A 576,716-nucleotide genomic window follows, 5' to 3' on the forward strand; every position below is an offset into this window, starting at 1 on the left:
TTAGATTCCGAATTTGAATCTGTGGCTAAAACCAACGAAAGACTGCTTTTAAATAACAACGGGGAAGTCTGCTCCCCTGATTCCAAGGATTTGCTCTGCCAAGACGACGGGCAAGTGTGCATCTTTTCTAAATCATCTCTTTCTCTCTACAATGTAAAAACCCCAGCGGGTTCCCAGAAAGGAAAAAGCCTGCAAACTTCTGAGTGACTTTTATACTTCCGTTGGACTCAGTATTACCCCCTAGACAACTGTAGAGCTTATTTCTGATTGATTATGGTTACACCGGTGTTTTAGATTGAGTTTTGACGACGTGTATGATCTGAATGTTTTGTATTAACCATACGTTTGTGCCCTTGTTGAATAAAACGTTTGAAAATAGTAGCATCCGACTCCGCTGATCCATCTATCTTTGCTGGTAAGTTACCTGGTTACGGGGTTTTCGTAACATAAGACATTCATTGGCATGTTGAACTATGTGCTTAGAAATGAAGAATTCAAAGAACTGTCACTTCTTGTTGACAATATTGAAACATTTTGAGCTAGTGCTGACAGCAAAGTCTTTTGAATTCAATCAAGTGCGAATCCAGAAACAGACTAGAAGTGAAACATTTGGATGATCTAATGAGTTTTGAGATATATCTTTCATCTGAATGCAAAATTAATCTGGGCAGAGTTTATAGACAATGGATTTGTAATAAAGACAGATGAGAAAAAGTTTACATTTTCTTTGTTGTGCTATGCTTCATTATACTCTTCAAATAATAAATAAAATCATAAGTAAGTGATTTTTCAATTTTCATTTCAATTATTCATAGTATGCATATTACAAAAAAAATTAAAGTGCTGCTCAGTTTGCAAGATATTCATAAATTTCCTGCTCAGAGCAACAGTTGGCCTGCACAGCTATATAAAAAAGTGAGAGGGAATGTTGAATTCAGGAACATACAATGGTAGAAGTTATGCTGAAGTTGCACAAGTTCTGGCTCTCAATTTACCTGAAGGTAAGTGGAATACAGTGACAATTTCAAGCTAAGGTCGCATTGGGTCCAAGTACCACGAAAAAGGAAAAGCAGCTGTAAGAGATCATGGCAGTCTTCCAGGGTGTCAAAGTTCATAGAAGCAAGCACAATACAAAGCAAGAAGAGGGAACAAGATTGCAGGAAGTGCAGCTTATCAACCTTATCAAGGGTTTATAAGAAGATAGACTGGAAACTCATTGCTTCATGTGCATCTGAATTTGCAGAATATAAACAGTATGTTTAAAATAGATATTATATGTAGCCTGACCACTTTTTTGGGTGACCTACAAAAAAAACATATAATTGGTGAAAAAATAGTTTAAAAAATCCACAAGATAGATAGATGAGCTTTATTGATCATAAAGGAAATTACATGGTCACATTGGCATTACACGTGCACAGATCGATAAACATCATCAGAGAAGTAAGAAAGAATAAGTAAGAGTTTATGTGTGGTGTTTTGGTCAGGTCAGATGTATATCCTGATAAAACTTGGTCACGTTAGGTTGAGAAAAACTCATAATTACTCAGGTTTGGCTTGTGTCACATTGTAATTGCATATTTATGTAGACATCTGCAACAAGCAGGACATAAAGCTGCTACTGATGTGAGTGGAAACGTTGTAGGAAGGGTGGGGAAACTGCAGTCGCCAACGTGTCTGGACACACCGATGTGATGAATGCTGTGAGATCTGGGTTGATCAAGGGTCATGAATTACTGGATGCAGGTCACAAATGGTTTATAAAAAAAATCTGCAATTAGTGAAGGAAGCTCCGTTAAGTTTTTTAATGTAAAGCTGGCCACTGAAAGGTGAGGCTGGGTCATGCTATGTGTAGGATATCAAAGTGAATGTACAGAGCCTTTAAGTGCAATCTCTTTCCAGAGCCCTGCATAATGGCTCCTGATTTTTAATTTAATGGCAAGATTTGAAGCTTTCTCTCAATTGCTGCAATTGCTGGCAGAAGTTGTAGAGATGTGCATAGAGTGACCTGCTAATGGTATCTGGTCACGTGAGAGAAATGTTAGCTGCATAAAGATAAATGAAGCCCAGAATTGAATGACCCAATTTTCAGATAATCATAAATTGACCAAGAAATAATCTCTAACATAACCTAATGTCTGCAAAACTATTTCACTTCTCAAGATTGTAGGTAAGGTATTTTTATTGGCGTTCTATCTTTATTTGACTTTTCCATGTAACAGTGAACTTTCTGTGACAAAATCAGATAAGATGAATCCAGAAATGTAAGTAATGTACACAAAATGAAACATCCACTTTTTACTCTTTTCCAAGTTGCTGCCTGGCTTGCTGAGTTCCTCCGGCATTTTGTGTGTATTACTTTGATTTCCAGCATCTGCAGATTTTCTCTTGTTTGTGACTCCAGAAATGTAACCACAATGTTATCATCAACATATTATTGTTCCATCTTTTCAAAGCAAAGTCCTTATGTGTCCACTCAGATAGGTGCAAACATTTTGATGTGAATGTTTTGGAAAGGTATTGTGATTGTGGTATAGAATGATAATAACACCAACATTGTTGGCACAGTGGCCTTGTTATTTCAATGAACTGCTTGAAACAATATGTAGTCCTACATTAATAGATGGGGTGGATCTTCAGTGTTCTGGTAAAGATGAAAAGCAAAGATGTTATGATCAGGGAACATTGGATCACAAAGGATATTGGAGCTCTGATCCAAAATCAAGACCAAAGAGCTGATTGTAGACTACAGGAACACAAACCAATCCTCATGGAGGGATCAGAAGTGGAGAGAGTGAGAGATTTCAGGTTCCTAGGTGTCAATATCTCTGAGGACCTAACCTGGATGCAACATACTGATGCAGCTAGAAAGAAGGCAAGGCAGTGGCTACATTCCATTAGGAGTTTGAGTAGATTTTGTTTGTCAACTAAAACACTCGGAAGCTTCTACAAATGTACTGTGGACAGCATTCTGACTGGCTGCAACATTGTCCGGTATGGGGGGGGAGGCTTCTTCACAAGATCAAAATAAGTTGCAGAAACGTAAAATTAGTCAGCTCCATCATAGGTACTAGCCTCTGTGGTATCCAAGATGTCTTCAAGGAGTGGTGCTTTAGGAAGGTATTGTCCATCAGTACGGACCCCCACTACCCAGGACATGCCCTCTTTACAATGTTACTGTCAGGCAGGAGGTACAGAAGCCTGAAGGTGCACACTCAATGATTCAGGAACAGCTTCTTCCCCTCTGCCATCCAATTTCTAAATTGAACCCATGAACACCATCTCACTACTTTTTAATTTCTGTTTTCTTGCACTACTTAAAGTGGATGAGCTAGCCTCACTAGTAAGGAATGTTAAAGCATACAAGGAATGCAGTTTAATGTGCTTTTCCGAAACATGGCTGACGGCTAACATCCCGGATGTAAATGTAGAATTACCTGGTTTTACTACGGTAAGATTTGACAGAGATGCCAAAAAGTGTGGGAAGAAGAAAGGAGGGGGACTCGCTCTCTACATTAACGTAAGATGGTGTAACCCCGGGCATGTGAGTACAAAGATCTCCGTTTGTGAAAAGGATATTGAGCTGATCGCTGTGAGTATGAGGCCATATTACCTGCCTCGAGAATTCGCCAGCGTCATTGCGGTGATTGTGTATGTCCCGCCGCGTGCCGACGCAACGGTAGCGTGTGACGTCATCAGCTCCGCTGTTGCTAAGCTTCAGACACAGCACCCTGAGGCACTGGTGTTAATTACAGGGGACTTCAACCATGTGACTTTGGACAAGACACTACCTGCTTTCTCCCAGTACGTGGATTGTTACACCAGGGGTAACAGGACTATTGACCTGCTGTATGCAAACGTACAGGATGCATATAGTGCATCCCCGCTGCCTGCACTGGGGAAAGCTGATCACAACCTGGTTTTGTTACAGTCAAGATATAAATCAATTGTGATGAGGCATCCCACTACCACACGCTCTTTTAGAAAGTGGACTCCTGAAGCTGAACAGGCCCTGAGAGATTGCTTCGGTACTACTAACTGGGATGTACTGCAAGGGGGGCTCTGTGGGGGCGTTGAGGAGGTCACTGAATGCACAACGGACTATATTAATTTTTGTGTGGATGCGGTTGTTCCTGTTAGAACTGTTCGCTGCTATCCCAATAATAAGCCCTGGATCACTAGTCACATCAAAGGCCTCCTAAACCAGAAGAAGAGGGCCTTTAAAGATGGTGATCGGTTGGAGCTTAAAAGAGTTCAGAAGGAACTCAGAGTACAGATAAGGGGGCAAAGGAGCAGTATAGGAGAAAGTTAGAACAAAAGCTGCAGAAAAAAAGCATGAAGGAGGTGTGGGATGGGATGAAGATCATCACCGGATGTGGTGCAAAGCGGGGGGCAAACATAAGTGGAGATGTGGAGAAAGCGAACCAGCTGAACAACTTCTTCAATAGGTTCGACAGCACAATCTCACCCTCACTGCAGAACTCCACACCAGGCTTACTTCCCTCACAGGAAAATAGCCACTCACAGGAGACCTGGCCCACGCCCAGGTTTAGGCTGCACAGGTGGAAGGTCTACTGAGGAAGATCTGTACCAGCAAGGCGGCTGGACCGGATGGAGTTTCCCCACGATTACTGAGGGCCTGTGCGACTGAACTGGGAGAACCACTACAGCGCATCTTCAACATGAGTCTAGATCAGAGAAGAGTACCCAGACAGTGGAAAACATCTTGTATTGTCCCGGTACCGAAGAAACCACAACCAAAGGAGTTGAATGACTTCAGACCTGTTGCCTTGACGTCGCACGTGATGAAGACCATGGAGCGGCTGATAATACAGAATCTGAGGCCACAAACCAGGCACGCCCGGGATCCGCTTCAGTTTGCGTATAAGGAGAAGGTGGGAGTGGAGGATGCTATCACGTATTTGCTGCACAAATCACTCTCTCACCTAGATGGGGTCAGTTGTGCTGTGAGGATTACATTCCTTGACTTCTCTAGTGCCTTTAACACCATCCAGCCCAAGATCTTAAAGCACAAACTAACGGAGATGGGAGTAGACTCTCACATGGTGGATTGGATAGTGGACTACTTGACAGATAGACCTCAGTATGTGCGGTTGGGAGACTGTAGGTCTGACACAGTGGTCAGCAGCACAGGAGCGCCACAGGGAACCGTACTCTCTCCGGTCCTGTTCACCCTGTACACATCTGACTTTCAATATAACTCGGAGTCCTGCCATGTGCAGAAGTTCGCTGATGACACGGCCATAGTGGGGTGTGTCAGGAATGGACAGGAGGAGGAGTATAGGAAACTGATACAGGACTTTGTGATATGGTGCAACTCAAAATACCTGCGTCTCAATGTCACCAAGACCAAGGAGATGGTGGTGGACTTTAGGAGATCTAGGCCTCATATGGAGCCAGTGATCATTAATGGAGAATGTGTGGAGCAGGTTAAGACCTACAAGTATCTGGGAGTACAGTTGGACGAGAAGCTAGACTGGACTGCCAACACAGATGCCTTGTGCAGGAAGGCACAGAGTCGACTGTACTTCCTTAGAAGGTTGGCGTCATTCAATGTCTGCAGTGAGATGCTGAAGATGTTCTATAGGTCAGTTGTTGAGAGCGCCCTCTTCTTTGTGGTGGCGTGTTGGGGAGGAAGCATTAAGAAGAAGGACGCCTCACGTCTTAATAAGCTGATAAGGAAGGCGGGCTCTGTCGTGGGCAAAGTACTGGAGAGTTTAACATCGGTAGCTGAGCGAAGGACGCTGAGTAGGCTACGGTCAATTATGGAAAACCCTGAACATCCTCTACATAGCACCATCCAGAGACAGAGAAGCAGTTTCAGCGACAGGTTACTGTCGATGCAATGCTCCTCAGACAGGATGAAGAGGTCAATACTCCCCAATGCCATTAGGCTTTACAATTCAACTGCCAGGACTTAAGAACTTTTTTAAAGCTATTATTAATGCTTTTTGAGTTAGTGATTTAGATGCATATCATATTATTACTGAGTTAAGTATTGTATGTAATGAGTTTTTGCTACAACAAGTGTATGGGACATTGGAAAAAATGTTGAATTTCCCCATGGGGATGAATAAAGTATCTATCTATCTATCTATCTATCTACTTATTTTAACTATTTAATAGACATATACCGGTATATACTTAATGTAACTCAGTTTTTATCTATATTTATTTATCATGTATTTCATTGTACAGCTGCTGTAAGTTAACGAATTTCACAATATTTGCCAGTGATATTAAACTGATTCTGATTCTGAAAAGAGGAAGCACATGACAGGTGTAGACAACTGGAATTGGATAGGTTCTTGAGGAAGATAGTGAGTGTAGGAAAGAACCTCAGAAAGCAATTAGGAAGGTAAGGAGGAGCCTTGAAAAGTCTTTGGCAAGTGAGATTAAAGAGGATCCCAAAACATTTTAAAAGTATATCAGGGGAATGAGTGTAGCCAGAGAAAGAGTGGGTCCCGTAACTCCTCTTAAAGATCAAAAGTATCATTTATGTTTGGAGCCAGCCACTGTGTTCTTATCTATTGATTGTATAAGCAAAAAAAGAAAGACATGTAAGATAGTGAGTGCAGAGAAGTATGGTCTGGAGCCTATTGGTATTAAAAGGTATTATTGGTATTAAAAAGGTAAGATGTCATGAAAAGCATAAAGGTTAATAAATCTCCAGGTCTGAGTGAGATCTATCCTATCATGACATGGAAAGCAAGGCAGAAGATAGCTCAGACCCTGACAAAGGTTTTTTTTTCTCTCTCCGTCGAGGTACCAGAAGACTGGAGGGTGGTGGATGTTGTTCATTTATTTAAGAAGAGCAGCAGTGATAAACCATTTAAATAAAAGCTGATGAGCCTTTTGTCAATGATAGGGAAATTATTGAAGACATTTATTAAGGAAAGTACTTATGTTATTTTGGAAAGGCAGGAGTGCTGTCATCACAGCTTTATGTGTGAAATATCTTGTCTCACTAATTTAATTGAGTTTTTTAAGGAGTTAACTATGATATATGAAAGTAGAGTGGTGTAGACTTTAGAAAGGCAATTGACAAGGTCCTGCATCTCCAACATTGCACCTTGGCCCTGGAGTAATACAGTTTCAATTGGTTGTATTCATGAATGGTGAATGATTGTTTTTCTGATTGGCCATCTATGATTGTGGTACAGGGACTCTTGTTATTTGTGAGGTATACTCATTATTTGGATATGAATGTAGGATGAATGATTGCTAAGTTAGACCATAAGACCATAAGATATAGGAGCAGAAGTAGGCCATTTGGCCCATCGAGTCTGCTCCACCATTCAATCACGGGCTGATCCAATTCTTCCAGTCATCCCCACTCTCCTGCCTTCTCCCCATACCCTTTCATGCTCTGGCTAACCAAGAGCCTATCTATCTCTGCCTTAAATCACCCAATGACTTGGCCTCCACAGCCACTCGTGGCAACAAATTCCACAGATTTACCACCCTCTACCTAAAATAATTTCTCTGCATCTCTGTTCTAAATGGGTGCCTTCAATCCTGAAGTCGTGCCCTCTTGCACTAGACTCCCCTAGCATGGGAATTAACTTTGACATATCTAGGGGGTTGACTTTTTTTATATAAAAAATTTCTTTTATGATGTATGACCTATCTTTAAATTTTTGATTACAGAGTGGTATACCTTTATGTGTTATGCTATAACATTTTGATAAATTTTATTACATTATATGAATGTACACAAGTTATGTTGAGATGTATTTATGTTTTGCACTCTGTAAATCTTTTTTTTTCTTCTGAATAAAAATATTATAAAAAGAAAAAAAAACTTTGATATATTTAATCTGTTCAGCCCTTTTAACATTCGGAATGTTTCTATGAGATCCCCCTCATTCTCCTGAACTCCAGGGAATACAGCCCAAGAGCTGCCAGATATTCCTCATACAGTAGCGCTTTAATTCCTGGAATCATTCTCATGAATCTTCTCTGAACCCTCTCCAATGTCAGTATATCCTTTCTAAAATAAGGAGCCCAAAACTGCACACAATTCTCCAAGTGTAGTTTCACGAGTGTGTTATCGAGCCTCAACATCACATCCCTGCTTTTATATTCAATACCTTTAAAAATGAGTGCCAACATTGCATTTGCCATTTGCACCACTAACTCAACTTGGAGATTAAACTTCAGGGTATCCTGCACAAGGTCTCTCAAGTCCCTTTGCATCTCTGCATTTTGAATTCTCTCCCCATCTAAAAAATAGTCTGCCTGTTTATTTCTTCCACCAAAGTGCATGACCATACACTTCCCAACATTGTATGTCATTTGCCACTTCTTTGCCCATTCCCCTGAACTATTTAAGTTTCTCTGCAGGCTCTCTGTTTCCTCAACTCTACCACTCCTCCACCCATCTTTGTATTATCAGCAAATTTAGCCACAAATCCATTAATCCCATGATTGAGGATAACATGAGATTTGATGGTGTTGTGAACAGTGAAGAACGTTGTTTATGGCCATAGTAGGATATATATCAGACAAAAAAGTTAGGCAGGAGTTGTAACATTGTCAGTTTGCAGACAACTTTTGACACAGGTGCCCCTGCTGCTTGAGGTTCTCACACCTTTAAGTTCTTATTCTTTATGATGGATTCAGTGAAAGCCTCAAATCAATACTCAAATGAGACCGAAGAGAAAGGAAAGCTTTGGCTGTCTCCAGAAAAGACAATGTTGTTAATGTCATGGTTATAATGAGAATCAATTGCACCAAAAGAATAAAAGTGGAAGTGAATGACTTTACAGAATACATTAGAATTATTATGATTATGATACCAAGTCAGAAAATGCTAGTTTATTCACCTTTGTTCCTTATTCTTTTCATTTTACACACTATTTATCAAAATCTAACAGGGTAGAAAGTCTCTGTTCCTCTCATTAGTCCTTGTGAAAGGGAGGTCAATAGCATGATTTTAACATTTTATTTCCAGGAACAAGAAAGGTTAGTGAAACAAATTGGAATATTAAAATTGTCCTTGGTCACATGCACTTTAGCTGCTGGAAAGTAGGATTAAAGTTCAAAGTTCACACATTCAAAATAAATTTAATATCAGAGTACATATATGTCACCATATATAGCCCTGAGATTCATTTTCATGCAGGCATATTCAATAAATCCAAGAACCATAATAGTATCAGTGAGAGACCACATCCAACAGAGTGGACTAATGTGCAAAAGACAAGAAATGATACACATATTAAAGAGAGAAAAATAATAATAATAAATAAGCAACAAATATCAAGAACATAAGATGACCTGATAGTGTGAGCCCTGAGGCTCCTCTACATTTTTCCTGATAGCAGCAGCAAGAAGAGAGCATAACATGGGTAGTGGGGGTCTCTGATGATGGATGCTGCTTTCCTGCACCAGCACTCCATGTAACTCGGCTCAGTGGGGGGGAGGGGGTGGGGGAGAGCTTTACCCGTGATAGACTGGGCCACTACATTTTGTAGGATTTTCCCTTCAAGGGCAACGGTGTTTCGATACTAGGCTGTGATGCATACAGTCAAAATACTCTCCACCACACATCTATAGAAGTTTGTCAAAGTGTTAGATGTCATGCCAAATTTTTGGAAACTTCTAAGGAAGTAGAGGCACTGCTGTGCTTTCTTCATAATTGCACCAAGATCCTGAGCTCAGGACAGTTCCTTTGAAATGACAGCACTAAGGAATTTAAAGTTGCTGACCCTCTCCACTTTTGATTCCCCATTGAGGACTGGCTCATGTACCTCTGGTTCTCTCCTCCTGAAGTCAATAATCAGCTCCTTGGTCTTTCTAACATTCTGAGAGGTTGTTGTTGTGGAACCACTCAGCCAATTTTTCAGTTTCTCTCCTATATGCTGATTCATCAGCCAACACCAGTGATGTCATCAGCAAACTTAAATATGGCAGTGGATCTGTGCTTAGCCTCACATCAGTGTAAAGTGAGTAGAGCATGGGACTAAGTGCAGAGCCTTGTGGTGCTCCTCTGCTGATGGAGATTGTGGAGGAGATGTTGCCAATCCACACTGATGGGGGTCTACAAATGAGAAAATCGAGGATCCAATTTCACAAGGAGATATTGAGGCCTGCCTGATGCTTCTTAATTAGTTATGAAGGGATGGTAGTATTAAATGCAGGGATATAGTCAATAAAGAGCAATCTGATGTATGCATCTTTGTTCAGGTGTTCCAGAGTTGAGTGAAGAGCCAATGAAATAGCATCTGCTGTGGATCTATTGTACTGGTAGGCAAACTGGAGCTGATCCATGTCTCTTCACAGGAAGGAGTGGATGTGTTTCATCAACAACCTCTCAAGGTAATTCATCACAATGGATGTAAGTGTGACTGGATGATAGACTTTGAGGCAGATTACCACTTTCTTCTTAGGCACCGGTATGTTTGAAGACTGCTGAAGCAAGAGGTTAAAGACATTGGTGAACACTCTAGCCAGTTGATCAGCACAGGTCTTTCATACTTGGCCAAAAATCCCATCTGAGCCAGAAATTTTCCATGGGTTCACCCTGCTGAAGTATTAATACGGAAGGCTGCCATTTCACTGCTGTGGACAAACTCAGCCAATTGGGGTGTTATTGTGCTACATGATTCTATGAATTTATTCTATAATTATGAAGTACAATTTAACTTATGCCAGTGTTTCAGAAAAGGGACAGAGATGAAAGAGATTACATAACTCCTTTATATTTCTGTGCTGCTGTAATACCAAAAATTATGTTTACATAGCACCGTTAATCTATGCAACAATCCAATGGTTTATAGGAGAGTTGGCAATCAGAACTTGACATCATCACATATTAGGAAAAAGTGATGGAATATTTTCACAGGAAATTTTTCTCAAAGGTCAGAGTTTAGGCAGAAACTAAAATGAGCGAAGGGTAGAGAGCCTGCGAGGGTGAGGGACAGAATTGCAGAGATGAAAACACAGGAAGCTGAAAGCAACATGCAGTGATGAAATCTGAGGATTTTACAGGGTTATGGGAATCAAAATTACAATAGCCAAGTCAAACTAAATCAGGGTTCAAGAAAATTAGCATTCAAACTGACCCAGTGTTGACCTAGCATCCTATAGCACCCCTATTTTCACCCTGTTTGACCCATTTTTTGCACATTTACCTACTGGCACCTCCTTCTAAGAGAGTTTTTAGTTCAGCTGGGTATTCACGGGCAGTGGCACAGTCGGCTGAGCGAATTTCTCCTGACATTAACACTTGAGAAATCCTGTGACGGCGTTTAAACTGGTCTAGAAGGGTCTCGGCCCGAAATGTCGACAGTGCTTTTCCTATAGATGCTGCCTGGCCTGCTGTGTTCCACCAGCATTTTGTGTGTGTTGTTGTTTGAATTTCCAACATCTGCAGATTTCCTCATGTTAGCCATCCATTGCTAGCTTTGAACTGTGAGGTTTCTCCATTGATCTGCTTGTCAAACTTCTCGGCTTGAGCTTTGAGAATTGGACTGGAAATTGGAAGGCCTTCTGAGCGAGCTTAAACGAACCACTCGTACAGGGAGTCATTGAGGCCGACACCTTTGACTGTCTTCATGTGTTTGGCTTTTAGTCCTACTTCTTCAACATTGCAAAGTGATGCGTGTAACTTTTCTTCCTGAGATTTCCAGCCACGAAGTGTTGATTCCAGTATCCTGAGGTCTCGTGTGAAGCTTATCTTTCACAGGAAAAGATTTTCTTTTTCCAGCAGTTTGTTCCATTTTGAGCAAAAAAAAGGCCCAATGACTCACACAAAATGCTGGTGGAACGCAGCAGGCCAGGCAGCATCTGGTCGAGACCCTTCGTCAGGACTATTGGAAAAAAGAAATAGTAAGAGATTTGAAAGTGGGAGAGGGAGGGAGAGACCTGAAATGATAGGAGAAGACAGGAGGGGGATGGATGAAGCCAAGAGCTGGGAAGTTGATTGGCAAAAGGGATACAAGGCTGGAGAAGGGGGAGTATAGATTGACATGGACATGGATGTACATGGAGTCCAATGACTCATCGCGTTATATCCGAATTTACATTAAATCGGGGCGCGTAAAATTGGGGTTTCACTGTACATTGAAATCTTAAAATACATCTGCAAGCAGTTAGTAAAATATAAATATTGTGATCAATATCTGTTGTTTGTTTTCAGAATTATTTATTTTTCCCAGACAAAGGAATTATAAAAGTGCCAGACAGAAAAAGATCACCTGACTTTCTTTTGTTCAATTACTTTGTAACCAAGCAACGTAATTCCCATTATTTTCCATCTGCTATGAGCCAAGCTATTTCCTAGGAGATACATATTTTTTCTTCTGGGGAAAATAATTTTCAGGAATTCCCTTATACCCAATATTAACATATTATATACAGTATACTATATATACTTGTGTATTTGTATACATTCATATATCAAATATTATGTATTAAATCTTAGGATGTGATTATTGCTGAGAAAACTATCATGCATTGCCCATCCTTGATTGTTACTTTCTTAAACTATATAACAGTGATTTGTTAGAAATGAATGGCACATTTGATCTGAATATGAGAGACAAAGCTTCCTACCCTAAAGGCATTAGTAAATTATTTAAGATTTTATGATAACCAGCTACTTCCCTCCATCATCATTTTCATTAATACCAGCTATATGCAGTGTTTTTGTAATTAAACCTATGAACACCAATGACTTTGAGCTTGAGAGCTTTGTTACTCTGCTAAACAATTCTCACTTTGCAAGCAAACACAAGTGACAGCATTGTCCTCAAAATCAAAGCTAAGGGTCAACTAGATTCTCAGTAACCTTGTATCAGTAACAATGTATGCTGCCTCTACTGAAATCTTCCAGTTTTATCCTCATTGCTGTATTGCAGAAGCCAAGCATAGCTGCATTGACAAAGTGGGGAATCTTCTAATCTCAAAAAATACAACATTTGTAAGAATCACTTGGTGTCAATAAAATCTCCCAGACATACCTCCCAGACACCTCCCTGGCAATTTTATGTCAATAGTGCCATCTCTTCTGGCTGACGTCTTCTGCCATTTTCTTATGTACTTCTATTAAAATTAAACTTCTCTTTTTCAACACAAACAAAATGCTAGAGGAACTTAGTAAGCCAAGCAGCTGCTACTTCCCTCCATAGATGCTGCCTGACCTGCTGGGTTCCTCCAGCATTTTGTGTGTTGCACAAGATTTCCAGGAACTGCAGAATCTCTTGTGTCTCCACTTCTCTTTTCACAAAATTTTTACCGGAATGTTTTTTTATCACTTAATCCTTATTTGGCACCCACTGAATCTACCTTGTGGTTTGGTAACAGAGGTTCCGGTTTAGGTGGCTTTACTTGACAGTTGCTTGACTGAGGGGTGCATCACTCCACTAAGACTGCTGGTGAGATGTGCCTGATACTTCAAGAAAAATTAAGTTTGAGACTTAAATATCAATAAATACTGTATTTTTTGAAAGAGCAATGGCAGTTGTGATCCAATGCAATTTGGTTAATAATTTTGCCAGAGATTAATATTGGACTTTACTCCTGGGCAAAGGAATGCTAGGGAAATGGCACAAGGTACACATGTTAATTGAGTCATTATGTTTTCCAGCACAGAAATGGCCCTTCATTCCCTTTGCACCACGTCTTGCTACGTGTCACACCTATTCTTATTAATGATGGGTTTAACTTATGTAGAAATGTATGTGAAATTGGACATTATGTAAACAACTTTCTAGGCCAACTTATTTTAGATTACTAGGAGTGCGACATAATTACCAAACAATTGCTCCAGGTAATAACAAGAGCAATAAAGTACATTATTTCAACATGGTATTAACCCAAGATAGGCATCACTGTCTCCTCCAAGGACAAATGTAAAATATGCAGGAAATCTATATTCACCTTATTAATTTCCAAACTCTTGCAGAGATAAATAATTCTCTGGGAAAAGAAAATTCGCTTAGATCTAACTTAATTCTGTGCTTATACACCCATTTAATACACCATCATACCGTTTTTATTATCTGTAAGTTCTCATTCATCAGACTGGAAATTTCCTCGTCAATGGTTCTGACCCTAGAACAAATTTCTAGTGATAAAAGTAGTCTGAAGTTATGTTCATGCTCAGCTTCAAATGGTCTATCATAACCAAAAAAAGATTCTGAGGATGCACCACATGAACAAATTTGCTGTCCAGTGTTATTTGAACATCTGCTGACGCAGATTATCTTCATCCAGATCACTATCAGATCATATGATATACTGCAGTGCTACCAGTGCTGATTCATACAAAAAGACTCCAGAAACTTGCTTCCATATGGAACCACTATCATTAATAGAAAATGTGCAATGAAGCAAATACTCTACAACTATTTAACCTATCACTTCTAAGATTAAAAAAACTAAAGCTATTACAAGACAGAAAGTAAGATAAGGAGTTAAAAAATAAGGATTCAAAGATGGAAAAAAAATGATAAAGTTTAAGAATTTAAACAATATTTTTGAAATTACTTTATTTGCAGCATTTCACAATTTGTTCAAGCAATGTCAGTCCAGTTCCTCTGAAGATGATTTCTGTGATCTTCTTGAACAGATTGTGGATTTGTAATCTATCTTCTGAATTCTGTGAGTGAACTATATTGCTACAGAAGCAGCCAATTCCTCTTGAGAAGCTAACCTTCAAAAAAATTAACGTCCATTTATTTTAAGAGTATCCATATTGTAATGTGCATTCAGAACAGCAGAGGGCAGGCAAATAGGTAAAATGCCCAGGCAATTTTAATGATGCTCATGAACAATTCATTACAGAGAAGTGTGACAAAGCCTCTTTGTCATTCATTCAACAACTGTCACACTCTTTCAAATACACCTGACCTCTGATGCCACCAAATTGTTACAGATTTTGTGGGTTTATGAAGTGTTAAAATAGATTCCACACAAATCCTGCAATATTTTGATTGCTAATACTGTAATGGTTTTAAACCATAAAACCTGAAGCAATTGGAGCAGAATTAGGCCATTTTGGCCCATTAAATCCACTCTATCATACCATGATAGCTGAATTATTATCCCTCTCAACCCCATTTTCCTGCCTTTCTTTGTAACTTTTGTCATCCTAACTAATCAAGAACATATCAACCTCCGCTTTTAAATATACCCAATGACTTCACCTCCATAGCTGCCAGTGGTGATATATTCTATAGATTCACTACCCTCTGATTAAAGAGATTCCTCCTCATCTCTGTTTTAAATGGACATTCCTCTCGTCAGAGGATGTGCCCTCTGACCCTAGACTCACCCACTTTAGGAAACATCCTCCCTGCATCCACTCTATCCAGACTTCTCAATATTCAATAGATTTCAATGCGATTTCTCCCTCATTTGTCTGAACTTCACGATTATGGGCCAGAGCCAACAGATGCTCCTTATATGTTAACCCTTTCAATCTCAGAATCATTTTGAACCTCCTTTGAACCCTTTCCCATGTCAGCACATCCTTTTTTTTTAGATAAGGGGCCTAAAACTGCTCACAATACTCCAAGTGTGGTCTGACCAATGCCTTATAAAGCCTCAGTATTACATCCTTGCTCTTATATGCTAGTCCTCTCGAAATGAATGCTAACATTTCATTTGCCTTCCTTACCACAAACTCAACCTGTAAATTAGTCCTTAGGGAATCCTGCATAAGGACTCTCAAGTCCCTTTGCACCTCTGATGTTTAAAATTTTCTCCCTGTTTAGAAAATAGTCTGCATCTTTATTCCTTCTCCCAAAGTGCATGAACATACACATCCCCACACTATATTCCATTTGCCACTTCTTTACCCATTCTCCTGATCTTTGTTCTTCTTGACAAGGAATTGCACTGTCCTCTGGCTAAAGAAATTCCTCCTCACCATTGTTCTAAAGGGATGTCTGTGGAAGTAACTATTTATGATAATGCTTTTGACTCCCTGTAGGTTCAAAGTGTTAATGATTTACGCAAAAATGCCAAAATTGATTTATTGATGCTCAGATTGGTTAGTAACTTCGTATTCATTTTATTGATTAAGAAAACACTATTGAAAGTGCAGTAACCGCAACAATGACTGGCTCTCATTGATGACAGCTACAAACAATGCCACTTAATTCAAAATAATGAAACTTCTTGACCTTATTACAACCTTGTTGTTAGATGAGTGAAATAGAAATCTGAATTTATTGAAAATCTGTAGACTATTTTGGTGTGATTAGGTAATTTAATCTACTGTGAAATTTAAATAAAATACTGTAAATAATAGTTGATACTGTACTATGTAATATGCCCCAAGGGTCCTGCTTTTACTTGTTCAGTCAAATATTCTCGTGAAAAATAAACAATTTGACAAGATGGTACTTGTGAAACATGACAACATCTGGAAAGTTTCTTTTTAAGAGAGGTTGGGGCTGGTGCAGTGGATAAGCAGAAAATGACTGATAATTAATGACAGATAAAATTTATATCAAATGGAAACATACAAGCTACATGACAATCCAGAATGACAAAGGAGAACTACCTCCATAATTTCTCAATGTTTGGTTTACCTTTTCCACACATCTTCAAATCTTTAAAATTCAAAGTACATTTACTGTCAAAGTTTGTATCAATTATACAACCTAGAGATTCGTCTGCTTACAGGTAGCCACAAAACAAGCAATTGTACAATTCTCTTATAATCTCCCCTAGTGTGTAAATAGAGCTGGAACCAAGGATTTTGTGTTGGAGAGGTATAGAGTTTCACAGTCATGATTGATCAGGTTATCTCAGCATAACTTTCAAGCAAAGATAATTTTCTAATAAGGAATAATTAAAGATTGAGAATTCTGTCCTTGTACCACCTTATGACACTGAAGAAGGCATGTGGTACATAGTAATGTTAAACAGACTCAGAGACCTACAGTGCCACAGAAGCAAAGCTGTTGATATCAACCAGGTATCAAAACTGGCACTGTAAGAAGATATTTTGGTCTTTTTTTTGCTGAAAGCAGAGAGGCATTACCAGATGTTCTGGAAATGTCTTGTATGTCTCATTTGCCTTGACAGATGGAATCTAGTTTGAGAGGCCTTACGGCCCTCTGTAAAAGAAGATGCCTTAAATGATACATAACTGGGAAAACAAATTTCACGTTACATGCCGGTGATAATAAACCTGATTCTTCTAAATTCTGATTCTGAAAATAATTACAGTTAATTAGACTGTTGCACAATCATTCATAGAGATATGTAGATGAACATAGAAGCAGAACCAGAGTAAGCCCTTGGGCCCAGCTTGTCCATGCCAACCATGATGCCTTCTGAGCAAGTCCCATTTTCTCAAATTTGGCCATTATCTCTCTGAACCAAGGGTTCCAATCCTGTGGTCCATGGACCTTTCAGTTGATGGTAGGGGTCCATGGCATAGAAAAGGTTGGGAACCCCTGCTCTAAACCATTCCAGTAATAAACCTTTCCCTCTCTCACCTTATCTCCTTGCCTGTCCATCATCTCCCTCTGGTGCTCTTCCCCCCTTAACTTTCTTCTGTGGCCTTCGTTCTCTCCTTTCGAACTCCCCTTCTCAAGCCCCGTATCTCTTTCACTAATCAACTTCCCAGAACTTTACTTGATTCCTCCCCCTCCTGGTTTCCCTTTTAATCTTGTGTCTCTCCCACCCCCACCTTTTAAATCTACTCCTGATCCTTTTTTTCTCCTCTCCTGCTGAAGGGTTCAGCCCGAAATGTCAACTATACTTTTTCCCATAGATGCTGCCAGGCCTGCTGAATTCCTCCAGCATTTTATGTGTATTGCTCGAAACAGTAAATGTGTCTTTTAAACATTGTGATTGTACTCACCTCTACCAGTTACTGTGGCAGATCATTCTATCTATCCAGCACCCCCATTGTGTGCAGATTTGGCTCTCATGTTCTCTTTAAATCTTTTCACTTCCACCTCAAACCTATGTCCTGTAGCTTTAGACACCTACACACTGGAAGAAAAACTGCTTTTGTCTATCTTATATATTCCCTCTTGATTATACTGTATTACACACTATAAGGGCACTTCTCAATTTCCTTCATTCAGGGAAACTGTCCTAGCCTATCCATTCTCTACTTATAACTCAAGTCCCCCAATCCCAGTAACATCCTTAAGAATCTTCACTGCACTCTATCTAGGTTAATCACATCTTTTCTATAATAGGGTGATCAGAACTGCACCTAATATTTCAGGTGTGTTCTCACCAATGTTGTACAGTTGTAATATAGCATTCATAAGACTATAAGACATAGGAGCAGAATTAGGCCTTCACTGGCCTTCTCCCCATAACCTTTGATGCAATGACCAGTCAAGAACCTATCAATCTCTTCCTTAAATGCACCCAATGACTTGGCCTCCACAGCTGCTTTGGCAACAAATTCCACAAATTCACCACCCTTTGACTAAAGAAATTTCTTCGCATCGCTGTTTTGAAAGGGTACCACTCTATCCTGAGGTTGTGCCCTCTTGTTGTAGACTCTCCCACCATGGGACACGTCCTTTCCACATCCACTCTGTCTAGGCCTTTCAACATTCAAAAGGTTTCAACGAGATCCCCCCTCATCCTTCTGAATTCCAGTGAGTACAGACCCAGAGCATCAAACAGTCCTCATATGATAACTCTTTCATTCCTGGAATCATCCTTGTGAACCTCCTCTGGACCGTCTCCAATGCACACCTTTTCTAAAATGAGGGGCCCAAAACTGTTCACAACACTCAAGGTGAGGCCACACCAGTGCTTAATAAAGCCTTAGCATCGCATCCTTACTCTTGTATTCTAGACCTCTTGAAATGAATGCTAACATGGCATTTGCCTTCCTCACCACTGACACAACCTGCAAGTTAAACTTCAGGGTGTTCTACACAAGGACTCCCAAGTCCCTTTGCATCTCAGATTTTTGCATTTTCTCTCCGTTTAGAAAATAATCCACATTATTTCTACTACCAAAGTGCAGGACCATGCATTTTCCAACATTGTATTTCATTTGCCACTTTCTTGCCCATTCTCCTAATCTGTCTAAGTCCTTCTGCATACTACCTGTTTCCTCAACACTACCTGCTCTTCCACCAATCTTCGTATCATCTGCAAACTTGGCAACAAAGCCATCTACTTCATCATCTAAATCATTTACACACAGCATAAAAAGAAGTGGTCCAAACACTGACCCGTGCAGAACACCACTCATCACTGACAGCCAGCCAGAAAAGGATCCTTTTATTTCCACTCACTGCCTGCTACCACTCAGCCAATGCTCTAACCATGTTAGTAACTTTCCTGTAATATCATGGGCTCTTAAGATGGTAAGCAGCTTCATATGTAGCGCTTTGTCAAAGGCCTTCTGAAAGTCCAAATATACAACATCCACTACATTCCTTTTATGTATCCTACTTGTAATCTCCTCAAAGAATTCCAAAAGCTTCCTCAGGCAGGATTTTCCCTGAGGGAAACTATGTAATATCTTGTTCTGTGTCATGAAATACTCCATACTTATCCTTAACAATTGACTCCAACATCTTCCCAACCACTGAGGTCAGGTTAATTGGTCTATAATTTGCTTTCTGCTGCCTTCCTCCTTTCTTAAAGAGTGGATTGACATTTGCAATTTTTCAGTCCTCTGGCACCATGCCAGAGTCCAATCATTTTTGAAAGATCATTTCTAATGCCACCATAAACTCTAACGCTACCTCTTTCAGAACCCTAGGGTGCAGTGCATCTGGTCTGGGTGACTTATGTACCTTTAGTTCTTTCAGCCTTTTGAACACCTTCTCTCTTGTAATTGTAACTGCACCCACTTCTCTTCCTTTACACACTACAGCATCAGGCATACTGCTAGTGTCTTCTGCAGTGAAGAGTGAAGCAGAATACTCATTAGTTCATCAGCCATCTTCTTGTCCCCCATTATTATTTCTCCTGCCTCATTTTCTAGTGGTCCTATATCCACTCTCATTTCTCTTTTATTTTTAACATACCTGAAAAACCTTCTACTATCCACTTCGATATTATTTGCTAGCTTGCTTTCCTATTTCATCTTTTCTAATGATTCTTTTTAGTTGCTCTCTGTAGGTTTTTTAAAACTTCCCAATCCTCTATCTTCCCACTAATTTTTGCTCTGTTGTATTGCCTTTCTTTTGCTTTTATAATAGCTTTGACTTCCCTTGTCAGCCATGGTGGTACTATTTTACCATTTCAATATTTCTTCATTTTTGAAATATGTATGTCCCGCACCTTCCTCATTTTTCCCAGAAACGCATACCATTTCTGCTCTGCTGACATCCCTGCCAGCAGCTGCTTCCAATTTACTTTGGCCAACTCTCTCATACCACCGTAATTTCCTTTACTCTACTGAAATACTGCTACATCAGGCTTTACTTTCTCACTATCAAGTTTCAAGTTGAACTCAATCATATTGTGATCCCTGGTTCCTAATGGTTGTTTTGCCTTCAGCTCCCTAATCGCCTCCAGTTCATTACATAACACCCAATCCAGTATAGCTGATCCCATGGTAGGCTCAATGACAAACTGCTCTAAAAAGCCATCTCTTAGGCATTCAACAAACTCACTCTCTTTCCCAATTGACCTGCATGTTAAACTCTCCCATGACTACCAGCTCTTGCCATCATTGCTCCTTCCAATGAAGGCAAGCATGCCATCTTAACCATCTGTGTCACTGCTTTCAGGGAAATGAGTCCTTGTACCTCTCAACCAGCCTGTCTGCAACATGCAGCATGGCTCTGCCATTCACTGCCTTTGCACTTCCCAGGTTTATCTTGTTGAAATGCAACACTTCACACTTGTCTAAGTTGAATCCCATCTGCTATTCGTTGGCTCACTTTTCCTGTTGATCTAGATCCTGTTATAACCTTTTGGTAACCTCCTTCACTGTCCACCACATTGAACTTTCGTGTTATCCACAAATTTACAAATCATGCCATCTGCAGTCTCATCCAAATTCTTAATATTTATGAGAAACAACGGGAAACCTAGCACCAACCTCTGTTACATAGTTACTCTTCAAAAAGCTCAGCTAAATTCATAAAACATGATTTCCCAAGCACATGGATGAGAATATCCTCCATGTTCAGGGTTTCAGCTTAGGGCTAACGACCCTGACTGGTAGTACAAAATTGTAACAAAAACAACAGTGAAGAATCCTACATCTGATGTACATCTGATTCCTGAGAATCTACCTGGGTCTTGCATGACTGACAGTAGTGAAAACCGAAAGGAAGCTACTGACATGATGAAGGAAGCTGTGAACACTGCCGGAGATGATGACCTTCATTGCTGCCCTAAATGCCAGCAGCGTAATGGGCAAAAGACAGGGATATGAGTATGCTTCTTTAAAACAATAATTTATGTTTATAATAATATTAATGTTTTTGGATTTTGTCTACTGTTCTATAAGAGCTGAAATACTACTGACATATTCCATAGACATCATAATTTAATTGAGCTGATCAGTGTTCAGTTGTGAAACTTATTTCTGCATTGTTATAAACTTGTGACTGAGCAAAATTTATCGCTGAATATACTTTTAACAACACATGAACTGCATTTAAAAAAATCAATTTAAGTTTGCTTTTAGGCAAGTTGTTGAGTGGCAAAGGCTTATTGAATGCATCATGAGAAATATAACTACAAATGCACATCCTGCTCACCAGATAGAGCATCCTTCCTGAGCAAGCTTCCTCTATAGAAAGATGTCAGAGGAAAGCCAGAACATGGACAAAGACTGGAGGGGAGGGTAATAAGAGCATCCCTTCACAAGGGTGAACCCATCATCAAGGATGACCACCATTCAAGTCATGCTTTTTTTTTGCATCTGCCATTGGGAAGGAGGTACTGTACAGGAGCCTTAGGTGCTACGCCACCAGGTTCAGGAACAGTTAAAGTATTACAACCATCAAACTCCTGAACTGGCGTGTATAACTTCACTCACCTCAATTCTGAACTGATTTCACAAACTATGGACTCACTTGTTGGAAATTGGGTGAACCCAATTTCCCTCGGGATCAATAAAGTATGTCTGTCTGTCTGTCTGTCTGTCTTTCAAGAACTCTACAAATCATATTCTTCGTATTATTTATTTATTTTTAGTATTTGTGCATTTTTCTTTTACACTTTCCTTGCCAGTCTTTGTGTGTAGTTTTCCATTGATTCTATGGTAATTGTTTGTTCTACCGTGAATGCCTGGAGAAAATCAATCTAAGGGTAGTATATGTACTTTGATAATTAATTCACTTTGGAGTAGGTGAAATTATGAATTGTGAGAAGAGTCTAAGAATTTAGGGGTCTAGTCTGTATAGTAGGGTGCCAGTGTTTTCTGGGTTAACATAGTTCAAAAAAGAGGCATAGTACAAGAAATCTGGGTAAGGGGCAAAGTAAAGAGCATGTTCCACAATAGGTTAGCGAGCAAAAGCACATGGCTGAAGAGTTTGTCTGGAAGAAGCAGTGTAGCTCGTATTTATAACCATGATAAGATATAGTATAGATTGTCATTTGTACTTAGCTTCTTCTGACGCCACTGCTCCTGAAGGTATTCATCATAAATCAAGTGACAGTGATAATACAATACGATGCTGGATGCATTAAAGGCCTCAGTGTTGGAGCGCTGAAAGGTACACGTTGCAAAATTAACTTCACTCTAATGCCCATTTATACTCACACAGAACAGAATTACTTTCAGCTCTATTACACATTTCATGTCATCATAGTGTCTCTGACAACAAAGTGCAGCTGGAGGACTAACGTTTTTAATGACCATTTTCAGAAACGTCAATGAAATACTATGGAAAATCTAACAATAACCTACTCAGTGATATCAACAGTGACTATTATTTCTGACTGGCAAAGCTATGTAAGGAGTACCCTTGTAGTCTGGAAGATAAGTTTAGATAAAGCAAGTTTAAATATTTGCAGTTATGAGCCATCAGCAGAGATCCTGGTAACTGATGAAGTTTTCCCAAATTTTCAAGGACATGCTGGCTCTGCACTACTCCATTATACTGCTGTATTCTAGTGTCAAACTATCCATACTGCAACATGTTTATGTGTCTTGCACTACTTAAGAGAAACAAACTTTTTCATTATGCCTTGAAATGTATAATTTGCTCCAAAGATAACTGCTCACACGAGTGGTAGGTGAGAAATAGAAAATTGCTGATATTCGGAAGTACCTGATAGCCCTTGTACAGAATTCACTGAAAGTTACCATGCACACAAAATATGCAATTAGGAATGTAAACAATATATTTTACGTAATGTAAACAATTATATTTTGATTGGAGAAAGGCTAACTTTGAGGAGATGCGCAGGGATTTAGAGAGAGTGGAATGGGTCAAGTTGTTTTATGGGAAGGATGTAATAGAGAAATGGAGGTCATTTAAGGGTGAAATTATGAGGGTACAGAATCTTTATGTTCCTGTTCGGTTGAAAGGAAAGATTAAAGGTTTGAAAGCGCCATGGTTTTCAAGGGATATTAGAAACTTGGTTCGAAAAAAGAGGGATGTCTACAATAGATATAGGCAGCATGGAGTAAAGGAATTGCTCGAGGAATATAAAGAATGTAAAAGGAAACTTAAGAAAGAGATTAGAAAAGCTAAAAGAAGTTACGAGTTTGGTTTGGCAAATAAGGTGGAAGTAAATCCGAAAGGCTTCTACAGTTATATTAAAAGCAAGAGGATAGTGAGGGATAAAATTGGTCCCTTAGAGAATCAGGGTGGTCAGCTATGTGTGGAGCCGAGGGAGATGGGAGAGATTTTGAACGATTTCTTCTCTTCGGTATTCACTAAGGAGAAGGATATCGAATGGTGTAAGGTGTGGGAAACAAGTAAGGAAGTTATGGAACCTATGACAATTAAAGAGGTGGAAGTACTGGCGCTTTTAAGAAATTTAAAAGTGGATAAATCTCCGGGTCCTGACCGGATATTCCCCAGGACCTTGAGGGAAGTTTGTGTAGAGATAGCAGGAGCTCTGACGGAGATCTTTCAGATGTCATTAGAAACGGGGATTGTGCCGGAGGATTGGCGTATTGCTCATGTGGTTCCATTGTTTAAAAAGGGTTCTAGAAGTAAGCCTGGCAATTATAGACCTGTCAGTTTGACATCAGTGGTGGGTAAATTAATGGAAAGTATTCTTAGAGATAGTATTTATAATTATCTGGATAGACAGGATCTGATTAGGAGTAGCCAGCATGGATTTGTGCGTGGAAGGTCATGTTTGACAAACCTTATTGAATTTTTTGAAGTAGTTACGAGGAATGTTGACGAGGGTAAGGCAGTGGATGTAGTCTATATGGACTTCAGCAAGGCCTTTGACAAAGTTCCACATGGAAGGTTAGTTAAGAAGGTTCAGTCGTTAGGTATTAGTGCTGGAGTAATAAAATGGATTCAACAGTGGCTAGATGGGAGATGCCAGAGAGTAGTGGTGGATAATTGTTTATCGGGATGGAGGCCGGTGACTAGCGGGGTGCCTCAGGGATCTGTTTTGGGCCCAATGTTGTTTGTAATATACATAAATGATCTGGATGATGGGGTGGTAAATTGGATTAGTAAGTATGCTGATGATACTAAGGTAGGAGGTGTTGTGGATAATGAGGTGGGTTTTCAAAGCTTGCAGGGAGATTTATGCCGGTTAGAAGAATGGGCTGAACGTTGGCAGATGGAGTTTAATGCTGAGAAGTGTGAGGTTCTACATTTTGGCAGGAATAATCCAAATAGAACATACAGGGTAAATGGTAGGGCATTGAGGAATGCAGTGGAACAGAGAGATCTAGGAATAACAGTGCATAGTTCCCTGAAGGTGGAGTCTCATGTAGATAGGGTGGTGAAGAAGGCTTTTGGAACGCTGGCCTTTATAAATCAGAGCATTGAGTACAGAAGTTGGGATGTAATGTTAAAATTGTACAAGGCATTGGTAAGGCCAAATTTGGAATATTGTGTACAGTTCTGGTCACCGAATTATAGGAAAGATATCAATAAATTAGAGAGAGTGCAGAGACGATTTACTAGGATGTTACCAGGGTTTCAGCACTTAAGTTACAGAGAAAGGTTGAACAAGTTAGGTCTCTATTCATTGGAGCGTAGAAGGTTGAGGGGGGATTTGATCGAGGTATTTAAAATGTTGAGAGGGATAGATAGAGTTGACGTGAATAGGCTGTTTCCATTGAGAGTAGGGGAGATTCAAACGAGAGGACATGATTTGAGAGTTAGGGGGCAAAAGTTTAAGGGAAACACGAGGGGGTATTTCTTTACTCAGAGAGTGATAGCTGTGTGGAATGAGCTTCCTGTAGAAGTAGTAGAGGCCAGATCAGTTGTGTCATTTAAGGTAAAATTGGATAGGTATATGGATAGGAAAGGAGTGGAGGGTTATGGGCTGAGTGCGGGTAGGTGGGACTAGGTGAGATTAAGAGTTCGGCACGGACTAGGAGGGCCGGAATGGCCTGTTTCCGTGCTGTGATTGTTATATGGTTATATGGTTATATTGGCCTTCTTTGCAAGAGGTTTTAAATGCGAGAGTAAAAAGACTTTACTGCAATTACATGGGCCTTGGTGAGAAGGAACTCAGAATGTTATTTATAGGTCTGTTCTCCCTTTTTATAGAAGGGTATAATTGCTATAAAGGGGATGCAGGAGTTTACCAGATTTAGAGTAACAGAGTCATAGAAAACTACAGCACAGAACCAGGGCCTTTGCCCCATCTACTACTCCCATTGACCTGTACCAGGACCATGGACCTTGGTTCCTGTCAAGGCTGAATTGACCTATGAGGAGATAAAACAACACGTACACCACGCTGGAGGAACTCAGCAGGTTGGGCAGCATCCGTGGAAATAAGCAGTCAACGTTTCAGGCTGAGACCCTTCGTCAGGACTGAAGTGGGAAGGGGCAGGGACCCTATAAAGAAGGTGGGGGGAGGGTGGGAAAGAGAAGGCTTGTAGGTGCCAGGTGAAAAACCAATAAGAGGAAAGATCAAGGGGTGGGGGAGGGGAAGCAGGGAGGGGATAGGCAGGAAAGGTGAAGAAGGCTGTAGTACCATGTCTGGGTCAGGACATGATCGAAGAGTCGGAGAGAGGCAGAGATCACAGAGGGTGAGCAGTGAGAAAGGGTCTCACTGAACTCCTGTCAAAGGGAAGATTTAAACTTCTTCAGGGTAGACATTCCTCAAAGAGACTTCGCAGCGGAGTAACGAATCGTAAGCACAAAGTACACTGCAGATGCTGTGGTCAAAGCAACACGTACAACACGCTGGAGGAACTCAGCAGGTCAGGCAGCATCTGTGGAAACGAGCAGTCAACGCTTCAGGCCGAGACCCTTCGTCAGGACTGAAGAGGGAGGGGGCAGGGGCCCTATAAAGACGGTGGGGGGAGGGTGGGAAGGAGAAGGCTGGTTGGCCTGAAATGTTGACTGCTCATTTCCATGGATGTTGCCCGACCTGCTGGGTCCCTTCAGCATGTTGTATGTGTTGCTTTGACCACACCATCTGCAGTGTACTTTGTGTTTAGGAGATAAAACAGATTAGCCTGTAATCTCTAGAGTTTAGAAGTATCTCATTGAAACAAGCAAATTCTTCAAAACAAAAACTGCAAAGATGATATTCACCCAGCCCATGCATCTAGAACCAAAATAAATGCTTGGTTATTCAGAACGGAGAAGAAATTTCTCCTGCCACACTGCAGTGAATCTTTGGTTGTGGAATCTCAGTTGTTGTGGGCAGTTACACGGGAGTTTGACAGTGGTGCTGAGGTAAAAAATTCAGCATGATTTCTCTGGAATGGTGGAAAAGGAATGGATTTCCAAATGGCCCACTCCTGCTTTTATTTCCTGTATTCTTATTTACAAGAAAATGAAACTGTCAGTACTTTACTCATAGTCAGATTAAAGAGATCACTAAGAAACACAAGAAAAATCAATTACTAAAAACTGTAAAATGATTAATACTGTGAATGTAATTTTTTATTTTCATTTTAAAGAAAGCAATGGTTGTTAGATTGTTACGAATTTATAGATAATGACTGAACACTTCAATTTTAAGTATTTAGAACAGCTTCTATTTGCAATGTGAAAGACAGTTTTTCAGAATAGACTAAAGTGCCTCAGCATGACAAACAGGAAATCATATTTTACAAGATGGGAAGTTACATTTCTACAAATAACTTATACGCCGCCAAATAACAGTTGTAATATTAGGCACAGCATAGATCAGAAAATTAGATGAACATTTTAACAAGGGCACATGGGGATCATAGGGATTGTTGATCTTTATAAAATTGGACATAGCGAGAGCAGCCAAGGGGCTGTTTCTGTGCTGTTTTTCTTGTTCCTTGTTCTATCCAAGCACCTGCCCAAGTGCCCTTTAAACATTGCAATTGTATCTGCTTGTACTCTGTCTTCTGGCTGCAAATAACCATCATTCAGTGTGTGAAAAACTTAATCTCTCAGATCTCCTTTAAATTTCTCCACTGATAATGATCACCGCAAACAATGAAAAGGCAAGCGAAGACAAGGCTAATCCAAGGGTCAAGGCGTGCGGCTGTGAGACAGAGTCAGAGAAAGAGTTGGAGTCAGTGGAACAGAGTTGTTTCGGAGCCTGTCCACCTAAACCAGGAGCCGGTCCAATTTGGAAAGGTCAAGCATGGGCCGGAATGTGGGGTCCAGGCCCGGAGCATATCACCGCAGTGGGGTCAACAAGCCAGCGTTTGGGCAATTTAAATGCCAGGCCAGATAGACTGAAAAGGCAGCTTTTCAGGGTCACAGGCGAGGGTTGAGGCCAGTTCTGCTCTGTGACATTTACTCTGCTCTCCTCCGCCCTGAGGCTGTGCCTTCTCTCCCTGTTCTGGGATTAGTGACTGAGCTTCATGGCGATTTGCTCACTGTGTGATGAACTGAGACTCAGGATCTTGGCCTGCTCTGGGCTTCAGGTTTATGGACTCAATTTTGTTCTGAATGCTGTTGCTTGCTTTATTGTTTGCATGATTCCTCTCTCTGTGCTTTGGGTGTTGGTCTTTTTTTAAAAATTGGGTTCTTTTGGGTTTCTTGTTTTGTGGCTGCCTGTAAGCAGACAAATCTCAAGGCTGTATAATTTTTTTGTGTGTGCCATACTCTGCCAGAGCCTCGGCAACCACTTAACTTTTTTCAAGTTGTTGTCTTGGAGGAAAGATTCTGTGAGTGATTCCCCATGTCCTTCTCACAGCGCAGTGGTTTTTTTACGAGGCCGAGTTGCAAGCTTGACACTCAACCCAGCACGGATGGAAAGTGTGTCCGGGAGTGACCCGACTGGATTCGAACTCGGAAACCTTTGGTCCGGAGTCTGGCGCTGATGTCACTGCACCACCAGCCGGTGTATAATCTATAAATGCTTTAATTATAAATGTACCTTGAACTTTGAAATCCCTCCATTCTAGGCAATATCCTGTTGAATCTCCTCTGCACTATTTCTACCAGATCCTTCCTATAGTGTAGTAACCAGAACTGTATGTAACATGCTAAATGCATCCTGACCACTGTTTTGTACCATTGCAACATGACATCCCAAATTGATATTCAATGCCCTGGCTATGAAGGTAAGCATGTTGAACCTTCATCACCGCCCATTTTCAGGGAATTGTGAAGGTTCCCCCCTCTACACGTCAACACTACTGAGGTCTTTGGCATTTACTGTAAAAATGTAGGTATATAAAAATGAAACGTTTAGTGAAGGCAATTGTGAGTTCCTTAAGGGCAAAGTTAGATGAAGTGATATTGACAATTAATGATGGCAGAGGAATTAAACAACTACTTTGTATGGGCATTTGCGGAAGACATAATAAAAAAAGCGAAAAATAACAGAGATCCAAGGGTCCAGTCAGAATAAGTAACTAAAATAATTACTAGGTTAAGCAATTGCTCGAGAGTTAGTGAGATTAAAATCTGATAAACCCAAGAGCCAGTAATCTACATTACAGAGCTTTGAAAGAGATGGCGCTAGTGATGGAAACTCCTGTCATTCTCACCTTCAAAATTTCTATAGCTTCTGCTATTGTTTTTGTGGAGTAGAGGGTAGCAAATGCAAGTTAAAAAGTAAACAGCAAACTGTTGAGCTGTTAGCCTCTATCGTGAACTATTGATCTATTAACCTGTAGGCAGTGGTAGGGAAAATGCTCGATCTATATTAATAATAGAACACCCTGAAAATAGTGATAAAAATTGAGAGGTTGGCCACTTGTGATTCATGCCATTTCCCCCCCAAACAGAGGATCGTGAATGTTCACAATTTTTTTTCTCTGAATTGGAGATGCGTGAAAGCTCAGTCACAGACTTCATTCAAAAAGAATGGCAGCGTTGTGACAATTAGTGGTATCAGGGGATATTGCAATGGTGTGGAAAAGAAATTGTTGGGTTAGTAAATTAGCCATCATCTTGATGAAAGGCAGGACACTTCCGTTCGTATTTCTCAAGTTCTTGTGTTGGTAACAGTTACATATTTGGATAGGGAATACTGATAAAGGTCAAAATTAATCCTTTTGTATTTCCTTTGCTGCTTGCACATATGACAAACTGACAAGGTCTAGGAGTGTATGGTAACAGAACCACTTGAATACAGAAATTTGTAAAAAAAAACTGGATAAACTTAAGTGAAATGTTAATGTATTTAGTTCCAGTTGATTTATTTAAACTGAATTAAACACAATATGGACAAAAGTAATTGTTAACAGTCTCATCATCACATTTTTTGATATTTGTTGTAATTACCTAATATATCTACAATGTAAGACTCACTGCCGCAGCTAACGACTTGACAGTTGATGCTTCACCTAACGATCCACCGAGAAGCCATTTGAACATGCGCAAAACAAGGAACAGGTGGTTGATCCGTTCCCCGCCCTCCTTTCTTTCACGTTTATGATTGGTTGTTTGCGTAAGCAATAGGAAGAGAGCGGTCATGGTGAGTGGCTGTCCATGCTGTCAGTAAGTAAACAATTTGTAGATCGAAAAGACCGTTGGTGGGAGGCGCTATCCTTTCGGTGATTGGCTGGCTTTGCTGTCGATCAAAGGGCGTTGGCGTCGGGAATGGTCGGTGGTACTGTCAGCCAAGCGGCGTCAGTGCTGTGTAGTTGTGGTAGTCGGGTAACGAAGACGTGGCTTCCATAACGTCAAGGAGCTGAGGGGATTTAAAATATATATATACATTTAATTGTTCACGCTAGGGTTAAAAAAAAGTAGTTTACTTTTCAGCCATCATGGGTCTGAGGAAGAAAAGCAAAAACCCGGCTGTCTTCAGTCATGAGTTCGTGATCCAAAACCATGCGGACATCGTGTCGTGCGTCGCAATGGTGATTCTGCTGGGGCTGATGTTCGAGGTAAAATTAAAAAAAAAGACACTCTGGCAGAGGCCCATTCTCGACCAGAAACCTCCCCCTTTCCTCTCTCCACTCCAGTGAAGCCCCCCGCCCCCCATTCCTCGGGCAGACTGCGGGAAATGTATAGGGAACGGTGGTGCCCTGAAATCAAATAGGCCAGGTGTGCAGACTCGTAAGATGTGCTATATTTGGTGATTTGCAGGGAATTGTACACTGTTCGTTTGCCAACTAATGTTGACTTCAACCCCCAAACTTTAATTGATGAGTTACAGGCGGAGCAGTTTGTTGCTAACTCGTGCTTCTCAGAGCTGCTTACTGGGACAAGGAGTCTCTGCTTTTGGTTGGTTGTTTTTAATACTTACCAATGTAATTTAAAATCTTGTTGAAAGAGTACAAATTTTCTCCATTTCGATAGCTTGTACACTTCCAGAACAAAATCCTGCTGTGGTGGTGGAGTTTGAAAGAATGCTTTGTTGTCTGTTAGATTAGTTGTTTTCGAGTTAACATTAAGTTATAAAGATAATAGTTTGTCCACTTGTTCAGGAAGGATTATGATTCTCGTCATGCAGATAGTTGTGAATTCTTGTGGAGTCTGAATTTGGAGAGGTTCCTGCAAATGTCATATGAATCTGTGGTCTGAAAGTTTCCTTTTATCATAGTTTTTATAACGAATTGCTGTGCCATAAAGAGTAGAATGCCACTTCCTTATCAAGCATCACACTTACATGTTATTGATGTTATCTTTTTAAAAAGTCTTTAGGCATTTGTATATTTTGAACTGATTATAAGTAGCACATTCATCAAATTCTGATTTATTATTTAACATGGTATTTTACACTATCAGTCATTTAGATGAAGTGACTGACCCATCATTGTGCGCTTTTGTACTGTTGTTTCTAAGTTTTTTGAGGATTTTGGTATTTAATTTTTAAAATATTTCTGAAGTAAAAATTGACAGGTGATTTTTGAAGATCTGATGTAGCAATTGTAGGTGTTCAGTCACTGCAGAAGTAGCAAAGGTGATGTGAAAATGACTTGGCAAACACGAGGAAATCTGCAGATGCTGGAAATTCAAGCAACACACACAAAATGCTGGTGGAACGCAGCAGGCCAGGCAGCATCTATAGGGAGAAGTACAGTTGACATTTCGGGCTGAGACTTTGTACCATTTTAATGTCCTATTTCATCTCACAATCTCAACCATTTGCATTTATGTCATATCTTTGATGTTATGGAGCATCCCAATAACTTTTCCCAATTAGAAAATTGAAAATAATGAAGGTAATATTATGGAATTTATATGCAGCTTTGGACGAGTTTAGAAATACATTTATCAGAAATCTTGCATTTGGGTTGTGTGTGTGTGTAAAGGAAACGTTAAACTGAAGTGCAAACTTGAAATTCACCAAGGTGAGAAGCTAATCTATAGTAATAATAAAAATAGCATTTGAGAAAAGATGAATGGAAATTGTGATGAAATCATCAGAATTGAGAATTCTAAATTTTGGATAAGTTGGGGAAGAATAAATAAGATAAAGACTATATCTAGAGTGAGGTCAGGCTAGCCCCAGTGATTCCAGTGTTTACTGAGCTGCCTGGTTACTAGATTGAGGGAAGTCCACTTATTTCACATTTACAAAATTTCCCTATAGCCAGGGAAGCGATGACGCCTCCTGTTAGACAGTTATTTTCCTCTGTTTACCAGAGATCTGTTTATCACAGCCTGCTATGGCAGATACCCTGTGCAGTACTGAGCAATGCTACAAGTTTTTTTTTGATTTGCCATGAACTATAGAACTGACCAAAGCCAGTAGGTTTTGATTTGACTAAGTAACTTTTGGGACGTTACAGAAGATGAGTAATCTATATTAAAATAGTTAATTATTATTAAAAAATTTTCATGATGAATTGAAAGCTTAAATCTGTACACTGTTTTACAATTTAAAAACAGCATGAATTTATAAGGTGCTCGTACTTAATCCCTGTTTGACACTTGATTATAGATTATAGCAGTAGCAGACTAAATAATAGTTTGCCTGACTAATAGACTTCTTTTTGAATTAGATTATCATGATTCTGAATCCTTTCTTTTCAGGATTTAAACATAAAAGTAGGCTAACAAATTGGAATTGTGATCAAGAGTGCTGCATTGTCAGAAGTGTTGTGTGCGTCTTGTTGAGTCATTAATTGAGGTCTTGCCTGCCTGTTTAGATAAATCTGGTGAAAATGCAAAATGCTTTTCCAACAAAAAAAAGTGAATTTTCCTGATATTCTGGCCATTAATTCAACATCTGCAGGCCAACAGTACCAAGACAAATTGGTAGGTTATACATTTCATTGTTAACTTTAGAATTTTGTTGTGTATGTTTTAGCTGCTGTGTTTACCTTGCTAAACAATATACCAAAGTAATTTGTTGGCTGTTAAGTACTTCATGATATTTGAAGTAAAGTTTCCACATAAAAATGAAAGTTAGTTTCTGTGTTAACTGCTCTGAGCAATGTCATTAAACCAGCTTACTAGATATTGAGGCATTTGTTTGTATATTTGTTTGTATATTAGTAGGAGAGCCGAAAAGTTTGGGAAGAAAGTTGCAACAAGATTTTTATTGATAAAACAGAGGTATCATTTATCAATACTAATTTTCGGATATTGCAAATGCATTGAAAAGATTGTCAATTGTTACAGTGACTGAAGAAATCAAAGCCCATTTTCAATTTATTGAATAATTAAATATGTTAATGGTCACTCTGTTTTACGAATTAAACATTCCATAATTTTTCAAAGTATTAGCTTCACATTTTCTGATTTCTGCTCATTATCCATTCTGACTGCAAACTGGTTTGACATTTGCATATGTCAAATCAGCATTGTGAGATTGAAAGGTACTGGATGTCAGGGAAAATGACTTGGACTACCTTTTTTGAATTCACTCTCAGGATATAAGCATTTCTGCTATTGTTGGAATATATTCCAATTATGGGTGCCATGGTAGCATAGCAGTTAGCACAACACTTTCAACTTGGGGTGTTGGAGTTCTGAGTTTAATCCCGGCATCCTCTAAGAAGTTTTGTATGTTCTCCCTGTGTAATGTGTGGGTCTTCTCCAGGTGTTCTGGTTTGCTCCCATTGTCAAAATACATACTGGTTAGTAAGTTAATTGGTCATTGTAAATTGTCCTGTGATTAGACTAAGGCTAAATTGGGGGTTGCTGAACAATGCAGCTCAAAGGGCCAGAAGGGTCTATTCCACATTGTATCTCTAAATAAATGAAAAAAATAAATTAAATATTCTCTTTTGCAAATCGTTCTTTAATGTTTTGGAACTCTTGAGCATCTTTTTGTGATAGTGAATATGCTCTTTGAGCAGTTTGATGGGCAATCTCTACATTGTTGCGATGTAAAATTAGTGATGAAGGATTGGCAATAATTATTAAATTGTAAGGGAACTTGAATGTTTCTTGTATCAACTGCAGTGGAATTTGGAAGATGGTGCTAAAGTTGCAAAGATGGTCACTGTAATTTACAGGGGTACTAGAAAGTTTGTGAATTTTCTCTATTTCTGAATAAATATGACCTAAAGTAGGATCAGATCTTCACATAAATCCTAAAGCTAGATAAAGGGAACCCAATCAAATAACACAAACATTATGCTTGTTCATTTATTTATTGAGAAAAATTATCCAATATTCCATGTATTTGTTGGAAAAGTATGTGAACCTTTGCTTTCAGTAACTAATATGACCCCCTTGTACAGTAATGACTTCAACTAAATGTTTCTGGTAACTGTTCATCAATCCTGCACATAAGCTTAGAGGAATTTTAGGCCATTCTCCCTTACAAAACTACTCCAACTCTGGATGTTTGTGGGCTTCCCTGCATGAATTGCATTCTTCAGGTCCTTCCACAACATTTCTATAGGATTAAGGTCAGGACTTTGACTCAGCCATTCCAAAACATGGAATTTCTTCTGCTTTCACCATACTTTGGTAGACTGTCTTATGTGTTTAGGGTAGTTGTTGCATGACCCACTTTCTCTTGAGCTTCAGTTCACAGACAGACAGTTGACATTTTCCTGTAGAATTTGCTGGTATAATTCAGAATTCATAGTTCCATCAATGATGGTAAGTCACCCTGGTCCTGAGGCAACACAGCAGACCCAAACCATGACACTGCCATCACCATGTTTCACAGATGGGATGAAGTTCTTGTGCTGTAATGTAGTGTTTGCTTTTCACTAAACATAACACTTCTCATTTAAGCCAAAAAGTTCTATTTTGATCTTATCTATCCACAGAACATTCTCCTAATAGCCTTCTGACTTATCAATGTGGTCTTTAGCAAACTTTAGATGGGCAGCAATGTTTTTCTTGGAGAGTAGTGGTTTTCTCTCTGCAATCCTGCCCTGCACACCATTGTTGATCAGTCCACACACAAAATGCTGGAGGAACTCAGCAGGCCAGGCAGCATCTATAGAAAAAAAGTACAATTGAGGTTTTGGGAGTCCTGCCGAAGGGTTTCAACCCAAAAGGTTGAAAGTACTCTTTTCCATAGATTCTGCCCGGCCTGCTGAGTTCCTCCAGCATTTTGTGTGATAACTCTAGAGGTTTGCTTACTTTTTCCAACAAATACTTGTAATATTGGATCATTTTTCTCAATAAACAAATGAACAAGTATAATGTTTTCTGTGTTTATTTAATTGGGTTCTCTATCTAGTTTTAGGGCTTGCATTAAGATCTGATCATATTTTAGGTCATACTTGTGCAGAAACAGAGAAAATTCAAAAGGGTTCATAAATTTTCTAGCACCACTGTAGCCCATGAGTGATATTTGCTGGAGCCAAAAGATACCATTGGTGAATATTTTCACTCTTGGATAATGTGATAAACTTTCATTTATATTGTTAAATGTTATTGCAGCTGCAAGTGCAATATATTCCATGAGATCCCTTACTTATCCCTTGCTTACCATTTAACTTGATTGTTGCTGAATATTCATTTCAGTACCATGCTCCCCAGGCCCTCTTGATACATGTGTTTAGAAATTTATTTGTCTCTTTAAATATCTCACATTTTCAGCATCCAGAGTTAGGAATTGGTTTGGTTGTGGAGAAGGCTCTGATCTCCTATAGCAAGCATAGTTTTTCTGTAACATATTCATTAGAGTTTCTGGCAGTTATAACTTGTGTACAGAGAGCCCAAAGTTTCATTATATTTATCCAATTTAGCACCAATTGAATAAAATTGCCTTTGTCTTTCCTTAAGAAATAGATAATTTTGCATTTATACTTTTTTGCACATGCCATATTTCTGCCACTTACCCAATCTTGCAAAGTTGCCTTGAAACTGCTTTGAATCCTCCTCCTCATATTTGACAATCCCACCCATTTTAGTGTCATTGAAAGACTTTGAAATGTTGCATTCTGTTTCCTCAGCCAAGTCATTTATCTATCATGAATTGTTGAGGTCCAAGCACTGATTGCCACAACACCCTACAAGCTGCTGCCTGCCGTCCTGAAAAGGGCTCATTTATTCTAAATCAGGGGTAGGCAACCTTAGGCACAAATTATTTTCTAGCATGAGTTATTCATTAATTTGAGGCAAAACATAACTAGATGTATTTAAATGGATAATTCCCATATTTCATGTTTTTTAAGGCATTTATCTGGCCCACCGTCCACTCATTAATACGCGATCCGGCCCACAGAGGCAAAAAGGTTGCCAGCCCCTGTTCTAAATGTTTCCTATAAGCCAACCAATTTTCAGTCTTTGCCCATGTGGTACCAAGCACAATACTACCTATGTTCAAGGGTAAAAATGAGCTATGAAATATTAGCAGTTTAAGATTTGAAATGTTAGTGACTCTGAAATGTATCGAATATTAAGTGAAGTAAACATTGTACATTTAAAACATTATAACGGGGTGATATTATAGTAGTTCAATGTAAGTCTTATTAAAGTATGTGTATGTTACCATATACAAACTTGAGATTCATTTTCTTGCTGGCATACACAGTAAATCCAAGAAACACAATAGAATCAATGAAAGACTGCATCCAGCAGGTCGAGCAAACAGCTAATGTGCAAGACGGCAAGCTTTGCAAATACAAAAGATAATTAAATAACATCAAGATCCTGAGATGAAGAGTTCTTGAAAGTGAGTCCAAAGGTTGTGGGAGTGGTTCAGTGATGGGTTAAGTGAAGTTATCCTTCTGGTTTAAGATCCTGATAGTTGAGGGGTAAGCTGGTGGTGTGGGACCTAAGGCTCACAGTCATAAGTATAAAGCGAGTAGAGTAAGGGCTAAGCACACAGCCTTGTGGTGCACCTGTGCTGATAGAGATTGTGGAGCTATAACTGATGGGTCTGCAAGTGAGGAAATTGAGGATTCAATTGCACAAGGAGATATTGAGGCCAGAGTCTTAAAACATTGAGTTTAGAAGGGATGATAATATTGAATGCAAAGCTGTAGTTGAAGAGCATCCTGATGTATGCTTCTTAGTTTAAAAGTTGTGAATCATGTTAATTGCTTATAGTTTTGGTCATTGTTTCTCCCTGAGTACAAAATATTAATATTGTCTTATTACTTGTCCTATCTTAAGTATTTCAATTTCTTCTTCCTTTACACTTCCTTCTGAGCTATTTACAAATTGGTGCTGGTTGTTTTTTGATGGCTTATCATTGTTTTGTCTGCCACAACATATGATATAAAACAATGAAAAATGCTTCATTGAGGTTACCAAAAATAGGAGATTGTCAACATGTGTAAATCAGTAATAGCTTAATTTCATAATGTAGGAATAATTAACATCGTCTTTTAATATCAATGCTTTTGATGATTAATCTACTTTGCAGTTTCATCTATAAAATATATTAAATTTGAGATTCCTGTCTAACACTCCTTGGGTTTGATGATTTTTGATACTTTTTCCAAAACAGGAAAATATTTTCCAGTCTTATGAAGTTTGTTTTGCATTCCAGTCAGGTATCTGTGTAACTACACAGAAGATAGTTGTAAACCCATTATTTCAATATAAAGATTTAGAATATTGCAGATTTAATCAGCTTTTTTAAAAAAAGTGGGTTGCAATGGATTACATTATTTTGCAAACTTGAACTTGTATTTTCATTTAACTTCTTGCAAAATGATTTACAAAAAAGAAATACCCTCCAAATAGACTCCTTATACTTTTGTTTTAGTTGTGGATGGTTGGCTTAAATGAAAGTCTGCCAGATTTCACTGTCTTGATTTGGATGTTTGTATTAATGTGAGCTTGAGAACTAAGAGGCATTCCTGCAAATATAGCAACATTTATTTTGGTTGGTGAAAGACAGATTGATGTAAGACCAATAGTCTTAAGATAGTAATTGTTTTGAGCAATGAATCTGTGCATTTCATTATACGCATTGATACAAAAAAAACAGAATAATTAAAATTTGTATCATATCCACTTTTGAACATTTAGATGGGATTTTGGTTTTCAGCTGGTCACTTTGATTTGTAAGTGATGAGCAATTACCCAAATTACTGATAAAATGGAACACTTTTTCATACTTAAGTATTGTCTCTCCTTATGAGAGGAGCTTAAAGTGGACAAGCTTTTGTTCTTAAAAATGAGTTATGTTATTTTTCTGTGCTGGCTAACTGAGACCAGAAGTCATTTTCAAATCAATCACAAACATTGCATATTACCACTGAGAGAATGTGGAATGATGTTTGGAAGATTAAAGATGTATTTTGGATTATACAGAATTAATGTTACTGCTCCCCTCTTGCAAGTAGATAAAAGTTGTTCCCTTCATATGTGTAGTGATTGTGTACATGTTGCTTACAGGATCTTGTATATTACCTACAATATTGTTAAATGCTACTAGTTATTTCACTACTAGTTATTTTTACCATTTCTCACCTATGGTCTGCTGTTGCTAAGTAGTATATTCTTGATTATATTAAAGGAGAATTTTTCTCAGAAATTGTGTTGTATAAATCAAAATGGGAAGCAGACTCTATGCATGCTTTTCTTGGTGTTCCACTCTTACAGAAGGTTGAAGCTCAAATTAGCATTTTGCAGTCTGGCATGCTTTAAATTGTAGTACAGATCTACTCTAATTACTCTAAGATCTAACCTTAACGAAGATTTGTACTAAACTGTGGCTAATTAACATATCAGTGCATCTTTTGCGATTTTAGTTGGGTTACTGACACTTCTTAGAATCCTTGTGTGACCAAGTGAGTATCCATATTTAAGACCAATAGTCATCTTGGTGGAAGATGATTGTGATGGGGTGGGGCAATTTTTGTGGTACAACACCATCAGGTCCGAAGGGTGCTGGGTTATAGTTTCAATCTGTAGTTGGAAATTCTCTTGTAATTACACCAGAACTCTGAGAAACTTTTGACTCTTAAGAGGTGTGTGTGCTCTACTCTCTCTCTAAAGCCATGACTGTGTGGCTAGGTATAGTTCTATAAGTTTGCTGATGATACAACCATTGTTGGTAGAATCTCAGATGGAGATGAGAGGCTGTACAGGAGCGAGATATGCCAACTTGTGGAGTGGTGTCGTAGCAAAAACCTTGCACTCAACACCAGTAAGGTGAAAGAGCTGATTGTGGACTTGAAGGGTAAGAGGAAGGAACACATACCAATCCCTGTAGAGGGATCGGAAGTGGAGAGAGTGAGCAGTTTCAAGTTCCTGGGTGTCAAGATCTCTGAGGACCTAACCTGGTCCCAACATATTGATGCAGTTATAAAGAAGGCAAGACAGCGACTATACTTTATTAGGAGTTTGAAGAGATTTGGCATGTCAGCAAATACACTCAAAAACTTCTATAGATGTACCATGGAGAGCATTCTGACAGGCTGCATCACTGTCTGGTATGCGGGGGTGGGGGGGTGGGGGGGGTGCGGCTACTGCACAAGACTGAAAGAACCTACAGAAAATTGTAAAATTAGTCAGTATCTTGGGTACTAGCCTCTGTAGCATCTAAGACATCTTCAAGGAGCAGTGCCTCAGAAAGAACATGCTGTCTTGTTATCGTCAGAAAGGAGGTACAGAAGCCTGAAGGCACACACTCATCAATTCTGAACAGCTTTTTCCCCTCTACTATACAATTCCTAAATGTTTTCTATTTTTTCATTATTTTTAATTTAGCTATTTAATATGCACATATATAGTTAGTGTAATTGATTTATTTATTTTTTCTTTCTATGTGTGCAATGTGCTACTGCTGCATTAACAAATTTCACGACACACGCTGGTGGTAATAAATCTGATTCTGAAGTGTCACCTCACCCATTATGTGTTCCCTAAATTGTTCATGGCTCAGATTTCTTTCCTATTCATTACAGCAGCTTTTCTCAACTTCTTTACCCTGGAGGAACGCTTGAAGTAATTTTCAGATCTCAGGACCCCCTGCACAAAAAATTATATCTACGACTCATGGTACCTTAGTGTGATCAGTAACTTGTAGATAAAATAGTCCAAAAATAATTGTCAATGCTCTTTTGAGTAGAGAATGACTCCGCCTTCAGAGCAGGTGACAAGGCAGCCCTAACAACAGCAAGGGCCAAACTATCCTGGGCCATCAGAGGGGCAAAGCGTGCACACGCCCAGTGAATCCACAGCCACTACCAGGTCAGTGGCGACATGCAGCACATGTGGAAGGGCATCCAGGACATCACCAATTTCAGGACATCACCACCTGACTGTGTGGGTGATACCTCCCTCCCAGATGCACTGAATAACTTCTACGCCTGTTTTGAGGTGGAAAATGACGTGGCGGCGAGGAAGTCCACCCCTCCTACAAATGACCAGGTGCTGTGTCTCACCGTGGCTGATGTGAGAAGAACCCTGTGCAGGGTCAACCCATGGAAGGCTGCTGGACCAGACAACATTCCTGGTAGAGTGCTCAGAGGATGTGCAGACCAGTTAGCAGATGTTCTCACTGACATCTTTAACATTTCCCTGAGTAGCACCACCGTTCCAATGTGCTTCAAGGCCGCCACCATCGTCCCCGTACCAAAGAAGCCTTCAGTGTCCTGCCTAAATGACTACCGTCCCGTTGCACTCACAAGGGCTACGTAGTTCAGTCTAGTTTTTGTACTGTGTCATGTAACACCATGGTCCTGAAAAACGTTATCTCATTTTTACTATGTACTGTACCAGCAGTATTGGTCGAAATGACAATAAAAGTGACTTGACTTAAATAACTGGCTTAAGTTAAAATAAGATTTAATTTTTCCAAAGGTAGGCTGAGTAGATTTAATTTAAGTAAAGATTTTAATTACTGCTATTTACAACATTGAAATGTTATTGACAATGTTAAAGCAGTGTGTTGTACAGAGCCTCTCATGGAGCCAACCATTGATGGGGCACCATCAGTACAGATGCCAACACAAATTCTCCAAGATAGACTTTTTGTTTCCAGATATAAAGACAAAACATTAAATATATCTTGGCCTTTGCTTGTTTCAGGCAGCTCTTTGCATCAGAAAGTTTTCTTGAATTTCACTATCATTTACAAATCTTACAAATGCTACATTTTATTGGTGAAATCTGTTGACTTGTCAACCTGGATAGAGAAGCTGTTGTTTTTCAGTTTATCTTACAAAACCTCTTCAGCATCATTTGATCTTCCATTAGTACATCGACCTAGAGTGAAACCTTTTCAATTTCTCATACTGCATCTTGTCCTAGCATTTTACCCTCTACAAGTTTACATGCTGGCATCATTGGGTTCTCAATAACTGTGTGACTTTTTCTTTTCTGGGTAATAAGTTCTGCTACTAAATAACTAACTTCCTGAGTCATTTTACTGTGACTTTTAACAAAATCTTTGTTTGTTTTGAGATTCCAATAGCCATTTAAAATAATCAGCACTTTTACATGTCATATGGCTGTAATTTGTAGTTGAGTGTCTTTTCAATTTTGATGGAGCCATTGCTGTACTTGTAAGTTGTTTTCCATAATTTAGGCACAATGGAATAGGACAACTTGGATCACCCATTGATAGTAGCTTTCATTGTAAAGATGGACTTATTTTGTGCCCATTGTTGCATTATTGTAATGTAGATATCATCATTGCTGTTCCTTGCTGTCTATATTGTAAAAATGGTCAACATTACTGAGAACATTAAGTGAACCAGCCAGCCACGTAGAGGTTAGAGGCTGTGACATGGTGTACAGCTTTCCCAAAGCATTTCCAATATTTACAGGAAACATTAGGAGTGTGTTGGCATTTTTCCACTTGCCTAGTTAGAGTGAATCGTCAACAATGCACAACTTGCTTTAAACCAGCCAAGAGCAAACCATCTGGTTTGATTGGCTCATGCACCATCCTAACCACTCCTTTCCTGTTCTACAGTACACCAACAGCATCTGCTGAACGTTCAACTGCCTCCATCAAGCACATGGTGCAGCCAGTGCTTGATTTGTACAACATGTAGATAGCTTTCAATGTTTTTACAGATTTGAACATGTAGCCTTTTTGTTGTTACTGGGTTTAAATCCTAGAACCGTCCAACTCAACAGCTCTGGAAAAATACCATCAGCAGGAAGACAGTAGTTCAAAATGACAGTTCAGCGTTACTTTAAGGGCAACTGGATGTGCAGCAAATACTAGATTTATTTGTGTTGCCCATGTTCTAAAAATGGATAATAAAAGAGAAGATACCTTCTTTCCCTTGTATCCTCCCAGAAGGAAAGAATAAAATGCCCTTTATCTTCCATTGTTTATTTTCTAAACTAGATGTAACCCCTTCAGTGTGCTAAGCCACTTATTTTTTGATTCTATACTTCAGTCTGATGAGGTATCTTGTTTTAAATTGTTTCCAGCTAACTCTTATTTACTTAATTGAATCAAATCATTCACATATCTCTTGCAACCAGGCAACAAAATAGCCTTAAGTCATGCTCTATATTTGGGTTATCTTAAATTGGCCTGTGTAGCCTGTAAGTACCAAACAAGACTCAAGATTTGATTACATCCCTGACCTTATTCCTTGCTATGTGTAATGTATACCCTGACAAGAATAGAACGTAGAAGGAATGTGTCCATTAGTATGAAATTATGGTCAGTAACCTCATAGCTAATGCACTGGCAATAAAAAATAATTGATACTTAAATTCTATAAATATAAAAATAGACTTATTATTTGCAAATAATAGACTGTAACCTAAGCTTAAGCTTGATGTCTAAACCTTGGTTTATTAGCTTTACCTGGTCTTATTTCTTATATTATTATCTTTTGACTCATGTCCAGATATTCAGTTTTGTTATGGAGAGAACCGAATATTGTACTTGATTTTAAAATAGAGAAAAAATTTCTGTTTAGCTGTGTGATTTCTGCCAATATATTTGCATATCTTCTGTCATATTTGAAATAAACAGTCATAACTGAGTCAGTATGTAACTGAATCTGGAGAAGCAGGATTCAGCAGCTGTCATCCTCAATTTTATGAATATGTGCTCTCTATTTAAAGCAATGTGGAAAATAATTGCAACCAACATCTGATTATATTTCTTGACGTTTTATACCCTTTCAGATTCTTGATATCCTTTTCCTTTGATTCCTAGTTTCTGTTTTTTTTCACTGCTTTCCCCTTCCAAGCAATAATCCTCATTCCCAAAAAAGGAACTTCAAAGATGACTGTAAATGTTAAACTAAAGCAAACCCACAAATAAATATTGCTATTACTTTGGCTTAGACAGTAGTGTTCTAGCCTGTATTGTGGGTTAATATACTGCAAGTAATCTAGTACGATACTCCAGTACACCTTTGAGAAAATTCCATTGGTTTATGCTGCTCTTAACAGTAGATTTATGCTTTGAAAAATTCTGTGGCATAGCTTAAAAAAAAACAAGTGGGAGATTTCCTTTTAACAAAGTTTATTTTTCTCTCTGTGACTAGCTAGATGTGATTTTGAATGAGCCACTTAGAGATTCGAATTGTGAATGTAAAAGGTCTGTCTGTGCAGCACAGCAAGCAGGGGTTCTGAAGGGATTCCTGTACAGGTGTTGTTTAGAGCAGATTATTTTATCAGTTTCCAAAAGTTATGTGATCTCCTGCAATGAACCGGTAGCCTGCCATCTTTACAAGCAATCTTCCCTGGTTGATTACTGTTTATAAGTTGCACATGAACATGTTTTTTCTTTTAAAGACTGAATCTCATTTTTATGAAGGCTATTTTCACTTTTCCATGGTTCTCCAGTGTCTAACAATTCCTGATACATATACACTTTTTTATTTTTGGGTGGGTGGGGGGGGGGGGGGTTGTTCCTGAACAAAAATCTGTCCCAGGGAAAAAGTCTAAAAGGGTTCTAACTAAATGGGCAGTGAAAGTACCCTTTCATCTCTATTTCCCCAGCACCCCCTCCCTCAATATACAAGATACCCATGTCTGTAGGCTACTAAGAAAGCGTGCATCTACATCTTGGGGATAGAATGAGGGCAAATTTGATAATATATGAAATTGAGTGGTATAGACAGAGTAGTTTGCCTATTGCCACAATAGGTCAATGCCAGATCAATCTCAATGACTCTCCACACGGCTTTAGACCACCTAGACAACACAAAAACCTACGTCACAATGCTGTTCATCGACTATAGCTCAGTATTTAATACCATCACTCCCACAATCCTGATTGAGAAGTTACAGAACCTGGGCCTCTGTAGCTCCCTCTGCAGTTGGATCCTTAACTTCCTAATCGGAAGACCACAATTCGTGTGGATTGGTGATAACATATTCTCCTTGCTGATGATCAACAGTGGTGCACCTCGGGTGTGTGCTTAGCCCACTGCTCTACTCTCTGTATGCACATGACTGTGTGGCTAGGCATAGCTCAAGTACCATCTATAAATTTGCTGAAGGTACAACTATTATTGGTAGAATCTCAGGTGGTGACGAGAGGGCGTATAGGAGTGAGATATGCCAACTAGTGGAATGGTGCTGCAGCAACAACCTGGCACTCAATGTCAGTAAGATGAAAGAGCTGATTGTGGACTTCAGGAAGGGTAAGATGAAGGAACGCATACCAATCCTCATAGAGGGATCAGAAGTGGAGAGAGTGAGCATCTTCAAGTTCCTGGGCGTCAGGATCTCTGAGGATTTAACATGGTCCCAACATACTGATGTAGTCATAAAGAAGGCAAGACAGCGGCTATACTTTATTAGGAGTTTGAAGAGATTTGGCATGTCAACAAATACACTCAAAAACTTCTATCGTTGTACTGTGGAGAGCATTCTGACGGACTGCATCATTGTCTGGTATGGAGGGGACCGAAAGAAGCTGCAGAAGGTTGTAAATTTAGTCAGCTCCATCTTGGGCACTAGCCTACAAAGTACCCAGGACATCTTTACGGAGCGGTGTCTCAGAAAGGGAGCGTCCATTATTAAGGACCTCCAGCACCCAGGGCATGTCCTTTTCTCACTGTTACCATCAGGTGGGAGATACAGAAGCCTGAAGGCACACACTCAGTGATTCAGGAACAGCTTCTTCCCCTCTGCCATCCAATTCCTAAATGGACATTGAAGCTTTGAACACTACCTCACTTATTTTAATATACAGTGTTTCTGTTTTTGCACATCTTTTAAAAATCTATTCAATATACGTAATTGATTTACTTGTTTATTATATTTTTATTTATTTATTTTTTCTCTGCTAGATTATGTATTGCATTGAATTGCTGCTGCTAAGTTAACAAATTTCACGTCACATGCTGGTGATAATAATTCTGATTTTGAAGTGCAAACAAGCTCATTTTCTACTGAGGTTGGGTTGGGTGAGGTTGGATGTTGTTTACTTGCATTTTCAGAAGGCCTTTGACAAGGTGCCTTGTGTGAGGCTGCTTAAGGTAAGGGCCCATGGTATTAAAGGAAAGATACTAGCATGGATAGAAGATTGGTTGACTGGTAGAAGACAAAGTGTGGGAATAAAGGGGCCCTTTTGTGGTTGGCTGCAGTGACTAGTGGTGTTCCACAAGGATGGTGTTGGATCACTTCTTTAAACATTATGTCAATAATTTAGATTATGGAATTGAAGCAAAATTTGCTGACAATACAAAGATAGATGGAGGGGGAGGTAGTGCTGAAGAATTAGGGTGTTTGCAGAAAGACATGGACAGATTGGAAGAATAGGCAAAGATGTTGCAGATGGAATATAGTGTAGGGAAGTGTATGATCATGCACTTCGGTAGAAGGAAGTTAACACCCAGAATCAGCCTTTATTACCAAATATATTTATCATTCCACTTTTGTGTTTCCTTCACTGTTTGTTAGCAGTTCTTTCCATGCCCTCCACATTCACATTCCTCTTCCCATCCATTTGCCTCTGTTTCATTTACTGACCATGTCTCCCCAGTCCTCCTGTTGCTTATATTGGCTATCTATCTATCTATCTATCTATCTTTCCTCTCTGTCCTGAGGGTTGATCAAAACATTGACAATTCTTTTCCCTTTAGCTAGAGTTGTTTGAGTGGGTTGAAACTAATTTGGCAGGGCAATGGGAACCGGAGTAATAGTGCTGAAGATGAGGTAGTTTGTTTACAATGTGTAGTGAGACTCCTGGCAAGGAGAGATTGATGATAGAAACATTGAAAACCTACAGAACAATACAGGCCCATTAGTCCACGAAGCTGTGCTGAACATGTCCTTACCTTAGAACTACCTAGGCTTACTCTTAGCCCTCGATTTTTTTTCTAAGCTCCATGTATTCATCCAAGAGTCTCTTAAAAGACCCCGTCATTTCCGCCTCTGCCACTGCCGCCGGCAGCCCATTCCACACACTCACCACTCTGCGTAAAACAACAACAACATATCCCTGACATCTCCTCTGTACCTGCTTCCAAGCACCTTAAAACTAGGCCCTCTCGTGCTAGCCGTGTCAGCCCTGGGGGAAAAAGCCTCTGACTATCCACACGATCATTATCTTGTACACTTCTGTCAGGTCACCTCTCATCCTCTGTCACTCCAAGAAGAAAAGGCCAAGTTCACTCATAAGGCATGCTCCCCAATCCAGGCAACATCCTTGTAAATCTCCTCTGCTTCCTTTCTATGATTTCCACATCCTTCCTGTAGTGAGGCAACCAGAATTTAGCACAGTACTCCAAGTGGGGTCTATAGCTGCAACGTTACCTCTCGGTTCTTAAACTCAATCCCACGATTGATGAAAGCCAATGCACTGTATGCCTTCTTAACCACAGAGTCAACCTGCATAGCAGCTTTGAATGTCCTGTGGACTCAGACCCCAAGATCCCTCTGATCCTCTACACTGCCAAGAGTCTTGCCATTAATGCTATATTCTGCCATCATATTTGACCTACCAAAATTAACAACTTCTCACTTATCTGGGTTGAACTCCATCTGCAACTTCGCAGCCCAGTTTTGCATCCTATCAATGTCCCGCTGTAACCTCTGACAGCCCTCCACACTATCCACAACACTCCCAACCTTTGTGTCATCAGCAAATTTACTAACTCATCCCTTCACTTCCTCATCCAGGTCATTTATAAAAATCACGAAGAGTAGGGGTCCCAGAACAGATCCTTGAGGCACCCCACTGGTCACCGGCCTCCATGCAGAATATGACCCATCTACAACCACTCTCTGCCTTCTGTGGGCAAGTCAGTTCTGGATCCACAAAGCAAGGTCCCCTTGGATCCCATGCCTCCTTACTTTTTCAATAAGCCTTGCATGTGGTACCTTATCAAATGCCTTGCTGAAATCCATATACACTACATCTACGGCTCTACCTTTATCAATGTGTTTAGTCACATCCTCAGAAAATTCAATCAGGCTCGTAAGGCACGACCTGCCTTTGACAAAGCCATGCTGACTGTTCCTAATCATATTATGCCTCTCCAAATGTTTATAAATCCTGCCTCTCAGGATCTTTTCCATCAACTTACCAACCACTGAAGTAAGACTCACTGGCCTATAATTTCCTGGGCTATCTCTACTCCCTTTCTTGAATAAGGGAACAACATCTGTAACCCTCCAATCCTCGAACCTCTCCCGTCCTCATTGATGATACAAAGATCATTGCTGGAGGCTCAGCAATCTCATCCCTTGCTTCCCACAGTAGCCTGGGGTACATCTCATCCAGTCCTGGCAACTTATCCAACTTAATACTTTACAAAACCTCCAGCACATCCTCTTCCTTAATATCTACATGCTCAAGCTTTTCAGTCCACCGCAACTCATCCCTACAATTGCCAAGATCATTTTCCGTAGTAAATACTGAAACGAAGTATTCATTAAGTACCTCTGCCATCTCCTCCGGTTCCATACACACTTTTCCACTGTCACACTTGATTGATTGGTCCTATTCTCTCACGTCTTATCCTTGTGTTAATCACACATTTGTAGAATGCCTTGGGGTTTTCCTTAATCCTGTCTGCCAAGGCCTTCTCATGTCCCCTTCTGGCTCTCCTAATTTCATTCTTAAACTCCTTCCTGTTAGATGATAGGGCAAAATTTTAGTCAACAGGATGAGTTGCAGCTTAAAAGGCAGACAAAATCAAATTTGTTGAATGCAGGACTTGTACTTGAAAGTGCACAGTATATGAATAAGGCAGATGAATTTGTAGCACAGTTACAGATTGGTAAGTATGATGTTGTAAGCATCAGTGAATCATGGCTGCTAGAAGATTATAACTGGGGAACTTAATTTCCTAAGATACACACTGTATGAAAAGGATAGGCAGAAAGGCAGAGGGGGTGGCATAGCTCTATTGATTTAAGTAAAATACAATTAAATTAAATCATCAGAAAGAGGTGACATAGTATTGGAAGGTGTTGAATCGTTGTGCATAGAGCTAAGTAACTGCAGTGGTGAAAATAATGCTGATGGGAGTTATATGCAGACACCCCAAAGAGAAGTAAGGATGTGGTCTTCAAGCTACAGCTGGGGCTAGGTAATACATATCAAAAAGGCAATGTTGCAATGTAGTCATGGGGGATTTCAATATGGAGGTAGTTTGGGAAAATCAGGTTGGTGCTGGATTCCAAGAGGGTGAATTTCTGGAATGCAAATGAGATGGCTTTTTGGAGTAGCTCATGGTTGAGCCCATTAGGGATATCAGCTATTCTGGTTTGGGTGTTGTGCAGTGAATTGGAATTGATCAGGCACCTTAAGGTAAAAGAACCCTTAGGGGCAAGTGATCATAATATGATCAGGTTCACCCTGAAATATGAGAAGGAGAAGCTAAAGTCAGATATATCAGTATTACAGTGGAGTAAAGGGAACTATTGACGCATAAGAGAGGAGTTAGCCAGAACTGATTGGAAGTGAACACTGGCAAGGATGTTGGCAGAGCAACAATGGCTGAAATTTCTGGAAGCAGTTTGGTAGACACAGGAGAGGAAGTAGTATTCCTAAGGCAAGATGACACAACCATGGCTATCAAGGGAGATCAAAGCCAAAGAAAGGGCATATAATAGAGCAAATAATAATGGGAAGTTAGGGTGTCAATCTAACTCTCTACCAGAGGACTTTAGGTTCGGACTCGGGGAATAATTGTCAAACACAGTTTACTTACAAGTGCATACTGTTTATTAACAAACTTGCATTGCTCAGTTGACAAAACAGAGTCCCTGCTGGAAAGTCGGCTACCAAGTGAGCCCAAGTACTGACTGGGGCTGCTTGTTAACCATTTGTTATCACATACATACTCTGATAAGGGTACACAGAGGAGCTTTCTCAAGCAACAAACACTCCTTTGTTCTTACATTATTCTCACAGTTAGCAGATTGGTTATCGTGCAACATTATTAGCCAAGCTGCAAATAAGTCCGTTAGGTTTTAGCCCTTTCAATTCTGCATATAATTGCTCAAGGGGATTGGGCAACTTTTAAATACCAACAAAAGGCAACTAAAAAGTCATTAAAGTAAACGTGGAATATGAAAATAAGCTTGCTAGTAATATTAAAAAGATCCCAAAAGTTTCTTCAGATACATAAAGTGTAAAAGAGGTGAGAGTGGATATCAGACCGCTGGAAAACTATCCTGGACAGGTAATAATGGGGGACAAGGAAATGGCAGATGAGCTGAATAAGTATTTTGCATCAGTCTTCACTATGGAAGACGCTAGCAGTATGGTGGAAGCCCCAGGTGTTAGGTGTGAATAAAGTGAAATTACCATTACTAGAGGGAAGGTTCTTGGGGAAACTGAAAGGTAGATGAGTCACCTGGCCTAGATGCTGTACACACCAGGGTTCTGAAAGGTGGCTAAAGAGCTCGTAGAGGCATTAGTGATGATCTTTAAAGAATTACTAGATTCTAGAATGGTTCTAGGAGACTGGAAAATTGCAGATGTCACTCCACTCTTCAAGAAGGGAGAGAGGCCATAGTCAGCACAGTTTCCCTAAGGAATAATCTTGCCTGACCAATCTGATGGAATTCTTTGAAGAAATAGCAATCAGGATAGACAAAGAAGAATCACTTGATGTTGTGTACATGGATTTTCAGAAGGCCTTGACAAGATGTCACGCATGAGGCTGCTGAACAAGCTACGAGCCCATGGTATTACAGGAGAGATTCTAACATGGATAAAGCAATGGCTGATTGGCAGGAGGCAAAAAATAGGAGTAAAGGGAGAGCTTTTTCCGGTTGGCTGCTGGTGACTAGTGTTGTTCTATAAGTGTCTGTGTTGGTACTGACTCTTTTTACGTTATATGTCGATGATTTTGGATTATGAAATTGGCTTTGTTGCAAAGTTTGCAGATGATACAAAGAGGGCATGTACTTTTGAGCAAATGGGGAGGCTACAGAAGAACTTCAACAGATTAAGAGAATGGACAAAGAAGTGGCAGATGGAATAGTTGTCTGGAAGTGCTTGGTCATGCACTTTGGTAGAAGAAATGAAAGGGTTGACTATTTTCTAAATGGAGAGAAAATCCAAAAATCTGAGGCAAGAAGGGATTTGAGAGTCCTTATGTAGGACTCCCTAAAGGTTTGAATCAGTGGCAAGTAAGAAAAATTTGATGTTAGCATTCATTTCAACAGGAATAGAATATAAAAGCAGAGAAGTAATGTTTAAACTCAAATCACTGGTGAAGTCTCAGGTGGAGTATGTGGGCCTCTTAGAAATAATCTGCTGAAACTGGAGAGGCTTCAAAGGAGTTCTACAAAAATGATTCCAGGATTAAGCAGCTTGTCATAGCTTGTCATTTCATTGGAATTTAGAAGAATGAGAGGTGACCAAACTGAACCTGTCGAATGGTAAAAACCTTGATAGAGTAGATGTAGAAAGGATGTTTCTACAAGAGTGGTGAATCTGTGGAATTCTTTGCCAGAGGCAGCTGTGGAGGCTAAGTCTTTATGTGTATTTAAGGTAGTTGTTGATAGATTCTTGATTGGTCAGAACATGAAGGGATACGGGGAGAAGGCAGGAGATTGGGGCTGAGAGGAGAATTGGATCAATAATGAAATGGCAAAGTAGACTTGATGGGCCGTATGGCCTAATTCCGCTCCTTTATCTTATGGTCTTGTGCTGCTTGATTCACACTTCCTCCTGTTTGTTGCGAGTTGGTTTCATTCAATAATGTACCACTGGTCTTTTCTGCATTGCAGTGCTCTTGCTCATTGTGCCTGGTTCTGTGACTAGGATTACAGGTGGTCCCCGTTTTTCGAACGTTCGCTTTACGACAGCTTGCTGTTTCGAAAGACCTACATTAGTACCTGTTTTAGCTAACCAAAGAGGATTTTCGCTTTTACGAAAAAGGACGCCCGCTTTATAAGTGTGTTTACCCTGAGAAAGACTGCCATGACCATGAAGCCTTGTGTGGGCAGTTGTGTGCATATGCATGTACGTGCCAGTTTTTTCTCTCCCTCCCAGTCTATTTTGGCTCACTGTCTTCCCGATTTTGATAGGTGAAACTACACCGTACATACAATATTTCTACTTTATCTTGGCTGTATATTTATCATGTCATTCCTGCTTTTACTATATGTTTGTGTTATTTTAAGTTTTATGTGTTATTTGGTATGATTTTGTAGGTTTTTTTTGGGTCTTGGAACGCTCAAAAAATTTTCCCATATAAGTTAATGGTAATTGCTTCTTCACTTTGCAACATTTCAGCTTACAAACAGTTTCACAGGAACGCTCTGCCTTCAGGTAGTGGGGAAACATGTATTTATAATATTTGCCTTTCCTTTCATCTGGTGTCCACTTTACCTTCTCCAGAGAAGGCTTTCCTCCTCTCATTAAAGACTTGTTGGGGGCATTAGATATGCATACCAGTGTAGAAGGTTGCAACAGCAATTGAACACTCCCATTTATCTTATTCTCTGTTTGTTGATCTTAATGGAGCAGGAAGCTGTTTGCTTGTCAGCTGATGTGTCCTCCTTCACCTGTGACATCATGAATGTTGGTAATTGCAACCATTTTTTGAGCGTGGATGTGTGTGGGTGTGTTTTTTTACATAGAAGGGATTTTCATCTGCCTGACTTTCATACATCACCTGGCAATCAGTCAAATTGCAGAAGTTCTAAATATAATAAATAAATGAATCATGGAACTAAGAAATGGACATCCACAGAATAACTGGCAATTATTTTAAACTAATTTCTCAAAGCCTGTTTGACCATGATGAATGGTCTTGATGAAGAATCTCAGCCTGAAACGTTAACTGTTCAATCTTTTCCATAAATGCTGCCTGGCTTGCTGAGTTCCTCCAACATTTTGTGTGTGCCATTTGACCATAACTTGGTTTCTTCAGAGTTCAGCTGTTGGTACAGGCTAAATGATTTGTAACAGAATAAATACATCAGATACATTGCTTGAGAAAAAACAATGTTTTTCTTTAAAATCAGAAGTTTTCATTTTTTAAATAGGCCAAGTATTCTGCCAGTGAGGCCATTGCCTCTCTGTGAATCTTTACTTTTGAAGACACTCCAAATCTGTAATTATCAGGTTAATATTAGAGTCATAGTCGTAGAGCACTACAGCACAGCAAAAAGGCCCTCTGGTCCACCTAGTCCATGCTGAAATGTTGTTCTGCCTAGTCCCATTAACCCACATCTGGGCTAATGCCCTTGATTCCCTTTGCTTCCATGTAGTTATGCAAACATCTCTTAAATGCTGCAGTTGAACCGGCATTCACTATGCCACTGGCAGCTTGATCCACACTTCTGCCATGGTCTGAGTGAAGAAGTTCCCCTTAAATATTTCACCTTTCATCTTTTATTTCTATTTCTAGACTTGTCTAACCTCTGGCAAAAGCCTGCTCGCATTTACCCTATCTATACCCCTCATAATTTTGTATACCTCTATCAATCTCTCAATCTAATGTTCTAAAGGATACAGTCCTCGCCTATTCAATCTTTCCTTGTAACTCAGGTCCTTGAGTCCTGACAACATCTTTTATATTTTTTCTGTACTGTTTCAATCTTATTGCTATGTTATAAATTGTCCTGTGAGGGTAGAGTTAAATCAGTGGGTTGCTGGTGGTGCAACTCGAAGGACCAAAAGGATCTATTCCATGCTGTATCTCTAAATACAATTGCAAGAAAAAGTTTGTGAACCCTTTGCAATTACCTGGTTTTCTGCATTAATTACTCATAAGATGTGGTCGGATCTCCATCTAAGTCACAATATACACAAGCACAATCTGCCTAAACTAATAACACACAAACAATTATACTTTTCATTGCTTTTTTGAACACAATGTTTAATCATTCAGTCAGGCTGGAAAAAGTATGTGAACCCTTGTATTTTATAATTGTGTTGTAAGGAATTTGATAACATGATTGAAGATACATAGGAGATGGTGGTGGACTAGAATCTAAATACTACTGAAACTCTCATGCTCTGTCGGTCTGTTTGTGACCTCCAATTAGCGCAAACGGTGCATACAGTGGCACTTTTTTGACTAAATTGACTTAAAATGCGTGAACTTACAGAATGCAGGCAAAGTTCAGGGTTATATATTCATATAAAATTGCTCATTCGCAAAAAACAACAGGCTGCCTTTCACCCGAGAGCCGACCCGCCATCATGGAAATTGGAACGCGACACCACGATGCATGCGCACGGCCAGCCTCAGCAGTGACACCAACTGGAGCAAAAGGGCAGGATAGGGTAGCTCTATTTTGAGCATGTGCAGGATTGGAACAGATCTAACTGTTCCACCCATCAATAAGAGATCATTAAATCTTATTGTAATGACATACTTCTCTTTCAATATTTTTATTAGTTTCTGCATAAAGGAATACAGAGTACAAGAAGATATATATTATTTTTAAAAGTACCAAATACATATTAAAAATAGTTACAATCACAAAACCCTGTATTCATAAAAATTAAATTAAATCTAATATTGAAATATAAAAAATATGGTATACAGAAAAAAATCTAAACCCACTACCAAAGTCAGAACTATTAGGAAAAGCAAGAAAAAGTGGGGGTGGGGGGTGGGATCCCTTATCATATAATAAAATATATTATTAACCACCGTCTGTACTTTTACAACAAATCAAAGATTTTGAAAATAACTCAAATATGGTCCCCACAATGTATAAAAGTCTTGACTAGATTCAAAAACTGAACATCGGATCTTCTCTAAATTTAAGCATGACAGAACATCCTGTAACCCATAATGACGTACTTAGAGACACCCATAAAACCCTTTCCTGCAGTCAAAGGACAGCAGTGACTATGTCATGTCCATTTAGGAGAGCGCCAATCACATCATTAAGAATAATCAGCTTCCTTTGGTATTACTGCTTCGTATCTTCAATCCAACATTTGGGTAAAAAAAAATGGTCAGCTTAATTATGCTGTGTGGAAAGAGAAAGGGGAAGCCAAACGTCACTGGGAAAGCGGCGAGGGAGAGAACAAGAATTGGATGAGGCCAGAGCCGCCTGACTCCAGGATCAAAGAGTCAGGACGAAAAAGATGAAAGAAGAAGAGACAGAGGAGAAGCATGCACGTCTCCGGAATGACAACAACAGGCAGAGGAGGAGGAGAGAGGAAGAGACAAAAGAGCTGAGAAATGCACGTCTCTATGATCAGAGACAAAGAACAAACAAGAGATGAAGAGACAGTGCATGAAAGGACTGCACGTCTCCAGAATGACAACGAGAGGCACAAGGGTGGCAGATCAACCAGAAATGTTGCCATCAGAAGTATCCTTCCTTAGACGAGGAGGAGTTATATTTGCCTTGCTACGCGCCTTTCTTCTTTAATAAACTGGTCTTTCTCTCAAAGGGTGCCCCTGTTGTCTAGTGTCTAAAAATGGTGTAGAAGCAGAAATGTCCCTGAAAATAAAAATGACAAATGCTGAAAATTTGATTAAGTAGAAGAAATGTGAGAAAGATTAAGTAGGTTAAACTTTATTGGTGGAAAACTACTATATTAATATTTTAGGTCACAAACTCATCAGACCTTGAAAGTGAATAAACGAGTCAGTACCATGCTTATAGACAGGGTGGGGTAGGAACGACTGAGACAAAGAATAATTCTGATAGTGTAAAGACAAGCAGCTCTGGGGATCAGCAGAAAGTGAGGTCACAGTGAATGGGACCTCAGAGTCCACAGCCAACATGTATTCCTCACATTTTTTACATGAATCAGAGCAGAATTAATCTGCTCCTTGGCACATGTCTTATAACTTGTTTTCCAATTCATTTTTGGGACAAGTGTCATACAACTTGGGTATGACCTCTTCACTGTTGCAGTGTATTGGGAGCATAGCATGAAAGACCCACTAATTATTTCAAAGTTTTGAGATCTGCTTATTCACTTTGACATCATTTGATATCAGTATAATCTTTGTTTTTTAAAAACTGATTTCATTTCTTCTGGCTAAATAATAATTATAGTGGAGCACTAGAGCTGTGACTTTCTGAATTTGTAATTCAGATTTCTTCTGGCATTCAGTTTTGACCAGAGGTACATTGGTATATGATGATCAAGACAGAATAGAAGAAAAGACCAGAAAAGATTCTTGTTTTATTCCTTGCATGAATTGACAACTCAAAATGTTTAATGAGTAGTTGTAACAAACAGCTGTTCATGGTGTTATCACTGATTGCCTGGACTCTAAAAACTTGCACTCGTTCCTCCATTACATTTTATTTTGCGTGTGCACAGGGTGAATAGCATGGTCCCTGTCGCCACACTGTCCTGAACTCTGAAAAGGTTAAATTTTTTTTTATACAGAATAGACTAGCAATTATGGTTATTAAACTGTGTGTGTTTGAATTCTTTACTTGCAAGATCAATCACCATTCACAATGCAGGTGTTAAAAGCTAACAGAAATTCCAATCTAAAGGCGATGATACTTTGAGGTTATAAGGTAATTGTCCCTTAGTTGGCGGTGTTCGTTGAATTGCTGATCTTATTTCCATAAGCAAAATGGCTCTGCCCCCCCCCCCCCCCCCACCATTGTGCAAATGGAAGCTGTGCTCTTCAGAGACTTCTTAACTGGGCTGTTGGCACTTTATATGCAGTCTGTCTCTGCCTTGCCACTACTTCCACAACACTTGAAACTGCTTCCATTCCCCTTCTCCCCCCCCCCCCCCCCAATCTTTCTATTTTCAAAATAAACCTTAAATAGATTCATACAGTGATACTGTATTCAAATAGCTATTTAACTGTAAAGTTAATGTAATTTATCAGTGCAGCTCAGCTTGTTCATTGACCAGCTCAGTTGGTCTATGACCTAGGTGAATCCTTTTCTGGAGGCTTAATTGTAAAATTTACATGACAAAACAGAAAGCATTTATTGTCAAGTGAATTTTTAACAGGGGATCAGGGCAAGATCTTTAATAAGTTATACTCAATTGCTTTCTAGTTTAGTGATCATGATTTCAACAAGTTTTCATTTCTTACCAGAAATGGGAATGATGCAAATTGGAGATCTTCAGATCTTTTCTTATGTAAATTCAACTAATGTTGAAAATTGCTTATGTCAAATAAAACAAAATGGGGAAAATAATTCAAACATAGAGTACTGTTACTCTCAATGTCTTTTGAAAGTTAATATATCCTTAATATGCTAATTCATAGAGATGGTAAAATACTTCAGTGGATGAGTGTTCTGAGCTAGAGTAGATAAGATCATGCAAGTTCCATTTGATACTCAATTGTGAAGTGTGTGGGTGTACAGGTTAATTTCTAATTGATGCTTTACTGTAAAGTTAATGTAATTTATCAGTGCAGTTCAGCTCGTTCATTGAGCAGCTCAGATGGTCTATGACCATATGCAGTCAGTCCATATGTTTATGTATAAAAGATATTTAAATGTAATTTTATTACTTGGTATGAATGGAGATGGGATGAATTTGAAAGCAAAATAATTGTATGTGTGCAGTTAAGAAAATAAGTTGAGTACTAAACTGTAAAATATAAATCAACACAGTTAATATAAGCTGATAAGAATTTTACCACTGCAACTGAAAACTACTTCTAGTATTTATATATGTATCTTTCTGAGAAATCCTTTTGAGGATTTGATGGAATATGGAATGAAGTACAGTAAATATTTTAAAGCTCTTTAGATTTCTTTTCCTTTAGTGATTCATGGACCAGAGCTTATCCTTGCACAAAGAAATCCCTTAATTTATGATTATTAATATCATCATTGAAAATCTGACATTGGTAACAATTATAACCATTGGATGATACATTTGGAATATTTGCAAATGGAAAGCAGGGTGACTTTGTAAATGTTATGACATACAGGCAAGCATGTAGCGACTGTACTTGAAGAAGGGTTATCTCATTATTGCAAATGTTTACAATTTAACAAGGATTTTAGTAATTTTGGTCTGAACTTTCAATCTTGTTCATAATCCAAAACATGTCAGATCTGATTAGAATTCATTGCACATGTGATTTGGTGTCGTATTTCTGCATTGTATTACAGAAAGTCTGATTTGATATTCCCTACTTTGTATTGATGGAGTTAAACGCTCTGGTGAATATTAGACTGTTTTTGATTAGACCTTTCGGTGCACCCACTATTCTCATAATTATGCACCACCTTTCTTTAACATCCTGGCTTGTCAACTTTTGCATTGTTAATTCTGCATCAGTTGGGAACAAGTACATTTTTAGGAAAAGTGGTTTTAATCTTTAATTAATCCATGTTGGAAACTGCAAGCAAAGTTGGTGTTTACAATATCCTTATTTGAGTCCAAAATCCAAAGATTTTAGTTTAATTAAATGTTATAGATATGATTTTGCTTAAACTGAATGAAGTTCTGATCACTTTTGCAGTTAATCATACCCTGTCAATTTACATCTTTATGATTCTAAATAGTTATGTGAATTAGGATTGATTTCTTATGATCTTTAAAATTAGCGTTGTCAAAACATGCTAAAGATATATTTAAATCCTTGTAACATTTTCTTTGGAAGATACCAATGAATATATTGAAATTTCTGCAACCCTGAACACTTCAAAAAGTATTCTGTTGAGTTGGTATTTTCTCTAGAATGCTATAGTATGAATTTCATTCACCTTTGGTAGGATGCCAAATAGGAAGTTGTTGAATGATGATTTGAATGGTAGTTCTTTTTCTTAGGCACTTATCTCTGAGTGGAGCATAGGTCATTGATGGCCTCCTGTCTCCGTCATTCAAAGTCAATGGTATGATTGCATTACATCAATGTATTTGTAGTCCACTATCCAGTGGATTGGCCTGTACAGCTTCACCAGAGCCCTGCTAGCTGGCCTTGCCCATTTCCACCTCTCATGACAGGAACGTAGGGTTGGACGAGAGGTAAATGGTAGCTCAGCAGTACCTTTTCTTGGAAATTGTTAAAATTTTGTCTCTTGTGGCTTGCCATTTAAAATGTTAAATCAACTTTGGGCATGCCAAAGAAATGGGGAAGTACTGATAACAAACTATAAGACAAGCAGAGTTGTTATCTGAGAGTCTTCATTTTTAAGATGATAGATTTTCAAGAAATATTAGAAGGATGTTAATGGAAAATCTTGGATTTTTTTTACATCATAATTGCTTGTTTAAATGAAGTAAAATACTACAGCTACAGTTATGAAAATAGTTATAGTTAATCCATCAACCATCTCCTATTTTAAGAGGATTATGGTCAATACTACTTACTGCACTTCCACAATCTGATAGGTTTCTTGGATGTTTTTGCACATTGAGGCGATGATTCAGGTCTGATAAGAGTAATCTTTTGACGGGGATAATCGATCATTTGTTTAACTGGGTTCTGGAGCAAAAATGGAAATGCAGCTGTGTCCATAGGTGATTTAATTATGAGATTTTAGATCAGAGCAGCTTGGTTCTATCACCCTGAACAAATTTATTTTACAGCAATACTGAAACTGAATTGACCTAATGGAAAAATAAAACTAATATTCTTGTGAAAATCTATGTATGGTGTGGCATAACTTTCAGTGTGTGGATTTGTGAATGTTCAGTCATTGGCTATACTGCTATTTGTGTGTTGAAAACATTTTGTACTAGTTGCTAGAAAAATGATGCTCAAAGAAGATAAACTGCCATAAGTGAGCAAGTTAAATGGAGATGTGTATCTCAAAAGTTATCTGAGAGTCTTCATTTTTAAAAGGGTAAATTCCAGCATAATGGAGCTGGGGATGAGAATAGACAAAGACTGGATTAACAGAAGAATTGAACAGAAAAGTAAGAGTAACTCATTTTGATGATTGTAAAATAGTCAAGAAAGATAACAAGAAGAATCAAATTTTGAACTTGTTCAGGCAAACTATATTACAGTTCCGGGTGTTGGGGTTGGTGTGGTTGTGTCTCTTAAATGGTCGTTGTCATGATTTTCCTGAACAGGAAGCCATGTCGCTTCTCCATGTATCAAGGGATGGTTGGGGGGAAAAAGTTGTGCAATTAAATTTCATGAATGACACCGTATAATCAGGGTGTTTTAAAAAAATTATCAGATCTTGTTACATCACAGAACCCAGTAAATCCAAGGCAATGGTAAAGTAGCCACTCCAGGAGATTAAGCAACCTTGGAACAATAGCCACCGAAAACACTTTTTTTGCCACTGAACACGAATACTACAGTATTTTATGAATTCAAGGTTACCCACAATATATTTCTGCTGAAGCTTGTTTTGCATTTTTTTATTGTTAGGGGAATGTGTACTTTTCAATTTCTGATTAGATTTCACAGAAAAAGCAAAGCTCCAATGTATACATGTATAATTGACTGAGTAAAAATCACTTTCTTTGGTGGGTTTCATTTTTAGATTGAAGAACATATTAAAACATTGTTATTTTTGTCCTGTAGGGTTCAGATTTTTCACATGAACCTTGTAGTTCTACTTCAGAGTTTTAAATAAGTGATTTTGGTAGCGTTGGCGACATTCAGAAGTCAACTAAAGTTGTTGCACATTTCTGAATGATATGTATATTAGTATTTTGCTCTGTATTGTGTAAAGGAGGTACAATTTGGCACTGGCCTGATGGATACTGTCTTGAGCTCAAATTGGTTACTTTATCTTTTGTGAAAAGCTGATAGAGTGGAGCTGTATACTGTTAAATGTTCTGAATCAGAATCTGGTGTATTATCACCAGCATACATCATGAAATTTTTTTATTTTACGACAGCAGTACAATGAAATATATGATAGATATAGAAGGGGAAAAACTGAATCACTATGTGTTTCTCTCTCTCTCTCTCTCTCTATATATATATATACACACACACACACACACACACACACACACACACACACACACACACACACACACACACACACACACACACACACACACACACACACACACACACACACACACACACACACACACACACACACACACACTGTGTGTGTGTATTAAATAGTTAGGTTAAAGTAGTGCAAGGTAGTGTTCATGGGTTCGATGTCCATTTAGAAATCAGATGATAGAGAGGAAGAACATTTCCTGAATTGCTGGATGTGTGCTTTCAGGCTTCAGTATCTCCTTCCTGATGGTAACAATGAGAAGAGGGCATGTCCTGGGTGGTGGGGGTCCTTAATGATGGATGCTGCCTTCCTAAGGCACTGCTCCTTGAAGGTGTCTTGGATATTACAGAGGCTAGCACCCATGATGAAACTAACTGATTTTACAAGTTTCTGCAACTTCATTCTTGTGCAGTAGTTCTCCTCCCCCCCCCCCCTACACCCCATACCAGACAGTCAAAATGCGCTCCATGATACATTTGTAGAAGTTTGAGTGTTTTAGTTTGACAAGCGTAATCTCCTCAATCTCCGAATGAAATGTAGCCACTGCCTTACCTTCTGTGAGAGGATGGCTTGCAATTTTTAAAGTGTTAATAATAGCATTAAAAAGTAAACCAAAGTTCTGAACAGGCATATCAATTTTAAGAGAGGCTATTCTTCCATTTCGATATTACAGAAATAAGAACTTCACTCTAGTTTTTATTTGGATGAATAAGTTAGTTGATGTAGTGAAGTATAGAGGTAAGAAAATAATCTATAATCTGTTTAATTGCCTAAAACAAAGCCTTATAACATTGTTAGATTATGAGGACACTCAGTCCTCGTTTATTGTCATTTAGAAATACATGCATGCATTAAGAAATGATACAATGTTCCTCCAGAGTGACATCACAAAAAAAAGGACAAACCAAAGACTCACACTGACAAAAACCACATAATTATAACATATAGTGCAAAGCAATACCATAATTTGATAAAAGCAGACCATGGGCACGGTTTTTTTAAAAAGTCTCAAGTCCCGATCAACTCCAATAGTCCCCGATATCAGGCAGCAAAAAGGGAGAAACTCTCCCTGCCGTAAACTTCCAGGCACCGACAGCTGATGCCTTGGAAGCACCCGACCACAGCAGACTCTGAGTCCGTCCGAAAACTTTGAGTCCCCGACCAGCCCCTCTGATACAGCCTCCCGAGTGCCATCCTCTGCCGAGTGCCTTCGACCTCGTCCCGGCTGCCGAAACAAGCAAAGCCGAGGTCTTGGAGGCCTTCTCCTCCGGAGATTCCGGACCGCACGGTAGTAGTGGCAGTGAAGCGGGCATTTCATAAGTTTCTCTAGATGTTCCTCCACGCTCTCACGTCTGTCTCCATCAAATCAGAATTGTGCACAGATCCCTACTTAACAGATAACAGGTATCATTCTCCAGAGAGGCTGCGCCATCTTCTCTTCTGTTGTAATATGAAACAGCTCATATTATATTATATGAAACCAGTCCTTTGATGGTATAGTGCAGAGACTTAAGTTCTCAGAATCTAGGCAATGTGGAGCTGTTAGTGGTTGGATTTCAAACTCTGAGCTTTTACCAAGTTTAAATTTTTGGTAAAGGCTGCTTTTCTCACTGTTGTATTGAAATACAAAGCCTAGATCAGAAGACAGATTCATTATTGTAGGCGGTTTTTACCAATTTCATTAAAACCTATGTGGATGAGTGTATGCCTACAAAAACTTGCTGTACATTCCCAAACTAAAAGCAGTCGATGCACCAGGGCGTTTGTCGTCTGCTGAGGGCTAGATCGATGGCATTTAGTCTGGTGGCCCAGGTCTGTACAAGAAAACCAGGTATAGCTTGCAAGGGGCTATTTCAAGAGCAAAGAAACAATTACAAGCAAGGTTGGAAGCGACATTGGATGCACGTTAACTCTGGCAGCATTTGCAAGATATTACTTCCTATAAAGCGAAACTCAATAGCAAGAATGGCAGCAATGTTTCACTACCAGATGAGCTCAACACCACCTATGCCCGCTTTGAAATGGAGAATATAAACTAGAGCTGTGACGATTCCCTGCTGCGCCTGGTGACTCTGATCTCTGTTTCAGAGACTAATGCTAGGGTGTCTTTAAGGAGGGTGAGCTATCACAAGGCAGCAGGCCCAAATAGTGTACTTGGTAATGCTGTGAAAGCTTCTGCTAACCAATTGGTGGAAGAATTGCTAAGAACATTTTCAACCTCTCATTGTTATGGTCAGAAGTTCCCACCTGCCTCTAAAAGGCAACAATTATATCGGTCCCCAAGAAGATTAGTGTGAGCTGCCTTAATGACTATCACCCAGTACCACTCACTTCTGTGGTGATTAAATGTTTTGAGGGGTTTGTCATGGTTAGGATGAGCTCAGGCCTCAGCAAGGACCCAGATCCAGTGAAGTTTGCCTTTCGCCACAATAGGTCTTCAGCAGATGCAATCCCAATGGCTCTTCACTCTGCCTTGGATCACCTAGACAACAGAAATACCTATGTGGGATGCTGTTCATTGCTCAGTGTCTAACACCATCATTCCCATAGTCCTGATCGATAAGCTATAAAACCTGGGCCTCTGTACTTCTCTCTGTGATTGGATCCTCAGCTTCCTAACCAGAAGACCACAATCTGTGCAGATTGGTGATAAATAGCTCCTCCTTGCTGATGATCAACACTGTGGCACCTTGGGTGTGTGCTTAGCTCATTGCACTTGACTGTGTGGCTAGGCATGGCTCAAGTGCCTTCTATAAATTTGTTGATGATACAACCATTATTGGTAGAATCTCAGATGGAGATGAGAGGGTGTACAGGAGTGAGGTATGCCAGCTACTTGAGTGGTGTTGCAGCAACAACCTTGCATTCAATGTCAGTGAGACAAAAGAGCTGATTGTGGACTTTAGGAAGGGCAAGACAAGGGAAGAATAACCAGTCATCATAGAAGGATCAGAAATTTGGAGAGTGAGCAATTTCAAGTTCCCCTGGTCAAGATCTCTGAGGATCTAACCTGGTCCCAAGATATTGATGCAGCAGTAAAGAAGGCAAGACAGTGGCTAAATTTCATTAGGAGTTTGAGAAGATTTGGTTTGTCAACTTAAACACTCAAACTTGTGCAAATGTACCATGGAGAGTATTCTGACCCGCTGTATGATTGTCTGGTACCGGAGCTACTGCACAGGATGGAAAGAAGCTACAGAAAGTTTGGAGGAATTTAAGGTGGGGGGTTATATGGGAGGCAAGGTTTGAGGGTCAGCACAACATTGTGGGCTGAAGGGCCTGTAATGTGCTGTACTATTCTATGTTCTATGTTGAAGTTGTAAAATTAGTCAAATCCATCTTGGGTACTACTAGCCTCCATAGAATCCAAGACATCTTCAAGAATCAGTGCCTCAGAGAGGTACCATTATTAAGGACCCCCAAAGCATGTCCTTTTCTCATTGTTGCCATCAGGAAGGAGGTACAGAAGCCTGAGGGCGCACACTCAATAATTTAGGTGCAGCTTCTTCCCCTCTGGAATCTGATTCCAAAACGGGCATTGAACTCATGAACACTACCCCGCTTTAAAAAAATATATAGTATTTCTGTTTGTGCACTATTTTTAATCTATTTAATATATATGTATAATTAGTTTATTTTTTCTTTTATATTATCATTGTACTGCTGCTGCTAAGTTAACAGATTTCACAATACAAGCCAATGATGATAAACTTGATTCTGATTCTGTCTCTTGAAAGGGTGTTGTGCAGATTGGCTGGAATGATATCAGAGTATAAAATTGTAAAATTTTAAATTATTTTCCTGATGGCTGCTGGTTTATCTAACTGAGGTGTAGAAAATAAAAGAAAACAAATTGGGTAAGTACAGAGAAACTGTTGTCTCCAGATTCAAGAGACTGTAAATGCATCATAAGTTATGTTGAAGATATTTAAAAAAATGATTTAGTGAGAGACATTGCTCTGATCATCCAAGACAACATGCATCCTCATCCTCTTCTTCTTACAGTGGTCTTCGGGGTAAACTGATGAGGCAGATCTTTGAACATGACTTAATGGTGGAGTTTTCCCCATAGACCTCAGTACCGGAAGAGGTAGCAATGAGAGAGGAAGGAGATTCATCTCTTTCTGCACAATGCTAGAAGGAGGTACTTGTGTTTTTCACAGATCAGGAAGGTTGGCCAACATGAAGAGCTGCAATGTGTTTGTCACTGTCGCATTCAGAGCACTGGATGACAGCATTTCTCTCCCATGCCTGGTAGCTGGTTGAAGAACAGTGGCAGAAATATATCTGGTACATTTTAAGGAAAGCCCTTCACTCCTCTAGAGGTTTCTCCCTGAAGCCTCTACACTTCTGGAGAGGATGTAGTCTCCGATGTAGAGGGCACTGTTTGTTAGCATCTTCCTTTTGGACAGTGTTGGCCACCTCAGTTTTGTGCGCCATGACAGGGCCTGTAACAGGTTTTCCTGATTTAAGCGGTGCTGAGCTAGAGATGGTCACGATAAGGTGTTGTTTCTCAACTTGGCTTTATCCCGGATGAAACTTGAAAAGAAGAAGAGTAGGAAGCTGAATCTCTTTTCCAGTTTGTAGCTAGTTCCCTCTAACTTCCCCTTCTGTAGACTAAAGTGGAGTTTCTTCAAGATGGGACAAATTCCTCATGCAGAGTTGAGGTAAGACAAGCCATGTAAGTAGCCTTCTGCTTTGGCTGTCTCTAACTCCAGTAGCAGGTCTCCTAGCTCTCACAGATGTTGGGGGGTTCCCTGCTAGAAATCTTGGGGAAGGACTCGAGTTTGTTGAAGAAAGCAGCCTCCATTGCCTCTGTGCATCCATAGCACTCTTCCCGTCTTTCCTAGACTAAAGTGAACGCAGCACTGGGGTGTTTGATGTGAACTGACCTTAATCTTCTTGCTTCCTCACCAGACTTGGGTCCAAACCACTTTACCAGCAGGTTGAGTTCTTCACTAGGCTTGAGCTTGTGGTCTTCAGCGGCATTGGAGAATGTGGACTTCAAGCCCAGTAATTTTCTGACTTAACGAATTTAGTGAGACTGGCCATCAGCGGGTCATGATGGGCTAGGAATCTCGCAAGATCTGACACCATGATTAGGTTGAGGTTAATTGGTGTGGCGCACTTTACCAGGAGGCTGAGCAGTGTCACCACCTGTGTTATGCCATGGTACATAGGAGCCTTGAGCATGTGAGGGAGGCAGTTTTTGTTCTGTCCCATTTGGGTAAAAGGTGTCGAGTTGAAGGGTGTTATCCTGTGGAAGAAGAGCCCCCAACCCTTTTCAGTCTTGCTTGGCTGGCCTGAACCTTCAGTGTCTGCTGGTGCGTGGGTATAAGCATAAGCAGACTGGTCTTGAATATATTTCGTAGTCCTCTCAGCTGAAGGTCATGGTGAGTTTGATCTAATATTGTCATTGTCAGCTAGCTGCTCTGTGGCCACCTCAGAGACTTTGGCCCTGGCTAAAGCTGCCTCCACCTCTTTTTCATGCTGCAGTGCCTCTGTGGCCTCCAGGTGGGTTTTCTCTATGTTTAGCTCAGCCTGTCTCACTTTAATATCAAGTTCTCTTTGTGCAGCCAATTCTTTGGCTAGTGCTGCTTTGGCCTTTGCATGGGCTTCTCGTATCACTATGCTGTCGTTACTTGATAATCTAGCTGAGCATAATGAACACACTGACCTGGTTTCAAGGCTTCTTTTCTCCATTGCCGACATTTCAACTTTCTGGCACAGAATCAATATCTTGTCCATGGCAGGTGGAATAACTATTGAGTGCCATTTTACTATTCTGCCCTTGCTTAAGAGTTTTCCCTGTTTTCTTAAGCTGGACAGATAGATAACTCCAGTCCTGGCATAGCTGTAGTTGACAGTGATTGCATTATTCACCAATGTGTTACAGGGCACAAGGAGTCAGTTAAAAAGACTACGTACTTCTCTGCGTTCTTACAAAAGGCAGATCTCAAATACCGATGAAAACTCCTTTGACTTCCAACAAATTGCTTCTTACTACTAAATGAAATATGCAATCTGTTATATAATGGCCGCTCTGATGCCGAAAGCTAATTGCTTAACATTGTGATAAGTAATCAGCAACAAGTAGTGAGATCTAGTAATTAGAGAAAAGGAAACCACAACAAGAAAAACATAACAGTTTCTGTTTGGAATTTTTTATAATCTGCTTAAAATTAAATGGTAGTTGCTTCACTTTTTTCCTAAGTCCAACTTTTGATTTGTGCCGAAATTAGCAGCCAAGTTATTGTCATTTGAGATTATAAGCAAATAATCCAATAATATTTCAGCCTATGCATGACTCTTCCATTAACATTTGGTTGTTGCTGGAACCATTCAACGGATTGGCTGCATCTGATTATGAAGGAGAACTTGCAAAGTAATATACAGTAGTTGTTGAAGTCGTTGTGCAAACATAAAGAAAATGAGTATTTCTCCATTGAAGGTATTTCATCTAAATATCAAAGTAATTTTACAAATAAAGTATGATGATTTACATATCAGTGGTTTTGTGTAAGGTTTAACTTCATATCATTTACCCATGTTAGATGGATGAAGTCATCCAATTTGGAGAGAATGCAAGGGTGAGAAACAAATGTCTAAGTAAAGATGAATTCTAGTTTCTAGTCTATAACTCTCATTAAGACTGAAACTAAGTCTGTTGGAAGTTCCATGGTACAGTCGGCCCTCTTTATCCGCAAATTCCGCATGCACAAATTCAACCAACTGCGAATCGCGAAAACCCAGAAGTGCTCTTCCAGCACTTGTTGTTCGAGCATGTACTTTTTTTGTTGTTGTCATTATTCCCCAAAAACAATGCAATGTAACAACTATTTTACATAGCATTTATTATGTATTATAAGTAATCTAGAGATGATTTAATGTATACGGGAGGAGGTGCGTGGGTTATCGTGGATTGGGATCGAAAAAAATCGGAAGTTCTCTTACTAAGTAAGTTGGAACAGGTACATCTGGTATTATTTAGCATCAGTTAGTCAAACGTTTGTCTTAGTATATAGTATATATTTTACCTTTCTATGCATATAAAACACTTAAGAACATATGTTTCAGCGCCGGGCTCGGGAATGGAATTTCCCGAGTTCGATCCAGTGACAGACCGCTCCCGAGTGCGCCCTCCACCATGTCGGGTTGATGTGAGGGATCAAAACCCCAAAACCCAATAATTAAACCACTGCGTTGCTTGGTAATAATTGTAGATTTCATCGGGGCAGAGACTTTCTCACTTTATGCTTTAAAATTGTTCCATTTGTTGACCGATGTACCCACACTTTTCCAATGACTGATGGCGTTTCACCTCTTTCCGATCGCTTTATTATTTCCACTTTATTTTCAATCGTGATTATTTTCGTGAACAGAAACACTGCGGATTCAGATCTCTGCTGCCAGGTCCTAATGTCCACTGCACTGAGACAGGTTAAATAAGGTCTGGGGTTCTGCTGGGTCCTAAGGTCCAGCGCATTGAGACAGGTTGAATAAGGGACTTGAGCAGCTGCGAATTTTGATATCCATGAGGGGTCCCAGAACCAATCCCTTGTGGATAAGGAGGGCCGACTGTACTGAGGGAGATTTGGATGCAATGGACTATGGAGGGGTGTAAGATAACAGGGAAGTAGCTCCAGGTAGGAGAGGTGAATGGGGGTGGAGTTGGACAACTGTGATAACTAAATGATAAATGACATCAGATAAAGGGAGGGGAACAGATAAAAAAGGTGGAGCAAGATTGGAAATGGGAGGAGGAGTGACCTGGGTTTGAATAAAGATGTGAATGGGAACCCTTCAAGGAGAAGTGAGAGGTGTAGGATGCTGTGCTGCCTGCTGATTTCCAGCGGATTGTTGCTTCTGTTTAGAGTTGAGTGACTTGCATTGCCAACATGATCTGTGTTTTTAATTTTAGATTTCTGACATTTATTACAATCAGATTTAATATGACTGGCATATGTTGTGAAATTTGTTCTTTGTGGCAGCAATACAATGCAATGCATAATAATAAAAAAGTATAAACAATGGTAAAATTAAAGCTTTTTGTAAAATAGTTTGCCGACCTTTTCAACAACCCTGCCCTGCACAATTCTTCACTTAGATGCAGTGCATATTTTGCTGTTTTGATTTTTCTTTTATTCTATCTATATATAATAAAATTTTAAAATGTTGAAGGTACCATCTTTGATGCATAGAGTTAATAGAAACATGCTGTGTTAGGCTATAATGGAAAATTCAGCTTCATCGTGCATTGCTCCTTTATTTGATCCTAATTGTATACGATGCTAGATGGAGAATTTACGTCAAGGTTTTTAAGTTAGTTACAATAGGTTCTGTGCTATCTTCAGGGAATTTGTTTGCATATAGCATATTAAGAAAATTACTGGAGATAAAGGTCAATGTGAGCTGTTTACTTTAACCTTCTGTTGTCATCTGTTTTATTTAGCAGTTTTTCCCACTTCTCAAGGCTTTGTGATTTTTTTTCTCTCAATCTGTTTTAAGGGCAGAGTGGTTTTTTACTCTTCACCCGAATGCCTGTGCTTCATGTTTAAGTCTAATCAAATTACAAACAAACTGTTCTCTCACTTGGAATACAAGTCCAAATTGGCCTTCACTTACCATCATAAACAGATACAGCTTGATGTTGCTCAAGAAAGTTGAAGTGGTAACTGAGAATTGCTGAGTCAATTTGTGAGACTCCACAATGTTTGAATGTTGCTAAGCAACTAGAGAAGTTATTCAAGCTTAATCTTTTATTATCTGCATGGCACAGGCATATGGGAGATTTGCACCTGAACCTTCATATAAAAAATTCTCTTTTCCTTGAACCATTTGGTGAAAGTGTCAAACTAGCTAATTCAACTGCATATGCTGAACAGTTAATGTATCCAATTCAACTTCTGACAAATAATTTGAGTGAACATGTTAATCATTAGAAATTAAATTCTTTTATAACTGCAAATTGTAATTTTTCAATAATTAACAAGCTTAATTTGGAATTTTTCTTGGGCATCCCATCAGTCTAGAAGATAACTTAATTCTGTTCTGCTTTTGTAGGTTCTGCAGTGAATAATGAGGCCAGACTCTGCAGTAATAATGTTGCATTGTCAATCCTTTTACACAGATATCAAAATAAGCCCATGTAAGCTAATTTGATTCACTCTACATGATGTCAAGAAATGTCTGAGCACTGGATAATGAAAATCTACAGGAGTAGACAATGTGGTTATGTTTGAAGTATTGTGTGCATCTCTGGTTGCCATATTAAAGGAAGGATGTGGAGGCTTTGGAGAATTGTGCAGAAGAGGTTCAGCAGTATGTTGTTTAGATTGTAGAGTATAAGTTATAAGGAGAGGCTAGTATATCTTAAATCATACTTTGGTCTATACTCAGTTTGATTATTGCATGAAACTACCCCAGGTCTCATTTGTAACTCCTGAGCAAATGAATAAAGACCTGAGGAATAATAACTCTTGGGCTGATAAGTGACAAGTTATAGTTGTGCCTCAGAATTGGCAGGTGATGACCTTCCTCCATCAAAAGTGATTCTAATCACTTTCCCCTGATGTTCTTGGCATTGCTGTTGCCAAGTGCCCCGCCATCATTATTGAGAAGCTCCCTATCGATAAACCAGATTACACACACACATACTTTGGTTGGAAGAGCTGCTCAGAGGCTTTGCATCGTATGCTGGCTGACAGACTTCTTGACGGTTGAAAGCTTTTCCACTTTTTGTGAGACACAGGTTAGGGGTATCAGTAGAGCATCAGCAACTCAAGAAGCTCAACATCCTCCCAGACAAATGTTGCAGCTTCAACCCACATAATACCAGAGACACTCAGCAGGTCATGCAGCATCTAAGAAGGAAACTAAATAGTCGATGTTTTGGGTGGGGCCCGTCATCTGAATTGGAGAGGAGTTGGCAGATGATGGGTGAATCCATCTGAAAGGGGAGAAGGCGGGAGGGTGGGGAATCACTTCACTTCAGAACCAACAAAACAGGACTGGGAACAAGTTATCTTTAATTCCAAGAGAATTTCTGAAAAGAAGGAAATGCCACATTTGCTTGAGCTTCTGCACAATTTTAAAATTGTCCAGTGTTTATCCATTGTTTGAATATGGCACTATCCTTCAAATAGTGCCACATTCAAAGTTCAAAATAAATTTATTATCGAAGTACATATTTGTCACTATATACAATTTTGTGGGCATTCACAGTAAATACAAGAAACCCAATAGAATCAACAGGTTGAACAAACAATCAATGCGCAAAAGACGACTAACTGTGCAAATACAAAAAGAGAAAATGACAATAAGCAATAAATATTGAGAACATGAGATGAAGAATTCTTGAAGTTCAGTCCACAGGTGGTGGGAACAGTTCAGTGATGGTGGCGAGTGAATTTGAGTGAAGTCTGGTTCAAGAGCCTGATGTTTGAGGAGTAATAACTGTTCTTGAGCCTGATGGTGTGGGTCCTGACGTTCCTGTACCACTTTCCTGATTGCAGCAGTGAGAAGAGAGCTTGATCTGGATGGTGAGGGTCCTTGATGGATGCTGCTTTCCTCCGACAATGTTCCTTGTAGATGTGCTCAATGGTGGAGAACACTTTACCCATGATGAACTAGGCTGTATCCACATTTTTGTTGTCTTTTCCATTCTAGGACATTGGTTACATAACTGTTCAGTATGGAAGCACCAGTCAATATACTCTACACCACACACCTATAGAAATTTGTCAAAGTTTTAAATTATATGGCAAATCTTTCCAAACTTCTAACAAAATAGAAGCACTACCGTGCTTTCTTTGTAATGGCAATTACGTGCTGTACCCAGGGCAGATCTTCTGATAAGGTTCACCATGTAAGGCTCATTCAGAAAGTATGGGGGCATGGGATCCAAGGAGACCTTGCGTTGTGGATCTAGAATTAGCTTGCCCACAGAAGGCAAAGAATGGCTGCAGATGTTTGGCATGGAGGTTGGTGGCTAGTGGTGTTCCACAGGAATCTATTCTGGGACCCCTCCTCTTCATGGTTTTTTATAAGTGACCTGGATGAAGAAAGAAGGGTGGGTTTGCTGATGACACAAGGGTTAGGGGTGTTGTGAATAGTGTGGCGGGTTGTCAGAAGTTATAGTGGGTCATTGATAGGATGCAGAACTGGACTGAGAAGTGGCAAATGGAGTTCAACCCAGATGTGTCAAGTAGTTAGTTTCGCAAGGTCAAAGTTGAAAACAGAATATGGGTATTAAAGGTAAGGTTCTTGGCAGTCAGAATCAGGTTTATTATCACCAGCATGTGACATGAAATTTGTTAACTTAGCAGCAATAGTTCAATGCAATACATAATCTGGCAGAGAGAAAAAATAATAAATAAAATAATAAGTAAACAAGTAAATCAATTACAGTATATGTATATTGAATTGTGTTAAAAAACATGCAAACACAGAAATACTGTATATTTTGGGGAAGGACTCGAGCTTGTTGAAGAAAGAGTTTGTTTCCTTTTTGAAGCAAGTGAGAACTTCTGCCTGTAGCAGTGTGAGGTTGAAAATGTCCTTGAATATTCCTGCTAATTGGTTGACACAGGTTTTCTGAGCCTTACCAGGTACTCCATCAGGACCTTCTGCCCTGTGAGGGTTCACTCTCTTTAAAGACAGCTGAACATCAGTGTCTGAGATGGAGATCACAGGGTCATCAGGTGCAGCAGGGTTCTTCACAGCTGTTGTTGTGTTCTCCCTTTCAAAGCGCACATAGAAAGCGCTGAGTTCATCTGTTAGTGAAGCATTACTGCCATTCATGCTATTGGGTTTCGCTTTGTAGGAAATAATGTCTTGCAGACCCTGCCAAAGTTGCTGTGCATCTGATGTCGCCTCCAAGTTCGTTTAAAATTGTCGCTTCACCCTTGAAATAGCCCTCTGCAAATCATATCTGGTTTTCTGGTACAGGCCTCGGTTGCCAGACTTGAATGCCACAGATCTAGCCTTCAGCAGATGACGTATTTCCTGGTTCATCTGCAGTTTTTGGTTTGGGAATGTCTTTGTAGGCATGCACTCATCAATACAGGTTTTAATGAAGTTGGAACGACTGCAGCATACTCATCCAGGTTCGAAGATAAATCCCTGAATACAGTCCAGTCCACCAATTCAAAGCAGTCCTGTAGGCGCTCCTGTGCTTCCCTTGTCCATACCACCTTGGTCCTCACTGCTGGTGCTGCAGTCTTCAGTCTCTGCCTATATGTGGGGAGTAGAAGTATAGCCAAGTGATCAGACTTCCTGAAGTGAGGGTGTGGAAAAGCGCTGTAGGTATTCCTGATGGTGGAGTAGCAATGGTCCAGTGTGTTGTTTCCTCTGGTATTGCAAGTGATCTGTTAATGGTAGTTGCTTAGTGATTTGTTTTCAGATTGTCCTGGTTAAAATCTCCCAAAACGATGGTGAAGGCATTAGGATGCACTGTTTCATGCATGTTGAGGATCAAGGGTCTGTGTCCAGAGGACAGTCAAAGCAACTAAGCAGGTAGACAGTGTTGTTAAAAAGGTGTATGGTATTTCATCAACTGTGGGACTGAGTTCAATAGGTACATTTAATGTCAGAGGAATGTATACAATATGTATCCTGAAATTCTTCTCCTTCACAAACATCCACAAAAACAGAGGAGTGCCCCAAAGAATGAATGACAGTTAAACGTCAGAATACCAATTTCCCCCTCAGATCCCCCTTCCCACACACAAGCAGCAGAAAAGAATGATTCCCCCCTCCCCCACCAGCAAAAAAAGGCATAGCTTCAATAAAGACAGACTTGCAGTACCCCAAAGACAAGTACTTGTTCACCCAGTAATTCAACATACCACCGGCTCTCTCTCCCTCATGAGTATCCTGTAGGTGGTGTGGCACAAGGCAGCAGTGGCCTTTGGGATCTGGTGCTACTTTAATTTAGTTTTTAAATTTAATTTAATTCTAATTAAATTTAATTTTAAATTTTAAGGCACAATTAGGGTTTAGGGCAATTGATAACAGAGCGACCATCTCCCACCGCCAGATACTGCTACAATCCAGAGATCACCCCAAACGAACCTTCATGAAAATCTGCTGGTTAGATTGTGCGACCTCGGCTTGCTGAGGGAAGTGGGCCTGCAGTCCTTGGAGTCGCCTGATGCTGGTGACTAGAAGTGGGGACAGCGTAAGCGGTGTGCGAGGAAGCGGAAGCAAGGCAAGCGGGCAGGAGTCGGTGCCAGGAAAAAAGCAAGCCCTAGCTGGCCAGCTCTCCCATTCATTCTACTCTCCAATGGACATTAAATTGGACTACATCTGTGGCAACGAAATACTCGGCGGGAGTACAGAAACGCACGGAATCCCGGGCGCCGCCATTCAGCTGATTATTTATGTAACAGTTTCCCCCCCCCAAGCCATCAGACTACCAACCGACTGACCTCTGCTGTGCCTGTTGTCTTGTTTATTATTTATTGTAATGCCTACACTGTTCTGTGTACTTTATGCAGTCTTGGGTAGGTCTGTAGTCTAGCGTAGTTTTTGTGTTGGTTTACATAGTTCAGTGTTATTTTTGTATTGTTCATGTAGCATCATGGTCCTGAAAAACATCTTGTTTTTACTGTGTACTGTACCAGCAGTTATGGTCAAAATGACAATAAAAAGTGACTTGACTGGAAAAAGAGAGGCCCCCATTTCACAGTGAGAGGGGAGACAGAACAAACAACTCACTGATTTACAGTATTGCGTTGCTTTTTCTGAGCTCTGTGCCCAAAGAACCCAGGTCTCTGGACACCCAGTCCATGGCAGCCAGCTCGCTGCTTCCTGTGATGCATATGTTGGCGGCACCAACCTTGAATCAGCCTGCCTCCAGAGCCACGAAAATCTGGCACTCTGAAAGCGCATTAGTCTTCCAGGCCAAGTACTGAGAAGGGGTCCCACTCCCACAAAGAACCGTGAGGTAATATTACAGCTATATAAGACCCACTTGGAGTACTGTGTTCAGTTCTGCTCACCTCACTACAGGAAAGATGTAGATACAGTAGGAAGAGTGCAAAGGATTTTTGCAAGGACATTACCTGGATTGGAGAGCATGCCTTATGAAAATAGGTTGAGTGAACTTGGCTTTTTCTCCTTGGAGTGACGGAGGATGAGAGGTGACGATGCTGAGGATATTCTACGAGTCTGTGGTGGCCAGTGCTATCATGTTTGCTGTTGTATGCTGGGGCAGCAGGCTGAGGATAGCAGACACCAATAGAATCAACAAACTCATTCGTAAGGCCGGTGATGTTGTTGGGGTGGAACTGGACTCTCTGACGGTGGTGTCTGAAAAGAGGATGCTGTCCAAGTTGCATGCCATCTTGGACAATGTCTCTCGTCCACTCCATAATGTACTGGTTAGGCACAGGAGTACGTTCTGCCAGAGACTCATTCCACCGAGATGCAACACTAAGCATCATAGGAAATCATTCCTGCCTGTGGCCATCAAATTTTACAACTCTCCCCTCGGAGTGTCAGACACCCTGAGTCAGTATTGAGGGTCCTCAAATAAGTCCTGGACTTATTTCCACTTGGAATAATTTACTTATTTAATTATTTATGGTTTTATATTGCTATATTTCTACACTATTCTTGGTGCAACTGTAACGAAACCCAATTTCCCTCGGGATCAGTAAAGTATGTCTGTCTGACTGTGACCTGATAGAGGTGTATAAGATCGTGTGGATAGTCAGAGGCTTTTTCCCAGGGCTGAAATGGTTGCCACAAGAGGAGGACACAGGTTTAAGGTGCTGGAGAGTAGGTACAGAGGAGATGTCAGGGTTAAGTTTTTTACTCAGAGTGGTGAGTGCATGGAATGGGCTGCCGGCAACAGTGGTGGAGGCGGATATGATAGGGTATTTTAAGAGATTATTGGATAGGTGCATGGAGCTTAGAAAAATAGAGGGCTATTGATAAGCCTAGTAATTTCTAGTAAGTTCACTTAACCTATTCTCATAAGGCATGCTCTCCAATCCAGGCAACATCCTTGTAAATCTCCTCTGCACCCTTTTCTATGGCTTCCACATCCTTCCTGTAGAGAGGCGACCAGAACTGAGCACAGTATTCCAAGTGGGGTCTGACCAGGGTCCTATATAGCTGCAACATTACCTCTCAGCTTCTAAATTCAATTCCACGATTGATGAAGGCCAATACTCCATATGTCTCCTTAACCACAGAGTCAAACTGCGCAGCTGCTTGCAGCATCCCGGACCCCAAGATCCCGCTGATCCTCCACACTGCCAAGAGTCTTGCCATTAATACTATATTCTGCCATCATATTTGACCTACCAAAATGAACCACTTCATACTTATCTGGGTTGAACTCCATCTGCTATTTCTCAGCCGAGTTTTGCGTCCTATCAATGTCCTGCTGTAACCTCTGACAGCCCTCTACACTATTCACAACACCTCCAACCTTTGTGTCATCTGCAGACTTACTAACCCACCGTCCACTTCCTCATCCAGGTCATTTATAAAAATCACGAAGAGTAAGCGTCTCAGAATAGATCCCTGAGGCACTCCACTGGTGACCGATCTCTGTGCAGAATATGACCAGTCTACAACCACTCTTCTGTGGGCAAGCCAGTTCTGGAACCACAAAGCAAGGTCCTCTTGGATCCTGTGCCTCCTTACTTTCTCAATAAGCCTTGTATATGGTATCTTATCAAATACCTTGCTGAAATCCATATACACTAGATCTACTGCTCTTCCTTCATCAATGTGTTTAATCACATCCTCAAAAAATTCAGTCAGGCTTGTAAGGCATGACCTGCCCTTGACAAAGCCATGCTGACTATTCCTAATCATATTATACCTCTCCAAATGTTCATAAATCCTGCCTCTCAGGATCTTCTCCAGCAGCTTACCAACCACTGAAGTAAGACTCGCTGTTCTATAATTTCCTGGGCTATCTCTACTCCCTTTCTTGAATAAAGGAACAACATCTGCAACCCTCCAATTCTCCGGAACCTCTCCCGTTCCCATTGATGATGCAAAGATCATCGCCAGAGGCTCAGCAATCTCCTCCCTCGCCTCCCACAGTAGCCTGGGGTACATGTCATCCGGTCCTGGCAACTTATCCAACTTGATGCTTTCCAAAAGCTCCAGCACATCCTCTTTCTTAATATCTACATGCTCAAGCTTTTCAGTCTGCTGCAAGTCATCATTACAAACACCAAGATCCTTTTCCATAGTGAATACTGAAGTAAAGTATTCATTAAGTGCTTCTGCTATTTCCTCCGGTTCCATACACACTTTCCCACTGTCACACTTGATAGGTCCTATTCTTTCATGTCTTATCCTCTTGCTCTTCACATACTTGTAGAATACCTTGGGGTTTTCCTTAATCCTGCCCGCCAAGGCCTTCTCATGGCTCCTTCTGGCTCTCCGAATTTCCTTCTTAAGCTCCTTCCTGTTAGCCTTAGCTTCTAGGTCTCTAACATTATCTAGCTCTCTGAACCTTTTATAAGCTTCTCTTTTCTTCTTGACTAGATTTATTACAGCCTTTGTACACCACGGTTTCTGTGCCCTACCATAACTTCCCTGTCTCATTGGAAAGTACCTATGCAGAACTCCACACAAATATCCCCTGAACATTTGCCACATTTCTTCCATACTTTCCCTGAGAACATCTGTTTCCAATTTAAGCTTCCAAGTTCCTGCCTGATAGCCTCATAATTCCCCTTACTCCAATTAAACGCTTTTCTAACTTGTATGTTCCTATCTCTCTCCAATGCTATTGTAAAGGAGATAAAATTATGATCACGGTCTCCAAAATGCTCTCCCACTGAGAGACAGGTTCATTTCCCAATACCAAATCAAGTACAGTCTCTCCTCTTGCAGGCTTATCTACATATTGTGTCAAGAAACCTTCCTGCAGAGGGGACGTCACGTGATGACGCAGGATCGAGACGTGGAAATCCAGCTCTCCCATAAAAAAACTAATAAATTAATGTTTAAGAGAAGAAAAGTTAGTAAATATTTTCTAAAGACTACGTCTAAACTACTCAGGATTTTCCTTAGATATGCCTCCTAAACAGACGCAGTAGAAAACTACTACTTTGAAGACAGTACAAGCTGGGCCGGCCACCGTGAAGGAGCCTCGGACTCAAGTGCATCTTATCTCCAGCGATACAGAACAGGAATCGGCGGCAATATCAACAGTCTCCAAGAAGGAACAACAGGAACTGCGCGTGCGCGAAGGAAGGGGCATGCGCAAACATGAGCAATTTGAACTACAAATCCCAGCTACGATTGGAAGTGGAAGTGAAAATGAATCCGAGGTGGATTCAGATTCTCTGGAACATACAGATGAAGATGAGGAGGCAAAAGAAGAACAACAGGAAGAGGTTGGAAGTGGAAGATCTTCTGGAGACATAAGAAAAGCTTTGGTGCAAATAATGCATGAATTAAAAGAATTAAAAACATTAAAAATAATAAAAGAAGATATTAAAAATATGAAGACTATGTTTGATAAATGGTGAAAAAACAGGAGAAAATGGACAAGAAAGTTAAAAAAGTTGGAAGAAATAACGGGAGACACTATTAATAGAGTGAATAAAATGGAAGATAATATTCTTGCCTGGACATCAGAAAGAAAACGACTGTTGGGAAAAAAAAGATGTGCTTGAAATTTTTAGTAGATGAAATAATATTAAAATTGTTGGTCTTAAAGAAGGGATAGAGGGAGAGGATAATTTGGAAATGGAAGAGGGAACCCAGTCGATTGAAATCGAAAGGGCCCACAGAGTCTTAAGACCAAAACCTCAACCTGATCAAAACCCACGACCAATCTTAATAAAATGCTTAAGATATCAAGATAAAGAAAAGATCCTGAAGGCGGCTGCCTAATGTGCCAGAAAGAGAAATGAGCCATTGATGATAGAAGGGAAAGCAGTTCTTTTGTATCCTGATATAAGTTATGACCTTTTGAAGAGAAAGAAGGAATTTAATCCAGCGAAAAAAGTTTTATGGGAAAAGGGTTATAAATTTATATTGCGCCACCCGGCAACACTGATAATTTTTTTGGATGACGGAAAAAGAAGATTTTTTTTACTGATCATCGGGATGCAGAGGAGTTTGCACAAGAAATCCCAAATATTTGCTAGACACAGTAAAGATTTAAAAGTGAAACAGATTAAAGATGAAGACGGGGACAGTGATGTGAGTTGATGGACATTAAGGACAGAAGAATATTTAAATATACTTTTAATTTTATGATACAGGGGAGAAAGGTAAAAATTTGAGAAATATTAATTGAGAGTAGTGATATTATTTTTTCTTCTCTTACATATACTTTTTTTCATGCTAAGGGGGAGCTGGGGGAACTTCGGATCGATCGCTATGGGATTCACGTGTGTAATCATGGCGTTTGCCATGACCCGCACAACGAAGGGGGGTAATGTTGTGTTTTTTTTTCATTCACAACATTAGCAGGGGGATTTTTTTGTTGTTTTTTTTCTTTATAATCTATTTTTCTTTTATCTTTCTTTCTTTGCCTGGATGATCAGAGGGGAGACACATAGCAACATGGAGAGTTTTAAAATAATTCCCCAAGGTACTACGAGAGTTGAAATATTATGTATTATTATAGATTGGAGTAACCCCGTTTTTAAAAAAAAGACTAATTTAATGAATTTTTAAAGTTTTAATGTTAATGGGCTTAATAGACTGGTGAAAAGAAAAAGAATTTTAACATACATTAAGAAAATGAAAATAGATATAGCTTTTATACAAGAAACACATTTAACAGAGACAGAACATCAGAAATTAAAGAGAGATTGGGTTGGAAATGTTATTGCAGCTTCATTTAATTCAAAAGCGAGGGGAGTTGCAATTTTGGTTAACAAAACTTTACCAATTAAAATACAAAATATATTAATTGATTCTGTGGGAAGATATGTAATTATACATTGTCAAATCTTTTCAGAACTATGGACTCTTATGAATATTTATGCACCAAATGAAAACAATGTAAAATTTATACAAGAGGCTTTTTTGAATTTGGCTGACGCACACGATAAAATATTAATAGGTGGAGACTTTAACTTTTGTCTAGACCCAGTTTTAGATAGGTCAACAAAGGTTGTTACAAAACCAAAAGTAGCAAAATTATCTTTATCATTGATGAAAGATTTAACTTTGATTGATATATGGAGAAGAATTAACCCAAGAGAAAGAGATTATTCATTTTATTCAAATAGACATAAAACTTATTCAAGGATAGATTTTTTTCTACTATCAGCGAATGTTCAAGACAGAGTGAAAAATATGGAATATAAAGCAAGAATATTGTCAGATTATTCCCCCTTGACAATGATAATGATGGATAAGGAGGAATCAAATTACAGATGGAGATTTAATTCAATATTATTAAAATGTCAAGATTTTTGTGATTTTATGAAAAAACATTCAATTTTTTTTAGATACAAACTCACATTCAGTTGATAAATTTATATTATGGGAAGCGATGAAGGCATATTTGAGAGGCCAGATAATAAGTTATACTTCTAAAATTAAGAAGGAATATATGGTAGAAATAGATCAATTGGAAAAAGAGATTACAAAATTAGAAAAAGAATCTCAAGGATATATGACAGAAGAAAAACAAAGACAACTTGTTAATAAGAAGCTACAGTATAATACACTTCAGACATACCAAACAGAAAAAGCAATTATGAGAACTTAAACAGAGATATTATGAACTAGGTGAAAGATCACACAAGATTCTTGCTTGGCAGTTAAAAACAGACCAGGCTTCCAAAACGATAAATGCAATTAGAACAAGTGTAAATAAAATTACTTATAAACCTTTAGAAATCAATAAAACTTTAAAAAATTTTTATTCTGAACTGTATCAATCAGAATCACAAAATGATATTGTTGAGATAGAAAGGTTTTTATCACAAATAACTCTCCCAAAATTGAATTCAGAAGAATTGAAGGGATTAGATGTGCCTTTTACATTAAAAGAGGTTGAAGAAGCTCTAGGATCACTTCAGAGTAATAAATCTCCAGGAGAAGATGGTTTTCCGCCTGAATTTTACAAAAAGTTTAAAGATAATATTAATTCCTGCTTTTATGGAGCTAATACACCAAGCGGAAAGAACGCATGAACTTCCAGAATCTTTTTCGACAGCTATTTTAATAGTATTGCCAAAAAAAGACAGAGATCTTTTAAAGCCAACATCATATAGACCTATTTCTTTGTTGAACACGGACTATAAAATAATAGCAAAGATTTTATCTAATAGATTATCTAAATACTTACCAAAATTAATACACATGGACCAAACAGGATTTATTAAAAATAGACAATCGGCAGATAATGTAACTCGGTTATTTAGCATAATTCATTTGGCACAAAAGAGGGAAGAAATGAGTGTGGCAGTTGCTTTGGATGCAGAAAAAGCATTTGATAGATTGGAATGGGATTTTTTAAGGTATTGGAAAAATATGGATTAGGAGTATCTTTTATAAAATGGATTAAAACCTTAAATACTAACCCCAAAGCTAAAGTGGTGCCAAATGGCCAAATTTCAACATCATTTCAGTTAACAAGGTCAACTAGACAAGGTTGTCCATTATCACCTGCTTTATTTGTGTTGGCGATAGAACCATTAGCTGAATTAATTAGAACTGACCCAGATATTATGGGTTTCAAAGTTAATCAGGAGGAATATAAGATTAACTTATTTGCTGATGTTCTGATTTATCTAACCCATTGCATTCGTTGTGTAAATTATCTTCTAGATTGGAAGAATATGGGAAGATATCAGGGTACAAAATAAATTGGGATAAAAGTGAAATTCTACCCCTTACTAAAGGAGATTATAGTCAATGTCGATTAATAACTCAATTTAGATGGCCGATAAATGGTATAAAGTATTTGGGTATGAGTTGATAATGATATAAAGAATTTATATAAACTAAATTATTTGCCATTATTGAAAAAAATTCAAGAGCATCTTGACAAATGGATGATGTTACCAATAACATTAGTAGGTAGAGTCAATGCTGTAAAAATGAATATATTCCCTAGATTACAATATTTATTCCAAACACTACCAATACAATTACCGCAGAAGTTTTTTCAAGAGTTAAATAAATGTGTGAGGAAGTTCCTTTGGAAAGGTAAGATGTCAAGAATATCGTTGGAAAAATTGACATGGAAATTTGACCTAGGAGGGTTGCAATTACCAAATTTTAAGAATTATTACAAAGCAAATCAACTTGGATTTATTGCATCTTTTTTTGATGAAGATAAACCGGCATGGATTAGAATAGAATTAGATAAAATAGGAGAAAATATACCAGAAGATTTTATATGTAAATGGGAATCTAAATGGATACAGGAAAAGAAAGAATCTCCTATACTAAAACATTTGATTGATTTATGGAATAAGATGAATGTTGATGATGAGATAAAGAAATCTTTATTAGCAAAGAGACTTTTAATTCAAAATAAACTTATTCCTTTTACAATGGATAATCAACTTGTACATAACTGGTTTCACAAAGGGATTAGATATATAGGAGACTGTTTTGAAGGAGGTATATTAATGTCATTTGACCAATTAAAGAATAAATACAAAATATCAAATAACACTCTTTTCTGTTATTTCCAATTAAGGGCTTATTTAAGAGATAAACTGGATCAAACAATGTTATTGCCAAAACCCAATGAAATAGAAACTTTAATTCATAAAGGAAAAATTAAAAAAATTTGTTTCTGGTATGTATAATTTGATTCAAAAACAGGCAATTAAACAGGAATTCATAAGTCAAGACAAAAAATGGGAAACTGATTTGAATATTAAAATTGATGAAACAAGTTGGTCAAGATTATGTCTTGACAGTATGACAAATACAATAAATGTTCGACTAAGATTAGTACAATATAACTTGTTACATCAATTATATATTACACCACAAAAAATAAAACTCAAATTTATCTGTTTTCGATGTAATCAAGAAATTGGTACTTTTTTTACACTCGGTCTTGTTTTAAAATTCAACCTTTTTGGACAAATTTAAGAGTTTTACTGGAACAAATTATTGGAATACAACTTCCACATAATCCAACATTATTTTTACTAGGCAATATTGAAGGGATAAAATCGAAATCTAAATTGAATAAATATCAGAAAGAATTCATAAAAATTGCATTGGCAGTAGCCAAAAAGGCTATTGCAGTTACTTGGAAATCGGATTCATACTTAAGTTATAGATCGTTGGAAGAATGAAATTTTTAGCTGCATTCCACTTCAAAAAATTACTTATAATTTAAGAGATAAATATGAAATATTTCTGAAAATTTGGTGCCCTTATTTACAAAAGATAGGATTAAGTATATAGGTGCTCCAAAGATAAAATTATTGGTTATCTGGGGAAATAAATAAATATGCATATTAAAGCTATTATGAACTCCATGGAGCATGTGGAGATCTTCCGATATCCAGGCATTCTTTCTTTCTTTTTCTTTCTTTCTTTCTTTCTTTTTTTCTTCTCTTTTTTTTTCTATAGGAATATGTTAAGGGGAGGGGGGAAGGGTTGATAATTTTTTTTTTCTTTCTGTAACCTATTTGAAAATTCAATATAAATTTTTGTTTTATAAGAAACCTTCCTGCACACACCTAACAAACTCCACCCCATCCTTTGCTCTAGGGAGATGCCAATCGATAATTGGAAAATTAAAATCTCCCATCATGACAACTCTGTTATTATTGCACCTTTGCAGGATCTCTTTCCCTATCTGTTCCTCGATATCCCTGTTACTATTGGCCAGCCTATTTTTAAAAAAACACACAATAAAGTTATTGACCCCTTCCTGTTCCTAACCTCCACCCACAGAGACTCCGTAGACAATCCCTCCATTGCGTTCACCTTTTCTGCAGCCATGACACTATCTTTGATCAACTGTGCCACGACCCACCTCTTTTGCCTCCATCCCTGTCCTTTCTGAAACATCTAAATTCCGGCACTTGAAGTAACCATTCCTGTCCCTGAGCCATCCAAGTCTCTGTGATGACCACCACATCATAGCTCCAAGTACTGATCCACGCTCTAAGCTCATCCGCTTTGTTCACAACTTCTTCCTTTTGAGTATATTTTGTCCAGTTGTCATTTTTATTTGGGTCTCCTCATTATCAAATTCCTATTCCAGTTAATTTCATTATTCCTGAAACATTAATCAAAATAATCAGTGTTACATGTAGAGTATTGAGTGCTTGCAAGCAAGTATGTACATAATGATCAGAAGTATGATTAATACAGTTGCAATTCTTTCCTTTTTCCAAAAATTTAAGCTCTTTCTCTTAAACTATCTTAAGCACTATCTTTAAACTATCTTTATCTTAAGAGGATACAGGGTGATTTGGATAGGTTAGGTAAGTGGGCAAATTCATGGCAGATGCAATTTAATGTGGATAAATGTGAGATTATCCACTTTGGTTGCAAGAACAGAAAAACAGATTATTATCTGAACGGTGGCCGATTAGGAAAAGGGGAGATGCAACGAGATCTGGGTGTCATTGTACACCAGTCATTTGAAGGTGGGCATGCAGGTACAGCAGGCGGTGAAAAAGGCAAATGGTATGTTGGCATTCATAGCAAAAGGATTTGAGTATAGGAGCAGGGAGGTTTTACTGCAGTTGTACAAGGCCTTGGTGAGACTGCATTTAGAATATTGTGTGCAGTTTTGGTCCCCTAATCTGAGGAAAGACATTCTTGCCATAGAGGGACTACAGAGAAGGTTCACCAGATTGATTCCTGGGATGGCAGGACTTTCATATGAAGAAAGACTGGATCGACTAGGCTTATACTCACTGGAATTTAGAAGATTGAGGGGAGATCTTATTGAAACGTATAAAATTCTAAAGGGATTGGACAGGCTAGAGGCAGGAAGATTGTTTCTGATGTTGGGGAAGTCCAGAACGAGGGGTCACAGTTTAAGGATAAAGGGGAAGCCTTTTAGGACCGAGATGAGGAAAAACTTCTTCACACAGAGAGTGGTGAATCTGTGGAATTCTCTGCCACAGGAAACAGTTGAGGCTGGTTCATTGGCTATATTTAAGAGGAAGTTAGATAGGGCCCTTGTGGCTAAAGGGATCGGGGGTATGGAGAGAAAGCAGGTACAGGGTTCTGAGTTGGATGATCAGCCATGATCATACTGAATGGCGGTGCAGGCTCGAAGGGCTGAATGGCCTACTCCTGCACCTATTTTCTATGTTTCTATGAAATTGACAATCCAATCCTTTCGTCTTTTACAATAAGATATATGGAGGTACTAAAACTGCAGGTATTTTCGCATTATAATCTACATTCTGTGGCCACTTTATCACCTGCACCTGCTTGTCAATGCAAATATCTAATAAGCCAATCATTTGGTAGCAACTTGATACATAAAACCATACAGACATGGTTGTTTGACCGTACATCAAAATAGGGAAGAAATGTGATCTAAGTGACTTTGATTGTAGAATAATTGTTGGTGCTAGACAGGACGGTTTGACTTTGACAGAAACTGCTGATCTCCTGGGATTTTCACGCGCAGCAGTCTCTAGAGATTGCAGAGACTGGAGCAGAAAAAGATATCCAGTGAGTGGCAGTTCTGTGGGCAAAAATGCCTTGTTAATGAGAGGTTAGAGAACAATGGCCAGACTGGTTCAAACTGATAGGAAGGTGATAGGAGCTCCGATATCCATGTGTTACAACAGTGGTCTACAGGAGACCATCTCTGTGTGCACAACCTTAAACCTTGAAGTAGATGGGCTACAGCAGCAAAAGACCACATCTAATTCTGCTCCTGTACCTAATAAAGTGGCCACTGGGTGTAGGTGAAGGATCTCAACGCAAAAGTTTCCTTCCTTGGATGCTGTCTGATACTTGAGTTCCTCCATTGCTTAGTGTTGCTTCAGATTCTAGCATTTTCAGTCTCTTGTGTCTCACAGTATTGTGCAAATACTCAAGTAACAATGTAGATAATGTGAGGCATTGATCGTGTGGATAGTCAGAGGCTTTTCCCCAGGGCTGAAATGGCTAGCAAAGAGGGCATAGTTTTAAGGTGCTTGGAAGTAGGTACAGAGGTAGTGGAGGTGGAAATGATAGGGCCTTTTAAGAGGCTCCTGGATGACTACATGGAGCTTAGAAAAATAGCTATGGGTAAAGCCGAGGTAGGGATATGTTCAGCACAGCTTTGTGGGCCGAAGGGCCTGTACTGTGCTGTATGTTTTCAATGTTTCTATTGAATATCCTGCATGATGTGGATCTGCATGGAAAATATTAAGATGGAACTCTGATATAGTGTTAATGTTAATGTAATGAGAAAAGAATATAGAAGTAAAATTGTGTGAAGTAAAGCAAAAGTTGAAACATGACTAGGTATGTTTTTCTAAATATAGAACATTCTGTACATTTACTGCAGTTATTTTTGAAAAGGTCTTTTTTTCCCTTGTTTGAACCTGTGCTGATACTTGTAAGGGATCAGCTTCTAACATTTTCACTCATTTTATAATGTTTTCCAAAATAAACTTTAAAAGACAATGAATTATTGGGTCCTTATTTCTAATACTTGGCTAATTTAGTTAAATTCCACTAAGTAGGCTCTATTTCAGAATCTGAATCTGATAATCAGGTTTATTATCATTGGCATGTGTCATCAAATTTGTTAACAGCAATGCAATACAATACATAGTATAGAAAGAAAAAATAAATCTGTAAATCAATTATAGTAAATATATGTATATTGAATAGTTGGAATACAATAGTGCAAAACAAATTACATCTATATATGGAAAGAAGCATTCACAAATAGATATTTGAGTGCTTCTATTGTATATTTATGATGGGGAGAAACTCATTGATGGAGTAAAAGTAAGTTACTTGGGATGCAAAACTGAAATTGTTACACAGGTTTCCCCCACTATCTGAAGGTAGAGCATTACTATGAAACGGTTCGTAAGTCGGAATGTCGTAAAGTGAATAAGCAGTTACCATTTATTTATATGGGAAAAATTTGACCGCGTTCCCAGACCCAAAAAATTACCTACAAAATCATGCCAAATAACACATAAAGCCTAAAATAACAGTAACAGTAAAAGCAGGAATGATATGATAAATACACAGCCTATATAAAGTAGAAATACTTTTCTGCAATCATTGCAGCACTCTGTGGAGTAGTGAAAATCTCAGTACATAGTGCTACTAGCATAGCGGAAGCACTCTCTCCAGTAACCTTTCAGCTATGAAGCTGCCAAATCATACCAAATAACACAAAAATACACAGCCTATATAAAGTAGAAATAATGTATGTACAGTGTAGTTTCACTTATGGAATTGGGAAGACAGTGAGCACACTGATGATGGTGTGTTAGGCTGAGTCGTTGGAGGTTGGGGTGCTCAGCAGTTTTTCCCAATAAATTGCAGTTTCGTCACAGTTGAACACTTGCTTATACGAATAACCACCTTCAGTAGTTATTTTCTTCAGTTCTGCTGGGAACTTTCCAGCAGCTTCAGTATCAGCCAAAGCGCACTCTCCAGTAAACGTTGAACTATGAAGCTGCCAAAAAGTTCCCAGCAGACTAAAAGAGACCACTTTGCTATGAGCAAAACCAATAGTAACATTGCAAGATTCTTTCTCTCTGCATGTAATTAGTGCGAATGGTGGATGCAGGCAAGTTCATTGTGTGGGCAGTGTCCTTACTTCGTTGACCATGATCGAAACACTTAATTACGTCCAGTTTTACACTAAGCGTAACACCTTTACGAGCTCTCTTAGGCTGTCTGATAGCTTAGGACACATCTTGCTAACGGATGCACAAAATAAATTGAGATAAAGCACAGATGCTCAAGACACATGTTTAAGCAATGGCGGCTTGATGCTGAATGCAGTTCCGGTGGAGGAGCTTGACTGCTTGGGGTGTGTGCTGCCTTTTTTCATGAAAGCAAAAAATCTTTGGTTAGCGAAAGCGGGTAACTAATGTAGGTCTTTTGTAAAAGCCAGGTGTTGTAAAGCAAATGTTCGGAAACCGAGGGCCCCTTGTACTTTAGTTGCATAATCCAGTAGATTTTTTTGATTCAATATATTGAGTCTAAATATTGTTTGTTTTTTTGTCTGCAGGTCACAGCCAAGTTTGCAATCATGTTTATAACTGTGCAGTACAACGTGACGTACATGGATGTAGGTAAGACAAAGTTGCTGGAGATTTCATTTCAAGAAGTAAAGTAAATCAAATATCTTGGAGGAATCCATATATCTTTCAAACAAATCCAATGAATTTGGCCTCCATGGTATGCTGCATTTCAAATAAGACCATAAGATACAGGAGCAGAATTAGGCCATTTGGCCCATAAAATCTGCTCTGCCATTTCATCATGGATAATCCAATTTTCCTCTCAGTCCCAATCTCCTGCCTTCTCCCAGAATCCCTTCATGTCCTGACCAATCAAGAATCTATCCACCTCTGCCTTAAAAATACATAAATACTTGGCCTCCACAAATGACTGTGGCAAAGAATTCCACAGAATCACCCATCTCTGGCTAAAAAAAGTCCTCCTTATCTCTATTCTAAAAGGATCCCCTCTATCAGATGCTTTGTCCTTTGGTCTTAGATTCTCCCACTGTAGGAAACATTCTTAACACATCCACGCTATCAAGGCCTTTCACCATTTCATAGATGTCAATGAAGTCACCCCTCATTTCTCTGAACCACAGATTCAACCTGCAAATTAACCTCAAGGGAATCCTGCACAAGGACTCCCAAATCCCTTTGCGCCTCAGATTTTTTGTATTTTCTCTCCATTTAAACAATACGGTAGTTAATCCACTAATTTCTTCTACCAAAGTGCATGACCATATACTTCCAAACACTATTCCATCTGCCACTTCTTTGCCCATTATCCTCATCTGTTGAAGTTCTTCTGTAGCTTCTCTATTTCTTCAAAATTGCCTACCCCTCCACCTATCTTTATATTGTCTGCAAATTTTGCAACAAAGCCATCAATTCCATCATCCAAATCATTGACATATACCTGTAATGTAAAAAGAATTGGTCCCAACACAGACCCCTGTGGAACATCAGTAGTAACCGGCATCCAGCCAGAAAAGGATCCCTTTATTCCCACTCTTTGCTTCCTGCCAGTCACCCACTGCTTTATCCATGCTGGAATCCTTCCTGTCATGCTGTAGGCTTGTAGTTTTATTATTTCCGGTTTATTTTCAATCGCGTCGTTTTCTGTAAATTGAACAGAAATTGTATGTTCTATCGCTGAGCAGCAGTCTGATTGGCCTATCAGAGTTCTTTTTAGGAACTAGTTGACTTTATCAGCATTTCTGATCTGGCTATTGTTCATGATCGCACATAATAAAAAAAAAATACAGCAGCAGCCGCAGGCGGTGGGTCTTGTGCTGTTCCAGGTCCTAAAGTGCACCTGTACTGAGGCAGGTTAAATGGGACAAGTGGGGGTGGTACTGACTGGAAAAGTGGGGGGGGAGGGTCAGGGTGAATCTTGCTAAGAAATATTTAAGCCAAATACAAAGTTACACACTCAACACAGTGTTAACGGCAACGACTTAAAATGGCGGACGGTGTCGTAATCCAACTTAAAATGGTCGACGGCATTCTCCTCTCCTTTTGTAAGTATGAGTTGTCCGTAAGTTGGACTCGGGGACTGCCTGTACACAACATCAAGAGATTTTCCTTTGTCTATCATGCTTGTTATTTCTTCAAAGAATTCTAACAGATCTGTCAGGCAAGATTTTCCCTTGTGGAATCCATACTGACTATGGCCTATTTTATCATGTGCCTCCAAGTACCCTGAGACCTCATTCTTAATAATTGACTCCAACATCTTCCCAATCACTGAAGTCAGACTAACTGGTTATATGGTTTCCTTTCTTCTGCCTCTCTCCCTTCTTGAAGAGTGGAGTGACATTTGCAATTTTCCAGTCTTCTGGAGCCATTCCAGAATCTAGTGATTCTTAAAGTTGTTCCTAATGCCTCCATGATCTCTTCAGCCACCTCTTTCAGAGCTCTGGGATGTACACCATCTGGTCCAAATGACTCATTTGCCTTCAGACCTTTCAGTTTCCCAAGAACTTTCTCTCTAGTAGTTCTGTGATCAAATGGTCAGAAATCGCAATAGATGAACAAGTAATACACTTTTAAATTAATAATGTCAACTGGATGGAATCCTTACAATTGAATCATGAAAACATAAACAATAAATTAGCTCTTTACAGGTCCAAGCAAAGAGTGGTCAGTCCATTCTGACAGTCTACCTCGCTTCTGAGTTTACTTTCTTGCTTGGATATCACTGGAGAAAGAGCATGCAATGAGAAATAAACCTGTTTGCACTTGTATTCAGAGTTCAAAGTATATTTATTATCAAAGTACATATACATCACTGTATACAACCCTGCGATTTGTTTTCTTGCGGGTATGCTCAGTAAATCCAAGAACTATAATAGAATCAATGAAAGATTTCACCCACAGGACGGACAAACAACCAATGTGCAAAGCATGACAATCTTTGCAAATACAAAAGAAAAAAAAGAAATAATAATAAATATTGAGAACATGAGATGAAGAGTCCTTGAAAGTGAGTGTATAAGTTGTGGGAATAGTTCTGTGATGGGGCAAGTGAAGTTGAATGAAGTTTGTCCCACTGGTTTCAAGAGCCAAATGGCTGAAGGGTAATAACTGTTCTTGACCTGGTGGTGTGGTCCTGAGGATTCTGTACTTTATTCCTGATGGTAGCCACAAGAAGAGACCATGGTGGTGGTCCCTGATGATGGTTGTGGCTTTCCTGTGTCAGTGCTCCATGTAGATTTGCTCAGTGGTGGAGAGGGCTTTATCTGTGTTGGACTGGGCTGTATCCACTATGTTTTGTAGGATTTTCCATTCAAAGGCATTGACGTTTTCATACCAGGCCATGATGCAACCAACAATATTCTCTCCACCATACATCTATAGAAGTTTATTTAATGAAGTAAAATCATTCACATTAAAATTATGGTTTAATTAAATATTTGTTAAATTCAATTGCCATTCCTGTACAATTTTCCCCAGTGATATCTATGGATCCAGGGCAAGCTTTTTGGCCTTCAGTTGCTCACTCTGTTTCATTATTCCTAATGACTTTTCTTTTGAATAAATTTTGTTCATATCTTGGACCTTCTTAACTAGTGATGTAACTTCTTCTGGGGATTGCTCGTCTTTCCCTTCAAATTGTGTCATTTTTTTATATATGACACTTCACAAATATCAGTCAGTAAGTATTGAAAAGCCTGGAGCAAATGCTTTGGATTTCTCAATTTAGATATTCTTTAGCCTTTATCAAGTTAATATACTGCGGCATGTTCACATTGAGTCAAATGAAGTAATTCATGTAGATCTGTATTTGAAGCTAAGAGCAGTAATTACTCATGAAAGAAATGCTGAAATCATCTGTAGGTGAGGTCGCAGCAGAGTACAACAGTTATTTGATTAAAGGTTAATAAGAGTGAAAGAGTTTGGAAATGAGATTATGTTTAGTTTGGCTTATTCTCAGAGACTGGGTGAAAAATGCTAAGGAAAAGTGCCAAGTTTAAGTATAAATTGCGCTGATTAGTTCTGATTAATCTGATTTGATTAGCATAAAATCATTATGAATCATTCATAAAAAGTTTCCGCTTTCAAATATTTGCATCGAAGTGGTTGAATTCTCTTGTGCTTAAATTAGCTTTATTTAGCATGCTGTGGCTACTGTGAGAATTGACATCAAAATAGGTAAGGTCTGGGTTGGAAGTTGTTCATGAAAGGAACAGCCTCGTTATGTGAGGTAGAGCAATCTGATCACAAAAAAATGACAGTATTTTTCAAAAATATGTGAGTGAACAGTGACATATTCATATTACAGTGGTATTGTTTTGCCATAGGTTTTAATTTGCTAATGTTTACTGAATTCTTCAGTGTAATAGTAACAAATTGATTATCTTGTATTGATTTCTTTTGATGTTTTTGTTAAGAATATAATTTACTTTATAAAAAGGACTGTTGATCTTGCCAAGGAGATTTTCATTATATTGGTGGCTCTGATGTGTAGGAACAGTGTAAGTGGAGAATAGCAATTTAGTGAGGAATGCATTTGCCTGGGACACGTGGAGAACTGGGCTAGTCTGAAGCAGGCTTAGAACAAAGATACTGTCTTACTGCCTGTAATACCAAGTCTCGCCCTCTCACCCTCTCGTCCTCTCTCGCTCCTGCTATCCATTCCATAGGATGATGATGGTTCCTTTCAGTCAGCTAGTGGGGCTTGATATGTGCGTCTTGGAGTGGCTGTACAGGCGAATCCTTGACAGGCACTGCCTGCCACATACTTGGCAGGTGAGACCTGGGGAGGCAGCAGGGGCCGAAGCTGTGTCATGGCGCTTCCTGTCCCTTTCCTCTGTTGCCTCTGAGTTTGTTCTCAGCAGCATTCACACCTTTTCTGATGGTGTCCCTCCACTGTGAGCGATCTTGAGCCAGATGTTGATGGGGCAGTGTCAGCTTTCTTGAGGCTCCTGTGCAGAACATCCTTGTACCGTAGTTGCTGGCCTCCTTGTGTTTGGGTACCACTGGACAGTTGGCCGTGCAAGATGTCCTTGGGCAGTCATCTGTTAGGCATTCTAACAACATGTCCTGCCCAGTGCAGTTGGGCTGACATCACCAAGGTTGAAACTGCTGGCATTCTGGTTCGAGAGAGGACCTCAGTATTGGAGACCTTGTCTTGCCAGGTGATCTTCATCAGAGAAGGTAGGTGACACTGCTGCAGTTGGTCAAGCTGGCTTAAGTGACTCTGATATGGGCACCACGTCTCACATCCGTATAGCAAGGCTGAAATGACAACAGCCCTGTATACCTTGTACTTGGTGGCCAACCTGATGTTCTGTGACCAAACTCGTTCATTCAGCTGACCAAAGGCAAAGCAGGCTTTTCTGCTTCTTGACTCTGTCTTTACATCCAGAGAAGCTGAGGATGTTATTATGCTGCCCAGATAGCAAAACTTGTTGAGAGCATTGAGACAAGTGTCATCAATGAGGACAGTTGGTTCTTCATAGCTTGAGCCAGGAGCCAGTTGGAGCCTGTCTTTTTCAGGCTGATTGTCAGTTTGAAGCTTTTGGCTACAGTGGCAAAGTGACTGGTGATCTCCTGTAAGTCTTTGAGAGAGTGGGCAACCAGTGCGCAGTCATCAGCAAACTGTAACTCATTCTCCACAACGTCCCTCACTTTTGGTTTTGCTGTCAGTCTTGCTAGTTTGAGGAGCCTGCCATCAACCCTCATTTGTAGGAAGACCCCTGACTTCAAGTCTGATGTGGCGTTCTGAAGAACAGCAACAAAGAATAGTCCAAACAGAGTAGGAGCCAAAACACAACCCTGTTTTACGCTGTTGCTAATGGGAAATGGGTCTGACAACTCACCACACTTGTTGATGCAGCCTTCCATGCCTTCGTGGAACTGATGGATGATGCTGGTTTGGCGTGGAGGGCAACCGAATTTCGGTAGGAGCTTCCACAGGCCATCTCTACCAACAGTGTAAAATGCTTTGGTTAGATCAACAAATGTGACATAGAGACTTCTCTCGGCTCAACACATTTATCTTGGAGCTGCCTCAGTGAGAAGATCATGTCCACTGTACTACGGCCTGTTCAAAAACCACACTGACTTTCTGGAAGGATGTTGTCACTGATGTTGGACACCAAGTGTCTAAGGATGATCTTCGCAAGGCATTTTCCCACAACTGACAGAAGAGAGATGCCACGGTAATTGTTGCAGTCTCTCTTGTCTCCCTTGTTCTTGTAGATGGTCATGATTGATGTGTCTTTGAAGTCTTGTGGTAGTTCTGCAGCTCCCCACAACTTTGTGAACAGCTGGTGCAGGCATGATGTCAATGTGTTACCACCATACTGGTAGATCTTGGCTGCGATGCCATCAGGCCCTGGTGCTTTGTTGGGTTTTAGCTGTTTGATGGCTTTGATCTTGTGAAGAGTAGGGGGTGCATCTAACTCAAACAGTATGGGTCGAGGGTGTACTGTGCCCAGTGCTTCATCGGTGATGGTATCTGGTCTGTTCAGCAGCTTATGGAAGTGTTCTTGCCATCTTTTCATGTGCTCTTACTTCTCAGTGAAGATGGATGTACTGTCCTTGCTCAAGAGTTGTGAGGTGCCATACACATGATGGACCATACACAACCTTGAATGCTTCATAGAAGCTTCTTGAGTCATTACAGTCAGCGAAGGCTTGTAACTCCTTGGCCTTGTTCGCCCACCACTGGTCTTTCATAGCTTTGAGCTGCCTCTACAAAGTTGATTTTGCACTCAAAAGGGCACGTTTATTGGAACTTGAGTTTGGGTGTCGAAGAAGAGCCTGGTGTGCAGCTGCCTTAGCTCTTAGAAGGTTTTGCACAGATAGGTTGCTCTCATCAAACCAGTCCTGATGCTTGCGCTTGACTTTCCCCAAGGTGTCCTGGGCAGTAGACCGTTTCTTTGAAGGCATTCCAGTGCTCAGTAATATTGTCTAGTGGATTCTCAACTAGTCTGCTTAGAGCAGCTTCCATAGAAGATTTCAGGGCATCAGCACACTCACGGTGTTTCAATTTGATGGTGTTCAGTTTTTTGGGTGGTTTGACAGCATTCAGGTTGCGTGGAGGTTTGGTCGATAGACATAGATCCGACCACACCATTTGATGATCAGTCGAGCACTCAGCTCCACACTAACGTCAGATATGAACGTCAGAGATGTCTTGTTGTCAGGTGTTGACGTAGTCAATGAGATGCCATATTTTAGATCGTGCATGCATCCATGTGCATCTTCCCCCCCACCCCCATTCCTGATGAAGGGTCTCGACCCGAAACGTTGGCTACTCTTTTCTCATGGATGCTGTCTGACCTGCTGAGTTCTTCCAGCATCGTGTACGTATTCTTTGATCCACAGCATCTGCAGTTGTATTTTTGTATTTTCATGTGCATTTGAGCTTGTCTGACAATCTGAATAGTGTGTTAGTAATGCACAGTTTGAATTTTGTGCACATCGAGAGGAGCAGTAGACCATTACTGTTACTGTTGACAACCCTTTGGCGTCCAATCACACCAGGCCACACAGTGGACTCCTTGCCAACCCGAGCATTAAAGTCTTCCAGCAACAGCAGCTTATTGGAAGTTGCCACACTGCTGAAGGTGGTTTTCAGCTCACTGTAGAATGCCTCCTTGACTTCACTGGGTTTAGTCAGTGTTGGGCAGGGGTCACCAACCTTTTTTGCACTGCAGCCCGGTTTAATATTGACTATATTCTTGCGGACCGGCTGACTGGGGGGGGGGGGGGGGGTGTTAAACACGACTGGAATACAGCGATTTCAAAGGAATTTCCTTATGTCCAGTCTATTCTGCAATTTAGTTTACATAGCTATCAGCACTTGCTTCTGTCCTGCTTGCTCACGTTTTTTCCAAAAAACTCAACGGGTTTGTCTTTAAGTGCAGGGTGCTTGGACTCAAGGTACCGAAGCAGTTTTGAGGGCTTCATTGCCTCATTAGACAACCTCTGGGCTGAACTCCAGCTTCCTGCCAGACGCCTTGGACAGGTGCAGCTGGTCGTGGGTGGGGTGAGAGGACAAGCTAAGGGCCGGAGGTCCCCATGCCAGGGTCACGGCGGTCGCAGTCCAGAGAGCGAGGAGGAGTGCGACAGGGTGTGCGCCTGTAGGTAGGTAGAACCTAATCGGCTGACAAAAGTTTGGCTCGAGGGATGACTTTCAGTAGATCGCTGCGAGGTAGCGGCTCTGCTACTTAGGAAACCCTGAGCCCGTATTAGGTCATCTATGAATATTTTAGCACCAGGTTCCCCACGAACATTCGGCGTGCTAAACACGCCCATCTGTCCGCGCTCCAGGCCAGTGGCAACGGCACTTCCCGCTGGCCGCACAAGGCCAACCAGTGATCCCTGGCGCGAGGGTATCACTGCGTTTAGGGACTGATGACCTCGCGCGTGTTCAAGTTCAGCAGTGGGTGTGACAGGGAATAAGGAAAGGTGCAGCTGACTCATAACATTTCATATCACCAAATCATCGTTTTCTCGTGGCCGGGTAGCGCATACTTTGCGGCCCGGCAGTTGGGGACCAGTGGTGTTGGGGCATAAACGTTGCCTATGGTGAGGTGGTGCTTTCCTTGCAGAGGTGTATGAAAGGTCTGGATTCGGTCATTTACAGCAACAGGCAGGGTTAGTAGCTTTGCTGCGAGGCAGTTCTTGATAGCTAAGCACACACCAGATTCTCTTCGTTCTTCTTCGGACCTGCCAGACCAGAAGAATGTGTACCCTCCTTTCTCTTCACAAAACGCGCCCTCTCCAGCGAGTCAGGATTGATGCGTCTTTGAAATAGCCATAAAACGACTGGTGAGAATAGCAAATAATTGATAATAGAAAGTATGTTTTTACCATTATAGCTATGTTATTGCCTATCTAAAGTTGTTTGGTTTCCTTAACCTGGAACAAATTTTGAAGATTTGACACGTAAATATGAAATTCTTGATTAACCTACCTTCACAATATCATTACCATTTTTAATAAATTCTGATTGGTCTCACAAAGATGCAGCAAAAATATGATAAACTGAAATGCTTATTCTTGAAAATATATTGTCAAGCACTGTCATTACTAATTATTTGTGCATGTTAGAGCCTAGATGTGTTTTTTAACATTTTTCTATGAAGCAGCCATGAAGTTTCTTAAATTATTAATAGGAAATGTGAGATTATTGAAACATATGAGAGAACTGGCTTTTTTAATGCAATATTGACCATTTTAAATATCTGTTAAATTAGTACTATGTTTCAGAGTGGCATGCCATTAACTTTCAACAAAAGAAAGGGAAGACGAAGATACTTTAAAATTTTTCCTCAGGCTTTTTTCATTCTTCTGTTTCATTCCTACTTGATTATTATTTAAATTTTTCCCCACTTGATATTTTTCTGCCTGCTAAATTGTAGTTTTGTGATTTGTTTAAAATTTAATTCACGGATCAGCCATACTTTGTATCAAAGAGTCCTATCTTCCCTCTCAACCTTTTCTACAAGTCAAAGCTAGCTTCTCTTTTCTGCTGTTCTATTTTAACCTGAAAAGCTAATCCTACTTTTCTTTCCACTGGATGCTATCTGATATTCTTAGTGTTTCTGGCATTTTTTGTTTATATTTTAGATTTCCAATATCTGTAATTTATGTTTATATTTATTTTTTTATTTGGTTTGTGCTGCATGTGACATTTTGCCCAAGCTTGTGTCATGATACTTGTTGCTTCATTTTCTTGCAGTCCAATGATCCAAGTTATCTTGGATGTCTTGGCCCATGAGGCAAAAGCTCTTTCAATATCTTATTGCATCTAGTTATTGCTATGCTTGTGCTTACTTGTTCCTTTAAAAATACTCGTTTTGAAATTATTGTATCAATTTTTGTGTCATCTATTATTGGCATTCCAAACATTTAATGCATAGTTTGAAATTAAATGTTTTTTTAAAATAATTGATGTTGAGATGAAGATAGATCACCCATATTATTAAGTAATGGGGCAGCTTAGAGGGAGGGACTAAGTAGCTCACTGCTGCCTCTTTTTTTTTGTGTGATACTAACATAGATTTCCTGATTGTCCATTCTGTTAACATATGATTGGGGTCCCTTCACTGGCAGTTCATTCTTTAAGCTTTTAAGTCCAGTATATCCATCCCTATGAAGCAATAAAAAGCAATCTCATGTTGACTATTTAAGTGCATGCATGAATGCTGACTTGTGTTATTGCTCAGTTCAAAATGAAGATCATTTACTTTATTAATAGTTTTAAGTTTCCAATCTAAGTCCAACTCTAGATCTGCATCAACGAGAACTGTGATGGCAGTAGCTTTGCATTACTTTACTTCCAATTAGGTAACCTAGTCTTGGGTTGTGAAGTTGATTTAGCTTGAAAAGAATAAACCTGAATTTGGATTAGTTTAGCATTGGCTTGGCATTTGCTAAGCATTGGAATGCTTCATAGCTGGCCTTTAGTTGACACCAGAAGACTACTGTAGATTTGCTTTTTTTTTTGTTCCCATTTAATTCCTTCCTTCCCAAGTACATTAGAAAAAGAGGTAAGCTCTTCAGTCATTTGAACTTGCTCTATTTTGCATCATGATCATGGCTGATCTTCTATCTCAATGCCATCTTCATACCTCCTACTACCATTAGCTCCATTAATATCCAGTAATCTATTGATTTCTATCTTGCATAAACTCAGTGACTGGCTCCACGGCCCTCTAGTGCAGAAAGTTACAAATGTTTAAGTTTAATTATTACTCAGTTATACATTAATATCTATGAATATAGCCAAACAAAATTGTTCCTCTAGGGTTAAGTTGAAAAACACAGTGCCACAAGTCATACACAGCACAAGTCACATGTAGCACATATAAGATAGCAGTAAGACATACGGTCACACTAAAAAATATATTACAGTCCCAAGTCCCTAAGTGACATCCTGGAAATTGATGGTTCATGGGTATAATCCGCAAGAATATCATGTTCTCAGCAGTCCACAGACAAATTTATACACGCACGCAATCCAATTTGTCACTCTGCTGATCAAATTCCGCTGAGTTTGGAGAAAGGCAGATAGATACGGAAGGCGCTGATGTGGAGGGCTATGAACAACGTGAAGGAAATCTGGAGGTCGAACCTGACCAGAGGGCTCAAAACAAGGATCTTCATAGCAGTCAATGGAGTCCATTCTCACATATGGATGTGAGACCTGGACACTCACCAAGACCATGCGAAAGTCACTAGATGGTTGCTATACTCAAATGCTCCAGTTGGCTCTTGACGTGAGTTGGCAACGGCACATGATGAACGTCAAACTCTATGATGACCTACTGATGCTCACTACTAAAATCGAGGCGAGAATGCTGCAACTAGCGGGTCACTGTCTATGCCATCCTGAGCTACCTGCCAGCCTAGTCATCACATGGGAGCCCAAGCATGGGAGGATGAGCCCTGGGCGTTCTCCCAAGACTATGGTCAACACGCTCCTAGAAGGTAGCGGTGTGGCTAATGTAGATGAACTGAACACACTGATGAGGGAGGAGTGGAGAGTCCGTCATCGTGCCCGATGTCAGCCCCCTAGGCCTAAGTCGACGTAGTAGTAGTGATCAAACACTGGAGGACAGCACTAACAGGAGGGGCCAGCTCCCAACCCAGTATGGACACCACACTATGCTGCCTCTAGTGTCTCCTCTCCTGGACTCCTGCAACAGCTAAGCCCACACCTTGAGACTTGGTCCTCACTGGGACCGAGTCCACGCATCTCCCATGCCGTCTGTTATTTCCAGTAAACAAGGGACACGGACTTGCAGCATTTTACATTATTATTGTCCAACAGTGTCTTGAGATCACATGAGAAACATGTAAGGCAATCGCTTGCTGTTGGATTGCCCACCCCCTTCTCACACTGACTCCAGTGCCTTCTGTAGCAGATAGTAACACGGCCCACAGCAAGTCCAGCTTCTCTGCTGATAAGCAGCTCATAGATAGTGTAGTCCTGCAGTATTTGAAGTTCTTAATATTGAGCATAGTCCTGTGATTATAAAAAAGACGCTTTCTTAAGAAGGCAAAAACACCTCTGTTGGGCCCCCAAGAGTCCACTACATTCAAATGCTGCGTCATTTTAACATAAGGAAATCATTTCACTGCACTGTGTATTTAAAAACATTTCTGCTTCTCTGTGCTAAATGGCCTTCTCCTAATTTTGAGATCATGACTCCTAGGTCTATGCTCCTGAATTGGGGAAAACATCTTCCCTGCATCCAGGCAGTTGGGACTTATAAGTTTTACAGATGTCTCCACTCATCCTTTGAAAATCAAGAGAACACAGAACAAGCCTCTCAGACTTCCCTCATTTAGCAAACTCACTATTTCTGGAAGCAGGGTATTAGTTTGTATGTTCCCTCTTATTTCAGATATATCCTTTTTTTTTAAAGATAAGGACATAGAATTATTTACAATACTCCCAATGTGATCATACTGAGGCCCTATATGAGGTAGTGAGGCAAGAAAGACATCAGTACTCCTGAATTGAAGTTCTTTTGTAATAAAAAATCAATATATATTTGCCTTCCTAATCATCTGCATTTTGGCCTTAAATGACTTGTCACTTCAGTCCAAAATACAGCTGGTTAGAGCATTTAGCTTTCCTTTCAAAATAAATGCTACCCTGTTTCTCTTCATTTTATAAACAATGTTTTTAAATGTTTTTATTCAATCTTATTCTTTTCATGGTTTACAGACATTCAATCCATCAGCATTTTCCCTACTCCAGACATTCTCCTGTTCAACTTTTATTGTAAATGGATCTCATTAAAGTAGATTATCATTCTTCCATGATAGCGATGTTTGTGGAATTTTGCTTGGCTGCTGTATTTCTAGTAGTTACTGTGCTCTAGCCCTTTTTGCTTGTTTATTGAAATTGCTATAGAAGTGCAGACATTTTATTCCTTTAATTGCAATTTAGAATTAAATAGAGAATTGCATCCATGGGAACAATTGTGGATTCTCCCAGGGAGTATAATTAGGGCTCAATTAGGAGTACTGGACTATGTTATATAGAAATACCATGCACTATTAGAACAGTCCACATTTTTGCTGAGTGCAGAGGCTAGCAACATTGGATTATAGTGTCAATATAGTGAAAAGTGTGTTTATATTTTCTACTTAACCTTTTTCTTCTTTTACAGATGAGGGAAATGATTCTATCAGCTACTACGTGTATGGGTTTAAAGACTTGGCCACCGTATTCTTTTATATGTTGATAGCTATCATTCTACATGCCGTGATACAAGAGTATATTTTGGACGTAAGTGAAAACCTGCGTGCAGTGTCTTTGCTTTTTGTTTTATATTTGAATATTCAGTTGTTTCGTAACTCAAATAAAATATATCTGCCACATATACTGCATTTATCCAAGTAGCAATGCCTTAGATCCTAATGTGGTGTTATAACAGTTATTATTTTAAGTTACAGCAGTTATTAATGTGGAAATTGGCAGCTTTGAAAGATGGTGTGAGCAACAAAGCAGTTCCTTTAATGCCATACTGAAAAATAATCAGTGGGCAATGGGGAAAAAAATCTTAAAAGCTTTGTTACAGTTGGTGCAGGTATGAATCACAGGGCCAGGTGCTGAAACCTGCACAATATTAAAGCTCGAAGCCTGATCCACTTTCCTCTGTTCTGTTCTCTTTTCTTTCTCTTAGCCACCTTTCTTCAGCCTCTGGCTCCCCACATCTTCCTATCTTGCGATATTGATGTTAAAAGTTTTCAAGTCCCTCTTGCAAACATCTTTAAACCTGAGCCCAGGTTGGCTCAGCAGCCTTGAAGCATCAGCAAGCTCTTCATGCAAAAAGATTCCTTGGAATACGCCCATCTTCCATCCAATGTAGGTGATCGAGCCACTGGAAGTGTAAATATTTGAGGGAAGTTAATTAGACATGGCAAAAGATTCCTGAAGAACTTTGGTGTCATATGCTATTTTTGAAATTTAAAATGAGTGAGGTGGTGTGGAAACTAGTTGGACCTTTCTTATATCTACAGCGGGTAGCTGAGGTCTTGCTGATGTACAGTGTCTGCCTCTTTCCCCAAGGAATGATTTATCAGTTAGGCAAGTAGAGCTAGTACCCTTTTCTGATACAATAATTTAGTTCTGTCCCTTCCAGACAGAACTTTGGCAAGTGTTCTCAAATTCAGTTAACTGTTAAAACTGCTAGTGCAGTCAGAGCACATTATGCCATGACCACTGTCTTATTTGTCTTGCTGGTTGGTTTATGCTTATGATGTAAAGAAATGAAAAGTCGATACAATAGTTTTCTTCCAGTTTCTGAAGCAAATAGGTTGATCTCTGTCCTCAATCTGATGAGATCCTTTCATTGTGGTATGCAGACTGAAATGCAGGAAGTTGATCTACAGTTTTCATCTCTGTACTGGTATTAAACTGGAATGTATTCTTTATTGACTATCTTTGTATGTTCTTTGCTCTGTTGCTTTCTTATTCAATTTCAGATTGAAAACTTTTTATTATTGTACTTGAGCAAAGTTTTTTTTTTCACTAAAAAGACTGATTTTTGTTCTCCACGTTTCAGGGATTCTAAAGTTAAGAGTCCCCAAATAGTTGGCCTTGAGTGTGAGCTTCTCCTGGATTGTGATATAGTTATGCTGAACAGTAAACCAGGATGTTGTGGAGGGAATAATTCCTTGCAAATCTGGCTGGGGGGAGCCAGGAGAGGAAGTGAAGTTGATTTGCTTGTCAAAAATGGTGGAAGATCATTTCAATGAATGTAGATGCCTCAGCTGCTCTGTTGACTTTGTTTTGGAAAATTGATGTATCTAATCTAAACAAATGGACATAGTAAAGTTAGTAATGATAACTCCCTAACAGTATAGCATTATTGGCAGCCTTTATCTTGGGATCTTGAGAGGGAGTCGAAACAGTTGTGTGGCATTGGAAGAAGTGGAGTTTGCAGTGTGGTGATGAAGGTTTTCAGTGGGAGTATAGGAAACACTGTGGTCCATTAAGAAGCAAGAGATGTCGCCATTCATGGCAGTCAAAGTAAAGATTAGTTTGCAAGCAACATCATGACAACTTTAAAAGTGAAATTAATGATTGTGGCAAGAATGAAATAGTGCAAGTTCAGAGATGGATTAGAGAAAGTGAACAGTAGAACAATTGATATGGTCGCTGTTATTATTAATAACTTGCCATAAGCATAACAGGAGGGTAAAAGGTTGGAAAGGGAATGAATGTGGGAAGATGATGATTGTAAAGATGGAAGTGAGAGTCAGTTCAACGGAGCTGGGATTGAGATGGGAGAAGGAGGATTCCTGGTGAATCAGGCAGTTGCAGGGGCGAAAGAAAATGGAAAAGAATTTGGCATGACAAAACTGAAATATATTGAAGATGGGGGGGGGGGAGGGGATGAAACTGAGCCCTAACAAAGGAAGTTTTTTTTTTAAATATATCAAGCCCAACATATTGTCTTTAGCTATTGGTTCTGTGAATCCTCAGAATGTCACCAAATTGTTAATCAGCCCTTTTAAATTTATTTTAATTAACTTTTGATGTTATTAGATGCTGTTCAATTGCTGCTTTTATTACAGATCAGTATATTTCTTAATGTTGAATGGTGTCCTGTTGATGACTGACTTGTTTAAATACAATGCAGTCGTGAAACTAGTTACATCTTCAATAGGAGTACAAACTTCTCTGCTATGTACTGCATGTAATTCATTTGATACAAATATCTTCTTTTTCAATTGGTCCATTGTTACAAGAAGTATTGTGCTGATTTTTGTATGCATGATGTTGAATAAATAACGAGGAATGTTCTTGCATCAGATAGCTGTATTTGTATATTGCATGTGTGATTGCGATTATGTAGTATGCTACAAAAATGGCACATTCACAACATATGGTGGACTTCCATTTATTTTGCTGAAATGTAGCCGTTTAGAAATTAACATTTAAACAGTTTATGAGCATACACAAATGGCAAGCTGGAACAATAACTACAAATTATCACACCACTATCAATATTATAATTAAAAATTATAGCGCTGAAGAAATCAAATGCTTGATAATTAAGTCAATAACAAAAAATAAAAATGGATATCAGACAAAATTGCTCATAATTAAAACATGACAATCATGCACACTCCTTTTATAGTTTACTACTTTTGTCAAATGCCTTAGCATATTTTCTTCAGCTGCTATTATGTTCATTTATGAGCCAGCATGAAGTGAAGGTTAAGCTGATATAAGGATTCAAATATACAAATGTTGCTGTTCAGTACATCTTCATAGAATGCAGTAGAATGGCCCACCACTACATAGCCAGCTTGAATATATAGTATAACAATCACTGGACTTGACTCTTAATTGTTTAAAGTTCTGGAGTGATAGTGAGTTGTGAATAGGGATGGAAGGAAGATTGTAAGAACCTTCCATTTTCTAACATGCTGTCAATTCTAATATTGTCTGTGTTTGCAGCCATTATTAAATCAGAAATGACTAGTGGATGATACCTGCTATCTTAGAAGCCAGTCTTATCATTGACCTTCAGTGGCATTCTGATTGCTGCATCTTCTCTTTTCCACATGGAGCTCAATGTCAAGACAAACTATTTAGTGTTTGCTTCCATAAGAATGTTGAAATGACATCATCCAGGATAAAGAATGCTGCTTGATAGCCACCTCTCATCATCCTAAATATTTCCTAATTGTCTTGGAAGAAATGAAGGAGCAAATCCCACATTTCAAAAAATAAGCAATGAAAAAAAATTATAAATGACAGTATATCTCTTCAGTCTCATTTTGCATTAGATCTAATTGTACAAGGGACACCCCCCCCCCCAACATTAGAACTAATTATTGATGAAGACCAGAACTATTTGTGTTCAAGCTTATGAAAATCAGTGTTGGAACAATGTTTGCTTTGATTGCCATGAAACCACATTAAAAAAACGATGCAAAGTAAACATCATGTGATGGGGACTATAAGATCTAATTATACCTAATGTAGAACTGATGCTCCTAATCTCCACCTCCCCATCCCCAAAATAAGTAACTGTTTTTGTTAGCTATCAGGCACAGAAATTGTAACTTCAAAGTAATAGGAAGACTAATTCTGCTGCATTCCTATTTCAGTATGGGTCTAAGTTACTTCCCTTGCTCTTGCTTTGACCAGGCATTCTGCTTCCTTCCCCTTTGGTTTTTGTCTGCCGGGTTCCGATCCTTGTACACATTAACTTTTGTCCTGCTGGTTGACATATGAGAAAAAAGTGCCCATTTTAGCCTTTTAAATGATAGGAAACAATTAAACTTTGAATTTAGTATTTTCGTTCTGCAATTTTGAGTTTCTAGCCCTGGCTAAAAATAGGATCTGTGTTGTGTTGCTCTTGTTTATCTGGATAATTCTTCAGCCTTCCTAAGTGGTATATCAGACATACTAGCAGGATTCTTTTGCTTCTATAATTAGAATGTTATTGTATTTTTTTGCTAAAAGAAAAACACAATGCCTCATTAAATTTGATTCTGTGCGATGAAATGCATTTATTTTCTTTAACCCAATTTTAAAGCGATCTCCTGTGTGATACATCTGCTGCAAGCATTATTCACACTATATTGTGCAATTCTACCTTTCCTAATTGCCATTTTAACATAAAAATGTTCTATTAGACCATGACTGGGAAAGCCCAGCATGGAATAAAAAGGAACTCTCCTGAATAAAGTGTAGAATTAACTTAATTAAAGCAGTTGGTTTGCTCAGAAATAATATGCAGAATAAAATTGATTGCCACTTCTTGCCTATAATCATACACCGTATGTCCCTCAGTTTGTGACACTCCACCTCTCTATACACGCCAGTTCTCCAGGCGATCGGACCCATTGAGTCTGCTCCACTATTCAATCATGGTTGATACTTTTTTTCTCCTCCGCAAACCCAGTTCTCGGTCTTCTCCCTATAACCTTTGTTGCCATGTCTAATCAAGAACCTATCAATCTCTGCCTTAAATACACCCAGTGATCTGGCCTCCACAGCTGCATGTGGCAACAAATTCCACAAATTCACCACCCTTTGACTAAAGAAATTTCTCCACATCTTTGTTTTGAAAGGGCACTCCTCTCTGCTGAAGCTGTGCCTTCTTGTGCTAGAGTCTCCCACAATGGGAATCATCCTTTACTCATCTACTCCATCTAGGCCTTTCAACATTTTGAACGGTTTCAATGTGATCTCCCCCCTTCCCCTCCCCCATCCTTCTGAATTCCAGTGAGTACAGACCCAGAGCCATCAAATATTCCTTGTATGATAACCCTTTTTATTGCTGGAATCGTCCTTGTGAACCTCCTCCTCAAAGCACCATGACAGTCCCGAAAGACAAATTACAAAATAGGCATAATGGACTGAACATACACAAACAGGCTGGAGTGGTCCTATTTCTATGCATGAGTGCACAAGGAGATAAGCATCTTGAAACCCTATCTAGCTACCTTCAAGAAGAAATATGGCTCAGCGTGGCTTAGCAGATCTGTTGAGCATCAGTTTCTTTCAGAAAAACAGGCTGCTATTGTTTAATGAAGTGCTAACTCTTTTACATACTTTATCGGGGCACTGGAGTTCAATTCCGACGTCGTCTGTAAGAAGTTAGTACGTCCTTCCCATGAGTGTTCAGTTTCTTTCTGCATTCTGTGGATGTACTGGTTAGTAGGTTAATTGCTCATTGTAAATTTTCCTGTGATTAGGCTATGTTGGCTGGAATTAGGGTTTTATGCTCTTGGTAGGGTCATCCATGCCAAAGAAGCCAAAGGGTGGAGACCAGACTAGGAGTGGTCCACTGTTCCTCCAGGTTCAGTGGTTCAGCTCAGGGCTAACAATTCTGACTAGTAAAACAAAATTATTATGGAAACGGCAGTGAAGAATCCTCCTACATTTGTGTGTAATGGTACAGACAGAAGGGGCGCTTTCATTGCTGCCCTAAATGCCTGTGGCGTAATGGCAGTAAGTAAGTTAGTTTGAGATTACAGGAGTTGCAGGTGTTCCGAATACAATGATAATTTGTTAGTTCTTTTGAGAAATTGCTTTAATTAGTAGGCAAGTTTACAGATTTTGAAACTCTAGTTTGCAGAACATGTGTCTCAAGTTCTTTCCTTGTTACTTTCAGAAAATAAACAGACGACTGCATTTGTCCAAAACAAAGCACAGTAAATTTAATGAGTCTGGCCAACTTGCCTTCTTCTATTTGTTTTCTTTTGTCTGGGGAGGAAGCATATTGACTGGAGTAAGTATCTTTCTTTAATGTATTGTTACTATTATTTAGAACAGTTAACTTTAACTTTAATTTACTGATTCTTTTTTAACTTAACAGGAAAAATTTACGACAGATCCTACTCTCTTATGGGAAGAATATCCACACACGCAAATGTTGTAAGCAAGTTTTTCTAATTTGTTAAATACAGAAATTTTTTGAAAAAAAATTATATGTGGTATATAAGAAATGGGAATAATCATTAGGAATTATAAGCACTTTTATTCTATGTTTAACTTGAAAGCAATTTTATTTTTGTCCAGGTAATGCTGGTTTCTGCTGTTGTCTGCACTTTAGCATATCCACATCCACGTAATGACATTGACATGAGATTGTTTTTTATTTTGCATTGTGACTTTTGTGTTAGCCAAAAATCTGCAAGTACACCATCCCTTGGTCAAGTGGTTGAGATAATCTTGTATGACGTTTAAGAAGTTTTGACTAGGTTTAGAGAATGTCAGGTTTGACTTGAATTTGAATTAATCTTGATCTAGCTGGAGCAAGCATTGTGTTATAGAGGGAAGGAAAAACTAGACAAAGTCTAATTGAGGGATATGAAATTCATCACTTAATGAGAAAGAACATTTTGTTTCTTCTTTGCCTTTGGTAACCTGCTAATGGAATCACAAGAATGTGCATGTTTAAAACTTGCAATATCTGAGAATATATGTTGCATAAGAACATAAAGTAGGAGTGGGATACACAGTTCTTCAAGCTTGCCCCACTGTTCAATATAGTCATCTGCCCCATGTCTTGTCTCATCTATTCTGTGTCATTTACCCAATTCCTTGACCTTTCAAAAATCTAATACAGGCATTGAACTTGCAACACAGTATGGGCCCTTCAGCCAACGATGTGGTGACTTACATAAATTGATTCCATGATCAGTCTAATCTTTCCCTCCTGCACAGTTCATAAACCTCCATTTTTCTTACATCCATGTTTCCATCTAAGAGTCTCTTAAAAGTTGCCATTGTATCAGCCTCTACAACCACCACTATACTGGCAATGTAGTCCAGCTTCCTATTACCGTGTGTGTGATGAAAACAGCTACCTCAGAGCAGACTTAATGGGCCGAATGGCCTATTTTTGCACCTGCAAAATTATGGTCTACCTCTGGCATCTCCCCTAAATTTCCTTCCACTCACCTTAAACAGATACTCTCTGGTATTGGCCATTACTGCCTTGGGTGGGGGGGGGGGGGAAAGAAGCTAAGTGTCTTACCTATACCTCTTGCTATCTTGTGAAATTTGTAGTTTTTATGGCAGCTAAGTGTGTGTGTGTGTGTGTGTGTGTATATATATATATATACACACACACACACACAAAGAGAGAGAGGGTGTCCATTCAGAAATCTGATTCCAAAGGAGAAGAAGCTGTTCCTGAAACATTAAGTCTGTGTTTTCAGACTCCTGTACCACCACCTTGATGATAGCAATGAAAAGAGGGTATGTCCTGGGTGATGGAGCTCCTTAATGATGCTTCCTTGAGGCATCAACTTTTGAGGCTGTCCTCAATGCTGGTGAGGCTAGTACCCATGATCAAGCGGGCTGAGTTTTCAAATTTCTTAAGTTTTTCCCAATCCTATGCAGTGGCCCTGCCATTTCAGATTATGATGCAACCAGTTAGAATCCACTCCATGGTATGTCTGTAAAATTTGAGTCTTTGATGACATGCCAAGTCTCCTCATAGTCCTAATGAAATATAGCTGCAGTCATGCCTTCTTTGTAATTGTATCCATATGGTGAGCCCAGGATAGATCCCCAGAGATGTTGACACCCAGGAAATTGAAATTGCTCACCCTTTTCATTTCTGATTGCTTGATGAGATCTGGTGTGTTTCCTCAACTGCCCCTTCCTGAAGTTCACAATCAATTTCTTGGTCTTAATGAAGTTGAGTGCAAGGTTGTTGTTGCGACCTGTTACGTACCCATGGGTATCTTGTGACTGTCACATGACCATGATGTAATTGAGGCTCTGCTGGGCATGATGTGATGGTGGAGTGATGTAATTTTCCTGCCAGTGAGAGGTCATGTGATGGCCTCTTTCAACAGGGTATAAAAGGAGAACTCCTCCCTGTGATGTAGGTCAGTTCGTGGCTTAAGTCTTCAGTGACTCCGTTCTGCTGCGTATTTGATTTCATGACGCAGTTTCGTTTTAAAGTGGAGTTTTAATTTCTACTGTAAGAATTGTTGTGCCGGCAGTTCTGAAAATCACTGCCAGTTAAAGACCAGTTGGAGAGTGAAGAATTATCAAAGTTCGGGAAGCTGAAGGATCGAGAAAAGTTGGGGTTGTTGGCGGTAAAACAGGTTCGACCTTATTTGATCCTCATTCGGAAGGAATTGGTAATCAGCACCCACTATAGTCCCTGCTGTAAGAGCAGAAAGGACCTGGGCAGTGAGTTATTCACCAAAAGGAAAAGGTCAGTGACTTTAAGCCGTTTAAAATTCTTCATCTTAAATCCTTCAGGCAAGGCATACTTTGGCTGGGATCAGCAGTAACGTCACATCGTAAGAGAATTTATCACTTCTAGGAAAGTCTGTCCTAACTGACTGTATAAATCACTTGGACTTTTTACATTATCACTCTAAGAACTGTTTTTGCATTATCGCTTTAAGAACTGTTCGAGCTGCCATATAGCAGCTGACTTCCGATTAAGTTAGTCGTTTGTGTACTTTTGGGTTTTTTTTGAGCAGTGTTTAATAAATGTTTTATTTGTTATATAAAAAACCCTGTCTCAATTCTATATTCATTGTTGCCATATGTAACACAACCCCATTCAACTATTTGATCTATCTCACTCATGTGTCTCCTCATCACCATCTAAAATTTTCCAACAAAGCTGTGTCATCAGCAAATTTGTGTTTGAGCTGTACTTAGCCATGCAGCTGTGGGTGTAGCGAGAGTAGAGCAGAAAGCTAAGCATGCTTCCTTGAAGTGTGCTGGTGGTGATTGTAGTGAGGTTATTTCCAATCCGCACTGACTCTGTCAAGTTGCCTCTCATCCTCCCCTGCTCCAAAGAGAAAACCTTTTCTCACTAAGTCTTAAGACATGATTTCATACCCTGGCAGCATCCTGATAAATCTCTTCTGTAGACATTTACAATGGAATGGTTCTGTTGTTACCATCGCTTAATTAACCAATTTTGATCTTGAGCCTTGATGTGAATTTTCATTTTCAGAATCTTTTTATTGATCTATAATCTTTCAACAGCTATAAAATGGTACAAAACTTCAGCAGATTAATATGTATACAATTAATAAAGCTGAAGAAAAAACTGATCTTAAAATATAAAAATGGAAAAAAAAATTTATATATAGGAAAAAGGAAAAAAGAGAACCCCATCTAAGTAGGAAAAAAACCCACTAACTACAAAAAAAAACACCCATTAGGAATCAACCCCCTAGAGCAATACATTTGACCATCATCTAAATGTACATAAAAAAAAGTCATCAACTGCCATTTCATATTTATAAAAAAAATAAAATTGGAAGGATTCCATATAACTTAATTCAAATTAAATGATAATATTTGGCAAAAGAACCCCATCTTCTCTCAAAATCAAATCGAGGATCCAAAATTCTACTGCTAATTTTTTCCAAACTAAAACATAACATCACTTGAGAAAAACATTCAATTAATGTAGGGGAAGAAATATCTTTCCATTTTAATAAGGTAGCCCTTCTTGCCAGTAGTGTAACAAATGCGATAACATGTTGATCTGAAAATGAGATACCCTGAATATGATGTGGAACTATTCCAAATAGAACAGTCAATCTATTAGGTTGTAAATTAATTTTCAAAGCTTTAGAGATTGTAGAAAATAAAGATTTCCAGAACGATTTTAATATAGAACATGACCAGAACATATGTGACAAAGCAGCTACCTCAGCTTTACATCTATCGCAATAGTTATCTATACTAGGAAATATTTTAGATAGTCTTTCCTTTAAGTAATAACGGTGTACAATTTTAAATTGAATTAAACAATGGTTGGCACATACAGAAGAAGAATTTACGTTTTTCAAAACTCGAAGCCAATCTTCATTAACAAAGGTCATATTAAGTTCTCTCTCCCAATCTTGTTTAATCTTTAGTGATAGGTTCTCTTTTTGTAACAAAAATAAATTATAAATTCTATTAATGGAACCTTTCACTAAGGGATTCAATTTCAAAATGATATCCAACAAATTAGATTCTTGTAAATATGGAAACTTAGGTAAATATTGTTGTAAAAAATGTCTAACCTGAAAATATTGCAAAAAATGTGTATGAGTGAGAGAATATTTGTTAATTAACTCCTCAAAAGTCATCAATCGACCATCACAAAATAAATCTGTAAAAGAATGAATTCCTTTATTTTTCCATAGAAAGAAAATGGGGTCAGTTGTTGAAGGTTTAAATGAGAAGTTTCGATATAAAAAAACTAGATAACTTAAATTGTTTAAAATTTAAAAAATTACGAAACTGAACCCAAATCCGTAGGGATTGTTTAATAACCGGATAGAGATTTAAATTTGGAATTTTAGAGAGCTGTAAAAGTAATGGAGCTCCTAAAATTGAAGTTAAATGAAATTGTTTAACAGCTTTTAATTCCAAATCAACCCATAATGGTTTTTGGTTCTTATCAAGCCAATATAACCAAAAACATAATTGTCTAATATTCACAGCCCAATAATAGTCTTAAATTAAAAAGTGCAAGTCCACCATCTTTTTTAGATTTTTGTAAATGATACTTATTAATTCTTGGTCTCTTATTGTTCCAAATGAAAGAAGAAATAATAGAGTCAATTTGATCGAAAATTTTTTTAGTTAAAAAGGATAGGTATATTTTGGAAAATGTATAAAAATCTAGGTAAAATCATCATTTTCACAGCATGAATATGACCTATTAAAGAAAGAGTAAGTGGATTCCATCTAGAAAATAGTTGTTTCATGGAGTCCATTAAAGGAACTATATTCATTTTATAGAGATCTTTATATTTTTTTAGTAATTATACCTAAATATCTAAATGTATTAACAATTCTAAAAGGAATGTCATTGTATATACTAACAGGGACATTTAATGGAAACAATTCACTTTTATTCAAGTTAAGTTTATATCCTGAAAATTTACCAAAATCTTTAAGTGTTTCTAAAAGATTAGGAATTGATTCCTCAAGATTTGAAATAAAAACCAAATGATCTTCTGCATAAAGAGAAATCTGATGTATGGTTCCATTCATAGAGATACCATGAAAATTTTTAGCTTCATGTAATGTTATAGCTAAAGGCTCCAATACAAGATTAAATAATAAAGGACTTAATGGACATCCTTGTCTAGTGCCACGAGAAAGTGAGAAAAAAGACCTGCATTTATTAGTAATAACCGTGGCAATAGGATTCTTATAAATCATTTGAATCCATCTATTAAAATTATTACAAAAACCAAATTTTTCTACTACTTTAAACAGATACGGCCACTCAACTCTATCAAATGCCTTTTCTGCATCGAGAGAGATAACACATTGAGGTTGTTTAGATAATGAAGAATATATAATATTCATCAATCTCCGAATGTTAGAGAAAGAATAACGGCCTTTAATAAAGCCTGTTTGATCCATAGAAATTATTTTAGTTAAAATATTTTCCAAGCGATTAGCCATTATTTTAGAGAGAATTTTTGCATCCACATTTAATAGCAAAATAGGTCTATATGATGAGCATTCAACAGGATCTTTATCTTTTTTAAGAATTAAGGAAATAGATGCTTCATAAAAAGAAGGTAAATTACCCTTCTCAAAGGATTCATGAAATATTTCCAAAAGATACGGAGAAAGTAACCTTTCAAATTTTTAAATAAAATCCCACTGAATAACCATCAAGTCCAGGAGCTTTACCTGATTGCATTGATAAAATAACTTTCTGAATTTCATGCTCGGTAATTGGAGCATCAAGCATCTGTTGATCTTCAAGAGAAATTTGTGGAAATTTAATCTTATGTAGAAAAGCCTTCATTTTAGAGGAATCTGCAGGAAATTGAGATCTATAAAGGTCAGAATAAAAATCTTAAAGTATTATTAATGTCCTTATGATTACTTACTATATCTCCATTGTTTTTACGAATCTTTAAGATTTGTCTTTTAGCTCTGGCTGCTCTTAATTGAGAAGCTAAGAGTTTATTATTTTTATCCCCAAAGATATAAAATTGACTTTTCAATTTAAACAAATATCCTTCAATAGGATGTGTTAGTAATAAATTATACTGTGATTGTAATTCTACTCTTTTAAATGAAATATTTGGAGAGATTGCATTGATGTTATCTAATTCTTTAATTTGTTTAGAGATTTTATCTAATTCCAATCTTGTTTGTTTCTTCAGTTTAGCTATATACAAAATAATTTGACCGCGTAGATAAGCTTTTAATGTATCCCAAATTACCAACTTAGAGACATTTCCTATATTATTAGAGAGAAAAAAACTCTTTTATCTGAGCTTCGATAAACTCAATGAATTCTGAACGTTGTAATAAATGTTCTGGAAGACGCCAAAATGGTCTGGTAGAAACAACATCTTTCAGTTCAACTATTAAGTTTAAAGGAGCATGATCAGAAATAGCAATCGCATCATACTCACATTTCTGAACATTGAATAAAAGTCGAGGGTCAACTATAAAATAGTCGATTCTCGAATATTTGTTATGAACATGTGGAAGTAAGGAGTATTCTTTATCACTAGGGTGCATATGCCTCCAGATCTCAATTAAACCATAATCAATTAAAAAGGAATTAATAAGTGATGCAGAACGATTAGGAAGTTGATATTTGGATGATGACTTATCCATTAAAGGATTTAGACAAGTATTAAGATCACCACCTATTAATAACATGTATTCATTTAAATCAGGTAATAGAGCAAAAACAGTTTTAAAAAATGAAGGATCATCAACATTTGGTCCATAAATATTAACCAAAACCATTTTCCTATTACAAATTATTCCTTTGACAATCAAAAATCTACCATTAATATCAGCTATAATATCCTCCTGATTAAAAGGAATATTAGAATCAATAAAAATAGAAACCTCTAGTTTTATTCTGGGAATTTGCGTGAAACTGAGGATCCTTACAAAATTTAAAAAATCGATTTTTATCACATAACCTGATATGCGTCTCTTGAGCAAAGATTATATCAGGCTGGAATCGGTTAATAACTTTAAATGTTTTCTTACGCTTAATAGGATGATTCCTGCCGCGAACATTCCAAGTTAAAACATTTAGCTGTTTAGATATAATCATGGAACTTTGTATCTAAAAACAATAGTTAGACACATGTCAGGATAAGGTAGTCGAAAATGGCAGAGATGAACAACAATAAAAATAATTGACGTATGTTCCGGGATTCCATAATGGTTAAAAGAAAAAAAATCCCACCCAAACTACAAAGCCCAGAAACAAGTCGATATCAATCGACGCAAGCCCCAAGAAAAGCATAGATGCAGTACAGATACAAACTCTGCCTAAGTTTAAAAAAAAAGAGAAAAAAAAAGTCTCCCTCTACCAAACATAAATCTCATTACAGTCGTCATGTATCTCAATATAATTAACTTGGAAGGAGACTCCTCCTCCCGGTTACAGACATGTAAGACACTGTGGCTTCTTGTCCGTCTTTAATCTCTCCCTTTTCCGATTTAAACTTTGAAATTTCAATTTTAATCAGTGGGATCAGTTATAATTATGGCTACTCTCAGAAGCGCCAAAAGAAATCCAGACCCAGGTGATGGAAAGTCTAAAAAAATCGAAGAATTCTCGGAGGAACCCCCTTGGGTAAAGAGACTAGTATCTCAAATCAGCAATATCAGCATTGAAATAACTCAACTAAAAGAGAAATTTGAAGGAAAGGTCGACTCTTTGAGCCTTGATCTTAAAGAAGTCAGTTGAATTACTGCAGACCTTACTGCTCGTTTGGAAAAAGCCCAACAACGGATCGTTGACCTCGAAGCTCGATCACGTCGGAACAATATTTGAATTGTTGGATTAAAAGAGAAATCAGAATCGGCCGACACACTGGATTATTTCGCAAAAATGTTTCAGTCTTTATTTCCGGAGGTTTGTTTACAGCTTTCAGATATCGAAATGGCTCACAGAATCGGCACTTTAAAATCTTTGGATCAAGGTGAAAACAGATATATTGTTGTACGTTTTCTCTTTAGAGACAAAGACCGTATTATTAAGCTTGCGAGGAAAAAAAGACTTTTTCATTATCAGAATTCAAGTTTGTTTTTTTTTGAAGACTTTCCACGTGAAAGAATCTCCTATATTAAAACATTTGATTGACTTATGGAATAAGATAAATGTTGATGATGAGACAAAAAAATCTTTATTAGCAAAGAGATCTTTAATTCAAAATAGACTTATTCCTTTTACAATGGATAATCAACTTTTATATAATTGGTTTCAAAAAGGGATTAGATATATAGGAGATTGTTTTGAAGGGGGTATATTAATGTCATTTGATCAATTAAAGAATAAATATAAAGTATCGAATAACACTTTTTTTTGTTACTTTCAACTAAGGGCTTATTTAAGAGAAAAATTAGGTCAAACAATGTTATTGCCGGAATCTAATGAAATAGAAATTTTAATTCAAAAAGGAAAGATTAAAAAATTTATATCTTGTATGTATAATTTGATTCAAAAACAGGCAATTAAACAAGGAGTCCATAAGTCATGACAAAAATGGGAAAGTGATTTGAATATTAAAATTGAAGAAACAAATTGGTCAAGACTATGTCTTGATAGTATGACAAATACAATAAATGTTCGGTTAAGATTAGTGCAATATAATTTTCTACATCAATTATATATTACACCACAAAAAATAAATAAATTAAACCCAAATTTATCTGATCAGTGTTTCCGATGTAACCAAGAAACTGGTACTTTTTTACATTCTACATGGTCTTGTTCTAAAATTCAACCTTTTTGGACAAATTTTAAGACTTTTACTGGAACAAATTACAGGAACACAACTTCCTCATAATCCAATATTACTCTTACTAGGTGATATTGAAGGGATAAAACCGAAACCCAAACTGAATAAATATCAGAAAGAATTCATAAAAATTGCACTAGCAGTAGCCAAAAAGGCTATTGCAGTTACTTGGAAATCGGATACATATTTAAGTATAGATTGTTGGAAGAAAGAAATTTATGGCTGTATTCCACTAGAAAAAAGTACTTATAATTTAAGAGATAAATATGAAACATTTCTGAAAATTTGGTGCCCTTATTTACAAAAGACAGGACTAAATATATAGGTGCTCTGAAGATGAAACAATTGGTTACTTGGGGAAAGAAATAAATATATACACTAAAGTTATTACGAACTCCATGGAGCATGTGGAGATCTTCCAGGCACTCTTTCTTTTTTTTCTTTCTTTCTCTTTTTTTTCTATAGGGAAGTTAGGGGGGAGGGGTTAAGGGGAGGGGGGAAGAAAAACGCAATTAAAAAAAAAAGACTTTCCACGTGAAATTGTCAAGAAGCGTGCTGAATTTGCAACTGCAATGAAATCAGCATATGAAAAAAAAGCTCTTCCTACTACTTCAATACTCAGCGAAATTAAAGCTCTTTGTTAAAAAGATTGGTTTTCATATCTTTGCTGATCCAATCGAAGCATTGAGTTTTATTAATTCTTTACATGACGCATCCGATGACGAAGCTGAAGCTTGAATGATTTATAATGGCCTGATTGTCTCGTGGTGTAAAGAGTGATGAGATTGGAAGATTTGATGGTTACAGAAGGCTTAACCGTAAAATACATTTTTATCTCTGAAAAAGACTGGTTTGGATGGCTTCAATTTCTGAAGACATAGAGGGAGAACTGTTGAAGACTGTAATAAGTTTGAACCATTTAGAATTTTTTTTTGCAGCATTTAAATGAATTAATCATGTTTTTTGGTATTGTATGCTTTTGTAAAGATTTTTAAAAGTAATTATTTGGATTTCTTTGTGTTTCAAAGATAGACCGGACAATTTAAAGATGGCGATTGTTTTTCTTCTGTACAAATATTTCAAGAATTGTTTTGGATGTGTTTTTCTTTCCTTATCTAATGTTATGAAGGTTACTTTCAATTGAAGGTCGTTTTCTTTTACAAGATGTGAATTTTGAAAATGCTGTTTATCCTCAAAGCATTACAAATGACCTGAACAATTTTCAACGTATGTACATTTTCAAGTTCACAATTGTTACTATTGGGAGTTCTAGGTGATTTTGCTTTGCAGTCTCTGGGGGCTAAGGCCAGTTCTCTCACCCAAACTTGAAAATCAGAGATAAACGTTTATATCAGATTATTTACAGTAATTTTTCTGTCCTAAGAAATGGTTACAGTTTGCAATTTGATCAAAACTGTTAGCTGTTGTCTAGAGTAAGAAGCAGTTCTTAGTCTTTACATGAAAGTAGGCTTCTTGGCCCACAAAGTCTATGCCCATTGTCAAACACCCAATTATATTCATTCAATGCTATTCTTATGTTCCCATTCATTCCCATCAGACCCTAGCACTGCCACTACATTCACCAGTGTGCGAGGGACAATTTACAGCAGTTAATACCTACTAGCCTGTATCTCATTTGAATGTGGGAGAAAACTGGAGAATCTGGTGGAAATCCATGTGGAGAATGTGGTCATGTGGAGAACATGCAAACTCCACACAGACAGTATCAGTGGACAAGATTGAACTTGGACCACTGGCACTGAGAAGCATCAACTCCATAGGTTGTGCCACTCTTGAAGTGGAGAAAATATATCAGTGAATTTGTTTAATATTTAGAGTTTCACAGTGGCCTTGGTCAAGAGTCTAGTTTTGCAATGATGACTTGGCTACTACAGAAGGAAATTAAGTATACAAAGGATATGTAATGTAGTTTTATTAATGTACCGTAGATTCCGGATTTTAAGCCGCTACTTTTTTCCCACATTTTGAACAGCTTTGAACTTTGCGGCCAATAATCCGAAGCGGCTAATGCATGATTTTTTTCATGCCGCCTCGTAAACATTTTGCCTCGTAACAGTAGACCAATAAAATTGATGAGTAGTTCACAGAGGTCCAATGAAATTGTACGATAAATCAAGCGCACTTTCACAATTAAATTATTGTAAATCAGTCATTTGTACTCACCCTCATCAACATGGAAAACACTCGAAGCATTGTGCTGCCTACTTAGTTTAAACTATATTTGTTTTCTGTACTACATCGCGGGATGCTATGACATCACACCCGGTTTCGCGGTGTCTTGTGGGAAAATGCCGGTTTGCAATGAAACGGAAAGGAGGGGGGGAGCGCATTACGCGAGCGGCTTTGGATCCGAGCGAACGCTGCTTTTAAATGCCGTTTGCGATGAAACGGAAAGGAGGGGGGGAGCGCATTACGCGAGCGGCTTTGGATCCGAGCGAACGCTGCTTTTAAATGCCGTTTGCGATGAAACGGAAAGGAGGGGGGGGAGCGCATTACGCGAGCGGCTTTGGATCTGAGCGAACTCTGCTTTTAAGTTAAAGGTATCAATAACTTTTCCTGGTAGGCTGCAATATATATATTTTTTTACCAGTCGTTAGGAGATATTGGAATGTTGTTCAGTAAAGAAGTATACGCAACGTATATTTAAAAGTAGCCGCGTACGGGCACGGTTCGAAAAAAAGCATTTGCAATATGTATTTGTTTTTGTTACCATATGGATTTAATTAAAAGTTAAAAAAATCCTCACGTGTAATATCTTTCTGTGTAAATATCTCATATTACAACGTGGGACACCTGCGGCCGAAAATCCGGTGCGGCCTAAAATCCGATGCGGCCTTTACAATTAAAAAAATGATTTTATTTCTAAAATTAGAGCCAGCGGCTTAAAATCAGGTGCGCTCTGTAGTCCGGAATCTACGGTAATACTCTGTTATATGGTAGTTTGCTTTATTTAGCCTTAACACCATCATAAGATCAGAAGTGAGAATGTTTGCTTTTGAAGGTATCATTGAAAGTACCACTTCTGTACCATTTGCAACAGCTCAGCTAATGGAGAAAGACCATCGCTACGTGCCACAAGCATTGGTCAAAATTTAGACACTACTGATAAATGGCAAAAAATGTTGTTAGCCACTTAAGTGCTAGACAATTTTCAGTTTTGTTTTGTAGAAACTCTAACATGCTTGAACTTTATATTAACATAACTTGTGGTTGGTACTTAACAATATATTTGGTTCAGTTTTCAGGTGAAATTTTTCTACATTTGCCAGATTGCCTATTGGCTCCATGCGTTACCAGAGCTCTACTTTCAGAAAGTTAGAAAGGTAATTATATGCTGATATTATTTTACATTATTAGTATTTAAAACTAAATGCATCAACTGAATATTTGACTTTTGTATACTTAATATGGAATGAGAAAAAGGACTTGTTTGAAAATAAAATTTTGACTGGCTAAGAATGCTTTTAATGCTACAGATTCCTTTTGTTGGGTAGTGTTCAGTGTCTGATGCGAATCCCAGTAGATGCTAACTTTAATATTCAAGAAGAATCTTGAACCGAATGCAAATTCTACTACTCCATTTCTTGCTGGTTTAAAAGTTTATTTTCATTAATTTTTAAAGCTGCAAGTATATATTTTTTAATAAAGTAAATAACTATCAATGTTGTGACTGTTCCTTTATCAGTATTGTGGCTCGTTTCGGGCTTTCTCAACTATCTCTTTTTGGTAATCTTCATTCAGGGCATTTGTGATGTATCATGTAAGAGTGTTCACACAATATTCCTTTCAACCAGCCTAAGTCTGAGGCCGAAGGGTGAAATTAAGGATTAACAAAAGTTGAGGTAAAGGTGATTATGCTGGGGATCAGCACAGCAACTGCAGGAAACCTTTCATAGGATATTATTTAGTTCTTGCCTTCATGTTCAATGCATTTGAGTTGGTGTGAAGTTCAACTTTTTCATTTGATGGTTCTGTACTTCATTTGGATATGTTGCACAGCTCTTGCTGGCAGTAAACTTGGATATATAGTAGTGATTACTTGTGCTTATTGTATAGTTTCTGCTAATCATGATTTATCTCGACAGGAATTAGACATTCATGTTGATTCATAAATGATCATGTAGTGTCTTTCCATATAAGATAAGTGAACAAGGTTATCGGGACTACAGGATGGTATGCTATTCAGTATTATTGAGTGAGCTTTTTGTGGAAGGCTTAGTTCATCCATGAACCAGGTAAATCTGAAGTTCCATAAGGGCATTATTAATTTTAAAAAGTCTGGTGCAATAATTAAAATTATAGCGCTGACCTGCCTTCTGGGATGTTTCTCTCTTCCCCCACCCACCCACCCAACTGCCTCCTGATAACACTGCATGGCAGTGCTGTTGTGGGTAGAATACTCATCAGTGAACAAGCAACTTTCTAGACCTTTATGTTAACAAACTGTTGATTTAACTAGTTTGTTTCTTCACAGTCTACTTATGCAATTGAAAATCCTAGGCCTTTCTACCTAACCTCAGAATTTAAGTTAATGTGACTATCATATGTTGGAAGTGAAAAAGTATACACTGTGTCTTGGAAACTGAAGCTACCTGTTTTAATTTTTCAGTAGCCTGGTTCAGAGATTCTTGAGCACAAAAGTTGAACTGTACATGTCTACCAGCTGCTCAGTTGATCAAAGAGTAAGAAAGGATTTGAATTCAAATTGCCTTAAACTTGCTGTTTTTGAACCTGTACAAGATGCAGTTTACTAATCAATACTTTCTGTGGTAAATTTAAAATTAATGTGTTTGTCAGAATGTTATTCTTTGACCAGAGGTATTCAATTGAATAAGCAAACTATGAAGAAGTGTAAATAATATTACTTCCATTTTAGAGGAGATGTCTATGCATTGATCTGAACAACTACTTCTTCTTTGGAATAGATTGCATACTATGGCTGAAATTGCCATTTAAATTTCAACACTTTTAAGGAAATTGGTCTTGAATGCAAGGAAATGATGTGTGGACTCTTTTTGTTTTGCATCATTGTATTATTTATTTTCCTGCTAAATTATGTTTTTTTTATTTTTATATTCCTTCAAGTTCTCTCTTGCCATTCCTCCCGTAAGAAAGCAGGTGGGCAAACAACTGAGCAGTCTGTTTCAAAGTCTTTTTAAGTCCTTCAACTTCTCTGCGAGATATGCAGCAATGGTTGCAGCGATGCTTCAACTTCTCCCTCCCTCTAGGGAAGCACCTAATTTCCCCTCAACATTATCTTTGGCATTGTGAACAGTATCAAATCTGGGGATTTGTAGAAAAATCTGCAACCCTGCTTCATGATGCTCATTGTGTCTTTACAACTTTTTTAAGTTCTGTTCCTCATTTGTTTCAAATTGTTAAATCTTACAGGAGGATATCGCTCGACAGCTGTACTACATTTGCCTTTACATATTCCAAATCACTGGTGCCTATATATTAACGTAAGTTTTTAATCATGTGTCTGGTGCAGAATTATTTTCAATTTAGATCATAATTTGGATTTATTTTTGTGTAGTGGAACTTTGATTATCTGCCAAAATAATCTCTGCTCTGTTTCCTTCACTCCATTTTGTTTTGTAAAATGGTGGGTAATCGAGATTCCCTTGAACAAAAAAAGTTTGATCCACCTTGCATTCTGTTTCTTTTTAGATCTGTATTGAGCTCATTTCAAGGTTGCAAAAGTTATTTTGAAAAGAAACATAATGTCAGGAAAGCTACCTGTTGATCAGTGCACACCTCCTGCATCCCTTTTCTCTACTGATCTGTACTAACTGCTGCTGTTAGCCCCATGCTCCCTTTTGCACATTGTTCTCCTTGCATTCTTTTCTTTTCAAATCTTATGACTGGTAGAGAATACAACAAAGATTTCAAAAGAAGTGGTACCCAGTCAACCCATTCTTAGAAGCTGTGTTCTCAGTGCTTTCTGATAGAGGGCCAGCTCATTTGCAGTTCTAATAACTCTTACAGACAAAATGACTGTAAATGATCAAAAATTCCATCATACTATATTGATAACATTGCAGCCTAAAGAATGGACCATACATATTAAAATTTTCCTAAAAAGACTAACTTTGATGAACTTGGAATATTGACAAATCTGTTTGTTCTTAAATTACATTTTCCCTTTCGTTTAAAAGTACAAGCAAATTGACGGTAGTTCTCATAATTCGTCCAGTGGTTATACATTATAAACTTTAAATCAACCTCAGACTTTTTCCATTAATGTTTTCAAATATTTTACTAAAATACCGGGCAATGTTGCTGTGCATTATACAGTGGATTCTGGTTAATTGAGACACATGACCAGTACATTTTGGCTCAATTATGTGGCTACCCCAATTAGCTGAAGTTTCTGGAGATGGTTTTAAAAGATAAAGTATATTTAACTGAGCAACAAACAATGTATTTAAATGAAAAAAGAACAAATCAGAACATTATCAATATTTACTGCATTACTATAAAACTGTTATCGATGGAGGAATTTGTGCAGTGTATGCTGCTGTGTTCTTTTGATTAACTGTAAATGAACAAAATCAGCCTAGACACCTAGTGCAGATAATGGATTGCCTTCATTGCCTTCCTGCTCGAAGTAGTGCCTAAACTTACTTGTTTGTAACTTGACATCGATCAGCTCAAATGAATAACTAAACAAGCATACTCAAATGACACTATTTTTAAAAAGTTGCTCTAGACACTCTGTAGTACATAACAGCCATACAAGTGCACCTGACTGACACAAGGTAGAAATTGGGGCACTCTCCTGCCCCAATTAAGCGACATAGTATCCCAAATAAGTAGCTGCTCCGATTAACCAATGGCCCAATTAACTGGAATACACTGTATTTTTCTTTGAACAGTATAAACCAATTAGCAAGTATATTGCAGATGTTGGAAATCAGCAGTAAACAGAAAATAAAGCAAATACTGAGCAAATTGGATTTTTTTCTTGAAGAGAGGAACAGCTTGTTTAACTTGGACATTTCATTACAAGTTTAAGGTTTAATTTGAAACAAATTTTCATCTGCGGAGAAAAGGAAGGAAAAAGAATACATTTGTATTAGGGTGGCGGGCTTGAGAGTTTAAATGATAAAATGGATTATTGAGCAGGGTAAGAGATAGTATTTAAAATATTGTTTAACGTGTATAAATATTGCTTGCATCTGAGGTAGAACTGAAATAATTTTTTGTATAAGTGAGCTGCAAATGCTGGATTTGAACCTCACGTCTGTTTTTTTAAAACAAATTTCATAATTTCTGGAAGCAATTAAACCATTAACAAGAGCAAAACTAGAAACAGTAAATATAATAAATACTTAGTTAAGCAAGCAGCATCTTTTATAGGAACAAGATTAATAATTCAGATCATCAGCCTGTAACAATGGTCCTGGTTTTACTGTGAAGTGTGGAACTGCTATCACTAATATCCTAAATATGTTGACATTGCAAAAGAGAAGATACTGGTGTGTTAGTGTGCATGAGTGACCCCAGGGTCTGAAAAAAAACAGGATGATGAGGGAGCGAGGGAAGAAATTGTAGGGGCCTTGGCAGAAATTTTTTTTTGTAGATTCCTTAGCCACAGATGACCTACCTACTGTAAGACTGGAAGATGGTTAATGTGTCTTATTTAAGAAAATCTGGAAGAACAAATCAAGGAACTATAGGCCAGTGAGCCTAACATCAGTGGTGGAAAAGGTACTGGAAGACATTCTGAGAAACAGATTTATTTACATATGGAAAGGCAAGAACTTCGGAATAGTCGGCATGGCTTTGTGCATGGAGAAAACGTGTCTCTCAAATTTGATTGAAAACATGATGAGGATTAAAGAGTGCAGTGTAGTAGACATTGTGTATGTGGACTTTAGCAAAGCTTTTGGCAGATCCTGCATGATAGCAGTGTTTGAAACTTGAACACATGAATACCAGCTGGCTAACTGGATACAAAATTGACTTAGTAGAGGAGATGGAGTGGTAATAATGAGTTATTATTTGGGTTGGAGGCTTGTGATTAGTGGTGTGCTGTGGAGATTGGATGAAAATGCAGATGGCATGATTCATAAACTCCAGATGGCATCAATATTGATGATCTAGTGGGCAGTGAAGAAAATTGTCTGAGGGTACCATAAGATCTAAATCAGTTCGTATTTTGGTGAAGGAATGGCAGATTTAACTCTGCAAAGTGCAAAATTATGCATCTTAAGAAGATGAGCCAAGGCAAGATGTATACAGTGTATGACAGTGCCCTGAGCAGTGTTGTAGAATAGAGAGACATAGTTGCCTGAAAGTGGGTAGGCAGGTAGACAAAGTAGTGAAAAAAAAGCATGGCATGCTTGCTATCATCGGATGGGGCACTGAGTACAGTAGTTGGGGTATCATGTTGCAGCTGTACAAAATATTGGTGAGACCACACCTGGAATATTGTGTGCAGTTAGGAAGTCAAAAAAGTGTGCAGAAAATATTCACAAGGATATTGTTTTCACTGCGACTGAAGGGCTTGAGTTTTAAGTAGAGAGTAGATAGCTTGGGACTATTTTTCCTGGAGCAAAGGTGACTGAGAAGTGACCTTGTAGCAGTTAATGCGTGATGCACAAAATGGATTGGAATAGTCTTCTTGTCCCCAAGGTAGAGGTATTTAAAATTAAAGAGCATTGATTTAAGGTGAGAGGGGTAAGACTTAGAGGAGATCTGAGGGGCAAATTTTTACACAGGGTATATGAAATGAGCTGATAGAGGAAGTGGTAGACTCAAGTATAATTGCAATGTTTTTAAGACATTTGAACTATTACATATACAGGAAAGGTTTAGAGGGATATGTGCTAAATACATGCAAATGGAACTAGCTATGGAAGATGACTTGATTGCTTTAGATAATTTGGGCTGAGAGGCTTGTTTACATGATGTATAACCAACTCGTTTTTAAATATTTATAAATTTTGGAACTTGGCTGAAATGGAGTCTAGAGATTATTTCTGTGCTCTGTTGCTGGATTCTACATGGGAGAATCTTGCAAAAATTCTAAGATGTAGAGTGTTTGAGGAATCAGCTATGTGCCTGGCACAGGATTCAATAATATATTTATTACAATGTGGACTATTGGCTGTATGAGGAAGAGGGAGAGGAAAAATAAGGCGAGTTTTCTAAATTGTGACTTGTCTATTGTGTTTAATTACAATTTTTGGTTTTGTAGAGCTTAAAGCTTTTATTTAAAGTTAATTTTTAAAGTATTTAATGAATAAATTAAATGTTTAATGATCAGTGAAAAGCTTTGAAAAATTGCAAATCTTCACTATCAAAGACATCCAGGGATGTTTATTTCATGATCATCTCTCTTCTGACCATTTGGACAAACACTTCTGTTTTCAGCTAAGTTCAACGGAATGAGGAACATGAGCCATAGCTGGGTATCAGTAATGTCAGGACAATTAAATGTGTTTGTCTCCACAGATGCTGCCTGCACTGTTGAGTATTTTTATCATTCTCTTTTAATTTCAGATTTCCAGCATCTGTATTATTTTATTTATATTCACTGTTGTGGGAGATAGCTTTAGTGACCATGGGGCAGGTAGGGAAAATAGGCCCAGGTGATTTATCTTGTATATTATACAGTGCCTTCTGCTGGAATGTGCATGCAAGTTGATGTTGGGCAAGGACAATATTTGGCTTACAAGTCAGTTACTTAGTCTACCCCCAATAATTGTCTAACTTGTTCATAATGACAGCTGTTTCAGTTAGTATATCAGAAGGTGCCTCTGGAAATTGGAATTAATTTCTTTTGGAAACTGGATTTAAGATTGAAGCAGAGGGAATAATAGTTTTAAATAAATTGTTTACTGGGATTTGTGGTTTTACTTTATAGTATCCAGAGGAGTTACTTTATTCCTTAAGGTTAGTAATTAATACACTGATTTCACCACCCCTGCCCCTCTGTTCATGTACTTCTTGTGTATAGTAATGCCAAAGCTTACCATGCCCAATATGAAAATAAATTGTGGTACATGTTTTGTCTGTGTCATAGCTTCAAGTTTGAATAGATGTGTGATAGCTTTTTAATGAAACCTACTGATGTGACAATTTCAAGGTAGGTATTTTTTTTAGAAAGAAACATTCTAGTATCTCATTTAGATCTATACAGAATCATCCTTTAAGATGAATTTTGTTTGTGCCTTGTTTTTATAACAGCCTCCACAGACTCGGCCTGATACTTTTGGTACCGCATTACCTGGTAGAGCTTTTGTTTCATGCATCACGACTATTTTACTTCAGTGATGAAAACAAGCAAAAAGGGTAAGAGTAGTTTGTGAAGTTTGGTAGGATTTATCTAACAGTTTTGGAGTATAAGCATTTGTTTTCCTTTTACTCAGCAACTTTATCCAGTTAGAAAATGAGTAGCATCAGTCTTTAAACCAGGTTAACTGAGTGAGGTCAGGGTAGCACTGCTGGTCTAAATATCTGCAGCACTCTAGGGCTAGGGCTGGGGAGAGGGAAGCTTGTTTGTACCATGTTACTGATATCTGTGCAGTGAAATGCAGGTATTGAAGGCAAGATTAAGTTCTGTCAGTGTCTTTACTAAGCTGAAATCCTGTCCATCTTCCGATGTAAACTGTGTCTATTCTGAGTGAGCATACCTTAATCCATTATAATGGAGGGGAACCTTTTGGGAGAGCAGAAGAGCAAGAGTACCTGAAAGAGAAGGACAACTAGTTGAAATAAATAGGATATTGTAATGGAGGAGAAAGGCAAGAGATAGACATTAATGTTCCTACAATGTTGGAAAAACTAAAGTTCAAAGTAAATTTATTATCAAAATACATAAATGTCACCATATGCAACCCTGAGATTCATTTTCTTGTGGGCATACTAAATAAATTCAATAACCATAATAGAATCAATGAAAGACTACACCAACAGGACAGTGGACAATCAGTACGTAAATACAAGAAGAAAGAAAGAAATAATAATAAATAAACAATAAATATCAAGAACAAGAGATGAAGATTCTCTGAAAGTGAGTCCATAGGTTGTGGGAACAGTTCAGTGATGGGCAAGTGAAGTTATCCCCTCTGATTCAAGAGCCTGATGGTTGAGGGGATAATAACTGTTCCTGAACCTGATGGTGTGAGTCCTGAGGCTCCTGTACCACCTTCCTGATGGCAGTACTGAGAAGAGAGCATAACCTGCGTGGTGGGTGTCCCTGATGACGGATGCTGTTTTCCTGCAACAACACCTTGTGTAGTGTGCTCAATGGTGGGGAGGGCTTTACCTGTGATGGTCTGGGTATGATTTTCCATTCAAGGATATTGGTGTTTTCCATACTAGGCTGTGATGCAGCCAGTCAATATATTCTCCACCACACAGAAATTTGTTGAAGTTTTAGATGTCATGCGAATTTTTGCAAACTTCTAAGAAAGTAGAGGTGCTGCAGTGCTTTCTTTGTAATTGCACTTGCGTGCTGGTCCTCTGAAATGATAACACTGAGGAATTTAAAGTTGCTGACCCTCCCCACCCCTGATCTCCCGATGAGGGCTCATGGACCTCAGGTTTCCTCCTCCTGAAGCTCCTTGGTCTTGCTGATATTGAGTAAGAAGTTGTTGTCTCCCTCAGTTGTGATTACTGGTTGGGGTTGAGTTATCACTTGCTGTTTGTAAGGAATTTGTGCATTCTCCCTATGACCATTTGGGATTCCTCCCAGGGGCATACAGTTAAGTTTGGTGAGTGGTAGTCATGTTATGTTGGCTCCAGAAGTGTGGTGACACTTTCAGACTGCCCAGCACAATCCTTGCTGATTTGATTTGATGCATGTCTTGATGTACAAATGGCAAATAAAGCTAATCTTATCTTTAAGTAATAAAATCATCAAAAGTGGATATACACAGTGTTAAGTTACTTCTGTTTAAACGTACTATGGGTTAACAATGAAGAATCATACTCTGGAAGAAGTAGAGAACTTTTATTTACAGTAATAAATAAACACATCTTAACCCAGCCACATGCTGGAACATTCTAGCAATCCTGCGCATGCTCAGTGCTCTGCCCAATCATATACTGGCATATCATTGCATGTGATATCACCACATCTTCCTTTCCTTAAAAAGAAAAAAAACAATTAACAACATTAATCAAAACACATCTATATCAGATAACTGAAACTCTGAAGTTGGCTCTTTCTTAAGATCTTTGCGATTTCTTCTTAACACTGCTCCCTCCTCTGTTTGGACCATGCATGATGTGGCCTGTGTCTATGTGTTCATTTTATCTTGTATCCTCACTTTGTTTCCTTGTCCTTCAGACAAACGTCTCCTTAGATCAGTCAGTTCACGTTCCAGTTCCATTTGTAATGAAATACGAATCATCTTTTCTTCATCTAATTCATTCATTAACTGTGTAATCTCTTTTTTATGCTGGGACTTCATCATTTCAATAAAACTTCTCAATTCCTTCACTTGTGCTTTCACTTCTTCCTTATACTGTGCCCACTGTGAGCGTTCTTCCTCTAGATGGTGATGAAACTGAACCTTATATTCATTATCGCTTGCACTGAAGCAACCTCCTCCTGCCATTGCTTTTTCATATCATCAATTGCCTCCTGTTTGGTCGCCTCAGACACTGCAGCTACTGCTTTTATATTCTCCATGTCAGCATTTGCCTCCATGAACTGGACCTGCAGTCGAGTTACATCACCTTCTGCCGACTGTAATGCAACATTCTGTTGCTTCAGCTTGCCACTATCCAAGACTAAAACTCTTTTCACCAAATTAAGTCTTTCACAGGCAGATAAACCAGAATTGACTGTATAATTTTTGGCACTACCACAAATGAAAGCGTGTGCACAATATTTTTGTGAGATACTTTTGCCAAGCATGTTCCTTTAACTGGAATGTCTGCACCTGAATACCCAGTCACTTTTATATTTGTCTGATGGAACTTCGGTCTTGGCTTTAAAGCATTAAACTCAGATTCTGCAGGAACATCTACTTGCACTCCAGTATTAAGTTTAAACAGAATATTGTTCTGATTCACTTGCAACAGAATAGTCCAGTCATTCATACTTTGTTTATTTTCACAAAGCACATCGATATAAAATTCCTCACGTTCATCTTCAAGCACAGCATTTACTTGTTTCATTTTATTTTCCTTCTTTCTACTTTTACAACAGCATGAAAAATTATTAATCTCACTGCAGCCATTGCAAATTTTGCCAATTGTGGGACACTGATTTGGATGATGTTCCCCCACACAGCGATCACGTGCCTTTTTTCTTTCCAATACCGTCGTTGGTTTCGTTGACGTATTATTATATTTCTTGATGTATTTGCACTTTTTTCAGCGTTTACATCACAGTTTTTGATTAAAAAGCTCTTGAGCCTGGAACATCACGGTCTCAGAAGCTTTGCAAAGTGCCAAAGCTTTTACAAAATATAAATCTTGCTTTCTCAACAGCCTTTCTCTCAGAGCATTATCTCGAATGCCACAAACAATTCTATCTTTAATGAAAGCCCATAAGCAATCCAAACTCGCATGTTCTACTACACTTTCTTAACTCAGTAACATACTGATCAATTGTTTCAGCAGCTCTCTGCGCACATGTGAAGAATTTATATCACTCATACATTAAATTACACAGGTATACAAAATACTTCAAATCTGTCCATTATTGACTTTAAATTGAAATTATCTCCATCTTCAAAGACAAAATTATTATATACCTCTACTGCGTCATTCCCGATTACATGGAGCAGAAGCGCAGCTTTGGTTTTTTCCGATTTTTCTTAATAATCGGTCGCCATTAAGTACAGTTCAAACTGTTGCTTGAATATCCTCCAGTTCTCAGCTACATTGCCAGTCAGCTGAAGTTTTGATGGGGGTTGTAAACCTTCCATTTTACCGTTTACAGTTCAAACTTTTTACTTTTTTTTTGATTATCTTTGATTCTCGATTCTCCCATATTATTCTTCCAGAACCATTCCTGACACCATGTTATTTACTTCTATTTAAATGTACCATGGGTTAACAATGAAGAATTGCATTCTGGAAGAATTAGAGAACTTTCAGTTACAGTAATAAACACGTCTTAACCCAGTCATGTGCTGGAACATTCTAGCAATCCTGCGCACGCTCAGTGCTCTGCCCAGTCATGTACTGGCACATCATTGCACATGATATCACTACAGACAGTAAATTTGGAGACGCCTACAGAGAGAGAAAAACATTTAATGTTTTAGACCTTCCATCCAAACTAGAAAAGCTGAACATTTTGAGGTACAAAAAGGAGGATGTGCTGTGATGGGTAATTGTAAGAGAGAGAAATTGACATGAAGAATGATTATGCTCAGCAACAGAACTAGTGCAATGGGCTGGTTTGATAGACCCAAAATATTCGAGTGTCCAGGAGATGTCATAATAAGTGTACAAGCAGAACTAAGTAACTTAAGCCTACTTTATTATCGCAAAATAGAAAGCACAGATAAACCACACAAAATATTATGTAGCAAGTCACAAGGATTTCGGGGCTCACAAGTACCCAGAGGAAACCCACAGGGAGAATGTACAAAGTCCTGATAAACAGCGGGAATTGAATCCCAATTGCTGGCACTATGCTATTGTGCTGCCTCATTTGTGTCATTTTCTTTGATTGGGAAATCATTCAAAAGCTGGCAATTCATCATAGTCACAAAATGAATGGCTATCCAATTTAAGAAAAAGCTTTTGTTTTCTTGGACCATAAAATGCTTTGCCTCAGATTCAGCTAAGATGAAGAGATGTGGAATGTTATTACTTAGTGTCTTTCAGTTGGAATGCATCACACAACTGGTGGGAAATGGAATAAATTTAATACAATGAAATGTAGAATGAATATTGGAAAATAAATTACGTTAACTATCGCCATTGAAAATTCTGGAAGCATTTAACATTGTATCTCAATAAATAAATGAACAAGTCTGTGAAGGGAAAAACAGTTCACGTTTCAAGTCACTGACTTTAAACAATAAACTTTAGGCCTGACCTTCCATTCTCCAAAAAGTCATTGACCTGAAATGTGACCACTGCTTATCTCTCCACAGAAGCCACTTGATTTGTTGAGTATTTTCAGCGCTTTCTGTTTTTATTCCTGGTCTCTAGGATATTTGGCGTATTGCTTTGGGATATGATTATCTTCATGTTTTTTATTCATAAAATTAAACTTCAGCTATCAGTTCAATTTTTTTAAATCCTTTTTTTCCCCCCAGCTTCACCCTTTGGGCTCTGCTTTTTGTAATGGCCCGTCTTCTCACTTTGACTCTATCTGTCCTCACTTTTGGCTTTGGCCTGGCAAGAGCAGAGAATCAAGATTTTTCAATAGCAGATGGAAATTTCAACACACTGACTGTCAGGTATGTTAATAAAATGTAGTCCAATATTTGAAGAAGTTTCAAGTATTCTTAGAGTGAATATATACATGAAAGGCATTGGCTGGAATTGCTTCACTTCTCAATTTGTGGAATGCAGTTATTTATGTAAGACTCAATTACACCTTTTTCCAGAACATATTTTATTAATATAATTTCCTGGAGTGACAATAACTGATAGCCCACACTAATTTGCCAACTTTAGCTGCTTAAGCATTTCTATGAAGCCCAATAATATAATTTTGAGGAACAGCTTCCCATCTTCTAATGGGCACAATGCAGGTTACAAGGTTTGAAAGTTGATTTCAACAATTTCAGGTAATTAGTCTTGGTAGTTAGTACCAGAATTGGCCAGTTTTGAAGGGTCATCAACCTGCAACATTTTTCCTCTTCAAAGATGCTACATAACTTGCTGAACATTCACTGCATTCTGTTTTTATGTCTGACTTGCAATATCTGCATTTCTTTGTACATCTCATTGTTCCCCAGTATTTTTTTCTTCCTTTTGGGTATTCTTGTTTGTATCCTCCTTGCATCTGTTGACAAAATACATATGATTTACTTATCAGAATAACTCTTTTGGCATGGACTACATGGCCTAATGTCCTGTTACTGTGCTTTAGTGCTCCTATGACTCTGATTCCAAAAAGCCTTTTCCCTCCACTCTCCACCCTCCACCTGCTGCAACACACTCAAAATGCTGGAGGAACTCAGCAGCTCAGGCAGCATCAATGGAGAGAATAAACAGTCGACATTTTGGGCCAAAACCCTTCTTCAGCACTGGAAAGGATGGAGGGGAGATGCCAGAATAAAAGGGTGGGGGCAGAGGCTAGCTGGAAGGTGATAGGTGGGTGGGAAAATTCAAGGGGAAGAGAAGAAAGGATCTGATGGGAGAGAAGAATGGACAGTAGGAGAAGGGGAAGGTGGAGGGGAAAACTGAAAGGTCAGAGTGAGGAATAAAGAAAGGGGGGGTGGGGGAAATTCCATCACTGGAATTTATCCTCCATCTATATTCATACCATCAGGTTGGTCCTAAGGTATTGCTCCTCCATCCTGAAGCTAGTCTCACCTTGGCACATAAGGAGGCCATGGAGTGACACGTCGGACCGGAAATCAAATCAAATCAAGTTTAATTGTCAGTCAAACCATACACAGTTACTGCGGAACGCGAGAGTGTTCCTCTGGGGCCAAGGTACAAAAACATAGACGTGCATTTAAAATAGTGAGAAAGGGGGGGAAAAAAGCATAGTCACATAAGAAAACACATTTTTAGTCCAAGACACTGAGCAATGTCTCGCAAATTGATGGTTCCCAGTGGTCTGGCCTGTAATTCCATCGATCCAACACTGGAGGGCAGCACCAACTGGAGAAGTCATCCACAACCAAGCCCAGATGTTACACTATAACGCCAGCTCGCTGCTTGAGGCCTAGTCTTTGCTACCACTGAGTCAACACTGCTGCCTCGCTGCCTGTGGAAATCAATGTCCAACAGGGTCTTGCAATTGCAAAAGAAACATCCAAGACAGTCACTCAAGGTTTCACTACACACGGACTTTGCACCACCTTGAAGGCACCAACTTTGGTGTCTCCAAGTCGCAGGCAGCAGCATGGTCTGCTCCCAGGTCAACTCTTCCAAACCCATTCTGGATCCTCCTGAGGTCTGACACCCTGACTCGCCTCTAAACCGCCAGCTAGCTTTTACAACACCCTGGCCAGCTACTCCAAACAATGAGCTACTCACTGATGTGGTAGACCTGCTGTACATGTAGTTATTGGAGTCAAACAAAGAAAAAAAAGCACCTTTTGGTTGGCCCATGAGTGTCCACTGTGTCTATACATGCTGCCATTTTACCGGAAGTGGAATCTGAATTAAAATATTTGGCCTCAGGGAAGTCCCATTTATGGCAGATGGTGAGGAGGTGCTCGACAAAGTGATTCCCCAGCATCAGGAGCACCAGACACAATAGATAACCCCAGCAGATTTACAGATGCTGAGTTGCCTCAGCTAGAATGACTGTTTGAAGCCTTGAATGGAGGTGAGGGAGGTGGTGTATCAACAGGTGTGGCACTTAGGCCGCTTGTAGAGATAAATGCTTATCTGCTTGTGTTATCTTAGTGGGATACTCCACAAAGTTCTAAAACTATTTCATCCCTGATTTCAATGGGGACCAACCAAATCTCAATAACATATACATGAGGAAATCTGCAGATGCTGGAAATTCAAGCAATACACACAAAATGCTGGTGGAATGCAGCAGGCCAGGCAGCATCTATAGGAAGAAGTACAGTCGACGTTTCAGGCTGAGACCCTTCATCAGGACTAACTGAAAGAAAAGATAGTAAGAGATTTGAAAGGGGGAGGGGGAGATCCGAAATGATAGGAGAAGATGGGGGTGGGGGGAGGGATGAAGCCAAGAGCTCGAAAGTTGATTGGCAAAAGGGATACACAGCTGGAAAAGGGAAACTCGCTGAATACCTATGCTCTGTCAGCCAGAGAAAGCAGGATCTCCCAGTAGCCACACATTTTAATTCCACGTCCCATTCCCATTCTGATATGTCTATCCATGGCCTCCTCTATTGTCAAGATGAAGCCACAGTCAGTTTGGAGGAACAACACCTTATATTCCGTCTGGGTAGCCTCCAACCTGGTGGCATGAACATTGGTTTTTCTAACTTCCGTTAATGCTCCTCCTTCCCTTCTTACCCCATCCCTTATTTATTTATTATTTCCCCCCCCCCTTTTTTTCTCTGTCTGCCACTCTCACAATCACTCCTTGCCTGCTCTCCATCTCTCTCTGGTGCTCCCCTCCCCCTTTCTTTCTCCGTAGGCCTCCCATCTCATGATCCTTTCCCTTCTCCACTTTTCTTTGTTAGTCCTGATGAAGGGTCTCAGCCCAAAACGTCGACTGTACTTCTTCCTATAGATGCTGCCTGGCCTGCTGCTTTCCAGCAGCATTTTGTGTGTGTTGCTCAATAACGTATGACCTTTCTTCTCTGTGCCTCTTGGTTCTTTGCTTTCCAATGTTTCTTTCTGAGCAGCAGAATATCCTTACAAAGCCTGATTGATGAGTTACTTGACATCACTTGGACTGCTAGATTGGTTTGAAATAATTAGACCATATTCTGCCATTGAGTTTTTACCTGTAGCTCTTTCAAGAGCTTCTCTGAAGTTTTTGATCCTTCATTTTGAAAATAAAGCAGAACAACTATAATGTGGACCACATGAAGAAAATTTAAAGCCAATAGCAGAGTTATGTTTAGGAGGGAGGTGGATAAAATGTTTAAGGGAGGAACAAATCAAAGGATATATTGGGAGTTTAAATAAAGCTGAGTAGATGGAATCACTTAGAGAACGTAAGTGGTTCCATTTGGCTCAATACAAATCAGTTGAGCCAAATGACTTCCGCAATAAAATTTACGGATCTGAGTTTCTGTATAAATTCTATTACGTTAGGTTATTTTTGTTCTAATGGAACTATAAAAGAATGCTCAAACTAGCTAATTTTAACGTTTTTGACTTAAAACCTAAAATACTTTTAATTACTTTAAATAATTTAAATTCTGCTTTTGGGATCTTCCTATGTTCACCATAATTGGTGATAATTAGCTAACAGTAACAATGGTGGGATAATTTTGGTGTTGGTTACCTTTAAATGCAAGCAATTTTTTTGGTGTAACACATCACATGTATGCAGAGCGGCAGTAATTTCACCAATAGTGTTTTTACTTTGAACAGTTTAAAGATATTGATTAAGTCCGCCAGGACTTAAGAACTTTTTAAAAGCTATTATTAATGCTTTTTGAGATAGTGATTTAGATGCTTATCATATTTTTTACTGAGTTAAGTATTGTATGTAATTAGTTTTGCTACAACAAGTGTATGGGACATTGGAAAAAAAGTTGAATTTCCCCATGGGGATGAATAAAGTATCTATCTAGTCATGTTCCTCATAGGATCTAATTTTTATGATATTTTGAAAGAAACATTACTTCCTCTGTCTCATTACCATATACTGTACAAACAGAAAATGATGCAGTATATAAATGTAGATGCTGAGATGCATCCTAAGATGAACTGGGTCACATCAGTGATATAACCTGGGTCATTGGGCATTTCAGGTCTTTCATTAGATACCCTCACCAAGGTGACCCCGCCAGGGTTGATCATGCCCTGCCTTGTGTCCCAGTAGCACTGGTCTACAGGTCACACTGCTTGATCTATAGCCATCTGGAGGCTTGCATGGCAGCCTCTGTGACGGTCCTGATGGCTCTTTGCTTTGCTATCCGATAGTGCCAAGGAGAGAATAGGTTCTGCACAACAAGCAGTGAGCAAAACTTCTACAGCCTGCCTCTATAGGCTCACATCGTGCCCTCCACCCCGGTCTTTGGCATTGCTCTACCAGCTCCTGATACTTGGTTTTTTTGTGTTCAGATGCCTCCTCAATCCAGTCTTCCCAAGGCAGTCGAGTTTTACCATGTCCACCTACTTTGAGATTTCTGACAGAATTACTGTCAGGTGTCAGCGATGATGATATGATAAAGTCAGGGAACTTTAGCAACATATGTACTTTAGAAGATTAATTTCGGGGACAGACTTGTAACTGACCACTTCTAGTGTTGCTTGTTCTCAGAAATTTACTCTTCTTTCACAATAACATTGCAAGGCCAAATACAATTGGATAATCATTAAGCCAAGACCTGTGTTTGGCCTGTATTACATTTACAACCAACTGATCACACAGTTTGTCTTTTTTTTATGAAATTCTTTAGATTTCCAGATGGTACATTGCTGTATTTATTATAATTTCATGTGTTATATTTGCCCAGTGGCACTGTCTTCTAAATTTTTTCTGTGTGTTTTTGCTTTGAATAATTAAGTGGTTCATTAAAATGTGGGTGTCTTTGTTTAAACAGGATTAGTTGCCTGGCAGCTATTTGTCTAACTCAAGCATGGATGATGTGGAAGTTTATTAACTTCCAGCTGAAGAAGTGGAGGGAACACACTCAGAATCAGATCCCTAAAAAGAAAGTAGTTAATACCAAGAACAAACCATCAAAAAGGGAATGTAACAAGTGTAAGTATTAAAATAAGAAACTTTCATTATTTAACACAGGAGATTCTGTAGATCTTGTAAATCTGGAGACACACACAAAATGTTGGAGGAACTCAGCAGGTCAGGCAGGCAGCTATGGAAGGAATAAATGGTCGATATTTCATCAAAGCAAGAATAAGAAGGGGATGGACTACAAGCTAGAAAGTGATGGGGGAGAGGAGATGGGGGATGAAGTGAGAAGCTGGAAGGTGAATAGATGGAAAAGGTAGATGGCTAAAGAAGAAGGAATCTGATGGGAGAAAGGGAAGGAGGAGGGCCCACAAGGGGAAGTGATATGCAGGTGAAGAGAAGACAAAAGGATAAGAGGGGAAGCAGAGTAGGGAAACTGTCACACAAATTATTTCACAACATGTTTTCTGGCATGGAATTATATTAACATGTATTGAGAATTAATTAACAGATAGAAATCCAAGATTAGGAATCATTTTGCATAGCCTGGTTTCTCGTTTGTATGTCAGCTTTTGGTTTCTTAGGTATTAAGCTGACCTGAATTAATATAGTTAGCCTGCAACAGTGGTGCAGTTGGTAGAGTTGCTGCCTGATAGCACCAGAGACCCAGTTTCAATCCTGACCTTGGGTGTTGACTGTTTGTAGTGTGCACATCCTTTCTGGGACTGCATGGATTTCCATCCTGAGTGCTCCATTTTCTTCCCACATTCCACAAACCTGCAGGCTGGTAGGCCACTGTAAATTGTCCATAGTGTGTTGGTGAATGAGGAGGAGTTAAGGGGGGGGGGAGGGAAGCAAAATGGGATTAGTGTAAATGGGTTGCTGATGGTGCAGACCCATTGGGCTGAAGGGTCTCTTTCTATCTCTCTCTCTACAACTCCATGATCGTCAGGAAATCCCATTATTAATTAAGCTTTTTCCCAGGATTACTCTCTCAACATAAGATAGGAATACTGAAATGTAGAGATTTATATGATCGGGGGAAAAACATGAGCTTCCTGATTACATATTTTATCCTATGACTAGTACTGTATTACTCTTGTATCATCAGTCCAAGATTCTGGATCAATTCAGAACCCTCTGTGCTGCTGTAACCTACATACTACCCAAGAGAATCAAAGTATACTAATGATGTAGAAAAGTGGATTTGAGGTAGATCAGATTTAATCACCAACTCACCACTCCTATACCTATTACTTATAAGGTTCAATCACAAAATTAGAACATAAGTAGAATTTATGTTCAATGTTTTATTAACTTCTGAATCCTTTTCCAAAAGCACCAAATATAGAGTTAATCAAATCCTACACACTCCTGTCCACTTGCTTGAGGTTGGCCCAAGCTAAATTCCTGTTGGAATTACATTGGATCAGCTCTCTCTACACTTTTTGCTGCCTTAGTAAAGCACCTAACATAATCCAAGACCCCATTCTCATCTCGGACATTTTTCTCCCACCCCCCGACTGAACCAAAGAAGCAAATGCATGAAAATATGTACTACCCAGTTCAAAGACAGCTTTTATCCCACTGTTATAGTACAATTGAATAATCCCCTTATACAATAAGATGGACTTGACTTCAAAATCTATCTCATCATGGATTTGCACCTGTAATGCCCTGGTTCACATCTTTACTCTTATGCTGTAGGTATTTAATTTAGCAGTCCTGTTCTACTTTCAACCTGTTTGGGTTATTGTTGAAGATGAGGGATGGTGAGGAATGTGCCATCCAGTTAGGTTGGTGGAACTGGGGGGAGTTTTTTTGGTGAGGGATGCTACAGTTGGTTTTGGAGCTTTTGTTCGGTGGAAGATGAAGAGATAAGACACTGGGGAGAACCAGTCATAGGATGTGACCTGGTGGGAGACCTGTTTGTTCTGAGATGGATTACATGCGATGTTCAGAAGGTGGTGTGTGCTTTCACACCGTCTGAGGGCCCAGTGCATGAGTGATAGAGAAGTTCAAGATGAGTTCCAACTTGTGCACATTTGACTGTTTAATTATAATGGTCCCTTTTTGTTTTTTCTTTCTTTTCTTTGCTAACCCTTTAGTTAAGTAACTTTCATGAATATAATTCCTTTAGTTGTATGCAGTGTGCTGTCTGTTATTTCTTGGCACTGAGTTGTAACAGGATAGTGAATTATTCAGCATCTACACAATCCAGGGTTGAGGTGGGAGAGCCATCTCAATCTCACTGGTTTGATAGGACAGGAATCTGTCTTCCCTCGACTTGTACAGCCAAGGAAATCAGCAGGGTTTTACTTGTGGGGGAATCATCCCGGGCTGATTTTGTTGGATGCTGTGTGATTGCCCTGAGCAATGATCCAGTGGGTTGTTTGTTTAAGCCTGAGTTAAACTATTGTCCAGTAACGTGATTGCGATACATGGTAACGGATGCTGCAGGGGTTGAGTGGTGGTGTGAATCCACAGGGTTACTGGTAACAAATGCATGTGTATTGAGTGTGGTAGACATTCAAAGTCAAAATGGATTGTTAATTCGGACTTTAAGTACTGTTAATGCATTAGGAAAAGTTACAATCATGAAGTGGAGGTTTGAGCAAATGGCGGGCAAAGACTTTGTTTTAGTTCAGACTAGTGCTGATGTAACAGCGGTGGGTCTGCCTGGTACTACTGGGGGCCCCAGGAAAGGAAAAGTGTGGGCAAGCATGCTGTATCGGAAGCAGTGTCTCCCGTAGTTGGGGGCGGAGACTGTTCTTGTTTCTATGGAGCAAGGGGAAGGAGTGGTCTGATATGGAAGGTCTAATGAGTCCTCCAGCGAGGGGTAAGCATTCTGAATTGGTAGCAGCACTTGCCTCCCTGGCGAATAAATGGCAAAATGCCCAAGTTCCAAGTCCCTGCTATTCGCAGGAAGAAGCCCACCCCTAAAGGGGAAGAGGAGTGTTTGACTTGGGTGGAACAGACCCCTCAGATGCTGGATGAGTGGCAGTGCTCTGATGATATAAAAAGACAGCAATTGGTAGAGAGTTTGAGGGGGCTGGCTGTTAATGAAGTAAGATCCTTGAAGACACAGAATCCCTTTGCTGCTTCTGTGGGCTACAAAAAGGCAGTAGAAAATACTTTTGGCATGATGGGAAGCCCAATGGAGCTTATGACAGGATTTTGGAACATGTTTCATAAGAGGGAGCAACTTTCCGCTTACATTTTTTGGCTAGAGAGGTAGCTGAGTTGCTTGTGGTGTGGGGGGTGGGGGGTCATTCAAATGGCTGAGGTGAATCAGTTCTGAATGGACCAAGAGGCGAAAGGCATCCAACCATTGATCTTTGGGGTCTCTGAATGTCTCGTAAGATGCGCCCCCTCCTTTTGTTTGTCGAGCTGATTTGAGAAGTAAGAGAGGAGGGGAATGTGAAGGAAGTGCGGGAGGCCTCCATCAGTAGAGTACAGTCCTCAGTAGTAGACCCCTTGGCTGAAGTGACCACTGATAACCCATCCCAGGAAGTGGTAAAGGAGCTCGTGGCAGAGTGTAGGACTGAGATGTCCTGGATGTTATCAGTGGGTGCAGCCACCCCACACAATAACTCCGACAGGGAGTCGGGCCCCCTGAGGGGACGGACTAAGGAGAGGGCTACAAGTGAATGGGGTCTTGTGAGTAGGGGAGCGACTGGTATTGCCTGTTATAACTGTGGTGAAGAGGGACATGTCAGATGTGAGTGTGAAGGATGGGAAAACCCTCGGAGAGGGAGCCTCGGGTACCTAAGCAGAGAGACCCAGTGAGAGAACGGCCTGGCATCTCTGGGGTGGGGGGGGGGGGGGAGGGGGGGGACTTGTTCCCAGCAGTATATTGAGGAACACCTTAAAGCAGAAAAAAACTTCCTGAAGGCTTAGTGGGACCAAGCTCCAGTGTATCACTACGGATTGAGGGTGTTTATGCTAGAGCCATACTTGACACTAGCTCTCCGGTTACTCTGCTGTGCGGTATGTATTACAGCTGGTATCTGATGCACTTACCATTGATGCCATTCAGTGTGCTAGAGATCTGGAGTCTTAGTATGAATGATTATTTGTATGATGGTTATTTTTCATTGAAGGTGGAGTTGTCAGAGGAGATGTAGGAGTAGCTGAGGTCCTTGATACATTAGAGTTGGTTTGTCCAGACACAGTTGAGAAAGGCAAAACTTTTGTGGGGACAAATACTCCTAATATGAGGAGGTTAATGGGAGCCTGGCAAGGAGAAAATTGGAGAGAGCTTTCTGAAAATATTGTCCATTCACCCTTTGTTCCATACTGTTTTTAAGGAAGTGCGTGGCCGCACTGGGCTGAATGGTGAGCATAAATGAGGGACTGTGTGGTACAACCAGGCCAAACCAGTCGTGTAATGGCCTGAGGATGTAGCTACAGTGCTTGGAAATCCCAAATTTCCTGGAATGCCTGATGCCGAGGCCCTCTTGGTGGATGCTGCGGAAGACCATTAAGAGGAGTCATGCTTACCTGTTGGGGTACTGGTGAGGCCTGAACTGCAGAAGCCCTTGGTTGTACAGGTGAACAGGATGACAGTGGTGTCAGGAAAACATTGGAGCGGGAGGTCTCTGGCCAAAGTGTTATAGGGGAATTATTTCATTTATTATGGCCTCCCTAGGCGGATACATAGCAATCAGGGACAGGATTTCGAGAGTAGGCTCATATGTGAGTTACTGAGCATGGTTGGAGTTGAAAACTACGCCCTATCACCCGCAGGGTGATCCCCAGCCCAAGAGGTTTAATCAGACCTTGTTAGGCATGCGTGGAACCCTGGAGATCAGCAAAAAGAACAAGTGGAGTCAACATATCAGTGGACATCTGGCCACTGCTACAACTGTACACAGAATCAAACTATTGGGTACTCATTGTATTATCTGATGTTTGGGCGTGAAGCAAAGTTGTCCATTGATCTGTTTTGGTACTGTCAAGGAAGATCTAGAACAGACTTATCTGAAGTATGTGTCTGATATGAGAAGGGAGGTAAAAAAGGCTTATGAATTAGCTGAGGTCGCAGCTGCTAGGCAGAATCAAGGAAATAAGAGGAGGTATGATCTAAAGGTTAGGTTCTCCCAACCCGTGCCTGGAGACTGAGCCCTCATAAAGAATTTGGGGCTACCTGGGACACAGAAATTGGTTGACCACTGGGCGGCTATGCCCAATGTAGTCGAGAGGCAGATGCCAAACGTACCAGTTTTCCAGGTGAAACCAGAGGATGGGAATGGGCCTGTCAAAATTCTCCATCGGAACCACTTACCTCTGGGACAATAGGTGTGTGTTGACCCAGAGCTTGATGTGGACCCTACACCGAGTAAGAAAACTGAGACAGAGGGACACAGGGAGACTGAAGGACCAGCAGCAGACAGGATTAGAATGGCCCCCGTTCCTGAATGGGATATAGACTTGGAGAATGAGGAAATGGGGGTATGGTATATGCTGCCTTTCACTAACTCCCCATTAATTGAGGAAGAGATTCCCAACCCTTCTTGCACTGAGGCAGATGAAATGGGGGGGAGGGGGCTAGCAGTGGACAGGCAGGCTTGCAGCTGGACCATGAAGGTGGGCTGGGCTCTAAAATAACTGGGAATGAAGCTGAGCTCAGTCAAGTTGCAGAGGGATCAGAGTTGCTGGAAGGCATAAGTAATAGACCAGGGAAGACCTCGCCATGTAGACCAGAAGTATCCCAGGAAGTATCTGAAACTGAAGAGTCAGGAGACCCCCAGATAGGCTGGCCTATGTAGCATCGGAGAAACAGAGTTTTGCGACTATCCCCATAGTGAGATATGTTATTGTCATTTACAAATAGATTGAAGGCTCTCACATCACAAAATTCCTCTGAAAACAGTGTTATTAATGACAGGATGGCAAATTGTTTCAAAGTCATGAGGATGTAATGCCCTGGTATTTCATTTAGCAGTTCTGTAAGAGCAGTCTATTCTGCTTTCAGCCCATTTGGGTTATTGTTGAAGATGAGGGATGATGGAGAATGTGTACCATCCAATTAGGATGGTGGAAATGGGGGGGGGGGGGGGCATTTTTTTTTTTTGATGAGTGACACTGAGGTTGGTCTTGGAGCTTTCGATTGGCTAGGCACAAAGAGAGAAGATGCTGGGGAGAACAGGCTGTAGGATACGACCCAGTGGGAGACTGGTTTGTTCTAGATGGATTATGAGCGATGTTTGGAAGGTGGTGTGTGCTTTCACGCAGACTGAGGGCCCAGCGTGTGAGTGACAGAGAAGTTCAAGATGAGTTGCAACTTGTGCACATTTGACTGTTTAATTTTAATGGCCCTTTTTGCTTTTTCTATCTTTTCTTTAGTTAAGTAAGTTTCATAAATATAATTCCTTTAGTTGTATGCATTGTGCTGTCTGTTATTTCTTGGCACTGAGTTGTAACAGGGTAGTGAATTACTCAGCATCCACACAAACTGGGATTTGGGGTGGGAGAGCAGATTCAATCTCACGGGTTTTGCAAGACCAGAGTGTGTCTTCCCTAGACTTGTGCAGCCAAGCAAATCAGTGGGGTTTTACACCTTATTGTCTGATTACACTGCACTTTCTCTGTATCTGTAACACATCATTCTTCATTCTGTATTGCTTTTCCCTTGTATTACCTCAGTGGTGAAATGATCTGTATGGTTGGCATGCACAACAGTTTTTTCCCACTTCATCTCAGTACATGTGACAATAATAAACAATTTGCCAGTTTAGTTTGGAGAAAACTTAAGGCTCACCATCCATGTAGATGGGTTGAATTTATTTGTGAGCAAATGTGTAACTAACTTTGATAATAAATTTACTTTGAACTTTTTGAAATTTCAAAATACATGTATGTCATCGTACACTATATTGAGATTCATTTTCTTGCAGGTATTCGCAGGAAAATAAAGAAATACAGTAAAACACCTATGAAAAACTATACATAACAATGACAAATAACCAATATGCAAAAGAAGAAAAATAGTGCAAGTAAAAATGAAGTGGTGTTTTCATAATTAGCCAAACATGAATAAAACTATTTTTGTGCCTCCCCATTTTGTAATTTTCTTCAGATATCCCATCTGCATTATGGGAAGACTTCTCCAGAATGTAGAAGTGAACTGTTTGCACATGTGATGGAAAGTCATGGGCCATAGAATCCTGTACACGTCTTGGTGCTTTGCATCATATTGTACACATCTCAGTTATATGTCACCATACACTGCTGAAATTCATTTTCTTGCGGGTGTTCATACTGAATTCAAAGGAACACAATCGAATCAATGAAAACTACACACAAGATGGACAACTAATGTGCAAAAGACAACAAATTGAAAATACAAAAAAAAGCAATAAATATCAGAACATAGCATGAAGAATCCTTGAAAGTAAGTCTAATTTGTGGGAACAGTGCAGTGATTGGGCAAGTGAAGTTATCACCTTTGGTTCAGGAGCCTGATGGTGGAGAGGTAATGATTGTTTCTGAACCTGGTTGTGTGGGAGTTGAGGCTATTGTACCTCCTTGATGGCAGCAGTGAGAAAAGAGTGTGGATGATGAGGATCTTTGATGATGGATTCTACTGAGCTGCAACAGGGCTCCTTGTAGATGTGCTCAATGGTGGGGTGGGCTTTACCTGTGATGGACTGGGCTATATCCACTACTTTTTTGGAGGCTTTTCTGTTCAAGAACATTGGTGTTTGCATATCAGGTTGTGATGCAACCAGTCAGTATTCTCTCCACTACACTTCTGTGGATGTTTATAAAAGTTTTAGAAGATATGCTGAACCTTTGCAAACCATTCTCATTTTATACAAGGAACAAGTGATCACAGTGTTTTTCAGTTGGTTCTCACAACTACTCAACTGTGGATATATTGATATACGAAACAAACTGCAGTTCTGTCATAAAACTCTGTTTAGTGATGTGATTAAAATATGCAGTGAACTTCTAGTACACAAAGATTTATGTTGGAAAGGAATTCAAGACGCAAGGGGAGCCTGTTCGAACATTTCATTGCTATTCTTACTAACGGATGCTCATGAAGCAAAGTTTGAAAAATAGAACAAATCAATTTAAATTTGCATCAAATTGATTTCAGTTTGATAATACTGTGGGTTTGCAATTGCTGATTGTTTGCTGTTAAATTCAAAAGTTTTATTTTGAATGATATACCTGTTAATTCACAGTATTTTTTTAAAATGTCCATCTATTATTGGTGAATACATGTGTAGTTTAACTGATGTTCCCTAATGGGGAAATAATACTTCCATGCCATTTGTGCAAATTTAATATTTTAAATCCTATAATTTAAATAAAATAACTACTTCAAGACTCCGTTGATTTGAATAGGGATGTCTTATGATTTCCATTATTTTGCTGAGGAAATCCCTGCAACTTTAACAGGTTGTCTTGACTGTAATTGGGTAAAGGGGAAGTAATAATATTAGTAATAGTTTACAAAGAAAAATAAGAACTAAAATGACAAATTTCAAATAATATTATGTGCATTTGAATGTGCTTGGATTAACACTACCTAGGATGGACAGACAGACAGAAGGGGAAAAACAGACATTAAAAATCTACACAACAGTCAGATAAAACTTCTATGGGTATACTTTCATCAACGAAAACAGCAGTCAGCACTCCACACAAGCATATGCAATTCTGATAAGTATACACCATCAAATTTAAATGAGAGCACAACCAGAAACATGAAGACATTGTCACTGTTGAAGGAAAAGTTAAACAATCTCCATAATCTGAGCAGACTAGATATTGACAAGGAAGTGTCAAATGTCTGGCGCAGAGTTGGAGGACCTCTTCCCAGAACCAAAAGGGTTCCTTGTGGCACCACAGGACCAGGTGGTTAACACAAAAAATCAACAAAAATACATAATAAATGACCAATAAATGCAAGGTGATAAATGTAGAAATGTTAAGAAAAAGTACAAACCATCCAACACATTACAGTATCCTGTAGCAGCTTAACTTTATCTGATTACTTACATAGGCACAATCAGGTGGCAAACATCATTCATCAGAATCTTGCTTTAAAACACAAACTCACAAAGGAAATCACTCCTTACTATAAATACAAGCTTGATCCAGTTTTAAGAGTCAGAATCCCACAAATATTGTTATGACTGATCAGTTATTACTGATGGACAATCCATCTGGATAATACAGGATAAACAAGCAAGAACAACTTATTTAATAGAAATAGCCATTCCAAACACTCATAACATACAGAAATCAATAAATGAAAAACACCAGAAATATGCTGAATTAAAAAAGGAAATTGAATGACTTTGGAACATAAGGAGGGTATACATTGTCTCAATAGTAATATCTACAAGTGATATTGTCCCAAAGACACTACACCATAGTATTAAGGGCTACACAGCAATATCTCTGTAAATCGTAAGAAAGTCACAATACTAAACACCACTAGAATAGTCTCAGAGTTCCTGGCAATTGACAAATGAGTGTGCTTGGCTATGTCTGTACCTCAGGTTTTACCAGCTTAAACTGAGGGGGAAAAAATAGTAATAACAGACTTGCAGGACTGTATCCCTTTCTTCTCTTCATAGGCTTATGGATATAATTAAAATATGGCTTGGATTGGTGGGAGTTATAAATTAGGACCCACCCTCACCCTAATTTATATAGTTTTTCTTGAATAGTTATCTTTTGTGTTCTTAATTGTTTTCTTATGTTTTACAGCGAATGCATCGAATGGAACATTGAAGACAGAAAGTGGAACATCACCACGTGCAAGGAAAGCAAAAGCTTCATGAAATTGGATTTTAAAATGAGAGCTTTCTGAAACAAAACTGATAATTTCATCTGTTCATCATGTCTCGCCCTTGAACCGTTCAACTTTACTTTTCTGCTAATCAGAGTTGAGCAAAGAAGTTGATGACAAATCCCTTATGAGAAGCTCTTCTGGTTATATGATATGAAATTATGTCTGAAATGGAGCTGTGTTTCAAGTTTTCAAATGATTTGGCTCTACTCTGATATGCAATTTATTTTTGTGTTTTCAGTTTTGGAATGATCTATAAGATGGGAAGGTAGCTGTGGTAAATAGGGCGAGAGAGAATTCAGCCAATTTGGATGCATGTACCAAAGGCATGTAACTAATGTAACAGACACAAAACTTTTGTGTTTGCCTTAACAACATGTTTGGAATCATGCATTAGATTATCTTGTTAACTGGTGACTACGTTTGTCACAACTTGGATTTTGTTTATTCATTAAACCCTTTCTCCCCCCCAACAAATGTTTTTTTTCTTTTCTTTTTTTTGAGGGATTGCAAAAACATGACAGACTGTAACAAACTTCACATGTTCAAGCACGCGGTTTTTCAGATTTCTTTGTACTGTATTTCCCTCAGTATCCAAAGGAGAACTCTGCCTCACCCACCATTACTGTGTAACAGTCTTCTGTGTTACAGTAAACATACTTTGATCTCAAGGATACAATAGTATATCATTGAGCAATGGTCATTTCATAGGTACATATGTTGTCTAATTAAATGTAATTTCTATTGCTGTAGAGCACTGCAACTCATTGGGGCACTGTAGGATTTTTTTACAAGATTGATTAATGCTGCCACTAATGTCTGAACATTTCGTAAACTGTTTTACTTTGATAATTTAAGGAAAACCTTTTGGGTGTGTTTGACTTCCATCCCTGAAGACTCTCCTCAGTTCTTATTCAGCTGTCCTTGATTTGACTTGCAAAGAATGACCCTCCAGAAACTGATATGTTGCAGCAACAATATAACTTAGCAAAATATTACTGTGGGGGAGTTTTTTTGAAAGCTAATTGAGCACCACAATCCATTGTTTTGTGTTGTGTATTCTTCATCATTTTAGTAACTTTAAGATTGTCAAAGTAGTGCTTTGCCGATTAGATGCATGATGGAGACTGTGCCTTAACGTGACAAATGTTGTCTACTTCTGTACTCTTAATACGACAAGGCATCAAAATATAACTACTATGTCAGCACTGTTGATTCTTTCATCTCAAACAAAAACAAACTTATACCTTCTCATATTTTAATAGTATTTTTTTAAAGATTGTTTATTTTAATCAAATAAAAGTGTTTTGCTGTTCTAAGATGTCAGATCTGGAACTAGCTTGTATTTAATAACAATTGTCACCAAAATTATTTTACATGACAGAACTGAGAATTATTTTAAAACAGTTTATTTTCCCAGAACATGCTTCATTTGGAATTTGCCTTGGCCCATTATGTTTTCTTTTAGGAATTAGGCAATTCAAAGAGCTCTTTCTCTCAGGACATTCTTCTTGTTTGGGGCAACCTATTTCAGCAAATACTTATTTTAGGCTTCTTTGTCTTAACCAAAAGATTATTTGCAAGATTCTGTCTTTTGGAGGGCTGAAGGAACCTCCAACTCTTGTGCAGCTTTGAAAGTTACATCATACTGATCCCCACTTTGTGGATAAAGCTGTGTAGTGGGAAGATATATCTTTTTAATTTGATGAGCTTCTACCATATGCTGTAATAAGCACAGTCAATTCTCAATTTTTTTTTAGTATTTTCAAAGCAGCTGATAAATGAAGGCTTGTGTAAGTATGTGTTTTGTCTTTTGCAAAATCCTTCACATGCATACATATTTTTAAAAAATGATTGTGTTGGTGGCATTAAACCAAATGAGCATGCATACATTCAGTTGTCCAGTTATTGTAACAAATCACATGTACATACTAAATTGCCTTATGTACAAGCCTATATGAAATCATTTGTATTGAATCACTGCATCTAGACTTAACATCATTTTATCGTAACACATTCTACATTCAGAAATTGTTTGCCATGTGCCATATTGTTATGTATGTACATAAAAAACAAATGCAAATAAAGTACATTTATGTACACTCCATTTATATTGTATCACCATCTTTGTCATTTGTACAAAAGATACTGTATTCAAACATTTACACAATGGCACTGAGTAGAATACCACTGAGGTAGGTTAAACTTGACCTAATTTGTCTTTCTATAAAAATAGGAAGCTGCATTGTTCTTGTAAAATTCTATGAACAATTCCATGAATTGTTTCCTAAAACAAGGGTTGAGGTAAATCCCACTATTTCATACCAATTAACACAATGTGTTGGTGCCCACATTGGAGCACAGTTCACGTTCCTTTCATCTGCCCATTGCTTTGAATGTTGCATGTACAATCAACATACGTACAGGGAAGTAAAAGTTCTAGTCTTTCTCAAGCTCTTGTGATTGGAGTTGAGGACAAAGTTTATGTCCTGCCATTAATAGCACTGTTTTCAACCTATTGTTCTATCCAGCTCTGGCAAAGGACTGTCTATAGGAAACATCCCCTATAGATGCCCTATTGGTGTATTTGCATGTTGGCATTAATTAAATTTTCTCTGTAGACTGGAAAAAATATGGTTACTGCTGCACTTGTTAGTGCTAGGGAGACAGGACATCCTGTGTGACTGACGGGATGGGCAGATTTGAACAGAATATTGATCTTATCCTTGAGGAAATACTGAAACTCCAGTGAGATATTTCAAAAAGCAGCTGTTTTCCAGCCTATTTTCTTAAAAGCATATATAAATGTAATTGACCCTTTTGGAAATAAAAAGGAGACCATGGGTAAACAACAGCTTAAATTTTATTATGACATAAAACCTAACCACTTAGATGGTTATAGTTAAAATCAGTCCTGAATGTCAGAAGCTTTTCTAAATTCAGTCAAGTAAATGTTAATTTTCTTTTCTAATACATTTTGTGAATCAATGTAACTGTAATAGCTTGTTCCTGACACATTATTTTTGTGTTCAGACAACTTTATGATCAGTGAAGTGAAGGCTATTTTTCCCTCCACTGGTAAAACAGAACATAGTTCAAGGTGACTTTTATTTAATTCTGCGGATTTTGTCATTTGTTATATTTAGTTGTGGGTTGTAGAGCACAGTATTGTGTTTATTAGTTGCTATTCCAAACATATCTTCAAATGCCAAACTCTCTGTAAATGTATGTTTGGCAGCAGGGTATTGCAAGTTGAAAATACATTTGGAATCTGTTATAAAAACCACTTTTTGTAATTTGAAAATAAACTTGTTGCCTCATCTGTAAAATTCTATTGATTGTTCTTCATTTTGACTTTTTCTCATGTTCTGAGTACACATGTAGTGATTAGATATGGAGGAAGATGTCAGAACTGTCTAACATACCATAGACAGCACACAAGCTAGTTATGTATATTCAGTAAACATACTTTGCAGTTGTATATAATGGCAACAGCTTATTGTGTAGAGATGCATAACTACTGATGGAAAATCTGACATAGTTCATTGACCTGAGGTCAAATGTTCATATTAAATATTTTTTAGAACTGATGGCAATGACATCAGTTATTATGTCTGCAGCTGATAATAACATGGAAGCTTTTCTTGTGGTTGAATGTTACCATGTCATCCAAAGGCTTTGTAGTTTCATACTGAAGCCAGTCTCTTGATCACCAAATGGATGGAATATGTGATTTTGTAGATGCCTTTTCCCATTCCCCATTCTAGTTCCCCTCTCACCCCTACTCTTCTCACTTGCCCATCACCTCCCTCTGGTGCCCTTTCTCCATTGGTCCTCCTCTTCGATCAGATTCCTTCTTCAGCCCTTTACCTTTTCCACCTATCACCTCCCTGGTTCTCACTTTATTTCCCCCACCCACCTTCCCCCTCACCTGGTTTCACCTGTGGCTTTTCAGCTTGTACTCCTTACCCTCACCCATGCTTTATTTTGGTTTCTTCCTGCTTCCTTTCCAGTCCTGATGTAATATCTTGACTCAAAACATCGACTGTTTGTTTATCTCCCTTCACAGATGCTGCCTGGCTTGCTGAGTTCCTCCAGCACTTAGTGTGGGTTGCCTGAGATTTGGAAGATATTTATCAGACAAAATGCTAAGGCATGAAAGAATTTAAAATGTTGGGGAAAAAATGTTTCTGCGCATAGAAATGGGTCTTAATCTAAATGTGGTATTTGGCCATTGTTTCCACTACCATTTTAATATAAACTAAATTTGTACTTAATGGTCTTATTTGGAAGTACCAAGTATTGCATTTAATTGTTACATTTAATTACATCCTTCACTTTGGATGGAGAGTTCGGAGTAGAAGTACTATTTTCTTCCTATTCTCATCCATCTCTTACATTCAAGTACAATGCATTGTGTTAATTTCAGATTTGCATGAGGGACAAGCAACCAGAATAATTACAACAGGAGTAGAAAGGAAACAAGGTACTGGAGGACTTTCACATTTTTAACAACTTGACTTACGACTTAAAATTTAGAGTATCATGTAGTCAGACATTTACTTTCAATCACATGCAGTAGCCTAATTGCAGTAACTATCATACAATACATGCAGATTACTCGTTTAAGAATCCACAATTGAACAAACAGCAGGCCATTTAGGAACTTAAGGATAACATATAAATTTTAGAATGATAACATAAAAATTACAGAAACAGATTCTGCCAAAATGCTGTAATTAGAATTGTTATAATTTATCCCTTGACAAGCCTCTCACAAACAGATTACAATGGTAATTTTCCATTAATGTTGAAGGTAGTGCTGGTAAGACAATGACAATTTACTGGCAGAAAACAAAAGACATTATATGTAAAATGATCACTGCAATCAATAGCCTGTAACTTCCCTTTTGGAGTTGAATCGCCTGTACGAGCTGGCATTTTTGTAGTGTGAATAGAAGTCTCGGAAGCGCAGGACAGTTGCTGTGTGGTGGGTACAGGCTGAATTGAAGTGGTGAGGCCTGGGCCCAAGAGTGAGGAACATGCTTATGTTTGACCGATTTAAGTGCTTTGCCAGATTGGAAAGGTCAGCTACAGCTGAATTGAGGCAGTGGATTCTGGGCCTGAGAGCGTATAAAGGTGATGGGACTTAGGGTCTGAGACCGAGGAATGAGCTGAGGTTTGGCCGACTTAAGTGCTGGACCAGATTGAAAAGCTCAAGAGTGTCAAGGCCAAAAGAGAGGGACAAGCCATTGTTTGGCTCACTGTTCAGCAAGCTTTACTCATCTCTGCACTGAACTGAGGCTATTGCCTGCAACTAATGGTCTCCTGGACCAGCTGTGGCTGGCTTCGTGGCTGTGGACTCAACTTTTGTGAACTTTGGTTCACAAAATGAGATATAGGAGCAGAATTAGGCTATTTGGCCCATGGAGTCTGTTCTGCCATTTCATCAATGTTATTTGCTTACTTTCTACTGATTGCATGATACTTTTTTTCTGCACATTGGGTGTTTGACAGCCCTTATCAATGGGTTCTATTAGGTTTCTTTTTTGTGGCTGCCTGTAAGGAGATGAATCTCAAGGTTGTATATAGTATACATACTTTGATAATACACAAATTTAACATTCTCTAATATTAAACACGAGAAAGTCTGTGGATGCTGGAAATCCAAACCAATACACACAAAATGCTGGGGGGGGGGGGGGGGGGGGGGGAAAGGGGGTAGGAGTTGGGATCTCAGCAGGCCAGGTAGCATTTATGGAAAAGAATAAACAGTTGATAATCTGGGCCTAGACCGTGCTGGTACTGAAGAGTTCCTCCAGCAGTTCATGTGTGTTGCTTTTAACATTCTTTGATTGATGAATACAATTGTCTCCTAAGTTACCAACAACAGCAGTGAATGAAATGATCCTCAATACCACCAGCTTCTGGTTAGCTTGGTAGGATGTACAACACAAACATGAGGCTTCTGTCTAAGTCAGGCTGTTCTTTGGGCAGCCTAGCCTAAAGTGATGAGCAGGACTGGAGGCGTTAATGAGCTAACTGCCCTCAGCAATAGAAACCCATTAAAATCAGTTTTTACAACTTAAATTCTGTTCCTTAAAGTCGTTTTAGAACTGACAATCAGCAGACCATTTAGATTCTATGGAACACCACCTGGTGGCCATACCTCAGATCTGCAGGTACTGGAATCCAGAGTAACAGTCTGTTGGAGGAACACACACAAAATGCTGGAGGAACTCAGCAGACCAGGCATCATCTATGAAAAAGAGTAAACAGCTGACATTTTGGACCGAAACTCTTTGTCCTGATGAAGGGTCTCAGTCTCAAACATCAACTGCTTACTCTTTTCCATTGATGCTGTCTGGCCTACTGAGTTCCTCCAGCATTTTGTGTGTGTTGCTTGGGTTTCCAACATCTGCAAATTTTCTCAAGTCTGCTGGAGGAGCTCAGCAAGTTGAACAACATCTGTAGGGGAGAAGGAATTCCTACCCTCACCACATGACTTGCAGTAGACTGAAAAGCTTGAGCATGTAGATATTAAGGAAGATGATGTGCTGGAGTCTTTGGAAAGCATCAAGTTGGATAAGGCACCACTACCGGATGGGATGTATCCCAGGCTACTGTGGGAAGTGAGGGAGGGGATTGCTGAGCCTCTGGCAATGATCTTTGCATCATTAATGAGGACGGGAGAGGTTCCGGAGGATTGGAGGGTTGCGGATGTTGTTCCCTTATTCAAGAAATGGAATAGGGATTGTCCTGGATAGGCCAGTGAGTCTTATTTCAGTGGTTGGTAAGTTGATGAGTAAGATCCTGAGAGGCAGGATTATGAACATTTGGAGAGGCATAGTATGATTAGGAATAGTCAGCATGGCTTTGTCATGCCTTACAAGCCTGATTGAATTTTTTGAGAATGTGACTAAACACATTGATGAAGGAAGATCAGTAGATGTAGTACATATGGATTTCAGCAAGGCATTTGATAAGCTACCCCATGCAAGGCTTATTGAGAAAGTAAGGAGGCATGGGATCTAAGGGGGCATTGCTTTGTGGATCCAGAACTGGCTTGCCCACAAAAGGCAAAGAGTGGTTGTAGATGGTCATATTCTGCATGGAGCCCGGTGCCTCAAGGATCTGTTCTGGGACCCCTACTCTGTGGTTTTTATAAATGACCTGGATGAGGAAGTGGAGGGATGGGTTAGTAAGTTTGCTGATGACACTAAGGTTGGAGGTGTTGTGGATAGTGTGGAGGGCTGTCAGAGATTACAGCGGGACATTGATAGGATTCAAAACTGGGCTAAGAAGTGGCAGATGGAGTTCAACCCAGATAAGTGTGAGATGGTTCATTTTGGTAGGACAAGTATGAGGGCAGAATATTGCATTAATGGCAAGACTCTTGGCAGTGTGGAGGATCAGAGGGATCTTGGGGTCCGAGTCCATAGGACACTCAAAAGCTGATATGCAGGTTGACTCCGTGGTTTAAAAGGCATATGGTGCATTGGCCTTCATCAATCATGGAATTGAGTTTAAGAGTCGAGAGGTAATGTTGCAGCTGTTCAAGACCCCACTTGGAGTACTGTGCTAAATTTTGGTTGCCTCACTACGGGAAGGACATGGAAACCATAGGAAGGGTGCAGAGGAGATTTATAAGGATATTGTTTGGATTGGGGAGCATGCCTTATGAGACTAGGTTGAGTGAATTCGGTCTTTCCTCCTTGGAGCGACGGAGGATGAGAGGTGAACTGATAGAAGTGACCTGATAGACCAAACATCAAAATGGGAAAGAAATGTGATCTCAGTGACTTTGACCATGGAGAGATTGTTGGTGATTGAGTGGCTTCAGTATCTCAGAAACATTGATCTCCTGGGATTTTCACGCACACCAGTCTCTCGAAGAGTTTACAGAGAATGGTGTGAAAAACATTCAGTGAGCAGCAGTTCTATAGTAGAAAGTGTCTTGTTAATGAGAGAGGCCAGAGGAGAATGGCCAGACTATTTCAAGCTGTCAGGAAGGTGACAGTAACTCAAATAACCACACATTACAACAGTGGTGTGCAGAAGAGGATCTGTGAATGCACAACACATCAAACCTTGAAGTGAATTGGCTACAGCAGTAGCAGACCATGAATGGGAAATATCTCATAAAGTGTCCACTGAATGTATATCATAAGACCATAAGAGACAGAAGCAGAATTAAGCCATTTAGCCCATTGAATCTGCTCCACCACTTCATGATTGAATCACTTTCTTTCTCAACTCCATTCTCCTGCCCTCTCCCCATAACCCTTCATGTCCAGAGTAATCAAGAAATCAAATCCTGCTATATAATTTGACAACCTTCTTTACCATCTACAGGTCCATCCATTTTCATGTTGACTGCAAACTTAGTGATCAGCCAACCTCCATGTTCATCCAAATCATTACTATGTATCTCACAAACAGAGGTTGAAGCACTGTTCTCTGTGGAATACAAGGCTATCAGACTTTTAATCAGAATAACATCCCTGCACCTCTACCCTCTGTCTTCGATAGCCAGGCCAATTTTGCTATTCAGAGTGACCAGAACACCGAATTCATGTGCCTTAATTTTTTGAAAGAGCCTACCATGAAGGATTGTTAAATGGTTTACTAAAAACCATATAGACAATATCCACTGCCCTACTCTCAACAATTAGATCCATTACCTCCTTAAAAATAGCTTTATTTGTCACATGTAGTACACGGAGACATACAGTGAAATGCATCATATCAAATCAGCAACAACTGGGCTGGGCTGTCCGTAAGTGTCACCACACTTCCGGCACCAACATAGCATGCCCACAAATCACTAACCCAAACCGTACATCTTTGGAATGTGGGAAGAAGCCAAAATACTTGAACAAAACCCATTCCATTTTGGGGCAAATGTACAAACTCCTTACAGACAGCAGAGGGAGTTGAACCCCAATCTTACAGCTGGTGTTGTAATAGCATTACACTAATTGCTACGTTGCTGTGCCACCCCATCTCAGAAAACCTCAGTCTGGTTCATAAGATGTGACCTCCTTGCACAAAACCATGCTGGCTATCAATAACAAGTCCATGTTTTTCCAAATGTGAAGGAAATCTGCTCTCTAAGATCTTCATCTAATAATTATCCTACCACTGATCTCAGGCTCACTGGCCAACCTTAACTGACACACATGCAAGAAGTAAACAGTATTAGGTAATGAAGTTTTGACAATGTTTAGAATGTTGACCCTGTGTTGTTTTTAATGTAGCAAAGGAGGATATGATCACAATCAAGTAATGGGAATGAACCAGACCAGATGAAGGTGAGTGTGAACATCCAAGCAGTGGTAAGCGTCATACATGCACTTTAAGATAATGTTATACAGAAAGGTAAAGTGTAAAGCCATGATAACAGACCCAAGAAAACTAGAGATTTTTGAGCAGAAGAGAGTAGGATTTTCAAAGATAAAATTGACAGCAATGTTGGCAAACAATGATGCAGAACAGCAATGGGGAACATTTATAACAGTGTTTGACAGGGTGCAGGAAAGATAAATTTTGGTAGAGAGAAAATACAAGCTAAAAAAACCCTTGAGTGTGTCGATTAATAAAGACTTGAGGGAGCAATTGCCAGTAAGGACAGAGGCATAGATTAAGTACATTGACAGCAGGGGAGAGATAAAAGGGAATATAAATGCATTAGGAGAGTGAAAAAAAAATAAGAACACAAAGAACAATGAAATTAAGTAATCAAAGAATATAAAATACTTTACAGGTACATCAAGGCTAAGAAGTTCAGAATAGAAACAGGCTATTAATGGATAGATAGGATAATAGGAAAGGTAATGATAAGGAAATGGTGGAAATATTAAGTTATTTTCCTATCATGTTTACCAGGAGAATAGATTAACAATGTAAAGGATGGTGAATAGAAATATGATTGTGTTTAAAACAGAATGAACAGAAATATTAAACTCAAAGAGAATGAGATTCTTAGATTAGATGCATTGCATCCTCATATTTTAAAAGGAGTCTAGGGAGCATGCTACACATTGTTGCTCATATTTAATAATTTAAAAGAAGATTGTACTAGAGAAGGGGGCAGGGTTTGTCCAGTATATTACTGATTGGTTAGCTTTATTTTGGTGAGGTAAAATAACAGAAACATGTCAAAAGAGGGATAAGGCAATTATCTGAAAGCAAACAAAAACACAAATGTGAATACCAAACATGGCATTTAAACGACAGGATCCTGTCTGACCAAAGTTATTGAACATTTTGAGGATTTAATAATCATAATAGACAAAAGTATTGTACTGGATGCAAATTACCTAAATTTTAAAAAGGTCTTAATGAGTTTAGAGATTGTGGAGTCAGGGGAATTATAACAGATGGTTGTATTGTGAAGCAGTTTCTAGGTATTCTCTTTGGCTGTCCATCAATTTTCAATGATGACTGAGGCCTGGGCAAGTTTGTATGGAAGACCTGCAGTTGCCCATGCTGCAAGTCTCCCCTCTCCACGCTACCAATGTTGTCCAAGGGAAGGGCATTAGGACCCAAACAGCTTGGCACTGGTGTCGTCACAAAGCAATGTGTGGTTAAGTGCTTTGCTCAAGGATACAACACACTGCCTCAGCTGGTGACCTTCAGATCACCAGACTGACCAAGTGGTTAAGTGGTCTTAACCACTTGACCATGCGCCGCACTGATAGAACCCATGCATTTCCAATATTTGGAGCTGGAGCTAAAGAAAGTCATTCTAAAAAAGGTGGCTAACTGTATTATTCATGAATCAGTGGTGTGGCCATATTTAATCACAGTTTACATCAATATGAATTATACTTTGATTATATGAATATACCACAGCCATCACCAACTTAATCAAGACCTGTGTGGATGAGTGTATGTGTTACAGAACATGCCAGGTTTTCCCAAACCAGAAGCCTTGGATCAACCAGGAGATTTACAGTCTGCTGATGGCTATATTGTGGAGTTCACAACCAGCAATCCAGATACTCAAAACCTTCTTGTTGGGAGACCACAGTCAGTATGGATTGGTAATAACATCTCCTCCTTGCCGACAATGAACATGTCAAGGATGCATCCTCAGCCCACGGCTCTACTCTTTCTACATTCATGATAGTTGGCTAGACACAGCTCAAACACCCTCTATAAATTCACTGATAACTTCACTGTTGTTGGCTGAATCTCCAATGGTGACATGGAGCTCTACAGGAATGAGCCAGATTAGCTGGTTGAGTGGTGTGGCAGTAAAATTCCCTCCATTTAATATCAGCAAGACCAAGGAACTTCGGGAAGGGGAAGTTGATAGAACACATGTCAGTCCTCTTTGAGAGGTCAGTGGTAGAAAGGATAAGCAGCTCAAGTTCCCGGGTGTCAACATCTCAGAGCATTAACATGTTGATGCAATCACAATGAAGGCACACCAGTGGCTATACTTCATTAGGAATTTGAGGAGATTTGGTATGCCACCAAAGATACTTGCAAATTTCTACAGCTGCCTGGTGGAGAGCCTTCTGGCTGCCTACATCACAGCCTGGTATGGAGCCTCCAATGCACAGGAAAGAAGCAAGAGGCGGCAGAGAGTTTTAGAATCTTCCAGTTCCATCATGGGAAAAATCCTCCCTGTCATCAAGGGTATCTTCAAGAAGTAGTGCCTCAAGAAGACAGCATCCATTATTAAAAACCCTTATCGTCTAGAACATGCCTTCTTTGCCTTACCACCATGGAGGAGACTCAGGAACCTGAAAACCCACACTCAACAGCTTCTTTCCTTCTGCTATCAGATTACTGAATGATACTGAATAATACCTCATTGTTCATCTTTTGCGCTATTTATTTCTTTTTGTAGCTTACAGTAATTTTATGTCCTTCACTATACAGCTGCTGGAGCACTACACGTCAGAGACAATAAACCTGATTCTAATTGACTTTAAGAACATCAAAATTCAGAAATGTTAATAAGTTTGAGGGAGCAATCAACATTGAGCCAGATGCCAACAAATTACATTTGTTTTAGGGAATTTCGGAAACAAAAACAAATACGGTGGATTCTGTTTATTTGGGCCATCAGTTAATTAGGATAGCTGCTTATTTGGGACAACTCTTAAGGAACAAAAACTAATTCTGAAAATTGGTGGGATTCCCTTAATTTATTTGGGGCACTATGCTGCTGACTTGGGACAGTGCTTAGAGTGAATTGATTTTAAGTAGTATCAATTATGTGCTTATGATCAAAAAGCAGTGATTGTTGTCACTGATAGTTGGTGAGAAATAAGCAGTAAGACATTTCAGAACTGATTTGTTCACTGCAGTGCCAAGCATCCAGGCTTGGAAATGCCAGAAACAGCCAGGAGTGAAAATGAAATTATTTCAATACTTCAACAAGTTAGAAACTAGAAAGAATTTGATGGTATCAACAATCATCTTCAATGTTACCATTGGATCCCACCGGACAACCAGCCCTCACCTTTGGCTCCTAGTAGCTGTTTACATTTGGCAATGGCCACACCCCGGTATACTACTTTGATAGGCAGGCTAAACCAGGTGAGGCTAGCTGGCAGATCTCATACCCCATGAGAAAGGGACTGGGCAGATAAGATCCAACAGCCAGGAAGATGAATCTGCAATGCTCCATGGAGAGCGAAGGGAAAGACAAGGCAAAGAAGTCATGGTCATCCATTGCAACTAAGAAGACCCTGGCTGTAATGTCTCCTTGTCAATGTTTCCTCTAAATTTTAGTAGTCAGTGTGCGCAAAAATCTTATGTTGTGCAAATTTTTTTCCTGTGACAAAAGTATGTGCGCACTGAATGCACACATGGCACAGTTTATGTAGATTTACAAAATATTTGACATATAACTGCACAGAATAACAACAAAATAACATACATATTTAAATCACTTATTTTTTCTCTCTCCTGTCTTTGGCATTTACCCATTCTTTGTAAACTCTATCTAGACTAATAGAACTTCCATCCAATTGATAGCTTTTGATTCTCATTAACATATCCAAATGACATTCACCTAAATGGTTTCTCAGCTTGTTTTTAAGTTGGTTCATTAGGTTAAAACCTCGCTCACAGTCCATACTAGACGCAAGAAAGGTTCCCGCAATGTCCATCATCTGTGCAAGGTCGCAAAACTGTTCATTTTGAAGTACAAATGCCACCATATGAGCAAAGTTTGAAATTAGTTTAGATTTAATTTTTCTTGCACGGAACATTTGAAATCATTAAACTGTCTATTACAGTATTTTCAGCTAGAAAATCATGATATTTTAGACATAAGGCATTAACTTGTTCATCGCCAAATGTGAAGTCACAATCTGTAATTGCGGAGAAATCAAAAGCTGACCATTCTTGTACCTCATCTTCTTCTTGGTACTGCGCAAGCACTGCCAGATGGCTGTTATAACATGCAGTTGGTGTGAACGGTGTGAGATTTAAATTGTAAAGTGAGCTTTTTTGACTAGATTCCCTAAGTTGATTTGATTGAGTCTATCTTTAAAAATATTAATGTCAGAAATACTGTGCAGGTCTGGCGGCAGAAGATACCACTCTCCTGACGAAGGGTCTCAATCCAAAACGTTGACTGCTTCTGTCAATGGATGCTGCCCGACCTGCTGAGTTCATCCAGCTTTTCTGTACGTCTTGATTTGACCACAGCATCTGCTGTGTACTTTGTGTTCCACTCTCTTGTTGATCTTGGGTAGAGGGAGTACTGGTAGCAAATCTTGTTGAATGAAGAGGTTTCCAATATGTAAGGTCCAGTTTGCTGTTGAGTTGAACTGACCCTGTGACGAGTTTGGATGTTTGATGGAGTGATGTTCTGAACTTCTTTGAAAATGGAGATTAACCGTAGTTTAGTACGTTGGTTTTCAAGTGGTTCCCATTGAAGGTTAGAGAGCATGTTGGTGACATGCTCACCAGAAAACCTCTTCAGGAAACCTTTCTTCTAAATGAACACAAAGACTATTTATAAAAGCCAACAGCGAACTTGTATTCACTGTGATGTTTTCGACACAATGTGAATTCGACATTGTGAATCAATATTTTTTTCAGTAAAAACTTAGTAAGCTATCTACAGGATTTGAAACAGATCTTTGTAAACTTTACGATATTAACACTGTTCGCCAAAGATGGCTGAGCCATGATGCAGCTGTACAAACTGGAATAGGAAAGGTGAGGTGATGTAAATTAGTGATGTGCATTGTGGTATTTGAAGAACCGACTAACTAGTTAACAGAAACATTTAGCTAAAAGATTATTTTCAATAATTATAATTATTAATTACTACATTATTTTAGGTAACTAACCTTTTGTGTGCACATTAATTTTCTTTGGGCGCTGGTTGAAAAACGTGTGTGCACGCGCACAGCTTAGAGGGAACATAGCTCCTTGTACCACTGTATCCAGACTTCCAAAGTCAAGAGAATGTAACTGCCCCAGTGCAACGGTTTTTCCACTTTGAAAACTTGTCTGCACAGGTTTCCTGTTATCACTGGATATGACAGACAACCACTATTAGTATTGATATGTCCTAATTTGTTCTGTATTTCATTTAAATACATAATTTGTTACTCTGTTAAGTGATAATTTGTCTTTTAAAAAAACCTTTTAAAACTATTTCCATGAAACTTCAGCTAGTTGTGACAGCAGCTTAAATGGGCCAAATAGAATCCTCTGTAATAGTCAAATTAAGTTCAATGTCAATAATTGTGAGACAGTAATGTTGTTAGGAAAACCTGCAGAGCACAACTATCCCTATCATATGCAACAAGTTAGCAAAATAACCAAACAGAGGGACAAAAACAAAAAATTAAGCTACACTGAACCTGTATTGAACCTTGATTACACATTTAGAGAACTGTATAAAGATTTTGTAATGATACTATAAAAATGTCATAGAGGCTTCATTGAGGATGAAAAGAAGATTTAAAAAGATTATATCAATATTATCAGGAAAGAAATAACTGATTGGGTCTCTCTCTACTTAATCAAAAAGAGGAGTGATCTAATACAGTCTTTAACATTATGAAGGGTTAGAGAAAATGTTTCCACATGGGGTCTTAAGAAGAAAACTCTTTGTCTAAAGAAAAGTGAGAATCCGATTGCAGGTAGTATTGAAATGCATGTTATAGGTACCGTTAAGGCAAAGCTTGTCAGGAAGAACAGGATAGAGGGTTTGTTAGAAAGGGTTAGGTGAAGAAGACTCCAAGAAGCTCGAGTAAATGGCGCACCTAGTAAACCTACAGCCCCACAACTCTGTCAACCCAAACTCAATCCTGACCACAAGCACTCTGTGTGGCTGCATGGGTTTCCCCAGTTTCCAATTCATGGATATTGGTTGATGATCTGGGCACAGCAAATTGCCCATAGCATGATAAGACAAAACTCAATAGAGTTGAGGGAAACGTGGGGGAATATAATAGGATGAATGTAAATGGGTGGTTGACAGTTAAAGCAAACTTTGTGAGCTGATCAGCCTGTTTGTGTGTCATATGACTCTCTGACTTCCTTAAGGACTGGATAGACTGTAGGGCCTCTTTTTGTGCTATACATCTTATGAAATGCTTTTACTTTGAGATAACAAATGAAGCGTTAGTCTAACATCTCTTCCAAAGTAAAATGCCCTCTCTTTTAGAAAGGAGCATCCAGTTATTCAGGCTGAACACTGGCTCCTGTACCTCCTCCTCCTGTACATGAGGAGAGAGCATGTTCCAGATAGTGAGACTTCTATGTGACAAGTTCTATCTTATTATAAATTTTGAACCATTTTACTTAAATCTATTGAGTTGTCAGCAGGTTCTGGACTCGGGGTTTCATGTGGGCAGGAGGAATGAGGTCTGATGACCTCCTGGTTTTGCAAATCAGTGAGAATGGAGTTGGAGACCTAGTATTTAGGCCCCCCCCCCCCCCCCCCCCCCCCATCGGCAAGTCCGGAGTTTGAGACCTGGTGTTCAGTACTGGTAGGTTCTGGGGTTGATGTTGAGGATTGAGGTCCATTGCCCAGAACCTCAGCTCTGTGAATCTCTGTGATTCCACTGGGGTAGCAGAAGGCCCAATACCTGTGTGTCTGCGTTCGCTGGAGTCCGAGGACAATGGTCTGTCTTGGGGTTAGATGACTGTGCATGTCCATAGGTGGGAGGGAGGAACAGGGCTTGTTTTGCTGTTGTTTGTGTTCTGCCGTGTGTTGTGGGCATGCTATGTTGGCAAAACAGTTACTTAGGATAAACTGAACTTGGTATAAGCTCTGGTGATTGTAATTTTCAGGGGATCTTCTATTCCTCTGAACTCACCATATCATTTTTATATTAATGATAGTTATTTTTAGTCAACCATTGTGGGCCAGATTAATACTCTGATATCATGTAGTTCAAATATACTTATAACACATCTTTGATTTTAAAACCCCCCAAACCACCAGATCAAAGTGTGCTGTCTCAAGAGAAACAAGGGCCAGTACAGCAGATGCCCTAGTACCTGCTATTTTAAAACTTGACTCCAAATCAGATTACTCCAAAGCCGCATCATTGTATTTGCAAAGGTATCTCTAATATTAGCTGTGCCTAGCCATCTATGGCTTGGAAATCTTATTATAACTTCTCTGTTTCCAAAAACACCTATTCTCCATGCAGTAAACTCAAGCAGAGGCAAGACATTTCTTTCATGCTTCCCATGACTTTTTTTTATCCTCTACAACATCCTAACTTAGGTTATTTAATTATTTGTACATAACTTTATTGCTAAATGTTATTGTTTGTACTCCAATGAAGTGCCTTGAGTTGATTTTTACTACATTTATGATGTTGCATAAATGCAAGCTTTCCTATACTATACAATATACTAATCTAGGCAGTATAGACTTCTCAATGAATTGACCTTCTGAGGAATGAACAAAAGCTTAAAATCCACTTCAATGTTAAAATTTGAATTTACGTCCTAGCAAATATTAAACTGATGCCCAATTATCTCTATGATCTTGGTTCTTCTGTTAAATAGCCCAGCTTTCTGGGTTATACTGGTCAAACTGCTTTGCACCAACATAGTGGCCATTTTATTAGGTACACCTGCTCATTAATGTAAATATCTAATCAGCCAATCATGTGCCACCAATTCAATGCATAAAAGCATGCAGACATGGTCAAGAAGTTCAGTTGTTGTTTATTGTTTCCAAACATCAGAATGGGGAAAAAATGTTTTCTCAGAGACTTTGACTGTGGAATGATTGTTGGTCTAGATAGAGTGGCTTGAGTATCTCAGAAACTGCTGATCTCCTGGGATTTTTACACACAACAGTCTCTAGACTTTACAGAGAATAGCAAAGGCTCCCCCCCCAAAAAAAAATCCAGTGTGACAGCTCTGCAGATAAAACTGCCTTGTTAATGAGAGAAGTCAGAGGAGAACAGCCAAACTGGTTCAAACAGATGACAACTCAAATAACCTCACGTTACAACAGTGGCAGCCTCTGGTGACATGAGACGCTTCTTCAGTGCTATCAAAATAGTCCAAGTTGCTTCAGATTAAACTCCCTGCACTTAAAGGATAGGAAGAAATTGCTAAAGGTTCAGAAGGCTATCAATGATTGATGGAGAGAGGACTTTCAAGAATTTCTTAAATGTGACATCATTGCTAAACAAATCCTCCAGAGATCTGTGAGAGAAGACATGGGGGAACCTCTCAGTATGAAAGAGGGTCATGATGCCATATGGAGCCTGAAAAGCAACATAGCCACTAGTGTTGAAGGGATCCTAGCAGAGATACTTATGGAAATTGGGCCAGCACTCCAGCATCATGTACATGATTTGCTCCTGAAAGTCTGGAAAAAGGAACAACTGCCCTCAGAAATGCTCTAATAGTGACCACATTCAAGAAGGGAGACAAGGAAGACTGTGGGAATTTTGGAGACATCTCCTTCCTGTCAACAACAGGCAGAGTGCTAACATGTATCCTTGTCAACTGACTCTGCTATTTGAAGAAGTATTCCTTAAATCACTGACTGATATCCCCCATTTAAGGTACCACAGACTTGATCTTCCTAGCATTCCAATTACAGGAAAAATGCCATGAACAAAGGCAACACTTGTACTTAGTTTTCATTGATTTGACAAAGGCATTTGATACAGTAGTCAAACTCTGACATATACTATCAAGACATGGCTGTCCTGACAAGTACTTATGAATATTGAGGCTACTGTATGAAGGCATGTCAGCCACAGTGGCGCTGAATTGGAAACCTTCACTGTCATCACAAGGGTCAAACAGGCTGTATCATTGCACCTCCTCTATTTGCCATCTTTATTGCTGCCAACATTCACCTTATTGCCCAATACCTACCACAGGGAATTCCAATTATGTATAGAACAGACAATAGGCTTTGAAACCTCAACCAGTTCAAGGCCAGGAACAATGTCAGGACCACCACTATCATCGAGTTTCCATATGCAGATTACAATGCCATCCAGTACACTCTGAAGAAGACTTTCAATGTATCCCGAATGCCTTTGCCAAGGCATATAGAGCCCTGGGTTTTGTTTTTAATGTAAGAAAGGCAGAGGTCCTGTATCAGCCACCGCCCAACCAGCCATTTATCCAGCCCTCCATAAAAGTTGACAAAATCACCCTTGAAAATGTAGACTACTTTCCCTACTTTGCAGCCTTCTCTCCTCAAAAGCAGACATTGACTCACAAATCAATCACCACCTCAGTAGTGTTAGTGGAGCCCATGCAAGATTAAGGAAATGAGTCTTTGAAGTCTGTGACCTACAAGTTCAAACAAAACTTTTGGTCTACAGGGAATTTGTCCTTTCTACATATTGTATGGAGCTGAATCATACCTACAGTAGACACCTGAAACCCCTGGAACAATACCACCAAAGAAACTTATGAATGATTTTGAGGATCATCTGTAAGGACAGATGCACTACCACCAACATACAGCATGAGGCCAACATGAACAGCATTTCCACCACCATAAAGCAATACCAACTCCAATAACAGGTCTTGTCAATTTGATGTCTAACTCATGACTCTCCAAACAGACCCTTTACTCCAGTTGAGGGAAAGTCAGTGAGCTCTTGGTTGGCAAAGGAAATGCTTCAAAGATAACAACAAAATCATCCTGAAAAAATTCATCATTGTATCTAAAAACTGGGAAGAGGTTGCACTCATGAGATGCACCTGGAGGAAACACGTTCAAGGTACATGAGAACAACCTCTGCTGTGTAACAGAAAACATCTTACTCTACTCCGTTCATTGCACTAAAGCAGTGTTATACAGAAGGGCATCTCCGAGTGCACAAAAACGTCAAACATTAAAATGGATGGGCTACAAGGCTCCTCCCCGTACATAATAAAGTGGTCACTGAATGTATACCACCATTCAGAATGTGATAATCTAGTTCTTCCACAACTAGTTAGATAGCACATAACGTTCAGAAATTCTAACACCATGAAAACGTAACTTATGAAATGAGAAACTGTTACAAACTGTAGGAGTAAATTTACTGTGCATTAATTCATAAAATGATAATCTCACTTAAACATTAAGGTTAGAATCTACAAGGCACGTTTGTGTCATTTTAACATTGAGTTCAAAAGACATCGTTAAAACTAATGCAGAGAAATGTTGCGGATGGGTTGAGTCCTGGGCTGGACGTTCTGCTCATTTAAGGAAGGTGAACCTCTCCATTCCAGGTGTAGGGATCGCCGCAGGTCTACCGTTTGGCTTGCCATGCGGGAGGTTACTCGCATATGGCCTCTCGTACACTACTGTGCCCATAGCAATGCCTTCACGCGGCGTCCTGTTCTTACTGAGTTTGCTTTGTCATTGAGCTACCGGATATCTGCGGTATAACTGGCCAGGTAGGCTGGGCTCATTTGTCTTGGTTTGCAGCCAGCCCAGGAGAAGCACAACTCCGATCCCAAACCCAGGTAGATAGGACTCGGGACTCGTTAGCTTTGCCAGGGAGTACGTCTAGAAGGAAAACTCCGATGCCGTGCTATTACGGAACGCCCCCGGCCGAAAGAGTGGAATCGGCCTGCGTGCACCGATCCTCACTATAAACCACGCAGCGCAGGCAGGAAGTAAAGTCCTACAGCGATGGGGACCCCTTCTGATCTTCGCAAACGAAGAACCAGCCATCCATTCACAGAGATGTTGTGATGCTGGGATTAGGTTTACCTCTTCTTTTAACGTGCAACCAAGCGTAATACTTTATTAAATAAATTGAATTTAGCATTCCTAGAATTTTGGTATTTTAAAATTTAGACCAAAATATATTAAATACCAAACATAATTATAGCTGTGGATTGATGTAATTCATGTGCTTTCTCAGCCCCGAAACTTCGTCTCCGACTGATCTTTCTTACAAAAGAAAGCATGTTATTAATGGAGTTCAGCTGACCCATACTGCTCAGCGCGAAAGAAGCAGCTCTATCATCAGACTGATTTTTAAAAAAAATGTATTTTCACTTTCATAAGCAGGCTGGCGAGGATCACACTCCATTTTCAAAGACATGTCTCTCAATTTAAAGGACAACAAACAGATATTTTTATAACCAAGACACAGCAAATAGGACATAAACATTATTTCACTTGGCCGTTGTTAATGTAATCCACGTTTACAATCCAATTGGCGTGTTCTCCTCCGGAGTTTCGAACCCCGAACAAGTCTGCGGTTCCTTAAAACTGTATTTACTCGTCCATATGAACAAGCTAACTACGAATGTCAAGATAGCATTGCATTATCGAGGAAAGTTGCGTATTTTTGGCAGTACGTACAAATTTCCGTGGATTTTATTCCAGCAGTATCGTAGGGTTTAAGCTATTCACTGTATATTCTGACGGATTCGAAAGCAGTTAGAGACCTAAATCCTGCCGCAAAATCTACAGGTCTGTCAAAAAGACTACGGAAAACTCGGGGTGAAAGGTCGAGAAAAAATAAGCTCGGTGTTTTAGGATCCTGTTAATGCAGCAGAGGGCGTGTGTGCTGCAATTCAGGTCATTGACCTTCCTACTAGTAATGTACTGACAATAGTACCTGCAATTTACACACTCACTTAGATGTACTATGGATATGTAAGTACCCTCCCCGTTCTGGACACAGCCGCCAACATTCTTCTAAATACCAATGCCCATTTTTCAAGGAGCTGCACGTACACACAAGCAATTTTTTTCATACAGGCTTTGAAATGCACGATGGGATATTATCATAAGATAAAGTACCGCTGTTAAATTAAATCTGTTAACGCAAGCAAAAGTAAATCCACACAACATAGGTCTTAAGATAAACTTCTTTAAGTGAGGGGAGTAGCAAACTCCGCCCCCCCCCCACTCCAATAATGAAAAGGACGGGGTATGTTGCAGTATTTACATAAGAATGCCATTTTAATATAACAATGTAGTATCCAAATCATCTGTGGGATTTAATCTTGCCCTCATGATTTAATTATATAATGTTACTCAACTCAATCTTCGTAGAATTAAAATAGGTCCTACAGTCTAACATTTGTAAATCCATGCATAGCCAATAGAAACATTCCTTTGAAAAGGAGATTGAATCTAAAAATATCCTTGTTTGCATTCCTGAACCATGAAGGACAAGGAAAGGGACAATGGGCTTGGAGTAGCCAGAGAAACTATGGAAAACATACATGGACAAGCGTAGTGAAAGAGATATGCTATGGAACATTCAAAAATGACGATAACAAATGCTCAATGGCTGGATTTAGTCAATAATTTAGACACGTGATTGGCTGATTAAATATTTTGCATTAACGCAGGTATACAGTGTAAGGTGGCCATTGAGTATATAAATTGATATAACTATGATGACATCAGAGGAATAACTAAAATTAATACAGGGTGGTCATTGACAGAGAGCCTACTTGTTTCAGATTCTACTCGTTTAGACAGAGGTTGACTCTGTATCATATCCCTGAATAACCGTCATCCGTGTATCAAAGAACTATACATCTTCTGGACTAAAGAACTACTGCCTGGTGGCACTGATGCTAATCATCATGAAGTGCTTTGGGCACTCACTTGCTGATAGAACCATTCCACAACAGATGCCATAGACTCTGTCATGCACCTGGCCCCAACACACCTAGAAAACAAGGACACATATCAGAATGCTGTTTCTGGATTTCAGTTTGGTGTTTAATACTATTGTCCCAAAGACCCTGGTGAACAAACTTATCCTCCTTGGTTGAAATAATCTACTTTGAGTAACTGGGTGTTGGACTTCCTAACCAACAGACAGGTAGTCAGGATGCACAATTGCTCCTCCCTCCCCATCATCCTCAACACAGGTGCCTCTCACAGCTGAGTACTGAGCCCATTGCTCTCCACTCTGCTCACACATGACTGCTCCACCAAACACCTGAGTAATCACATTGTCAAGCTCACTGATGACAGGACAGCAGTGAGGCTCATCACCAACAATGACGAGACAGCCCGCAGAGAGGAGATGAAAAAGCTTGAGGCCTGGTGCCAGGCGAATAATCTCTTCCTCAAGCCAACAAGACAAAGGAGGTGGGTATTGTCATCAGGAGAACTCACACCAATTCTCACCCTTCTTTGCATCGGTGGTACAGCATTGAAAACTGCAAGCAGTTTCAAATTCCTGGGGCTGCACATCTTACACGACTTCTCATGGTCCCAGAATACACTCTTCACAATCAGGAAAGCTCACCAACACCTCTAAGTTTTGAGGAGGCTTAAGAGAGCTGGACTATGCACACCTATACTCACATCATTCTACAGATGAGCAGTAGAAAGCATCCATACAAGCTACATGGTACAGAAGGCTCCAAAATGGGTAGTCAAAATGGCTAACGCATCACCCACCATCAAGGACATATTCTGTACTGTATACAGAAAAGTGCTGTAAAAGGGCCAGTAATATCATGATGGATCACAATCACTCTGCTCATGGACTGTTTGTACCACTCCCATTAGGGAGAAGGCTATGCAGCATCCACACCAGGATCACCAGATTCAAAAACAGTTATTTTCCCTAAGAAGTAAGGCTGATTAAGAGCTCCACTGACTAACCCACACTACCACATCCCCAACCACTACTACTTTATCACTTCAGTCACCTTACTGTTCAGGCACTTCTGTGCCTGCTGCCACTTTATCGACCTATGTATACAAGTTATCTTACGTATTCATTGTGTTCTTTTTATTATTGTATGCTTCTTCTCATGATGTTTTTTTCTATGCTGCATCAAATCCAGAGGAATAATAATTGTCTCCTTTGCACTTGTGTACAGGAAATCAATCTTGAATGTTGAGAATTCTTTGTCAATTCTCCAAACATTTTGAGATATTCAGACTAATGCCTTCTCTGCATTTAGGTATTAGCTGAAAAATGTACTGGTTCTAAGCAGGGGATATAGTGGAAACATATGACATAAGATTTCACAATCCATTGATCATTGAAAGACAGGTGAAATATGGTGAATTTTACCTGTAATGAATCTCTTATTGCATTGAATCAAAACTCATTATTTATAATACAATACTTTTATTAAATTTTGGATTCATTGAAGAGAATAAACAAGGGTGGCATCGTCGCACATCAATTAGTGTATGTAATGCTATTACAAGACCAGCGACCCAAGTTCAATTCCACTGCTATCTGTAAGGAGTTTGTACATTCTACCTGTGACCACATGGGTGTCCTCCAAGTGCTCCAGTTTCCTCCCACCTTCCAAAGACATATGAGTTAGTATGTTAATTGGCCAGCATGGGATTGTTGGACTGGAAGGGTCAGTTATTGTGCTGTATCTCTAAATAAAATAAAAACAAATAAAAAACAAAAAAAAACTTATTATTGTGATATTCCTTTGCTGACACTACTTACTGAATTTAAATGAACCACTGTTAGCCTAGCCTAGCCCAGCCCCGCCCCATAGACTGGGGCTTATGTAGATGGTACATCCCTTCTTCTCCTCCTCCTTGTCTTTCTTTCTCTCTCCCTCTCACTCCCTCATTTTCCTTTCAAACCCTCACTCAGACCCACCCTCTTCCGAATCATTCCCTCCCTCTCCACCTCCCATTCACCCCCTTGATCTCCGCCTTCCTTCCTCCGTCTCCCAGTCTTTCTGCTTCCCACTCACATGCTCCCCCTCTCAGCACCTCCCTCCCATTTTATTCCCCTCTTTGCCTCCCACACACTCTCCCCACCTAACTCTTGCTCCCCCCTCTCACTGTGCCTCCTCCCTGTCTCCCCACCTCTCACTGACTCGCCCTCTCTCAACCTCCCATTGCCTCCCCATCTCTCTCATCTCTCATCCTCTCCCATTGCTCCACATCCTGCTCCCTCCCTACCCCCATTTCTCTACCTCCTGCTCCCTCCCTCTCTACCTCCAACTCACTATCCCTCCCTTCCCCTCTCTCGATCTCCTACTGCCTCCCCTCTCAACCTCCTTCCTCTCTCCCCACCTCCCATTCACTACCTCCTTTTCTCTTTCCACTTCCTACTCACTCACACCCTACCTTCGCCCCACTCCCTCCCTCTGCCTTTCTCCCTCGCACACCCTCCCTCCACCTCTCACCCTCACTCTCTGCCCCATTCACTCCATCCCTCCCTCTGCCTTCCACTCACTCCCTCCCATTCCAGCCTTCTCCCCTTCACCCCATGCTAGCATCCTCCCCCACTTTCCCTGCTCCCCCATTCCAGCCACCCACCTCATTTCAGCGCACTCACCACCCCCTTCCCCTATCACCCTCCCACCCCTTCCCCTCCCATTTCAGCCTTCTCCCCTTCACCTCCTCCACTTTTCCGGCTCCCCCATTCCAGCCACCCACATCATTTCAGCGCACTCACCACCCACTTCACCTTCCCCATCACCCTCCCACCCCATGCTAGCATCCTCCTCCACTTTTCCCGTTCCCCCATTCCAGCCACCCACCTCATTTCAGCACACTCACCACCCACTTCCATTCCACCCCCTTTCCCCTCCCCCATCCACCCATTCCCCCACCCTCTTCCCTCTCCTCCCACCACTACCCCCTTATCCCATCCCTCCCCCCACCCCTTTACCCCATCCCCTTCCTCCCCCACCCACCCATTCCCCCACCCTCTTCCCTCTCCTCCCACCCCTTCCCCACCACTACCCCTTATCCCATCCCTCCCCCACCCCACCCCTAACCCCCTCCCCCCACCCCTTTACCCCATCCTCCCCCACCCCTACCCCTTTTCCCCTCCCTCACCCCCTTTTCCCCTACCCCCCACCCTACTCCCTTTCCTCTCACCCCCTTTTCCCCTACCCCCACCCTACTCCCTTTCCCCTCCACGCCTTCTTTCCCTCTGGACTACAATGTCCAGCCGGCATCGCGAGTGGAGTCCCCCGAGCATGCGCACTGTGCCTGCCCTCCGTGGGAGTGTTCAAAATTTAAATAAACAAGGAGCAACATGGCGGCGCTTTGGCTCGGCTTTTTTCGGCAAACGAAGGTCAGGATATTGGAAGGTTTCTTCGATTAACAGTCCGTGCCGGTAAGTTGGCGCCAAGGCCGCGTGGCCGGGGTGGGGTGGCGCGAGCGTCGGGAATCTCGACCCTCCCCCCGTCCCTCAGATCTTGCTCTTTGTGGAGGAGCTGCTGTTGCTGCTTCTTTCCCGCCCCTCCATCCCCTCACCCCGCCCGGCCCGCGTCTGTCTCTGTTTCACCCTTCCCTCCACCCTTCTCCCGGTCTGCGTGGCCCCCTCCCTACACGCTAACCTGTTACCAAGGGGCTGGCCGAGGGCAATGGGCCTGCCACCCCCCCTCGCCCCTTGATGAAGGTCGCTGATCCGGCCGAGACCGGCGTCTTTTTTTTTACCCCCTTGTGGGGAGAGAGGGGTGAGGAAATGGAATCGTTCTATCTTAAATTAAAATTTCAACCAAAAAGGATCTTGGTTCGGGACAACTTAATTACTGAGACTGAACTTGGGAGTGTGAGCCCACCCCCTGTCCTCGCCCATTGGCTTCTTCACCCTTGCCTGCCCGTCTCTGCTCGCCTTCTCATTGGTGGCCATCAACTGGTCGCCATAGCATTTCCCCCCGTCACGTTGCTTTGGGCAAAGACGGGGTTTGGGAGGGATTTTAATTACAGTTTCAGTGTGAATTTTAAATGCTGCTTCTACGTTGCATTGAAACTGCAATAACAACCAAAAAAAAAAGCGCATAATACCTCCTAGGTTATTTTGCTTGTCTGCAGTCGTGAAGACGGTAAGGCAGTAAGACTCGTGCGATCGTACCCAAAATGACTCGCGTTTATGACAGCTAGGGAGGAAAAAGGGAACCATGCAGACAAAAGCGTTAAACAAAGATTATATTTTATCCTCACGTTAAACTAACACGAGAATTAAGATGTGCTTTGGGCTGCACAAAGCATGGAAATTGCCATGTTGCGATAGGTAGAGACGTTGGGAGATCGCAGCCCTTTTTGGGTAGACCTAGATGAGCTGGTAGGTACAAATTGTTTAAAAAATGCATAGAGATTTAAAATATCAGCACTAATCAGCTAGATGTACTCAGAAAGTGTTTCTGGTGAAGCTTTTAATAGCCAAGAAAGAAATCATGATATGACTATACTTCAACAGGGGCATTTATTATGAAGAAATAAGGACGATGTTGGTCTCAGAGCGCAATCTTGTCTACATTTGCCCCAGATTGTTGTATAAATCTGTTAGATTGCATCATGTTTTTGATCACTGTATTTTGACACTGAAATGCCACAAGCAATCCAATTCTGCCCTGACTGAGGCTGCTCTTCCTGGAACAGACCAGGAATTGAACTTCATGTGTTCCTAAATGCAAGTGACCATGTATCCATTGCAGAAACAGGAAGTCAGATGTGGTGCACACACATGTAGTTTAATGAATGGAGTCAAAAATATAATTTCTGTTTTTACTAAACTCTTATTTGTCAAAGTAGAGTTTGACAAATAAGAGTTTTGTTTTGCTTACTGTTTGGTATTTCTATATTTCTCTGTGTACGAGGATGGTCCTTCTGTTTCCTTGCAATGAAAGAATCAATGATCTTGAGTTACCTATGTTAAGGAATTAAGATGTAAGTATTTAGAAGAAGAATATTTACAGTCAGGGCTGAAGTGTCCACAAAAATTGCATTTTGTAATCGCTACGAATTACCCCCATTATTTCGTATGTTTAGAATATTAACATGTTGCAACAAATTGAAGTAATTATGAAATGTCTCTGCTAACAGAAGAAACATTTTGCATTACCTGAAGTTTATGTTAATTTTGAGTGAAATGTTACCAAAGTCTTGAAGCTTAACTATCCCATTTATGCTTTTTGTAATTTTTAAATAAAGTTCTGATAATAACATTGGATGGATTAAGTTGTAGTTCCTGGCAGATGTTGATTTAGTTCGTATTCAAAAAAATAAAACTGCTGATAATACCTGCATTTTGAGCATTAGGAAAGCACAGCATTGTTTGTTGAGCAGGATAATTCAACGTGACATCTCCTTGATGGCTTGCTTCTAATTGTGGATTTGCAGACGGCAGTAGGATAGGCTCTTGTGAGTCTGGTCACAGTGGGTTGAGGGACTTATACTATTGGCTTACTCGCTGATGGCATTTGTAAGCCGTTATCATTGGTTGTCTATTGAGACCCTGTTGATCGACAGCTGCTAAAGTACTGGTGGCTATGACATCTACATCTTGTTTAGATGCTGCTATTGGCAGGCCTGTTAGAACAGCCTGTAGGTAGTTTTCTAAGCTGTATATTTCTGGAGTGTACAGTGTTTATTTGTACAATGTTCTGGTTAAAATACTGACCAGGTTTGACCAGCTGTTTTAAAAAGGTACTTAATTATTTTACTCTCGGGAATGTATTTGAATGACTATATATCATTATGACATTAATTGAACCTAATACAATTTCCTTTGTTCCTTTAATATTATGAAGTGAGGAGACATGTACAGAAAACTGCAGATTTAGTTGCAGATGAGTACTCTTATAGACTTGTTGTGAATGCTTGTGAAATCTGCATGCCAATAAGTACCAAAACTTGTGTTGCAATACATGCCTGACGTTAATTGGAACCAGTTGCCTCCCTTTCCACAGGACACATTCTGACTTTCCAAAGCTGAAAAATGTCATGCTGTTACATTATTTTAACGTCTGAAGGGGAACACATAACTTTATTTCCATGTTTTGAGGCATTGGTGAATTTATTAAAATGTCAGGATAAAACTATAAAATGGCTTTATTTGAATTTTTGTTCTTATTGCTGTGATGAGACTGCAAGTGGGTTGTGAGTGTGTTTTAATGGTGACTGCTAACATTTTTGCGGGAGTTCATCCAGGACTGGTTTAGCATTGTGCTTTACTTCAGACAGCTGGCAGTTATTTGTGTGCAAGTTAAGTAGGTGGATGCTAGATTTTCCTGTTCAGTAGAACCACTGACTGCCTGCACACAATTGTTATATCGGGCTGTAACAGTAAAGGATGTTGTTATAGCAACAGCATTAGGTGACCTCACAAAGTATTAAATTTGACTGCATTTACAATCAGGTGGTTATGGAAAACTAGCACAGTTACAATATCTGCAGCCACCTGGATGCTGGAGAAGTATTATTGATGATTACTGTATTTCCATTTTCTTTCAGATATAGGGAAAGGATTGTCCTATCTTGATATAGGATAGGATGTTCACATAGTGAATATTGACATCTTGTGGGCTTGTTTCCTGATGTCAATTGGAAAATCAAGGGGTACTTTTAATTAACAATACAGCATTGATGACATATGTGCCTTTAGAATATTTTTTATTATTTTTATCTTGGCTCAAAGCAGAGTTAGTAAAAGTTAATGGTTATCATGTGATTTGAATGTTAGTTTTAGTTTTCATGCATTTCTTGCTATGCCAAAAATATGTATTTTGACCTTTAGAAACATTAGCATTTAACCAAAGAAATGGATCCGGGGTTTAATTTGTTAGGCTGTTGTAGTATTTAGTTATGATATCATTATATTTATTCCAGTGTTAAGCATTTGGTAAATATTAATTCTCTCCTCAGCCCCATTTTGTAAACTACTTTCTCATGTCTCTGTATTCAGGTTGCTTCACACATGTGCAGTGTTCCTGCCATTTAAACTTATCACCAGCCTGTGAAATGGTTGTCTTAGTATAACAGATTATGCACGAGTTTAGCAGTTTCTTTGGTGTTATAGCAGATACAGAAAGAAATTTATTTTACTGGGCAATTCATCTGAACCATATAATGTGCATACACGGCAAATATATTTTTCTGGTCTGTTTTGCACAAATGTTTAATCACATTTTATGTACAGTAATAGTTTTCAACGTTTGTTTGCCCTGATACTTGTGACACTTTGAAAGGACGTGATGCATGCTTTTTCAATCTGCTTACATATTTGCTGGGAATTTGAATTTGGTGCAATGTTCACACAAGATTTAAAATGTACTCAAAACATTACTCTGGTTTTACATAGTAGGTAATTTGAGCACCTATACATTATTTATGTGGTCTTATTAAGAAAATGATAATAAACTTCATAGTTATTTGAAACAAAGGCTGTTGGTTGAAAACTCTTTAGAATTACAGAATTCGTACAATGAAGCTTTTCAACCCATTTTCTGTTGCTGGTAGTTTTGATGGAGCCACCCAATTCTTTTACCATATCTAATGTTTTCTTTTCAGATATATACCTGATTCTTTTAAGTTTTTAATGAATCTAATTTCATAATCTCTGCAAGTAACTTATTCAAGATTCTAATAGCTAGCTTGCAATCATTTTTTAAAGAGATGCTTTTTCCTTCTCTATTCAAATTGAAAGGTAATGTTACAGCTCTATAGGACCCCAGTCAGACCCCACTTGGAGTACTGTGCTCAGTTCTGGTTGCCTCAGTACAGGAAAAAATGTGGAAACCATAGAAAGGGTGCAGAAGAGACATACAAAGATGTTGCCTGGATTGGGGAGCAAGCCTTATGAGAATAGAGTGAGTGAACTTGGCCTTTTTTCCTTGGAGCGACGGAGGATGAGAGATGACCTGATAGAGGTGTACAAGATGATGAGAGGCAATGATCGTGTGGATAGTCAGAGGCTTTTTCCCAGGGCCAAAATGGCTAGCACGAGAGGGCACTATTTTAAGGTACTTGGAAGTAGGTACAGAGAAGATGTCGGGGGTAAGATTTTTATGCAGAGAGTCGTGAGTGTGTGGAATGGGCTGCCAGTACAGTGGTGGAGATAGGGTCTTTTAGGAGACTTCTGGATAGGTACATGCTCAGAAAAATAGAGGGCTATGGATAACCCTAGTTAATTTCTAAGGTAGGGACATGTTTGGGACAGCTTTGTGGGCCGAAGGGCCTATATTGTGCTGTAGGTTTTCTATGTTTCTAATTTCTGTTGGAGCTTTTGTTAAATGCAAATGTAGTGAAAAACATACGCAGTTGTGTATTTTTCTAAGATGGTATATAGCATGTTTAGGATATGCTTACATCAATATTAATTCTAATCTCCAGTTCAAAATCTGATTTTTCATAGACTCTTAGAATTTTCAACCCAGAATCAAACAACTTCAATGTATCTGCTTATCGGTTAACTTTAGATTGAAATTGAATGTACTGAGGGAGTAAATCATATACTTGAGTTTTGTATATTTTCTTTCCATTCATTTTCCTGATCAAAGGGATGCATCCTCGGGCTGTAGCTAATTTAGTTTCATGACTTCATATGTAGCAAAAACTTAGTTTTCTTGATAACTTATTTCCAAAATAAACAATGCTTACGAATTTGGGAGATCATGTTACATGCTGAGCTTAAGCTATTGAGGTTCAAAAAATTAATGTGAATTATGCATATATTTTTGGAGTGATGTGTTCAAACATGTCAGTCAGTGAAGAAGGTAAAATTGTTTTAATTTTTTTTGTACGTAGTCGGGCCTCTTGTAGACAGTGAAACATCAACTAAGACTAAATACTGTGCTGCAAAAGAATTGAATCTTACTTTGTAGACAAAGATCCAGAAAATGCAGATTATAGACTTGGTTATCTCGCTTTAGATCAGACAATGAGCTGCACGCTGATGTTGGATATGTAGTTATTTTGTCAATGTTCGAGCTTCCATAGGTCATTGTAGGGCTTGTTGAACAAATATTTAATCTACTTAGCTGTGTAAATAGTTGACAGTGTAAAGAAAATTGCGTAAACGTGCCGGTTCAGCAAAATTGGGGTTTCACATGTGTGATGGGACTGATGCCTATTTAAAAAAAATACAAGAGGGTATCCTCTGCAGCAGAAACTACTAAATGATTTAAGCTGCTATTAGCCAAATGGCTGAAAGCAATTTAATTCCTTTCTGCTGATTATCAGTCCCCTATTAGGCTCATGATTATTGTTCTGTATTCTTTGAACATTTTTTTTTGAAAAGGAACAAAATGAGAACTTGAAGTTCAAAAAAAAGGTCTCATTTTGGAGAAACTATTTACAATATGGCAGGGACAAATTTTTCTATTCAAAGGAACATTTCATACAGGAAACTTTAATCTTCTCTCCCCTCTTTACTCTAGCTCCCTCCACCTAATGAATGTATTTAATATTTTGTGGTTGGTTTGGATGTAAGTGGTGCTTGATGATGGGCCCCAGAAATAGTTTGTTTCATTTCCTGGTAACATGTATCCAATCTGTACAAAACATTTAGTACAGGAAAACCCTGTGCATGACTTTGGAGCCTTGCTAGCAGTTTGTTGTTTTTTTCTGAATGGCTTTCTTCAGTCCTGCTCAAATGCTGTAGTATTGGTGTTTCCAGAAAGTGATTTTATGTTCTATTTGTTGTCCACAACTACTACTGACCAAAACTACTACTTAATTCTGAAGTCATAATATCTGAATAACAAAAGTTCTGTAGTGATGCATCCATCTTCTGATACATCTGAATGATAAATAAAGCTGCCTTGGAATGGGTTGTTGGCATGATGGTGCTCTCTGTGTAGTGCAAAGAAACACTAGAATTGAATCAAGCTGCTAAATGGAACTAAAAAGAAATATTGTTCTGGATTCTTTGATAAAACGCAATGAACGTTCTTTTCTAATGTTCCTTTCTTCGTGCAGTAACTTTCTAAGGTTATGTACAAGCTGCATATTGGAAGCCTATTACATTTCATATCATGGATACGCTGCATTGAGATCATGCATAGGATTTTCCTTCATTTTTCCTCTAAAAGTTTGCTTCCAACTTTTATAAGCAACACACACAAAATGCTGGAGGAACTCAGCAGGCCAGGCTGCATCTATGGCAAAGAGTACACTTAATGTTTTGGGTCTAGACCGTTCAGCAGGGCTGGAAGAAAAAATTATGAGGAGTCTGGGTTAGAAGGTGGTGGAGGAGGAGTGGAAGAAACACAAGGTGATAGGTGAAACTGGGAGGGAGAGAGGGGTGAAGTAAAGAGCTAGGAAGCTGATTGGTGAAAGAGATACAGGACTGGAGAATGGGGAGTCTGATAGGAGAGGACAGAAGGCCATGAAAGAAAGATAAACGGTGAGGAGCACCAGAGGGAAGTGATGGGCAAGCAAGGAGATGTGGTGAGAGAGGGAAAAGGGGATGGGGAATAGAGAAGGGGTGGGGGGACATTACCAGAAGTTCGAGAAATCGATGTTTGTGCCATCTGGTTGGAGCCTACCTAGGTGGAACATAAGGTGTTGCTCCTTTAAGTGGAGTGTGGTCATGGATGGACATATGGGAATGGGAAGTGGGATTAACATGGGTGGCCACTGGGAGATCCCGCTTTTTCTGGTGGACGGAGTATAGGTGCTTGGCGAAGTGGTCTCCCAATCTACGTCGGGTCTCACCAATATATAAGAGGCCACACTGGGAGCATCAGATACAATAGATTTCCCCAACATACTCAGATGAAGTGTTGCCTCACTTGGAAGTGCTGTTTGGGGCCCTGAATGGTAGTGAGGGAGGAGGTGCAGGGGCAGGTATAGCACTTGTTTCGCTTGCAAGGATAAGTGCCAGGAGAGAGATCAGTGGGGAGAAATGAATGGACAAAGGAGTTGCATGGTGCAAAGCAGAAAGTCGGGGGGTGGGGGGGAGGCATGTTTGGTGGTGGAGTCCCATTGGAGATGGCCAAAATTACAGAGAAGTATGTGCTGGATGTGGAGGCTGGTGTGGTGGTAGCTGAGCACAAGAGGAATCCTATCCCTGGTGGGGTGGTGGTAGGATGGGATGAGTGTAGACACGAAATGGAAGAGATGCAGTTGAGGGCAGTGTTGATGGTGGAGGAAGGGAAGCCCCTTTCTTTAAAGAAGGAGGACATCTTCTTTGTTCTGAAATGAGAAACCTCATCCTGAGAGCAGATGGGTGGAGATGGAGGAATTGAAAGAAGGGGATGGCATTTTTATAAGTAACAGAGTGGAGCAAGGTATAGTCCAGGTAGCTGTGAGAGTCAAGGGAGTTTATAATAGACATAACTGTATAAGCTGTCTCCAGAAATAGACAGATCGAGAAAAGGGAGGGTGGTGTCAGAAATGGACCAGGTAAATTTGAGGGCAGGATGGAAGTTGGAGGCAAAGTTGATGATTTTGATGAGCTTCCATGGGTGCAGGAAGCAGCACCAATATTAGTCATCAGTGTAGCGTATGAAAAGTGGGGGAGTGACACTATTGTATGTTTGGAATGTAGACTGTTGTCCATAACCGACAAAAAGACAGGCAGAGCTGGGACCCATGCGAGTACTCATAGCTATACCTTTTGTTTGAAGGGAGTGGGAGGAGCCAAAGGGGAAATTATTGAAGTGAGGACATGTTTTGCTGGATGGAGGAGTGTTGCTAGAGGGGAAATGGTTGGGTCTGGCATCCAGAAAGAAATAGGGAGCTTTGAGGCCTTTCTGGTGGGGGATGGAGGTGTATAGGGGTTGGACATCCATGGTGAAAATAAGATGCCCAGGCCAGGGAACTTGAAATCATTGATAAGATCAAGAACATGTGAAGTACATGGATATAGGTACGAAAGGACTGAACCAGGAGTGATAAAACAGTCGAGGTATGCTGATATGAATTCAGTAGGATAGGAACAAGCTGAAACAATGGGTCTACCTGGACAGGCTGGTTTGTGGATCTTCGGTAGGAGGTAGGAACAGGATGTGCGGGGTGAGGGAACGATGAGGCTGGTGGCAGTGGATGGGAGATCCCCAGAGCTAATAAGATTGATGATGGTGTGGGAGACAATAGCCTAGTGCGCCATGGTGGGATCCTGTTCAACAGGTAAATAAGTGGAGGTGCCTGACAGTTGTTGCTGGGCCTCAGCAAGGTTGAGGTCAGTCCACCAGACCACTATAGCACCCCGCTTATCTGTACTGAGGTTAGGATTGGTGTGGAGTGAGTGGAGAGCAGTGCATTTGGAACGAGTGAGGTTGGAGTTGGAAAGAGGATGGTGAAGTTGAGACAGTTGCTGTCTCGTTGGCAGTTGGCAATGAATAGATCCAGAGCAGAAGACCAGGGTGGGTTGTCCAGGAAGAGGAGGAGAATTGAAGACAGGAGAGGACAGTGAAGAAGTAGATGCAGAACCGGAGGTGATGGAAGAGCTCTATGTTGTGGCTGCAGAACTCAGAGGTGTGGGCATATAGGGACAAAGGTGAGGCCTTTACTGAGGTTTAAATGTTCTGTCTCAGAGAGGATGGTGAAGACATGGATGGGAGCTGGGATCAGAGGTGGGTGGGGAATGGGGTTTGGTAGCGTCAGTGGAGGGGGAGGGTTGGGGTGGTCAGGGAAGGTGGTTGAGTGACGGATGGTCCCTGAGGGCCCAAGATCTGGCAATGGGACCTGGGAGATAAGGGACTGCGGAGTGGTGGTGGGGGAAGGGGAGATGGGGGTTCTGGCAGCAACACATGAAGACCGTGCCTGGAGGTGCTGTTGGCCAGAGCTGGAATTGGTGGGTGATGAGAGCTGTGACCAGAGGGCGGAAGGGGGTTGGTGGTGTTGGAGGAGAGGAGGGGGTTGCCGTGTTTGATGGCCCAAGAGCTGGCGGTAAGACTTGAGGGGCACGGGATTGCGTATTGGTGGTGGGTGAAGGCACAGGATTGCAGAGTGATCGTGGAGGAAGGTGCGGGATTGCGGAGCGGTCGTGGAGGAAGGTGCGGGATTGCGGAGGGGTCGTGGAGGAAGGTGCGGGATTGCGGAGCGGTCGTGGAGGAAGGTGCGGGATTGCGGAGGGGTCGTGGAGGAAGGTGCGGGATTGCGGAGCGGTCGTGGAGGAAGGTGCGGGATTGCGGAGCGGTCGTGGGGGTACCCCTGCTGCCGACTCTGCCTTGACCAACAGCATTTTCAGGCCGGGGCTTCACGTGCTGCTGCTGAAATCCCCATCTCCCTTTTCCCCACTACCACTCCACAATTCCTTGCCCCTCAGGTCCCACCACCAGCTCTTCCCCACTCCTCTTTTCATCTATCACCTTGCGTTTCTTGTTCCTCTTCCCCACCTTCTAGCTCTGATTCCTCATTCTTTTTCTCTCCAGTCTTGCTGAAGGGTCTTTGCCTGAAAAGTCGACTGTACTGTACCCATTTTTTTCCCCATTGATGCTGCCTGGCCTGCTGAGTTCTTCCAGCTTTTTTTGGATTTCCAGCATTTCAGATTGTCTCTTGTTTGTGTTCCAACCTTTCTATATTTTTCCCCATGATCAACTCTTAAGTCTCCCTATATCCTACTCCCTGTTTTTCCAAAAAGTTTATCTGCCAAGCACAGAAGCTCTTAACTTGATCTTTCTATCATAGATACTTGTTTATTACAGTCTTCCTTGGTAGCTAGAACAATCTACATTTTTACTGCTTGATGTCATATTTTGCGTTGATAATGCTGCAAGATGACTGGAATTGAAGAATAGTATGGTCATGATCAATTGCTTATGGTGCATCACATTTTGAACTATAATTGGGCCTTCCATTGTAACTAACTTCTGAGAGATTCACGTTTAGTTTCTTTAATTTACTGGGAGGTTCTGGTATTTTGGTTTTGTATTTCGTATGTTCTTTGTAAAGCTTTTAAGTTGAGTTTGGATAGAAAAACAGTTTCATCTATGAAAGCAACGTGTCAGAAGCCCCCCCTCCCTCCCCACAGAGGAGCATCAGTGGAAAGAGAAAGTTATATTTCATGTTGAAGACTTTGCCAGAACTGGAAAGTTTTTAAAAAAAAAAGTAACTTTAAGTTGCAGAAAGAGTGAGGGACAGATAGACTGGATACCACTGATATGGAGCAGTAGAATTGCCCTGTGGATGAGCTGCATAAGGGGTCATCCAGCTGATGGGTTGATGAGGGAAAAAGGAAGTAAAAGGCTGTGAAATGCAAAGTTGGTTGGAAATATTGTATGGGTCATGCTCAAAGTTAAAAGTAAAATTTATTATTGAGCATATAGATGTCACCACATACAATCCTGAGATTCTTTTTCTGCGGGCATAATTAGCAAATCTGAGGAACAGTAACTGAAAAGAGGATGGATGGACAACAAACTGCAAGTGCAAATATAAATAATGAGCATGAAATAACAAGATAAAGTCCTTGGAAGTGAGACCATTGGTTGTGGAACACCAGAAGTAGAATGTTCAAGAGCCTGGTTGTTGAGCGGTAGTAACTATTCTTGAACCTGGTTGTGGGAGTCTTGAAGCACTTGTACCTTCTACCTGATGGCAGCAGTGAGAAAAGAGCATGGCCTGGGTGGTGAAGATCTTTGATGATGGATGCTGCTTTTCTATTGCAACGTTTCCTATAGATGTGCTCAATGGTTGGGAGGGTTTTACCAATGATGTACTGGGCCAAATCCACTTCCTTTTGTAGGATTTTCCACTCAATGGCTTTGATGTTCTCATACCAGGCAGTCATGAAGCCAGTGACCAAGGAACTGATGTAGACTTCTGGAGAGGGTCAGTAACTTTAAATTCCTGGGTGTCACTATCTCTGATGACCTATCCTGGATCCACATTATAAAGATAATTACAAGAAAGCATGACACACATATAGAAGTTTGCCAAGGTTTTTGATAACATGCTGAATCTCTGCAGACTCCTGAGGAAGTAGAGGAAGCTGTCGTGCTTTTTTGTAATTATCTTTATAATGTAGGTCCAGGATAGGTCATCAGAGATAGTGACACCCAGGAATTTAAAGTTACTGACCCTCTCCTGAAGTCTACATGAGTTCCTTGGTCTTATTGACATTGAGTGAGATGTTGTTTTGACACAACTTGGCCAAATTTTCGGTCTCCCTCCTGTATACTGATTCATTACCGCCTTTGATATAGCCCACGAAAGTGGTGTCATCAGCAAACTTGAATATATGTACTTCACCACACTGTCATAAGTGTAAAGTGAATAGAGCAGGAGGCTAAGCACACATCCCTGTGGGGTGTGCTGATGGAAATTGTGGAGGGGATGTCTTTGCTAATGTGAACTGATAGAGAAAATAACACATTTCTCTTGAACTAATCAGATGGGCATTTTGATTTGAAATATTCTAATTTAGAGGTAAATCAAGGTAAAATATTGTGTAGAATGAAAGCAAAATAAATTGAAGCAAGAAAAAGATGGGGTTGGGAGTAATGAAGAAATCTGAATATAAAAATTAAATCTGGTGCAGATGCATTACTTGTGAAAACTATCAGGGCTAAAGATACTGGATGTTGGCAGTTTAAGATTTATCATGTTTTAAATTGCTCTTTAATGTGTAAGCCCAGATTTGTGTTCTGGGACTAACAGGTGGTTCAGCAATTCAGTCTCCATGTCCTTCATTATTTGAACATTGAATCTGTTGGCGAAAGTTCACTGGAGCAGAGCTTTTGAAAGGACCAGGTATGTCAGAACACGTGTTTTGTTTGGAATATATCATCTGTATCTGGATGTATAATGATTCTGATAAATTACTCCATTGAAGATGATCAGATTTCTTCAAAAGAAAGGCTGATTCACCAAATACCTGATGATACAACCATTCTTAAGGTAAAGATTGAATCATTTTCCATATCTCTGAAGTACTATCTTCTGAATTGTCTGGTTACCTATTAGACTTTAGGAGAAAAACAGATTTTATTAAGTGGCGCATAGTGAGTCATGCTCTGTGTAGAGTCCCAATTGCCAATATTGTGTTATTTTCTCTTTACAAATGAAGTGCTGATTCTAACTTTTCAGGTTAAAATGTGTTGAGCAATTTTATGTAACTTACAATGCTGGATTTTTAGGGAAGTACATTAATATTTTGAAATGCATTGCTATACATTCATGTGTTATTTTGTCTTTCAGTTTAATGTATTTGTAAAATTTGGAAGGAATTTATTTGAATGTTACTAATAGTAATGGAGAATAGTAATTTTTTTTGTATATGGGAGTGTGAGGTTTGTTTGGAAGCTGTAAAGGCAGTTTTAATGCATCTGTTTGGGGATAGTTTCATCTGCTGGAGAACATATTTTTGTAAGTACTGGAAACCTGGGCCATTAGCAGCAGCATCCTACTTATTGCGAATATTTCAGGATGGTTTGTTAGAAATAATACTGTAAAACCTTTTATCTGTAGGGTTAAGAGAATCTGCTTGATTTACGAATTCTCAGGGTGCAGTTGTAAATGTAATTTAATAAGCTTCTAGCATTAACCTGATGTACAATAAGAACAGCAGGTCTCTATACTTCAGAGTTACTTGTGGCCCAGTTGGGATTTTGCGAATGTTTGTTAACTTTAAAGTTACTTTCACACCCTCCCCCCAAACTTTCTTCAACTTCTCAAATTGGTCAAATTCATTATTCTTCCATGCCTTTGACTTGTACTGTATTTTTAAACATTAATTTCTGTGACAAATTGCTTGTGATCAATAACTTCTGAAAATGTAAGAGATTTTAGATATTAGAATCTGTAATGAAAAAACAAGCAAACTCCCAGAGGAACTTTGGTCAAGCAATTCTGCGGGAGGAAAGAATTGTCTCTTTATACAAGCTTTCCCTCTACACTCAGTTCTGATGTAGAGTCTCGATCCAAAATGTCAATTATTTATTTGCCTCCATCGATACTGTTGGACTTGCAGGATTTTTCCAGCAGTTATTTTAACCCTGGTATGAACAAATTGTGTTGGTTGTAAAATGAGCCTCTCAAAAATTCAAAACATCAGCAGGTCTTTTTATCCATGTCCTCTACCAATTTTGCTCTTTCCCACTGCCCTGGGATTTTATGTTGGCGATGGCTTCCACACACCAGGTGATAATTTTTTTTTCTTACAACTTTTGAATGTTATCTTGCTGGCTGTTCTTTCTGGACTGAAATGTACCTTTATCTTGCTACTTGATTATAGATTAATTTAAATTCGATTTTCAAATATCATTAAGATAACATAGTCATAATTTTACAAAATTGCCTGTATAACATGTTGTTAAGCTTCTCTGTTCAAAGTAAATTTAGTACACGTCACCCAGAGATTCATTTTCTTGTGAGCATTCACAATAAATACAAAAAAAAAGCCACAATAGAATCAATGAAAAACTGCACACACAAGGCAGACAAACAACCAATGTGCAAAAGACAAACTACTCAAAGTAAATGTACATATATGTCACCACATACAACCCTGAGATGTATATTTTTGTGGCCCTATTCAGCAAACTGATAGAACAGTTCATTGAAAGAATCAATGAAAGATCAACCAGGAGACAACAAACTGTGCAAATGCTAATAAAAATAAATAATAAAAAATAATGAGATCATGAAATAACAAGATAAAAAGTCCTTAAAGTTGGGATAATTGGTTGTGGGAACATCTCAATGAATGGGCAAGTGAGTGTAGTTCCTCTTGTCCTCACCTACAACCCCACCAGCCTCTGTGCCCAGCACATAATTCTCTGGAATTTCTGCCATCTCCAATGAGATCTCACTACCAAGCACATCTTTCAGAATCAGGTTTATTATCACTGGCATGTGACATGAAATTTGTTAACTTAGCAGCAGCAGTTAAAATGCAGTATATAATCTAGCAGAGAGAGAGAAAAAAATAAAATAAAACATAATAAATAAACAAGTAAATCATTTATGTATATTGAATAGATTTTTTAATATGCAAAAACAGAAATACTGTATATTTTTTAAAAAGTGAGGTAGTGTCCAAAGATTCAATGTCTTTAAGAATTGGATGGCAGAGGTGAAGAAGCTGTTCCTGAATCACTGCGTGTGTGCCTTCAGGCTTCTGTATCTCCTACCTGATGGTAACAGTGAGAAAAGGGCATGCCCTGGGTGCTGGAGGTCCTTAATAATGGATGCTGCCTTTCTGAGACACTGCTTCCTGAAGATGTCCTGGGTACTTTGTAGGCTAGTGCCCAGGATGGAGTTGACTAAACTTACAACCTTCTGCAGTTTCTTTTGGTCCTATGCAGTAGTCCCTCCATACCAGACAGTGCAGCTTGTCAGAATGTTCTCCATGGAACAACTATAGAAGTTTTAGAGTGTATTTGTTGACATGTCCTTGTGATATGGCCCTTGTGGCTAAAGGGATCAGGGGGTATGGTGATAAAGCAGGTGCAGGGTTCTGAGTTGGATGATCAGCCATGATCATACTGAATGGCGGTGCAGGCTCGAAGGGCCTACTCCTGCACCTATTTTCTATGTTTTTATGCCAAATCTCTTCAAACTCTTAATATAGTATAGCTGCTGTCTTGCCTTCTTTATGACTACATCAATATGGTGGGATCAGGTTAAATCCTTGGAGATCTTGACACCAGGAACTTGAAGTTGCTCGCTCTCTCCACTTCTGATCCCTCTATGAGGATTGGTATGTGTTCCTTCGTCTTACCCTTCCTGAAGTCCACAGTCAGATCTTTCATCTTACCAACGTTGAGTGCCAGGTTGTTGCTGCGGCACCGTTCCACTAGCTGGCATATCTCACTCCTGTATGCCCTCTCGTCACCACCTGAGATTCTACCAACAATGGTTGTATCGTCAGCAAATTTGTAGATGATATTTGAGCTCTGCCTAGCCACACAGTCATGTGTATATCAAGAGTAGAGCAGTGGGCCAAGCACACACTCCTGAGGTGTGCCAGGATTGTAGGAATGATGGTATTAAATGCTGAGCTATAGTCAATGCACAGCATCCTGACGTAGATGTTTGTGTTGTCTAGGTTGGAGAGCCATTGAGATTGCGTCTGCTGTTGATCTATTGTGGCGATAGACAAATTGCAATGGGTCCAGGTCCTTGCTGAGGCAGGAGTTCAGTCTAGTCATGACCAACCTCTCAAAGCATTTTATCACTGTTGATGTGAGTGCTACCGGGTGATAGTCATTAAGGCAGACCACATTATTCTTCTTTGGCACTGGTATAATTTTTGCCGTTTTGAAGCAAGTGGGAGCTTCTGCCTGTTTGTCTTCTCTCTCCCCCCCCCATTTCACCTCTTTTCTGCTCCCTACTTAACTCCCTTGTCCATCTGTCTCTCGCCCCAGCACTTATCCTTGAAACAGAACAAGTGATACACCTGCCCCTACACCTCTTCCCTTACTACCATTCAGTGCTTCCAGGTGAGGCAACACTTCACCTGTGAGTCTGTTGGGGTCATATACTGTGTCTGGTGCTCCTGCTGTGGCCTCCTGTGCATCGGTGAGACGCAACATGGTGCTCCTCCTCCCTTTTCTTCTCTCTCTTTCAGCAATCAAATTCCCAGCTTTTAACTACAAGCCCCCCCCCCCCTTCAGGTTTTACCTATCACCTTGTGTTTCTCTCTTCCCTCCCCCCACCTTTCAGATCTCTTCCTCAGCTTTTTTTCTCCAGTCCTGCTGAAGGGCTTCATCCCAAATGGTCAACTGTACTCTATTCCTAGTTGCTGCCTGGCCTGCTGAGTTCCTTCAGCATTTTGTGTGTGTTGCTCAGATTTCCAGCATCTGAAGATTTTCTGGTTTGTGAAAGTAGTTTCCTCCTTTTGTTCAAGAGCCTGATGGCTGAGGGGTAGTAACTTTTCTTGAACCTGGTGTCACAGGTCCTGAGGCTCTTGTACCTTCTACCTGATGGCAGCAGCGAGAAAAAAAGTCTGACTTGGTTGGTGAGGATCTTTGATGATGGAAGCTGCACTGCTATAACAGTATTTCATGCAGATGTGCTCAATGGTTGGGCAGGCTTTACCTGTGATGTATTGGGCCGAATCCACTACCTTTTTGAAAGATTTTCTTTTCAAAGGCATTGGTATTTTGAAACCAGGCTGTGCTGCAGCCAGCCAATACACTTTCCACTACACATAAAATATAATAATAACAAAAAATAAGAAATACCGCCTGCCTGCTCTGCCCCCACCCCCAATATTTTGCAACTGTAGTTTAATAATAAACTATTGTATAAATATTAACATTTCTATCCTGCCCATTACTCCATAGAAGGGTTAATCAGCTTGTAATGAAAGCTGAATAGCTTTTACTAATCTCTTACCAGCAGGAATTCACAATGATCATTGTGTTGTCTCATTAACAGATGGAGCAAAAAGCTTAAGCAGGAGTCCTCGAGCTTGTCATGATAAAAAGACCTGAAGAAATGGCGGTTTTTCAGGAGTGGACTGTCAATTCAACTAATGAATTCAATATGTGTGCCATTTTCTTTTGTGCCACACAGCCTTGTGCATGCTTAATTATACTGAAGGCCTGCAAAAACAAGTAGTCCGATCAATGTTAAATGTACAGTGATAATGTGAAATGTTAATATATGGAATCCAATAAATGATTGCAAGTTTTTGTAGATTTTTGAATAGCTGACCAAATGCAGGTTGTGAATGCCTGCATTCCTGTCAAAGGGACATTGTTAGTATAAAAAAGTTGTTTTTTTTTCATGTTCAAAGGGCTTTGAAGCACATTGAGCAGTAAGGTTGAAATTACCCTAGAAGAAAACAAAGATTTAAAATTTTTGTTTGAATTTCAGTTTTAAAAGAATAATTTTTGCATTGCTTTGCATTTACATTTTCTAAACTAAAATGGCATTTGTTCTTTCAAACACAGTGATTCTTCAAGGTGAAACAACAGTACCCTTCCTGAGGTATATTTATGTAAATGACTGTAATCTTTACAAAATAGTTCCTGTTATGCTTGGTGTTTAGGATCTGTCAAGTGACCTCACCCAATTTACACATCAATTTTGTTAATTTAATAATTTTTTGTTGTAATACTTTACACATGTATTTATAAGTATATTAATACCAATAATTTGGAACCATAGCTTTTGAGTGAACAGTTCAGATTACTTTTAGTTATTCTAAATTTTTAACTGGGGCTACTTACCCCAAGGAATTGGGTAAATGTCTGGTATTTGAGTCGGTCTACTTGGCTAATTTTTGTTTTTAAATCCAGTACAAACTCTTGTTTTGGGGGGGGGGGGGCATCCAAACACTGTAGATGAAGCTAACATTTATCCAGTTAACTTCTGGCTAACAGTAATGTTTGTGGTATATCAAAATTACACAGCAATGAGGCTCATTATTCTGAGTTTGGACTGTATTTTTTCCAGAATTTGGCAAATATCTTGTTCTTCATTGACCTTATATTAACTACAAAATTTTTAATGCACCTTTCAAAATTTTAAAACCAACATCTATCCATATTTGAATTTTGCTGTATTGCTAAATTACACTTGATGCTGTAATACCATAAAGATGATTGTCAGAACATCTTCTGAACAAACATCTTTTTAAACATCTAAGTGAAATCTTCACCACTTAGTTGTACAGTATGGTGAAAGTCTCAGAAATGGTGGCTTGTGCATATTCTTGGCTCAGTGCTCAAGCTGCCTATGCTTGCCATTTATTTACATGGTGATTAAATTTGACTAAATCTTGTTTAATAACAGACACTAGATCCTTTGGGGTGAGGTCTTTAAAACAGAATTGAATTGCGAAAGTATGTCGTGTCATGCGCACTACGCTCCGGCCACAAAAGTGATTGGAAAATAGTTTTTGACTACTGTAAAAGCCATGCACCTTATTAAATGTTTTGGATTGCCATCCTGCATCCAAGACATGAATTTGTACCTTTTCCCTCCACAGATTCTGCTGGACGCAGTGTTTTGCCAGTGTACTGTTTAAAGTTGCAGATTCCGGCATCATGTTTAAAATAATTAATATTTTAAAGACAAATGAAGAAAATTTACCGGTAATTCAAAATGTAAATTATCTTATTTATTGTTTTCCCGTAGTAACTTCTTTACATTTAAGTAGATTGCAAGCTGTTACTATTTTTAATCTGGCTTGGCACAAGTTTTGCAGGAGGATTTCCCCACCATTAATTCCAGGTACAGTTGGGATAACGTTGAACAGTGACCAGAAACTTAAAGACTTTTGTATTCACATACAAGTGTACAACAATTCCAAACCTGGTTGCAGAATACTGCCAATACTTACTGCAAAAATCTGAGTCAATGTATTGTATTTGTGGAATGGTCAATTCAAGTTGCTGCTCGGTGGAGGCTGACAGACTGCTCACACGAACCAAATGGTCACTCATGGGGTATGTCGGTATCGTGAGAAATTCAAGGTACAAAATTAGTTTGAGATTGAGCATAGGGAAAGGAAGGGAATGGATTTTAGACACTCATTCCATCTGCCCTGATCCTTATTGTTTTGAAATGAACCTTTAATATCAGTTATCCTGCTCCCAGTGCAAAAAGTTTCCATAATGATTTTCTGAATCTGAAATAATAACTAAATTTGTTGCTGTACAACGGTTCTGTGTTTCTCTACTATGAGTCTTTTACAGGCGGACTGGAGTTGATGAAATGTGTGGTTGCTATAGCAATAGACTGCTGAGTGCAGCTTCAAGGTCGGTCAGTTATGACAGTGATCAGTCTGCTCAGTGTGGAGGATTGTAATAGCTGTATTTGAAAGATTACTGGAATGTTTCTGTGCGAGAGACTTCTTGTGCAATTGTAAGATTCTGATTGTTGAAAATATTAAATGTTTCCTTTCTTGCTGAGAACTAGGGCTCCAGTTTGCAAAACAACAGAATAGGTAAAAGAGAAAATGGAGAATTCGGACCAAGTACTATATATTGTGTAACATAATTTTTAATATACAGAATTCAATCTTCCAAGTTGTATTTGACAGTATATGGGAAAAATAAGTCTTGAAATCCTGGAGATGAGTCATATTTACTCTGTTTACTCATTGGAAGCTGTGTGTGTGTGGGTGTGTGTGTGTGTGTGTACATAAAGACGCACATAGATGGACAGACACCCCTCCTATAAAAAGTATTCGTCTCCTTTGGAAATTGGCATATTTTATTGTTTTACATCCTGAATCACCGTGGATTTAATTTGGCTTTTTTGACACTGATCAACAGAAAAAGACTTTTGTGTCAAAGCTTTGAAAACAGATCTCTACAGTGATCTACATTAGTTAAAAAATATAAAACAGAATAATGATTGCAAGCTTCAAATTCTTTGGTGTCCACAGTTCTGATGATCTCACCTGGTCCCTGAACTCCTCCATCCTGATCAAAAAGGCTCCTTTATTTCCTGCGGAGCATCAAGAAAGCTTACCTCTGTCCCAGGATACTGACGGACTTTTACCGCTGTACCATTGAGAGCATACTTACCAACTGCATCTCAGTGTGGTATGGCAATTGACCCATATCGGACCGCAAAGCACTCCAGCGGGTGGTGAAAACTGCCCAGCGGATTATCGGCACTCAATTGCCCACCATTGAGAACATACCATAAACGCTGCCTGGGCAGGGCGAAAAGCATTATCAAGGATGCATCTCACCTTAACCATGGACTTTTTACTCTCCTCCCTTCCGGTAGGCGCTACAGGAGCCTCTGCTCCCACACCAGCAGGCTCAGGAAGAGCTTCTTCCCCGAGGTTGTGACCCTGCTGAACCTCACATCACAGCGCTAAGCAGTATTGCGCGCATATTGTACTGTCTTAGTACTTTTATATTTGTATGCTGTAACACTTTATTTGCAGTTATTTTGTAAATAATGCTATTCTTTTGCACTTCTGGTTAGATGGTAATTGCATTTCATTGGCTTTGTATCTGTACTCAGCACAATGACAAAGTTCAATCTAAATAAATCTAAGTAAGTAAACACTCCCCTTTAATAGACACACTAAGTCATCACAAGTTTTTGAAGTCATATAATTAGTTACATAGAGATCTGTTTTTGGAGACCCCCTGTGTGCAGTCAAGGTGTTTCAATTGATGGTAGTAAAAATACACCTGTATCTGGAAGGTCTAACTGGTGGTGAGTCAGTATCCTGGTGATAGTACACCATGAAGACAAAAAAACACTCCAACTCCGCAAAAAAGTTATTGAAAAGCACAAGTCAGGAGATGGATACAAGAAAATTTCCAAGTCACCGTATTTCCCTTGGTGTATAGTTAAGATGATCATCGAGAAATGGAAAGAATACAGCACAGCTGTAAATCTGCCTTGAGCAGGCCGTCCTCAAAATTTGAACGACTGTGCAAGAAAGGGACTAGTGAGGGAGGCCACTAAGAGACCTGTGACAGCTCTGGAGGAGCTGCAGGTTTCAGTGGCTGAGATAGGAGAGATTGCATGTAAAACAACTTGCCTGGGTGCTTCATCAGTTGCAATTTGATGGGAGAGGCCACTGCTGGAAAAAAAAACTCGCATTAAATCTTGGCTAATATTTGCCAGAAAGCATGTGGGAGATTGACGTCTGCTGGAAGAAGGTTCTGTGGTCTGATGAAACTAAAATTGAGCTTTTTGGCTATTAGACTAAACATTATGTTTGGTATAAGCCAAACACCACTCATCAATAAAAACACACCATCCCTTCTGAGAAGCATGGTGGTGGCTGCATCACTGCAGCAATCCCTTGAAGGCTTAATGAGGGTAAATGAATGTAGAGGGTAAAATGAATGCAGCAAAATACAGGGAAATCCTGGAGGAAGACCTGATGCAATTTGGGAGAAGATTTGTTTTCCAGCAAGAAAATGACCCCAAGCATACACAGGAATGGCTTTAATAAAGAAAAAAACAAAGTTAATGTCCTGGAGTGGTCAAATCAGAATTCAGACCTCAATCCAATTGAGAATTTGTGGCTGAACTTGAAAAGGGCTGTTCACTCATGATACCCATGGAATCTGACAGAGCTTGAGCAGTTTTGTGATGAAGAATAGGGGAAAATTGCAGTGTCTAAATGTGCACATAGAGACCTATCCACACAGACTCAAGGCTGTAATTGCTGCCAAAGGTGCATCTACCAAATACTGACTTGAAAGGGGTGATACTTAATGTGATCAATTAATTTGTGTTCTATATTTTTAACTGATTTAGATCACGTTGTAGAGACCTATTTTCACTTTGACACTAAAGATCTTTTTCTGTTGATCAATGTCAAAGTAGTCAAATTAAATTTACTGATTCAATATTGTTAAAACAATAAAACATGAAAACTTTCAAGAGCGAGTTGAATACTCTTTATAGGCACTGTATGTAATTGCATGTATGTATATTTTGGGCGGCAGCCTTTTGATGATTTGGCAGAATCACATTTTGAGATGCTGACAATTTCAGTTGATCTTTCTAATAATACTTAAGTGTTTTGTTTCATTAATTTGGTTGTATTTTCTTTAACAAATTCTTGTCACATTGTTAATGTCTGCATTTAGGTGGTCTAGATTATGATTTTTAAAAATCTGAACCTGTGCAACTGGGGTATGATGTGGTTTATAATTCAAGTTGAGAAGTGTTTTGAAGAGTCATTTGTAGTAACATTTCTTCCATTGATTTTAAAGTTCTAACTAAAAAATTTCCCCCCAAAACTTACACTGATCAAATTACGAGTTTGTGCCAAGCAGAAGGGTGAAAAGAAGAAAGCTATTGGAAGAGGTGGCAGTCAGACAAGTTTTTAAAAATAAAAATGAGTTGTACTTTGAATGTAATTTACATGATTAGTTAAATTCAAATATTTAGAAAGCTCCAGTAACTACTCCAAAGGAAGAGTTTTTTTTACATATGTTAAATTTTGTTCAGCTGCAAGTATGATTAAATTATAATTATTAATGTACAAGAAGCATTTTTCTGATGCCATAGGTGTACTTACCAGCAATATATCTTCAAAAGATTTTCTGCTGCTTTGAGTTTTTACTGGCAACGCCTTGTGTGAACTGTTGCAACTTGATAAAACTCTTTTACTCTTTTTTTGCTATTTCTTTGCCCAGGGCATTCATAACAATGTAGAGACACATTAGAATCTGGCATTTCATCTGTTATGTTGGGATCCTTGTTATGCAGATACAGCTGATTCCAGTCTGACCTTTTAGTTCTGGTATGTATATGCATTGATTTTGAACAGCTTTACTAAGCAATAAAGAAAATTCCAATTAAAACTTCAACTATAACAATGAAATGTAAACATTTGGTGAAATAGAGATTCAGTTGTATTTAGTCAGAGAGCTGCAGTGCAATAACATGCCCTTCAGCCCATCTTGTCCATCCTAAACTGCTATTCTCCCTAACTCTATCAACCTATACCTGAAATCTAGCCGTCCCTCCGTACAACTCCCACAAATGTACTTATCCAAGCCTCTTAAATGTTGAAATCGAACCTGCATGCACTGTTTCCACTGGCAAGTTGTTCCACACTTGCACTGACCTCTTGAGTGAAGAAGTTCCCCTTCATGGTCCCCTTAAAAATTTCACATTTCACCGTTAACCTATGACCTCTAGTTCAAGTCTCACTTAACCTCAGTGGAAAAAAGCCTCCTTGTATTTGCCCTGTCTGTACCCCTGATAATTTTCTATACCTCTTTCAAATCTTCCCTCATTCACCTATACTCCAATTCAAAGAGGCCCCCAGCAAGGAGTTCCCGAAAAGTTTCTTTCAATCTCATGTACAGTACTGCATTTATTCATAACAAGTTTTCCTATATTCGACCATAAGACATAGGAGCAAAATTAGGCTATTCAGCCCATTGAGTCTACTGCACCATTCCATCATGGCTGACCCTGGATCGCACACTCAACCCTATATACCTGCCCTCTCGCCATAACTTTTGATGTCCTGACCAATAAGGGAACTATATAAATTTTCACTTTAAATATACCTGCCATCGTGGCCTCAATAGCTGTCAGTAGCAGAACATTCCACAGATTCACATTCAAAAAAAAAATTCTTCCTTACCTCTGTTCTAAATGGTTGTCCTTCAGTTTTGAGGCTATGCCCTCTAGTTCTGGATGCCCCTGCCATCCACTTCATCCCATTCACATCCACCTCATCCAGTCCTTTCAACATTCGGTAGGTTTCAATGAGATCCTCCCCCACCCACGTTCTTCTAAATTCCAGTGAGTACAGGCCCAGAGCTGCCGAATGCTCCTCATATGTTAACCCCCTCATTCCCAGAATCATCCTCGTGAATCTCCTCTGGACTCTCTCCAATGACAGCACATCCTTTCTGAGATATGGGGCCCAGAACTGTTGACAAGCCTGACTAGTGTCTCATAAAGCTCAGCATTACCTCCTTGTTTTCACATTCTGTTTCCTTTGAAATGAATGCCGGCATTGCATTTGCCATCCTTGCCACAGACTGAAACTGTAAATTAACCATCTGGGAGTCTTGCGCGAGGACTTCTAAGTCCCTCTGCAGCTTTGATGTTTGAACCTTCCCCCTATTTAGATAATAGTCCGCACTATTGTTCCATTTACCAACATGCATTATTGTACATTTCCCAACACTATTCCATCTGCCACATTTTTGACCATTCTTCCAATTTGTTGGAAGTCCTGCAATCGTATTGCTTCCTCAGCACTACCTACACTTCCACTTATCTTCATATCATCTGCAAACTTTGCCACAAAGCCATCAATTCCACCATCTAAGTCATTGACAATGTGAAAAGTAGTGGTCCCAATACTGACCCCTGAGGAACACCGTAAGTCTCTGGCAGCCAACCAGAAAGGGCCCCCTTTATTCCCCTTGCTGCCTCCTGCCTGTCAACTGTTCCTCTATCCATGCCAGTATCTTTCCAGTAATGCCACGGGATTTTATCTGGTTAAGCAGCCACTTGTGTGGCAACTTATCAAATGCCTTCTGAATGACATTCTTTCCCTCTCCTTTGTCCTTACTGCTTGTAACTTGCTTGAAGAACTAACAGATTTGTCAGGCAAGATTTCCCTTTACAGAAGCCAGGCTGACTTTGATTTATTTTATCATTAGTCTCCAAGTACCCCAAAACCTCATCCTTAATAATAGACTCCAACACTTTCCCAACCACTGAGGTTAGGCTATCTGGCCTATAATATTCTTTCTTTTGCCTTCCTTCCTTCTTAAAGAGTGGAGTCCTCCAGGACCATGCCAGAATGAAGTGATTCTTGATGCATCTGCTGTCTTTTCAGCAACATCTTTCAGAACTCTGGGATGTAATCCATCTGTCCCAGGTGACTTATCCACTTTAAGACCTTTCAGTTTGCTTAGCACTTTTTTCTTTGTAATAGCAATGGCACTCACAGACCTCTGGCACACAGCTAGTCTCTTCCACAGTGAAGACTGATGCAAAGTACCTATTAAGTTTTTCTGCCATTTCTTTGTCCCCTGTTATTATCTCACTAGCATAATTTTCCAGTGGTTCAATATCAACTCCCTTTTACTCTTTAAATAACTGAAAATCTTTTAGTATCATGCTTTATATTATTGACTAGTTTGCCCTCGTCTTTCATATTTTCTGTTCTTATGACTTTTTTTAAAGTTGCCAATCATCCAACTTCCCACTCACTTGAGCTACCTTATCTGCTCTTTCCTTGGCTTTTAATGCAGCATTAAACTTCCCTTGTCTGCCACGGTTGCCTACCTCTGTCATTTGAAAACTATTTCTGTAGGATATATCTATTCTGCACCTTATGAACTGTCCCCAGAAACTTCAGCCATCTCTGCTGTAGCGTCATCCCCTCCAGTATCCCTCTTTAATCTACCTAGGCAAGCTCATCTCCCATGCCTCTGTAATTCGTTTTATTCCATTGCGATACTGATACATGTGACTTATGCTTCTCCTTCTCAAATTGCAGTATGAATTCAATCATATTATGGTCACTGACTCCTGAGGGCTCCTTTACCTTAAGCTCCCTAATGAAATCTGGATTATTACACAACATCCATTCTAAGATGGTTTTACCCCAAATGGGCTCAAGCACAGCTGCACTAAAAAGCCATTTCATATGCATTCCATCTCTTGCGATCCAACACTAACCTGATTTTCCCAATCCTCTTGCATATTTTCTTTTTCTTTCTCTGTCATTGTATATGTACCACAATTTCAGTTGTGATATTACCTTTATTACATGTCCTTTCCAGTTCCTTTTGCAATCTCAACCCCACATCTTGCCTAAGTCGCCTCTTTCCAAAGATGTAAATCCATCTCTTACCCACAGAGCCACACCACCGTCTATGCCTTCCTGCCTGTCCTTTCGATATAAAGTATATCCTTTGATATTAAACTCTCAACTATGACCTTCTTTCAGCTTTGACTCAGTGATGCCCACAATGTCATACTGACCAATCTCGAATTGAGACATGAGTTCATCCACCTTATTCTAAATACTAAATGCAGCACTTGCATTCTTCGCTCTTTTGAATTTTGCCTTTGTGGTACAATTTAACTCTTTGCACTGTCTACATTTGTATCCAATCATTGGTTTGCACTTCCTGACATTCATGTCACACTCATCATCTACTTACTAACTTGCTGGCTCATCCTCAGCTCTATCATACTGGTTCCCATCCCCTACCACGTTAGTCTAAACTACTCCCAACAGCTCTAGCAAACCTGCCTGCAAGGATATTGGTTTCCCCTTGGATTCAAGTGCAACCCAACCCTTTTGTACAGATCATACCTGTCCCAGAAGAGGTGCCAATGATGCAGAAATCTGAATCCCTGCCCCTTCTCCAATTCTTGAGTCATGTATTTATCTGTCACTTCATTTATTCCTATCCCCACTGTCAAGACAAGCTTGTAGAGCCATACACTGTCATCTGTAGTTTCTGGAACTCAATACAGGTAACCCTGCTATACTGGGGGGAGGGGGTAAAGTTTCTATTCCTAGAAAATGGTCCTCATCATGATTTTTCATTACACTAAGCCACATCTATGGATGTGCAAGAAATGAGTTGTTACTTTTTTACTTTTAAATTTACTTTTTCAACTAAGTTCCATTAAATCTAATTGTATTCCGTTTCTTGAAATTTTAGATAGTGATTTGTGAATTCTGTAAGATCTGATTTCTGTAACCCAAGCGACCATGATGTGGGGTCTCCTGTACAGATTTTCTTGACTTTAGGAGGCTCTTCTTTCCCTTTGTTTGCAGTAGAACCAGACAGTTCCATTTGCCTTTTTTTTTGGCTTTGTTTCTTCTTTCCTTGCATGATCTTATTTGGGCATGTCCTGCAACCTTGCTTTTAGAAGCACATTACACAGAAAAGAAGCTTAAACTGATTTTTAATGAGCCTTTAATTGCCACATTAACAAAGGTATTTCCATTGTTCCACCCAACCTCCCCCCTCCCCCCACCCCTTTTCTGCTACCCAAACTAACTAGTTGTCTGTCTTCCCAGTTCAGTTGGGCCTGAAAAATTGTTTCTCTTTCTACAGATTCTACCTGAATTGCTGAATCATTCCAGCATTTTCTGTTTTTAATGCAAATCTGATTTTTTTTTACTGTTACAATCAGTAACAATGTGGCCAATTGAGGAATTATTGTGTGCTTTGGGAGGTGGAAGTACAGTAAATTTCCTTTTTTGTGATAAATGAAATTATTGGTAGCCGTCATTTGCCATTTATACATAAAAGTTTCAAAACAAAAGTTGTGTGGGTACAACTATGTGGACTATTAAGATTAACAATTCAATTCAATTCAAGTTGAACTGTCATTTAACTATATTAGAATACTCATGGATATAGCCAAACAAGACAGCATTACCACGGGGGTCAAGGTGCAAAGATACCAGCAGACACACACAGTAAGAACACACAAGGTCATCATCAGGTTATTTCCTGAGGTGCACCTCCCCACCCTGCCCGCCACTTTATAGCATAAAAAAATCTTCAGACCCCAGCCCACTAATATCTGTCGACTGGCTCCCCAATGCCCACTAGGCGACACTGTGGCTTTGAGGCCCAGCCGTCTCATATACAAGGACATATAGAATATTAAATAATAATATAATAAAACCAATAGGAGGAAAGATCTCAACTTCTGGTAATTCCCTCCCTCTCCCTTCCCCCATCCCAGTTTCATTCTGCCTCCTCCTCCTCCAGCTCTCTTATGATTCTGCCTTCTTCTACTACACATGGTGCTTTCCCCTTACATTCCTTCTTCACCTTTCCTGCCTATCCCCTCCCTGCTTCCCCTCCCCCCACCCCTTGATCTTTCCTCTTATTGGTTTTTCACCTGGCACCTACCAGCCTTTTCTTTCCCACCCTTCCCCCATCTTCTTTATAGGGCCACTGCCCCCTCCCTCTTCAGTCCTGATGAAGGATCTCGGCCTGAAACGTTGATTGCTTGTTTCCACAGATGCTGCCCAACCTGCTAAGTTCCTCCAGCATGTTGTAAGTGTTGCTTTGACCATAGCTTCTGCAGTGTACTTTGTGTTTCTTTTTCACATGGGTTGTTTGTCCATCTTGGTGGGAGTGTTTTTCATTGATTTTATTGTTTTCTTTGTATTTACTGTGAGTGCCCACAGGAAAATGAATCTCAGGGTTGTGTGTGGTGATAATAAATTTACTTTGAACTTCAAAAAGGGCGTCTATTCTCAAGACATGCCATCAGATAGCTGGAAAAAAATTTATAACAAAACTTGTATGATATTCCACGTTTGTAACTCTCTCATTTTTAAACTGTGGTTTCCATATTTGTTACTGATTTTGGGCTTCAATATGGAAATATTTATGTGAAAGTAATGTAAAATAATGATTTCAGTACTACACTTCACTCAGTTTTCTTTCTAAGCAAAACAAATGAAGACACAGCCGGCAGTAGCAGGATTGTGATGGATGGAAACAGGAATAATTGAGAGTTTCAATGGGATTTGTCTGCTTAAGGTCATGATTTTTCCTAAAACCACTGCAACTGATTTAGCAGTTGTAGTTCATACCACTTGTTATTTCCAATGTGAAAAGAAAAGACTGAGGGCATAGATAGAAGGGCAGGGGTGTCTTGCCGCATATGCAATATGGTGTGCATTTCAGGTCACTACATATATGATAAGGATGTGATTGTACTGGAGCGTTTGAGTTGTGAGGAAAGCCCTCTAAACTTAGGTTTCTTCCTTCCAAATGGAGGAGGCTGAGAGGGAACCTGATAGAAAAATGCAGATATCACGTGTATAATGTGGATAATAGGGGATACCTTATTTTATCCCACCCCGCCCAACGTGTGTAAAACCTAGAGATAGATGTAAGGCACGTGGTAAGAGACTTAGAGTGTAAGAGGATTTTTTTTACCCAGAGAAGGTTGCTGCAATCTGGAACATGCTGCCTGAGTGGATGTGGAAGCAGAAACTCTTAATATTCTGGATGAGCTTTTAAAACACTGAGTTATAAAAGACCAAAGAATAGAAATGGAATAAAAATATATTACTAATGGCTGGCATGAACAGGATGGGCTGAAGGTTCTGTTTTCTGTTCTATGGCTCAAAAATTAATAAAATTTAAATGAAGAAAAAAATAAAAGAACATCAGAAGCTAAAGATGTAACACAGAAACTAAAGTGTTGAAGTGTGATTTAATATTTTCCATGTCAGGAAATCAGTTAACTGTAAGAGAAAAGAGGAATCTGATGAAGACACAAAGAGATCTGAAATCAATGTTAGTCATTATTAAGCATGCTGATCTGCTGGAGGGCAAGCATAGGGAGATATAACGTATTTTTGGTGAGTGAAAAATTGATAGAGCTGGTACCAGAAACGCCAACCTGATTAACCTGATCCTGATTGCAACTAGGCTGTCTGAGGGAAGAGATAAAATCGTAGAGCCCCTGGCTTTAATATCTCAAATATCTGTGCTGGGGACAGCTGGCATGTGTCACCATGCTTCTGCTACCCACATACCATACCAGCAACTTACTAACCCATACGTACTGGAAAGATGATAGGAAATCAGAGCACCCAGAGGAAACCCACATGGTCATGGGGAGAATGTACTCTTACACACAGCAGTGGGAATTTAAACCAGTGTTGACTCTGTAAAATGTTGTGTTGTCTGCTATATTACCATGTTACTCTATGTTAATGGAAATGTTAATCTCTGAGCAATCTCTGGATTAAGGGCAGTGAGCAGTCACTTGGACAAATATGAATTGGTAAGAGGAAACTACTGAACCAGTACTAGCAAATCTGATGATGTTACTTAATCGAAAAAACAGACATTCAATTAAAAAATATTGTTGAAGCATAGGAACATAAAATTTGTTGATAAGGGGTATTGCAGGATGATCAAATTTGTACACAATGGTATTATATTGGATGTACATGTAGCAACATTGTTGGGAATAACAAGAAACAGTTGTGATAGAAGATGTTTTTTTTTCTATTTCAGACAAGAAGAAAGTATATATTGAGGTTCATGAATAGGTTGGTGGAGGTACTTCTGCTTAATATAGATTAATGATTTGATTTGATTGTCCAAAGTACAATTTAAAACTTTGCAGATGACACTAAACTTTGGAGGTAGAGTGAACTCCATGGAGAATTGCAGTAGTCTTTGGGGAGACAACAACAGGCTGGCAGAAGGGTGGATGAAATTTAATGTTTTAAAAATCAAGTTGCATTTTGGTAGAAAGAATAAAAGGCAATATTAACTAGATGTCACAAGGTAGTTGAGAACCTAGCTTTTGTATATTTTTAAAAAAACATACTAGATCTTGAGCTTTCAATGGCGATAGACTGAAAGAACAAAAGGTTATGAATATTTGTAAAACATTTGGTACCATCAGTTGGAGTATAAGGAAAGATGTTAGGATGCAGATTTACTAAAACATAAGGGAGAGACATAAGTAGAAAGGTTGTAGAGTTTGGGTGTATTTTCTTGTAATAGAGAAGGTTGCAAAGGAAGATTCAAAGTTTTCGGAATCATGAAGGATATTAATAGAATACATAAGGCAAAACTGTTCTTGTTCATGGAGGTATCAAGAACCAAGATTTTGAATCTAAGTGAAATGAACCTTGACATAATAACATTTATACAGGAATATTTAGGGTCTCAAATACAGTGTTAGCAGTTGTAATGGAGGCACATTTAGTAATGAGATTCAGTTGGGAGCTTGGTATGCAAATGAAAGAGAATTCCATATGGCTCAGACACTGCAGGAAGAGACAGTATGGCTTGCTTTGGTACAGTAGCTGTTCAGTAATTTTGAATAATTACCTTTTGTAATTGGTTTGGTTGAAGTCATCAGGGGTGACTCATAAGGTGGAAGGAGATGAGTTATTAACTTCAAGCTTTCTGCATAATCACTCAAAGAGTTGAACTGCATGTGCATGTAACGAAAGCTGTATAACTCATCTCCTACCCCAGGCCACGAACTTATCAATCACCCATGCTGTGGACACCTTCTGGAGGTCCAAGATCTGTATGCTTCATGACTGCTGGACTAAGTGTGTAAATGTAGGAGGGGACTATGTTGAAAAATAAATGTGCTAGGTTTTCTAAAATTGACTCCGTTTACCTTAGGCCACAAACTTATCAATCACCCCTTGTAGTTTTGTAATCTAACTCAAGCAATCCTCAAATGTACACCTATTTCATTTTGTGTCTTTGGAAGAAAGATATAATTGTGCTTTCATCATAATCTCTGAGCAATTTGAGCACCCAGCTTACTGATCCACATTTCAAACAATAGGCTAGAAGCTGTCCAATAATGCTGGTATGCCAAGTGTTTGCAAGCTTTTCCTATTTAGTGGTTAACATATAATATTGAAGATATTAACTGAGCTAGTTGAACTGAAGATTTTTTGGAAGATTAAGTTCTGCAGAGGTATAAGTGTTTTTTCAGCTGTTGACACTTGCAATTTTCATTTTAAGTATGCTGTCTCCAATCAGGATCAAATGGAGCTTTTGTACGAACAAATTCTTGTTTTAAAAAAAAATGCCTTCCCCAACTCCCTACCCTCCCCAACCCTCTGGTTTACCATAACTGTATTTGGTGGGGTGGGGTATGTTAAAAGGGAAGAAAACTGCTTGCAAAAACAGGACACCATTGTTTTATTTCCATACGTACTAAAACAGAATTCTGTTTTTATTGCAAAAGGAATCTTAACCAGTGTTGTGCATCTCTTTATACCGTGGGTGACCCTAACAAATGAATCCACAACTGCAAGTCAGGACTGTTTTGGTGAACTTTTGACATTGTTGCTTTTAGTTTAACTGGATTCAAAACTTGTCATAGGCTTGTTCATTAATCTAGCCAGCAACTTATTTTCCCATGTTTGCTGTAAAAATGTTCCTGCACTTGAGGAATAGTGAAAGATTAAAAAAAACTAAATTCACCAGAAGAATTGTAACTTGTTGGAAATCAATGTACAAGAGTTGTCTATGCTTTTCTTGAGTTGAGAAGGAGAAAGTTGCTGAAGGTCTTGTTGCGATACTACAGTCAGTAGTTTCTGGTGGAATGGCAGATTATGGTTCTTGGATAAAAATGCAATTGGGATGAATTCTGTTGCATGCTTTTTGTTGAAATGGATGTTGACCATTACTATCTAGGGCTTCTGGCACTTGCGTGACATTGCCTAAAAAGGGAATTAATGGTATCCAAAAGAGGAGAAAGAATGTTTTCTGCAGTTTTACAGTGTTCTTATTTTGGTGGGGTAGAAGAAGAAATATAATCTATAGAGCATTATCTGCACTTCTGAGGCTTTGGAATATGTTTTTGCATTCTAAGTTGAGACTTTGCTTTGTAAGCATGCTCTTTATCAGATGGGATGTGACACTAGCTAAAAACGAAGTGTGGCTACAAGATTTCAAGTCCTTGTTGGATGACATTTATGTGATTTTGTATTCTTAAAAGTTTGGTTTCAAAGTAACAACTGATGTTTGGGACTTGTTTATACAATTCAACAAACTAACTGAATATTCTACACCAGGGGTGTCAAACTCATTTTAGGTCACGGGCCGGATTGAGCAGAATGCAGCTTCATGCGGGCTGGATCAGTTGGACGCGTGCGAACGCAGCTTTCGTTGCCTCCGTTTTTTCAGCCTGCTCTCATGTGTCTCAGTCTCTGCTATAACTACAAAGTGTTTCACTTTACAAATTCCGTTTCTTATGAAGAAGACTGCCGAGCAAGACTGCCGAATAAACACTAAAAACCCTGAAAACCTGGTACCTGAATAAACTCAGCATTAGCCATATCATACGCCATAGGCGCTTCGATTACTGGGGCCAGCTTTAATAGTAATTAGATATTATCTCGCGGGTCAAAGATAATTTCACCGCGGGCCGGATTTGGCCCGCGGGCCTTGAGTTTGACATATATGTTCTATACTATTGTAATTGAGTTTTAATTTAATTATAGGATCCACACATCACTGGCAAAGCTGGTATTATTGAAGATCCACAATTGATCCAGAACCAAGGAAGTTGCATGTAGACAAGACCAGGTAAGGATGATGGATTTCTTTCCCCCATGCCTGTCATGGTTTTTCACAAACATTCAGTGGTATGATGGTTGCTGATACTTGCTAATTATTAAATATCAAGTATTTTTTCTTCACTTAAGTTTAAATTACCTAGGTTCTGTGGTGGGAATTAAAGTGTGGCGCAAGCCACTGGATTTAACCACCATGCAACTATAACTGAATTGGTTTAGGATTCTCATATTGGTGTGGGGCTCTTTTGCCACTGAAGGACCACAAAATATCTGCTGTCCTTGTGCATCCCTGCCAAGAACTATGGTGTATTCTTCCTGGAGCCTCAAAAATTAACAACTGGAAAGAGACTCTGGAAAGGTGAACCAGGATTAATGTGATTAAAAATGACCAAAGTATGTATTGTTACGTAACCTCGTAACCAGGTAACTTACCAGCAAAGATAGCGGGATCAGCTGAGTCGGATGCTACTATTTTCAAACGTTTTATTCAAAAAGGGGCACAAACGTATGGTTAATACAAAACATTCAGATCATATACATCGTCAAAACTCAATCTAAAACACCGGTGTAATTATAATCAATCAGAAATAAGCTCTATAGTTGTCTAGGGGATAATACTGAGTCCAATTGAAATATAAAGAGTCACTCAGAAGTCTGCAGGCTTTTCCCTTTTGGGAACCGCTGGGGTTTCACGTTGTGGAGAGAGAGAGATGGTTGAGAAAGGATAAACACTTGCCCGTTGTCTTTACAGAGCAAATCCTTGGAATCAGGGGAGCAGGCTTCCCCGTTGTTAGCTAAAAGCGGTCTTCCGTTGGTTCCAGCCACAGATTCAAAATTCGGAATCTAACGCACGTGGCTTCCTTCAAAATGGCTTCCCGCTCCCACGGGAATCGGTATCGTGCTTCCTTGGTGTCTCCTTGGTGCGTCTGAGGGTTGTCCCCCCCCCCTCAGACCCTCCTTTATACTTCTTCACGGGATCGCAGGTGTCAATCAGGTTGCAGGTGATGCGATCTCTCTCTCAACCAGCCCACTTTGCCCGAGGGCTTTTCACGTGGTCTCCATGAGACAATAGTCAATGTCGCCTTTATTCTGCTTCTCGGGAGAATGTGGTCTTCCGCACGTCTCCCTCTCTCTCTCCCATTTCCTGTGTCTATTCAGCACGTCTCTCCCCCTCTTGGGTCAGTTGACCCCCCCTTGACTAGGGCTCTTGCGATTCTCACAAAGGAGGGGGCCGAGGTCATAACACCCCCCCCCCCCCCCCCCCCCCCATAGCAGGTTTTTTACCAGTGGTTAAAAACAGGTTGGTACAGGACTTTTTTTTTTAATCTACATACTACACAAGCTTTTCTCTTCACAGAGTACTACCGTTATACATTCAAGTCAGTATCTAAACAGGTAACAAGTACAGTGCACATTTCTTTAATACCTTAACCTCACATGCCATACTAAAGTCTGGTAGCATCAAACTTCAGCTCAATAACCACCTTATTTATTTGCTTTCTTCAGCAACATAACTAAAGAGGTGTGATCTTAGCTTAGGTGCATCTACAAAAGTTTATACAAATACTAATCGTTTCGGTTGTGGTATTTCACCGGCAGGTCTCCCAAGGGGTGATCTTTATTATTCACAGGCTTTGGCGTGAACCCGTACAACCGGCGTTGTGATTTACAAAGGGCATTTCTATTACCCATCGCCTTTTCCCGGTGAGTCCCCCCGTGGGGACTGCGAGTAATTTGGCAAGGTACTCTCCCGCCTTTCCTTCCCACAAGGGTTATTCTTTTAACTCCGCGTCCATCCAGGTAGTTAGCCCTTCTGCCAAGACCATACAGGCTGATGTGTTTCAGGGCGAACCTTTCACCCGGCCGCATTTAAATTTCGGCTTCCTCGCAGCGCTTTCTTGAATAACAATAGCGTGTGAGGCACCTTTACATTCCAAATCAACCCGTATTCGGTGCGTAGGCATCATTTTAGACTTTAACCTTTTTCCTTTCGAGTTGGGAACTACAGATTTACCGTTCTCCCCCACAACAACAGTTATCTCCCCATTCATAAACTCCACATTAACTCTGAACACTCCCCTCAGCACAACCCTCTGGGGACTCGCACTCCCCAAGGTTAACCCTTTCTTCCCCGAACCAAGCCTATCTGATCCAAAAGGACGGCCGCCTCGTCCAGCTGAGTCAAATACCTCAGCTTTTTCCTGAGCTCCGTGACTAGGTTCAGCACCACGTGCATCCCCATCTTGGACACACTCAAACGGGACATTGGCCTCTTCCAGGCTTTCAACACCCGTACCTTTTTCAAATTCTAACGTCCCCCGATCCTTCCAGTTACTCTGTTGGGGAAGGCGCAACCCTGCGAGCTGAAACAACCTCCTCGGCCATTTCAGCTGACTTCTCCACAGCAAGGATACCCTTCCTCTCTAAGATTGCCCTCATTTCACTCTCGGGACCATTGGGAACACCTTTAGAACTCTCAACTTCTCCAAACAATTCTGCCAAACCAGACAGATCAACCATGTCCAATTCTGGACCTTTTAACAGCTTTATCTGTTTCTCATCTTTATTTCCTACCTCTAGGACCTTTCTCTTCACTAAGGGGAGGGCTATCTCCTCACCCTTACCCCCTTTCATTTTACTACTTTCTGTTTTACCACCCTCGGGACCCTCGTGGTATAGGGTCGGTAGAAACGTCTGGGCCAATTTCAAACTGTGCGCTGTCCCCGCCGCCGCTCTCGACAGGCTGCGAGTGTCCGCGCATGCGGGATAGCTCAGGGACTCCATGGGCAGGGCCTCAACTATCAGGGCGGTTCCCATCTTCCCACCCGCGAGGTCATTACCCAAAAGGAGGTCCATGCCCTCCCCCGGCAACTCCAGCAGGACTCCTAGTTCCACAGGTCCCGACACCAACTCGCAATCGAGAAGGACCCTATGCAAAGGCACTACTTCGATCCAGTTCCCTAGGCCTCTCAGGGCTACCTCGCCCGTCGGAGGTCCGAAGGGTAATATGTTACGGCTAATTAATGATAGCTCCGCCCCCGTGTCTCTCCAAATTCGTACGGGGATGGGGGGGTCCCCTTCCTTCAAAGACACGGTTCCTTCGGAACTAAATGTCTCCCGCCCCTCCTGTATTCCATCTACCTGGGGCCCTCTTGTCGATTTCCTGATTACCACTGCACGCCCGATAGGGATCGCTGCTCTCTCCCTCTCTGGCTCCTTTCTCGGAGCAAAGCATTTTGATGTGATATGACCCACCTTCCCACAATTAAAGCAGGTTAAACCAGGGGGTCTCCAGGTTTCCTGTCTGTTATCCTCACTTTTTCTGCTAGCCCCCGGCGGGATCTCCGCCTCAGCCGGCGGGCTTTCCCTGCCGTTCCGACGGTCTCTCGGGTAACTTTTTGGCGAGGAAAACTTTGGCTTGTGGGTTAGGGCATATTCATCTGCGAACCTAGCAAGTTCTGAGATGGACTGATTCGACCTCTCATTTAAATACACCCGGATCTCTTCCGGAACACAACCTTTAAATTCCTCAATCAAAAATAACTCCCTGATACACCCATAATTCTCGGCCACCTTTTCCGTGGTGCACCAGCGATCCAAGAGCACACCCTTCTCGTGGGCTAGCTTGGTATACGTTTGATTCCACCCTTTCCTTAAATTTCGGAACCTTTGTCTATACGCCTCAGGTACTAACTCGTAACCTCGGAGAATGGCCTTCTTTACTTGATCATAATTCCCGTCCCTTACTGGGGGCAGCGCGGCATATACCCGCTGTGCTTTCCCTCGTAACACACTTTGTAACAACGCCACCCACTGCTCTCTGGGCCACTTCTGATTCACTGCCACCTTCTCAAAAAGCAAGAAATAACTATCAACATCAGTCTCCTCGAACGGAGGGACCAACCTCAACGCCCGACTAACATCAAACCCCTCCTCTCTCTCTTGCCCTTGAGCTCTTCGCTCTTGCTTTCGCCTGTCCAGCTCCAATTCATGGCTCCTTTGTTTCTCTTTCTCTTCTGCTTCTGCTTCTAGCTGCTTTAGCTGGAGCTCATGACCCCGTTTCATCTCTAATTCCTTTAGTTTGAACACATGCTCCCTTTCCTCAGCCTTTTCCTTTGCTTCTAGCTGCTTTACTTTAAGATCATGGTCCAACCTTGCTTTCTCCAACTCTACCTGATCTGTCCCACTCGCTAATCTCTTTTCGGGGATATTTTCCAAATCCTTAGCTGCAAACACCTCCTTTTCAACGTAATGCTGTTGTATGACCCTTCACACTTCCTGCTTTTTCATTGCTGGCTTCACCGCTGTGAGGTCTAACGCCTGTGCCAAATTTACCAAGTCTGATTTTGTAGCCTTCCCTAGCGCCTCTACCGTCGGGTTTCTCATAAATTCATCCACATCCATCTTTGCTGGTTTCCTGTCTGGCTACCTGCGTAACCAGATTTAAGTTTGGACTTACAGCCCGATTCACTGACCCTCCCCTTTGGTTTCAAATCCGGGACGAGAACCCCACTTGTTACGTAACCTCGTAACCAGGTAACTTACCAGCAAAGATAGCGGGATCAGCTGAGTCGGATGCTACTATTTTCAAACGTTTTATTCAAAAAGGGGCACAAACGTATGGTTAATACAAAACATTCAGATCATATACATCGTCAAAACTCAATCTAAAACACCGGTGTAATAATAATCAATCAGAAATAAGCTCTATAGTTGTCCAGGGGATAATACTGAGTCCAATTGAAATATAAAGAGTCACTCAGAAGTCTGCAGGCTTTTCCCTTTTGGGAACCGCTGGGGTTTCACATTGTGGAGAGAGAGAGATGGTTGAGAAAGGATAAACACTTGCCCGTTGTCTTTACAGAGCAAATCCTTGGAATCAGGGGAGCAGGCTTCCCCGTTGTTAGCTAAAAGCGGTCTTCCGTTGGTTCCAGCCACAGATTCAAAATTCGGAATCTAACGCTTGTGGCTTCCTTCAAAATGGCTTCCCGCTCCCACGGGAATCGGTATCGTGCTTCCTTGGTGTCTCCTTGGTGCGTCTGAGGGTTGTCCCCCCCTCAGACCCTCCTTTATACTTCTTCACGGGATCGCAGGTGTCAATCAGGTTGCAGGTGATGCGATCTCTCTCTCAACCAGCCCACTTTGCCCGAGGGCTTTTCACGTGGTCTCCATGAGACAATAGTCAATGTCGCCTTTATTCTGCTTCTCGGGAGAACGTGGTCTTCCGCACGTCTCCCTCTCTCTCTCCCATTTCCTGTGTCTATTCAGCACGTCTCTCCCCCTCTTGGGTCAGTTGACCCCCCCTTGACTAGGGCTCTTGCGATTCTCACAAAGGAGGGGGCCGAGGTCATAACAATATGCAGTCTACAAACCTGAGATTTGTCAGTTACATATTGACAATCTCCTTGTCCACATCTGAGGTAGGCTAGTACTGCCAGATGTTACAATCTTTGCCATCTTCAGGTAAGAAGATGATTAATTCTGGTAACTAGAGAGAGAGTGTGCCTGTTGATACCATTGAATACATGGACCACCTCACAGCAAAGGCAGCCCTCAAAGATGAAATTTACCAAGCCTTCCAGTGTGCATCTCAGCCTTTGGCTGAAAAAAAGAGTCTAAAGATCAAGATCTCAAGTTCAACACAAAATTCTTGGGTTGTTTGCAGATGTGATTTTTGCATTCCTGTATTTTTTTGAGACTTGGGGTACCTAGCAGGTATTGTAGTGCACTTAAGGAATACAGCAAACCATTTGGTAGTTGGAGGGTGGGAGGGGAGGTCGACAATGCCAGGATTGAGGCCTTAGAGCACTCTTGGAACTGATGAGTAGACCACACTATTTGTATGCTCCTTTCTGAAATTTATAATGGGAAGAAAGTACTAAGTGAATAGAAGAAAAGATTGATGTATTTCCTGAAACATTTTTGTGGGGGGTGGTGATGGGCAAAGAATTTTGCATCTTCATTGATTCTTGGAAATCCATGGCCTGTATCTGCTCAAAATGAAAGGACCGTACAGTATGTCACATGAACCTGAAGCACATGGAAGTCCATGTAAATGGGGGAAAGGAGTGTAGCAATCCTCACTCATCTTCTGCCTTGTCTGTAGTCAAGTCTGCAGGTCTCACATTGGCTTGATCTTTCAATGCAAAACCAAAATTGAAGTGAAAGCAGATAATCTTTGCTGAGTGAATGCCTGAGAAGACAAAAAAAAGACATTTTTGAATCAAAAATGGTCGTAGAACCCTTATATTCTGAACTTAGACCAAGTAATAAGAAAAAAATAGTAAATTTGAAACTATCCTCCATCCTTCAACTGGCCCTCGTTCTGTGTCCCAGAATTAAAGCATTTGCATTCAAAATCATCTGCATTGTTCTTATAATTTCCGGACACTGCCATTATCGTAATATTTTAGCTTCATATTTCCTTTCCAAATAGTATAACCACATCCTTTTTTCTCTTTACCACTTCCTTGACTTTGATTTCAGGTAATGCATTTATAGAATCATCATCTGCTCTTGGATATCTAAGTGCATTACCTTGCACATGCTTGCCTATGTAGGCTTTAGAATTTCCCTCCTCTTTTAGTTGTCCGCCACAAAATGAAGTACCCCGACTAGTCTTCTAGCTAAACCCTAGTTGGTCTTGTAAATTTTCTTTTGTTGATAAGGTCACTTTCTACCCCAGCGTGTAGGAAGAAATCAACAGTTACAAAATAAGCATGCAAGTGGCTGCTGATTATTATATTTTGTTTTCTTAAATTCAGTTCCATTGATGTTAATAAGACCTGATTTTTGGAAATGAAGTACAGTGTGAATATGAAGTTATTGACATTTATCCCAGATAACTGGAGAGAAATTTTCTGCCTTCTATGATGGTATCTGTTAATGTGCTAATGAGAGTTAGTTGTGCAGGTACTTACTGTGATATTCTCTGATGAAACTGTATTGCTATACTGATAATTGCTGGTCCTGATAGAATAACTAGCCAAGCAGTTATTTCTCAATCTAAAAATTGGCCATACGGGCACTGCTGTTTGGTTTCTGTCAGCATGTTCACCCTTCCACTTGGAGAATATCAGCTTTTGCAGGCTGTCTTTGCAAGCTGACACCTGAAGTGTGTGACTTCACGTCATTGTTGAACTTGTTTTTTTGCTCATATCATCTAGCTGTTTGTGAAGCTGCAACATTTCCTTGTTACCAGAATCCTCACCTCCAAAACTTGCTTCAGTGTTGATTTGCTAGCCTCCCTATTTAAACTTCCCACTTATCCAACTTGTGTCCACTATCTTTCTGTGCTCCAGCATTAAGTTTGCATTGTTTTCAATTACACTCAAATGCTACTTCATTGGGTATGTCCTTCTGCTGTTGTAACCCATCCACTTCAAGTTTCAGCGTCTTGTGAATTCATAAATTGTCTTCCACTGTTGTAATGCATGGTTATGAGTGATTGTTACCCTCCTGTCAGCTTGAACCAGTCTGGCCATTCTCCTCTGATTTCTCATTAACAAGACAATTTGGCCACAGAACTGCTGCTCAGTATTTTTTTTTGTTTTTCTCACCATTTTCTGTAAACTCTGGAGAATTGTATGTGAAAATCCCAGGAGATCATCAGTTTCTGAGACACTCAAACCACCCCATCTGGCATCAACAATCATTTCACAGTCAAAGTCACTTCCTTCCCCATTCTGATGTTTGGTCTGAACAACAACTGAACCTCTTCACCATGTCTGCATGCTTTTATGCATTGAGTTGCTGCTGCATGATTGGTTGTTTAGATATTTGCATTAACGAACAGGTGTACCTAATAAAGTGGCCACTGAGTATTCATGGCATTGTAAGTTTTCATGCATATATCCTCTGTTTTACTATACACTTTTTAATTTCTCTCCCAATTTGATAAGTTGCTGTTGTTCAAATTTTTGGAATTTTTTTTTGCTTTCCAATTACAGTCCTTGTTTCAAAACTACCAAAGTAACCTGATCTTTGATTGTGCCTTTCCCTAACCTCCAAGGTTTTCAATTTGCAAGCCCTACCCTTGATTTCGTCCATTGTTCATTATACCTTTATGTTGTGAACTGTACTGCACTCTGTCTTCCTGCATATCTGCTTTCGAATTCGGAAAGGATTTGGGTGTTGGAGAATGTGGAATGATCTCTAAACTGATGAGTTATACCCTTGGGAAGATAAAGCAAGATCAGAGCTGATGTCCTTAGAAAAGCAAAGGCTGAAAGGGGACCTGATGAAAATGATTAAGGTTCTAAATTGACCTGATATTTTCACTTTCTAGGACAAGGTTTTGTGATTTAAAAAAACAAACGTTTTTTAAACTTCGCGTGAAGCTAGCGCTCACACGGTGGGCAGTGACTGAGCAGCCCCATTAGCAATCTCGTTAGAGGTCTCTCAGCCTAGTATGGCAGTGTGCAGTACGATAGTGTTCATTTGGCCAAGTCCATTCTTGGTTTTTCATGCGAGATATGTGAGGCCGTTGATAATTGGTAGCGCTGTATTGCGCAGAGGGAAGGATGGTAGGCTGATGAGCATGAAGTGCGTTCTCCGAGCATTGAATGGACTCGCCCAACTGGGCTGTGACGTCAGCCTCTCCCCCCCGAATTACATCCTCAACTTCCCCTTGTTCATCGCCAACTGACTTATAGGAACAAACAAACTCTACTCATGTAGTAAAAAATTGGAGGGAAACTTTAAATCTAAAGAAGGAATTTTTATGTGCTGCAACTCAGCTGCTCAATCTAGAGTCTTACTGAAGACCACCTGGAACAACTGTAGAACAAAATTGAACAGTATTTTTCCACCCTTTCAACACGAGTGTATGACTGGGTGAGGGACCCTTTCCCTGAATCTTCTGGTCAGCCTGAGGATTTGACTTTGAGAGAAGAACTCGGTGTGTGCTTACCTCAAGTTCGACCCAGAATTAAGTATTTGTGCAGCAAAAAAAAAACAAGCACTGGTTTCACATGCTATGCCCATATATGAGCCTGATCATGCCGATTTGTTAGAAAATGTTTTATCGAAGTCTTGTGTAAAATTGTCTTAGGCTATATTTTTATTAATTGCTTTGGCTTATACATTTAATAACTTTACTATTCAACATTGTCAATAAATTTTCATGTTGTAAATAGCATAAATTAAAATCAATGTACAACTTCCATTTAAATTAAATCAACTGAGCCTACCTTCAAAAGACTAAATCCCATTTTGGCTTAAACCAGTTATTTAACAGAAATTTATTATGTTTGCCTTATGAGTTTTTAAAATTTATAAAGGAGAAAGAGATTAATTTAAAGAAAGAGAATCTACTTGTTTTTTCCAAAAAAGGTTGGCTAAAAATTCATTCTGTACTTAAAAGAGCATTGATAATTATTTTACAATTATTGTACCTACAACTTACTGATCAAGCTAAGGTACCATGAGCTGTGAATTTAATAATTTTTAATTTTTCCCTGAGACCTGAAAATTATTTCAAGGGTTCCTCCAGGGCAAAAAGGTTGTGCAAGGCTGTTCTAGGATGATGGTCACATGCTAATTACAATAGAATACAAGTAAATTTACCTGGAGGTTGATTAGAATATGGAACTCAAAGCACATGAAGTCTCTGGTATGGCTACATTGGAAGGGCAAGCTGGATGAACTTAGTTGAGTAAGTAGGATATGTTAATAAGTTTAGTTGAGTGGAGAGGTATTTATACTCCATAGGAACACCACCTCAAATCTCTGTGGCCAGATGACATTTACTGTGCAATGAATCTTGTGAGGGGTTTTGAGATGCACGTTGATTTTCTGCTGTTCCTTAAATCTGGTTGGATTATTGAATTGATTTTATTTCTTACATCCTTCACATACATGAGGAATAAAAATCTTTATGTTATGTCTCCATCAAAATGTGCAATCATAGTAATTTATAATAAATAAATAGAACAGTCAACGTAATATAGAGCACACTGAAATCAACGTGAGCTCATCAGTCTCATGGCCTGGTGGAAGAAGCTGTCTGGAGCCTGTTGGTCCTGGCTTTTATGCTGCAATACCATTTCCCAGATGGTAGGAGCTGGAATAGATTGTAGTTGTGGTGACTCGGGTCCCCAATGATCCTACGGGCTCTTTTTACACACCTGTCCTTGTAAATGTCCTGAATCATGGGAAGTTCTGAACTACAGATGCGCTGGGCTGTCTGCACCACTCTCTGCAGAGTCCTACGATTAAGGGAGGTACAGTTCCCATACCAGGCAGTGATACAGTCAGGCAGTGATGCTCTCAATTGTGCCCCTGTAGAAAGTTCTTAGGATTTGGGGGCCCAGACCAAACCTCCTCAACTGTCTGTGAAAGAGGCGCTGTTGTGCCTTTTTCACTACACAGCTGGTATGTACAGAGTACGTGAGGTCCTCAGTGATGTGGATGCCGAGGAACTTGAAGCTGTTCACCCTCTCAACCCCAGATCCATTGATGTCAATAGGGGTTAGCCGGTCTTCATTCCTTCTGTAATCCACAACCTGCTCCTTTGTTTTTGCGACATTGAAGGAGAGGTTGTTTTCTTGACACCACTTGTCAGAGAGATGATAAGAGGGCTATTCTGCTTGAGTTTTGAAGCTTTTGGTGCAGTGTTGTAGCAGTGGCATTGTTGGATGTTCCAGAAACAATGCTGATCTTTGAATAAAGCATTTCCCTCCTCTTTCTCCATTTTAGATCTGAACCACAAAGAATAGGTAGTCTTCAAAAGTTAGTTGTAGGAAAAGTATTAGAATTTATTTGCAATCTTTTTAAAAAGACTTGCAAATTTTTTTGCAGAAAAACAAGTCCAGTCCTGAATAAGGAAAATGGATACTTTACAAAGATTGACACCCTCTGCCCCAACGGCAATTTATTGTATAAAAAGTTAATGCAGTTGAGATTATAGTTCACTGTTAAAGTAGTTTAAGCCAAGATTTTGATAGTTGGAGAAAAATGGCCGAGCATTGTAGAAATAGAAAAATCAAGGACAAAATGGGGACTGAAAAAAGCCTTTCGACTTACCAGCTGAAATTTTAACTGTGGTGCAGAGGAGTAGAAAGACTGAGAAATGTAGTGCTGGGTGTATGGAGGATAGATGCAACATCATTTATTCACTCTTACTCAACTATCTGCAATCTCACCTACTTTATTTTAAATCGTTTTCACCCCTTCATCAGTTTGCTGCATTAATTATAACCCACTCCATATGGCACTGAGTCATGAGTGCTTTGCCGCCTGACTTTTGAAGTCCTGCTTTTGTTTGCAGTGTTCTATTTTGGTTCAAAGTCTTTTGAAGAACCTGTTTCATGTTTTTCATTCCCAGAATTCTATGTGGATAAAGCATTATAATAATTAACTCAAAATGGGAGGGAGCTATCCTGACCCAAGCATTGTTTGCTGCTATCTGAGTATCATCTGACTGAAATACAGTTATTGAATGGTGTCAGCCAAAGAGTTAAAGGTTTGAGAGCTGTAGCAGTGGTTTCTGTTGAACTAAAAGAACTTGCCAGTGTTACAGTTTTTACTGTTTCAGTGTTACCAGGGGAATACTCTTAAGAACAAAATGTTCCTGGTATCATTTTTTTTTTGAAAACTGTTTAATTATAACTTTTGCAGAGTTTCTCATCATTTTGAAAGATAAGTGTTTCTGCTGATAGGTGTAATGAAAATTCCAAGATTTAAATGGCTTTAGAATGCTGGTTGAATGCATATAAATTGCTGGCAGGATTTGGGTGATTCATGCCATATGAAATTTCTCTGATGGTCTACCTTACAGCTGTATTAAATCACCAGAGTCCCTGATGAAGATAATTTGTTACAGCTTTTAAAATTGAAACCATATTTGCTTTTTTGCAGTGGGTGGAAAAAAAGTAAAAGGAAAATCAAGTTTAATCAAATCAATGTATTTGCACTCCTAATATTTATAAATATGATAATATTATGGAAGATTATTGCAGAGTGACACCAGCTTGAGTTGGGGCTAATGTGAACCCAAGTTTTACAAAATAATTTATTTAATAAATATCAGCAGTGTTGGGAAAAAAAACATTTCTTTCTTTTTAACCTTCAAGGAAATTGATGAAAATTCAAATTTATTGTAACTAGCTAAATTCTTAAAACTATTGAATATAAAAACCAAGCAATAAAAAAACCTTGTGATAGCCATCTTTTACATGAAGCTATTTTTTTGACCGTAGTGCATTCCAGAGGGCTTTGCAGTTGGAATATTTTAATTTATTCTTCAGAATTTTGGCATCATTGACAAGACCAATATTTACTGTTCATCTCTAGTTGCCCCTAAGAAGACGGTGATGAGCCAATTTCTCAAACCTTATGATAGAAATACTCCTGTAATACTTTTGGGAGGGAGATCAAGAATTTGGTCTCAGCAGTGATAAAGGGGCTGTGACTCTATTTCCAAGTTAAAATGGTCCTGCAATTTGGAGGTTAGCATGGAAGTCAGATTTGAAAGTTGCTTTCATGTGTATTGCCTCATTTTTGTTAGCTTAGATCTCTGGTAATTTAGCCATTGCACTTTGAGTAATCTTGATGTGTAGCAACAGTTTCATTGGAAGAAGGAAAATAAGATCTGGTGATTACTTGCTCAGTTTTGCACTGTCTTGAACAGCTTGAGACTGAAATATTAGAGAAAATGGGTGATCAAGATTTTTTGGTAGCTGGCAATCCCAGATGAACAGAATTTGCATACAAGCATTTTGGACTCTACAAGTGAAGACACAAGAGACTGCAGATGCTGAAATCTGGGACATTTGCTGAAGGAATACAACAGGTCAAACATTTGTGGGGACAAAGAAATTGTTGACTTTTTTTTGTCAAAACCCTACATCAGGACTCATTAAATGAATTTTGCTACATCAAACCTCATGGAGCGTGCAATGGCGGCAGATGTGAATGCCACACTTTAAAAACCCTGAGTGAACCACAGGTCAAATCATGGAACAAGATTGTTGATGCATCTTCTGGAAGTTCAAAGGAAAAAAATGATAGATTAGAAAGGAATAGCCTATTAACTGTCTTGGTGGCTTCTCCATGGGGTAAACAAATGCCTCTCAACCTTTAGGTTTACTGTGTCATGGAATCAGCATGCCATTGTTATCAGTACATATGTCCTGACTATGGAAGTAATAGAGAAGGTCTAAGAGGAAGTCTACTGCAGTCTTCAGGATTCTGATAGCTCGAGTCATCGCCCATAGAAATGGGCCCATTCAGCCCCCCTCATCCAAACTGACTGATGCTTAATTATGTTAATCTAATTTACCCAATTAAGGGCTATATCCCCCTCCCCAGACACTTTTCAAATTGAACTGTATCTGTATCTACCACTTTTGGCCACTTATTTCATAAGTCTGCCACTTATGTTGGGGGAAAAAAAACTACCCTAAAATCTTTTAAATTCCCTCCTCTCATCTTAAACCTGTGTCCTCTAGTGCTAGATTCTCCTGCCCTGAGGAAAAGGTCCACAGTTTGAATCCCCAGTTAAAAGGCTTTGAAGCTCTGTAAAGGTATGACTGGCAGGAGAGGAGCATGGAAAACCAACATGCTTGCATCTTCCTCTTGTTTATAAGTTTAGAATGGTTTTATCATAACCAATAGGGTATTTTGTTTCAAAGTTAAGTGCGTGACTCAACCTCCTACCTTTATTCCAGGCATTGTTATATCATGATCTGAACAGGTGACTGCAAGGATATCCAAGAAACCATGTCACCACTGCAGCTGATTGTTGGTTTATTAGCGTATCCACCTATTATCTCCACTAAGACACAATAGGAACAGAATTAGGCATTCAGCCCATCAAATCTGCTCTGCCATTCAATCATAGCTGATTTATTTTCCCTCTCAACCCCATTCTCCTACTACCTTCTCCCAAAAACCTTTGATATCCTTACTAATCAAGAACCTGAAACTGCAGTTGCAATGGAAATGCTGTTGCAAGAGAACTTATGGCATAGGATTCGAGAATCTTGTAATGGAGGACTTGCAAAGTAAGTATCTTGCAGTTGACCATCAGGAACAGACTATGTCCATAGTGCCTCCATGTGAAGTTAGATAAGTAGCATTTGTTGAAAAATTTGGAAAGTTAAAAACAAAACGACAGATGCAAGAGATCTGAAATTAAATAGAAAAAGTTGTGGATACATAGCAGGCGAGGCAACATCTGTACAGAGGTAAATAGAGTCTGTATTTCCTCTTATCATAAACATATAGGGATTGACATCAGCCACCACTTGGGTTGTGTTGAACTTGCCATGGACTTCAGTTTGGTCAGTCCCTCAGGATTATGGAGGATCCTCCTCAGATATAACTGCAAAATATACCACCAGACTTCTAAACAGAGCTATGAAAACTGTAGACTGATTCAGAGTCCAAAATCTTGAGTGTAAAGTTAGAACTTATCTTGAAATAGCCATAAATGACTTGATGTAGCAACATTAAGCAAAATGGGGTTGTACTGATTGAAATGTGAATGAATTTTGTGAATTCAGACAGACAGACATACTTTATTGATCCCGAGGGAAATTGGGTTTCGTTACAGCCACACCAACCAAGAGTAGTGAAGAAGTATAGCAATATAAAACCATAAATAATTAAATAATAATAAGTTAATCATGCCAAGTGGAAATAAGTCCAGGACCAGCCTATTGGCTCAGGGTGTCTGACACTCCAAGGGAGGAGTTGTAAAGTTTGATGGCCACAGGTAGGAATGACTTCCTATGACACTCAGTGTTACATCTCGGTGGAATGAGTCTCTGGCTGAATGTACTCCTGTGCCTAACCAGTACATTATGGAGTGGATGGGAGTCATTGTCCAAGATGGCATGCAACTTGGACAGCATCCTCTTTTCAGACACCACCGTCAGAGAGTCCAGTTCCACCCCCACAACATCACCGGCCTTACGAATGAGTTTGTTGATTCTGTTGGTGTCTGCTACCCTCAGCCTACTGCCCCAGCACACAACAGCAAACATGATAGCACTGGCCACCACAGCCTCGTAGAACATCTCAGCATCACTCAGAATTCACTCTGTTACATCAAGTTTGTATTGAGCTTAATGCAGTGAAGTACTTGATTTAAACTAAGTTGGTTATTTTATACAGTTGGGTAATGATGTTCCCTCTATTTCAGCAGGTGAGAGCTTCAAGTAAGCTATCACTACTACTGCAGCGATTTGAAAGATGAAGTGTGAATTAGTGAGAGAATACTGAAACTTAAGTTCAAGTCTGTGCACTATTCCTTTTGTGCTTCCTTCCATTGAGTGCTTGAATTCCAAACTTCTTGTACTTTTTAAAATTTCTTCAGTAGCATTAGGTTAACGATTTATTATGAAATCTGCTCTTCCAATTTTAATTCAATAATCTACTTGTAGGGAAAGTGTATCTATTTGAAATTGTTGGGCCACTCTCACCGTATGACTAATACCGTTCTGTAAGGCGTACAGTAGCATAGTGGTTAGCGTAAAGCTTTACAGTGCCAGTGACCCAGGTTCAGTTCCTGTCATTGTCCATCAGGAATTTGTGCATTCTCCCCATGAACACAATTTCTTCCAGGTCTCCAGTTTCCTCCCATATTCCAAAGACGCATGGGCCCGTTGGGATGGAAGGGCCTGTTACTGTGCTGTATCTCTAAATAAAAAAAATAAATAAATATGTGTGAGTGCATGCTATGCAAATGAAAACTTGATTATTATTGAGTAATATGACATTAAAACTGATCCAAGTTGCTCAGCAATTAACGAGTGTAGGGTTTATTTTAAAGCTCATTAAAGCTATGTTGTCATGAAAGCTAGGAGTTTTAATTGAAGTTAAATTGTAAATAAGTGATTTGTGCTGAAGTTGGCAGAAGTTGTATAGTATATTCTTTTGAAATATGATCTTTAGATTGAAATATATACACAAACTCTTCTATAAGTTAGTGGCCCACACAAATGGTGATCTTCAAGCTGTCCCTGCATTACAAATGCTGGGTTTATGGACACCTGTTCATGCAAACTCTCATAATATTATTAAATTTGAAGTCTGACATGCATAGAATTATACAGCACAGAAGCAGGCCCTTTGGCCCAACTCATCCATGCAAACCAAGGTTCCTTGCTGAGCTGGTTGCACTTGCTTGCATTTGGCCACACCATGTCTCTTCCTGTCCATGTACATAAAATGTCTTTTAAATGGTGTAATTTTATGTGCCTTACCATTTCCTCTAGTCGCTCGTTCAATATGCCCACTTTGTGAAGAAAAAAATCAAGATCCCCTTTAAATCTTGCTTCTCACCTTCAGATTCAGATTTACTTATCACATGTACATTAAAATTACAGTGAAATGCATTGTTTGTATTAGGAACCATCATACCAAAGGATGTGCTGGGGGCAAGTGTTGCCATTTGAGCGCCAATCACAGCATGCCCACAGTGCTCAGCAGAATGACATGAGCAGCAACAACAACAGAACAAAACAAGACAACAGCAGCAAAAAAGGCCCCCTTCGTACTCCTTCACAGATACAGACAGGCCTTCTACTTTTAGATTCCCCTTCCTTGCGGGGTGGGGGGGGGGTAGTTTGGTAAGAAAGGCTGTGATTACCCACCTTATTTGTGCCACTCACAATTTTATAAATCTCGATAAGCTTTCACTTCAGCTTCCTTTGTGCAAGGAAAACAATCCTAGTCTTGATATAACTTGAGTCCTCCAGTTCTGGCAACATTCATGTGAATCTTTTCTGCACCCTCTTTAGCTTAATCACCTCCTTCCTGTAGTATGCCAACCAGAAAGGCACACAATTGTTCAGATGTGGTTTCACCAATGTCATATACAGCTGTAACGTGATTTACTAACCCTGGTACTCAATGTCCTCTTTGAATGCATGCATGCCAAGATCCGCCTTTATCATTATGTCTACATGTATCATCACTTTTGGGAACTATGGACATGTTACAAATGGCAGAACTAGTTTCCTCTTTCTCATCACTTTATTTTCCTTGCTTATCGGTCTTGTGAGTTTGTGCCGCTATTCGCTACCATTTGTTGTTTCTTTCTGTACCTTGTGGCGCATCAGGCAGTAACCTTTGTTGTTTGCTTACCATTTGTCTGTATTTTATGAGGCCAAGTTGCTAGCTCCCGATACTCATCCCAGCACAAATGGAATGCATGCAAGGAGCTAGCCAGATTCAAACTTGGGACCACTCACCCACCTCGAAGTTCGGTGCGGATGCCACTACTCCACCAGCTGGCCTTTCATTACAATGCTGTGTAATATTGAGTGATTTTTTTTTGGAGTATTTTCTGACTTGCAGATGAAATCAACTTATGGATGTCTGAAATGAAACTAATTTGTTACCCAGGGGATGCCTGTGCAAGAAAATTATGAATTCTCTTTAGTACACCTGTTCCAAAGAAATAGAAAGAATATATTGTTTAGAACTAGAAGTTACTTGCTGCCTACTATGTCACTGATTTTTATTTCCAATCTCTCTCCATAACTAGAATCCTTCAATCCAGATAACATCCTGATGGTTCTCTGCATTCTCTCTAGTGCAATCACATTTTCCTATCGTGTGGTGAGTAGAACTGCACATAGTATTCTAAATATGGTCTAACCAACCAAAAGTTGCAACATATGACCCCAACTTTTATATTCTATGTCCAACCAATGAATGCAAGCAGACTTTTTCACCACCAAATTATTTTGCGGCTTCCAGGGAACTATGGACTTGAACCCCAAGGTTCCTTTGTTTATCAACATTCCTTGTGTTCTGCCTCTTAACTGTATGTTGAAGACCATTAGATATAAAAGCAGAACCAGGCTATTTAGCCCATCAAGTCTGCTCCATCATTTCATCATGGCTGATCCACTTCCCTCTCAGTATGATTCCTGCCCTCGACTTCCAGGATGCATCACCTTACCCTTGTTGGAACTCAGTTCCATCTGTCAAACCCTCTTCTTGTACCATAGCCTTGGGCAATCTTTTCCACTGTCGACAATATCACCAGCTTCATGTCATCTTAAATTTGCTAATCATAGCACCTAAGTTCATATACATGTCACTAATATACTATACATATATCATAAACAATATTCGTAGTACTGATTCCTGAGGTATGCCATTCCTCACAGACTTTTAATCAGCAAAGCTTCTCTCCGACACTGCAACCATTCCTTCCCCCCCACTCCCCACCAAGCCACTTTGGATTCAGGTAGATAGCGTGCCTTGGATCCCTTGTGCATTTACTTTAAGCTTACTGTGTGGGTTGTCAAATGCCTTTTATTTTGTACTCCCACCAGTTCCTGTTATGTCTTCATAATATAGCATCCAGAATTGTACTGAATACTCAAATTCAATATACATTCAGGATAATCCAATTTGAATTATTATTTCTTATTTTAATATAGACAGTTTTGAATTTGTCTGTGTAATATCTTATTTTTTGCAGTCCTATGTGGTAGTTAATCATGTTGTATGTTAAGACAAGATTCTGCAGATGCTGAAAATCTTGAGCAATGCATACAAAATATTGGATGAATTCAGCAGGTCAGGCAGCATCTATGGAATAAAAAGGTCAGCCTTTCAGGCCGAAACATTTAATGTGTGTTGCAGTTTTGATGTTGTTCTTATTTGCTATGTCCTCAAAGAACTTACTGAAATTGGTTACAAAAATATCCTTTTGAAATCCATATTAAAAATTGGGGTAGGTGGGAATGATTGGACAATGATCCTTTTGAATGTGGATCATGCTTGAGAAGCTGACTGGCCACTTCTGCTTCAGGTTAATATATCCATATGTTTGTATAGCTGGTCTCTTTGTAATAACTATAAATCCCATATTCATTTTGATAAGGACTATTTTGTTAACCTGGGACAGAACAAAATTTGTGTCGCATTTACTCTTGTCCACTATCTGATTTTAAACTGGAATAATGATGCTTGTGTTGATGAACATGAAAGGTGTATAGCCTGGATTTAGCACTCTGAAAATCTGACAGACAGGTTAATTTTTGGTGGCACGTGTTGATGTTAATTAAAACTTCAGCTTAAGTTACACTATTAGGGATCTGGTGTGGTACGAATTCCACACTTCGCTTTGAAAGACTTTTTAAGGTAATTTGAGTGCAGAACCAGGTATTGTGAAGGAAATGAACCTCAGGCGTGGTGGGAGAGGAGTGGAAGGGAGTTGCAGTGGAAGAAATAACTGGTGGCATCAATATAGAGGAATATGGGGAAATCTGTCCTGGATTTGGGTGATGGGATGAGACCAAAAGTACAGGAAACAGGCCCCCTTTCATGGCATGTTAACATGCAGGAAAAACATGTCCCATCCTTTCAGGACTAAGAACTCTTTCAAGGTGTTTATACCACTTTAAATTTGGGTTTCTGTGTTTGCTGCCCTGTGATGCAATCTCTTCTGCATCGGAGTGATGAAATGTAGATTGGCTGACTGCTTTGTTGAATACTTTTGTTCATTCTACAAGTGTGACTGAACTGCTGGTGAGCTGCTACATTAATTCTCCATCACATGTCCTCTTTGTATTCTGCACACCACAAAGTCTCAAGCTCACAGCGCTCAAGGAAGCATGGGCTGAATCTTGCTAGTCGTGGCTAACAGACCAGGTCACTCAGAAAGAATCAGGTCCTGGGTCTTGCTAAGAGTTCCACACATTACAGTATTCTGAGGAGTTCTGAGGTCTGACCTGGCATAGGCTTGGTGATCTCATTTATTTCAGTAGGGATTTTGGCCAGTGCAGTGGTGTAAGTTATAATCTTTGTTATTTTTAATAAGTATATTATTTACATTTTTAGTTTTTAATGCATCTTAATGTGAATATTGTTAAATAGCCTAAACTTGACAGAAGTGAAATCTTCATTTTCAGCTTTACCTTCTATCAAAGCCTATTGGGATAATCAAGTGAGGTGCCTGTGGGACTTCATTGTTTAAGGCATAGACACTATTGAGGGTTCACTGCCTGACTTGATGCAGAACGCCAGCAGATTCAGGACCCTAGGTAAACTCAGATGGGTAGTGATTTTAGGAAAGAGGCCTGACCTGGTATCTCCAGTATTTGAATAGGCTCTGGAAAAGTATTCTGGACTGAACATTTGAGTCAGCAGTTTCAGCTAGTGATTATGCCATTTCAGTGATGCCTTCCCCTGATGTCATGAAGTTGTTTTCATCAGTGTACCTTTTGTCATTTAATCTTTTCTGTTTTCCACTTTCTTTCCACAGTCTTTCCATTTAGTTTTCCTTTCTCTTCATATTACATCATAACATTTATTTTAACTCAACCTTTTTCTATAGTTCTGAACTGGATTTCTTTGCCTGAAATTGTCTTCAGAAATGTTGCTTTGCTTGAAGATCATTTTCAGTATCCATACTATTTTGCTTTCATATAGTTGAAGTTTGTGTGGAGTCTGTAAATTTACTTGCAGGGACAATTGTAAATTCTAATTTGTACAGGAATTTTACTTCTGACATGTTATACAATTAAAATTGTTTAATAAGTATTAGAATGCTTGTACAATCTAGTTGTCATGATATTCAGCAAAATACTGTAATTATGTAAATAAATTCCCACGTTTAAGTATCTTATCAAGCATACCTAAGTTTCATATGTGAATTTAAGGATGTTTCCTTTAAACTTTTCTATAATTTCATCTTGAGTTTGTTGCTTTCAACAGTCCCAATTGTTATGGTACTTAAAGGGTTAATTGCAGAAGTTGAAATTCAGTTAGCATAACCTCTCTCTCTGATTGGATACTAAAAGGTGAAAATTAGCACCATAAACTTTTGACCCTTTGGTACATGTTCTGTGCAACGCCCACCACTGGTGAATTGTAGAATGCTGTTTCCCAGCAATCTGTATTTGTGAATCCCTTTGAATTTTAAGAGAAACACTTGTATTCAAATATTTGGTAGTAAATTTAAATGTAAACATCAGGCGGATTCCTGAAGAAGTGAACAAAACTTCATACATTATTAGAACAGTGTGTCCTTCCGCCTTTACAAGCATCTTATTTTAGCATACCCACTGCACGGTTTATCCGCTTCTACTGGCTCCTGTTTGTTGAAGTCCAATGTTTAGATGCAAGAAGGAGGGCACAGTGCCATTTTTTCCCCCATTGTGGTTGTTGCATTAATGTGTGTTCTCCCTACTGCTTTTAATAAGATAAAACTAGCTTGAACAGGGTATGGAGGTTTTTCGAGTATTCATAGCCTCCTAATGATATTATAATTAATTTCAGATCAGTGATTCAAAAATAAAAATCTATAATGTGATTAAAGATGCACTGTAGATTTTCCACTTTAAGTAGATACTACATATTTGAAATCTCATTTGCAATAATACAAGCATTTTTGACAAAAATTTGCATGTAAATGGCTTAAATCTATATCTCATCTTCCTCCCACATCGCCCCTCTCCTCATGTACGTTTAGAAGAATGGACTTTTTTAAAGAATGGTGATAAGTAGTGTCCTTAAGTAAAAGACCTGAAATCAGATTACTTGATACTTTTTCACTTGAGGAAGTGTTTTATATGGAGGCACCAGATTGGAAGAATGTTAGTTAGTTATATATATGGATTAGTGAATTAGGTGAACAGCAAAGGCAAGTATTGTATTGGTCTAAAGAGCTCTTTTATGTGTTTTATTCCTGTGCTTTGCATGTTTAATAAAAAGTAGTAAGTCATCTAATTTATTCTACATTTTTTGTAATTTTGAATCCATCAGTCTCTATTAAAAGGATGCAGTGTCATGAGAAAGTTTGAATTTCAAATAAGAATACCTTGGATTTTAATTTAAGGAAGAAACATCTAGGTTGGGTAGATTCTGTGGAGAAAAATAAACTTGATTACTGATACTGAAATGTTTGCTGTGTCTTTCTCGCTCCACAGTTTCTGCCTGACTCGCTGAGTATTTTTGGCCTATTTTGTTTTTAGTCCAGATTTCCATTGTCTATTTTTTTAAAATACTTATTAGAGAAGCAATGACTTTGGATGCTTGAAACTACAGGAAATGAAAAAGAATAAGATGTTATACATGCTAAATCGAAGGTCTTGTTTGTCAACAGTTCTTGTTTTATGTGTTTGAGTAGGTCAAGATCAAAGCTTCTGAAGTTTGATGAGACTCTGTTTATATTCCTCAGTTTTGTTCCCAACATCATTGTCTCACTGATAATAATTGTTCTCTCCACACCCTATTTTTTTTCTGTCATGTTGGATTTGTATATTAAGAATGCCAGAGGAATGTTTGTTTTGGCTTCAGTTTCCAAACATTGTGGGGAGGGGTAGCATCTGAGTTGTCTCTGAATCTATAAATGGAAAATGATGTCAGGAATTTAGAAAAAAACAATTAACCATAATATAATTTGCAAAAGTGTAGCATGATGTTATAGAACTGTAAGAATGGTGTTTCTGTTCTTTCTTTTATTTTGTTACTTCATTTTTAAAGAAGAAACTATATATGATGGCATATAATATTCAAAATGCATGGTGGACTTTCATTTAGATGAGAACATTTTACAGTTAAGCTTTTTGTCAAGCATGATGAATTTATTTCCCATTACTAGTGCTATCCCGTTGACATAATTTGATCAAATATCTGCATTTGTGCCTGGAGAATTGACTTGAATCTGTCCATAGTGTATGGACAATGAGCTGTATCTTTCCGAAGATCATTATTGCTATGGGAAAATCATTTGTGATTCCCCTTTGTGATGATCAGGGCTTGGATAGCTAAAATGATTTTAAGAAACCAATGAAAATTGATTATCACTTTTTTTTCCATTCTTGGGCATGGAGATTTGCATGTTATGAGAAGGACTATATTGCAGTTTGTGTTCTTGTCAGCTGGTATCATTCTACCAAAATTTTGCATTTACCTCGTGGGAATCTTGGAAGATAAAAGCATTTAGCTTTTATCAGGGCACTGTTGCTTGCATGTTAATGGAAGATCATTATAGTATGTTTTATAAAGATTGGCATGTTAAGAATGTATTAAATCTATTAAACAGCTTCTTCTCCACTTGGCCTCTACAATTGTGTCTTGCAAACTTTGATGGATGGAAGGAGCAGATTGAAGTAGTCCCTCTTGATTTTTTAAAAAATGAGCATGCATAACAACTCTTATGTCCTGGGATTTATCAGCTGTAGTCTTAATGTTGCTGCAGTTCTTATTCAATTAGATCATCTGCTCTTTTTAAATGAGGACTTAAAAAAAAATCATGGAATGCATTACTGTATGAAGTACTTGATTGGAGGGGCCAAACTATCAAGGGATTGCAGAGCCAAATTAAATTCAATAAATTATTTGCTGCAATGGAAAGACATAAACATTAAAAGTTTACAGAGTTGCAATCTTTGTTAGTAAGCAACTTTGTATACTTTGCTGATCTCATTTAATTCCACAATTTCATGATTTGCCAAATTCTGTTTCTATTCAATGGATTTTTTGAATATCAGAATCTGGGAGTCAATTAGTGTGTAGCTAATTAGCATGGTTGCATCAGTAAATCATGAAAAATTGTTCACTGCGGAAGGCATACAGAATAGAGCAAAACATAAACTTTAAAGCTGTTTTTCTCTCTGCATAGATACTGTTGGTGTTTTAACATTTTCTGCTTTTACTATGCATTTCCTTCAGGAACTGTAATCAAGTATTTTCATGTTACAAGCAAGTATTGTTCTCTGAGCAGTTTGCTTACTTAGTGCTTCAGCTCAATACTTCTAAGACTAAGTACAATTGACATATAACTTAATGGCTTTTAACATTTCAGACAGCTTTCTACAATGCTTTATTGCTCCTTTTCACAGCTTCAGATTAAAGTATGTTACATATTAACATTTGTGCTAATTTTTATCCTAGGACAATTTTATTCCAAGTTTTTGATCTTGTACAGCATTTCTATTTAGCATAAATTTTTCTTTGAATACCTTTAGAAATTTAAGCCCTTGTGTCTCATTAGCAAACAATAGACTGGCAGAGCAAGCCACTTTGCCTAGTATGATATTTTTGATCATTGTCCAAGTACATTATAATGTGGCATGTGTAGAAGTTTAAATTAAAAAGACAAATTAATTGAAAGTTACTTAAATTAAACAGTAAATTCTGAAATAAATTCTCAAAGAAACAAGTTTGCAAATGGAATTTTATGAAGGTGACCGTTGAAGGCAATATGCACTTTTACTGATTTACTTCAGTGGGTCAACCTGACAGACCTACAGTCCCAAGTGAACTCAGCCCAAGATGGAATTTGCAACACTGCTAGCTTTGTTGCATGTTTAAGGAAAATCATTTTGTAGCAGCTTACTCGGTTCTGTCTGGAGACGGAATTCTTTCTGGGCGTTTAAAAGTGATTGGTACAAAAGCACAACATTATATTAAATTGGGTCAGCAAAACCTATAATTTTTGTTGAAATGGAAGCCTGTAATTTCACATTAAGACTGCCTTGTTTAAAACAAGACACTATTGGAGAGCTACTATGGAAGAACACGTCTGTGCATGTATATGGGAGCGACTGTGACATGAATGACTATAACTCTTTTTAAATAAGTGGAGGAGTATTGCGTCTTTACTAAAACTATGAAATTGCTGATTGTTAAGTAGGGTAAAGTTCAACTTAGAGTTTTTTGAGGCTTGTGGGATTTGTTATACAATGAAGTTTTGTTGAGCAGAAGAAACTTAATTTTCCTTGGGGTTTACAGTCATGTCTCCATCTTGAGGTAATGCAGTTCCATACTCTAATGTTAGGACAAATTTTCTTTATATTTATCTCTTGCCTTTCTCCTTCAGCTCAGAAACCAGCTAGAAAACTTTAAAATGCAGCTGCTTTTGGAATTGCTGCATGAATTTTCCATTTCTCACAGCAGTAGATTACTTTTGACATCAGTTTGGTTTCTCTGTAAGTGTCAGCAGTTCTAGTCCACACTTTGAAGTGATTTTCACTAACCTGGCTGAAAGTATTGATTTTAATTTATAAAATTGCCACAGCTGGAAAGTAAACAAGAGTGGAATGTACATTAGTCTGAACTTTTTGTACCATTCTAACTGGGGTAGGAATCAATTGGAGAAGTAGTTAAATATCTTTTTCTTTTTTTGGGGCAGCACAGTAAATTGATTTCTGTTCTGTTTGTAGTGCCATTCAGATTAATCATTTTGTCTATAGTGTGAATTATAAATGGTTCTTTGGATACTTCAAAATATTTCAAAAATATTCGGTTTCGTAGAAGATTTCACCCAGGTAGTAATGATCACCTACTTTTGGTTGCTTAGAACTTAAACAGCTTCTTAAAGCCAATTTTGTTGAATCTCCTAGAGCTGGGATAAAAGTCTTAAATGTGTTTAAAAATTTGCACATTTTGTTGTAAAAGATAATTTTAAATAGATGTTCTATTCCTTTTTTGTCATGAAAGGATTTGAAAAATGTCCATAATTGATATTGCATGATGGTGAAAAGGGAATTTAGTGGAAAATGTTTTAGGTGGTATATAAAACAAAGAAGCAAAAGGCATGGGCAGACTAGTTTCTGTGCTATTTTAATGTTCTTTTTTGGATTGTGATTTTTGGATTATGTATATCATTTTTAAAAAATTACTTTGATAAAGTACGGGAACAGCTGTAAATGACTGCTTTACTCAACTTCAGTTGTTTTCTTCTCATTGAGTACCCAGGTCTTGCTGTTGGTTGCAGGATTCCTAAGTGAAATGATCTTGGGCTGTTTTCAAGACTTTTCATTTGAATTTCATCAGTGATTTGCCAATTAGCTTTACCTTGTGGTGACTAAATGATGAAGGAAATATACTGTCCAATATTATCTTAATGTGAGACATTGTTTTGAATTGCCTAACCCAGTTTAAAATTAGTAGCAAATTTCAGCAAAGATGGGAAATTGACTTTCTATGAAAGGTAATTTTTGTAGTTTGAATGATGACTGAATTCTATTTCCTTTCTGTCTTTTTCCTTTATACTTTTACCCATAGTTTTGGATGAATTAGTCTGACAAATTTGGCTTTTGTTTGATGCAACTCTGTATGGATGGTGTACAGTTCTAATTTCTGATGCTTGGCCATAAAGGTTGGGTTTCTTTGATTTAGTTGGTTTATTTTCAATTGAATGATCTAGAAGTAGAATCAGGGGTTCTAATTAGTTTAAATCATTTGACATGAATCCGTTTTCTAAACTAAAGACTGTTTCATAGTCTTAACCTGATTTCTAATACTTCGTGAATTTCTGTGTTCAGCTTTTTCTTCTTGGGCTCTTAGCTCCCAGCAGAGCATAGACCATGAATGAATTCATCAATGTTTTTGTAATCCATTGTAACCACTGGACAATGGCCTATACAGCTTCACTGGAGCCCTGTTGGCCAGCCTTGCCTGTTTCTATCTTTCATAGGATTAGACTTTGAGAGGATATGTTAAGCTTAGTGCTTGTGTATACTTTGCCATCCAGATCACTGCTCAAGTTTTCAAACATCTCCAATCAGGTTTTCATCCCTGAATGTCATAGAATCTACCCTGTTCATAAATTGCAGCTTTGAAGATAGTGACTGTGGTGTGCTTTGTTGGTGCCTTGCTTGGTGTTCATGATGCCTTCTCAACAGTGACATTGCTCATGGATTGTGTGTTAAAAGGGTTATTAGGGAATGACCAAGGTGCATGTCTCACAGTATTGCTGGACTAAGAATCTAACACAAACCCCTTGCCTCAGCTAGTGTCCCAGAGTTCTGGAGTGTCTCTTTTGAATTGATGTGGTGAAGCTGTCATTGAGGGCTGGAGTTGGGCAGTTGAGCAGAGCTGTTACTGAGAGCTGAGATATGGGGATTGGAATTGTACCTCAGCCAACATGGTGAGCACAGGTCATTGGAGGGTTTTTTCCCCATCATTTTCTGTTTTTATTTTAGATTTTCAGCAGAAGCATTTTTCTGCATATTGAGCTCCCCTCATAATTGGGTTCTCCTTGGGAAATGAGCTGATAAGCTAAATAAAAAGTCATTTATCTTTGGAAGAGTCAGTAATCCAATACAGAACTGAGTTTAGTATGGTATTTTGTTTGACCAGTTGATCTGTTCATTTATTTATGTAAATACTGAATTTATGATTCTAGGCGATTCAAGAAAATATGCTTTGTGCTGAGATGTTGATATGGGTAGTTCTTCCAAATATGCATTTCCATAATATGAATTAGTTATGTAATGAATAGATTAGCGTACACTGTTTACATTTCTCCAGCAACATTATTAATATAGTAACTGAGGAAGCCTGTGCTTTAAAGGTAGCTACAACCTATTCTGCTAAAGCAAAAAGTAATGCTAAAAGTAATGTTTCTGAGCAGTATGACTATCTGTAGTTTAGTTCAGTGTATACACAGTCAGAAAAATGTAAGCCACCAACATGGCATATCAAAACAAAATATCAGCATGTAAGGTTAACCAATGAATGCAAAATCATGGCTTTTTGTTTATATAATTTTGTTGTGTAAGAGCAAATGATAATTGTCAAAGTGCTTTTATTTTATTTTGGTCTTTTCAAAAACTTCATTGAAAGGTAATTCTTTTATGTAATGAATGACCTTCTAGCTTTCTTTGTTTCTGAGGCAAAATACATAATCATAGATAATACTCTAAATATGACTTTGTATAATTTATAAGGCCAGCTTAGGTGAGGCTCAAGTCAATCAGCTTTGTAATTTGAACTACATATCTTCATTTTAAATGTGTTAGTACAGAGTTTGGAGCAATTTACTTAACGTGTTGATTTTATTTTGAACATTGTTTTATCTTTTGCAAATGAGGTTAATTCTAAAGCAGAGCTTTGACTTTTTTCTGCCTCCTATTTTGAAGTTTATTCTTGTTCAGTTTATATTTTGCATTTAATTTGGATTTTTAGCAGGCTAATAGGCAGATTAAAATTTGAGGCCAAATATAAGAAAATGATATGAACTATTGCTTCAGAGGAGAATGCAAAAAAATGCAGGCTATTATGGTTTCATGCTCCTTTCCAGGCATTTGTGCAATCATACTGACATTTCTAGACCCTACTGAAGGAAACTTTTTGGCGGAATTAAAATTTAATTTCCTTGAAAAATTAAACTTGGGCATTGTTTTGCTCTAGTGGACAGAAAATAATTTCTGTAGCACAACTATGAATGAAAAAAACAACATATATATTCTTTAACCAAGATAATTAAAAATGTAATCTGATCATTATTGCTTCAGGTCACGTTCTCTTCTCACTGCTGCCATCTGAGTAGAGGTACAGGTCCCACATCACCAGGTTCAGGGACTGTTATTACCCTTCAGCCTTCAGGCTCCAGAAGCAGTGTGGGTAGGTCCACTCATGTCAACATTGAACTGATTCCACAATCTATAGACTCACTTTCAAGCACTCAATATTCATGTTCATGTTCTCAATATTATTTGTCTTTTTTTTTGTATTTGAGCAGTTCGTCTTTTGCACATTGGGTGTTTGTTGGTCTTTGTGTGTTGTTTTTCATTGATTTTATTGTATTTCTTTGTTGTACTCTGAATGTCTGCACGAAAATTAATCTTGGGATAGTATATGGTGACATATACTGTGCATACTTTGATAATATATTTACTTTGAACTTTGTTTTCATGTGCTTGCTGTGCACAGTCAAGTGCTCAGGGATATCCTAAAGTCACAAAAGTCTTTCATTCTGTAGTTAAAAGTGAAAGAACATTTTAGGTAATGAGTTTTAATTCATTAAACTTGGGCAGCTCAGTATCATGAGTTTAGTTGTACTTCAGCTCACAGTTGAATGAAACATTGATCTCAAATAACAACTCTGCTTTAGTTTCAGAAACATACCTGGGTTGCTGAGTGTTTTTTCCCACCCGACTCTCATGTCTTTTTTTGTAATGGTAGTGTTTTTCTTAAGCATGGAAATGGGCAAAGACAAGAAAATCTGCATGGAAGTGGGCAAACTGGTTATGTGGGGAGAGAAGCTGAGACATGACTGAGGTTGTGAATTAAACTAGTTTGGGAGAGCACAATTAGTGCATTCTTCTCTTCTCCCTCTGCCCTCATCTTTTATGTTTGCGGTATTTGAATTTTTTTTTCTGAATAGTTGTTTTCTGATCTTGTTAAATGAGTTAATGTTTATGTTCAATTTCGAGTCCTTAGCTTTTGACAGAAAGCGGTGCCGTAATTGCGTTGCCATTCAACTCGGTATGCATACTGTAGTTTAAAAAAAATTCCGAGATTTAAAATAAATGTAGCATGTGCATTTGTAAGTTAAAGGAGCAATTGGGAGATGTATTAATATTACTTGGACTTAAAGGATACCATTGAGTCGTATATCTGCAAACAAAACCCCTGATTTGTTGTGTCTCAGACATCTGCTTTCCATTAGAACTGCCTTTCAGGTACAAACTAATTCCAAATGAATGATTGATTGCCTGTTTCTGCCGAATTTAGTTCCTTGAATTGTCCCTCTTGTACCTTGTACCTTCAGTCTTGAGTTCATGGTTTGTAATTTCATTGCATCCTGCACCATTTGTAAATAAGAGAACTAGTAAAAGGAAACATTGAATACCTATAAAGTTTAACAAATGTTTTTAAAAATAATTTATATTTGTTTACCTGTGCTGAAATGAGTGTTTGCTAACTTTTAATATTCTAGTATATAATGTTGAGTCTTTGTGTAATGAAGACCAGCCATTGTTTAAACTGATATTTAACAGTGATGGTCGAGTTCATTTTTATATGGAGGGACTTGCGGACAATACACCATGTTTGCTGTAGAGTTGAGCTTTTTTCTCTAGAAACCATTGAAGATGATGGCTCTTAGAAAATATCAATTGGATCTCTAATCTGGATGTACATTAGGATGGCGAATGGTGCGGGTGGATGTCTGTATATTAACAATATCAGCACAAGTATTTTCAAATAGTACAAACAGTGAAATAATTTTGCATCAACTTTGCTTTGTGTTGCTGCCTTTCCACTTTGACCTTCTTCCCATGCATATTAATCTAAGCACATGTAATTTAATTTCACAATTTTTCTGTTCATCTTAGCAACGGTTTTTAATGTTAGAGTATATATACTTTAGTGATGAGCTGGGTGAAAATACCTTTATTGAAAAGTCATTTGGTGCATGTGTGATGTGAATTTAAAATCACTTCACTGATGATAAGAATTGAGGTAATAATTTGGATGAATTGAATCCCATTCAATAATGTCTTGCTATTTCTGCTTTTAAAGTATGACTCTTTGATGGCAGGATTTATTGCTGCATAGAAAATTAAAATTTGACTAATCTCACTATTATGATTCCTAAAAGTGAAACCCTCTATCATGTTTAACAATGATATCCTTGTAACAACTTCTGAAGTTTGTATGGAACGTTTTCAGTCTAGCAAATGTCAAATGTATAATGGATTTGAGGCATAAATATATAAATCCTAGTGTTCTTGTATTAGCAAAACAGAGGGAGCAATTTATTGGAATACTATAGTGCCCTTCAATCAAGTATTGTCTTGGAGAACCAAAGATGCAAGAACACATATTTCACACTGGAAGTAAAATGAGCTCATCTGCTTAAGAGATTAAGCAGAAATTGGCATTAATAGCAATGTCATCTAGTGTCTATCCATCTGATGGGAGGAGGGGGAGGTTTCTATAATATACCCATAGTCAGCAGGTGCCAATGTTCTTGTGCCAAAGACATGGTTGAGGTGTTATAGCCATCTTTGGCCAGAAACAACAAACAAATAATCCACCATGGTCTGCTCCTTTAACCATCACTAAAGTCAGTCACTTCAGCCATTTTGATACCCAAAATATGATACAGGTGGCTGAGAACACCATCAACACAACATGCTTGAGGATCTGACAGAGTCATGACTGATCATTGATGTTTACAAATGGATTCCCATACAAAAATGAACTACTGATCTAAGCCTTCAAGGGATAAGTAGGCTGAAAATTTGAACTCCAGAGTTAACCGGACTTCTAGCTAAATATTTTCAATTTGCTGTCCATAAACAAGGCCACATCCAAAACTAATTAGCAGTGTGCTTAATTACTGCCCAGTCAGTCATCAGATAAATGATGGAATACAGTGTTGTTGTGCTTTTCTGTTAACCAACAGAATTCAACTTGTGGTCAGTTTTGAATTTAGCCAGAACCAAAAACATGGTTCAAACATGGACAAAATAAGTGAATTTCAGAGTTGGATTAGACATGGTAGTTTTGGGCAGACTGTAGTTCAAAGTACAAAGTAAATTTATTATCAAAGTACAAGATTAGCTAAGACTGAGAGTCAATCAACATGCAAAAAAGACAAACTGCAAATAAAAACTATTATTAAGAACATAAATTGTTCAGAGTCTTTGAAATTGGTTCTGCAAATTGTAAAATCACTTTAGAGTAGATGTGAATGAAGTTATCTACTGTATGTCAGTTCAGGAGCTTGATAGTGTTACGAAAACCCCGTAACCAGGTAACTTACCAGCAAAGATAGATGGATCAGCTGAGTCGGATGCTACTATTTTCAAACGTTTTATTCAACAAGGGCACAAACGTATGGTTAATACAAAACATTCAGATCATACACGTCGTCAAAACTCAATCTAAAACACCGGTGTAACCATAATCAATCAGAAATAAGCTCTACAGTTGTCTAGGGGATAATACTGAGTCCAACGGAAGTATAAAGAGTCACTCAGAAGTTTGCAGGCTTTTTCCTTTCTGGGAACCCGCTGGGGTTTTTACGTTGTAGAGAGAAAGAGATGATTTAGAAAAGATGCACACTTGCCCGTCGTCTTGGCAGAGCAAATCCTTGGAATCAGGGGAGCAGACTTCCCCGTTGTTATTTAAAAGCAGTCTTTCGTTGGTTTTAGCCACAGATTCAAATTCGGAATCTAACGCACGTGGCTTCCTTCAAAATGGCGTCCCGCTCCCACGGGAATCGATCTCGTGTCTCCTGGGTGCGTCTGAGGGTCCTCCCCTCAGACCCGCCTTTATACTTCTTCACGGGATCGCAGGTGTCAATCAAGTTGCAGGTAATGCGATCTCTCTCTCAACCAGCCCACTTTGCCCGAGGGCTTTTCACGTGGTCTCCATGAGACAATAGTCAAAGTCACCTTTCTTCTGCTTCTTGGGAGAACGTGGTCTTCCGCACGTCTCCCTCTCTTGGGTCAGTTGACCCCCCCTTAACTAGAGTTCTTGCGATTTTCACAAAGGAGGGGGCCAACGGCATAACAATAGTTGCAGAATAACAAGTGTTCCTGAACCTGCTGGTCTGGGACCTAAGGCTTCTGTACCTGCTGCCTGATGGTAGTAGCAAGAGGATGGCTTGGCTGGAAGTGGGTGTCTTTGATGATGGATGGGAGTATCGCAAGGCATTATTCAATTAAAGTTGGTAAGAATTATATGGAACTGCAGACCCTTTGGTAGAGTCAACCTCGGTACAAATCAAGATTAATCCAGCTCCAGGCCATCTCTGCAGAAAATTGAAGGGCAGCATTAAATGTCTAAACTCCATTTGCACATAGATATTCATTTATCACGTTACATTCTCTCCTTAAGTTCTTCCTTCACCCTCCCCTGTTGACTGTAGACCCCCTTCCTGACTTCCTTGATGATGGGCAGGAAACTGCTCATTTCTCCTCTCAGTTTTATTTAAGTGAACAAGAAAATGTGTGATGTATTCTACTGAAATAATTGAAATTGCCATAACAATAATTGAAAGCTAGGTCTTTAAGTAATCTTGATAAAAGCAACACAAAGAAAAACATACAAATCTAAAGAAATTATTAAATGATTAGATTACAAATGCATTGGTCTCAGTGATTCTAATGACAACAGCATTATTTGCTTAAAAATAGAGGTGTTACGAGTCACAGAATTTGGTCTCCTTTGCTCTGATATTCACCAAAATCATGGTTGGATTTTGGCCAGGTACACTATTTTTCTTATCCACTCATGAAGTTGGCCTATATCCCCTCAAGCCACTTCAGTGCTCACATTTACACTTGGTTTTGTGTCATAAATTAAGCTACCCCAATTTGCAGTAGTCAGTGAATTAATCAGCTCATGTGAAGAATAAACTTAATTGAAGTTGGTTTTATGTTCCAGAATGTGATAACTTTCAATTCTGCTCATTCATTTAATAGATACCTGGTTTTACAGAATAATATTCCATATCAACCTGATCTAATGCCTATTTCTCGAAGCATAAATTTGACATCCTTCACTGATTATTTACAACTTTAATTGTCAATTGTGTATACATTTCAAAATTCCTAGTTTATTTTTCTCTATGTCTTTGAGTACTATAACACTTAAATTATATATATATATATATATATTTACAAACATTGATTTACTCAGCAGATTTTCAATTTTTAAAACTTTAGAGGGCTTCCTAGTTTTGTTTAAAGCTAATGTGTTTTCAAAATAGTGTCTAAGCACTTAAATGTATCAGTTTTCCAACAAATGTGCTCTGATAAATTTAGCTGACCTAGGCTGCATATTCAAGGTACTTCCATATTAACCATGAACAGAAAATAATGAGAATAAGACACCATGGTAGCATAGCGGTTAGCATGACTGCTCGGAGATCAATTGTGGCGCTGTCTGTGAGGTGTTTGTACATTCTCCCAGTGACTGTGTGGGTTTCCTCTGGGTGCTCTGGTTTCTTCCCACAATCCAAAGGCAAACTATTTAGTAAGTTAATTGGTGATGAGGCTGATGGGTAGTGTGGCTTATTGGACTGGAAGGGCCGGTTCTGTGCTGTATCTCTAAATAAATAAAACAAGTAAAGGTAACTGATTTTATAACTGGATAATAGCCTGCAGTTGCATTATTATATAAAGATTAACACAAGGTTTCTCGTGATTATTTGTAATTTGAGTACTGTTAAACCATTTGACCTGGGGGAAGGTTTTGGGAATTTTAAGGTTCATCGTGCCTTCTCTAAACCTAACCCTTGACTTCTTTATCTTCCTGTTTATACACCGAGAAGTTTAAAGGTAATCTAAAGATGAGTATTCTTAACCGCTTTGGGTTTCTGATTAGAGATTTAAATAACCCTGTTTATATCTTACATGAAATCATGTTATATATTCAAATTATTACACTATGTCTCTTCAGCATACATTTCAGCCAAAACTTTGTATATTATTCGTTATTCTCATTATACAACAATAATGGCAGGTAGATTGTGAAAATGGAGCTCAGATTTAATCTGAGTTCTTGGAACATCCTGATGCCTTTCACACAGGATCAGTGCTTCAGCTAGTTTTGAAGATATAAGCTCTTGCCTCTAACCATCTGTGATTGTGTATGTTGTAGTTTGCTTGTTCTGTATGCAGGGTGTTGGCTGTTGAAACTACCCATATACATTTAAACTTTTACTATACAGCAGTTTTGTGATGGCTTAAGTGCTTTATGCACAATGCTGGTTTTTGGATTGTCCTTGTGCCCTTGACTTTCTTATATCTTCACATCAAAAAGCCATTCATGAATGGCAGCTTACCATTCTCCTGATCATATTTGTCCTCACCTGTCAATTATGCTTTTAATAATAAATGATAAGTTACAAAATTTTTTATAGCATTTCAACAAATAAAAACCTGTATTTTTGTCTTGGATGTTCTCAAAGCAGCTAGGTGAAACATCAAGTATATTTTGTTCCCTCCTTTCAATTGAAATTCTCTATTTTGAAATCATAGTTAATGTTTGGAGGAATTGTCAAATTCAAAGTGTGACATTTAACATTTTATTTCTGTACCTGACCCTTTTGGTTTTTGATGTAGCAGTAAACCCCTTAAATAATGACATAATACCAGTAGTGTTGATAGTACCACATAAAGACTTTAAATATTAGTGAAGATATAAGCTATAAACTTGAATGACAGATAACTGAAATAGCACATTTAAAACATGAGTTGGCTATAAGCATTGAATCATCTTGTTGAAATTCTCTTATCCTGTTTGAACACTTTCAGTCTGACGTTTTGTTTTAGTATATAGTTGAGATAATATTCTAAAATAATTATGCTGCTGAAATTCTTTTAAAAAATACAATTGACTTGCAGTGTGAATACTGAACATGTGAATCTGAGCACAAACCAAGAGAGAAGCCAGGAGTATTTCTTAAAGACTCCAGCCTGGAGTTTGCTTCGCTATCAATAAAATCATGGTTTATCCTCTACCTTACTGATTTACCTTTCTCCCAATTATAATAGTCCATAATTTCACTTAAGGTTTAAAATGTTATTGATCTCAGCCAAAAACATACTCAGCATCTGAGTATATTCTTAACCTGTTTGTGTAGGATTTGACTTGCATCCTCATTAGTTCAGACCTCTCAATTGCAATCACCCATCTTGTCAGCTTTTAAAACCAGGTCCAGTCACTTGAACATTATGAAATGAAAATTGGAAATTGTATGTTGTTTCAATTGTGCTTTCCTCTATTTAAAAACTTGTAACAATGTGCATGTTATGTAGCTGTCCAAATAAGTCAAACAATTTTAACAAATCAATTTAATAATTCTAAGTAAGCATTCTTGCTGGCTAGTTGCCTCAGATTAAGCTTGAGCCTTGTATTTATAGTACATCAGCCATAATCGTTAGTTGCATAATGAAGAACAACCATATTAGAAGGAAAGAATTTGAATATGTGGTGTCTTTCATTTCTTCCAGCATTTGCAAAAGTGCTTCAAATCCAGGAGCTTTGAATTATAATTACTGTTGGTGTGAAGGTATTTGGGTGATAATAAATAATTTTCTTCAACATAGTAAAATGAAGGCATTCTGATCTTTACACATTGGCACCCATCCAAAAATTCATTCCTCTTCCTTTACCAAGTTGTTTTCTCAAACATCACAACCATCTTTAGATGCTTTAGTCTTTGTCCTACTGTCTTAACGTCAATTATGTTTTTATGAACTGAGCTGAAGAAACATCAGGCAGTTTCTCCAGTATTGTTTTTGATGTTGATGATTGAAATATATCTCGCTGCTTGTGTTTTGAAATACAGGGTAGGTCACAGGGTAGGTTCATTTTCAAATCAATCAACGGTACATTTTAAAGGCAATTTTGCAACTTAAAATAGTGCTGGTGACTTGTAAATAATTGTGATATATATGCCTCAACGTTGTTATAGCTGGGGGTGGTAGTGTGGATAAGCTCCTGCTACTTATTAAATGCTCCCAATGGCATATGGTTCAAATAGCCTCAGACAACCAAGTCCAGCTTCTGGCCTTCATGTGAGGCTTAGCTACTAAGCCTGGTGGAACCGTTTCTACTGACAGGAGGAGGGGGAAAATGTCAGGTTACTGGCGCCTTAAAAACAATTGCTTTTGGCAGATGGGGCTTGTCAACTGTGGTTGGCAGCTGATCTAGGAGAAGGAAAACTCTGCTGCCTTGCGGCTATACGCACTCATGGGGAAGGCTTCGGGAGTAAACCCTGAGGGGAAAAATCCAGAGCTGGAGTCCTTAAGCTAGTCCTACGTTGACTGGCAATTCCTGCGATGCTGCCGGTGCCAAACTATATTGGTCTTTGTCATTCATTTGGGTTCATTAGGTGTGTGGAGAGGGAGAGCTTGCTACATGGGCAACAGCTTGCTCTCCATATTGTACTGTCCTGGCTTATGTATCTAAGCAGCTAGGAAGTAATGTCCATGGTCAGTGCTGACCAATGGGGGCCTCATTATGCCTCAAGGGAATATATTGGTATTTAAATTTGTTTTAAATTCTTTTAGATTAAATTAAGGAATATGTTAACTTTATTCCAATTATTTCTAGTTTTTCTTCCCCCTTCAAGTATTTCAAACCCAGATTTTTGAGCGCTGATCTGATGTCACAAATGGAAAATTGCACAAGGTGCTGTGAAAGTGATGTGCAGGTCTCTGCACAGCACAGACAGTTCTCAGAAGTGACCTCACTTATATAATCAACACGTTAATAAAATCCAGAACAACAATGCATAAAGCGAAACATGAAGTTCAATTGCAGATCAGTGTCAGAGTGAACATATGCAGCTGAACGATATGTTGATCATAAAATAAGCAAGATCTATCATAACAAACTGAAAATTGAAGTAAATTGTGAATATTCAGAAGGGTTATTTCAGAAATTTAAGAAGACATGGCATTAAATTTTTAAAACATCGCTGATGATAATCTAACACCAGAACAAGTTTCTCAGTGCTGATTGTTTTTGTACCTTACATAAAATGTTTTAAAAAAAATACAAATAGTGTACAATCGCCTTTTAGTCAAAGCATGACATTGTAGGTGGAGACTGAAAGCCTGCCATTGTTTGTTGTTGTTCAACAGCCGATTCAGGTTTTTTTCCTGATGCTGCTGTACTGCTTTTGCTACCCTGCACACATTATGTTAATAGTATATAATTTTTACTGTTAAGTACATGCATTTTGTGTGATGAACAAGCGTAAGACAAAGGTTGATTACTGGTAGCACATAAATTCGGAGTCGGAAATGATGATGATCCCAAGCTATCTCATTGTATATTCCAAAATACAAAAAAATCTAAAACACTTCTGGCCCCAGGTATTTCAGATACTTAACCTATATTTTTAATGCAAGAAATATTTTCTTATGGCAATAAGTCAGTACTTGGAACTGAACTTGAACTCTTTACATGTTTTGATAACAAAGATAGAGGAAATTTTAATGACCTTAATATGGATGAAACTGCTGTATTTAATTTAGGAAAGTGAGGCTGAATTAATGATGGGCAAATTGTGCCTATTGTTAATGGCAAGTTGTGCCTGCCAGATTGTTTTAGTTGAAGAATTAGAGATGGTTGATAAAGGTCTTGCAGTTGATGTTTATAAGGCCATCAAAAGACAAAGTTACAGCAAAATTAGTACCCAAGGAATTGAAGGACAATTGGTAGCATGGATTAAAAAAAACTGAAACAACTAGTGACGATTGCTGAGTTTACAGGTAATGTTTTCCAGCGGTCATTGCTTGTTTAATACTTTATGAGCAGCATTTTGAGTTGGACAGTATATATAGATGATGCAGAAATTTAAATTCTCAGAACAGTGCAGGGGATGATGGACCAAGAAGGTGCTATCTATTATGGAAGTATTCCCACTATCTGGGCCATACCCTTTTCTCACTACTCCTGACAAGTAGGAGGCACAGAAGTCTGAATTCTGTCATCACCAGAATCAGAAAGAGATACTTTCCTGCTGCCAACAGGTTTTTGAACAGACCTTCTTGATCCTACCTCAACAATGGAACATTATGCACCTCTTGCATTTTCTGTGTAACTGTTAGTCTTTATTCTGCATTCTGTTACTGTTTTACCTTGTACTACAATGTACCACGTAATCAATTGAGCTGTATGATCAGTATGCAAGACAAGTTTTTCTGTATTATTTTTATGTACTTTAAAATATTGTGTGTTCTTTTTGAATGAAAGAGCTGAAATTGTTGGTGATTTTTGTTTTTTTTTGCTTGGTTAACCTCCAGAGTTATCTTGGCATAGATGTAGAATTACCAAATGGAGTATACTATCACATGCAATGAGCATACTTCTGTTGATGCATACAATTCTTTGTGGTAAGCGTAACTTGTGGAATATGTTATTAAATAATGAGCAGCAGCCCAGGAAGCAGATGGTGCAACTAGATTTTCTGCATCTAAGTCACTGTGTCATTTAACTTTTGTTTGCTGTTTCTATTTTTTTGTCTCAATAGTTATGCAAATATTTTAAACTAAATTAAGACTGAAGAACTTGTGATTTTTTTTTCTAATGTCTCAAAATTAGTCACAATTTCGTGGCTTTGAGGATTAATACTTTACACTGCAGTTGGCATATTGAATTAATCATGAATCATGCCCACAACCCCACACAAAAAGAAAAAAATCAATTTGGTTAGGGTCAAAGTGTATGCAGCATGGAACTATTCTTTTGATTGGCTGTTTTAGTTTCTGAAAATCTCTAAACTTTTGACCTTCATCTGATGGAACTATGTAGAATGCAGAGTAGCTGGCAAGAACTAAAAATGCTCTTTTCCTGTGCTGGGTTCTGTGGAGTATGGGAACCAATAATGGAAACAACTGTTTTGTATTCACTGACATTTATCAAGAAGGGAAAAGACTGAAAATATAGGTTTTGTTAAATTACTGAAGACTTAACTTTACACAAAGCCAACACTGGCAAATAAATCTCAACAAGTGCCTCTGGCAAATGTGTTTTATCCTCCAGCGTATTGTTTCTCATTGGTGCAATACTCTTAATGTAATTAGTTTAAATTATCAAAGCTTCACATAAAGACAAATGGTCTATATTTGGAAATTTTTCAAAATCTCTTTCCGGGTCTTGTCTTGGCTGTTGTCTCTTTTTCCAACTATCGTCTAAGGTGTTCTGAAAGATCATGTACCAAATTAAACACTCTATTCTAGCCTCAATTTGGTTTAAATTAGATTACCAATTTTTTTCCCTCCACAAGTTTTAATTTTAATACTGATGCTAAATATATGCAATGAAGCTTGGATCCAAAATGATACCAAGCTTCATTGCACAGAAGAAGAGTGAGCAGCTAACTTGTTCATGATGCCAGTGTTCGAATCTTCCCAGTAGATATTCATTTTCTCAACTGAACTGACCATCCCTACTTCCTTGAAAAGCCCCAGTGTTCCTCAGATTGTTACTGCTAATCTTATGCTAAGCAATAGATCTGTAAAATATTGCTTTTATGATCGCTAACCAGGGCTAAAAGCGTGGCTTTTATGTCTCAAGACAGTTTGATCTTTCCCTCCTTAGTACTGCATTTGTGTACAGGAATCGAGACCACTAATTTAAAAAAAAAATTCCTAATCGGTGATGCTACATCCTGCTATCCAATTAGGACAAACAGATTGAGCATAGATTGAATCAAATTTATCACTGACATAACAGAACTGTGCAAAAGCCTTAGGCATGTATTTATAGCTAGGGTACCAAAGACTTGTGCACAGTACAGTATTTGCCATCATGGAGCAGTGAGCAAGTTTGTAAATCTGGTGAGAGTGGAGGACCTTGGGAATGGCAAGGGTGGAGCACCGTGGTAGGGGTGTAGGACATGTGGTAGAGAAGGAGTGCCAGGGGTGGGGGTGACGTGGGTGCAGGCACATCCGGACTTGAGACACCAGGCAAGGTCATTTGATTGCAAGCAGTTGGTTTATTGATCATCATAGAATGTTGCTCTAGTGCTTCCTGCTCACTCCTCTCTCTCTTCCCTTTTTCCCCCTAACAATGATTCTCCTCTCCCTGCCCACTCTCAGTCCACAATAGAGACCCATATCAGAATCAGGTTTATCATCATTCACATGTCATGAAGTTAAATTTATGTTGCGCTGCGGCAGCATTACTGTTCAATACATAAAATTACTATAGTACTGTGCAAAAGTCTTGGGCTCCTTAGCGATATACATTTGCTTCAGACTTTTTCCACAGTATGATATATAATGAACTGTTGTTTTGTGACAGCAGTACAGTGCAAGGCATAAAAATTACTATGTTACAATTAATAGTGTCAAAGAGGAATAGCAAGGTGGTGTTTTTTGTTCATGGACAATTCAGAAATCTGATGGCAGAGGGGAGGAAGTGGTTTCTAAAATGTTGAGTGTGTATCTTCAAGCTCCTGTACCTCCTCCCCAATGCTAGTAATCAGGAGAAGCAATGTCCTGGATGGTGAGCGAGGGTCCTTAATAATGGCTGCCAACTTTGAGGCATCGCAACTTGAAGGTGGTTTGGATGGTTGAGGGGCATCAATGATGGAGCTGGCAGAGTTTACAACTTTCTGCAGTTCTTTCCTCATCCTGAGCAGTGGCCCCTCCATGCAACCAGTTAGAAGTCTCACTATGGTACATCTGTAGAAATACGAGTGTGTCTTTGATGACATACTAATCCTCCTCAAACTCTGAATGAAATGTAGCTGCTGTCATGCCTTCTTTGTAGTTGCATTAATATGTTGGGCCCAGGATAGATCCTGAGATGTTGATACCCAGGAACTTGAAACTGGTCACCCTTTCCACTTCTGATCCCTTGATGAGGATTGGTGTGTCAGAGTAATTTTTGGGTTTAGGTCATTCACACTTAGTAAATGGCTTCAGCCACCAGTCTTCTGTCCCTTGCCAATTTTAGTTTGTAACAATGCACTTCCTAAAAGCTGTGAATACCGGAATACCAGTCCAGACACTGCTGGTGCCTATGGGATGGACATAAACCAGACGGTGTGAGGTTTGCATGTAGTTTCAAAGACAGTATTATCTATACTTTGTAAATATGGATTGTCCTTCATGTTAAGCATGTAAAATACCAAATGTATTGTGGATTCAGTTTGGAACAATGGATTCCTGAATACCGGTCCAGATGCTGTTGGCGCCGGTGGGATGGATGTAATCGGGAGGAGTGAAGTTTGTATGTAGCTTCAAAAGAAAGTATTGTCTATACTTTGTAAATATGGAATTGTCTTTTGTGTGTAGCAAATAAATATCGAGCCCCACATTGGGCAGCAGACCTTTCCACCAAAAGTGTCTCGGTATGACATGATGTCTGCTGTACCTTGTTTTGTCGAATAAAGAAGCTGCTTTGTATCTTCCAGTAACTCGCTCTCTCCCCGGTGATTTCATTCACACAACTACTGTGTGTGTAACCTAAACTTCCCCTTCTTGAGGTCCACCATCAATTTGTTGCTCTTAGTCATGATGAGTGCAAGGTTGTTGCTGTGATACCACTCAACCAGTTGATCTATCTCACTCCTGTATGGCTCTTCATCACCATGTGAAATTCTGCCAACAATAGCTGTGTCATTGGCAAATTTGTAGATTTAATTTTAACTGTGCCTATCCACATAATTGTGGGTTAGAGAGAGTAGAGCAGTGTCTAAGCATGCACCTTGAGATGCTGTGTTGATTGTTAGTGAGGAGATGTTATTTCTGATCAGGACAGACTGTGGTCTGCTGGTGTGGAAGTTAAGGATTCAGCTGCAGAATGAAGTACAGAGGCCTAGGTTTTGGAGCTTATTAATATGAACCAAAGGTATGATTATGTTGAACGCTGAGCTGTAGTAAAAAAAAAAACACAAAAAACAGCAGCCTGGTGTGGGTATTGCTATTGCCCAATGCCAAGTGGAGAGCCAGTGAGATTGCATCCACTGTAGACCTATTGTGATGATAGGCAAATTGCATTGGGTTCAGGTCCTTTCTTCAAGAAGAGATGATTCTAGCCACTTGAGTTGTGTCAGTTGTTTTGTCTGGTTGGTGGTGAGCTACAATAATTGAGGGAAATGAAAGCTCCCATCACTTTCCTGATTTATGCCCTTTGGTGGTGAAAGACTTGGGTGTTTTGGAGGTACATCACTCTTTGCAGCATACCCAGTTCTATCAGCAATAGTATTGGTGTAACTGATCCAGTTGATTTTCTGGTCAATGGAGACTTCCACAATGTTGATAATGTGAAAATATCAATGATAATTCCATTGAATGCTTCATTCTTTCATTGGTGGTTATTATAAGTAGAACAAGTGTTAGCAGCCCGTAACACCAATGCTCTGTCTTGCTGCATGTAGTCTGGACTGCTTTGTTTGCTGAGGAATTGTGAAAGGAACTGAACATTAGTGAACATTCCCACTTCAGACTGTAGGATGGAAAGATGATTATTAATGAAATAGCTTAATATGACTTGGCCTCAGACACTGTCCAGAGAACTGCATAGTTCATATACACTCAGTGACAACTTTATTAGGTGTAGGAGTGGAATCCAGAATGGTATTCTGCTGCTGTACCCCATCCATATCAAATGTTGAAGTGTTGTATGTTCAGAGATGCTCTTCTGCACACCACTATTGTAATGCGGTTATTGTCGCCATTCTGTCAGCTTGAACAATTTTGGCCATTCTCCTCTGACCTCTCTCATGAACAAGGCATTTTTACCCACCAAATTGCTAATTACTGGGTGATTTTTTTGTTTTGTTTCTTGCACCATTTCGTATAAACTTTAGATATAGACTGTTGTGAATGGAAAATCCCAGGAGATCAGTTTGAGATACTCAACCCACTCCATCTACTATCAACAAACATTTCTTGGTCAAAGTCAATTAGATCACATTTCCCCATTCTGATGTTTGGTTTGAAAAGCAAGTGAGCCTTTTGACCATGGTTGCATGTGGTTGCTGCCACATGATTGGATGATTAGGTACTTGCATTAACTAATAAAGCAGCCACTGAGTGTATAAACCTTTTGCCTATGGAACATTACAAAGAACTTGTTAATAGTAAGACCAGGATTAGGCCATTTGGCCCATTGAATGTGTTCTACCATTTCATCATGAGTAATCCAATTTTCCTCAATCTCCTGCTGCCTTCCCCCTCACCCCAATATCCCTTCATGCCCTGACTAATCAAGAATCTTACCAACCTCTGCCTTAAGTATACATAAAGACTTAGCCTCCACAGCTGCCTGTGGCAGTGAATTCCACAGATTCACCACTCTCTAGCTGAAGAAATTCCTCCTGATCTCTATTCTGAAAAGACACCCCTCTATTTTGAGGTAGTGTCCTCTGGTCGTGGATGTCAAAATACTTTAGCATCAATATTATAGGCCTTACATAACCTTACCTCAAAACACCTCAGCCATCTTCCTTTGTTCCAGGTGGAGTATTTTCTGCTTGTCATTCATTAACTTAATTTTAAGAAAGGCAGTCACTTTTGTCTCCCTTCTGGAATTCATCTGTCAAATGAAGTGTGGTTCTGACAAAACCCAGCTTGACCATTTATGGGCAGAATATTGGTGAATAAATATCACATGACAGCTTCATTAAAGACAACTTGAATCAATTTAATCATTGAAAGTAGATTAATTGGTTGGTAATTAGTCAGTTTGGTTTGATTTGTTTTGTGAACTGGACTTAAATAGGCAATTTTCCTTATTGTTAGGTCATTGTAGATAGTGGAACAGCTTGCATAAAGGTACAGCTAGCTTTGGAACAAAAGTCTTCAGTACCACATGTAGGATAGTGTGATGTCTGGTCTCATAGCCTTTGTTATATCCTGTGCTGTCAGCTGTTTCTTGATATCACGCAGGGAGAACTGCATTGTTTGAAGACAGAGTTCTGCGATGGTGAGATCTTGGGATGATGGATCATCTACTTGCTACTTCTGATTGCCTTCATTGTTTTGATCCTTTCAAAGGGATGAACTGTGGAGAAAACTAGAAAATACTAAGTGTATGAAGTGGCATCATATTGTATGTAATAGTGGGGACGATAAACCTTCAGTCAGCATTGCATCTGGCTTTTATTTACAGTTGTGAAGAGACCAACATATCTATAACCTTTTGGTTTTGATACATTGCAAAATAACTTGCCAGTGCTGAAGTATTTTGAATTATGCTCACTGTTCTAATGTAGGAAGCATATCAATGAATTTGGCTACAGCAGGTTCACACAGCAACAGTGTGATAATGATCAGATGATTTGTTTTAGCACTGATGAGTGAGGATGTCAATATTGATTGGAATCTTGAAGTAGCTCTTTGTGCACTTTGTATAAAATAATGGCATGGGATCATATATACCAGTTCAAACATAACCTTGATAAAATGTTTCATCTAATGAACACCACCTTTGATATCTTTTCAGAACAAGAATGGAACTTCAGTTTAAATTTTATCCTCTAGATTCTGGGTTGTGTATTTTTTAATGCACCATCTTCTGAATCTGGGTTGGAGTTGCTACCAACTGAGACATAACTGACACCTTATTGTACTCTCGCAAATGTCTAATTAGTGTTCAGTCATAGTGTTGCAAAAAAGGAGGAGCAATGTAGCACATAGCAAGGCTTTTTAGTACATGATATCTGTTCAGGCACTTAAAAAGAGCTTAAGTGGCATCTTAATTGATTATACATTAGGCAAGTGTATTTGTTCGCATGGTACATGAAGAATATTTGCAGAAGGAGGAACAGTTTGTGCATTTTGACTGAAGTATACTTAAACTCTACTTTTCATAAGATAGTTCAAATAATTTCCACAGGTCTTATTTGTTTTGTGAACGTTGTAACATTGTTTATCAATTCTGAGCAAATAGCAATTGTGAGAGGTATCAGAACAAATGTGAGCAGACAGCAGTTTACTTTTTGAGGTGACTACACCCTATCCTCGTTATATGCGGGCGATACATTCCTCGCAGTTGATGCATAGTATGGAAAATGCATAATGTGAATAATGATTTAAATGGAGAAAATAGGGATGTGTTCTGGAGGGCTTACTAAATATGTTTTATCTGTAATTTATTCACATTTTCATACCAATATGACACAAAAGCAGTACCACAAGGCAACATTTGTATTATATTTAATCAATTTAAGGTAATATTCAATGTAATAAATCATAGAAAGTTAACATACTAGGGTGTTCACTACTCACCAACAGTAGCAGGTGTGTTGGCTCCGGGAGATGAGTGGTTGTTGTGGTATCGGGCAGCTTTACATGGATGAGGTGGACAGTTGTGGATCGTCAGGATCATCAAGGACAGCAAGGGAGAAGGAAGACTCACAGAACTCTCTGAACTGCTGGCAGCAGGAGATGACACTGGTTTGAGGAAAGTGCTGAGGGTTGTTTGCTTGGCAGCATTTTGTTTTTCAGCATAAATTTGCTTGTAGGGAAGGATTAACTGCAGGGAACGACTGAAATGCTGACCCCATTCTAAACTTGGGTCCATGTCCATCATCATTTGTGCCAAGTGTTCTGCAGCCTTAAAAAAGTTCTGCCAAACCCTTACTCAAACCCTTAAGAGCACGGGGGTTTAGTGAATGGTAAACTAAGAGAGGCATCCTCTTAGTCTCCTTCGGCATTGGAACACATAAGCAGAGTCAACCTATCCTTTGCTGCCTTGAAACCTGATGCAGTCTTTTCCTCCTTACTTATGTAAGTGCGTTTTGGCATATGCTTCTAAAAAAGCCCGGTCTCGTCTGCATTAAACACGGCTTTGGTGTGATGCCTAACTCAGCTATCATAGCCTGCAACTGCACAGGGTAGCTTTCAGTAGCTTTGTGGTCAGCACTAGCTTGCTCACCACACACAGCTAAGTTGTGAAGCCTGTGACAATTAACAAACTTAAAAAACCATCCCCTACTTGTGTTAAAGCTAACAATATCACTTGACACTTCCTCACTAGCCTCTGAACAAGGGTGACCATAAATTTCCAAAGCTTTCATACGAAGATGATCAGAACTGAGTGTTGTGTTTTTACTTTGTTTCATACTCAATGTACAAACCCAACAATTTCTCCATTTTTGTCATAATTGAGTTACGCACTTTGGTAACAATCTTTGAAGACACTTGTGATGAATCAATCACTGCACTTTTTATTTTTTCAGCATTTTTCTTTGTGTTTCTGATCATGGACTCAGCCAGGCCGAAGTAGCATCCCAGAGCTGTGTTACCTTCACCTGACGCAGCCCTGTTTATAATTTCCAACTTTTTTTCAAGTGTTAAATCGGTTCTCTGCCGCTTGGCTGATGGCCCAGGACTTGTCATGGGACGCTTAGGAGGCATAGTTAAATATTTTAAGCACAAAATCAGTGCACCGTAGGTAATAACAAAAGTTTAAGAGCATAAGATTGCACATCTACGCGCTGCCGAATCCAATGCGAGACTGGTGGGAGTGAGACTGTGAGGCGTGCGCACGTGACTTGTATTGGTGGGAAAGCGGTGCTTCCCATCCCAACAGCCTCACATAACTGTGAGTTTTGGAAGCATATAAGGAGAAGTTGGTAGAAATAGGTTTGACGCATAACTGTGAATCCGCATTGTCTGAAGACACATATAATGAGGATAGGGTGTATTTAAGAGTACAGGTTGACCTTCACTAATCCGACTACCTGTAATCCGGTTCCTTTAATAATCCAGTACTAATTTCAAATTTTCTGTGCAACTGTAATTTCAAATTTCCTGAGCCACCGTTCCAATCTGTTGCGCATTGATTTGGTTGTGCTAGGTCAGTTCACATGTTGGCACGCTCTTATAAGTACAGACAGGCGATTCTTGCTTGTTTTCCTGCATTTATTAATATCATTTGCGTGAGGCACAGCTGCCTGGCACCCACACCATTTCACCTGCCAGCGGCGGGTGAGCTGGTGCGCGCTGGGTTGGTCCACCTTCTTGCCCACTTGCCGGCAGTCGTGCACTGCCCTCTGGTGTCACCCGGCTGGCGCTCCTTTCTCTTCTGCCTACGATCTCAGATCAGAAGTGGCGACCTGCTGAATTTAAGCATATTACTAAGTGGAGGAAAAGAAACTAACAAGGATTCCCTCAGTAACTGCGAGTGAAGAGGGAAGAGCCCAGCGCCGAATCCCCAGCCGCCTAGCGGTCGCATGAAATGTGGCATATAGAAGACCTCGTTTCTCCGACATCTGCTTCTGCTTAGCCAGATATGCTGCCACCAACATCAACAGTTTTTGAAAAAACTGTTATGTCAGTTTCAGCACCAGTTCCTGATGCTTCACTCATTTTTCAAGATGAAGATGTTGATAATCCTGACAACCCCACACTTGCAGACATGTAACTTTGCTTGAAGGTATATTAAACGTCTCACTTTACCTGTACCCTTTATTTTATCTGTGTCTGTACAGTATATTACTTTATTAGAATTTCACTAGCTACTCATTTAATATTTCTGTTTCATTATTATCTAACTTGTACTGATTTATATGATATTTTAAAGGTATGATGAGGCGGTTAGCTATTGCTTAATGTGATCCTTCTGTAATTCAGCATTTTCACTAATCCGGCACTCCTTAGGTCCCAATGGTGCTGGATTATAGGAGGTTGACAAGTATTAATTTTGTTGTATGCATATTCTCAACACTGTATAAAAGATGGTAATTCTAAATATTTGATTTGGTTATGCTAAATAGCATCACTTTGGCCTCTTGTTCACCAAAGTAATTTATCGTGGATTCTGGTTAACGGGCATTGGTTAATCAGGGCAGCTGCTTATTGTGACAACTCTGAGAACAAAAAACTAATACAGAAAATTGCTGGGGTTCCCTTTGTTTATTTAGGACACTGTTTCTTAATTGGAGCAGGAAAATATTATTAAATAGATTCTAGCTTTTTTTATTTTATCTAAAAAGTCTTGTCTAGAATCAATCAACAAGTTATAGATACTGGTAATAGAACCATTAACAAAAGGTTTTAAATTTAAAAGATCATCCAGTAAATTTTTATCAGGACCTATAGGACAAGTAGTTAATTGGAAACGTAAGAAATCTCTAATTTGAAAGTATCTGTAAAAATGTGTTTTTGGGAGTGCAAATTTAGTTGACAATTGGTCAAATGAAGCAAGAGATCCTGAGATAAACAGGTCCCAAAAACACTTAATACCTAGTTCATCCCAATCCTTAAAGACTTTGTCAGTCATGAAAGGGATAAAAGAATAATTAAGGAGAATGGGAGATGATAATGAAAAATTCGCTAAACCAAAAAATTTTCTAAATTGAGACCAAATCCTTAAAGTTTGCTTAACAATTATGTTACCTGTTGTTTTATTTGCTGAAAAAGAAGAGTATGATCCAAGAAGAGAGACAATAGAGGAATTTTTTACAGAATTAACTTCTAAGGAGACCCATGATGGGCAATCTTTACGATAAATATAATAGGACCAGAAAGTAATATTCCTTATATTGGCAGCCCAATAGTAAAACCTAAAATTGGGTAGGGCTAATCCACCCATCTCTTTATTTCTTTGTAGGTAAACTTTACTTAAATAAGCTTGTTTATTATTCCAAATATAAGATGTTAAAATTGAATTTAAAGAATCAAAGTATTTTTTTTATATAAAAAATTTATTTTATGATTTATGACCTATCTTTAAATTTTTGATTAGAGTGGTATACCTTTATTTTATGCTATAACATTTTAATCAATTTTATTACAATATATGAATGTACACAAGTTATGTTGAGATGTATCTATGTGTTGCACTCTGTAAATCTTGTTTTTTCTTCTGAATAAAAATATTGTAAAAAGAGGAAAAAAAATAGGTTCTAGCTAGTGTAGTCATGAACTTGTGCGGTCATTAGACGCAACATCCGTGCTTCAAGCAAATTGTTTTAAAATAGTGTCAGTTGCATGTGTTTGTTTTCAGTGATTTTTGTCACTGATAGTTCGTGAGAAATAAACAGCAAGAAAATTCCAAACTGTTTTGCTCCCAGTGGTTTCATGCACTCAGGCTTGGAGGTGCTAAAAATGGTCGGAAATAAAAATGAAGCAATTTCACTACTTCAACAAGTTGGGAACTACAAAGAATTTGAAGATATTGGCAATCATGTTGAATGTTACAATGATAATGAAGATTTGGAGGATGCCAATCTGTTGTGTATTTAATATATCAGCAATATTATAAATATCTTATTTGATTAAGCATTCTTTATTTAAATAATTCATTTAAATAAAGTTGGCCCTCCTTATCTGCGAGGGATTGGTTCCGGGACCCCTTGCGGATACCAAAATTCGCGGATGCTTAAGTCCCTTATTCAACCTGGCTCAATGCGGTGGATCTTAGGACCCAGCGGAACCCCAGACCTGATTTAACCTGTCTCAGTGCGGTGGACATTAGGACCCAGTGGCAGAGCTCTGAATCCGCAGTGTTTCTGTTCATGAACATAATCACGATTGAAAATAAAGTGGAAATAATAAAGCGATTGGAAAGAGGTGAAACGCCGTTGGTCATTGGAAAAGCGTTAGGCTACAGTCAGTCAATGATCAGAACAGTTTTAAAGGATAAAATGAGAAAGGCCCTGCCCCGATGAAAGCTACAATTATTACTAAGCAACGCAGTGGTTTAATTATTGGGTTTTGGGGTTTTTGATCCTCCACATCAACTAGACACGGATGGAATGCGTGCTCGTGAGCGATCTGTCACTGGATTGAACTCGGGAACTTTTGTTCCCGAGCCTGGCGCTGAAACATACGTTCTTAAGTGCTTTATATGCATAGAAAGGTAAAATATATACTATATACTAAGACAAACGTTTGACTAATTGACGCTAAATAATACCAGAAGTACCTGTTCTGACTTACTTAGTAAGGGAACTCCTGATTTTTTTCGATCCCAATCCACAATAACCTATGTACATCTTTAAATCATCTCTAGATTTACTTATAACAGCTAATACAATGTAAATGCTATGTAAAATAGTTGTTATACTGCATTGTTTAGGGAATAATGACAAGAAAAAAAGTCTACATACTCGAACAATGAGTGCTGGAAGAGCACTTCCAAGTTTTCTCTTTTCGTGGTTGGTTGAATTCGCGCATGCGGAACTCGCGGATAAGGAGGGCCGACTGTATATGTAAAAGTACATGAAAGGCATATGTCATCATGCCTCAAGCAAAAGTGAAACTAAGATGGCCATTCCTGGTTCCATGTTTTTCTTTTGATTAGTTTTGTTTTGGAGTTACAAACAGAACAGTGGCAATGAGTAAGTTTTAAAATGAATCCAAGATGACTTACCTACCTACTTAAGCACAGAGAGATTTTAGAGTTAATTTCTTGCTGCACTTTTTATTTTAATCACATAATAACAGTACAGCATGTGCTGCTTTAGGAAGGGACAGAGATAGTTTAGTTAAAAAAAAAAGGCAGAAATCAGCCAAATTCTTGGGTTCATAAACAATGAATATTGGGTGATAATCATAAATAAAATAAAGTAAAATTGCTGTGTACATCAGAAATATAGATGCATTCAGTTGCACACGAGATAACTGGATATTGTATACTGAGCAAATTAAGCTGTATTTTGAAGCAAATGAAATAGCCAATAAAAAGTGAGTGCTACTTTTGCTGAGTATATTGGAATAAAGGCACACAGTTTGCATAGAAGTTTAATTGTTCCAGCCAAACCAGTTGAAATGAGCTTTGCTGATATTGTGAAAGTAATGCAGGAACATTTAGAATCAAAACTATTGTTGATTGCAAAATGCTTTAGATTTCATAAGTGGAATAAAAAAGAGGGGAATCCATTTCAGCTTGTATAGCTGAATTGAAGAAATTGTCCAAGCATTGTCAGTTCAGTGATGGGCTTAATGATGCTCTGAGAAATATAGTTTGTGGAATCTTACAAAAACCATTCAAAACAGCTCCTAACTTAAGCACAACTTACATTTAAGAGAGCAGTTGTAGTGGAAACAGACGGATGCAATTGAGTTGCAGGGAGGATTGAAAGTGAGTATGAACAGAATTGTGCTACCATTGTGGCAGGGGTCTGTATACACCAGACCTATGCAGATTTAAAGGCAAAATGTGCAGAAAATGCAACAAAGTAGGACAAATACAAAGAACAGTTTGGGCCGATTAAAATGAATGGACTGTACAGGGAAGAGAAAATGATTAAAAAGTTGTTGCAGTTTCAAAAAGAGCACTAATCTGCATGCTGTTGATGAAAAATCTGATAATGAGAGTGACACAGGATTCTGTAGCCTTGAGATTTACAACATGAAAACTGACAATAGACCAATGTAGCTCCCTCACCGGGCTTGTGTGCAAATTTGGCTCATTAGCCCGCTCTGCCGTGATGTTCCAATTAAAGAAACTTCAATTTGAGCGAATGATGTGTAAATACTGCCGATACACAATTGTCAGTTGACAGATTGCACACTGCATAAAATTATAAAGAAAGCATATTTACAAATTTCAGATTTATCAAAGAGTATCAAAGAGAAAAGGAAAAAGGGCCCATTACAGTTAAACCAGGCCAAGTGTGCATATAAAGTTAGAGTTCATCCTGGAGTTGTCATTTTGCTCAGCACTGGACTCGTGGTCTGCATGAAGGCACTCACCACATTCTGAACTTTGCTTGAAGTCCATCTGGAACAAACAGGCTCTATCTCAGGAGTATTGGCCCTTCCTCCTTAGAGCCATTCGTCAACACAAAGCACTTCGTGCAACAGGGATGCTCCTTCCCATGGCATTCTCACCCATCTTCCCTCCTGTCCTCTCTGCAGCTCCTGCTAAAAAGACCCCGAACTAGACTACTGGGGTCACAAATCTCTCTTCACCCAGCTCTCTGGAACTTTCTCCTGATTGGCTGACACAACATTCCTAGGTTGAGCAGCAGAGCTTCTTATTTCTAGCTATACCCAAAAATTTCTACCACCAGGACACACTGCTTTTGCAGAAACTGCTAAAATGAAATATCTACAGCATGGCAGTAGAAGTAGGGCATAACACGAGCAATATTACTTACACCCGAAGTGAATGGCAAATGAATTAAATTGGAATTGGACACTGGCTCACCTGTTTCAGTCACTCCACAAAATGAGCTTCAAAGGGATTTCAAAGATACTGAATTGAACCCTGCAGATATCCAACATAGAGCTCATACTGGAGAAAATGTAACTCCTGTGGGATTGACATTCATAACAACAAAATTTCAAGCCACATTGGGCTTGTATGTGGTAAAAACAAAAGGGCCAGAATTGTGAGGTCGTGATTGGTTGAGACAGCTATGACTTGATTGATGATCCATCCACAATTTGCATGTCACATCCCCTGCGTCAGAGTCAACTGAAAGTGAATTAAGGAAGGTACTGACACAGCAGGATGGTATTGGAAGACTCAAACATATCAAGGGTAAAATAGTGTTAAATGAAAATGCCACATTCAAGTTTTGCAAGCTCAGTCTGGTCTGTTTCCTTAGCCATGATAAAGTAGCTAGTGAGCTACATTACTCAGAGGCTGAGGAATTCTTTCCAAGGTTGAGTGGAGCTCATGAGCAACACCAGTGGTCCCAGTAGCCAAAAAGGATGAGTCTGTCAGGATCTGTGGTGATTTTAAGATCCCCATCAATCCAGTACTGAAGGTAGCTCAGTACCCTCTGCTGAGAATTGAGGACATCTTTGCAAACCTTTTTGGAGGAAAATAATTCAACAAAGTGGACTTACCTGGGGCCTACCTACAGATGGACATGAAAGAAGAATCCAAGTTATTTATCACCATAAACACCCACAAAGGACATATTGCTATAATAGGCTTAATTTTGGAGTAGCATCTGCAACTGCACTCTGGTAGAAAGCTATGGACCAGGTACTGTAGGCAGCCCAGGCACTCAGTGTTACCTGCATGACATCATTGTTACCAGTAAAGATGACAGTGAACATCTCTGAAATCTCAAGACAGTGTTAAAAAGGTTGGAGAATTGTGGGCTCAGAGCACAATGCAACAAGTGTGAATTCTTCAAACCAAGATACACTTACGTAGAGGAATTATGCATCCTGAGAAAATTTAAGCAGTGGTGGATTTCCCAAGGCCAAAGGACAAGTTACAATTTTGATCCTTTTTAGGATATGTCAATTACTATAACAGGTTCCTTCCAAACCTAGTAGTGTACTCCGGTCGCTTGAATTTATTGCTGCAGATAGGAAGAAATGTTAATAGACAAAGCACTATGAAGTAGTTTTCCAAAAGGTAAAAGAATAGTGACATCAGACACTGTACTTACACACTGGATCCACATCATCCAGTGAAGCTTGCCTGTGATGTGTCGCCTTATGGTATAGGTGCGGTCACAAGGAAGTGAACGGCCCATAGTTTTTGCAATGTATTCCTTTACTAATACAGAAAAAATTATGCACAGGTTGACAGAGTCTATTTTGGGGTGTAAAATGTTTCAACCAGTACTTGTATGGGAGAGAATTTACCCTCATTACTGATCATCAACCACTAGGTACATTTTCAATCTACAGAAGTGTGTTCCACTAACAGCAGCAGCACAAATGCAGAGATCAGCTCTGTTTCTTGGATATAGTTACAAGATCAAATTCAAGAGGACAACTAATCTTAGAAATATTGATGGATTGTCCTGTTTACCCTGCCGTCTGGGAAAAGGCTCTGAAGCATTCGGGCTCTCATGACCAGACTATGTAACAGTTTCTTCCCCCAAGCTATCAGACTCCTCACTACCCGAAGCCTGGACTGACACCTTGCCCTATTGTCCTGTTTATTATTTATTGTAATGCCTGCACTGTTTTTGTGCACTTTCTGTAGTCCTGTAGGTCTGTAGTCTAGTGTAGCTTTCTCTGGTTTTTTTTTACATAGTTCAGTCTAGTTTTTGTACTGTGTCATGTAACAACATGGTCCTGAAAAATGTTGCCTCATTTTTACTATGTACTGTACCAGCAGTTATGGTCGAAATGACAATATAAGTGACTTGACTTGACTGGACTTGACAATAGGAAATACCTGAAAAACTTACAACAGAGGACAATCTCACTAATGCAAATCAAGCGTCTCTCTAATACAGCACAGATGATGCAAAGGGAAACCAGAAATTACCTCACACAGTTTCAGGTCTACATGGCAACCCAAAATCTTTGGAATATGCAGCAGAAATTCCAGTTCCTCCATTTTTAACAGTGCCATGATGAACTTGCCCTTGACGGGGTGACCTAGTTGAAATCTACTGAATGGTAAAAGGCCTTGATAGAATGGATGTGGAGAGGATATTTCCTATGGTGGGAGAGTCTGAAACTAGAGGACACCACCTCAAAATAGAGAGATGTCCTTCTAGAATGGAGATGAGGAATTTCTTTAGCCAGAGAGTGGTGAATCTGTGGAATTCGTTGCCACAGGCAGCTGTGGAGGCCAAGTCTTTATGTACATTTAAGGCAGAGGTTGATAGATTCTTGAGTGGTCAGGCATGAAGGGTATGGGGGGGGGGGGAGGCAGGAGATTGGGGCTGCAAGGCAAAATGGATCAGCCATGAAATGGTGATGCAGACTCAATGGGCCATATAGCCTAAATTTGTTCCACTATCTTATGGTCTTATGAGCCAATAAACATTTCTGACTGAGTAACTTTGTGAATATTTGGCTAGAGTGTATTTAAAATTGATTCAGTGGAACACGAATGAATGGTTTGCTTCCATGAGATACAATCATTCTGCCTTGTTCACAATATCAGTATGAAAAATTTTGTTTAAGTATCAGAAAAGATCTAACTACTATAGGGAAACTACCATAAACTCTTCCACTGGATATTATAACATCAATAATAAACGAGAATGTCTGCAGATCCTGGAAATCCAAAGCAACACACACAAAATGCTGGAGGAACTCAGCAGGTTAGGCAACATCAATGCAATTAATAGATAGTTGACGTTTCAGGCCAAGACCCCAGTCCCAAAGAAGGGTCATTTGCATAGATTCTGCCTGACCTGACTTTTTCTAGCATTTTGTGTGTGTTGTCATCAATTATCTTGTTGGTTGACAATCTGATTTTGTAAGTTCATTGTGTTCAGGCTGATGCATACCTGGTTGATTTTGTGTTCTGTTGGTATGTTTGAAATAATAGTGGATCCATACATATTCTGCTCTGATAGATAAGATGACTGCAGTCTTCAGGAACAAAACATAAGATAATATAGACTTCTAAATTGTCTCTTTAAATGCAAGCCAATAAACATTGGATAAAAATCCAAGCTTTTTATGTGTTTATGTACTTCAGAAGCCTGAGCAAAAATCTAACAAAGCTGGAAGAGTTACAGAGAACCTTTTTTTAAAATGTTTATTCAAGTTCAATATTTTAATATTTTCATTGAATGTTGGAGAGTTGATGACCATGTGCAGGCAAATGGGATTAATTTAGAATGGCATCATGGTTGGTGCAAACATCTTTGGATGAAGGATTTATTCCTGTCGTGTATTATCCTGTTTTCTTTACCAATGACGATGTTATGTAATTACCTTGAAGAACCTGTTCAAATTATGTTCTTCACATGTGGTATGTGAAGATTGAAGACACTAGCTCCAGGCTTAATAAGCATTCTGCTATTGAACAATGGCTAACACTTTTTCCATGTGAGTAAGGAACTGCACGCCATTAGTAATTCCTAGCATTTGGCTAAATGGCTGAATTATAAATGGCCACCCAATCACTAAAGGACTTTTTGCTTTTGCTCTTGATAGCTGTGAGAGCCTTTCTAATTGCCTTTGACATAAGGCTACCAGTTAATCTAGTGCGTTACAGTACTTTGATCTTACAAAACACTATTTGTTATTGAATTATAGAGGGAAATAAGGAAATATGTGAAATAGGGGTGAGCTATTCAATTCCTCAAGCCACAACTTTGTTTAGATAATCACAAAGTTTATGGCTCATTTTTACCTGGCCTACCTCAAATTCCCTGATTTCTCCTGAAGTCCAGAATTCTTGGTTCTATCTTGTTTGAATGCAATCAGTCCCTCTAGAGAGAATTCCAAAAATTCACCAGCCTCAGAATAAAAATGTATACTCATCTGGGTCCTTAATTTGGGAATGTTGCCTAACTCTAGAATTCCTTAGATAGGGACAACACTTTCCTGCATTTAGTCTTTTGAGCCCAATAGATATTATTAATGTCTCAAAGAGTTTGCCTTTCATTCTTTGAGTTGTGGGAAATTTTGAAGTTGCCTACCCAGTCTATTCTCATAAAATAAGCAATGATCAAGATTTACCAGACTGATCCAAATATCAGTCTGTAAATATTCACTACACTCCTGCTTTAGCAAATATATATCCTGCATGTAAACCAAAAATATTTACAATCTTCCAGGTATGGTTTCATGAAGGCCCAGAATAGTTGCAGTAAAATTTGCAAAAAGTCCCATAGTTCGTGGTCAGTTGAATTGAATTATACTTTTAATGGTTGATGGTTAAATATTGCTTGGGAAAATCAGGAAACATTAATAGGCACTTTATAAAAGAGAGACAATGTGGTTTTATTAAAAGCAAATGGTCTTTGGCCAACCAATTCAAAATTTTTAGTAACAGGTGGTTGATAATATAAGTGCATAGAAGTCTTTTACATAGATTTTTAAAGGTGTTGGACATAGAAGACTTGTGTATAAAAGTAAGGCACATGAAATTGTAAGGTCTCAGAAGGGATAGGAAATTGACTTGAAGGCAGCAAGCCAAGGGTTGTGATAAATAATTTCTTTTCAGGCTGGTAATCCAGGGCTCATGATTTGGAAGTGAGCGTGCAGGATAAAATCTCTAAATTAGTGGGTGATATAGAACTCAGATTTGTAGAAAACAGGAAGTTAGTTATTTATTCATGGAATGTGGGCGGTGTTGACAATGCTAGAATTTGTATTAAACTAAAAAGTTTGTTACAAGCCAGCCATATTGATGAGTGTAGTGATTGACGTAGGCCTAAAAGACACACAATGTGGACTGACAAGTGGTGTGTAGAACTTAATATTAAGTGTGGAGTATTGTGGCATACAGAGCAAAATGAAATAATATATCAACCAATGACCAATAGAGGGACTCAGAACACATTTAAAGAGCAACTAGGAAAGTAAATGCAATGCTGGAATTTAAAAATAGTTTTTAAGGATACAGTAGTTAGATCACAACTGTATTTTGAATCCTGTTACCTCTGATGTTTTTTGGATGTTTTAAAATAAACTATTCCAATGCTAAAATTTTAGAAATTAATGAATTTGCATGGTTATAACACTTGTATAGTTACTGTAAACAGTCATTTGCTGAAGTACTGTACAGGGAAAATTATCTTGCTGAAATATTGCAGGAGTGAAACCAGGAAATACTATTTCAGAAAAGATAATAGTAATCTGGAACGCTGTTTCCCTAAAAGAGAACATGTTGAGTCATTTGAGATTTTCAAAATGTAGATTGGCAAATATTTGTTAGGCAAGGATAACAAACAATTCAGAGTAAGGTTGTAATACTGCTCAGCTTAACAGTTTTTCCAGCACAGGAACATATGAAATGAGAGGAGAGAAGTGTCAGTGGAAGGAGATGGGAGTAGAACAGTGGAAAACTTTAAGCCTGGATACTATTGTACTGGAATCTGGAACAAAATACAAAGGAAAAATATCTGGTATAAAAAGCAGATGTGTCAGAAGGTAATGGGTGATTAAGGAGAACTGACAGATGATGGGTAGAAGATGCTAGGATGAGGGCAGCAGTGGGAGTTGGAAAGCTACGAGGACAAATAAGACTATAAAAATAGAGCCAGATGGAGTGAAGAGAAGGTTCAAGGTTGAAACAGAAGCTGGGGGAGGGGTAATAAACAGACACACAAAGGCAACAAGAGCTGCCCTCTGATAAGTAAGGAATTGATAATGGGAGCCATTTAAGGGGCAGATGAAGGGCAGCAGGGACCAGATGAGGAAGGAGATCCAGTGGGTAAAATGTATGGGGAGTAGGTGAACCAGGAAGGGGATGAAAATGGATGAGGGGGAGGTATGGGAAAGGAAAGGAGTGCCAGGGGAAGTAAGAGTTACCTGGAATTGGAAGACCTACTGATTCCCATAGTTATCTCAACTATACCTCTTCCAACTCTACCATCCTGTCTCCTGTAAAGATGCTATTTCCTTTTCTCAGTTTCTTTGGCTCTGCTGCATCTGTCTTCAGAATGCAGCTTTCCATTCCAGGACATCAAAGATGTCCTCCTTTAAAGAACGGGGTTTCCCTCCCTCTACTATTGATGCTGCCTTTACCCACATCGCCATTTCCTATACATCTGTGCTCATCCCATCTTCTCACTGTCGTAATAATGATAGAGTCTCTTTTGTACTTACCTATCACCCCATCAGCCCCAGCATCTAACACATTATCTTTCGCAACTTCCGCCAGCTCCAAAGGAACCCTACCCTACTTCTACCTCCTCTGCTTTCTGAAGGGATTGTTCCCTGTGCGATTCCCTTGCCCGTTTGTCCATCCCCACCAGTCTCCCTCCAAGTATTTATGCCTGCAAGCAGCCTATACCCGCTCAGTCACCTCCACTCTCACCTCCATTCAGGGCCCCAAACAGTTCTTCTAGCTGAGGCAACATTTCAGCTGTGAACTTGTTGGGTTCATCTATTGTGCCTGGTGCTCCCAAAGCTCCCAATGCTCCCTCCTCTACATTGGTGAGATCACTTGTAAATTGGGGGACAGCTTCATCGAGTACCTCCGGGGTTACAAGTGCGTTTAAGGAAATGGGGTTTTAAACTGTCTTGCTGGTGAATGTGCAGTCTCTGGTGAATAAAATCACTGATCTCAGAGCCAGGGTGCTGGATCAGAGGGACATTAGGACTGCATGTGTCCTTTGTTTCACGGAATCCTGGTTAACCCCTTCCATACTGGATGCAACGATTCAGATCAACAGGTTTACTATACACTGTCAGGATAAATCTATAGAGTCTTTCAAAAGTGGAGGTGGAGGAGTATGCCTCATGATCAACTCTTCTTGGTGCACAAATATATCAATGCTGTCCTAATTCTGCTCACCAGACGTGGAATATCTAGCAGTAAAGTGCTGTCCTTTTTACCTATCATGGGAGTTCTCTGGGGTCATTTTGTTAGCAGTTTACATTCCACCTCAGGCCAATGTCTGTTATGCTTTAGATGCTCTGAGTGATGGGATCAACATGCACGAAACAGCACACCCTGATTCCTTCACCATCATTTTGCGAGATTTTAACCAGGCCAGTCTGAAAAAATCACTAAACAACTACCATCAACAGATCACTTGAAATACTAGAGGAAACAACACACTAGACCATTGCTTCACCACCATCAAGAATGCCTACCGTGCTATTCCATGCCCTCACTTCAGTAAGTCTGATCACCTGGCTGTACTTCTACTCCCTGAGTATAGGCAGAGACTGAAGACTGCAGCACCAGCAGTGAGGACCAAGAAGATATAGACAAGGGAAGCACAGGAGCACCTACAGGACTTCTTTGCTTCGGTGGACTGGACTGTATTCAGGGATTCAACCTGGATGAGTATGCTGCTGTTGTTACCGACTTCATTAAAACCTGTATGGATGAGTGTGTGCCCACAACTGTTGTACATTCCCAAACAAAAAGTCATGGATGAACATGACCTTGTCAGGAGGTACCTTGTCAGAGATCTGTGGCATTCAAGTCTGGCGACCCAGGTCTGTACCAGAAAATCAGGTATGATTTACGGAGGGTTAGTCAGCTCCATCTTGAGTACAAAGTACCCAGGATATCTTCAGGGAGCAGTGTCTCAGAAAGGCAGCAGCCATTATTAAGGACCTCCAGCACCCAGGACATGCCCTTTTCTCACTGTTACCATCAGGTAGGTGGTACTTTGAATCTTTGGACACTACTTCACTTTTTTTAATATACAGTGTTTTCTGTTTTTTGCACATCTTTTAAAATCTATTCAATATATGTCTACTGTAATTGATTTACTTGTTTATTCTTATTCTTATTTTAATTTTATTTTTTCTCGGCTAGATTATGAACTGCTGTTGCTAAGTTAACAAATTTCACATCACACGCCAGTGATAATAAACCTGATTCTGATTATCCATCACAAGCAGGACTTCCGAGTGGCCAAGCATTTTAATTTTGATTCCCATGCATGTTCCAACATGTCAATCCATGGCCTTCTCTTGTACCAAGATGAGGCCACCCTCAGGGTGGAGGAGCAACACCTTGTATTCCACCTGGGTATCCTCCAACCTGATGGTATGAATATTGATTTCTCCTTACAGTGAACAAAATCCACTCCCTCGCCCCATTCCCAACTCTGATCTTTCACTTCTTCTCACCTGCCTATTACTTAGCCCTTAGTCCCCTCCTCCTTCCCTTTCTCCTATTGTGCACTCTCCTCTCTTATCAGATTCTTTCTTCTCCAGCCCTTGACCTTTCCCACTCCCCTGCTCCTATCTTTTAATTCAAGCATCTTTCTCCTTCCCTCTCAATCCTAAAGAGGGGTTTTGGCCCAGAACGTCGACTGTTTACCCTTTTCTATAGATGCTGCTTGACCAGATGAGTTCCTCCAGCATTTTGTGTGTGTTGCTTTGGAAAATCATGTGTTTGTACCATTGGGTTGTAGACTAACAGGCGGAATATGAGGTGTTGCTCTTCTAGTTTGTATAAGGCCTCACTCTAGCTTTGGTGGACAGATAGGTTGGTGTGGGAATGGGAAAGGGGGAGTTAAAATGGTATAGAGCCAGAAGCTTGAGATGGCTATTGTAGACAAAACTTGGGTGTTCTGCAAACCAGTCGCTTTCTCTTTGCTTGGTCTTACCAGTGTGGAGGAGGCCACAATGATAATGCTGTGGGCAAAACTGGAGGAAAGACATAGAAGATGTTGCCAGGTAGACATCAGGTGATGTGTTTTGTTTTCCTCTTTGGCAGTAATTTCTAAAATAGAGCTGTAGTAGTTTATAGTGGCGGCCAATTATTGAGCAAAAGGGGTCAAGGAGTGGTCAAATGTGAGAAGTGTCCAGCTAAGTAACTATGATGGTAAAGGAGTTGATTTTTGAAGATATTATTCCTGTGTAAGGCATCAATTTTATTGCTGTAATTATTTTGTACTTTTGTACATTTTCGTCAAGTGCAGACTTCTAACCGCCTCAAGCTTGACAGCCACTGCACGAGCCCCCAAAACCATTTTAATCTAGTAATATATATAGGATCTTGTGTGGTACATCTTGCTGTAAAAGTTGCAAGTAATCAAGTGCACTGCGTCCTTCACTTAGGCATTATAAGTGATACTCGGTCTTGCCATTTTGGAAGAAAAAATATATTTATTTTGAATATTTCTTACTTGTTGGAATTATTTAAGGCTTTGGCATTGAAAATGGAAATCGTTCACAGCAGGTAATAACATTACTTCGGTTGAAGTGCTGGTGTTGACAAATGCAGTAAAGGACATTTACTATGTTTTAACTTATTATATGAGTGATGATATACACCTATGATACCTATGTTAGTCTGACCCAAGTTCAACAGTGAGATTTCAGTTATCAGCGATTAATGTTAAATCAATTATCCACATTGTCTGAACAAAGAATAAATGCTGAAAATAATTGAGTTCACAATTCATTTAAGTTTGTAACATTTTTATTTATGTAAGAGATGAAATTAGAAGAAAGTCAAGTTGATAAAGGAAATCCCATGTCATTCATAAAAGGTGTTTTACCCTGCTGTGCTTTTTACTTAATTGTTTAAGGACAGGATTAAAAAAAAATTAATAGTTAATTTAAAAAAATGAAGAGTTTTTAAGTTTCAAGAAAGATACAGTCTATCCTTTAGTTGGAAAGATGTATCTATTTTTCATTTTTATTTTGAATGGCTTTACCTAGCTCGTTTGGATGACTTTGTTCGCACCAATTTTTGGGATGTTACTGGATTGTGCTGGCTCCTGATTCTGAAATTTATGACAAGGCGAGCGAACCGGTTCTTGTTTGGAAATCCACAAGCAACTAAAAGTGGCAACAGGTTTTTTTTTCTTGATCCTTGTGCCTACTCTATATTTTTCTAATGTAATGGCATGATCTAGTTTCATCAGGCACATCATTTGTTCCATTCACGCTGGTATCACACTTTCAGCTGATGACTCAATTTCACATTTCTACAACTATCGTGAGATAACTTTTCAATTTTTTTTACTTAATTTTTTTTGTAAATACTTTTTTTAAAACTTTTTGTTAAATTGCTTTTGGGAAATTTTTGAGAATAAATTATATTCTCATGGCGAAGTGATTACAAGTCAATCTTTTTAGTATCTAATTGTTTGTGAAGTGACTCAAAACGGTTTAGTTGAAAATAAGACAGGGAACTCAGAGCAGCAAAATACCTAAATGCAAGACCTGGTGATTAGCAAGTGGAGATAAAATGTTTGGGCATGAGAGGGAAGTGAATCAGGATCAGGTTTATTATCGACGGTATGTGACGTGAAAATCGTTAACTTAGCAGCAGCCGTTCAATGCGATACATAATCTAGCAGAGACAGAGAAAAAAAATAAATCAATTACGAATATTGAATACATTTAAAACATGCAAAAAAAAGAAATACTGTATATTTTAAAAAAGTGAGGTAGTGTCCAAAGATTCAATGTCCATTTAGGAATCGGATGGCAGAGGGGAAGAAGCTGTTCCTGAATCGCTGAGTGTATGCCTTCAGGCTTCTGTACCTCCTACCTGATGGTAACAGAAAAAGGCATGCCCTGGGTGCTGGAGGTCTTTAATAATGGACGCTGCCTTTCTGAGACACTGCTCCCTGAAGATGGTCCTGGGTACTTTGTAGGCTAGTACCCAAGATGGAGCTGACTAGATTTACAACCTTCTGCAGCTGCTTTCGGTCTTGTGCAGTAGCCCCTCCATACCAGACAGTGATGCAGCCTGTGGGAATGCTCTCCATGGTACAACTATAGAAGTTTTTGAGTGTATTTGTTGACATGCTGTATCTCTTTCAACTCCTAATGAAGTATAAACTCTTAATACTGTCTTGCCTTCTTTATAACTATATCGATATGTTGGGACCAGGTTAGATCCTCAGAGATCTTGACACCCAGGAACTTGAAGTTGCTCACTCTCTCCATTTCTGATCCCTCTATGGAGATTGATATGTGTTCCTTTGTCTTACCCTTCCTGAAGTCCATAGTCAGATCTTTCGTCTTACTGACTTTGAGTGCCAGGTTGTTGCTGCAGCACCATTCCACGAGTTAGCATATCTCACTCCTGTATGCCCTCTCGTCACCACCTGAGATTCTACCAACAATAGTTGTATTGTTAGCAAATTTATCAATGGTATTTGAGCTATACCTGGCCACACAGTTGTGTGTATCACTGCCTGGTTCGGAAATTGCACCATCTTGGATCGCAAGACCCTGCAGCGGATAGTGAGGTCAGCTGAGAAGATCATTGGGGTCTCTCTTCCCGCCATCACGGACATTTACATTACACGCTGCATCCGCAAAGGAAACAGCATTATGAAGGATCCCATGGACCCCTCATACAATCTCTTCTCCCTCCTGCTTTCTGGGAAAAGGCTCCGAAGCATTCAGGTGCTCACGACCAGACTGTGTAACAGTTTCTTCCCCCAAGCTATCAGACTCCTCAATACCCAGAGCCTGGACTGACACCTTGCCCTATTGTCCTGTTTATTATTTATTGTAATGCCTGCACTGTTTTTGTGCACTTTACGCAGTCCTGTGTAGGTCTGTAGTCTAGTGTAGCTTTCTCTGTGTTGTTTTTTTACGTAGTTCAGTCTAGTTTTTGTACTGTGTCATGTAACAACATGGTCCTGAAAAATGTTGCCTCATTTTTACTATGTACTGTACCAGCAGTAATGGTCGAAATGACAATAAAAGTGACTTGACTTGACTATATAGAGAGTACAGCAGTGGGCTAAGCACACACTCCTGAGGTGCGCCAGTGTTGATCGTCAGCGAGGACGATATGTTATCTCCAATCCACACAGATTTTGGTCTTCCGGTTTGTAAGTCAAGGATCTAATTGCAGAGCGAGGTACAGAGGCCCAGGTTCTACAACTTCTCAGTCAGGATTGTGGGAAGGCTGGTATTAAATGCTGAGCTATAGTTGATGAACAGCATCCTGACATAAGTGTTTGTGTTGTTCAGGTGGTCTAAAGCCGTGTGGAGAGCCATTGAGATTGCGTCTGCCATTGACCTATTGTGGCGATAGGCAAATTGCAATGGATCCAGGTCCTTACTGAGGCAGGAGTTCAGTCCAATCATGATGAACCTCTCAAAGCATTTCATCACTGTTGGTGTGAGTGTTGCTGGGCGATAGTCATTAAGGCAGCCCACATTATTCTTCTTAGGCACTGGTATAATTGTTGCCTTTTTGAAGCAAGTGGGAACTTCCACCCATAGCAGTGAGAGGTTGAAAATGCCCTTGGATACTCCCGCTAGTTGGTTGACACAGGTTTTCAGAGCCTTACCAGGTACAGGTTTGAACATATGCAAATATATGACTTCATGGTGAAAGCTGCAGAAGCTGTTCTGGTAATAAAGAACTATGCTGAGAAGAATGATTTAGTACTTGAACCTAACTGGCAGGTCTTGCTGTTATGCCCCTGACCTTGGCACATCAGTGTACCAGTGACAGGACAATTGCCTCTCCAGGCTTTGTCAATCGAGGCCTGTTGAAGAACATTGAAACATATGGGCAGCATTGCCGCTGACAGGTAAGGTCAGTTTAATGCCTCTGCCTTTCTATGGTGAACACTATTCCATAAGCTAATTGTGTGGCTTCATGTTTCAGACAAAAGCTTGAGAGTTTGATTAGCATTGACTCTCATGGCCTTCCCCTTAAGGAGCAGCTACCTGAAGCAGTTTAGGTGTATACTGAGGTCATTAGTCATGTCCCTTTTGTTGCACATCAGTAATTACTTCTTTGAAAATGTCCGTCTTTTGTTGTGGATGGCTTTTGACCAAAATTTAACAAAATTAGGTTGCTGGTAGTAAACATGGCCGGATACTATATTGCTTAAGTGTTTGTGTAAATGTTTGAGAGTCTTAAGAAAGGCAATGTAACCAGAATAGTTCTAGTTCTTGGTTTGAATGAGCCCCACTTAGATTTCACTGTGACTCATCAGTGACTTGTAGGTTCTGATACGCAACTTAATTTAAGGTTGTTCTTGTGCTGTGTCTCAGTAGGTACCATTTTTCATTTGAGATATTCACCCAATCTGTTGTCATGTTAAAGTAAAAGATTCATTGGCATCTTTCAAGGGAGAATGGGGGAATTATCCCTGGTGTCCTGACTAATGTTCATTTAAGTATTATCTGAAATTGATTTCTTACTTATGGGTGTTTGCTGATAACAAATTGGTTACAGCATTTCCTATATTACAACAATGAAGCATTTGAAAACTCACTGTTCATTAAGTCATTTTGAGAAACCCCGAAAGGTGCTTAATAAATGCAAATCACAGTCAATGTCTTGCAAACAAGCAAATAAATAATTTTGTGGGTAGGTATACAGCTAACCTCATTTTCTGGCCTCCTTGGGCTATTAATGATTGTATCAAACAGCATGCTTATTTTATATAAATGGCTAGACCCTGCTTTCAATAAAGCTTTTTACGATCATATGTTACAAGTTGAATGCATGTCCCACTGATGTGTATGTATGTGTGATTTTGAAGGCGATGCGAGTTTGAGTAATGGCAGGTAATGAATGTAGAATCGATTGATAGGTCATTCTTTTCATCCTGACATTTTAAATCACTGGAACTTTGTCAGATTCCTAAAGTATGCAGTCTTTGGCACAAGTAGCTATTGTATATGTTGAGTATTGTTGGAAGTTTGCCTGGAAAAATGCATTCATCTTTTGAAAAGGGTGTTGTGAATTGCAAACAGGCAATCTCTGCATTCTTTGGCTCCAAATTGCCCACTTACAAAGTAGAAAGTGGGAGTAGAAGGGAGTGTAGATTTCTGACTTCTCCCTGCTGCCCTTGTTAAATAAAGACACAACATTAGCCATTCTCCAGCCCAATGGTACCTCACTTGTGGGTAACCAAGTTGCAAAAAAAACTCTGCTAGCAATCTGCTTCCTTGCGTCCCATAATATCCTTGGATAAACCTGGTAAAGCCAGAGATATTTATGCATCTTTATACATTTAAAGCCACATCCTCCTCTTGATGTGCTCTATTCACTATTCCCTCCCCAAGCTCACTCATTTCCATGTCCTACTCCTCAGTGAATACAGCCAAAAAGTATTCATTTAAGAACTCTCCTATTTCCTGTGGCTCTACACATAAATTAACTACTTTTTCCAAGATCCATTTTACTCTTAATATACTTAAAGAATATTTTGGGATTTTCCTTTACCTTATTTGCCAGGGATACTTTAGGTCTTTTTTTCTAATTTCCCTCTTAAGTGTACGCTTATCAGGGGTGTCAAACTCATTTTAGGTCACGGGCCGGATTGAGCAAAATGCAGCTTCATGCGGGCCGGATCAGTCGCATGCATGCGAACGCAGCTTTCGTTGCCTCCGTTTTTTCAGCCTGCTCTCATGTGTCTCAGTCTCTGCTATAACTACAAAGTGTTTCACTTTACAAATTCCGTTTCTTATGAAGAAGACTGCCGAGCAAGACTGCCGAATAAACACTAAAAACCCTGAAAACCTGGTACCTGAATAAACTCAGCATTAGCCATATCATACGCCATAGGCGCTTCGATTACTGGGGCCAGCTTTAATAGTAATTAGATATTATCTCGCGGGCCAAAGATAATTCCACCACGGGCCTTGAGTTTGACATATATGGCTTACATCCTTATACTCTTAGCTTGCTTGATCCCAGCTGCTGCCCTTTTTCTTACCAAACTTTCAAGAGCTCACCGACAAGGTTTTCCAATTTTACTAGCCCTGTCCGCGTACTCTTAACAGGAACATGCTGGCCTTGTGGAGTGGGCAGAAAATACCCCGAACCCAGGAATTGATGAGAGTTAGAAACATAGAAATGTAGAAAATAGGTGCAGGAGTAGGCCACTTGGCCCTTCGAGCCTGCACCGCCATTCAGTATGATCATGGCTGATCATCCAACTCAGAACCCTGTACCTGCTTTCTCTCCATACCCCCGATCCCTTTAGCCACAAGGGCCATATCTAACTTGCACCCTCTTCCTTTTGAAGAAGGAGAGGTGATCACACTGAAATATAGAAAATTCTTTTGTGGCTTGACTGGCTCCATAATTATTAATAACTTAATAATTTCTGCAGGCAGGGATGCTTGGAACCAGGAATCAGAGTTTTTAAATAAGTGGTCTACCATTCATGATGGATGAAGTATATCTACATTTAGAGAGTGTGATTTGCTTTCTAAGAAGGCTATAAAGGTTTGGTTGCTGAGCATTTTGAGGACAGCTCACAATGCATATATTTAATAATTAAGGAAATTGAGGAATATGGAGATAGTGTGGAATATGGCACTGAGGTGAAAGGTTGCTCATGAGTTTATTGCTTGATGAAGTATGCACAATGCTTGAATGGACTATGATTCCTGATGTTCTTATAAGTCAACCCTAATTTGATAGTTCTGCATAGCTTTCTTATACACAGCTGCAAGATGAATGTTCAATCTATTTTAAGGTGATGTTGCTGGAGGGAGGAATGTTAGCATGCTGGAAGACAGTTGGGTTCTTTGTTTTGTGACCTCGGATACTGAACCATAATTGCCGCTCAGCAGGCTCTGGGCCTAACAACAAATTTTGTGTACGTACATTGAAATCCTATAAGATTTCAAATGTAACAAATTTTATAGTTTTATTTCTTCTAATAAATTTTTATAATATTAGCAAAACTATTATGCATTTTACTTCCTGGCTTTCTGTGAGAATTCTTCGATGTAGTTTACTTATTAGCTATCTTGACAAATTCACAGTTACAATATCTGTTAAGGCTCTTGAAGTCTGAACTAAACTTCTGATCAGAAGCACAGTCTGAGCCAACTTATTTGACTCGCTGGTTATTTTGTGCTACAGCATGATCAATTGTTCCTATGCATAGAGGACTGAGAAAATGAGACCCTACCAGAGAATAGGCTACACTCAATATCCTCAGTTGACAAGGCTGAAAGAAGTAGTTCGGGTGTCAGCAGAGGAGCACTTTTGGACCAGTTTTAGATCAGGACTTAGGTCAGTTAATGGCCTAAATTGGAGAAAGGCTAATTTTGATGCATACGGCAAGAACTTGCAAAGTTTATTGGGAGGGGCTGGTTGCAGGTAAAGGGATCTCTGGCAAGTTGGAGGCTTTTAAAAGTGAGATATGAAGAATTCCGGGCCAGCATGTTCCTGAACAGTGAAAGGTAAGCAAAATTGCATGAAGAATAGAAGGATGTAGGATACCCTTAAGCAAGTAGAAGGAACAAGATTTATTTGGAGAGATAAGGACTGATTAGGGATAGTCAGCCCAGTTTTGGTTGTGGGAAATCCTGCCTCACAAATTTCATCCCTTTTTTTAAAACAAGTATTTTGTTGGGTCTGGAGGACCTGAGTTATATGGAAATTTGTGGACTTTATTCCTAAGAACGTAGAAGATCGAGAGATTTGATAGAGGTATACAAAATTATGAGGGTTTAGATAAGCCAAATGCAAGCAGGCTTTTTCCATTGAGGTTGGGTGGGTCTACAAGTAGAGGTCATGGGTTAAGGCTGAAAGGTGAAAAGTTTAAGAGGACCATGAGGGGAAAACTTCTTCACTTAGAGGGTTGTGGAATGTGCTGCCAGCACAAGTGGTACGTGCAAGCTTGATTTCAACATTTAAAAGAAGTTTGAATAGGTACGTGGATGGTAGGGGTGTGGCGGTCTATGGTCCTGGTGCAAGTCAATGGCAGTAGGCAGTTTAAATGGTTCGGTACAGAGAAGATGGGCTGAAAGCCTGTTTCTATGATGTACTAGACATTGTCCACATCAATATTTCCTCTAATTTGGAACGACCAGTGTGTGCAAAAATCTTGCACTGTGCAATTTTTTCCCCAGTGATGACAACGTGTGCAGACTGAATTTTATATATAAAGATATTTATTTTAACAGCTAGCAAAGCACTGTCAATAAGAACTTCGATCTCCTCTGGGTTTAATTGTTTTTGCTCTCGTTCATCTGCACTCTCACAAAACATATGTAGCAGGCCTATAGGAGGTAATGAAGGATTTTCTCGACAGAGCTTTTCCACACTGTCTGTATGTGATTTGCTTGTTAAATAAAGCTTTTTAAAAAGTCAAGTTTCCAAATATTGCTCCACTTTTCCCACTTGCAAATTCTCCAGCTATTTTTGCATCATGACGATACGCACAGGTAATACCAGTTTCTGTATTGAACATAGATATTTCTCATAGATGCATGTTCCTGACCTCATGAGCTTATGGTGTAGCAGTCACTGAGCCATTAAACCATTCCACTTTAAATGAATTTGCAGTTCTTTTGCTATTTTCACTCTTTGCTTCTTTGGAATTCAACATATTAATCAATAATTTCTTCAATTTAAAACAATATAAATAAGCCAGTTCTAAAATCTGCAGACAAATCATCGCAAACTCCACATTGTCAACACCATCCGAATCAGAAACTGGAAAAGGAAATGTGATTGTGTACGATCGTGAAACATACTTAGCATGTAGGCAGGGTAGAGGATGACAACCTTCTGTGTGCAGTTTAAATTCCTTTGTGTGCTAGTAGCAACAGATGTATCTGCGTACACACAGCATACCTTGGAGGGAAGATTAGTCCACATAAACTTCAGCAAGGCCTTTACAAAGTCCTGCATGGGACGTTGGACTATAACATTAGAACATGTGGAATCCAGGGTGGATATAAAATGGCTTACTGGTAGGAGGGTGAGAGTGGAACATTCTTTTTTAGCTTGGATACCTGTGATCGATACTGTGCTGAAGTAATCAGTGCTAGGTCGTTTGCTGTTTTTGTAATATTTGTTAATGCTTTGGATGAGAACGTAGCTGGCATATTAGCAGGTCTGCAGATGGCAGACAGATTGGTGGTATAGTAGTGCACAGTGAAGGTAATCCAAAGTTAAAACAGGATATTGATCAAATGAGGCAATGTTCAAAGGAATGGCAGGGGGAATTTAGCTGTGTGACAAGTGTGACGTAATGCCCTTTGGGAAGTGAAAATCAGATTGTGCAGGACACGCATGGTAAATGTGTTGGTAAACAAAGTTCCAAAGTTGGCAATGTAGTTCTCCGGGGTGGCAAAGAAGATGTGTGGTGTGTTGCTTTCATTACCCAAGGCACTGAGTTTCAGAGTTGGAAGGTTATAGTTGTAAGAAATATTGGCTATGTTGCAGTTGGTGTATTGTTCTGTTAAAATGCTCAGCCCACCTCAGCAGAATGGTATTTTGATTCTTCAGGAGTGTTTGACCATCTACTGTTTTCAGGGGAGTAACGCATCGATTTATTGGATCGTAGATGGTTTTGACAGCATTTTAAAAATTATGCGTGTCATTATTATCGGCAAAGGACTGGAAGAAGACAGGAGAAGAGAGCCAGGAGAAATGCAGCCATGGTTGCCATCACTTCCACCACTACCACATATACATGTCCCACATGCAATAGAACTTGTGGTTCCAGGATAGGACTGTATAGTCATCAAAGATCTCACCGTTAAAGGAGTGGACGTCTTCATTAGATTCCGATGGAAAGGAGAAGGAGGAGGAGGAGAAGAAGATTATTGTTCTGGAAAGATTTTGTTAATAGAAGGTGTAGAAGATAGAGTGGTATATTTTGCTACATATAGAGGAAAGAAAAATTTGGAATGAACTGCCAGAGTAGTTGGGAGAGGTAGGAACAGCAGTAACATTTAAAAAAGCATTTGGGCAGGTACTTGTTTGTGCAAGACTTGGAGACATATAGGATTAATGCAGACAAGTGGGATTAGTATAAATAAGCATATTGGTTGGTTTAAGTGCAGTGGGTTGAATGGCCTGTTTCTATACTGTACAATACTGACTCTGTAATAGCATTTCTGACAAGGCCAGCAGTCAAAAGTTCAATTTTGTGTAAAAGGTGGGATAGGGATATCTGAAGTTCAGAACCTGCTTCATAGGAAATAATTTTCTGCTCTCCAATGTCCTTGAACTTAGGCATTCAGCCTGAGCAAGTGGGCAATTGCTTAAAAATTAACTTCAGATGCAAAGTATTTTCACAGTGACTAAGGCAAAGTGAATGTATTAATTTCCTGCCAGAAATCAGACTGGGCTCCTAGTTTAATCCTTGTTTCTGGTTATCTACTTGAGAACTGCTCAATGGACTACGCTTTTTTTTCTTCAGTTAAGAGCCAAGTTCCACATCCATGATTTATTAGATCATATTTTCAATATACAGTGTACTTGAATTGAAGCTTTGGTCCCTAGAGTCATTACTTTATTAAGCTTGGAAATGCTCATTGAATCATTGTGGCAAAATGTTCAGTACCCTTTTATCATATAATTTTGCCTCTTTAAAAGATTATTAATTGCTTAAATGGTTGATCCATCTTTGGCCCAACTGGTCCATGCCGATCAAGATTCCCATCTAAGCTAATTCCACTCACCTGTATTTAGTCCATATTCCTCCAAATCTTTCCTGTCTGTGTATCTCCCAAGAACTTTTTAAGTATTGCTAATAAACAAGAGATTCTGCGGCTGCTGGAAATCTAGAGCAAAACACACAAAATGCTGGAAACTCAGCAGGTCAGGCAGCATCTATGAAGCTGAATAAACAGTTGATTTATTCGGCTTCATCAGGTCTAGAAAGGAAGGGGAAGATGCCAGAATAAGAAGTTGGAGTGAGAGGAAAGTGATGAACTATGGAGCTGAGAGGTGATTGATAGAAAAGATAAAGGGATGGAGAAGAGGAGTGGACCATGGGAGAAAGGAGTGGAGGAGGGGCCCCAGAGGAGATGATAGGCAGATAGGAAGACAAAGTAAGAGGCCAGAGTGGGGAATTAAAGAAGAGGGAAGGGGGAGGCGTGAAAAATTACTGGAAGTTGGAGAAATCGATGCTCATGCCATCAGGTTGGAGGCTGCCTAAATGGAATATGAGGAGTTGCTAGTCCAACCTGAGAGTGGCCTCATTGTGGCAAGAGAAGAGATCATAGACTGACATGTCAGAATGGGAATGGTGATAGGATTTTGCAGATGGAGCAGTGGTTCTTGACAAAGTGTCTCCCCAGTCTATGTTGGGTCTCACCATTATAGAAGAGGTCGTATTGTGAGCAAGGGATATAGTAGATTGCTCCAACAGATTTGCAGGTGAAATGCTGCCTCACCTAGGACTGTTTGGGGCCCTAAATTGAGATGAGGGAGGAGGTGAACGGGCAGCTGTAGCACTTCTGCTGTTTGCAGAGATTTGTGCCGGGAGGGAGACTAGATGGTTAATGTATCTGCTTTGCTCACTTCCTTTGGCATCCAATTTACGGACCACCCTCTGGGTGGAAAAAGTTGTTCCTCAAGTTTCAATTAGATTTCTCACCTCTCACTATGCCCTCGAATTTTTAATTCCCCAATCCTGGGGAGAAATGCTGTGCCCATAGGGCCTTATCCATGATCATTATTTTCTACATGTCTCCAAGATCACCCCTCATTTTCCTACACTCCAATGAACAAAGTCCCAAGCTGCTCAACCTTTCTCTGTGAGTCAGTTCAAGTCTAGACAACATCCCTGTTAATCTTCTCTGCACTTTTTCCCAGCTTAATGGCATTCTGGCTATGAAAATAAATACAACTGAAATGTCAGTGCCACCTAAATGAACTACATCCTCACCCTGTGCAGGGTTTTGATATACTTTCTAATGTAATGTACCTAAAACTACTTATTCCCCTTTGTCTCATCTGATGTTTTGATTCAATCAAATGTGAAACTTTTGGCTTCATGCTCAGTCTTCCTTTTAGTGAAATCTAGAATCTTGAGGATGTTTCTTTAGATCTGACACTTTCCTAGTGATGTACCGACACATTTTAGCCTGATAGTTTTTCTCGCTGAGTGCACTAAAATCTGTTTGACATTTAATTGTGCAACCTTCATGTCTTTATCATAGAAACACAGAAAACCTACAGCACAATACAGGCCCACAATGCTGTGCCGAACATGTACTTACTTTAGAAATTATCTAGGGTTACCCATAGCCCTCAATTTTACTAAGCTCCATGTACCTTTCCAGGAGTCTCTTAAAAGGCCCTATCGTATCCACCTCCACCACCACCGTTGCCAGCAGCCCATTAAACATTGTGGCCTAAATATTCTAAATCAAAGAGCAGATCAACTGTTGTGAATGAGATATCAAGAAAAGCAATATTTTAAGCATAGTCTCTTGGTGGCAATGCTGCTTAGCTTCTTCCATGTCCACAAGTCATCCATTAACTATTGATTCTTTTTGTATGTCATTGAATGCTTGTGCTGAAATAGTATCTTTTTGTCATATAATTTTGCTCCTTTAAAGGATTAATAAAATTCATTTGTGACTTTAAAATTTCCATTAGAGTTGCTGTGAGGAAATGAGGGCTTACTTCTATTCATTGAATTATGGTATTAACTACCAAAATTTAAAAACTTGCCAGAAATCAGTCGGAAGTTTCAAATCATAAACACAAAAAAGTCAATATGCTGGAGGAACTCAGAAGGTCAGGCAGCACCTGTGAAAATGAATAGATAGTCAACATTTTGTGCCGAGATCCTTCACACTGAGAAGAAGGGGAAAAATGCCAGGATAAAAAGATGGCGGTAAGGAAAGGAGGCTAACTGGAAGGTGATAGTTGAAGCTAGGTGGATGGGAAGAAGCCAAGGACTGGAAAAGGAGGAATCTGATAGGAGAGGAGAATGGACCCTAGGAGAAAGGGAATAAGGAGCGTATCTGGGGGGAGGTAATTGGCAGGTGAGAAGAGGTGGCATAAGTTGGCGAAGACAAGCTCTCAGGAAGAATATGTGGCTGTGGTAGCAGGACTGAGTGAGAATGAGGTCGAAGAGTTGGGGGGGGGGGGAGCAGTGGGAGAGGGTTTCACTGAACTCCTGTCAAAGAGAATATTTAAACTTCTTCAGGATAGGCATCTGTCGAAGAGACTTCACAGTGGAGTGACAAATCATAAACACAAGATAGTCTGCAGATGTTGGAAATCCAGAGCAACACACACCAAATGCTGCAGGGTGCTCTAATATTTACTTGAATTTCCATGTTAAATGCTGTCAAGTCTGAATCTTGTAACTGTAATCTATCAGAATAAAGAATTCTTAAAGCTTTCTAACAACTTATCAAAATGCAATTTGCAGCTAAGTATGTGCTGCAGTATGTAATTGCAGTTGGATATTGCTGTGATTCTGCAAAAACGCATACTTCCTAGACTCTGGTACTCTGGAATGATCAATTGTTATGGTTGGATTCACAATTGGTGATGAAATATATTTAATAAATTTTATGTCCTTTGTTCTGATAAATCCAATAGCTGGAATGCCATTGTTGCTTGAAAGTTTCAGAAACCAAGCTAATACAAGCAAATTGCACAAAGAGAGATCAACCTTTATTCAGGTTCTGTGTAGTTACCTCTGTTCAATTTGTCTCTTTCAACAAATGTAACTGACGGTGCACATCTTACTTGCTGAATTAGATTTAGGTTTCTGTAGGTCCCTGAAGAACTTTGCAACTATTTGCTTTGGGTATTTCATCTCCAAAGGTTTGTTCCTGTTTGCATCTGTCATGTGCTGTGTGGGATTGACAAATTTTAAAAATGACTGAAATGAACAGGTCAGGTAGCATCTGTAGAGAGAGAAACAATGCGTGTGGTCATTTCACTTCAAGAACCTTCCTGTATAAATAAGGGAATTTAGAAGTAAATGAGTTTTGAAATGCTTTAAAGGGAGGAGAAAATGAAAGAGAAGGTGTTTGGAAGGGTAGCGGACTGGGATCATTAAATGATTTGAAATGGGATGACAATACAAGGTGAAATAGTGAAAATGTGTGTAAAGAAGCTAGAAAGTTAAATTAACTTAGAAAGCTGCCCTTGGCACCCCATTTTACCCCAGATGAACTAATCAAATGCTGTGTGTTTGGGGGATATTCACACAAATTTCTTGTCTGATCCTTTTAAGGTAGGTCATCTATTAGAAAAAAAATTACTTTTCAGACTCATTGACAAAGTTTTGGATTTAAAGAGCAAATTTCAGACTTCAATGCCTATTCCAGTTCAGGTCTCTAAAGGCCAATTTAATCAGGTCAACAAGAAAAAGGACTCGACTACCATTATAGAATTCGCAAATGCTTCTGAAGAAAAAGTAGCAACTAATTTAACTGAAACAAAATTAACTAAACACTTCTCCTTTCTCATTTGAGTATGTTTCCTGACTTTAGGAAGTGGCTTCAGAAGATATCTTCTTGAGGAAATAAGAGGTTTAGAAAGTAAAAGTGGGCTCCAAACTAGAAGTAAGCTTTCAAGTGAATTGTTCCGATATTGGCATTGAGAGCATGCACAAGTATTTCTTTATGAAAAATAGTTGGATCTAGTCACAGTTGTTTCCTTATGTATCTCTAACTTTGTGTGTGCGTCTGTACTTACAGCAACAGTAAAAGCAGTACATTATAAATAGCATTGTTAGAAATTTACCCATGATATAAATTGTGTTCATTAGGAAATACCCCACATTTCAATTAGAATTGTAAGTCATTAACATAAGAATAATGTGTCTATAATAAATGGGATGGCATTATGCAGATAATGAGACAGCTAAGAAAATATTGAAAATGAGTACTGAAGATCAAAATACATGAACCATACAAAGGACTAAGATAACTATACCAGTAATGAAGGCCACTTCCCAGATGCATAAAGGAAGTTGTGGTTACAGTAAGTTTTAGGTCTGTCATTTTCTGATATTTTGCTTCCTTTTGGGGCTTTTTCTCACTCAGTATCTTGAAAAAGTATTCAGCCCTGACAATTATTTTCACATTTTACTGCCTCATTTTCTAAATTTAATATATATATAGAAGTAGGATTTTTTTGAGCTAATCTACAAAACATATGTCCGATCAAAAGAAAAATTTCAAAACCTGTCAACAAGTTACTAAAAGTTAAAAACCAAAATAGTTAGGCTGAAGAAGTGTTCACCTCCTTTGTAATTACTGTGTTAGCTTTCCTCAGTTGCAATATATTACCTTACCAACTCATCCAATTTGTTGATGTAGAAAATTGGAGAATTACCTGTTTTCAATGAATTATACGAGTATATGCCCCCTCTCTCTGTAAGGTACAACATTATAGTAGACTTTCATCAGACCAAACCAAAATGAAGACAAAACAGCATTCAAGACAAGTCAGGGAAATGATAATAGAGAAGCATAAATCTGAGAAAGTCTACATGACCATCTCAAAGGCATTGAACATACCCAGAGCTCAATGCAGTCCATTGTGAAGAAGTGGAAAATTATGAAACCACAGCCACACTGTCTAAGTCAGGGTGGCCCTCTAAACTTAGTTGCTGGAGAAGAATGGCAGTTGTAAGAGAGGCTACTGTGATGCCAGCATTCACTGAATGAGCTGCAGAAGTCAGTGGCTGCAACTGGAGATGAAGTTCATGGCTTCATAATCTTGCACAAAAAGGGTATTTTTGGAAGAGTGGCAAAGAAGCAGCCCTGGCCAAAAAAAAAGTATATCCTTGACTGTAAAAACTTTGCAAAGTGTCATTTAGAAGATGCTGTAAAGATGTGGAAGTTCTTCTGGTCTGAACTTTAAGTGGAACTTTATGGCCTCAGCACTAAGTGGTACACATGGTGTAAATTTAATACTGCATATCAGCCAGGTAACACCATCCCCATTGTAAAGAATGGTGGAGGTAGCATTATGCTATGGGGATGCTTTTCAGCACAGGGCCTGGAAATCTGGTCAAGATTGGTGGGAAGATGAATGCTGTTAAATACAGTGAGATCCTGGATGAAAACTTGCTAGCCTCTGCCAGAAAGCTTAAACTGGAGAGGAGAAGATTGTCTTTCAGTAGGACAACAAACCAAAGCACACTGCCAGAACAACTACGGAGTGACTTCAGTTGAGGAAAATTGATGTCCTTAAATGGCTCAGTTAGAGTCCTGACCTTAACCTGATTGAACATCTCTGGCAAGACCACAGATTGTTGTCAGCACTGGTCCCCAACTAACCTGGCACAGCTTGAGCGATTTTGCAGAGGAATGGGCAAATCTTGCTCCATCACGTTGTGCAAATCCAATAAAGACATCCAAAAACACTGGCTATAATAGCTGCAAGAGGTGATTCAACAAGTACTAAGCAAAGAGGAATGAATACTTTTGAAATACTGATACTTCCATTTTTGAATTGTGTACTTTTTATGCTTCATAATTTTCCTTGTAATTTGGGCTGGACTGTGAAAAAAGTAAAGCAATTCACAAATAAAAAATTTCAGTTAGGATAATCAAATCTCTGGTTGTAATATTTATGTGAACAAAAGGTTGGGGGCTGAATACTTTTACAAAGTTCAAAATAACTATACAACTGTAAGATATGTTGTCTTGTGGGCATACTCAATAAATCCCTAATAGAATAAAAACCATAACTGGATCAATAAAAGACTGCACCTACTTGTGTGTTCAATCAGTGTGCTTAATCAGTGTGCAAAAGACAACCAACTGTGCAAATACAAAAAGAAAGAAATAATAATAAATAAGTAAGCAAAGCATTGAAATTATTTTTTTCTCAATTGATCAATGAATCTGATAGCAATTCCTGCACTTGTTACTGCCGTCCCCTTAAGGGGAATTAGAAAGGCATTAAATAGAACTCTAATATTATAAGCAATTCAGGATGAAAAATCTTGGATACATTTAAAAGAAAGTCCTATTTAACCCAATTTTTTTTTGATCAGAGTTTCCATATGTGCTTACTAGTATACTAGGCATATATCTGGGGAGATTTCTCTCTGAGGATAGTGGCATTGACAATGACATCCAGAACCGCATTAAACAGGTATCAGCTGCCTTTGGGAGACTTCAACGTAGAGTCTTTCAGAACAGGAGCCTTCATCCCTCCACAAAGGTCGCTGTATACCAAGCGGTCTGTGTCACCACCCTTCTTTATGGCTGTGAAGCTTGGATAACCTGCAGCAGTCACATTAAGTCCTTGAAGCGCTTCCACATAAGCTGCCTTCAGCGCATCCTGGGAATTACTTGGTGTGAGCGGGTGCCTCACACTGAAATTCTTGTAAAGACCAACTGCAGAAGTATTGAGGCCATAATCACCCAGCACCAGTTGCAGTGGCTGGGGCACGTGATAAGGATGCCCCCATGTTGGCTACCCCGCAGAGTGTTATACGGCCAGCTCATGGTTGTCACTCAGTTGGAGGGCTGAAGAAGCACTATAAGGATCAGATGAAGAATGCTTTAAGGAAGTGCGAGATCAGACCTGAGGACCTGGAGGATGTTGCTGCTGACCGTAACACTTGGCGGCAGCTGTGTAGGAATGGGGTTCGTATTCTGGAGACGGAAAGAACAACCAGAAGACAGCAGAAGAGAGCCAGGAGAAATGCAGCCATGGTTGCTATCACTACTGCTACTACCACCACCACTACCATATATACATGTCCTACATGCAATAGAGCTTCTGGGTCCAGGATAGGACTGTATAGTCATTAAAGATCTCACCGTTAAAGGAGTGGATGTCGTCATCGGATCCCGATGGACAACCTAAGAAGACTAGGCAGAGCTGTGGGAGGGCTATAAAACAATTAAATATGTTTTAAGGTTTTCCTTGAATCTTACTGTTTGTTTTCTTTTGCTTTCTCATTGCACGATTTGACTAGTTTGATGAATGCTATATAAAAATATTAAAGATAACTCCAAAGAGTTGTTTCATTAGACATAGGATTGTAAATATTGGTGTTTAAATTTAAAAAGAAATTGAGTTTCGATATACAAACAGATTGACAAATAATTTCGGGAGGCAGGTTGAAAGACCTCTTAATGATTGCTATTATGTTAACAAAAGTAAGATGCAGAGCACAGAATGATTGTAATACATCATTCATAAAAACACAGAGGTTTTGCATTTTAGCGTTAGCAGCTATATTTGATTAGGGCTGGCAAAGCTATTTGTTTGGTTCAGAAGTCAGAAATTTTTAGTGCATCCCATGTGCAGAAGCAGAAACTATATTTTGCTGTCAAAATTACAAGTGTTTCTGCTATAAAGTGATAATTACATTTCTTTTAAAAAATTTTGTTATAGAACACAGGCCTTCAGAGCATAGATTTAAATAGGTATTTTTGTGATCATGATTATGATTACCTTATAATCAGTCTGGCCTGTGTAATGCAAATAATATTTCCCAACTCATCAATAGTGTTATAACCAATTCATGGTATGGAAACACGTTGTAGAGGCACAAAATTGTAGGAAGTTTAGGCAATCAGTGAATTGATTGAGTTGTTAGTAGTAATATGTAACAAAGCACACTCACCAGTAGGTTACTCAGTTCAACACCAGGCCTCATCTCAGCTTTGATCTTGGCATCAGTGCAAGAATTCAGTGACACTCTATGTGGCCCAGCAAACCTTCATAAACCTAAAGCCATTGAGGGTTAATGGAACCCCCAAGTGAATGGAATTTTGATTGACCTGGGAATGTGTATGGCCAGTTATTACAGCATTGTTTTTTTTCTTTGCAACTGCAGGATATGTGTCACTTGACTATGTTTATGTCTTTCCTTTCTGAATTCTTTAACTCGTACATTTTTTTTGTCAACTCGCTCTCTAATACTCATTCACCTGTAAATTTTCTTTTTCATTTATTCCCTATGCTCATCCTGGTTTTTTTTCACCTTATTAGTGGCATTGTCCTATTCGTCTGCCCTCCCTGTAGCTTAACAAGTTTCTTTGTCTCCTTCCTATTTTCTGACCATGTTAACGGTTTCTCTTTTCCACAGGTATGGCTACCCTATTCAATATTTCCAGCATTTTCTACTTTTATTTAGATTTCCAATATCTGCATTCTTTTTTCACTTTTATGAAGTGGAAATTCTGGATTAAGCTAGTTTTAAAGTAGCAGAATTCTGGAAAGACTTTGCCTCTGTGCATTAGTAAATTAATGATGTGATTGGGTTGGGAACAGATTGACTTGGTAGTTGAATTCAGAAGATCCTTGAAAGAAAATGCCACGTATTTGTGTTCACCTTTGTTACTGGGAATCCAGTCTCTCACCTGTATCTGTTCTAAATGTGAAGCTGGCATTTCAACAGTTTTCCTGAAGAAACTGCTAATGAAAATTGAATTTCAAGGTAGGTTATATAAAAGCAATTTAGCACCTAATTTTCAGTGTTAAGACAAAGTTGGCCATTCTAATTGGCAGCTCAGTTCGATTTCTGATGATCTCCCAAAGAAAAAAATTAATGCAACACATGCAAATCAGGCCAGACAGCATCTATGGAAAAAAAAGTACAGTCGACAGTTCAGCCAAAACATCGACTGTACTTTTTTCCATAGATACTGTCTGGCCTGCTGAGTTCCTCCAGCATTTTGTGTGTGTTGCTCAGATTTCCAACATCTGCAGATTTTCTCTTGTTTGTCGAAAAAAATTATTGTTCGAAATAAGTAAAGATTTACTTCAGTGATCCCAAGAGCTATTGAATACTAAACTTTGAAACAGACTAACTTTGATAAATAAAGTCAAATATTTACACAAATGACTAGACCTTTGTCCTGTAGCCATGTTTCTAAAAAAAGACAGCAAACCTGGTACTATCATTATATATAATCTTTCGGCTGGTCAGTTTTATGCATTTCACACTTTTTTAAATAAACGCAGATGCCATGCTTGTTAAATTGTTACGTGGAAGGAGGGGTGGAGGAGGCATAGATGTAAATTTGATTCAGTGCCTTGTTTTTCACAACAAATCCAGCAGAATCTATTTTTTAAAAAAAGATCTGGACTGTAATCTGCACTTGCCTGTAAACAGAAATCTCTCTAAATACAAGGAACTGTAAAGTGAGAATGATACAAGGTACAGCAAGTAAGTTGTTAAGCCAGCAATCTTGTGTTTTAAAGACTGCGTCAGTTTAAATTAATGCATATATTTTGATCTAAAATCCCCAAATGCTTATGTTGCTCTTTCATAGATAGTGGTTATGACACAGTTCTCCAAAAATAGTAGGTGCAGAATAATTGGCTGAAACTATATTGGTTTATTTTTTTCACATAATATGTCGGAGGTGGGTTGGTTGTGATTTTTGAAAATACTGCATGTAAGCAGAGACTTATAAATAGCAATATATGGTTCAGTCTTCTGTAGCTATTCCAAATTTCAAATACGTGTTCTGATTGCACCACCTTTCATTGTAAAAGAGCTAATTTAAAACATGCACAGTGTGACGTTTGCAGCTTTCAGTTACAGTAATTAAATAGATAAAAAAAAGTAATCCAATCAGGGCAGCATTCTTTGGTGGCGCTCTGCATGCTGGAGAGAAGCTTGATGCATTCTTTCGGAGGAGGAGATTGGGATTTTTTTAAAGCATTCATTACGATCAGTGTAATAATTCTGCCAATACAGGAAGGAAAATGCATTGGCTGCTGACTGGGCAAAGATCACGTGAGCTAAGTGAAACAAGCTGATGAGTTTTGTTGATTTGTTTCCTGTTTTCTGTTTTCACCACCATCGAGCTGAAGGCTCTGAGTTCTGAAAGGTCTTCAGTTCATTTTGCACATTGGTTAATGTTTGGGAGGCGGTAAGTGGAAAACAAAACAAAGTAGATAATTACTTTAGGCAACTGGTCAGTCGTTAGTGTTTTATTCGAACTGCCAGGAAGATCTTGGCAACTTGCCCTATTTCAGCAATCTCATTGGCTAAGGTAAGCATTAGTTATTTTTGTAATATAAGTTCAGTCTTTGTGCTGACTTCCTCTACATTAAAAGCTTCTTACTGGAAGTACTGTCATAGAGACTATGCTTCTCGAGTGTGTGGGTGCAGTTATTTCAGTTTTGCTTGCTAAAGACTACTTTTAGTAAATTTTTTCAAGTGTCATTTTCCCACCAGTTTTTCATGCCTGCATTCATCGTGAAATACAAATACGAGTGTTAATTTGTTAAATCGCTGCATGAGATTGTGATAGGATAAGCCTGTAATTTTAACCAGAGGAGCTGTAATGCATGTATGAGAAATGTGTTTCTATTTGACTAGTAATACAGATCCATCCGTTAATCTTTATTACACATAGAAGCATCCTGTTAGTTAATTTGTGGTGATATTCAGTTTGATTTTTGAATCAGTTAATCTTTTTCTTTGATTTATTAACAAAGACACATTTGATAAGATTAATAGATTTTGATAGGTAAAGGGAATTCTTGACACAGATCATTGAGTGAATAGAAAAAATATGGAAAGTTTTTAACAATGAAAGATTTTCTAAAATAATCTCTTTTATCCCTGCCCTCCCCTTTAGTACACGTGTAAACCGTTTTGTCATGAGTACTTCATAAATAATTTGAAAGTATGATACTTTTCTGATATTATACATCTGTCTTTTCATTAAAATTCTTGAAGAAGCATTATTGGTTTCAATGTCATCATCAAGTAGAGGGGGAGGACTCACCATCATGAACTGTCAAATAAAATTTTAGCTGTTTATGCATAGCAAAAGCTATTTTTAAGGAAATGTTCTAAATTAGCAGGAGACAAATAGCAAATTAAAGCTTCGATTCTTACCAAAAATTCTTCTGATTATTAGAATTGGATGGAATTGTTTTTGTATGACTTGCAACCTGCTGTTGACCGTCTATTGAAGATGTTAGTGACTATCAGTTGTAATGGTATCGCAGCAACAGAAATATTTACTCTCTGTGGCTCTTCCTGGTCTATGACCTTGCATTGCTCGAGCCTTTCTGAATAAAGGTTGCAGCACTTCCTCGTTTTATAAAGCAAAGTGGTATTATACAACACCTCCCATAGGATCCAACAAATGTGCAGTCTGTTGGTGATTATCTCTGTGCTATATAGGTTATTAATTTTGTCTAAAAATTTATCCTGTGGTGTCATTTGGGTCTTTCATAATTTATATTTCCCCATGGCAATTAGTCTTTCTAATTAGACTGAACATGCAGTGCTGTAAGGGTACTCTGGTTGATCAATTACAAAGCACGTTTTGGAAAGTAAGTTTTTAGGGCTGAATAGTTGTAACACTTATTTCACTTTTTGGATGCTCCAGGTTAAATCATTGCCTTTTCTATTTAATTGTTTTAAATTGATTTCACTTTTTACTTTTCTTTTATTTGGACCACTCTTCACTTTGTTTTAACCTAAATAGATGTTTCCCCATGCTGATGTAGAATCTATATTCTGCACTTCCATTGAATACATTAGGGTCATGTTACATGTTGTTCCTCTCCGTGCTGTGTGGTGCATCGAGCAGCAACCTTGCCATTTCTTTTAGCATTTTGTCTGCTTTTTATGAGGCAGAGTTGCTAGCTTGACACTCAATCCAGCACGGATGGAAAGCGTGCAAGGAACTGGCAGGATTCGAACCTGGGACCACTTCCCTTGAAATCCAGCACTGATGCCACTACACTGCCAGCCAGCTATTAGGGTTATGAGCATTATACACTTCGTTGCCTGAAGATTCCTTGGGCAAGTATCCTTCTGGAAGCCAGCCTAGTACGTATTTAAGAAATGCTTTGAAATATTCATCATCTTATGATACAACCAAGACAAACTGACCAATAGACCCTTATGATCATTGATTATCAGTCTAATCTTAGAATGCATCTAGGGTGTTTCACCATGAAGAAGGGAAGGTTAGACAGCAGAGAGGAAGCACGATAAACAACAATGTGTTTTTTTAATGGTCTGCTATGGTAAAATGGTCTAATACATTACACAGAAGTTTTACTGAACAATGTTTGATGTCAAGCCTCATTCAGGCAGATGACTAAAATCAGTCATTGAGATACTTTTAAAGGAGGCAAAGAGAAACAGGAAAGTAATTTTATTGGTTAGACAGTTAAAGATGCAAGAAACAATGAGAGGGCAATTAAATTAGAGGATGATTGAATGATTAGTATTTTGGAAACTGTTTTCTTGGTTGGTCAGTGGACTAGAAGAGACTATGAATGGGAAGACTGTGGCTCGATTTGAAAACCAGAGTGAGTTTTGTTTTAATGATTGAGGTACTTAACTGGGACCCATGAAAAGCCAAAGTTTGGGTTAGATGACTTAGAGGGATTTGGTGTAGGAGATGAATATGGAAGTTTTGTTGATCTCAAGATTATGCAAAATGTTGAAAACTGTACATTGAGTAGTCCAGAGATGTAAGTTCCAAACCTTAAGGTTACATTTCCATGTGCTGTGATTTAATTCCAAAATAATAATTTTTTTTATTTCGCCATGGATAGAATTTACTTGTAAATTTTCAGTTTGGTGGTATGCATTAGATTTGCCTAAGATATATCAGAAATCCCAAGTCCAAGTGAAATTCCTATGTGAACTTGACCTGCAGTCATCATGGCATGAGGCATGACTGCGTGAGAGAAAATGTTATTGCTTCACTGCTATGATTAAAGGACTAAGAACTGGATGGTCTCCTTACATTGTTATAAATCATATTAACTGGTTGCACTGACCTGAGTAAAGGAAAAAGTCAACCAAAATTTGAGCCTATTTGTAGAATTTTTTTGTTACTTCTTTATTTGTGGAAGTTGTATTTTGACGGACAGAAAAATAATTTGGTTTCCTGGTAGTTCCAAATTTCACCTTGCTACACTTTTTAGTCAGAGTGAAAAGTTTTCTGAATTAGTTTTGAAACGGTTCACAATGTCTGTTTTTTGGACGTTCTGTCTGAAGAAGAATTCTTGTCCAAGTATAAAATATTAAATTACTAAAATACTATATTTACTACTACATTAAACTACTACTAACATGTTGGGAAGATGATTTGTTCAATTGCTAAACCAAGTGATCAATTATCTTGACACTAATAATGAGTTCTAAAACATTTTTAATTGCCATTCATGCCTTATTTAGTTCTTGAATAAAATTTAAGTGCAGTATTACTAATATGAAGTTATGGAGATAGTCATACTTAAATTCTCCCATTGATTTTTGTTGATTTGTGCTTCATTTACCAGTGTCCCATATTATTTGTGATCCTTCCCCTAAGAAATTTTATCATAAAAATATTAATTACCCAGCATCAACAGTACTTGGGGGAAGTATTTCCAGTTTTTAACTTGACCTCTTTGTAGAATAGAGAATTTTGTGATTTTCTTTTTCGCTCTTGCAATCCCAAATTGTTCAACTATTACAAAGTTATGCCCTTATGAAATACAGCTTTTCAGTATCTATCTGTTCAAACCCTGTTAAATACCCTCTTTAGATCACTTCTCAGACTAAAATAAGAGGCAACACCTATGTTTATACATCCAATCCTCGTTTTAACCATTTAAATTTTATTGTAAATCTTTTGAATTTGTGCTTTCCTTCCGACCTGTGCTTTAGCTATTGAAAGCAGAACACAGAATTCCAGGTGAAGGGTGACAAGAATTTGTATTACTGCAATATTGGTGTCATTCTTTGAATTGCAGATCCCATCAGTTGTCTAGATTATTTTTGTACCTTTGCATTACATTTGAGCTGAATATATGGCACTTTTCTTTCCTATCTTGGTTTCTCAATATTAAGGACATAATTCTAGTTTGTCTATCTTGAATTCAGAGGGGATGGCCGTGAATCTCACCACATTGAGCTCCAGTACTCATAGTTTTGTCAATTCATGCATTTGCTGCATAGCAAACTATTTTGTGCATTTAATGTGTTTTGAATGAAGGATGAAGAAAATGATTCCCTTCTGATGCTAAAAGAAATCTATGGGGTTTTGCGTAATGATGTACTGAAATTAAAAAAGCATAACATATTACAACCTGGAGTCATTGTTCTATTGCTGATTTAAAAGCTTAAAATGAGCATATTAAGTGTTGAGCACAGTTATCCCATAACAATTTCAAGGGCATAATTACTAGAAATAAAATTACCAGCTGCTTTTAGAGGAAAGAATAATTTTAAAAATAGGTGTTATATCACATGTACTTTACTGCAAAGATTAATACAAGACTAATATGCTGAATCAGGGCAACCTATTTGTGGGGAAGTGGGAGAAAGCTGAGGAAGTTTTATGTTCTGTGGGAAGTTAGTTAGTTCACAGTGGATTGAATGTTCTCAGATGAAATCCTGCATGCAGGTGGATTTGTATTGCTGTTGAGTCCGTTATTTAGTTTGGGGATAGGAGGAGTTGTTCATGGCTAAAATAGGATTAAGGTGAGACATGCGGGATCTCCCCACTGAAAACTAGGCTTTCCTGTGGGGAATGTCTGGGTCCTGTTCACCTATAGATTTTGGTCTTATTCACCTTTTAAGTCTGAGTTAATAGAGGTGATATCATTGGGTTGCCATTGACACTTCCTGCTACTCCCACCATTGGATACTTGTAGAATGCTGGTGAGCACATTGGTGATCCTGATCAGATCTGCTGCTTGATTATTGCAAGATTTACACAATATAAGTTGCACTTTCACAAAATACTTTGATTTTACTGATTTCATTAAGCCTTTTAAATGCCCTGTTTTCCTCTTTTGGCACACAAATTTAGCTTGTCCTCTTGGTGAGTGCCTTTGTGTTTTCTGTTAGGCCTAATCCCTGAATGACTTTTAAGCTCATATGATCCTGATTTCCACTTTTAGATACTTTGACCCAATACAGTGTATTGGAATTTCAAAGTACTTTGATTTCAAATGGCAATGTCCTGGTTTTCACTTACCTTACAAATGGTTAGGATTTTGCCTGTAGATGGGATTTGAACTTGAGTCATCTTTTTTCTTTCAAAATGATCAGTGTTGAGACAGTGATGAAACACGTTTGTGGCCGTAACCAAGTATGTTCTATGGTGCGACATGTGTTCCAGAGAAAGCTTCATCAGAATGAGCTCTTGCTCCAGTATGGGGAAGGCAACTTGTCAGAGTAGTTTTGGATAACAGTGATGTTCCAAGGTTGCCACAGACAGAATAAAACTTACGCAGTGTGTGATCACTTTGCCTTAGCTGCACCTTCCTCACTTTGTCTTCTTTCAGTTTGCTTCCATTTAGAAGTTGAAGTCTATTGACATAGAGACATAGAAACATAGAAACTTAGAAAATCTACAGCGCATTAAAGGCTGATTGGCCCACAATGTTGTGCCGACCATGTAACCTACTCTAGAAGCTGCCTAGAATTTCCCTACTGCAGCTCTCTATGACCTCCTGACTGACTGCAGTAAAATCCATCTGTACTGCAGCTCTGGATACCACTGCGATCCTGGACATCTTGTCCATACTGCACCAACTGCCGCCGCTGGGCTATAAACGTGCAGTCATCGTTGTACTTTCTACTAAAATTTTCATGGACAGTTGTTTATTTTTTGGACTAGCTGGACGTTCTCGTAATTATTTTTGATTTTTTTTCCCAGTCCAGTTACAGGGAAGTCTACTTAACTCATGTTTATAACACAGAGAGGTTAGGATTCTTGATCATTGTTGATTTCCACCCCACCACTAGTTATTCATTAGCCATTGATGCTCAATGCAACAGGATTCACGCTGTTTATTGTTCTTGGTTATTATCACATTAAAAGTTGATGAGACTATATTTATAATTTAAGGCTTATTTACAAACTGCAGCAGTGATCTCCAGGTAGTTCCACCTTGATAGTAGCAAAATGATCACCTCTATTATATTACAAAGTCACTGGCATTAAGATGATTTGCTTCCATTCCAATTCTCTGGTCAATGAGGCCAGTATAAGACCTGCAGACTTTTGCACAGTGGGAGGTGTGATTCTGTGTGGGCAGCCGGTGCGTAGTCGTGTAGGCAGTATCCTCCTCCTGACACTTTAGGCTTTAGTGACTTTATGAATGACTTACTGTCAATTCCATCCCAAAATGCTGCTGCACCATTTGGAACCTTGGATCAGAATGGGAGGTGACAATGAAATTTTTCAAGGATTTGAGAAGACCTTTTTGTCCATTCACCTGATAGTCCCTTGCCACAACAGACTTCAGAATAGAGTAAACATTTCAGCATCTGATGTTAGGTGTTTAAATAATAGTATCAGTAGGGCCACGATACTGGGCTGGGAGGGGATATTAATGATGGTTCACTTGTCCTGCTAGTGAACACTGAAGATTTGTTGGGATTGTGTTGGTGATAGTTTTCTACAGCTCTTAGTTGCATGCTATAGTTGCAACATATCTGCGGTACATGAGAGAAGGGATCATGGCAGCGTAGTAGAGTCCTGTGCTCTGCTCCAAGTCTAAGCATCTTTGTGCTTTTCATTTGGACAAGAAAGGTCCTCTAACAGTCTGTTGCTACTTTACAAGGTTGCCCTCTGACTCAGTCTCTTACTTTATTCCCTACGTAATTGTGACTGTATGGCCCGATTATGCTCTAACTTCATCAGTGTTTGCAGATGGCACCACTGCAGTGGGCTGGATCTTAATTTACAATGTGGTGAAGTACCGGAAGGAAGTAAAGAGCCTGATATCTTGGTATCAGAATCACAACCTTTCCCTCAATATCAGTGAGACAAAAGAGCTGGCCATTGGCTTCTGGAAGGAAAGTAGAGCACACACACCTGTATATATCAATGGTGCTAAGATGCACATGGTTGAGAGCTTCAAGTTTCTAAGTGTAAATATCACCAATGGCTCGTGGTCCAACTACGTTGGTGCTATGGACAAGAAAGCACACTAGCATGTCGTTTTCTTCCTTAGAAGCCTAAGGAAATTTGTCATGTTTCTGTTGACCATCTTCAGTGCTCATGAATGCACTATTGAAGGCATCCTGTCCAGATGCCTCACAGTTTGGTATGGCAATCGCTTTGTCCAAGTCTGCAAGAAGTTACAGAGGGTATTGCACAACTTAGTCCATCATGAAAATTGGTCTCCCTTTACTCTGTCTGCACTCCTTTCTGCCCTGGAAAATTGATAAATTTGGTAAATTGGTTTATTATTGTCACATGTACTGAGGTACAGTGGAATATTGATCTTGCATACCATTCATATTGATCAATTAATTTCAACAATGCATCGTGATAGTACAAGGTAAAACAGTAACAGTACAAAATAGTGTTTCTGTTACAGCAGAGGTTCCCAACTTTTTGTTATGCCATGGACCATTACCATTAAGCAAGGGGTCCATAGACCTCAGGCTGGGAACCCCTGTGTTACAGAGAAAGTGCAAGCTCTAAGATCTTGCAAGTAGGCAATAATGCCCAAAGTCATAATGAGGTAGATTGTGAGGTCAATAGTGCAACTTAATCAAAAACATTCTCTCTTCTATTCTTTCCTTCAGGCAGAAGATACAAAAGCTCTTCACCAGGCTCAAGGATAGCTTCTATCAACTGTTATGAGACTTGTGAACAGATCTCTTGTACATTAAAAATGAACTGTTGAACTCAAACTTCTGCATGGCCCCTGCATACTATTGTCAACTGCACTACAGTTCCTTTATGACTGTAACACACTGTTATTGCGTTTCCCTTGTACTGCCTCAAAGTACTTTAATTACCAAGATATAGTGGAAAAACTTAGTTTTGCAAGCTATCCATACCGATTATGTAAACACACAAGTTATTTTCTCATTACCTGTGACAATAATATATGAATACCTGATGGTTTACAGGAAGATATGGATCGTATTCATTACTTCAGGAGCCAAAAAGTGTAGGCATCAATGATGAGAATCATCATTACTTTAGTGCACCAGTGTAGCCTTTGCTTGCCCGAGGAAAAGTCTGTTTGAAGATATAAATAGTAAAGAACTTGTGATCTAATATCAAAGGTGCATTAAGAATGGATTTGTTTTCTTTGCCAAACAGAGTCTTAGACACTACAGCTCAGAATCAGAACCAGGTTTAATATCACTGACGTGTATCATGAAATTTGGCCTATCCAGTCTGTGCCAAGCTTATTCCCGTTGCCATGGCCTTCCACACCCCTCCCATCCATGTACCTATTCAACTTTCTTGTAAATGTTGAAAATCTTTCCCAAGTCTGTAATCTCGGAGACCAAATTTAGATGTTACCAATCTTGTCTCACAAAAATCAACTCAAGACTGAAGTCGTACTGATATTGCCAAAAGCTCTGTTTGGACTTAAGCACTGCTAATTAATCAAGAGCTGACGTGGCTGTTCTTTTAGCACTACCCCTTCGTCAGCCTGAGTAATAGTGGATTATGAAGTGGCAGATTTGGCCATTAGAAGTACTAAATAATGATACAGATTCAAAAAATGCAAATGAAAAAGCAGCAGTTTAACACCATGTCAATTACATACACTTTCCTTCATTGCTCCTTTTTAATTGTATTCATGTCATGGATAATTATTACTAGGTATTAGCTTTCCTTATCCCTCAGCTGTCCATTTGAATTCACTCCTTGTCAATTCACTCCTTCAATTCTTTAATTTGTATTATTAATGAAATGATGAGTTCAGATAATTTCTCTGCCTTGGGTGTGTCTGTATGTTGATAATTAAAATGCTGTGTCATTCTTCTGAACTGCATTAACTCTTTTGTGTACTGCAGTTTCAAGTAACTTCCTAGTCCAATGCCCATACTTCAATGCAAGCTCACAGTCCATTACCATGTGAGTTACCTCACATGTAGCCAATAATAGTTGCACATATACAAAAACTACTGCCTTTAGACAAGAACTATTATTTAACGGAAGCCATCATTAAGTACTAGGTGATTTTACCAAAAGGTCAATAAGTTTGCAGATTATTTCTTTTCATTTAATCCAATCTGTGCAGCACCTGGTACACTGTCAAGTTTCCTTAAAATATTTGAGGCAGAGACAGAATTTCCAAGAGAAAATTAATGAACTCTTTTGCACTCTGCTGACATTCATAGAATGTATTTCTTCATTCACTGTACACTTTTCAGTCTGCTAGGTACTGATCCTAGATCACATTGGGAGTGATTTTAGGCTTTCTATTTTAAAACATCGTCAATCACATCATGAATATTTTGTTCAGGAGCTTGGAGGAACTTAACCATTCTGTGCAGCATTTTAATAACCCTTGTGCTAAGCGTTGACCTCTCCTTTTTTGATTAGCTTTGAAATTAGCACATTCAGGTATTTTATATTCCAAAGTCTGCTTCTGTGTCAAATTTTCATTAATTCTGTACATACATCTTGGTTTCATACAAGCGAGATATTACACATACTGGGAAGCCAGTGGTTCTATGATGAAACCAAAGGTTGTATTGAAGGGATAGGAAGTTAGGCAGAGGGGGTGGTGTGGCTCTGCTGGTAAAGAATGGCATCAAATCAGTAGAAAATGTGATATAGGATGGGAAGATATTCAATCCTTGTGGGTAGAGTTCAAAACTGCAAGGGTAAACCGACCCTGATGGCAGTTATATACAGGCCTCCTAATAGTAGTTGGGATGTGGACCACAGATTATAACAAGAAATAGAAAAGGCATGTCAAAAGGGCAATGTTATGATAGACATGGGAGATTTCAACATGCAGCTCGGTTGGGGAAAATCAGGTTGTTAATGGATCTCAAGAGAGCGATTTTGTTGAATGTCTACGAGATGGCTTTTTAGAGCAGTTTGTCATTGAGCCCTCTAGGGGATCAGTTATACTGGATTAGGTGTTATGTAATGAACCAAAGGTAATCGGGGAGCTTAAGGTAAAAGAATCCTTAGGAGGCAGTGATTACAATGTGATTGAGTTCAACTTGAAATTTGATGGGGAGAGAGTAAAGTCTGATGTAGTAGTACTTAAGTGGAGTAAAGGAAATTACAGTGGTATGAGAGAGAAAGGCAGAGATTGATAGGTTCTTGATTGGACGTAGCATCAAAGGTTACGGGGAGAAGGCTGGGAAATGGGGTTGAGGAGGGAGCAAAAGGATCAGCTATGATTGAATGGTGGAGCAGACTGGGGCCAAATTCTGCTCCTATGTCTTATGGTCTCATGAAATGCCAACGTTTATTCCCTGCAAGCATTAACAAGTTCAGCACTTCTGCGTGAATATGAAAACTGCAAATCTACTACCCCACCTGAGTTCCAACATTGAACACTTACACGCCTTAGCACTTGATGCATTTCACTATGTTTCCACATGTGTATTTATTTATTTAGATATACAGCATGGAGTAGACCCTTGCGGCTCTTTGAGCCACGCTGCCCCAGCAACCCGGACAACTCAGATTTAGCCCTAATCTAACCACGGGACAATTTACAATGACTAACTAACTAACTAACTAACCTTTTCGGTACATCTTTGAACTGTGGAAGGAAACTGGAGCATCTGGGGAAAACCAACACATTCCACTGGGAGAATGTACAGAGACTTTTTACTGAGGATGCTGGAATTGAACTCCCAATGCCCCAAGCTGTGATAGCGTCATGCTAACCACTACACCACCATGGTGCTGTACCGTGTACATCTGATAAATAAATCTGAATTTTCCAGCATTGTAATTCTGGGTATAAGTTCTGTAAACTGGGTTTGTATGTTCCTCCCTTCAAAATGATAACATATTGACAGCTGTCAAAAGATGTTCCCGGATTAAACTGGTTGTTAAAGCTATAAAATAGTGAATATTTTTGAATGCTTCCATGAAGAATCCAGCTCAGAGGCATTTCAGGAAATGCCAGATAAATGTTATCAACAGGCTTGGAATGTTCATGTGCTGGTAATTCCCTGCAAAATCTTGACATTGGAATATTTGAAATGTTGGCCCTGGAAACCGAGTTTCATGAGATGTCTCTTTCCCCACCACCAACCCTTCACAGCCCTACTAAACATAAGGCACAGGTTTATAGCTTCTAGTGCCATTTGCAATTACATTTATTTTGGAATATAAATTCCTGATATCTTGCATGAGAATAATTTCTGCAAAACATGAAACACTCAGTTAACAGATTAAAGTATTATCTTCAATTTTTTTTGAAAACTGAAAAGTATTGAGCAGAATTTGGAGACAGAGCAAGTGGTGGAGGTACTAAATGAGTACTTTGTATTGGTATTTACTGAGGAGAAGAAATTGGAGGATGGTGAAAACATAGAGATGCATGCTACTGCATTGAGACATTTTGAGATTAAAGAGGACATAGGGCTAGTTCTTCTGAAAAGCATTAAATTGGCTAAATTCCCCAGGGTCTGATGGCATTTATCCCAGAATATTGCAAATGAAGAGAATGTTGGGAATGCTATGACAAGGATTTTTGTGTACTCATTAGCAATAAGTGAAGTCTTTGAGAGTAGCATATGTTCCTTTGTTCATGAAGGGAAATGGTGATAATTCAGGTAATTATAGGCTAGTGAGTCTTACGTCAGTGGTAGGGAATCTATTAGAGAGGGTACTGAGGGATAGGATTTGTGCACATTTGGAAAGGCATGACCTGTTTAGTGATGGTCAGCATAGTTTTGTGTGAGACAGGTCCTGTCTTACAAGCAAACTTTTTTGAGGAGGTGACAAAGATGTTTGATGAGGGTAAGGCAGATGGTCTTGTCTACGTGGACTCCAGTAAGGAATTTGACAAGGTTCTTCATGGTTAGTTGATTCAGGTAATAAAGATGCATGGGATCCAGGGTATATTACAGTTTTGGATTCAGAACTGGCTTGTCCATTGACAGAGAGCAAGGGTGGAAGGTGGTTGGTCTAGTTGGTGGTCCCTGACCAGTAAGTAGTGTTCTGCAAAGATTGGAGCTGGGACCTCTGTTTGTAATATCTATAAATGATGGATGAAAACATAGGTGGGTAGATTAGCAAGTTTGTACTTGACATCAAGATTGGTGGAGTTATAGACAGTGTAAAGGTTTATTAAAGTTACGGTGGCATATTAGATCAGTTACAGATATGGGCATAGGAGTGGCAGATGGAATTTAATCTGAGCAAGTGTGAGGTGTGGCACTTTAGAAGGTCATAGAAGAAGAAAATCATATGGTTAATTGTCGAGCCCTTAATAGCATTGAGGTAAAGAAGGATCTTGGGGTGTAAGTCCATAGTTCACTGAAAGTAGCTGTACAGGTTTACAGGATGGTGAAGAAGGTGTATGGAGTGGAATGCTTACCTTTTGGTAGGGGTGTTGAGCAAGAAAGTTATGCTGCAGCTGTATAAAACATAACCAGTGTTGTGTGCAATACTTATTGCCCATTACAGGATGGATGTGGAGATAGTGAGAAAGGTGAAGTGGTTAACCAGCATGATGCCTGGATTAGATGGTATGGGCAATAAAGGCAGGTTGGACAAACTTGGATTGTTCTCAGAGTGTCAGGGGCTGAGGGGATGTCTCGTGATTTTTTTTTTACACTGTGAGAGGCATATTTAGGATAGTTAGAATCTGATTCCCAGAGTAGAAATGTCAAGCATTAAAGGACATGCTTTTAAGGTTGGGGGTGGGGGGGGGGAGTTTAAAGTGACATGAGCAGCAAGCTTTTTGTGTGCAATGAGTAGTAGGTGCCTGGAATGGGGTTACTAGGGATAGTAATGGAATCAGGCAATTTGGTGGAGTTTGAGGTGGACATATAAGTATAAAGGAAATGGAAGAATATAGATGATAACTAGGAGGAGGAAATTTAGTATAACTGGCAGAGCCAATTCAGAGCCAACAACCTGTCTCTGAATGTGACAAAATAAAAGAGATGGTTGTTGACTTCAGGAGGGCACAGAGTGACCACTCCCAGCTGAACATCGACGACTCCTCAGTAGAGATCATTAAGAGCACCAGATTTCTTGGGGTTCACCTGGCGGAAAATCTCACCTGGTCCCTCAATATCAGCTTCATAGCAAAGAAAGCCCAGCAGCATCTCTATTTCCTGCGAAGACTGAGGAAAGTCCATCTTCCGCCCCCCCGTCCTCATCACATTCTACAGGGATTGTAGTCAGAGCATCCTGAGCAGCTGCATCACTCCCTGGTTCGGAAATTGCACCATCTCGGATCGCAAGACCCTGCAGCGGATAGTGAGGTCAGCTGAGAAGATCATCAGGGTCTCTCTTCCCACCATTACAGACATTTACATTACACGCTGCATCCGCAAAGCAAACAGCATTATGAACGACGGCACACACCCCTCATACAAACTCTTCTCCCTCCTGCCATCTGGGAAAAGGCACCAAAGCATTTGGGCTCTCACGACCAGACTATGTAACAGTTTCTTCCCCCAAGCCATCAGACTCCTCAATACCCAGAGCCTGGACTGACACCAACTTACTGTCCTCTACTGTGCCAATTGTCTTGTTTATTATTTATTGTAATGCTTGCACTGTGTTGTGCACTTTATGCAGTCCTGCGTAGTTCTGTAGTCTAGTGTAGTTTTTTTTCTGTGCTGTTTTTACGTAGTTCAGTGTAGTTTTTGTACAGTTTCATGTAGCACCATGGTCCTGAAAAACATCATCTCATTTTTACTTTATACTGTACCAGCAGTTATGGTCAAAATGACAATAAAAAGTGACTTGACTTGATTAAATCAGCACAATGTTGTAGGCCAAATGTCCTCTCCTCTGCTGTTCCTTTCTGTGTTTATCATTGGACCAACTGAAATCAAAGAACTTTAAAATGTAATTCTTTGGATAGTGAATAACTTGGGCAAACAGCATGACTCTCATGACAGCACTAAATGAGATGAGTTCAAGTGAAATACACTTGATTAACCAAAAATTCCTATTTGCTTAGTTATCTTTTCAGGATTTGCAGGTCCTGTTAGTGGTCACTGAGGATAATACCTATCTATCATTGTGGAATTTGTTTCCTTATTTGTTCTTGGGATGTCAATGTCACTGGTAATGCTGACATTTTATTGTCCTTCAAATACTACAGAACTGAGCAGGCAGTTAACAGGCAACACATCGGTAGATCTTGGTCTTATATGGACCGGGCAAGTCAAGAGTCTGATGACCAGTTTTGTTCCCATAGGATATTAATGAATCACATTGGTTTGTACTACAGTAGTTTGTGTTTGTGGTTGTCCTTAATGAGAGTAACTTTTAAGTTCCAGATCTATTTTATTGAATTTAATTTCTGCCGCTGTTTCACTGGGGCTTTGAACAGTTTCATGAATTCAAAGTACTCATTACAAAATAATAACAATGGACAAGCTAAAATGTGACAAGCCACTGCACTATACTATGATCGATATTAAATTACTGCTAACATAGGGTGGGATTAAAAAGTGTTGATTAATTTTATTTATAGTACTGTGCATAAGTTTTAGGCACCCTAGATTTTGTTTTACATGTGGCTTCAGATTGTCTGGCCTCCACAGAGCCCTGATCTTAGCATTGAGGTTTTCTGGGATTACCTGCAGAGAAAAAGGCAAGCAAGACAGCCAAGTCTGTAAAACTGTGACAAGTTCTCCAAGTTGCATGGAACAACCTACTAACCAATCTTCTTATAATCTGCATGACAGTGTACCAAAGAGAATTGATGCAATTTTAAAGCAAAGGATGATCACACCAGATATTGATTTGATTTATTTTTTTACTGTTTACTGTTCTTTATAGTAATTTTTTGAAATTTAGGACCTTTTATTTCATTCTTTTTGAAAGCATCTTTGCTTTACAGTACAGGATTTTTTTTTACACGTGTCTAAGACTCCTGCACAGTACTGCATTCATTCAAATGACAATGTATTGGATGGATTTTTTCTGGTTTGGAAGAAAAAGTGATCAAATGGTGTATGTGCATGATATAGAGGAATATTAGTGCATAGTGTTCGTTCATTGTTTACTTAAGATTTAAAATAATCTCACTGCTTTTCAGCAATGCCACATGATGATTGAAGGCATTATTAGAAGTTGTTACAGGATCATCGAGATATTTACAGATTAAGCTGAGGTATGTTATGTTTTATGCTACTTAAATTTTGAGGTATTTTTCTTTTAGATAAAACACAAATGGTATTTCCTTAAGTCTCAGAAGCTAGTTAGTTATTTTGAACATAAGAAAATTGTACAGTCCAAAGACGTACTGTTTAGTAGATTAATTTGTCATTGTAAGTTACTCCATAATCAGGCTAGGGTTAAATTGGAGGTTGCTAGACAGCACGGCTCGAAGTGCCAGAAGGGTCTATTCTGTGCAGTATCTCAATAAAGAAAGAAAGCAAGCAGGAGTAGGCCACCTAGGCCTGTGCGCTTGCCATTATTCAGCATGATTATGGCTGAGCAGTTCCTGTTCCCTGTAGTCATCTTTTCCCTGATCTTGCAATAATTTATCTACCTCTTCTTCAAATACTTTCAAGAATCTAGCCTCAACAATTCTCCAGGATTGAGAATTCCAGAGATTTGCCATCCCTGAGAGAAGAAGCTCCAATGCATTTCAGTTCTAAACAACTGTTCCCTTTTCTAGCAACTTTCTAAATAAAAAGATTAAAACTTTGCATAGTACTACCAGTGTGGCCTTGCCAATACTCCATACAATTGTAATAACACCTCCCTATTTCTGAACATCTGTTATGGGTCAATGTATTTTTTGTCTTCTCAAGTACTTGCTGTGGCTGTTTGATAAATTTTGTCATTCATATACAAGAACACTTAAATTATTCTGTACTTCACTTTGGGGTCTCCCTCCATTTTGATAATAGTCTTGTCTTGATTTATGTTAAAGAAATTCTCAATGTCACAGCTCTCCATTTCTAACTCAATTTTGAGTTTTCAGCCACTTTCTGCCTTCTCCATCCTACTAAAGAATCCAAATATTCTCGTTGCAATGTGACCTCCTCCCTATATTTGTGTCGTTGGTAGACTCAGATACCTTGCACTCTGCCCTGCCCTTCAGGTGGATTAAAGTAAATGGTATATAATTGAAATTCAAGAACACAATTACACAGTAATTACAGATGCACAGTAACATAGCGGTTAGCACAGCGCTATTGCAGCACCAGTGACTTGGGTTCAATTCCGCTACTGCCTGTAAGAAGTTTATACGTTCTTCTGCTGGCTGTGTGGGTTTCCTCTGGGTACACTCCAAAGAATATATGAGTTGGTAGGTTATAAACATGAAAGATCCTGCAGATGCTGGAAATCCAGAGTAACACACACAAAATTCTGAAGGAACTCAGTGGGTCGGGCAGCAGCTATAGAAAAGAACAAAGATTCAACATTTTGGGCTGCGAATGTCAGAGGCGCTGCCTGGCCTGCTGAGTTCAGCCAGCATTTTGTGCGAGTTAGTAGGTTATTTGGTCACATGGGTGTAATTGGGTGTTGCAGGCCCGTTGGGCCAGAAGGTCCTGTTACAGTGCTATCCCATTTAAACTCTAAATAAATAAACAAACTCATCCTTGAATCCTTCCAAACTGCTAAAGACGCATTTAGTCCAAGTCTCTATCTTCCAATGAGATGACAAGAGGGGCATAATGGCTCTTTTAATTTGTTTACCAAGATGGGTCTAAGCAAGCAGACCTTGAGTTGTAGTGTTATAGGCTCTGGCCTATATACTCTATGGTCTCTGTGATCTGTGGCCTTCTGCAGCTGGCAAATTCTAGGCAGTTGGTGCTTGCCTGCCCCTCTTTTGTACAGTTGGTAAAATGCCAGTGCAGTCCTTGTAAGAAATTCAGGACTTCCAAGTTTGCACAGACTTGCACAATAGCTTCCTGAACTTTAAGGATGGAAGTAAATGTCAGTTCACTGTACTTCTGTGTTACAGCAGTTTGGGTAGCAGAAATTTATCCCAACAGAATTCATTAATCATTGCCAAAAATTTTGAGGTGTAGAGTAAATGTTTCCTGTGAATTCATGTGAAGGGGGAAGATAACTAAAAAAGAAATACAAAATAAAATTTTTTTGTCAATATTTGTCATGGGTTTGTAATACAGATGGTTTTCTACACAGGCAACCTTTCCCAACATGCAGGATTATTGGCATTTCTTGCTCAAATTGCCATATGAAGCATTTACCCACTTCTATTTGTATTACTTTTTGAGTGGAATTGGTGTACAATTTTGAGAGGAAAAGCAAGGCTCGCATTAGCAACTTTGATCCAAAATGAAATAAATATGGGAAGAGCAAAGCTGTTATCTTTAGCCTCATAGGAAACTCTGTTCCCTCTATATCTCCTTCCCAGATCTGTTGTAGACTCAGCATTTATGTTGACCTTCAGCTGAACTTTTGACAGTAGATCCTGTCCACTATTAACATCAGCTGCTTTTATCTGAAAACTTTGCTCACCTCAGTTTAAATGCTACTAAAGCATTAGTGTTTTCCTTTGATGTCCAGGTCAAATTATTTTCCAATAATCTCCTTTGCCATCTCTCCAACTTTATTTTTGACTTTATAACCATGATTTGGCAAAGTATTTTAAAAAATTGTTTCAGCTTGCATATGCCTAAAACTGTAATTCATAACCCTATGTTTTCTGTGCTAAAGTGATACCTCAACCTTAAACACTCTTTTGCAGTAACTGTTAACATAGTACTTTTTTTCTCTCTCCCTTGCTTCTTGAATAGTGCCATTATATTTGGAGTTTTCCAATGTTTTGGGACCTCTTGAGAATCCAGGGAGTTTTGGTTGATTACAGCCAAAAATAACCTCCAACTCTACACCACTTCCTTTAAAACCAGGGGACTTTATCAACCTTTAGCCTTGTTTCTTTTATGTAATGATAGGAATTATTTTAAGTTCATCACTCTTTATTGCCTCTTGATAATCTATTATTATTGGGTTGTTTTTAGCATCAATATTAATTAGTGTAAAGAGCCGGCTGGTGGCGCAGTGGCATCAGCGCCGGACTTCGGAAGCGAAGGCTCCCATGTTCAAACCCAGTCGGCCCCCCCATGCATACTTTCCATCTGTGCCGGGTTGAGCGCCGAGCTAGTCACTCGGCCTCGTAAAAAACAAGGGTCAAGTCAGGAACGTTCATACCGTGACCCAGTTAATCCGAAAGGAGACCAATCCTGACACCACACGCCAGACAAGAATGGCTGACTGTCTGGTGTGACAAGCTATGAATGAGTGAAGTGTAAAGACTGATCCAAGACATTTGTTTAGAATGAAAATTGAAAGGACTGCACATGCTTGAAATATAAAATAAAAGCAGAACATATAGAAAGCACTCAGCAGGTCAGGCAGCATTTACAGAAAGTGAAATAGTGTTTATTGCCTACTAGCTGAGTGTTCCCAACATTCTCTAATTATTTAGAATCTCTGCTCTTTCCCGTTGCTAATTCTTTAGTTTGTAACTTTAGGAACCAACATTCTGTTTAGTTACTCTTTTTGTGTACTTGCAGGAGCTAATCTTAACTGATTATGATAGAGTTGGCTAGTTTACTCTGATCCACCATCTTCTCCCTCTAGTAATTTTTATTAGTCATTCTTTGCTGGAATTGGAAAATTTCCCTATCCTCTGGCCTACCACCAATCTTTTGCATGCCTTTCAATCTGATGCTCTCCTTGCTCTACCTTTAACTAGTTAGCAGATGGAATAATTCACTGTCTGACATTGCTGAAATATCTTTTTATTATTTAATCTATTTTTTCAGTCCTCTTTAGCCAACTTGATTCTCATTTCTTTGTAATTATCTTTTAAGTTAAGACACAAGATTCAAAACTGAGTTTCTTACTTAAACTGAATTTGAAATTTCTTCATGCCATGATCACTTTCTCTCTAGATTTCCTTTACCCAAAACAGTCTGCTTCATCCTTGGTTCCTCTGTATTACCTGAGTACACCCTATGCACACCCTCAAGGCTTCCAGTGCTAATTTGATTTGCTCGATCATTCAAGTTGAACATTTCCCATGCTTATTGCAGCACCTTTTTCACAAGTTCCAATAATTTCTTGATTTATTCTTTCCCAAGGTATAGCTATTATAAGTGGTATAGAATTCTAGGCAGTGGCTAGTTATGCTTACTATCTTTTAGTTCTACCCAAACTGACTACATCTGGAACTTATAAATCAATATCATTCTTATGCACTGCAGTGATCTCATCATTTATGAACAGAGCTGCTTTACTTCCTTCACACAAAATGCTGGTGGAACACAGCAGGCCAGGCAGCATCTATAAGGAGAAGCACTGTCGACGTTTCGGGCCGAGGACCTGACGAAGGGTCTCGGCCCGAAACGTCAACAGTGCTTCTCCTTATAGATGCTGCCTGGGCTGCTGTGTTCCACCAGCATTTTGTGTGTGTTGTTTGAATTTCCAGCATCTGCAGATTTCCTTGTGTTTGCTTCATTTCCTTTACTTTTTTGGCTCTCCTTCCAAAATGACAAATATCCTTCAATATTTCAGTTCCCAGTTTTGGTTGTCTTGCAGCCACTTCACTGTATTGGCTATTTATTTCTATTTTGGCCATTGGCTCATCTTATGTTATAAATGTTGTACGCATTCAGATAAAGGAACTATCATTTTATGTTAGTAATTTTCTTCTCACTCTATTTGCTGCTACACTCTTATGCTTGTATGCTCTACCCTTTCTCATTGCTCTGTGGTTATCAATGTTGCTTGGATTATTGCTTTCACCTTTCTCTCTGCCTTCCCATATCCTTTCACATAAACCCTTAACCCCTATTCTAGATGAGATCTTTTGTCTGTTTGAATCTGCTCTCTGCTCTCATCCCCCTGCCAAACTGGCTTAAATTTTCCAACAGAATACCAGCAAAGCCCCAGGTTGGTTATTGATCCCATTCCTCATGAGGTACATTCTTATCAAGGTCTAGCTCCCCTGTGCAATGATCCCATTTTCTCAGGAGTTCATTGTCATCCTGCACCATTGCTTCAACTACTCACTCAACTCCTCTATTGCACTGACAGGCACATGACACTAGTAATTTGGAAGTTGCTACCTATTGAGTTCCCACTTTTTAATCCCTTTTCCTAGATCTTTAGCCTGCAAGACCTCATGCCCCTCTGTTCATAATATTGTTTACAACCTCTCTTTACCCTTCCCTCTCAAATTTGCCTGCAGCTGCTCAGTGACGTCCTTGATCCCAAAAGGCCAAGGAGGCAATGTGCCATCCTGGAGTTCTATTTGTAGTAGTAGAAATGGTTGTCAGTTTCACTGGCTGATATCCTCCCCTCATTCTCTTGCCTCTTCCTTTCTTCTGCCACCCATCCTCTGTGTAGCTGAGTCTTCTGTTGTGGACCTGCCTCTGGGTACACTTACCAAAGGAATGATCATCTTCACCAGGACTTAACAGAGAATATCGCTTGTTGAGCAACATTAACTCAGGGAGCTTTTGGTCATCCACTTCTCCTCTGCCTGTGCATTAAGCTGTGGAATGATCTCCTCCTGAAACCCAGTATTAACATTGCTCTCAGTCTACAGAGCACATTATAGACAATAGGTGCAGGAGTAGACCATTCGGCCCTACGAGCCAGCACCGCCATTCACTGTGATCATGGCTGATCATCCACAGTCAGTACCCCCTTCCTGCCTTCTCCCCATATCCCTTGACTCCGCTATGTTTAAGAGCTCTATTTAACTCTTTCTTGAAAGCACCCAGAGAATTGACTTCCACTGCCTTCTGAGGCAGAGTGTTCCACATATCCACAACTCTCTGGGTGAAAAAGATTTTCTTCAACTCTGTTCTAAATGGCCTACCCCTTATTCTTAAACTGTGGCCTCTGGTTCTTGACTCCCCCAACATCGGGAACATGTTTCCTGCCTCCAGCTTGTCCAATCCGTTAATAATCTTATATGTTTCAATCAGATCCCCTCTCATCCTTCTAAATTCCCAGTCGCTCCAATCTTTCAACATGTGACAGTCCCGCCATCCCAGGAATTAACCTTGTGAACCTACGCTGCACTCCCTCAATAGCAAGAAAGTCCTTCCTCAAATTTGGAGACCAAAACTGCACACAGTACTCCAGGTGTGATCTCACCAGGGCCCTGTACAACTGCAGAAGGACCTCTTTGCTCCTATACTCAACTCCCCTTGTTATGAAGGCCAATGTGCCATTAGCTTTCTTCACTGCCTGCTGTACCTGCATGCTTACTTTCAGTGACTGATAAACAAGGACACCAAGATCTCGTTGTACTTCCCCTTTTCCTAACTTGACACCATTCAGATAGTAATCTGCCTTCCTGTTCTTGCCACCATGTGGATAACCTCACATTTATCCACTTTAAACTGCATCTGCCATGCATCTGCCCACTCACCCAACCTGTCCAAGCCACCCTGCATTCTCATAACATCCTCCTCACATTTCACACTGCCACCCACCTTTGTGTCATCGGCAAATTTGCTAATGTTACTTTTAATCCCTTCATCTAAATCATTAATGTATATTGTTGACTACAGCTACTGTTTAAACTGCTCCTCGGTGACACATAATCATCTTTACTATGGATAAAGTATTCAATGATGTCCATTGTATTTGCTGGTTTGCAAAATGTTATTGAGGACCTGCCTTTTCATCAAGGGAGTAGTAAAAAGTGAATTTCCAGTGGCTTAAGAGGTCGAATCGCAGACTGTGGTTGCAGTTAGTTTCCATATGTAGTATGAAATAAAGCAATGATTGCAGTAAAACTTTTTATTCCTATCCTTGGAGGAATGGTGTATTTTTCCCAAATCTAAAGAAGGTCTTTATAGATTTTTTTTGAGAGTTGGAGAAAGTGATTCATTTATTCCATTCCCTGAAGAAAATGGAACAGTATAACACAGAAGCCCTGAAATTTCGTCAGTGGAATGTTTTGAAACTGTTTAATGTGCTGTAAATTCTGTGGTTGAAATCCTACACAGCAGTCACTCATTTCATCAGCAGAAAGATAATACCTGTTCCCTTTCCCTTCATTTTCTGTAAACCAGAAGATGATGTTGGTCAACAATCTTGAGAGTGAATTTTGCATGAAATCTATAAAGGATAATCTTGTTTAGTTGGGTATTTATTTACATTTTTAGCTGAAGCTTAACGTGTAAAAGGAAGTTCTATGCAATATATAGCAAATTGAAAGTACTTACAATTAAAGTGATTAGGGAAGTAGTCATGCACAAGATTACTAAAAATAATGGACAGCCTGACTTTTGAATCAAATTTGGATCACTAATGTTGTTGATTGCCCCATATTATAACACTTTGTGTCATCGTACCTCGAAATGTGACTGCAGTGACTTTATTAAGTCGCTCTAGTTTCTTTCCTTTACTCTAAGTAGCTACTTCTCATGAACTCCTGAATCACTTTCTTACCATTAACTCTCTAAGGTTTTCTCCCTAAACTCATTCATCCAGCTATGTCTGCAGATTTTCTTTGCCATCATATAGGATAATTTCCTATATTATCCTTCTATTGCTCACAAACCAATTTCTCTCCCATATCCCTATTGTCATTTTTTGGACATTCTGGTTCATGAATCATACTTTCTGCATCATTCTTATTATTTACTAAACTATTCACCGATTTCTTTGTTTGCCCATGTTCTGGCTGATTGTGCAGTTAGTTCCTTTTCCCCCAACATACACTCAGTAGCCACTTTTTTTGGGTACCTCCTGTACCTATTAAAAGACCACTGTGTATATACATATATATATATTGTCTGCTGCTGTAGACCATGCACTTCACGTCTCAACATGTTTTGCCTTCAGAGATGCTCTTCTGCACATCACTGTTGTAGCATGTGGTTATTTGAATTACTGTTCCCTTTCTGTCAGCTTGAAGCAATCTGGATGTTCTTCTCTGGCTTCTCTCATTAGCAAGGCGTTTTTATCCACAGAACTGCTGCTCACTGGATGTTTTTTTCCCCATTGTTTTTCCTCACCATCCTTTGCAAACTCTTGTGATACTGTTGTGTGAAAAAATCCCAGGAGATCAGCAGTTTCTGAGATGCTCAAACAACCCCGTCAGGCACCAGCAATCATTCCACGGTCAAAATCAATCAGACCCCATTTCCTCCCCATTCTGGTGTTCGGTCTGAACAACAACTGAACCTCTTGACCATGTCTGTATACTTTTATGCATTGAGTTGTGCATGTGACTGGCTGATTAGATATTTGCATTAAAAAACAGGTGTACCTAATGAAGTTGCCACTGATTGTATTTCCTCTTCCCTTTCAATATATCCCCACCCACCATCCATTTTACTTGGACACATCTTTTCTTCCCTATTTTTAATTTGTTGTTCGTTTCTTTTCTTGATACTGCTACTGTTTTCTACTTTATCGCCATTTTACCAAAATTCTGTATCTAGATCTTTAAGGTTTTGGAAATGGTCCTAACAAATGTGATCAAAATTCTCTGTGATTAAAGCATGATAGATTATCTCTTTTTTAAATTTATTATGTCTCATGTTTTTAATACAGTCTAAATATCCTAGTGACAATGATTTTTGGCTCATTACATGGTGGTTCTAAGAACTGTGTTTGATTAATCCTTCCTCATTTGCATGCTGTCCCCTTGGCAGCACCAACTGCAGGAACAGAGCAGAGTTGTACAAGTCCACAAGTCCAAAAATTGTTCTAACTCTTAACTCTGTTGCACTCGCCCTCTCTTCCTCTTTCAGACAACTTATCCTTATTGTTCTGCAATTCACTCCAACAATTTTGCTCGTTTTGGTTACTTTCGTTGTGAGTCTTGAGAATTTAGTTTCTTCATTTGTGAGTATGAGGGGTTTAAGTACATACGGTGTGGGAATTTGGCATTTCTGTTTACATGGCAGAGTAGGTGTTAAATATATACAGTACTTAAACTGGAGCTCTCTTGTTTATCAGTTTAATGACACTTACCTACGTATACTGATAACTTGCTATCTGCACCTAATGCTTCTGACAGGTTTTTGACAAGAAGAAAATGTATGAGTTTCATTTTACCTACTGCACTTTAAGGGCCTGTTTATTTCTCTATATTTAGTTTCTTGCTTGCTTTAATATTTCAGTTTTTGTGCATTGAGTTCTTTATTCATGGTTATACCTCAGATTTATATATTTCCATTCAGTTTAAAGGATTAAAAATATTCAGTTAAATGTGTTTTCATTGTTACTGTCATCTTAAACATTCTTTCAGTTCACAGCCTTTGATCTTCTCTGGGATTAATATATTTGACTTATTTTGTTAATATTAAATGGTGCCCTTTAACTTGCCACTAAGTCTTATGTTGAACTTGATGTTCGTTGCTGATTTTCATAGAAAACTGATAACAAACACCTTTTATAAATATGTAATAACTAAATACAAAATAGACACGTAATCACTCCTGTCATTTAAAAAAAATCCCCACATTATTTTTAAATCTCCGCAGTACTCTTGAGTTTCTTATGCAGTACCCTCATCTTTTGCCCTGTCACAGATAGATTTGGGACTCTGTTGGTCCCAAATTCTACATTTCTCTTGAATCACCCACTGCCCTGATGCTGCTTAAAATACAACTCTTCCATGAAGCTGTGAAGCTTATCTTTATCTCATCTTTTACCTGATATCTATTGTCTAAGTGTTTAAAATGAATAGCTTCAATTTTGTGTTGAGTGTTGAGATTCCTCATAGTTTATTTAATAATCCCAAAAAATTGCATTTATAACATATACCTTTATAAATAATTCTTATAGATTCTTAGGAAAAAATTGAGAAAAATATCACTACAGTAATTGAGTCTGATTAATGCAGCATTTTTAAATAATAGTCAATCAATGTGTTTTTTAAATTGAGCCAGCGTACACCTGTGCTGCTAGCTCACATCTGCTGCATTTATAGTTAATGTTTCTAATCTAAAGAGTGTATGTTAAAAATTTTGTATTTTTATGATAATTTCACTTTTGAATTAAAAAATTAAATCTACAGTGCATTTTTAAAAGCTCTTTAGATACCTTTATAATAAAATAAACATACAAATCTTATGCAAAGTTTTTCCAGTTGGGAATTGCATTAAGGATTTTGGGCTAGTGTTCTATTTGTAAACTTGGATTAGATCCAAACATTGGGACATAGATTGAAGTTTTGTCATTAATCATTAATATACATTTTTTTTAAAAAGTTGTTCTTTATTGTCAAGACTTGCTTTAAGTTAGTTCTTAGACATTGGGAAACTGATGTCCAGGCTTTCAGGTGATATTAGACTTGGGAAAACTTTCTGAAGAATGCACATCACCATCAGTCCACAAACTAATTCTGCTGCTTCTTTGTGGTTGGTACGTCACTGACTTTTGTAGTAAATGCTAGAGAGCAGTATGGAAAAATATTGAAATATTTTGAGCTGAGTTCGTGTGCTCTGCTTGTTGAGATGCATGACTTTAGAAAAGAAATGTTAATGTAGACTGTCCAAATTAATTTATTTAGGTAATTTAAATTAAGTGTAAATCATCTTTAATTTGTTATAAAGTATTATGTTGCTGTGGCCCCCGTTATTGAAGCCTAAGGCGTGTTCTAATTTGAACTGCCCAATTGAAAGTGCATTAGCAGAAACTCATGGACACTTGCTGTCCACTTTCTTCCTCGTGGGAGTTGCCCAAACTTATCTCATCGACAGATGGACATAGGAACTTGCCACATGGAGAATTCTGCACAGAAAACACACATCCTAGTGCTGCGTTGCACAGTGATTTAGTACATCAGTACACTGCCTTGGCATGTCTTAAAAATTATGCTGCCTGATTCACTGGGGAGTTGAGCTCATGACAGCCTAAATAGAGTAGGGAGCTTGATCAACAGAAAAATTAAGTGAACTGAGTGTGGAAAGTAAATCCTGTATTTCCTAGCGTGAGAAGAAAGACTGTGATTGTAAATAGCAACTCTGACTACTGAATACAAGCAATACCTGCAAGTAATTTACATTTTTATAACTATTATGCTATTTCCTTATTGAACTTCAGTATTGCACAATAAGGTTCAAACATTAACTATTGGAGTGAGTTTCTTAGTATATAGCTTATCAGCACTTGACAATCATTCATTATAGATTCAGATTTATTATAGGAGACTATGTATCTAATTGCATTTGTATTATTTTAGGCCCCAGAGTGTGGGAACCACTTTCTTTTAAACCTATTATTTATTGTTTAAAATTTCATTAGTAAATTCAGATTAAACTGCGACTTGTCAAATGTAATAGATGTTTCAGATTAGGAATTAACAAAGGAAAGATTTTGAACTGAATACTGTGCAAGACAACAGAGCCTTTGTCAGTATTTAAGAAACCATTTAAGTGAGAATTCATAGCAAGCATCGATATACAGCTGAATTTTAAGCTTTCTTGAGACTGGGAAACTTGTAAACAATATTTTGAATATTGTAAATATCAGAAAGCCATATATGGACATTTTTGATACAAAGTTGGTCAGGCACAATTATGGGGAAAACAAATAAATTACTGTTTCAGGTTTGAGTGCTTCATGAGAATAATCTGCTTTGATTTAGAATGTTGTCATGGGTTTATTGACAAGGACACAAATGTTATCTTGGGGATGAGCTGAAGAAAGGTACTACTTTTCCACAACCTGTCCTTGGGCAAAGGAATAGGCAAAAGATGGAGTTCTTGAATTAGTAAACTTTATGATTCTGATAGCATTTATTGCCCAAGTGGTGGTGAGTTGCCGCAAATGTTAGTTGTGATGAATGCAATCAAGACATTCCCATAGTTGGTAAGGAATACCAGGATTTCACCTATCAACCTTGATCTAAATTGTGATAGTGTGTGATTTGGAGCGGAATCAGATGATGGAGGTGTTTTCATGCCCCTTCTTCGTGGTAATAATTACAAACCTGGGAGGTGTTTTAATAATCCTTTAGCCACTGTGTGTCACTGATAGAGGGAACTAACTGTGTCCCTGATAGAGGGAACTAACAACTAATGTGTTGGGTGGACTGCTAATCAAATAGGTTGGATAGTCCTAGATATTGTTGAACTCCATGACACCTTCATTATCTTAACAATATTCCTTACTTGTCCGTTCTAGATGGTTGAAAGATGCAAGTGTGTTATGAGATACATCACTAAGATATTTAATTTCTGTTGTGCTGAATTGGCTAGTCCAGTTGAGTTTCAGGCCAGTAGTGATCGCCAGTATGTTAATGGTAGATGGGCTTGGCAAAGGTAATGTTGTTAAATGTCAGGGTTAGGTAGTTCAAATGCCTTCTGTTGCAAATGGACATTTTATAGGATTCCTGTAGGGCAAACTCTTTGCTATTAGCATGCCTTTCAGCATGGTGATATGAGTTACTAATTGGATTGATCATCACACATCAGCAGCAAACATCTCCAGCTTCTGAAATTTGTAATTGAGGGAAAATTTTTGATGAAGTAGTTGAAGATGGTTGGTCCTAGGCCATTGCTTCCCGATAAGAGCTTCTGAACTGGTGCCCTAAGACTGGGATAGCTGATTTCCAAAAATCACAATCATCTTAGTTTATTGTGAGGTGTGGCTCCAACCACTGGAGTGTTTTTCCCCAGTGCCCATACTCTTTAGTTTTACCCAGGTAGCTTGATGCCATACTAGGTCAAATGCTGTTCTGATATCAATGGAAGTAACTCACATAATCTCTGGAATTCCCATGTGTAGACCAAGGCTGTGATGCATGGAGATATATAGCCCTGGTGAAATGGGAGTGAGCAAATTATTGCTGAGGTAAGTAGTACTTGATAGTATGGTTGGTAAGATCTTCCTACGTACCATTGATCATTGAGAATAGAAGCACTAGGTGCTAATTTGCCAGTTTGGATTTGTCCTTTTTTTTTTGATCCGGACATTCCTGCCTAGTTTATACCAGTATTATCATTGTACTCAGACAGCTAAACTGAAGACTCAGCTTGTTTTGGCATATAGATATTACTACAGCTGAAATGTTTTCTAGTCTAACAGACTTTGTAGTTTCTAGTGCTCTTAACCATGTTTTGATATTGCTTGGTGTCAGTCAAGTTGGTTGAGAGCTGGCTTCTGTAATGGTAGGGATCTCCAGAGTGATCCACGATAATTCATAATTTTTCTGGCCACTTGTGGAATTTGTTATTCTCTGCATATGTATAGAAGCTTGCCATATTATGTACTAACATAATACAAAGCAACACACACAAAATGCTGGAGGAACTCAACATAATACAAGTTTTTCTGATTGAATTTCTTAAGGTTTAATACAAATCTTGATGAATGGTTTCTGATATACATCTCTGAAAATATGGTAGAGAAGGAGGTGACCTTGACTTATCTATGGTACTGATATGAAAGCTATAGACTCAGTACAATTTTAAAACATTACCTGGTAGCGGTTAGCGTAATGCTATTACTGTGTCTGCTGTGAGACTGACACTATCAGTAAGGGGTTTATACTTTCTGTCCATGAGCATATGGGTTTCCTTTGGGTGCTCCAGCTTCCTTACACATTTCAATGAAGTGCAGTTAGGGTTAGTACATTGCAGGCATGCTATATTTGTACCAGAAGCATGGAAAGACTTGGGGCTGCCAAGCCCAATCCTTGCTGAAATTACTTAATGTATGTTTGAGGAGTGTTTGATGGCTCTGGTCCTGTATTTGCAGGTGAATAGAAGAATTGGGGAGGGGGGGGGGGAATCTTATTGAAACCTATCACATATTAAAAAGTCCAGATTGACTGAATGTGGAGAGGATGTAGAGGATGTTTCCTATAATGGATAGTCTAGGACCAGAGGGCATGCCTCAGAATAGAAGGACATACCTTTAGAACAAAGATGAGGAGGAATTCTTTAGCTAGTGGGTGGTGAATCTGTGGAATTCATTGTCACAGACTGTGGAGGGAAAGTTATTGGATATATTTAAAGCAGGGGGTTGATAGGTTCTTTATTAGTCAGGGTGACAAAGGTCAAGGGGAGAAGGCAGGAGAACGGGGTTGAGCAGGATAATAAATCAGCCATGATGGAATGGCCCAATTCTGCTCCTACGTCTTATGGTCTTTTCAATGTACATGTGACAAATAATAACAATGTACATTTAAAAATAATATGTCAAGGATGTGCAAATTCAGTTAACCTATCCTGCTTATCAACACATTTCAACTTTTCAACCAGCTTTTAAACACCTCCAGTTCCCTTCACAGTTGGTAGATGATGTGAGACATTTTTCACATCTTGTTTAATTTTCAAGATTTGTTTCATATTAGTATTTAACTGATTGGATTTGTGCTCATTTCCAAAACCTGACTGTCTCATTGTGTTCTGGATTATTTTAAATATATTAATTTCTATAATATTACCTCTTAACCTTTAAATAGTTCAGCTTAGGATTGGATAATATTTCCTTGTAGGTTCATTCTTTGATCATTCTGCTGCTCTTCTCATCCTTTTGAATGGATGTAGGCCTCTATTGAAGTGTGCAGTTTCAGAAAGATGACTCCGTGTTCGTTTATTCCATTGCTCTTGAAGTATGTTCAGGCATTCTTATATCATTGCTTTTCAACATAACCATGGACAAATGATGGGAACTTTCCTCAATACTATTTCATGGAGTCATAAAGCACAGAAGCAGACTATCTGGCCCATGCTAACCTGTTCTTCTACATAGTCCTATCTTCCTACACTTGGACCACATTCCTCTAAACTCTTCTCATCTAGGGAACTTATCAAAACTTCTCCTAAACATTACATTTGAGCCCACATCCACTGACAGCTTGTTCTATACTCGCACCACATTCTGTGTGAAGTCTTTTCCCCTCATAGATCCCCCTTAAATATTTCACCTTTTACCCTAAATCTATGACCTCTAGTTCTCATCTGACCCAACTTGAGGGGGAAAAGCCTGTATGCATTAATTGTATCAATATCCCTCACAGTTTTGTATACCTCTATAAGATCTCCCCTCATTCACCTGCTGTCTAGCGATAAAGTCTTAACCTATTCAATCTTTCTCTATTACTCATATCTTCAAGTCCCAGCAACATCTTTGTAATTTTTCTCTGCACTCTTTCAAACTTGTTGATATTTCTCCTGTAGGTAAGTTCAGATTCATTTATTTTTAGAGAAGCCTGTGGTTGAGTCCACTAGAGGATCAGCTATTCTGGATTGGATGTTGTGCAATGAACCAGAATTGATTAGAGACCTTCAGGTAAAAGAACCCTTAGGGGCAAGTGATCTCATAATATGATCAAATTCACTCTGAGGTTTGAGGAGGAGAAGCTACAGTCAGATGTATCAGTAATACAGTGGAGTAAAGGGAATCACAGAGGCTTGAGAGAGGAGTTGGCCAGAATTCATTGGAAAAAAATATTGACAGGGATGATGGCAGAGCAGCAATGGCTGGAATTTCTGGAAGTAACTTGGAAAGGCACAAGATATACACATCCCAAAGAGGAAGAAGTATTCTCAATGAAAGATGACACAACTATGGCTAACAAGAAAAGTCAAAGCCAATGTAAAAGCCAAAGAGAGGGCATATAATAGAGCAAAATTTAGTGAGAAGTTAATTGGGAAGCTTATAAAAATCAACAGAAGTAAACTTAAAAAAAAAAGGTCACTAAGAAGGTAAAGATGGAATACGAAAGTAAGCTAGCAAATAATATTAAAGAGGTTACCAAAAGTTTCTTCAGGTACATAAAGTGTAAAAGAGAGGTGAGAGTCGATATCAGACTGCTGGAAAATGATGCTGGGAAAGTAGTAATGGGGGACAAGGAAATTGCGGATGAACTGAATAAGTATTTTGTATCAGTCTTCACTGTGGAAGACACTAGCAGTATGGTAGAAATTCCAGGTATCGGGGTCACAAAGTGTGTGAAGTTACCATAACTAGAGAGAAGGTTCTTGGAAAATTGAAAGGTCTGAAGGTAGTTAAGTCACCTGGACCAAATAGGTTCTGGAAGAGGTGGCTGAAGAGATTGTGGAGGCATTAGTAATGAACTTTCAAGAATCACTAGATTCTGGAATGACTCTGGAAGACTGGAAAATTGCAAATGTCAGTCCAAGAAGGGAGAAAGGAAACTATAGGCCAGTTAGTCTGTCCTCAATGGTTAGAAAGATGTTGGAGTCAATTATTAAGGATGAGATCTCAGGATATTTGGAGGAACATGATAAACTAGGCTGTAGTCAGCATGGTTTCCTCAAGGGAAAATCTTGCCTGACAAACCTGCTGGAATTCTTTGAAGTAATAACAAGCAGGATAGACAAAAAAGAATCAGTTGATTTGTACTTGGATTTTCAGAAGGCCTTTGACAAAGTGCCACACATGAAGCTGCTTAACAAGCTACGAGCCCATGGTTATTACAGGAAAGATTCTAGCATGGATTCTAGTGGCTGATTGGCAAGAGGCAAAGAGCGGGAAGAAAGGGAGCCTTTTGGCTGCTGGTGACTTGTGGTGTTCCACAGAGGTCTGTGTGGGATCGCTTCTGTTTATGTTATATAGCAGTGATTTGGATGATGGAATTGATGGCTTTGTTGCAAAGTTTGCAGACGATATGAAAATATGTGGAGGTGCAGGTAGTTTTGAGGAAGTAGAGAGGTCACAGAAGGACTTGGACAGATTAGGAGAATGGACAAAGAAATGGCAGATGAAATACAGTGTCAGGAAGTGTATGGTCATGCACTTTGGTAGAAGAAATGAAAGGACTGACTATTTTCTAAATGGAGAGAAAATACAAAAAAACTGAGGTGCAAAGGGATTTGGGAGTCCTTGTGCAGGATTCCCTAAAGGTTAATTTGCAGGTGGAGTCTGTGGTGAGAAAGGCAAATGCAATGTTAGCACCATTCATTTCAAGAGGACTAGAATATAAAAGCAAGGATATAATGTTGAGGTTTTATAAAGCACTGTTAAGTCCTCACTTGGAGTAGTGTCAGCAGTTTTGGGCCCCTTATCTTAGAAAGGAAGTGCTGAAGCTGGAGAGAGTTCAGAGGAGGTTCATGAAAGTGATTCCAGGATTGAATGGCTTGTCATGTGAAGAGTTTTGATGGCTCCAGGCCTGTACTTGCTGGAATTCAGAAGAATGAGGGATGACCTAATTGAAACCTGTCAAATCGAGAAGGGCCTTGATAGAGTGGATGTGGAGAGGATGTTTCCTATGGTGGGACAGTCTGAGGCCAGAGCACACTATTTCTCAAAATAGAGAAATGTCCTTTTAGAATAGAGATGAATAGGAAATATTTTAGCCTGAGAGTAGTGAATCTGTGGAATTCTTTGCCATAGGCAGTTGTGGAGGCCAAGTCTTTACATATATTTAAGGCAAAAGTCGATAGATTCTTGATTGGTCAGGGTGTGAGGGGATTTGGGAAGAAAGCAGGAGACTGGGGCTGATAGGAAAATTGGATCAGCCATAATGAAATTGGGGAGCAGACTCGATGAGCCAAATGGCCTAATTCTGCTCCTAAATCTTATGGTCTTGTGTACATCAGAATAGAGTAAACTGTGTCATTTTGTTAACAACCAACACAAATTAAGGATAACCTTCCTCACTCAGTTTCAAGCTACAGGGATTGTTATTGGTTATCATCAATACTGACAATTTAAATGATAATGTGATAAACTAGATTAGTAAATTTGCTGATGACACTAAGACTGGAACTGAACACAATACTAGAAATTTAACCTCACCAACTCCTTGTACAATTTCAACATAACATTCCAACACCTGTACTAAATGCCCTGATGATTTATAAAGGCTTGTGTCCTGAAAACTCTTTACAACCCAATCTATCTGTGATGCTACTTCTAAGGAATGATGTTCTGTTTTCAATGAAATTTATGGATCTGTATTCTTGGGGCCCTTTCTAAGGTACATTTCAGTGTCTTGCCATTTGGTGTGTGTTACCATGGCTTGTCCTCTTATAGTGCAACATCTCATTTGTTCACATTTGCCATTTTTCAGCCCATTTTCCCAGCAGGTCAAGATCACACTGCAAGCTTTGATAGCTTTTCTCACTGTCTGCTATGCCCCCAGTCTTGGTGTCATCTGCAAGTTTACTGATCCAGTTATCTCATTATCATCTAACTTGTTAATTTAGATGATAAACAATAATGTACCCAGTACTGATCCCTGCAGTACACCACTTGTCATTGGCCTCCAGTCAGATAGACTAGAAACCATATTTTTGTTCCAATATCTAATGCTTAAAAGTTGCTTACATAAAATTCAAATTGCCATTTAATTGGCTGCAAAGCAGATTCAAAGTCCGCTGTAAAACATACTATATTTGCAGCTCTTACTGCACATTTTGTATCGGTACTGTTTGCAATGTTGATGCATTTACAATTCATTACTTCATCCAGGACACTTATGTAAATAAGAAATATCAAAAGTCCAAGCATTGACCTTTGTAGTATTCCACATCACCACCTCTCTCCTGGCCTGAAAATAGGTACCTCTTCAATTCCTTTTTCTATTGATCAGATGTTTTTTTGTTTGAATTCCACATAATCTTTGACATAGGACTTCATTTTTCTTTAATGCTAAAATAAGCTATATCATCTATGTAATGTTAACATTCTCAAAGAAATGAAGGAGGTTCATTGTGCAAGAACTTTCCTCTTAACTCCATGCTGTTACTTATTAAGCTTTTATTGTATAAACACTTGAGTTACTTTTTAAACTAATGCTACACAAGTACACCTCCAACCTATACTGCATAGTAGTCTATTACTTAACAGTTTTAACGTAATAGATGTATGTCTAGTTGGATGAAATCTTTGAATATTATATATAGTATTACATACACACGGTAAGCTCAGTCAAACCTAAGATTGCTCATTTTCCTTTGCTGTTTTAGCAATCTTTTTCTAAGATTTTTTAAATATATGAATTAAATTGTGTAGACATTAGTCAAAAAATGCTAGTTAATTGATTTTAAGTTAGCTGTGTATAGAATCTGACTTTTGGTTTCAGTTGGTTAAATGTATCTGTCAGTCTGATAGGTGGAAAATCTTCAACTTCCGCCCCTTGTTTACAGGAAGTTCTACTTAACCATCATTGGGTTCCCTCCCAGTAAAATGAAGGAAAGTAACAGTTTCCAGCAAATTGGGGGGGAGGCAGTGGGGGGGGAACTGAAATTAACCCTAAGTTGAGTTTGTAAAATCTGGTTAATGCACTAATGTCTATTAAAAGAACAGTTTGAATAGTGAGAAAATGAAATGGTTCTTTAATGTGGTGCTGGTATAGATTGTAGTGAGTTGCCATTGACTTGTTCAGCTGACCTTGGTGGTTGCTGGAAATGAAAGTAGATCTTGAGACTTATAAAACAAAATCATCTTAAAGCCAGATTCAACTCCCAACATTTCTGTTTAAGCACCATGTGTGCACTTACTCCTTTGAAAGTCTGTAAATGAGAAACGGGTGATAAGCTGCGATGGCTTCTGAAAGAACAGTAACTAAGCCTTTGCAGATGGTGTCCGGTGTTGAAGTTTTGCATTGTTGCAGAATGCTTCAGCCACTGGGTCAACGGGTGGTTCAAAAAACACTGATAATTCTGACTTTTGGAAACCTCGGAACAACAAAAATGACAATTCAACAGGTTTGTTTACCTTCAGTGGTTTCTTATAATGCACGAGCACTTGCTGTTGATGTGAAGTTATCCTGACATTACAGAAATGTCAAATATACAGTATAAAGTAGCTGTTAGGAATAGGATTAACCCTTGAATAAATGCAGAGGGAACTTCCCACTGTAGTCTCATGCTATGAAGAGCCTCCAACCATGAATTCAGACATTTTAAGGTACCAGGAAATTCTGTGTAGTTAAATTAAATATGTATACTGCACACAGAGAAACACACACGCGCGCGTGCGCGCACAGACACAGAGACACTTCATAGAAAAGTATCATTGGTTCTAGTATTAAGTTGATTACTCATGGGTATTTCACATGCCATGTCAGGTTAGTTTATGCAAATGAGTTAACAATTGGAACAAAGTAAGTAATTTCTAATGTCAGTGAACTATTTTAAAATTGAAAGGAAATGCGATTCATCTGTAGGACAAATGGAAATTGACGTGCTAACTTTCTGCAAACATTTCAGTTGAAGCTACTTGTGGTTATGATTCTATGGTATTAATTTTTGATTAATATTAATCACGCTGGAAGACAAGATACCAACACCATGTTGCTGTTTATTTGAATTGACATAGTAAGGTGTGAATGTTTATTTTAAAAGCTGTTCATTTAGAGATTCTTCAAATCATTGACCTGTTTTGAAAAGGAAATAATAGCTAATATAAACCTTTACTAATTCAATTCTGTTTCACAGTTGCTGATATGTGTTTAAAATGAGTGGACCTGGAGAAAACACTTTGGATCCCGTGAATTCTGATTCAAGGAAACGGAAACTTTCCTCTTTTGATGCTCAGGGTTCAAGGTATGTGAAGAGCTAAAGTTAGAAATTAATTTTGTTGAAAGGCAGTGACAGCTTTACGTTCAGGGATGTAATGAGTGTAATGAGAACTTTGAATGTGTAGTTTCTCTCTTTGAAGACACCAACAGAAAATATGTGGTGTAGCCCATTAGTACAACACAGTAAGAACTTCACTGCACCTCAGACCCAGTAGGACCTGAATTTGAAAAAGGTGTGTCCCATTTAGAGGTGTTCTGTGATTGATTTGTTTTCATGTTTCACAGTTGTTTTGCATTGATCAGTTTTGAAAAGGATTATTTTTCTCTTATTTTCTCACTGTAGGATGGTGGCTATTAGATTACCTTAGATCATAAGTTTTATGAAAATCTGTAAATTTTAGCTCAGTAGTACAACATAGCAATTATGTCACTTTTCTCCACAAAGCTAGTACTTCTGAATTTAAACCAAGGCATAAGAAATTGTTTAATAATTATGATCAAGATTAAATCATGTTTTAATTAGCACTTCAGTAAAATTACAGGTGATAATTGTCAGCAAGAATGTAATTGATTGTCTTTTCACAAATTTGAAATGATACTGAATGCCACCTATGAATGTACTGTACAATATTTCTCTTCGAGAATACTTTACAATGCGGTAGCAATTGTGCACAAACCTGTAGTAGTATTCAGTGTTAACTTGTTTTTCACTCAATCTCCATTCAATATTTCAGTACAGTCAGCACTCCTTATCTGCGGGTTCCACATGCGCAGATTCAACCAAGCGCGGATCAGGAAAACCCGGAAGTTCTCTCTCCAGCACTCATTGTTTGAGCATGTGCAGACTATTTTTTCATGTCATTATTCCCTAAACAATACAGAATAACAACTATTTACATAGCATTTACATTATATTAGGTATTATAAGTAATCTAGAGATGATTTTAAAGTACAGGCAGTCCCTGGGTTATGAACGAGTTCCGTTCCTGAGTCTGTTTTTAAGTCAGATTTGAAGTTGGAACAGGTACAACTGGTATTATTTAGCGTCAGTTAGTCAAAAGTTTGTCTTAGTATATAGTATATATTTTACCTTTCTGTGCATATAAAACACTTAAGAAACATAAGTATTTCAATAATTAAACCACTGCATAGCTTAGTAATAATTGTAGCTTTCATCAGGGCAGGACCTTTCACATGCTCCATTAGAATTGTTCTGATCGTTGACCAACTGTAGCCTAACGCTTTTCCAATGACTGATGGTGTTTCACCTCTTTCCGATCGCTTTATTACTTCCACTTTATTTTCAATCGTGATGGTGATTATTTTTGTGAACAGAAACACTGTGGATTCAGAGTTGCGTGGGTCCTAATGTCCACGACACTGAGACAGATTAAATAAGGTCTGGGGTTCTGCTGGGTCCTAAAGAGCACTGCACTGAGACAGGTTAAATAAGGGATTTGAGCATCCACGCTTTTTGGTATCCGTGGGAGGTCCTGGATCCAATCCCCCGCGGATTAAAAACATCTTGGATATATTGAGTACGATCAAACAGAAAACTGCTGAAGCACTTAGGAGATCAGGTTGCATATGTGGAGGGAGAAGCAGGTCAATGAGAAAACTAGCAGAAAGGCAGAGGGGTCAAGAGAACAGGAAGAATGTCATGAATGTTCATGATTGGGATTGGCAACAACATCTCCTCCACAATCTCCATCAGCACAGGTGCACCACAGGGCTGTGTGCTTAGCCCCCTGCTCTACTCGCTTCACACCTCTGACTGTGTAGCTAAGCACAGCTCCAACACCATATACAAGTTGGCCAGTGACACCACTGTTGTGGGCCATGTCAAAGGTGGCGATGAATCAGCATACAGGAGAGAGACTGAAAATTTGGCTGAGTGGTGTCATAACAATAACCTCTCACTCAATGTCAGCAAGACCAAGGAACTGATTGTAGACTTCAGGAGAGGAAAACCAGAGGTCCATGAACCAGTCCTCACTGGAGAATTAGAGGTGGAGAGGGTTAGTAACTTTAAATTCCCAAGTATTACTTTTTCAGAAGACCTGTCTTGGACTCGGTATGTAAACATAATTGCAAAGAGAGGACTGCAGTGCCATGATTCAATGCACTATCTTTTGTAGGGTTTTCCATTCAAAGGCATTGGTGTTTCCATACCAAGCTGTGATGCAGCCAGTCAGTAAATTTTCCACTACACATCTATAGAATTTTGTCATTTTTTCCGACATCATAGGTAAATCCCTCCCAACCATTGAGCACATCTAAATGAAACACTGTCATAAGAAAGCAGCATCCATCATCAGAAATCCTCACCACCCAGGTAATGCTCTTTTCTTGCGGCTGCCATCAGGGAGAAGGTACAAGAGCCTCAGGACTCGTGTCACCAGGTTCAAGAACAGTTACAGAAAAGCCTCAATATCAGGCTTTTGAACAAAATGATATAACTACACTCACTGGCCCAACTGTTAAGTTGATCTCACTTTAAGGGCTCTTTATCTTGTTATTTCATGTTTTTGTTATTTAATGCTATTTGTTTATATTAGCGTTTGCACAGTTTGTTGTCTTCTGGTTGATCTTTCATTGATCCTGTAAGAGTTACTATTCTATAGGTTTGCTGAGTTTGCCTGCAGAAAAATGAATCTCAGGGTTGTATGTGGTGACATAGTACTCTATAATAAAATTTACTTTGAAATTTGAAGGGTGCATTGCAAAGTTGAACTATTTTTCTTTAATTCTGAGAGGAAAAGTAATATAGGTACAATCTGAAGCTGAAGTATCCAGAGGCATCTGTGAAGAGATGGAGCTAGTTTTCTGAAAATGTTGAATTCAATTATCAGGTTTACGGACTTGCAGTTTGCCCCAGTGGATAGATGAGGTGGTTATTCCTTAAGTTCATGTTGAGTATCATTGTAACAACATAGGAAACTAAGGACAGTGGGAATGAGATAAAGAATAAAGAGATGGATAATGGAAGCTCAAACTAAACAAAAGTGCTCTGCAGAGCAGTCACCTAATCTGCATTTGATTTCTTCTATGCAGAGGAGATCACTTCATGAGCACCCAGTGCCAACACTGAATTGGAAGGAGTACTTAAAGGAATTAGCTGTTCTTCATAAAAAGAGAAAATCTGCAGTTACTGGAAATCTGAGCAACACAAACAAAATTCTGGAGGAACTCAGCAGACCAGGCAGCATCTAGGAAAAGAGTACTGTTGATGTTTCAGGCCAAACTCCAGCCCTGCTGAAGGTTTCGGCCCAAAACGTTGACTGTACAATTTTTGTAGATGATGCCTGGCCTGCATTTTATGTGTGTAGCTGTTCTTCATGCCTCCTTGTTTTTCTGCACTCCTGTGTTCACTTCCCTCCCCTCCTAGCTATGGAAGGAAGGGTTCTGTCTGTTTTTCTTGCAGTCCACCTGTGTCAACATTAAGTACATCATTATCTATGATATCTGTCACTGTATGAAATTTCAGCATCAGACTTGCCTTCCCTTTCCCTCATTTCTCAGTGTTCTGAAGCATTGATTTCTCTTTGACTCCCTGACTTTCTCACCCGCTTCCATCAGCTGCTCCCTTGTTCTAAGCACTTTTGCATGGAACCGTGGGTGATACAGCACCTTCCCTTCACCCTCCCCACAATCTCTGCAGGTAAAGCAGCAACTCAGTTGCATTTACAATTTGGTGTATTACATTCAGTTTTCTCTGTGACCACTTTGACTATTTAGAGTTTCTAGGCAATGATTCAAATATGATGACAGAATATAGTATTAATGGTAAGACTTGGCAGTGTGGAGGATCAGAGGGATCTTGGGCGCCTAGTCCATAGGACACTCAAAGCAGCTGCGCAGGTCGACTCTGTGGTTAAGAAGATGTATGGTGTATTGGCCTTCATCAATTGTTGAATTGAATTTAGGAGCAGAGAGGTAATGTTGCAGCTACCTAGGACCCTGGTCAGACCCCACTTGGAGTACTGTGCTCAGTTCTGGTCGCCTCACTACAGTAAGGATGTGGAAGCCATAGAAAGGGTGCAGAGGAGATTTACAAGGATGTTGACTAGATTGGGGAGCATGCCTTATGAGAATAGTTTGAGTGAACTCAGTCTTTTCTCCTTAGAGCAAAGGAGGATGAGAGTTGACCTGATAGAGGTGTGTAAGATGATGAGAGGCATTGTTCATGTGGATAGTCAGAGGCTTTTCTCCAGGGCTGAAATAGTTACCACAAGAGGACACAGGTTTCAGGTGCTGGGGAGTAGATACAGAGGAAATGTCAGGGGTAAGTTTTTTACTCAGAGAGTGGTGAGTGTGTGGAATGGTCTGCCGGCAACAGTGTGGAGGCAGATACGATAGGATCTTTTAAGAGACTTTTAGATAGGTACATGGAACTTAGAAAAATAGAGGGCTTTGGGTAAGCCTAGTAATTTCTAAGGTAGGGACATGTTCGGCACAATTTTGTGGGCCGAAGGGCCAGTATTGTGCTGTAGGTTTTCTATGTTTCTAAACCTTCCAGCTGCCTGCCAAGTTGAATTTTAATCTTACCTCCTATTTTGTCATTGATCTCCCACACTTGGAACAGCACTTCAGAAAGTAGTGGATACAACCCAGTCCATCACAGGAAAAGCCCTCCCCAGCATTGATGCCCATCATAGGAAAGCAGCATCCATCACCTAGGGCCCCACCATCCAGCCCACGTTCTCTTCTGCTGCCACCATTAGGAAAGAGGTACAGGAGCCTCAGGACCCACACCACCTAGTTCAAGAACAGTTATTATCTTTCAACCATTAGTCACCTGAACCATTGTGAATATAACTTCACTCATCACGAAACTGAGCTGATACCACAACTTACGGACTCATTTTCAATGACTCTAGAACTAGCCATCAATATTATTTATTTATTTGTTTGGGTTGTTTGTAATTGTGCAGTTCGTCGTCTTTCACACATAGTTTGTCCGTCTTTGTGTGTGGTTTTTCATTCTATTGTATTTCTTTGCATCTACTGCAAATGCCTGCAATAAAATGGATGTCAGAGTAGTTTATGATGACATATACATAATTTGATAATAAGTTTACTTTGAACTGTGAATTTAATTTTCCATATAATGGAAAATATACGGAAAAAATCCAGATAATGGAACTTGATAATGGTTTTAACCATTTCAGACAATCACCTTTTTTCTCCATGGAGGATGGTGGATACAGGTGTTCCCCCTTTACAAAGGTAGAGCGTTCCTATGAAACCTTTCTTACGCCAAAATGGCGTAAAGCGAAGAACCATTAATTTATTTGGGAAAAATGTTCTTAAAAGCGAAAATCCTCTTTGTAGTGCAAAAACAGGTTACTAATGTAGGTCTTTTGTAAAAGTGAAGTGGCATAAAGCGAACATTCGTAAAGCAGGGGACACCTGTATTTCAGTTTAACTCTGTTCGTTTATTTCCTTATCTGTTGCCATTTGAAGTGATTGCTACTCTGGACATTTTGGTCTCTCCATCCCTCCTGTTTTATGCAACTTGAACTGCAAACTTGTGTCTTTGTCACTTTTTTATTCTGATGGGGATGATTAACTTGAAATGTTGACTATCCTCTGCATGAATATTCTGTGACCTACTGAGTGGTTCTGGCATCTTCTGTTTTTGTTTTGGACATTCAGTATTTGACTGTATTTAAGAATAGCATTTCAATGTACTCCTCATAATACAGATGGCAATATATTTAACCCTGTTTGCATAACTGTAGGCGCATATCAAAAGATAATTACTTTTTAAAGAATAGTATCCAGAACATGTCAAGATTCACCAGCCAGTATCTTCAAAATTGTTAAAGCATTTAACATACCTATTGAGCTTCAATCACCAAAAGATGCTTCATTTTAAGAGCTGCCCTGAAGGCCTGCAAATGTGCGCAGTTAGCTGCAGCACTCAATACAAATTAATTCAATCTTTATGGTTAACCAGATTTGTGGGTGGAGTCAGCTTTTAGTGCAACAAATTACGGAAACTCAATTTGCCTTTGGCGTAATTTCCACTTGAATTTCCATGATCTATTTTACTGGTTTGATGAATGTCATACAAGTCGCACTGAAAACAAAATCCATTGCAATCTATTGGAAACCCCAGGCTAGTAATGTTTAGTTCACATGGGTTTGGAAGTGAGTTTGGCAATTATTTAAACAGATGAAATTGGACGTTTATTGGCTAGTAAGTTAAATTAAAATATTTCAATTTTGCAGACCTTGTGCAACAAAAAAAAACTTTATATATATTGTATATGGGATAAAAGCTTGCATACACTTTTCATGTTCCTTTCAAAATGTCTCCAAGACCTGTATAGCCAAAGAAGCGTAGTCATTGTAATAAAGGAAATTTGGGTGGATTTCCTTTTGCATCTATCAATAGAAATGTTTGTAAAATTCAAGTATTTAAACACTATGCAGTAAACACTTCGATTTTCAACATGAATATTGAAGCACTTGTAATTCTTACTTTGTTTACATTCTCATTGAGAGCAGCTTGATATGTTCCGAAACTAATGAGGTTGCATTCATTTTGATTGCCAATTGCTAGTTGATTTATTTGGGGAAACTCACTTGAGTAAGCAATGCCTCTTTAAATTAGCTCCCTGAAGATGCTGAACTGTATGTAGGGTTTGAAACTCTGAATTTCACCATTCCCAAAATATTGATAATTTTAGATATCATTAATTTTACATATATAACACGGGCTTGAGATTCCAATAAAGCATCTTACTTATGAATGTATTTGACGGAACTTGCCCAAACATGTAGTAATCTGCTCAACAGATGTCTTGGCACAAACAATATGCTTTTTGAGACTTTCATCAAACATGATTGAGTTTTAAATTGGATTCTTCCTCTGTGAATTTTAAATGCATCATTCTGTAACTAGCTCAAACTAGTAATGTGCTGCCACCTGTAGGGAGATCTGCAGTACTGCCACAGGAGTTTTTTTGGTCACAATAAACTCTTTCTAAATATTAGAAAACTTGGCTGTATCACCTGGAATTGTAAATTATGTTATTTTAAATGTGCATGTTTACATTGCATAATTGTATTTCAATTTCATTTGACTGTACTGCTTTGTGCTTAAGAAGCAATTGAGGTTCAGAATTTTTAAAAAATCTTTTTTAAAGATACAGCACAGAAACAGACCCTTCTGGCCCAGCAGTTTATGCTGCCCAATAACACCCATGTGACCATTTAATCTATTAGCCCATACTTCTTTGGAATGTAGGAGGAAACGGCACCTGGATGAAACCCACACAGTCACAGGGAGAGTGTACAATCTCATTGTAGACAGTGGTGGAAAATGTATTCAGAGATATAGAAATCAGAAGTCTGTGTATATTGATCTGCATAACAATTTCATTTTTCAAATTCCAAATGATAAAATCTAAACAAGGAACTTGCAGAAAATAATTGTAAATTAGGAATTTTAATATTTCAACATAAATGTTTATAAGATTATTACTTCCATAAACTGTGGAGTTGAGTAAGAGCTGTCAATTTTGATCTTATGTACACTTCGGTGTATTAGGTGGATGAAGTCAAGATTTCCTTTAACTTAAGAACAAAGGACAGAAAAATGGCTGATAGAGCCTATGCCTCACATCTGTAGTGACTTGGGTCCAATCCTGACCTGGGATGCCATCTGTGTGGAATTTGCGTGTTTTCACTGTGACACTATAGGTTTGCTCCGGTTTCCACCCACATCTTAATGATATGTGGGTTGGTAAGTTAATTTGCAGCTTAAAATTGCCTGTATCATGTAGGCGAATTGTGGAATCGAATGAGTGGATGGGAATGGTGGAGAATAAAATGGGAGTGCTGTAGAATTGTAAAATAATTAGTGATTATGCTCAGTACAAACCTGCCGAACTGAAGGACGGGTTTCTGATCTGCAAGACTCTGATATTTGGCTGGAGCTGCATGCTCAGCAGTTTTCTGGCGAGGCGGAGCAGGGCACGAACTGCAACTTGCAATGTTGTGGCGTGATAGGAAGTTAGAGGGGAGTGGGGTTGGGAGATGTGGAGGACCAGTCACATATGCATTCAGTTTATATGGCCATCTTACCAAACTCCCCCACCTTGGATGCCAAAGTGAATTGATTTCCATGTTACGTATAGTCACAGACCATTGTGACGCAAAAGTTTTTATGCCGCAGAATTCACACCATGTACATATGCAGTAATTTTTTTTGCCTGATTGAAGCATTGTGAGACATGCACTGATTTTAGCACTGTTCAGCAAACTAGAGAGCAAAATGTTGATATTAATTTTGTTTCTGCCTTCTGACTTGCTCTGCGGTTTACATGTAGTATGAGAGGTAAAAGTTATAATTTCAGTTTCTATCTGAAGACATAATTGAACAGCATGCACGTTGAAGACATTTATGATGGAAAATATCATCTGTTTAAAGGTGAATTGTGTCTGGAAGTGTCGTGGTACACTATGCTAATAGGTAGGACTTTGGGCGATATATAAATAACATGGATAATGTGTGGTCCAATTTCTAAATAAATACCTTTATGATACTAAAAATTCACGGAAAATACTGAGATATTAATAAAATGAAAGAAAAAAAAAAGCCTTTTCCACTGAGGTCAAGTGAGACTGGTACCAGAGGTTATAGGCTAAGGGTGAAAGGTGAAATATTTAAAAGGAACCTGATGAGGGAATCCCTTAGAGGGTGGTTACTTGGGGTACATTTAGTTACTTGTAGAGAACTATTTATAAGTAGACAAGGAAAATCAAGTAAAACCAGTGAGGAAGTCATATGGCATACATTCCTTTCCAGGACATCAGAGATGTCCTCCTTCAAAGAACAGGGTTTCCCTTCCTCTCCACATCTCCTCCATTTCACAGACATCCACGTTCACTCTATCTTTTTGTCACCTTAATAGGGATAGAGTTCCTCTTGTCCTAACCTACCACCACATGGGTCTCTCCATCAAACCCATCATTCTTTGCAACTTCAGCATCTCCAAAGGGATCCTACCCCCAAACACATATTTATCTCTCCCTCCATGATTCCCTTGTCCATTTGTCCCTCCCCACTAATCTCCCTTCAGGCACTTATCCCTGCAAATGGCCGAATTGCTACACCTGTCCATTCACCTCCTCCTTTGCCTCCATTCTTCCAGGTGAGGTAACACTTAACCTGTGAATCTGTTGGGGTTGCCTATGCTGCCGATGTGGCCTCTTCTACATTGGTGAGACCCGTTATAAATAGGGGAGATAGTCAAGTATCTCCACTTCATATTCACAGACCCATTCTGATAAGTTTGTCCATGATGTCTTCTTGTGCTATGATGAGGCCACACTCAAAATGAAGGAGCAACACCTTATATCCTGTTTGGGTAGCCTTCTACTTGATGGTATGAACATCAATTTCTATCCTGATTTAAAGCAAAATTCCTTTCGCCCTTCCCTTTTCTTCTATTTCCCACTCTGGCCCCTTAAGTCTTCCTATCTGCCTATAACCTCCCCCTAGTGCCACTCCTCCTTCCCTTCCCCCGCCACCTTTTTATTCTGGCATCTTTCCCCTTCCGTTCCAGTCCTGAAGAAGGGTCTCAGCCCAAAACGCCAACTGTTTATTCATGTCCATAGATGTTGCTGGACCTGTTGAATTGCTCCAGCATTTTGACGTGGCATCATGGTCTTTATTGCCTAAGGCATAATCAAGTAATGTTCAAAAAGCTGGTTAGGTAGGTCACTCTTGGAATATTGTGTATACTCAGAATATTCACAAGGATATTGCCTGGATTGGGTGGTTTGAGTTATATGAAGAGGTTTAATAAGCTGGGCCTGTTTTCCATGGAGTGAAGGAAGCCAAGAGGTGACGTGATAAAGGTGTATGACATGATGTAAGAGATAATCAGAATCAGGTTTAATATCACTGGCCTCGTCATGAAATTTATTATGTTGCAGCAGCAGTACATTAGAATACATAACAATAACAATTCTAAGTTATAATAAGTGTGTGTGTGTATATATATATATATGACAATACTAAAAATAAGTAGTGCAGAAAGATTGGGGAAAACACCGAGGTAGTGTTCATGGGTTCATTGTTCATTCAGAAATCTGAGGGCGGAGGGGAAGAAGCTGTTCCTGAAAAGTGTGTGTCATCAGTCTCCTGTACTTCTTTCTTGATGGTAGCATATATACATTATGTAGCCTGTGTCTGTTTCCCATGGTATCTAAAACCAGAGGATATAAGTTTAAGGTAATGGAGCAGGTTTAAAGGGGATCTGAGGGTAAGTGTTTCCAGAGTAGTTGGTGTCTGGATTGAGCTGCCAGAGGAGGATGCGGAAGCAGGAACAGTAACAGCGCTTTAAAAGGCACCTGGAAAGGTGCTTGAATCAGTAAGGTTAAGCACGGTTAGTTGGCATTATGGATGGCATGAGAATCGGTATAAATGGCATTTGGTCAAAGGGCAAGTTTCTGTGCTGTACAACTACTACTTCTGTTACAGTTTAGTCAACACTGAGAAATCTTTCAGTGCTACATACACAAATCTTCCAGGCAATATACAAGTAAATTCACTATTTCTGTACTGGCGCACAGGTGTGAAAGAAACTCATTTCCGTGTGATTACTAAATATTGTATTATTATTTCAATATTTCTCTGCCCTTTCAATACAATATAGCAGCAGAAAATTTAAGAAGTACATGTGGGAAACTTCACAAATCCTCTCAGTTGACCATTTTCTTCAAAAGTCCTTGCCCACCCCCCCACCAAAGAAAGCGATCTTGTATGCCAAATAAACTTCATTATGCTCTGTGACAGCTAGCTGAAAGACTATGAACCGATCCTTTTGATAGCCATTCTTTGTAGTTTAGATAGCATCAAAATTTTTTTGTACTACAAACAAATTATAGTTTGTACAAATTAATATGGAAAACAAAATGTTTGCACTTTCTAACAGGAACTTGTTACCAGTGATTATTGGAATACTCATAGTTCTTTATACTTTGTTTGTCAGTGTGAACTGCAGCATTGAAAAACGTCGTCGTGAGCAAGAGAGCAAATACATTGAGGAGCTGGCTGAACTAATCTCAGCTAACCTGAGTGACATCGATAACTTCAACGTCAAACCTGATAAATGTGCAATCTTGAAAGAAACAGTGAGGCAGATTCGTCAGATAAAAGAGCAAGGTAATGTGATGCATTATAATCCTTCCACAAAATATCAATGTAAAAAATCTGCAATGTAAAACCTGTGCCACTGCCATTTTGTTTGATAGTACTACTGTGAAGCATGTTGGAACATTTCATTATGTTAAAACTCTATACAAATTCCTTATTCTACACTTGGCATGAATTATCTTGAACTTAGGATTTGGTGAACCCAGGAAAATACTGGACAATATACTAGCTTGCACCAAATCTCCCACCATTCTCCAAGTTTGTCTATATTAATCACAGAAGATATCCTTTGTTTGCAATTCTTCTTAGTTGTGGGTACATTGGCATTGAAAGTGTTCTGTTGATAAGGAATTAGAATATACACTACCAGCATTTTAATTTGGGGGACTATCAATTGGTGCAGTAATGTTAGGAAAACAAATGTTAAACGGTTCTTCACTGCTGGCCTTGCATTTGCAGTGAATTCTGTAAAACACACTTTTCAGTTCTACAAGAATCTTAATTTGTCCAAATTGAGACAAATCAAGGCCCTAGATCTGTTGTTTAAAACACCTACAGTACCATGCAATAGCGTAAAGCATTTCACACTACTGTATTTATCAATGTGGATTGGAGAGCAAGTTTGTAAATCTGGCAGGAGCAAAGGATGTTGGGAATAGTGAGGGTGGAGTGCTGTGGAAGGGGTGTGGGACAGGTGGCAGAGAAGGAGTGTCAAGGGAGGGATGTACAAGCATATCCAGCCCTGATGCAGCAGGCAAGGTTATTTGATACAAACAATTGGTTTATTGATCATTACAAAATATCTCTGTGGTGCTTCCTGCTCCCTCCCCTCTCCCTGCTCCTTTTCTCAACCATGAATCTCCTCTCCCTGCCCCCTTCCCACTTACAGTCCACAATAGAGACTCATATCCGAATCTGTCTTATCCTCACTCAAGTATGTCATGAAGTTTTTTTGCTGCAGCAGCAAAACAGTGCAATACATAGAATTACTATTGTGCAAAAGTCTTAGGCAGCGTAGCTATATATATGACTTTTGCACAGTATTTTATATGGCACAGAGGTTTTGCTCTGTCTTTCAGATGATTGTAGCACCTTTTGGATTTTTTTTCAATGCAAAGATTCTACATAAATGTAACTCACATAAGATGCTGGAGGAACTCAGCAGATCAGACAGCATCTATGGAAAAGAATAAAGAGTCAACATTCCAAGTCAGGAAATTTTAATTCATCTGGAGGACCTCAGCCCAAAAAGGTTACACGTAAACGTAACCTTTTAATGTTGGCAATGAATTGTGATTCCCTCATTTGAGTTTGTTTTAAGTTCTTGATATGATGCTTAAAGACTCGGTCCCTTACTGGAGAGTCTTGATCTTACACAAGTGGTCTTGCAATGAGGGACAGGTAGCACAGAAATGAAGATAAATTTCTATATCATTATATAAAGATTTGAAACTCCTCACCTGGAAAACAGTGGATTCTTCACTGCTGAGTGCATTCTTGTCTCTGTGACTTGTCATTTAATATTTCTATTAATTAATTAATTAATTACGAGATACAGTGCAAAGTAGGCCCTTCTGACCACTTGAACCACACCGCCCCAGCACCTCACAAGCCCAATTAACCCTAACCTAATCGGGACAACTTAAAATGACAAGTTAACCTACCTGGTACATCTTTGGACTGTGGGAGTATACAGAGCACCCAGGTAAACCCACTAATTCGACAAGAAGGACGTAAAGAGGCTCCTTACAAAACGGTGGCAGAATTGAATTCTGAATTCTGGAATGCCCCAATTTGTAATAGTGTTGCACAAGCCATCATGCTACTTTGGTGCCCACAGTTTTCTTGGCTTATTAGCTTTTCCAACCTCACTGCAAAGCACACTGGGATTTTTGCTTCTATTAACAGGGATCTCTTCATTTAAAATGTATATTATAATTGTAACGTAGTAAATGTAAAGTTTAGACCACTAATTTCAGAAACTGGTGTAGCTTAAATAAATATTTTACTCATGTTGCTGTGCTTGGGAGCTCTTTACAATTCTAGATTTTAAAATGTAGATTAAATAATAGGTAGAATAGCCCTAAAAATTTAAGAGCAGTTGTTTTGTTTGTTTTGTCTCTGTGCAGTTAATTGTTTCTATTCACAGGTAAAGCATCTTCAAATGAAGATGATGTCCAAAAAGCAGATGTATCTTCAACAGGACAAGGAGTTATTGACAAAGATTCATTGGGACCCCTGCTACTCAAGGTAATCTACAATTGCACAATATATACTAATATTAGTTTTATTTATTTACATATTTAGCAATATAACATAGATTAGGCCCTTCAAGCCATGACGCCCCAGCAACCCCACAACCTCGATTAACCATAACCTAATCATGGGACAATTTATAGTCTAACCTACCTGATGTGCCTTTAACCATGGGAGAGCACTGGAGCACCCGGAGAAAACACATTCATTCCATGGGACTACGTACAGAGACTCTTTATAGAACAGCGCTGAAATTGAACTGGAAACTCCAGAAAACCCCAAACCGTAATAGTGTTGCAGTAACTGCTACGCTACTATGGCGCCCAATTTTCTATATGACTAATTCTCCAACAACATAGATTGGTAGATTTGATTGTGTAAGTAGACTTGCAGACAAGATTTAAATTTTATGAGTGCTGTTGGACTTCCAATATGTCTAGTAAAGTATCTTGTAAAAGTATTCAGTCCCCAAATCAATTGTTCACATAAATGAATATTACAACTAGGAATTTTGATCAATTTAACTGAGAATTTTTATTTATGAATCTCATGCTTCCTTTTTTTCCAGAGTAGAGTCCAAAAAACAGAGAAAATTGAAAAGCATTACAAACTAAAAACTCAGAAACTGAAATGTCAGCAGTGCAAAAGTATCATTCCCCTTTGCACAGTACTTAATTAAACTATTGTAGCTATTACAGCTAGTAGTCTTTCATGTGATGGAGCAAGATTTTCCCATTCCTCCTTGCAAAATTGGTCAAATTGTGTCAGGTTAGTTGGAGACTGGTAGTGGACTGCAATCTTGAGGTCTTGCCAGAGATGTTCAATTAAGTTAAGGTCAGGACTCTGGCTGGCCCACTCAAGGACATGACTTTTTTTTCATTTGCGGTCAATCCATGGTTGCTCTAGCAGTGTGTTTTGGGCCGTTGACCCTGCTGAAAGACAAGGCTCCTCCTCAGTTTAAGCTTTCTGGCAGAGGCTTACAAGTTTTTATCCAGCAGCTCTCTGTATTTATTGCATTCAGCTTCCCATCAATCTTGATTAATTTTCTAGTATCTGCTGCTGATGAGCATCCCCATAGCATAATGCTACCTCCGCCATACTTTACAGTCAAGATGGTATTAGATTTACACTACACATGTTGAGGCCAAAACATTCCACTTTAATCTCATCCAACCACGCGACCTTCTTCCATGTCTACGACCTTCTTCCATGTCTTTACAGTATCTTTTCAGTGGCACTTTGCAAAGTCATTATGGGCAAGGATTTTTTTAGCTATAGTTTCTTCCTGGCCGCTCTTCCATAAATGCTCTTCCTGTGCAAGGCCTTAGAGACAGTGGAGCCACGAACTTCATTTCCAGTTGCAGCCACTAACTTCTGCTCATTCAGAGTGACTGTTGGCAGTATAGTAGCCTCTCTTACAAGTGCCATTCTTCTCTGGTGATTAAGGGTTCAGAGGGGCATCCTGACCCAGGCAGTGTGGACGTGGTTTCATGTTTTTTCACTTTTTCATGATGGACTGCATTGAGCTCCGAGGTACATTCAATGCCTTTGAGATGGTCTTGTACCCTTCCCCAGATTTGTATTTCTGTATTATAATTTCCCTGACTTGAAAGCTCATTTTGGTTTGATCTGCTAAAAATCTGCCATACCGTTGGACCTTACAAAGAGAGGGAGTATTTATTCTTATGAATTCATTGAAAACAGGTGATCCTCCAATTTTCTACATCAGCAAATTGAGTGAGATGGTAAGGTAATAGGCACCTGAGGAAACGTGATTTAGTAACACTTTTTTTAGCCTCAATTTTGCTTTTAGTTTTTGTAAATTTTTGACAGGGTTATTTTCATTTGACATGATGCACAATGTTTTGTAGATTAGCTTGAAAATCCTTCTTCAATATATTTTAAATTTTGAAAATGGGACAGTAAAGTCTGAAAATAATTGTGGGGAGCTGAATACTTTTCAAGGATCTAAATCATAATCCCTTACACCTTTTGCACAATGAGACACGGTCTACTTTGTTGTTGCAGGCACTGGATGGTTTTCTGTTTGTGGTCAATCGAGATGGAAATATTGTGTTCGTGTCTGAAAACGTTACCCAGTACCTTCAGTACAAACAGGAAGAGCTCATGAATACTAGTGTGTATAATATCCTTCACCAAGAGGACCGCGATGAATTTCTTCGAAATTTGCCGAAGTCAACAGGTAGGGAAAGTATTTTAAAATTTCTAGGTTCTGGTACAGTGCATTTTTCGAAGGCACTTCAAGTTAATAGAGTAGTACTTGGAGCCCTGTCCTTGATCAGTTGAAATAGTTGCTTTTCCAGAGGAATCTTATTATTGTGTTAATATTTGATTTAGGTACATATTAAATGACTTTATGTTGATTAAAGTAGAGCTGGGACATCCATTTTTAGGTAAAATATATCACGCCCTCTTTCACATCTGGTTTGTTGCATTAGTGTATTTTTAAACACTGTGTACTTTGGCAGTTAAGGCAGAGGGATATCAGAGGAGGAGGGATGTGGGCTGGTGGTGGAAGAATGGGATTTGTTGGATGCTGGGGGGGGGGGGGGGGGGCGGTTGCTGATGGCTGTTGTAATCACTGCCCAGCACAAGGCTGGAGAAACGTACAAGTGTTGTTTATGAGAATGAGGGAAGGCTGCAAGAAGTGGAAGTAAAAGGCTTCATGGGATGCACTGCTGTTCCCTTGTCCACAGGTAATGATGTTAAAAGCACTGGGCTGCTGGAGAAGGCAGCTAGTACTTCTGTTTGACAGGATTCCAGAGTCTTGGGAACCCTTAGTCAGCGGCTAGTATATCTATCAAGCCTTCAACCATGTTGAAGGAACCTGTACAAAAATGGCTTGGAACATAGAACATTACAGCACAGTACAGGCTCTTTGTTCCATGATGTTATGCTTTTAACTAACTTTAAGACCAATCAGAACAGCTCTGCGTTCCATGCACCTGCCATTCTCTGTGTTTAAAAAGAAATGCCTCTGACACTGTCCTATACGTTCATCTATTCACCTAAAATTTACGCCCCTTCTTGTTAGCCATTTTCGCACGGGGGGGGGGGGGGCGCATCTCTGGTTATCCGCTCGATCTATGCCTTTTTCATCTTGCAGACCTCTATCAAGTCATTTCTCATTCTCCTTCACTCCGAAGAGAAAATCCCTAGTTCGTTCGACCTATCTTCGTAAGATATGCTCTCAAATCCCGGCACTATCCTGGTAAATCATCTTTGCACCCGTCGAAAGCTTCCACATCCTTCACATAATGAGGCAACCAGAACTGAACACAATATTCTGAGTTTGGTGTAACCATGGCTTTGTAGATTGCAACATTATCTCACAATTCCCAACTAATGAAAGCCAACACACCTCCTTAACAAACCTATCAACTTGCATGGCAATTTTGAGCGATCTATGGGCAAAGGTCCCAAGATCTTTCCATTCCTCCACACTGCTATGAATACTGCCATTCTGCTGTCCAATTCAGCCTTCTAAAGTGAATCACTTTACACTTTTCCAGGTTGAATTCCATCTACCATTTTTCAGCCCAGCTCCGCATCCTTTTCAGTGTCCCTGTAACAACCTTCTACACTATGCACAATTCCACTAATTGTTGTGTCAACTGCAAGCTTACTATCTCACCTTTCCATTTCCTCATGCAAGTCATTTATAAAGCTCAAAAGGGGTCTCGGAGCAGATCCCTGCGGAATATATTAGTCACGGACCTCCAGACAGAATACGTTTCATCTGTTACCACGCTCTGTTTTATAGGGGCAAGCCAATTCTGAATTTGTACAGCCAAGTTTTCCTGGATCCCATGGCTTGTTTTCTAATTTCTCTCGGAGATGTGGAGGAAGGATTTTTTTTTGTGTGTGTGGTTGCGGGGGGCAATGGGTGTTGCAGGGCAATCACAATGATAAGCATAAAATGGTACCTATTCAGTAATAATTTTAATGCAGCATGTTAAATTCATTTACAAGCCCTTGCTCAGTCGTGAAGTAGGGGTATACGGTGGGGCATGCGAGGCAGATACATGCATGAATTACCGTGCATTTCATCTTAACCTTGTACAAAGTTTCTAGTTGAGGTCAAGGTAAGAAGCAGGAACTTGAGCACATGTCCCCTTTAATTCCCCACCACTCTTTCCCACTAATAAGAATGTGCTCAGATGTGTATAATCTGTGTTTTATGTGTTATTCGAAATGAATTACTCGATAGTCAAGTTAAGAATTAATGAATCTTTTGGTGCCTCTGGGCTCATACTAACAATTATATCTGACAGTTGCTGGTCTCTAGTACTTAGTCCAGGGAAAAGGAATTTATATTTAAGATCATAGATGTGATGACTGGGAACTCTAGGCTGGGATGCGAGAAGAACCATTGACCAGTAGTTCAGCCTTCAAATACAAAATGATTGGTCAATCTAATTTCAAACTTGCCATTTCTCCGTAGTATTAAATTATTTTGTTGGCTTCCCTTGGTACTGCAATAAAGCGGTAAGCCTGAGTCAATTGTTGGTACATTTTTGCATATATTGAAGCAGAAAATGCAAAAAAACAAAGTTTAAAAATTATGTATTGTGTTTTATAGAGAGATGATTTTTCATAATGCTGTCTCGTTTTTACATACACGTTGATAATACAAAATACTTTGAGTTCTTTCATTATATGCTGTTAGGCATGATTTCAGAAAACCTCTCAAACAATGTGCTAGCAAACAATTTAATGTACAGGAAACCATTACATTGGCGTACAGATTCCATTTTATTGGTTCTTCACTCAACCCCGGAACAAATGGACAATGAAGATGCATACCTCAGGATGCTCTTTATTGACTACAGCTTGGCATTTTAATACTATCATTCCCTCAAAATTAATCAATAAGCTTGAACACCGTGGCCTCAATACCTCCTTGTGCAATTGGTTCCTTGATTTCCTCACTTGCAGACCCTAGTCAGTTGGGTTGGCAAAAGTATTTCCTCCACAGTCTCTAACAGCACAGGTGTACCACATGGCTGTGTGCTTAGTCCCCTGCCCTACTTGCTTTATAATTTTGACTGTTGAGGCTAAGCGCAGCTCCAACGCCATGTTTAAGTTTACCAGCAACACGTTGTTGGCTGCATCAAAGGTGGTGACAAATCAGCATTTAGGAGGGAGATTGAAAATCTGGCTGAGTGGTGCCACAGCAACCCCTCACTCAATGTCAGCAAGAACAAGGAGCTGATTATTAACTTCAAGAGGAGGAAATTGGAGGTACATAATCCAGTTCTCATTGGGGGATCAGAGGTGGAGAGGTCAATAACTTTAAATTCCTTGGTGTTATCTTTGAAAAGATAAGGTTACGGCAGTGCCTCTACTTCCTTAGAAGTTTTTGAAAATTTGGCATGACGTCTAAAACACTGACAAACTTCTAAAAATGTGTAATGGGAAGTATGTTGAGTGGTTCTAGCATGGCCTGGTATGGAAAGACCAACGCCCTTGAATGGAAAATCCTACAAAAAATAATGGATATGACCCAGTCCATCATGGGTAAAGGCCTTCCCAGCATTGAGCACATCTACATTGAACACTGTTGCAGGAAAGCAGCATCCATTATCAATAGCACCCACTATCCAGGCCTTACTCTGTTCTCACTGCTGCCATCAGGAGGAAGGTACAAGAGCCTCAGAACCCACACCTCCAGCTTCAGGAATAGTTATTACTCCTCAGTCATCAGGCTCTTGAACTAGAGGGGTTAACTTCAATTAACTTCACTTGCCCCATCACAGAACTGTTCCACTACCTATGGACTTATCTTCAAGGACTCTTCATCTCATGTTTTTGATATTTGTTGCTCTTATTTTTCCTTTTGTATTTGCATAGTTTGGTGTCTTCTGCACGTGTTGTTTGCCTATCCTGTTGGGTGCGGTTTTTCATTGATTCTGTTGTGTTTCTTGGATTTACTGTTTATGCCTGCAAGGAAATTTGTCTCAGCGTTGTATATGGTGACATATATGTACTTAGATAATTTACTTTAAATTGTGAGGTCTCTTTTAAAAAAAAAATTCCTGTAAGTTTGTTGGTATGACTTGGTGCACCCAAAGTTTTGAACTGGATATTCCTTGAATTTCCTACATTTCATATCTGTCTTCCTCTTTAATGGACTATTTTTGATGGGTGCCTTATTAATGGCTTCTAATTACTTTGTTCCCCGGAACATTCTTTGTATTCACTCTATTAAATTTTTGCCACTTCTATTAAGCCCAGTGTGGTCATCCTTTACTGACTTGTATACCCTTGTAGTCTATTTTATTGTATGATGGCCAGAACTGTACATGGTACTCCTAGAATAATCTAACCACTGTTAATAGAGGTTAAGGAGACTGTTAATAGACTTGCAAGCATATCTTGATGCATCATGTTCATCTTGATGCTTATGATCTGTATTCATGTCTACAGTGAACGGAGTTTCTTGGGCAAACGAAACACAGAGGCAGAAGAGTCACACATTCAACTGTCGAATGTTAGTGCAGATTCCTTATGATTCTTTGGAGGAGTCAAATGGAAACCATGAGCCACGTCAGAAGTACGAAACCATGCAGTGCTTTGCACTTTCTCAGCCTAAGGCTGTAACTGAAGAGGGTGAAGGTAAGCATCTAATATATTAAGCATATAATATTTCATTTTTAAAAGGTGAAATTATACATTTTATTCAAGTGGGGTTCATGAGGTGAGTTCATCATAACGTTCTTTGTATTGATTGTACTGTGTTTGCTTGTTTGAAAAATATACTAGCATTCCTGTGTAAAGGGCTGAAGCATCTTTGTAACATATCCAGTATAATTTGAATGTACCTATCACTGTGGATATAATTTAAAATCTAAATTGGTTATTTTTTTTCTGAAGAGGACATCAAACATGCTTTACCATTTTTCTTATTTTGTCTCCAGAAAAAAATAAATTACTTTGTTGGTATATTTATTATTTGTTCCGATGAAGGATTGCAGACCTGAAATGCTAACCCTATTTCTCTTGCCATAAATGCTGCCTGATCACTTGCTTTTGCAGCCTTTTCTGATTTTCTTTCAGATTTCCAACATTTATATATTTTTTTGATTTTCAGAACTATTTTGGTTGTTTACTATTCTGCATGGTGAACGTTTCAAGTGAATAGATAACCTGTAATACCTAAGATGAGGACCAAATAATCATGCTTCAACAACAGCTTAGCTTGTGTTTTCATTTTCCACAGACATCACTTAGTAATACTGAGTATCTTTTTCCGCCCATCATAGCTTAAGTGCTTGTGGCTTCATGGATTCAGTTGGCAGTTCTCACCATAGTTTCTAAATTCGGTGGCATTGTGACACAGCAAGTAGTAATGCTACCACACAACTTTAATGAGTCAGATTTGATTGTGATGTCTAGTATTATCTGTATGACATGTGACTGTGAGAATTCTCCTCTCCACCCCCTCCCACCTCCCCCAAGTCCTCCAATTTCTTCATACATCACAAAGACATGCTGATTGGTAGGTCAGTTGGTTATTCTAATATTCTAATCCCCTAGTGTAGATGAGTTGCAATAGAATTGTTGGAGACTTACTGGGCGTCCAAGATTTTAGGTGTAACTAGTAGGGAATGCAACTGATGGGACTATTCTGAGAGTCGGTGAGGACTCTGTGCCAAATGAGCCAATGACATGTGGAAATATGGTAAAGATACTTCAGTTTATACCTTTGCAATTCAGAAATAATGGAATGTCCACCATCCTCTCTGATATCACATTAAACTGTTGGTAGAATGTACTCAGATTTAGACCCAGCAACGGTGCAGGAACATACCAGTTTGAGATGGTGTATAACTTGGAGGGGAGGCTATTGCCTCTATCCCTGTCTTTTTTGCAGGTACGGGTTGTAGGTTTGGGAGGTGCTGTTGGTGTAGTTTAGTAAGTAACAGTTGTATGTTATGGAAATGGTGCACGATGAGGCCAAGATGGGGACTAGTGACAATTGTTAGCTGGTTTTATGCTGAAATATTTCAAATTTTCAAGCTCTAATTAAGGTTAGTACTGTTTGTGGTAACTTATTTTTTATTCTTTCTGTTTCTTTTCTAATATTTATGTCAGTGCACTTGTAATGCTACTGTAACACCGTAATTTCCTTGGGGATCAATGAAGTATCTATTTATCTATATCTATTTTCTTAAGACCATAGTTTGCTAATTGTTTCCTGCAACTCAACCTTAAATGAAATTGGCTGCTATTATTACTCAACATCCATTTAGACAGACATTTCTAAGTACTATATTTTATATTATGTTAAATGCAACATCAATAGATCAATAAATAGGTTATTATCATTTTCATCACTGCTCTATAAAAGTAGAAAAAGAAATTGTAAAATTAAGATAGTAACAGAAAATACTGGGAATGTGGAATACTTGAGTTAACATTAGAAAGTAATGAAGGGAATAATTTCTGCTGGCAGAAACACACTAAGATTTGGTTCCTTGGGCCTAGTTACTTCCAGCACTACTACATCACCTACACCATTTTTGTGAAGCCTGATGGGTCAGCTCGTCTTAAAGAATACCACCATTAAATTTGGTATTACTCTCATTCAGTGCTCAATACCATCAGTGCCCCAGATTTCTGCACCTGAAATCTTCCCTCAATTGGGCAACAACAAGACCAATTACAATATCACCAAGGCAACCCAAGAGGAGATAACATTATCTAATGTCACATGTTCAGGGTGTAATTTGGAAGATTCTTTTATCTGTTTGGATTTCAGACGAGCTTCAAGGTGGATGTGAATGGCCTACTTTATGATCTGAATTTAAGCTCATTAAACTTAGTCAATTTGTCGACTAATTAGTTTTATTGCAGACCTTTATAACTGCTACAGTCTCAACGGGATGACTGGATAAGCTGGCTTTTTTTCTGACTGTTTTGACCTGTTACTGCCATTTACCAGGGAAATAAGTAAAGTGAGATGATTTTTATTTGTAATGAAGAATTCTTCATGAAATGAGTTGATTATTTTGTGGAAAGTAGAACCGAATCTGATTTTGTTGCTTCAGATCTTCAGTCCTGTATGATTTGTGTAGCAAGACGAATTACACCAGTTGAAAGATCACAGTTCCCCACCAGTTCTGAAAGCTTTGTCACAAGACATGACATGACAGGTGAGCATACTAAGAAATCTTGCCTAATATATAAAAAAAAGCTCTACCATGTCTCTTAAGATAATGAATTTAATACATGTAACATTAAATTCATTTTATGAAATGGTGTTATTTATGTAAATAGCAATTATTTCAAGTTCAGCAGTTAGAGGCTAAGAAGGATTGTACATAAATCATGTGCACTTTGAAAGTTGCTGTATGACTGTTAACAATATTTTTAAAGTCTTGGCTTATTTTTAGCTTCTCTCATTTATTCTTGTTACTTTTGTTTTTAAAAATGTATTTCTGAGTAGCATTCCCAATTGTGATTTTTGTTTAGATTATCGTTCATACATGCCTTTGAGGGCTTATTGTGATTTTGGAGCCCAAATCATACAAAGCTGGACAGCCAACAAGTTTTTTGTTAAGAAAAGCTTGGTATTTAATTCAACTTTTCAAACATCTGTTTTACTCCTCAGACTCTTCAGACTCCCCAGTTAATTATTTGTCAGATCTGATCATACAGATTGTTGATGTTCTAACATGAGCTAGACTGCAGTTCTCCCATAGCCTATTTGTTCTGCCCTTTGCAATATTACACAACTATGTGGCAATTGATTCCCTTTTGATTTTTTTTTTGGTGGGGCGAATGTGGGCATCAGTAGCAAAGCCAACATCCCTAACTGCTCTTGCCAAAGTGATAATAAGCCACCTTCTTCAGCAACTGCTGATCTTCTGAATGTAATCACACCATACTTTTGTGTTATGAGTTTCAGGAATTGGACCCAGTGAAAACAAAGAATTTGGGTCATATTTCCAAATTAGGATGATGTACAAATTAGTTGTTATCCTCGAGATGGTGGTATTCCCTTGCATCTGATGTTCTTGTCATTGGTGGGGGTGATCGCAGATTTTGACAAAGCTTATGTGATTGTCTGTAGTATGTTTTGTACATGATACACACCTCAGCCACAGTGGTAGAGAAAGTGTTGTATATTAGTCACAATCATTTTATTTTCTCTCTATTCCAATATTGAAGTGGATTTATATGCATTTCCTTATACCTTTTATTTCTAGGCAAGATAACTTCAATTGATCCAAGTTCCTTACGCGCCTCAATGAAGCCAGGTTGGGAAGATCTTGTGAGAAGATGTATTCAGAGATTCTTTCACCATAATGATGGACAGCCATGGTCATTGAAAAGACATTACCAAGAAGGTAAAGTGCTCTGTAATAGTACTAACCTAAATATAAATAGTTGATGAATTGTGAGGGGTAGTTATGTGCATGCAGGTATTCCTAAAGAGGATTGAAAATACTCAAAAACAAGGCATGGCTTCAGTTACTGTTCTTATTACAAGTAAACACATAATCACAGCTCAAAATGTTTCAGTTTGATCAACTACTCTCTCTCAATCAGGAAATGTATCTAGAATATTAAAGTGTGCATTGAAGCTCAACGCTCTTTGATGTTTTGGTTCTCTGCTTTACTAGCACAGCCTGATGAATGTTTCTTGTCCCTTTGTAGTTGACTAATTAATCACTACCTTCAGCTAGCTATCTTGCTACAAGCCATGCTTGTAGCTTCAACAAAGGCAATATGACTACTCTTATGACTTCCAATCTATTCTTCATTGAACTGGTTGCTAAATATTTAGTATGTTCTAACTGGCACAGTGAACTTGCCTAATATTAAACTAATTGAACTTGGAGTTCAAATCCATCTGATCTAGCTATTTTATACTCTACTAAGTGTTTTTTGATAATTTAAAATACAGAAAATATTTAAAAAAAAATAAAGTGGATGACAGTAGTGTACCAATTTTAAAGAAGTATATCCTCTTTGGGGGTAGTTACATCACTGCATAAAAGTCTTAGGTGTATATACATAGCTAGGGTATCTAATAGTATTGTATTTGTTAACATGGAGCAGAGAGCGAGTATGTAAATCTGGTGGAGCAAAGGATATTGGGAATGGTGAATGTGAAGTGCCTCATTGCACCCGGGTGACCAATCAATCTTCTAACCCATACATCTTTGGATGTATACCAGAGGTAGAATATATAAACTACTTGCAGGTAGTAGTGGAATTGAACCCGGGTCACTGGCGCTGTAATAGTTTTATGCTAACCGCGAAGCTGCTGACCTGCCCCATTCAGCATACAACATTTGCTGAGAAAACCATGTAGTGTAAAATGTATAGTAGCAAACTCAGTTGAATTTTAAAGAATTCATTTGTTACATTGGTGGAATTACTATTCTATAAATTTTAAATTTATAGATTTGTTCATTTGTGTGACAATATATTTTGCTTTTTTTTCTTATTTAGCCTTGATGCAGGGTCAAGCTGAGAGTCCACTTTATCGGTTTTCCTTGTCAGATGGCACTATAGTCACTGCACAAACCAAGACAAAGCTTTTACGTAATCCTGCATCCAATGAATCCCTTGGCTTTGGCTCCACACATCTGCTCCAAAGGTACGGAAATCAAAATTTTGGTTATGCTAAAAAATGGATTCCAAGCTTTGATGGAGGATTGTCTTTGTACAACAACAGGAAAGGTTGGGCGACGTTTCGAGTATGATTCCCAATTGGGAACACCAGTAGAGGTCAGATGCTCTAGTTAGATGAGCACTGGGGCAACAGAAGGCAACGGCAAACGACTGTTGAAATTTCTGCCTGGTCAATCATGGAAAGAAACAAAAGAAGGAAACCAGACAACAGCGTGAATGGGATTGATTCTAATCAACAGAACAACACCTCACTCGGTAGGGGTAGTCATGTGCTGCAGGTGACACCAGACCATCATCCAGAGACTGTAAGCAATAGGGAAAGGCTAAGGGTAGCAACATGGAACATCCGTACACTTCACCAGAAAGGAAAGTTGGACAATACATTAAATGAAATGAAAAGGCTGGAAATTGATATTTTAGGCCTGTCAGAAATTAGATGGACCGACAGTGGCAAATTCACTAAGAATAGTTCTCAAATAATGTATTCTGGAGGTCAACAGCATATGTATGGAGTTGGAATTATTTTAAACAAACAAGTATCAAAATGTCTTATGGGATATTCTTTCTTTTTCCATCTTTTTATTATCATTAATAATAACAACAAAATAAAATTGATACATAGATAATGAGATTACACGCATACATATTTCAACTAACTAAAAGATTACAAGAGCAATGATTACAGTATAAATGAGTATTCCCACATCATAAATGATACAATATACAAATAGACCAGGCAAACCTAAGTGTATCATAATATAAAAGAAAAAAATCATTATGCAAAAAACTAATCTAAAAATCTAATAACTAATAGAAGAGAAAAAAAACAAAAAAGAGAAAAAGAAAAAAAAAGAAAAAAAAGGGGCTGTTTATAATATCTCATAAAAATACAAAATCATCAGTGTCGTCAACTCCGATCCTCTTGACATATATGCAATCAAAACTGGAAAATCAAATAGGCCTGGAACAGGGTCCTATTATATCATATGAAAATATTGAATAAATGGTCTCCATATCTTTTCAAATTTAGTAGAAGTGTCAAATACACCACTTCTAATTTTTTCTAAATTTAAACATAACATAGTTTGAGAAAGCCAATGAAATACAGTAGGAGGATTAATTTCCTTCCAATTCAACAAAATAGATCTTCTAGCCATTAGTGTAAGAAATGCAATCATTCGACAAGCGGAAGAAGATAAATGAAGTGAGTCCATCATTAGTAAACCAAAAATTGCGGTGATAGGATGGGGTTGTAAATCAATGTTCAATACCGCAGAGATAATATCAAAAATATCTTTCCAATATTTTTTCAAAAGCGGACACGACCAGAACATATGAGTTAGAGACACTATTTCAGATTGACATCTATCACAAATAGGAGTTATATAGGAATAAAAATGAGCCAATTTATCCTTGGACATATGAGCCCTGTGTACAACCTTAAACTGTATTAATGAATGTTTAGCACATATAGATGATGTATTAACTAATTGAAGAATTTTATCCCAATTCTCAATAGGAATAATAATGTTGAGCTCTCTTTCCCAATCATTTTTTGTCTTATAAAGGGGCTCTGAATGTATCTTCATAATTATATTATAAAGTTTTGATATAAGCCCTTTCTGAAAGGGGTTTAATTCAAACAAATTCTCCAAAATGCCTGAAGAGACAAAGTTTGGAAAAGTAGGAAGTACAGTATTTTAAAAATTCCTAATCTGTAAATATCTAAAAAAATGAAATCTAGGCAAATTATATTTATTAGATAACTGCTCAAAAGACATAAAACAATTATCCAAAAATAAGTCAGAAAATCGTAGTATTCCTTTAGTCTTCCAAGCCAAAAAAGCTTGGTCTATAATTGAAGGGTGGAAAAAACAATTGGTTACAATAGGAATATTTAAAACAAACTGAGTCAACCCAAAAAATTTCCGAAATTGAAACCATATACGTAAAGTATGTTTAACTATTGGGTTGTCAATTTGTTTCGGCAATTTAGAAAGAGCAAAAGGGAGAGAAGTCCCCAAAATAGAACCCAGTGCAAAACCTGGTACCGATTTAATTTCCAGGCTCACCCAATGAGGGCTAAAAGATCCATCCCAATCTTTCAACCAACATATCAAATACCTGATATTAACTGCTCAATAATAAAATCTAAAATTAGGCAATGCTAATCCACCTTCCTTCTTTGCCTTCTGTAAGTATATTTTACCTAACCTAGGATTTTTATTCTGCCAAATATATGAGGAAATTTTTGAATCAACATTAGTAAAAAAAGATTTCGGAATAAAAATTGGTACCGCTTGAAAAATATATAAGAACTTAGGTAAAATAACCATCTTAATAATGTTAATTCGACCTATCAGAGATAAAGATAATGGTGACCACTTAGTAAAAAAGCATTTAATCTGATCAATTAAGGGTACAAAATTAACCTTAAATAAGTCTTTGTGGTTTTTTGTGATTTTAATCCCTAAGTAAATAAAAGAATCATTAACTAATTTAAAAGGTAAGTTTCCATAAATTGGGACCTGTCTATTTAAAGGAAACAATTCACTCTTATTAAGATTTAACTTATACCCAGAAAAATCACTAAATTGAGCCAACAATGATAAAACTGCAGGAATAGATTTCTCAGGATTGGAAATAAATAATAATAAATCATCTGCATACAAAGATAACTTATGAATAACTGTCCCACGATTAATACCAAGAATATCCTGTGATTCTCTGATAGCAATTGCCAAGGGTTCTAAAGCAATATCAAATAATAGTGGACTAAGAGGACAGCCTTGTCTAGTGCCCTGAAATAAACGAAAAAAGGGAGATCTTTGATTATTAGTAAACACCGAGGCTACTGGGGTATGTTAAATCAGTTTAATCCAGGAAATGAATGTCGGACTAAAATTAAACTTCTCCAACACATTAAATAAGTATGGCCATTCAAATGCTTTCTCCGCATCTAATGAAATAACACATTCTGAGATATTATGTGAAGGAGTATACACAATATTCAATAACCTCCTAATATTAAAAAAAAGAATAACGATTTTTAATAAAACCGGTTTGATCCTCCGAAATAATTTGGGGTAATACCTTCTCCAATCTGGATGCAAGTAACTTGGAAAAAATCTTGGAATCTACATTCAGTAAGGATATTGGTCTATAGGATGCACAATCAGTAGGGTCTTTATCTTTCTTCAATATTAAAGAAATAGAAGCTCTATAAAAAGATTGTGGCAAATTGCCCAATCTAATTGCTTCTTCAAAAACCTTATATAACCAAGGAGAGAGAGTAGCGGAAAAACATTTTTAAAATTCTGCTGTATACCCATCCGGACCAGGTGCTTTCCCTGAATTCATGGAAGAAATAACCCCTCTGATTTCTGCATCAGTCATAGGAGTTTCCAATATTGAAAGATCATCTGGTGATAATCTTGGGAAATTCAATTTCCCAAGAAAATTACACATGGCACTGCAATCCTGAGGAAATTCAGAATGATACAGGGAAGTATAAAAATCTTGAAATGATTTATTTATCTCATCATGGTTAATTGTCAAATCCCCATTTTGCTGACGGATCTTAGTAATTTGACGTTTAACCAAAGCATTCTTCAATTGACTAGGTAATAGTTTACCCGATTTATCACTATGTATATAAAAATCAGATCTGGACTTCATCAGTTGATTTTCAATCAAAGATGTAAGTAATAAACTATATTCTGTTTGAAATTCAACCCTTTGTTTGTAAAGCTCCTTACTAAGAGTAATTAAATATTTCTTGTCAATCTCTTTAATTTTATCAACCAATAAAAGAGTTTCCTTCTTTATGCGTTTTCTCAGACCAACAGAATAAGAAATAATCTGTCCACGTATATATGCTTTAAAAGTGTCCCAAAGTGTTCCGTAAGAAATATCTTCCGTGGAGTTGGTTGAGAAGAAGAAATCGATCTGTTCGTTCATAAATTTAATAAAGTCCGGATCTTGCAATAAGGTAGAATCAAACCGCCATTGTCTAGCATTATGAACTGTGTCCATAAATTTAATAGAAAGTTTTAATGGAGCATGGTCAGAAATAGCTATACTATCATAATAACAACCATTTACCGAAGGAATCAAACAAGAGTCAATACAAAAATAATCAATTCTCGAATAAGAATGATAAACATGTGAGAAAAAAGAAAACTCTTTGTCCTTAGGATGCCGAAATCTCCAAATATCAAAAATTCCATTATCAGTCAAAAAAGAGTTGATACAAGTGGCCGACTTATTGGGTACAGTCTGAGTAGATATAGATTTGTCCATCAAAGGATTTAAACAACAGTTAAAATCACCACCCATTATTAACTTATATTCATTTAGATTAGGTAAAGAAGTAAATAAGGACTTAAAAAAATCAGGACAATCCACATTTGGAGCATAGACATTAACCATAGCAACCTTTTTATTAAAAAGTAAACCCGTAATTAACAAAAATCTACCATTCGGATCCGAAAAGATATCATGTTGGACAAATGTAATAGAGGAGTCAATAAAAACTGAAACTCCCTTTACTTTGGCATTCGAATTTGAATGATATTGTTGACCCCGCCAAAACCTAAAAAAGCAATAGTTGTCCTCCTTCCTCACATGAGTTTCTTGTACAAAAATGATATGAGCATTAAGTCTTTGGAATACTTTGAAAATCTTCTTTCGTTTAATCGGATGGTTTAAACCATTAGTATTCCAAGAAACAAAATTAATGGTCTGAGCCATAGTTCTAAAATCAACCCTTTGGTATAAAAAGGGTTAACCAAATTACAAACTCATGCCCCCGGAAGAAGAACAAAAATAAAAAGCGAACCCGGAAGTGAAGACATCGCCGTCATATTTGTAGTTCAAAATCAGCCCAAGTGAAAAAACTAAAAAAAACTGATAGAAAAAATATAGAATTAGAAAAAAGACCACCCCCCTCCCACTCAAGAAAGAGAAAAAAAAACAGAGCCAAAAAAATGCCGGGAAAAAGCAAAAATGAAACTAACCCTACCCCCATATCAGCGGAAGACCACTCCATATATAAAGGATATATATAAAAAAAAAACCACCTAAACTTTAAAAATTATAATCACTATACTAGAACCAGACTTCTTAATATAATTGGTAGTAGAAAAAAAAACCGAAGAAAATATAATCGCTAAAAACTTATAAATCGGGTTAAAACCCAAACAAACCAAAACAAATATTTAAACTGTGATAAGCGATGCATTGTAGGAAGAAGACAAGAGAAAAAAAAAGCGCCATCTTAAAAAACACCAAATATGTTTTATCAAAAAACCACCATCTTAGTAAAAAAGTATTCACCTTCGAAGGATTAAAAATACACCTTTGAAGGAACAGAAAATAGTCAGCGATACAGTATAATGGTTAAAGTGTGTAAAACAAAACGATTAATATGTCGAAAGAACACTTTAACTTGAGTATAAAGTGTAGAGTAAACCTACACCAACAACCAGAAACAAAATCTGGTTTGGAGGATCAAAAACCATCTTACACGATCGAAATCACTCATTCATTCGGCCTGAGAGCCCGTAGCAGTAGGGAAGTTCTCATTCAGAAAACTTCTTGCTTCAAATGTAGAAAGAAAAACCTGGCGAGGAGCGTTTGGTGGAGAAATTCTGAGCTTCGCAGGGTATAAGGGCGCTGGTTTTAAATTTTTCTCATAACATTCAGACATCAGCAGTTTAAAAAGAAGCCGTGCCCTCATTACTTCAGGACTAAAATCTTCTACTAAGCGGAAATTGTGATCTTGAAATTTAATCATATCTACATGTCGAGCACACGAATAAGTTGCTCTTTAATATGTACATAATGGAACCAGACAATTACAACCAAAGGTTTAGCTGAAGCACTCGGTGATCGACGCATAATTCTATGCGCGCGATCAAGTAACGGCGGGCTGTCTGGAAAAACAGACGGGAACGCATCCTTTAAAAGTTGAGCAAAATACTCCCTGGGGTCGTCTTTTTTGATACCTTCTGGGAGACCAAGTATACATAGGTTCTGTCTTCTGGACCGGTTCTCAAAGTCGACACTCTTGGTTTTAAGTGTTTCCACCAGTTTAGTAATCGAAAGTAAGTCCTGTTGCAATTTTTCAATTATCAAATCTCGTTTCCGAGCGTCTTCTTGCAGAGATGCAATAAGAACTTGCTGCTGGTTAATTACTGAATCCGTCTTATCCATATAATCTCGAAAAGCCTTTATATCTTGTTTAAAAATTTGTTGTTGTTCATCAAATTTTTTATCCAAAACCTCCAATAACAATTCGTAAGTTAATTCAGTGCGTTACAGATGAGCTTGCTTCTTTCCATTACCATTCGGGTTCCGCTCAGGTTCTCGTCCTTTAGATCTAAGAGCCATTTCTGAGTACATATCTTCAAAAATTCACAATAAACTCTTAACGATAAGTCCAAAAAAATAGCAAGAATCTTTTGGTGTAGGTAAAAATAAGTTGAATAAGGGTGATCAAAGGTTAAAAAAAGTAAAGGTTATGGAGCGAATCTAAAACAGTACTCACTCCATGAGCGTCTCCCGCTGACCTCCCGTCTTATGGGATATTGGGTGATATCCGACCGGCTGCTTTTAGTTAAATTAAGGGGTAAACCTCTTAACATTAGCATAATCCAAGCCTATGCGCCAACAAATAATGCAGATGAAGAGGCTACCAACAAGTTTTATGAAGATCTCAACAGTGCTTATCAGCAATGTAAATCTCAGGATATAAAACTAGCCATGGGAGATTTTAACTGCAGAGTCGGACAGGAAAGGGTTGATAACATCATAGGACCTTTTGGATTGGGGGAGAAAAATGAAAATGGAGAAAGGTTTACTGATTGGTGTGTCAGAAGCAACCAAGTGATCACTAATACTTGGTATAAAAACCATCCACGTAGATTGTGTACTTGGATTAGCCCAGGAGATAGAACAAAGAATCAAATAGATTTCATTACCATCAATGAATGCTTTAGAAATAATATCACAAATTCTAAAGCCTACCCAGGAGCAGACTGTGGTTCACCATCCAGTAATAGCTACTATCAAAACTAAATTAAAGAAGCTGAAACGTGGAAAAAAGAGAAAGAAGTATATGTTGGGAGAACTTAAAAATGATAGCATACTTAAGCAACAATTCAAAACAGCTGTAGAACACCTCAACGAAAATGAAACAATACCTACAATACCTATTTGGGACAGATTTAAATATGCTATACAGCAATCAGCAGTGGACATAATCCCAGTACAAGAAATCCAACACACCAACAAGGGGTGGATAACCCAAGAAATTCTAGATCTGATGGAACAAAGAAGGTTAGTGAAGAATAATGAAGTGCAATACAGAGAGCTAGACAGACAGACCAGACAATTGTGCAATATTGCAAAGGAAGAATGGCTGAATCAAAAATGCAATGAAGTAGAAGGCCATATTAACAACAGCAAAGAAATGCACAAGAAAATTAAGAAAATTACTGGAATTAAGAAAACCTCTTCTAGAGGATGCTTTACTTACTTTATTGTCACCAAGCAATTGATACTAGAGCATACAATCATCACAGAGATATTTGATTCTGCGCTTCGCGCTCCCTGAAGTACAAATCAAAGTAAATATAATAAAAATTTAAATTATAAATCATAATTAGAAAATAGAAAAGGGAATGTAAGGTGGTGCAAGTCAGGTCCGGATATTTGGAAGGTATGGCCCAGATCCGGGTCAGGATCCGTTCAGCAGTCTTATCACGGTTCGAAAGAAGCTGTTCCCAAATCTGGCCGTACGAATCTTCAAGCTCATGAACCTTCTCCCAAATTTCTTCAGCTAAGATGCATAAGATCAGCAGACAGATCCATACTAACAGACCCAGATAAAGTATGTGAGAGGTGGATTCAGTATATGGAGCAGCTTTTTGAAGATAATAGAGGGGAACCCCCAGATATTAAGCACCCTATTTCTGGCCCACCTATTACCAAAAAAGAAACAACTAAAGCAATGAAAAGCATGAAACATGGTAAAGCCACTGAACCTGATGAAATTTCAGTGGCAATGATACAAGCCCTAGAAGATCTGGGCATAGATATTCTTTTTGAACTGTTTAATGGCATATATTACCTGATGATCTCTTGAAATCAGTATTTATAACTTTGCCAAAAATTCCTGGAACTATTGTCTGTGAAAATTATAGAATGATCAGTCTTATGAGTCACGTAATAAAAATTTTGTTAAGAATTGTTCTGAGTCAAATTAAAAACAAATTAAGGCCAGAAATTTCTAAACTGCAATATGAGTTTATTGAGGATAGAGGAACTAGGAACACAACTTTCATACTACGAATATTTTCGGAAAGGGCAATTGAATATCAAAATGATATCTTTTTATTTTTTATTGATTTCACTAAAGCATTCGACAAAGTGCAACATGAAAAATTATTTCAAATTCTCACTAAACTAAACATTGACGGAAGGGACCAATGATTGCTTCAAAATTTATATTGGAATCAAACGGCGGCAGTTAAAATATAAGCAGTTGGACTAAAATTCAAAGAGGAATTAGACAGGGATGTGTTGCCTCACCAGAATTATTTAATATCTATAGTGAAATGATTCTCAGAGAAATAGAAGACCTAGATGGGATAAAAATTGGAGGTGTTAACATCAACAATGCAGACAATGCCACCCTAATAGCAAGTGCTGCAGAAGACCTACAAATTCTTCTAGACAAAGTAGTACAAACAAGTGGAGATTTTGGTCTAAACATCAACTGTGGGAAAAAAACCAAATGTATGGTAATATCAAAACAGGATGCTCCCAACTGCCAATTGTACATCAGTAACCAAGAGATTGAACAAAAGGACCAGTTTTAATTACCTTGGTAGCTTTATAATCACAAGATGCTAGAAGTAAAGTAGAAATAAAAAGAAGAATTGCCATTGCCAAAACCAACTTCCAAAAAAGAAACCTATTTTTACCAACAGACACATTTCTATGACAACAAGGCTTAGGCTACTAAAATGTTACATCTGGTCAATCTTGCTGTATGCCGCCGAAACATGGACTATAACACCAGAACTCCAAAGAAACTTAGAAGCAACAGAAATGTGGTTTCTTAGAAGAATGCTGAAAATATCATATAGAGATAGGGTAACTAATTAGACAGTACTCCATTGTGCCCATACAAAAAGATCTTTAATGAGAATATTAAATGAGAGGAAGCTTAATTTCCTGGGCCATGTCATCAGAAAGGGAGAAATAGAATGCCTTACATTACAAGACTGTATGCCTGGGAAACGCGGAAGAGGAAGGCAAAAAAGAAAATATATGGACACTGTGAAAGAACTAACAAATCTAAATGTGCGAGATATCATTGACGCTGCGAGGGATCGCCCGATGTGAAGAGCCATGATCGCCCAAGTGTGTTAACGCGCAAGGCACGTGAAGAAGAAGAAAAACTGCAGTTTTTCTGTAATGCTTAATGACTCTCCAGAAAATATCATTAAAATTAATTCTGTGTGGCATGTATTAAATTAAAATCTGGTCACATAGACACATCAAATGCCATTTCTGAAATTTGACTCCATTGAATTTACTGGTCCCAATAGAACATGCATAGGTTGCAATATCCTACATGTATGACCAAGGATGAATTCTTACCCAGATATATAATCTAATTTTCAGCTTCTTTCTCAGTGATGGTTGTGTGAGTGCTAGAGTTATGGTATCTCTGCAAACTCTACTTGGTTACTGAGTTTTGTACTGATGGGCTTTACTTTCTGCTGCAATAGGCCTAACTGAGATACACAGTCTGCTATGTTGCATCACACCATTGTTTTTATACCTACCTTGTTTTATTCTTCTGCCTGCAGTAAAAAATATTTTTATCTGGTGTTTCTGCAATAAGGAACGTTCAGTCACTGTCATTGTATAGCTTGTGCAAGTGTACACCAGTTTGAGAGATGAAGGTACAGCATCAACAACAAGCCCCTGCCAGGTCTACACTGATCTTAATTCTTACACCTTAATTTCATTTATTACTCCCATCAACTCCCTGAAACTCTCCCACTGACCTACACAATAGGAGCAGTTAAGTGGCTAATTATTTTATGTGTATGGGAAGTGCAAAGAAAACATAAGAATGTGTAAACTCCATGCAGACAGCAAAGGAGGTCAAGTTTGAAATTGAACTTGGTTATCAATTTCAATTCTTGCGCTCAGAACACTTCAGTAGATCTTTATAAACAAGACACATTTTCTTTTTGTGTTAGTACACCTATGACTTTCAGTCATATAAAATTAATGAGGGGCTTTCCTTATGAGAGGAGATTGGATCAGCTAGGTTTATTCCCACTGGAATGTAGGAGGCTGAGGGTAGCCTTGTATGGGGTTTACAAAATCGAGGGCATAGATGGGGTAGCTAATCAGTTTTCTTTCTAGGATTGGGGGTGGGTGGGTCTACAACTAAAGGGCATAGGTGTAAGGCAAGGGGGAGAAATTTAAAGAGGATCTAAAGGGTAAGTTTCACACACAAAAGGTGGTGATTATATAAAATGAGAAGACAGGAATAGGTAGAGGCAGATACAATTGCAGTGTTGAAAGGGCATTTAAAGTACCGTACATGGATAGCAAAGGAGTTAGGGGGATGTAGGTCTAATGCAGGCAGATGGCATTATGGTTGGTGTGGATGAGTTGAGTTGAAGGGCCCGTTCCTGTTCTATACAGCTTCGACTAAATCATGTCAGTAGAGACAAAGGGATAAATCTATTCAGATAAGTCAAACTCTTGAAACGTCTTTTTTAATTGAATAAAATACAGTAGTTATGAAAATTGCAATTCTCTTCTTAGATATTTAGTTTTACAATCAAGCCAAGTTTTAATTGATGTTGCTTTTAACTCCCAAAAATTTTGTTCTCCTTCTAGGGAACAGAATGGTTGCAGGTTGAACCAAACCAACATGGGGCAGGAAATGATGAAGACACTTGCCACGGCAAATGCAAACTCTACAGGGAATATGAATATGCCATCAGGGGGAACAGGACAGGGGATGCCAGTTCAAAACAGTATGACCTATGGCGCAAATAGCTTGAATGACCCCAGTTCTATGGGGCAAATGGGAAGATTTGGTGCAGGAAGTGGGACTACAAGTGCAATAGGCCTAGGGCCGAGCATGCAGGCACCTGGCTTACAGGGTAACAGCTATGCACTCACAATGAACAGCCCCCCACATAGTAGCCCTGGAGTGAACACATCCCAGCAAAACCTGATGCTTTCACCAAGGCATCGAGTCAGTCCGCGAATGGGACCCAACCAATATTCTTCTGCTGGTGGGATCCAGTCACCGGTGGGACATGTAAACAGCACAGGAAGTAGCACCTTCTCTAGTAGTTCCCTCAATGCACTTCAAGCCATTAGTGAAGGGCTAGGAGTTTCTCTCCTTTCGTCGCTGTCATCGCCTGGTCAGAAAATGGAATCTTCTCCAAATGTGAGTTTGATCCAGCAGCCAAAGATGGGTGGCATGGATATCAAAGAGTCTCCTGTCCTATATGGAGAACATAACCAAGTCGAGAGCACGGTAGGTCGACCAGAAAGTAGAGATGCTCATTCTGAGCAGAAGAACGTTAAGGAAGGTAATCTGAACCTTTTCAGTAACAGTGACAACTTAGAGGGCCAAAGAAGATTCCATGAGAACAAAAACCATACAAAGCTTTTGCAGTTGTTGACCTCTCCCTCGGATGATATGGGGCTGACCTCTTTAACAAGCTCCAACTTAGATTCCAGTATTAAGGATTCTTCTGCAGGCATCACAAGTCCAACAGGGGTTTCCTCAACCTCAACTACAGCTGGTGCCAGCTCATCTGCAACTGCATTGCATGGCTCTTCTTTACAGGAAAAACACAAAATTTTGCACAAGCTGCTGAAGCATAATGGCAGCTCTCCAGCTGAAGTAGCCAAGCTTACCGCAGAGGCTACAGGTAAAGAGTCGTGCCAGGACTCAGGTAACATGACATCAGCGGGTGATGCTGTGATTAAGCAAGAACAGATGAGTCCGAAGAAGAAGGAAAATAATGCACTACTGCGCTACCTGTTGGATAAAGATGATCCAAAAGAACTAACTTTAAAGGATATTAAGCCCAAAATAGAAGGAATGGACAAAATGGATTCTTGCAATGCAGCAAAGATGTCCGGTTCAATACAAGTGAAAGATGAAGTACGCATCAAGACTGAGCCAACTGACCAGGTGAGACAAAAAAAAATCTGTTTTACAGCTTGGTGAAATAGAGTGTTTATCACAAAAGGTATTAATCAAATGTTCCTTGGTTTATTAATAAAATAGGTATTGTTAAAAGTGGTTAGTATTTCATGTAAGGACCTAAATAGTGGAAGATTATGCCCAGAGCTTCTGATAGATAGTGTTGTCTCTCCTTTTCCTACACCTTTCATTGTTCCTTCATGCTCTTGTTCATTGTTGCAGCTTGGAGAAACAATGAAAGGTTGATGGAAAAGGAGAGACAACATGATTATTTAAATAATCAGACTTTAGAAGAGAGATTTATCCAGCATTCTTTATGCTCAGCATATGGCTTCTTGCTGTAGTGAATAGTACTGATTTACTAGATGATAGAGAAAGGATATTTCCCTCTTGCAATACTTTCCAATTATGTCGTCCTCTGCGATGTGTAACATAGTTTGAAAAATTATTATTAAAAATGCTTGCGAATGTATCACTTAAGCTTTAGATTTCTGTGTAAGTGGTTGTTAATATTCCATTGCCGCTTAATCACATGTAACCAGCTAATGTTTTTGATCTCCCTCTTCTACATTGTTTCCTTCCCTGAATTCTCTGGCTTCTTCTTTTCTATATGTGGCATCTTGCTGAGGGATTACATTTTGGTGTGGCTGAAATCCATATTTCTGATTTAAAAGATACTTTCTGTAGGAAGAAATGGTTGCCTAATCTAGTTCAGTTCAGAAGGTTGTATGTAAGGGCATCTAATTTGAATAACGGGCATTGGAATCATTATATCAATTACAATCTGCATCCAGACTTATTGCTGCTGTTCTTTGGCTCATCTTATCAGCATGAAGCCCAATTTCTCAGCTATCTTTCTGGTTAATAATAGCATTAAAAAGAGGATCTGCATCTTTTTTTAAAGAAAGATACGTATATAAAAGCTGCATTTGGTGCTTATAGGTGTCTTGATAGTTCATAGCGTAGGAAATAATGGGCTCTTCAGTCTTCTGCTGCCGCACAGAATTCCTTATTGCAGGAGGAGCTGAGTTGTCTTGTATGCAAGTAGACAGCCCCATTCTTCAAGCTACAGAATGATATAGAAGGTAGTAGGAAGAGTTGGCTATGAAAGTCCCAGCATCAAAAGTTGAGTACCATAAGCCTGAATATACTGAAACAAGTAGTTTAGTATTCTCAAATGTGCACGCACTCAGGACCATTGAATGCATCTTCACATTTCCCTCAAACTCCACTTCTGTTCAGGTCACTGCTTAATGTAACACCCTCCCCACAATTCCACTGCCAATAATATATCAGTGAGGACTTGTACCTCATTCCAGGTTCCACACTATTGTTTACCATTGCTATAAAACTAGCATTAATGCCTTCCAGTTTGCACATACTACTAGTCCTTCAATCATAATAGGAGTATCATGCAGCTATGTAGGACCCTGGTCAGACCCCACTTGGAGTACTGTGCTCAGTTTTGGTCGCCTCACTATAGGAAGGATGTGGAAGCCATAGAAAAGGTGCAGAGGAGATTTACAAGGACGTTGCCTGGATTGGGGAGTATGTCTTATGTGGATAGGTTGAGTGAACTTGGCCTTTTCTCCTTGGAGCGACAGAGGATGAGAGGTGACCTGATAGAGGTGAATAAGATGTTGAGAGGCGTTGATCGTCTGGATAATCAGAGGCTTTTTCCCAGGGCTGAAATGGTTGCCACAAGAGGACGCAGGTTTAAGGTGCTGGGGAGTAGGTACAGAGGAGATGTCAGGGGTAAGCTTTTTACTCACAGAGTGGTGAGTGTGTGGAATGGGCTGCTGGCAAAGGTGGTGGAGGCGGATACGACAAGGTCTTTTAAGAGACTTTTGGATAGGTACTTGGAGCTTAGAAAAATAGAGGGCTATAGGTAAGCCTAGTAATTTCTAGGGTAGGGACATGTTTGGCACAACCTTGTGGGCCGAAGGGCCTGTATTATGCTGTAGGTTTTCTATGTTTCTTTGTTTCTATGTCCCATGCTTCCAGTTTATAGCATAAATGCTCAGTGTGTCCTCTTCCTTATCTTTCTCCTTGTACATGACTAAGAACTGCAGTCTCATTTGTTGTGCCATTCTGAGTCACCAGCTCTGTTATTGACTCAGCTTATTTCTGAGATCAGTTTCAAGGTATGTTTTGCATTCGTTGGGTCGATTGACACAGAAAACAAATTTCAGGTATAAGCTTGCTAAAGGATCTGTGGCACAGTTGTTCAGCTACAAGGAAACCATTATAATGACTTTGGACTAGGCTTTAGAGAATGGCTTAGAACAATGCATGGTGATGTACTTTGTACTTTGCACACCGGCTTTCTGACAAGACTGAGACTATCAAGGAGCAAGGAGCTAGACTAATCTAGCCTGGAGTTTTGTGTAGGATTTAAATCTCATCTTTTCTACTCTGGAAATGATGAGCAATAACAATAGCAATTGCAAACACAATCAAAGTGCATCACCTGAAGGTGCACAAGCAAAAGCCACATGACATCTGGTTGCGTCAGTGAAAGCTCAGACTGTGGAACTATTAAATCATGTGTCTCTAGCATATATTTACCCTGTGGATTTGATACTGGAACCATAAAAGTTGTGGAATGTTTAATCATGGGTTAAACTTTTTTTTTGCAAATAATTACAGAAACTAGTAAAAGAAGATTTCAGATCTGTTCACAGACTCACATAATGCTTCTACTTCACTGAACCTAGCTTATTTATATCAGAAATGTTTTAAAATCACTTTGGGATTATTGGTGGTATGAGGGAATTGGGTAGTGGGTTCTTGCAAGCTACATTTTATGCAATTGTGCCCATATTTTCCTATATGTATTCCATTGACATTTACTTGGCAATATGTTATATATTCTCTTGTTAATTGAAATTAATCCCATTGTTATCCTCATTGTAGTCCTGAAAACAGAGATTCTTTGTAAATGACCTATTTATGGTTAAAGCAAGCAGGTTATGCACTGGGATTTTAGATATAATAAAGGGCTTCTTCTGTTGAACTCTAAACAACAGAGGTGCTATATTTGGCTTTATGATGCTTTGAACATACACATGGTGTTTATTTACTATTAATCTGAAGTTGGTCTTTAATAATGCTGATTTTTTCTTCTGTTATATTTTAGGCAAGCAGTGAATTGGATACTTTAGATGATATTCTGGGTGATTTACCCCAATATTACACAGAGTCTGGGAACAGTAGCTCCATGATAAACAAACAGGCAATGTTTCAGGATCCCATGGCATTTGAAAGAGGTCACTCACCTTCCCCAGGGACATCAAAACAAATCCGTGGCAGTAAGTTGAATGTATTACCTGCACTCTAATAATACATCAGTTTTATAGGAAGCAAAGCTGCTCCACCTGCTATAGGAGTCTACTGATGCTGGAGGATTTACTTGATAGTTGCTGGACTAGCTACAACAAGCTCTACAATATGAAAGTATTTGAGGAAATTGGTAGTGGAATATTATGTTGGTCACAGAGAAATCAATATTCTGTCAGAAGCAGGTCCAATGTGTGAAAGGGGCATAAACCCTTTTTGTCTTTAGAATTCACCTGCAACTGGTCATGTAGTTGTTTCATATGGTGGTGGAGTCTAAGACCAGAGGACACAGCCTTAGAATAGAGGATGTCCATTTAGAATGGAGATAAGGAGGAAATTCTTTAGTCAGAGAGAAGTGAATCTGTGGAACTCGTTGCCACAGGTGGCTGTGGAGGCCAAAGCAAGTTATTGGGCATATTTAAGTTAGAGGTTGATAGATTCTTGATCAGTCAGGGGATGAAAGGATATGGGGAAACAGCAGGACATTGGGGCTGAGAAGAAAATGGATCAGCCTTGATGAAATAGCGGAGCAGACTCAATGGGCCAAAAGGTCTAGTTCTACTCCTATATCTTTTGCTTTGTTCAAGCAAAGTCTCCTTCCTAGATGTTGGTAAATTATAATAAAGGTAGGTTTATGTGGAAATGCCCATTTCTGGATAGAGGATTACAGTAACCTGTAATCTTATTTGTTTTTATTCTTTGTATGGCTCTCAGTCCTAAAAGTAAACATTTCATTAGGAGATCAAAGTTGGCATAAGTACATAATTCATTACCTTTCGTGCAAGTGCTGTCTTTTCTAGGCCAACATCTTGTAAGATACCTTGGTTCACAATGTAAGGCTATAAGACCATAAGACATAAGAGCAGAATTAAGTTGATCAGCCCATCAGGTCTGATCCGCTATTCCATCATGGCTGATCCTGTATCCCACTCGATCCCATACACCTGCCTTCTCGCCATATCCTTTGATGTCCTGACTGATCAGGATACCGATGGACTTGGCCTCACTACCCTCTGGGGTAGTGAAAAAAATTCCTCCTTGCCTCTGTTCCAAAAGGTCACCCCTCAATTTTGAGGCTGACCCTAATGGTTCTGGATACCCTACCATAGGAAACATCCTAACCACATCTACCCTACCTAGTCCTTTAAACATTTGGTAGATTTTAAAGATAGATAGATAAATACTTTATTCATCCCCATGGGGAAATTCAACTTTTTTTTCCAATGTCCCATACACTTCTTGTAGCAAAACTAATTACATACAATACTTAACTCAGTAAAAAATATGATATGCATCTAAATCACTATCTCAAAAAGCATTAATAATAGCATTTTAAAAAGTTCTTAAGTCCTGGCGGTTGAATTGTAAAGCCTAATGGCATTGGGGAGAATTGACCTCTTCATCCTGTCTGAGGAGCATTGCATCGATAGTAACCTGCCGCTGAAACTGCTTCTCTGTCTCTGGATGGTGCTATGTAGAGGATGTTCAGAGTTTTCCATAATTGACCGTAGCCTACTCAGCGCCCTTCGCTCAGCTACCGATGTTAAACTCCAGTACTTTGCCCACGACAGAGCCTGCCTTCCTTACCAGCTTATTAAGACGTGAGGTGTCCCTCTTGTTAATGCTTCCTCCCCAACACGCCACCACAAAGAAGAGGGCGCTCTCCACAACTGACCTATAGAACATCTTCAGCATCTCACTACAGACATTGAATGACGCCAACCTTCTAAGGAAGTACAGTCGACTCTGTGCCTTCCTGCACAAGGCATCTGTGTTGGCAGTCCAGTCTAGCTTCTCGTCTAACTGTACTCCCAGATACTTGTAGGTCTTAACCTGCTCCACACATTCTCCATTAATGATCACTGGCTCCATATGAGGCCTAGATCTCCTAAAGTCCACCACCATCTCCTTGGTCTTGGTGATATTGAGACGCAGATCTTCTGGGAGATCTCCCCCAGAAGCTTCTAAATTCCAGTGACTGCAGGCCCAAAGCTGCCGAGAGTTCCTCAAATGTTAACCCCTTCATTCCCACAATCATCCTCATGAACCTCCAATGACAACACAAATGTACTGAATGGCACCCTTTCTGAGTCAGAGTCACACAGAATGGAAACTGGCCCTTCAGCCCAACTGGTCCATGTTAACCAAGGTGCCTGTCTGAGCTGGTCCTATTTACCCCTGTTTAACCCATATCCCCTCCTATCCATGTACCTTGTTCAATAGGTTTTAAATTCTAATTGTACCCACCTCTGCCACCTCCTCTGGGATCTCATTCCATTCACCCACCACTTTGTATGGAAAAAGTTGCCTCGTTGGTGCCCTTTAAATCTTTCCCTAATCCTCTGCCCTGCAGTTCAAATTTATCATCTGATTGTACATATACGTTGATGTAGCACAAGCTTTACAGTACCAGAGACCCAGGTTCAATTCCTGCCGCTGCCTGCAAGGAGCCTACATGCTCTCCCCATGTCCACATGAGTCTCCCGTGGGTGCTCTGGATCACTCCCACACTCCAAAAACGTACTATGCCCCTATTATGTTTACTTGGATATCTAAGTTTCACTTGCTGAGGGAGCAGGATGGCTCAAAGGATGCTGTGCTAATGACACAATCAGGAACTTTCCTGGCTACCCCAAATCACTTTTCATGCCTAAAGCTTAATGTGTGTCACTTTTAACAGATAGCCATAACCTTTGCAACCAACATTTGCCAGAGTACTAGGGAATTAAGCAACAAAGACTAGAGGACTTGGGATTGAGGGGCTTGGATTAGAACTGGAGGTATTTGATTGCTGTAAGTGCACAGTATCAAATGTCCAGATTTGTTGGTTATTCTACTATTGGAGATACCCATTCCAGGTCACAGTAATTGTGACCTGGAAGTGCTACCCTTGAAGTAGTGTCATTAGGAGTAAGATAGCATTTTGAGCTTAGACCAAATGCAAGTCCAGTTTGAATCATGTACTTTGAATACATTTTGGATGGGAGAGGGAAACTGAAAATTAGGTTAATTGACACTAGCTGCAATTTTGCTTCTAATTTTAATTCTGAATAAATCAGATGCCCGGTCTGAGAATTTCATCCAATTTAAAGAATTTTTTTAGAAAGCAGTTAGGTTATCCAGATTAAATTACTTGCATATACAGTACCGTATTTCCAGCATTGATTGAATTGTGAATTTATCATGTGACCTAGTTCCGTAAAAAATGCTTTGTCATTGTCCTTATTTTTGAAAGCCAGGCAAATGGAACTGACTGTACTGCTTTTTGTAGGAAATTATATTGATATTGTTTCCTTCAATTAACTTAATTGTCCATTCATTCATACTCTAATGAATATTCAGGCTATTACAAGAACATTTTTGAAATGAGGCAAGTTTCACATTAAGAGTTTTCTTTAGGAAAGAATTTCATTATTCGGGAAAAGACATTTGTGTTAGTGTAAAGTGTTTTATGTGTCCAGGATGTCAGAATGTTTCATGTCCACTAAATTACTTGGGTTCAAGAATAATGGTTGCTTTTCCCAGCAAATGAAACAACTAGCAGATGCCCAACCATCAATGATATAATTATCATTTAGTTTAATTGTGGTGATTGGAATGAATATTGATAAAGAAATTCATCAAATGCAATGCCTGAATTGTTACAGGATTTTTACAACAAATTTGGGAGTACTGTTTATGGACTTGATGTTCTCTCATAATTTAAAAGGCACTTAATGTATTTTACAGCAGTGAGCTCAGCTATCAGTCTTCATTGTTGGGTTTATTACAAAGTTTTCTCTGTTTTGTTGACTCAATATACTGTATAGTTTTCATTTTAAAGGGAATACTGATGACTTCCATTTTAGGAAATGATTTGGATACATTTTTGAGAGGGAATTTTTACATAGTTAAGCCAACTAGCTTAGCACCATCACTGATTAATGCATATTAGTTTATTTGAGTAAATATTTATAATGATACAGTATTTTCCTCAAAATCTTTGAATTACTTTAAAAGTATTTTGTTTTTCCCAATCACAATAAAAGTGGTATTTTTTTCTGTTGGATCATCATGATTTTATTCTTGCCACTTGGCTTTTATATAATTAGACATTCCTTTAGTTAACATATATTGTATTTCCCATCTCTCTTAAGACTCCAAGCCACTACTGAATGTGATGCTTTTTGTTTAAGAATGCTTTACAATGATGGACAGACATGAGGATGAGATTTTAGGAAAAGAGGATGGAAATGGAATTTATTGATGTTGTTAATTGTCAGCACAGATTATGCACAGAATGGCCTCCCTCTGAGCTATAAAATGTTTGAACAGAAACAGGAGAACAAAATTTTATTTTGCCTGTGTTCTGTACCTTTTGCTCCATAATCCTATTGTGTTACATTTTAACACTTCTAACAGGGTAACTCTTGTGTCAATCCTATTAGATTTAAGCAGTCCACCACCTATGCAGTCCTCCAGGCCTCGATTTAACCGGGCCATGTCACTGGATGTTAATGCTCAGGGCCAGACCAGTGCAGGAGCTGGCCCATCCCTAAGAAGCAACACCCCTTACGGAATAATGGCAAAGCAGGCGATGATGACAAACAGAATGGGAGGCAGCCAAGAGAGTTTTGTGGGAAGTGCAGGTATGTTTCCACTTGTGCTAATTATAATGAACACGCTGACTTTATGAATCACCGGGTGGAGGGGGAGGCATGCGTAACACTCTGAAAACTTGGTGTTACAGGTATCATTTACTTTTGCTTTAGCGCACACAGACCTGGAGTATCCTAGTAGTAAAAAAAAAATCACATTATGATGCAAAAACAATTTTCTTGTTGAAATATGTGTTTATAATCTGTATACTGCAAAAAAGAATCTGAGTTCATAAGGAAGCTAGTACAAAGCTGATGAGAAAATTAGTGTTAGATATGAATCACTGAACAACTGGATTAGAATGCATTGCAGCTTACAAGTATAGATGTGATAAAATTCTGGAAGGAGGCAAATACATTGGCTACTGCTGGGATTATACTTCCGTTTTGAAACATCTATTTAATTCCTTTTAGCTCATTTTCTAAAAGAAAACAGGAATAAACTTGCACGTTTGTAGTTTCATGACTTCAGGGCAGAATAATACATGTTTCACTTGATGATATCCGTTTGAAATGCACTCATTCTTGAAGTGAGGAATAATGACAGCCAATTTGCATCCAACAAGCTCCAGAGCAGCAATAGGATGATGATTAGATGATGATTCTAGTGATAGTGAGTAATGGATAACTGCTGGCTAGTACACCAGGGATAACTTAGCTTCTCTTCCAGAAGAGTGTTATGATACTTGTATAATCTCTTGAGGATGAATGGTTTAATATCCAATTGGAAGATAGCTCATTATTCCTGAATTCTTGCTTATATAATTCAAGCCTATTGAGAAAATTGTGTGAGCTCTATCTTCAATGTTTTACTCATTCAGAAAGGCAGTTAATTGCACATTTGGACATGTTATACATTTTGTGTAAGGAGTGTGGGCTTGATGGAAATAAACTTGATCTTCCCAATTCACAACAGTTCCATTGAGAGCCTAATATACAGAATGATAGCAATAGAAAAAATGCTTCTGCTAGAGTTTTAAGATTTACATTCTAGTAATTCATACCCCTGGCCCTTTGAATAATTAAAATAAGTGTTCAAAGTTTGCAGTAACAACAAGGGGCTTGTACTTACTCACCAGCTGAACAACTGGAGTACTGTTTTCAAAGATGTTGAAACTTTCCTCGTGCTTTGCCTTGAATTCCATTATGTAATTTTGCTTTTCATGGTTATATGTACCCAAGCTGAGTTTTTAATGACCTTAATATTTGCATGACATGGTCCAACTGCCCTTCTGTCTATTTGGGATTCATTCAGTTGATTTTTGTTTCTGTTTTTTCACCTTTACAATTTAGTATATTGGATTTGTCTCCCAGACCACCTTAGTTTGTCTGGAATAGCATCCTGCTGCTAATCTGTGTCATTGTTGCAGAATCTAGTATTTTCAACAATAAATTCAATATTACTCCTATCGTGTGAAGAGTGCTTTCCCCTTCACCCAAAGAAAAGCTATTAATGCCTTCTTCAAAAAGTGTCCTTTTATCCCTAACCTTTACTTGTTGTCTTATAACCATTTCTCATTCTTCCTATCTATCTACATTTTTTAATATGTAGTGTTGTCTTGCTTTCTGTTGAAATGAGAGATCACTGCATGTTTTTTGATGAGATGTTGAGCCTGACCTTGAACTGTTTTAGGTGGGTGTAATGCAGGAAAAAGCAACTGGAAGAGTGGTATGACCAGCTGTCTCCCTCAAACAAAACCATGGACTATTATGTAATCATGCTTTCATTTTGCAATGAGGGACAACGTAGTTTGGGATGATGCTGGTGGTAAAATATCATCTGTCTGGACAAAACATTTATATAAGTGAATACTGTGAACTGAAATGAATATTCTGTGATAGACCTCTGTCACCTTAGGAAGGGCTTTTCATTACTCATACTCACTTTGCTGCATATTGTACTCCCCAGGTGCACAAGGTAATATGGGTATGGCTCAGCAAACAGCGATGGCCACTGGAGAGTGGGGACTGCAAAACTCTAGTGGAAATGCAGGGCCTGTGTCTATGATCAGACCAGGTGCAGAGTACAGTTCATCAATGCAAAGAGGCGTGGTGGCTAACTCCTCACTTGCAATGCAAATGCGATCTAATGGCCAGGCAAGGACATTACTCCAGCAACAGATGATGGGAATGAGTAAGCTTTCATTTCTTTTTTCTTCCCTGCTTTGACAGACCCACCTCTTAAAAAAGGAGTGCATTGCTTAATTCTGCAGTTTGATTGAAGAATAAAGGGAAGCTTAAGTAAATAAAGGCTGATTGCTGAACACAATAAAAATAATGGCAGAGTTTAGAAAGCTAAAATAAGAACAAAATTCTGGAAATACTGAACAGGTGAAGTTGTTTTTATGAAGGGCGAATTAGTTAATGTTTCAGGGTAATAATTTTTAGTTAGAACTAGAAATAGTAAAAGGTAAGTTTGAAAGTGCAGAAAAAGGGAGAATGTGGATGGGATGCCTGTTAGGCAGAGTACCTTTATTCAGTCCAAAAGACTAATCTTGAGCATTTAGTCTTCTGTCACCTTAATTCTATGCTTCACTCCCACTCTGACCACCTTCCATGCTTATAATGAAGTAAGTGCAGGCAAATAGAATTACTTGGATGGGCATCTTGGTCAGTATTGCTGGGTTGAACTTGAAGAGCTTGTTTCTGTGCTGTATTACTTTAAGACTTAATAACTGTACCTAATCTTCTGTTAAGGCACATTATAACCTTATGAATTTAACATAATTCAACAGTTTTAGATAGCTACCAATTTCTACATTCTTATTTGTAGTATTCATTCTTGTTTGATAATTTCAGATAGTTATTTTGCATTTCTCCTCACTCAGATTTCTATTTTCTTCAACTTGCCCTTTTTATCATAATATCTTTCATACCTTCCACCCTGCCACAGATCTATTTTATATTTCTTTACCTCCTTCTTCAAACCTGTTTTGTTGCTAGTCCCAGTGCTGATGATAGTCCCAGTGCTGATGAAAGGTCATTAATGTGAAATGTTTCAGTTCTTCAGTTGTCCAGAATTTCAAATATTTTGGAATATATAGCTAATTTCTTCAGTTTGGACTTGCATTTCTTTTTGTTCTGTTTTATTGAAGTGTATTAACTCTAATTGGAGCAGTTGTCTCACTATTTGAGAAAGACTAGAACAGAAATACATGTATATAATTTAATCTGTGTAAGGGTATAAATGTGGAGAAAGAAATAAGATTAATGGTCTGCTGATTTATTTAATTTTGTTGCCTATTTACCTTATTACCAAGGATCTTCAGAAATGGATATGGGTCTTGGAGGCCCTCAGTTTGGGCAACAGCAAGGTCCAGCCAATCCACCTACTTCATGGCCAGAAGGTGTTCTTCAGATGGAACAAGGTCCTTCAGGCAATCAGAACAGGTTCGTGTGTGATGGAAACTGATTTAGTTGGGCTGCCTGCTTCAAATTCTTATAAAATCGAGGATGGTATTTATATTAGAATCTGTTGGTGTTTAACTTCTGATTGATTTAGTTTATATTTGTTTCATCTGGCACTGGGATAAAAGATCAGAAGTACAGTGCCTTGTAAAAGTAGTCAGTCCCCAACCCTTTGATCAAAATCCCTGGTTGGAATACTCCTTTATGTGAATAATGTTTATTTGTGAATCCCATGCTTCTTTTTTCACAGTAGAGCCCTAAAAGCAGGGAAGATTGTAAAACATGAAAAACTAAAAATTCAAAAACTGAAATGTCAGCAGTTCAAAAGAATACATTGCCCTTTGTTCAGTGCTCAGTTAAAAAACCTGTTATTGCCAGTAGTCTTTTTGGATAAGATTTGACCAGCTCTGCACATTGTGACGGAGCAAGAATTGCCCATTCCTCCTTGCAAAATTGCTCAAGTTGTGCCAAGTTATTTGAGGAGCAGCAATGGACAGCAGTCTTGATGTCTTGCCAGAGATGTTCAATCAGCTTAGGGTCAGATTTCTGACTGGGCCACTCAAGGACATCAATTTTCTTCATTTGAAGCCAGTCCATGGTTGCTCTGCCAGTGTGCTTTGGGTCATCGTCCTGCTGAAAAGCGTCCAGTTTAAGATGGCGCCGGTGAACCTCTGCGACTTCTGGCTAATGGCTAATGAAACAAGGATAGCAACTAAATACATTGTTAACCACATTTTCCTGGCATTGCATTCATCGCAAGTAATAGTCTGTAACTTCCCTTTGGACTTGGAGGCAATTCAATGTGGCAGAACCAAGGCAAGACGAGGCGGCTTGTCTGTCGCTGAGAGCATGGAAGAGCATGAAAGAAAGGGCATAGGCCGAATCAAAGCTGCGGGGTCCAGGTGCCAGGCGCAGCAGAGCACGACGTGTGGAGGGAGAATTGCAGGCTTAATCAAAGTGGCCATGTCCAGTGTGTCCAAGCGGCAGAAGCTGTTGTTTGGACAGAGAGTTAAGCACCGGGCCAGATTGAAAAGGTCAAGGTGTTGGGGCCCGAGGTGAGGTAAGGGCCAATTAGGATCACTGCTCCATGTCGTCTACTTGGCTCTGCGCTGAACTGTGGGTCTCGGTCTCAGACACTCTTTGAGGACCAGTTCAGAAACACTGTTTCCTTGCTTTTACTGTTTGCATGATTTTTTAATTGCATATTGGGTGTTAGACAGTTTCCCCCCCATATATTTGGGGTTTGTTTTTGGATTTCTTTGTTTTGTGGCTGCCTATTAGGAGATGGAGGTTGTGTAATGTATACATACTTTGATAGTATACTTTGAACTTTGAAAGACGAACTTCCTCCGCAGTTCAAGCTTTCTGGTAGCAGGTTTTTATCCAGGTTCTCTCTGTATTTAACAGCATTCATCTTCTCATCAATCTTGACGAGATTTCTCGTCCCTGCTGCTGAAAAGCATTCCCATAGCATGATGCAACCTCCACCATACTTTACAGAAGGGATGGTTTTACGTGGCTGATGCATAGTATTAGATTTTACACTGCATGTACTGCTTAGTGTTGAGACCAAAATGTTCAGCTTTAGTCTTATTGGACCACAAGACTTTCTTCCACATCTTTACAGCATCTTCCAAGTGATGCTTTGCAAAGCCTTGACAGGCAAGGATATGCTTATTTTTAAGCTCAGGCTTCTTCCTTGCTACTCTTCCATAAATACCTTTTGTGTGCAAGGCCTTGGAGATTGTGGAGCCATGAACTTCATCTCCATTTGAAGCCACTGACTTCTGCAGTTCACTCAGTGACTGTTGGCATCACAGTATCCTGTCTTACAACTTCCATTTGTCTCCGGCGTTTAGATTTAGAGGGCTGCCTGACCTTGGTAGTGTGGCTATGCTTTCAAATTTTTTCCACATTTTTCAGATGGACTGCACTGAGCATGGAGGTATTTTCAGTGCCTTTGAGACAGTCATGTACCTTCCCCAGATTTGTCTTTCTCTATTATCATTTCTCTGACTTGTCTTGAATGCTCTTTTGTCTTCATTTTGGCTTCTTCTGTTGAAAATCTGCCGTACTATTGGAGCTTACAGAGAGAGGGGGTATTTATTCTTAAGAATTAATTGAAAGCAAGTAAACCGCCAATTTTCTACATCAACAAATTGGGTAAGTTGGTAAGCTAATATATTGAAACTGAAGAAAGTTAGCTTAGTAATTACAAAGGGGATGAATATCCACAATTTTGGTTTTTATTTTTAATAAATTGTTGACAGGCTTTGAAATTTTTCTTCTGATTTGACATGATACACAATGTTTGGTAGATTAACTCAAAAATACTTCAATATATTATTTAGAAAATGAGAGTAAAATGCGAAAATATCTGTAATTGCATTGAATATCAGAGCAAGAATGCAAGCTGAATGCTTTTTTATTTATGTTTGAGCATCGTCAGATGCAGCATTAGTTAAGTGTAGAGCAAACGTCTACCTCTGAAACCTTGTAAGTAGCTCTTACAAAGATAATTATCCATTGGAGGTATCTTTAAGGCCTTTTTGATATTACTTAGTGGCAAGTTATTGTATCATTTGCTGCTGTGATACTGTGCCCTGTTGGAACACTTTTCTGATTGGCCTTTGCACAATCAGGAGACTTCTGAGTGATTCTTGCATATTGCAGGAGATGATCAAGGGATCCTGGATTTGCTTGTGAAGATAGTTCTCTTGTGCTCCTTTAACTCCAGCTGATATTTAATAACCGGTTTGTACCTGCAATGATGAGTTTGGTTGTAAATGTTTTTTTTTGTAGGCAACCATTTGGAAGCTCCCTGGATGACCTACTTTGCCCACCCACTACTGCCGAAGCTCAGAATGATGAGAAGGCTCTATTGGATCAGTTGGACACACTGCTGAGCAATGCAGATGAAATGGGGCTGGAAGAAATTGACAGGGCATTAGGAATTCCAGATCTTATCAGTCAGGTATAGCAATGAATCCTTCACCTATTTTGTTTGATTACTCTTTGCATTTTTCTATGCATTTCCTGTGCTGAAACTGTCCATTGTTTAACAGAAAGGGCTATCAAACTTATCAGATGTTGGCTTCAACAGCATTTAATTAAGCATCTTATACATTTACTCTTATTTATTCCACTTTGCTCCTATAATGTTCTTCATTGATACATTTGCAGACGATATATACTTTTGCTGACATTTGAAGGCAAATATGCTGTGTATTTTTATCACAAACAAGAACAAATCTGCAGATGCTGGAAATCCATGCAACACACACAAAATGCTGTAAAAACTCAGCAGGCCAGGTAGCATTTTGTGTGTGTTGCTATGTATCTTTATCACTGCTTGACTGTGTTTCTACTTCCAAGGAATATATGAACCCAGAGGTCAACATTCCTTAATTGCCTACCATTTACTTTACATGTCCTTACTTCTACTTGGCTTCCCAATACACATCACTTTGCACTTCTTGAGATCAAATACCATCTGCTAATATTCTACCCAATTATTACAATCCGCCTTCTGAATCAGAGTTAGCTGAAATAATGCATTCAACAGTAGCTCATAAACATAACTGATACTCTAAGTCTCATCCCACCCTCCATTATTTGTAATAATTGCTCAGGCTGTTTTGAACAATATCTTTTTGTTTTGGTTTTCACATCTCCCTGTTTCTGCTGTTTACAGTTCAGTGTCTTCAATTATTTGAAGGAGGCTGATTTGACAAATCTTTCAGGAACAAGGAAAGCTATTTGTGTAGAGCTGCTCAATCTTCTGTTGGGTGTGATTGAGGAATTGCAATGGATCGTCCATTTGCGGTGCCTATAAAAATTATTCACCCCCCTTGAAGGTTTTCATGTTTTATTGTTTTACAACATTGAATTACAGTGGATTTAATTTGGCTTTATTGACACTGATCAACAGAAAAAGACTCTTCGTGTTGAAGTGAAAACAGATCTCTACAAAGTAATCTAAATTAATTACAAATATAAAACACCAAATGATTGATTGCATAAGTATTCACCCCTTCAGTATGACACACCAAATCATCACTGATACAGCCAATTGGTTTTAGAAGTCACATAATTAGTTAAAAGGAGATCTGTTTTTGGAGGCTTGTGTGCAGTCAAGGCATTTCCATTGATTGTAGTAAAAATACACCTGTATCTGGAATGTCCATCTGCTGCTGAGTGAGTCAGTATCGTGACAAGAACTACACCATGAAACCAAAAGAACCCTCTAAGCAACTTTGCAAAAAAGTTATTGTAATTTGTATTGTAGTTATTGTAATTATGCACAAGTCAGGAGATGGATACAAGAAAATTTCCAAGTTACTGAATATTGCTTGAAGAAATGGAAAGAATATGGCATAGCTGTAAATTTGCCTAGAGCAGACCGCCCTCAATAACTGAGTGACCGTGCAATAAGGGGACTAGTGAAGCAGGCTACCAAGAGACCTATGACAACTCTGGAGGAGGTACAAGCTTCAGTGGCTGAGATGAGAGAGACTGCGCATAGATTGTTGCCCAGGTGCTTCACAGGTCGCAACTTTATGGAAGAGTGACAAAGAGAAAGCCACTGTTGGGGAAAAAAAACTCTCAAAAAAATCTCGGCCAGAGTTTGACAGAAAGCATGTGGAAGACTCTGAAGTCAGCTGGAAGAATGTTCTGTGGTCTGATGAAACCAAAATTGAGCTTTTTGGTTTCAGACTAAACTCTATGGTGTAAGACAAACATCACACATCATCAAAAACACATCATCCCTACAGTGAAGTGGTGGGAATGCTTCACTGCAGAAGGCTTAAAAACAACAAAGCTAATATCCCAGAGTGACCAAGTCAGAGCCCAGACCTCAATCCAATTGAGAATTTGTGGCTGGACTTGAAAAGGGCTCTTCACTCATGATCTCCATGCAATCTGACACAGCTTGAACAAGTTTGTAAACAAGAATGGAGAAGAGTTGCAGTGTCCAGATGTGCAAAACTGATGGAGACCTATCCACATAGACTCAAGGCTGTAATTGCTGCCAAAGATGCATCTACTAATTACTGACTTGAAGGGGGTGAATACTTATGCAGTCAATTAATTTGTATTTTATATTTGTGATTAATGTAGATTACTTTGTAGAGATCTGTTTTCACTTCAACACGAAAGAGTCTTTTTCTGTTGATCAGTGTTAAAAAAGCCAAATTAAATCCACTGTAATTCAATGTTGTAAAACAATAGAACATGAAAACTTCTGCAGGGCGGTGGGGTGAATACTGTTTATAGGCACTGTAATTCTTCATAGTATTTTAGTAATACTGGGACCACACTAATTCCAGGTTATTGTATTCATAGGTTCCTCTTTTGTTTGCATTGAACCAACCAATGAGAATGACTTTTTAAGCAACTGAGTGGAATTTTGTTTTGCTTTTTTGGAAAGAGCTTCACACTTATGCAAATAATGTCAAATTAAAGCATCAAAATGCAGTGTATTACATGAACGTCTTGTATGTAGTATTACAATTGTGTGTGTATAAAACTTGTTCATCACTTTGCATGTTAACATTATGCAAAATGATTTGCAATGTTGCAAATGAAGTGGATTGACAAATCTAAAAGAGAAATGGCTTGGTGCCATAAACTAGGCTACTCTCTTTGTATAGAATTTGAATTTATGAATTATAATTTGAAAATATTACATATGAATATTTGAATTACCTTGTCTAAAGGTTTTGATAATTAATTGAATTAACCTTTTTTATTTTGCTGCCTAGGCCCAGCCTCTTGAGGCACACTCAGAACTGTTTTCGGGTCAAGACACAGCCATGATGTTAGAACAGAAAGCTATGTATAGTCAGCCATTTCCTTCGCAGGCTGGTCCAGCACAAGGATGCTATCCTTCCATGCAGGGCCAACAACCAGGTTTTAATCCCATGATGAATCAAATGGGCCAGCAAGGCAGCTTTCCCCTTCCCAACATCCACGCCAGAGCAAACTTTGCTCGACATCGTATGATGAATGCTTCTGCTCCCAAACAACTTAGATTTCAACTTCAGCAGAGGTTGCAAGGACAACAGCAGGTAAGAGCAGCTTTGAATGTGTTTCTTTGGAGACTGATTATAGCCATCTTGAGAGACCAGTTGGAAGGATGCTATTACAGAAGGTTCTTTTTCAATTTTAGTGTGGAAGAAACACTAGTGCACCTGCTAGATCATTTTAAAGTTAATTAGTTTGGTGCAAATCAATGGCTCTTAAAAGATTTATGGTTAGATTGTTCAAAGATGTTTCAAAGTTACATTATTGACCAAATTATTTCCAGCCAAGTTAGAGATGATTGTGTAATTAAATCATTGATCAAGCCTGTTAATTGCAGTGGAGTTAAGTGACTGAACTTATTCAGTGCATGTAATTTTTATTTACCCTTCATTTTACTCTATTTCTATTAAGAAGTTACCCAGCTTTTACTGGGAGACACTTCTGTAGTTTCATCCACATAAATTGATAAACTGTTTTGTACAGTGGCCTATTCCAGCCTGCCTTATTTCTTGGCTAATATTGTGTTGCCAATTCTGTTGAACATTCTGCCAACACCAGCAAGTATGCAATTAAACAAACCACTCTGATAAGAGAGACAGAGGAGTACTTGACCTCTGACAAATAACATTTCATTATAGAAGTTAATATTAACTTTAACCCTCTCCACAGAAATAACATGTTTTATAGAAATTATGTTTTTACTATTTAGATTTTAAGTTTTTAAATGGATATTGAATTTCTTGAAAAAAGTTATATTTCAATATTCCTTCCTGAAACTGAAATCCCTTTTTACTACTGGATTATATTTTGTCATTAAAGATGCATAGTACTTGCCTGAGGAAAAAAAAAATTACACTCAACACTACTTGTACCGAATATATTCACGCAAAGTGTTGGAACACCAATGCTGGCTTCCCTTTAATCTGATTCATGTCAATAACATTACCAGCATCTAAGAAATGGAAGCTGTTACCAGTGTAAATGTGCAGACCCTTGCCCTTTCCCCCAAATCTATCACAGCCAAATCCATGGTATATTGTTTTGATTTTTACCATTGTTATGATTCTACATCAGCCATGAGTATTATTGTGGATCTCCTGTTTATCAGGGCTGTTAGATTTTAGTATTTCAAAGGAACCAGTTGTTTTAGAAATTTGCAAAGATTACTCTGTAATCAAATGGAAATTTTTTTTGGCCTTTGTACAGAAGGTATGGACATTACTTGTCACTTCCCCATGCAAAGGGAAATCCATTTGATATCTTGTACTTGGGCTGCCTGCTCACTTTGATTACTGCTGCTGCTGTTCCTCATGGAAAATGGCAATTTTTCTTGATAATGGGGGATGTGGTAGAAATAAAAAGATTATTCAAACTTGTGTTTAATTAAGAAAATAAGATGAAAAGAAAATAAGAGTATAAGAATATGAGAGCAGAATTCAGCCCATTGAAAAGGAATAGTAATAGGTCATATGCCACTAGGCTTCTTGTATTTTGGGAAATGTGGTTTGCTGCAGTGTGTGGAGTACAGTCTATATCTGAATCGGATTGGATATATTTAATTCATACTTACATTTTGAAGCTTATGAATCCAAATCGTCAGTCCCTTGGAGTCAAACTGGAAAATCCCAATACGGTTAATCCAGCTCTTCGGCCAGGCATCCAGCAGCAAATGGTAGCACAGGTAATGATTCATCTTCAATCTTTTATTGTCAAGATATTAACCTGTTTTTACAAAAATAATATTTCTCCCATAGATTAATTTCTAAATATCATTCCTGTGTGCGTATAGGTTTTCCGTCATTGAAATACATGACCTGAATTCATAATCTGAATTTGTCATATAATAAGTCTATTGCATACATTTATAATGACTTCCGGCCTCTCCTGTATTATCACTGTACTCATTCTGCATACAGTTTTCATTAAGCAAACATGCTATGAACATTTTTTAGATTCAAAAGGTCTGATTTGTAGTTACTACATAGAGAATGTGTATCAATGAGAGTTGGTGAAAGTTACTCAAGTGGCCAAAGTCTCAAATAATCCATCTCTGCCTGACATTTAAAAAAACTATTTATTCCAGCCCAGAGACAGTGTAACTTTTCATATGCAGTTATCTTTGACAGTTCCTTTATAAAAGTATTCAGACCCTAACTCATTATTCACATAAGTGAGTATTACAACTGGGGATTTTGATCAATTTAACTGCGAATTTTTATTTGTGAACCCCATGCTCCATTTTTGACTATGGAGCCCAAAGAGCCCATGATGGTGCTGGCTGAGTTTACAGCCCTCTGCAATTATTTAAATTAAATTATCATTGTTTCATGCTGATCTACCATTGTTATTAGTATTTGGATAACATGAGTAATCTACCACTGTTTTGGAACTTACACACAATGCCCTGTCTTCTCAACGTGATACAAAATTACACATTCGCACTCCAATCCTGGCAATGGTTTGTGAATTACTGTGGGCTGTTTACGTCGTCTTCTGTACTCATTTATAGGGCTTTCTCAATGCACAGATGATGGCCCAGAGACACCGAGAGCTCTTGAGTCAACAGCTCCGTCAGAGGCAGATAATGCATCGAGCCATGATCATGCGACAGCACCAACAGCAAGGTTTCAGTCCTCCACCCAATGTAACGGCTCCTACTGGCATGGAAGCTCCCATGGGAGGTCCTCAGATAACTCCGGCATCACCGCAGCAATTCACGTACCCTGCAAATTATGGTATAAAATTCATTCATTTTGCATTGCATTTATGTGCTGTCCTATCTCCGTTATCAAAATAGACCTTCTGTGTTCAACAGTGAGTTCAGTGTTATCACACATTTCCAGCCTTTGTTCTTCATCCCTTTTATTTTAGTTATTTTAGGTAACTTTATTTTATGTCCAGTATTTGTCATTTAATCCCAACTCCAAGCACAGACCTGCCTTGCCCTCTTTCCCTCTCTGCTTCCATTCCAACCCATCCTTTTGCTGGATCTCAAACCTTTTAGTCTATAACTCTTCCAAGTTCTGATCAGAAATATTAACTCTTTCTGTCTTCATAGATACCGTGTGACCTCTTGAGTATTTTCAGCAACTGCTGTTTTTAATATCCTTTATCAACTGTAGCTGTCAGCATTTCCTTATCGTTTTTTTACAAAATTTCCCCATACCTGCTCCAAGCCTCTAAAATCCCTGTGCCTCGAATTCTGGCCTTGGTGAGATTGCACTTGGAGTATTATGTGCAGTTTTGGTCTCCTAGCTATAAAGTGGATATGCTTAAGATAGAGAGTCCAGAAATGTAATCAGAGGCTTGAGTCATAAAGAAAGACTGAATATGCTTGGACTGTTTTACTAGAGTGAAGGAGGCTGAGGAGGTGATCTAATAAAAATACAGTAAGTCATGAGGGGTGTAGATAAACTAAATGGTCAGAGTTACTTTTTGCCTAGGATAAGTAAGTGATAGGAATATGTGCTAGATAGCACATATCTAATGTGAGAGCGGAATGATTTACAGGGAACCTGAGGGGGAGATGAAGGATCTCAATCTGGAATGTCTGTTGCCCATTTCACTGCATAGATGCTGTCTGACTCAATGAATTCCTCCAGTGTCTCTTGTTAGGAAACAAATCGGAATTAGTTTATTATTGTCTCGTGGACCAAGGTACAACGAGAAGTTTGTCTTGCCTACTGTTCATACAATTCATTACCCAGTGTACTGAGGTAAAATAAAATGCAGAATAAAGTGCAACAGCTACAGAGAAAGTGCAATATAGGTAGGCAATGAGCTGCAGGATCATAATAAGGTAAATTGTGAAGTCAATAGTAGGGAACCATTCAATTGTCCTATAACATTGGGGAAGTTGCTATCCTTGAGCTTGGGTACGTGCATTTGAGCTTTTGTATCTTCTGCATAAGGCTAGGGTGGCTGGCAAAGATCTTTTGATCTCATGGAAGATTGTCAGTGTTTTGCCTGTTTGTATATATGCGTGGGGTCGAGGAGAAACCCGCATCCTGCTAAATCTGCGCCTGAACTAACCTGTTGATGCCCATTATCTATGTAGATGAAAAAAATACCATGTGGTCAGTGGCATGGAGATACTGCCTGTCCAGTAAGAGTCAACGTGGGAAAAATTACAAAATGAAAATCTGTTTTATCTGCTGGAATTGCAGTGAAACATCTTTGCCTTTGATTGCAAAGGGGTTTTTATTGGTAAATTGATAAATGACTGGTTATTCAGAAGTGTCAATGGATTGGCTGTGAATAGCAGGAACTGGGTTAACTAATTTTCTCTATGCAGGTATGAATCAGCAGACTGATCCAGCTTTTGGCAGGGCTCCCAGCCCTCATAATGCACTCATGTCAAGAATGGGCCCTTCACAAAATCCCATGATGCAACACCCTCAGGCTGCTTCTGTCTACCAAACAACCACTGACATGAAGAGCTGGTCCACTGGAAATATGGGTGGAAATAGGTACGTTGTATAGAGCTATTGGTTAATGCAGAAGCTATTTGGATTGTTTGCACTATTTCAGGTTAAGACATACGGTTCAATAGAGGTTTTGCTTTGCATTTTGGGTTCCAGCACAATAATATATAGGCTACATTGCTTGCTTAGAGTTTTCATATTTTTGCGAGGGAGGTGGCTTGTCAGTATGTGCTGTATGTGAGGATCACAGCTGTGAACCCAAAACTTGAATGATTGGGTTAAAAAAAAAAATAAATCAGTCCAAAGAACTCCAAAGATGTTTTCTAATTCTGTTTTGGCACTGAACTGAACTGAATCAGTCGTTCATACATTGTCAAACTGAAGCAATTTGCACTCAGTATCCACTTTATTAATTGCACCTATATACCTCATTAATACAAATTTCTGATCAGCCAGTCATGCATAAAATGCGTAAAAGCATGCAGACATTGTGAAGAGATTCAGTTGTTCAGACCAAACATTAAAATGGGGAAGAAATGTGATCTGAGTAAGTTTGACTGTGGAATGATTGTTGGTGCCTGATGGGGTGGGTTGAGTATCTCAGAAACTGCTGATACGCATGAAAAGCTCACGAGAACAGTCTCTAAAGTTTATGGTGAGAAAAACAATTCTTTGGGGTAAAGAAAACAGCTTGTTAATGAGAGAGGTCAGAGGAGAATGGTCAGACTGGTTTGAGCTAGCAGGAAAGAAACATTAACTCAAAAACCAGGCATCACAGCAATGATGTGCAGAGGAGCACCTCTGAATGCACAGCAAGTTAAAACTTGAAGTGGAAGGGCTACCACAGCAGAAGACCACAACCATACAACAGGAAGTACCTAATAAAGCGGCCATTGAGTGTATGGCTACCCTTCGAAGTCTTACTTTTTTTAAAAATGAGATTAACCTCTCACTCCGAATTTGTATTGCAGGTCTATAGTGGGTTTGAATTAGAAATCACTTGTACCAATACTATATGTGTAGTGTGAGGTGGAAAGTCAGCTAGACTATGTGAGTTATGAACCAAAAGCATCAATATTTCTTCTCTGTATAGGTGATAAAAGCTGAAACAGCTGGCATAGCGAACAACAAATTTGCTAGAAAAGATAAGAGAAAGGCATTGGGCTTGTTTCTTTTAAAGGGAGATAGCCAAAGGGTTAAATGCCCTCCTAACACATGAATCTTACTTGTATCATGCAGACATCATTACTCTGGAATAGTCTACTGTGATTAATGGAATTGAATAGGTGAAAATTAGTTTATCTTGTTTTTTTACCCTGCAGTGCTTTTCCTCAGCAATCTCCACAGCAATTTGGGCAACAGACAAATGCCAGCACGTATAACAACCTGATGAATATGAACAACAATATGCCAGTAAATGCCAGTGGTAACAGTATGGGTCAGATGCCAGGGCAGATGGGCATGGCCCCAATGTCTGTGTCAGGGATATCAACCATGGGTCCAGAACAGGTAGGAATTTTCATTTAATAAATGTGTTTACATAGAATCTCTGTCTTACTATATCCCAAAAGTGTTTTTACAACCAGTAAAGCATTTTTAAAAAGTGTGATCCACAAGAAATAGGATGATAAGTAATCTTGAGGCCTGTGAATCTACTGTGCTGTGTTCTTAGCTCAGGACTGAAATCATCCATTTTCTTGTCCTTATCCCATACTTCTTAATGCCCACAAACCTGTCAATCAAGTTTGCAGTATACTTGATGAAGCATTTAGAACTCACTGTGACAGGGGTTTCTTAATATTTGCAAACCCTTGGCGTTGGAAAGTTTATTCATTTCAGTCCAAAGCAAGAAATTCAAAATTCTGAGTTCTACACTCTACAAGTTCAAGGATCAATATTTCAGCATATAACTTGTTAAGCCCCTTAAAATTTAGCATGCTTAAATAAAATTACTTATTTGATATGTTCAGAGAATTTAGGCCCATTCTACATTATCTTGCCTCATAGGACAACTTATTTATAGCAGGAACCAACCTAGTGAACCGGTTATTAATGAAATTTCTTGAGGCCTGGGACACTGCACTGAGGAAATGTGGTTGCAGTGTTTCTTTCATATAAATCTGCATTAGATTAAAGTATTAAAATAAAGAAGATTACTCCCAATGCATGTACATCAGGACCTACTTAAAATCTAGCTGAGGTTGCCAAGTCTTGATCCCTGCTGCATGGTTTGAGGGGATGGTGAAGGTAAATAGATAAATCCCGATTGCAGTTCTGATGAAGGGTCTCTGCCTGAAACAGTGGCTGTCTATTTCCCGATGTATGTTGCCTGACCTCCTAAATTCCTCCTGCATTTTGTGTGTATTACTCTGGATTTTAAGCATCTGCAGAATCTTTTGTGTTTATGAAATAGATAAATCAATTACAATTTTATATATATGTATCTATCTCCATCTAAAGTCAAACTGCAATATTTTGATTGCTTGTGAATGATAATATCTATATTTTTGACTAAGACCCTGGCCTGGTAATGAAATGAAGGTTGTGCACAGAAGATCCAAGAAATGCGAGAGTAGTAGTTTTGATTTTATTTTTCAGGAAGTGAAACTAATTTATGTCCTGAACGTGGAGTAAATCAAGTATCCAGTCACTTGTCACAGAGCAAAACAGATGATTTTTACGCAGCCAGGGCCAGTGCAGAACAGTGGCAATGTAATGAATGTATTTAGCCACACATCCTGAGTAGGGATAGTTGTAGCAGTAGCAGTAATTTGGGGTTTTGTTTGCTGTGTCCTTTATATCTCTGATGATGCTGTAAGGATGTCTTGTGTGGAAAATGGAAATGCCACAAACAGACAGCTTAGGTTCTGTTAATTTCATTTCTCTGTCTCCAAGTGCATGTTGCATTATTTTTGTAAAAGTAAGTTTAAAAACTTGTAGGTCACTAGGTGCAGCAACATTTTATAGGGTTTAAGAGAAGCTCCTGGACTGTTTAATTCGATTTCTTCACCTTGACATTTGATTTTTGTCATGGGACAAAAAAATAGATTGTTTGCCGTCACTGATGTCACTTTTGAGTACCAAAGGAAATTGTGAATTATTTTACTGAACTGCCTTATATTTTTTTGAAACAACTGACTGCATATTTTCTATTTTTTTTTATGGAACAGAAATATTGCTGACAACTCAGGATGACTGTTCATCAATCCAAAAGGTTAACCTGGGTCCACGCGGCTTGTGAAATCAGTGCACTAAGGATCTACGGTAGACACTTGCACAGAGAAGGAAATGGTGCCATCTTATGTGCTGCTGGTGTTTGGTGTGGCCCAACCAGAACCACTGTGCCAGCCTGCTAAGGTGTTCATTTCTTAACAATGGAGAACTGTTTCTCTGTTTTTATTAGATGTTTTATCGAAAAGCAGACTCTTGGCAACAGTACAGAGCCGGATCGAAAACTCAAATTGTTTAGGATTTGCTTTGGTTTTTAATTCTCCTCTGATGTCATCTTTGCTTGCCAAATCTAACATCTACTTTATTGCAGTACCCAGCCATGCTTTATTTTTCCTGACAGTATTGTGACATGTCACTCGCAATGTGGTCATTATACAGTTACGGACATTTGGGGGCAAAATGCCAAGTGACAGCATAGAACAGTGTGCTTGTGGATGCACTTTAGAGAAGATTGAAGTAGTCGAGGTTCACTGTTCTTGTGATCAGTGTAGCCATAGCTGCACATTGGCACATCCTTGATTTTGTTTGGATCATCTTTGCATTAAGTATTCCTCATTAGTATTTCAAAGATCACAACTATCTGTATCTCAACATCCAACTTTTTAAATCTGCATATGCAATGCCTAGCAATAATAATCTTCATTTTAAAATACTGCAGATAAAATTTTGAAATGGGAGTAATGTAAGGTGTATGCTGTTGACTCTAAGCAAGGTACTGCAGCATAAAACACCTGGAAGCTGGCTCCTGTGAATATATCATGTAAATAATGAATACAATATTATATTATATATACACTTTTATAGGTCACATCTACGGATTTTTTTTTGTTTGCACAGCATTGGTGAGGCTAATTATTTGATGGACTTATTTCTGTACACTTGCCTTTTAGCATCAGTTCAGGTTGTTAGTCCTGTTTGCGCCTGGCCTTGACAATAGAACTAATTTGTACAAATGTGCAAAATGTTTAGATTTCCCCATGTTACCATCTAAACTTAATTTTACAAAAAGGCTGCATTTTTTCTCTTTCATAATTGTTGTCCCTCACTTTCCCCAGTTTCATTTACAAAAGAAGAAGCTTCTGAAAAGTACGACTGTATTAACCTTGACCCTTAATCAAGACTTAAATCCACTGAACAATTGATTAAAACGTTGAAGAAGGATTTATTTCTCACTGGTTTCCCTTTTAATTTGTATTGAGATAGAATTCCCCATCAAGCCATTTGATCATCCTCACCTCTGAGAGGAAGGGAGGGAGTTACCTGTAAATTGTTGAACAGTTAATAATTGCTGATTTCCTTGTGATGGATGATGTGAGAATCATGTTGAAGAGAAGACTTTCCGCTACTTCTATAAATTCAGGGAGATGGAATATAATTTTCATCATTAAAATGTGATCCAATTCTGATGTCGGGCCTCAAGTGACATTGCCTCAGACAGCAATTTATGCAGCTGTACTCCAAAGGAACAGCAGCTTGTACATGATGTAACTTACTGATTCTGTATAACTCTGAACGAGCAAACTCCATAATGATTTAATGAAAGAGTGTCAGAACTGACCAATGTGCAATTCCACGGGCAACACAGTAATATAAGGCTAACTTTTGTTCGCTTTGGATCTTGTGGGTGCTGGTGTTCCGTCTGACTTCAGCTCATTGATCTGGAAGAACTGTGTTAGCAGTAAATGCCACTGATATCAAAATGTTTAATCAAAAACAAAATTCTTTGAATGAAGGGGGAATTTTTTTTCTTGGCAGTTAGAAACACAAATGTAAACTGTAGGTGAATGAGCCTAGTAAACTATAAATATAATATTGACAAATCATCTTAAAGATAACACAGGCTGGAGTTCTTTTACATACCTTTAATTGTTCATTGCCCGAGCAATTCTACTTCGTTTTACCATACATTTTCCCTGTTTCTTCTGTAATTTGTTTCTGAGTACCATTGTTTGATATCATCTTAATGATTCATATGATAGATAGGTCTGCTACTGTATTAAGAAGTAAAATATTCAGCAAGGACATACATACAAAAATCACAGCCTCTAGTTTAATGCAGAGTTTGTTATTCTACTGTCAAGATGAAACTTGCTTCCCCAAATAAAGACAGCATCATAAATGGATATTTAATAATTTTAACATAACTGTTCAGCTAGTAAAGAAATCTATGCAATAATTCAATCACAATTATTGTTTATGTGGAGGTTGAGACAAGATGCTGTTTCTGGCAACAATTACAGATATTACCACAAATTGAAGTATCACAAATTGCACCCACTTTGGTTGAAGCAATTGATATGTTTTGTGCAGTTAATGGCCTGAGGCTAACTCTGATCATATTGATCACTTAACAGGTTTTTATTAAATGACTGGTTGCTTTTAACAGCAGCGGATACATTCCACAAGTATTCAATGGAGGGTTGTTTTTGTACAACGCATACAGAGGAGAAACACAGCATTTAATATTGACTTTTAGTAAACTAATGACTGTTTTTGACTTGAGAGCATGTTTGCTTCAATAGGAGAACATTGATCAAAACGCCCTGATTTTGTTCACATTGGATGCCAGAGTGGTGCAGCAAAGCCATCTCACAGCTCCACTAACCTAGATTTGGTCTTGACTTTACAACTCCACCCATGCATGGAGATCTTAGGTTTCCTCTATGGCTGTGTGGATTTCCTACAGTACTCCAGTGCCCTTCCACATTCCAAAGTATTCTGATTAATAGGTTAATCAGCAAAATTAATTTGAGTGCAGATGAATAATTGGAGAATTTTGGTCAGGGAGGTTAGGTTGTTGATGTTGCTGCAATTAGAAAATTATGATTCTCATAATAGGTGCTTGATAATCAGCATAGATATTGTAGGCTGAAAGGCTGTTTCTCTCTTGTTTGACTCTTGTCTCTTAAGAAACCCTCGCTGACCTCTGCTCAAGCTGTAATAGGTCAATATTGGGCAGGTATTTGTGCTCCATAGTGTGCACATGAACCAAACAAAACTCTGGCTGTCTGAAGTCAAACATGGATGAAGTTGAGCAGTAGGTACAGCACTGGTATTACAGCTCATCTGCTGTTTGGCCAAGTTGTCCAGTGGAAAATACTTACGTGCCTGTTGACTCCACTCATCTGGAAATTAAGAACCAGTTCTTAAGTTGTGAAAGTGGTATTAAATATTTACACATGTGTAATTCGGAGTTGAGAATTTATTTCGCCAGACTTTTTTTATTAAAGGGGAATCGGTTAAGTGAAACTACTCAGGTTTGCTATACATCTAGATTTGTGTCAAAACAAAAAAAAAGCAGTTCAATTATCCTCATGTTGTGTGGGGGCTGAAAACAACCCAGTAACCTGACATCATGAGTAGGCTGGCTGCAGTGCAGTAGCAGATTCTTAGTATGAAATACCTGGGGAAAAATGAATGCTTCGTTATATTCAGGTGCATTTCTTGTATCTCAAGAAGGAAACAGATATTTAAAATGCAAATTTTTACATTCAGTGAAGAATAATATAACCAGTTAATGTGCATCTGTTATTGTTCAACGTTTTTTAAAACTTTCACACTGTAGGGAAATCACTTTCCTTTTAAGAAGTAGGCATGCTGATACAACAGATTTCCAGAACATCCCAACTAACACATTAGAAACTGTGGATGTCAGGCAGGATTTCTGATTTGAAAGTATTCAGGTCTCAAACTGCAGCCCAGTATATGAACATTCCTTGGTGCCTGAACATGCCCAGTTACATCTGGTGACATGGTACCTTTCACACTTGGGCATTCTCAACACAAACTATATTTTAGAGTTAATTCAGGATTGGTTCTTCTGGTACTAGTCCAAGGTGATGGCATGGGAAAAAAAATCACTTGCATCTTACGGGAAAAGCCCATTACTTATGTTCTATAACATTTCCAATTTACAAAATTAGTTATTTTACATGATTTAGTGAAACTGCATTTTATTTTTCTTTCCAGAGCTATTAACTGCAAAATTAAAAAAGCAATATTTGATCTTTTTAAAAAATTGAATTAACTGCTGATTGTATTGTCTTGGCTACATTTTTTGTTTCAGCAAGGAATATTTTAAAAATCAATACATCCACTCCTCTTAAAACATGTTTATTCCTTCAACATATGGAATTGCTCCTATTCCTGAAAGGTGTAAAGTTATCATTGGATGAGGAGGGGCACACTTGTCCTTGCTGAAGAAATTTAAAAGGACTTTGATTTCCTTTATAGCTCAGAAGACTCAGGCACATAGCAGCTGAGTCTCATAGGACAGGTTCAATCCATTTTTTAAACTGTGGAAGAGGACTGATGCTCAATAGTTGTCCCTTACTGACTCTGGGGAGGAAGAAACTGGCTGGGAATCTTACTCACAATACTGATAAAATTTATACATCAATGGATATCGGGGTAGCCAAGGGACAAAGATTAGCCATGTAAAGCAAGCTCTGCAGGATTGCTGTTGAGTAGTTGCTGTGGGGTTGGGTATCTCAGGCCACAGTTTCCTGTGAAACAATGGTCCAGCATGGATCCAATGCCATCAGGAAGGAAGGCAGTGTAGGAAAACAGATTTTGTGAGGATAATGTATCTTTAGTCAATTTAAAATGACTTGGATTTTATTCAAAGTGAAACTTCAGTGACACTGTTTACAAATGAGTATCATCCTTTCAGGCTGAACACTGACTTTGAGTAATATCAGTAACTCATTGAAAAATGAAAAGGTTGGGCTGCATGTTTTCAGACCACCACGTTGATTTCCACCCTTCCTTGACAGTAAGTGACCATTTTACCCAATGTACTTCACATCACAGAATGAGTTCAGAGCACTGTGAATAAAATGGAGTTATATTTTTAATGCTGAGAATTACCATTTTAAATTTCTGTACGATTATTATGTGTGATCTTAACTGGTGCTCTTGGAGATTTGGGATTTCTAGGTAAAATGTGTGCGATTATAGATTTTTAATTTTTGTTTTCATTTCTAGATTGCTTATGGCTTTAGAAATTGAGATTGTGTATTCAAACCCATTTCTTAACTGATAACACCAAATTGTACATTAATATAGTTAATGTATAGGTTTATTCAGTGGAGCAAACTATTTATTATTTAAATAAGAAATAATTAAATGCAAGTATTATAATGAGTCACTTTTTGTTTTTTCCCTTTTTGCTTCTGCCCTTATTGTTTTTAATTCTCTGTATCATAATTATGGATTTGATAAATTTATCATGCTGGAAAAGCAATATTTGAAAGGCCATCTGGTGGAGACGCAGTATTGAAGAGTAGAAAGGATTCAATGAAGCATAGTCTCAAGATTTCTAATGTATCCCTATGTTACATTTCGAGCAAAGCAAGGTATGAAAGCAAATTAATTTTAAGATGGCTCCGCAGAATAAAGGTAGAATGGTTAGCAGATATTGCTTTGACTGATTATTCGCCTCAATGTTAATGTTGTAAATTAAGATTTCTATTTAAAATGTCTTTGGCGATTTGTTACCGTATCTTGCTATTCAGCTGTTTGGAAACAGATGTTGTAAAAAAGCATTCTGTAAAAGATGTACATTAAATACACACAAGCCATGTCTGAATAAATTTTCATGATATTAAAGTGTGTGAATGTGAATGTTAAAACGACATAGTTGTACCATGTGTATCTTTTTATTCACTGATTGTTAATGATGATCTTACTAACACTTGACCAAGAAGAATATCAAACTTGAAGGATAAGTTTTCAAGAAATAGGGTTCACAGTTTTTTATAATTTCAACAGAAAATCTGTTTAAACATTCATTTTCATATTGATGTGCAATTCTCTAAATTAGAAAGACAGTTCATCAATGATAGCATACTATTAACATGTTTATCATTGTGTTCCTCTTACCGTGCCAGTTACTCAGATGTTGCTCCATTTCTTTGAAGTTTAGCTGTCCTGTAACATCAAGAATGTTCAGAGGATTCGATGCTCAAACTGTTGTTGGTCCTTAAGAGTCAGTGCCTTGACACCAGGAAGTAAGTTTAGGAAGTGTGTGATTGGCATCCTAGCTGGCTTTACTCCCTGGAAACATTACAAACGGTCATTGCCTTGCAGTGCAGGAGGAGACCAGGCAGTTTCTTTCTGAGCACAAAGAAACTGAACAGGATCATACCGACCCAAGATCTGGCAAGCACTGACGTGGGACTGTATCCTCTATTTCAAAATGTTACTTTGGTTGATTTATTAAGGGACTTCACTTGTTAAGAGAACTATAATTTCATTCATCCGAGATTTAACAAAGAGATATAAATTTAAAAATAATATCGTGCCAATCCCGACATTGAGTATAACCTTTTGGTAAAAACCAGCGTTTTGTAATTATTTAGCAGATTTTTTCATGTTATTTGCAAATTGGGAATCTGAAGATTTTTAAAAATAGGTATGTACTGCTTAGTAGCATTGTTAGTTTTGAACATGTGAGCTTTATAGACAATTGCGTTTGGAGTCTGGGATGTTGGTGGCAAGTTTGAATTCCACCCAGCAGTATTTTGAAGCAGAACAGATCCCAAACTTGATTAGGTATCTGTAAGGACTCATGGAAAGGGAAATTTCAGAAGCAACAGGTCAGCTCTCACATTTTTTTTTAAAAAAAACAGGCTTGTTTGCAAAATCCCCCTGAGGTTTTCCCTCATCATTTTCTAACCTTTAGAGCTGCAGTGCTCCAAGAAGTACCCACACTTTCCTGCCCATTTTGATCACCTATAATTTAATCACTGCTTTTAATGACCTTGCTTTCAGCTGTAAATCCCTAAGTTCTAGAATTACCTCCTTTAAAATTGTTTGCCATTTTACTACGTTGAAATATTCCATATCCTACCTTTTTGATAACCGTTTAGTTATTTTCCTTGGTATCTCTTATAAAGACTCAATTTTGTTTCATGTTGAACATACATTTAGTGGCCACTTCATTAGGTAGGTAGTAAAAAGGTCTTTGTTCATGGTGTTATGCTGCCACAGCCCACCCACTTCAAGGTTCAACGTGTTGAGCATTCCGAGATGCTGTTCTGCACTCCACTATTGTAAAGCGTGGTTATTTGAGTTACCGTTGCCTTTCTGTCAGTTTGAACCAGTCTTGCCAACTGAATCAGCCCAACTCTATGCATCATTATCTTATGGATAAGTCTTTTATGCAGCACCTTATTGAACGCCTTCTGAAAATTCAAGTAAGTAACATCTATCCTTTCCCCTCTATCCACTGTACTCATATCCAGTAAGTTTGTCAAACTTACTTTGTTGAATCCATGCTGCGTCTGCCTGATGGATTCATTTCTTTCCAGATGCCTTGCTATTCCTCCTTTAATGATAGCTTCAAGTATTTCCCAACTATAGATAATAATAATAATAACCATATAACAATCACAGCACGGAAACAGGCCATTCCGGCCCTCCTAGTCCGTGCCGAACTCTTAATCTCACCTAGTCCCACCTACCCGCACTCAGCCCATAACCCTCCACTCCTTTCCTATCCATATACCTATCCAATTTTACCTTAAATGACACAACTGATCTGGCCTCTACTACTTCTACAGGAAGCTCATTCCACACAGCTATCACTCTCTGAGTAAAGAAATACCCCCTCGTGTTTCCCTTAAACTTTTGCCCCCTAACTCTCAAATCATGTCCTCTCGTTTGAATCTCCCCTACTCTCAATGGAAACAGCCTATTCACGTCAACTCTATCTATCCCTCTCAACATTTTAAATACCTCGATCAAATCCCCCCTCAACCTTCTACGCTCCAATGAATAGAGACCTAACTTGTTCAACCTTTCTCTGTAACTTAAGTGCTGAAACCCTGGTAACATCCTAGTAAATCGTCTCTGCACTCTCTCTAATTTATTGATATCTTTCCTATTGATATCTTTCCTATAATTCGGTGACCAGAACTGTACACAATATTCCAAATTTGGCCTTACCAATGCCTTGTACAATTTTAACATTACATCCCAACTTCTGTACTCAATGCTCTGATTTATAAAGGCCAGCGTTCCAAAAGCCTTCTTCACCACCCTGTGGATGTTAAACTAACTGCCCTATAATTACCTGCCTTTTGCCTACATCCTTTTTTTGAACAGTAGCATGAGACTTGCAGACTTCCCAACTCTGGGACCTGCCCAGAGTCTGGAGAATTTTGGTAAATCATCACCAAGGCCTCAACTTATGCCATTTCTTTCAGTACCCTGAGATGCATTCTATCAGGACAAGGGGACTTGTCTATCTTTAGGCCCACAAGTTTACTCAGCACTACTTCTTTAGTGACAACTATTGTATTGAGGTCCTCACCTCCCATCGCATTCATAGCATCTTTCTTTAGCATGTTAGACGTGTCCTCTACCAGGACCATTAAACAATATTAAATGCACTTGAATAGATGAAAGTTATTGTGTATCTGCAATCGGTTTATTAGAAAATCAACAACTTAACTGTGGTGAACTAAAACTTAAAGTGCTGTCTTTTGCAACTTGTAAATTCTTATCACTGGCGAAGCTGCCATGAGGAGGCGGTATTAATGGCTTGCTGTGCCATTTCAAAGTTAAATTCCTAGTAGACTGGGATTGAAGTAACCACACTGGCCAACAAATTTCTTTCCTAAAACACATTGGCAGCAACCCAAACAATGCGCTGAAGCATTGCGATTTTTTTTTGTTTTGAACTGGTACCAAGTTTTTATTTTCACCTTTCAAAATAAATGAAAGGCTTTGAACTGAGTTATACTTCAAATAAAAGTTCAGTTACATACCATGTTACTATTCACCTGGAAAAACAGCAAAGTTTGGTGCTAAAATAACAAATCACTCTGTAATCTAGATACTAATTTGTTGCTCTTGCATCTACTTATGTTTCTTACAAGGGGCAAGAAGTTACAGCTTAATGTTCCTTAAAGACATGATCCTAACATTATATTTGTGACTTTAATGACTTGTTTTACATCTTGTCTGAAGTTCGGCCTTGAATCATTGACCATTTGCTTAGCAGGCAGTTCAAGTTCAGTGTAATTCAACTTGTTTTCACCGTTGATGATAAACCAAGTGTGCCTTTGGAGAAATGTGTGATATTAAGCGAGGTTCTGGAATCCCACTAAAAGGTGTGCTTTTTGTCCTTTGTGACATTGAGTGCAGGATTTGTGGTTGTTAGGGAATGCAAAGCATCTGGCTGGTTTGTGAGAAATATTGGATAATTTTTGAAGAAAGCGATTGAAGTACACTTGAAATTGGCTTGGCTCATTGGCAGAACATTTATAAAGCACAGTAGAAAAAGTTTAAATGAAAGGAATGTTGGTGGATGCAAATCGATGTTAAATGGTCAGAGATTCCTTAGCAAAGCTGAGAAAGAAATAGGGGAATAAAATTAATAGGCTGTGAAGCAAAAGGATAATGTGAGTGCCAATAAACAACGACAATTTAAAACACAGAACTCTATATATCACAAGAACATGCATTTTGGCCCATAATATTGTACTGAACTAATTAAGTAAAAATAAAACACCTCCTAATCAGCCTGCACATGGTCTATAACCTTCCATTCTCTGCATTTTCAGAATATCGACAACAACTGATCAGCTGCCGGGGGCTCTCTCTCTTTCTCTCGGTGGGGGAGAGTTTGTTGCCGATTCTTGGGTCGGAAATTTCGGAGGGTCTTTTACACCATAGTTCAATGAGTTGTTTTGTATGTTTCCCCCTCTTACTGAGTGACACCTCTCTGCCCCTTTCTTAGGATGAGAGAAAAGCCTGTGGTGTGTTGAATCGTTAGGTGAACGATTAGTTTTTGTTGTACTGCAGATCATTGTCTTTCTTGGGGGCTTTACTATTGCTTGCTTAGTGGGTGGAGGGTGCTGATGCTTTTTTGCTGAAATAACTTGGGGGGAGAGTTATTGCTCTGCTGCTTGTGTGTGGGAGGAGTAGGGCGAAGTTTGGGGTTCTAACATTTTTACTGTCACTCATTCTTTGGGGCATTTCTGTTTTAGTGGATGTCTGTGAAGAACAAGAATTTCAGGATGATTTTGTATACGTTCTCTGATATTAAATGGAACCATTGAACTATATTCATGTGCCTTATCTAAGAGCCTCTTGATGCCTCTATCATATTTGCCTCTGCTACTATCCCTAGTAGCACTTTCCAGGTATCCAGCACACTCTGTGTAAAAGTAAGCGTGCCCTGCAAATCTATTTTGAACTTTCCGCATTGACCATAAATGTATGCCCTCTACTATTAGATATTTTGAACCTGGGGGTGGGGGAAGATATCAGCTTTCTGTCTATGACTCCTATAATTTTATAAATGAAGATTCTTCTGTACATAATTTTTCTTCAGATCCTTCCATTAATTGTGCACTTTACGTTTGATCTCCCAACTGCAACACCTTATACTTGCCTGGATTAAACTCCTATCTGCCATTTCACTGCCCATTATCTGGAACTAATTCTTGGACAACCTTCATCACTGACCATAACACCACCAATTTTTGGGTCAACTGAAGTTCACTAACCCACACGTCCAAGTTTTCATCCAGGTCATTTAGATATATATAACAAACAGCAGAGGTTCCAGTAGTAATCATGCAGAACACCAATAGTCATGGACCTTCAGCCAGAATAAAACCCATTGACCACTACTTGTATGGGTAAACCAATTTCAAATTTATAAGCAGCCAAGTTACTGTGGATCCTTTATATCTTAACCTAATGGTGGAGCCTACCATCAGGGACTTTGTCTAATCCCTTACTTGATCGATTTAGACAACGACCACTCAACCTTCATTAATCACCTTGGTCATCTCTTCAAAATGCAAGTCATTAAGACATTACCTGTATGACACAAAGGTATGCTGGCTGTCCCTAATTAGGCCATGCTTTTACAAATGCTCATAAGTACAATCCCTAAGAATTCTCTCCAATAACTTCCCAATTCTTAGATCTGTCAGAATATAATTTACAGGATTATACTTTTCTCCCTTCTCGAACAAAGGAACCATTAGCTACTTGCCCTTTCTCCAGTTCCTCTCCTGTATCAATAATAGACAAATAATATGATAATGAATGAAGGCACTATTTAAAGATACTTCTTTACATTTTGACAAAGATTTTTCCCATTTGAAACATGAAAAAGGCAATTAATTGATCAGTTGAACTGTGAGTTATTACTGAGGGATGTATTTGAGGAAAGCTGAAAAAAGGACATTGAAGCATTTAGGTTTGAGTGATGGTGGCATTTTGATGTGACTACTGAGAAAAGCGCTGGTGTTAGCAAACTTTGATTTGAAGCTGGCTACATGGGAAAGGAGATGATGTGTGAACTCCCAACCAATTTTGTTTAAGATCACAAAGTCAAATGAAGAGGACCACAAAAAGTAGGAGGCAGATTTCAGAAGACCGACAAACTCTGGGAAGAAACAAATAATCATCTGGCATAATGCAAGAGAAGTGAGATTGCAAACACCTGTTAAGAACTTGAACTATAAGGTAACAAAATCTATTCTTGTCAAGTACTAGCCCCAGTTTATTTTTAATCATTAAAGAAATAGAAGAATACTAATGATGTGAGTTAGTTCCATTTACCAAAACCTTGCACACTCTTGTTTTTGTGGCCTCTTCTAGATCTAGTCTAACTCTAGATGTTATATTCACAAACACAAGAAAATCTGCGGATGCTGGAAATACAAAGCAAAACACACAAAATGCTGGAGGAACTCAGCAGGCCAGGCAGCATCTATGGAAAAGAGTAAACAGTCAACATTTCTGAGACCTTTCAACTGGCTCATGTTATAGTTGTTATATCTAGCTAAATGTTATAGTCTTGGTCCAGTGTCAAGTCACATTTGCATCTCTAAGTAGAGCCTACTTTTCTGTTGCATTCTATGCCAAAACCATTGTTCAGTTTCCTCTGCAGATGATTCCATTGACGAGAATGTTACCTGCATTTGTTGCTGGAATACTGTGCTGTGAGAATATTCACTTGTGGAAAAACAGAGGACAGCAATAAAGCAAATTAATAGGAAATGATGCAACCTTTTAAATTCATTGCTCAAATATTAAATAACATGACTGGATTTATGGACTTAGACTGTGTAACTTTATTGCAATTTGTCAAATAAGACACATCTTTCTAGAAGATGTAATATTGCTTTCCCAATACCAAGCAGGAATGTATCAAGTGAAATTTATATTAAAAAAATGGAACTCAGCAGAACTTGTGCTTCCAGCAAGTTGTTTACATAGCAATTGCTTTGCTTAAATCAAGGATTATAACTATGATAATTCAGTACATTATTATGACAAAAGAATATAGTATTACAACCATTCAGAATTGTTAATGTTGGGTTGTTCTTCACCTGCCACAATACATTGCTCAATAGAATTTTATCAAGATTCAAGATGGTTTATTGTCCTACTTGAGTGTGAAGGAAAACAAGATGATCGTTACTCTGGATAAGATGTAGCTTTAAAAATACATAAGCATAAAGGACTCAATGCGAAGCCAGAAAAAACACAATAAACAAATATAAAAGCAATCCTACAAAACAAATTGTACAACTAACTGTTATGTTCATAGACTGATTGTATGCAGTGGGGATTGGGTTAATGCATGAAGGTGTTGATCAGCTGACGGATTGGGGGAAGTAACTAGTCTAGTCCAGTGGTGCCGCTATGGATACTGGAGAGCATTCCTTTCCTGATGGCAGTGGGGCAAACAGTCCATAAGCAGGGTGGATGGGATCCTTTATGATATTACTGGCCTTTTCCTGGCACCTTTCTGTATATATGTCCTTGATAACAGGTTAGGCTAGTGCCAGCGATGGGCAGTCACCTAATTTTAAAAAAAATCTTGCTTGCATATTCTTTTCATCTTCTGCATTATTCTGTTCAGAGAGTGCTGTACTGCTATCCCGTGGTTGGGTTTTTAAAGAGGAGCAGGCTCAGCCCTTAGTTAACAAATGATCTGCTGGAAGAAATCAGTGGGTCAGGCAGCATATGCTGGTGCCAGACAGGTGTGTTCAAGCATCTCAGAAACTGCTAATCTCCTTGGATTTTCACGTACAACAGTCTCTAGAGTTTACAGAGAATGGGGCAATCAATCCTTCCCACACCCTCTGCAACTTAACACTAGTTTGCTTTCTCATTTTAAAAACAAGAGATTCTGCAGATGCTGCAAATCCAGAGCAACGCACAGCAAATGCTTGAAAATGTTTATTCCTCTCCATGGAGGCTGCCTGATCAGCCAAATCCCTCCAGCATTTGCTGTGTGTTGCTTTCTCATTTTTTCAGTTCTGTTGAAGAGTCTGACCTGAAACGTTACCTTTGTTTCTCTTTCCACCAGTGCTGCCTGACCCAAGTGTTTCCTGCATTTTCTGGTTTTATTTTAAACTTACAGCATCTGCACTTTCTTTAGATTTTATTTACAGTTATCTCCATGATATATATTTTTGGATGAATTGTAGTACAGATTTTTCACACTTAAGCATGCTTCTACAACACATCTTTCCTCTCGGCCATAACTAAGTAGCTGCAAATTAACCAATCTGAAAAGTGACATTAAATATATGTGTATATTTAGCAGAGTCTTAACAAGTGTTACTTACCTTTCAATCTCTGTCCAGATGCTAAAGCAAGCCAATGGCTTGGTTTTTTTTTGCGTGTAGGTGCACCTACAGTGCTGTTAGGGAGGGAATCCCATGATTTTGACTTAGCGACAATGAAGGAGCTACGATGTTTCCAAGCCAGGATGGTGAGCGACTTTGGGGGGGGGGGGGGGGTGCGGATTTCCAAGTAGTGGTGTTCCCAGGTTCTCATTCTTCTAGATGGTAGTGGTCATGGGTCTTCAAATTTTTAGCAAAAAAAAATCTCCTTCTTATCTTTGGTTACTAAGGTTGAAGCAGAGCATTTAAAGATGTCCACATTTAAAGATTGTGGTTTATTCAAACCTTGATCAGTATTGTCATATACAGGCTGCATCCATATTACAGAGAGTTAGGCTATGGAAATTGACCCTTATGGAATTCATGAATCATTGTTTGAGATACAGACCAAAATACACTCCTATGTAATATATATGGGGAAGAACAAATAAACACACTATGTGAGAGGAATGACAAATCTGTCAATTTTTAATTTTAGTCATTCAGTACATTGAATTTGGAAATGTGATAGTCAATGCTTTGATTGTATTGCCAGCCACAGTCAAGTCTTTCCACTATCACACCCTCTGCAGATCTCTCAGGGGGCCGTGCTGCTAAGTGCTTCATCTGTGAAGTGTTACCGAATCTCTACGTTGTGGGTCCAGTTCTTCAGATTAACACCGCAGGCAAATCACTCCACTTCCACTAAATCACTCCACTTCCACTAAATCACTACACCTTTAACTCCTTATCACACTTCTTTGCAACCCCACCTTCTTCCTAAGACATCCAATCCTCAATTCCCATCCCTCTCTGATATCCCCACATCCTAAATCCTTTCCTGATCCAAAAGCCTCAGGGAGAACGTCTTGCAGATGAAGACTACAGCAGCGCTGCACTGTAAGCCGTTATGTCCACATGTCCACAGACTAGAGAGGTGTGGCAAAGGACGGACTCGGCTGTTAAGTAAAAGGTGGTGGGTCACTTTGCCATTGTTGATGAAATGATTTAATATGAGAGAAAACTACATCCAGGGTCCACTTTATTAGGTACAGCTGTACACCTCAATAACACAAATACCCAATCGGCCAATCATGTGGCAGCAGCTCAATGCATAAAGGCATGCTCACATGGCCAAGAGGTCCAGTTAATCAGACCAAACATCAGAATGGGAAAGAAATGTGATCCAAGTGACTTTGACCTTGGAAAGACTGCCAATGCCAGATAGGGTTTTTTGAGTATTTCAGAAACTGCTGATTTTCTGGGATTTTACAGACATAACAGTCTCTAGAGTTTGCAAAGAATGGTGCGACGTACAAAAAAAACCCAGTGAGCATCCGTTCTGCGGTCAGAAGAGAATGACCAGACTGATTGAAGCTGACAGGAAGGTGACGGTAACCATGCCTTGCAACAGCGGTATGGAGAAGAGCATTTCTGAACACACAACAGATTGATGTTCTACAGCAGCAGAAGACCACAAGCATTCATCCAGTGGCCACTTTATTAGGAGTAGGAGCATAGCTTTACTTTTCAAATGGGATTCAAGGGGGAACGGGAGTTCTTGTTACAGAAAGTTGCAATGCAAACAATTTTCCAGAAACCCCTCTACAACACAAAGGTTGTCTGTACATAACTGGAAGCCTGAAAGTTGTTGAACTACACTCTGAGCCAGGCAGTGTCTGAGGAGAGAGGAACATGATTAATATTTTGTATTTAAAAAAACTTTCATTGGAAAAGGAAAAATACTGGAGATATAGCAATCTGAGAATGCAGTGAGTGAAGAGAGAAACAGAGTCAGAGATGAAGGCACATGACAAATGAGGGTGTAAAGATGGGTCTTCCCCTTGGCTGCAATCAGCTCATCAACACAGACATTTGGAAAGCTATGGCCTAATTCGGGAGAACAAGCATGGCTTTTTGTAGGGTAAGTCATGCCTTGCTAACTTGATTTTGATGAAGGTGATTGATGAATGTAGACCAGTGGATGTATCTTAGTAAGGTGTTTGACAATGTCCCTCATAGGAGGCTTATCTAGAAGATTAAGGTGCATGGGATCAATGGTGAATTATCTGTTTGGTTTCAGAACTGGCTTGTCCATGGAAGACAGATGATGGTGGAGGTGTTGATCAGCCTTACTGCTTGGGGAAAGTAACTGGTTTTGAGTTTGGTGTCCTGGCAAGGTTGTTACGTAGTCTCCTCCTTGATGGGAGAGGACAAACAGTCCATCAGTAGGGTGAGTGGAATCCTTCATGATGTTATCAGCCCTTTATCATCACTTTTCTGTATATACATCCTTGATGGCAGGTATATTGGTGTCAGTGGTATGTTGGTCAGTCTTGACTAGTTAGGCCACATCTAGAGGATTGCGTACGTTTCCAGTCACCCTATTATAGGAAAGACGTTGAGGCTTTGGAAACGGTGCAGAAGAGGTTTACCAGGATGCTGCCTGGATTAGAGGGCATGCGATATTACGAGAGGTTGGACAAACTTGGGTTGTTTTCTCTTGAGCGGCAGAGGCTGAAAGGAGATCTGAAAGAAACTCGTAAGATTGAGAGGCATAGATAGAGTAGATAGACAGTATCCTTTTCCCAGGGTTGAAATGTGTAATACCAGCGGGCATGCATTTAAGCTGGGGGGGGGGGGGCAATTTCAAAAGGGATGTGAGGGGCAAGATTTTTACACAGTGGTGGATGCCTAGAATGCATTGCCGGGGTGGTGATAGAGGCAGAAAGATTAAAGACTAAGAGATGTTTATATATGCTCATGAATGTGAGGAAAATTGGAGGAGGTGGGGCACTGAGGAGGCAGAGGGTTAGTTGGCAATTTGGCTACTGATTTAATTAGTTCAGCACAACATTGTGGGCTGGGCTGAACCAATTAAATTAGTAAGCAAATGGCTTGTGCTGCGCAATGAGCTATGTCCTAATACACTTACTAATCTGTACATCTTTGAAATTTGGCAGGAATCCGGAGCATCTGGAAGAAATCCATGTGTTCACAATGAGAACATGCAAACTCATTACTGACAGTAGCAGAAATGAACCTGGTTTGCTGGCAGTATTATAGCAGTACGCTAACCACTATGCTACTATGCCACCTAAATAGTCCCTGTTGTTGTTTCATAAACGCAAGAGATTCTGGTGATGCTGGAAATCCAGAATAACACACATAAAATACTGGAGAAACTGTGTGGCAGCATTTACATAGTCCATGCAGTCTCTTCTCAGGTTGAATGAGACTAGAACTAAAGGTCATAGGTTTAGGTTGAAAGGTTAAACAATTAAGGGGAAATTTCTTCATTCAGAAGGTGGCGTGAGTGTGGAACGAATTGTAGTGCAAGTGGTACATGTGGGTTCAATTGTAAAATTCCAGAGAAATTTGGATAGGTACCTGGATGAGAGGGGTTTGCAAGGATGTGACCCAGGGGCAGGTAGCTAGAAATAAGCATAAGACTGGGTCTGCATGGGCAAGGTGGATCAAAGGGCCTCTTTCTATCTGTAATACTCTGTGACTCTATCTTGATGATGTGCATTTTGAAGTTTCAATAGGTCCAACAATGGAGTGCCAATTCTGAATTTCTGGGGCTTTTGGTCTGAAAAAGCATTTTTAAAATTTCATTCTTGAAGTTCCATGATGAGAATTCTTCCCATTTTCATAAAAAACTGCAGCATCAGGAAACTTGCTGTTATGGGATTCTCAGCAGCTCTCCCACCATTTTAATAAAGGCCAAGATAGTTAACCATTGGTCAGAGGCCTGAAGCTGCAGTAACTTCTGATCATTTTGATGAGATATAGTTATCGGGGTTTGTTTGAGTAGACCTCTTGCCCAGGATTTCAGAGGACTATAAGGAAGTGTGATCACTCGAATCAAACATGATGCTCTCTTCTCATTGCTACAATCAGGGGGGAGGTACAAGACCCATACCAAACGTTTTAGAAACAGCTTCTTCCCCTCTGCCATCATATTACAGAATGGTCTAAGAATACTATCTTGCCATTTCCCTTTTGCATTACCTATCTATCATAATTTTTATATCTTGAATGATTCTGGCTTCTATGAAATATAATCTTCATTACATACTATTAAGATACACGTCAATGATACTAAATCTGATTCTGATTCTGATATTTGGCAGAATTAATCTGTAACACTGGAGGGCGCTGTTGCCTCAGAAATCTTAAACAACATTATTAGGCAACTTGTAAAAGCAAACAAATTAGAAGCGCTGGCAGTACACGGTAGTTATTCCAGTCTGCCCCAGATTCTCATCTCCTTCGCCTCTTCAACATCTTCTGTGCTGATTTACAAATGCTCAGTTTTACTGTCAAATCTCTCCACTGTCTCCAGGGTTTATCTCCTGCCTTAAAGAAAGATTTGCATTTTGAAGGTGTAATGTTAGGAAATTCTGTGGTGGTTTACTGGCAGTGAAGTATTTTTAAAATATTGGAAACACGGCAGCTATTGTGCCTAGATCAAGTTCCCACAAACAATTATGCGACAAATACCAGATCATCTTTCTGGTCTTAATCAGTTTTTCTGCTTTTCAGAATTGCCTAGTGTAACACTTTAACCTACAAGGTGGAAGAGGCTCATGAGCAGGCAGCATCTCCAACAGAAGAGTTTTCCCGTGTTGTAGTGGGTTGCTAATGTTTGTACTTGGAGCTTTGGAATGCAATTTGAATCTTTCAGATTCAAAGGATTTGTCTGACAATTAACATACTCCCTGTGCCCCCTGGCCCTTCATCTCCTCTTCATGCTTTGCTCTTTATACTGAGACCAGTCATCTCCCCAGGCTGCTCCATCACTACCTGGTCAGGCCATCAATTCCCTTTCTCTCTCCGCACCTTTCCTCTCATAGAGTCATAGAAAACTACAGGACAAAAACAGCCCTTCTCACCCAGTCAGTGCTAATCCCATATCCATATGCTTCTTTCCTGTCCAATGTCTGGCCAAATCAACATTGTAATATTTACCAGTTCACAGGGGTTAAAGGTCTGTGCGAGCATGGAAGCTGAAGCCCAAGAATCAGAGCTGTGTATGGCAAGTCCAGGGGTGGATGCCCAGTGGTCAGCGATGTCTGTGAGTCGGAAGGTCCAGGACCAAAGGCTCGAGGTCTGGAGATGGCCTATCCAGGGGTCCTGGGGTTGGAGGCTTGTGTGTGAGTGGGTGGGTAGGAGGATGGTAAAGGGGCTTGTTTTGCTGTTGTTGCCTCGTGCTGATTTTTTGTCTGGGCCCGGGTCTGAGAGTGAGCAACAACCCGTTGTTTGGCTGATTTAAGCGCCAGGCTAGATTGAGAAGGTCAGGGTGTCTGGGCTGGAGGCAAGGGAGCGGCTAGCGTTCAGCTCACTACTCCTGAGGTTTGCCCACCTCTGTGCTGAACTGAGGCTGTGGCCTGCAACTAACAGGCTCCCGGATCGGCAGTGACAGGCCCTGCAGCTGTGGACTCACTTTTGTGAACTTCAGTTCTGAATGTTTTTGGCTTACTTTCATTGTTTGCACGAGTTGTTTCTTTCTGTATGTTGGGTATTTGACAGTCTTCTTTGTTAATGGGTTCTGTTGGGTTCTTTGTTTCGTGGCTGCCTGTAAGAAGACAAATCTCAAGGTTGTACATAGTATACACTGACCTTGTTACCGTTGCTTGTGTTGTTCTGCTGAACACTGTGGGCATGCTGTATTGGCACCAGAGTGCATGTTGCCCCAGCCCATTCTCAGGTGTGTTGGTTGTTAACACAAATGACACACTTTTCGCTATATGTTTCGATGTACATGTGATAATCTGAATCTGGATAGTATCTGCCATTACTTATCTCCTCTGGCAGCTGCTTCCAAGTATTCTCCACGCTCTGTGTGAAAAACTTACCCTTCATATCTCTTTTAATTTTTCTTATCTTAAACCCCTGCCATTGAATTCGAGACTTCCCTTCCCTGGGGAAATGAGTTGAGTTTATTGCCACTTACATAAGTCCATGTATGAGGGGTGATTGATAAGTTTGTGGCCTAAGGTAGACAGAGTCAATTTTAGAAAAACTAGCACATTTATTTTTCCTACACGTACACACTTAGTCAAGCAGTCGTGGAGCACACGGATCCCTTCTTTGTAGAAGTCGGCGTCTTGGACCTCCAGAAGTGGTCCACAGTAGGGGTGACTGATAGGTTTGTGGCCTAAGGTAGAAGGAGATGAGTTATTAACTTCAAACGTCCTGCATTTTCACTCAAAGAGTTGAACTACACGTGCATGTAACAAGAGCTGTATAACTCATCTCATTCTACCGAGGCCACGAACTTATCAATCACCCCTGCTGTGGACCACTTCTACAAAGAAGGATCTGTATGCTCCATGACCGCTGGACTAAGTGTGTACATGTAGGAGGGGACTATGTTGAGAAATAAATGCACTAGGTTTTCTAAAATTGACTCCTACCTTAGGCCACGAACTTATCAATCACCCCTCGTATGCATGGGAGCAACGGAAAAGTTAGTCGCAGCAGCATCGCAGGCACGCAGCATTGGAGAGACATCACTGAAAAGAAAACCATAAATGAAACCTAAATTATGGATGCATTATACAAAAGTTATACATGAAAGACCAGAATTGGAAAAACAAAAGCTAATTGGAGTGGAAAGTGGTCAGAGTGGTTGCAGTGTGGTTATTCTGGGGCAGTGATTCCGGTTACGCAGGCTGGTTCAAGAACTGAGTGGCTGAAGGGAAGCAGCTGTTCTTGAACCAGCTTCTGTCCCTCCTGCCCGATGGTTGCTGTGTAAGGTGGCGTGGCCTGGACGGTGGGGTCTTTGATGATGGATGTTGCCCTTCTGAGTGAGCGCCTCCTGTAGATTCCACAGAATGCTGGGAGAGATGTGCCTGTGATATACTGGGCTGAGCCCACTGCTCCCTAATGCTTATTATGTTCCTGCTGATTTGAAATTGCCATACCAGGCCATGATGCAACCCGTCAGGATGCTTTTGACTGTACACCTTTAGAATTTTGTTACACTGTCCGGTGACCTCCTGAGCCCCCTTAAAGACGCTGGTGTGGATTCCATGAACTGGGCCAGGACTGTTCATCAAGTATGTAAATGCCCAGGAATGTAAGCTGCTGACCCTCTCCACTACCGACCTATCATCGTAAACTGAGGAATGTTTGCCCCCTCTTCCATTTTCTGAAGTCCATGATCAGCCCTTCAGTTCTATCTTCCCTATCTATCTCCCTCATAATTTTGTAAGCTTCTATAAGATCAGGGTGGCGTGGAGCTATGTCACTAAGAAAGGAGGTGTAAGGCTTCCCTCCACTAGCCTGCTGGTCACCCTTGGGCACGGTGTAGCAGGGACACGTGAAGCCACGGGAGCAGCTGGTACATATCACAAGTGCTGGTTATTCGATCACCGATGCCAGGCAGACAGTCTCTGAAGAGTATTGATAATGGCTGGGGTTTGTAAAGACACTGCCCCGAAGAAGGCAATGGCAAACCACTTCTGTAGAAGAATTTGCCACTTACTGTTTTTAATTTAACTATTTAATATGCATATATATACTTACTGTAACTCAGTTTCTTTCTATATTTATATGTAATGCATTTTACTGCTGCTGCTAAGTTAACAAATTTCATGACATATGCCGGTGATAATAAACCTGATTCTGATGCTGTTTCTAATCTAATACATCTGATCTAATCAATTCCCGCTGAGGTCACTGGACAAATCACTGTGCCCAGTGAGGATGGATGTACCTGGGTTTCCTTTTCTACAGATGTTGCCTGACTTGTTGACTGCTTCCAGCATTTTCTGTTTGTATTGCAAATTTCCAGTATCTACCTTTTTTTAAAATTGATTTTCCGACTGATGACGTTTGGCAAAGTCCAGAAGACTATAATAAAAAGAATTAGGTTGGAGTTTGCCAACTTTTTCCCTGTTGCTATTTTCTTTCTGTCACTGCTATCCAATAGCAAGAATATATTGTTACTGAATTCAGATTTTGCAACAAATCTGAGGTCATGGGTTAAGGGTGAAAGGTGAAATGTTTAAGGGGAATGTGAGGGGAAACTTATTCACTCAGAGGGTAATGAGAGTGTGGATCGAGCTGCCAGCAGGAGTGGTGCATGTAAACTCCATTTCAACATTTAAGAGAAGTTTCGATAGGTATGTGGATGGGAGTGGTATGGAGGGCTATGGTCCTGGTGCAGATCGATGGGACCAGACTGTTTTAATAGATCAACCTGGACTAGATGGGCCGAAGGGCTTATTTCTGTGCTGTATTTTTCTATAACTCTGACTCTAAATCTCTTGACTAAGGAGGAGGATGTATTGATTTGACTTCCCTTGCCTCGCTCTGTGCAGAGTTGAGCCTGTAGAAACAGGCTTAATTATGTGACTTGCCAAATCTAATTCAGGCAAGTGGGTGATATAAAAATCTCCTCTTGATTTATCTATTTGTGTCAAGTATCATTGCCAGAGGAAGATGCGTAAATAACCTGAGCACATCTCAAGGCCTAGCATAAATACCTCGGCAGCTCTGTTTCTATGTTGTGAATTCAATTCACTTTGCGAGGATGTGACTAAATTCCAGAGAGTGAGTGGCTGTAGTGACTGGGTGCTGCTTGTCTATAGCGCAGAATGGAGGAATGTCATATCCTGTGTGGGGAAGATAAAGTGGAGGTATCTGTGTAGAGGCCATTAGTTCTGGGACTGACCTGAGGTCTCCGGGGACTTACAGACTGATTTCCAACGAAGTTCGAGGCAAGTTGACAGGATGATCTTAATCTTTATTCTCACCAATTTCCCACCAATGCCCATAACGATAATAATAGTTTAGCGATGGCAATTGGTCCAAAGGCGAAGCTTATTGACTGTCAGCTCGTCAGAGTGCATGTCATCTACCTAGCTGGAGTTGGAATGTTTTGTTAATCAGGCACCAACTGGACATGATCTTTCCAGGGATGCTGAGCTTTTGAAAATTGTTCTGGAGTCTGAAAACCATAAGATGTAGGAGTAGAATTAGATATTGGAGTAGAATTCGGCTCTTTGGTCCATCTTTTCTGTTCTGCCATTCAATCACGTCGTGGGCGTCCCATTATTCTGAGGGTAGTCTTTGGATTCTAGACTCTCCTAATTGAAACATCCTTTCCAAGTCCATTCTATTCAAGCCTCTCAGTATTCAGCAAATTTCAATGAGCTCCCCTTAATCATTCTGAACTCCATCTGAATAGACATCAAACACTCCCCTTTTGTTAAGCTTTTTCTGATAACCAACCATTTTAATCCAATCTTTGTTTTCATTCTGACATGTTGGTCCATGGCCACCTCTATTAACACAGTAAGACCACATTTGGTTTGGAGAAGCAACTCCTCATATTCTGTCTAGGTAGCCACAACCAGACAGCACGAACATTGATTTCTCTAGCTTGCGGTAATTTCTCCCCCTCTCACCCTCTCTTTTTCCATTCCCCATTCCGGTTCCCCTCTTAACCCTTCTCTTTTCCTCACCTGCCTATCGCCTCCATTTGGTGTCCGTCCTCCTTCCCTTTATCCCATGGTCCACTCTCCTCTCCTATCAGATATCTCCCTCTTCAGGCCTTTACTTTTTCCATCTCTCACCTCCTAGCTTCTCACTTCAAATCCCCTTCCCACCCACCTACCTCCCACCTCACCTATCCAGCTTGTACTTCTTCCCCTCTCCCCACTGCCTTTCCCGTTCCTTTCCAGTTCTGATGAAGGGTCTCGGCCTGAAATGTCAACTGTTTATTCATTTTCATAGATGCTGCCTGGCCTGCTGAGTTCTTCCAGCATTTTGTGTGTGTTCTGGATTTCCAGCATCTGCAGAAACTCTGTGTTTATGTCTTTCATTCCTGAGATCATTCTTTCGAACCTCGTCTGGACACTCTCCAGGGCCAACACATCCTTCCGTAAGTGCAGGGCCCAATATTCCAGACGCAGACTGACCAACAGTGTGCGTCATAAACCCACAGGAAACCTCTTGGTTTGTGGCACAAAGAGGGGCGATGACCTCCTGTTATAGAGGTGTGGGACTTGCTCAGAGGAAAGACATGTAATGTTCAGCAGGTCAGTCAGCATATATGGAGGGGAATAAAGAGTCGACAGTTTGTGCTATGATTCTTCATCACAATTGGAAAGGAAGGCGGAAGAAGCCAGAATAACAAGGTGAGGGAAGGCACCTCCCAGCTGACCACCCTTCACCTATCAGATTTTAATCCTTCTCCTCCCTCCACCTTCTTCCCAGTCCTTTCCTTCTGGGAAAGGAACTTTCCAGTCCTGGTGAAGGGTCTTGGCCTGAAATGTCAGTTGTTTATTCCTCTCCATAGATGCTGCCTGGCCTGCTGAGTTCCTCCAGCATTTTTGTGTGTGTTGCCCCGGATTTCCAGCATCTGCAGAAACTGTTGTGTTTATGAACGACTGATCTGTCCCCATTTACTGGGCATCTACTGACTAACCTGACAGCAGCCTGAAAGACCAGTGGTGCTTGGGTTTCGCACCAAAATTAGATTTTAAATCTGGCTGTGGAGCCGAGAGTGGTTTACCGTTCCCAAAATGAGTGAGCTATTTTCTCCTGAGCAGCAGGCATCATGTGTGGTGAACTTTGATCTGTCATACCGTTTAAATATCTCCTCTGTGGTGTGAAAATGAAAGGTCTTCCTTGCTGTAAATCAGATGCTCCTCTTACATCTTCAGCTGAATAAAAGTTTTGAGTTGGAATAGGATCGAGTGTTTCCAGTTAATAGGACTACAACCCCATTTAGGAGAATAAAAGTTTGTGACCTGTAAAAGCTTGAAAGGGCATCTTGTGATCTGTATTAGGTCAGTCTGAAGTATTAAGGCAGTGCAGTGCGACAGCTAGCACTTGTAGATAAATGGCCCATTCATTTCATATGGAGGACAATCCCTAAACATAGTTTACTGCGCGGTGAAAGAAAGAAGCAGTTGCTGATGCTGACTGCTCCCGTCCTGACCCTGAGTGAGAATGGAATTAAACTGAGAGGCTCTGTGATTGTAAAACTGTGCAAAAGGCACTCCATTTGTTACCGACTCTGATGAAGTGAAGAGCAGTTCATATGTACAAGGCCATCCTTCACTTCCCCTTGAAGTGTATGGAAAGATACAGTTGCATTCTTTTCCCCATACCTCTCCGGTGATTAATGTGCCATACTGGGACAGTAGGTGGCGCCAGAGGGCCATGAGTGGAGGGTGCCAACACTCCCCCAACAGCACAAAATGGGTAAAAACTGTCCTCGACATACAGAGCAGAGAGGGAGGACAGGAGGTAGATTTTCAGAAGGACAGAGTTGGTTTGTGTGGGTCTTCCAGGAATAGTGCTGCAATTGCTCTTGTTCAGAATGTGCACTTGTTCAGTGAGAAGAATAAGTTATGCTGTCTTCTCACTGCTGCCATCAGGAAGAAGGTACAAGAGCCTCAGGACTCACACCACCAGGTTCAGGAACAGTTACTACCCCTCAACCATTAGGCTCTTGAACCAGTGGGGATAACTTCATTCAACTTCACTCACCCTATCACTGAACTATTCCCACAACCTATAGACTTACTTTCAAGAACTCTTCATATCATGTTCTCAATATTTACTGCTTATTTATTTATTATGAGTATTATTATTATTATTATTCCCTTTTGTGTTTGCACAGTTTGTTGTCTTTTGCACATTGGTTGTTTGTCCACCCTGTTGGGTGTGGTCCTTCATTTGCAATTGGATCCTTGACATCCTAACTGGAAGACCATAATCTGTGTGGATTGGTGATAACATATCTTCCTCGCTGACAATCAACACTGGCGCATCTCAGAGGTGTGTGCGTAGCCCACTGCTCTACTCTCTATACACCCATGACTGTGTGGCTAGGCATAGCTCACATGCAATCTATAAATTTGCTGACGATACAACCATTGTTGGTAGAATCACAGCTGGTGACGAGAGGACGTACAGGAGTGAGATATTCCAACTAGTGGAGTGGTGTCACAGCAACAACCTGGCACTCAACGTCAGTAAGACGAAAGAGCTGATTGTGGACCTCAGGAAGGGTAAGACGAAGGAGCACAAACCAATCCTCATAGAGGGATCAGAAGTGCAGAGAGTGAGCAGCTTCAAGTTCCTGGGTGTCAAGATTTCTGTGGATCTAACCTGGTCCTAGCATATCGATGTAGTTATAAAGAAGGCAAGACAGTGGCTATACTTTATTAGGAGTTTGAAGAGATTTGGCATGTCAACAAATACACTCAAAAACTTCTATAGTTGTACCATGGAGAGCATTCTGACAGGCTGCATCACTGTCTGTTATGGGGGGGGGGGGGGGGGCGGCTACTCTACAGGACCTAAAGAAGCTGAAGAGGGTTGTAAACCTAGTCAGCTCCATCTTGGGTACTAGCCTACAAAGTACCCAGGACATCTTCAAGAAGTGGTGTCTCAGGAAGGCAGCATCCATTATTAAGGACTTCCAGCACCCAGGACATGCCTTTTTCGCATTGTTACCATCAGGTAGGAGGTACAGAAGTCTGAAGGCACACACTCGGTGATTCAGGAACAGCTTCTTCCCCTCTGCCATCCGATTCCTAAATGGACAGTGAATCTTTGCACACTACCTCGCTTAATTTTAGTATACAGTATTTCTGTTTTTGAACATTTAAAAAAATCTATTCCATATTTGTAATTGATTTTCTTTATAATTATTTTACTTTATTATTATTTTCTCTGCTGGATTATGTAGTGCATTGAACCACTGCTGCTAAGTTAACAAATTTCACGTCACATGCCAGTGATTATAAACCTGATTCTGATTCTGATTCTATTATGGTTCTTGGATTTACTGAGAATGCCCACAAGAAAACTAATGTCAGGGCTGTATACGAATGACGTATATGTATTTTGATAATAAATTTACTTAGAACTTTGATGTTAGCAATTTAGACATTGGAACCAAAAAGCATAATATACACAATTGTAACAAACACCAAATTGTTGAAAAGGGGCAAGAGACAACAAGCAGGATAAATAATTGAAAGAAGATGAAGAAGAATAAAATAGATTTTAACATCAATTGGAATGAGGTGTTACATTTTGGTAAAAGATCATATTACATTGAAAGTCAGAATGAAAGGCAGGTGGAAGAATAGAATTTTGGAGTACAAATGTACAGATTAGTTAAAAATGTCTAAACCAAGGATGAGTATTTACAGTACTGTTCAAGAGTATTAAGCATGTATATAGCGAGGGTGCACTTGAGACGAATATAGAAACTCCTTACAGATGGCAGCGGGAAGTGAATGTTGACCCACAGCACTGCACCAAAGTCCTAGGCACATATATATAACTCGGATGCCTGAGATTTTTGCACAATTCTGTATATTATGTTGTTCCAATTACCAAATAACGCTTAATACTATCAAGCTAATACAAAGCTAAATACTCTTATTTCTGTTTCCCAACCACCTTCCTATTTAAACCAATACACAGTACTGTGTAAAAGCCTTAGGCACTCTAGCTATATATATGTGCCTAAGACTTTTACATAGCACTGAAGATCAGGGTTCAATTCCCGCTGCTCTTTGTAAGGACTTTGTACATTCTTCCTGTGACTGTGTGGGTTTCTTCTCACTTCCAAAAAGACATACAGTTAGGGTTAGTGAGTTATGGGTGTGCTATGTTGATGTTGAATGCAAGGTGACCCTTACGAGCAGCCCAGGACAATCCTCACTGATTTGATTTGATGCAAAATGACGCACTTCACTGTATGTTTCGATGAACTTGTGCCAAATAAAAGCTAATCTTTTTTAAAAAATCTCTTATTATGAAGGGAATAGAATTGAAAAGCAGGAAAGTTATAATGAATTTGTTTTGATTCTTCATCAGACCAGACTTGTAGTACTGTAGGCAGTGCTGGTCATGGTATAGTGAGCAGGTTAGTGAGAAGGGCTGGAAATGGTGTGAAAATGGGAAAAGTAAGGATCTGGGTCTGGATCCTAGAGCAAAGAAAGAACAGAGATTTGGATGAATTAAGGCTACATCCACACTAGACCGGATAATTTTGAAAACGCTGGTTTCGCGTTAAAACGATAGGCGTCCACACTATGTGTTTTTGAAAATATCTCTATCCACATTGAAATGGAGATTTCGGTGAATCTCCTCCTACTGCGCATGCGCAGGACACATCTACCGAAAACAAGCGACATGTTTGGTGTCGAATCTCTCTGTAAAAGTGCACGTTTGTTCAGTTACAAACTAGAAAAACTTAAACAACGGGCAGCTGTTGGCTCTCACGCAGGAGGACTTAAAACTAAAAAAAAATACTGGAGCTTACGGAGGCAACCGACAGGGAGTTCACGGACAGATTGACCCCGCTGACGACGAACATTGAAAAACTGGCCAACTCTGTTACATTGATAAAGCACTTTGTTAAATGTATAGAACATGTCTGCATCAGTGTTATCTTGTATTTCCATACAATGTTACATTAGGCTGTTACACATCTATTGTCAGAGAAGTACTTGCATAAATAGGTAAACCACCTTCATACAAGCAAGGACAGAAAACAGGGCAAAGTGAGTATATTTATTTATTCAGTAAGTTATGGGTCAAAGTATTTGGTGAGTACATTTCTAACTCTAATGGCTTCAGTCTCGTTGCTGTCTGTTCTGAAATTGTTAGGTTGCGTTCAAGAAAACAATGAAATAGCGCGCTGCCGTCTGATAGTGTTTTCAGATTTCTCCGGTTACCCCGTCCACACTGATCTGCCCGAGCGGCGTTTTCAAAAATATCCACCCTGGAAAGCGTTTCTGAAAAGCTCCAGTTTTGGGGGATGAAAACGCCATTTTAGTGCGGACGAAGGGTAAAAACGAAGAGAAAAAGCTTCGGTTATGGATTTATCCGGCGTAGTGTGGACGTAGCATAAGTGCTGGGCCAGATTGAAAAGCTCAGGGTGTCAGAGCTGGAGGCAAGGGGCAGGCCGGTTCAGAATGCTGCTCTGTGAACCTCACCCATTTCAGCACTGAACTGAGGCTGTGGTCTGCAACTAACGGGCTCCTGAATCATCAGCTTCAACTCTGTATGCTATTTATCTACTTTTATTGTTTGCATGCTTTGTTTTGGTTCTATGCACATTGGGTGTTTGACAGTATTCTTTTGTTTTAATGGGTTCTATTCTTTTTGTTTTGTGGCAGTTTGTAAGGAGATGAATCCTAAGGTTGTATAGAGTATACATTGAGAAGAAATGTACTCAGAACTTTGATCATCCATTGTAGTATCTGCAAGGTCGTATCTGTCAGGGAAGGGTGAATAAACTGATTGCTCTTCTCCTTGGAATCACACAATGTTCCAGGAGCAAGTATCAAGTGTTCCTTCCACTTAGAACATACAAGAGTACAGCATCAGAACAGGCTATTTGCCCTGTAATGTTGTGCTGAACCAGCTAAAAAACAAATCAAAAACACCCAAAAGCTAACACATTTGCCAGCCAGAATATCATCAAGGTGAGATAGGCACCAAAGAATCAGGTGGGAGTTTGGAAAGGACATGTTTACCCAGGAAATTAGGGGAACATGGAGATTGTGACGTCTAGGGAGGCTAGACCAGCTCATGGAAGCAAAGGTCATGAATTAAATGGGTACCGAGATGTAGTGAAAACTTGTCGTGCACACTGTTCATACAGGTCAATTCATTACAAAAGTGTGTGGAGGTGGTACAAGGGAAAGCAGTGACAGAGTGCAGAATTAACTGTAAAGTACAGAGAATGTACAGTGTAGGTAGACAGAGATAGAATGTGAGGTCAGGAGTCTGTCTTATCATACTGCAGAACTGTTCAGTCCTCTTATAGCAGCGGGATAGAAGCTGTCCTTGAGTCTGATACATGCTTTCTGGCTTTTATATCTTTTGCTTGATGGGAGTTAGGAGAAGACAGGATATCTGGTGTGGTTGGGGCCTTTGGTTTATGCTGGCTGTTCTCCTGAGACAGCAAGAAGTGTGAAGAGAGTCCCTGGAGGGGAGGCTGGTTTCCATGAAGTGCTGAGCTGTGTCCACAACACAGTTTCTTGCAGTCATGGGCAGAGCAGTTGCCATACCAAGCTGTGATGTTTCCAATCACAAACAAGAGAAAATCTGCAGATGCTGGAAATCCAAAGCAACACACACAAAATGCTGGAGGGACTCAGCAGGCCAGGCAGCATCTACGGAAAGGAGTAAACAGTCAACGTTTCAGGCCGAGACACTTCATGAGTCCTGACGAAGGGTCTCGGCCCAAAATGTCGACTGTACTCTTTTCCATAGATGCTGCTAGGCCTGCTGAGTTCTTCCAGCATTTTATGTGTGTCGCTGTGATGTGTCCAGATGGGATACTTTCTATGGAGCACAAATTCTATGGAGTCAGAGATTTCTACAGCTTCCTGAGAAAGTAGAGGCATTGATGGGTTTTCTTGGCAAACATTTCTTGGCCTTCTTGCCTAATATAAGTATATAGGAAATAGAAGCAGGAGTGAACCATTCTTCTCTGTATCTGATTCTGCTATAGAAAACAATTGGGACAGGAATTGGGAATGGTTTATAATGGGCACATGTACTAAGATACATGTGAAAAGCTTGTCTTGCATAAGGTTCAGAATGAGTTTTAATTTCACTGGCATATGTCGTGAAATTTGTTGATTTTGCATAATAATATGAGAAAAATAACTGAATTACAGAATATATATATAGTAGTTAAATTAAATAAGTAGTACAAAAATACAATAAAAATTAGTAAGGTTGTGTTCATGAGTTCAATGCCCTTACAGAAATCAGATGACAGAAGGGAAGCAACTGTTCCTGAATCGTGTGTTGAGTGTGTGCCTTCAGGCCTCTGCATCTCCTTCCGTATTGGTAGCAATGAGAAGGGGTATGACCTGGGAGATGGGTGCCCTTAATGATGGATGCCACCTTTTTGAGGCATTGCTCCTTGAAGGTGTCCTGGATATTACAGATTCTAGAGTTCAAGATGGAGATGACTAAGTTTACAACTCTCTGCAGCTTATTTCGATCCTGCGCAGTGTCCCACGCCCCCACCAGACAATGATGCAGCCAGTTAGAATGCTCTCCACGGTATATCTGTGGAAATTTGTGAGTGCTTTTGGTGACTCTTTCCACTTCTGATCCATCTATGAGGACTTGTGTGTGTTCTACTGTTTTACTCTTTCTGAAGTCCACAATCACTTCTTTGGTCTTACTGACGTGGAGTGCAAGGTTGTTACTGCAACACCTCTTAACAAGCTGATATATTTCACTCCTTCTCATCAAAATCTGCCAACAATGGTTGTATCATCAGCAAATTTACAGGTAAATTCATCACAAGGTAAAAAAATAACAATACAGAATAAATTAAAACAGCTACAGTGGCGACACAGTAGTGCAGTGGTTAATGTGTCAATCTATTACAGTGCTAGAAACCCACGTTCAATTCCACCACAGTCTGTAAGGAGCTTGTACGTTCTCCCTGTGACCATAGAACCATAGAACACTACAGCACAGTACAGGCCCTTCAGCCCTCCATGATGTGCCGACCCATATAATCCTTAAAAAAAAGTACTAAACCCACACTACCCCATAACCCTCCATTTTTCTTTCATCCATGTGCCTGTCCAAGAGGCTCTTAAATACCCCTAATGTTTTAGCCTCCACCACCATCCCTGGCAAGTCATTCCAGGCACTCACAACCCTCTGTGTAAAAAAAAACTTACCCCTGATGTCTCCCCTAAACTTCCCTCCCTTCATTTTGTACATATGCCCTGTCCATATGTACATTTGTACCATTTGGGCTTCCTCTGTGTACTCCATTTTCCTCCCACATTCCAAACATGTCCAGGTTTGTAGGTTAATTGGTCACATGCGTAATTGGGCAGCGCAGGCTCATTGAGCTGGATGGGCCCGTCACCATGTGCTGCCTCTCTAAATGAACAAAATAACTAAAAAGAATGCAGTGCAGGTAAACAATAATGTGCTCATCTTTGACCTTGCTGCTGTTTTCCTGCACTAAGCCATATCCATTAGTATCTAAAACTACCAAATGTAAATTTAAAGATAAGGAGAGGTGGAAGGAGATTTGAGTGGAGTATTAATATTGTGCCAAATATTTGGTGTTAAATGACTGCCCTAGCTGGAATTGGCCTGAACTGCCTGTAAATTTTGGTTAAATTTCTTCTGGATTAATACCATTATAAAAATATTAGGAAAATAGTTGCTAGTAATCAGCTAACCTCCAAGAGGACCACAACCTTGTCATAGGATTTGGAGGCTTGTGTGCCACAATGACCCAGAGAGCTATACTGGCTGGAGTCTGGGCTTTTTGCTTTGGTTCTTGGTAGGGTCACCCATGCTAAACAGGTCAAAGGGTAGAGGTCAGACTAAGAGTGGTCCACTGATCCTCCAGGTTTGGGGGTTCAGCACAAGGCTAGCAAGACTGACTGGTCAAAAAAAAGTTATGTAAACAGCAATGAAGAAACCTTTTATATCTGTGTACGATGGTATGATGTGCAAGGACAGAAAGAGATGGAGGACTTTCATTGCTGTCCTAAACACCAGTGGTGTAATGGGCAGTAAGTAAGTGATCAGTCAAGTCTTTAGAAATAAGACTTCTGTAACTGCTGGTCATAGGTAAACACCACAAAATTAGAACAATTCTGCATTTCTATTCATGAAGGTGACAGTAACTCAAGTATTCAAGAATTAGAAAGCTGAAATTAATAAATCTGAACGAGCAACAAAAAAAGATTGAGGAAAGTTTAAAAGCACTTTGATCGCAGTGCTATTTGCAAGACTTATGTTCAGTTAAAGGCTGATACAGTATGGAATTGGATTTGGGCAACTAAAGTCTGTCATAAATATGATTTAGAATCATATTACTGTTGACTTCTTCAATAGTATAAAAAATTCAACTTTCAGCAGCCGCTCATAAGGCAAACAACTTTCAATTTTACAATGCATTTATATTGCACCTTTTAAATGTGAAAGCTTCTCAAAATATATTAGCAATCCTCACTAATTTGTTTTGATGCAAATCACTGTATGTTTCAATTTACATGTCACAAATAAAGTTAATCTATACCTTTGAAGAGGGTGCAGATGAAGGAAAATTAAATAGAAATAGTTAAAGAAATCATGTGGAAAGGATGATGGAGAAACTGAGGGGTGATACTGTATATAGAAGGCTTCTCATGCTAATTCCAGGCAATAACATTTTAGAACATAGAACATAGAATAGTACAGCACATTACAGGCCCTTCGGCCCACAATGTTGTGCCGACCCTCAAACCCTGCCTCCCATATAACCCCCCACCTTAAATTCCTCCATATACCTGTCTACCTTACTCAATGACTGGCCAAAGAGAGGAGAAAATGTATTGAAAATCTGGTGTTGGAAGAGCAGAGAATGTGTGTGGAGGTGCAGGGTTCGGGTGGAGGGTTTGAAGATACAGGAGTACAGGAGGTGATAGAAGGTACAGGAACCTGAAGATGCATGCTCAATGTTTTAGAAACAGCTTCTTCCCCTCCATCATCAGATTTCCAAATGGTTCATGAACACTGCCTCACTATTTTGCGTGCGCTCTCTCTCTCTCTCTCTCTCTCTCTCTCTCTCTCTCTCTCTCTCTCTCTCTCTCTCTCTCTCTCTCTCTCTCTCTCTCTCTCTCTCTCTCTCTCTCTCTCTCTCTCTCTCTCTCTCTCTCTCTCTCTCTATTTATTTATTCATTTATTATTATACTCTATTTGTTACTGTAGCCTACTTATGGTGAATTACACTGTACTGCTTCCATGAAACAGCCCATTTCACAGGTTATGGTACTTGAGTGAAAATAAATCTGATTCTGAAGGTTCAGTAACAATTCCTGATTGCTACACAGCAACTTTCCGAATAGTTTATGCACAGGGTAATGAGAAGAAGAGAGGACCAGACGCAGCAGTGAAGCCTTTTGTTGCAGAATATCCCCTGCTGATAATCTGTCAAAGTTTACTCATGATCACAATTGCCAATGTATTGGCCAACGACTTAAAGAAAGCTGCCCAATACACTCTGGTTCAATGCACAGAAGAGCTGGAGGAGCTCAACAGGTCAGACAGCATCTAGAAAGGGAAATGGATAGCTGATGTTTTGGATCGGGAATGGTGATGAAAGTCCTGATGAAGGGTCTTGTTCTGAAACGCTGACCATTCATTTCCCTCCATAGCTGCTGCCTGACCTGCTGAGTTCCTTCAGCTTCATTGTGTGTTGCTCCAGATTTCCAGCATCGGCAGTCTCTTGTGTCTATATTGAACTCCAATGATCTCTAAGACAAATAAGAAAACTAAGACAGCTGCGCTACTCCCAAGAGCAGTATAAGAGATCACTCTTATCCTCGGCCATTAGGCTCTATAATGAGTCCTGGGGAAGTGATGACCCCCTCCTGTTAGACGCTTATTAACATCCGTTTACCAGAGCTCTGTTTAGCTCTGCTTACCACACCCAGCTATCGTGGACACCCTGAGCAAGACTGTGCAACACTACCATCTTATCAGTGTGAACTTGTAAATCTTGTCATCTCTGATTTTGTAAATATTTTTAAGGTAACTTTTTTTTATTCTTTCTTACTTTTCTTCTAATATTTGTATATCTGTGCACTTGTAATGTGACTGTGACACTGTAATTTCCTTTGTGATCAATAAAATAGCTATCAATCTATCTGTGATGTGGACTTTGGATTTACTAATGATTCTTGTTTCTGTGGAGTTCCTCAATCACCAACAGGTTGGCTGAGAAGCCAGTCTCAGTGAAGTATTGTCATGGAAAGCAACCCAGAAAGAAAACAAAAGCTACTTGGAAATATTTTACATAACTATTAAATTACATTTGGAACAAGTAGAAATGAAAATATGATAGATAAATTTTAAAAATACACACACAAAATGCTGGTGGAACTCAGCAGCATCTATGGAAATGAATAAACAGCTTATGTTTTGGGCTGAGACCCTTCTTCAGGACTGAGAAGGAAGGGGGAAGACGCCAGAATAAAAAGGTGAGGGGAGAGGAAGGAGGCTAGCTGGAAGGTAAAGAGCTGAAGAGGAAGGAATCTGAGAGGAGTGGAGAGTGGACCATATGAGAAAAGGGAAGAGGAGAGGACCCAAGGGAAGTAATAGGCAGGTGAGAAGAAGTAAAAGGTCAGAGTGGGGAATACAGGAAAAGGGGAGGGGGAGGGATTTTTTTTTAACAAAAGGAGAAATCAATGTTCATTCCATCAGGTTGGAGGCTACCCAGACGGAATATAAGGGGTTGCTCCACCACGCCAAGGGTAGCCTCATCTTGGCACAAGAGGTGGCTCTCAGACCGGTATTAAAATGTTTTGACCACGGGGAACTTGTGGTGGATGGAGCAGAGGTGCTCGACAAAGCAGTCCCCCAATTTATGATGGGTCCCATCTCAGCAATGAAGAGGCCACATCTGGAGCAATGGACACAATAGACAACCCAGGCAGTGAATCAGGACATGGGTTTCCTTTCTAGGACATCAGAAAAGTCCTCCTTCAAAGAATGGGGTTTTCTTTCCTCCACCTTGCTTTCACCCACATCTCCTCCATTTCTTGAACAATGGCCTTCACCCCATCTTCCCACTGCCTTAACGGTGACAGACTTAATCTCGGCCTTACCTACCACCCCATCAGCCTCACCATCCAACAAATTGTCCTTTGCAACCTCTGCCATAAGCAAAGGGATCCTACCACCAAACATATCTTTGCCTTCCCCCTTCTCTCCGCCTTCCACAGGGACCGCTACCCTCCATGATTCCCTTGTCCATTTGTCCCTCCCCACTAATCTCCCTCCAGGAACTTACCCTGCAAATGGCCCATTCACGTCCACTCAGGGCCCCAAACAGTCCTTGCAGGTGAGGTAACACTTCACCTGCGAATCTGCTGGGGTCAGCTATTGCGTTCGGTGCTCCCGATGCAGCCTCACATTGGTGTGACCCGTCGAAAAATGGAGGGACCACTTCGTCGAGCACCTCTGCTCCACCCGCCAAAAGCTGAATTTCACAATGGCAAACGTTTTAATTCCAATTCCTATTCCTGCTGTAATTTATAAACCACCTCCTGGCTACTGTTCACAGGCCTCTATATAACTCCCAACAGGATCTTTTTACTCCTGCTTCTTTTAACTTCACCACAAGAATTATATTCTGATCCTATGTCACCTCTTTCTGAGGATTTGATTTCAGTTTTGCTAATAGGGCTACCCAGCCCCTACTGCTTACCTGTGCTTTTGATGCAATCTGTCTCCTTGGATGTCAAGCTCCCAGCTGTGATCTTATGTCAGCCACAAATCGGAGATGCCCACACATTATATCTGCCAACCTCTAACTGTGCTACAAGATCATCTACCTTATTTCGTACACAGCATTCAAATATAACACCTTCAGTTCTGTACTTATTACCCTTCTTGATTTTGCCCCCATTACACTTCAACTCATTCCACTAGCTTTAATTTTGCCCTTTCATCTGCCTGTCTTTTTTCACAGTTTCACTACACATTGTATCTACTTGTATGCCAACTGCCCCACCCTCAGCCCTATCACCCCGGTTCCCACCCGCATGCCAAATTAGTTTAAACCCTCCCCAACAGCAATAGCAAACCTGCCTGCAAGGTTATAGGATCCCCTCGGATTCAGATGTAACCTGTCCTTTTTGTACAGGTCATTCCTTCCCCAGAAGAGATCCCAATGAACCAGAAATCTGAAACACTGTCCCATGCACCAATTTGTCAGCCGCACATTCATCTGCCAAGTTAGCCTATCCTTACCCTCACTGGCACATGGCACAGGCAGAGATCCAGAGATTACTACCCTGGAGGTCCTGCTTTTGAGTTTTCTGCCTAACTCCCGATATCCTCTCTTCAGGACTTCATCCCTTTACCTACCTATGTCCTTAATACCAGTATGTACCACAATTTCCATCTGTCACCCTCCCTCTTAAGGATGCTGTGGACCCCATCCGAGACATCCTTGACCCTGGCACCTGAGAACATACTAAACTGCTGTACTTTTACATCCACAGAATCTGGTTTCTGCTCTTCTAATTATGGAATCCCCTATCACTACAGCACTTATCTCCCCCCTTCCCTTCTGAGTTACGGTGCCAGACCCAATGCCAGAAACTTGGTCTCTGTGGCTTCCCCATGCTAGGTTATACCCCCCAACTGTATCCAAAGTGGCATACTTATTATTAAGGGGAATGGCTACAGGGGTACTTATCATTCGTAAGGCCAGTGATGTTGTGGGGGTGGAACTGGACCCTCTGACAGTGGTGTCTGAAAAGAGGATGCTGACCAAGTTGCATGCCATCTTGGACAATGTCTCCCATCCACTCCATAATGTACTGGTTAGGCACAGGAGTACATTCAGCCAGAGACTTATTCCACCGAGATGCAACACTGAGAGTCATAGGAAGTCATTCCTGCCTGTGGCCATCAAACTTTACAACTCCTCCCTCGGAGTGTCAGACACCCTGAGCCAATAGGCTGGTCCTGGACTTATTTCCACTTGGCATAGTTTACTTATTATTATTTAATTATTTATGGTTTTATATTGCTATATTTCTACACTATTCTTGGTTGGTGCGACTGTAACGAAACTCAATTTCCCTTGGGATCAATAAAGTATGTCTGTCTGTCTGTCTGTATTCCCTTTCTCTTTCCTGACAGTCTGTTAAGAACCAGCTTCCTGCAGCTTTGGGGTGTCTACCTCCCTGCAGCTCCTATCTATCACCTCCTCATTCTCCCTTATGAGCTGAGGGCCATCCAGTTCCTTAACACCGTCTCTAAGAAGCTGCAGCTTGATGCACTTCATGTAGATGGAGTTATCAGGGATGCTGGAGGTCTCCCAAATTTCCCACATCTCACACAAGGAACAAATCTCTACCTCAGCACACCAGTTATTTACTAACAGAAATAAAACCCTAACTATAAACTTTCATACTTAGAACATCGGTCTGTGAACTGCCAAGGTGAACATCCCCTTCTTATTTCTAAGTTCTAACCAAATGGCCTCATCAGATTATCCCTTAAGGATAGAACCATAGAGTCATAGAAAAGCACGGCACAGAAAAAGGACCTTCGGTCGATCTAGTCCATGCCAAACCATTTAATCTGCCTACTCCCATCAACCTGTACTGGACCATAGCCGTCTATACCCCTACCATCCATATACCTATCCAAACTTTGCTTAAACGTTGAAATTGAGCTCACATGCACCACTTGCACTAGCAGCTTGTTCCACACTCTCACAACCCTCTGAGTGAAGAAGATTCCCCTCATGTTCCCCTTAAATTTTTCTACTTTCACCCTTAACCCATGATCCGAAGTGATAGTCCCAGTCAGCCTCAGTGGAAAAAGCCTACTTTCATTTACCCTAGCTACAACCCTCATAATACCTCTATCAGATCTCCCCTCAATCTTCTACATTTCAAGGAACAAAGTTCTAACCTATTCAATCTTTACTTTAACTCACATCCTCCAGAACTGCAACGTCCTTGTAAATTTTCTCTGTACTCTTTCAACCTTATTTACATCTTTCCTGTAGGTCGGTGATCAAAACTGTGCACAATACTCCAAACTAGGCCTCACCAATGTCTTACACATCTTCAACATAACATACCATCACCTGTGCCAAAGGCTTTCTTTATGATCCTGTCTATCTGTGAAGCCACCTTCAATGAACAACTCCCATCCCCACCACCCCTGTAGTGTCCTCTCTAAGGATTGTTGCAGGAGGTCCAAGAGTAATTTTAACAATTGCTGCTCAGTTAACTATCTGGCCCTGATAATCTAATTTTCTATGCGCAAATTTTCATCCCCTCAAATGAATCTTCACACAAAGTGTAGTTTTAATGCTTGTAAATTCCTGCTAATTCACTGAAATTCATCCCTCACCTCATCAATACTAGCTCATTTGTCGTGGCATACTCCACACTGGTGAAGGCTGTGGAAGGTTTAGGGCCATATCGGCAGCATCTGCAGAGGTATGCATGGTACGATAAAACCATGGTAACGTAGCGGTTAGCACAACGTTATTGCAGCTCGGGGCTTCGGAGTTCAATTCAGGCGCCATCGATAAAGAGTTTGTACGTTCTACCCATCTCCGCGTGGGTTGGGTTTCTTCTGAGTGCTGTACTTTCCTCCCACAGTTCAAAGATGTACCGGGTTAGTAGGTAATTGGTCATTGTAAGTTGTCCTGTGATTACACTAGGGTTAAATAGGTGGGCATCTGGGTGGTGCGGCTTGTAGGGTGGGAGGGGCCCATTCTTCACTGTATTTCTAAATAAAATAATACTTAATTTATGCTTTGGGCCGGTTGTGCAAGTGCATGCCCATTACTGCTTGGGGATGGTTGGGCTGGTGAGTAGGGGCATTGATTACTCACTGCCTGTTCTGCCTGCTCTTGTGCACAACCATTCTTAGTGTGCACGACAGTTTTCTAGTCTCAAGATTATTTATTTTCATTCTTCAGTGCACAATAATAAAGGAGAATGAAATGATTGTTACTCTGGATCTGGTGCAACATAATAAAAACACAATAAGCATAAAGAATACAATAAAAACACAAATATAAATATAAAAATAAATAAATATAAATGCAATCCTATAAAACACGACCCCTCCCCTGCCAGCTTTTTATTCTGGCATCCTGCCCCTTCCTGTCCAGTCCTGAAGAACGGTCTCGCCCCCAGACATCGACTGTTTATTCATTTCCATAGGTGCTGCCTGACCTGCTGAGTCCCTCCAGTATTTTGCGGGTGTTGCTGTGGATTTCCAGCGTCTGCAGACTTACTTGTGTTTACAATGTACAAGTAACTGTTACATACTTAGACTGACTGCGAGTGACGCTAGGTGACGTGCATGTAGTGATGGTTGGGGGGTAGTGAGGTGGGGTGGGTTAATGGGCGGAGGTGTTCCTCGTGCACAATGGAAATCTGTTCTCAAGCCATTTTCTCAGAACCTGCTTTAGAACGTTCAACCTGGTCAGCGGCTCAAGGGAATTGCTGGCCTGCTCAGAATGGAGAAAGAGCATCTAGGATGGCACTGGAATCTCCAGTCCCTATAACAGAAGCAGACATATGATGAATGCAAGCAGAGGAAGGAGTATGTAACTTCTCAAACCTGCCCAACCTGTCAAGCTCTGTTTGTGGCAGGCCAGTGGATCCAGCAGTAACCTCAGAGCTTGACCCAGTCAGTACCAATGAATCGTGCAGTGGAAAACCTGAGCACAAAATGCTTGTTGAGCCATTGTAAATGGCCCGCCTAATGCATTTCTTTACCACCAAACAATTCCCATGCTGAAACACTGGCAAAAATGACAAAATGTGCAGATAATAAATTCTGTACTACACAGGGAAGCTGGGAAGTGTGAAATACTTGATCCTTCACATCATCTGTCTGTTCATTGTTTCCCACTATAGGACAAGAGATCATCCATTATTAATTAACTAATAATGTTTGTGGTTTCATCAGAGCTATTGCAATAGCTGAAGGCTATGTAATATTTAAAATGGGGGTTTATAAAAGGCTGCTCTTCTATTTAGTAATTTTCTGGAATGACTTCTTGCCAGCAATACAAAAGGGCAGGAGGTGTAACCAATAATTTGTTAATGTAAAAGTAAAATATCACAGATGCTATAAATCAGAAATTGAGTTACTCAGCAGGTCAGTTAGTATCTGTGAAGAGAGAAACAGAATAAACACACTCAGTGGCCTTTTTATTGTGTGCATCTGTCCACCTGCTTGTTAATGCAAATATCTAATCAGCCAATCATGTGGCAGCAACTCAATGCATAAAAGCATGCAGACATGGGCAAGAGGTTCAGTTGTTAATCAGACCAAACATCAGAATGGGGGAAGAAACGTGATTTAAGTGACATTGACCACGGAATGATTGTTGGTGCCAGACAGGGAGGGCTGAGTATCTCAGAAACTGCCGACCTTTTGGGATTTTCGCACACGGCACTCTCTAGAGTTTACAGGGCATGGTGTGGAAAACAAAAAGCAGTGAGCAGCAGTTCTGTGGGTGAAAACACGTTTTTAATAAGAGGGGTCAGAGGAGAATGCCCAGGCTGGTTCACAAGCAGACAAATAAGTGCACGTTACAACAGTAGTGTGCAGAAGAGCCTCTTTGAATAAACAACACATTCATCAATGAAGTGAATGGACTACAGCAGCAGACGGCCATGAATATACAGTACTGGAGTTCAGCTTGACAGGAAGTGACCACTTTATTAGAAACAGGAGCTATCTAATACACTGAGTGCATTTCAGCTTGCTGATCTTTCAATTCAAATTTCATTTCATCACATGCATTAATTTGTTAAATCTATTCATAGAATTGCAATCCATCTGATAAAATAATATTAGTCATATGTGCATAACTTTTTTTTTGCAATGCTAGAGTTGGAAAATGCTGGTCCCAGTTCAAATTAACGGGTCTCAATGATGTAAGCAAGCTTTTTGATATTGAAATATTTTGGAATCGTTTCGAATCTGATCTGTTCTTGGCACAAGGCGAGCTATATCATTGCTGTGTTCTGCTTGATAGGAAGTTCTGCTGAGGTCAGTTTCACCCAGGTGTGGCTATTTCACGCTTGATTGATGAACAGACCAGAGTTTAAAAGAATCATTCATCAGCAGATATTACTTGACACTACACTGAGCCCAGAGTTAATTTCTGCCCATAATTTGGGTTGGGAAAACAACTTAAAATATCTTGACATCAATAATTATAAACTGTAAATAGGTTGTTTCGGGCACGTTGTGTTATGAGACTGCAGTCTTGGAATACCTGCAGAGATGTGGGTATCAGTGTTTGCGGTGTCAATGTAACGTTAACAAAGATGGAAATTAACCAATAATCAAGTAATTCTTAACAATTGAGAACAAATCAAGCAAACTGTTGAAATGACAGTCAAAGAGGATCCAATGAGCACTGGCACTTTTAAAGTAAAATTGCCACTGTTTGACATTGTAATTAAAATGGAGCATTTGCAGAAAAAACAATCCACATCCGCAGTTTAGAGTCTATTCCCACATCTGTTGCTCTAAAACATGTTCATTGTTAATTATGTTTACTCCAGTCCTGCCGAAGGGTCTCAGCCCGAAACATCGACTGTACTTTTTTCCATAGATGCTGCCTGGCCTGCTGAGTTCCTCCAGTATTTTGTGTGTGTTGCTTGGATTTCCAGCATCTGCAGATTTTCCCTTCTTTGTGATTTGATTACTACTCTAGTCTTAATTTTCTTTTCCCTAAGTAAGACTGTAAATATTTCAAAAACACAAGAAATTCTGCAGATGCTGGAAATCCAGAGTAACACATACAAAATGCTGGAGGAACTCAGCAGATCAGGCAGCTTGTATGGAGAGGAATAAACTACCGATGTTTTGGGTTGAGACCCTTCATTAGGAATAGAAAGGATGGGGAAGCAAGCCAAAATAAGAAGATTGAGAGAGGGGAAGGAGTACAAGTTGGCGGGTGATAGGTGAAGCTGGGTGAGGGGGAAGGTAGGTGAGTGGGGGACGGAGGGTGAAGTGAGAAGCTGGGAGGTGATTGGTGGAAAGGGCTGAAGGGAAAAGGATTTGATAGGACAGGAGAGTGTACCAAAAAGGGAAGGAGGAGGGGCACCCGAGAGAGGTGATAGGCTGGTGAGGAGGAGAGGTAGGAGGAGAGCCAGAAAGGAGAATGGAAAAAGAGGGAAAGTGGAGGGGGGAAACTACCAGAAGTTAGAGAAATTGATGTTCATGCCGTTAGGTTGGAGGCTACCCAGGCGAATTATGAGATGCGGCTCCTCCATCCTGAAAAATGCCTTCAGGTTTAAATGTAAGCATTTCATACTTAAAAATCTACAAAATAGTGGGGAGTTTTCTGTCATGGGGAATCTTGCACCAGAGGGCACAGCCTCAGATATCCAGTTTGAACAGAGATGAAGAGGAGTTTCTTTAGCCAGAGGATGGTGAATCTGTGGAATTCATTGGCACAGACAGGTTGGCATGAATATTTAAAACAGAGGTCGATAGATTCTTGATTAGTAAGAGCGACCGAGGTTACAGGAGAAGGCAGGAGAATGGAGCCGAGGGGGTTAATGAATCAGCCATGATGGAATTGAGCAGACTTGATGGGCCTAATGGCTTAATTCTGTTCCTAAGTCTTATGGACTAAGATCTGAAATCTTTCTGTATGGTGAAGTTTGTACTCTAGGTGGAAAAAGACAGTGCTTTTTGAGGTCTATGAACAGAGTTTCCAGTCAGGGTGTTCTATTATTCAGGGTGTTCTATTTGGCCTCAGTAAAGCCTGATTTCATGGGTTCAGTAAGAAAGTGATGAATTGATATTGGACCCCATGAAGATGAGAGAAGGGTGGAGTTGGCACCTGATTTGTATTTAGTGATACTACAAATGACAGCACTGGGTGGCATGGTAGCATAGCAGTTATCTCCATCGTTTTACAGCGTCAGCAGTCGCCAACTGGAGTTCTGCTGTCTGAAAGGGGTTTGTACATTCTCCCCACGATGCCGTGGGTTCCCTCCGGGTGCTCTGGTTTGCTCCCATGTTCCAAAGACGTAACGGTTAGGATTAGGGTTGGTGAGTTACGGGCATGCTATATCTGCGCTGGAAACACGGTGATACTGCGGGCTGCCTCCAGAACAAAATCATTGGACTGTGTTGGTTATTGACACAAACAATGCATTTCAGAATCAGAATCAGGTTTACTAACACCGGCATGTGTCATGAAATTTGTTAACTTAGCAGCAGCAGTTCAATGCAATACACAAAATAAAAGAAAAAATAAAATAACAATAAAAAATATAATAATAATAATAATAATAAATTACAGTATACATATATTGAATAGATTAAAATTGTGCAGAAAACAGAAATAATATATATTAAAAAAGTGAGGTAATGTCCATTCAGGAATCAGATGGCAGAGGGGAAGATGCTGTTCCTGAATATCTGAGTGTGTGCCTTCAGGCTTCTGTACCTCCTACCTGATGGTAACAGTGAGAAAAGGGCATGCCCTGGGTGCTGGAGGTCCTTAATAATGGACGCTGCCTTTCTGAGACACCGCTCCTTAAAGATGTCCTAGGTACTTTGTAGGCTAGTACCCTTGATGGAGCTGACTAAATTTACAACCCTCTACATCTTCTTTCAGTCCTGTGTAGTAGCCCCCCCCCCCCCCCACCATACCAGACAGTGATGCAGCCTGTCAGAATGCTCTCCACGGAACATCTATAGAAGTTTTTGAGTGCATTTGTTGACATACCAAATCTCTTCAAACTCCTATTGAAGTATAGCCACTCTCTTGCCTTCTTTATAACTGCATCGATATGTTGAGACCAGGTTAGATCCTCAGAGATCTTGACTGTGACAGATCATGATCCTCAGAGATCATTTTACTGTGTGTTTTGGTGTTTTGATGTAAATGTGGCAAATAAAGTTAATCTTTAAAGACAAACTTTACTGATTAAATAATAGTTTTTGCACCCAGTATTCTTTTCCCATTAATATCCCCTTTCACCTTGCAATATTGTCAAAGTCAAAGTCGTTGTCACCTAATCTCTCTAGCCTTCCTTCAATCACAAACCTTCAATGTTGTTCCTTCTGTTCCTCCATTCTTTAATCAATTTACATTGTCCCAACTCTGATTTCTCCCTTCACAGGTGCTGCCTGACCTGCTGAGACATACAATAAGAGCCGGCAGATGCTAGAGTCTGGAGCAACAAACGAAACGCTGCAGGAAGCTCAAAGAGCTGGACAGTATCTGCAGAAGGAAATGAGTATTTTCACTATTTTGTTTTATCATTTCAGGTTTTCAGCAATCCCTGCATTTTCCTTTCAAAGTTCTTTAAAAATAATTGCAATGCAAAGAATCCTGATGTCAATTAATGGACAGTAAGCTATCAACAACAATAGTGAGATAATAAGCTGAAAAATTAATTTACTGGTGCCTCAGATCAGTGTTGAATTTGAATAGCAGGACTCCCTGAGTGGAAGATACAGTGAATGGAGTTGGTCCAATACATCATGGGCACATTGCTCCCCACCATCAGTGGTATCTATAAGTTGTAGGCCTCAAGGAAGTGACGTCCAAATTCAAAGATCCCCCACCATCTGGGCCATGCCATTTCGTAGTTTCCATTGAGAAGGAAGAACTGAAACACAAAATCCTTCACCACCAGTTTCAAGAACAGCTGCTTCCCTTCAACCATTTGGTTCTTGAAGCAAATCAGCACAACCCTAATCGCTCGAGCTTAGCAGCACTATCAGAACTTCAATCACTTTGCACTAAAATGGACATCTTTTTGTTCTAATCATGTAAAAAAACATGTTTAATGTATAATTTCCTTAAGAATGCTGCTTCTATATGTCTATGAAGCTGCTGCAAGCAAGTTTTTCATTGCATCTGTACTTGAACATAAGCCTAACTTTGACTTTGGTTACATACACAAAATGCTGGGGGAGCTCAGCAGGCCAGGCAGCATCTCTATGGAAAAGAGTAAACAGTCAACATTTTGGGTCAAGACCCTTCATCAGGACTGGAAAAAAAGATGAGGTCAGAGTAAAAAGGTGGAGGAAGGGGGTGCGGGGGAAAGAACTACATATATATAATATATATTATAATTTATAGTTTGTTTTACATATTGCACTGTACTGCTGCCACCAAACAACACATTTCATGACATTTATCAGTGAAATTAAACCAGATCCTGATTCTAACTGAGATGGTATGCATCTCAGTTACTACAGAAACAGACAGTCATTCAGTAATGAAATTTCATGCCAAGGAAATGGAGGACAGAAAATGTAACACCCAAGGCCCTCTCCCTCACCTACCTACCTCCCCCTCTCCTTCCAACTTGTATTTCCTCTCCAACCCCCACCTTCTTATTCTGGCTTCTTCGCCATTCCTTTCCAGTCCTGATGAAGGGTCTCAGGCCGAAACGTCGACTCTTTATTCCTCTCCACGGATTCTGCCAGACCTGCTGAGTTCTTCCAACGTTTTGTATGTGTTACTCTGGGCTTCCAGCATCTGCAGAGCCTCTAGTGTTTATTTTTGTGGAGCTTGCACTGGTGAAACTCCACCTGTCCTTACGTAATCTTTCAGAAATGAAGGAAGATCTTTATTTATTTCTTTGTTACTACCTGAGATTTCTCCTTTCTGTGCCATGTGATTTACGGATGGTTTCCATTCTCTCAGAACAGGTCGCCACACGATGTGACTTTCTTTTGTGGAGTTTGCATTGGTGAACCTCTGGCAGTCCTTATGTAATCATTCAGGGATTTACGATATCTGTTGTATTAATTAGAGTCCACCTTGGGGAGAATGGCAGGTCTTCTTCCACTGCCTGCCATTCCTTTCCTTTATGAAGGTGGCTCTGTGGAGGGAACCCTATTGAGTATTCCTCCCTAACTACTTTATATAGTGATATATGAAGTCTATAAATACACAATAAATGTACATAGCATTGTTGCAATCTTTGAAAGTCATTTATCTGTGTCAAATTTGTGCTCCTGTTACATTTCAAACTGCATAATTTTGTAAAGTGCTAATTTAGCTCAAAATTATTGCTGGTTTCAGGTATTCCCATGTGGTTTGCAAAGCATTGTTTACCTGGAACATGCAGTGTACTTTACACAGACAATTCTTCTGTTACTATCTTTAGTCAGTTCTTTATTCTGTCCTGAAATTTTTCTTTCATGTTTCATGTGATTTACAAATGGTTTCCGAATTGGCAGTACAACTTCACTTATTTATTTATTAAGATACAGAATGGGTCCTTCTGGCCCTTCAAGTCGTGCTGTCCAGCAATCCCCTGACTTAACCCTAGCCTAATCGCAGGACAATTTACAATGAGCAATTAACCCACCGACTGGCATGTCTTTGCACTGTGGGAGCAAACCGGAGCACTCTGAGGAAGCCCATGCACTCACAGAGAGAATGTACAAACTCCATACAAGCAGAGATGGCAATTGAACACAGGTTGCTGGTACTGTAATGCGTTGTGTTACTATTACGCTACCATGCCGCCCCAACACTAGGTTTAGATGGTTAAGAGATGTGAAAGCATTTACTTTGCATAAACTTTTTAATCCTAAACCATTTTGTCTGTGTGTCACTTCGCAAATCATGATTTGTAATAAACGTGTTTAATTATGATATGTTTAAAATACTTATTTCAATGGTTTGCAGCATCGTAACACACATAATGGACTGGAAATCATGCCATGCATAAAAATGTGGACTAAATTGGCACGGCACCATTTCCTCTCGAGCTGAGGGAGAATAATTTTCATGCAAGGTATCATGTACAGTACTGTGCAAAAGTCTTAGGCACCCTAGTTATATATATGAGTCAAAGACTTCTGTAACAGTTCTGTATGTAAACAGAATGATTCACTGCTCTTTGCTATAGTTATCTATAAGAACTACCCTTAATTTCAGGAGAGAACAAACTGGGGTATGCTGTTAAGGCATCCGTTCTCCATTGAGAATTGCCACTGCAAGCACAGCCTGAATTTGGATGACCTGCCTCTTGGAATGGCAACACAGAGGTGGGAATGGATAGCTTGCTTCTCTGGCACCCCATGGGATGTTATGGTGATATAGGGGTAAGGGAGACACCCAGGGCAAGACTTGCTCTAAAGCAAAAAGCTGGCTTCAAGTGAAAACTTATTGACTGGTTCATTGGAGAAGAATCCATTTATGCCTTCTGTTGTAAAGTCACCTGCAAAAGGTCAGGTCAGGATTTCATTACAATGTATCTGGAAATGTGCAAAATCAAGTGTGATGTGCGCTGATTATTGCTGATGCTCAACAGCACGGCTGTGTACAAGCATCCTGGAGAAGGCAGCACATGGTTCAATTTCCATCACAGGCTATTTCTTTGGCTACTGACTTCACACTTCACATATATTCATAATCTGCGTTATGCATAACAAGCATATTACACCATTACATTTCTAGACCAAAATAGCATATCGTTAGCAGATGCCCGCCTATGTCACATCGTTGTGGATAGGAGTTGTGGAAAATATTGCACTATGATAAATATGATAAATTGCACGGGCACAGAAGTATTTGTCTTGACTCGCAGGCACATTTTATCTAACTTTTACTTAATAGATTTTATCAAATTTATTATTATTATTTTAGGTTTTATTACTATAATTTTATTATTATTTATAATAGTAATTATTATTGTTAGATAAAATAAGACAGGAGGAGAATTAGAACGTTTGGCTGATTGAGTCCGCTCTGCCACTTGATCATGGCTGATTTATTATCCTTCTCAACCCCATTCCCCTGACTTCTATAAAGTTTTATTTAATTAAAAAAAACTAAATGACTGCATAGAGATGGTATAAATGTGGTGACCGCTCTGATTTTTTTTTACTTCCATTGGGCCTGTCCTCCGATAGTTCTTCCATTCACCAGATTATGACAATTTGCATAGAAAGCTCTCCAGCTGAGTAAAGTCAGGCAGATAATTTGAATTGCCTTGTGGCCAGTCACTTACTCACTCATGCACGTGCTTTACACACACACACACACACACACACGCACACGCACACACACACGCACACGCACACACACACACACACACACACACACACACACACACACACACACACACACACACACACACACACACACACACACACACACACACACCTACCTGGTGATTAAAAGGGCTCAGAGTTTACTGTCAATTTCCAACCCTGTTTTTAACTCCATGCCCTCAGTCAGCAATAGTGAAGTGACAGAGAACTACAGTTACGGAATGCATCATAATCATCACTGTTCCCAAAGCACAGCGCTTGTAGATCTGTGAAAGGAGAGGAAGCCATATTTTCGTCCTGTTGGAAATGAACACATTCATAGGAACTTACGTAGATAGGAAGGATAGTCAGAATGGAAGGACTGACCATTGACTTCAGAAAGTGGAAGAGGGGGCAACCATGCACTAATTTACACTGCTAGATCGGTGGCAGCTTACGTTCCTGGGCATTAACATATTACAGTACATGACCCAGCTCATGAATGCGCACCAGCGTCTTTATTTTATTGAACACCTTGCTGAAGAGTGACCTACAGGCTAGTGGAGGGAAGGAGCGCATCATCAACCTCTGGGGAGGGGTGTCATCAGTAATTAGAACATTAGGCAGACCAATCATAAAAGCATTGCGGCTACAAGACCAGGTTCAAAGAGCGACTATTCTGTTGTATATGAATTGGTTATTAACTCTTTATAATGTTTTTACCAACTATAAGCCACATCGGAATACGGTGGAAGGAAACTTCACGTCTGTTGCAAGGAATTGTTACCTTATCCATACCTTGTTACATTCAGCCGCTATGTCAATGGTCCCTCATGGCAGTAGAGAGTGCTACCTCCAGCATCCACTGCAATAACTCATCAGAGCTTGTCTGACACCACATCCCAAACTTGAGGCCCCTGTCATCCAGTTTGGATAGGTACATGGATGGTAGAGGTATGGAGGGCTATGGTCCCAGTGCAGGTTGATGGAAGTTGGCTGTTTAAATGGCTGGGCACGGACTAGATGGAGCAAAGAGCTGTACTTTTCTACGACTCTATGGCATCAGGGCATACCATTATCTGCAGGTCCCTCTTCAAGTCACAAATAATCCTGACTTGGAGACGTATCGATGTTCCTTTTTATGGGAACACCATAGACTACAATAGTTCAAGAAGTTGGCTCATCATAATCTCCCTAGACTTTGCATTTTCACAATAAACTGATTAAAATATAAATGGTTATAACTTATGGATATCAAATCTTGGTTCCTGAATTGTAAAACTCAGTTTTTTAAAAAAATCTAAAGGACTGATTTGTTTTTAAATATTGTGCCTGATGTACATCCAGTTCCATGTCTATAGGCTGCTGGTAAAGTGGGAACGGTTGCTTACAGGTGAGGTGGTTTATTTTGTAGAAAGATTCTGGGGTTAAATAGTTGAATTCCATGTTGTGAGACAAAAGAATAAGTTACAACAAAAATCTTTGTGATCTGTCACAAGGGAAATAGTCAATACATAGAATTGTGGCAGCACGGGGGAAAAATCAATAAGGAATCAGTGTGCACTAAAGCAGCTGTTTATCAGGTGAGATAGTTAAGAGCAGTTAGACACCAGACTAAAAAACATCAGCGATCACGAACAGCATTGATCAAAGACGGAGACACAGAAGGCCAAACTCACTAATAAAGGGAGACATATCAGAATAGATCATAGATAATCCATGATCAGGGGTTCAAGGCCTTAACACTCATTCAATGTGGATTTTCCACATTTATGGGTTTCCAGTTCTCTATTATTGGTGACCTGCTTTCAAAGAACGCCGATTCAGATTTACACTGGCCGTCAACATATCCTCTGGGAACTGTTGAGTCTGAGAAGTAACACAGCGTAGAATCATCCACGATTTTAAAACGGAATCACGTTCGCTTCGCAGTTCTCTGGTAAATGCTTAACATTTTAACTTCAGAGAATTAGTATTTCTGTTCTCCATTACTTCCATCTCTACTGTTCTAGCCATTGGACTGTTTATGTCATTTGGTTGCACCTCACTAAGGTTTTCTCAGCTCGCACCCCTCGCACGTGCCTCCATTTACCCATCTGCTGTTGGTATGACTGTTCTAAAGAGAATCCATCAAAACTTACTTAGCTTGGATTGGAGACCTATCTCCTTTGATTTAGTCAGAGGGAAGATCAAAGAGCCCTTCCCTTTTGCTGCTGTCAGGATCGGGGATTCTTGTTCAGCTACAATTAGTCAGCCATTTATTTTCATTCATCAACTGAGTGAGTCCCAAGGCTCTTGTCTTTCCAAATTGATTGCTTCAGTAGGGTGTTGTCCAGATTTGCTTGTTACTTCCAAATTGAGTTGGGTGAATATAAAGGTATCTATTAGTTCAGTCAGTTGCCTACTTTATTTGACTCTGTCTTCAGTTTTCTGTCATTATAAACCATTTGCCTCAGCTAACTGAATCCAAGGCTATTAATCACTTGACTTGGATCAATTGGAACAATTTTCAGCAGGACCTTTGCCAGAGCTCAAGGGGAATAAATGTGTACATGTGTAGCACACCTGGGTGCTGACATTTCCAAGTCTGGACTTTTCCCATCGAGGAATAACTATTGAGAGTGGCTGGGGAAAAGACCACCATTTCCTGTAGTATGTATAATGGAAATAAAATTTGTACCAACTTATCACACACATTGAAGTAAGTAAACAGGCAGATATTGTTCTACCCTGCATTGTCAACAGGATAATTTCCTCTAGTTTGCTAACTATGGGTTAATTTATTTAAACACGTGAAAGTCTGCAGATGCTGGAAATCTAAAGCAACACACACAAAATGCTGGAGGCACTCAGCAGGTCAGGCAGCATCAATGCAGATGAATAAACAGTCAACGTTTCAGGCCGAGACCCTTCTTCGGGACAGAAATAGGGTGAAAATGCTAGGATAAAATGGTGTGGGGAGGTGAAGGAGGCCAGCTGGAAGGTGGTAGGTGAAGCCAGGTGGGTGGGAAAGGTCAAGGGCGGGAGAAGAAAGAATCTGATTGGAGAGGAGAGTGGACCATAGGAGAAAGGGAAGGAGTGAGGGGAGACACGAGGGGAGGTGAGAAGAAGCAAAATGTCAGAGAGGGGATTAGAAGGGGAGGGGAGGTGGGATTTGTTTACTAGAAGGAGAAATCAATATTCATGCCATCAGGTTTGAGGGTACCCAGACGGAATATTATGTGTTGCACCTCCCCCCCTGAAGACATAAAATATAAGCAATAAATATCAAAAACATGAGATGAAGAGTCATGGAAAGTGAATTCATTGGTTTGGGAGCATTTCAAAGATTGGGCAAGTGAAGTTATTCCTTTTGGTTGAAGAGCCTGATGATAGAGGGCTGGTAACTGTTCCTGAACCTGGTGGTGTGAGTCCAGAGGCTCTTGTACCTTCTTCTTGATGACAGCAATGAGAAGAGAGCATGTCTTGGCTGATGAGGGTCCCTGATGATGAATGCTGCTTTCCTGCAACAGTGTTTCATGTAGATGTTCTCAATGGTTGACGGGGCTTTACCCACGACAGACTGGGCCGTATCCATTCTATTTATAAACATACTATCTATGTTTAGAATTTTCCCACAAAGTTTGAGCTGGGCTTCAGAGAAAATAAGGGAAAAATCCATTTTCTTTTAAAGAGCTCTTCAGTAAAGCAAAAAAAATCCCTTGTGAGTCTTGATGAAGGGTCTCAACCTGAAACATTGACTGTTTATTCATTTCCATAGATGCTGCCTGGCCTGCTGAGCTCTTCCAGAATTTTATGTTTGTTACTCTGGATTTCCAGCATCTGCAGAATCTCTTGTGTTTATCTTTAGAAAATCAGGCATATTTCAGTCTGTTTACATTGTACATTTTTAGGAAAAACTGATTTTAAAATATTTGTTGTTGGTCATTTCATTCTAGCTAAGATAATATAAGTCATATTAATAATTGTTACTGAAGAATGTTTTTAAAGTCTGGTTTTAGATTTGCCAATCCTAATATTTCAGGAGTAACAGAAGCTTGCAATGGACTAATTCATCTAATTCATTACACCTACATTTTGTTTTTGTTTTCACAAGCACAAGAAGGTCTCTTTTATTATCTTAATGTGCCTTGCGTTGCATCACTGGTAGAACTCCACAATGCCCTCCCTTTGTGGGGCTGCTTTGGTCGAGAGCCACCAGAACATGATTGGCACATGCCAGGTACACATTCTGTGTCAGTAGTTATTTATGAAGTTCCTTTTACTATTTGTAGTTAAACTTGATAAGAGATTGTTTCACAAGATGACTGCTATAATAATGATTGGACTGCAATGTTCTAATTAAGGTGAGGCGAAGGAAGTGTTAAAATCAAATAAAGTGCATATTCTCATTCAGCACCTTGCCCTAAGGGGCAGTAGACTTTGAAATGAAAGCAAGGAAAAACATAAATCTCCAAATGTTTATCAGCCACACATTTGATTAGGTAGAGTTTTATTTTAATTAATCAAGATTAAAATGACCTATGGAATAGCATAGTTTCAACGGGATACCAATGAGGGATTACAATTGACGGCGATGCAGTCATTATTTTATTGGGTTACTATTTTAGAAGCCAGGGCTAGTAATCCATAAACCATAATTAAATCTGAATCACTTTGAAGATTTGAATTCATGGTAAACAATGTGGAAATACAAATGTTGTCAGAAATGCAAATACTGAACTTGTTCTTCGAGGGGAGGAAACCTGGCACCCTTACCTGGTCCATATGTAGTTTTAATCTGAACTCACTGCATCTTTGTGAAATGCTTATTTAAACAACTCAATTGTTTTAGTGCACTGGACAATAAATGGGGTGCCATGGTAGCACGATGCGATTATAACTGGGGGTGTCGGAGTTTGGATATCAACTTTACACCATCTGTAAGGAGTTTGTATGTTCTCCCAATGAATGTGTTGTTTCCTTCTGGGTGCCTCAAGATTCAGAGGAGAAGACTGAGGACGGAGATGAGGAGAAACTGTTTTTCCCAGAGAGTGGTGAATCTGTGGAATTCCCTGCCCAGGGAAGCAGTTGAGGCTTCTTCACTAAATATATTTAAGGTACAGTTAGATAGGTTTTTACATAGTAAGGGGAATTAAGGGTCATGGGGAAAAGGCAGATAGATGGAGCTGAGTTTACAGACAGATCAGCCATGATCTTATTGAATGGCGGGTCAGGCTCGATGGGCCGGATGGCCTACTCCTGCTCCTATTTCTTATGTTCTTATCCTCTGGTTTCCTCCCACATTCCAAAAACGTGCTGGCTAGTGGGTTAATTGGTTACTATAAATTGTCCTGTCATTAGGCTAGGATTAAATCAGTGGATTTCTGGGTGGTGTGGCTAACTGGGCTGGAAGGGTCTATTCTACATGGCATCTAAATAAATTCTGGTTCTGCCGGCAATCTCCACATGTCAAGAATACAGCGGAAAAGCTGGAAACCATATAAAGTATTGATTGCTATTGTTCAGAAGCTCAAACACTGAAAATCATTAACATTGCTTAATCCTTTCATGGAAGAGCAATGATTATGACTAGCACTTAAAATCCGGACTAAAATTATGACATTAAAACATTTTTTGAGTATAATTTTTTTAGAACAAATTAGCTTAGATGTTCCTTTTCAAGCAATCATTAGGCATGAACATCTTCTCGTAGCATAAAATTGCCGCTGGCAACAACATTACTTACAGAAGAACCACATCCCTCTACCTTTCCAATTTTGTCTCCTACAAATCCTCCGGGTATCTTAACTCTTTCTCTTCTGGACTCTCCTGTGCCTTCTTGATTTTAAGAATTCCATCACAGGCAGGTCTACTTTCAACTCACTTGGCACCGGGCTATAGATTTTGTCTTGGAAACTTATTGCCTTTCTTTTATCTTTCTGGATGTTGCTCAGAGCCACCTTTCTGAACTTGCCCAGATGAAGGGCTTCGACCGGAAACATTGGCTGTCTCTTTCCTTACACAGATGCTGCTTGACCTGCTGAGATCTTCCATCAATTTGTTTTCAGCAGAATGATCAAGCTTTTGGTCATCTCCTCCAATATCTATCAAGTAGTTCACACCCACATCTTACTTGGTACCATATTTACTATGGCATAAATTCTGTCTTTGTTGGCTGGTGTAGTGGCATCAGCACTGGACTTAAAGGCAAATGGTCCCAAGTTCGAATCTGGCCTGCTCCTTGCACGCTTTCCAGCCATGCTGAGTTGATCAATGAGCTAGCAGCTTGGCCTCATAAAAACAGTCAAATGCCAAGCAAAAATGCTGCCCAATGTGCTACTAAGCATGAAAAGGAACAACAATAATTTCTGTCTAGGATATAGTATAATTGCAAGCTGCTGGAATTAAAACTATGTATTTTCCACATTTTGTTCCATATCTGTACTCCTATAATTTGATTTATATATATGCTCGGTACACCAGTACACCTGCCTATTAGTGGAAATTTCTAATCAGCCAATCATGTGGCAGCAACTCAATTCATGAGAGCATCCAGACACAGTCAAGAGGTTCAGTTGTTCAAACCAAATATCAGAATTAGGCAGAAATGTGATCTAACTGACTTTGACCACGGAATGATTGCTGGTGTCAGATGGGGTGGTTTGAGTATCTCAGAAACTGCAGCTCTTCTGGGATTTTCACAAACAACAATTTCTAGAGTTTACAGAGAATGGTGCAAAAAACACAAAACATCTAATAAGCAGCAGTTCTGTAGAGGATAATGCTTTATTAATGAGAGAGGTCAGAGGGGATGTCCAGACCGGTTCAAGCCGACTGGAAGGCGACAGGAACTCAAATAATCACACATTACAACAGTGCTGTACAGAAGAGCACCTCTGAAGGCACAACACATCAAACCTTGAAGTGGATCGGCACAACATCGAGGGCCGAAGGGCCTATACTGTGCTGTAGTATTCTAGTGTCTAGTGTCTATTGGATGGGCTACAGCAACAGAAGACCAAGAACTTATACTCTGTGGCTACTGTATTAGGTACAACATACCACAGCAAATTCCTAATGCACTTAAATGTACGTGGCAAATAAAGTTAATCATTGCTCCTTGATACTGGTCGTAAAACACTAAGTGCTGAGGTTCAAGTTCAGTCAAATTTTTTGGGTAGAGGTTTATTGCTCAGCACTGTTACTGTTTATCTTTACGTAAATCATGAAGTAAGAATTCTGGAAGAAAAATAGATAAAATGAGTAAGATGGTTTAGAGTATTTATAATGCTTGATGAAGGTGTTGCCCTGAATTGTCAACTGTTTATTCCCCTCCATGGATGCCTGACTTGTTGAGATCCTCAAGTGTTTTCTGTGTTGCTCTGGGTTTTCAGCTTCTTCAGAATCTCTTCAGTTTAAAATGCCTGCTGACAACCGGGGGAGCTGAGCAGAAAAGTCGCAGACTTCAAATGAAATAGAAACTGACACACCATCCTTTCTTTCATTGACAATGTGGGCTCAAAGTACATTTAAATATCATTGAGGTTAACTCCTTTCATCAGAATGAAACAGTAACAAGGTGAAGAATTGTAATAATTGTCCTAATGAAGGGTCTCAGCACAAAACGTCAACTATTCATTTCCATAGATGCTGCCTAACCTGCTGAGTTCCTCCAGCATTTTGTGTGTGTTGCAAAGAATTGTAAGGATAAATAAAGGGCACTATTGGTCAAAAGGCAGAGGGGGCTCCTCCCCTGTCCTGTTGGGATAATGGAAACATTATTAAAATAATGCAAAAGCGCAGAGATAACCAACATGCCCTCTAACATCAGCCTGATTTCTTATAGGACGTAAGGTAGGGAAACATTTCAGGAAGTTGTAACGTGGTTTGGAAATTTTAATCTGTGATTGTTTATCTCCTTCAGAAACTCGATGTGTGGTTTAAACCCTGCGGAGAAAATAAACCATTTACATTTTTGTAACTAGTACTTTCTAATGTTAAACCCTTTCTTCAAAACACATTCTTTGTTATAGTCATGCAGCAACTGTTTCTCCCCCTCTCTCCCTCCCACTCCCCTCCCTCTTTTCCCTCCCTTCCCTCTCTTCCTTCTCCCCTCCCCTCCCTCTACTCCTATCCCCATCCCTCCCCATTCCCCTCTCCCTCTCCTGCCTTCCCCCTCTCTCCACCCCTCTCCTCTCTCTCCCCACCCAAATTTCTACCTCCCCACCTCTCCTCTCCTCCTCCCCTCTTCCTTTGTCCCCACTCTCTCTCCCTCCTCTTTTACCCCCTTTCTCCCCCTTCTCTCCCCTCTCTCACTCTCAGTTTTCTCTCACCCTCTCTCCCTCTCTCAGCCTCGCCTCTTATAAAATTTTTCACAGTGAATTCCGTTTATTGAACAGCAAGCAAATGGTTGGTGTGGATTGATGCAATTAAACTGACAATCAGAAGTAATTTGTTTGAGGCATGCAACAGATATGAGGAGTTCCTTATGTATAACTTCATTTCATCTAGAGTAGATCGAATCCTCCATCAGGTATGGAAAGCTACCATCTAGCACCAGTGTACTAAAGAACTGCATTTGGTTGAAATGTTTCCTCCCCTCTGTCCCCACACAATGGAGCCTTATTCTGGGGAAGTACATCATCTTAGGTTACTTAGAGACACTACCCGAGAGAGTGAGATATGGAAGAGGAGAGAAATTAATTTTTATTCCATCTGTTTAAAAAAAAGGGAACCTTGCAAGTTTTATTATAAATTGTTAACTTTTTCCTACAATCTGTTAATATTATTTATCAAGTAAAGCATCAGAGTTTTTTTTCCAAAGTGTATCAAACTGTTAAGAAAAATGAATGGCTGAACATGTGAGTGTTTTTCAGATGTTCTGTCATTCCAGGGTTGAAAATGTCAACAGAATTGCTTGGGTCATTGAAAAAAGGCTGAGTTGTATCCAGTGCTGGTCTATATAACATTTATGATGGCTTTGAGATAGGATTATGTTGGACAATAAAAGAGGAGGAAGAAGCAGTTTTTCTTTATATTGCCAATCCCTTAAGGGTCAAGTAACGAGTGTTTTTTGAACTATATATTTTTAAATAATTTATTTTTTTAGGCAATTTTCTTTTCTCCCTATCAAGGTGAGGGATGTCTTCTGTCAGGAACTCAAACACTTCCCCAGGTCGGAAAAGAGCACCCAACATCAATCATTGTAGAAAAGGATGCAAAGCAAGTCCAGCGATGAAACTCAACTTGAACCTTGTGGGAACAGCATCCAACTTGCCCCAGGCATTCTATAACCGATACCATCAACACAATGGTAAATTGTAGAACATTACAAGTTGCAAGTCGATAGGCCAAATGGCCTAATTCTGTTCTTGTGTCTTATAGTCTAAGGCATGTCAACTAATGATCAGTATCAGGGTTAAGATTAACTAAACTGAGTTCCCTTATTTCAACCTACTACCACCAGACTTAGGAATTCTTCAATTTACTTGCCTGGGAAGTTTCTAAAACTGATTCTGAATAAATAAAGTAATTGTTTCATTTATATAGCATCATAATACTTTATAGTTGAGTATTAGATTTAGAATTTGATCATTATTATAATGCAGGAAATATGACAGAAAATTTGGTTCCTAATGGTCTCTTACAAACAAAGCAGGTAATTTATTTATTTTATTAAGAGTGAGGGATGTAAGGAGTTTGTATGTTCCCCCTGGACCATGTGGGTTTTCTCCAGGTGCTCTGGTTTCCTTCCACAGGCCAAAGAAACACTGGATATCAGGTTAATGGGTCATTGTAAATAGTTCCATGATTAGGCTATTGTTAAATAGGTGGGTTGCTGGGAGGTGCAGCTTGTTGGGCCAAAAGGGCTTGTTTCTTGCTGAATCTCTAAATAAAATAAATTAATCAAATAAAAATGAATACCAAGGTAGTATATGGTAAGGCATACGTCCTTAGATAATAAATTTATGTTGAACTTTCAACTTTGAAATATAACTTAGGGCATTCTGATAATCTTCTCATCTTTCTTGAAATAATGGCATGATGTCCTCTACTCCTTGTGAAAGGAACAATCGGGCCTTCGTTTAATGTCTCACCTGAAAGAGCTCTAACAAAGCAGTATTTCCCCGTTTTGCACAGGAAAATTGGCTGGACTATTTGCCTTCAACTCTCTGAAGTGAATATCATGACAGAGTAAGAGTTTTGAACTTACCTCACATCTGACTTCCACTTCACAAGAAATGTTAATGGGGGATTTTAATTTATCATACAGCATCCTTCAAAAAGGAACTGGCTACTTGGGAGGGAGAAAAACATAATTGTTTGAACAGACCTAATTAACCATCTAGCCCACATGGGTTTCTCAATGTAGCTTGCAGGATTCATGTTGACTGAATAGGAATGATTCCAAAGGTCTCTTTGTGATAACAAGGTAATTGTTGAAGAGTTATCCACAGCCAGGGGCAAAAGTTGAGCTTTGAAGCTTGGGGGAGCAGCATAATCCCAGAACTCTTTGGAGGTGAAATTCCAGTCTTTTGCAGCCTCTTCACAATTAAAGAAGGCTATGGCCAAATGCAGGAAATTGGGAGCAGTTCAGGAAGAAAGGTTGGTCAATATGAGGGGCCTCTTTCTATCTACTATCTACTATGGCTCTGAAATTGATAAGACTGTTTCTGGAGCACTCAAAGTATTAACTTGATCTGAACTTACTCACCAAAACTAACCCATTGATGTCCAGATTTGTTTTTGTCATGAGAGTTGGAATCTAGAACTCAAATCAACCTTGGTTTAACTACCAGTCAAAGCGCTGAATTCTAGAAGTGACGTTAGAGTAACTGCACTTAACATCAAGAGAACATTTTACCAAATGTAGCTTTAGGTAAAACTGAAGTCAATGAGCAAGACTTCAAGAAGGAAAAGACTCCCATGGTAGGAGCCAGACCTTGCACATCACTGCAAGAGTTTTTCAGGTAGAGCCCTTGGTCCAACCATCTTCATCATCAATGACCTTCCTTCCATCATATGGTCAGAAGTTGGGATGTTTGCTGGTGATTGCTCTGCAGTATTGCATAATTTCAATTTCGTTTTTGACCCAATGAGCATTACCTCAGTATAACAACACAATGACCACTTTGCACTACAATGGACATTTTTTTGTTCTAATTGTATTAAGTGTAAAAATTCTATATAATTTATGCATACTTAACCTGTTGGTTATGAATGCTGAATATCTGATGATATGTGCCTCTGATGTTGCTGCAATTAAGATTTTCATTACTTCATTAATGAAGCACATATGTTCTTCTACTTGTAAGTATATACATACAACTACGTGCATTCACTGATGCATGTGACAATAACAGTTTCAAGTTTCTGAGTGTCAACATCTCAGAAGATCTCCCCTGGACCCAAAATAATGATGTAATTACAAAGAAGGTGACTACAGTGGCTTATTTCATTAGGAGTTCATGGACATTTGGTATGCCACCAAAGACTCTGGGAAATTTCTACAGATGTACCTAGGAGAGCATTATGACTCATTTCATCTTGTATGGAGGCACCACTGAGCAGGACTGGAAAAAGCTGCATCATGGGCACTAGCCTCCCCAGCACTGAAGACATCTGAAGACATCTCAAAAGGCAATACCTCAAGAAGGCAGAATCCATCAAGAAGGACCCTCACAATGCAGGACATACCCTCTTCTCATTACTACTATCAAGGAGGAGGTACAGTAGACTGAAGATATACACAACGATTTAGAAACAGCTTCTTCCCCTCTGACATCAGGTTTCTGAATTGCCCATGAACACTACTTCACTATTTTATTCTCTTTCCGTCCCATTAATTTATTTCTTATATATACTTATTGTAATTTATAGTAATTTTTATGTATTGCACTGTGCTGCTGCTGTGATATAACAGATTTCATGACATGTCAGTGATAATAAACCTGATTCTGAGACAGAATAAACTCCATCTCAACTTTGACTTTGACTGTGTTCTATCCCATTCACAACTCCTCAACAAATACTGGGGGTCATTCCTGCATGCAACACGATTCAGACATCATTCAGACATGGGTGATAGGAGGCAAGAATTATTGGTAGCAGCAGGTTATGACCATTTCTGACATGGGAGAGTATAACCACTTTCAAGTTGAGTCCAGTAAAGTTTATTGCCATTTAACTACACACGTGTATACAATGCATATAGAGACCAGACAACATTTCTTCGAACCATGGTGTAAAGCATATAACTCACAATAACTTATGAAGGTAAGGATGAAATATACAGATGAATCACACATAAATAACAAGCTTTCATAATAAATATTGTAAGGTCCAAAACAGATTAACCAGTGAGACTTTGAATACGATGCAGCCGGAGTTCAGAAGTCTATTGGCCTGGGAGAAGAAACTGTTTCCCATCCTGACCGTTCTTGTTTATATGCATTATAAACATTAACATTATAATTATAATTATATAATTACATTATATGCATTAAACAGATTAGGTCCCCTAATCTGAGGAAAGACATTCTTGCCATAGAGAGAGTACAAAGAAGGTTCACCAGATTTTTTCCTGGGATGGCAGGACTTTCATATGAAGAAAGTCTGGATCAACGAGGCTTATACTCACTGGAATTTAGAAGATTGAGGGGGGATCTTATTGAAACGTATAAAATTCTAAAGGGATTGGACAGGCTAGATGCAGGAAGATTGTTTCCGATGTTGGGGAAGTCCAGAATGAGGGGGCACAGTTTAAGGATAAAGGGGAAACCTTTTAGGACCGAGATGAGGAAAAACTTCCTTAGTATTTCCCCAATGACCCTCACAAAATTTTACAGATGCACCACTGACAGTATCTTATCTGGAGGCATCACATCTTGGTATGGGAATTGCTCTGTCCAAGATCACAGAAATTGCAGAGTACTGAGAACATGCCCCTGTCTTTTACTAAATCAACTCTCCTCTCCACTGACTCTGTTTACACTTCCTGCTGAGTCAGAAAGCAGCCACCATGATCGAAGACCCCTCCCACCCTAGTCATTCTCTCTTCTCTCTCCTTCCATTGAGCAGGAGATACAAAAAGTTGAGAGTTTGAGAACACACATCACCAGGCTTAAGGACAGCTTCTATTCTGCTGCTATAAACTTTTGCACTGCTTGTGTGCTAAAGATTAATTTTCAATCTATCAACCTACACCATGTCTCTTGCAACTTTTGTCTACCAGAACTGCACCATCTCTGTAACTGTAATTCATTCTGTTATTTGTTATTGTTTTCCCTTCTGTACTAAGTTGATGTACTTATGTTTGCGGTGATTTATATGGATGGGATGCAAAACAAAGCTCTTCTCCCTTTCTCTGTACCTGTGACAATAATAAACCAATTACCATTGTACACAAACAGAGAAAATTCTGAGCTTTAGTATTGTGAGCTGATGGAAAACATGGTTCTAAAAATGAAACTTGCCTTGATAATTTTACCACAAATTTAAATGTTTCACCTTTGAGATTTTCAGATGAAAAACTTGTGTATCTGAGGAAAACTGTTTCTGTTCCTTTCCCTTCTGATTCAATAAGGTTTTTTGTTTTAGATTTTTGGACCTGGAACTGTTCTAATAATGCGATTAGTAGCTGAAATGCTAGTTTTGTTTCTCACTCAAAGAAACTCATGCTCTTGGACTGAAACTCCGAAGTGAAGAGGCTTTGGTGATCCAATGAATCTCAAGGCCAACTGAAAGACAACAAATTATTGATGCCAGAAATCTGAAATAAAATGCAGGAAATTCTCAGCAAATCAGGCAGCGATGATAGAGAAAGAAACAGAGATAATGTTTCAGGCTGATGAGTTTCCATCAGACTTGAGAGAAGTTGGGAATGATTTGATTTGAACAGAAGCTGATGTGTGCGCACACAGCAAATGAGGCAAATGGAAATCCCGCCAGTGTGAAGCACGGTAGTTTAGTAGTTAGAACCATGCTTTACTGCACCAGTGGTCCAGTTTGATTCCTGATACTGCCTATAAGGAGTCTGTATGTTCTCTCCGTGAACATGCAGGTTTCCTCCCACAGTCCTAAGGTGTAGCAGTCAGTAGGTTAATTGGTCATTGTAAATCGTCCTGCATTTAGGCTAGGGTTAAATTGAGAGTTGTTGACTGGCAAGGTTCGAGGGCCCAGAAGGGCATACTCTGTGCTGTGTGTCAGCGAATAAACAAACAAACAAGTAAACAAGTCAAAATGCAAAATACTGATGAGAAGTCATCATCCTGAAATAGTAACCATATTTTTCTCTCTTCTTGACCTGCTAGGTTTTCCACTATTTTCTGTTCTTATTTCAGGTCCTCAGAGTTAGATGATCCAGCATTTAATTTCTGGTTGACTGCCCTTGGTGAACAGACCTGAAGTGTGGTTCCGGGGAAATGTGGCCAGAGCTCCTCAAGTCTTCAGCAATGGTTGAGGAGGTGGAGGAGGGCACTACAGGATGGATGCCATATTCTTATGACTAGGCCCAGGACTCCTTCCTGTCAACTTAATGAGATTGGTGCTTGTTTACCAGATGTTAAAAGGACTCACTTGGAGGCTTCTGTCAATGTTGTCAATGTCCCCCTTCCAACTCCAACTCCCAGGCCCCACCACCACTATAGTGTAGTTAATATTTCAGTAGTATTTGAATAATATTGTAAATATTTTGTTTGATTGAACTTTCTTTGTTTACATAATTCATTGCAGGTTAAATGTAAGAAGTACGTGAATGGTGTATGTCATATGTGAGCACCTAACTAAAAAAAGGAAAGTAAAGACTAAGTAGACCTACTTCCTGGTTTCCGTCTAGCTCTTTTGATAGTTTCAAAAGTTACAAAACAACAATGATGATGAGAAAGTTTTAAAATGAACCCGAGACAAGTACCTACCTGTTTAAGCACAACACGTGTATCTTCAGAAGGGGAATTCATTTGGTTTTAAAAAAGAGGCAGAAGACGGGCAGGATTTACAGGCTCATTAACAGTGAGTACTGGGCGACAATAATAATAAATAAAAAAGAAGCAGAAATGACTGGTTACATCGGAAAAGTAGATGTGTTTGATTGCACAACAGATAACTGGATGATGTACTGTTGAGCAGAAGTTTGAAGCAAATGAAATAACCAATGCAAAACAAGAGTCAGTGTTGCTGAGTGACAGACAGACAGACATACTTTATTGATCCGGAGGGAAATTGGGTTTTGTTACAGTTGCTCTAACCAAGAATAGTGTAGAAATATAGCAATATAAAACCACAAATAATTAAATAATAATAAGTAAACTATTACAAGTGGAAATAACTCCAGGACCAGCCTATTGGCTCAGGGTGTCTGACACTCCGAGGGAGGTGTTGTAAAGTTTGATGGCCACAGGAAGGAATGACTTCCTATGACGCTCAGTGTTGCATCTCGGTGGAATAAGTCCCTGGCTGAATGTACTCCTGTGCCTAACCAGAACATTATGGAGTGGATGGGAGACATTGTCCAAGATGGCCTACAACTTGGACATCATCCTCTTTTCAGACACCACCATCAGAGAGTCCAGTTCCACCCCCACAACATCACTGGCCTTACGAATGAGTTTGTTGATTCTGTTGGTGTCTGCTACCCTCAGCCTGCTGCCCCAGCACACAACAGCAAACATGATAGCACTGGCTACCACAGATTTGTAGAACATCCTCAGCATCGTCCGGCAGATGTTAAAGGACCTCAGTCTCCTCAGGAAGTAGAGACAGCTCTGACCCTTCTTGTAGACAGCCTCAGTGTTCTTTGACCAGTCCAGTTTATTGTCAATTCATATCCCCAGGTATTTGTAATCCTCAACCATGTCCACATTGATCCCTTGGATGGAAACAGGGGTCACTGGTGCCTTAGCCCTCCTCAGGTCCACCACCAGCTCCTTAGTCTTTTTCACATTAAGCTGTAGATGATTCTGCTCACACCATGTGACAAAGTTTCCCACCGTAGCCCTGTACTCCGCCTCATCTCCCTTGCTGATGCATCCAACTATGGCAGAGTCATCAGAAAACTTCTGAAGATGGCAAGACTCTGTGCAGTAGTTGAAGTCCGAGGTGTAGATGGCGAAGAGAAAGGGAGACAGGACAGTCCCCTGTGGAGCCCCAGTGCTGCTGACCACTCTGTCTGACACACAGTGTTACAAGCGCACGTACTGTGGTCTGCCAGTCAGGTAATTAATAATCCATGACACCAGGGGAGCATCCACCTGCATCACTGTAATAGTGATAATAGGGATAGTAGTGATAATAGTGATAATAGTGTAATAGGTGGAAAAGCGTACAGTTTTCTTAGATGCTTAAAGCTCCAACCAAACCAGTCAAAGTGAGTTTTGTAGATATTGTGAACATAATGCAGGAATATTTAGAACCAAAACCATTGCTGATTGCAGAACACTTTAGGTTTCATAAGTGGAATCAAAAGAAAGGGGAGACTGCATCAGCTTACATGGCCGATTTGAAGAAATTGTCCAAGCAGTTCAGCGATGGGCTTTATGATGCACTGAGAGATTGCTTAATCTGTGGAATCTTACAAGAAAGCATTCAAAAATGGCTCCCAACTGAAGCACAACTCCCATTTAAGAGAGCATTTGAAATGGCTGTTTCAATGGAAACGACAGTCAGAGACGCAATTGAGCTGCAGTCAGGAATGAAAGTGAGCAGGAACAAAATTGCAGCGTGTAAAGAGACCTGCCTGGCTGAACAAAGTGCATTTCTGTTGTGGCAGGGATTCACGTACAGCAGACCAATTCAGGTTTAAAGGCAAAACTTGCAGAAAATGCAGAAAGTAGGATACATACAAAGAGCATGACCATTCATGGGCACAGATGTCTTGGTTATAGTGAGTATAGCTACAAAGTGGCCGGAGTATTCCCGATAGCCCCCACTACAGCCTTGCATATTGTTGATGTGTCGAGTTGCCTGGTATCAAGGACTTGTGTTCCAGAACAAGTAGATACCATTTGTAGACAGTAGACCACCATTTGTTGCGGAGCTGTTTCAGTCTTTAAGAAAATAAATGGAATAAGACATATTATATCTACACCATGCCATTCCGCTGTAAACGGCTTGGCAGAACGTTTTGTCCAGAGTCTAAAGAATGCACTATAAGCAATGTTAGCAGAGCACACTACACTGACACTGAATCAGAAAAATATGACCCATCATATAAATATTATTGCGAAGAAAGCACGGTAATGCCTCTACTTCGTCAGCAGTCTGTGGAGGTCTTAGCAAACTTCTATAGATGTGTGGTGGAAAGTGTGCTGACTGGTTGCATTATGGCCTGGTATGGGAACACCAATGCTTTTGAGCAGAAAATCCTACAAACACTAGTGGATTCAGCCCAGTACATCACGGGTAAGACCCTCCCAGACACTGAACACATCTACAGGAAATGCAGTAGAAACGTGGCATCCATCATCAAAGATTCTCACCACACAGGCCATGCTCTTTTCTTGCTGCTGCCAACAGGTAGAAGGTACAGGTGGCTCAGGACTTGCACCACCAGGTTCAGAAAGAGTTACTATCCCTCAACCATCAGGCTCTTCAACAAAAGGGGATAACTACACTCATTTAAGGACTCTGTTATATTGTTATTTCATGCTTGGTATTTATTGATATTTATTTATATCGACATTTTCACAGTTTGTTTACAGTTTATAGTTCCTGATGTTTGTAGTTTACATTTACTGTTCTATAGATTTGCTAAGTATGCCCCGCAGAAAAAGAATCTCAGGGCTGTATGTGGTGACATGTATGTACTTTGATAATAAATGTTACTTTGAGCTCTTTGAGAAACTCATTAATATCCTCCTTGCATATCTCGCAATGCAGTACACTCCACAGCCAACCACCCATCAGCTATGCTGCTCCTGGGTCACCCCTCACGTTCATGCTTGGATCCCCTCAAACTCAATCCTTGAAGGAGGTTGCAAGAGAAACAATTGAGGCAAATCGAGGACTCCTCAAACAGGGAGGTTAAAAGTCTCACTCCAGGACAAGCAGTCTGGGTGAGGGACTACAGAGTTGATCAAAGGTGGGTACTTGGAAAGATTAAGGACAGAACCAGACCACTCCCATTCCTCCGATGTCATCCTGAGATAACACATCAATCAGCTGAGGAGAGCAGAGTCAATTGTTAGAGAAGAAGAGTGTCCGGAGCTGTCAGAACCACTTCCTGCGATCACAAAGTCAACTCCTACAACCAGATCAGAGGAGACCCCAGAACCTGAGATTGTTTCACAGCTACAAGTCTCACCTGCCCAGGCAGAGTGAACTCCCTTGTTAGGAAAGATGTTATCCCACAAGAGTATGAAATCTTCCACAGTGATTAAATCTTTAGACATGAAAGGGACAGTTTAAGATTTTCTATACTGTAGATGTCTATATAGTAGTTGTGTTATATGAGGGGTGATTGATAAGTTAGTGGCCTAAGAGTTAATAACTCATCTCCTTCTTCCTTAGGCCACAAACTTATCAAGCACCCCTGATGAATTATTAACTGATGTTATTGACTTCAAACTTTCTGCATAATCACTCAAAGAGTTGAGCTGTATGTGCATGTAACAAGAGCTGTATAACTCATCTCCTTCTACCTTAGGCCACGTACTTATCAATCACCCCTGCTGTGGACACTTTCTGGAGGTCCAAAATCCGTATGCTCCAAGACCGCTGGACTGAGTGTGTAAATATAGGAGGGGACTATGTTGAAAAATAAATGTGCAAGGTTTTCTAAAACTGACTCCTTCTACTTTAGGCCATGAACTTATCAATCACCCCTCGTATATCTTACTGCATTTACAGTTGACTAGAGAGCAATACATTGCATATTTAAGTTGAGATGCAGTTGGAGTTTATGGTTAAGCAGTGTGGAGTGCAGAGTACTTAATGTTTCAGAAATATTTGAGTACTGTAATATTATAAATATGTTGTTTGATTATGTATTCTTTGTTAACATAATTCATTTTGGGTTATATCTAAGAAGCACGTCAATGGCATGTGCCATTACGCCACCATGAGTGCCTTACTAAAGAAAAGGAAGTAAAAACTAAGTAGACCAGTTTCCTGGCTCCCATGTTTTTCTTTTGATTAGTTTTCAAAGTGAGAAAACATAACAACTATCAACTCTGCAATGTAGCTACCCCCTACCACTACCACCTCCTGCCATTATCATCTCCATCACTTCCGAACCCCACAATTGCCAGCAACGCCCCCCCCCCCAGCAATGAACAATCCCTACCCCTATCAATTCCCCACAATTTACAAAGCCCATCACTGGCAAACCCCCTCCTGCCAATGGATGACATTAGCTGTTGTTCTCTCTCTCCTGGAAGCAGGGATTTAAGGATGGCCAATAAATGCAGTGGCTTCCTGAGCAATGCACTGAGCCATTTCATGGAGCCTTGCAATGGGCGCTTACATAGAGAAGTACTAGTCCCTTGATGCCGCACTGACTATCGTATTGACCTCTTGTATCTGTTGTACTATATTGACTTCTACCTGTGGTATAGTACTGTTCAGTATTGAAACTTGCCTGCACACCTGTGTTCCAGCCCAGGAGCTGCCAGTGAACTTTACTGTGCAATATCCTGCCTGATGCACTGACATCAAAGTAAGGTTCCCGACTCTGTGCACATGCTTTTTCACGTTGTCCTACTTGTCTGAATCCGTAAATGGACCATGGATTTTCCTGATGCGCTGAACTACTGCCTAATTTGCTCCAACCAAATCGCGCAGCTCGTGTAATGAAAAAAATAACTTCTCTTGACTTTAACTGATGGAGCGTGAGGCCTTGGGCACTGTCTTGTGTTCAGTGAGCAGTGCCCGAGTCTCGGTATAACGGATGATGTGCCATTGTGTTAGCGGCTCAGCGCTCTGTCAGATCAGCACTCTGCTGGCCAGTTGGCATGGTAACAGGCCGTTATTTAGTGGAACAAGCCATCCATATCCATGTCCAGCCATTTGTCCTTGTCTAATTATTATTACTTTTTCACATTTTCTTATCTGCAATGAGTAATGGAGGCAAGTAACATGAGAGGGAAGGTGCAGGAAGAAAAAAAGTGGTGATCCATGGTAAAGGTATTCTATCATGTCGAACAGTGCATCTGTCTTGCTGTACTTTGCTATGGTCAGACAATTTTTTTTCTCGTTGGCAGCAACAGTTTCTTTTATGAATTTTTTTTTTTCATTTTAGGAAAATGACAAGGCCCAAGATGCAGTGTGTGTGTGTGTGTGTGTGTGTGTGTGTGTGCGCGCGTGTGCGTGTGAGTTTTTGTGTGAGGTGAGACTTTCCTTTCCCATGTGATTGAGGGCTGCTAACCTGGCACGCTTCGTGTTTTTTACCTGTCACAGGCTATGTTCACAAATTGTCATGGCTTATCAGTGTCATGCGTAACATTAAGCGTTGCTGACACAAACCGTATCAGCTGAGCTGCACATTTACCATAAGCAAAAACATAATTTACAACACGATAAACCCATTACTCTTCATATTTTTTCCCTGCATTTATAATGTGTGCAGGTAAGTGGTGTAACACACTTTGTTTATGCAACAGTCCATCATCCACACTGGCCCCTTTGCTACTGCTTTATATTAGAGAATTGGTGTTAATAAAATGAAGTTTCCTTTCACGGCAACAGACATTGAACATGGGACTTTATTTTTACTTTTTCTTACTTGCACACCTGCTCAAAAAAACCACCAATTAATTTGACAAGCTGTAAGGGGAATAAATTGCAAAATACATTGTAGATTAAATCCTGTTGCTAAACCACTGTTAATCAATGTTCCATGACTGCATTGGATAGAGAATTGCTTTTGGAAAATAATGATTTTTTTTGCAGTATTCGTGAACTCTGTACTCTCTCAGAAGTGGACTGAGTAATTATTAGCCACTTCTGGCTTAGTTAATGCAAACTCCTCTCTTCAACAAGGTAAATGAGAGAGCATTGGGTCAAGAGAAAAGGGCACAAGAACGAGGTTATAGGTCGGACATGCTCTCTGAATTCTTTCGGGGCATCTCCTTCCTTTGTTATTGGTGATCAGGAGCTTTTCCAAGGTTGCATTTTCCCTCTCTGAAAATGTAATTAAATGCACACTCGGTAGACTGAAGTGACTGAAGCTCTATACTGTGATTTGATCATGTTGGTTGCTAAAATTCTTTTGATTGCTGAACAATGATCATAATGTTGTGGCGCTCTCAGTGGTAATCAACAACCAAATCAGAAACATATGATGATCCTGACCCAAAAAGGACGAATACATTAATTGAACAATATTGAGAACAACTTCCTGAACAGGTTCAGAAGTGCGGCTAATTGGAGATAATTGTTTAAAATCTATTAGAGACCTCCACCATGAATTTGAATCAGTTAATGGACTGTTAGTTACAAGAAATTAATAAGTTTTTTTGTTTTTTGCAGCTTTCGATTGTAAGAGTCCTTTGCAGGCTGGTTGCTTCATAGTTTTCATTGAATAAAGATTAAACCCTGATCAAAGTAAATTTATTATCAAAGTATGTACACGTTACCTGAGATCTATTTTCTCACAGGCATTTACAGGAAAAATAAACAATACAACATAATATACAAAAAATACATAAACAAAAGTTGACAAACAACTAATGTGCAAATAATAAAATAATACAGAGAGCACGAGTTGTCAAAGGATCCTTGAAAATAAGTCTGTAGGTTGTAGAATTAGTTCAGTTATGTTATCATTGCTGGTTCATGATGGTTATAGGGAATTTCTCACAAATCTTATAGAGTAGATTTAGCCCTAACTAATACTCTTCTCAAGAACTAGTTTGACTTTCTGATCAATCTTAGGTGGTACTTCCTGCCAATTTGTTATCAGGAATTTATGTTTTGTATTTGTGTTTATTTTATGCTTTAGAATAAGTACCAATTTTTTGGTCGATCTGATTTTCCTTTTAATCTCTATATTTGTGTCAGAGTTTTCTGACTGATGAGATCTGTGTAGTTAGTTCTCAAAGAAGCAGTTTGGGTATGCCAGTTATATCAGAAAGCCGCACTTAGACAAGATGAGTGCTTGAGAACTTCGTCTCTTAAACAGGATGAATGCTTGAAAACTGTCTGCTGGCGGCACTTCTCACCACAATCAAACTGAGTGTCAGGAGGTAAGTGGTGGCTGACTCTCTTCTGCTTGTTTAATGCCAATGGCCACAGAGAGATTTTGGTCTCCTCAGAGAAGTATGTGCTGAGGGGTGTTCTGAAGCTTGGTGCAGTCTCCACAAAGGCCGAGTGGGGAAGGGGCACAGATTCTGCTACTGGAGGGAGAACAACAGAGTTATTGTAGTAATATACAACCCGGGAATACTACACAAGTGGCAGCAGTGCTACTGATATGTAGGAATGTAATTAACCAGTACTGAAAGCATTGACTATGAATGTAGAGAATGAAAACACGTTGAATGCTTATTCTTCTAAAAATTATGAATAAAGTTTATCTTGTTTAAAAACAGTACAGATAAGTTTTACCCATGAGATGTGACTCTTTCAGCAGGATTCTTGCCTCTGGGTTTGAAGGCTGTGTGTTCAAACTCAGCCCTGAGACCCGAGACAACTTCTAGGCTGACAGTCCAGTGCAGTCCTGAAGTGGTAGTCGCTGACTTATTTTGTTTTCATCTGTTCATTTTTCAGGATCTGACAAGGCCGGCACTTATTGTCCATTCCTAATTGTCCTTGGGAATGTGGTTGAGAGCTGCCTGCATCCTTTCTGGAGAAAGTACTGGCCTTGCCTACTGTTTTCAGTCTGTGTGAAGGTAAATGACAATGTTTAATTTCTATAGAACATAATACAGGAGAGCTGGTCCAAGACGGATAGGTACCTTTGAATTTGTGACAGGAATATTAACAGACACAGAGATGCATCTTATAAGGTTTCAAAGTCACTGCTGGTTTTTGCTTGTCAGAATAGAAGAAGACGCTATAATATTGTAAAATAGTACAGGACAGGACACTTGGTTCATCATTCTTAACTTATTTGTATTTACTTATTCAGAGGTACAGTACAGTAACAGACCCAGTTACACCCATGTGACCATGTAACATACTAACCATAGTAGGAAACCGGAGCACCTGGAGGATTCTCATCGTCACTGGGAGAATGTACAGACCCCTTACAGATAGTGGCGGAATTGAACTTGGTTGCTGTGGTGGTAATAGTGTTTCACAAGCCACCGTGCCTTCCCGTGTAATATACTCACTCAGTCCCTCACTCTATTCTGCCCCAGTAGTCCTGTCAAATAATTTCCCTCAAGTGCCCTGAAATGCCGTGCCCCGGAAGGCCAAGGACCCAAAGCTGAGAAGTGGGATTAACACATTTTTGATGAGCATGAAGTCAAATGGTGTCCTTCTATGTTGTAAACCTCTATAAGAATTTACAATGTTACTTAAGTCCTGACACCATTTCTTTACTCCCTTCCATAGATGCTGCCTGACCTGTTGAGTTCCTTTGGCATTTTATATATGTTACTCTGGTTTTCCAGCATCTGCAGAAACTCTTGTGTTTAAGAATGTATCCAGTTGAGTAGCTTTCACCAGCGTTTCATTTGGTGTATTCACAAACCACAAGAACTCATTTATGAGGCCTATAAAATGATATGGAGGCAAGGCAGTTGAAGACAGTTACTGAGTCATGGAGGGGCTGACTGGTTTACTGCTGCACTGTTGACGTAACTACGAAAGCCACTAATAATCTCCCTCAGCATTTAGAAGCTGAAAAAAATGCATCTTAATATTTATATAAATACACTGTAAATCGTAAATGCTTAAAATAAAAACAGAAGCATGGATAATACCTGGGAAAAAATAATTGCAGTGGATTTGTTGAAAATGCACGGAACTGTCATTGTCATTTTGATCTGTCAGTCCAAGGACATTCCATTACCCATCATCCTGACTTATTCTTCTGAGGAGATGGTGAACTGGTGTTTCTGTTTTTATTGCACCTTTAAGTGTTTTTAGAAGAGCTGGAGCCTGCCCGTGCTGAAGGGATGTAATGTTTCTGACAGGGTTATTACAGTTCTCTGGGGGCATCATTAGCACAGCATTAACAGGCAATGTTCCAGAGGTACATTATTAGGGACAAGAACAATCTGGTCCCAGTGAGTTGAATACAGAACTTATTTTGTTACTGAAGCAATTTCAGGAGAATTGAAGGAAAAAAAATTGCAAATGTGCATTTGTTATCTCTGTTTCAAAAAGCACCTTATTTTAACAAACTAATCCATTCTTCTTTCTTGCTTGGGCCATGTTGTAGATCACTGGGTCATGGCCTGTGTATTGTATTCCTAAGCACTACATCATTTCCACCATCTGGCAACAAGACAATAGTAAGCACTGGAATTTCCCACCTTGTTAAAGCAATTATTTCTCCTGTTCAGAGGCTGACTCCTCAGGGAAAGGTAGAGGAAAGAACTCTTTAGTTATTGGCTGACAGGTTATTTACACTTTATCATACAAATGGTCATAACATAGTGTCAGGAGCAAGTTCTAACCTGTCTCGGTAATGCATACTTATTCACTCATTCCTCTGCAGAGAATTGAGAATAGTTGTCACTTTTGCTCTTTTACTCAAGGCCCAGTTGCTGGAACATTATAATCAAATAGGCAGTCATATCCTCATAATACCACTGGCTGTCCATAAAGGTTTGATCTACCGTGCTTTTCTCTATCAGGAAAAGCAACATAGTGATATTGCTTGAGATGTGGTATTGCTCTGTAGTGTGCATTCATCTTTCCTTGTTTGAAATGTATACCACACATGTGAAGTAGTTTGAATCTAGAGACACATTTGTAACTTTTCTAAAATGGTGTTAAGATCAGTGGGTCTGGAAACCAGGAGGTTTTCTGCTTTAAGTATTCAGTAGTAACTGCTCTATAGAACAAACTGAGCAAACTAACAACAGCCCGTTGTCCAGAAACTCCGAGTGCACCCCAATGAGTGTGTCAGACAGAGGTGCTGTGGACTGTTTTAGCTATTTACCCCTACTGCCCACTCTTTCACCCCACTCCGACATTAGATGGAGTTCAATCCGGAAAAGTGTGAAGCAATGTAAGTTAGGAGGTCGAACTCGAAGGCAGAGTTCAGGTTAATGTTAGGAATCTTAGTAACGGAGGAACAGAGGGATCATGGGGCCCAATTCCATAGGTTCTTCAGAGTTGCTGTGCAAGTTGATATATATGATGGTTTCATTAATTGGGGTGCTGAGTTCAAGACTCATGAGGTAAATTTGCACCTCCATAAAACACTGCTTGGACCAAACTCGGAGTATTGTGTTCAGTTCTGGTTGCCTCTATAGGAAGGACGTGGAAGCTTTAGAGAGGGTGCAGAGGAGATTAACCAGAATGCTGCCTGGATTAGAGAGTATGTCTTATTAGGAAAGGTTGAGTGAGCTCAGGCTTTTCTCTTTTGAGCCAATGGGGATCAGAGGTGATTTGATTGATGATAAAAGGCATTGATAGAGGGTCAGCCAATGCCTTTTTCCCAGAATATTAGTGGCTAACTTTAAAGTGATCAGAGGAAAGTGTAGAGGGGATGTCAGAGTTAGGTTTTTTACATAAGAGAGAGTGGAGGGTAAATTGAACACGCTCCCGGGGCTGGTGCCTGAGGCAGATACATTAGGGACAATTAACAGACATTTAGGTAATTACATTCGTTAGGGTGTATTCTGGAGTTAGGGTACATAGCAAATATTAATTTCACCAGCAACCAACCTTCAGATTTGAATGTGGATTGCAGATTGGATTTAAAACACAGCTCAGAACAATTAGAGCTCAGATGCCTGCATATGCGTGAGTGCAACCCAGAGTCAGTGTGGTTTAACATTCAGTTGGGGTGTACAGTAGCAGATGTGTTTATGAGTATGTTTGTATGTTTTAAGAATAAGTGTAACCTTGGTGTAAAAGTTTTATATGCAAAGGAATACAACAGGCATTATGAGTTCAGACGCACATAAGCAGCAAATTGCAGAGTATGTACTCTGTGTTTTTAAGTATGTATTGTTTAATTTTAATCTATTGTTTATATTTTGCATAGTTTTGGAATTGATGTGGAGATATTTGAGGGAGAGGTTATCCCCAGATATATCTTTTGGGATGGCACTGATTGAGGTAAGGTTGAGAACCTTGATGACCCAAGCCAGCCCTTGACATTGATAACTACTATTCATAAATTCTTCACCGCCGGGGAGAAGTAAAGCATTTTGTCAGAGTAGCCCTCACTTAATGTCACCTGCAGGAATGCAGAATTCTGGTACAACTTGGGGAAATGGTTGAAATTCACCAGATGCACCCTAAAAATCGCCAAGTGTTGGTAAAAGTGAAGTGCCCGAGGAACATGTGGGGTAGTATGGCCCAGGGGTGCTGCATGGTACATGGGCAACTACAGGGAACCCCAGCAATATCGCTTCTTTAAAAATGGAAGTGAGGCAGCCACTGGGAGGAGATGAGAAGAACTGGGAAACGATAATGTCAGTGGTTCAGAGAGCTGATGAGCCTGCCTTGGATTATTCGGGAAGTATGAGGAGGTGTCAGAGTTAGATAATCCAGGGAGGAATGACCCAATCTTCCTGAAAATGCTGAAGGAAGGCCTGAGCTCTGTCAAGCAAGACCTTTCAGATGCGGGGACAGCAGCGGGATCGACCTTCTCAGCGACAGTACCGAGGGCCAGAGGAGGGGGAGAGAAGTCATAAAGTGGCTGTAGTGAATGTCGCTGCAGTGATGTCATGGAGAACTTGCTTTGTGTACCAGCAACTGGGGGCACTTAGCAAGGAACTGCTGGAATAGACGTGGGAGGGTAAAGGAGATGATTTGTTACAGTGGCGGCTTCTCGGGCCATGGTTGGAGCCAGTGTCCTGAAAGGAGAGTGAAGACTGAGGATCACTCACCAAAGCAGGTAGAATCCACAGCAGTGCCCTCTCTTTCTGATTTGACTGCTCACCGGATTATCAAGTGTTATGATCCCAGCCCCCTCCTTCTTGAGAATCGCAAGATCACTATTAATTCGGGTCTTGGACCCAGGAAATGAGAGAGAATCCTCAGCAGGACAAAGCAACGGATTTGGCCATTGTTTCTTGGAGACACCTTTGTGGATTGCGATCCTATACTACGTGCCAGCTCTCAGGGCTACGTGTACACCCTCGGGCAATGTGGGCTGGGGATTGCATCACCACACCCTGATTGACATCTACAACCCTGCAAGTCAAGATAAAAGAGGGGCTGCAGGGGACAGTCCCCTAGCGACGCACCAGAAGGAGACACCATCGCTCATCGCTCCCGTGATAACGGGAAGCTATTCGGAAGCCACGTGTGGTCCGTTTCCCCTGGCCTGGGGAACGGGTGGCTGATAACACCGAAAAGGACTTCGAACTAACAACGGGGAACCCACGTTCCCGATTCAATGGTTTGCGTCCTAAAGATTGGGCAAGTTTCTTTTCTCACCAAAAATCTCTCTCTCTCTCCAACAAGTGAAACCCAGCGGTCCCCAAAAAGGCTAAAGCCTGCATGAACTTGCGAGACTTTTATATTTCCATCAGACAATATTTTTACCCCTAGACAAAACGATAGAGCCACTTCTTATTGATGATTATTACTATACCCGCGCTTTAGATTGAGTATTGACGACGTAGATTATCTGAATGTTTGTATTAACCTTACTTTTGTGCCCCTTTATAAATAAAAACGTTTAAAAATAGTACCATCAGGCTTCAGCGGACCTCTCTATCTTTGCTGGTAAGTGACCCAGTTACGGGGTTCGTAACACAAGCCGGTGAGGTCAGACAAATGGCTGACGACAGCCTCTATTGCCAGTGATGGTCATTCATTTATTAGGGGGCCAGCAAAGGGGAATGTTAACGGACACGGGGTTGTCAGTATCAATAACTGATGTACCCTTGCCTGCAATTGGAGAGGTGATTTACATTAGCAGTGCTGGAGGTGGAAAAATGAGGATGGAGAGAAGTCAGCCCCGGGTTCTTGAGACCGAGGGGGAGTGCAGGTTCCTGTAGAATTTTGGGTGTGTCCAAACAATGAAGGTACTATCAGACAGACAGACATACTTCATTGATCCCGAGGGAAATTGGGTTTCATTACAGTTGCACCAACCAAGAATAGTGTAGAAATATAGCAATATAAAACCATAAATAATTAAATAATAATAAGTAAACTATGCCAAGTGGAAATAAGTCCAGGACCAGCCTATTGGCTCAGGGTGTCTCGGAGGGAGGAGTTGTAAAGTTTGATGGCCACAGGCAGGAATGACTTCCTATGACGCTCAGTGTTGCATCTCGGTGGAATGAGTCTCTGGCTGAATGTACTCCTGTGCCTGACCAGTACATTATGGAGTGGATGGGAGACATTGTCCAAGATGGCATGCAACTTGGACAGCATCCTGGGAATAGATGCACTGAGTAAGGCAGGAGTGATCATAGACTCAGGAAAAGGAGAAATAACATGGACAATACAGGGACAGCGAACACGTGAGGCACACAAAACAGCTTCCATGGCTCACAGAGAGACAGCAGCCCCACGCAGGGAGGAGAGTCAGGGCGATGTGTGGGAATCATGTCAGGAGGTCCTAAGGGTTGGGGCCAGGCACAGTCGGATGTAGTACATCTGTTGCGGGGGGTAGCAGTGACTGAAGTAAAGGCTCACCCGAAGGGAGCAGAAAGGGAACGAGTGGGCAGATATCAGCACGAGGAGGGCAGTGGAAGAACAAGAAGCAACAGCAATTAGAAGTGTACAGGAAGAAACTACAAGATTACATGGAGGCGTGAAGGACCACTATAACCAGGTTAACACTTTGTGGGATCCAGCAAACCAGCAGCGACATATTGTGGATCAGATAGAGCTAGAGGGAGAGAAGATGGTCCTCCCACAGCCAAGTTGCGGTAAGGGAGCTGGTTGAAAAGACAGGTTTCACTCGCAGGTGATGCTCTGGATGAATGTGGTGTACAATCCCGGCGAGGCAGCCGGATTCAGGTTAAACCGCACAAATCACCTTCTTGTTGTCCTTCAGACAGAGCAAGAGATAAAGTGTATCCGGGCAGCAGTGTCACTGCACAGAACCCAAGTGATGAACACCAGCCGGCTGCATCAGACCTGACCACAGCTGATGGAAGCAGACCCACAGCAAACACGAAGGCAGAGACCACCGAGGGAGCGTGACAGCTAGCCATGACTAGCATGTTAACGTATGTATAATGGTCTGTGTTCTCTGTAACGAAGGCAGATGATTAGTGTTATAGCTCAGTATAGAAAAACATTTGGGAAAAATAGATGAGAAGGGATTGAGTTAGAGCAGAGACTTCGAGTGCCATAATTTCGATGGCATGGCAGACCAAGAAAGAAAGTTACACACAGCTTTGCTCTTTCAGTGGTTGTGCCAGCATTTGACTGGATAGACAAGAAGGGGTGCCACTGGGGTGGGGTGCTTGCAGTCATTGAAATAGAGACCACCCCAACCCCTCCTGCACATTGATGAGAGGGTCTCAGAGACTAGCCGTCAAGATTCTGATAATCTTTTGTCAAGACATGGAGTGTGAACTGTTGCCTATGTGCCTGATACATGAAGGGGTGAAGATAAAGGATGTGATTAAACTGCAATCAGCCAGCAGGGAAGGAGGAAACAGGCATATGAATGTCAAAGCTGCATTTTAAAGTCTGCTGGTCAAATTTCTGGAATAATCTCTTCGTGTAGGTAGTCATTAGGGATGGTAGCGGACATAGGGATATGACAGGGAATTGGGGAAGGAGGTCCGAAGTACAGAGCATTTTGCTGCCCTATTTGATTAGACCCTCCTTAAAGTTTGGCCTATCCTGGAACAAATTTATTTTTGTTAAAGAGGGCCAAGAGGAGGGACTCTAGGGTGTATTCTGGAGTTAGGGTATATAACAAATATTAATTTCACCAGCAATCAGACCAGATTTGAATGTGGATTGCAGATTAGATTTAAAACACAGCTCAGAACAATTGGACCTCAGATATCTGCATATGCATGAATGCAACCGAGAGCCAGTTGAGATTAACATTTACTTTGGATGTCTGGAGTGTGGGTGTGATGAAGGAGGTGTATGAAAACTATATGTAATTAGAAAGAAGCATTGTGGATACATTATAATCATAGAATTGTCCTGCTGTTACCTTTGATCTTTAGCATATAGAAATGTCATGTAATATTGGGTCGGGATGCCTCTGAAGGGCCTGTACACAGTTATACTATCAAATAAAAACTATTCAGAATGCCTAGCAACCCAGGGTTCAATTGCCCATTTGAGAAAGGTTGATGGATTGTTAGAGGAGATATCAGTGTTAGGCATGTGTTGGTGGATGGTTTGGGAAGGGGGACATTGATTTATCATTAGTGTTGTTAAAGATGTGGGGGGGACGGGTGTGGGTGATAATGATGGTGGGCCCATGCTCCAGGTGGGGGAAGGGCTAGTGGCTGGGTGGTTTTGGGACACAACTAACCTTCTGGATGGGATGGGATGGAATCACAGGAAAGCAAGTTAGTGGTTTGGGAGCTTGGACAAAGAGAATGTGGTACTGGGTGTTGTACAGCAAGTCAAGTTGAGGGTTGTCGTTGTAGTCCATACTGGTTAGCAGAGGTTACCCAATGGTGAATTTTATTCAGTTAGGCATTCTTCTCTAGTGCTTCATGGGACGGCCAGGCAGTCTGTTGCAGGTCAGTGGTCTGACAAAGGCCATTAAGTATAGATGGAGATTTTTCCCTCTCTGAAGTACATTGGTACCTGTGAGAGTTAAAGTAAATTAAGATGTGCGTGGGCTTGGAAGAGGGTTAAAGTCAGTAAACAAATGTGATTTAATTATGTCTGATAAGCAGGAATGCAGAAGCGCCTGACAAGATTAACTGCTTGTGGAAAACAGAAGCAGATATGCGAAGATTGTAATCATTGAAGTCCTGAGATATGGACTATTGTTTTACAGAAATGTGTAAAAAACAACTCCAAATATGGAATGGGAAAACACTGAATCTAAGACTGTGTACCTCCCGAGTCAGGGAGGGGAGGGGTAAGGAAGGATAAAACCTGCTGCCCTGTAAGGTTCAGGGTTCCCTTCTCTGAAGGCACCCAGCTCTGCAGAACTGTTAATAAACTTTGTTTCCTTGAATTTGTCTTGAAGCCATTATTCGGGAGCGTGGCTCGTTTCTGACAGTACCCATCTTTATTCCAGGCTTATTTAATCACTGAACTAAAATTCTCCAGATGATCTAAAGGGAATTGAACTTGTATCTCCATCTGTTTAGTCCAGTTAATGGATTACTAGTGCAGTAACATAACCAGAAAGCTATCATGCTCAGAACTAGGACCAGCATCTGGCAGCAATGAGATTACAGTTCAGATCATCAGTTTTGGTGAAACAAAAAGGAAAATACTGGCAAGGTTCTGTGATCAGACAGCATCTGCAGTGAGAGAATCACAGGAGGTGAGAATCAGAATCAGGTTTAATGTCACCGGCATTTGTTGTGAAATTTATTAACTTCAGCAGTACAAGCTGATACATGATAAATGTAGAAAAAATAGATAAGTCTATTACTGAAGTATATATATTTGCGTATTAAATAGTTAAATTAAAATATTTCAAAAAGCAGAAATAATAAAAAAAAAGTGAGGTCATGCTCATGGATTCAGTGTCCATTTGGAAATTGGATGGCAGAGGGGAAGATGCTGCATCTTCCTAAGTCACTGAGTGTGTCCCTCCAGGCTACGTACCTCCTCCCTGATGGTAACAGTGAGAAGAGGGCATGTCCTGGGTGATGACGGTCCTTAATAATGGAAGCCACCTTTCTGAGGCACCACTCCTTGAAGATGTCTTGGATACTGTGGAGGCTAGAACCCATGATGGAGGAGATTAATTTTACAACTTTCTGTACATACTTAGGTAAGTTAACATAGAAAGCAAAGGGAAATGTTGGTTGTTGTATGTGGAAACCAAAAGGTCCATACCTCTCTCTAAAAGGGGGACATTGTGTTAGGAAGCGTCCACTGATCCCTGAGGGAAATGGACAACTGTGTGGAGATTGCAACTGTGGCTGTGCATTTATTTCACTCTGAAATACAAACCAGGAAAACATAGAGTGCTGGCACGTGGAATATCTCATCCATCACCACAGGAGAAGCATGAAGTAAGAGATTTAGGTGTGAAGATTCACTTCTTATTAAATGAGACACCAACATACTGAGTAAGACCAGGAAGAAGATGGAGGTGAAGAGTTCCTGATGAAGAGTCTTGACCTGAGATATTGACTGTTTTCTCGTCTCCATAGATACTGCCTGATGTGCTGAGTCTGTCCAGCATTTTGTGTGTGTTGCTCAAGACTTCCAGCATTTGCGGAACCTCTTGTGTTTACAGATGTTTACTCAGCAAGGGATTCAGGTAGGGTCCAGAGAGGTGAAGCAATCAGCCAGTGATAAAATATTACTGTTGAATCACAGCTGACATTTCACTGGGAGAAGAGGATTTACTGGCTGGATCCAGAAAACTCATATTCAAAAAGATGCAAGATTTACTCCAGAAAATAGGTAGCAGCCCATGGGGTATAGGTAATGGAAACTGAGTTAAATCAGCTGTACACTGGATTGACTTCTGCAAAGATAAGAGAGAATGGTGTAAATGTGCTGTGTATATCGGATGTACAGATATCTACAACAAAGAGCTGGTAAAGGTTACTGCATTACCAACTAGTCTACTGCAGCCAATGGAATGCAACTAAGATTGTTACATAGATGTAAGTGGGTACTCGGAGTTCTCACGTATGACAAGGATGAAAGACTTGAAAGTCACATCAACTACTATAGTAGTGTTAAGACGAGAAAATCTGCAGATACTGGAACACACACAAAATGCTGGAGGAACTCAGCAAGCCAGGTGTTACCTATGGAAAAGAGTAAACAGTCGAGGTTTTGGGCTGAGACCCTTCATCGGTATTGGATTAAAAAAGATGGAGAAGCTAGAGCAAGAAGGTGGGGGAAGGAGAGGAAGAAGTACAAGGTGGTGGGTGATAGGTGAAAGCGGGAGGGGGGAGGGGTGAAGAAAAGTGCTGGGAAGCTGATAGGTAACAGAGATAAAGGGCTGGTGAAGGGGGAACCTGATAGGAGAGGGTAGAAGACCATGGAAGAAAGGGAAGGGGGACGAGCACCAGAGGGAGATGATTGGCAGGTATGGCACTTGTAATTCATTCCTCTCCACTGATACTTCCTTGTCCATTCATCCCTCCCCGCTGATTTCCCTCCTGGTACTTATCCTTGCAAGTACCATACCTGCCCCTACACCTCCTCCCTCACTACCGTTCAGAACCCCAAACAGAACTTCCAGGTGAGACGACACCTCACCAGCGAGTCTGTTGGGGTCATCTACCGTATCTGGTGCTCCTGGTGTGGCCTCCTGTATACTGGTGAGACCCAGTGGAGATTGGAAGACCACTGCACTGAGCACCAACACTCTCTCCACCAGGAAAAGCAGGATCTGTCAGTGGCCTCCCATTTTAATTCTACTTCCCACTCCCATTCCAACACATCAGTCCATAGCCTCCTCTACTACTGCAATGAGGCCACACTCAGCTATTTTGTCTGGGTAGCCTCCAACCTGATGGCATTAACATCAATGTCTCGAATTTCCAGCAATTGCCCCCCTTCCCCATTCCCATTCCTATTTCCCCCTCTCACCTCATCTCCTTACCTGCCTATCGCCTTTCTCTGGTGCTCCTCCCTCTTCCCTATCTTCCATGGTCTTCTACCCTCTCCTATCAGACTCACCCTTCTCTAACCCTTTATCATTCACCTATCAGATTCCTAGCTCTTCCCCCCTCCTCTTGTCCCAGTTTTATCTATCACCTCCACCTTGTACTTCCTTCCCTCCCCTCCTTCTTGCTGTAACCTCTCATTATTTTTTCCTAGTCCTGATGAAGGGTCTCAGCTCAAAATGTCGGCTGTTCATTCTTTTCCATAGATGCTGCCTGTCCTGCTGAGTTCCTCCAGCATTTTGCGCGTGCTGTTGTATAGCAGTGTTAATCCTGTTTGGAAGTCAGTATATCCCTAAGAGCCCAGTGATCTACAATGTAATCCAACTCATCTGAAGAGATTTAGAGGATTTGCAGGAAGAGTTCCCCATTGAAATCTCCTTTCTACATAATCCAACACACAGCTTTGTGGAGAGATACATTCAAACTGTCAAATGGATCAGCTATTCAAATATAGAGAGACAAAGGAAGACTCAGACTTTGCCTTATAGTAAAACAAGGCCACACATTTTAAGATGAGTTGAAAACTGCAGCTAAGGATTGAATGTCAGAAAGTACGATAGAAATCTTCCACATGACAAAGACGCAGCAAGATGCAGCAACCAAGCTAAATATTACTCAAGTTATTGAGAAGGTAGACATAGCATGTACAGATTTCTACAGATGTACAATGGAGAACATTCTATCTGGCTGCATTACTGTCTGGTATGGATGGTGGGGAAAGGACACTGCGCAGGATTGAAATAAGCTGCAGAGAGTTGTAAACTCAACCAGCTCCATCATGGGCACTAGCCACTCCCAGCATCCCAGACATCCTCAAGGAGCAATGAATCAAAAAGGCGGCATCCATCATTAAGGACCCCCATCACTCAGGACATGCACTCTTTTCATTCCTACCATCAAGGAGGATCTACAGGAGCCTGAAGGCACACAATCAATGACTTAGGAACAAGTTCTTCCCCTTTACCATCAGATTTCTGAATGGAAATTGAACCCATGAACACTATCTCTCTACTTTTTTTCACTACTTATTTAATTTAACTTTTTAAATATATATATTAACAACAAATTTACAACATATGCCAATGATATTAAATCTGATTCTGATTCCAGTTTTACAAACCTGGAACCCTATTAAAGTTATTAATAAAGCTGATTCTCCAAAATCGAATGTTGGGACCAAAGTGGACTAGCAGGTGATAGGGAACAGAAGCTAACAGAAGCTAACAGAAGCTAACTTTAGTCTGATCTGACTAAAGGGAACACATTAGCAGCAACAGGGTGTTATATTTACAACAGGAGTAACAAGTTGCACATTACCAACACAATGTGACAATCCATCACTGACGGCAATCTCCAAATGTAAAGAAATGGAGACACAACATCTGACAACAACCTAAGTGATTTTGTGAATGATGCTTGAACAAGAGTGACAAGTATTAATTGAATTTAAATTAAGTTTTAAAGATCTCATTCAAAAGCATTAAGAAAATGGACAGAAATCTTTTCTTAAAGAAAGAGGGGTATTATACTACAGCAAATATGAAAGAGAATCTATTTTGCTATGGTAGATGGTTTGATCTAATTGACCTTTCTCACCTGTCAGATAAGTATTGCACGGACATGTTTCTCTCAGCATAGCCACAGTCTGAAAATAAAGATAGAGAATGAAGATGAGCTTTATTTGTCACATGTACATCGAGACATTGAAAGACTGAAATGCATTGTTTGTGTCGCGACTGGGGGCAGCCTGCAAGTTTCGCCAGCTTCTGGTGCCAACATAGCATGGAACATGGAACATGCCAACATGGAATGTGGTAAGAAACCAGGGCACATGCAGGAAACCCTTGTGGTCGCAGGGAGAACATACCAACTCCTTACAGGCAGTGGTAGGAATTGAACCCGGGTCACCGGTGCTGTTAAGTGTTTGCACTGACCGTAATACTACTGTGCAGCCTCAACTAAATCTCAGATTTATGACTTACTATATAATAAATCATTGATCTGAGATTTAAACTGTAATTAAGTCTAACTCCTTTTTACTGGGCATCTGTAGAGATGTGTCGCCTTAGCCCCTCGCTATCAGCCACTGGAATCATCACGGAGAAAACCACTTTTCTCAAACTCCGTTTAGCTAGGATAGATAGACTTGGGTCCTGCCAAACCCATGAGGTTGCGATATCTTGCCCACCCAAGCTCTGATTTGTGTGAATATCGTGTAACTTCCTGCTCCCATGGAATCAGCTGGTGGCAAGAAATAACAGACTGTACATTGCACACAATTATAAAGAAAATATATTCATGAATGTTAGCTTGACTAAACAGCTATTAAAGAAAAGAAAGAGAAAACAAAAGGGCCCATCATAATTAAATATTCAAAAGTGCCCGGGTTGGAGCTCAAATCCTCCAAAAGCCGTTGTGTCCGATGTACTCACAATACCAACTCCTATTCATCTATCCCCAGAAGAATTCCCCCTCGTGGGCTCCATTGATTTGCGCATTTCTGCTGGATCGAATCCTATGACTGGTTCTCTCGAACTTCTCTCTCCATCTTCCTTGACCTACCTCAGAGTCAGTCACAAAACCTCTCTCCCAGCATTCTCCACAAACTTCTTTCTGTTTCACCATCCTGATTGGATGACACAATGTTCTGGCTCCCCAGCCAGTACTTCAGGCTAAAGTCATAGGCAGACAATGCCATCAGCCAATGATGGCCTGTGGCATCCAATTTTGTTGAGGTCAGGATATAAGTCAATGGATTGTTGTCAGTACTCAGTACTCACCTCAGACTAGGCACCATATAGATAGTCACTCAACTTATCCACCACACTCCATTTCAATGCCAGAAACTCCAAATTGTGCATAGGGTAGTTTTGCTTGGAGGGTGACAGACTTCAGCTGATAAAAGCCCTCTTGACTGGTGTCTTTATGCACTATGTATTGCAATTGGGAGTTTGCAAAAGCCAACACAGGTGCTTTCATCAGCAGCTCATTCAACATCTGAAAGGCCTCTTCACATATTGCATCCCATCTTGCTCCAAAAGGCTCTGAAAGACTAGGATAAACTTTGCCATCTCCTTTCACCCTCCTCTCTTTTTCCCCCCAAGGGAGGGTAACTACACAGAAGCTGATTCAAAGGGTGACTCACTTTGGAGTAGTCCTTCATGAACCTTTGGTAGTACCCACAGAATCCAAGAAATGAGTGTAGAACATTCACATTCTTGGGCCTTGGCCATGTGGTCATTGCCTCTATCTTTGAGAGATCTATAGCTACTCCATCCCGTGAGACTATGTGCCCAATGTAGTTGACAGGCATCTTGCAGAACTGGCATCTGTCCAGGGAAAGTTTTAACCCTCCAGCTTCCAGGTGGCCTAACATTGTCAGTAGCCTTGTCTCATGATCTTCCAGGGTGTACTCGACCACTATGCGATCATCCAGGTGCACCAGTACCACAAGCAAGTTCATGTCCCCAAAATTCTTCTCCATAACATGCTGGAAAGTAGCTGGTGCTCTGGATATGCCCTGGGGCAACATTTCAAACTGAAAGAATCAAAGTGGACATATGAATGCTGTCTTCTCTTTGTCAGCTTCACTCACGATAATACCCACACTTTAGGTCCAGCACACTGAACCATTTCACTCCACTCAGGCAGGCCAGCTTTCCCTCGATCTGCCATACGGTATACTGGTCGGGAACTGTGCGCCAGCTCAGTGTCTGCTAGTCAACACACATTTGTAGTTTCCCATTCTTCTTCCTCACCACCATGATGGCTGATGCACAGGGACTCCGTGGCTCAGTGATAATCCCAGCTTCCTCAGATGCTGCCGAACATCCTCCACCTCTGTGGGTGCCAGTCGCTGAGACCTTTCTCTGAACGGAGTGTCCCCTGTCACTCGGACGGCGTGGTGAGTACCTTTGGAATAACCCACATCAAACCTGTCAGCAGAAAAGTCATCTTTGAACTTTAGCACCTTCTTCGTCAGTCACCTTTTCCAACCCCCAGGTACCGGGGAGTCACCAAAGTTAAGTGACTTGGCTGTCAACTTTCCTGATTGAGGAGATGGTCTCTCTCCTGCTTTTCTCACTGGAAAACTAGACAGTACAGTAACCGGGAAAAAGGTGTGCCATCGGTATTCCCTGTTTGATGGTGACCTCCCTCTTCGAGGTGTTCCTGACAATCACTGTCTTCCTGTTTACCTGTACAACCTATGGTTTCTGCATTTCGAGCCTCTCCAGAGCTCCAGCAGTTAAGCGTGATTCCTCTTCATAGCCGTCCGTAGCGTCCGCCAGGAAGGCCCATGCATCAAGCATTCCGGGGAATTTGGGGTTTCCTGTCCCTCTGGCTACTTCCCCAGGCTGTAACATGGTGGGTTTGGACTAGGATGGGCAATTCCTCTTTTGTGCTCATCATCTGGCCTAGGATGGGCTTGCAGTTTCTCAGAAACAGCTCTAGAAAGCTCTCTCCAATTTTCTCCTTGCAGGCTCCCACTAGCCTCCTCACAATAGGAGTATTTGGTTTCACACGAATTGAAACTTCACCCTTCTTGAGCGGGTCTGGAGAGACCAACACTAACATATTAATGACCTCAGCTACTCCCACATCTGTCTCGGACGACTCCAGCTTCAATGGCATTAACCATCATAGGGGTAGTCATCAGTACTAAGGCCCCAAAGCTCTGGGGTACAGTAGCATCATGGTAAATGTGTCAAGTACCAGTTGTAGAAGGATCTCTAAAGCAGAGTAATCTGAGAACCTGTGTCAAGTATGGCTCTAGCATAAATACCCTTGATATGTAGGGATACATTGGAGCTTGGCCCCACTAAGCCTTCAGGAATGGGGTTTTGCACTTTAGTGTTTTCCTTGATACATTGATTGGAATGTGTTCCCCCGAGACGCCAGGCTGTTCCCACACTGGGTCTCTCCGAGTTTTCCTGACCTCCCCTTCTGTTTAAGTAGTTGTTGGTTCACTTTCTGAAGGTTTCCCCATCCTTCACACTCCCGCCTGAAATGTCCCTCCCCACCACAGTTGTAACAGAGAATTCTGATCGCTCCCCTTTGCAAGGGATCCTATTCAACAGCAGCCCCCTGCTTAGTACTTCCATCAGTGGGACCGGCTCCCTATTGGCTTTGTCATGCCTGGTGGTAGGACCCGTCGACATCAACTGAGATACCTCGACTCTCAATTCTTTCACGAAATCCTGCAAAACCCTGCCTGTGCTATACCAGGGGTCGTTTCAGCTGCAGAGGTTACTACCAAGGACTGTGCCCTGCTAACGGAGGCCTCTGCTCCTCTATTGCATTTTCCTCCTCTTTTACTTCTCTGATCAGCTCAACAAACCGGGGGGGGTGGGGGGGGGGGGTGGTACGCGTGTTATGTGACATTCAGAGACTTAAAGCAATAATGTCACATGATTGTGCGTCCTTCGCCACTTGGTCCATCCTTAATTGATTCACATCAGCAAGGTGAATGTCCCTTTGCGGCATAAGCAATACAGCTGAAAAATGCAGGCAGAAAGTTTTCCCCTTTCTCCTGGAACGTGCGCCTAAACTCCATCATAAACTCCACTGGGCTTCCCGGCATGCCATAAACTCTCTAATGCTTGAATGTAGCCCACCAAAGTAGCAAATGGGTACCCTGCCTTTAATGACCTCAGCACCTCTGCAGCCCGACCTTTTCGAGTCTCCACTAGTCGCTGTCTTTTCACATTATCTGAACACTGCCATGTCCAGTAACTGAGACATCTGCTCCGCCCAAGTCTCATATTCCTCCTTCCCCTTGGGGGTGGGCTGCACTCCCGAGAGCACTCTCTGCCGGTGCACTTTGCCATTTATCCACCAGGGACGTAATTGCCAATACCTACTCTAAATTTTCTTCCCATGCCGGAGGACTAATGAGACCTTCCGTATCAGACAACTCCTTCCCCTCACCTTGCAGAAACGAGAGTAACTTGTCTTTAAAATCTCCTCCCTCAGCTACGGGAAACTTGGCTTCCCATTTGGCACCCTTGCCTACACTCCCCCCCTTCTCTGTAGGTAAGGACGGGCCATGGCTCCGGCTCTCCCAGGACCCCAAATGTACCAGGCAGATCCACTCCTGGTTGCTAGTCTGAACTGAAACCACCTCTTTACTTGCCATTCAGTCAAACTGCCGTTCCATGATTGTAACTTTCCCTAATAATCAAACGGTATTTGAAGCCCTAATCAACAATTCGTCTGGGCTGCAGATATCCACCCCAATCAGAACACAAGCATTTGATACGGGTAACTTCTCTGAATCGCACCAATGTTTAATCCCCGCGGCATCTATAACCACGTATCTTTATCACTTTCCTGGACAATAGTTGAACACAGGCTTAAGTACACAAACCACTTAATCAATTCTTAGAGCAAATACACAGTTTTCAACGAGTACAATCCAGGATGATAGCTCCCACAATGAAACCCCTTTTTACTGAGCATCTCTAGAGATGCAGCTCATTAGCCCTTTGCTAAAAGCCACTGGACTTAGCGGGGAGAAGGCTACCCTTCTCAAACTCCATACGTCTCGGGTAGATATGACTTGGGTTCTGCCAAACGCGTAAGGTTCAGATGACTCATCCACCCGAACCCCAATCTGTGTGAATTACTGTGTGATTTATTGCACCATGCAATCACCTGGTGGCAAAAAATAACAGACCATACAATTATAAGGAAATTATATTTATGAATGTTAGCTTAACCAAAGAGTTATTAAAGAAAACAAAGGAAAAAAACCAAAAAGGCCCATCATACAGTCAACTGTGCACAGGTTGGTGCTCAAACCTTCCAAAAGTCATTGTACTCACAGCACCAACTTATTCCCGGTAGAATTCACCCTCTTGGCCTCCATCAATTCGTGCATCCCCGCCGGATCAAATCCTATGGTCCGTACTCTTGAGCTTCTTCTCTCTCCATCTCCCTCCAAAAAAATCCCTCAACCTACATCAGTGTTCATCACAAAACCTCTCCCCCAGCATTCTCTAGAACCTTCTCCCAGTTTCACCATCCTGATTGGGTGACACAACATTCCTAAGCATCACTTACTTTTAACGGTAACCAGACTGTAGCTTAATGTCTCATCCTGGAGTAATCTTGCATTTCAGAATTGAATAGTAGTGTCCACCCCCATCATCTCCTCAAGTCCTTGCAGTAGATTTGAACCTCCTTAGATTGGCTCAAACTAACAGTGATATTAGAAATCACATTTAATCCGTGTAACGACACAACATGCAGTCCAGTGTGTTCATGGTAAAGCTTCAAAAATGCCGCTGAGCATGTATGACGTACTGCTAATAGAAGGATCACAATATATTTCTGTTCAAAATTCAAAAGTAAATTTATTATTAAAGTACATATATGTCACCATATAGAACCCTGAGTTTCACTTTCGCGTGGGAAATCACATTAATTTCAAGAAACACAATAGAATCAATAAAAGAGTGCACCCAACATGGACAACAACCAATATGTAAACAAAAACTGTGCAAATACAAAAAGAAAGAGAAGGAAAGAGAAGAAATAATAGAAATAATAATAACAAATATATAAGCAATGGGTATCAAAAACATGAGAGGAAGAGTCCTTGAAGTGAGTCATTGGCTGTGGGAACAGTTCAGTGATGGGGCAAGTGAAGTTACCTCCACTGGTACAAGTACCTGATGATTGGGGGGTAATAACTGTTCCTGAACTTGGTGGAGAGAGTCTTGAGGCTCCTGTAGCTTCTTCCTGAGGGCAGCAGTGATAGAATATCATGGCTTCAATGGTGGGGATCCATGATGATGGATGCTGCTTTCCTGTGACAGCGCTCCATATAGATGTGCTCAAAGCTGGGGAGTGCTTTATCCATGAGGGACAGCCACTCACTTTGTAGGCTTTTCTGTACAAAGGCTTTGGTGCTTCCATGCCAGGCTGTGATGCAACCAGTCAATAAAATCTGCACCACAAATCTACAGAAGTTTGTCAAAGTTTTAGACGACATGCCAAATCATCGCAAACTTCTAGGAAAGTAGAGGCACCACCGTGCTTTTTTTGTAATTACATTTACGTGCTGGGCCCAGGACAGGTTCTCTGCAATGATAAGACCAAGGAATTTAAAGATGCTGTCTCTCCTCACCTCTGATCTCCCGATGAGGACTGGGTCTGGTCCTCTTGTTTCCTCCTCCTGGTCAATAGTCATCTCCTTGGTCTTGCTGACATTGAGTAAGGGAATGTTGCTGTGACACCACTCAGCCAGATTGTCAATCTCTCTTCTATATGCTGATTTGTCACCACCTTTGATTTGGCCAATGACACTAATGTCATCAGCAAACTTAAATATGTCATTGGAGCTGTGCTTAGCCTCAAAGTCATAAGTATGAAGTGTGTAGAGCTGGGGGATAAGCACATCACCTCAAGGTACATCTGTATTTATGATAATTGTGAAGGAGATGTTGTTGCCAATCTGAACTGACTGGAGTCTGCAAGTGAAGAAATAGCGGATCCAGTTGCACAAGGAGGTATTGAGGCCCAAGACTTGAAGCTTTGTTTTGAAAGGATGAAATGGCAAGGTGTGGTTAATGAAGAGCATCCTGATGAATTCATTTTCACTGTCCAGATGTTCCAGGAGTGAGTGAAAAGCCAATTAAATGGGATCTGTTGCTGAGTTGTGACAGTGGGTAAATTGGAGTCGATCCATGTCACTTCTCAGGTAGGAGTTGATATGTTACATCTCCAACTTCTCAAAGCACTAGTTTTATCGGTTACACTATGGATAACACTTGACTTATTTGATAAAGAGAAATCCGTAGGGTTACGCAATGGATAATCTGTTCACTCTTGAACAAACAAGAACTAAGGCATATTAAATTATTGTGTTTTTTCCATCGTTAAGAAATCTTGATAAAGGACTAAGGCCATTAATAGAGGGCACCATCAAAGTGGAAGTCAAAAGTGTACTGGTTGTACCAAGAAGGCCTTTTGACCCTACATGCAAATACTGGCTCCTTAGTAGAGTTAACCATTTAATCCCATTTCCTGCTCCTTCTCCACCATTCTGTGAATATTTTGCCTGCAATTTTTTTCTGTAATGTTCACTTTTGTTTTTTTTAGGAGAAAATAAAGTAAAAACATTGTGACAAAGAGCAAGGGTTGGGGCTGTGTTGCCTATCATTTGAATCAAGAGCTGTCAATGTCTTGTGGCATCATCCCCTATAGCTTATATCTTTTATATATTACCAATTCCAGATTTATTAGTACATTTTATATTTTAATCTCTTAGGTAAACCTTTATAATAATTATTATCATCTGTCCATCCACCTTCCCCAATCTGTTCTTTCATCATCACCCATGCCCTTACAATGAGTTATATTAAGCCCATCACCTCTACTGGGGCACAGATCACCTGAATCCTCTATCCTGGGCCAATCTTTCAAGTTGTTCCCTGGTGTAGCCCATCTTACATCTTTTAGGCAAAGATCCTTCCTCTACAAGGGATGAGGTCTTTAGACACAAACAAGAGAAAATCTGCAGATGCTGGAAATCCAAGCAGCACACACAAAATGCTGGAGGAACTCAGCAGGCCAGGCAGCATCAATGGAAAAGAATACTGTTGATGCTTTGGGCCGAAATGGGTCTAGGCCTGAAATGTCGACTGTACTCTTTTCCATAGATACTGCCTAGTCTGCTGAGCTCCTCCAGCATTTTGTGTGTGTTGATGAGGTCTTTAGAGCTTTTATGGCATTTCTGTAGCTCTGTGTTTTTATGGGATGAGGTTGCTAGCCCCATGCCCAACCATCCTCATTTTGCAGCCGGGCTTGGGAGTTGTATCCTTACAATGCCAATACACAATTTCTCCCCTGTAACTTCCAGAAATGTCTTGCATATTCCCTGGTGTGTTACTAATTGGGAGCCTCATGTGAATAACATTTACGCAGTAAGCAATTTAGAAGTACTAAATTTGTAAACTTATTTGTGGTAACTATAATTTTTAGTCTGAATCCAGTGCAATGGCAACTTTACCTGTGAGGTAAAACACCGGTAATTCTTTGAAGTGAGATGCAACTCTACATTTGAATGTCACTTTTATCCTGCTATCAAAGGAAACGGAATAAAGATAAAAGCTCCCATGTAAGGTGTTCATTGCTCTTTTAGCTTATTGATAAATTGGATGTAACACTTGCAAAAACCTTATAAAATGATCCATCAGGGCTCTCAGCCTCAGGCAATCAATATGGGCAAAGGCCAAGTAGAACGGGGAGCCAGATATTATGATATTATGATACTAGAAGTGATGGTGTTTCAGATTTTGAGAAGCAGATCGAAGTCTAGCCATCATAAAAGCTGAAGAGCAAAATGAATCAATGTCCTCTGTTTACTTCTTAATATGCTGTTATCTCCCCGCACTTCCTCAGTGTTAGCACTACCCTTTTCTGAAAAATAATCCCCAAACAGTTTAACAGCAATACTCCATTATGCGAGTTGTTCATTTTTACTTGGAGATAAATGGTATGAATTGTTTACTCCCAAGATACAAATGTATGAAGTGAAAGTGCTATGCTTGACAGCACCTAATGCAGTTAGAATGTACAGTTAATTTGATTCTGATTCTTTATACAGTTCCTCTGTCACAAGTATCTACTAGTTAGTATGAAAAATACAACAGGAAATGGTCCATGGCATGCAAGAAGAGGCGATTGTATTATTTAACTTTACAGGAAGCAATTTTCTTTCATAAAAAAAAATTCTAATGTAATTTAGTGGTAATTGTGTTTCTTGATGCTGAAAGCGATGGTCCTTTCTGCTGATGTTTTTACTTCTTACTTGTACTGACAAGCAGGGCCTGCTCAATGTCTCACGTTTATTTTTCATTTCATCACCAAGTACAATTTTTTGAAGCAGGAGATTGAAATTAAAGGAATAGTTGTGTTAAATGATCCTCGGAATAAATGAATGTAGATTGTGTGGGACTGGATAATTCTGTGCCATATTTTTCTGATGCCATGATATTCATTTAAAGATATATCTCCCTCCCACCTCATTCCTAACTGACTCTTTATATCTTAATGATACGTCTGCTTTAATCCAGTATACTGTATTAATGATGCAACTATTTAAGTTATTCACTTGTTGTTCCTGCTACTGAAGGCTTTGGTATTTTATGAATAAAAGTTTGGTTTAAGTTGCTCTTTATGTGTGAATCAATGTGTGAATCTATGCTGTTAGCCTTCAAAAATGAAATACACATGCCTAAAAATTTGCATAGATGATTAAATTTGTCCCACCATAACGTTGCAGACTTGGATTTGTTGAACATTACTTACATTGTTGTTTCTGTTCAGGGACAATGTTCGAGCATTGGTGCCTTAACAGCAGACGGGTGATTTATTGGACTTGAAGTGAAGTCCAAGTTGTGTGTGATTGTCTCCTCATGATGGTTTCCCACTTTGTTGGGTTGGCAATTGGATAGTGGCAGCGCCATAAAATCGTCCATTTGGTTTGACGTTCAGTTCCATTGGCTGCCGTGGAAATGAATACCAGGTGTGTTGTGTAAAGGCCAATAAGGGCAAGTCTACTTGTTTCATATCCTGGACAATTCCGGTTTTGCCTGCCTTACCTGTCACGGTAGTGTAGCGGCTAGTGCACCAATTTATAGCGCCAGTGATCACTGATCGGCGTTCAAAACCCGCCACTATTTGCAAGGCATTTGCGTGACTGTGTGGCATTCCTCTGGGTCCCCTGGTTTCCTCCCACATTGCAAAGATGACCGTTAGGGATAGGGTTAGTAAGTTTTGGCATGCTATGTTGGCGTCAGAAGCGTGATGACACTTGCAGGCTGCCCCCAGCACAAATCTCAGTCTGTGTCGGTCATTGACGCAAACATACATTTCACTGTTTTGATGTTTTGATGTACATGTGACAAAGCTAATCTTTCTTTCTTTCTTTTTTTGTGTTGTCACGATGAAAACAAATAAATTCTGAAAACTGCATCCAAGCCCTTTGGTTGAGTTTCCTCTTAAAATGCTTTGTTCTGTTACCATGCAATTGTGTTTTAATTACCAACAGGACTGAATAACATTGTGCTGACCCTGGCGCTCTCTCAGCATCCACTCTTCTTTAATATAAGTTCACTCAAAAGTTTGCTAATCCTCTCTGCCCGACTCAGCTTTTACCTCACTTCCTGGTAGCCACTGGTCATCATCTATTCAAATCTTACAGAATTTTCAATCAGCACTTCAGCCTGCTGGCAACTTTGGCCCTTTAGAGCACTCCCCATTGTTGTATCTCTACCACTGGTAACCACGGCGACACAGTGGTGCAGAGGTTAGTGCTGTTTGGTGCTGAACTTGAGTGCTCTTTGTGGAGCGCCCTTGCTCTGTCCAGCACAAATGGCAGGATCTCATACTTGCTTCCCATTCCCATACCGCCACGTCTCCATGGCTTTCTCTGCTGCTGTCACAATGAGGCTAAACTCAGGTTGGAAGGCAACATCTCATATTCTGTCTGGGTAACCAACTTAGTAGCATGAGCATCGATTTCTCTAACTTCTGGAAATCACTCCACCCTCCCCCCTTCTCTCTATTTTCCATTCCCTATTCTGGTTACCCTGTCTCCCGTTCTCTTCTCCTCACTTGCCTATAACCTCCCTCTTCCTTCCCTTTTTTCCAAGGTCCCCTCATATTAGAATTCTCCTTCTTCATCCTTTTCCTCCACCACCTATCAGCTCATAACTTCGCATTTCATCCTCCTCCCTCAACTATCCACTTTCCCCCTTACCTCACCTTACCTATCGCATGCCAGCTTGTATTTTCCCCACCCCACCCCACCTTCTTATTCTGGCTTTTGTTCCCTTCCTTTCCAGTCCTGGTGAAGGGCCTCGGTCCAGAACATCGACTGTTTATTTCCCCTCTAGTTGCCTGACTTGCTGAGTTCCTCCGGTATTTTGTGTGGGTTTCTCAAGGCGCTCAATAATTGGCAATTGTAGGATGCTGTAAGGATGTAGGGCAGTATCAAAAACGTAGCGCCACAGTAGCATGGTCTCTAAGGTTGTCATAGCCGGGGGTGGTAGTGCAGATAAGCTCCCATTACCTATAAAGTGCTCCAAATGGCATGCGTCTCTAATAGCCTCTGCCAACCTCTTGGCCATCACATGTGGCTTAGTTACTAGGCCTGGCAGAGCTGTTTCTACTGACAAGAGAAGGGACAAAGGCAGACCACTGGTGCCTCAAAACCAGTTGCTTCGGGCAGGTGGGGCTCAACTGCCTTGGACAACAGCTCGCCTAGGAGAAGGAAAACACTGATTTTAAACCTGTGCTGCCTTGCGGCCACACCCACCCATGGGAAAGGCTTCGGGAGTAAACGCCGAGGAAGGAATCTGGAGCCGGGGTCCCTGAGGCAGTTTGATGTTGTTTACAACTTCACTCTGGCAACCTCTGCGACCGCACTGGTGCCAAGCTGTATCGGCACTTGCCCTTCCCTTGGACTACATCAGTGACGTGGAGAGGGGGAACCCACTGCATGGGCAACAGCTGGTTCTTCAAATCTTCCTACCCAGGCTTGCACCCCGGAGATGACATAGTCCATCAGAGGCACAAACCCATAATCCCCTGGGATCGACGGCTGCTTACTACTACTACTACAGTAGGGCAGTGGTTAGCGCAACTGCTCAGGGCTTGGGAGTTTGGTGTTCAATTCTTGCACTCTCTGTAAGGGGATTGTATGTTCTCCCATGACTGCATAGGTTTCCTCCGGATGATCCGGATTCTCCCTCAGTCCAAAGACGTTTTGTTTAGTAGGTTGATAGGTCATTGTAAATTGCCCTGTGATTAGGCTAGGGTTAAAATAGATAGGGTGCTGGGTGGCGCTGCTTGTTGGGCCAGAAGGGCCTGTTCCCCTCTGTATCCCTAAATAAACAAATAAATCACTGCCTTTCCACGGTGCATTTACAGTGTCCGTGCCCTGTGGCCCTCGATAAGCAACACCTCCTGTCGCATTCCTAGACCTTCCCTGAAGGGGTTACTCTTGTAGAAACTTCAGACCTCATTACTTGATGACTTTATCACCACTGGCAGTGTTGGATGTAACAACCTAGCGCTTGCCATTAACAGAGTGGAATTAAGTTAATTTGCAATTGACCTGCTGAGTTTTTATCATTGAAAATTTAATTTGAACTGCAAAAAAAACCTACAAATTGATCGAACAACGGCAGTTGGCAGGTTCTTTAACCACTCCTGAACTTGCATATTTCAGGCTAATTAGTGTAAAGGATTCTTGCTCGATGACTTTTACTGAAATTACTGTTAATCCTGAGTGTAAATTACTGCTGGGGGGGGGGGGGGAATAGGGATGAGGAGTTGTTGAACTGATTGCTATTAATGTACAATACCGGTGCTGATTTCTCATGGTGGGTGTAGTTTAGAGCAACACATCTGAAATGCATCAGACACAAATCACACTAGGGAAGGAATTAATTGAGTATGTGGGATACTTCCTGATATGAGATGCACACGAAACCTCTGGTTTTAACCTATTTTTTCCAATAGCAACACGGGGCTTTACATTTGATTGAAATTGACAAAATACAAGACAGGTAAATGAAGGGGAGCTATCCCGTTCCTTGTAGCAGTTGAGGTTAAAATGAGGAGCGTTCAGTACAAACCAGGCCTTACAGGTCTCATAGGCCTCAGGCTGATTAAAGGGGCCATGGAGCAACAAAGAGGTAAGAGGTTTGTTGCTTACTGCTTGTAGAGTTGTAGAAAGAAGCCAAGTGGTTATTCACTGAAAGTTGGTTAGGAAGTGAACCCTGCACGTTGTGGAGAATTGGTGTGGCCAGTGTTGCATCTCACTAGATATAATGTTCTCTGCCGCAGCTGAAATGGAAGAATTGCTCCCAATGAGCACTGTCCAGTGACAGATGTCCATCTCCCTACGACAGGACTAGTGAGGCCACTGGACAGCTGAGTTCTTTCTAAGGAGAAGTTGTGTAGATATCAACATGGTTCTTCTGTCCATCATCAATGACAGTAGATAAATTAGATGAAACTATTCCCGTATCTGGGAGGGTGCATTAGATTATTTTGTCCCATGAGCTTGCAGTACAGTTGAATAAAATCAGGACTGATTCTTACCTTGACCCTTGGCCCCCATTTCCTACCTGATTTTCATAGTACTGTATCTTCTATTATCCAGAACTGGATGGCTTAAATGCGAATATAATTTCCACTATTTCTAATGTTTTTTTACATTCTCAAAGCTGTTAAAAAGATTGTCAAATTCAGTGTAATTCTGCTCTGGGGAAACTGAGAGAGGATATGAGGTTGTGTCCCTGTTTCTCTTTGGGACTATGTTCTTTTGTAGAATTACGTGCTTCTGAACTCCAGGACTGTGTTCCCATTTTGGTATAGGGCAGCCTCTGCATATCTCCAGCAAGGCAGCATCTATGGAGGGGAATAACTAGTCGATGTTTCGGGCCAAGACCAATCATCATGACCGATAATTTATTCCCCTCTGTAGATACTGGCCTGATTTGCTGAGTTGCTCTTGTGCTCTTGAAGTAAGTGTGTGTGTGTGTGTGTGTGTGTGTGTGTGTGTGTGTGTGTGTGTGTGTGTGTGTGTGTGTGTGTGTGTGTGTGTGTGTGTGTGTGTGTGTGTGTGTGTGTGTGTGTGTGTCTCTCTCTCTCTCTCTCTCTCTCTCTCTCTCTCTCTCTCTCTCAGGATTTCCAGCATCTGCAGAACCTCTTGTGTTCATATGTCTCTGTGTGGTTGTGCTTGTTTCTTATGAGAATCTGGTCCCATTTCCCAGTAAATTTGTGTTCCTGATTCTTGTTGGAATTGTGGTGTTTTATCCTCTGGGATTATGTTCAAGTGTCCTGTTGTGAATGCGTTCCTGTTATGAGGTCCTGGGGGATTATTATTCTTATAGTGGATGTATTCTTCTCTCTCTCTTCCATACTGACAAACAGCAAAAAGTTTCAATTCATAACATCCGTTTTGGTTATTTAGGCATGTCCTAGCATTAATGACGTTGACTACAATTTACCTCTGATTAGTAAATGTTAAATAGGCTCTTTCATCAAACCAGCATATTATGCTCTGTCTCTGAAATGCATCTATGGAAATGAATAAACAGTAAACTTTTAGGGCCGAGACGCTGCTTCAGGATTGAAACTGAAGGGGGAAGATGCCTGAACGAAAAGCGGGGGTGGGGTGGGGTGGGGTGAGGAGTGGAAGAAGGCTTGCCAGACAGTGATAGGTGAAGCCAAGAGGGTGGGAAAGATAAAGGGCAGGAGAGGAAAGAATCGAACAGGAGAGGAGAGTGGACCATAAGAGAAAAGGAATTCTCCTCTCCCCCACCTTTTTATTCTGGTGTCTTCCCCCTTCCTTTTCAGTCCTGAAGAAGTGTATCGGCCCGAAACGTCGACTGTTTAATCATTTCCATAAACGCTGCCTGACCTGCGGAGTTCTTCCGGCAGTTTGTGTGGGTCGCTCTGAAATTCATTCCTGTGAAATCCATGCATTTAACACTGCGGACCACAACAGAATTTTTAGACGTCTGTGTGCTGGGATAAGTCGTCCAAATAACGTACCAATATTTGCATTAACTTGCAGAATAACAGCTCCTGCAGTGCGTGCTCCCACAGAGTCAAATATATAAACACTGCACCTCTAAGAAGTCTGACCCAATCTTTCTGGACAATCAAATCTATTGTCTAAGCAACATTTCAATGTTATGTGCTGTTGCTGCATAAAATAGTGTCTCTTTTCATTTCATTCACTGAGACTCAGTGGTACAACAGCAGTGCTTGAACCACACAGCCGTGTAACCAAAGATCATCTTTTTTTTGCTTCAAAGGTTGTTCTTCATGTAACATTCATCTTGGTGACTCTGCACAGAATTACTGAACCTGCTTATGGCAAGTCCAATGAAAGCATCAATATATCTGTGTTTTGTACTTTAAATGTCATGCTTCTTGTTAATGTGATGAACGAACTTTAAAAAGAAATATTAGACATGTGTAGATCTTTAACTGGAGTCTGCTGCCTTTGATTAAGTATTCCATTTGTTAGAATAACTTCAAAGAAATATTTAGGCACACCTGCTCCGCAGTCAGTCAAATAAGAATCCCGATTTTTTTTTAAGACGCATATTCTATCACTTAGTCGCACATCTTTAGTAGTGTGAAAAATGCTGAGGTGCCTCAGGGTTATGACATTGAGATGTTATGTGACAGATTTGCAGGTGTGTTGAAGAAATGGATATGTGGTACATGAGGAATACTCGTGAGTGATGCGTGGTATAATGATCGCTCAACGTAAAGACCCGTGTGGTATAAGGGTGCAGTGGTGATGCGTGCAGTATTTCATTGCTAAGATTATGGGATATTGTAAAGCCTGTTCCAGGGAAGATAAAAGATTATATTAAGTGGAACACTAAACCAAGCATCCACAGGGCACCAAGCAGTACATTCAGGTGCCTAAGAGACAGTATTTAATGTAGAGTTGTGGGGAATATCTGAGATGATACAGGAATAGTTTCAGGGTGAGCCCGAAGTGATAATGCAGTGCAGTGTGTAATTGTGTTGAAGGGTAAGGGTTTTCAATGTCTGGTTTCATGGCATCATTAAAAGGTTGCCAAAACATTTCAGCATTTATGCCTTATCACAAACTGGTGCTGGGACTGAAAATTCATTATCTTCCTCCTTGCTAATTATTCACTGTGCATATTTTGCGTAAGTTCATTGCGCTGGCCCTCATTAACAATGCATGACTTAATTAGTGATTTGATCAAAGTTGAAGATTGACATTCAGATGTTGAGGCTGTGGCTGCGTGATAATAGAAATACATTCTATTAGTCTTTAGTTAAGTACAGTGCTCATCCAACTCCTGCTAACCAAGGAGAGGCTTGATGAGATGGAGTTTGCTGTAAATATATTAAGACATAGATTCAAATCAGTGGTCAAACTGCGGGGAAGTGTTTCACTTTAACTGCTTTCTTTAATTGTCCTATGTAGCCAGGCAGTGTCTGTTGTAAAAGGGAAATAATGAAGCCTCTATGGCTTAACCACTTCACTACCTGCGTAGAGTAGCTTTTTTTGCTTTCAATACAGCTGTACTATGTTAAATTAAAGAGGCATACTTTAGATTTACTACCGCTGTCCTTTTGTTTTGAGCAGATCTTTTCAATGCAGGTTGCTCTCAGTAGTCTCTACTGTTGGTGAATTTTGGAAAATAGTATCAGCTACTCATTAAGTCAATAGTGGAGTATCTCTTCTGTCGTAGTCCTTCAGTATGTTGGTAAGTGCTGAAAAGAATGGGAAACAAAGGTAAAAGTGACAGCTGATAGTCGGGGACTGACATTGATTTATAATGTAGGTTTGAGTTGGTAGATAATGCTCACTGAACAAGGCTCTGCTTCTGCATTTTCACATCATATAACACAATGCTCTTGAAGATGCTTTCCATGTAAGACTGCGAACTTGATGATTCTCTCTTTTTTTAGGACTGAGTGTTCCTCATCTTCTGATGTTGTTTTAAACCATTAATTTTTATCACTGCACGCTAATGACTCCTTTGTGGGCTGATTTCGATGTATTCACTTGTGGTGATGTGGGTGTCCGTCCCAAGGCCAGTGTTTATTGTCCATGCTGAACTTCTCTTGATGAAGTGTTGTAGAGCTTCTTTAAATTGCTGCAGTCCTTGTGATGGAAGTGCTTTCTCATTACAACTATTGGGAATGTTCAGAATTTTAAAAATAAGATTTGTTGAAGGAGCACTGCTATTTATCCAAATGGATATTGTGTGACCTGGATAGGGATACATTTTGGAGAATTTTATGTTCGGTCATGCTGTTGTTTCAGTCTGGACTATTTTGCTATTTGGGGCACTCAGGTGGCGTAGTGTTTAGCATGACGGTACTACAGCTCGGGGCACTGGAGTTCAGAGTTCAACTCTGGCATCCTTGGTAGGAAAGTTTTCTATGTCCTCCCCGTGTCCACTTGGGTTTCCTCCATATGCTCAGGTTTCCTCCCACAGTTCATAGATGTACCAGTTAGCAGATGAGTTGGTCTTTGTAAATTGTCCTGTGATTAAGCGGGGGTTAAATTGGTGGGTTGCTGGGCAGTACGGCCTGGTGGGTTGGAAGCGCCTGATCCACACTCTATCTCAAAATAATTAAAATTAAAAATAATACTTTTAAAATGGATGAATCCTCCAGATTTAGATTTATTACACTGAAAAGACAATAAAGACCCTATTGTATCTGTGTGCCTCATCTTCACGCTCAGTGTAATAGCTTAGATTTTGCTGTTGTGACATTCTCACATCAGCCAGCTGCCTTACTGGGTGAGCTCGGATATTTGGAGCTAGCACACAGATATGGTAATAACATACAGGCTAGTGCTCTCTAGCAATCAATTTCAGCTCCTTGTGGAAAGACAGAGAATATCACCCAATCGTACTGAGAGCACTTGAGGTCAGAAATCTTACTTCGGTGCCTTTAGTTACTTATTGGAAAATTATGTATGATTGCCTACATAGAAATTCTGTTGGGGCTAGGCAGACGGGATGCAGAACAATGCTTCCTCTAGCTGGGAAGTCCAGAACAAGGGGTCTCAGTCTCAGGGTATGTGTTGAGCCATTCAGGGATGAGATGCAGAGAAATTTGTTCCCCCAGGTGATTGTGAGCCTGTGGAATTGTCTACCAAGTGGAGCTATGGAAACCAGCTTTCTGAATATATTTAAGATGGAGCAAGAGAGATTTTGAGGCATTAAAGGTATGGATGGAGAGTGGGCATATGAGAAAGAGGAGCAGTCATAATTATATTGACTAGCGGAGTTGGCATGAAGGCTAAATACTGCACTGGCACCTATTTAAGCTATTCTGGTTCCTATTCATGATGAAGGGTTTTGGCTTGAAACGTCGACTGTACTCTTTTCTAAAGACGCTGCCTGGACTGCCGAGTTCTTCCAGCATTTTGTGTGTGTTGCTTGGATTTCCAGCATCTGCAGATTTTCCCTTGTTTGTGACTGGCTCCTACTTCCAATGTTTCAACGCCTGTCCATTTGACGGAAAATCCAGAAGCTAGTACTGTTCCATCGTAAAGTGTTCACTCCTATCTTGCACTCAAAGCACCGAAACTGAAGAGTGCAATAGTTTTTAAACAAAAGTTTATTTAATGATTAGAACAATACACTGTAAAACAATTAGGGCTTCATAAACTATTTACAGTTTCAAATTCAAATATGATTATTAGATGATTACTGTCAATACCACTTGAGCCATTGAGGGGCTTTGATTGAAATTCCCCAACATTGATACTGTGTGCTCCTCCTCCAAGGACATATCCCTGGTAGAGGCGTAGGCAGTTGGCTCAGGTAGATTCAAGAGTGCACTCGGTTTGCAGACTCCAATGTTTTTTAACATCTAGTGTGTCACAGATGTACAACATAGAAATAGGCCCTTCAGCCCATTGAGACTGCACCAACCATCAAACACTTATTTTCCCACCCTAAAACTTTCTGTTCTCCCCATATCAGCCCAGTCCATCACAGGTAAAGCCCTCCCCTCCCCTGAGCACATCTACATGAAATGATGTCATAGGAAAGCAGCGCCCTTCATCAGAGATCCTCACCACCCAGGCTGTGCTCTTTTCTTGCTGCTGCCATCAGGTGGAATGTACAAGCGCCTCACGACTTACTAACCTTCATCCGTCAGGCCCTTTTAAAAAAAAAGGAGATAATTACACTCACTTGCTCATCCACTGAGATGTCCCCACAACCACTGATCTCCCTTTAAGGATTCTTTATTTCATGTTCTTACTACTTACTGCTATTTACTTGTGTGTCTTCTGGTTGATCTTTCATTAGCCCTGTTATAGTTATTATTCTATAGATTTGCTGAGTATGCCTGCAGGACAATTAATCTTAAGGTTGCATATGGTGACATATATGCACCCTGATAATAAAATTTACTTTGAACATCCTGGTCATCTCACCTTAGATTCTACCACACTAGAGTACAGTGCTCAGTTAACCTACCAGCCTGCAAATCCTTGGGATATGTGAAGAAGACGAAGCACCCGGGGGAAGCCCACGCAGGGACAGAGAGAACGTACAAACTCCACATTGACAGAACCAGAGGTCGGGATTGAACTCAGCAGCTCTATTAGTTATGTCACTTGCACCACCAACAAATAAGCATCTTAATTTTCCAGGTGCCCTTTCAGGTTCATGCCTACACAGTCCTGATTAAAAACATATTATTGCTGGGGACTTATATCATACCATTATTGCTGGGGTCTTATTCTGCATGTGGCGCAGCAAGCACTGAGACAATTTGGACTTGTTATACATATAGTCAGCAATGATAGAATCACCCAGTAATAGAAGCAGTCAGTGCTATTATATAGTCAGTGCTTTTGTATAATAAATGGGCAGTAAGCTCTGCTGTACGTATTCTCCCATGTTACGTTTCCAATACACAGTATGTAAATACTATAGAATATAACAGATACAGAAAGAAGGTGCAAAGTTAGTCGTATTACACATTCAGTAAGGCTGTTGTCATTCTAGACAAATCAATAAATCTGCTATTGATTTTCCTGTCAGCAGTAATGGTGATCAGGAAATATGATAAACTTTTAAAATTAATCCAGTGCAAAGGATCTTTCTGAAACAGAAAGATAAAATGATTGTTGGGACAGGTGGAGGAAAGAATGTCTCTTGCTGAAATACATCTCTCTACCATTAAACTGATCCTTTAGGTCCCTTTAATGTATACGCATATCAACTACCTCATGAAAATTGGGTACAATTGCTTGAGGCACATTGGAATTCAGCAATACACTTGCATTCAGAAAGCACAAAGTGACGAGGAGCTACACAGTACCTGTGATGTTTAAAAATTGTAATTATGAAAAGCTATATTGATTCAATTGGATCACTGCTAAGTGAGTTCAATGAAAGTATTTATTTCATTGAAGCCAAAACTGAAATCATTAATTTTCAAAACAAGGTTCAGTTTTCCCTTGAAATAGCAGACAAAAGACCCCCAGAAATCACAGTGAACTAACACTGCACAAGGCTCAGTATCATACCATTATAGGTGTGTGATCTTTGTGGGAAGAAGTTGGGGTTGAAATGTCCCATGCCTTTTTTTGTTACTAAGACCATGATCTTGTTTGTACTGCAGCAGGGATGTTGCTTCTCACGAGTCTAATCAAGTAATCCATCTGATCTTGCTTTTGGTGATCCAGGAATAGAATTCCCTGGATTTCGCATTATCTGTATTAGGAGAGGAACAACAATTGAATAGCAGATCTTTTACATTTATCTCCAATAAAATGTAATTTTGCTTAGGGAAGTCTTGCAGTGATAAACTTCTTGGCAGGAATAATATGCTGGAACGAATTATTAGAATAAATTATTTATCTTTCTCCATCCTATGAAGAGGTAAGTGAGTGTGATAAGATTCTCCAGCCTCTACCAACAAGAAAAACGACTGTTCTGGTCCCTGTGTGAGTCTGTAATAACGAGATTTGATCAGTCTGAGGTTTCCCCATTTGAAGCCATTGTGTGGCACACACACCAGTGGCCTGAAGCTGCGAGACAGCTTTTGCTCTTACACAGTTAATACATAATTTTATATATCATGGTTTGGAGAAAAATGACAATTTCAGCAATTTTGACACCAAGCTTTTCCCTGATACATAAACAGCCTTTCCCTAGTTCTCTTACAGGTTTGCTTTACAGAAAGAAAATTCATCATAGTCACTCCATTTTATCTGTGAGTATTAATTGTTCAATTTTTTCTTCTTTTTTTCCCCCTGGTGCTGCTTTTTTTTTTGGTACAATTTAATCTCTTGCTGTGAACAGAAAGTGCTGTACTGTTACAACAGTTTTGTCATTTTCGCTGTCATCAGGCTGATGCTTGGCTGACAGGTAGCAGATGTGTGGAAGATGGATGCTGTTCTGAGCAAGGATACAGATTAACTGCAAACAAACTGGGTAATAAATGGGAGATGCAGTGTGGGTTTGATGAGGACTCGTCTGCATGCCATGATGTATGTGAAGGCAAGCTGCTAGCAATTTGTATCTGAGAAACGAGTCATCTGTCAAAAAACGAACCACAGAGCACGTTGCATCTGAGTGCTACAGATTGCGCTGGGATAGCAAGATGAATTATGCCAAAGTGATGGTCATGTGATTGCCATGTGCGGGGCATCTGCAAATCAGATTAAACATCATAGTTAGGACTTCATAGAACAGCTTGGGTTACTTGATTATTGAATAAACCGTGTCTTTATTAACTCCTCCTGAATATAGATGGAATTCTGTATTGACTTAATGTAGCTGTGGGAAGTGGAGTCTTGTGAGGTCCAAATGTCATTCCCCCTTCCTTTATCCATCTTGTGTGCAGGCTTGATAGAATGGCTTTCAAGGAAAAGTGGAGCAGATGGAGGTATGTTCAGGTCAATCAGGAGAAAACTGAACAACAGCAGTCTTGAAGGACCGAACGGCCTGCTCCCCATCCTAATGTTCCTATGACTGATATCCGAGCTTAGAGGCTCATTCTGATGGCACCTCCAAATATAAGGTTCCAGCTGAGATAATGGAATTTCCTACTTGATGGAAAAGTGCCTGTAATCAACTTGAATTTATGAAGTATCAATTGTAATTTAGCAGGATATTTAATATCTAAATGCTTTAATGATTCTTAAATGCATCTGATACACTGGGATTTGATACTTAATGAAAACTCTCTCATAATGGCTGGGCACATCTGCAAGAATACAAGAAGGTTTTTCAGCCCTGTTTCAACAATATTCTTCCAATCTCAGTACACTTACAGAGTTTGCAGTAGAGGCATGCAGACGAGGAAGTTTCTACCTTTAATCTTTATTTTAAGTTGTGTTGCTGATTTCTTCGGACTATTGCAGAGTTCTCTAATTGTCTTAGCTTTCCAAGATTGAAGGAGGAGGAAGCTCCCAGTGTGGCCTCTTTTACATTGATGAGATTAGGTGACCACTTCATTGAGCACCCTTAGCCACAGAAGGTGAGATTTCCTGGTAGCCACAAATTTTAATTCAATTTCTCATTCCCATTCCGAAATGTCAGTCGATGCCCTGTGATGCCATGATGAGGCCACTCTCAGGTTGGAGGGGCAACACCTCATATTCCATTTGGGTAGCCTCCAACCTGATGGCATGAACATCAATTTCACTAATTTCTGTTAATTTCTCCCTCTCCCCCTTCTCTTCTTCCATTTCTCATTCTGGTTCTCTCTCACCCCTTCTCCTCCCCTACCCACTGCCTCCCTCTGATTCCTCTCCTCCTTCTCTTTCCTCCATGGTCCACGAGGTCCTCTCCCACCAGATTCCTTCTTCAGCCTTTTTCCTTTTGCATATCTCACCTTCTAGATTCATCATCCCACCCGCCCAATTCCCCCTCACCTAGCTTCACCTATCATCTACCAGCTTGTACTCCTTCCCTACCCCACCCCTCTTATTTTGGCTTCTTCCCCTTTCCTTTCCAGTCCCAGTAAAGCGTCGACTATTTATTACTCTCCATAGATGCTGCCTGACCTGCTGAGCTCCTTCAGCGTTTTTTGTGTGTGATAAACAGTTTGGACTTTTTATTGCCGATCCTTACCTTTGTAGTGTGTGAGCTTCTACTTTAGATAACAACAAGCTGGAAATGAATCTCATCTGTGTTGTGTTCAATATTGAGGGCTAATACAGAGCACTCCAAGACACCACCATGCAGGATGTTCGGATGAAATTTATTGATAATGCTTCTTGTACTTTTCCCATGTGGGAGTGGCTAACTGAGTGACATAGAAATACCCTATTAACTACCACTACAATCTGTAAGCAGATACTACCATCTGGGGCTTGTAGCACAGTGCAGTACAATAATGATACTAGGATTCTCAGTCTGATTCCCTTCAACATCTGAAATTAAAACAGAAACACAATTGCAAATGCTGGAGATCTGCAATTAAAACAGAAAAGGCCAGAAACACTTGACAGATCAGGCAGCATCTGTGGAAAGTGAAACCATTAACTTTTCTGGAATGAGAACCCACATCAGTTCTGACAAGTTCCTTTATTCCACTAATGCATTTTCTGTTCTTGAGCCCTCTCATGTCTTCCTTCTCCATCTTTATTTTCATTCCAATACTCCAACACTCTGGAATATGTTTCTCCAATTCCATTCTTTTGACCAATTTTTGAATTTAATCACACCGTCATTGGACCTTTGCTTTTCAAGCTCAGCATTTCCCTCTCTTACTCTCCATCCTTTCCACTTCCTCTTCATTTGTTAATGGAGGAGCTATGTAACCATTTCTTGTCTGTATGTTTGAGTTGTGCATCCTCACTCTGGGTTAAGGTAATTTGTCACATGGGTTTGAGTTGGCAGCATGGAGAGGGGGTGAGTAGGGAGTGCATATCTTTTTGTTGACCACTCATTCTTGTTTGAATTTGGTCCAATTACACTCATCTTGCTCCCCTTTGTTTTACATGAAACGTCCAGTGATTTTATTGTTGGTTTGTAATAAAGAATTAAATGTACTTTTTCAATTTGGAATTCAATGAGTTGGAAGCACGTCATACAAAGTCATACTCCCTCACTTATCTTCTCAGTGACTTTTAGTTTGTTTTCAAATGGTTGCTGCAGTGAAGATACACAGCACAATGGTACAATCGGTAGAGCTGGTGACTTACAGCACTTGGGACTCAGGTTCAATCCTCACTTCAATCTTTTCATGTGGAGTTTGCATGTTCTCCCTCTGACTGTGACACTGGCATCCAGGTCTTAAAGTTGCCACTCACATCTCAAAGACATGCAGGTTGGTAGGTTAATTGGCCACTGTAATGTAACCCGACTGAGTAGATTTGTGATAGAATCAGAGGGTAGTTGATGAGAATGTTAGGAGAATTAAAAAATGGTATTTGGTAAGATTAGTGTAAATGGGTGGTTGATGGGAGGCATGGACTAGATAGGCTGAAGGTCCTTTTTCTATGCTGAAGCTTACTGTAATTAAGATGCTCCTTAAAAATTATTCAATAACCAATTCTTAGTTTCTTAGCACCAAGATCTTGTTGTCTGTGTTGTCAGATTCTGCTTGGTGGCTCTCCTATGAAGCACCTTGGAACTTTTTATTTGCTATGTTGAAAATGCTACAGAGATGCAAGTTTTTATTATTAGAGTCTCATGCATGGTATCTTCCTTACAGAAAACAATGGTTCATGGGCATTGATTAGACCCTGGAAAGGATATCTCAATAAATGATTCATTGTTGTCAATATGTGCCGTGTCTTACATGATGTGGCTGATCATAAATTTGACCATGATTGTTCCTGGCAATCTTTTCTACTGAAGTGGTTTGCCATTGCCGCCTTCTGAGCAGAGTCTTTACAAGACAGGTGACCCCCCCAGCCATTATCAATACTCTTCAGAGATTATCTGCCTGGCATCAGTGGTCGCATAACCAGGACTTGAGATGGGCACCAGCTGCTCATATGACCATCCACCACCTGTACCCATGGCTTCTTGCAACATGATTGGGGGGCAGCTGCTACACCTTGTCTAAGGGTAACCTGAAGGCTAGTGAAGGGAAGGAGTGCCTTATACCTCCTTTGGTGGAGACATATCTGCCACTCTAATAAATGATTACTTCAGCTTAATTATAATGAAGGAAACGTACTGGCTATTGTTCAGAATGCCAGGGACCAGACTTCCAACTTTCTTTTTTTTTGGGTTGTGGCACATGAATTTCCAATGAAAATGCTTTTAATTTGAATATTAGATTGTTACATTGTGGCAACAAGTAGTTGTTACTTTCTTGAGTTGGTGAGAGGTGTAAAGTAACAGATTGGACCATCACCATATGTGCACATAATTGACATCTTACTGCAGAATATTTCAAACAGATGTTACTCCTCAGCATCTGTAACTTGAACAAGTGGCCGGTGATGACACGCTGTCCATGTAGCAGCCTGTTATCTGGAGGAGTTTAAAATGTAAAGTGAGTTAGAGTTGGTGCTTCTGACAGTGGAACATTTTGGACTAACTACCAGGTAGTTAGTCTTGAACTAGACCTGGCTGAATAGCTTGGTTGATTATGTTTGCATGTATGTGTATGTGTTTATCTGTGCGTGTCCTTGTGGATCTTTGTATTAGCTTGATATCAGGTTGTGTACCTCCAGCACCATTCAACCACGGCTGCAGTATGCGCAGTCTACAAAATGCATTGTCGTTATTTGTCTAGGTTAAACTCCTGACTACAGCTACTAGGAAAGCCACCAGGCAGGCAAATAGGAATGCTATCTCCAGTAGGTTCCCTTCCAACTCATGCCCGTCCTGACTGGGAAGTTATACCGTTATCTCTTCATTGACACTGGCCTAGATTGTAGAGCTCTTTCTCCTTCTGCAGAAGGAGCTCTCCTTGGCTGTGGAGGCCAAGTCTTGATGTATATTTAAAGCAGAAGTCGATAGATTTTTGATTGGTCCGTGCGTGAAGGGATATGGGGAGAAGGCAGGAGGTTGGGGCTGTGAGGGAAGAAATGGATCAGCCACGATGACATGGCGGAGCAGACTCGATGGGCCAAATGGCCTAATCCTGCTCCTATAGCTTATGGTCTTATAGAGGACATATCTTTACTTTCAGGACCACAGTAGGTTCAAGATGATGGATCACCACTGCCAGCTTGAGGGTAGTAATGCATTGACCATAAATCCCAGCCTTGCCAGCAATGTCCACATCCTTTAAAATGTAAAACCAAAGCTGTTGCATCATACGTTAATGCTTTTAAAATTCTTAGTTTTACTTTCTCCCTTCTCTCTCTATGTCTATAATTCTCATCACTCTTATGTAAAAAAAAAATTGCAGCTACTCACCTATGTTAGTGTGATGCCTATCTTTTGTTTAGAGTTACAGAGTGGTGACAGATCCTTCTGGCCCAATGAGCTCACTGTTTAAATTCTGGCCCATTGACCAGCCTTCGACAGGCTCTCTGGGTGAGACAGGGAATGGAAATGAAAACTAATGGTGCTGGCAATCCTGCTACTTCTCAAGAAGAAATTATCTCATGATTCGCACAGCTCTGAACAACTTTGCTCTCAAAGTGGAAAAAACATTGCCGGAACCTGGAAGAGTCTCAGTGCTAACAAGCTCCTGAGATTTGGCAGTAGACCTGTAGCCATAGTAACAACTTGTAGGTTCAATCCTGGGATATTAAGTGATAACTGTGGCACTTACCACAGTCACAGGCTTCAACTAATGAACCAGTCTTCAGAATAAAGGAGATTCAAGTACTGCTTCAGCTTGCCAAAGTAGAATATGGCATCCTAACTGCAGGTTCCCAAGAAGGTTTTTAATAATAAATATAAGGCTGGAGAGCTTCCAGTAGAGTTCACATTAGAATCATTTGTTGTTTTCACTGATAACTCCACCTGGTGACAGACTTTATTGATAGAAAGCATTCTCTCACATATTAGTTGTAACCGATGGCTAGATGCACTTGCAGTAGAAGTCAGATAGTGGCTGTCTGGGGTTTCTACACGAGGCTTTGTGCAGATGCAGACTGCCGACTTGCATGCATGTCCAAATGCGTGTGCTTGTTTTCAGCTGGCATTGTCCACGTACAGCATTATTAAACTGTCGCCATAAATGCCTGCCATCCACAAAAAGCTCTGTAACGGCTCACCCAGGTTAACCCGGGTGCAACTTCCAACCCCATGACCTCTGTTGCGAAGAATGATGCCAAACATGCACATAGGAATATACTGTGTTTACACTTGGAAATACATTGTCATCTATCATTATCACTTGGCAGAATATTACACTGACAACAATCCTTTTTGCATAATAATTAACACATTAAATTGCTGAAGGAAATATATTTTCGGTTTTTCTCTGTTTCCCACACTCATAGTTGCACAGAAACAACCCATCACATACACACTGAACTTTTTTGCCCATTTACTCTCATCCCATTTGACTCACATTGGGGCAGATCTTTCTAAACCTTGCCTATTGTAGTGTCTATTTAAATGAGTCTTAAAGGTTGTAGTTGTATCTCATTCCACCACCTCCTCTGGCACTGCATTCCAGATGTCAATTTTTCTGTATTTAAAAAAAAAAATCTGTTGCCCCTAAGATCACTTTTAAATCTCCCACCACTCCACTTAAAACTATGCTCTTGTTTTTGATACCTGGTCATAGAATCATAGTCATAAAGCATGTGTAATCCTCAGGTTCGGCTAGCGGCTTAATCGAGGGGAAGCAGCCCTCGGCCGGGCCAAATGAGAAATCTTGTTTGGGTGGATGCTGCGTGATGTGTTCCCCTGTTACAAATCAGCACCACGAAATAACAAACAGTACACAATATGCAATTAAATGATTGAGCTTTATAATTATTAATGCCACTATAGGGTTAGTAAAGAAACAAAAAAGAAAAAAGGGCCCATTCTCATGAAACAGTCTAATGCGCAATGTTGGAGCTCATGGTTTTCTCATCTGTTTGTTCTCCATCAATTTGCTCCCTGGTTGTCGACTCCTGGCCTCATTCCAAGTCCACTTCATCCTGCAGACTATGACTTCCCCGTTCTGGCATCTTCCCTCTCTATCTTTCGCCGGTCCTCTGAACAAAAGACTGCAAAACCTTCGCTCGGGCACACAAGAGAAAAAAACATCTCCCCTCGTTGGCCAGCGCACATTCCAAAGTCCCTGTTATCTCTAGTCATAACCCAAACACTGCTGCTACAGAGAAATCATTACGTTACAGAGAGGCCATTACATTAGCAGTGAAACCTTACAGTGTGTTACACATGGAAAAAGGTCCTTTGGGTCAACTGATCCATGCTGACTAAAATCCCCTTCTAAGTTAATCCTATTTGCCTGTGTTTGGACCATATCCCTCCCAGGGGTTCCCAACTTGTGGTCCACGGATCCTCTTGCATTATTTTATTGGTCCAAGGCATAAAAATGTTTGGAATCCCTGTCTGAACTGTTCCTACCAATGTACCTGTCCAAGTGCCTTTTAAACGTTGCTAATATACTTGACTCAATTACTTCCTCTGGTAGCTTATTCTATATACTGACTATCATTCTCTGCCTTAAATATACCCAATTACTTTGCCTTCACAGCTGTGGCAACGAATTCCATAGATTCACCACTCTATGGCTAAAGAAATTCCTCCTTATCTCAGTTCTTAATGGACTTCCCTCTATTCTGAGGCTGTGTCCTCCGGTCTTGGACTCTCCCACCCCCACCACCCCCAGAGGAAACATCCTCTTCAAATCTACTTGAGGCCTTTCAATGAGCTCCCCCCCACCCCCACCATCCTTCTGAATTTCAGTGAGTACAGGCCCAGAGCCAACACCTTTAGAGTATCACCTCTTATTTTCCCAAGGCTCAATGAATGAAGTGCCAATGTGCTCAACTGTCTACATACTAACTCACTCCCTCAAGCCCTACTTAATACTAATGTTACTTAATAAGTCCTTTAACTACCATGTGCAATCATTGCACTTTCTTCTCCATAGACAAGCTGGGAAGTTATATTTTTGCATTTGGTGCACATAAGGAAAATGTATTGGTTAGGTCTTTACAATAACTCTTTGTAAAAAGATGCTGGAGCTGAAGCCAACCTTCATTGTGAGATCAAAGAACTCCATCAGTAAATAGAGATTAAGGAATGAACTACCTTATCTTCAGAGGACAAAAAGCTGCAAAGTTTTAATGCCCCCCATAGCACTCAGATACGGCAATCACAAATTAAAAGAATAGCCACTCCAGCAGTCAAGGTTTGGAAATGGAGAATGTGTAGTATTAAGGGACAAATACACACCAAATTAGACATACCTAATGAAAGTGGAAGGAGGGGAACTGTCTCCGAGTCTGTGCTAAAGTATATCTTTGCTAGTGGCTAAAAACAGACAGCCTATCAATAATTACAACTTGCATTAGTTTGTGGCTGTGCGAGATCAGTAGGACTAAGTTGAACCTGGCTCGTAACAGAAGCAATATTCTTCTTAGCATTTTAACTATGTTGCAATTATCATATTTCTACATCCCATAGTTTTCTAAACTTATATTAAGAGATTCTGCAGATGCTGAAAATCTGCAGCACCCACAGAATGTAGGAGGATCTATGGGGGGGGGGGGGGGGGAGAAGGGTGGATTTTATTGAAATTCTGGGCCAAGCTTTTCATTAGGGCTGGAAACGATAAGGGCAGAATCCAGAAACTTCTGCCTTCTACCCTTTTCTTTCCAGTCCTGATGAAGGGTTTTGGCCCGAAATGTCGACTGTTTATTCATTTCCATAGATCCTGCCTGACCTGTTGAGTCCCTCCAGCATTTTGTGTGTGTTGCTGATAACCTTATGGTTGTCTGTTTTCCTGTGGGTCTGTGTTTAGATGTTACAATGGGCGTGATTTCTATCTTGTTTTACTGAAAGTGCCTTGCGTTCCCTGCTCAGGCCCTTGTTCTGCTTGATAATCAAAAGAGTTGTGTGACTCCTGTGTTGTGTACTACCCACTGTCTTAGCCTGAGCAGCCCATGAAAGGGCAGAGTCCCGGGAGAAGACTTGGTAGAACTCATTCACAGGCGATGCTTATCTTTGACAATGGAACTATTCGCTACATTGCCTCAAGGAACTGAGATAGTGACCTGACAAACCTGCCTTCAGTGGCGTCAGAATCAGATACCACCAGTGCCATTCTGCTGAAAGTTCATCATTGTGACCCACCACCTCTGTCTCTGTCCCCACCCATGCTGAGTACTTCCAGCGCTGACTGTCTTCACCACCAGTGACTTATCTGTGGTACACACCATTTATTTAGTATTACTGGCAGAAGATATCCTTTAATGGCATTGATAGCAAGGCTAACAATTATTGTCCATCCCTCATAGCTGTTGAACTGAGTGGCTGGCTGGGTCACTTCAGAGGGCACTTTAGGCTCAACTGGAGTGAATCTGGAGTCAGTGATATTCCAGATTATGTCAGATATTAGATTTTATTCTCTGAAAGATGACAATGAACCAAATGACGACTTGATGGTTCCATGCTCACTGTTTCTGAGAACATCTTCTCAATCCATTCTTAATTAGTTAGCAGAATTTAACTGAACTTCACATGGGAATTGATGTTTTCACCTTTTGACAACCAGTATGTTGTTTTTGTACCAATACATCAGTATGTCATAGAGTTATATAGTACAGAAATGGGGCCTTCAACCTAACTCGCCCATGCCAAGAGTGGGGCCTCTCTATACCTCTCCAATTTGCCTGCATTAGGCCCGTGTCCCTCTGCTCCTTACCTCTCCAACTACCTGTCCAAATGCCTTTGAACCACTGTAACTGTATCTGCTTCTACCACTTCTTCTGGCACTTGTTCTATATAACTAACTACTCCCTTCTGTGAAGAAAATCTTTCATTCAGATCTCGTTATTTTTTTTCCCATTCGTCTTCATCCTTTGCCCCATTTCTCATAACAGAGGTAAAATACTGCTCAGTTACTAGCTCTGGCCTACAATTTTACATACTTCTGTTTCAGGATCAGACAAATGAAACTCCACTTGCAGCTAATTATGAGAGAATACTGATATTTTACACCAAATTTATCCTAATTTGATTTCCCCAGCAATCACAGACCTGCAAAAATTTGTTTCATTCGCTTTTAAATACAGAGCTCCCTTCACTCTCAACACAGAAATATACTGGAATTATTTTTTAATTTCCATAAAACTCCTTGGGCTTAATTATATTGGCTTGCATTAATCCAAAATGAGTTAGTGTAATTACACTAAACGTCCACCAAATAGATATGAGATCCCCCAGCGGGAGTCTCACACGAAGGCAAATTTAAGAATTTCCATTTGGAATACTCAAGTAATTTATAAAGCCCTTTTTTTAAAAAAAGATCTTTTTGGCTCTCTCTTAACTTTTAAGCTTTGATTATATAAAATGCCAATTAATGAAACCCTGAACTCCGGTTAATACAGAGCATTGCAACCAGTTTTCTTGTTCGTTGATAGGATGTGGGCTTCAGTAGAATATGCAGTCTCAGATAATTATCTGCAATTGGCCTTTGACTGATGGATTCCTGGTTCAATCAACTAATTATCTAGAGTCTGTCAATCTGACATGACAGACCAGATGGGGTGAAGATGAAGATAAGTTTTCCCAATTCCCAATTTAGTTTTCTGGACAATTTTGATCATTGTTGCTGATGCTTTTCAAGGTACAAGTTTACTTTTCACGAACACATTGAAACATGCAGTGAAATGCATCATTACTGTTAACAACCAACACATCCGAGGGTATGCTGAGGGCATACCCTCACATTCCATGCCAACATAGTTGCCCACCATGCGTGGCAGAACAGCAAAGAACACCACAAGCAACAAGCCAACAACAGTAAAACCAGCTCTGTTCATCCCACCCACATCCCTTTAACCCCAGGACAGGCCTCAAGCCTCCAGCAGACTCTGACTCGGGCTTGCAGATATTGGGCCTTGACTTCTTTGGCAGACTTTCAGAGATTTGCAGACTCTGCTCCAGCCAAAGTGCCTTGACTGGAGTTTTGATTCCTTGAGGTATAGTAGCTAGTACTACTCCCTTGTGGCTCCAGTGACCTAGATTCGATGCTGATCTCCAATACTGCCCATGTGGCTGTTGCATATTCTCCTTGGCATTGATGTCTCTTCCTGGCATATCCCAAAGATGTTCTGGGCTAACGTAAATTGCCAGTGATTGCAGTTGTGTGGTAGGAGAATCAGGGAGAGTTGATGGATATGTGAGAGAGGATGGGTTACAATGAAATATTGTTGATGTTCTGCCCTTCAGACAATTCACTTAACATTTTTCTATGCGATTAAGCACATTCGGCTTTTATTTTAATGAGCAGTTTCAGATCTGTATTAAATCACTTCCTTTCCTGGCAGGAAGTAGTAAGCAGAAAAGCTGGCTGAAGGCAAGAGATTTATGTTAGGAACAAAAGAAGTTTTTATCTAAAGCCATCCTCTTGTTTCACCTTCAGAAGCATTGGTTTTAAGTTCATGTTATATTGTTTAGTAATTAAGCTAAGAGTATCAATAATATTTTGCTGAACTAGGATGTTATTTTTGAGTTTGGTAGACACTAATTTAGATGCTAATGGTTTATGCATAGTACTTACCTGTAGCATTTACTTGTTGGAATCTTATCTGCAGGAAACTTAACCAAGTTCCTACTTATCTGTGCATATTTACTTGTGTGAGTGGAACAATGTGGTAATTACACTGTAATTTGTTATTCTTTTCAGTTTCACTCTTTATTCACTATGTCATGCATTGAGTCTGCAATAAAACCAAGGATCTAGAACGCTATGCTCTGACTCTCATTTCAGTTTTGAATGGAGTTTGGCTGACTGTCCAGTTGGTGTTACAAAACCTCAGTGAGGGCAGTACAACTGACGGAGACTTGACAGGCCAAAGATCTTCCTATTGCATCATAACCAAATGTAAAACATTTATTTATTTATTGGGGTACAGCGCAGAGTAGGCCTTTCCAGCACATGCCGCCCAGCAATCCCCATTTTAATCCCTGCCTAATCACAGGACAATTTACAACGACCAGTTGAATTTCCAACCGGTACATCTTCGGACTGTGGGAGGAAACCCACACAGCCACAGCGAGAATGTACAACCTCCTTACATGCGGTGGTGGGATTTTGAGTATTGTGGTACCAGGAATGTGCTGTCAGGGGTGATTGTAGAAGGAGGTATGATGATGGTTTTTAAGAAACCTTTAGACAGGTACAGGAACATGCAGGGAATGGATGGATATGGACAGGTTTAGTTTATTTGGCATTACGGTTGATACAGAGATTATGGGCTGAAGGGCCTAATTCATGTGCAGTACTGTTCAATGTTCTATCTTCCTGAATAAGAGAAAAGGGTTCTTTTTGAATACAGAAAAGTGATACTTCGAATTAGCTTTTGCAGTCTGGGATTCATTCCTGGTGTGGGAATATATTGATGTGGTCTACCTTACTATTCCATATTTCTTTTTGGTGGGGAGGGAAATTAAAGTGAGCTGTGCTGTACACATTCTTCAATAAACCAGTTCTGACATTTCCCATATCATTAAAAGAAAAGGATGTCACCTTGTATATTAAAGTTAATGAGAAAGTTTCGATATTTTCTATTTTTTCTGATTTTGTTTTAAATGAATTGGAATAAGATGTAATTGTAGTGTTTTAATTTAAAACACTGCTATTTTAAACTTCATTACACAGGCATTTGCATTTTTACTTCATATATGGAGAGCACATCTTATGCATGGCTGAGAAACACACTTGGGTATGTGGTTTCCTTTCCTATTTATTCACTGTCATATTGACTTATTTAGGTCCATAATGGTGATAATTTATTACCGAGCACTCCCTGCATGGAGTAAATAAGGGCTGTCTTTTGTAAATTCCCAGAGCAGTTTAAAAAATGTGAAAATGGAGTCTATATTTACATTTTACTGCACTTGTAGTTGCTGCATGCACATGCATCTGATAAATTATACAGCAAATCTTTTAAAAAGAAAAATCTGCCAGATAATGATGGAGATACTTGTGCATACCTGTGTTATGATAATGATGCTGGATACTGATAGCATGGGCTTGCTTTGGTGGAGCACATTGCAGTGACAATGTTTTAAGAAAGAATGAACAATATACCTGGTTTGGAGCAATTAAAATTGTTTCTAGATATAAATCCCAAGGGATTTATTTCCTGTCAACTTGCAAAATGGGCCATTTAAAAAGTCTAAAATGGTCCCTTTTTGGGCTTCAACAGTTTGTATTTCTCCTACTGTTTAAGGGAATTGTCATGTTTACTGTGTGACCCATTGGACAGGATGTTTCAATGGAACTCACGGTGGAACTATGAGTTTCCTGAAATTAATGGAAACTTTTTGGAGTGTTCATGCATGTGCAGTTCATTGCAGGAGCCCACGAGCTGCTTTAGGTGATCCAGTGTGCTCTATTAGGCTTTACTGTTAGCCAGTCTATTGTAATCAACTGAACCCATTGGAACGATGTGAATTTTGAGTGTTTACAGTTAGCTTGGCAATAAAGGACTCTGCAGTTAGTAATAGTGGGATGTTCAGGGCTTCTGATTTTCTCGAAAGTATGTCCTCATCCTGAGCATTATACGTGTGCAGGATTATGCATTACTTCTTCTTCTTAAGCCCATCGCCCCTAGTGGGGTATAGGCCACCAACAGAGTCCTCAGTCTTGGGCCAGTAGAAGGTTGATTGGCCCTGTGGCTTCCACTTTTGCCACACGACCTCATATGTCTCCTCCGTGACGATCATTCCTCTTTCAGGGATGAGGTCTTTGGAGCTTTGGTTGGTATATCTGGGTTTTTGCAGGATGGGGTTGCTAGCCCCATGTCCAATCCTCCTACTTTCACAGCTGGGTTTGACACATTCCATTGAGGAGTTATGCATTACTCTGGACTGTAAAATAGGCAAGATGGTGCTGGCTATACGCAATGACGTTTTGCAAGCAGCTTACAAAACTATTAGATATTCTATGAGGTATACTTCTCCTGAACTGCAGTTGCTGTAATTCGCAGCCTGTAATTTCCCTTTAAGAAATGTACTTCTGAACTGTCTAAACAAAACAGCGATTTTTGCGATCTCCTGAAGAATTCGGCGAACTTGACTCTTGGGCATGCAGATGCGGCACCTTGAAGACTAAAGCCGGCTGATGGTGGAGTGGACTTCCAGCCAGCTTAAAGCATTGAGGCCCGAGAGTGGAAAACAAACAGGTATTCAGCTGCGCAATTTTGTACTAGCCAATATCCCCCACCTGAGCCCATTCCACCTGCCTGTGTTTGACCCGTCTACCTCCCCTCTTACTGTTACCATCGGGTGGGAGGTGCAGGTCCCTCTCCACCAGGTTTGGGAGCAGTTGTTGCCCTGCAGCTATGGACTCACTGAACTGATTCTGCAGCTGTGGACTCACTGAACTGATTCTGCAGCTGTGGACTCACTTTCAGGGACTCTGCAGCTCATGCTCTCTGTATTATTTGTTTGCTTTTTTCACTATTTGCAAAATTTAACCTCTTTTGCAAATTGGATGTTTGTCGGTCCTTGTGTGTGGTTTCTCGTGGATTCTATTGTGTTTCTTGTTATCCTGTGAGTGCCTGCAAGAAGATGAATCTCAGTGTTGTATATGGTACACACACTTCAATAAATTTATTTTGAACTTTGAGTGAATTAAATGTAATTCATTCCCATCTTTTGGCAAGTTGACAGTGATCAGTTTCTTCTATTAAACAAAAAGTTCACGCCATCTTAAAAGTTTCTTCCCCAGGCAGTTAACCTGGCCAACCATTCTAGTTAGCCCCCACACCCCTCTCTAACTATGACCCTGTTACTGCACTATACACTAGACACGGGAAGGTCAGTGAGTTCCAGTGGGCAAAGGAAACACTTCAACGATAACATCAGAAACAGCCTGAAGAAATTCAACATCTGGAGACTGGGATGAAGTTGTAGTCAATAGATACACCTGGAGGAAATCTGCTCAAGAGGGAATGTCCTCTGCTGTGCCGCAGAGAGCAAGCGGCAGCTGTGAAAACAGAGACTGAGCAACCAAAAGACCCAACCACTAACCACAGCCACCACTCATTCTTGCCCAAACTGTGCAGAAAATGTGGATCCATTGGCTTCTACAGCTCCCCGAGGACCCACCAATAGGCAACCCTTTAGGAGAACTCTATATTTGACTCTACTAAGTAATTGCACTACTACTACTGCAGACAGTTTAAACCACTTGCTTGTAAAGCAACACACACAAAATACTGGACAAACTCAGCATGTCAGGCAGCATCTGTGGAAATGACATTTTGATGTTTCAGGCCGAGACCGTTCATCAGGACTGAAAAGGAAGGTGGATGATATTAGAATAAAAACGTGGGGGGAGGGGCAGGAAGATAGCTAGAAGGTGATAGGTGAAGTCAGGTGGGTAGGAATGGGAATGGCTGGAGAGGAGAGTGGACCAAATGAGAAAGGGAAGGAGGAGGGACCCAAGGGGAAATGTTAAGTAGGTGAGACGGGGTAAGAGGTCATAGTGGGGAATAGAAGAAGAGGGAAGAGGGAGGGAAATATCTTATTAACCAAAAAGAGAAATGAATATTCATGCCATAAGGTTGGAGGCTATCTTGATGAAATATAAAGTGTTTCTCCTCCACCCTGAGGGTGGCCTCATCATTGCACAAGAGGAGGCCATTGACCAACATGTTGGAACGGGAATGGGAATCAGAATTAAAATGTTTGGCTGCAGGGAAGTTCTAGTTTTGAGGTGCCTGATGAAGTGGTCACCTGATTTACAACCAATGCAGAGGAGGCCACATCAGCAGCACTGGAAGCAATAGACAACCCCAGAAGATTTGCAGGTGAAGTGTTTTTATAACGCAGTTTGCATTGTAAGTACATGCCGACATTCATTTACTTAACTGCATTTTATTCCATATCCACCCTTTAACCTTTAGCTTTGTAAAGGTACTTTTCACATATTCTTTATAATTGTTGAATGTTGATATTTGTTGTCATGCCCTGACAAATTCCTAATCCACGTAAATATATATGGTGAAAAAATGTTGAACCTTGGTCCTTCTGCTGTACTTGCCTTATCATTACTGCAGCAATACCACTATGTAAAAGGTTTTGTCCTTTGGGATGTCCTGGAAGAGCCATTCTCCCTTGGCAAGTGTGCGGACATCATATTCGAAGGAGAGCATTGTCAGCTGCTTCTGGTCATTTACTTTGGTGGCTGGTGGCCTCAAACGTTAGCTAAAGAGGGGGGAGAAGTCTGCAATTGTTGTTCCTTTAAAACAAAGGGCAAGTAATCCACATTGAAATCGGTCTGCACTTTTTAATTCTAGCTGTCACTTTTGGAGAGTTTATCAGCTGAAATATGTGGGGAAAAGGCGGAAATAGATCACAGCTTGTAGCTCCTTTTTATATAACTTTGATTTTAGATTGAAAAATTTCAAGTGGTCAACAGCCCTGTTTTGGTGCTGCCTGCAACTAAAAGCATTACTTAAACATTAGAATGAATTCAAGCTGGCTGTGGCTTCCTCCAGGAATGTGTTCATGCTATCTGCTTGGGCAGGAGATCAAGGCTACAGGTTTACTTTGCGGCAAGTGCATGCTTGAAAGGAATAAAGAGTTGTATTTGTGCATCACCCTTCACATCTCTTTCATTGCAATCCTTGGCATGTCTCGATCAGTGGAACCTTTCTGGGGTACCATTATGACAATGGGAATGTACCAGACAATTTGTGTAAAGCAAACTTCCACTTAGAAATGCAACAGAAAACAAAAAAATGTTTCTGGGATGTGGGTTTGGAGTGAAAGCATTGATCAAAACCCCAGTTTTCTTCTACATAGTGGCACGAGTTCACCCAGAAGAGCCAATAAGATCGTATTTTAACACCTCACCCAGATGCTACTTCTGACAGCATGCAACTCTCTGCATCATTTTTAATAAAGTCTCAGTAACTTTTCTGAATTGTTTCTGTAATGCTGGAGGATGTCTTTGGCAAATAGCCTTTGGAAAAATAAACCTACGAATGGCTAACTCTCTAACTCCAAATTGCCTCTGAAATGTGATGGTTGGCACACCTGAGACCTCTGAATGCTATCTTTCCTTTCCACTTAGTGCAATCAGTTGAGTTTCTCCTGGCCAGGGAGGTGCAGGTAAATGCAAAGCCTTTGAGCTTGACTTATCGAACATCTCTGGAAAAGGCATCCCACAATAACTTCCTTTATAAATAACTAATCTCCTTCAATAACTAATTCCTCCACCCTAGGCATTCCCAATGTATTATTTATCTATGTGGTGGAGGATATTGAAAGAATGATCCAAATTTTGAATATTAATGAGGTGTTCACAGGATCATGATTGCGTATGGTGTTGCAAGACTAACTATTGTTATTGCTGGAATTTTAAGACCAGAGGACAAAGAGACAGAATTAGGCCACTTGGCCCACCGAGTTTGCTCTGCCATTCCATCATGGATGATTTATTTTCCTCCTCAACCCCTTTCTCCTGCCTTCTCCCCATAACCATTGACTAATCAAGAACTTATCAAGCTCTGCTTTGAATATACCCAATTACTTGGTCTCCACAGTGCTCCAATGAATTCCACAGATTCACCACCCTCTAGGTTAAAAAAAATTCTCCTTGTCTCTGTTCTAAAGGGACAATCCTGTATTCTGAGGCTTGTCCTTGGGTCCTAGACTCCCCATTCTAGGAAACCTGCTTTCCACATCCACTCTTGGCCTATCAGTATTCGATTTGGTTTCAAAGAGATCCCCCCGTTGTTCTTCTACATGCCCAGAGCCATCAAACGCTTTTCATCCTTCTAACTCTTTTATTTCCAGGATCATTCTTGTGAATCTCCTTTACACCCTCTTCACAGAGGACTTGCACTTTTCACACAAAGACATTGTTGGAGGCTAGATAGTCATAATGTCAGCATGCCATAAATCCTCATCAGGTTATTCCGTTTCCCAGCTTCTAGGCTCTAGTCTAGTAGGTTACAGCCTATCAGGTGTCTACTAATGCACGTTTAAGTGTGATAGAGATTTCTTTGAAGGCAGTTAATTCCAGATGATATCTATCAATGGATCTCTTACAATTGCTCTTTTTATTTGAAAAAGGATTTTGATTTAAATGAGAAGATTTGCAACACTTACATTGTTGTTCCTGTTTTAGTTGTTCATATGTGTAAATGAGCTTTTAAGCCTTCTTGAAGAGTTTAAGACAATAGGGTGGTTTGCGTTAATAGATCACCCTCGATGCAGCAGTAATCAGTCAGATGAAGGGAAATAACTTGATACATCAACTGTCCATTTCTTTCCACAGATGCTGCCTGACTTGCTGAATTTCTCCAGCAATTTGTTTTTTTTTGCTCGAGTCCAGTATTTGTAGTCTCTTGTCTCCTTCACTAATCAGTCAGAAATTGACACAGTCATGAAAATCAAAATAACCTGCAGCTCTTAAAAATCTGAAATTAAAGCAGTAAATTCATCAGGTCAGACAGCACCTGCGGAAAGATCAACACTTAACATTTCAATTCCAGGGTAATGAATTCAGGTGGCCAGAAGCTTGGCGTTTAATGAATAAACATTCGACTTTTTGGGCTGAAGCCTTTCATCAGGATTGATGAAGGTCTTGGCCCAAAACATTGACTGTGTTCATTTCTATAGATGCTGCCTGACCTGCTGATTTCTTCCAGCATTTTTGTGTGTACTGCTCTGGATTTCCAGAATTAGCAGAGTTTCTTGTATTTGTGAGCTTGAGTTTTGAAGAGTTTTAAAGGAGCAGACAGAGGTGGAGGGGTTTAGGCATATGATCCCAAGAGAAAGGAAACAGTAGCCAACAGACAATAGTTGGAGGGATCTTAACATAAGGGTGAGAATTTTAAATTCAATGCATTGTCAGAATGGAAACAAATGTCAGCCACTCTGAGTACTTTCATACAAGTCACAAACAATTAAAAAGACATTAATTTTCATATTACGGACACTTTAGCAATGTGACTATATCATTATAGTTTATATAATGTGATTCTAATACTTTACAAAGGTAGCTGCAGGCAAAATATTTCAATGCAGACCCTACATATGAAATGAGATGTACTTACTGTTGTTTCTGAAATTAATGGTGCATTTTTAGTTGTGCAATTTAATTTAATGATGCAATTCATCCAATAAAGACAACATTATAGAGAATATGCACAGGCACAATGATGTTACCTCTGTTCTGGATAATGCTCCTGATGTTGGTGGCTCTTTATTTTATCCCCAAGTGCTTGTGTGTTTATTAAATGAAGGTTAAAAAAACGAGTTTTACAAACAAATTATTCATAAGTACAATCACTGGCTACAGTACAACAGGGCTTAATGTTCTATTTAATCAATGATTTTGGTTAAATTTGTTTTCTTATATTCCATGCAATATAGGCAATTTGAATTTGTTTATTTCTTGTCTTCCCAATCATTTTTTTTTCTTTTGATATCTCATTTCATTTAACTTATTTGAGCCTTTCTCCTTTCTCTTTACCTTCACGCTTAAAAAACATCATCTTTAGTCACTAATGTTTGCTAGTGTGTTAATGGCATGTTGTGCTCCTGTCCTATGGCTGTTTCTGTTTATGGAGCTGAATATTGGGAGGTGAACAAAGTGGACAGTTGATGATTTAACTCTAGCTCCTAGCCTATGCTGCAGGGCCACAGATATTTATAAAATGATAAGAAAAATGCAAAACTAATTGCATTTTTCCCCCACCCCTTCTGCTTCAAATATTTTTTTGATGATTTCATTGGCAAGTTTAGTGGAATCATGCTGTTTTCTCAAATTTCTCCATTCGCCATTCTCCAGAACAAACAAAATTAAGTTAGAACATACACCCGGAGGCCATTTTACTAGGCGCAGGATATACCTAATAATGTGGCCACTGAGTAATTTCTGTACGTTCATTTTCTTCTGTTGCTATAGCCAATCAACTTCATGGTTTGACATGTGTGTTCAGAGATGTTCTTTTGCACACCACTGTGGTAACGTGTGATGACTTGCATTATAGTCGCCTTCCGGCCAGCTTGAACCAGTCTGGCCATATCTCTCTTACCTCTCTCATTAAAAAGGATACTGAATGCTGCTTACTGTGTGTTTTTTTTTGTTTATTGCATTATTCTCCCCAAACTCTGCAAACACTGTTGTGCGTGAAAGCCCCGGGAGATCGGCAATTTCTGAGATACTCAAACCACCCGATCTGGCACCAGCGATCAAAATCACCTAGAAATAATTTCTCCTGCATTCTGATGTTAGGTCTGAACAACAACTAAAACTGCTGACCATGTCTGCATGCTTTTATGCAATAGGTTGCTGCCATATATACCTGTACATCTGCTCATTAATGCAAATAAATGCTGATTATTTGTATTAATGAGCAGATGTACAGGTATACCTAATAAAGTGGACACTGAGTGTAAATTATTGAACAAGAGAGCAGAGGAGAAGGCCATTAAATCTATTTTGTGGGTACTAGCTCTCTTTGGATGGTCCACTTGCTTCCTCCTTCCCCACCCCCTCACCCGCCCCAAGCTTTACAGGTGTTTGTTTGACATGTGAATCTAGTCCCCTCTTTAGTAAGTTCCAATTGAATCTCAATACAACCATTATTTCGAGAAAGGCTTTCAAGATTGTCACATGCAAAGTTATGTAGGCAGTTTTCCATTATGGGTGTGAACATAATAGTTCTTACTAGTGACAAAAAATAACCAGCACTTCAGGTTTTGTTCAAATTTACATTGATATATTTCAAACAATGTCATGAAAGATTGTTTCTAAGTTGCATATCAAACACTTTAAGGATCATACTTCATAGAACTAAGAGTGTTTACAAAAGGAGACGTAGACACTCTTCCTGCTGGTTCTTGTCTTAGGAAGCAGCCAGGGGTTTAAAAGCAGCTGCAAGCCACTGAGAAACATTTATCCTCTGACCTCAGTAAATGCTTATCTGGTAACTTAAGTATGTGCCCATTTACAGCAATTAGAAAAGGGACAGAGTAGATCACACACAGATCCACCTTAGCAGAAAAAAAGACTTTTTATCATGTATTGTCCTCCTTTCCTTATAGGGCAGCCTATTAGATGATAACAAGCAATGTTAATCTGGTGGCAAGTATGTAACTGTTACAACCTCTAATGTTGTAGCTTAAAGGGGTCTTTCTGGAGAGTGAGATCCTTACAACATATTTGTTTTATTCCATTTCAGATGCTGTTCTCTCAGTGTTCTTCTAGTGGAATTAGATTGTTTAGATTGTGATTAGTAAGGGGTCAAAGGTTATGGGGAGAAGGCAGGAGAATGGGGTTGTGACAGATAATAAACCAGCCTTGGTGGAAAGGTGGAATAAATAGTCTTATGGACATTAACTCAATCTTCTCTCCAATCCAGTGGATTCTTTGTGGATGCTGATTATACAAATAGGAAGAGGCAGGCTACTCTATATCCTGGAGATGTTTGGTGAGAACTTCTGAAATTAGACAAATCTATGAGTGCTGATTTGTCCCAATTACAGGAGCATTGCATTCATAAAGGACAAAAAATGGTGATTTTATAATGCAATGAATATGCCCAACAGTTCTTTGTAATTCTGTTGTGTTAGTCTGGCTTGTGCTGCTTCCCTTCACTGGAGTGTTAATTGTTTGTGATCTGACATTCATAGTACATTTTCTGGACCTCAGTGTTCTTTGTGTCTTTCATGGGTGAACACATATGATTGTCTTTCAACTGTTTGCTCCTGGGCAGCATACAAATTCTCCTCTTTAGATGGATGTAGAAGATCCAATAGCATCTTTCTGCACGTGAGATCTTGGTGTCCAAGACCACATTATATCCTTCAAGCAGCATTACTTAAACAAGTCATCAGTTATCATCTCAATTTGGGATACCTTGCTGTGTGGAAACTAGATGTTGGGTTTCATATAATTCAAATGCACTCTTAAAATACTTCATTAATTTTAAAGCACCAAGAACATCAAACTAACTCTCAAGATTTCTTTCTTTCAATATATATCCTAGAAGTCATCCTCATTATTACTTAATCTTCAAGGTGAAGTACTGTAGGCAAATCTGTTTATTACAAACTAATGATTTTCAACTCCAGATTTATTTGGTTGCATATATTCCCAAATTACTTTTATGGAATTTGATCCCATGTCTCCAAATTATTCATCCAGAAGAAATTTCATAATAAGAGTTCCTGTCTAATATCTCACATTTCCAGGATTCTCAAATCTTCTCTGTTATTTCTTATTTCATTCAATTCCTGTTGTTTGCATCTCCTTCAGATACAGTGGTGCTAGTAAGTTTGTGAACCCTATAGAATTTTCTCTATTTCTCCATAAATATGTCCTAAAATGTGATCAAATCTTCAGGTACATCCTAAAACTAGATAAAGAGAACCCAATTAAATAACATAACGTAACAACATTATGCTTGTTCATTTATTTATTTGAGAAGATGACCCAAAATTACACATATTTGTTGGAAAAACTATGTGTTTCTCTAGGATAATGTCTTCTACAAAATCTATTTGGAGTCAGGTGTTCCAATCAATGAGACGAGATTGGAGGTGTGGGTTGTAAAGGTACCCTGCCCTATAAAAAGATGTACAAAGTCAGGTTACTGACAGGTCCTGCTATTTGCAAGAAAGATCTGCTTATGTGCACCGTGCCTTGAGCAAAACAACTTTCAAAGGACCTTAGAAGAATTGTAGAGATGCATGAAGCTGGAAAAGGCTACAAAACCATTTCTAAAGACCCAAGTGTTCATCAGTGAACAGAAAGAGAAATTGTCTCCAAATGGAAGAAGCTCAGTACTGTTGCTACTCTCCCTAGGAGTGGACATCCTGCAAAGATGCACAGCATTCAATGCTGAAGGAGGTGAAAAAGAACCCAAGGTTAACAGCAAAAGACCTGCAGAAATCTCTAGTACTTGCTGAAGTCTTTGTTGATGAGTCCACTATAAGAAAAACACTGAACAAGGATGGTATTCATGGACGGACACCATGGAGGAAACCACTACTCTCCAACAAAAACATTGCTTCACATCTCAAGTTTACAAAAGATCACCTGGATGTTCTACAATGTTTCTGGGACAATGTTCTGTGGACAGATGAAACAAAAGTTGAACTTTCTGGCTGAAACGCACATTGCTATGTTTGCAGGAAAAAGGGAACTTAACACCTACACCAAAACCTCATGCCAACTGTTAAACATCATGGTTTGGGGCTGCTTTGCTGCCTCAAGGCCTGAACATCTTGCAATTGATGAAGGAACAATGAATTCAAAATTGTATCAAGACATTTTACAGGAAAATATCAGGGTAGCAGTCCATCACATGAAGCTTAATAGAAGTTGACTAATGCAACAAGACATGATCCAAAAGGCAAGAGTAAATCAACATCAAAATGCCTTAAAAAGAAGAAAATTGGTGTTTTGGAATGGCTGAGTAGAAGTCCTGACCTTAATCCTGTAGAAATGTTGTGGAAGGACCTGAAGCAAGCAGTTCATGCAAGGAAGCACACCAACTTCCCAGAGTTGAAGCAGTTTTGTGTGGAGGAATGACCTAAAGTTCCTCCAAGCTGATGTGCAGGACAGATCAGCAGTTACCAGAAACATTTGGTTGAAGTTATAACTCTACAAGGGGATCACACCAATTACTAAAAACAAAGGTTTGCATACTTTTTCCAACAAATACATGTAATATTGGGTCAGTTTTCTCAATAAATAAATGAGCAAGTGTAATTTTTTGTGTTATTTATTTAATTAGATTTTCTTTATCTAGAAACGTAGAAACATAGAAAATAGGTGCAGGAGTAGGCCATTTGGCCCTTCAAGCCTGCACCACCATTCAGTATGATCATGGCTGATCATCCAACTCAGAACCCTGTACCTGCTTTCTCTCCATACCCCCGATCCCTTTACCCAAAAAGCCCATATCTAACTCCCTCTTAAATATAGCCAATGAACTGGCCTCAACTGTTTCCTGTGGCAGAGAATTCCACAGATTCACCACTCTCTGTTTGAAGAAATTTTTCCTCATCTCGGTCCTAAAAGGCTTCCCCTTTATCCTTAAACTGTGACCCCTCGTTCTGGACTCCCCCAACATCGGAAACAATCTTCCTGCATCTAGCCTGTCCAATCCCTTTAGAATTTTATACATTTCAATAAGATTCCCCCTCAGTCTAAATTCCAGCAAGTATAAGCCTAGTTGATCCAATCTTTCTTCATATGTAAGTCCTGCCATCCCAGGAATCAATCTGTTGAACCTTCTTTGTACTCCCTCTATGGCAAGAATGTCTTTCCTCAGATTAGGGGACCAAAACTGCACACAATACTCCAGGTGTGGTCTCACCAAGGCCTTGTACAACTGCAGTAGAACCTCCCTGCTCCTGTATTCGAATCCTCTTGCTATGAATGCCAACATACCATTTGCCTTTTTCACCGCCTGCTGTACCTGCATGCCCACTTTCAATGACTGGTGTACAATGACACCCAGGTCTCGTTGCACCTCTCCTTTTCCTAATCGGCCACCATTCAGATAATAATCTGTTTTCCTGTTCTTGCAACCAAGGTGGATAACCTCACGTTTATCCACATTAAATTGCATCTGCCATGAATTTGCCCACTCACATAACCTATCCAAGTCTCCCTGCATACTCTTAGCATCCTCCTCACAGCTAACAGTGCCACCCAGCTTCGTGTCATCTGCAAACTTGGAGATGCTGCATTTAATTCCCTCGTCTAAATCATTAATATATATTGTAAACAACTTGTGTCCCAGCACTGAGCCTTGCGGTACCCCACTAGTCACTGCCTGCCAATCTGAAAAGGTTCCGTTTATTCCCACTCTTTGCTTCCTGTTTGCCAACCAATTCTCTATCCACATCAATACCATACCCCCAATACTGTGTGCTTTAAGTTTGCACACTAATCTCCTGTGTGGAACCTTGTCAAAAGCCTTTTGAAAATCCAAATATACCACATCCACTGGTTCTCCCCTATCCACTCTACTAATTACATCCTCAAAAAATTCTATAAGGTTCATCAGACATGATTTTCCTTTCACAAATCCATGCTGACTTTGTCCGATGATTTCACCTCTTTCCAAATGTGCTGTTATCACATCTTTGATAACCGACTCTAGCATTTTTCCCACAACCGATGTTAGGCTAACCGGTCTATAATTCCCCGGTTTCTCTCTCCCTCCTATTTTAAAAAGTGGGGTTACATTAGCCACTCTCCATTCCTCAGGAACTAATTCAGAATCTAAGGAGTTTTGAAAAATTATCACTAATGCATCCACTATTTCTTGGGCTACTTCCTTAAGCACTCTGGGATGCAGACCATCTGGCACTGGGGATTTATCTGCCTTTTATCCCTTCAATTTACCTAACACCACTTCCCTACTAACATGTATTTCCCTCAGTTCCTCCACTTCACTAGACCCTCAGTCCCCTACTATTTCCGGAAGATTATTTATGTCCTCCTTAGTGAAGACCGAACCAAAGTAGTTACTCAACTGGTCGTCCATGTCCTTGTTCCCTATGATCAATTCACCTGTTTCTGACTGTGAGGGACCTACATTTGTCTTAACCAATCTTTTTCTTTTCACATATGTATAAAAGCTTTTACAGTCAGTTTTTATGTTCTCTGCCAGCTTTCTCTCATAATCTTTTTTCCCTGTCCTAATTAAGCCCTTTGTCCTCCTCTGCTGAACTCTGAATTTCTCCCAGTCCTCAGGTGTGCTGCTTTTTCTGGCTAATTTGTATGTTTCTTCCTTGGAATTGATACTATCCCTAATTTCCCTTGTCAGTCACAGGTGCACTACCTTCCCTGGTTTATTCTTTTGCCAAACTGGGATGAACACTTGTTGTAGTTCATCCATGCGATCTTTAAATGCTTGCCATTGCATATCCACAATCAACCCTTTAAGTATCATTTGCCAGTCTATCTTAGCTAATTCACGTCTCATACCTTCAAAGTTACCCTTCTTTAAGTGCAGAACCTTTGTTTCTGAATTAGCTATGTCACTCTCCATCTTAATGAAGAATTCCACCATACTATGGTCACTCTTACCCAAGGGGCCTCGCATGACAAGATTGCTAACTAACCCTTCCCCATTGCTCAATACCCAATCTGGAATGGCCTGCTCTCTAGTTGGTTCCATGACATGTTGGTTCAGAAAACCGTCCCGTATACATTCCAAGAAATCCTCTTCCTCAGCACCCTTACCAATTTGGTTCACCCAATCTATATGTAGACTGGGTGAACCAAGTTCTAGTTTTAGTTCTTGCGTGAAAATCTGATCCCATTTTAGATCATATTTATGGTGAAATGGAGAAAATTCTCCAGGGTTTACAAACTTTCTAGCACCACCATATGCCCTTACAGCAAATGCCACCAATACTTCATTATTTGATCTTCTATGGTCTCCATCCATGGCTTCTATTTTCCCTACAGCTTGCCCACCTTCTCTTCAACTTGAAACTTGTTTGATTTCTGACTTAGAGTCATAGAGCACTACAGCATAGAAATGGATCCTATGGTCCAAATAGACTGTGTCAGCCTCGTCTTCTGCTTCAAACCATCTAGCTGTATCCAGACCATAGCCCTCCATATTCCTCCATGTTAGTGTTAAATGAGAATGCTACAGATTTTCAGAGCCCATCCGGTTTCTTATGCCATCTGTGATAAAGTAGCCAGTGACCTAGATCTCATGGAGGCTGAAGGAATTCATTCCAAGGTTGAGAGGAGTCTTTGGGAAATGCCAGTGGTCCCAGTAGCCAAAAAAGACTGGGTCTTTCAGGATCTGTGGTAAGTTTAAGGTCACAATCAACCGGTACTGAAAGTAGACCAATACCCTCTGACAAGGCTAGAGGATATCTTTGCAAACCTTTCCAGAGGGAAACATCTCAGCAAAGTGGATTCAGCTGAGACAGATGGAGATGGGAGAAGAGTCCGAAGTCTTTCTCACCATAAATACTTGCAAAGGGCTTTATTGCTATAACAGGCTTACTTTTGGTGTAACATCTACACTTGCACTCTGGCAGAAAGCTGTGGACCAGATGCTGCTAGGCTGCTCCGACCCCAGTGTTACATCACTGTTACCAGTGAGGCTCTCAAGCAACATCTCCAAAACCTCAAGACAGTGTTAAAAATCTTAGAAGATAATGGGCTTAGCCTGACACGAGAAGTGTGAATTCTTTAAACCAAGCATCACTTACTGTGGTCACACTTTTGCTGCACAAGGATTATACAAGTGTGCTGAGAAAATTCAAGCAGTAGTGGATGCCCCAAGGCCAAAGGACCTGTCACAGTTGCGTTCCTTTTTAGGATTTGTCAATTATTCTAATAGGTTCCTCCAAACCTGGCTATTGTGCTCCATCTCTTGATTTCATTACTACAGATCAGGAAGAAATTACAATGGACAAAGCAGTGTGAAGTGGCTTCCAAAAAGACAAAGGAACTGGTGACATTAGACACTGTACTCCACATTATGATCTATACTGTCCAGTGAAACTTGCCTGTGATGCATGGCCTTATGGTATAGGTGCAGTCATGTCACATGTTATGAGTGATGGAACTGAACACCTGGAGCCTTTGCATCATCTTTCCTTCCAGCTGCAGAGGAAAAAATACGCACAGATTGACTGAGAGGCCTTTAGTCTGCTTTGGGGTGCAAAACATTTCAACCAATACCTGCATGGGAGAGCGTATGGAATGTGAAGTAGAAATTCTGGTTCCTCGTTTCTAACTGTACCAGGAAGAACTTGCCCTTGATGAGGAGGGGTTGCCTTGTGTGGGGATTGAGAGTTGTTGTATCATCCAAGCTGAGAGCTAAAGTGTTGGAGGAGTTGCTTGAAGCTTTGCTTGAGGTAGATCAGCAGATCAAGCAGTTTGCTCTGCACTGCTTGGGATGCCATCACACCCAGAAAAAAATGTATTCAGAGCTGTCAGATCCACTTCCTGCAGTCCCAGAGTCAATTCTGACTACTTCAGAACCTGAAATTGTTTCATAGCCACGAGTCTCATCTGCCCAGTCGAGTGACCTTGCTGGTCAGGAAAGACAAGAGTAAGAAATCCTCCACAGTTCTTTTCGTCTGAATGGGACTATCTATGTGTATATGTAGATGACTAGAGACCAATGTGTTACATATTTGAATTGAGATGCATTCTATATTGAGTTGGTATTTATAGCAAACAAAGATTCAAAATACATTTATTATCAAGGGATGTATACAATATTCAACCCTGAGATTTAACTTCTTACAGACAGCCACAAAACAAAGAAACACAATGGAACCTGTTCAAAGAAAACATCAAACACTCAAAAACAAACTAATCATGCAGATGGGGAAAAAAAGAGAAAAACGCAGAATATAAAATATCAAACCACAGAGTCATTGAAACAGTCTAGGAATGTTCAGTTTAGTTCAGTTCAGTTCAACTTAGTGCTGTGTTGTTTGTTGACTGCCTGCTCTGATCAAACTCACATAAAATAGTAATAAAAAAGGAGTAACTAGAAACCAGAAATGCATAATAACATGAACTAAAGAGTCCCATCCACAAGCCACATTGATTAAACCTTGCCCAAGTCCCAAGACTCCAGCGCTATCCTCCGGCAGTATCAAGCGAGAGACTGGTCAAACACAGGCACCTTCCTCCAGCAGCTGTGAGTGAGAGGGAGAGAGAGAGAGACCAATCAAACACAGGCAGATGGCGCTGAACATCTGTTTGCCTTCTGCTCTCATCCTCGTTGATTTCAATCTTGCTCGATGCTTTAATCAGTGAGATTGGCAAGAAATTGTGTCAATCATTGGCTTGCTTCTTGTCTCCGGGCTTCTTGGCCTCCGGGCCGTACGCTCTTCTTGGAAACTCAACAAACTCCCTCAGAGACAGCAAAATGTTGGATTGCTCATTCAGCCCAAAAACATACCATCAAAATGTACATCACAGGTTCTAATAGTAGCAGAATCATTTTTGAAAGAAGAAGTAAGAAGTAGTTTTTGGTCGTTTTGTTTGTTGGTGCCACCTTCAGCAACGAAGAGGGTTATGTATTTAATATTTCAGTAATATTTGAGTAATATTGTAAATATGTTGTTAGATTCAGCATTTTTGTTGTTTACAGATTTCATTACAGGTTATATGTAAAGTTTATGAATGGCATTTATCTGTCATTATGTCACCATGCCTGAAGTGCAACCTCACTAAAAGTAAAAATGAAAGATTTATCCTGATCTCCCATGTTTCTCTTTTGGTTAGTTATGGAGTTACAAGCCATAACACAAATTCCCCACTCTCTGAGTGAAGAAGATCTCTCGCAGGTACCCCATAGATAAGACCATAAGACATAGGAACAGAATTAGGGGCCACTTGGCCCATCGAGTCTGCTCCACCATTCCATCATGGCTGATATATTATCTCTTTCAACCCCATCATCCTTTCTTCTCTCTGTAACCTTTGACACCCTGACTAACCAAGAACCATCAACCTTTGCTTTAAATATACTCAATGACTTGGCCTCCACAGCTGTTGGAAGCAATGAATTCCACAGATTCACCACACTCTGGCTAAAGAAATTCCTTCATATTTCTGTTCAAAATGGATGTCCCTCTATTCAGAGGCTGAGCCCTCTGGTCCTCGACTCACCCACTAAAGGAAACATCTCTCCACTCTTTCTAGGTCTTTCAATATCTGATAGGGTTCAATGAGATTCCCCCTCCCCCATTCTTCTAAACTCCAGTGAGTATAGGCACAAAGCTATCAAAAGCTCCTCATACGTTAACCCTTTGTTCCCAGAATCATTTTTATAAACCTCCTCTGGACCCTCTCCAATGTCAGCATATCTTTTCTTAGCTAAAGTGCCCAAAACTGCTCACAGTACTCCAAATGCAGTCTGACCAATAGCTTATAAAGCCCCAGCGTCTCATCCTTGCACTTGTATTTGGTCCTCTTGAAATGAATGCTAACATTGCATTTGCCTTTTTAGCGCCAACTCAACTTGCAAATTAACCTTTAGGGAATCCTGCCCAGGGATTCCCAGATCCCTTTACACCTCCGATTTTTGAATTTTCTTCTTCTTCCAAAGTGCTTGACCGTATACTCCTCTACACTATATTCCATCTGCCAGTTCTTTGGCCATTCTTCTGATCTGGCCAAGTCCTTCTGCAGGCTCCCTGCTTCCCCAACACTACCTGCCCCTACACCTATCCTTGTATCGCTTGCAAACTTTGCCACAAAGCCATCAATTCAATCATCCAAATCATTGACATATAATGTCAAAAGAACCAATCCCAATACCAACCCCTGCAGAATACCACTAGTCCCTGGCAGCCAGCCTGAATGGGCATCCTTTATTCCAACTCTTTGTGTTCTGCCAGTTTGCCAATCTTTATCCATGTTAGTATCTTTTCTGTATAACCATTGACTCATATCATAAAGCAGCGTCATGTGTGGTACCTTCTGAAAATCCAAGTAAACAACATCCACAGGCTCTCCTTTGTCTATCCTGCCTGTTACTTTCTCAAAGAATTCCAGCAGATTCGTCGGCAAGATTTCCCCTGCAGGAAACCATGCTGACTCTGGCCTATTTTATCATGTGCTTCCAAGTACCTCGAAACCTCATCATCCTTAATAATGGACTCCAACATCTTCCCAAGCACTGAAGTCAGGCTAACTGGCCTATAATTTCCTTTCTTCTGCCTTCCTCCCTCCCTTCCTAGAGAGTGGAGTGACATTTGCAATTTTCCAGTCCTCCGGAAGCATTCCAGAATTTAACGATTCTTGAAAGATCATTACTAATGTCTCCACAATCCCTACAGCTTCCTCTTTCAGAACTCTGGGGTGTAATCCATCTGGTCAGGCCTTTCAGCTTCCCAAGCACCTTCTCCTAGTAATAGCAACTACACTCACTTCTGCCTCCTGACACGCTTGAACTCTGGCATGCAGCTAGTGTCTTCCACAGTGAAGACTGATGCAAAATACTTATTAAGTTCCTCTGCCATTTCTTTTCCCCTAATACTACTTCTCCAGCATTATTTTCCAGTGATCTAATACCTACTTTTGACTCTCTTTTACTCTTTATATATCTGAAAGTCCTTTAGGTATCCTCTTTGATATTATTGGAGAGTTTACCTTCATATTTCATCTTTTCTCCCCTTATGTTTTTTTTTGTTGGTTTTTAAAAGCTTCTCAATTCTTTACCTTCCCAATAATTTTTGTCATATATTATATCCACTCTCTGTTGTTTTTATGCTGCCTTTGACTTCCCTTGTCATCCATGGTAGCATCATCCTCCCTTTGGAATAACTTTTCATCTTTGGGATGTATCTATCTTGTGCTTTCCGAATTGTCCCAAGAATCTCCAGCCGTTGCTGTTCAGTTGTCATCCTTGCTAGTGTCCCCTTCCAATCAACTTTGGCCAGCTCCTCTCTCATTCCTTGGTAATTCCCTTTACTCCACTCTAATACTGATACACCTGATTTTATTTTTTCTCTCTCAAATTTCAAGGTGATTTCTCATATTATAATCACTGTCTCCTAAGGGTTCCTTTATCTTAAGCTCCCCAATTATGTCTAGTTCATTACACATTATTTCACCTCTCACTCTAAACCTATGGTCTCTAGTACTGTTCACACCCAATCTGAGGGGAAGAAGCTTGCATGCATTCACCCTCTACAACTTTTCCAATTCTGAAGTAATTAATTCTGAGTCTCACCACTGATACTACTTGAGCATTTCCAACATTTTTATTTAATATGTTCAGAAGCACTGTACTGACACTGAACTCGTACCTGAGAACTTTCAAGTCTAGCTCCTTAAATAAAGGTCAGGAGGCAGCATTTTGTACATTGAGATAAATTTTAAAGTTCCATTCAATGTTGCCATTTAACTCGAGGTCTGGTCATTAGATCTTTATCTTTGTGCCTTTCAACGAGTTCCCCTCAATGAGCAATTAGATATTTGTAGCCTGCTTTCTGAAATCCTGCAACATACTGCATCTTAGATTTGTATCATCACTCCCCTATGACTTATTCTGTGCAGGCACTGCTAAATTATTCTACTTCCTTAACATATTTTAAATTTTAATTCTCAATTTCAAATATTCAAGCTATTAAATCCTAGGTGTGGAAACATTAGGTAGAAATTCCTCCAAGCCTTCCATGTAACCCACGGGCAAAATTTCGCTCCTGCTCAGATTTTACCCAAGGGATAAATATTAACACGAATTCTCACTTCCAGTCAATGCATTTTTCTAACCGGCCACACCATACAGCTCCTCAATGTTTCCCCTTTAAATCGATTCTTCTTTTGATGAACTAAATATGGATGGGGAAAATGTTGATGAATAATCATTCTCTGGGAGTTTTGCTCTTGTCCAGCCTTTGGCTTTCCTTCATTGTATTCTTTCCTTGCTTGTCTGTACACATCATCCTACCATGTTGTTTAGTTTGTAAATGAAATCAAGAAGAACGGGACATTGTGACTCTGCTTATGTTTTCGTTTTCACTTTAATAGCGAGAGACTAGACCCTTCAGCTGGTTTGAAAAATGACCAGGAGGGCTTCTCTTTGTAAATTAAATTGGTGTCTTTTATCAGGGATAGGATTCAGCAGCTACTGTGCTTCTGAGACTTGCTTAAGAGTCGGGGATCGATGGTGGATCTATGATTTTATAAATTTGTTGAGATCAAGTTTCCTCATACACACATTCAGGTTGTTAAAAACAAAATGAAGGAAGTAGTTAGAGCTTCTAATATTCTGAATTCAATTCTTGGTCGACTGTGAGTGGTTGGCAGGTTGCACGGTCAGCGTTATTCTGTGCTGAAATGTGCACTAAATGCTGGCACTCAAGTTATTTTTGCCTCAAATTAACAAGCGCCTGGAGCTGGCCCTTACATAATTGTTCCCATGTACAAAATAACATGGTTTCCTTTCTACTGGCATGTTAATCTGCTGATTTGATTCTTGACCATGGAATTTTAAAAGAATTGAATTTATGAGAAAGATCAAAACAAATAAAAATCTCAGAAAGGAAATACCACAATATCCTGTGAAGTAGGTATTGTATATATTTAAATAAGCAGAATATTCAATCTGAATACATGAGACAGTCCTCAGCTATTAAATTAACTTAAAGTGTTTTCTGTGTTTTTGTTTAATGTGATCAAGTTTGGGAATGGAAATAGTGTTCAGGAGTTCAGTTTTATTTGGCAGAGAAGGGGCACTCTTCCCATCCTGTCTCTCAGCTATCCTCATCAGCTCAATTTGTTTCTTTCAAATACAAGCAGTGCCTGTTTTAGAAGACACCATTGAATGGGCTTCATTTCTGATCTTAATACAAAAGTAACACAAAAAATGATGGAGAAACTTGTAATGTATGGATTTGTTCCTTTTAGAGCAATGATTCTTCCCCCCCCCATTTAGCATTACGTATTGATCTGTTGTCTGCGCAAGCGTTGTTGTCTACGCATGCTTCTCTTTCTCTGTAAAATGTGAATACACCAGTTAAAGTCACCTCACGTGTGCGTGCCTTTATTTAATACACATATGTAGTTGGGCACAGCCAGAGCAATTTGGCGATGAGTATGAACCTGACCGTCAGAAAACATCATGAACTGCACTGACAGTTACGGCACGATTATGGGTCGAAACAGCGAGAGTTAAACAGTATAAAGAAGGCCATCAAGGACACTAACAAAGATATAAGTACAGTGCACAGTTGCAGTGAAAGATGCGCTGAATGTAAAGTGAAAATAACATGGCGATGTCTTCAGTTGGGAAAGTTGACAAATTTGATACTGCTAATGAAGCTGGGAGTGTGCATTGAGCAGGAACTGTATTGTAACACAAACAACATGGAGGAGCAAAGGAAAGCCCCTGCACTTCTTACCTTTATGGGTGCAAGGGTGTACAGTCTCTTAAGCAACCTAGTAACCCCTGCAAAGCCAACAAGCAAGGTGCTCGACAAAATTGATACAATTTTACAAAATCACTTGAGCCTTAAACCACTGGTAATAGCTGAGAGGTTTAGATTTTACAAAAGGAACCAGTCAAAACCTGAGAGCATTTCTGAATGCATTGCATAACTGCACAAAATTTCCCTGTACTGTGACTTCAGAAATGGACATTCTGATGCATTAAGGGACAGGCTTGTATGTAGGATGCATAGTTAAAGCACTCAAAAGAGGCTATTATCCAAAAGAGACCTAACCTTAGAATGGGCATTGACCACTGCAATATCGTCAGAGACTTGCAGCAAAGGCTGCAGTAGAACTACAGAAAAGGAGGTCAGAATGTGAAATGCACAAAATGTCCCTGAATGGTGCCAAAAGCCAAAGATGTTATCAATGTGGCAAATCCTTCCATGATGCAAATGACTGTTGGTTCAAAGAGTCTGCAGAGAGTGTTACAGACCATAAGATGTAGAGCAGAATTAGGCCATTCAGCCCATCAAGTCTGCTCTGCCATCCCATCATGGCTGATCCCAGATCCCACTCAACCCCAAACAAGACAAGGTCACATAGAGAGAAAGTGCAAGGCATATCAAAAGTGCAACTGAGTGAAAAGTCTCAAGCACAAAACTAAGCAAATGTATAAAGTTACCGAATGTAAAACAGAATCAGACAACATAATCTAACAATGGTGAACTGTCATGCCTTGTACTGTATAGTATAACTGAAGCAGATCACACAATTATGTGGACCACAATAGCTATGTCTGGTGTAAAACTGAAAATGGAGCTGGATACAGGGTCAGCTTTGTCCATATTTTCAGAGGCTGACTACAACAGACTGTTCTCTGAGATACCATTAGAGAAGACCTCAGTGATGCTAATGACTTACACAGGTGGAGATGTGTCTCCAAAAGACAAACTGAAAGTAAGTGTGATATATGGAGGCCAAACACACCAGGCAGGGCTTTATGTGTTGAGAAGTGGAAAGCCAGCACTTTTCGGACATGAATGATTGAGAAAAATCCAACTAGACTGGCAGTCAATCAAAGCTCTCAGTGTGACATCAACAGACAACAGCAGCCCACATGGTAGCACTAACCAGAGACTGGCACAGCTGCGTAATGCTAATGAGAAGGGGTTTGGTAAACTCAAAGGCATGAAGGCCAGATTTGAATTGAGCGAAGCAGCAACACCAAGGTTCCATAAAGCACATCCAGTACCTTACGCACTATGTCCTTAAGTGGATGCTGAACCCCAGAGCTTGGGGACGTCTGGAATTCTCTCCAAAGTTGAGTGGAGCGATTGGGCCACGCCCATTGTCCCGGTGTTGAAGAAAGGGAAGGCCGGAGCCATTCGCACACGTGGGGATTTCAGGGTGAGCATCAACCTGGTGCTGCGTACTGTTCGGTGTTCCCTGCCACAGTAGAAGACATTTTTATATCTTTGGCAGGTGGGAAGAGGTTTTCAAAGATTGACTTGTCACAAGCCAATGGAGATTGAGGAGTCAAACAGGAAATTCCTCACAATCAACACTCACAAGGGACAGTTCCAGTAATCGTCTTGTCTTTGGCATCGCATCAGCCCCAGCAATTTGGCAAAGAGTAATGGACCAAGTGCTCCAAGATATCCCGCAAACACGATGTTACCTTGATGACATCATCGTGACTGGCAAAAATGATGAAGAGCACCTCCAGAACCTTGGTAAAGTGCTTACCAGGCTGAGTGTGTCTGGTCTGTGTGCAAAGAGAGAGAAATGTGAGTTTTTCAAAAATGAAATCTCATATTATGGACATGTCACTGACAAGCATGGCTTACGTAAGTCACAAGAGAAGACTGAAGCAGGGCTACAGGCACCCAAACTGGAAAATGTGTCACACCTCAGGTCATACTTAGGCCTTGTAAACTACTACCAGCAGTTACTCCCAAACATTGCTACAATGCATTCACATCCATTGAATGCACTATTGCAGATGGGAGCAAAGTGGGAATGGTTAGAAAGATGTGAGAAACCATTCAAGGAAACAAAGAGACCAATAACATCATTATTAATTATCCATCCCTGCCCGTCAGACTGGCATGCGATGTGTCCACTTATGGTATTGGAGCCATTTTGACACACATTATGAAAGATGGATCTGAACACCCAACTGCACTTGCTTCAAGATCATTGTCGAGCGCAGAACGCAACGACACAAAGATCGACTAAGAGGCCCTTAGTCTAGTACAGGGAACAAAGAATTACCACCACCACCTCTATGGACAAAAGTTTTCGCTAATGACAGATCACCAGCCCCTTGTGTTCATTTTCAGTCCCAGAAAGGGAATGCCAGCGATGACTGCTACCCAGTTACAATGTTGGGCACTATTCCTAGCAGCCCATCCGCATGACATAGAGTTCAAGGGTACCAAACAACACAGCAATACTGATGGCTTGTTACGTCTTCCACTACTGGTAAATGAAGAAGAAAAGTCTCCATACTGTGACCCAGCAGAAGTGTTCCACACCGCATTGATGGAACTGTTGCCCCAGGCACTTCTTCTCTGTCCCCTGTCCCACACCCCTCCTGCAGTGCTCCACCCTCGCCATTCCCAGCATCCTTTGCTCCCACCATGTTAGCAAACTCTGCCTCCACTCCATGTTGACAAATGCAAAACTGTGCAAGTCTTAGGCACCCTCACTATATAGCTGTGCTTAAGACTTTTGCACAGTACTGTAAATTTAGTTGAAGAGATAGTTAATTGGATTCATTCACTTTAAAGATAATTTCAAGGTAGTTGAAGATTATTCAAAGTGTTTACTTTGAGATCAATTAAAGGCGAGTTGGGAATGGAATTCATTTTACCATCATATTAGGCCATACTAAATAACTTAATAATAAAAATTGGAGCATGACGAATAAAATCACATGTTAGCATGAATGCAGAATTGGCTAAGTAACAGTAGAGTGTTGTGATAGGCAGTTGTCAATCAGACTGGAGGAAAATAAATAGTAACAATTCTTAGTGATTGGTGTTAGGTCATTCTGCTTTTGATTCTAAATTAATGACTAGACTTTGGAGTGCAAGCCATTGACAGAAAACTCAACAACATTGTGAACTGTGAAAGGATACCGATAGTGATTGCAGCAGTGCATAAGCAGATGGGAAGAATGGGCATCTTAGATGACGTTTAATACAGAGAAATGTGAGGTGATGCATTTTGGTAGGAAGAGTGAGGAAAAGCAATACATAATAAAGAATATTGATCTAAAGCAGGAGTTCCCAATCTGGGGTCCACAGCTCCCTAAATGGTATTGGTCCATGGTATAAAAAGGTTGGGAACCCCTGCTCTAAAGGGATACAGGAGGGGGAAGAAGTTCAAGATACAGGTGCATTGAAAGTGACAGGGCAGGCTGAGAAATAAGTTCACCAGGCATCACCAATTCTGAGTGTTCTTGATAAAGGGGTGCAGTCCAATAGCAGGGAAGACAAGCTGAACCTTTTTAAAACACTTGCCTGGCCTCAACTAGACTCTTGTTTTCAGTTCTGTTCACTTCATTATTGACGGGTTGCAGAGGCTGTGAAGAAGGTCAAAGCAAAGGACTTGACGAGGGTCAGAGCAGAGGTTCTGGGGCAGAGACATGATAATATTCCTAGGTTGAAGGACTACGCTTACAATGATAGAGCCCATGAAGGCTAAGGAGATATCTGACAGAAGTATATAAAATGATAATTGGTCTCGATAATGTGGATAGAGAGTGGCTGTTGACCATAGGGGAGAAATTGAGGACTAGAAATCACAAAGAGGAATAGGAAGTTACAGAGGGATAAGCATTTTGCATGATCTCTGTTTGGAATCTGGAATTCCCTGCCTGGAGATGTGATGGAGGTAGGTTCCACTGTTCAGCAGGCAACTGGATACAGATACAGTGAGGGAGATGTTTCAAGGCTGCCCAGAAGGGGCTGGAATGGAATGAACCATTTGCTCTACTTAGAGAGCTGGTGTGGACATAATGGGACAAATCAAACCATTCTGCGATTCTATAATAATCATTTGTCCTTGCTGAAGTTCATTTGAAAATGTGCTCTTCTATATTGAAGTAAATTGTGAAAACCGACAACAAAAAAAGAGAAGTGAATGAGGTCATTACAACGGAATGACCATGCATTCAGCGAGCTAGAATTCAATAAGTGCTCCATTCTACAGGGAGCTGGTGTCCATTCCCCACAATTATTTAGCCATCATCAGATTGCTGTGGCTGACAAATGTTCTTTCCCATCATCACTTGGTAAGAACACTTGTCAGCCACACAGTACTACAGCACAGTAATAAGCCCTTCAACTCATCTAGTCCATGTCGACCTAGTCTTCTGCCTATTCCTGCTGACTTGCACTGGGTCCATAGCCTTCCGTACCCCTCTCATCCATATACCTATCCAAACTTTTCTTCAATATTGCAATTGAACCTCATTCTACCCCTTCAGCTCGCAGCTTGTTCCACACTTGCACCACCCTCTGAGTGAAGTTCACACTGAGATTCATGTTAAATATTTTACCTTTCACCCTAAAGCTATGACCTCCAGTTCAAGCCCCTGCAAACATTTACCCTATCTATACTCCTCATAATTTTGTATAGGTCTGTAACAACTCCCTTAATTCTCCTGCACACCAGAAAGTCCTAACCTATTCAACTATAATTTGCATCCTCAAGTCCCAGCAACATTCTTGTAAATTTTCTCTGAATTCTTTCAATCTTAGTGATACCTTTGCAGAAATGCGATCTGTGTTGGAGTGTCGTAAATGTTTACTGAATGTGTGCGTTTGCATTGATGCAACATATTGTTGAACGCAAGTGTGGTATCTACCATACATCTCAGTGTGACACACTCCAAATGTGTGTTACATATAGAGAATTCCCAACCTTCCCAGGGGACGATGCTATGTCCTGATTTACACTCCTATTGCCTGTAAGACTGCACCCATTCTTCACAGACAGTTACACATCTTTGTGTATTTCCCTCAATCAAAAATAACAGCATAGAAGCCAGAATTCAGAATCAGGTTTAATATCACTGGAATATGCCATGGAACTTGGTGTCTTTGTGGCAGCAGTACAATGCAATACATAAGATAGAGAAAAAGATACAAATGACATTAAGTAGTGCAAAATAGAAATAAAGAAGTAGTGTTCATGGGATCAATGTTCATTCAGACTTCACATGGAAAATGGGAAGAAGCTGTTCCTGAATCATTGAGTGTGGGACTTCATGCTTCTGTACCACCTTCCTGATGGTAGCAATGAGAACAAGGCATGACCTGGGGGACAGGGTCCTTAATGATGGATGCAGACTCTTTGAGGTGTCACTCCTTGAAGATGTCCTGGATACCATGGAGGCTAGCTGTCATGATGGAGTTGTCTGATTTTACAACTCTCTGCAGCTTATTTCGATCCTGTGCAGTAGCCATCCTACCTGGTGCAGTAAAAGACAGCCACATACACTGAGAGTCCAATTGTTTCCAAAGAAAGAAAATTACTGGTGTTGCTGATTTACAGCCCAACAAATTAACAAGTTTATGGACTAACAATAAATAAAACTTCATCACAAATTCTCCAGGAAAAATGTCCTTTCAGTATATTAAACTACCACTGACCCTAATGTTAGATGAATTACTGAACCTCCCTCTCCACTCAGCTTTGAGTGCACAATCTGCCCTAGGTCCCATTGTGACACCAAAGTTATTAATCTTCTATTACAGTGTGCAAAGAATGAAATTGTGAGTCAGTGTAAACTAAAGAAATTCAAATTCAGCATTTTAATATTTTAAAATGTTCACATAACCTTGTAGGGAATAATATTTTCTACATTTGGAAGTGTGGGAATTAGAATATATTGTTGTTATTGATTGTCAAATCAATGGAATGAATTTCAGTATATAATGTGCTGACACCACCATATACTGCAATTAACACAACCCAATGTTGAATGAATTTCTAGGCAGATGTAATATTAAGGTGAGTAGATGAAATGTTATTGAATAATTATTTAATGTGTCTGAGTAACAAAGCACTGCCACCTGCACTCAGTGGCCACTTTATTAGGTACACCTGCTCATTAATGAAAATATCTAATCAGCCAATCATGAGGCGGCTGCTCAGTGTGAAAAACAAATGGGGACATGATCAAGTGGTTCACTTGCTGTTCAGACCAAATTTCAGAATGGGGAAGAAACGTGACTTTGCCTGTGGAATGGTGCCAGACATGATGGTTTTAATATCTCAGATCTCCTGGGGTTTTCACACACAACATTCTCTAGAGTTTGCAGAGAATGGTATGAAAAGCTAATGATCTCCAGTGAGTGGCAGTTCTGTGGGTGGAAATAACTTGTTAATGAGGGAGGTCAGAGGAGAGAGGCCAGACTGGTTCAAAGTGACAATAAAGAGACAACAACACAGAAAACCCCACGTTAAAGTAGCAGTGTGCAGAAGAGCATCTCTGAATCTATAACACCTTGAAGTAGATGGGCTACAGTAATAGAAGACCATGAACATACACTCAACGGCCACCTTCTAAGGCATAGGAGGTGCGTAATAAAGTGGACTTTGGGTGTACAGTATGCCATGGTGAAAAAATGAATGTAGAAAATCTACACCAACTCTACTATTGGCTAGAACTGTAGATGAATTAACATGACCACACTTTCCACTCAATTGTCAATGAACAGCCTGTCCTCGGTCCCAGACTGATGATGTTGAGGGGGACTTGTCAGTTTTCTAGAAGTATGCATCCTTTATTTTATGCACTTCAATTTGTTTATTTATGTGTAATACAACTGCGGCTATCTTCCTTACTTTCATAAGTTATTATGTGATAGGTGCGTTGTGTATATTACAATGCTTTACACCCTGGTTTGGAAAAACTATATACTTGTATATAGTTAAATGACAATAAACTTGACTTGATCTTAGGCGTTGTAGAATTACCTTCTCCAACTTACGAACTTGTTTTTTTCAAATTTTGATGATTCGTCTCATTTTCGACATGCATATAATTCTGTTGAGACTTTACAGTGTGGTTAAAACCTTGTCTGATAACTGGACCTTGGCCGAAGCTGAAATTAGACTTAAAGTTTCCAAATCTGAAATCTTTTTATTTCCAAAATTGTTTTCCACCTTATTTTAAAATGATGACGCTGATTCTGTAGACCAGAAATGAAGTGAGGCTGGGATAAACTACTGAAATGAACAGAAGTGTCAGTATGGCAATTAAATTGTAGGTAAGTTCAGGGTTTTAAACATTTAAACATACGTCATTCAAAAATAAGGTGTTAGTTGCTTGTCAGAATTTAAAAGAAAGTTTAGTATTAGTAATTCAGGATGGGGATTTACTTCAAAGTACTGAGTAAATACCTTTGGGTATTCAGTATTTGACCTTAGTCAAGCATAGATCAATATTCTGTGTCAGGGTGAGTACATCATATTCGCATTTTGGAAGGGACTATTAATCATGTTTAAATCAGACTAGAATTATGGCCCGAAGGCTTAGTTTTCAGGGCACCCTCATCATACTTCTGTAGCTGAATGTTCAAACTACGGCACAAATTAACTTTCCATCCTAAATTTCATATGCATGCTGACTTTATCACTTCTTCAGTCAGTAGTTTCAACGGATTCCCAAGGGAGCTTCTAGTGTTTTTCAAGTCCTATTAACTGCAGCCATTGGAAGGGGGATGGTAATGGCTGTATAAAGGGTGAGGCACAATCTCACTGGAGAATCAGCCTTCTGAAGAGAATAGGTAGTTCCAAGCCACAATGGGCCAGTTGATTGGAACCTCATTCACCACCCCAGACAAACCTTTCCTTTTCTGTGGATGCCGTGGCTGCAGCACATGCCATCCATAAAATGCACAGCAGTTACTTGCCCAGGGTTCTGTGATTGCACCTCCCAAGCCGGCAAATTTTACCAGCTGGAAGAATGTGAGGAACAGGTGCATGGGAACACCACGTCCTCCACGTGATGCATCATCATGACTTGGGAACATATCACTGGCCTGTCATCATTGCTGGATCTAAATCGTTGAGCTCCTTACCTAGCCGCTCTGACGAATATATTTACCAAGACTCCAGCACTTCAAGAAGGTGGAGTTATGAGATAAAAGGGGAGACCAGACAGACTGGCACCTTTTCCCTGGAGCACAGCAGGCAGAGGGGCGAACTGACTGAGGTATATAAAATCATGAAGGACATAGATAAGGTAACAGTCTGCTGCGCAGGGCAGGGCAGTTTAAAACTGGAGGACATAGATTTAAGGTAAGATGGTAAAAATTCAACAGAAAACTGAGGGGAAACTTTGCACACCAGGTAGTGGGTGTATGAAACAAGCTGCCACAGAAAGTTGCAGAGATATAATTACAATATTTAAAAGATATTTAGACTCTAAGATATAGAAGCCGAATAAGGCCATTTGTCCCATCGAGTCTGCTCTGCCATTTCATCATGGCTGATCCAATTTTTCCTCTTAGCCCCAGTATCCTGCCTTCTCCCCATATCATTTCATGCCCTGACCAATCAAGAATCTATCAACCTCTACCTTAAATATACCTAAAGACTTGACTCCCACAGCTGCCTGTGGCAAAAAAATTCCACAGATTCACCACTCTCAGGTTAAAGAAGTTCCTCCTGTTCTAAAAGGACACCCCTCTATTCTGAGGCTGTGTTCCCTGGTCTTAGACTCTCCCACCATAGGAAATATCCTCTGCACGTCCACTCTAACAATGCCTTTCACCATTCGATGGGTTTCAATTACATCTCCCCTCATTCTTTTGAATTAAGTGAATAGAGGGCCAGAGCCATCAAATTCTCTTCATCTAAGAAGCCATTCAATCCTGGAATCATTTTCGTGAATCTCCTTTGAACCCTCTCCAGTTTCAGCACATCCTTTCTAAGACAAGGGGCCCAAACCTGCTCACAATTCTCCAAGTGAGCCCTTAACAGTGCTTTACAAAGTCTCAACATTACATCCTTCCTTTTATATTCTAGTCCTCTTGAAGTGAATGCTAACGTTGCATTTGCATCCCTCACCACAGACTCAACCTGCAAATTAACCCTTAAGGAAACCTACACATACTCCACAGTTTATTTTGTCTCCATTTCAAAAATATTCAACTCTTTCATTTTTTCGACCAAAGTGTATGACCATACACTTCTCAACACTGTATTCCATCTCCCACTTATTTGTCCATTCTCCTAATCTGTTTAATTCCTTCTGTAGCCTCTCTACTTTCTCAAAGCTACCTGTTCCTCCACCTATTTTCATAACAGCTGAAAACTTTGCAACAAAGCCATCAGTTCCATCATCCAAATCGCTAACATATAGTGTAAAAAGAATCAGTCCCAACACAGACCATTGTGGAACACTACTAGTCACTGACAGTCTACCAGAAAAAGCTCCCTTTATTCCCACTCTTCGCCTCCTGCCAATCAGCCACTGCTTTATCCATGCTAGAATTTTTCCTGTAATACCATGTGCTCATAGCTTGTTAAGCAGCCTCATGTGTGGGACCTTGTCAAAGGCTTTCTGAAAATCCAAGTACATAACATCAAACAATTCTCCTTTGTCTATCCTGCTTGTTATTTTTTCAAAGAATTCGAACAGATTAGTCAGGCAAGATTTTCCCTTGAGGAAACCATGCTGACTACAACCTATTTTATCATAAGCCTCCAAATACCCTGAGATATCATCCTTAGTAATTGACTCCAATAACTTCCCAACCACTGAGGTTAGACTAATTGGCCTATAGTTTCCTTTCTTCTGCCTCTCGCCCTTCTTGAAGAGTGGAGTGACATTTGCAATTTTCCAGTTTTTGGGAACCATTCCAGGATCTAGTGATTCTAGAAAGATCATTACTCATGCCTCCACAATCTCTTCAGCCACTTCTTTCTGAACCTTGGGATGTACACCATCTGGTCCAGGTGACTTATCGGCCTTCATGTCTCAGTTTCCCAAGAACATTCTCTCTAGTAATGGTAAAATCACATACTGCACAACCCTTGACACCTGGAACTTCCACCAAACTGCTAGTGTCTTCCACAGTGAAGACTAATGCAAAATACTTATTCAGTTCATCTGCCATTTCCTTGTCCTGTATTACTACCTCTCCAGCATTTTTTCTAACAGTCGTATATCCACTCTCGTCTCTCTTTTAGACTTTATGTATCTGAAGAAACTTTTGGTATTCTCTTTAATATTATTAGCTAGCTTACTTTTGTATTCCACCTTCACCTTAATGACATTTTAGTTGCTTTCTGTTGCTTTTTAAAAGCTTCCCAATCCTCCAACTTCCCACTAATTTTTCTTCTATTATATGCCCTCTATTATTTGGCTTTTATGTTGGCTTTAACTTCTCTTGTTAGCCATAGTTGTGTCATCTTCCCCTTAGAATACTTCTTCCTCCTTGGGATGTATATATCCTGTGCCTCCTGAATTGCTTCCAGAAATTCCAGCCATTGCTGCTCTGCTGTCATCCCTGCCAGTGTTCTTTCCCAATGAATTCTGGGCAACTCATGCCTCTGTAATTCCCTTTTACTCCACTGTAATATTGATACATCTGACTTTAGCTTCTCCTTCCCAAATTTCAGGGTGAATTTGATCATATTATGATCACTTGTCCCCTAAGGGTTCTTTTACCTTAAGCGCTCTAGTTAATTCTGGTTCATTGCAAAACACCCAATACAGAAAACCTGATCTTCTAGTGGACTCAACCACGAGCTGCTTTAAAAAGCTTTCTCATAGGCCCTCAAGAAATACCCCCCTCCTGGAATCCAGCACCAACCTAATTTTCCCAATATACCTGTGTATTGAAATCCCCCATGACTATTATAATGTTGCCCTTTTGGGCTGCATTTTTATTATCTCCCGTCGTAATTTGTAGACCGCATCCTTACTACTTATTTGGGGGCCTGTATACAATTCCGGTCAGGGTCTTCTTAGCTCTATCCACAATGATTCAACAATCTTTGACCCTATGTCACCTCTTTCTAATGATTTGATTTCATTTTTTACCAACCGAGCAATGGTGCTCCCTCTGCCTACCTTAATGTATCCTTGGGCATTAAGCTCCCAGCTATAATCTTCTTCCAGTCATGATTCAGTGGTGCCTACAACATCATATATGTCATTCTGTAACTTTGCTTCAAGTTCATCTACCTTATTCCATATACAGTGCGTATTTAAATATAACACCTTCAGTCCTGTATTCACCCTTTTCAATTTTGTCTGTCTTTTATGTTGCAACTAATCTTACAGTTTTGGCCCTGTCAACAGCCTCTCCTCACTACACATTGCCTCTGCCTGTAAAGTAGCTACTTAATCTTCAGGACTGTCAATCCAGTTCTCATCACCTTGCCGAATTAGTTTAAACCCTCCTGAACAGCTCCAGCCAACCTCCCCACAAGGAAATTGGATCCCCTGTGATAAGATGTAACCTGTCCAAGTTGGGCTGAATGGCTTGATTCCATACCTTATTACTCTATGAGTCTAAATGTCAATGATATCCAAATCCTGGAAATGGATAAGAAGAAGGTTAACTGTGTGCAGTAGATCAGCCAGATGAATGCTATGGCTACATGATCTGGTCACAGATTGGCTGATCTGTGGCAAGTAACTCACTCTTCTTCTTTAGATCATTACCCCTTCACTGGGGCCTAGGCCACTGGCAGAAGCTCACCAGAGTTCTCAGTCCTGGGCCGAAGGTTGATCAGCCCAGTGGCTTCACCACGTGACTTCATACGTCTTCTAGGCAGAGATCCTTCCTCCCCAGCGATGAGGTCTTTGCAGCATTTCTGTAGCTCTGGGGATTTATGGGATGGGGTTTCTAGCCCCATGTCCAACCCTCCTCCTTTTATAGCCGTGTTTGGGACCAACCTTGGCAGAGTTAAGTGCCTCATTGTTTGGTCCCAGAAACGTTTCACTATCTACAAGATTAAACTTGGGAAATATAACATGGTGTAAAATTCACTTGCCTTGGTGAACTCAACACTCAAGATGCTCAGCATCATCTAGGGTATATTATTAACTGACTGCTGCCCCACACAACAACTGAAGTATTTACTCACTTCACTGTGATTGGAATGTGTACCATTAGGATTTGCTCTACAGCTGCTCTTTTGACAGCATCTTCCAAACCTGCAATGTTGGGCGATTTAGGATTGTAAGGGTGACAGACACATGAGGAGGCCATCACACTCCACCCCTTACCTCCCCACCATTGAGCACATCTACAAGAGGCACAGCAACCAGGCCATGCTCTCTTTTCACTTCTACTATGAGCAAGAAGTAGCTTAGGTCCAACAGCAGCAGGTTCAGTAACAGTTATTACCCTTCAGCCATCAGAGTAGATAACTTCACTCAACTTAACACTGAACTGATTCCACAACCTATGGAGTCATTTTCAAGAACCCTACAGTCCATGTTCTCAGTATTATATATTTATTATTATTAAGTTTTGTATTTGTGTAGCTTGTCTTCTTTTGCACATTGTTTATCAGTCTTCATGTGCAGTTTCTCATTGATTCTATTGTACTTCTTTGTTCTACTGTGAATGCCTGCAAGAAAATGAATCTTAGGGTTGTATATGATGACATATATGTACTTTGAAAATAAATTTTATTTGAACTTTGAACTTTGACTTGGAGATTATCATTAATCTATCAAAATCCAGCAACTAGTAACACAATCCTCCAAGATGACCACAACATTGAAGAAGGGTTTGGAGGCTTGCATGCTTCAATGACTTGGTGAGTTACATCAGCTGGTAGTCAGGGCTCTGTGCTTTGGCTCTTGGTAGGGTCACCCATGCCAAACAGGTCAAAGGGTGCAGGCCAGAATAAGTGTGGTCTACTGGTACTCCAGGTTTGGGGGTTCAGCTCAGGGCTAACCACCCTGAATGGTCAAAAACAATTGTTACGGAAACAGCAATGAATAATCTTTCTATACAGACAGAGATGGGGGATCTTCATTTCTGCCCTAAATGCCAGTGGAAAAACAGTAAATAAGTAACACAGTGGAAGTATTTTCACCATGGTTAAAAACAGTAGATCGCCACCAGTTTCTCAAAGCCAAAGCCCACATGCATGAACAAATAAAAATGAAGTCTGACTTCCTATATGCCTTAGTCTGTTTGGATTATGATTTTAAAGGGTTGTAGGCTGGTTGTTCTTAGTGAGTGCCTGTACTTGAGTGATTCCCTCCCGGTAAATCTGCCACTAACAAAAAAAAAACATCTATTCCTTTCCACTTGGATACAATATTTGCTTGAACTATACTAGCAAACACCTTGTGAAATAGAATAGAAAGAAATTCTGGTGTATGAATAGTTAGTACCATAGTAATAGACAACAGTTCAGTTTTGAAACTGTGCCACTGGTTGTCTCCAGGCACCTTGAATCCCATTATAATTACAAGAACAAAATGGGTTACAGACAGCTTTGTGAATGTGATAAACATCTCTATTCGGCAATGCCCAAGGATTCTGAAGCCACTATAAGAACTATGATTGTGCCTGAATCTAAAATTCCTAACTAAAGTTCTTTAAAGGATTTGCTAATCTGAGTAAATTAAACACAATAACATGTATGTTAGAATACTGAGGTGAGAAATTTGATCTTTGATAAACCAAGACTCATTGTCCTTCATTGGAAGAGTACAGCCTTCCATAAATTAATACACCATAAATTAATAAAATGACTTTGCTCTTGTCTCCCATAAAATTCAGATTTCACAACTTGAGATTCACAAACTCAAGCTCTAGCGGTTACTTTAATAGTCTTGACAATCCGGATTAGTGTTGTGGATCCCACTCTCTGGAACAGCCCTTGCTAATTATAAATTCTCTTATCAGTGGCAGAAGTGAAGTTAGTAGATTCTATTGAATATAACCTCTCTGTGATACCTGAACCATTTTCAAAGCATTTAAAACTATTAAACTAAAACAAAGTTCTCACACATTAAAGTTCAATTTAGCTTTCAAAGCCTACCTGCAATGATAAAAATAGGGTCATCGTGTAATAACACACGCAGAATGCTGCAGGAACACATTCGGTCAGGAAACATCTAAGGAGGGAAATAAATTGTTAAAGTTTCAGGCTGAGGCTCTCCATCCGGACCCTTCATTCGTGAGTCTTAATGAAGGATCTTGGCCCAAAATGTTTCCTTGTTTATTCCCCTCCATAGATACAGCCTAATTTATTGTACAAACAAGCTGGATGAGCTAAGCAGGTCGGGCAGCATCCGTTGAAAGGAGCAGTCAACGTTTCGGGCCGAGACCCTTCATCAGGACTGAAGAAGGAGGGGGCAGGGGCCCCATAAAGAATGTGGGGGGAGGGTGGAAAACCAATCAGAGGAAAGATCAAGGGGTGGGGGAGAGGAAGCAGGGAGGGGATAGGCAGGAGAGGAGAAGATGGAATCTAAGGGGAAAGCACTATGGGTAATAGAAGAAGGCAGAATCATGAGAGAGGTGTGGTGAACTACATATACCTGTCTGGACTGCTCCTGTGGCTCCTCCCACAGACCCCTGCTGACTGCTCCTGTGGCTCCTCCCACAGACCCCTGTATTAAGGCGATTGAGGCCTGAGCCCGGCCTCATTCTCCAGGATGTAGTGTTGTTCATTCTTCCAGTCAATAAAAGCCGATATCTCGTTTCTTACGTCTCAGAGTGAGTTATTGATGGTGCATCAAGAGGTGATAGGCAGCTAGAAGAGGTGACAGAGTGAAAGTGGGATGGGGGAAGGGAGAGGGAGGGAATTGCTGGAAGTTGGAGAATTCGATGTTCATACCAAGGGGCTGGAAACTACCCAGATGGTATATGAGGTGTTGCTCCTCCAACCTGAGTTTGGCCTCATCGTGGCAGTAGAGGAGCCATATATAGACATATCCGAATAGGAATGTGAAGCAGAGTTGAAGTGGGTGGCAACCAAGAGATCCTGTCTGTTGTGGTCGATGGAGTGGAGGTGCTCGACGAAGCGGTCCCCCAATCTGCGTCGGGTCTCGCCGATGTAGAGGAGGCCACACCGGGAGCACCGGATGCAATAGATGACCCCAACAGACTCACAAGTGAAGTGTTGCCTCACCTGGAAAGACTGTTTGGGGTCCTGAATGGTGGTAAGAGAGGAGGTGTAGGGACAGGTGTAGCACTTGTACGTGTTGATTTGACCAAAGCATCTGCAGTGTGTGCCTAATCTATTGTGTTCCTCCAGCATTTTGTGTGTGTTACTCTGGATTTCCAGCATCTGCAGAATCTCTTGTGTTCCTCGTATAATACTAGCTTGCCTGATTTTTCAAATAACTACCGGGACAGTTCTGCTAATACTGTATTAACCATGTAATATATTCCTGGAAATGCCACCACTTCGCTCTGAATTTGCTGCTTAAATCAAAGTTCTTAGGTTAACTAATATTAAGTTAACTGACCAATTTTAATGGTATTAAACCTCAGTCAGCTTGTTTCAAAGAGAACTATTTTGCCCTTGAAGCACTTGTTAAAAGGAAAGGAAAAGAAACCTCATTCCGCAGGCAGTTCTCCCACATGAAAGCATCTGTGGTTTCTACAGACAGATCTGTGGGTCTAGGATCAGATTACGGAGACACCTCAGGATCCATCAGTGAATAACAGCATATCATTTTTGTACTGGAAAATCACAGTTAATACATTTAAACATATTGTACAGATAATAAAATAAAATGACTCCTGCATTACCACCTGATAGTTTAGAGTCACCACATAATTGCATATTGATCTATTTGTAAAAGTTTGTGTTTTTTGCTTTGTTTCCAGTCTTTTAATTCCTGGGCTCATTGAGAGCCAGAAGGGGAAAAGACAATGAAGCAAGTTTGTGCGTCTCATACAGCTAAAGAGCTATGTGTTCTCTTGTAGAGGCAGAGCAGGTAAAGAGAAACTATTTACAAGTGTCAGGAGTTAGAAGGTAGGAATCAAGGTGATTGGCACAGGGACCGACTCTGGTTTCTTCCCCCTTCAAGCAACTTGGTCTGAAACATTAACTCTTTATTCCTTTCCATAGATGCTGCCTGGGCTGCTGAGTTGCTCCAGCATTTTGTGTGTGTTGCAGACAGGGACACATTTTTTTTTAATGTAGAGTCGGCCTGTTGTTATACAGCTGGAAATAAGTTCAGTAGGAGCCTTCAAAAGTAAGTGGAACTGTAAAGAAATGCAGGGACATTGGGGAAGAATGAGGGTGAGTGACAAGTTGGATTTATTTTTGAAAGAACCTGTATGGGTGATTAGACCAGTGGGACGCTTTCTGTGCCATATGATCCATGCATATTATGTGAGTATAAGACATAATTAAGTCATTAGTGCTCCACTGATGATTCTTTCATTTTTTTCATTAGAGTGAGTTGTAGTAACCCTGTTAGACACTGAAAACAGTGAACCGATTCTTACTGTGGATAACTCTATTCACTTCATCCTAATATTCATATTATGGGGATAGGTTGAGCAAGCTAGGGCTTTTCTCTCAGGGCAGAAAGAGGATGATAGAGGTGTACATTTGGGACAATTGTTCATCCTTACCCAGCTGAACAGAGACGCATTCAAATAAAGGCACAGAGAAACCAATTCTTACACTGTATTAGGAGAGAAAAAAAAATTGCTCCCACTTGTAGGATGAGAGGTGACTTGATAGAGGCGTACAAGATGATAAAAGGCTTGGATCGAGTGGATCACCCAAGACTTTTTCCCAGGGTGGAAATGATTAATATGAGGAGGCATAATTTTAAAGTGATAGGAGGAAAGTATAGGGCGATGTCAGAGGTAGGTTTTTTACACAGAAAGTAGTGAGTGCATGGAACGGCCTGATGGAGGCAGATACTTTAGGAATATTTAAGAAACTCTTAGATAGGTACATGGATGATAGAAAGATAGAGGACAATGTAGGAGGGAAGGGTTAGATTAATCTTGGAGTAGGTTAGAAGTTTTCCACAGCCTTGTGGGCTGGAGGGCCGGAAATGTACTATAATATTCTATGTGCCATAATTGTCTCTTTTGGAACTTTTAAAGTTTTACTGTTCCTGAAACAGGCATCATCCATAGTGTTCATCCTTTCCTATGGTAGCAAAGCAAAACTGGGAACTACAAGATCAAATATCAGGCTTTGACTAAATGGGCTAGAATGACAGTGTAGGCATAAATTTGAAAAATAGTCCTCAGATAGCAGACCCCAATGTATTGGGATTGATGTATTACTGTCACACATACCAAGATACAGTAAGTAGCTTGTCTTGCACACTGCTCATACGTGCATTTGGGCTAGGGTTAGGTAATGATCAAATCATTACACAGTGCATTGAGCTAGAATAAGGTAAAAAAAATAACAGTGCAGAATCAAGTTTAAAAGCTACCAAAAATGTATAGTGCAGGTAAAGAATAAAGTTCAAGATTACATCAAGGTAGACTGCAAGGTCGGGGCTCCATCTTATTATACGAAAGGTTCATTCAAGAGTCTGACAACAATTTGATAGAAGTTGTCTTGACCTTGCTGCTATGTGATTTCAGACTTCTGTATCAGCTCCATGGGAAAGGGGAGAAGAGAGAATGCCATGGTGGTGGGGGTAAGGAGAAGTGGTTTGGGTCTTTGATTATGCTGACAACTTTACTGAGGCAGAGAGAAATACCGACAGAACCCACAGAGGGATGGCTCATTCCTGTGTGGTGCTGAGTTGTGTCCGCAACTCTACGCAATTGCCTGCAGAGGAATTGCCAGAGTATGTTCTATGGTCAGGGTTGACAGGAACATGCCAAATTTCTTTATCCTCATAAGGAAGTAAAGAATTGGTGAGCTTTCTCGGCCGTGACATCAGTGTGGTTGAACTAGGAGAGGCTATCGGTGATGCTCTCACTAGGAACTTGAAACTCTCAACCCTCTCATAGAATGGGTGCATTTTTAAAATTTGTATCATGGAATATCTGTTTGTTTTGTGCAATTGATTCAGGTCACCACTGACAATGAATTTTGAGGCTTGTTGGGTAATGTTACAGCTTGCTTCAGATTGTCTGTTGGCTCCTAATGCATGGAAATCTCTTCACCACACAGAATACTCAATTTTGAATAGACTGAAGCCAGGAGTACAGCACTGCATTATCCCATGACCTGTTTCTTATCTAAAGAGCTATGCCAATAAATTTGTGTAGAGTGTACTTTAGATTATAAGTGCCCTGATAGTCCACAATCCCACCTCAATTGTTGTTCTCTTCTTCCATCAATACTAAGCACTGAATAGACACAAACTAGACCTAAGTAAGTATCTATGAATATGAATTCATGTTTGGAACTACAGATCTGATCCAATGACCAGCAGTATAGCTTTATATTATTATTAGCTCAACAGGAAGTGATATTTAAATCAGAATCAGGTTTAATATCACAGGCATATGTCATCAAATTTGTTGTTTTGCGGCAGCAGTACATTGCATTGCATAGTAATAAAAACTATAAATAACAATAAGAAGTATATATTCTAAAATTAAGTTAAATAAGCAGTGCAAAAGGACAGGGAAAATAGTGAGGTAGTGTTCATGGTTTTCATTGTTTAATCAGAAATCTGATGGCGGAGGGGAAGAAGTTGTTTCTGAAATGTTGAGTGTGTGTCTTCAGGCTTGTGTATCTCCTCTCTGGTAGTAGCAATAAGAAGAGGGCATGTCTTGGGTGATGGAGGCCACCTTTTTGAAGCATTCCCTTTTGAATGTGCCCTCGATGCTGGGGAGACTAGTGCCCATTATGGAGCTGGCTGAGTTTACAACTTTCTGCAGCTTTTTCTGATCCTGTGCAGTAAAACCTTCCACACCAGATGATGAAGCAACTAGTTAGGATGCTCTCCATGGTACATATGTAGAAATTTGCAAGTGTCTTTGGTGATATAACAAAACTCCTAATGAAATATAGTTGCTATTGCGTTTACGTCTAAGCAAATACTTACAGTGCCTATAAAAAGTTTTCTTAACTCCTTGGAAGTCTTCATGTTTTATTGTTCTACAACATTGAATCACAGTGGATTTAATTTAACTTTTTTTGACACAGATTGATAGAAAAAGACTCGTGTCAAAGTTAAAACAGATTTCTACAAAGTGATCAAAATTAATTGCAAATATAAAACACGAAATAATTGAATGCATAAGTATTCACCCCTTCAAGCCAGTATTTAGTAGATGCACCTTTGGCAGCAATTACAGCCTTGAGTCTGTGTGGATAGGTCTCTATCAGCTTTGCACATCTGGACACTGCAATTTTTCCCCATTTTTCTTTACAAAACTGCTAAAGCTCTGTCAGATGTCAGGGGGTTTGTGAGTGAACACCCCTTTTCAAGTCCAGCCACAAATTCTCAATTGGATTGAGGTCTGGACTCTGATTTGGCCACTCCAGGACATCGGTGACCCCTGTTTCCATCCAAGGGGTCAGTGTGGACATGGTGGAGGATTACAAATACCTGGGGATACGAATTGACAATAAACTGGACTGGTCAAAGAACACTGAGGCTGTCTACAAGAAGGGTCAGAGCCGTCTCTACTTCCTGAGGAGACTGAGGTCCTTTAACATCTGCTGGATGATGCTGAGGATGTTCTATGAGGCTGTTTTGGTCAGTGCTATCATGCTTGCTGTTGTGTGCTGGGGCAGCAGGCTGAGGGTAGCAGACACCAACAGAATCAACAAACTCATTCGTAAGGCCAGTGATGTTATGGGGGTGGAACTGGACTCTCTGACGGTGGTGTCTGAAAAGAGGATGCTGTCCAAGTTGCATGCCATCTTGGACAATAACTCCCATCCACTCCATAATGTACTGGTTAGGCACAGGAGTACCTTCAGCCAGAGACTTATTCCACCGAGATGTAACACTGAGCGTCATAGGGAGTCATTCCTACCTGTGGCCATCAAACTTTACAGCTCTTCCATCGGAGTGTCAGACACCCTGAGCCAATAGGCTGGTCCTGGACTTATTTCCACTTGGCATGATTAACTTATTATTATTTAATTATTTATGTTTTTATATTGCTATATTTCTACACTATTCTTGGTGCGGCTGTAACGAAACCCAATTTCCCTCGGGATCAATAAAGTATGTCTGTCTGTCTGTCTGTCTGTATGTTAGCTTTGTTTTTTTTAAGCCATTCATATGTAGCCTTAGCTTTATGCTTGGGGTCGTCGTCTTGCTGGAAAGCAAATCTCTGCCTAGTTGCAGTTCTCTTGCAGACTGTATTCAGGTTTTCCTCCAGGATTTCCCTGTATTTTGCTGCATTCATTTTACCCTCTACCTTCACAAGCCTTCCAGGGCCTGCTGCAGTGAAGCATCCCCACAGCATGATGCAGCCACCACCATGCTTCATGGTAGGGATGGTGTGATTTTGATAATGTGTGGTGTTTGGCTTAAACCAAACATAGCATTTACTCTGATGGCCAAAAAGCTCAATTGTGGTTTTATCAGACCATAGAACCTTCTTCCAGCTGACTTCAGTCTCCCGCACACCCTCTGGCAAACTCTACTTGCGATTTCATGTGAGTTTTTTTCAACAGTGGCTTTCTCTTTGTCACTCTCACATAAAGCTGCGACTGGTGACGCACCCAGGCAACAGACATGATCAGATGTACCATATTAAGGGGTGGGTGAATACATATGCAATCAATTATTTTGCATTTTATACCTGTAATTAATTGAGAGCACTTTGTAGAGATCTGTTTCCACTTTGACATGAAAGAGCTTTTTCTGTTGATCAGTGTCAAACATACCAAATTAAATCCTCTGTGACTCAATGTTGACAGCAATAAAACATGAACACTTCTTCTAAGGGGGGGGGGGGAATACTTTTTATAGGCACTGTACGTCAATATGTTGGGCCCAGGATAGATCTTCAAAGATGTTGACACACAGGAATTTGAAACTGCTCGCCCATTCCACTTCTGATCCCTTGATGAGGAGTGGTGACGTGCCCTTCCTGAAATCCACAAATAATTCCTTGGTCTTATGGAGGTTGAGTGCAGGGTTGTTGCTGTGACACCACCCACCCAGGCGATTTGTATTGCTCCTATATGCCTCCTTATCATCACCTGAAATTCTGGCAATAATAATTACGGTACGTTATCAGCACATTCATAGATGGTGCTTGAACTGTGCCTTGCCAGGTGAGTGTACAGAGAGTAGAGCAATGGGCTCAGCATGCATCCTTGAGGGGCACCAGTGTTGATTGTCAGTGAGGAGGAGATGTTATTTCCAATCTGCACAGTCTGTGGCCTCCCGGTGAAGAAGTCAAGGATTCAGTTGTAGAGGGAGGTACAGAAGCCCAGGTTTTGGAGTTTGCTGATTAAAACTGAGGATATGATCACGTTGAATGCCAAGCTGTATTCAATAAACAGCAGCTTGACATAAGCATTGCTGTTGTCCAGGAGATATAAAGCTGATTGGAGAGTCAGTGAGATTATATCCGTAGTAGACCTATTGAGATGATGGAAAAATTGCAGTGGGTCCAGGCCATTGCTTAGGCAGAAGTTGATAGTCATTGAGGCAGATCCACTGATCTTCTTGGACACTAGTGTGACTGTTGCCCCTTTGAAGTAGGAGGGAACCTCCGACTGCAGCAGCGAGAGATTGAAGGTGTCTTTAAATACACTCATCAGTTGGTTGGCACGGGTTTTCGATGCCCAACCAGGCATGCCATCAGGCCTGGCACCTTGTGAAGGTTTACCCTCTTGAAACATGTTCTGCTGTAGGCCTCTGAGACAGAGGTCACAGGGTCACCGCATGCTGCAGGGATTCACACAGCATGCAAAATGTGTATAAAAGGCATTCAGCTCATCTGGCAGTGAAGTGTCACTGCCATTCATGATGTTAGGTTTTGCTTTGTAGGAAGTAATGGCCTGCAAACCCTTCCAGAGCTGACGAGCATCCAATTCCATCTCTACCCTCAAACAGAATTGTTTTCTTGCCCTTAAAATAGCTTTCCATAGGTCATACTTATCCTTCATATATAGTTCCTGATCACGAGTATTGAATGCCCTCAGCAGACTATGAATCTCCTGGTTCATTCACAGCTTTTGGTTTCGGTAAGAACCTGAAGCCGCACACACATCCACACAGATCTTGATGAAGTCGGTAAAACAGTGGCACATATATTTAGACTCAAAGATGAATCATTGAATATTGTCCAGTCCACTGATTCGAAGCAATCCTGTAAGTTTTCCTCCACCACCACCCCCCACCCCCTTGACCTTGGTCCTCACCAGTGATGCTGTGGTCTTTAGTCTCTGTCTATACGCAGGGAGTAGAAGTATGAAATTTTCAAAGTGTGGGCGTGAGATGGCATGGTAAGGGTTGTTGGTGGCGGTATAACTGTGGTCAAGTGTGTATCCACTGTTACTCTGTTATTCACTGTGCTAAGGAGGATGTATCGTGCAAATAATAAAAAAGTAAATAAGTAATACGTAGAATATGAACTGCAGAGTCCCTGAAAGTGAATCTAAGCAAGTGATAAATGTTAGCTCTTGCACTGGGTCAAATGAGCTTGCACTCGACTTTTCATTCTGATTCCTACGGCACAAGATCCTGTTAGTCCAGCCAGTATCGCAGGGCAATGCCACTGTCCTCAACTATTGTCATGGAAACAGCCTGGCCTGTTCCAGCACTTGAACACACAGATGGCAGCAGGATAACAGTAGGGGCTTACTGTTTAGAAAGAAGATGTATGGCTTTGCTCACATGGCTGCTTAATGAGCTGATCATCGGTGAGCATATACCATGCAAATTGATAGTGTGGCAATTTGCAGCTATGGTATGTTTTGGCACAGTCAGCTTTTGAAAGCAAACACCTAATTTCCTCTCTTCCAAACTTCCATTGTTAAATTAAGAGTTGCTTTACTCATATGCAAATAAATTCATCAAGGAGATATAGGCGGCTCGATAGTTGTATTGACGGGTGAGATTTGATAGTTTTCCACAGGTGGCTGAAAAGCAAGAATGCCCTATGTGAGGTTTTAAGAAGTGAGTATAGTGAGCAGTTTTTGGACCCCTTATCTAATAAAGGATGTGCTGACCTTGGAGAGGTTTCAAAGGAGGTTCACGAAAATGATTCCAGGATTGAAAGGCTTGTGATATGAGGAATGTTTGATGGCTCTGGGCCTCAGAAGGATGAGGGGTGACCACATAGAAACCTATTGAATGTTGAAAGGCCTCAACGGAGTGGAAGCGGAAAGATGTCTCCTGTGGTGGGGGAGTTTAAGACCAGAGGACGCAGCCTCAGAATAGAGGGGTGTCCTTTTAGAATGGAGATGAGGAGGAATTTCTTTAGCCAGAGTGTGGTGAATCTGTGGAATTCGCAATCCTGAAGGCCAGGACTTTGCTACCATTCAGGAAACAGCACTGTAGCATAAAAGCCAGGAACAACAGCTTCTTCCACCAGGCGATCAGATTGACTAATTCATGGTGATACAATTGTATTTCTATTGTACAATTGACTATCCTGTTGTACATACTATTTATTATAAATTACTATAAATTGCACATTTAGACAAAAAGGTAACAAAGATTTTTACTCCTCATGTATATGAAAGATGTAAATAATAAAGTCAATTCAATTCAATTTATGTATATTTAGAGCAGAGGTTGATGGTCATGCATGAAGGAATACGGGGAGAAAGCAGGGGATTGGAGCCGAGAGGAAAGTTGGATCAGCCATGATGAAATGATGAAATGGTAGAGCAGATTTGATGGCCTAATTGTGTTCCTATATCTTATGGTCTTACAACTACACTCTCGTTCTTGTTGTTTATTGCTATTTATCTATATTTGCATTTGTACAGTTTGTTGTCTTCTGCACTCTGGTTGATCTTTCATTGATTCTGTTCTAGTCACTATTCTATAGATTGCTGAGTATGCCCACAGGAAAATGAATCTCAGGGTTGTATATGGTGACATATACGTTCTTTTATAATAAAACTTACTTTGAACTTTGAGATATAAGCTGGCTGCCGAATAGTTGTATTGATGGGTGAGAATTGATATTTTTCCACAGGTGGCTGGAATCATTTAAGAAGCTCTGTTCTTGAGCCTTCTTGGATCAAAAAGTATCTCATGAAACTCCATAGGGCAAGATGGTTACACCTCTGTTGTTACAGGGCAAATTTATGTAGCTTAATGAGGAACAAGTGTTGTGAAATGGATGTCCCCAACCACAGAGGACTTTAATTACACAGGCCCAAGCATGGAACTGACAAAATAGTCGTGTGCGTCGTCAGGTGGAATTAACCATGCCATTAATACTTTTAAGATCAAATTGTCAGCACAATGGTGATATCATGTAGAAGATTCAATGAAAACCTTTGTAATTCTTTTAATCATAGAACAAAGAACATAGAACACAGGGCAGGACCAATTCCTCAGGCCTATCTGTGCCAATTAAAATGTCAAATTAAACTAATCTCATCTGCCTGCATGTGGTCAGTACCCCTCTATTCCCTGCCTATTCCTGTATCTAAGTAAATAACTATTTAAAGTCCCTATCATGTCTGCTTCTACCACCTGCCCGCCAGCTCATTCCAGACACCTGCCACTCTCTGTGTAAGAAAACTTGCCATGCACATCTCAGAGAAGGAGAGAGATCAAGAGGGAGAGAGAATGAGAGAGAACATCTCAGAAATGTTCATCAGAGAAAAATGCATTACCAGGCTTTGTCAGGAGTCTGTGATCATTTGTAGTAACATCATTCAGTTGTACTCCACCTCAAATGTGTTCAGACTACAATATGGTGATGCTTCTACATAGCTCATTTAGTACAGTGTGAGAACTGAAAATATTGAAAATACTGAGCAAGCTAGACTGCATCTGTGCAAAGAGAAATAGAGCAAAATTCAATGCCAAAGACCTTTTATCAAAATTAGGCATTTGGCATCACTGGCTGGGGCAAGTATCCTTAAAAAGACAGGTGGTGATCAAATATAAATCCTGGGTTCCTAGGGAATGAACATCTGAAGATAAGGTGTAGGAGTCACAGAAAACAGAGAGAGACAGGCCCTTCAGACCATCTAGTCCATGCTGAACCATTTAAATAGACTACTCCATCAACCTGGCCCCGGAACCTAGCCCTCCATACCTCTATCACCCATGTACCTATCCAAACTTCTCTTAAACATTGAAATCAAGCTTACACATACCACTTGTGCTGGCCACTCATTCTACACTCTCATGACTGAGTGAAGAAGTTTTCCCTCATGTTCCCCTTAAGCTCCTCACCTTTCAGCACATTCCAGGTACTTTCCACTCATTACGTGTGGGGAAAAAATGCATTACGCATTTTTGTCTGGTTTGTCTGGATGGTATTTAACTTATTTTATTACAGTATAAACTTCACTTGCTGAAATTTATAATATAATATGAAACATATCTCTGACTATTACATAGCTAGTCGTGTCTGTAATTGTTTTGTGAACTTATTAAGAAGATACTCTTTGATCACTTCTGAAAGACCAAACCCAGGAGCAGTTTTAAGGAGATGTGCAGGGCAATTTTTTGTTTTACACAGAGAATGGTGGGTGCCTGTAAAGTGCTGCTAAGAGTAGTGGTGGAAGCAGATATGTTTAAGAGGCTTTTAGATAAATGTGAATATGCAGAGAATGAAGAGGGATGACAGGAGAAGAGTTTTAGTTTAATTTGATAATGTGTTCAGAGTAGATGTTGTAAGCTGAAAGGCCTGTTCCTGTGTTGTATGGTTATGTGTTCTATGTCCAATGTTTATCGGGATGTACTTGGGACAACTATAATGCAAAGGATTTAAAAAGTGCATCGATAAACAGAAACGGGTTCCTGTCTAACATGATGTCCAGGGACACTCAACTTTGAGTGAGCATTCGTTTGGCTAACTGCTCTGCTCCAGATTCCAGGGCAAGTCTGCTTGGACTTCTCATCTGTATGGTTCTCATTACAGAATCTCTGTATGAGATTACTAGGTGGAACCTCAGCCTTGTTGTAATGATATAACATATATAGATCAGTTCTGCATCTGAATGTTTTGGTTATGCTCTTTGAAGTGCAACATGAACACTTCGTTATATTTTGTTATATTTTGACTTGATGCAACAGAGGGTATATTTATACTCCAGTGATTATTTCAACACATTCCCAGAATTCGTGGATTTCTGGAAACATTGGCATTAATTCCCAATCCTTTTAATTGAGTAGCTTGCTTAGCCATTCTAAGGGCAAGTTCAGAGTCAGCAACGTTATTTGGTGTTTGTCAAGGTCATACGACAATGACTATAAATTGATAATCTAGTAATATCATTGTACACTATTACCAAACACTTTGGGCAATCAGTGATGGATTCAGATTCACAAACATAGCTAATGCCCAGTGTAGAAGGAACACTCGTGATTTACTTACCTTCAGATTTCTCAGCTCCCAAGCACCTTACTCTTAGTAATAGTGACTACATTCACTTCTGTCCCCTGCCACTCAAATTCCTGGCATGCTGTTGGTGACTTCCACAGTAAATACTGATGCCAAGTACCTGTTGAGTTAATCTGCCATTTCTTTGTTCCTCATTACTACCTCTCCCTCATCACTTTCCAGTGACTCTCTTTTACTCATTATACCTGTATATCTGAAGAAACATTTTGTGTCCTCTTCAATATCACTTTTATATTTCATCTTTTCTCTCATATTGCTTTTTCAGTTGCCTTCTATTGGTTTCCCAATCTTCCACCAATTTTTGTAATATTGTATGCCTTCTCTTTTGCTTTTATACTGCCTTTGACTTCCCTTATTAGGCATGCTGGCCTCATTCACTATTTAGAATGTTGTTGCGTGAATGAAATGACCAGAGAGAGAAAGTTACTGGTAGATACAAAGCAGCAACGTGGGGCTCGATATTTATTTGCTACACACACAAAGGACAATTCCATATTTACAAAGTACAGACAATGCTTTCTTTTGAAGCTACATACAAATTTCACACCTCTCGATTACATCCATCCCACCGGCGCCAACAGCATCTGGGCTGGTATTCAGGAATCCATTGTTCCAGACTGAATCCACAATACATTTATTTGGTATTTTACATCCTTAACATGAAGGACAATCCATATTTACGAAGTACAGATAATGCTGTCTTTGAAACTGCATGCAAACCTCACACCTTCTCACTGGCAACGTCTGGACTGGTATTCCAGTATTCACAGCTTTTAGGAAGTGTATTGTCAAGGGACAGAAGACTGGTAGCCAAAGCCATTCACTAAGTGTTAATGACCTAAACCAAAAATTACTCTAACAGAGAATATTATTACTTCTTCTTGGGATGAACTGACTTGAATTACTCACAGAAACTCCTGTCATTGTTTCTCTACTATCATCCCTGCTAGCAACCCCTTCCAATCAACTCTGGCCTTCTCCTCTCTTTTGCCTCTGTGGTTACCTTTACTCAACTGTAATACTGAAATATTCAATTGTATCTTCTCCCTCTCAAATTGCAGGGTGAATTTCAAAGTTCAAAGTACATTTATTATCAAATTATGTGTACAGTATACAATCTTGAGATTCGTTTCCTTACAGGCGGCCTCAAAACAAAGAAACCCCAAAAGAACCCATTAAAAATTACCGTCAAACACCCAGTGCGCAAAAAGGGGAAAAAACTACTCAACCAATAAGAGTAAGCAAGTAGCATTCGGGACTAAATTTTATGAAAGGCGCGAAGCTGACCATCACTGCATCCAGAGCAGGTCACAGCCTCAGTTCAGTGTAGAGCCGAGCAAATGTTGTGGAGCAGTGAGCTGAACCGGCCCACTCCTCGCCTCCAACCCAGACACCCCGACTTTTCAATCTTGCCCGATGCTTAAATCAACCAAACACCTGATCGTTCCTCATTCTCAGACAGTTCTGAGGCCTGGATCCCGCCGGCATAGTTCTGCCCATACCTAACCTTTCCAATATGGCCTGGCACTTAAATTGATCAGACATCAGGACTGTACTCGATCCTGCCTCCTCCTCGTCTTCCCGCCTCTGCCATGCCTCACTTCCACTTCCTCCTCCTGCAGCCTCAGCCATGACTTGTTTCCACCTCCTCCTCCTGCCTCCACTTGCCTCTGCCATGGATCGCCTTCGCTTTTGCCTCCTCCTCCTCCTCCCACCTCTGCTCACCTAGTGTCACCTCTGCATACCTCTCCATTGTTACCGGTGATCATGATTATTAAGGAGTTTAGTCGTTTACTTTGCCACTGAAAAGTAGTCGCTAGGCATCACCAGCATCATCTTAAACTGACACCATATTATGATCCAACTAATGAAGGTTCTCAGCCCGAAACGTTGATTGCTTATTCATTTCCATAGATGCTGCCTGACCTGCTGAATTCCTCCAGTATTTGTGTGTCGCATGATATTATGATCATTGCCTCCTAAGGGTTCCTTTTCCTTAAGCTCCCTCCTAGGAATCCACCTCCTAAGCAACTGGCCAGGCTGGCAACACAAGACTAACACTCCCATGCTGAGTGCGAAGCAAGCACAGCTCTGGCTCTAATGAGCTATAAATGGTCGGATTTAGGCTTTTCCTGGGGAGGCTATTACAGATGTGTGCAGCTTGAACGGAAAATCTTTAGTGAAGTTGTACCATTTGATTCTAATTCTGCTCTGCAGTTACTCTGCATAAATAACTGAGTTAGAATAACATTATGAGCACAAAATGTGCAGCTGACAAGTCTGCCTTAAGCTTGCGGGGTGATGGTATGGGTGTTGAAGAAGCCTTGAAAGGTTGCCATATGGAAGTAGTTCTAACATGTCATTATAGTGGCTTACAGTGAGACCTGTTTTCATAGCTCTCACTTACAAGTTCTCAGCGATAGCAGTGTGCTTAGTTTCATTATGCCTTAATAAGTGGATTTTAAACCACAGACTGAGCAATTCAGCTGCTCCCATATAAACGCAATGACAGGCTTCATTAGTACTATGAAAGCTGAGAAAACCCTTGAGCATTTCCTTAATCTGATGCTGACTCTCACCTATCTGCTCCTAAATGATGAAGATAGTCCCGACCTGCTGTTCCATAATTTGCAGTTGTGAGATATTCATCTCACAGGGGAATAGTGCCATTTGAAGTTGAGCTTCACTTGAAGTAGCGAGTGGCTTTTCTCGGCTTAGCCGAGGAACGCTCCAAGCAAAGGGTTTTAAGCGCTCCCCGACACATCTGCACAAAAATAACAGGGAGATGGAGGTGGATTGCGGACGGACTGCTTGCAGCCCTCACGGACGCCCCAGTCATCTCGTGTATCGACCTGCTACACAAGAAGGTTAAAAATAAAGAACTTTGCAAAATCTAAAATGTTTCCTAACACACCTGCCATTTGTCTGCTGACAAGTAGTTTTTCACACAAAACCAACCATTTGCTCTAGAGACTCTGCGAGTCATGCTGGTGACGAGCAGGTAGAAGTAGACATGAATTTCTGACTGTACCATGATTGATGGAGCTTATTTGCAGATGAATGTGTTAGTCGTATTGAGTTTTACACACACACACACACACACACACACACACACACACACACACACACACACACACACACACACACACACACACACACACACACACACACACACACACACACACACACACACACACACACACACACACACACACACACTCACTCACTCCAAGCCTATCCCAGTTCGGGTAGCAAGGTGTGATTAATTTTGTGTAATAACAGCAGCTACTCTGCTTTCTCAGTATTCCTGACATTTAAAACTAAAAGGGAGAGAACTCTGGTTTTAAAAACAAGTGAGACAGCAAGCAAGGGCAAGGGAGTCGCAGCAAAATCTTCACAGTGACGCATTACCACTCCCCTAAAGAAAATGGCGTGCTTTAAAATGATTTTACTCCTGAAGGATGGTTATAGAATTGTAAGTAACATTGATCTCTAGATTTTTATCCTCTTCTTTCCTTTCTTGAGTTATCTGGCTATGGGTATTCTTTACTCATGTTGGGGGCAATACACTGTCCTATTCAGGAGTTTGGTGTTAGTCATGTGAACAGTGCAGCCAGTTGAATATAGTGAGATAGTACACCAGAGGAAAGCATCTTTTGGCTCACTCTGGCCCACTCTGTCCAGGCCTTTCAGTATCCAATAGGTTTCAAAGTGATCTGTCCTCTCAACTCTGAACTCCATCTCTAAAGAGTGGTAAATGCCTGGAGCATGCTGCAGATATAGTGACATTTAAGAGGCCTTGAGATACACATGAACAGGCACAAATGGACAGATGTAGACATACAGGCAGGTGTTAAGTTTAAATTGGCATCATAGTTGGCACAGACCTCATGGTCTGAAGGGTTTGTTCCTGTGCTGTCCTGGGTTTGTGTGGCTCCTCAGTGTTCAGAGGAGCTTGCTGGGCACGGTGGATTGCTGATCGGTTCCGATTCCCAACGTGTTAATTTGTAATCCAGGTGATGGGAGTAGTGGCCATCAATGTGCGTCTGCATTAGTAATGTACAGAAACAAGATATGTTTAAAGTGACAATAGACAATAGACAATAGGTGCAGAAGTAGACCATTCGGCCCTTCGAGCCTGCACCACCATTTTGAGATCATGGCTGATCAATTACTATCAATACCCGGTTCCTGCCTTGTCCCCATATCCCTTGATTCCCCTATCCATAAGATACCTATCTGGCTCCTTCTTGAAAGCATCCAGAGAATTGGCCTCCACTACCTTCTGAGGCAGTGCATTCCAGACCCCCACAACTCTCTGGGAGAAGAAATTTTTCCTTAACTCTGTCCTAAATGACCTACCGCTTATTCTCAAACCATGCCCTCTGGTACTGGACTCTCCCAGCATCTGGAACATATTTCCTGCCTCTATCTTGTCCAATCCCTTAATAATCTTATATGTTTCAATCAGTAAGTGGAGGTTGATAGATTCTTGATCAGTAAGGGTGTCAAAGGTAATGGGGTGAAGGAAGGAGAATGGGGTTGAGGGGGATAGTAAATCAGCCATGATGGAATGGTGAAGCACACCTGTTGGAACAACTGGCCTAATTCTGCTCCTATGTCTTATGGACAATATTACAAAGAAGTTGTAAGGGTGAGAGAAAAGTATGCATTTTGAAATTGGAAAGAATGCAAAAGATCATTCAAACCTGGTAACAGGAATAAAAACTATTTTGCTATTATGATTTCATTTAACTTTTTAATAATAAAATGAATTTGTGGTGGGAACTTGCTCTCCACCATTGAGGATATATTCAAAAGTCAAGTGTTCAAAGGTGGCATCCATCATTAAGGATCACAACCACCCAGGACATGCTGTCTTCTCCTACTACCATCTGAGAAGAGGTTGAGGAGCCTGAAGATGCACAATCAATGCCCTAGGAACAGCTTCTTCCCCTCAGCCATCAGATTTCTTAATGGAGAATGAACCCATGAACACTACCTCACTATTTCTGCTGTCCTTTTACACCACTTAATTAATTATTTTCATATATTTTATTAGGACACTTTATTAGGTACACCGGTAAACCTGCTCATGAATACAACTATCTAATCAGCTAATTATGTGGCAGCAACTAAATGCATAAAAGCATGCAGACATGATCAAGAAATTCAGTTGTTGTTCAGACCAAGTCTCAGAATGGGGAAGAAATGTGATCTTAGTGTCTTTGACCGTGGAATGATTGTTGGTGCCAGATGGGGTGGTTTGAGTATCTGAGGAACTGCTGATCCCCAGAATTTTCATGCCCAACGGTGTCTAGAGTGTACGGAGAATGGTGTGAAAATAAAAAAAAAATCCAGTGAATGGCAGTTCTGTGAGACAAAACACCTTGTTAATGAGAGAAGTCAGAGAAGAATTGCCAGACTGGTTTAAGCTGACGGAAAGGTGACAGTAACCATGTGTTACAACAGTGGTGGGCAAAAGGGTATCTCTCAATCCACAACACGTGGAACAGTGAAGTGCATGGGCTATAGCAGCAGAAGACCATGAACATACAGTCAGTGGCTACTTTATTAGATACAGGAAGTACCTAATGAAGTGGCTACTGACTGTATATTTCTAACTGTAATTTATATATTTTATGTACTGTATTGCACTGTACTTTAGCCACAAAGCAACACATTTCACAACATATATCCGTGATAATAAATCTGATTCTGATAAACTGGGTCTGCACAGTTTTTTTTTAGGTGCGTGGAGAACATCTGGAATCATTACGCAGTGTAACTACAAATAAGATGAAGCTTTTGGGAGGATAATAGAACATCAGTAATTCAGCATTCGATCATTCAGTAATCCTGCTGGTCCGGCACTTGATTCATTCATTCTGCTGGAATGCAAGCTGGAGATCCAAAATGCAAATTGAGCCTGTGGCTGGAGCCCTTGTGCTGCTGTGCTGGGATCCAAACCCCAGGGGTCAGGAACATGGGAGGTGTGTAACCAAAGGCAGTGGACAGAGGTACTTGTATTTTTCCCTTCCCCTTTTAAATCATTGGGTTCATTGGAAAAATTATCATACAGGTAAAAAGAGGTGCTTGTATTTTTCTCAGGGCTGAAATGGCTGCTACAGGAGGGCACAGGTTTAAGGTGTGGTGGAGTAGGTACAGAGGAGATGTCAGGGCTAAGATTTTTACTCAGAGAGTGTTGAGTGGTGGTGGAGGCGGATATGATAGGTTCTTTTAAGAGACTTTTGGATAGGTACATGGAGCTTAGGAAAATAGAGGGCTATAGGTAAGCCTAGTAATTTCTAAGGTAGGGACATGTTCGGCACAACTTTGTGGGTCTGTATTCTGCTGTTGGTTTTCTATGTTTTTATTTCTAAAAGCGTGAAGTAAAAACTTCTTTAGGTAACATTCAGAGTAAATTCATTAATCGGGAATATCTTCTAATCCAGCATCAGCAAGGGTGCGGCATGGTATAACAGCGCAGAGGTTACTGTCACACTTAGCACCAGGGGGTTCAATTCCTGATGTTTGTATGTTCTCCCCATGACCACAGGGGTTTCCTCCCAGGTGCTTCGGTTTTCTTCCACATTCCAGGGTCAGGCGTGTTTGTAAGTCGTGGGCATGTTGGTGCCAGAATCCTGGTGGCTCTTTCGGACGGTCCCCAGCACATCTTCGGACTGTGTTGGTTGTTGATGAATTTCGTTGTGTGTGTTTTGACGTACATATGGCAAAGCTCATCTTTCATTGACAGAGCTCTAACAGTTGGAGGCTGGAGGCCAGGAGCGGAGCAGAAATTGGTCAGGTGGGCTGATGGAACCTAAGACTTCAGAAGGGGTGAAGCTGTGGAGAATTGAGTAACGGGAACGATGGACATGCAGTGAGACTGACTACTTCCACACCCAACATAACATACTTGTACTGTGCACTGTTTTCAATGATATACGTGAATGTACATGCATATTCTGCGTCATTATATTTTACTGATATTCCATATGGGTTTGTTGACTTGTACGTGTGAGGACTGCACATCAAGCCGTGGTGTTGTGGGGTGGGGTGGTGGAGGGGAGCATGTCAGGGCTCCTTTATTCCGTGAATGTGTTCCTGCGTGTGACTGCTGGTCATGCGTTTTAGCACCTTGACCCCAGGGTAACACTGTCTCGTTTGGCTGTGTTCGTGAGTATTCATGTAAGGTTGATTGACAAACCTGAACTGAATTGAATTGATTCACCCGAGTCACCTTTGTCAGTTCCTCATAAGCCCACAGGTTCTGTCACTGAAAAGGAAAAAAGAGCAAGCATTTATAATGGTCATCGTACTCCTCAGGTTCTCCTTCAAGATCAATTTCTCTAACTTCTGGTACTTATTCCTTCCTTCCCATTCTCTCTTTTTCTCATTCCCCATTCTGGCTCCTATTTTACATCATCTCTTCTCCTCACCCATCCATCGTCTCCCTCTGGTGCCCCTCCTCCTCCTCCTTCACCCATGGTCCACTCTCCTCTACTATCAGATTCCTTCTTCTTCAGCCCTTTACCTTTTCCACCTATCACCTTGCAGCTTCTCGCTTCACCCCCACCCCCACCCAGACTCACCTATCACCTGCCAGCTTATAGCCCCTTCCTTCCCCCCACTACCTTATTCTGGCTTCCTTCCCCTTCCATTCCCGATGAAGGGTTTTGGCCTGAAGCGTCAGCTGCTTATGTCCCCTCCGTAGAGATTGCCTGGCCTTCTGAGATCCTCCAGCACTTTGTGCATGTTGCTCTGGATTTCCAGCATTTACAGAATCTCCTGTGTTTATGATCAGGCACGGAATACTGTTTTATTCAGAAATAAAACCCCAAAATGCTGGAAGCATTCTGCAAAACAGACAGCATCGGCAGAAACAGAAACAGAATTAATGGTTCAGATTGAAAACCCTTTAGCAGAATCAGGACACACGAATGAACTTCTATGAATGTTGCCAGAATAAAATTCTACAACTCCTACCTCACAAATTGCAGCAAACTGGCATGAAGGTTTCTCAAGGGTATTGCGAGATGGGTAATATATGTGAGAGTTGTCACCAACCGAGGATGAAGTAAGAATGTGATATGTTCTTACACAAACTAATAACTGGACATTGTTGGAATAAATTGGGGTGTAGAGTTGTTAGTTTTCTTGTATTTAACTTTCCTATGCTTGCTTGTAATTTTATAAAATCACCTTTATACAGTATTGTGCAAAAGTCTTAGGCACACGCTGTATATATAGTAAAGGTGCCTAATGCTTTTGCACAGTACCTTATTTGTCAACGTGGAGTGGAGAACGAGTTTGTAAATGTGACAGGAGCAAAGGATGTTAGGAATGGCGAGGGTGGAGTGCCGTGGGAATGGTGACAGAGGAAGAGTGCCAGGGCAGGGGATGCCATAGGTGCAGACACACCCAGTCCTGAGACACCAGGCCAGATCATTTGATTCCAAGCAGCTGGTTTACTGATCACTACAGAGTGTCTCTTTGGGGCTTCCTGTTCCTTCCTATCCCTGCCCCCTTCCCACTTTCAGTCCACAACAGAGACCCATATCAGGATCAGGTTTATCATCACTAACATGTATCATGATTTTTTTTTGCAACAGCAGTACGGTGCAATACATAACAGTTCTACAGTACCGTGCAAAAGTCTTAGGCATCTAGCTTAGACTTTTGCACTGTACTGTACAGGTAATTGTTCAGTGAATTTTGCAGTAAGTATGCTACAGATGCTTCTAGAAACTTCTTAGTTTTCAGTAGCAGGAATCACGCTACTTGAATCACACATATTCATTGTTATTACTGGAATTTTGTTTATCTCTAGCCTGAGTATGAGAAGACCATGAATGCTTTTTCTCCCTCATTCCTTTGTTCTCTCGGTTCCTCGTTCTTGTTTGTTTTCTACTCTTATAACACTTCATAAAACGATCATAAGCAACAAGTTTTATGCCTCATTTTTGACTTCTGAAGTACCTTTGAATTGCAAAAACATCAGCATCCAACAACATTCTATACCCAAGCTGAGAAATTTCATCAGACAAGGATTAGCCAATTTAGAAATTAACGATGGGACTGTTGAAGGCAGATAACCAAGATCAGCCATTACCAACACTATTAACAGACTGCTTTAGCAATAATTAAGCAAAAACTCGGCACTTTTGGCTGGAGCTGACAATACGGATTGACACAGAAGGTAAATCTTTGATGACCTTACAGTCTGCCTTCGTTGGAGCAATTACACAAGTTAAGCAGGAAGATTATAGGATTTCTCCCTGTTTACTCATGGTAAGCAAATTGTATAATACTCCATGAAGCAATTGTACATTTCTTTGAAAGACTATCTGGAAAATTCAAAATTGTACATAGGATAATTACATAGATGTGCATGCTCTGATGGCAATTAATTTATAAGGTTTTAATCAATTATATTATTAGATTCAGAATCAGATTTACTATCACTGCCTTATAAGAAGTAAAAATTTTTGTTTTGTGGGGCCATTATAATGCAAAAACATAAAAATTACTATAAATTACAAAAAAATCTAATGCAAAAAAAAAACTAGGTAGAGTTCATGGGTTCATGGACCATTCAGAAAGCTGATAGTGGAGAGGAGAAAGCCATTTCTATATCAGTGAGCGTGGGTCTTCAGACTCCCATGCCTCCTCTCTGGTGATAGTAATGGGAGGGCATGTCCCAGATGGTGAGGGTCCTTAGTGATGGATGCCACCTTCCTGAGGTATCACCTCTTGATGATATTCTCGACGGCGGGGCAGGTTGTTCCTGCGGCTGAGCCTGCAATCCTCTGCAGACTCTTGCTGTTCCGTGCATCAGAACCGTCAAGTCGAACTGTGATGCAACCAGCCAGAAAGCTCTCCACCGTAGAAGTTTACAAGAATCGATGGCGTGCCTGCTTCGTGAGTGCATTGATGCGTTGAGACCAGAAAAAATCCTCCAAGTCGTCGGCATCCAGGAACTTGACTGATTGATTAATTGATGTTCCTTTCCGTGCCTTGTGGCACATTGTTTGCTGTCTTGCCGTTCCTTTAGCATTTTTTTTGTCTATGAGGCCGAGTTGCTAGCTCGACGCTCAACCCAGCATGGATGGAAAGCCTGTAAGGAACCAGCCGGATTCAAACCCAGGACCACTTGCCTCGAAGTCCAGTGTAGTTGCCACTACACCACCGGCCAGCTAATCGATGAACTTGATGCTTGTTCACTATTCAATTGAGGCGTGAGAAACTACTGGCATTTACTTACACCACTTCATTGATTGACGCATAGGACAGGCTCTGCTTATGCTCTTCCTACTGGGACACTGGCCTGAGAGTTGACCTGTTTTTTATTCAGTATATGGGGTGTGGGCATTTTTGCTCCAGCCATCTTAAGGTGAGCTCATCACCAGATTAATTAAAAAAAAACTGGTACTTAAACACATTAGCGTATTTTAAGGCGGATGATCAAAGCTTGGTGACACAGTAAGCAAACATAATGTGACAATGTGGGACATGGTTTGAAGTTCCCTTCAATGGGGCTTCTTGTTCTGAAGTCCCCAAAAGAGAAATCTTCACCCAAAATGGCTGAGAAGTACCTGTTAACACTGTAAACCTCCCCCCCCCCCAATTTATCCACATACACCTGGCAGGACCACTACACCTCAACATTTACTCAACACCAAATGACAATATATTTGATAGAGTATTGCTTTGACTCAACTAAATCTGCCGGCAGCTGGGGCAGAGGGTCTCATGCCCAATCTGCCACATGATGGCAGTGTTGGGCTGTGGGACCCTGCCACACTGAGGCAAGCTGTGTGTTCAAATCTTCTCAGCTGACCCGCTCCCAAGTGCTGAGTGACATTATTATCTCACCCCTGTGTTCAGGTCCCACCTGTATGTCACCAGGGTGATCTTCCTTCAGGAGAAATAAAGTTCAAGTTCATAGAGGTGACAGGGGAGCTATAAATCTTCAGCTTGCTTTACAAAAAAAAAAGCTGGTCTCCACTTTACTGTCTGGATGTTTGTCTGTGACTAGGAGCTGAAGTCACTGTATTAATCAAAAAGGCAACACAGAGTATTCAGTGAATATTAGAACTTTCTACAGTTTGAGCTATTTTAAGCTTACATTCATATTAAATTTCTGGGAGAGGATGGAAATGTATTTAAAAGAGTTCCATGGATGTCCAGGCGTTTAGTCCAAAAATTTAACAGGGTGGCATAAAAATAAGTGATTTCATAAAATTATTTCAGGATTGAGAAGACATATTAAAGATATTCAGCTTGTCGTAAGAAACCTTGTTTCCATGCATATATTTAGAATTTCAATGTGATTGTTTTAATATCTGATTTTGCAGTCTTTGTATCTTTAAAAACAAAGGTCTAGAATCACACAGCATAGGACTGGCAATTTGCTTCAATTGTCATTTATTTCTTTCAAGAAACCAGCACAGAGATTCGTTGTGGAGAGATGGAGATGACAGTGATACGAGATAAAAATGGATAATGACAACAACTTTGAGTTAGAGTTGCAAGACCATCCCAGGCTACATGACTGGAGCGTAATAAAAAAATCCCTAGCATTCACCCACTGTCTTGGGCACATATATACCACTAGGTGCCTCAGACTTTTGCACAGTACTTTATTTGTCAAAGTGGAGTGGGGAGTGAGTTTATAAATATGGCGGGAGCAAAGGATGTTGGAAAGGGCAAGGTTGGAGGGGTGTGGGACAGGTGGCAGAGAAGGAGTTCTGGGACAGGGAGTAGTGCAGGTGCAGACACACTCAGCTCTGAGACACCAGGCAAGGTCATAATCGAATGCCTCTTTAGTGCTTCCCGCTCCCTTCCCCTTTTCCCCAACCATGATTCCCCTTTCCCTGCCTCCCTCACACTCTCAGTCCACAACAGAGACCCATATCAGAATCAGGTTTGTCAACACGCACGTGTGTCATCAATCTTTTTTTTGCAGCAATACAATGCAATATGTAAAATTATTACAGTACTGTGCAAAAGTTTTATGCATCCCAGCTATATATATATATATATATATATATATATATATATATATATATATATATATATATATATATATATATGTGAGCCTGAGATTTTTGCACAATACTGTACTTTGGTTAAAATAGGAAGGTGGTTGGGAAACAGAAATAGGAGTATTTAACTTTGTATTAGCTCAGAAGTATTGTATTATTTGATATCAGGAAAGACATAATATACTGTACTGTGTAAAAATCTTAGCCACTCTATCTATATACATGTGCCTAAGATTTTTGCACAGTATTGTAACCACATCAACAAATATTAAGGCAGATAATTAAAGACTTGGTTTTGTTGGCAGGTATTAAGGACTTTCTTTGAGGAAAAAGTTTGGGATGGCATTGAAAATTCCAGAGCTCTTGGGACTTATCAGCAAGTGACTTGAATTAGAGGAGTACGGACGCCTCGGAGGTTTACGGAACCTGATGTCATGGCAGGGGAATCGGAATCTGAATCGGGTTTAACATCACTGGCACAAGTGTGTCATGAATTATGTTTTTGACAGCAGTACATTGCAATTCATAATTTAAAATTATATATATATTAAATAAGTAGCACAAAAACAGAGCAAAAAAACAGTGAGGTACTGTATGTATATGGGTTCATTGTTCATTCAGAAATCTGATGGCAGAGGGGAAGAAGCTGTTCCTGAATCGGTGAGTGTGTGCGTGCCTTCATATTCCTGTACCTCTCCTTGATGGTGGCAAAGAGAAGAAGGCATGTCGAGGGTGATGGGGTCCTTAATGATGGATGATGCCTCTTTGAGGCATTGCCTTTTGAAGATGTCCTTGATACTGGGGAGGCTAGTGCCCATGATGAAGCTAGCTGAGTTTGCAGCTTTATGCAGCCTTTCCCAATCCTGTGCAGTGGCCCCTCTGTACCAGGTGTCTCCGTACATCTATAGAAATTTGTGAGAGTCTTTGATGATATACCAAGTCTCCTCAAACTCCTAATGAAGTATAACCATGCTTGTGCCCTCTTTATAACTGCATCAGTATGTTGCACCCAGAATAGATCTTCAGAAAGCTGAAACTGCTCACCCTTTTCACTTCTGATCCCTTGACGAGACTGGTGTGAGTTCCCTTGACTTCCCCTTCCTGAAGTCAACAATCAGTCCTTGGTCTTACTGATGTTGAGTGGGCAGAGGAAGGGTGAGGGTATAGAGGAATCTCAAAAAAAAGGTAACAATGTTGTAGTAAAATTCAGAAAGTGCAGGAAGAACTCAACAGGTCAGGCAGATTCTATGGAAAGAAACAGTTAATCTTGGTTTCTTCAGACCTGAGGAAGAACTAAAATGTTAGTGAGGTTAGCAGAGACAGTGGGAGAGGGTGATGGGTGGATAAGGTGAAATAACGTTCTAAAACCTGCAGACAAACCAGCACAATCTCCACGTTGTCAATGCTGCCTGCATGAGAAACTAGAACAGGAAATGTGATTGTGTACGGTTGTGAAATATACTTAGCATGCCAACGAGGTAGAGGGTGACAACCTTTTGTGCACAGTTTAAATTCCTTTGTGCGCTAGTAGCAAAAGATGCGAGCACGTGCACATGCACACACCTCAGAGGGAACACTGCTTCTGTCCCCTTCTTGTCCAGTCCTAATGAAGGGTCTCTGCCTGAAAATCAACCCTCTGTAGCTGCTGCCTGACTTGCTGAGTTCCTCTAGCATACTTGTGTGTGTTTCTCAATACTTCCAGCATCTGCAGAATACCTTGTGTCTGGAGGAACTCAGGCAGCGGTTATGGAGGGAAATGGATAGTTGACGTTTCAGGAGTTGGGATTCAGCAGGTCGAGCGGCATCTGAAGGAGGAGAGAACAACATAAGCTCCTAACTGTCAACAATTCTTCTCCCCCTGCTCAGGCACTGACTCGGATTCTCAGAAATCTTTCAATAAATTCAAAGCGCTTGAAGAAAAATGACTGCTCGATGATTTGGTAGTTGGATGGGAGGAGACTGACAAGTAGAATAAGCTTCTTGGAGGTATTGGTCATTAAATTAAAATGGATTCTTCGAACTGATCAGTGTATAAAAAGGACTAGGAAAAGGCAAGGCACAGGGAGCTTATTACAATGTTACTGAGCTTCTAGTGAGAAGAATTCATGTCTTACAATGCAAATTGACAATGCTTTTGTGTTGTCATGTATAATAGCTGTTAAGTGTCACATGAAGTCTTAGTAGAATTAGTTGTAACCCTGAGGCAATGTTATTAATTCTTCCAATAACTTTCATACCAACTATTTATAGTCTGCATATTCAGTGTGTCATAACTGGGGCTGCAATAGCATGAATTGTTATTAAGCTAACAGCCTATGCATGCAAAAGCTTCACTTAATAATTATTAGTGTCAGGAGTTATTACACAGCAGCTTTACTGAGGTGCTGTATATTCGGTTGTCATTACTCTGGTCTCTCCTGGAAACTGCCTGAATTTTCTGTCAGTGCACCAATGTTTTGATACCTGCCATATATAACCTTTTAAAAGAACAGCAGTAGTGTAAGCATTTCCATAGTGGCTTCCAGTGCTTCAGCCACAGCTTACAGTGATGAAACCTATCGAATGTCGAAAGGCCTCGATAGAGCTGATGTTGGGAGGATGTTTCCTGTGTTGGGGGAGCCTGACACCAGAGAGCACAGCCTCATAAAAGAGGGACGTCCATTTCTAACGGAGGTGAGGAGGAATTTCTTTAGCCAGTGAGTGGTGAATCTGTGGAATTTGTTGCCAGAGGCTGCTTTAGAGGCCAAGTCATTGGGTATATTTAAGGCAGAGGTTGGTTGATTGGTCAGGGCATGAAGAGATACGGGGAGAAGGCAGGAGATTGGGGCTGAAAGGGAATTTGGATCACTGATGATGAAATGGTGGAACAGGCTTGATGAGCCAAGTGGCCTAATTCTGCTCCATTCCATTATGGTCTTATGGAATGATTTAAGAGGCTCTGTTCTTCTCTGATCAAAGAGTATCTCATGAAGCACCATAGGGCAGAATGGTCACTCCATTGTTGTAACAGGACACTTTATGTAGCTTAATGAGGACCAAGTGGTGTGAAATGGATGTCCCCAAATTAATTCTGCACCTATATCATATGGTCTTAAACACTTTGGAAAAATGGTCAGTGAGTGCAATGCAGGAATTTGGCTGCCCAATCTAAGCTCCCATAAATGGAAATGAGATAACTCATTAGGTAATCTATTGGCTGAGGGACAGAGTTTGGTCAGGATATCACTTTTAACCACTGATCTTTCTGAAATAGTACCATAGAATCACTTACTAATTGATTCTATTATGGCTATCATTCTAATATGGATTTATTGATCAGGACTTAAAGTTTGAATTGATTTTCATTGTTTTGTTCACACCATCAGTTGAGCCATGGAGTGATTACAGTTTGACTTAATGAGTAAATCTCTGGATGTCCCTAATGATATTGTTGGAGCTTAGCAGATGCAACTTTCAACTCTCCAGTTACTGCAGGAACTACCATGCATCTATCTAAAATGTTGCATCAATAATGATAATGCCCCATCCACCATCTTGTTTTTTTTATTGTCAAGACAGATTAAATTTAAAACTACAAAGACTTATCATATTTCAAGGATGATAAAGACTAAAAGTTGAAGGTTGTATTTGATCCATTTCCTAGTGCTCTCCTCATTTCTCAAATTCACTCTGAAGAAATGAAGGAAGAGGCTTAGACCCTGCTTTGGTTATTTGTGGACGATAATGACAGATTGCAATTGCTCATGTCCACTCGCTCCTTGGAAGTGTGATGGCTGCCAAACTGATCACTTTCAGGCTCACGGTTTGCTTGACCAAAACGTAGTCTTCCCAAACAAAGAACATCATGGTGATTGCACTCTTTGCCTTGACCTCACGGTATGTTCCATGAATGAATCAAAAGAAGTTGCACACCTTCTGAGTGTAATCACAGTACAACTGCTTTGTAATAACAGTGGAGATGCACAAAACAATTACTTCTGAATTTGTTACATTAATGTGTGGGTACATTGGCTTAATTATGGTGTAGAGGACCATGATGTAATTGTAATCAGTCACGGTGCAGAGAGGAAAACATGTATTTTACTTGCAGCCTAATTACCTTCTCCATTTAAATATGTTATTATTCATTTGTAGATGTTTTAGTAATTTGCAAATTTTCAGTATTTTGACTTCCAATTAATGGGAAATTTATGTAAATCCTTATGTGATCTCAGGACACTCCAAAATGTTTCACAGCTGATATCTTTGATGAGAAGTCATCGTAGTGGTTAAACCCATTGAGAAGGTGACTAACACTACAAACTTGGTGGTTACTGTGCCAACAAGAGTGGTGAGGCTATGAAATTCCTAGTCACATGGCCTGACTGTGGTAAGTAGCACTAAAGAATTTAAGAAGAACCTGAATGAGAACATGAAGGATGAATGATAAAAAATTAGTGTTCGGTAAATGCAATGCATACACACCAGCAGGATCATATTGATCAAATCCTCTGCTTCTCTGCTGTAATATTGTATGGAACTGGAACCTATTGTTGCCTACAGCTCTTCCCTTGTGTAACAACAGTGGTAAATAAGCATTGAGTAACACTTGCATGAAAGTAAGTTGCTGTCCCTTTCTTGGCTGATTAGATATTTGCATTAATGAGCAGGTGTACAGGTGTACCTAGTAAAGTGGTCTTTGAGTGTAATGCCAAGGAGATGGTTCTCGTTGCTGCTACACTTGGATTTTTCAATTTGTTGTTAACAAACAATGTAATGGCAAGAGTAAAAGCATCTTTGCTGTAAAGCCAGAGTAGAAGGTGGAAGCTTCCAGATGAGATGTTAACATGAAGATATACAGTATGTTACTTTGAAAATTGGTGTTGTAAATAGTAAGGATGGCTGCTTATAGCTACAGCATGATACAGGTCAGCTGGACACAGCAATGCAGCCATTCTGATAACTGTGAGGCGATGCTACTGGGATATAAACAGTGGAGTGTTGATGAACAGATTGACCTCTGAGTACATCCACAGGTCCATGAAAATTGCAACAGGTGGATAATGGGGTGAAGAAGGCATATGAAATGTTTGTCTTCATCAGCCTAGAATAGAGGAGTTGAGACATCATGTCAGGATATGAGTTAGACCACAACACGAGTCTGGTCACCGTACGATGGGAAGGCTATGATTGTGCTGGAGAGGGTGCAGAGGAGATTCACCAGACTTGGAGCATAGCAATTATAAGGAGAACATTGATAAGAGAGACCTGATGAAGGGTCTCAACCCAAAACATCAACTCTTTATTCCTCTCCATGAATGCTCCCTGAACAGATGAGATCCTTGTGTGTGTGTGTGAGTGTGCATGTGTGTGTGCCTGTGTGTGTGTGTGTGTGTGTGTGTGTGTGTGTGTGTGTGTGTGTGTGTGTGTGTGTGTGTGTGTGTGTGTGTGTGTGTGTGTGTGCCTTTGCGGGCTGAGTTTTTCCCCCTGGAGTGGCAGAAGCTGAGGGCTGTCCTGGTATGTACGCACAATTCTGAGGCGATTGATAGGGTAGATAATTTTTATGACTGTAAAAACTGAACCACATGGAAGCTGTAACTGGAAAATAAAAAAAAATGTCTTTATTCTAACAGTGACTGTCCAGGAGAAACATTTGCTGTCATCACCTACCTTAACATTTGGAAAATAGGCAGGTAAATTTACAGAATTCCATATTTATAATGATAGACCATCCTAACCTGCAGAACCCCTTTGAATATTCAATAGAGTTACTTGTTCCAAAAGCCTCTAGACTAGGAGTTTCCAACCTGGAGTCCATGGACCCTTTGCGTAATAGTAGGGATCCATGGTATAAAAATGTTGGAAACCTCTGCCCTGGACAGTCAAAGTGTATCCCTTTTATTACAGTATTGAGGGATGGTTCCATGAATTTACAGCTAATCAGGTCTTGTGTCGAAATAGATCTGTCCTGAACTTGCATTAAGTGGCAGAGGTACCTGTCTGTCTACGCAATAACAGCAGGAACATTTATCGATTGTCTTTCCCTATGTCATTTCAATGGGGCAGAAAGACACAAAGTAGCAGTTGGAAGTTAAATTACACAGGTTTAATTTCCTGAAGCCTGTCTCTCACTCTAGTTAATCCATACTATGCTGCCCATCACTGTTCATAAACTCAATAAGGCATCAGATTAATGTGAGAGGGAGGGGATCCAAAGGGGACTTTTTGTCACATAGAGAGTGTTCGCCATCTCGAATGCTCTGATTGAAGGCGCAGATACTCTCACGACATTTAAGAAGTAGTTAGATATGTTCTAGAATTCTCAAGATATAGAATGCTACAGATCTAATGTGGGCAAGTAGGACGAGTGTGGATAAACAACACACACACAAAATGTAGGAGGAATTCAGCAGGTCTTGCAACATCCAATGTGTGGAATAAGCAGTTGATGTTTTGGTCCAAAACCTTTGATCAGCATCATGTTTTATTTATTTTTCTATGTGTGGATGGTTACATCGGCTGGTTTGAACATAGTGTGTCGGAGGGACTGTTTCTGTGCTGTACAACTCTATAACTCTCTCAGGTCAGTCCTATGATTCCCCTGTATTCAGTGGCTCCATTTACTGTCGGAGAATGTATACAGTATACAACCTGAAATTCTTAATCTTCATAGACATCCACAAAACAGTAGAATCACCCCCAAAGAATGAATAGCAAGGAAATGTTGGAACCCAAAGCCCCCTCCCCGCCCACACACAAGCAGCAGCAAAAGCATTAATCCTCCCCCTCCCCTCCTCCCACCTGCCTCAGTAAAAAGCATCAGGCCCCCCACCACCACCAACCATGCAAGCAATAGCAAAGCCCCAAAGAGACCATGATCTAGAGTCCATCAAAAAAAACACTGTTCATCTCAACCATAGGCTCTCTCTCTCTCTCTCTCACTAATGAAGGAGAGAGGGATATCACTCCTTCCACAGCAAGCAGGAGACCAATAGCTCACTGTCTTGACGTTACAGTCTACAGCGTCGCTTATTTCAACAGCAGCATCCAGCCAATCCACACTGTACCTCTTGGCAATTACCTGTACCGTATGATGGGAATTGTTCCAATCAGATGCCATAAATGCCTTCTTGATTTGAATGCCTGGACATGTCAGCTTACAACTGGCCAAGCAGTTATTTCAACAGCATCACATCAACATTTGCAGTGACAATGGAAAAGGAATATGTACCCTAGAGCACTGAACTGTTACATCCAGGTATAATTTTGTTCACTTGCTCATTCTTGAATTTATCATCAACGGTTGGGGTCCAGCCCTAACTTGGGATTCACTCCTTAAACCTTCTTTAGGCTGTCAAAATCAGAATCTGTTTATTATCACTGATGTACTTCGTGAAATTTGTTGTTTTTTTGTGGCAACAGTACACTGCAATACATAAGTGACAATAAGAAATATAAAAAAAAGTAATTAATGCAAAAAGTGAGGCAGTGTTCATGGTCCATTCAGAAATCTAATGGCGGAGGGAAAGAAGCTGTTCCTAAAACGTTGAGTGTGTGTCTTCAGGCTCCTGTATTACCTCCATGATGGTAGCAATGAGAAGAGGGCATGTTCTGGATGGTGAAGGCCTTTAATGCTGGATGCTGCCTTCTTGAGGCATTGTCTATTAAAGATGTCCTTGATGGTGGGGGGGGACGATTGCCCAAAATGAAGCTGGCTGAGCTTACAGCCCTCTGCACCTTTTTGTTACTTGTGGATTGGAAGCAACATATCAGAAAGTGATGCAACTGATCAAATGCTCTTCACAGTACATCTGTAGAAATTTGCTGGTCTTTGCTGACATAGGAAATCTCTTCGGTCTCCTAATGAAACATAACCACTGGTGTGCACACCTTCTTTGCAATTGCATCTATATGCTTCCCTCCTGAAAGCCTACTTTTGAACATCGGTGTGCTCTTAGTTTAAACTTCCTTTTTGCTTTATCGATGCCAGACAGTATAAAAGCTCAAACAAGAGAAAATCTGCAGATGCTGGAAATCTGAGCAACACACACAAAAGGAATACAGTCGACGTTTCGGGCCCAAACCCTTCGGCAGGACTGCGCTCTTTTCCCAGATACTGCCTGGCCTGGTGAGCTCCTCCAGCATTTTGTGTGTGTTGCTCTGTATAACTGAAGTTAGTTATCCATCTGCTCTGAGAGAATGGCGGTCATTTTCAACCTGGTTAAGGTCAAACCCATGAAGATGATGTTGACCAAAACACACAAAATGCTGGTGGAACGCAGCAGGCCAGGCAGCGTCTATAGGGAGAAGCGCTGTCGATGTTTCGGGCTGAGACCCTTCGTCAGATGATGTTGAATTTTACCTCATGGTAGCAAGTAATGGAGAGGGTGATAGGAACAGATTGTTGCATACAAGGCTTGACACAGCCAAGAAGGGGCTGTGACTGACAGGGGGTTGACATGGTTGATAAGAGGCTCTGTTCCCTGCCCCATTTCATCCCCTGATGCAGAGTGCGCAGACTCTCAAGGCCAACAGTTTTAAATGGTTGCTTTTCAAGGAGTTATTTTAGTGTTTACTGCTTTTTTTTAAATTAAGAACTCAGTTGAGGTTATTTTGCATCATAGTGGTGAAAGAGAAACCAGCTCAGCAGAAAGCAGTTTCTCTGCCTCCTTGAGGTGTCTGTTGAGGGGATTTCTGGTAGTATTTTTGTACTGACTGTGGCTCATAGAAATTAATCTTCACTGTCATTAGTACGCAGATGTGAAGTAACTCACCGCAGCAGGACTGAAGTCAGCACGAACACAGCCACGAGGTGGATTTTTTCCCCTCCTCTCTCACCGAAAGCACGGAGAGATGCGCTCAAAAAGGAACCCAGGAGAATGAGTCAAAGAAATACTGCAGTCCAGCCCAGTTTAGGACTGGATTTTAAAAAATGTATTTTTGAAATAGGACTTCTCTTTAATGAGTAAACTCACACTCTAACGGAAACATCTAAAATTATCCCTTCGTTCATATTAAACGCCGCTTAGCGAGAAGGTTTCGTCTCAAACACCAATTAACTCAATTTTAACTTCCGAAGGAGGTTGGAAATAAACACTGGGCTAAATATAGAGGCCGCTGTCTAACACCTGAGAACTGTATCGGATTGCAGTTGGGCGATGGAGTTCAAGGGCAACGTAAACAGGAGATCAAAATGGGAGAAGAATGAACTGCTAAATTAAAATGTCTGCAGAATTGAGTGAATTTATTTCCATTTAGCACCCAAAGACCACTCACGTGCATTGAAACTTTAATATGTAAAGCAGTAATTATTAAGGGATTCGGACTGACTCCTGACTGCAAGGAGAAATGCGTGTGATACTGATTTGCGGCGAGCGCTTTCCTGATCGTAGCGTGCACAGGGACGTACGTGGCAGAGTAGCTATATCCGGCTACAATTCATTATATTTATTCTTTCTGTCGACTAAGTGAAATCTCTAATGGGCGCAATCTGTAGTGTTTCAGATCGTGTCTTACTGACACAAAACAAGAAAGAAGCGAGCGTTTAGCGACGCTTTCTTCGAGATGTATGAATTTCACCGTGATTTCACTTCGGGCGAGGGGTAACGATGCAGTTTTATTCCCTGCCGAGGAGCACCATGACACGGATATCAACCTGCCGCAGTTACCTTTTTTGTTTTATTATTGATTGCAGAATAAGATAAACCGATTTAATTAGAACTGTGGAAAACACGTGGAATCATGAATATAATAAATGTTCATCCCCACCTCTCCCAATAAAGACAGCCCATTTTCTCTGTGTTATAAGAAAAAAGCTTGCTTTTATGAAATAAAAAGATTTTATCCCTAGATTAGCATCACGCCCTGAGAGCATAAAAACTCTTCGACTTCCTTCTTAATTTCACTTTTTTTCCACTTTGCAATTTACTCCCGTTTGCAAAGACGTCGAAATAACTGTTTGTGACCAGTTTAAAATACATCCATTATTTTTCCAATTAATTAACATTTTCACAATATTTTGCAGAATATCTCACAAGGGAACCCGCATTTATTGCACTATTTACAATTATTTACAAAATAATTTTACACAAACACTGATTTTATACCGTTTGAATGTCTTGCCTATTTATACGTTCAGTCTTGTATCTTGATAGTTTAACTCTGTTCTCCGCGTTACTAAAATTTTACAATTAATGTATTTAAAATAATAACTATTTTGGAGTATTCTTTATCCCACTGAACTGTTTTGTGTACGTTGTAAAATACCTCCGCAGAATTACCTTGTGTTCCCAATACTAAAATGAATTCAGAATGTTCCCTTGTATTGGATCGATTTTCTTTTAGAAGAATACAGTAAAATTTTCAGTCATTTGAACATTTTTGTTTAGAATTCATAAAATATTTTGTAACTTAACATACCTCATTAGTTATCCAATAATTTAAGATTTGCTTTTTACATTTCAAAACAAGTTAAAATAATTCCTGTTTTAGCAAATAACTTCAAAAGTACATTAATCTTGCAGTAATTTAAAATGTGTCCCTCTAATTTTCAGACTATCCTAAGCAATAAATGGTTTTTAAAGTTCACTGTGATTTCAGATGTATATTTAACTTTGATTTGCCAGCTACTCTCTGGCATCTTTCAATTAACTGGGCATATGTATCAAAGATCATGATTTCATAGTGAGAGTTTGCAATGTTATCAGATTCCGGATTCCTGCACAATAAATCCACAATTTAAAAAAAAAGGTTTCAACATGGTTAAATGGTAATCAGTTTAAGACTCATGCTTGTCTTTTGGTGTCTTTTGTGAATCTATGGATGAAATTTTAAAGATGATTCATGTCAATTTTCAAAGATTTTAAATTTACATGAAAGGTTATGGCAATAGAACACATCTCAATGAGTTTTTAGCAGTGCACCAAACACATCGAAGGTTTAACAGTGTGAAGTAATTTTAGGATCTTTGAGTTTTAGTTTGGGAAGCAAGATTACAGCTGGAAGATGAGAATGAGGGTTAAGGCTATAATCAAACTAAACATGATCTCATTAAAAAGTCGACCAGATTTGAGGGGCCGAATGGCCTGCTCCTATTTCATACAGTCAAGTATATTAGAGCAGATCATTGTGATTAGCTCTGGACCAGAGGCACCAAGACTAAATCTCTCCTCTCCTCTTTTTTTCAAACCAGTCAAACATCACTTCCACCCCCTGCATCTCTCTTCAATTTTTCAACCCTAACCTGTTAGTGACCAGGAAGAATTCCTCTCAAGACTTCACAATGTTGCTCTATCCAACTTAGATTATAACTTTTTTCTTTCCTCCTCTTGGGGTAAGATTTTTCAATTGCTGCAATCCTTCGAACCACCTTGACAAAATACTGACTGCTGAATGAGAAAGGGAGTATTTTTATATTGAAGCTTTAAACTATTCTGAATTGAATATTCTATCTAATTGCAGGCTCCCATCAGGGATAGTCAAAGCATCACAGATTTGATTATTAAAACGTTCCTACTGCTCCAGTTACTGGGGAAAAACTGGGGGAGGGGACAGGTTGTTATTAAAGATATTAAGCCCCCTGAATTAGTAGGAAGGATAAGGGTGGATTGTTTATTTTTTAAAACATGATTTGAAAGTAGTTGATGCCAAAACTCACACGTGAGGAGAATGCCAGAATTATTTCAAAAGGTGAACTGACTTATAAATTATTAAAGCTTAAAAATAATTGAGAATTGTATTTGAAATGCAGAGATGCACTGTTGGGCCCATCACATAATCGTCGAATATGGAAGAAATGAAATTTGAAAAAAAAGTATTGCCTTGCATTGTATTGAGGCAGATATTAAATATGAATTTTATTTGCATTTCAATGTTAATAACTCACCACAATGTTTATTCCAATGCATTTTTACACAGATTTTACATTTCATTAAATTAAATTATTAATGTACTTCATACATATTCCTCTTATTGACAGAGGACCAGGTTATGTTCTTTTTATGCTATTATGCCCAGAAAATATCTTTGTAAAATATGCTGTTTGGAATTTGTGAATAATAAAGATATAATTACTCAGAACAGCTGTATGACAAATCCTGATATTACAAACTTCTGTTTATGACAAGCTGTTATAAATTACCAGTTATAAAATCTTGTTGTTAAAAACCTTACCATAACCATATTACGGCATATGTCATATCACAACTAATAGTCATTGTAACAAATGTGGGTACAATTTCTCATCTGATTATTTGTTTTCCCTCGGTCCTTTGGAAAACTAATTGAAGCCGATTAAGTAGAGCAAAACTCGACGAGACGAACTTTTTTTTTGGTCTTTGATAGTTGGTAAGCTGGAGATCAAATTGGGTTGCCTGTAGCCGACAGGAGCTTTATTAATCTTTACAAAAATTTTGCGTTCTTTAGAACTGATGAGACTGAAGTGAAATTAATCATGGTGTTAAAATTATGGGTATCCTGGTAGCTTTAATGTCTAGGAAGAACCTAATTCATTTCACAATTATGGCAATAATTAGAGGGTTTAGATTTAAATTAATACAACAACTAGAAGGGGAGATGAGAATTTCTTCTATGTGAAAACTGCCGGGAGATTTAAACTCACTGTCTGAAAGCAGGAAAACAAAGTTGCAAATACTCTACTAATTGTTGTGATTTGACACATGTAACAATATGATTGTGATGAGAGGTTATCGACTTAAAATGTGGCATGGTGGCACAATGTTAGTGCATGGCTTTGTAACGCCAGCTGTAAGATTGAGGTTCGATTCCTGTTGCTGTGTGTAAGGACTTTTTACATTCTCCCCATGGCTGTGTGGGTTTCTTCTGGGTGCTTCAATTTCCTCCTACATTCGAAAAACGTACAGATTAGGATTAGTGAATTGCAGGCGTGTTATGTTGGTGTCAGAAGCAGGGTGACATTTGGGGGCTGCCCAGCGCAATCCTCGCTGATTTGATTTGACACAAGCAATGCATTTCACTATGTTTCGATGCACGGGTGACAAATAAAGCTAATCTTTAATGTCAGCTCTGTTTTTCTATTCACAGATGCCGCCTAACCAATTGTATCTAGCTTTAATTCCAGGCTTTCTTTATCTGTAGTTCTTTGCTTTTTGTTTGGTGTGTAATTCACAGCTACTTGCAGGAAACATCCATCTTCAAACAGCTCTTCTCCCCCCTCTTTGTCAGATTTCCATTTGGTCTTTTCGATGGCCCATTTCCTTTTGGTTTATAAAGTTCACTGACCTGAATTGTTAACTCTACTTCTTTTTCCATATTTGAGTTCTGAGCGGCCAAATATTTCCAGCATTTTCTGCTTTTATGTCTGCAAGCAAAAATACCATATATGAAAATATGCTGGATGTGCATATGATGTGCCACAACTTCAAGGGCTATGGACTGAGAATTGGTAGTGGGTCTGGTTTAAATAGAGATGAAGGGAGTGAATTGTCCTCCTTTTGTACCATACATTTTTCCAAAATATGAAATGTGAATTTATAAAATGTACTTCTAATGTATCTTGAATTCATTTGCAGTATGATTAAATTATGTCTATATTGCTTTACTATGCTTCATAAACTCTTTGGAATTTACATCAAAGTGATCTCATTGAACCATATTAGAATTTCAGGGCATTTTGCAGGACAGATGCTATGAAGATGTTTTCCATGCCGAAATAATCTAGAACCAGGGAGAATTGTCTTCTAACAAAGGGTTGACAAGCTAAGACTGAAATGATGAGGGACTTCATTTTGTTGTTGTGAAATGAGGATTTCTCTTCTAGAGGGATGTGAATACTTGTTACTGAAAATGTTTAAAGCAGAAATAGATTATTGTAATACAACAGAATCAAAAGTAGTGGGGACCGGACAGCAAAATGGATTCGGAGGATATTAAAACAAAAACTTCATGTCATCTTAAAAGATTCTTCCCCCATTCTAGTTAGCCCCCTCCCACCCCTCTCTATCTAACACTTCACTCACAGCACCATAAACACTTTAAACCACATTTTATAATGCAGTTTGCATTGTAAATACATACTGATAATTTTGCAGGATGGCAGTATATGCTCCAGATTTGTATGTCCTACCCCATTCCTATTTCCCATGTTTCTATCAAAGTTCATTTCCGCATATTTTGAGGCTACAATAGTTAGAGATAATATTTTATGCATGCAATTAACTGAAGAATATACTTGCAAATTTATGTTTTTTGTACATATGTGTTGCATTGTTAGAATGTGTATTTTGTACTTTTATATACAAAATCCCTGTGTATGTGACTGCATGATGATTCTATAAATTAGAAATCTCTGAAGAGTAGTTCCTGTAGATTTTGAGAACGTAAGACCGGCAGTGTAAAATCAGCAATTATTGCTAACCAGAAGGATTTGTAAAGCTATTAAATAAACAGAACTAATAATGAATATAAGGTATATTGCTGTGACGCTTTATTGCCTCTGATCCTGCTTCTAACAAGCTCCAGAATGATATCATTGGGCTCAGTCATAATGGGGATGTAAACTGGGACATACGTATAATGCAGAGAGTCATTTCATGAAGAATGAGTTTTATGTTTAGCTGCAAGATGGAGACTGATCTTTTGCTTTTTTTTGCATTTAAAATATTATAAAATTTCGATCCTTTTTAATATGCATCAGACCAAAGTTATATTGTGTTGAAGACAAATGCGATTCAGGATATGATTGCTTCATGGATGGGGAGAGGAGCTGGTGGGTTGGGGAAAGGGTTGTGACCAAGTAATATTTGTCTTCGTGTATTTCAGAATCAGAAATATGACTTGCAATTCATGCTATCATACTGAAAATGAAACAATATTTCCAAAAACAATTTTTTCTCATAGAATTTTTTCTCCTATTTTCATCTCGTTTCAACTCACTTTGCAACATAACATAGGAAATAAAATGAAAGTGGCAAGCAAGCTCTTTGCTTTGCTGAATTGCATGCTTATGAACCTATATAGAACGACTCGGGGCTTAAGCTAGTATTCCTGTTTAACCAATGTCTTCATTAACCCCTTGTCCATTATCAAGGTCAGTAAAAATTCCATTCAAGTTATTTGCTGAGTTTATTCATTAGCTGATGTACACTGTGCTGTATTAAGGCTTTTACAACTAAAGTGATTGCCTGAGGCGTATTTATACTGTAGCTCCTATTCGAAGATCAGTAGCTGCTGCTCGGGCTGCAGCCAGGCAGTACCCTCTTAATAAATCCTTGGAGAAATCTCTCTTGTCCTGAACTGATGCAAACCTGTACTATGTCTTTCTGATCAGTCAATGTTAAGATTTCTAAACACTGGAGTACAATTATAAGGCATGGTGAGGTTGGGAAGGAAATTATCCAGAAACTTGGCTATCGTTAGATTGGAATTACTGCACCCAAGAGTGGGTAGGAAATCTAGGTGGGAAAGATGTGAGCTTGTGTGGTCTGGGAGTAATCGCATCTATAAGCGATAACCACAGTAGAATAGCATGGGCTCGGTAAACAAGTTAAAACTGTGTTCAAAAGTGGTCGAGTTGAATTCTTGTACATTCACTGGTCCATCTGCAATAATGTAATGTTGGTGGTATTAGATTCCCTCCACTTCCTTCCCTAATCCCCTGAAAATCCTTGGTTCAAGTAAATTTATTATCCAAGTACATATATATCACCATATACTACCTTGACATTTACTTTCTTGCAGCTATTTATTGGAAAATAAAGAAATACAATAGAATTTATGAAAAATCTATACATAAATACAAACAACAAATTGCAAAGGAAGACAAATTGTATAAATAATAAAAAAGTAAATAAATAATATTGAGAACATGACTTGTAGAGTCCTTGAAAGTAAGTCTATTGGTTGTGCAGTCCGTTCATTGTTCAGGAGCCAGTTGGTTGTCGGGTTTTAATAGATCCTGAGGTAGTGGAGAAGTGGCCCAAGTCCCTTTGAGAACACGAAAAGACCTTAAATCTTGCCAGAATAAAACAGATAATCCTGTTGGGATTGATCTTCATTTGTTAATGTGGTTCCAAAAGATGCTGAAATCTGGAACTAAAACAAC

General features: G+C 39.7%; 2 protein-coding genes and 1 long non-coding RNA gene across 18 annotated transcripts; 2 read left to right on the forward strand and 1 right to left on the reverse strand.

Annotated features, from left to right (window-relative positions):
- Positions 1-30,045: 30,045 nt before the first annotated feature.
- LOC140736160 (translocating chain-associated membrane protein 1-like) lies at positions 30,046-148,490 on the forward strand. 3 transcript variants are annotated; one of them, XR_012100897.1, is made up of 12 exons: positions 30,047-30,370; positions 87,193-87,256; positions 99,832-99,950; positions 105,805-105,921; positions 106,009-106,067; positions 118,182-118,266; positions 120,335-120,405; positions 125,141-125,245; positions 130,186-130,329; positions 135,259-135,419; positions 142,429-142,743; positions 145,080-148,490. XR_012100897.1 is itself a non-coding variant. In XM_073062025.1 (11 exons), the coding sequence occupies exons 1-11, from the start codon at positions 30,251-30,253 to the stop codon at positions 142,300-142,302; spliced, it is 1,101 nt and encodes a 366-aa protein (XP_072918126.1). In that variant the 5' UTR covers positions 30,046-30,250; the 3' UTR covers positions 142,303-142,396. The 3 variants fall into 3 exon arrangements, 2 of the variants coding, with proteins under 2 accessions (XP_072918126.1, XP_072918125.1); XM_073062025.1 differs by lacking the exons at positions 142,429-142,743; positions 145,080-148,490 and adding an exon at positions 142,247-142,396 and having other exon boundaries at positions 30,046-30,370; XM_073062024.1 differs by lacking the exon at positions 142,429-142,743 and having other exon boundaries at positions 30,054-30,370.
- Positions 148,491-168,749: 20,259 nt separating this feature from the next.
- LOC140736161 (uncharacterized) lies at positions 168,750-172,699 on the reverse strand. The gene is made up of 4 exons (XR_012100898.1): positions 172,592-172,699; positions 172,135-172,217; positions 171,356-171,447; positions 168,750-168,972 (listed from the first exon to the last, which is right to left on the reverse strand). It is a non-coding gene; the product is annotated as an uncharacterized lncRNA (long non-coding RNA).
- LOC140736158 (nuclear receptor coactivator 3-like) lies at positions 170,568-389,212 on the forward strand. Of its 14 annotated transcripts, XM_073062013.1 has the most exons (28): positions 188,106-188,176; positions 189,180-189,285; positions 193,321-193,427; positions 198,662-198,696; positions 203,655-203,739; positions 221,227-221,300; positions 300,777-300,851; positions 321,061-321,168; positions 332,156-332,328; positions 334,469-334,569; positions 336,604-336,778; positions 341,026-341,214; positions 343,650-343,754; positions 344,811-344,951; positions 346,063-346,210; positions 357,181-358,498; positions 361,650-361,821; positions 366,277-366,477; positions 368,396-368,620; positions 369,747-369,876; positions 372,697-372,868; positions 375,660-375,965; positions 377,501-377,602; positions 378,431-378,656; positions 380,216-380,390; positions 381,668-381,854; positions 383,516-383,702; positions 388,249-389,212. In XM_073062013.1, exons 8-27 carry the CDS (start codon positions 321,080-321,082, stop codon positions 383,525-383,527), a joined length of 4,347 nt encoding a protein of 1,448 aa, XP_072918114.1. In that variant the 5' UTR covers positions 188,106-188,176; positions 189,180-189,285; positions 193,321-193,427; positions 198,662-198,696; positions 203,655-203,739; positions 221,227-221,300; positions 300,777-300,851; positions 321,061-321,079; the 3' UTR covers positions 383,528-383,702; positions 388,249-389,212. The 14 variants fall into 14 exon arrangements, with proteins under 14 accessions (XP_072918110.1, XP_072918124.1, XP_072918111.1 ...); XM_073062009.1 differs by lacking the exons at positions 188,106-188,176; positions 189,180-189,285; positions 193,321-193,427; positions 198,662-198,696 and adding an exon at positions 170,568-170,681; XM_073062023.1 differs by lacking the exons at positions 188,106-188,176; positions 189,180-189,285; positions 193,321-193,427; positions 198,662-198,696 and adding an exon at positions 170,568-170,681 and having other exon boundaries at positions 378,449-378,656.
- The last annotated feature ends 187,504 nt before the right edge of the window (positions 389,213-576,716 follow it).

Source organism: Hemitrygon akajei, chromosome 11, assembly GCF_048418815.1.
Source record: "Hemitrygon akajei chromosome 11, sHemAka1.3, whole genome shotgun sequence".
Classification (NCBI taxonomy): Eukaryota; Metazoa; Chordata; class Chondrichthyes; order Myliobatiformes; family Dasyatidae; genus Hemitrygon; species Hemitrygon akajei.

Excerpts from the sequence above, each read along its gene's own strand:
- LOC140736160 (XM_073062024.1), top strand. The coding sequence starts at position 30,251 with ATGGGTCTGAGGAAGAAAAGCAAAAACCCGGCTGTCTTCAGTCATGAG. Across the intron at positions 106,068-118,181 it reads TATCCACACACGCAAATGTT|TTTTCAGGTGAAATTTTTCT; the intron begins GTAAGCAAGTTT and ends TATTTGGTTCAG. Across the intron at positions 135,420-145,079 it reads AAAAAGGGAATGTAACAAGT|CGAATGCATCGAATGGAACA; the intron begins GTAAGTATTAAA and ends TATGTTTTACAG.
- LOC140736158 (XM_073062009.1), top strand. The coding sequence starts at position 321,080 with ATGAGTGGACCTGGAGAAAACACTTTGGATCCCGTGAATTCTGATTCA. Across the intron at positions 368,621-369,746 it reads GCAACAGATGATGGGAATGA|GATCTTCAGAAATGGATATG; the intron begins GTAAGCTTTCAT and ends CTTATTACCAAG. Across the intron at positions 380,391-381,667 it reads GGAAATATGGGTGGAAATAG|TGCTTTTCCTCAGCAATCTC; the intron begins GTACGTTGTATA and ends TTTACCCTGCAG.